General features: G+C 38.3%; 3 protein-coding genes and 1 long non-coding RNA gene across 7 annotated transcripts; 1 reads left to right on the top strand and 3 right to left on the bottom strand.

Annotated features, from left to right (window-relative positions):
* Positions 1 to 16,515: 16,515 nt before the first annotated feature.
* On the bottom strand, positions 16,516 to 45,387 carry dipk2a.L (divergent protein kinase domain 2A L homeolog). 2 transcript variants are annotated; one of them, NM_001096039.1, is given in 4 exon segments: positions 16,516 to 17,599; positions 19,211 to 19,223; positions 19,225 to 19,514; positions 44,465 to 45,292. In NM_001096039.1, coding segments are annotated over 3 exon segments (948 nt in total). In that variant the 5' UTR covers positions 45,119 to 45,292; the 3' UTR covers positions 16,516 to 17,599; positions 19,211 to 19,219.
* An 88,032-nt stretch (positions 45,388 to 133,419) lies between these two features.
* Positions 133,420 to 477,936, top strand: slc9a9.L (solute carrier family 9, subfamily A (NHE9, cation proton antiporter 9), member 9 L homeolog). Of its 3 annotated transcripts, none has more exons than XM_018263826.2 (16): positions 133,420 to 133,804; positions 148,307 to 148,509; positions 153,887 to 153,964; positions 156,406 to 156,482; positions 202,958 to 203,073; positions 206,258 to 206,363; positions 250,484 to 250,622; positions 253,720 to 253,825; positions 264,059 to 264,147; positions 326,932 to 327,045; positions 335,011 to 335,122; positions 343,130 to 343,283; positions 386,408 to 386,456; positions 399,286 to 399,365; positions 466,365 to 466,470; positions 475,292 to 477,936. In XM_018263826.2, the coding sequence occupies exons 1-16, from the start codon at positions 133,630 to 133,632 to the stop codon at positions 475,529 to 475,531; spliced, it is 1,944 nt and encodes a 647-aa protein (XP_018119315.1). In that variant the 5' UTR covers positions 133,420 to 133,629; the 3' UTR covers positions 475,532 to 477,936. The 3 variants fall into 3 exon arrangements, with proteins under 3 accessions (XP_018119315.1, XP_018119316.1, XP_041419325.1); XM_018263827.2 differs by having other exon boundaries at positions 133,421 to 133,804; positions 475,295 to 477,936; XM_041563391.1 differs by lacking the exons at positions 133,420 to 133,804; positions 148,307 to 148,509 and adding an exon at positions 151,779 to 151,991.
* Positions 323,667 to 360,025, bottom strand: LOC121393811. The gene is made up of 4 exons (XR_005961380.1): positions 359,751 to 360,025; positions 344,475 to 344,540; positions 342,713 to 342,841; positions 323,667 to 323,738 (listed from the first exon to the last, which is right to left on the bottom strand). It is a non-coding gene; the product is annotated as an uncharacterized LOC121393811 (long non-coding RNA).
* An 82,278-nt stretch (positions 477,937 to 560,214) lies between the features above and the next one.
* Positions 560,215 to 562,149, bottom strand: chst2.L (carbohydrate (N-acetylglucosamine-6-O) sulfotransferase 2 L homeolog). Its single transcript, NM_001127775.1, is given in 1 exon segment — positions 560,215 to 562,149. A coding segment is annotated over 1 exon segment (1,269 nt). The 5' UTR covers positions 561,753 to 562,149; the 3' UTR covers positions 560,215 to 560,483.
* Positions 562,150 to 576,716: the final 14,567 nt, after the last annotated feature.

Below are 576,716 nucleotides of genomic sequence, written 5' to 3'. Positions count from 1 at the left end.
AAATTGGAAAAATTAGTATGATCCGATTTTTTTTTTAGAAAAAATGTATTAATCAATAAGTGAAAAAAACTGTACGGCTTTGGTCGGAGTATATTTCTGAAAATAATGAGATAATTTTGGATTTTGATAAATAACTCCCATAATGTCATGGAAAGTTTAAAAACAAATAGCAAAACTAAGTTGCAAAAAAGCTCAGAAGATTACTTTGGGAATAATTACTTTACATTCCTGTGGGTTACTATGTGTCTAACCTTTGACCTTGAGGAGTCCTGTACTTTTATGACAGACGTCCAATTGGGATTAGCACAATACTGAGAAATACAGAGTATGAAGATTCAGTGGAAAAAATGGCTGAAACATTTAAATATATTTCCTGTTCTTCAAATAAAAATAAATGAGCAGGCATTTCACACATCTATAAAATTGGTTTTAAAATGAAATGGACTGAAGAACTGGTTTAATAAAAAATGGCTGATAAAAAAACTTACGATAACAATACACGTCAAAAATATTTTCTGCAAACTGAATCTAGAAATCAAGAAGATATCTGCTATTTAAATGCAGGTTAGCTATTTATACATTTTTAATTTTGATTAAAAAGGACCCAGAAATGGTGTGATGTTATATCAAATGAATATGCATTGACTCTTGTTTTTAAAGTAGTCCCATTGACTTCATTAAATGAAGGTACATTTGCATATTTTATACATTTTACCTTTTTAAATATTATTAACACTGAAAGCATTAAATCAATGGCTTGCATAATTAGCATTTAATGTGCTAATTACTATTTTAATGACTGTGAGCCTCATTAAAGAGTATGTTAAGAAAATGGTTTTAGTTTATTAAACCGCGATTGTCAACGAGTGGTTAAGTATAACCTGGTACTGCTTTGGGATAATCTACTTGCAAGAAAGTATGTTTATATTTGGTACCTCTGGTACTAAAACAAAGATTGCAACTGTTAAATATCAATAAAAAAAAGAAATGAAAATTAAAATAAAATCAACTTCTAGAGACCATTTTCACCATTTAGGAGATGGTTTTTGAAATATTAGACTGGGGAAATCAGCTTCAAATCTAAACTTACTGGGGCTCATTTATCAACACTGGGCAAATTTGCCTGTGGGCAGTTACCCATAGCAATTGGCCTTCTGTTGTCTTTAGTTAGTCTGAATGTCAGGTTTACAGGTCTGTCATTGGCTTTTTAACTTGTGTATAAATTATCTTGAGACGAGCAAGTACTGAATCCATTTATGCTCCTACAGGTATGAGATCTGTTATCCGGAAACTCGTTATCCAGAAAGCTCTGACCTACAGAAAGGCCATCTCCCATACACTCCATTTTACCCAAAAAATCCAAATTTTCAAAAATGATTTTCTTTTTTTCTGTAAACATAAAACAGTAGCTTGTACTTGATCTCAACTAAGATATAATTAATCCTTATTAGAAGCAAAACCAGCCTATTGGATTTATTTACTGTAAATATGATTTTCAAGTCGACTTAAAGGGGTGGTTCAGCTTTAATTTAACTTTTAGGGGGCCAAGGATTCGAAGTAAAAAAACTTTGAATTTCGAAGTGTTTTTTGGGCTACTTCGACCATCGAATGGGCTACTTCGACCTTCGACTTCGAATCGAAGGATTCAAACTAAAAATCGCTCAACTATTCGACCATTCGATAGTCGAAGTACTGTCTCTTTAAGAAAAAACTTCGACCCCCTAGTTCGCCACCTAAAAGCTACCAAACCCAATGTTAGCCTATGGGGAAGGTCCCCATAGGCTTGGCTAAGTTTTTTTGGTCGAAGGATAATCCTTTGATCGTTGGATTAAAATCCTTCGAATCGTTCGATCGAAGGATTATTCCTTCGATCGTTCGATCAAACTTTTTTGCGCAAAATCCTTCGACTTCGATATTCGAAGTCGAAGGATTTTCATTCCCAGTCAAATATCGAGGGTTAATTAACCCTCGATATTCGACCCTTGGTGAATTCTATGATATAGAATGGCCAATTCCAATCAATTTTTCAATTGGCCTTCATCATTTATCTTTTATAGTTTTTTAAATATTTGCCTTTTTCTTCTTATTCTTTCCAGCTTTCAAATGGAGGTCACTGACCCCATCCAAAGAACAAATGCTCTGTAAGGCTAAAAATGTATTTTTATTGTTACTTTTGTTATTTGTCTTCATATTCAGGCCTCTCCTATTTATATTCCAGTCTCTTATTCAAATCAGTGCATGGTTGCTAGGGTAATTTGGAAACTAGTAATTGTTAAAAATGCAAACTAGAAAGCTGCTGAATTAAAAGCTAAATAACTCAAAAATCACAAATAATAAAAAATGAAAACCAATTGCAAATTGTCTCAGAATATCACTCTCTGTATCATACTAAAAGTTAACTAAAAGGTAAACAACCCCTTTAAAGGAATTGTTTAGAATAATAATAATAATAATAATAAAACTGGGTATATAGATAATCTGTGCAAAATAAAACATTTTTTCAATAAAGTTAGTTAGCCTTAAATGTAATGTATGAAGACTGGAGTGACTGGATGTCTAACATAATAGCCTTCCTTGGTTTCCACTTACCAGGCAGTAACCAATCAGTGACTTGAGGGGGGGCAATCCTCGATTCGTACGATCGGATCTTTGTGTCTATGGCCACCTCTAGAGTTAGAGAGCTGAAAAGCAGGAAGTAGTGTTCTGTTCTGTTAGACATCCAGTCACTCTAACCTTTATACATTACATGTTTGACTAACTATATTAGAAATATATTTTGAACAGCCTATTTACCCAGTTTTTATTTTTACACTGAATTGTTCCTTTAAGGAAGTGATCCCCAACCAGTAGCTTGTGAGCAACACGTTGTTCTCCAACCCCTTGGATGTTGCTCTCAGATTCCTCAAAGCAGGTGCTTTTCTTTTGAATTTCAAGCTTGAAAGCAAGTAGAGCCTCCTGTAGGCTGCCAGTCCACATAGGGGCTACCAAATAGCCAATCACAGCCCTTATTTTGGCATCCTATGGGACTTTTTCATGCTTTTGTTGCTCCCCATGTCTTTTACATTTGAATGTGGCTCACAGGTAAAAAAAAGGCTAGGGACCCCTGCATTAAGGTATGAAGATCCAAATTACAGAAAGATCCGTTATCCATGAAAACCCCAGGTCCCGAGCATTCTGGATATTAGGTCCCATACCTGAAATTCTAAATTGTGTAAAACTATAAGTTCCATGCAAGATGCTGCCACTTTGCAGTGCAATGTGACTAAATTGGGAAACTGGGCAGCAAACTGAAAAACAAGGTTCCATTTGATAAGTGCAAGGTTATGCATAGCATAAACACAAGTTATACACCAACGGGTTATTCATTAAAGTCTGATTATTTTCTGGTTGGAGGAAAAAAACATTTTTCTGTAGGGAAAAAAAACTAATTTTTTTCGGGATTTATTAAACCCCCATGGTGTTAGAAGTCCAAATAAAAAAGAAATCCAACTCAGACCTCCTGAGTTCATGTAGAAGTCAATGTCAGATGTCCTGATCTGAGCTGGGTTTCGTGCACTAATCGAAAAAGTCGCAGTTTTTGGTGACAAGTCAGAATTTCTTTGTGTTTGTACAAGAAATTTTCGGAAAAACTTATTGATAAATAAGGGGGAAAAGTCAGTATGCATTTGGTCAGAGTAGTTTTCAGAAAATTGTGAAAACTTTTTCCGATTTTGATAAATAATCCCCTTACTGTTTAATTAAATGAATAGTGTAACTAGATATTATGTTTATTCGTTTTTTTCTTCCCTTATTTTACATTTCCCACATTTTACCCCGTGGGAAAATATAAAAGCAGTGTTCTACTACTATTACAATAAAAAATGGGTATTATTAAAAAAAATGATGGATTACAAGCAGAAGTATGTTTTTTTTAAGAATAGGGACTTTTTTTTTTTTTTTTTAAAAGATGGGAGTTTTAATAAACTTTTTAAAAAAGTAAGTCTTTCATTTTTATCATAGGTAAAACCTAAACTGTACATAATTAAAAGTAATATTAGATCTAACAGAAATACATCTCGGACAAACATGTTTTATGAAACTATCTTTTTTTTTTTTAAATATCAACTTAAAACTGGCCCCCTGTGTAATTGGCAAACTGTGATACCCATGTGGTTTGCTAGAACATAAAGAAAACAACAAAGATTAATGGAACATGAGAACAGTTTAATAGGTTCAAATAAATACCTAGTTCCAGGCATTTTAAGAAGAGAAGTGATTCTGCATTACTTAAAACTGTGGAACTGGGACAAATATCTTTATAATGTTTAACCCTTTACCCTATTTTGGACATAGACATATAAGTTTGCAGCCTAGGAGATGAATATTTTATAAGGTGCTAATACATTCTGTTAAACCAGCGTAATTGTTTTAATCAACATGTAATAACGACCTGTGAGATCATGAACGGAGTTGCCCATTCAGGGTAGAACTACATGGGCAAATTTTGTACTGTTTTAAGAAATAATCAAGTTACCCTAAAGTATCTCACTCTCCACAACCTGTCACTCTTCATGCTGAGGTCTGGGTCACATTTTTATAGGTGTCATACGTCATTTAAGGGAGCTCCCTTTCTTAGCAGAATAACTCAAATAACCAACTCCAGCACAAACAAAAGGTAACAAAATAACAGACTCTGGCAAACATCCTGCACACAGAGAAACAGGATTTCCATTAGAGCTGATTATTTTTAAAGCGTGAACAATTAGGTTAAGAGAGCAACCCCGCAAAGGATGTATTATGCCTAACTGTCAATCAAAAACTGACTCCCCCTACTGCATGAATTCAGAATGAAGAGAGACGTGTTCCTCAGAGGGGGAAAGTGAAGAGTAACTTGATTATTTAATAAATGGTACAGAATTTTTAATTGATTATATTTAGAAAGTTTCTTATTTCGGCTTATATAAAATTCTCATTTTCACGATAGTTCCCCTTTGAGTAACAGATACCCAAATTGTGATGTTTCTTTTATTTCTTCAGTTTGTTGAACTGTGTGCTCATGGAAATTTACTGCATTTACCATCATATTATGAAATCAGAACATGTATAACTTTAACGTTATGAGTGCTAGGGGTTATAACATCTGTGGCATTGGTATGCAATTAGTAGCATGCCAGTGCTGTAGATTTTACTTTTCCACCCTTTACATTGATCAGTTGTTTGCCACATGTTTATACTGGCAACATGCAGAGAGGTGAGATCAAAGTTCTCTGGCTCTTAAAGGGTTTAAGAAGAAACGGAGCTTGGGGGTAGATTAACAATTTGTAAACATTATTGTTATATATTAAGAAGAGCATTTCCTGTACACATGTTTTTCATATCACCAGCAGTGTTTCTATGATAAGAATGTAAGGTGTGCGTATATGTTTTTTTATTTGTTTATTAATATTTTGCCAATTCTATTTTAAACTAATAGCTGGAAAAAGAACATTCCAATTACATCAGACCACAGCATTTGTAGGAGAATTAAATCAGGCTTTGGCAGATGGTTTGCTGCTGGAAAAGAAATGTGTTCAAAAGTTCATAGTAACACAAGAAGAAGGGGGAAAAGTATATACCAGTAAATCAGTGCAGAACTGGGCAGATGGCATTTCTAAAGAAAGTAATCATGTGCCAAGGCCAATTAACAGAGCAGTCTCTGAGCAGAAAAAAAGGATGTGAACGTGTTTCAAAACAGTAAAAGTAAAAAGCACCCAGAAGTAAAAAGCACCCAGAAGTTCTTCATTGCCTTAAGGTGGCCATAGACGCTAAGATCCCCTCGTTTGGCAAGCATGGCTATATCAGGGGTAATCTGAACGTTCGGCTGTATGGCTGAACGATCCAATTACGATGCGCAATGGGCTCCGGCGGGATTGGTCGGATCAAAATCAAACCTGTCTGATAGAACAAAGACCGATCTCCACCAGGCGAAAGATGTCGGCACTCTCCACACACGATCCGAAAACGTACGAATCATTGATTCGTACGATAGGATCTGTGCGTCTATGGCCAGCTTTAGCCTGAGCTGGGCACATTGTGGCCATACAGTTGTGTTGGTACATTAGATATATTTGGTGCTAATACACTGTATATTTATAAGTATATTTTCATTTTTTTTTTACAGGTCATGCCCAGGTCCTCGCCTTGTTTACACTTCTTTCATTGTTCACAGATTGGGCAGTCAATCAGAACACCCTGGGTGACAACTAATCAGGGCAAATGTAGACGAGGATATAGGTTCTGGGCACATCAGGCAATAGAATAGTGTGTATGGGATGGGTTGAAGCAGGTTAATGGGTGTTTTTAATAAAAATGTTCTGATAGATGTTGCATCAATTTTCAGGACAGTCTTGATTTTTTTTTTTGGGTCCAGTTACACAGAATCAATCAAGGACTGGTGCTTTTGGACATTGTGATCTGTGCACACGAGCAGACCTCTTCAAACGTTCATTTTATGGTCAATAATTTAGATTTAAAAAAAACATCCATCAAGTTCAATCTGTGTGTATGTTTTAGCAATAAACACTAAAAAAGTATATAGATAAGATTACATAATTTTTACTTTCATCACAAAGTTTTATGGTTCGAAATTGAAGGTGGATATGGTTGCTTAGCAATCTGGACACAGAAGAGTTTGGTCTCTGTTGTCTGGATTCTATAGCCGTAGACTCCTTTAGGACTGATTCTAACTTGGAGGCATTTTACTCCAAGCTATGACAATTTAGAGGTATGAATGCTCGGGAATATGCTTTAAATAATATCTGGAGCCTTCGCTACACATCCAGGAAAAATGGTATTGCAGCAAAGAGCTTTCGGCTGTTATTCTATTTCAAACGTTTCTTGCTCAAACAGGTTTTGGTAGTTGATTTAAATTATTATTAGTGTGCCTCTTATGCAAACATTTTCGCCGCTGCAAATAAACTTGCGCCTTGTGCATGAAGAACCCCAGTGTTGAAAGCCTTGTTCCTAGGGGAGCGGTTGCCAAATAAACTTTAGGGGTTAGCTTGCTGCAGCATTCAGACTTTGGAAATAAGAATCATAATCCAACAATAATAATAATAAAAGACAGAGGCAGCAAGACTTTTTATGTAACTAGGAAAAACTACACAGAGAAGAACAACAACGTCTTGCTCTGAATCAAAATGAGTGAACTCTGAGGTGACAAAAAAGGTCTTCAAAGCAGCAACCCAGGAGATGATTTGTCTAAGGGTACAACTACACAAATGATTCACCCTCTCTCAATCTAAGCACACTGTCTTGTATTGTTAAATCTCTTATACCCTCAACCCATCAAACCATACTCGTACTGTCAAATCAAGTCACACATCGTCTCACTTTCCTTATTACTGTTACTTGCAGCTGGGGACATCTCCCCAAAACCTGGTCCCACTCATTCGTTCCTACACCTGCTCTCATTTTAGGTGACTTCAACATTCTCATTGACAACTATGCTTCTCCTGCCACCTCTAAACTCCTCTCACTAACAACTTTATTTGGTCTCTCTCAGTGGACCCGCTCACCTACCCATATTGAGGGTCATGCTCTTGATCTTATATTCTGCCACTCGTGCCACCCATCCAACCTTACTAACTTTCCTTACCCCCCTATCTGACCATACTCTGCTTTCAGATAACACTTTCACCTGCACTATCACAACCATCTCTCTCCACTCACACCTACAGAAACCTTAACGCATTTGATCCACAACAACTATCAACAGTATCCGCACAATCCATCTCCTGTCCCAATATGGCAGCTTCCTTATAAAACGATGCTCTTTCAACAATATTGGATTCGGTGCATATCTACATTAGACTGAGCATACCGTCTGACAACAATCTCAGACTAAGGTGCAGTGCATTCACATCCCCACAACACTAGATTAAGTGTCTAGCCTCTACAAAACCCACAACCTGCTCTCTTGACCCCATACCATCTCACCTCCTTTATTCAATCTGATACCCACCTAGTTAACCTTTCACTCTGTACTGGTACTTTTCCATCCTTATACAAACAAGCACTAATCACACCTATCCTCAAAAAACCTTCCCTTGACCCCAGCGCTCCCACTAACTATCGTCCAGTTTCCCTTTTTCCATTCACATCCAAATTACTGGAAAGGCTTGTTTACAAATGACTGATCCAGCATTACACTCACAAATCCTATCTCAACAACCTGCAATCTGGATTCCACCCAACACACTGAACTGAAACTGCACTCACCAAAGTAACCAATGATCTTCTACTGGCAAAGTCTAAAGGTCACTATTCCATACTAATCCTTCTAGATCTCTCTGCAGCCTTTGACACAGTTGACCACCCTCCTAGAAATTCTATACTCTGCTGGCATTCGTGACACTGCTCTTTCGTGGTTTACTTCTTATCTGTCTGATTGTTCCTTTAAAGTTGCCTTCTCTAACTCTACATTCCCTCTCTTTGTATTAGTTCCTCAAGGCTCTGTTCTAGGCTGTCTGCTGTTCTCACTCTTTACTTCACTATGAAAACGTATTCAGTCGTTTGGACTTCAGTATCACCTTTAAGCTGATGACACCCAATTCTACTTGTCTAGTCCTGATCTCTCTCCTTCTGTCTTTTCCATGTTACAGACTGTCTCTCTGCGGTCTCTTCCTGGATGTCACAGCGCCACCTGAAACAACCTTTCAAAAACAGAACTCATTATATTTCCTCCAAGATCTTCCACTGTCCCTCAGATATCACTCACAGTAAACAACACCACTTTTCATTCCACCACACAGGCACGCTGCCCAGGAGTTATACTAGACTCACATCTGTCTTTTTCAACACACATCCACACACTTGCAAAATCTTGTTGTATTCAACTTCGCCACATTGCCGAATATAACCATATCTCAGTTCAGAATCAACCAAAACACTTGTTCAATCTCTTATCTCCCGCCTGGATTACTGCAACCTACTCCTCACAGGTATTCCAACAAGTCACCTTTCACAACTCCAATCTGTTCTAAATAAAACTGCTAGACTCATTCATCTATCTCACCGCTCAATATCAGCTGCTCCCATATGCATGTCCCTTCACTGGCTCCCAATCTACTCTAGAATCAAATTACTAATACTCACATTCAAGGCCCTTAATGAAGCCCCTCCCTATTTTTCATCTCTGATCTCAAAATACTCTCCTTCACGCAACATTCGCTCTGCTTCTGACTTTCGCCTCACTTCTCCTCTCATCACTTCTGCGCATTCTTGTCTACAAGACTTTTCTCTTCTGCTTTTCTCTGGAACGCTCTGCCCCGAGCCGTCAAACTTTCACCATCTTTCCAAATCCTCCTTAAAGATCCACTTGTTTAAAGAAGCGTATTCAATGTACCCTAATTAATCACTGCTGTATCAAAGATCACAAAATTGTTTCTAAAATCCTAATGTCTCAATTGTACCCTAACCTTTAGTTTGCAAACTCTAATTTGTAGGGCCTTTTAATCCTATTGTACTCTGTATCCCTTGTTTGTTATTAACCATTTATTCCCTGTTTACTATAACTAAGGTAAAGCACTGCGTATCTTGTCGGCCCTATATAAATAAATGATGATGAAGATTTTGAGTTTAGTTCTCCTTTAAGGTTAATTAGTTTGAGATAGAAAAAAAACAAATGTATGGGAAGGGAATAAATATGACACGCAAACATAAAAATGGAATAAACATGCTAAGTTGTAAAAAAAAGAAAAAGAACCAGAAGACATGCTAAAAATGCTGTCACTAACAAACAAGTAGATGCAGTGTTTTAATTGCAATTGATGTTAATTTTTCTTGACAGAGATATAAAAAGAAAAGGTTGACAGAATACATTTAGTGCCACTCTGAAAAACTCTTCAGGCAACAAGTATTAACAAAAATAAACTGACACATATATTAAATTATTCTTTATTAATCAATTGCATTAAAAGCTGTAAAAACTGCTTTCATATAAAGGCACAGGAAGACAGTTTTGATGAAGTATGAAAATCAAACAGCATTTTGAAGTACAAAAGACAATGCCTGTGCACGTACAAACCCTCGGATTGGTCAAAAATATTTCACACAAAATCGTAACATTTATGAGCGACTACAAAAAAATGTGAACTGCCTTTTACCTTATAAAATAAACAATATAAAACCTGGTGCAAACTCAAGATTTATTGCTTTCCAGATAATCTGCTCTCTCCCTGTAGATTTAAATCAGTTCAAATCGTTCTCAGGACTGGATTTACTTGAATATATTACTGTCGTGTGTGGGGTATAGACAGAATCAAGCCAGAAAATTTGGCAGTATCAACGCTGCTTGGAGCTATAATTACAACGGGCCGAATTTGCTCTTTCATGGTTTGTTTTCACATTTAGTTTGTGGCAAACCAAAACTCAGGCTTAGCACGACTTTTGTGTTTAATATGAATGAACGAACACTGCTATTGTTCCTAAAACTGCAGCGTTACATAGGCAGACTTATTGTATCGTAGTGTATGTTTTACGCACACACAGTTAAACCTAAAAAATAATGTACGATTTTGAACAATTTACCACATGAGTGTTAGTTGCTGTGGAAAAAAATGGAATCTACAGCAATGAGTGAAAAATTACAGATATGTGGTCTATTATCAGGAGACATGCAACCCAGAAAGTTGTGAAATCCAACAATGCCATTTCCCAGTGTCCTATTTAGAGAATTTTTTTGCCTGCTTTGTTATGAAACTGAAAGAAACAAAGACTGTACCTTGTGTTGGTATCACCTACTAAACTAGTATTAATCTAGACTAAATAGAAATATCACTTTTTAAAAAAAAAAAAAAAAAAAAAAAATTAAATGCTTTAAGTAGCCTTAAGGAACATCACTTTTATTACAAAAAAATGCATTGCCAATCGTTTTAATAGCATTCTGGATAACAGAACCCATACCTGGACAAGTTGCTTCTGGAACAAGCACTAGCCTCTTCTTCTGGGCGACAATCTCCCCAAACTGCCTTTGCGCGTCTTCCCGTCTGCTACAATGAAAAGTCGCCTGCGCTGAAGCACACATGGCGCATCATTTTTTCCGTAGTCGCCCTAAGTTGAGGAAACTTTGGGCGACTTCGGAAAAAACTAAGTGCCGCGTGTGCTTTAGCGCAGGCGACTTTTCATTATGGCGGACGGGAAGACATGCAAAGACAGTTCTGGGAGATTGTCGCCCCGAAAAAGAGGCTATTAGTCACCAGGCGACTAAATCTCCCCGAATCTGCTCGTGTGGACTGACCCTAAAGCATACCTATGTGCTAAAGATTCTAGAACAGTATATATTTGCTCACCATTGGCCAGACAGCTCACTCAATCACATGTACACAAACCCTGCAACTTGTTAGAGGGCAGCCAAACTAGTGGAACGGCGCACACACACGCACACACACACACACACACACACACACACACACACACACACACACACACACACACACACACACAATCTAAAACTGACAAAGCATGGAGTGGTTGAGAGTGGTAATCATTTTATATATAAGCAGTTGTCTGGATCTAGAATTAGAGAAGAAATCGTCCACATTCTATAATATACCAAGACATCGGATACTAAACAACTCCTCTTATATTTCTATAAATGCTCAGTAAAACATAATAGCATTGTTAATTTTACAAGAGATAAATCTGCATATTTTCAGTATTTTTTTTTTATCAAAGGAGGCAGTCACAGTTGTTCTGAAAAAATAATGCAAACTATGATAAAGCGGTTGATCAATAACATCTCCAAATTCGTTTATCTGGGTTCTTTGAGCAGCAGCACCACCTGCCACTGTGTTCCAGGAGAAGGACATGAAAGTGCCAGTAAAGGCATTATAGGTTACAGTTAAAGACACACTTCCTAGAGAAAAGCAGACAGGAATTTTGGGTATTCAGGTTTGTTTTAAAGGAACAGTTCTGTGTAAAGATAAAAACTGTGTAAATAGATAGGCTGTGCAAAATAAAAAAAACTTTCCAATATCGTTTGCTAGCCAAAAATGTAATGTATAAAGGCTGGAGTGACTGGATGTCTAACATAACAGAACATCAGTGGAAACTAAGAGAGCTGCAAAGCAGGAAGTAGTGTTCTGTTCGACATCCAGTCACTCCAGCCTTTATACATTACATTTTTGGCTAACTAACTATATTAGAAACAATTTTTTTTTATTTTGAAAAGCCTATTTACCAAGTTTTTATGTTTTAAACTCCAAAAAACATGCTGGACAATGATCCATTGTATTAGTGCACCATTAGGTTTTTTAGAACTGCAGGGGTAAATGTGCTTTGACAAGCACTTTAAAGGAGAACTCAACCCCCCCACTAATAAAAAAAACCCCTACCCAGTAGCCTACATAGTCCACCCTCCCCGCGCAGGTGATAACACCTATAAGTGCCCATAATCCTTTACTCGAATGTTTAGTATCATTAAGATTAAGTTAACTACAACACAGACCTACTAGTGTCTGATTTAGCACAGCTTCTGTGCCAAATAATAAGTGGAACATCAAGGGGCTGCACAAAGGATAAGGTTAGATACAGAATAGATTCTTGCCTAAGGAGCAGGTTTGCCGTGCGCAGGGTTTTTCATATTTTAACAGCAGCTGTGCTGTATAACTAATAAGAGAATAATACCATCAGAAACACATACACAGTCATCTTAGGAAGGAGGAAAGTAGCAATGTAGAACAGACAGTATCTTCCTCAGAATTGGAAAAAGTAGAAAGTTGAAAAAGAAAATCACTTAGAAGTCATACATATTTGTATTCAGTCAAATTGCTTTGTGTAAATTGTGGTATTTAGGAGGACCTGGTGAATTACCTTTTTTTTGGGTGAAAAACATTTGTAGCCTTCTCTTACTGCAATATTTAAGATGCAACTAGTACGGGGGTGACTATGCAGGGTCACTTTAATAATAGGGCAAAGGGGGCATCTGCCTAGGGCCCACTGACAGTTTTATGATTATTTGTTTTATTTTATTTGCCACCGTGTCCCTATGTGAGAGTGTGTGCTGGTAAGAATAATTGCTCCAGCTTTATTACTCCCTACTTGGTGGTGTTTATTTATGTTGTCTACATTGTCATTCCCTTTTCTTGCAGCAATTTTCTCCTCCCTTTCTCCCACAGCTATAAACTCTTTCCTTGCCTTGATTAGTCTTTCTGAATTTTAACAGCTCGGGTGTTCTACATAAAACAGTGCCATCATGAAATTGCCACTCCGTTGATTTATGTATTTATATATATATATATTCTAAAAAAGTGTCTCCCAAAGTTATCTTACTGGGATGTTTGGAGTTTATGGAATGCGTATTGCCAATTTTTCAGTGATCTTACTTGCAGGTCTGGGATTGATGCAGTGCTCATAGGTCATTTCTACAGTGATTACACTGGTACAGCTGGTGTTAAAGGAACAGTTCAGTGTAAAAATAAAAACTGGGTAAATAGATAGGATGTGCAAAATAAAAAAATGTATCTAATATAGTTAGTTAGGCAAAAATGTAATGTATAAAGGCTGGAGTGACTGTATGTCTAACATCATAGCCAGAACACTACTTCCTGCTTTTCAGCTCTCTAACTCTAAGTTAGTCAGCGACTTGAAGGGGGCCACATGGTACATATCTGTTCAGTGAGTTTGTAATTGATCCTCAGCATTCAGCTCAGATCCAAAAGCAACAGATATGACCCATGTGGCCCCCCCTCAAGTCTCCGATTGGCTACTGCCTGGTAACCAGGGTAACCAGTCAGTGTAAACCAAGAGAGCTGAAAAGCAGGAAGTTGGGTTCTGACTGACAAGTTATACATCAAATCACTCCAGTCTATATACTAATACATTTTTGACTAACTAACTATATTAGAAATATTTATTTTGCACGGCCTCTATTTACCCAGTTTTTATTTTTACACTGAACAATTCCTTTAAGCTCATTATCTATTTTCTGTAGTATTTATACTGACATGCCTAGGGTTAATAGGTCATTGTCTATTTTATTTACACAGAGCTGTGTTTTAGCAAAATGGATGTGTCCAGAAGTGGGCATGGTTTTAACAAAATAGTAGGGGCCCATCATTCGTATCTTTGCCCAGGGCTTAAAACCGGTCTGGGGAAATGAATAGATTAGGGAAAAAGGAATCCTGGTCATTGTTTGAGGGGTAAGAGAGAACCACATTTTTGTTGCTTTATTTATTATATACATTAGTTTGGTCTTATAATATATAAGCCAACATAAATCAGTTTTACACGTTTCGGTTGGCCAAAAATTCGCCGCCAGCAAAATGTTGCCGATGCCCATTAAAGTCTATGGGCGTCAATTTTTTTGACGCACAATGCCATACAAGTCTTTGGGCGTCATTTCCACGGCAAAAGACGAAAGAATTCACCCATCCCTACTGTACATCATAAACAGTCCTGTTTTTCAGTTTTGTAGGCCTATTATCTGAATTATTATTACATGCTGGCAATGAATTATATAGGGAACAAGATACAACCTGTCCTAAAATATAAGGCCTTGGGCACACAGAGCATTGGCTCTGCTGCTCTCAACTTGCTTTTTTTTTTTCAGGCTGAGAGAAACACCAAAACACAAAATGCAGGTGTTATCAGGCTGACCCCCACTCCGCTGTGTATGCCTGCACAAAAGCGGACCTGGGGCACTAATGTGCTTGACAAATTGGATACTTTTAAGTTTAGATTTCATTTGCATGGTGTTTTTTAATATATATTTAATACCTGGAATGTAGAGTGCTATTTGCTTGCCTGAGCCAGCAAGTTTATAACCCAGAAAGGAGATACAGGTATGAGATCTGTTATCTAGAAAGCTCCAAATTACAGAAAGGCCGTCTCCCAGACTCCATTTTATCCAAATAATCCAAATTTTTGGATGATTTTCTTTTTCTCTGATAATAAAACAGTACCCTTGTACTTGATCCAAACCAAGATATAATTAATCCTTATTAACCCTGGATCAATTATCCAGAAACCCTTTATTCAGACAGTTTAAAATTACAGAAATGCAATAACCTACAGTCCTATTTAAAAAACTCCGATTTGCTTTTTGTCTGTAACAAGACAATACCTTGAACATAATGTTAAGCTAATCTAGCACTATACTGTTAAAAAGGGTCCACATATTCCTCTTAAATGGTTAAAAGAGATAGGGACATCTTAGTACCTAATTTGCAACTAATGTACTGCCACATCCAAAATGGCTACCTTGGAAGTGACAGTTTGAGATTGCCACAGCTAATTGTACAAAGCTACCAATACCAGGGTACTGCATTAGTTGTACATTCAGCAGTTAGTAGCCCTATACCCAGCTGCTCAAAAATACAACATCCCTTTTTTCAAGGTGGGCAAAGTGCAAACAGGTGCAACATGGGATGTTTTTTGTTCATAAATCAACTTGCCACAATTTTTCATGCCCAGTTTATGAAGAGCAGCATATTGGGTTCCTTCATGAATGCCCCTCATGTCATCCCCTGGGTACAAGGTGCATAACAGCAGTGTATTTAATATCTATGGAAAAAAGGGCATCACTTACATTGCTCCTTGACACATTAGAACCACTGTGTGTATGCCATTGTAATGGGTGCTACAGACATACACCTAACCTAATTAAATGAGCTGTAAACTGAAGTACAAGTAAATGTGATTTTGAGTACTAAACTGCTGGAGAAAAAAAAATAAAATTCTTTAAAGAAATAATAAAATGAAAGGATCTCAGTTTAATCCGTTAACCAATGCAAAAAATCAACTGAAAAAGAGGGAATCTACAAGTGTTACACAGAGGTAAAGGAGTATAATCAAATCTCATTTATAACAAGGTAAAAAGGGTGCATCAATAAACATTATGTTGTGTTTTGTGGTTTCAGAAATGTGTGTTTTTATATAGTTTAAGTAAATTTTTTTCAGCACAGTGAAGTGCTATTGGAAGTAGAATTAGCGACACTGCACCATTACAGTGTTTTAAAACATTTGGATATCGAGAACATAAACCAGATGTACCAAAAAGAAGAAGTGAACTTTAATGCATGGCCGACATTATATACAGAGCAAGATCAAAGCCCAAAACTGCAGACAAAAATATAGAAAATATATGGGAACCCTGCCCTTTAAGTAAATATTTACTGTAGTCCATTCCAAGAAATCTAACTGGAAATAAGGTACAACAATAAAAAAAAAAAAAATAGACCCTCAAGTTTTTTCCTTTATCCAGAAAACGGGTGGTAAAAGATACAAATATGAAATGACAAAGAAAGAGCCTTTAAAACAGGCCAGAAGTCTTAACTTGAACTCTCCAAGTAAAGGCATCAGCTTCACAAAAATTGTGATACTAATGTAATGTCATGTCAATAACGTTTTGACACATGAATAATCAATTAAACTATGAAAGGCTATTAGCCCCAGCTACCTGGAGGATCGTCATCGGACCCACCTCACAGGAAATTAGTGAGAAAAATTTCTAGTAGTTTTAGAGAGTTTAAAGGGGAACTATCACGAAAATGAAAAATTAACATAAGCTTCCTCGTACTGAAGTAAGAAACTTTCTAAATACAATCAATTAAAAATTCTGCATTGTTTCCGAAATAATCAAGTTTATCTTCACTATTCCTCTCTCAGCATCTGTTTCTCTTCACTCTGTCTTCATTCAGCAGTTGGGAATCAGATGAATGATCCAATATATCCTATAGGGGGGGCTCCTTTTCCTAGCAGATGTATTAGAGCGCACTCAAATAACTGCTTCCAGTACAAACAAAATCAGAATAACGGTCTTTTGCACAAATCCTGCATGAGACATGTTGTCTGGGGATTTTAATAGAGTGAACTCGAATACACCTTCTAGGCAAAAGTGGCTCTCCTATAAGAAATATTGGATCATTCATCCGACACCCAACTCCTGAATGAAGACAGAATGAGGAGACCGAGATGAAGAGAGGAATAGTGAAGATAAACTTGATTATTTCAGAAACGGTACATCATTTTTAATTGATTGTGTTTAGAAAGTTTCTTATTTCAGTATGCTGAAGCTTATATTAAATTTTTATTTTCATGATAGTTCCCCTTTAATTAAATAGGATCACGCACATCATAGGAAAGTGATTGCATGGCACGTTGCCATTAAGCTCACTCCCACTGCATTCACAAAAACATGTCATTTCCTTAACTTCTGTATATACAGCAATATAGTAAAACTGTACGTGCTCCAGCTAATTAAAACCTTTCATTATACAGATAATTAAAAAACAAAATTACAGTATAGACTACCTCGCATTATTACTTAATTGTGCAAGGTATTCGCGCAGTTCTTTTGCCGCTTTAAACCGGCCATATCGTTTCTTTGGATTCGCACATTCATCCAGCAAGGCCACAAGACGGCCATCTTTGGCGAATTCTGCTGGAGGATCGTGAAGAAGTCCTCCGGATGTGCCACGCCAGGTGGCATGTCTGGAAAGGAGGTTCTGGCAAATGGCATAATAATTATGGTCCACAGTAACCCGAGAGCAAAGAATCTCTTTTGAAAAAGACAGGCAAGCTTCCTTGTCACATTCGTCAAACTTGCTTTCATACCACACATCCCAGTTTTCAGGTTTATCTGGGGAAAAAAAATTGTTTAGTGAAAATCAGAGTAATAAATTAATTAAAATCAAAGTGTTTGGGCAGAGCTACATCACTCCAGTGTAATTAACCGGCTTTCATATATGTGGTTAGTTCTGGCAAACAAATGTCTTAAACAAACCAAATGTACAAACAAAGGGTTGTTAGTTAAACCTGAAGTACAAATTCTTGTTTAGCAAGGCACTCCCTGTTTTCCCGAGAGTGTAGCCCGGTGCTCATGTGAGGAGATTTTGGCCTTCTCTTTGTAATTTCAAAATTATGGAGTTGGCACAAGTTGTGTACACTCCATAATATGAAATTATCGAAAAATGAGCCAAACTGTTATGGATTGTGACTCACATGAAGAATTTTATAAGATAAACATTATATCAGAAAAAACGCATAGTGGTTAAACAAAGAGGATTATAAAACGCATAATTTGTAGGTTTACAGTCACATTAAAACCCTTAAAGAGATACTGACACCAGAAATAAAACTTTTTTTTTTTTTACATAATAATATTGGCTTTTGAAAGCTACTTGTAACTTTGCCATAAAGTATTTGCACAATGCTTTTACATTACCTGTCTGAATCACTGTGATCGCCTATGAGGGGGCTGCCATATTTGTTTGTTAGTCCGTTAGCATTAGAAACTTTAACGGACAGGCTGAGATGGGACAGTCAGGTTGGCAAAACAGTCAGGTTTATAAACTTCAACTAACAATTACTTACAAAAACAAACCTCTTAGCAAAATATTATGAACATGACCTATAGGTAACTTTTAATGTACATTTATATTTTAAAGTGTCCTTTTTTAGTGTCATTATCACTTCAAAGGGGTTGTTCACCTTCCAAACACTTTTTTCAGTGGAGTTGTTTTCAGATTGTTACCCAGAAATAAAGACTTTTTTCAATTGCTTCCCTTTTTTTTTTTTTTTTTACAGTTTTTCCCAAAATCTAAGTTTAACGTTTAATGTCCCTGTCTCTGGTGTTTCAGTCTGCAAGCTCAGTAATTCAGGTGCAGATTCTAAACAAATTTATAACATTTAGTCGATACATTTCTCAGCAGCATCTCTGGAGTATTAGTAACTATCAAACAGCTGCCTTTAATGAAAAGCAGGGATTCTAGAATGTATTAACTAAATGTACCGATTTATAACAATTTAGAGAGTTGACGACCTTAGAAAGGTGAAAAATTTGAATTACACTTCAATATTAGAAAAATGGTAATTGGAAAAAGTATTTTTTCTGGTGAACAATCTGGAACAAACTAAACTCAAAAGTGTTGGAAGGTGAACAACCCCTTTAATATAGCACTATGGCTTCAAACCAGTTTATCTATGATAATATAAAACAAAATTATAAAAGAAGCTTTTGAACATGGTAACTTCTTGTCCCAACTGTATAACAGTGAATCTGACTCACATAATGCAAAAAAAAAGAAAAACTAGCTTTAATTGCTCCTAACCCCTTTAGCGTTGTGGATTGTGGATAACATATTTGTAGCAATAAGATAAAAACTATTAAATGTTTAATTATCTACCCATCTACCTGACTGATTTACACACACTAATATGCCTTTATACAGGCAACAAAAATTCTACTTACTTTGTTTTATTAGTTTTTTGTCAGCTACTAAAACATTCTCTGCATCAACAATGATAACTTTCCCATCCCTTGGTCCAACAGCGAAGTTATCGAAGCTGACATCCAGGAGATAAAGTGCAAATTCAAAGTCATTATTCGTAAGCTGTTCTGCAATTTCCATCAGCTGCCATGCCAAGTCTACACGTTTTTCCCATGGAGCATTAAAGTAACTCCAGAGTTCTTCTCCAACATAATTGACAGCCACCATTCTGCCACAGGCTCCAAGGTATTTTGCAAAAGGCCATCCTTCATCAGACGGGAAGCTCTGCAAATAAAAGATTGGAAACCGTGGTGAAACTCAAAGATGCTCCTTTGCCACAAATGATTTTTTTTCCCAATATTTCTATAAAAAGGTGGTTAGAGTGTGTGTGTGTATGTGGGGGTGGGCAAGATACCATATGTATTGCATGATCATCCACCAGTGTACATGCCAACACCATTGCCCTATTTATGGTAAATGCTATTTTGCTTATTATACAGAGATTAGAACAGTGGAGATGTTCACAGGCTTCCCATAGTAAGGCTAATCTAACTGTACAAGTAAATGAAGGTGCTAGAAAAAAAATTAGGGTATATACTGTATATACTTCAACATATGTTGCTCTAAAACCAACAGCAGTCAAATTGTGTTTGCTAATGTTATTGTTTGGGGGGGGGGGTCCATCTAAAGTCATAGTGATCATAGTACCAGTCAGTGATCAGAACTAGAAACTGTTAATACTTCGCCCATGTTCTCAAAATTGCAAAGTTAATGGGGTTAAAGGAGAACTAAAGTCTAACTAAAGAAATACACTAGAGATGTTGTAAATTATGTTTTGGGCTTCTGTACCAACCCAAGGCAACCACAACCCTTTAGTAGGGAAGATCTGGGTCTACCCACCTTCTTTTCTGCTGATTCGCTGCACATGCTCTGTGCTGCTGTCACTTACTGAGCTTATGGACCCACTCACAATATACAGCACACATAGAATATAAATATATCACATAAGGCTGATTACGGATACGGATAATTACTATGTGGCGGCAGAGAAACCAGTGCAATTAGTATCAGAATTAAATAATCATCCCAAGGCAACCACAACCCTTTAGTAGGGAAGATCTGGGTCTACCCACCTTCTTTTCTGCTGATTCACTGCACATGCACTGTGCTGCTGTCACTTACTGAGCTTAGGGACCCACTCACAATATACAGCACACATAGAATATAAATATATCACATAAGGCTGATTACGGATACGGATAATTACTATGTGGCGGCAGAGAAACCAGTGCAATTAGTATCAGAATTAAATAATCATCCCTGTATCAGCATCTTATATTACAGGCTAACAGATTTTCTGCTTATAAATTTAAGACGACCTCTAAGCTTCTCAGAGCCCACCGAGCATGTGAGTGTCACAGACACTTTCCAAGATGGTGACCCACTGTGTCAAGTTTGAAGTCCTGGATCATTTCTGCTATTGAGAAGCAGAAACTTTAGGCTGTTACAATAATTTCAGTATATAAAATATATAATTTTTAACCTTATTTATGTTTAGGGTTTAGTTCTCATTTAAAGATAAACCACAAACCTATTGCTAATGGTCTCAGAATATCTCGCTTTACATCATACCAAAAATTAAGGTGAACAATTAATTCGATATGTGGACATTATCAATACAAAACAAAAGCAAAGTTAAATTTTTCTGGTCACTTATTTTTCCCCAATATTACTACCTAGGAAGTATTTACTGCAGTTAATCTGGACATAAGACACTCTGTTGTTGTCAATTTAGACACTAGACAATTGTTCTATATTTATTTTTGCCAAGATGGGAATGTGAGATACAAAGTGCCTTCAGTATTGTTGCTGGCACCTAGCAGATATATACACCGAGAGTGAGCGAAGAGAAGAATGATTGACTGTCAGTATATTCATGCTGTATGGCAAAGAAAGGCTTAAACAGTAACAAGAAAATCTGTGATTACTCTGCTTTGCCTTGCAGCAAGAATACATAACGCTGAAGAGTATCTGGACTATGTGCATCCCTGCGGTGTCAAAACTCACCCTGTGTAATAAAAGAAATCTTATTCCAGATATCAGATCGTTGGAATGAACAGTGATGCTGCTGAAGCAGAGACACCAGTTGCTGTGGTGCGATCCTACATTATAAGCATTAATATTCTGTAGCAAAAAATTGTGGCTTCCCTAAACAAAGCCAGAAAACCTGGCTGTCATTCTTTAGAATTCAGAATAACACTCAAAACAGCTTGTCCCCTTCAGCACATTGGCTATATATAAGTTTTGTTGACCCAATTTTCCATTTATGTCTTTGAGGAGCTTTATTTCCTAACCCACTCTTGTGTATACAGAGCAATTATTAGTTTTATTCCCTACAGCTTTAGCAAGTGTTTCAAGACTCCAGCTCCAGTGTCTGTCCCTCAAGCTTTAACCTATTTGCAAAAACTTGAAATATTCAGGATACAAAATAGTCTTATGGCAGAGTTTAATTCTGCGGCCAAACAGAATAAACGAAAGCAGCACAAATAATAAAAAAAAAGCACACCCTTGGATCATAATAAAACTTAGAATTGTGTGTCAGCAACAGCTTCAGTGCTATAGTTTAAACTATATTAATACACTGTGCAAAAGAATGGGAAGGGGGGAGACAAAGTGACTGGAGATGGCCTGAGAAGGATTCAATGTAAAGAGGATGACTACCTGTAAGCCCACAGAGTACATGTAGGAAGGATATTTTATGGAGAGTCTACCCCTTTTTCTTACAGAACTTCCGCCACTATCATTTACATTTGTTGACCCAATATTTCAAATTAAAGTGGACCTGTCACCCAGACACAAAAATCTGCATAATAAAAGTCCTTTTCAAATTAAACATGAAATCCAATTTCTATTTTTTATTTAAGCATTCATAGCTCTTGTAAGCTCATTTAAAAATCTCAGCTGTCAATCAAATATTGTCTGCCCCTCCTCTATGCCCGTGGCATAGAGGCGGGGCAGACAATTACTTTCACTTTCAATTCAGCACTTCTTAGATGTCACTGCTCCCCACACATTCCTACAGTTCTCTTTACCATATAACTGTGTGGCCAGGGCATGGGGGATGGACATTGGGTCCCCCATTCTGGTGCACAAACAAAATTCCGAGATGATGCAAGGCTTGTCTTAATAACAGTGTCAACAAAATGGCTGCTGCCTGCTTGCTGTAGTTTTGAAATCTCAGACTGAAGGAAACAAGATTCAAATAATTTATATAGTGTAATTAAAGTTCATTATCCTTGACTAATCTGATAAAATAGGATTTTGAATAATTTTTTTGGGAGACGGGTCCCCTTTAAGGACATGAATCGAGTACCCCCCTCCCTTTAAAAATAAACGATCACCAATTTAAGGGACAGCTGCATAAAAACGAAATGAGGCATTAAAGGGGATGCTCCCTTCTATGTTAACAACCCTTTAAGAACATTGCTGTCCTGCAAGATACATTTTATGCATTGGAATAAAGGCTACTTTAAAACACTCAAATCTATTTAGTTCCAATATAGAATTGGATTCTATGGAACCATATGGTGGGGATGCAGCTGAACTAATTATTAAACTTTGTGTGTCGAGTTGTTTCAGACAAGTAACAAATCCACATACTTAAGGTGGCCATACACGGGCAGATAAAGCTGCCAATATCGGTCGTTTGGACAGCTTATCTGCCCGTGTATGGGGGCTTCAGACAGGACAGGAAGGTTGGATTTTTAACCGGCCGACCCATCGGAGCCCCTTGGTGCATCGTAATTCGATCGTTCGGCCATACGGCCGAAAGTTCGAATTACCCCCGATATAGCCATGCTGTTTAGTGGCATATCGGGGAAAGATCCGCTCGTTTGGCGATGTCGCCAAACGAGCGGATCTTTGAGTCTATGGCCACCTTTAGTTAGTAACATTTGTGTTGTAACACCATTATAATCTGTAACATACAATAGACTAATGGCACACTTCCAAAGATTAGAAGCAGGGAAATAAAGATTATTCTTAACTTGCATATGAACATTTTCAAGTAGGACAGACCCCAAACAAACACTGTTCCTATAGCACCATTTTTTCTACTGTAAACTATTTTCTTGCAAGTGGAACCATTCGATATAATAATGTATGCTTACTTACCCTTTAACTGGGGATTTGAAAGAATAATGTAAGAATATATTTCTTTTAATCACAGATACCAATTTGCTTAGCATCAGAGCTGCTTTGAATAGTTTCCAAAAATCATAAATAAGCAAAAGTGAGAGAAAAAACAGACTTTCCCCTTAGAAACACAGCTATTCAGAATGAAAACTCTAGCATCTTCCAATATTTGGGAGCCTTAATAAAAGACATGGGATTTTGCACTGCGGCTCAAAGACTAGCAAGCATCTAAAATGGTTTAATAATTTATCACAAGGTTAAGAAATCTATATTGATGTCTCCAAAGTAAATCCGAAATGCTAAAGCAACTGGTTAATGGTGCAAAGCTGTACAAGGGAGAAGTTGTTTATTTGCAAAATTCACTTGATTTTTTCCATGCAGGATTTGCTTCTACTTCATATCTGACAAAAATGAAAATTTTTTAAAAAGGCCACATCATGCTAGAAAAAGGCAACATGGTTATACAGCAGGGAAAATAAGTATTGAACACGTCAACTTTTTTCTACTAAGTATTAAAGTTGGAAAATCTGGATTACAAACCAAAATTTGATAGAGGCCCACATAACACAGAAACCCCCCAATATATCCATCACAGTTACCTGTTTCTTCAAAAGTATTAATAAATGTCATTTTCTATGATGAAATCCAGCTGTTTAACAGTTCTACTCTTTCTACATCATTTGGAATCCTGGCAAGGAAATTCCTTTTAGAAAAGCAACATTACACCTGCTTTATACTACAATGCTCTGAAACCCACAGTCTTAACAGGCTGCAGCTATGGAAAGGGGGGGTTTGTTTATACAGAGGGCTTCAGTGGACTGCTGATGTTTATTGCAATCTCAGGAAGTAGAATGGGACAATAACAACAACAAAAAAGTATTTTGAAGTAATTAAAATATAATGAACTGTTGCCCTACACTGGGAAAATGTATGTTTTTGCTTCAGAAAGACTACTATCGTTTGTATAAATAAGCTGCTGTGTAGCCACGGGGCAGCCACGCAAGCTAAAACAGCAGAAAAGACACAAATTACACAACTGATAGAAGCTTAGCTCTGTAATAGAATACAATGGAATTCTACAGAGTTTATCTGTTTTATGCTATACTCAGTGCCATTTAGCCCTTTTTCGACTAGAATAGCAATCACCCTCCTGGCTACATATAATTTTTTAGGGATATATAAACTACAGTAGTCTTTTTAAAGCAATCACACCACTTTTACCAATACATTACATTTAAAGGACTCAAACACATTCATTTGTTCGTGCTACTGTTTCTTAAAGGTTCAGTTTTAGATTGACCTTTTTAGTTAAAGAAAAAACAAACAATGGGAAAAACGTATGTTTGGCCAATGCCCTATTTATTGAATAAATGTTGAAAAAGGGGATATAGTATCCTCTCAAGCAGCTATTTTACAATAAATTCTTCATAAACATTAATTCGAATGAATTAAAACTGTTTTCATCCAGTAGAAGAAAATGCACGTTTAACATAAGGTCAGTGAATGGAGTGTGAGCAGATCATAAGTTTGTGCTAATTTCTCTCTTTTTTTTTTTTTATATAAACAGGACAAACAAGGACCCTGAGACTACTCCATGTTTCACTTTCTGGTTCAAGCAAGGTAGATAATTAGATTACCAGTGCACAGATAAACCTCCTGCGTAATGGACTTTTGCTTATCTGTAAGCCAAAACCATCACAACAAAAGTCAAGGTGAAGTTTATATAAAGCTTATAATGTCTAATTCTGTTAATAACAGGGAAGTGTGAAAGCAAAAAAACATTCCATTACAGCATTATAATTAAAAAATACAGAAAGGCAAGACACATTTTAATTTGTCTCATGTTGACAAAAAGATGTGTATAGGTGTATACTGGTCCTTTAATAAATAATATATTCTTAAAAACAAGTATAGCTTAGCTGCAAGGTTAATTTTAAGTGTTAGATATTTCAGAACAAGAAGAGATGTGCATTGCTGATTATTACAAGGGTTCCAGTTTGACATTTTTTGAACATTTACTGAAGCAAGAATTTTTAGTGAGTCAATTCAATGAATTAATGCCCCACAAAAATTGCGGTTTTCAAGAACAAGCGGTTGCTTTGGCAAAAAGTTCAGTTTGAAAGGAACATGCTACCTATCAATAGTTTGGCTTCTAGTTTCTTTGAGAGCTATCAATTAGAAAAAGCCAAGATCCAAAAGCTAAGAATATGACAGAAGTCCTTTAAGGCGATAGCTGTGGGAATCCGTGTGGGCACGTATGGGTGCTTTGGCACTCGTGCCATTACCCTTACTTGGATATGTATGAAAAAAAAATTAGAAACCTTTCTCAAATCTTTCCTAAGCTGAACAACATCAGAGCAGCCTCATTCTTTCTCCAGACAACTTCTTTGACTACTTGGTGGTCAGATTGGTGGGAAAATGACCAGCAGGTGGCGTGGTTGTAACAAAATTAATTCATGTTAACGGCACATGTATCTTAATATCTTGGAATTTAAAAACAATAAATATTGAATGTACACTGCAAAAGTGCTTAGATTAGCAACTTCATTCATTATACATTAACTTATTTTTAAGGTTTACTTTAATGAGCTGGCTTCTTCAACATTACTTTAAAAGTCAAGATCACCAGTGCATGTATAGCAGGGGCAAAACAGACCGATAAACTGAAAGTTACCTTTAAAAACACCAAAACATTTTAATTAACATAGACTGGAAAGTTGATCAGAACTACATTTTCCTTCAATGTATTTTTGAGTTTCCATCCTGTATATGTACCACATGTTTTGCCATTTATAGTCAAGTCTTCTATACTACTGCAGATTGGGTCCTGTAGTCCTGCTCCCAGAACTGTATATACAGAAAAAAAAGCAACATTTATTATAATATTAATGGCACATGTGGTAACTGCCAATGCAATTGGACCCGCTGCTTGTGCACTTACAGGTCAGGAGATTATTACCTGACCTAACTGCACTGGAGTTCAAGCAATTACCATTTAAATTAATGGAGGGGCTACAGAGCTCATTTTGTCATTGGCCACCAAGCTGGATGTCAGTCCCTGTTCACTTTTTATATGCTTTTCTCATTTCTTCATATTAAACTTCCCTATGGCGGATTCAAACATCATAAACTGGTACTTTATGTAAATACAATTCATTCCTAAGAAAATATGAGAACAGCAATGGTTTAATATACTGTAATTGTTCTGTATTTTAGCTATCATCCCAACCTGTGCACTGAAATAATAAACTTAAAATGTTAAAGCTTTGAACATGTTAAGCTAAAAGAGAAAGGTGTTGAGAGCAAGAACAGGAAAACAAAGTGAAAGATAAACTAAAATAGAAAAGAGCAAAAGCAAAATATATTGAAGATAAAAAAACAGTTAAAATGGGGAGATGAGTGCTGGAAAACTAGAAGGAAATACAGGAGGGTAAGCAACTATATACGACTTTGTTCAATATGTACACAATAAAGAAGAGTTGCACTCAAAATATATTCTGTCTTCATTGTCTATTTTTTTTTTTTTTTTTAACCAACAACATATTGTTTTGTTTTACCCATACTAACTACTCGCCTCATCCTGCAGTCAGGAGAGTTTTTATATAAGCTATTTATAAACAAGCCCATCCCTCCCCCAGGAGCAGCATGTGCCTTAGGTTTAAATAGAAAAAGATAATTATTTGGGGGAGGGGGGTATCTAATGATGTTGAATGAATAATAATTTGATTAGCCATCTTTTCTAATCTTTTAGCCATTTTTTCTTCCTGCTAAAACTGCTCTGAAGAAACCACAAAGATAAAAAAATAAAAGCACTTTAAATTTCACAACTTTCTCAGTTTCCTGCAAGAAATTCCTGCTTTTCAGCTCTCTAGCTCTGAGTTAGTCAGAAAAATTTAATATATAAAAGGCTGGAGTGACTGGACGTGTAACATAGTTACATAGTTAAATCGGGTTGAAAAAAGACAAAGTCCATCAAGTCCAACCCCTCCAAATGAAAACCCAGCATCCATACACACACCCCTCCCTACTTTCATACAAATTCTATATACCCATACCTATACTAACTATAGAGTTTAGTATCACAATAGCCTTTGATATTATGTCTGTCCAAAAAATCATCCAAGCCATTCTTAAAGGAATTAACTGAATCAGCATCACAACTTCACCCAGCAGTGCATTCCACAACCTCACAGTCCTGACTGTGAAGAACCCCCTACGTTGCTTCAAATGAAAGTCCTTTTCTTCTAGTCTAAAGGGGTGGTCTCTGGTACGGTGATCCTCTTTATGGGTAAAAAGGTCCCCTGCTATTTTTCTATTATGTCCTCTAATGTACTTGTAAAGTGTAATCATGTCCCCTCGCAAGCGCCTTTTTTCCAGAGAAAACAACCCCAACCTTGACAGTCTACCCTCATAATTTAAGTCTTCCATCCCTCTAACCAATTTAGTTGCACTTAGTCTCTGCACTCTCTCCAGCTCATTTATATCCCTCTTAAGGACTGGAGTCCAACACTGCACTGCATACTCCAGATGAGGCCTTACCAGGGACCTATAAAGAGGCATAATTATGTTTTCATCCCTTGAGTTAATGCCCTTTTTTATGCAAGACAGAACTTTATTTGCTTTAGTAGCCACAGAATGACACTGCCCAGAATTAGACAACTTATTATCTACAAAGACCCCTAGATCCTTCTCATTTAAGGAAACTCCCAACACACTGCCATTTAGTGTATAACTTGCATTTATATTATTTTTGCCAAAGTGCACAACTTGCATTTATCAACATTGAACCTCATTTTCCAGTCTGCTGTCCAGTTTTCCAATTTAGACAAATCACTCTGCAAAGTGGCAGCATCCTGCATGGAACCTATAGTTCTGCACAATTTAGTATCATCTGCAAAAATAGAAACAGTTCTTTCAATGCCCACCTCCAGGTCATTAATAAACAAGTTGAAAAGCAAGGGACCTAGTACAGAGCCCTGTGGTACTCCACTAACAACACTGGTCCAATTAGAAAATGTTCCATTTACCGCCACTCTTTGTAGTCTATCTTTTAGCCAGTTCTCTATCCAGGCACAAATACTATGTTCCAGGCCAACGTTCCTTAATTTAACCAGTAACCTTTTGTGTGGCACTGTATCAAATACTTTCGCAAAGTCTAAGTAAATCACATCCACTGCCATCCCAGAATCTATAAAAGGCTGGAGTGACTGGACGTGTAACATAACATAACTTTCTGCTTTTCAACTCTCTAACTCTGAGTTAGTCAGAAAAATGTAATGTATAAAAGGCTGGAGTGACTGGACGTGTAACAGAACACAACTTAACAGCATGGGACATAACTGTTCAGTGAGTTTGATCCTTAGCATGCAGCTCAGATTCAAAAGCAAACAGTTATAACCCTGTTTCCCCCCTTCAAGTCACGGATTAGTTACTGACTGGTAACCAATCAGTGGAAAGCAAGAGAGCTGCAAACAGGAAGTAGTGTTCTGGCTATTATGTTAGATATAGGGATGCACCGAATCCAGGATTCGGTTCGGGATTCGGCCAGGATTCGGCCTTTTTCAGCAGGATTCGGATTTGGCCAAATCCTTGTGCCTGGCCGAACCGAATCCGAATCCTAATTTGCATATTCAAATTAGGGGTGTAGAGGGAAATCGCGTGACTTTTTGTCACAAAACAAGGAAGTAAAAAAAAATTTCCCCTTCCCACCCCTAATTTACTTGTGCAAATTAGGGTTCAGATTCGGTTCGGTATTCGGCTGAATCCTTTGTGAAGGATTCGGGGGTTCGGCCGAATCCAAAATAGTGGATTCGGTGCATCCCTAGTTAGATAACCACTTCACTCCAGCCTTTATACATTACATTTATTTGCTAACTAACTAGATTAGAAACATTGCTTGATCTTAGCCGTTTGAGATGGTCAGAGTTAAATTCAGACAGAACTTTATGGACGGCTGCAGTGGCATAATTATAGAGGAAGCAGACCCCGCAGTTGCAGGGGGGCCCAGACTGTAGGGTCTGCTACCTCTTTAGCTAATAAGAAAACACCCTGCTCCCCAGCCGCTCTCTTACCAGCGAGGAAAGGGAGACAAGTTGTAGCAGGACGTGAGCAGAGACAGCACAGGACAGAGACTGAGCAGGAAGTGGGTGGAGGCGGGAGGATGAGGATCGGAGTGTGCCGGGTTTTTTTTGCAGGAGGGCCCGGCACACTAGTTACAGGACAGCTGTCTGTGCGTGGGATCTCATTCCGAACAATTAAGAGTTTGGTGTGACTGCAAGGGGAGAGATCAGTCCAAAATGGGAAAACCAAATAGGCTACTAGTCCCTAAGCGCAATTAAATCCTAGGCAAACTCTACATAGCAACGAAATTATGAAGACAGGCAATTTAATTTCAGAAATCAGCAGGTTTTACATACGTTTATAAATAACACATCAATTCTGGAATTCCATTTGGATACAAGAAGTAGAAAGAATAGAAGTTATGTTGGCCACATGTTCGTAACAAATATTTATAAGCCTCACATGCTGTTAATATTTATTTCCCATAAGAACTCTACTTAAAATTAATTCCAAAAAACAAAGCTGATTATTCCATCCCAATTCACCAGCTGGAGTGGTTAGATATGAAAACATTTAGTAAAAAGAGTTTACCCCAGACAAAGGTCAACAAAAAATCCAGCATAGGGCTTTAAGGAGGATGAATTCGCTAGCTTGAAGAACTAAATTCCCCAATCTTACATTTTTCTATACATTTGAGAACCAGACATCCCAGGTCATCAAAGCACGGCTGGTTCATGCAAGCATATAATATGGACGAATTTGCTCTCCTTCATTACATTTGGATTCATGTTTGTATCTGCTGTCACTAGAAATAAGGCTACTCTGTCAGACATAGAAGGGTCAAATACCTTAAAAAGGGGCAATATACAACTTGCTTAACACGGACCAAATTAAAAAGTCTTCAGTACTTTAGCATAAAAGGACGCTGAAAGTAAAAATGCCTCTGATGTACCCACTGGAAATTAGAAAGACCCATCAAAAATTAAGGGGTATTAAGGTCCAGGCCGCACAAACAGCTCTGATATGGTATAGATAAATATTTAAATGAAAAAGTGCATTTTTAACAACATGATCAACCATCAGCCCGTCAAAACAGCTTTCATGCTTTTGGGTATTCCGTTAGGCTTTATAACCCCTAATCCTTCCAACGGCACCCGAAGTTATCACCCACAAAAGGAGTAAACAAGATTAACGGGGTTATTTATCAAATGTCGAGGTGTGTTTTCCTGAAAAATTCAAGTTTTTTGAGGGTAGTTTTCATTCAAAAACTCAAATTTTCAGGTAAAAAAAAAAAATTTCATTTTTGGGATTTTTTATACCCCGAAGCTGGAAATAGCTCAAACCCGACAATACTCCAGATAAACCCTGTTGAGGTCATGTAGAAGTCAATGGCAGAGGTCCCTTGAACCATTTGAAAATGTTAATAGCCTTCAGGATATTTAGGATTTTTCGGTGGGTTTAGCAATTCGAGTTTTCAGGCTTTTAACCCAAAGTCATTGATTTCAGTTTTTTCCATTCGAGTTCTCTCTTAAATTAGAAAACAGAGTTGTGAGTTGATTCAAGGTATAAAAAAACCTCACAAACCTCTAAATCTCGACCTTTGACAAATAACCCCCTTAAGCTGGCCATAGATGCAAAGATACGATCATACGAATCATCGTACGATCGGACTTTCCCATCTCCCGACCCGCCACTAACCATTCAGATCATATGATCGGCAATAAAATGTCCGATCGACCAAACGACCGATCTCCGCCGGACTAGATATGTCGGGACTCTCCACACACGGTTCGAAAATCATACGAATCCTCGATTCGTACGATCAGATCTTTGCGTCTATGGCCAGCTTTAGTCTCTAATCTGCACACTGATGACAAGTAACTACTAAATTGGGGAACATCTGGTTCAGACAGATTTCCACATAGCAGGTGCTTCAAAGACACCCCTCAACCCTAGTGCAGAAAACTCTAGCCTTGCTTACAGACACATTAGTGCCTCCTAATTATCAGCTGATAATTATATTTTAATCTATACTGGCTACAATTAATATATCTGGTAAAACAAAATGTATTAAACAAGCACAGAACCTATTATCTCCCAATTTACACGTAAATCTTTCTTGCTGGTTCTATGCCAAACTTCCAGTGAATTGCTGCTCTCCGCTATCTTATTTTGAACATAGGTATCATGGGTCTTTTTAATAGCATGTCTTAAATCTTCCAACATTAGATGTGGTTTAATTTGACCTCAAATGACTTTGAATAAAATTTCATTACCTAGTTATTTAGACCTCGTAGAGCAGCAGGAGTTTATTACAAAATATACATCTTAAACTAATCAGGTTAGAGCAAAAAGTCCTCGGGAAAATTGCAATGCATACTTAGCTTAAATGATTCAACGTTACGATGCTTAACAAGTCAAACTTCAGTTTAGTTTCACGTCAGCAAGATGTTACATAATTTACCTGTCCTTAACCAGCTACTGCATGAGTATACATTTTACATTTTAGCATTATTGCATCAATATTAGAGTTCTCATTATAATTACTGTAAACAATGAATAAGATAAAGAGTTCTCCACATTTTGGTACAACAATTACATTATGGAAAACAGTCCAGTTTGACCTCCTATTATAGAAGGGTAATCGGGCTTAGTGGGCAGCACCCACAAAAACTGCCCATTAGACCATTCCATCAAACATCTTCATTTAATTGCAGAAGATCAGATTTTTTCTGCCTAACGCATATTTGCCAGATGAGTAAACAACCATGTGCTATTAGCCTTAGTTAGTTATCATGGTCAGTGGTGAACAGCCTACATGGACCAATGCTGCTTTCATCCAGTAATACACTTTGGCCCAGCCACAGTTTTATCAGGTAAAGTCTATTCTTTTCTATCACAAACAAATCCATTCTAAACATTCAACCCTACTTCCCCTTTAATGGTATCATCAACAAATTTAATAGAGTAGCAGTCCTGTCAAACTTTATGGCTACATTTTAAGATTCAACATCAACCTATTAAAGGAGAAGCTGGGATAATAATAAAATATTCTCTACATCTAAAGGGAATTCCATCAACTAGCAAATTGTTCATGTAATAATGTATGCACTGGGCTCTGTCTAGGCAAAGGCAGCACATACTAATATTTGGTGTAACTGTTAATCATAATCTGAGATCGTAGAGAGGACAATAGTGAAGAGTAACTTATTTCAGAAATAGTATAGAATTTCTCATTGATTTTATATAGAAAGTTTCTTAAGGAAAACTATACACCTCAAACAATGTAGGTCTCTAAAAATAAAAAAAAATAGTGCATAAAACAGCTCATATGTAAAACCCTGCTTCATATAAATAAACCATTTTCATAATAATATACTTTTCTACTAGTACGTGCCATAAGTTAATCATAAATAGAAAACTGCCATTATAAAAAACTCACTTCTGTAGAGCGCTCACCTCCCCAAACATCACTTCTGTTGGGTCAGGTGCTGTACTGGGGGACCCAATCCTGTCACCGGGTCACATCAATATCCAAAAAAAAAAAAATACCAGCAGCACTCTGAATTGGGTTGCAATAGTGTACAAAAAAAGAAGAATTTATTAAGCCCACATACAAAAGGCAATGTTTCGAGCCCACCAGGCCCCTGGGATTGTATGATTCACGGTGCACACAAACATACAAAACAAACTATACTTGTTAGGTCACATGAGCCAATTAACAGACAGAGTTCTGTCTTTTGTTTCCTCACTTATTCCTGTTCAGTTCAAGCTGCAGTATTTCTGGTCAGGTGACCTCGGAGGCAGCACACAGACCATGACGATATGGTGGTTCAAAGCAAGATAAGTAAAATGGCAATATTTTCTAAAATATATATTCTAGTTTGATAAGATTCTTTAACAGTGGGGGTAACTACCGGGGGAGCAGGGGGTGCGATTGGGCCAGGGCCTGCACCCGCTCAGGGCACCCCCGTCAGCTCGCGTGCCACTGACTCCAGCCGCAGAAAATGATGTACGGAGGGGGGGGGGGCCCGGCTGCACCGCACGCGCCAGGGCCTGCCCCCCTCTAGTTCCGTTAATTTTCTTTAATAGGCCAATTAATTTGATATAAACTACTTATTGCTCAAGTATTCATTTGGGGGGTATCATTTTTAATAGTTTCTGCAGCAAGCAATTCTTGCTGGTACCGCACTGGGCACCCCTTGCACGTGTAGATATTTGTCACCCACAAAAAAATACCTTTCCGTTTGGATCCACCGGAAACGCTGCCAAGTACATTGTTTCACTCCTGCTTAATTGTGAAAGAAGGCATATACATGCAATGATTCTACTGTATCAGGATGGATAGCAAGGAATTTTCAGTGGATCTGATTTTATGAGGCAGACAAACACAGATCTCACCAGACACGATCGCTCGGAAAATAAAAACTGGTTGCCCAGTGATCCAGTCACATACTAGGCTAGGATATTGTCAACTAACCATGAGGGGGGATATTAAGAAATAAGTATTGATCCATCTGAAAAGACAGTGGACAGAAAAGAACAAGATTACTTAGGCCAGCATTGCATCTCTTTAGGCTACTGCCATATGAGGCAGAACAGCAAACTGCTCCTTCCTGTACATGTATGGCACCTGTTGTCCAGAATGCTCGGGACCTGGGTTTTTTTTGGATAACAGACCTTTCTGTAATTTGGATCCTCATATCTTTATTCTACTAGAAAATCATGTAAACATTAAATAAATCCAATAGGCTGTTTTTTCTTCCAAGAAGACTTTGGATCAAGTATAAGGTACTGTTTTACTATTACAAAGAAAACGGAAATAATTTAAAAAAAAAAATGGATTTTTTGGATAGAATGCAGTCTATGGGAGAAGGCCTTTCTGTAATTCGGAGCTTTCTAGATTCCAGATAATTTACCCCATACCCGTATTTGCACAGACAGGCACTGCATCGGCCTGGGTACAGACACACTAGGGCGCAACACAGGATCCTATGGGTAACTGCGGAGAAAAAGCATTGTGGGGCAGAAGTATTAGGACAACAACAACAAACTGGGAGATTTGCTGGCCAAGTTAAAATTTCACTACTACAGATGGCAAATCTCACAAAAAAGCCTTGCCGTTTACTAACCTTGTAATCGCTACATTACTGACAGCAATTTGGCTTAAAGAAGTACTAACAGCAAAAAATTAAAGCGTTTATATAAACTATTGTAGTGTTTCTGAAGCAAACACACAACTTGTACTAGTGATGGGCAACACTATATATTTTTGAATTACTTTTTGGTGTTTCTGTTCTTTTAAAGAGCAAGGAAAGCCATCTAATCATCTCTTGGCCCAACAGTCGAGGTCCCTTGCCAACTGCTATTTTTTTTAGCCTAAAAAGTTTTAATTGTTTAGTTATGCAGCTCAATATAGTCTTTCCCAGGTTGCTGTTTGTGGGGCCATTTTGACCTGTCAACGCCATTCACATGGATCGCGATTATCTTCTGCGCATATGTGGCTAGTCACCGTCCACATTTATTAAGATTGAAGCTAGAGGTCACCAGTCTTCTAGTGTGAAATTCCGCCACTCTGCATTCATTCTATGGGATTTTTAAAAGAGTATTTATCAATGGGTGAAAGTGAAAGTTCATCCTTTGATAAATACTCCTTTCAAAGTCTCATAGAAGTTAATGGAGAGTGGTGGAATTTCACTCTAGAAGACTGTGGTGACCTATAAGTTCACTCTTTGATAAATATACCCCTATGTGCTTGTCATAGCTTCACACAGGTCCTTTTGTGCATATACCAGTTCTTGGTCTTAGTCCAGGAGCTTAGCTCAGATGGAAGTGCTGTGCTCCAAGTGTGTAAGTACATCAATGTTGATTTACAGATACTGGTGAACACTGAAAACACTTGGTATGGGGCTATTCATTACTTTTTATGTGCCCTATCTGGATGCCAGCATTTATAATCAGGGTTTCCTTGTCCTTTAAGCGCTGGAAAATGTTTCCTTTTTCATATTCATTATCTCTCCATTACCTTTACATTAATAGACCACATGCAGTACAAGTCTATTGGATGACTGTTTAAGAGCTATTACTGTGCCGAGTTGCAACTATGTTTTCTTATATACAAGCATCGCTAATTTAATTTAGGAATATTCCATCTGAAGAAAAGAGGGACATTCCGTTGTTAGTTACTGACAGTTTTCACATACTCTTGAATGATGAATAAAGTTGTACAAAGTATCTAAATCGCTAGATAGTGGTTGAATTCTAGGCAAAATAGTATGCTGTATTACATATGTGAATTTCGTAACTGGAAAAGTTGAAATTTTAATTCCTTTAAAAGAAGAGGTCATAATAAAAATAACCTTTAGAGAAATAAGGCAGGGCTTGATGGGATGTACGGTGTATAGAGAAAACATTCTGTCAGAGAGGCAGATGCAACCCAATAAACCTGTCTGAGCTATACAGCTCTCAAAGCCTCCCTATTCACAGCACAGACACTTCACTTAAATTATTAGGTGTTTATTCTCAGACATGTTGACAGCTTTCTTCCAAGCAGTCTCACACCTCAAATCCCAGCTAAGCAGCAGCCGCCTATGCCTTCAATCTGATTTATGAGCAGCTCCCACCAATGGGCTGCAGGATAGGGAGGGGTAAAATTAAGACATTCTGAGGACTGAAGAATGTATCATATCAATGTATTGCCGACATACCTGCACTACAAAGTGCATTATTTGCATAGGCGTGGGATATCTTATCCATCCTGGAACCTAGTATTTTCTGTACATTTGTGGGATCCATTATCCAGAGCATTCTGGATAGAATACCTGTATAAGGTTATTCCGTAATTTGGATGACCATACCTTAAGGTCTACTAAAAATTAGGGATGCGCCAAATCCACTTTTTTGGATTCGGCCGAACCCCAGAATCTTTCACAAAAGATTCGGCTGAATACCGAACCGAATCCGAATCCTAATTTGCAAATGCAAATTAGGGATGGAAAGGGGAAAGCATTTTTTACTTCCTTGTTTTGTGACAAAAGTCACGGGGTTTCCCTCCCCATCCCTAATTTGCATATGCAAATTAGGATTTGGATTCTGTTCGGCCAGGCAGAAGGATTCGGCCGAATCCTGCTGAAAAAGGCAGAATCCTGGACTCGGTGCATCCCTCCTTAAAATCATATAAAAATAAAACGTAACGGTTGCTACTATGAGTTAAGGCTAGCTAACTGATGATCAAGTAAAGTTACTGTTTTATTAGGGAAACCATTTTAAAAAAAAAATAGAATTGTATTGAAATTGAATTTAAGTGTAGGTCAATTGCACACTAATATTTTTACCCAGCTAGTGACAAAAACCTGATCTGGACGCCCTATGATCCTTTTCAGAAGCACAATTTTCTTCCTGACCCAGAAACTACATAACTGGGTCAGACAGCACTCCAGAGGCAGATCAACCAGGTTAGTGCCTGTAGGGTACCCAAAGTCTGCCCACAAAGTGTGGGAATCTGAGTCTTTCTACCCAAAACCAGACTACTTTGTGGTTATTCTGCAGGTACCCAATGCAGGTCTCTATCCCCAGTGATTAGTAGCTCAGAGGGCAGGGGCCATGTACTTAAAATCATCCGGCATTCACTTGTATGTCTGTGAGCACATGCAAACTCATTTGCCAGGGAACTGTTGCCCGGAAACATTGACTACAAAAGCAAGATTCCAATATGATTATTTGTAGCTGAAAAATACCCATCATAAAGGGGTTAACAAAATGTATGCTGTGGATTAAGGAAGACAGCTGTACTATGTATTACAGAAGTTAGCTAGTAAAGCAAAGGCAGGATACCATTCTTTAATTATTCCAGTCTGTCAAATATACACAGGATAATCTCTTCTTAAAATGGGGAGATCTCAGACAGCAGATGTCAAAGATTTGTACATTAGCCATAAAAGCAGAATCAATCATTTCCTGATGCTGCAGAATTGTCAAGTGCTTGCAATTATAGGCAATAAACTCTGCTAAATTATGTAGATTGGAGATATTCAGAAAGCTTGGTATACAGGACCAATTTATTTAAATCAGTTTTTTCCCCTGGAAAACCTGAAATGAATGGCAACTATCCTAAAGTAGAACAAATATACCAAAACACAACTTTTTTTTTCATCACAAAAGAAAAATCTAAGGTCCTGCAAAGCAAAGAAAAGACAGCTACTGATAAATAGAGTACAGGTATGGAATCCATTATCCGGAAACTAGTCACCAATTATAAGAAAATAATTCACATTTTTAAAAATGATTTTCTTTTGCTCTGCACTAAAATAGATTGTACTTGATCCTAAGATATAATTAGTCCTTACTGGAAGCAAATCCAGCCCATTGGGTTTATTTAATGTTTTAATGATTTTCTAGTAGATTTAAGGTACTGAAAGATCCCTTATCTGGAAAACCCCAGGTCCTGAGCATTCCGGATAACAGGTCCAATACCTGTATTTAAAAGCAAGGGATTGCAGAAAAATATTGACTAACCAACTTCTAATTCATGTTCTCAAGCTAGTTAGAGAACCACAATCAGGGGGTTCCAAATAATGGATGGAGAAGATGTAATTTGGTGGTTATGAATTTTCCTCAAGATGGGGGGAGCTGACTATTACAAGAATGTTTTGCAGTTTTACGCTATTGGCGACCTCAGAAACTTAACTGCAAAAAGCTGCTTTAATCCAACAATGTGTCTAAAAACCTCTAGGTTTTGTGGACACTTTAAATGAGGTGAAACCAATGATGGTCACCAGTGTAACCCCATTCAGGGGCACTAGTCCTGTAAACAAGACTAATGGCATATGACCAGAAAATACATGTAATAAGAATTTGGAGGAATAAAGCTTGATGGAAGATCTCTCTTCAAACATCTGTCATGCTCATGAGCAGGTCTGTTAGCCGTATGGGACATTTTGCCTTAAATATAAACACTAACAAAGCTTAAGTTAGATATATAAGTAGGTGCTAGAAGTGTGACAGACCAATGATACCAAGATTGGAGAAGATATATATATATGTTTAATTCTTAATCCTACATAGTGAAGATGACCTTACACCCAACAAAATGATAGCATGAAAAAAACTATTTATATAGTTATCAAATATTGTGGAGTCTTCTCACCATAAAATTTCTGGAGCTCAGTGGTATAGAGAAACATTTATATCATCCCACTTCTCAAGAGTTCTGCATAAATCTATGGTTGCATTACCATAAATGCCTTTGAGAACCTCTTCACACTCGAAACAATTGATGAAAATATGATAAATGTGAGAAACCCTAGTGACAAAACATGAGAAACAAAATCAGTGACTCACTGGTGAAATCAGATGGAAAACTATGGAAAATGCACTTATGATGATCATCTGGCACTCCATTCACTTTGATGTAAGATGGCATGCCATGATAACTATGCTTTACCCTCATCCATTGCAGGTTGCAATGCTCTGCGTTTTTGTATTCTACTTGTCAAATCTCCAAAGCTTTTTTCAATGTCAATAAGCTGTCGGTGTTGCAAAGGATGAACACTGATAAGGTGAAATGTGTTTTATGAAATATATCTCCAATAAATGGTGAATGTTTTTACCAAATGCAAAAAAACAGAAAGCAATGTACTAAACCGTTTCTAACTAAAAATGCTGGCACTTTTTTCCCCAAATCATTCCAACAGAGAGAGGTAGAATAGAATACGCTACTTGTTAAGTATCTAGAAGAATGGTAACAGCTGGAAAAGAATTTGGCGGCAGCAGCATAAAGCTGCAGTTTACAATCATGCCTTTTATCATGCAATGGATCTTCTGGAAACAAGAGCACCTACTGCTGCGAGTGTGTATGTTCAGGTCTGACTTACATAAGCCACTTTCTACCGTTTATCAAGCCTCCTACCATGAGCAAATGTGACAGCATGCTATCTTCACAAGCACATCAGCAGACTTCAGCCTTTTTTTTTTTTAACGTATTAAATCTTAGGCAGGAATAACGGCCTGAATGGAACAACTTTTCATTAAAATTACCTGCAAAACAGGAGACAGATTCCTAAGAGTTTTGCTTGTGGTGATTATAATAACAAGCCAGTCTGAGCAGCTGTTAATAGTAGTGTGAACATCTAAGGTCAAGATTTATTAAAGATTGAGTTGTGTTTTCCATGAAAATTCGAGTTTTCAAGGTTTTTTTGGCCAAAAATCTATTTTTCAGGTTAAAATAAACTTGAAAAGCTTGAATCGGAAAATAAACCATCTAAAACCTGTTGAGATCATGTAGGAGTAAACGGTCATTTGAAACGTTTGAAGATGTTAATAGCCTTCATGATGTTTCGAGTTTTTATTCCCGGAGGGTTTTGCCCAAAAGTTTTTTTCCGCCAAAAACTCAACCACTTCAAGTTTTCAGGTTGTTAACCTACAATTCGCTGATTGGAGTTTTTTTTTTTATTAAACAAGAAATCATTTGAGTTGTGAGTTTGAGGTATAAAAAAATCTAAAATACAACCTTCAATAAATAAAGTCCATTACCCAACTGCCACTTCCTACATTTATGTTTTCAGCAGTGACCATATGCATTTTATAATAAGATTTGCTGCTTATTTGCCCAAACAGCCATAGCCAGGTAGAAAAGGTACAGTTATAGCCTCCAGCACACAGAGGCTTTCAATCTACAGATGTATCGCCAACTTGGGAAATCTGCCAGCATCTATCTCTCCATAAGGGTTTGCACACACAATGCTTGATGGATTTAAGAGACAACTGCCAGCTAAAATAGGCTTTTTGAAAAAAAAACAGAATGCTTTATAGTAAATAGTTGCTTTTGGAAGCTGATCTTGTATTAAAAAAGAAAAAGGATTTAAAAGGATGGCTACTAATACAGTACAGCTTAAAGGGGTTCACCTTCTGAACACTTTTTTCAGTTCAATTGATTTCAGATTGTTCCCCAGAAATAAAGACTTTTTTTCAATTACTTTCTATTATTTATTTTTGTACCTTTTTTTCAGTCTAAAGCTGGCCATAGACGCAAAGATCTGATCGTACGAATCGTACGACCGTGTGTGGAGAGTCCCGACATTTTTCGTCCAGCGGAGATCGGTCGTTTGGTCGATCGGACAGGTTAGAAAATTTCTGTCGGCTGCCGATAATATCTCTGCGTGTATTGCCGATCTTACAATTTTCAGTGGGAGACTGTCACTAGCTTTGGTTGGACATAGATATCGTACGATTGCTGTCAGGGGCAGAACATTGCTGATCTGCTCTATAACTAATCTGACTGGTAAGACTTTGATCTGAATGGTTAGTGGCGGGTCGGGGGATGGGAAAGTCCGATCGTACAATGATTCGTACGATCGGATCTTTGCATCTATGGCCAGCTTAAAGGTGGCCATATTTGTAACAATTACGATCTTTCTTGGAAAATTTCTTTCCAAGAAACATTGTTTGTTTCAGTTGTAAGAGCTGAATCGTCAGATATACAGGTAGATATATAAGAATTCTACTTGTATCTGACGATTCAGCAATAACAATAGCCCATGCCCATGTTTGGGTGCCTTCAAAGGCACCCAATTAAAATTTTCAGTCCAGCCCGATCAAAGAGCCGACCGATATCCAAGTCTTCTGCCGATATCGGTCAGCTCTTTTCCCACCATACACGCACCGAGTATCGTACGAAAATTAGTTTCGGACGATATTATCTGTGCGTCTATGGCCACCTTAAATTTAATGTTCCTGTCTATGGTGTTTAAGTCAGGCAGAAGTCATTCAGGTGCAGACAATGAACTGTTACATTCAGTTGATACATTTCTCAGCAGCATCTCTGGAATATTAGCAACTATTGTATCAATTCTAACCACTGCTTTTAATGAAACTCAGGGATTCAGCTCAGCAGGGACAAAGATAAGAAACATATCAATTTAGGGCCAGAGCACACAGGCAGATTCGGGGAGATTAGTCACACAGCGACAAATCTTTTCTTTGGGACGACTAATCTCCCCGAACTGCCTTCCGCCGACTATAATGAAAATCATCGGCCGGAAGTTTTCTTGTGAGGCAACTTTGGAAAATAAATCGATCCAATCGCCTTTCCACCCATGATTTTCATTCTAACAGGCAGTTCGGGGAGATTAGTCGCCCCGAAAAAGATATTTGTCACCGGGCCAACCCCCCCCCCGAATCAGTCTGTGTGTTCTGACCCTAAATGCATCAATTCAGAACAGCTTACAGGGTCGGCGACCACCCCTGCCATAGCTGCTTTAGAGGGTATAAATGAAAATGTACACTGCGATATTAGAAAAACAGGCACGCATAGATAAAAGAAAGAAATTGGAAAACATTGTTATTTCTGGTGAACTATCTAAAAACAACTAGGTGTTTGAAGGCGAACAACCCATTTAATAACTGGTAACATTGTTACTTCTCTGATTTTACAGCAAGTAGTTGCTTTTAGAAGATGAACATGTACTACAGAAATTAAAAAAAGAAAAGAAAATATCCAATAGGATTGCTGCGAAGGCAGTAAATCCTTAATAAGAGGCAACACTTCTCTGACGACTTTTAAACAATCTGGGTGGAAGTCTAGTATGACTATTGCGCCTTGTCAGTTTCCATTCACACTACACACCTGTATTTGTGATACAAGTACATAAAGGAATGAGAATTACAGAACTTTTTTTGGGCAAACCAATGTTTCCTTCACAAAACACGTCACTTTCCCTAGACAGATCAGTAGGGAAACTTTAGACTGCCAGAAGCGAGCAGGGTTTACGAAGTCCATATTAAATCACTTATTGATTACATGTCAATACACCATGCTTAACAAATGCTGTAATATATGGGCTTTTTGTAGGTAACCGAGCATGGCACTCAGGAGAAACATTGCAGATCTGTTTCAGTTACAGAAATGTACAATGTGTTCAGATACTGGCCACAAATCTGTAAATATATGAACTTAAAAGGATTTAACTGCAATGGCAAGTGTGATTTTAAAAAAAAAATTGTTGGACTTGGAAACCTCATTGCTAAGGAGTAACATGCACACTTTCTCTGCTATTCCTTATAAATATTGATTTTGCCAATTGACAGTTTAAGATTTCCCCTCTAGGTTAAAGATTGCCAAAACTAAAATGTGTGCAACATAATTAAACGATTGATCTTATCGAAAAACACAAGGGTTTGAAAACGATCCAACTCATAAAGCGTAAGATAATCTAAACATGGGTTTATACAGGCACAGTGATTCTCAGCCTATTACAGCAAACAATCTGAATGTTGCTTTATAGGACTTGAACCAATCTGGTGACAATCATTCCTTTACACCAGTCGTTCCCTATCTGTGAGGCTTGCCCCTTGGGAGGATGGAGCAGTGGCTAGAGGAGCTCATCATTAGGATGAAACTTATTTACTGTTCTATAGACAGAGTTAGAACTATGTCTGAATAGCCGAGACAGTAATATCAACATGTATTTGTTATAAGCTAAGGGGAGGGGGGTTCACCAAAGATTTGACCTTCAATGGGGTTTAACAAAAACAAATTGGACAATCAGCGCTTTACACATACAGTCATAAGTTTAATCTTAAGTATATTTATATAAAAATTCAGTAAAAGGGATGTGATTAAATATTCCATTTGATTACCAAGAAAAATCTGAACTGACAGTATCCCTCCTACTCACAATTCTTTAACACTATTATTCTGGGCACAGCCATCATGCAGCATTCAAAGCTTTGCTAGTTTAATGTGGGCACACAGTTTATGGGTTAGTTCAAAGTATTTCTAAATGATTTAGAGTTTTGTCATCACTATTATAGTTAATGAAAATGAATGCTGCAGGCTAAGAATACCTCCTAATAAAGCCTATGTGCCGGAGTGTTTAGGATTAGAAGCATGATTAGAATGTTAGAGTTAAGTCCACGTCTAAGGAGTAGGCAACGTGTACAGACCGTGAGTGAATAATAAGTGCTCAGGGGCTCAGTGAATACAAAGAGCAGCCAACAACACGTTTAATGCCGGAGAAGGGGTAGAAGAACATAGATCTTATACATGGAATGTAAAACATAAATAAAGGCATGTGCACTGGAAGTTATAACCTTAGAAGCAAAACAATCCAGTTCTAGATGTCAGGTTTCCCCACAAAGTCGTTTAGACCAAGAAGCAAATACTCAAGGCTGAGTGGGCGTACACCAAGGTTTAGGGAAAGAAAAGGAGAGAAAGCACATTAACTTGCCTACAAATAGCCCATAAATGGGAACATTTCATAGGACCTATGGGAGAAACATGAAGCTCTGCAGTGAAAGGTGGGCGAATTCATAATGACAAACTAAAGAGCACTTAGAATGTTAAACAAAAACAAACAAAAAAATCTTAAACCAGGGAAACATGAAACCCAACAACTGGATGGATCAGAAATGGGCAAACCTGCCCCCCCCCCACATTAAAGTTTTGGCTTGACAGCAACTAGAAGACTAGAGGCTACAATGGGGGGGGGGAGAAGAAAACTGCTATACTTGTGATATGAACTCTTGAGGGGGGGATAACAGAAGGACCTCAGTCTGACCATTTGTGCCGAGTGAAAGATGCAAGCTGCAGTTTAAGCTGTAGATGAAATCTAGTCGCATGTAGGAGGTTCCATTTCAGCAGCTGCCGGAGGGGCACAGGTTGGGCATCACTTACACAAGGTATTAAAAAAAACTGGGTTACACCATTAAATGTCAGACGGGGGTACAAATGCCTTTCAGCCTCACTTTAGACAACTCCATTAAGACCTGCATGTGGGACACGTCCACACAGATACTTTACACACACAGATACTTCACACCGGGGAAGTCGTACCTGCAGCAAGTCGCTGTGTGACCGCACAAACTTGGTGTAAGCTAATGGGTCCGTGTAGAACAGTAATAAGCCTTGTGCCTGTGAGTAGGTAGAGTATGTAGTAGCAGGGATAATTGAATGGTCTGGCCCAGGCGGGATGAGGAGCACTTACCTGCAGGACGAGAGGCTCGGGGTTGAAGGCCAGGGTGAGGAGCAGCTGCATGCGTTCCGTGTCCTTGAGGTTCCTAAGCAAGAAGCTGCCCGAGTCCTTGGTCTCCGCGTAGCGCCGGACCAGCCTGTCCAGGAGCCTCTGCGAGGGGCAATGCACCAGGTCGGACCATCCTTCCACCACGTCGGGGGTCAGCAGGCGCACGTCCCCGTTGAGGCGAGCGAAGTCGGTCTTGTACATGGCCTGGACGAGGTCGCAGCGGGGTCGCCCGGTGGCTCTCTTGCAGATGCGCTGGTCCAGTTCGGAGAGTTCGTGGTTGGAACCGAGTCGCTTGAGCACCACCCGCCTGCTGCCCTCCCGGGGCTCCCCGTACTGAGCGAAGTGCACGTTCTTGACGTTAAAGAAGTCCAGCAGCCGCAGCCGCCCCCAGCCTTCGAAGCTCAGCTGCCCGTTCATAAACTTCCGGCACCAGCTGCTTCCAAAGCACGCCGGGCACTTATTGAGGCTGAGGAAGCGCCGGTCCGTCAGCTCGTTCCGCTGGAAGGAGGAGAACAACGAGTGCGTGTTCAGGAGCATCACCACCAGCAGACTGGCCGCGAACAGCAGCTTGCCATAGCGGAACAATCGGCCGAACTTCAGCGAGGCGAGGCGCAGCATTGTCCCACGCTCTGACTGCGCGCCCGCCCCGGCTGCTCCCCTCAGCCGCCCTGCTCGTGCAGGGGAGTGGCGTTGTGAGAGGCCAGCTCGTGGCCCAGTCCGGTAGCGCGGCGGCGGCGCTTCTGCTGATTCTCCCCGGATCCGTGTCTACTTCCCCCAGCTCGGGCAGCTCTGAACTTACTGAGAAATAGGCGGCTCGGGGGAGCCTCTGCCAACTGCCTGGGGGAGGGGGCGTGGCCAAACAATGGTGAGGGGGCGGCGTGTCAGTCATCTGACTTGAGAAAGGAGGAGGGATGTAGATTTGTGCCACGTGATGACGGCAAAGTGGGCGTATTGATTTTGATTCGTCATCTTTGGATAGACAGTGGCCTGGGTGTTGATTGGGCTAAATGTCATTTTCGCGGCAGGAAAACCGGATTCGCGTTCGAATTTCGGAACTGTTAATGTTGGTGCCGGAGTAACTGTGTGAGAGTCGGACGCAGCAGTGTTCTAGTAGTGGGGTCGGAGACTGAGTGAGACTGCTGCTCAATGAGTGGCATCTGGGCTGGAGACAAAGCGATTTACATCGGCACGGAGATTGATAACTAGATCTGCTCCCAATGTTTTGCAGCTTTCCTCCTCCTCCCTCTGGTACCTTTATACCTAAAACTAAACTGCCAACATTCCCGTGGGAAATACTGAATTACCAGCGACTGTCACCTTTAAACTAAATGGCAGCTTTCCTATCAAACAGTCCAGCTCAGCAAACAGGAGGGCTGCATTTAAACCACGCCCACTTTCCCACCATTTCCTATTGACCCCTCAAGGTGAAAGGCTGCAAGAGTGATGTCTCCATACAAATGTTGCCCTGTGGGAATTCTGTGCTACCTGCAAGTGACAAAAACCACTTGAATAAACCTTCGCGTTGGTGTCACTCTGAACCAGCAGTGGTGAAATATATGAATCATGTAAACAGCTGCAAATGACTCCCCTGTATTTTCTGGCTGTAACAAGATTCATATGTTTAAGGGCTCTTACAGACAGCGTTTGAACCTGTGTTCTGTTTTTATTCGTTCAGCCGCAGGGCAGCGCAGGAATAGACGCATTCAGTTTTTTTCAATGGGGCTGTACTCACGGGCGCAAGTAGGCGCCGAACGCAGGTTGAGACGCAACATGCTGCATTTTTCCTGCTTTCAGCACCTGCACGCGCCTGTGTGAGTACAGCCCCATTGAAAAAAACTGCGTGCTCCCCTGCGGCTGAACACATAAAAACGGAACGCAGAGGAGCGCAGCTTCAAACGCTCGTCTGTAAGAGCCTTTACTGTTAGAGAATCGCACTATGATCAATGCTAAGGTCTTTTCAGCTGATTTGTTTCTTGCAGGCCCTGATTTGTGGCAAGGTCACAAAGGCCCTGGCCTAGGGCGGCAGCATTTCAGGGGGGCAAGAATTTAAGGAGCAGCAGAATTTCAAGAGCAGCAGAATTTCAGGAGTGGCATACCACCCAGCTACCTTCAAGTTGACTAGGAGCAATGGAGAAACACACTGCAGTCTCCAGTGCTGTGCCAGACACAATAGTTAAAGATGTGCGCAAGAAAGGGAACGGGATGAGAATTTCACCTCTCTCAATTCCTTTTTACGGGATTTTTAAAGGCATATTTATCAAAGGGTGATAGTGAAAGTTCACCATTTGATAAATACCCCTTTAAAAATCCCATAGAAATGAATGGAGAGAGGCGATATTTCACTCTGCGGACTGTAGAGGTGTCTAACTTAACTCTTTAATAAATCTACCCCTAAGGGTGCCCTGGCCTGGTTGCTTTATGGCAGTGTAATCAGGGCCACTAAAATACTTCTCGGTCTTCCCTTCCCTGGCTTCAGCTTGAGCTCAGTTTAGCAAGCACTGCCCTGATCTCTGTTCTAACACTATCCATTCTGGCCATTTATATGATAGTTTCTCACAATCAGGAGTCAGCGTGAAGTCAGGGTGTAAGTGGCACAGAAGCAGTACATGCAGTTGCATATACATGACTAACAATCAGCTGCAGTGTGCAGTAAATCTTCCTCTGTATGAGCCCAAATTGTTGGAGGGAATTCCAGATTCTGCTAAATGCAACATACAAATCTCGCACCATGCAGTTTCTTTTCTGAATCAGGCACTGCTAACCTCAGACATTATACATGTCTGTCAGTCCCTCCTAGTAATGTGTATAACTTTCTGTCAGCAGACCCAGCAGCTCTGGAATGTAGACTGATGTGAAGTTAAAATGTTTTGAGTGTTTCCTGCAAAAAAAACAACTTAGTTAAAATCTATACACAGGAGCAGATTTATCAAGGGTCGAAGTGAAAATTGGAATTTTTGAGTTTTTTATGGCTAAATTTGTCAAATTCGACTAGGGAATTGTTAAAATTCGTATAATACATGAGGAGGAGGCGTCTCCAAATAGTAAGTGATTACTCACCACATCAAGAAAGTGGCCCGGGTGCACCACCCTGACCCCTCAGCACGGGGAACAGACAAAGCTGAAAATTCTTTGGAGCAGGCACTCAATAAAAGCAATCTTCCACCAGGCAGTTGTATCAAATTGGAAAAGTTTCTTTAAGAACCTAAATTTGACTATTCACCACCTAAAACCTGCCAAATTGCTGTTTTAGCCTATGGAAGACGTCCTGGGATCAATTTGGACTTGTTTGCAGCCTGCCTGAAAAGCTCGAATTGTATTTAATTCTAGTTTTTGGTCCATAGTATTCACCTGACTTTGAAAAATTAAAATTTTTTTTAATACATTTAGATTGGTTGAATTTGAGTTCATGGGAGTTTTAAAAAAACTTTCATGAACTCGAAATTTGACCCTTGATAAATCTGCCCAACAGTGTCTGGCTAGCCCACCGTAAAACCAGGAAACCTCTTGGTGTCAGTGGGCCCTCCAGCTTCTTACCATTTGGCCTATTTCATGGTCACTGCCTATTTCTATTTGGGAACGAAGAGTGTAAATCGATGGAAGGCGAGTGTATAGTGTGTAAAGAAAAGAGACTATGGTGGGTTCCTGGCTCCTCAGTCCGACATTGTTTACAAGCAAGTTGTAATATTTTAGGGGTTTGGTTGAGATCAGAGATAGCATATATACCATTTTCAGTGAACCCCAAAAAAGTTTTGAGGGACCCACATGAGACGCAAAAGGGTATGGGGCTACAAGCAGTAACCTGAAGACAAACTGGGAGACCCCTTTATTAAAGGTCGAATTTTAGTGCTTATAGAGCCTTTTCAAACCATGTTTAAACTCTGTTACTCTAAAATAACGAATGCTGTGAAAGTTATTAAAAGATCCAAATGAGAAAAAAAATGTGCTGAGATTTATCTACCTGCCATTATGCACACAGTGTATAATAACTGCATTGAAATAAATCACAAACCCGATAAATCACAAAACTCTTGCAGATGAAAAGATCTATAGGACATGCCAATATATATTGATAAATGTTTATGGAGAATACAGAAGAACCCCCCCCATAAAGAGTCCGTTCACCTTTAAGTTAACCTTTAGTATGTTATAAAATGGCCAGTTCTAAACAACTTTTCAATTGGTCTTCATTATTATTTTTTTTTATAGTTTTTTTATTACTTGCCTTCTTTTGAATCGCTCTAGCTTTCACCGACCCCATCTAAAACAAATGCTCTGTAAGGCTGCTCATTTAGGGGCAGATTTATCAAGGGTCAAAGTGAATTAGAGGGAATTTTTGAAGTAAAACTACGACTTCGAATTCGTTTTGAAGTAAAATAGTTTGAATATTCGACCATTCGATAGTCAAAGTACTGTCTCTTTAAAAAAACTTCGATTTCAATACTTCGCCAAATTAAACCTGCCGAAGTGCTATTTTAGCCTATGGGGACCTTCTAGAGCAAGCTTTTGGAAGTCGAAGTAAAATAATTTGATCGATAGCTGAAATCCTTCGAATCGCTCGATTCGAAGTATTTAATCGTTCGATCGAACAATTTTACTTAGACCGCAGGATACCCAAATTCGATGAAAAAAACTTCGACTTCGATATTCGAAGTATTTCAATTCGATGGATGAATTTCGAAGTATTTTTAACTTCGAAATTCGATCCTTGATAAATCTGCCCCTTATTGTTGTTGCTCCTTTTTATTACTAATCTTTCTATTAAGGCCTACTCCTATTCATATCCCAGTCTCTAATTTATGTCAATTTATGGTTGTTAAAGTAATTTAAACCCTAGAAACCAGATTGCTGAAATTATAAACTGGAGAGCTGGTGAATAAAAAAATGAAATAACTCAAAAACCACAAATATTAAAACATGAAAACCAATTGCAAATTGTCTCAGAATATCACTCTCTATACTAAAAAGTTAATTCAAAGGTGAACAACCCCTTTAATAATGAAATCAAAGCATTTGTGCCATCACTTATTTAGAATGCAGTGCTTTTAAATAATCCCATGTAGCAATGGCTTTCATCTCAATCAGCTGCAAGGTGCGGAGCACAATTTTGGACTAAGCTACACAGGAGATTTTGTGGGTCAGATTCTATCTGATCTTTCTGATCCTACAAAATCCAATCCCCATAGCTATAATGTAAAGTCGGATGGTGGGGTTTGTTCATGCATCTACAGTACAGCGTGACGTCATTTCGTTACTTCGCCGATTTACTAATGGGTGTTGGCGTAAATTCGCTAGTGAAGTGGACCTACTCTAGCGCTACTGCGGACCCTTACGCCAGGCGAAGTTGCGCTATGGCTAAGGGATGTAACTATGCTAATTCACTAACTTGCGGATTTTACTGAACGTTACCTCTTGCGCCAGACTTGCCTTCGCCACCTCAGACCAGGCGAAGTGCAATAGATAGGGGTTGCTTCAAAAAAAGTTGACATTTTTTCGAAGTCCCAAAAAACGCTGGCATCGTTTAGTTTTTTAAGGGTGATAGGCTGAAAAAGATCATAAATTTTTTTGGGGGTACCCTCCTTCCCAACATATGGCACCTAAACTACGGTATACAGTGGGCTCATGTATAGGGCAAAACAACTCTATTTTATTTTATGAAGCTTTCCCAGCCTTGTGTAGTGTAATGTATTTGCTGCTACATATACGTCCATTGTAGTTTAACTTGGCGCCGTATGCAAATTAGGCATCGCTAGCGCAACATTCGCTTTGCTTGACGAATTAACGCTAGTTCAACTTTGCTACCTTCCGCCTCCCTGAGCGCAACTTCGAATTTTAGTGAATTAGCGGCGCCCTGGCAAAACTTCACCTGACGAAGTGCGGTGAAGGCGTCGCTAGTGTATTTTTGGCGGTTGGTGAATTTGCCCCAGTGTATTTCAATGAGAACAAAAAGTCGGTCAGCCACCATCAGATTTTTTCTCGTTGGATGAAGATGCAGCATTCACATTTAACAGACGTGTTGAGTTGGATGGTAACACAGTTGCAGTTTGCACAGCTGGATTTTCTGCTCAGTGTTTGTAAAAACATGTTTTAACCTGCATACATGGGTGGTTACTAAAGTTCCATTTTTATTTCAATGCCCAAGTCCTACATATGCCTTGTTTGTCCTTTTTTTCCACTTCACTGATGATGTACCCACACACAATCCCTGACTCAGAAAGCACTGAGGAGCATATATGGATTTTGGATTTGTGTAATTCTTCTTGCATTGGTGCTAAGCATTACGTTTAATATTTGTGGATTTGTAAACATTTCCCACACTTTTGCTGAAACACTTTGATTGCCCATTATAGATATATATATATATAGTAGATAGACTACATTTTGTGTTTGTGGACAAGACATAATGACTTGTCTTCTGTAGGCACGGGAAAAAATACTGGAGCAGTCCTTACCCCCTAGAGCCAAACTGAAAGCACTTGTTCCCGTGCCCACTGTAACTGCATAGCCCAAGGCAAGCCTGGTTAATAACTGCCTGTTTGGCGAGGTTGTCAAATCAGCAGATTTTTCACTGATATGTGATACTTAAGGTGGGAGACATCAGCTGATTTTATTTATGGCCCAAGGAATGTATCAAAATAAGCAAATCACTGAGATGTTGCAGCAAGATATTGGTCCAGGAAGCCAATCGGAGGGCCACATACATGCGTCAATAAGCTGCTAACAGCCTGGGCTTTCATCGGCCCCTGTATGGGACACCTTTAGTGCAACTTGGTGGTGGAAAGGTGCATTGTGGGTAGAAATATGGTGCAACTTCTATAATAAAGCCCTCTAGATGTTAACTACATTTTTCAATTACACTTTTTTTTAACCCTTTTTCAGAAGGTGTATGGAACAGATCAAAGATAAATGTAGTAATGTAAAATTTATGTTGCTAGCAGTGTCCTTAACTACTGCCGAGGGTAGGGCCATGGTATTTTGGCACCCTAGGCAAGAGCTTCAATCAGTGCCCCCCCCACACCCGGTATTGCATTACCATTTCCCACCTTACAATTCAGATTGACCCCTGTAGCTGTGCCAGCAGCCATCGTGTACCTGTGCTGATAGCAGTCAATCGCTAAGATTGCTCCCAGTCTGTACCTGTGCCAGCATAAGCCAAAACATCCATCATATTATTAACCCCAATCTGTATCTATGTCAACGGCAGTCAAAAAAATCCATCATATTGCCCCAAATTTGTACCTGTGCCAGCAGGAGCCAAAAATCCATCATATTGCCCCAAACATCTGTGTACCTGTGCCAGCAGCCATCATATTGCCCCATATATCTGAGCCAGCTGCTGCCAATCACTCATATTTCCCCAATCTGTACCTGTGCCAGCAGCAGCCAGAAAAGAAACAATATTGCCCCAAATATGTACTTGTCCCAGCAGTAGCCAAAAATCCATCATATTGCTCCCAAATATGTATCTGTGCCAGCAGCAACCAAGAGGGAGGTGGTACTGCCCACAGTACGAATCATGGGCAATAGGGAGTTGGAACAGGCAGTTTATAAAATTGAAAAACTATTAAAGCCAAGTAAACCAAAGTTTAAAAAAAAAAAAGAAATCCCCTTAAAGTGCACCCGCCATGATTGCCCCCTAGGCAGGCACCTACTCCGCCTACCCCTAGTTCCGGCCCTGCTACTGGCGCTATATATTTTACGACCTACTTATGCAAGCAGTAAAACAGGGCCATTGCCAAATATGAGGACAGCTTTGCAGCAACCCTGTGCAATGACTGGACCATAACTGCAACAGACTGCACATGCAAGGAATTTTACTGATGCCGCAGTTGTATTCAGTGCATACTTATGTCTTCATGCCATTATTTAGGCACTGAAACAAGAAGAGTTCTGCTATGACTGTAGATTTGTTGCAAGAATGGAGTTAAATCTGAGCAGCAAGCAGTTGTCTAAGGTAGATCTGTGACAAAGTGAATAAGAAATTAAATCAGGTGCCTTGGTTTTCTAAAGCCTCCTTGTTTCCTGTGGGAAGGATGTGTCAAGCAACTCCTATAGGTTTTGTAACAAAAGAAGGGGAAAAAAAGGGCAGCAGTTCAAACATCTGTTTTACCAGGATGAACAAACAGTTTATTCTTCCTTGCGTGAACAAGTATTTTATACAGATAGATATAATGGCATCAATTTAGGGCGAACATAACACAGGCTCATTGTTGCGTGGGTTTCATTTCATTAAGGCTGCTAATAAATCGACAGGGCATTTGTAGCAGTTCCAGTACATCTTTCCTCGTTTCTGAACAACGATGTGTAATTAACAGAGTTGAAGCCAAAGCTTTACGTCTTTTGGCAGTCCAGCTTCGGAGCAGCATTTTTAAAAAAAAAAAAATCTTATACTGTAGTTTACTGGATTTTCTATTTGCCCACAGGACACCTTCATTTATTTAGTGCTATAATAAATCCACGCTAGCGTCTTTTATTCTCACTGCTCTGTTCTATTCACAGTCCTTGTTGAACATGACAGGACCCAGAATGGCTGAACAGACACAAAGCAAACATATGGAAGAGCTTGCCAGTGAGTCTCAGCGTGACATTATCACACAACAAAGAGAGGCACAGCCTTCCCATTACTGATTGGCTAAGAGAGCAGGGGATCCAAGTGGATGAGAGCCTGTACCAATAGACAGGATTAGACATTTTGTCATTCTGCGCTAATTCCCACATATTTAACAGGTCGCCAGAATGTTTATTGGATGCAACAGCACAAGATTTTGTGGGAGGCTACAAAATCTGATCCAACAAGGAACAAAAGACGTTCTCTTGTGGGATAAAAATGCAGCAAACTGCGCTTCCTCCACACGTTTGTGTCGAGTCAAATGACAAATCTTTCATGTAGTTGACAGATCTGATTTTAATATCAGTTACATCTTTATTTGGTAGGTGCAACTGTATCCGACTTGCAGACTCTTAGCATTTCAGCCCTTAATAACCCCAATGTATCATGTTGAAAGGGTTGTCATTTTTAGTTCAAGGATAAAAGGTCTCATTAGTGTCAGGAATTGTACACCGGCTCCTAATTGTCAATATTTTCTCCCATGTAAATGCCAGAGTGGGATTTATTAAGTGTCTTTATAACGGCCTGGTAACACCTAAAATGTCATGTGCAATAGCATCTTGCTGTCCCCTTTGTGGCATGCATGGTGCGATCACATCATTGCTCACCTTTGTATGCATATTTGTACCATGTGCTTGTATGTGCATTGTGCTTAAAGAAGAACTAAAGCATAACTAAAGAAGTAGCTAGAAATATTGTACATTATGTTTTGTGCTTCTGTACCAGCCCAAGACAACCACAGCCCTTTAGTAGTAAAGATCTGTATCTCCAAAGATGCCCCAGTAGCTCCCCATCTTCTTTTCTGCTGATTCACTGCACATGCTCTGTGCTGCTGTCACTTACTGAGCTTAGGGACCCACTCACATTATACAGTACACATAGGGGGCAGATTTATCAAGGCTCGAATTTCGAAGTAGAAAAAGCTTCGACAATCGACCATCGAATTGGAATACTTCAACTTCGAATATTGAAGTCGAAGTTTTTTTTTACATCGAATTTGGCCATTTGCGGTCGAAGTAAAATCGCTCGATTGAACGATGAAATCCTTCAACCATCGATCAAATGATATTTTCTTCGACTTCAAAAAACTTAGAAAAATGCTCTAGAAGGTCCCCCTAGGCTAACATAGCAGGTTTTATTTGGCAAAGTATTGAAATCAAAGTTTTTTTTAAAGAGACAGTACTTCGATTATCGAATGGTCGAATATTCAAACTATTTTACTTCAAATCGAAGTCGCAGTATCATATTCGATGGTCGAAGTATCCAAAAAATTACTTAGTATTTTTCAAAAATTCCCTCAAACTCACTTCGACCCTTGATAAATCTGCCCCATAGAATAGAAATGTCACAATAAGGCTGATTAGTAATTAATACAGATAATTACTACATGGCAGCACATAAACCAGTGCAGTTAGCATCAGAATTTGTAGCATCAGCTTAAATTACAGACAACCCTCATTTTCTGCTTGATAATTAGTGCCAACTCCTAAGCTTTGCTTCTCAACAGCTGCTCAGAGCCCACTGAGCATGTGAGTGTCACAGACACTTTCCAAGATGGTGACCCCCTGTGACAAGTTTGAAGTCCTGGATCATTGCTGCTATTGACAAGCTGACACTTTCGGCTGATGCAATAAGTTCAGTATGTAAAATACAGCATTTTTAGCCACATTCGTTTTTAGGGTTTAGGACAACAGTAACACCAAAAAACTGTTTTAAAGTAACAAAAATAATATGTACTGTTGCTCTGCACCAAAAACAACCGGTGTGTTTGCTTCAGAAACGCTGCTGTAGTTTATATAAACAAGCTGCTGTGTAGCCATGGGGGCAGCGATTCAAAGATGAAAAATGAGAAAAAGCACAGGATACACAGCAGATAAGCTCTATAGTATACAATGGGATTCTACAGAACCTATCGGTTATTGACTCTGTATCCCGTGCTTGAATGGCTGCCCCCATGGCAACACAGCAGCTTGTTTATATAAACTATAGTAGTGTTTTTGAAGAAAACACTAGTTTTACCAATTTTGGACAACAATACATTATATTGCCATTCTTTTAAAAGTGGGGTTCACCTTTCCATTAAACATTTTAGTATGGTATAGAACAGCTAATTATAAGCAACTTTTTAATTGGTCTTCAATTAACTATTTTTATAGTTTTTTAATGATTTTTTTGACTCTATCAAGCTTTCAAAGGGGGTCAGGGACCTCATCTAAAAACAAATGCTCTGTAAGGCTACAAAAGTATTATTAAGTATTGTTATTGCTATTTTTATTTCTCATATTTCTATTCTGTCCCTCTCCTATTCATATTTCAGTCTTTTATTCAAATCAATACATGTTTGCTGGGGTAATTTGGACCCTAGTAACCAGATTGCTGAAGAGGAGAGCTGCTGAATAAAATGCTGAATTACCCAAAAAAACCCATAAATAATAAAAAATGAAAACCAATTGCAAATAGTTTTAGGATATCACACTTTACATCATACTAAAAGGTAACTCAAAGATGAACAACCCATTTAAACACTTTCATTTTTAGATGTTACTGTTCTTTTAAATATATGCTGTAAACTCCATATTGAAGCAAGCTTTTTTCTTCAGCTGAGGCACTGAGCCTTTTTTTTTTTTTAAACAATTGTTTCAATATTGACTCTGGTCCTTTAACCCGAATTTTTCTGCCTTCTCAAACCTGACTTGTATCCTCAACCATGAACCTCTTCTGTCTGCCTTTTGACCTGAGCCTCCTATCTTACTGTTTGTTCTACTCTATGTTATAGCCAACCTTAGACATTTCTGCTTCTCCACCACAAGATTTGCCCAACTTACCTCTGGAATTTGACATCACAATGTTGGGCGCAGGAGATGTTACCACCTTCTGGACTCCTAGAAGCTGTGCGACAGAAATGAAAACCGTTCATTTGAGTTGTCATTCCTGATTTTTCCTATCCACTACATGTAAAGCTGTTTTTATTGAAGTAGAAGTCTAAACTCTGTTCCATTTTATTCGTCTCAAAAGAGACATTGCATAAGGAAACATCCACCTTTTCTGATCTAATAATTTTAGCTAATACATATTTATGACTTGGGCCAGAAAGTCCCATAGTCATAGTGAATGCATTTCTTTATGGAAGATTCTATTGAGTTGAATATAAAACTCCCAATACTTCCTTATAGCACATCCCCTTTGTAAAATACCCTTAGAACTCAAAACAACAGAATATGCCTAAAATGAACTTTTTAGATGTTTCCAGCCAATTATGCATCTTTTTTCTGACATTAACATTTGTACAGTGCAATTGATCCCATTCAGGACAGACACTGGTTTTAACTTTTGGTTTTATTAAGTATAGAAGCTCATGCCAAACAATGTTTCATTTGCTAGAAATTTTTGGCTTGATTACAGAAAGTCTATTCTGACTTCCAAACGGTCATCTTAGATTACTATTGGTTTCTTCATACTGAAAGTCAATTTAAAGTTTAATAACCCTTTAATAATTTTGAGAGTTGAGAAACTCCTCAGGCGGCAGCACCCCACAAGCAAAAAGCCACTTCTGGTAACTTTAAGAGCCAAATTTCCAGTTTTCTTCTTGTGTAGAAAGTACTTTATTGCACTCTCTGCACTAGCAACGTGGACCCCCTCAAAAGTGAGTGGGGGGTGATGGGCGTGATAGCAAGAAAGCCACCTCAGGTCGGCATAGGAGTTAGAAGCACCCCGGGCACAATATTATGTTCCCTGAATGACCATGACAAAGACTAAGGTCTAACCTAAGTATGTTTAAAGCGGTTGTTCACCTTTGACTTAACTTTTGGTATGATGTAGCGAAGGATATTCTGACACTATTTGTTATTGGTTTTCATATTTTATTATTTGTAGCTTTTGAGTTATTTAGCTTTTTACTCACTAGCTCTCCAGTTTGCAATTACAGCAATCTGGTTGCTAGGGTTCATATTACCCTAGCAACCATGCATTGCATTGAATAAGGAACTGGAATATGACTTAGAGAGGGCTTTAATAGAAAGAGGAATAATGAAAAGTATCAATAACAATAAGGGGCAGATTTATCAAGGGTCGAATTTCGAGGGTTAATAAATCCTTCGAATTCGAATATCAAATTCGAAGGATTTTAGCTCAAATACTTTGATCGAACGATCGAATAAAAATCCTTCAACCGAACGATAAAATCCTCCGAATTGAACGATTCGAAGGATTTTAATCGATCGATCGAACGATTTTTATTCGATCATAAAAAACATAGAAAAGTTCTGGGGAAGGTCCCCACAGGATAACATTGAACCTATGTAGGTTTAAACTGCCGAAGTATGTAGTCAAAGTATTTTTTAAAGAGACTACAATGGTCGAATAGTCGAATGATTTTTACTTCGAATCGTTCAAATCGTTCGAAGTCTAAGGTCGTAGTAGCCTATTCGATGGTCGAAGTACCAAAAAAATACTTCAAAATTCGAAGTTTTTTTCATTCGAAACCTTCACTCGAGCTTAGTAAATGTGCCCCTAAATGTGTTGCCTTATAGACCAATTATTTCTTTTAAGTGGGGTCAGTGACCCCCATTTGAAAGCTGGAAAGAGTCAGAAGAAGAAGAAGGCAAATACTTAAGAAACTATAAAAAATAAATAACGAAGATCAATCGAAAAGCTGCTTCAAACTGGCCATTCTATAACATACTTAACCCTATCTTAAAGGTGAACCATCCCTTTAAGGAGATTGGTCAGGATCCATAGGGGCAGATTTGCTAAAGGGCGCAGACGTAACTTCGCTAGCGAAAGAGACAGACACTAGCGATCATTTGCACTCTATCGCCAGGCAAATTTTCGCTCTGGCAAATGGACATAACTACTCAAATTCACTATGATGTGGATTTTACTGAATGTTACCTCTTTAGCCAGACTTGCCTTCGCCAGCTCAGACCAGGAGAAGTGCAATGGAGTGCATAGGACTTCTTCAATGTTTAGTGGAAAAATTTTCTAAGTCCAAAAAAAAGCTGGCGTCTTTTCCTTTTTTTTCAGAGTGATAGCCTGCAAAAGTCCTTAAATTTTTTTTTAGGTAACCAGGTTCCCCCCTACATTTCCTAATAGGGATGCACCGAATCCAGGATTCGGTTCGGGATTCGGCCAGGATTCGGCCTTTTTCAGCAGGATTCGGATTCGGCCGAATCCTTCTGCCCGGCCGAACCGAAACCGAATCCTAATTTGCATATGCAAATTAGGGGTGGGGAGGGAAATCGCGGGACTTTTTGTCACAAAACAAGGAAATAAAATAATTTTCCCCTTCCCATCCCTAATTTGCATATGCAAATTAGGGTTCGGATTCGGTTCGGTATTCGGCCGAATCTTTCACAAAGGATTCGGGGGTTCGGCCGAATCCAAAATAGTGGATTCGGTGCATCCCTATTTCCTAACATATGGAACATAAACTATACAGTGGGCTCATGTATAGGGCATTATAACCATTTTTTTATTTATTACTGGACTTGTGTAATGTAATGTATTTGCCTTTCTATATTTATTTTTATTTTATTTTTCTCTTTCTGTCTTTAATTTATTTTTCTTTGTATTGGTATATATTATATATAATACTGTTATACTCTGTTCTCAATACAAAATGAGATGCAAACAATCTGTATTATCATCATGATATATTTACAGTATGCCTCTTATATATACTCTGTAAAACGTCATTCATATTGATATGTATGGTCTATTACTTTCCATGTTAATAAAAATATTGAAACAGTAATGTATTTGCTGCAAAATATAAGTCCAATAAACATTATCATTTCCCGCCGTATGCAAATTAGCCAACGCTAGCGCATCTTCGCTTTGATTGGCGAAGTAATGATAGCGAAATTTGCCATCGTTCGGCGCCCTGGACGCAACTTCGCATTTTAGTAAATTAGCGTTGTCTGAGCGAATTTTCACCTGTCGAAATGTTGCGATGGCTGCAAAGCCATCACTGGCGAATTTTCGCAGGTTAGTGAATCTACCCCATAATCTGAGTTGCTGTCTGTCAGAATTTGTACATCAACCTTATGTAGTATTTGTGATTTGTCCCTTTAAGCGTGGGTTTAGTTCCCCATTTTAAGGCTTTAATGAATGATGATTTATTTCTTGCCATACTTGATGACAGAAAAACATTCTTTTTATTCCAAAACTAAATAATAGAAGGGTGTATACATCAAACAGACAGATTCCATACAAAAATACAACCGATAACTGATACAAGAGACAAAGCGAGGCCTGCTCAACAGAGCTTACAATCTTAATTAAGTGGTAATGGGAAATGGACGAACTCACCATGGATATTTCTTAATTATGTAACTGGGAATATAGATGGTAAAACGGGGTGTAGTAACTCAGAATTAATTGCCCGGTAACATGTTAAGTGTAGTGTAGTTCTGTTTCAAGACAGTGGAAAGGCCCATAGAGAACAATGCAATCTTTATCTACTCTTGAGGGCCATAAAGCGCATCTTCCAGGAACCAGATACGGCATTAAATCACATTTGCCAAGTCATGCAGAAATCATTTGTAATACATCTCATTTTCATTATATTCTGGCACAGTTGTAATCAGTGTTTACATTTGTTATGGGGAAATCATAAAAAGGTGAATTGCATTTGTTTAAAGCTTGTACTTCATTTATCAAAGTCTGTGAAAATTGTGCTCGATTGCTTTGTAGCTCTGCTGGATTTAATAGTTTTCATGGTGAATTATAGCAACAACAGACTCACCAGAAGCAGTGGCACCAGAATAATCAGGCAATGGCAGTATAAATATATATATATATATATATATATATATATACCGGTATGGGACCTGTTTTCCAGAATGCTCAGGACCTGGGGTTTTCAGCATAATTGATCTTTCTGTAATTTGGATCTTCATACCTTAAGTCTACTAGAAAAACATGCAAACATTTAATAAACCCAATAAGGATTAATTATATTTTAGTTTGGATCAAGTACAACGTACTGTATTATTACATTGAAAAATTATTTTTAAAAATGTGGATTATTTAGATGAAATGAAGTCTATGGGATGGGATTCCAGATAACAGATTCCATACCATACAGGAAAAATTGCAAAACACAGGATACCGTATTGCAGACTGCTAAGGATGCCCATCATGAGGCCCTCCAGCTGTGCTGAGCTACAACTTTAAGTACTCCTCAACAGTTGCAGAAGGCTAGCATTTGTATAATAGCATGTAAATCAGATTTTTATAATCTTACCTAGTGATGCAACAGGTGTACAGCTAAAATATTTTTTTCCAAACTATTATAAGGAATAACTTTGCTAATGCCGTACAATGTGCAGAGTTGGACCTAGTCTACTAACTCAGCCATAGCTAAATACTAATTACTAAAAACCCTAAAAGTTAAATTTTAATGAAAAATAAATCTATCTCCAATATACTTTAATATAAAATGTGTACTGTTTTTATAAGAAACCTGACTGTATGCAGTGAAATTCTCCCTTCATTTACTGCTGTGGATAGGAATTGTCAGACAGTCCCTGTAATGGAATCTTCTGACCTGCTCCAAGATGGCGTCCAAAATGGCGATTCCTCTTCCCTGCACATGGTTCCGGCTGGTCGCAATCCTCCTGCATCATCTCCTTCTCGCCCTGTGATTGGTCGCCGGCGACGGAACGGACGCCGGCGTCAGAATCGGGCGCCGGCGTCAAGGCGTCAGCGTGGGGACGCTGGCGTCTGCGTCTGACGCAAGCGCGTCAATTTTGGCGCCAATAGACTGGACTATAAAGACCCTCATTTCCTTCCTGACCTTGCCCAATTATAGGTCTGTTTCATATAGTTCCTGGGTGCGATATATTCTGTCTTGATCTTCCGTGTTTTGAACCTTTGCCTGTTATCGACTTTGAATCTGTGCTGCCTGTCTTGACCATTCTGCCTGTTTGACGACCATTCTTTGATAAACCCTTTTCTGTACTGCGAACCTGATTTGTTGCTTCCTCTTTGGTCCTTACTTCAACTGCGCCTTCGGGCATTACAGTATAATTGGGCCATGGACCCCTCGGAGGAGGCCCAAGTACCCCTCGATGTCGGAGGGGCCATTCGGGGGTTGGCTTCTCGCATGAAATCCTATGAAGCCCAGCAGTCTCAAATTGGCCAGGCTATTGATGTTATCCTGGAGAAATTGACTGCCATGTCTCCTGCGGCTCCTGCGGCTGTGCCTGTTCCTGCCATTCCTGCTCCTCTTCAGGTGTCTGAACCTCGTGTTCCTGCTCCACCTCTTTTCAGCGGAGACCCAAAAGCTTGTCGAGGTTTTATTAACCAATGTGAAATTCAATTCACTCTGCAGCCAGGCCAGTTCGTCTCCGAGCAAGCCAAGGTTGGTTATGTCATCTCCCGTCTGCAGGGGAAGGCTCTGGAATGGGCATCACCCCTTTGGGAGAAGAGAGACCCGCTGATCGACAACGCCGGGGCTTTTCTCCAAGAACTCCGGACGGTGTTTGATGCTCCAGGTCGTACTACTGCAGCCTCGGCTCGACTGTTCCAGCTTCAACAAGGCACTCGCTCAGTCCCCGAGTATGCCATTGAATTTCGTACTCTGGTGGCAGAGACCTCCTGGAATAACGATGGTTACCACGCGGCCTTTTACAACGGCTTGGCTATACGCATTAAGAATGACCTCGTTTCCCGGGAAATTCCTTCTCGGTGGGAGGATCTGGTGGCCTTGGCGGTGAAGGTGGATACCCGGCAGAGGGAGTTCCAGCTCGAACTCGACCGAGAGCGTACAAAAAGGTACCCCCGGTTCCAACCTTCTTTGGCCCCCCGCTTCCAGAGACCCCTGCTTTTCAATCCTGCTCCCCCAGTGCTTCCTCCTGCTCCTATGGATTCTGCTTCTTCCTCCTTGCCGGCTGAAGAACCCATGCAGATTGGGCGGGCCCGTCTGTCCGAACAGGAGAAACTCCGGAGAAGGGCGGCCGGTCTATGCCTTTACTGTGGGGGTAAAACCCACTTTGCCCAGGAGTGTCCAGTGAAGCCGGGAAACGCCAAAGCCTAGGTAAGCATGGGGAGACTTACCTGGGTGGGATTTGTCATTCTCCCCATTCCTCTGCTCTACGTTTCCTTCTTCCGGTACAGATCCAGCTTGGCTCTCTAAAGTTTTCTTCACAAGCCTTTCTAGATTCCGGTGCTGCAGGAAACTTCATGGACCGAACCTTTGCAGGACTCCATTCCATCCCTCTTCAACCCTTGGCTGTTCCTCTTCGTGTCCTGGCGATTGATGATCGTCCCCTGTCGTCTGCCTTCATCTCGCATTCTACTCAGGAACTTTCCTTCAAGGTGGGCACCATGCATTTGGAGAGACTATCCTTCCTCCTCATTGATTGCCCTTCCACTCCGGTTGTCCTGGGTCTGCCATGGTTACGTGTACATAATCCAGTCATTGACTGGTCCTCATTGCAAGTTTCCAGATGGAGTCCTTTTTGTTTACAAAACTGCCTACCCACTGTTCCGGTTGTCAAAGTTTCTTCTGTGTCCTCTAATTCCTCTATTCCCTCTGTGTACCAAGCATTTTCCGATGTATTTAACAAGTGTTCCGCTGAGACTCTTCCTCCCCATCGGCCTTACGATTGCCCTGTGGAACTTCTATCCGGCTCTATGCCCCCCAGGGGCCGCACCTACCCACTCTCCCCTTCGGAAACTTCTGCTATGAAGTTATACATCCAGGAGAATCTCCAGAGAGGATTCATCCGTCCTTCCACCTCCCCTGCTGGAGCAGGTTTCTTCTTTGTTGAGAAAAAGGATGGTAGTTTGCGGCCCTGCATCGACTACAGAGGACTCAACAAGATCACAGTTAAAAACAGGTACCCTCTTCCTCTTATTTCTGAACTGTTCGATCAGCTTAGGGGTGCCAATATCTTTACAAAGCTGGATCTTCGGGGGGCATACAATCTTATCCGGATCCGTGAAGGGGACGAGTGGAAGACCGCCTTTAATACCCGTGATGGACATTACGAGTATTTGGTCATGCCCTTTGGTCTCTGTAATGCTCCTGCGGTCTTCCAGGAGTTCGTTAATGATATTTTTCGGGATTTGTTGGGTCTATGTGTGGTCGTTTATCTAGATGACATTCTTGTTTTTTCTAAAGACCTTTCGGAACATCGTGCCCATGTACGTGAGGTCCTCTCCAGACTAAGGAAGAACAGTCTCTTTGCTAAATTGGAGAAATGCACCTTTGAAGTCTCTTCCATTTCTTTCCTTGGCTATATTATTTCTCCTCTAGGTTTCAAGATGGATCCTGCCAAAGTGTCTGCAATCCTGGACTGGCCTCTTCCTACCAGTGTCAAAGCCATTCAGAGGTTTGTTGGCTTTGCCAATTATTACAGACAGTTTATAAAAAATTTTTCTTCCAGACTCTCTCCAATTCTGGCCCTGATTCCGCTCCAATTCTTCGGCATCCGGATCCCCTACAACCCTTCTTCATGGAAGTTGACGCCTCTGATGTCGGAGCTGGTGCAGTCTTATCACAGAGATCCATCTCTGACGGTAAACTTCATCCTTGTGCGTTCTTTTCTAAAAAATTTTCTGCCCCTGAACAGAACTATGATGTGGGGAATCGGGAACTACTCGCCATCAAATTAGCCTTGGAGGAATGGAGACACTTACTGGAGGGTTCTTCGGTTCCTGTGACGATTTTTACCGACCATAAAAATCTTGAGTTCATCCAAACCCTCAAACGTCTGAATCCCCGACAAGCCAGGTGGGCACTTTTCTTTTCCCGTTTTAATTTTGTCATTACTTTTCGTCCTGGCTCCAGAAACAGGAAGGCCGATGCCTTATCCAGAAGCTTTATTCCCGAAGATTCTGTGTCCAAGGAACCTGAACCTATTGTACCCTCTATCAAGATTATTGCTGCCTTGTTCCCTTCCTGTGCCTCCCAATTGTTGTCCGCTCAAGATTCTGCTCCTGCGGAAACTCCTCTTGGTGTTGCTTTTGTCCCTCCTGAATTTCGTCTTACTATTTTGTCTCAGTCTCATTGTTCCAAACAGGCTGGACATCCTGGAATTCAGAAGACGACCGAGCTTTTGTCTCGTCTAGTATGGTGGCCAACCTTAAGAAAGGACGTTAAAGATTTTGTCTCCTCATGTTCCACGTGTGCTGTGTCTAAATCCGGACATTCTCCTCCCAAGGGTTTTCTTCTTCCACTACCCATCCCATCTCGACCCTGGACTCATCTCGCCATGGACTTTATTGTAGATTTGCCCATTTCCTCCGGCCACACTGTCATTTGGGTTGTTATCGACAGATTCAGTAAGATGGCTCATTTCACTCCTCTCCGCAAACTGCCTTCCGCTCCAGAACTTTCTGAACTTTTTATTAAACATATTTTTCGCCTCCATGGCTTTCCTGCAGAAATTGTGTCCGATCGTGGCCCCCAATTTGTGTCTAAGTTTTGGAGGTCACTGTGTAAAGCTTTAAATATTTCTCTTCAATTTTCTTCTTCTTATCATCCTCAGTCCAATGGTTCCGCTGAACGTGTTAACCAGGCCTTGGAGCAATTTCTTCGTTGCCATGTATCCTTGTGTCAAGACGACTGGTCGGACCTTCTTCCCTGGGCGGAGTTTGCTCATAACAATTCTTTTCATTCTTCTTCCCAGAAATCTCCTTTCTTCTGTGTGTATGGCCGAAACCCATTGGCATTCCCTCAGGATCTCTTACTCACAAACGTTCCTGCTGCTAATGATCAAGCCGCTCATATGCTGGCCATCTGGCAGGCCACCACTGCTAATTTGGAAAAAAGTTCGTCCTCCCAGAAGAAGTTTGCCGACAGGAAAAGAATTGCCGCTCCACCCTATGCTCCTGGTGACAAGGTCTGGTTGTCTACACGGAATATTCGCCTCAAGATTCCCACTCCCAAGCTTGGCCCCAAATTCATCGGTCCCTTTCCCATCATCGAGGTCATCAACCCTGTGGCAGTTCGTCTTCTTCTTCCTCCCGAGATGCGGATCCCCAATGCTTTTCATGTGTCTCTCCTTAAACCTGCAGTGTCTTCCTCCTCTTCTTCTTCCACAGCTCCTGTTGTTATCGATGACCATCTAGAATTTGAAGTCAGCAGGATTCTGGACTCTCGTTTTTCCAGGGGCGCTCTCCAGTATCTTGTCGAATGGAAGGGTTTCGGTCCCGAGGAATGCTCTTGGGTGAAAAAATCTGATGTCCATGCCCCCATCCTTGTTCGCAGGTTTCATAGGCAGTTTCCTTCTCGTCCTGGTCCCGGTGGTCCTGAGGCCCCCCCTAAGGAAGGGGGTACTGTAATGGAATCTTCTGACCTGCTCCAAGATGGCGTCCAAAATGGCGATTCCTCTTCCCTGCACATGGTTCCGGCTGGTCGCAATCCTCCTGCATCATCTCCTTCTCGCCCTGTGATTGGTCGCCGGCGACGGAACGGACGCCGGCGTCAGAATCGGGCGCCGGCGTCAAGGCGTCAGCGTGGGGACGCTGGCGTCTGCGTCTGACGCAAGCGCGTCAATTTTGGCGCCAATAGACTGGACTATAAAGACCCTCATTTCCTTCCTGACCTTGCCCAATTATAGGTCTGTTTCATATAGTTCCTGGGTGCGATATATTCTGTCTTGATCTTCCGTGTTTTGAACCTTTGCCTGTTATCGACTTTGAATCTGTGCTGCCTGTCTTGACCATTCTGCCTGTTTGACGACCATTCTTTGATAAACCCTTTTCTGTACTGCGAACCTGATTTGTTGCTTCCTCTTTGGTCCTTACTTCAACTGCGCCTTCGGGCATTACAGTCCCTAACTGCTGTGCAGGGAAACAATCATACTTATGAACAGCAGGGGGAGCCCCCGCCTTACTTCCCAGCCTTTCAGAACTCCAACAGCTTTGTTTCCCTGTAGAGCAGTCGGCGACTGTGTAGAGATTTGTATTGGATTTTATTTTTGCCTTTACATCTCCTTTAATGTTTCCAACGCCAGCAGCAGGGACAAAGATCATGGATCCAGATTTAAACAGATAAACTGGGATTTTTTTTAGAGGATTATTTTGCTGCAGCCGCTGGTTCTGCAGAGTTGGAGAAAGTTTGTATTAAACAATACAAAAACTATAAAATCCACATTAGATTACATGACAAAACAGAGCCCAGTGCAGTCTGTATATTCTGATTATTAATCAGTCTTGTTGTATCGGCTTCTGGCAGATATTATTTGACTTGTGTCATTTTGATAGTTTATGACGATCCCTAAGCAGCCCAGACCACACTGAGCATGTGCACAGTCTTGGTCTTGTAAAGATGTTTAACAAAGTTACAAGATGACAGCCCCCTGTGACCAACTTTGAAAGCATAAATCATTTGTTTGATCTTTGTGGAGTTCATGTTTATGTTTAGTATACAAAATACAGCATTTCTAGCCTTATTCTATCTTAGACTTTCCTTGTCCTTTAATTTCAACATTCAATTTTACTTTAATTTTAGGATCTACATTGATGAATTGCTTGCAAGTTTCAGAGCGTGAGTTCACAGTGGAGATTGTATAAGTGGTGACAGTGATGGCATTGGCATCCAGTTTGCTTGGTGTAAGTAATTTGTGCCCATGGATGCAACCTACTAGGTGCATTGGCACTTACCACAAGTTTCAAAGGAGTAGTTATGGACACAATCTCCTTTCTGAATAGTGTTGTGGTGGGGGGGGGCATTATTTTACAAAAGTGCAAGTGCACTAAGGGGCACAAGAGCACGTCTGCCTGGGTAAATGACTGCACTGTGCACCTCACTCTAGGTAAAAAAAATCTGGCATGAGGTTCAGAGTATACAGCAAGAAAAACAGGGCTACCCGACACTCAGAGGAATCCACAGGGCCGAAAGAATAAGTTAAAAAACAGGTCTTTATTAGTCAAATATTCATACATCTCCATAGGTCCTACACATTTCTTACTCTCAAGGTACTTAATCATGGGCTGAGATACAGAGTGCCATAGGACAGGTAGTAAGGACAGGGCCCCATTTTGGCCTGCATCCTCCACTGTAATGAGGTAATGTAAGGACCAGAAGTGAGACCTCCCACCTCATGAGTACTGAGGCAGCTGAAAATATCTTTACAGGAAGGCGAATTCTCCTGCATTGTGAACTTGCACATTACAACCCTTACATAATTTACCCCTAATGTGCATTCAATATTGTATACATTTAAGTGCTTTACATTGAGCTTGTGTTCGAGAATGAACCCTATGATATAAGAACATATTGTGAGAATAAACCCTACTCTCTAGAGATGACTTACAGCTACTATGTGCATGGCTAGATACACACATACATAAATACATAAGGTGTTGGATTAATACATTATACATAATGCTATAATAATATACAAAAATGCTATAATACTATACATAATACACTGCGCCTTCTCAGGCTTTGCTCATCTATATTAGCACACCATCAATTTGTCTTTATTGTACATGGCACAAAGCACAGTGTAAACTGGCTCAAGGGAGACTTGTACCTAACACAGGATCTTATAGAGCTGTGTATGAGGCTTGTTGTACAATCATTAGCCCACACCAACATGATGCATGTATGACAAAGCGAGTGATAATTTGCAGCTGTTTTTCATTTTTTATTATTTGTGCTTATTGAGTTATTTAGTCAGAAAAAGGCAAATAATACAAACACATAAACAACAAGTAATGAAGGCCAATTGAAACGTTGCTTAGAAATAGCCATTCAATAACATACTAAAAGTTATCCTGAAGGTGAACCACCTCTTTAAGCAACAAACAGCTTCAAGAACAAAATGATAAAACTGAACATCCTCTATAAAAGACAAGACATTCCTTCTGGCAGCACGCATTAAATTACTTTTAACAAAGACACTTTCAGCCTGCCTTAGAATGCCCATTGCTACTTCTATTTCCACTTAATATCTACATTATGGCAGAAAAGGAAACAATATTCTTCCTTTTCAAAACCGACGAATGTTCATGTAACCACGATGCTTTCAGCCTAGACTTTTCCTTGCCATCCTCCTTGGAAGCCTGGGGCAAGGTGACACAGAATCCCCCTTTTCTTTTCTGTTAATTGATTTACATTGATGTGACAAGTCAGCAGGCCGAGGAAAACCATGACCCCATTACACTGGTAATATTTGTGCTACTGACTACCGGCAGTCCCCAGGTTACATACGAGAGGTTCTGAAGGTTTGTTCTTAAGTTGAATTTGTATGTAAGTTGGAACAGGTACATTTACCTATATTATGCAACTTGAGACAGATGTTTGTCTTATCAAAGTTTTTATTTTTACTTTTCTGTGCAATCGGAGTGAAGCTACACGGCAGCAAGAGAGAGGTAGGGAGCACTCTGCAGTAGACAACACACGTCAGAGGGGTTTGTGCAGGGGCTTTTTAAGATAAATGCTAATGAATGCCAAGCAAAGCACAGTTCATTACTGTAATAGCCTCTGTTTGTAAGTACAAGTTATATGTAAGTCGGGACTGTCTATACTGAAAATGTTGTATTCACAGTTCATCACAACGTGTTATTTATCTTTGACATTTTATAGAGAACCATCTTGTGAGCTTCCAGGTCCAGAATGGCATGGTGGTAATTGCACACTATTTACCGTCTATATAATAAATAATAATAAAGCAGTAAATGTTTCTGTTACCTGACAGTCAGCAGGAGATGGTTTTCTGGCCATTATAACAATCAGCCAATATAAAATACACATCAGACCATGGTTTTCTGAATAATATAATCCTCATGAGCAATAAAATCCTCCTAAACTACAGCAGAGAGAGAGAGAGAGAATCTGTTGGCAGCAAAGAAAGCACATATCTTGCATTACTTGTACTACATTGATTGCAAGGAGAGTTTTCACTCTATTTACAGCAACTGCCAACTGTTCCTTATCTGTCTCTAATCAATATACTGTATCCGTCACCTGCCTTTCTCTGCCATCACAATAGAGCTTGTCTCTCAGTTCCTTGCTAAGCATTGCCTGCTTAGTAGGATCGCTGGGATGGCACTGCATCTTGTCATTGGGTTCCTTATCCTTGTTTTTAGCTCAGTCTGGAGGTGTTCTCCTTCCAGCTGATGTCATATGACTGATGAGCAGGAGACAGCAAAAGATACATCAAACTTGTCAGTCAAATGCAAAGAATGGGGGTGATATACTGGATGGCATAATTTGTCTTGCTGCTGCCTGATATATTAAGATGATAAAACAATGGCATGCTATGCAGGTGATTTCATTGCAGACACATATTATAACAACCTGCAGAAAATCCCTTTGTGGCTTATATCTCACCAGTGCAATCATATAAGTGGGACCATAGGCTAGCCTGAATGTACATTTGAGTTAGATGCATAAATATCCACCAGACCTGCAATTGAGAGACATAAATGAATTCATAAGGTGGGGCAGTTTGAGTTTACAGATTGACAAAGAGAGCAATAAATGAATTCAAGGAAATCAACAGTGCCATTTGTTGTTTGTACATTGTAAATGTGGTGGTGACAATGGGACCTCCATGCAAAAACTTTCAAGCAAACATCACCACTCCATGTGCATCAAAGGTAAGGGGTGTTTTGACCACCATACTGGCCAGCAATGGTCGTCAACATAACAGAAGCTGCCATTCTGCTTTCTTAAAAGAAAACAATACCCCAGAACAATGTAGGTCTCTATAAAAATATGTTTCATAAAAATATGTTTCGTATGTAAAACCCTGCTTCATGTAAATAAACCATTTTCATACAAATGTCCTTTATTAGTAGTATGTGCCACTGGGTAATCCTAAATAGAAAATTGACATTTTAAGTACCAATGGCCGCACTATGGGATCATATGATTCATGGTCCACACAAACAAACCAAGGAGACATATACAAGCTAGGTCACATCATGAGCCAATTAATGGGTGGAGTTCTGTCTTTTACTCCCACACTTCTTCCTGTTACAGTTAAGAGCTGCAGTATTTCCTGTCAGGTGATCTCTGAGGCAGCACACAGACCATCACAAAATGGTGGCTCAAGGTAACTGATTTAAAAGAGCAATATATATATATATATATATATATATATATATATTCCAGTTTGGTAAGATTCTTTAATAGGCCACTTAATATGATATAGACTATCTGTTGGTTAAGCATTTGTTCTGGGGGTATTGTTAGTTTTATTTGGGCCTTAGCAGAATTCATCATCTAATGCCCAATAATAATTTGTGCTGCTCTGTTGATGTTCTGCACCTAAACACTAATGGTTTTATCAACAGGAGAAACAAGATAAGGATGGTTTATGCAGAGGAACTGTCTCTTGGTCTAAAGTCAACACAATAAGCTGTAAAAGCATGGCTATTGCCCACTCCTGAATCATAGTACTTGTTAGAGCTGTACCTTGATTAAAGCTGATCTTGAAACTTACAATGTGTGGTCTCCCTGTATTGCCGCAGTTTGATGAATTGAAGGCTTCAGGCTAAAAAATCAATTACACAGCGAGGAGCGGCTGTTTCTTCATTATCGCAATTACTGACCCTTTACATACATTCTTGAAGCTTTTCACCACATTCACAAAGTCACAGGGGGATCTTTTCATGGCTGATAACCAGTAACAGCGCTAAGGAGGTTCAGACTACAAAAGGTAGCAATAAACAAACTGCATGTTGAAGCAAGAGGGTTTTTGTGGCCTCTCTCTCTGAAGCAAAACATGCGATCAGTATTTTATTCATGGCTATAAAATGTTAAATATAGAAGATCCTTATCAGACACCATTGTGCTGGTACCCATGCATGCAGATCAAGCAATATTGTAATATGCCTTAAGCACCTCTGGCAGTTAAAGGACTCGTACAGTAAAATGACTACATAAATATACACTATCAAGTGAACCACAAAAGGGGTTTTGTAAAATGGATCTAAACAATTTGCTGCTGTAATGACTCTGGCCATATCCTAATGTGAATTTAATGCAGTGCCTTCAATCAGGGCTTCTACTTTCAAGCATTTTAACCTTCGAGTGAATTATAGTTTGAATAGAATTCTGGCAGTAGTGTACTGTCACATTTTCCACCCCACCAAATACAATTGGCATCCCCCTACCTTGTGCCTCAAAGGGACCCCCCTTGCAGCCATTATATTTCCCTACACAGCAGGAGAATAGCTGCTCTAAATACTCAGTGGCTGTATAACTGCTCCTATGTAGGGCTCCCCATCCAGTTCACCGGAGACACTTGAGTAATAAAGGGGTCAAAAGTATCAGATGATATTGAAATTAGGTGCTACACACACAGGTCGCTTCCTGCTTTAATTAAGAAACATCTTGCCGTGTTTAGGGTCATTTATAAAGGAGTTATCATTTTCTATTCCCTGCACTGCTGCTTCTATTAATAGCACTAGTTAGCTCTGCTCCAGCCAAGATTCTGGTTCACTCATTGCCTTGCATGTTGTGTGATTGTGCATGGTGGAAAATATTGCGATTGTGAGTCTTGGTTGGAAGAGAGATGGCTGTTGCGACATTACATAGTTACATAGTTAGTTACATAGTTAAATTGGGTTGAAAAAAGAGTCCATCAAGTTCAACCCCTCCAAATGAAAACCCAGCATCCATACACACACCCCTCCCTACTTTTAATTAAAATTCTATATACCCATACCTATACTAATTATAGAGTTTAGTATCACAATAGCCTTTGATATTATGTCTGTCCAAAAAATCATCCAAGCCATTCTTAAAGGAATTAACTGAATCAGCATCACAACATCACCCGGCAGTGCATTCCACAACCTCACTGTCCTGACTGTGAAGAACCCCCTACGTTGCTTCAAATGAAAGTTCTTTTCTTCTAGTCTGAAGCGGTGGCCTCTGGTACGGTGATCCTCTTTATGGGTAAAAAGGTCCCCTGCCATTTGAAATGGTTCATTCAGTCAGGACCAACAGTGCAGATAATAGTAAAGACCAGACAGAAACAGCTTTCTATATCAATTACATTTACAAAAAAAACTTGTAATTAATGTATAATAGTGTATTCAAGTGTTCCATGTGAATCCTGTAGAGGACATTAATGCAGCAAGTACTGTAATGAGTTTAATGGCTGATTGTGTTTTACATTTTGCGACTATTCCCTGTTGGGGGGCTTTTTTTCTAAGTATCAAAGCTGTATTATACTGTTTGGCATATCTTTTCTACAACAGGTATGGAATCTGTTATAGGGAAATGCGTTATCTAGAAAGCTTCTTATTATGGAAAGACCATCTCCCATAGACTCCATCCAAATAATCCAAATTTTTAAAAATGATTTCCTTTTTCTCTGTAATAATAAAACAGTAGCTGGTACTTGATCTAAACTAATATAATTAATCCTTATTGGAAGCAAAACCAGCATATTGGTTTATTTAATTTTTTACATAATTATTTACATTAATCTAGTTATGGAAAGATCTGTCATCCAGAAAACCCCAGGTCCCGAGCATTCTGGATAACAGGTCCCATACCTGTACTACTTAATTAATTCCCTGTGAGTTTAGAGACTTTACCAGTAGACTGATTGTTTTTGGCTCTAATAATGCTACATGAGATGAGTAGGTGATCTAACGCTTGTGGGATAGGCACTGCCACTGTGTTCCGGTGGGTATTTTGCACTTTATTTCACACTTAGTAATATTGTGTGGCAGCACGTGGGTACGTTACACTTTTTTTTAAAAAAGCTACTTGATTTGAATGAGAAACTGGAATATGAATAGGAGAGGCCTGAATAGAAAGATGAGTAATAAAAAGTAGCAATAACAATAAATGTGTAGCCTTACAGAGCATTTATTTTTAGATGGGCTCAGTGATCCCCATTTGAAAGCTGGAAAGATTCAGAAGAAGACAAATATTTAAAAAAAGATAAGGAAGACCAATTGAAAAGTTGCTTATAATTGGCCATTCTATAACATACTAAAAGTTAACTTAAATGTGAACCAACCCTTTAAGTATCAATATTGAGCTTGAAAAACCAAGAACTTTCTTTCAGTTGATTCTGCAAAGTGGATTTTTCCAAGGGGAGCTACAATCAAGAAATCACAATTACAGCACTGAATGAACTTTTCTTGTTTTATGGAAAATGACAGTTGGTTCTGTCTTTGTAGTCAACCGCCTCTACTCGTTTTCTTAAAGGAACAGTAACGTCAAAAAAAAAAAAAGGTTTAAAGGAATAAAAATATAATGCAGTGTTGCCCTGCACCGGTAAAACTGCTGTGTTTGCTTCAGACACACTACTATTGTTTATATAAATAAGCTGCTGTGTAGCAATGGGGGCAGCCATTCAAAGGAGAAAAGGCTCAGGTTACACAGCAGATAGCAGATAAGCTCTGTCTGTCTAATGGTGTTATCTGTTATCCATTAGTCAACCTGTGCCATATAGCCGTTTTTCAATTTCCGCCATTGCTCCACAGCAGCTTGTTTATATGAACTATTGTAGTGTTTGTGAAGCAAACAGATCAGAACAGATTCAGCTTTGTGCTAATTTAATATAGCTTTTGCGAGCCCGGAAACTGTTTAGCGACCACTTCCGACAGTGAAAGACCGTTTGCGAATTTTATAGTTTGCGCCAATGCGCAGTCAATGTAATAAAACTTCTCACTGAAAAAGTCGTTATGTTTGCTCCAAAAGATTACGACACCTTCAAGCACTTCTTATGAGTTCGCAATTAAAATTAGCAATGCGCAATTAAAATTCGCAATGCAATAACAGTTTAAGGAACAATATTACATTGCGAGATGTGGATTTTTAGTCTTATTGGTGTGAATTGTTTTGCTCTTTCCGACTTTTATTACATTCCCCTGTTAGAATGATAATAGGGCTGATAGGACTCACGTTATATGGGGGGCCTTGATGTGGCATGTGAGTTTACATATTTTGGCCAAAGTGTGGTACACCTTATTTTTTTGTAATAATTATTGTTAAGGGCAAACTGTGCGCTAGCAATTTTTCTCCTTTTTGTGTATAAATAATGGGTTTTTTTCATCATTTCTAGCAGCTGATCAACTCCAGAATGTGGGTTAGACTGAGAGCTGGTGATTTCTTTCTGTTTCATGTACAAATTGTAGCCAGATTTAGCTTCTAGCTGCCTTTCAGCCTTTAGAACAAGGAACTACTTACATGTATGCGCTAATTGGCTGGAGATTAAAGCTAGTTTAAAGATAGCTAGTAGCAAGTTTTCCAGTCCTCACATGAGCTACGAAATAGGCAATCACATCCTTTATTTGGCACACCAGGGACCTTTTTCATGCTTGTGTTGCTCCCCAACTTCTTTTACATTTTAATGTGGCTCATGGGTAAAAAAGGTTGGGGACCCCTGCATTAGGCTACAACTGCTTTTTCAAAAGAATAAGGCTCCCCTGTTGCCAATTTGCCATGTCTGTGATTTTTGACATTACTGACAGTGTGGCAAATTTTTGGTGCAAAACTTTTCACCGGCAGCGAAACTTAAACATTCATGGCAAAACCATATATGGTGGAAAATTTCACTCATCACTAATTATCATAAATTAGAGTATGTTGGTGGGGACCATGTATCCCAGTGCAAAATCTGATTCAAGGTGCCCACTTATCACTCATAATCCTGTCACCACTACCTATCCATGTCCATCACAGTTTGCATATACTTATTATGCCCATAAGGCTTCTTAACTTTAGGGAGAATATCCTGTCTGAAATGGCCTTTGTCCCAAGTACCAATCTCTTATATTGAGCTTCCCTGCAAGAACTGGAGGTGTACAGTAGTGATGTGCGGGCCGACCCGATACCCGCGGGACCCACGGGTGGGGCGGGTTTGGGTCGACCTTGCAGTGCTCCTCGCGGGTGGCAGGCGGGTGCGGGTTGAGCTCTTCTCCTGCTCTCCCCGCCACCTTCAAATGCCGGCATCCAACTTCCGGGTTCCGGTTTTATAGTCTTATGTCTGCTCGCCCCATTCCGTGACGTCATTGTGACGTCATCAGCGGGGCAGCTAGGGTCTATAAAAGGACCCCGGAAGCGGATGCGGGTTAGGGTCGGGTGCGGGTCAGGGAAACCCTGACCCGCACATCACTAGTGTACAGCCAGCCTCTGTGAGGGCTTCTGCCTAGCGAGTTCTCCAGTTATATGGGTATGATGCCATCTGTAGCTTTGTCATACTGCACCTCAGATGGTAAAAATCGTTTTGAGAAACATCTGTTTTCCTGTGAAACGTAACAGTGAAATCACTGCCATGCCCACACACTTTATATGATGTGCTCTGCTTTATTAACTTTATGTAGGATGGGAGCTTCAAAATCTAATATAGCAAGAATGTGTTATATTCGTTATAAGCATTAGTCAAGAAAGGAATCAGATCCAGGAACATTTTAGTAGTATTGTACAATGAGGCTTGCAGAGGAATCACAGACCAAAAATGATGGAGGGTCACAGGTCAAACATCCTTTAGTTCAACCCTGGATGTGCTATATCCTATAGACTAAAGAGGTACTTGCCGTAAAGGACGAGTAACATCAAAAAATTAAAGTGTTTTAAAGTTATAAAAATATAATGCAGTGTTGCCCTGCACTACTAAAACTAGTAACTATTGTTTATATAAATAAGCTGCTGTGTAGCCATGGGGGCAGCCATTCAAAGGAGAAAAGACTCAGGTTACACAGCAGATAGTAGATAAGCTCTGTAGTACATAATGGTGTTATCTGTTATCCACCATTTAACCTGTGCAATATACAGTAGCCTTTTTTCAATTTCTGCCATTGCTACACAGCAGATTGTTTATATGAACTATAGTAGTGTTTCTGAAGCAAACAGATCTGTTATTAGCAATGCAGGGCAACATTACATAATATTTTCATTACTTTAAAACACTTTCATTTTTTGGTCTTATTGGTCCTTTAAAATGAACTTTCAGGCTGTAACAAGATGTAACAAGTGCTGGGAATCCCAGTAACCAGATGAATAATAAAGCTTAATTTTTATTATCATTTTTAACTATATTATATATCTTTCTATTTAAAGAATCTGCTATTCATCTTCCATTTGCCATTAAATACTGCCTGGTTACTAGGGAACCTAACAACCAGCTAAAATGCAATTGTCTTAAAATACCATTGTTAGTTTAAAGATGAACTGCCTATCATTTATGGTGTAACCTGCAGGATTAATGCTGTTAACCGTATTTGATAATACATTTCATTCAACCTGTTACCTGAATCACACTATTATTATAATTATTACTAAGCAAATGCAAAATTATGTTTGCTAATACAGACTTTCCAAATTGTATAGAAGGCACATGTATAGGGCCCTAATTACAGAAAGAGGAGTCTTAGCTGGTTGATCAAATAAAGTGGGATTGGGGAAGCGGAAATTTGGGATGAACACTCAATTACTATCATTTTTGATTGAACTATAGTCAGATGTATGTGTGTTTTCAGAAAAGAACTACGAATCTAAAACCTGGGGTTCAGTTTCATTCATAGACAAAAATAACTTGCTTTGATATTGACCATATCTGCCATATTTACCGTATTTATAATTTCCCTATTGTGCTATTGTGGGACAATTAACTTTTCTTAATGGTAGACAAGATGATTTTTTTTGTGAAAAATGCATTTTGCCTGTATTTTATTCACTCAAAAAGAACATATATCAAGATAATACTCGTCTTCACATGGAAGCTCAAGATAGAACAGTCTGTCAGAATGTAGTCCTCTTGATGACCCTAAGGTCAAATGGGACCACAGGTATTTGAAAACCACTCGTGCCGGTCTACAGTGCAGCTCTGTTCTTTCTTTGCTTGGCGCAGAGCAGTAGGGGCCAGGTTTGTGGAGGAGTGAGTGGGGTGATGTCTGAAAGTGGAAAGGGTGGTGGGCATGATCAGGAGCCGGGGGTTGGGGGCACCTTGCATAGTAACGTAGTAACATAGTAAGTAGGTTCAAAAAACAAATTAAAACCCTTTGAGTCTAAATATAACCTGCCTGCTAGTTGATCCAGAGGAAGGCAAAAAAAAAAAACATTTGAAGCCTCTCCAAAAAATCCTTCCTTTACTTGCCTAAGGGTGCATCAATTTAAAACCTTTTACTCAAAGTTTATGACGGCGATTAACTTTTCTCTATCACTCAGGCTGCAAAACGTTCTTCAGCTTCACTGCTGCACTTTAACAAACACTGACTTTCTCTGGCACAGTCAAAGGTCTGTGGCACTCTCAGTCTTAAGCTCCTTGGCACTATCTCTTTGTCTCAGGCTCCTTGGCACTATCTCTTTGTCTCAAGCTCCTTGGCACTATCTCTTTGTCTCAGGCGTATTGGCACTATCTTTGTCTCAGGCGTATTGACATACACCCCTTTTACTTCTACTAGCAGCTCTACTCTCAGCTGTCACCTTATTAATTGAATGATAGGGAATATTAATTCTTTTTTCACTAGGCATCCCCCCAGCAGCCCATGTAATACACCATAAAAGCAAAATTCCCAGTACTTTTTTAGGTCAGACAGAGGTAATTTCCAAACACACCGTCACACTATTTATAAACGTTTTGTCATGCGGAAAGCTTATTTTAATTATACATGCTGCGAAACAGCAATGCCCAAAGCCATAGCTTGTTAAAGTACATTCTGTGCAATTGTTGTACACCTTTTTGTTGAAATCAGGTAACCTATTAAGTGTTTCTACAGTTCTCTAGTTATTATGAACACGTATTTGTAAAGTGGCTACATATCTGCAGCACTGTACAAGAGATGGAAGTATAAATCGAATGCACAAATTGCATACCAAAACTGGCTGATACAGGGAAGTGGGGGTCCGTATTTGTTTTCCTAGAGAATCTTTGAAGCCCAGCTTTGAGGGGGACATATCACAAAAATCAAAATCCAACTAATCTTGTAGACAATGATGATAGTTTGATAATTTATGGTGACCCAAAGATCCTTTCAGTTCCCCGTCTGTTTCAAGTGAGTGGTGGGTATGCCTTAATGGGCCCTGCCAGTAGCATGGTAGGAGCTGGGTAGTCAATCACATCCCTGTAATTTATTACTTATTATTATTTATATATAGCACCATTGTTTCCTGTAGCACTTTAGAGTAAAATAATTCAAATCCAAACAATTTCACCAAAATTGATTCAGTTTCAACTAGATATTGTTAGTAGACAATAGGGAGAGGGCCCTGCTTGTAAGAGACAAAGATACTCTGTAGTTCCCTGTTAGGTCTGCCTAGTTGCCGATTGGTTTGCATTTTACTACGCATGCGACAGCACAACCAGCAGGAAGAGGAACAGATGGACAAGACTAATAGGATTTTGGGGACATTTTCAATAAAGCAGTACAGAACAAACCCTTTCTATAATTGTTACATAATATGTCCCCTTTAAGGCTGAGTTGATGTTTTCTGTTCTCTTGTAACTGTCAGGCCTAACAGCTCAGGAAGGTAGGGACCAAGGTGGAAGCCGCTAGCAGAAAAGTACAATTCATAGTGTCCAAAGGGGTAAGGAAGTTTGTAGTCGATTTCCAGGCAAAATATCAGGGCAGGCAGTAATTTAATAGTAATTTACAACACCCAGGAACTCTTACCAAGAAAGACCTATATACTTGTCAGTATATTCCACTTGTAAGCAAGGAACGTTGTTGCAAAGCAAAACCTTTTTTGTTTCAATAGAAGCGTTGGTGTTGAGTTGGGTAAGAAAAAAGATGTGCTTTTAAGGCTTTCAAGTTAGCTGGGACAGCCGAATCATTTATAAGGTACAAGGAGGCCAATAAATCATGCAAAGAAGCTATAAGGCAACCTAAAATTGATATAGAAAAGGATATTGCAGCAAGCAGTAAAAAAATCCAAAATTATTTTTTAAATATGTTAATAGTAAAAAAAATGAAGCAGGAAGGGGTGGGACCTTTACTATCAGAGGGGGGTCAGCTGGTTGATGAAAACAAAAAAAGTGCAGATTCTGAACTCATATTTTTCATCACACAAATGAAGAACCAATAAGTGAAGGTTTCCTTTTTAATAGTTCCAATTCTAGTAATACAACTAATGATGCATGGTTCACAAATGATAAAATTCAAAAGAGACTAGAACATGTTAAGATTAACAAAGGTGCGGGGCCAGATGGTATTCATCCCAGGGTAATTAGCGAGCTTTGCTCTGTGATTGCCAAACCTCTTTACTTAATTTTTCAGGATTAATTGAGATCTGGCATAGTGCCGAGAGACTGGCGAATTGCTAATGTGGTGCCTCTATTCAAAAAAGGATCCCTTTCTCAGCCTCAAAAGTATAGGCCAGTTAGTCTGACGTCAGTGGTAGGAAAGCTTTTCGAAGGGTTAATAAAGGATAAGATGCTGGACCTCATAGCAAATCATAATACTATGGTTCTATGCGTAATAGATCTTGCCAGACTAATTTACCAGTAATTTCTTTTTATGAGAAGGTAAGTAGAGACCTCGATTCTGGGATGGCAGTGGATGTGATTTACTAAGACTTTGCTAAAGCATTTGATACAGTGCCACACAAAAGGTTACTGGTTAAATTAAGGAATGTTGGCCTGGAACATAGTATTTCTACCTGGATAGAGAACTGGCTAAAAGAGAGACTACAAAGAGTGGTGATAAATGGAACATTTTCTAATTGGACCAGTGTTGTTAGTGGAGTACCACAGGGCTCTGTACTAGGTCCCTTGCTTTTCAACTTGTTTATTAATAACCTGGAGGTGGGCATTGATAGTACTGTTTCTATTTTTGCAGATGATACTAAATTGTGCAGAACTATAGGTTCCATGCAGGATGCTGCCACTTTGCAGAGTGATTTGTCCAAGTTGGAAAACTGGGCAGCAAACTGGAAAATGAGGTTCAATGTTGATAAATGCAAGGTTATGCACTTTGGCAAAAATAATATAAATGCAAGTTATACACTAAATGGCAGTGTGTTGGGAGTTTCCTTAAATGAGAAGGATCTAGGGGGTTTTGTAGATAACAAGTTGTCTAATTCTGGGCAGTGTCATTCTGTGGCTATTAAAGCAAATAAAGTTCTGTCTTGCATAAAAAAGGGCATTAACTCAAGGGATGAAAACATAATTATGCCTCTTTATAGGTCCCTGGTAAGGCCTCATCTGGAGTATGCAGTGCAGTTTTGGACTCCAGTCCTTAAGAGGGATATAAATGAGCTGGAGAGAGTGCAGAGACTAAGTGCAACTAAACTGGTTAGAGGGATGGAAGACTTAAATTATGAGGGTAGACTGTCAAGGTTGGGGTTGTTTTCTCTGGAAAAAAGGCGCTTGCGAGGGCACATGATTACACTTTACAAGTACATTAGAGGACATTATAGACAAATAGCAGGGGGCCTTTTTACCCATAAAGTGGATCACCGTACCAGAGGCCACCCCTTCAGACTAGAAGAAAAGAACTTTCATTTGAAGCAACGTAGGGGGTTCTTCACAGTCAGGACAGTGAGGTTGTGGAATGCACTGCCGGGTGATGATGTGATGGCTGATTCAGTTAATGCCTTTAAGAATGGCTTGGATGATTTTTTGGACAGACATAATATCAAAGGCTATTGTGATACTAAACTCTATAGTTAGTATAGACATGGGTATATAGAATTTAATTAAAAGTAGAGAGGGGTGTGTGTATGGATGCTGGGTTTTCATTTGGAGGGGTTGAACTTGATAGACTTTGTCTTTTTTCAACCCAATTTCACTATGTAACTATGTCACTATCCTTTGATCTAAAAAGAATATTGTAGAAAATGTTATAAATTCCTATCTTTACAGTCACCCAATTATAGTTGACCAGTAGTTATCACTAGCGTTTGCAACAGAAATAAACAAAAATAATATATCATTTTCCAAGGATTTGCCGCCGCAAGATAGCTTATCAAATCCAAGAGCTGAGAACATATAGATATTCCAACCATGAAAACGTTTAAGTGTAATTTAATACATGCTGCACATTTCCCTACGAATGGGATTAATCTGAAACTATAATACCATGATATTCATACTAAATGGCAGGAGAGATGCTGCAGCTACACACCTGCAAAAAGAAGAGGAATCTTGCTTACACAGAATTTCAACCCTCTCTGCATAGAAGGGAAGGTTTGCTTGACAAAGAAAGCAATTTCATGCAGCAAGGCCCTCTCTGACAGAATATTGGTTTAAGGCTCCTTTGCCGTATTATTAATTTCTGGGATTCAGAATTTAATCACCTCGTAACAAATCATGAAGGCTCACAACTGCCGTAAATGACATATCTCCCATTTACTAGTAAATACAGAACAGACAGACACTGTCTGTGTGATAAGGTCACAGCTGTATTTCACTGAAGCTGTTCTAAAATGCAACCTCAACTAGCAAAAATATAAAGAAAAATTGGAATCTCTCCCTAAATAATATATAAAACAACAAGGCAGCTTTACAGGGGGTTCAGGAGAGAGGCAAGGAATACTGAGACATTTTAAACAAGTGATGCACAGTGGGAGGAATACAAGTAACAAATCATTAATATTTATTCAAACACAACTTGGTAAAAATAAAACATCAACAAAACAGAGAACACAAAGTAAAGATGAAGCATTTAATCCCATGTGGTCAAACCGTTCAGCTGTCAAATGTGTAGAGGCAAATCAGCAGCTTCAGCCTGCAAGCAGAGTAAGAGATATGTAAACATATACAACTCCCTACAAAGACAGATACTCTCAACTACTTTATGTTACTATTTTTTAACTAGTTTCACTTTTCTCCATAATAATAAAACAGTACCTTGTATTTGATTCAAACTAAAATATAATTAATCCTTATTGGAAGCAAAACCAGCCTATTGGGTTTATTTAATGTTTACATGATTTTCTAGTAGATTTAAGGTATGAAAATCCAAATTAGGGAAAGATTTGTTATCTGAAAAATCCCAGTCCCAAGCAATCTGGATAACAAGTCGCATACCTATTTATTATTTCTGTAATCTGGGCTGACACCCCCTTGGGACCGCAGAAGCGACGGTGCCTCATCATGGGGGAATCTGTAAGGAAGTTTGCACGTCAAAAGAAGATTGCCCATGTTTCTGGAGTGGAAGGGGCCTGGGTGCCCATCTTGTAATGGGGTCCGCTCAGTAGTAATTACGCCACTGCATAAAGTATCCAAAGGGAAGGTCTGTTGGTGGAAAATGCTTTTATAATGGTATAAAATACCAGACTGTGTCACTATCTTGTTTCTTCTAACATTGTCCTACAATCTGACAATGATTTAGAGCAATCAGGTGCAGATTGAGCTGCATGACTACAAAATTCTGTCTTGCTTGACTCTCCCTAGCGTTGGAGTTTCCCTGCTTCAATAGAGAGTTGTTGACAACGTAAGCTTTTCAACCACAATAGAGAAATTAGCCAGCAGATGGTCTCCAAGCTTTTCCTGCTTACTGAGGTGTGCTTTTCTAACCAGCTAGGTTCCTCAGAAGGAATGGAAGATGTGAACCATCATGGTTTATGGTACAAAACACATTACTTTTGCAGGGATAATCTGCTTTTGAGCTTTGAGCCTTCTCTGATATCTAGGTTGTCATATTGAGGCCAATAGATTGAATCAGTAGCTTTTATTCTCCTTTCATCCAAAACATCTAGTGATGATGTCATGAGCCATTGGATTTTCAGTATAATGATGTTGGAATACGAAAGAGAATGGTCACAGCTGGAGGCCAGAAGAGCATCTAAGTACAGTCCTTACAAGATATTTCTAGAAGATCCAACTAGAAATGTTGCACTGAATGTAAATGCCATCAGGCCAGCCCTGCAATATGTATGTATTAGACATGTCCCTGATTTTGGAAAATATCTGGTAAGGTTCCCTTTAAAATGCCACAGCCACCTCATGAGTGATGAGTACACTACAAGAAAGTACCACCCCTTAATAAATTTTATTGAGGCTACATATTCTCTAGCAATAAGCTTCAAATGGTAAGTGAGAGGGAGGGGGACATCAAGAAAAGCATGATTAAATAGAGTCTCATGAGACAGAACAAATAAGTACTGTTCAGATTAATCACTAGTAATAAATCAGACTTCTGTGATGCTTGTCTTACTAAGAACAGTGCAGTAATGACTAGGTTTATTGCTGGGTTGCAGCTGAAATATTCAGGTTACATAGTTACTACCTTGGGTTGAAAAAAGATCAAAGTCTATGAAGTTCAACCCCTCCTAATGAAACCCAGTGCACATACCTACACACACACACAATGAAACTATAAATGTCCATACCTATACTAACTATAGAGTTTAGTATCACAATAGCCTTTGATATTATGTCGGTCCAAAAAATCATCCAAGCCATTCTTAAAGGCATTAACTGAATCAGCCATCACAACATCACCCGGCAGTGCATTCCACAACCTCACTGTCCTCACTGTAAAGATCCACCTACGTTGCTTCAAATAAAAGTTATTTTCCTCTAGTCTAAGATAGGAGAGTGTTTTTAGTGGATTTACTACTTCATGACTTTTTCGACATCTTTTAAGATTAAAGATGGCAACTAACTATTCATGCAAAAGTTGACCAGCCACATAATGACTTGCAGCCCTGTCTATATTAGAAAATGAATACAGTATGGGATCCGTTATCCAGGAAACCCATTATCCAGAAAGCTCTGAATTATGGGAAGTCCATCTCCCATAGACTCCATTTCAATCAAATAATTAAAAATGAATTTCCTTTTTCTCTGTAATAATAAAACAGTAAATTGCACTTGATCCAAACTAACTAATCCTTATTGGAGGCAAAACCAGCCCATTGGGTTTATTTAATGTTTACAATTAAATGATTTTTGTAGACTTAAGGTATGAAGATCCAAATTACAGAAAGACCCTTTAGCCAGAAAACCCCAGGTCCTGAGTGTTCTGTATAACAGGTCCCATACCTGTATTATTAAAAAAACAATGGTTTGTTTTCCACCAGGCTCTCAAATCCTTATTGTAGTCAGTGTCAAGGTCTGATCTACCTGAAACATCACTACTGAAATAAGAGTTGGGGTTACAGGAGGTCTGAAAATATTATATGACATTACATCCCACATTGTAGAACAACATCCCAGGTCAGCCAACATTTCAGTGCAGTACAAGAGGAAGTTTACCCTTTACAATCCAATCTTATCAGGATTAAAGTAGGAATCCCAAATGACACTGGCCTCACAGTTTGAAAAACACAACGTTAGAGTCTAACTAATGTGGCAGCCATTGCAGAATAGGGTAAAATCATGGTTCTGATTTGTTTCCAATCCTGTGTTAAGTACAATTTAATAACAGATTATTTTAGCGAAGGTTTTGTTTGTGCGCATGCTGCAAATATCGGGCAATTATGTCACAAGTAATGACGTCTTACTTGGGGGCGGGGCTACAGTGCGCAAGTATTATGAGAGTAAGTCAATTTGCGTCGATTTGTGTAGAAATGGGCCCCTACACAGCAGCATTTTTAAGACTGGTATTTGTGGTATACTTCTAATGAAGTTGTGGCCGGTAGCACTAGTATGTGTGCATCATTTATTATAAGTCTTGCAACAGAAAATGCGCAATTTCCTGCACCGCAAACGTCAGCGTCCAAAGTAGCACATTTATGTGCTACATTATTAAATATACGCATGCTCTGGGCAAAAGTTTAACCTGTGCAAACTTTTCAGTGCTGCGCTGTGTTAATAAATGAGCCACAGTATGTTACATACATTCTGTACTGCTATGATATCGGAATACAATTAAGCTCAGCCAGGAATTCCCACTATCCTTAACCTTTTCAGTTATTTTGCTTTTTATTCAGTAGCTCTCCAATTTGTAGTTTCAACAATCTGGATGCTAGGGTCAAAATTACCCTAGCAACCATGCATAGATTTGAAAAAGAGACTGGAATATGAATAGGAGAGGGCCTAAATAGAAAGATGAGTAATGAAAAGTAGCAATAACAGTACATTTGTAGCCTTACAGAGATTTTTTTTACATGGGGTCAGTGACCCCCATTTGAAAGCTGGAAAGATTCAAATGAAGATGGCAAATGTTTCCAAAACTATACAAAAATGAAGGCCAATTGAATTAGCCATTCTATAGCATACTACAAGTTAACTTTAAGGTGAACCACCCCTTCAAACTAAGAGACTTGAGAGAATACTACAGTAATGAATATGGATTGAATTTCAACCTATGTTTTTCCCTTTAGCTTATACCATTCCCCTCACTTGTTCCAGAGGGACCCAGAGCAGCCATTGTTCCAGGAGTACCCAGAGCAACAAATATATATTAAGCCCAAATCTCCCCCCCCCCCCAACTGACCTTCAGGCTAGCCCCCTTAGTTCATCACAAGGTTATAGCTACAATATATAGAAACACTGTGGTAACACTCACCCTGCCATTGATTCAGGGGTACTCAGAGTAGCAAATATACATTAACCCCAAATCTCTCCCTAACTGACCTTCAGGCTGTGCCCCCTTAGCTCATTACAAGGTTACAGATATATAGAAACATCGGGGTAACTGATACTCTGCTATAATCCCAGGGGTACCCAGGGCACAAATAAGAACTGACCCCAAAACTCCCCCTAACTGACCTTCAGTCTGGGTGCCCTTAGCTCATAAAAAGCTATACTTCTGGGGTACCCAGGACACAAATAAGTACTCACCCTAAATCTCATCTAATTGGTTTTCAGGCTGGGCCCCCTGAGCTCATAACAAGGTTTCAGATATATAAAAATATTGGGGTAACCGTAACCCTGCTATAGTTCCAGGGGTACCCATAGTACAAAAAATATTACCCTAATTAACATTCAGCCATGATCCTTGGGACCACTATTGAAGAGAACTGGCTAAGATGGGTGACAAACATCTCTGAAACATAAACACATCACCCAATTCTAAGTTAACGTCTTTGTTTTAACCATGGATTGCATGTAATAGAATTATAATATAGAAGTGTTGTAAGTAAAGTTCTGTTCTAAGTTTCAGTGCACAAACACATATAAAACACACACACTACAGGTTATTCCTGCTTTTGTGCATGGGGGGCCCTTATAAATGCCATAGTATTTTCAATAAGTCTTAGCTTTCCTGTTCATTCCCAGGGACACCGACTAATAGAAGAGTCTCTCACTGGAAAGAGCATGTTGTGACATTCAGTCATTGCTAGTAATTAATTATATGATGTTATGCCCAACTCATTGGAATGTAAATTAAGGTAAAAGTACATTTTCTTAAATATTTGGGGGAAGCAATTTTTCTCTGCAATTCCTGCTCTGAAATCTCAAACCACAATAAAAGTTCAAGTGCAAATCAACATTTCCCATTTTATTCTTATATAACACGGCACTTGCAACTCAATATAAATACTGGCCGGTAGCAGAGTTCTGAGCTTGTAGCAACACCCTCTCATACAGCAGCGAGCTCTAAGAGCAACTGTAAACAATCGCTAAAGCCATAGTATATTCTATGGGTGGCATGTAATAAGGATGTAAATGAAATAAAAATGAGCAAAAATAAGGCTAGACAGTTTACTACACTGAGAAAATTGTCCTTATTTGAAGGTGGAATGGGGGCACAAAGTAATGTTTTATAGTAAAATATTCTATCACATGGCAAGATGAGCTATTGTGGGTTCATAAATATATTAGCAAAGGAAACATTTTGCTCATTATATTGCTCATTATATATATATATATTGCTCATTATATATATATATATATATATATATATATATATATATATATATATATATATATATATATATATATGTTGCCATTTATTATATGCACCCACTTTAAGCTATGCTATTTGTGAACTTACCTTACAAATGCTGAATTGAATATGTTTTGGGCATTAAACACATAAATGATTTCCTGCATTGGGACATGCACATAGCATTCTCCATGTAAAGCTAGCAAGCCTCAAAGACCCACTATCAGGTATTGGCAGCTATAGAGGCCTGAGCAAATTAATGATCTGAGCATTCAATTAGTCCCAGCCAGAGCCAAGCAGGAGTAATGTCACAATCACTGTCCTAACCAAAAATTCTCTGTACAATCAGCAGCCATCAGAAACCAGAAATCTACAGGCGTAAATACAAGCTAACCCTCTTCTATTAACAGAAATGCTTTTGATTTAAAACTATTAATGAAAAATCAATCAAAATCACAAAAACAATTAAATGGGACGAAGCAACAATGGAGGTGAAGCAATTGATAATTGCAAATAGCTGAGGTAAGCAATAGCATTATATAGAAAAATTTAAAAATCACCTCTCATATCTATCATAAATAGTAAAAATTTAAATAATTTACAATCAAGCTCATCTGCCAATCACATTTTGATGGAAAGTAACACTAAAATACACGTCTGTTGCCTTCCCATAAAGCCTTCGATTGATGTCACCCTTAGGAGATTTGTAGGTGCTCACTGTTCATTGCTACAATACCACTTTATCTGGGGCATGTATTCCATTAAAAAAAATAAAATACATGAAAAAATAAGAAATGATCCTGTCAGACCAAGAGTGCTGTACAACACCGCCACTGAGTTTAATTAGAAAGAGTTTAATTGCCCCGTATCAATGATACATGGAGGCCCATTTATCAAAGATCGTACTGTATTTTAGTGGTTTTAGAGGTTTTTGAAACCATGATTAAACTCACTTTTGCTAAAATCACAAATGTCATGCAAGTTATTAAAAGATTGAAATATAAAAAGTATCCTGGAAGATGCACTAAAATCGCATAAGACTTATCAAGATAGTACAGATCAAAATCAGTCAGATCAACATGAGGGTACTGAGGTAGAGGAGCCTAGAGATAAAGAGCAAGATGAAGAGGCTGGCCCATCCCTTTTATAGAAAGCCCTACAAAAAGCTAAAGAAATTATAAGGTGAGTTTGCTCAGCTTTATTGTAAGTGCCTGAGCCCATAACTCAATACTTATACTGCTTTCATGCCTTTTTCATAGGTACAGGCCCCTCTACTAATCTGACCAATGGCACTGCAGGATTCCATTACAAACAATTCTATTACAGATATAATATCTAGAATGGCCAACTCTACCTCATGTAAAGCCCAATATATGTATGCATACATACACTCTTCTATGAAGCTTATAGACACTATAGGATCTACTGAAGTAGGTGCCATACTCATTGCCAGCCATCCTAATAACTACTTCATTATTCCACAAATACACAGAATATATATTCTTTTTATAGAAGTAATCAATTTATTTAGTTAATTAACATATATTTACATTTCATTTTAAAATGATTTAAACTTTGACATTTATCTTTATACAGTGCCTGTGGAGCAATTATACATATATTTCCATATTTAGTGAAAAGGTTATGTTATACACTTTTTATTCATTTATTTTAATGTATGTGAGTTCACTTTGTTTGATGTTCTGCTCTTGATGGGAGTGCGCAGAACCATAACCATGATCAAATGTCAGAACATTATAATAATAGCAGAGTATTTTGGGTTTTTGGGGGAGGAAAGTCATCTTTTACAATTTATACATTTAATAATATAATTCGTCTATTTCTAATCAGCCTATTTCCCCTGTGACAAACCTAGTGAATACTAGAATACTATAGTTGGAATTCCGTCAAGAAAGTGGCTTATTAAAGATCCCTGTAGAGCAGTATTATACCACCAGTTGGCGCTGCTCTCCCGTGCGTCTCTCTTCAAACAGGCAAAATATTTTAGATATTGGGTAAATAGTTGATAATAGTACAGATTTAGCCTATGGACACCTAAAAAAAAGAAACAGAAGCCTATTTATTTGGCGAGTTTGGCCATCTTTAGCATCTGAGAATCACCTTAAATCTCCTGTATGATAGTCTTCACATATTATGTTACAGAAAGGTTGTACCAGCAAGTGAACCCTCTTGAAGCCACAGAAATTGACTGATTTACAATGTTGAAATACCATCAGAACTTGCAGTAGGTAACTTTGCCATAGCTTTCAAAGGCTGACAATGACTTTTTATATAACTATTTTTTTAGATTCAGACATTCAGCATAAATTTAGTTTTTATTTCATTATTTGCATCTAAAAAAAACCCAAAACATAAACATTACCTGTTCTATACTTAAGCTGCACGAAAAGTGATTGGTCAGTTTGTTGTGGTCTCAGACTGTAAGTTCCAAACAAACTTCTTGTAGATCTTCTTTCCTGAACCCATCATAAACCAGGGTGTGGTTAAAATAGGGATTTGGGGTCTACTGTCTATTTTCAAATACTGAAACATTAATCCCCCCTCTTTATTTAGTATGTTGCCTTCTGTAGGAGTCAAATCATAATTGACCAACCATAAAACCTCTTTCAAGGTGACTTCAAAACCACACAAAAAGGACATCTAATTCGTGTACATCTGCTTAAAGGTCATTGAGAATCAGTTTTTGGAAAAGTGATGGTTCAGGTGCTTACACAAGGCTTCAATAGATACTAGCTCATCTGCTTATTACTTTAGTCCCAAGATGCCAAGCTCACATACACTTCGCCTAGAAAACTGATGCACCCTAGGATGTCATCGTGCCAGACCAAGAGGTTTAGCATTTGGCTCAAGAGAGCATTCTTGCCGATTTTTATACTAAAGGCTAAAAAATCTAGAGATCAGTTGTGCTGATATATTGCTGGATATTCTGCGGGTAGAAAGTAATACAATTTGTCCTTGTTGGTATTTTGTGCATGAAACATGTTTTGCATCTTTTTATTGAATTTGCAGCTTGGGTGTTGTTAGCATTGAACCAAGTCAGAAAGTGTGTGTGTGTGTGTGGGGGGGGGGGGGTTGGTTTGTTAGTGTATAATAGGAAAAGACTGTCAAGCTGCTAGGGGATGATGCTGGAACCTTCCTAACTTCTGCATGCAGTCCTTGCCTTCAACCCAGGTTTGTGATTTGCACAATTATTCACACACACTGAACGCTCTACACACATTTCACATTATTTTATTATATTTGTCTTTATTTTTTTTCCTAAATTTTTGTTAGTACTATTTGCACACTCACACACCCTTTTATAGTGGGTACACACACACTTTTTTTTTTTTTTGTTTTATCTTTAACATTTTTTTATTGCATTTTTATCCCTACATTATATTGTTCATTACAGGTTTTTAGGAAAGTTTTGACGTTTGATCATTTGTAGTTTTCAGGGGGTCTTTGTAAACTTAGGGGGTCCTATGACATGTTGGCAGTTGAGAAAATTCATGTGCACTATTTTCATTTGAGGTCCCTACAGACCACATACTTCAGTATATATATGAATATTGGGCATCAAAGTGTTCAGTAGACCTCTGGCATTCATATTTATGGTGACTTGCCTTTGTATGTGAAAAATTACATGAGACAAATTTTTCAGAAATATCATAGAAACCGCTAACTTTGCAAAAGCTTTGCAGTTTGATAGTTTGGATTAAAATGACACAATTACCCATTTTGGATTTGTCAGAATGTGTACTTTCCAAAAATATATGGATCTTTGTATTTTTAGGGGTATTACTACACACACTAAGGGGGCTTTGTTCATAGAAGGTGAATTGACATTTAGGTCTGTGCATGCCACATGCTTTGGTATATCTATGCATATTTGGCAACAAACTGTTCAGTAGACCCTTGGCATCAATATTTAGGGTGGTTTACCATTGTATATAGGGAAATGGGCGAGATAAATGTGGCCTCCTTTAGCATAGCATTTTGGATTAGTCAGAATGTGTAATTTAAAAAAATAAATTAGTTTTAGCAGTCACCATTAGTGATGGGCGAATAAATTTGCCAGGCATGGATTTGCAGTGAATTTCCGTGTTTCGCCGACAGCAAATAGTATTCGACAAAAAAAATGGTCGTGCGTCAGAATAGTCACGCTCATAAAATTGCGCGTCAAAATTATTAAAATAAAAAGCCAAATAACTCAAAAATCACAAACAATAAAAAATTAATAAAAAATGAATAAAAGATGAAAACCAATTTCCCATTGTCTCAGACTATAATGAGAAGGGGACAAAAGACTCAAAATCAACTCCTTTAATTGAATGGGCGATCGAATTGTAAAGAATTTGCCTTCATGAATTTGTTTGATAATATGGGGAAATTCACAAAAGTGTTGATACTGAGATAGATTTGTTTGATTTTCACCATATTCACAAGCCTCTATATCTACTTATGTAAATTTTCTTTTTAACAGACAGTTTCCAGATTTTGTCTTTCACACAACATTTTAAATTTTTCCTGAATTTGTCTTTAGCCCTTCCTAAACCTGTCAGTCTGTCATCAGGTGATTCTCAACTGTACCTGTACCATGAAGAAGCAACGCAAAGCTGAGGAGAGGGTTAAAATAGTTACATTGAGCTTTACTCCATTTAAAAATTTTTGGAAGAAAATCTTGTTAAATATATTGTCTTTCTTCTCCATTTCTTCTCTGCTTAGTTAAGTGGAAATTCTTTACTGAGAATTGAACTGACCTTGCTGTTGGTACTCTATTCATAAACATGTAACTATACTAAAGACAATTAAGCCTCTGTGTGTAGGCTGCTAAATTAGATATTTTAAAGCAATACACCATGAAATCAAACACATCATAACATTCCTTATCACCAATAAATACATTTTCTGATGATAGATAACAGACTACCTCATTGCTCCTAAATTTGTCTCTTATGTAGAACAGATTAACTATTATAAGGAAAAGAGGATATACAAACATTGACCACAATTAACAAAGGTCTCATTGCTGCCAATATAACTAACCTCTGTGTATTGTAAGCATATGAAAAAGGCTGAAGCCTAATTGTCCAAGGCATAGTTAGGTTAGAGAGGACAGATCATCAAATAAATGCATCTCAGCTACAAAGAATTGCCGAAACCACATTTTTCTCTTAAATTAAAACTCATACATCTTGCCTTGCTGCCAAAAAGAGCTTACTGCTGCACAGACAACTATCATTAAGGAAATAATACCTTTCATTTACAAGATGCAATTTGTTTATGCACGGCTGTACTGTATTTGTATTCAAAGTACAGTTTCCATTTACACGAGCATCCTTACCTACAATAATATAATGGTCATAGGGATAAGAACTCGAAAAATGAATTACTTCTGCATGGGCTTTACTCTGCAGCAACATTATAATGGTTCAGAAGTATGAAATTATAGTGAAACAACAGCATCAATTTTCGCAAAGTGATTATTGTGTAATTCGTTTTAGGTCTGGAAATAAAGCATCCTAGGAGTGCAGCTTGGTGCAATCTGAATGCTGCTTAGGGTAAGATTTGACTATATTGTGTATTTGTTCTTCTACATTCACCCTTCATGGCTTAATACAGAAGGAAAGAAGTTAATAGGAAAGAAGAGAAAGGCACTTAAAAACGACAAAAAATTGAATTTAATGAATTTAAACACTATAACAAATTTTGCAAAACAGCGATCCGGAAGGCAAAGCTAGAAGATGAGGAACGCATTGCAGCAGAGGCTAAGACTAACCTCAAAAAGTTTTTTTTGAGTATAATAATATATAGTAAGAAGATGTGGGTTGAAAGTGTGGCTCCTTTAAATAATGGCACCAATATGGTTGTTACAAATACAGAAAAGTAGTAATTAGAATAGCTTTATGAGGGATAGGTCATGTCAGACAAATTTGATTGCTTTTTATGATGAGGTAAGTAAGATGCTGGACAGTGGGGGGTGGGGGGCAGTAGATGTGATCTATTTGGATTTTGCCAAAGCATTTGATACCATGACACACAAATGACTGCTTTCTAAACTAAGGTCTGTTGGCCTTAGTAATGTTGTTTCTACATTGAAAGGAAACTGGCTACATTATTGGGTACAGAGGGTGGTTGTAAATGGTACATTTTTTACTTGGAGAAAGGTTCTTAGTGCGGTCCTGCAGGGTTCTATATTAGGTTTATTTAATATGTTCATTAAAGGGATACTGTCATGGGAAAAACAAAATTTTCAAAATGAATCAGTTAATAGTGCTGCTCCAGCAGAATTCTGCACTGAAATCTGTTTCTCAAAAGAGCAAACAGATTTTTTTATATTCAATTTTGAAATCTGACATGGGGCTAGACATATTGTCAATTTCCCAGCTACCCCAAGTCATGTGACTTGTGCTCTGATAAACTTCAATCACTCTGTACTGCTGTACTGCAAGTTGGAGTGATATCGCCCCCCTCCCTTTCCCCCCCAGCAGCCAAACAAAAGAACAATGGGAAGGTAACCAGATAGCAGTTCCCTAACACAAGATAACAGCCGCCTGGTAGATCTAAGAACAACACTCAATAGTAAAAACCCATGTCCCACTGAGACTCCTTCAGTTACATTGAGAAGGAAAAACAGCAGCCTGCCAGAAAGCATTTCTCTCCTAAAGTGCAGGCACAAGTCACATGACCAGGGGCAGCTGGGAAATTGACAAAATGTCTAGCCCCATGTCAGATTTCAAAATTGAATATAAAAAAATCTGTTTGCTCTTTTGAGAAATGGATTTCAGTGAAAAATTCTGCTGGAGCAGCACTATTAACTGATTCATTTTGGAATTTTTTTTTTTTCCCATGACAGTATCCCTTTAATGACTTAGGGGAAGGTATTGTAAGTAATGTATCAGTGTTTGCAGATGACAGAGGACTGAACTAGGCAAATCCATCATGGAAAAGGACCTTGGAGTCCTTGTAGATAGGTATGGAAAGTCTCAGAGAAAGACATGTCAAATTGGAGTTGTTTACTCTGGTGAAGAGATGCTTAAGGGGTGTTATGATAACTATATATAAATATATAAATACTGTATATAAGGGGATCATATAATAATCTCTCTAATGCTTTATTTACCAGTAGGTCTTTCCAGCTGACACGAGGTCACCCATTCCTACTAGAAGGATGTTCTGTCTAAATATTCGGAAGGTTTTTACAGTGAGAGCTGTGATGATTTGAAATTCTCTCCCTGAATCAGTTGTACAGGCTGATACATTAGATAGCTTTAAGAAGGGGTTGGATTGCTTTTTAGCAAGTGAGGAAATACAGGGTTATAAAAGATAGCTCATAGTGCAAGTTGATCCAGGGACTAGTCCATTTTGGAGTCAGGAAGGATTTTTCCCCATTTGAGGCAAATTAGTAGAGAGGCTTTAGATGGGTTTTTTTGCCTTCCTCTCGATCAACTAGCAGTTAGGCAGGTTATACATAGATATAAAAGGTTGAACTTGATGGATGTGTCTTTTTTAACCTTATTTACTATTTTACTATGTTACTCAAAAACACAGTGCACCATATACTTTAAAAGAAAACAGTTGCAAATGTGTGTATGCAATGAATTGATACAATCCGAACACAAGAAAGTCTCATGGGAGAGGAAGTTATCATGTAAAGCCTTGTTATCAATGACTAACAACTCAGCAACTTATAAAGGAACTCAGTGCAGTAACACTCATGGTTTACTTAGACAATAAAGATATCATCAGCCTCACAACCGATTATGCAGATTGTCAGTAATGATCTCATTATTGCTTAATTAGAAGAGTACATGGTGCATGATGCCTTGCTATAAAGGAACATTTGCATATGCTTTTCATCACTGTACCAAGTCCTAGTGTACATTTCTGTTCCTCTTTTTTGTGTCAGCTGGATTACAGTATAATAACTGGTATAAATCTAAGGATGCCATTTGTTTGAGGTTAGTACTATATAACGTTGTACAAAAGGCATAAAGATGTGGCACGGTATACATATCTTTGGGGTATAAATGTTGTATTTGTAACATAGACTAGAATAGGATGTATCTTCCAAGGTTAAAGGACATGTAAACTCTAGATTATCTGATCATGTATATAAATTTGGCATGTCGCCCATCAAATAGGCATAATCAGGGCCGGAACTAGGGGTAGGCAGAGAAGGCACGTGCCTAGGGCGCAAAGCTGGAGGGGCGCCAGGCACGCACCTACTTTGCCTCTGCTATCCCCCTAGTCCGGTCCCTGTTCTGGCTGGCGTATGCGTGTGCGCAAAAAATACTAATGCGCATGCGCGAAAAACCGGAAGTGCGCATGCGGGTATTGGGCGCTTTACCGGGCCAGGCTGGCCCGGCACTGGGCACAATCTGTACTGCATATATCCCCTCCATTTGCCAGCACCGTTACACTTTCCTAAAACAAATAGCAGCTTTCCCCAGGTGGCCATTTTCCCTCTGACACATCATCAAGGATATTTACATCTGCAAATACCACACGTGTATTGTAAAGGTCATGCAATCAAGAATGCGAACTTAAGGTGGCCATACATGGGAAGAACCACTCGTTTGCAGAGCCTGCCAGCTGAGCAGATCTTGCACCAATATGCCCATCTTGAGTGGTCGATATCGGGCTGATTCGATTGTGGGCCCTAGGGCCCAATGATCTGATCACAAGGCCAAGAATTTCGGTTGGGTTCAAGGACCATATCAATGAACCCATGCAGTCCATGATCCAAAAGGAATTTTAAGCCTGCAGATTGACATTTGGCCATTTTTCAGCCAGATATTGATCATGGAAGCATGTCGGAGGGCCCCATATCCTGGCCAATAAGCAGACTTTCTCTGCCTGTGTATGGCCACCTTTACACAGGAAGAACTTACTTTGATTAAAAAGTCCTGCTTGGATTGTAATGGTTAAGTTAAGCTCAGATCAGGAGGTTAGGAGAAAAATAGGAGCAGACAGGTATAGCAGGGTTTCTATGGAAACCAGCAATGCCATCTCTTCATTGGCTGCTAGACTGGAGTATTTGTAATCTGAGCTGAGTAGGTTCATTTCTTTAGCTTGGAACTGAGCTTGCTCACTAGACACCAGTCAAAGGAAATTCCCAACAAAGGGGGCCAAGTGGATTAGAGGAGGAGAAAGAATTCAAAGTGATTAAATAGATTATGCAGCCTTACTACTAACCTTTCAACAACCAGAGTGGCAAATGTTTAATGATTAACAGATTAACATTTTTTTGTGGGGGGGGGGTTACGTTATATGTCCTTTAACGGTTGTTGTTATTCAGCAGTATAATGGCCTGATGTATTAAGGAAGGACAGCCATTGTCAACGTTATTAATTGTGCTATGTTAAAGTCTGCAAACGACCAACAGTCTTTAGGAATTCTAAGGAGATTTCCCTTTTCAATTAACTTTTGGACAATGTCACAAACAGCTACTGCAGATTTTGGGTTAAGTCTTAAGTACACTTTATCCATAAAAGATGAATTAGTATACTATTGCAGTGCATCTTTGCTTCATAAATCAGAAGATTAAACTAGTCTTAAAACTTAACATATGTATATACAGACAACAGGGTTTTTGGCTGGGGGTCTTCGTTTTCCAACGAGCGTACTGCTGCAATAAGGAATGATACGTTTTAGTGGATTTAGAGGACAGAATTTTGTCCTGAACATCCATCATGCACCCATACCTACTTTTCGTCTTTGACCAAATTGCTAAGTAAAAATAATTTTGTTGTCTGATGTAGGGTGTTAACGTACACTATATTTGTAAAGGTATCAGGACACCGTCCTGTCCAACATCTCATTCTGAAATCAAAAGGTTAATGCGAAGTTGGTCCTCATTTGCTTCTATAACAGCCTCTATCTGTTTAAGAATACTTACCACTAGATTTGGGAATATTGTTGGCGGGATATTCTTTAATTTTTGAATATGAAGCCTTTGCCCAAACCATAAAAACATCTCCAGACCATTGCAACTTTACAATACCTTATATTCTTCCTCCACCATACCGTATAGTCTGTCTTCCAAATTCCAGCAGCTAGTGTTCCACTTGCAACCACCAAACCCAAATTAGTTCATCACACTGACATCTGGGGGCAGATTTACTAACCAGAGAAAAGCGAAGATACGCTAACGTTCATTTCTGCTTAGCGAAAATTCAATAGAGATCTTGCGCTCAGGTTAATTTGCATATGGTGGGAAATTTAAAGTTGTATGGACTTCTTTATGTTATATGTTGTAGCAAATAATTAACATTTACACTGTTTATTACACATGTCCAGTGAACCTTAATAAATATAGACAATAAAGTTTTTATAATGCCCTACACATGAGCCCACTGTAAAGTTAATGTTCCCTATGTTAGAAAATGTATGCAGAAAACTGCTTACAAAAAAATTAATCAAGGACTTTTGCAGCCTATCACTCTAAAAAAAGGAAAAGTCACCAGCGTTTTTTGAACAGAAGATTGAGGAATAAATAAGCACTCCAATGCACTTCGCCTGGTCTGAGCTGGCGAAGGCAAGTCTGGCGAAAGAGGTAACGTTCAGTAAAATCAGCAGTTTAGTGAATTTGCGTCCATTGCTAAAGATATTGATCGTGGAAGCACGTCAGAGGGCCCCATATCCTGGCCAATAAGCAGACTTTCTCTGCCCGTGTATGGCCACTAGGGATGGGCGAAAAATTCGCGAAATTTTTTTTTGACGCCTGCGAATATATTTCGGGAGAATTTTCACGGGCGTTCCGCAAATTTATTCGCTGGTGGCGAATCGCGCAAATTCGCCGTGAATTTGCGCCTGCCGAATAAATTCGCCCATCACTAATGGCCACCTTTACACAGGAAGAACTTACTTTGATTAAAAAGTCCTGCTCGGATTGTAATGGTTAAGTTAAGCTCAGATCAGGAAGTTAAGAGAAAAATAGGAGCAGACAGGTATAGCAGGGTTTCTATGGAAACCAGCAATGCCATCTCTTCATTGGCTGCTAGACTGGAGTATTTCTAATCTGAGCTGAGAAGGTTCATTGCCTTAGCTTGGAACTGAGCTTGCTCACTAGACACCAGTCAAAGGAAATTCCCAACAAAGGAGGCCAAGTGGATTAGAGGAGGAGAAAGAATTCAAAGTGATTAAATAGGTTTACATTATATGTCCTTTAAAGGTTTTTGTTATTCATCAGTATAATGGCCAGATGGATTAAGGAAGGACAGCCATTGTCAACATTATTAATTGTGGCAAGTCTGGGCGAAAGAGGTAACGTTCACTAAAATCAGCATTTTAGTGAATTTGCGTCCATTTGCCAGAGCAAAATTGTCGCCTGGCGATAGAGTGCGAATGACCGTGAATTGGCACCTGTGCTGTTAGTAAATTGGCAATGTCCCTGCGGGCGATAATGCTGGTGAAAAGATGCAATCGTTAGCCATTTCGCTCTTTAGTAAATCTACCCCATGGTGAAGAATGATTCCACTTTTTACACCACTCCATCATTCCACCTTTCCACCACTCCACTATTTCACCTTTACACCTTTAGAATGGAACTTGGCAGAGGGCTGCATGCAATGCTGTGTGTGCATCAGCCAGAGTTCTTGTGATATTATAACATTTGGAGTTATATCAAGTGGAGATGGGTGTTTTGTCTGCTGCTGGTTTATGCTGGATGGCCGAGGTGGGAAAAACATCCATTGTACCAGATCCCATTGATGCAATAAATAATTTGAATGAATCCTTAATATGTCAAAATCAACTTATATTATTAGTATTGATCATGATCAATGAATACAAGTAATGATTTAATCTTGATGAGTATAATCATCTACAATCCCTGAGTTATATTAGTGATAAGGAAACGCTGTTTGGGCACTCCTGGCTGATATTAATGGGGTTGTCCACCTTTAAAGTAACTTTCAAATTACCATAGCAACCATGCATGGATTTGAATAAGAGACTGTAATATGAATAGAAAATTGCCTGAATAGAAAGATGAGTAATAGAAACTGACAATAACAATACATTTGTAGCCTTACAGAGCATATGTTTCTAGATGGGTCAGTGACACCCACTTGAAAGATGGGAACAGAAAAAATTATGACCAGTTGAAATCTATAACAAACTAAAAGCTAACTTAACGGCGAACCACACCTTAAATTATGGCTGAGACAGATAAAAGGCATATGACAAAACCAGTAGAGAACAGGCTCTTTGTAATATACAACCCCCATATGTAATAAAAGGCACTAAGTTTGCCCTGGAGCATTAAACCATAACAACCAATAAGATGTTAGCTTTAAAAACAAGTAACCAGCGAATTCTACCTGTTGATTGGTTGCTATTTATTACTGCCCCTGGGCAAACTTAGTGCTTTTTATTACATAACCCCTAATAGTGATGTGTGCCAGCCTGATACCCGTGGGTTGGGCAGGTTCAGGTCAACCTCGCACCCCCCTTTCTGGGTCGCTTACAATGCCGGCTTATGACTTTCAGGTTCAACTTTTATAGACAGGCGCCTTTTGTGACCTAATCGGCTTCTATAAAAGGAACCCGAAAGTCGGGCGCGGGTGGAGGGAGGGTGGATATCGGGCGGGTGCGGGTTGAGTAAAACCCAACCCGCACATCACTACCCCCTAAGTCTTAGACCAAACATGGACTAGTATTTTTCATATTGTGTTACAGAAAATAAACATTAGAAGCCTTGCATATAGATAAACATTGCGAAAAATAAAACACATATATTTATTGAAGCCAAAAACTGGCAACTGTTTCCATTTACATAAATCACTGTAAATGTAATGTTTATTAGGCACAACAATACAGAGGCAGCTGGCTGCAGGCCACAATACACCAAGGTGATGTTTCATATTCTCTTTTTAGAATCATTCTTTGTTTTTTTTTTCCAGTCAGGGATGAAATATCCTTTAGCAAACAGTACAATATTTATTAGTGAAAAGAGTATGTGTGTTAAGAATGCAGGGATCCTTTGTACAGGTCACAGAGCTTCAAGGTCATTTCCTTTTCATGACAGCTATTGTCTACAACTTGCAGCATCTCTTTCTTCAAATTTTAGGGTCAACAAAAGCTTGAAGGTCACTTGTAAATGTAATAAACGAGTGCTGTCTCATCTGTAACTTAATGTGTATAACAAGTTGTGGCATCGTTACTATCATATTATATACTGTAGTGGATAATAGTTCCAGATCCATAATTTTAAAAGGATATTAGTCGCTGGTGAGTTTTTTGGTCTGTTGTAAAGGGAATGAAATTTCAAGGGACCTCTGCTGTCTTTGGAAATGTGTACATTATGCATTATATATATCATTTATAAAGATATTTTAAGTCACTGAGGAGTTATGTGACCATGAGCAACATGTTGCTCTCTGAACCCTTGGCTGTTGCTCCCACTGACCTCAACACAGGTGCTTGTTTTTTTTTTTGTTTTAAATCCAGGCTTGGAGGAAAGTTTTAGTTGCATAAAAACTATTTGTACTTCCAAACAGAGCCTTTTGTATGCTGCAAGTCCACATAGGAGCTACCAATAGTCAATAGCAGCCCTTATTTGGCAGCCCCAGGGACTTTATGCTAGTGCTGCTCCCCAACTCATTTTACATTTGAATGTGGCTCACGGGCAAAAAAGTTTGGGGACCCCTGATATAGGTTATATATACACACACATAGTCAGGTGATCCCACTGGTGGCCAATAAAAGGGCAACCATGTTTGGGAGTTTTACTTTGAAAGCAGCTAGTAAGTTGCAGGTAAAACCTGGTCCCTTTGTAAAATGTATAATGAAGCAATAGAATTCTTAATGAATCATATGCAAGTTGAGTGTAGGAACTGACTTTGACGTAGTTGACCATCTTAAATATATTGCAATATATGGACTAACAATCCCTGTTTTGTTTTTAAAGGGTAAGGCATTTTAGGTAGCTTTGGCACAAAATGTTTCAATCAATACATTGATAATGGGTTGAGTGCAGAGGACCTCTTGTATTTTATGTGTATATACAGTATATATATATATATATATATATATATATATATATATATATATATATATATACATATAAATCCAAGAAAATGAGGTGCACACTGGGAACATTTATAGAAGTAAAAAATCTAAAAAAAAATTTTAATACATGTTTAAAAGCAGGTCAACGTTTCGGTCTTTTCTTAAGACCTTTATCAAGACCAATAATGCCTATTAAAACATCTTGCAAATAAATAAGTATAACCAACAACACTCACCCAATCCCATGCCCCCTGTGTGACATGTGATGAGAAGTTCCACCCCATCAGTGAGGTTAAACAAGGCACCACATCAGAAAACAGAAGAAAACATAATTAATCTCATTTGTAGTACTACTCACAGTTACAGTGTATCGCAATCCTAACAGAAATGTAACAGAAATGTAGCAAACATCTTAAAGCATGGTAGCAATTCACTTCCTAGTGTTATGACTTTTATCTTTGATTCAAAAAACAAAGGAAGGAGCAATGCTCATTTAACCCTGCCAGTGCCAAAGTGTTCAGCCTTTTTATCCAAAACACCTCACGCTGAAGCAGCATTTTTGATCTTTCCCCTCCCCTCCTCGGGGGTGATATATGATCAATGGCGTAATGTGGGTAATCTATGGCCTACTGCAAAGAAATGATTAGCTACTGGTTTATTAGTGTGGCAAACCCGAAATGCAGTACTAATTGCGGACCGGTGTCCGTCCATTCGTAAACGCAATGTTTTTACCCACATACGATAGCCCACAGGGACAAGTGATCATTTCAATTACATGAGTAGTTGTACATGTAATATGTCTTATTAAAAACCGTCTGCCCATAAATCTGCAAGAGGTGCAGCTAGGACATTTGAAACAACTTGGTGTGTCATTCAGTAAATTTCCTGTCTCATCTGGTAACACCTCACCAGGTCACTCTTCACTAAGAGATCCCTCAAATTTGTCCCCCTTTTGGTAACAAGTCATGGGCTTCTCGGGGATTACCCTATTCAAACTGTCATCATCTTGGATTATACTCCAGTGGTTCCTAATGACCTTTGCTACTATATTGGAGCCTGTAGAAAACTTAGTGCTATAAATAAAATAAAATCCAGCCGTGGGGCCCTCACCCGGCTCTTAGCTGTTGCTAGCGCTTGATGCAACACCATATCTGGGTACCCTCGTTCTCTAAATCTGGCCCACATCTCCTTTAACTGTTGCTCTGCCAATGCCAAGTTTGAATTATTCTGTAAAACTCGGCAGAACTGTGAAATGGGCAATGATTTTTTTCATCAGCCCGGGGTGGCAGCTATTGTAGTGGAGGAGGACATTTTTGTCAGTTTATTTACGAAACAGTGTATATTCAATGTGATCATCCTGTCTCCATAGTTCGAAATCTAGGAAATGGATCCGCTCCAGATGTAACTCGTAATTTTACTGGGCCCCCCAAAGTATTTAAATCATTTACCATCCCATGGAACTCTTCCTCCTTGCTACCCCACACGATGATGATGTCATCGATGTAGCAACGGAATTAGAGTATCCTATTTCCATAGTTTGGCTCAAACTGGTGCATAAAGAGGTCGGCATATGAGGGTGCCATGGCCGCCCCCATTGCTGTCCCTGCAACCTGTAGAAAAAAATCTGACTGAAACCGGAAATAGTTCATGGTTAAAGACAATCTCAAAAGTTCCAATATGAATGGTATTGGGGGTTCCCCATAATGTTCAAACTCCTAAAGCTAACATTTCACTGCCTTAATGCCAGCTTCATGGGGGGATGCATGTGTAAAGGCTGACCACGTCCAGACTGGCCAACCAACATTTCTGTCCCTTGGGAATCACAAGAGATTTCAGACATTCAAGCATATGAGGGTGCCATGGCCGCCCCCATTGCCGTCCCTGCAACCTGTAGAAAAAAATCTGACTGAAACCGGAAATAGTTCATGGTTAAAGACAATCTCAAAAGTTCCAATATGAATGGTATTGGGGGTTCCCCATAATGTTCAAACTCCTAAAGCTAACATTTCACTGCCTTAATGCCAGCTTCATGGGGGGATGCATGTGTAAAGGCTGACCACGTCCAGACTGGCCAACCAACATTTCTGTCCCTTGGGAATCACAAGAGATTTCAGACATTCAAGCATATGAGGGTGCCATGGCCGCCCCCATTGCCGTCCCTGCAACCTGTAGAAAAAAATCTGACTGAAACCGGAAATAGTTCATGGTTAAAGACAATCTCAAAAGTTCCAATATGAATGGTATTGGGGGTTCCCCATAATGTTCAAACTCCTAAAGCTAACATTTCACTGCCTTAATGACAGCTTCATGGGGGGATGCATGTGTAAAGGCTGACCACGTCCAGACTGGCCAACCAACATTTCTGTCCCTTGGGAATCACAAGAGATTTCAGACATTCAAGCAAATGTGGGGTATCTCTCAGGTAAGTCGGGGTATTTTGTACCACCGGCTGTAAAATGGTATCCAGATAAATATATATGGGGTATAATAAAGAGGGGTTTCTCTTTTCGTCTCCAGTCCTTTGGAGCTCTCTCTCCAACTCAGGTCAGCGGGGAATCACTCTCCTTCCCAGCTACACACAGGTACCTTCCTTCACTCAAGAAGGTCCTCATGTGGCCCCTCACCCTCCTCCAGCTCCAGGAGATATCCAGGGGAAGAAGCCTTGAGGTGTTGCTCCACACCCCCTTTTAACTAAATACTTAGCTGCCTCTAGATTGGCAGCTGCAAAACCCTTACATGGACCAAGGAATGGAAGCCCGCTCTGCTTTCTTCCATTCACTCCAGGGACCCACTATCCAGATTTTCCTAAGCTGGAATAGAATTAAACAGCAATACAAATTTCCCTGGAGATTCTTATTTCACCAGCTTAATGCTGGCAAAATACACTTGATATTGTGCACTTTAGACACACATATCTTACAATATATATATATATATATATATATATATACACACACATACATATATATATATATATATATATATATATATATATATATATATATATATATATATATATATATATATATATATATATATATATATATATAAACTGATATTCCATTTAAAAGACCAGTGGGGATACATACCACCAGACCAGTGGGGATACATACATACATAAGAGGTCATTCTGTAATTTGGATTTCCATACCTTAAGTCAGTGATCCCCAACCAGTAGCTCATGAGCGACATGCTGCTCTCCAACCCCTTGGCTGTTGCTCCCAGTGGCCTCAAAGCAGGTGATTATTTTTGAATTCCAGGCTTGGAGGCAAGTTTTGGTTGTATAAAAACCAGCTGTACTGCCAAACAGAGCCTCAATGTAGGTTGACAATCCACATGGAGCTTCCAAATGGCCAATCACAGCACTTATTTGGCACCCAAGAACATTTTTCATGCTAGTGTTGCTCCCCAACTCATTTTACTTCTGAATATTGCTCACGGCTTCAAAAGGTTGGGGATCCCTGCCTTAAGTCTACTCAAACAATCATTCAAACATTAATTAAACCCAACAGTATTGTTTTGCCTCCAATAATGTATTCATTATAGCTTAGTTGGGATCAAGTACAAACTTCTGTTTTATTATTACCAATAAAACGGAAATACATTTTAAAAATTTGACTTAATTTGTTAAAATGGATTTTATGGAAGATAGCCTTCCCATAATTCAGAGATTTCTGGATAAGGGGAGTCCTGAAAATGGATCCCATGCATGTATCTAAATGCCATCTAGTCACCTAATCTGAACAACTCACCTTACTAATTGTTTTTCACTGTATAATGGATCTTTCACTTATATACACAGGTATACATTGTTTATATATGTATTTATTCCAAACATTATCATTTAATCTTTACATACACAATGAAAGTTGATAAGAGCAAAATGATCAGGACTGTTGATTCTCCCTGATTGTGTTTCCTATTAATCATAGCAAAACCATCATTCCACATATGAGTATTGCATTTAGATTTTAAAGATGTTGAAATAAATGTTTTAATTTGTTCTGAGGAGATAGGTACCAATCTGCTTTCATAGTGAAAAACAAAGTTATAATTCACTGGTTACTGTTTCAATCATCTACTTTATTATCATTTTATTCACCATTAAATTACTTTAATTAAGTGTAACCTTGAATACCTTCTATTGCTAGAAATATGAAAAAGTCATTTCAGAAATACAGTATAGCTTTTGAATCCGCCGTTTGAAAGTATCAGGTTAAAGGTACATGATGCATTTATAAAATAATTCCCTGTGGGTCTTGATGGAATGTGTCCCCATCTGCATTCCCCCCAAACTGAGAAAAAAATGATTAAGCCTTTGGATATGTGATGGCAAATGTTACTTTTTCCTCTTCTTTAGAATATTCAGACATAAACTGTAGGATTAAAGTAGGAATAATAACAAATCAGATGATATTCTGCCCATTTATTTGCCAGGCAACAATTGTACAAAAATGATGTGCACCCATAGATATCATGGATGGTAATACATGCAAATATATTATTGTTATCCAACAGAAAGTTTTGTCTGGTTGACCACGGTACAAAACTGCTGGGACGATTATCTGGAGCCCACACACAGTCAGAAATCAATTTATATCTGTGTCTATGTCCATCTTAACACAGCTAGTTAGGATGTGTGGACACAGATAAATTATAAAGAGTTTATTGTCATACAGACAAATGCAAGTGTATACAGTTGGCAATGCATAAGTAGATTCTCTATGTGAGGAGATTGCAATCTTTGCCCAATGTATTTAAAGGGATACTGTCATGGGAAAAAAAATCTTTCAAAACACATCAGTTAATAGTGCTGCTCCAGCAGAATTCTGCACTGAAATCCATTTCTCAAACTGATTTTTTTATATTTCATTTTGAAATCTGACATGGTGCTAGACATATTGTGAGTCTTCCAGCTGCCCCCAGTCATGTGACTTGTGCTCTTCAGTCACTCTTTACTGCTGTACTGCAAGTTGGACTGATATCACCCAGCTCCCTTCCCCCACCCCACCAGCAGCCTAACAACAGAACAATGGGAAGGTAACCAGATAGCAGCTGCCTAACACAAGATAACAGCTCCCTGGTAGATCTAAGACCCCACTTCGACACATTCAGTTACATTGAGTAGGAGAAACAACAGCCTGCCAGAAAGCAGTTCCACCCTAAAGGTGGCTATATACGTAGAGATCCGCTCGTTTGGCGATGCCGCCAAACGAGCGGATCTCTCCCCGATATGCCCACATTGAAGGGGCCGATATCAGGCTGATGCGGCCACGATCCAACGGAATTTTTCAACCTGCCCGATCAAGATCTGCCCGACTTTCGACCAGATATCGATCGGGGAATCCCGTCGGATCACCCCACACACGGGTCAATAAGCTGCTGACTCGGTCAGCCCATGTATGGGGACCTTAAGGTGCTGGCTCTTTCTGAAAGCACATGACCAGGCAGAATGACCTGAGATGGCTGCCTAAACACCAATATTACAACTAAAAAAAATGCACTTTCTGGTTCAGGAATAAAACTTATTATAGTAGAGTGAATTATTTGCAGTATAAACAGCGTGATTTAGAAATTAAATCTATAAATCATAAAAATCATGACAGAATCCTTAACCACCTAAATATATAAGGCTAATACATGGCATGGCCCAGATGGCAATGTATATAACTAAAAACAGTCCAATCATAATACTGGAAATACAGTAATAAAAAGGGTTTTAATAGAACAGCTGCATTGCAGGGCTTACCCCATTGTAGCTGTATAACTACCACATCATGGTTCACATTCTTTACAGGATTCTTCTATTTCTTACAGTTCTCTTCTAAGTGCCTGGTTTCCTAATATCTAAGCAGCCAAGTGTATAAGGGTTGATGATATGCCACCAGGCCTTGGGGCAACAGGCTGGTTTGCTGGCCTTTGCTTTTTAGATCACCCCTGATTGGAGAACAGGGAACCAAACCTGTTGTAATGATTGCTTATGTCAGACATCAAAGGGGTAGTTTAACTTAAAATTAAGTTTTAGTATAATGCAGACAGTGATATTAAATATAAACTTAATTGGAAGTTGGGTATTCTTATTTGTATTTTTTTTTAATAATTTCATGTTTTGTTCAGCAGCTCTCCAGCCTGGAATTTTAGCAGGTATCTGATTACTCAATTTTGTGCCCCTTAGCACTCCAGTACTTATGTTGGTGCTGTGTATAAATAAGCCCACTAATGTTATATATGTTGCTGCCTGTCAGCGCATGGCTCCGGGCTTAGGCTACACTGCTGTGCTTACCTTAAAAGATATTGGGAGGTATAAAATAAGGTTTATTTGGCCACGGGTGTGATGGATTAAAAATGCACTAGATGTGTTTATCATATGCTTACAGTTATGTGCTGGAGAGCGATCATGAAATGCTTTTCCATGTGAAAAAAATGATTTGTTATAGTGAAACTGTATGTTGCCGACCCCTGCCCTAAAGCAAAGGGTTTTCATTCCAGTAAATCATTTCTTCAGCACTATGCAACAAATATATCCACAGTTAATCTCGCCCCAAGCAAACATGTCAGCCTCACCATAATACCTTTCACAATCAACATTTTTCCCCTTTATTTGTTCACATTGGGCTTCTGGAAAAATAATTCCTTGCGGGTCTTGCCATTATGTGAATTTGTTGTGTGTTCCACAGTATTGGCTGCTGTTTGCTCGTGGAACATGGTCATTTATTGGATGCTTTTTGCTACTGAATATATTGCCTGACAGAATTGTAATTAAACTTGCTGTATGGGAAGAGATATTAATAGCAGAAATAAGGTACTTACATTGCCTTTTTATAGGTCATGGTGAGTCTTTTACCTTGAATATTGCTATCAATTCTGCAGGTCTATTTTAAGGAATAATATGACTAGCACTAACATGGCACATGGTCTTAAAAACAGGGGTTATTTGTAGTTAAAAGAATGAAATTAATTGTGGCCAAATAAAAATGTTTTCAATATACATTAAGTTACGAATGGATGACCCTGAGTTATATTTATTACTCTGCCCTCCTTGCTTGAGTAGGCAGCTCACTATAATTATGTATGAATGCAAGCTTGTCCAATTATAATGCTGTTTATCAGCTCCAAGCTATCTGCTATTTACACATATATGATAAAGCTTAAAGTCTCATTGTTATGTGTCAAGTGCAGACATTTTTGCATCAATTAAAATAGCAACAGGGTTGTGGCACAAACAGCATTTTAATAGGTGCTGCTTGTGGTGGCAAATCCATGTTAATATTTACCCTACTCCAAGTTGTGTTAGGGTCAGGGCACACTGCCTCCCCTGCCTTCATGTCAGCTAAAATGTAAATCGACGGTGGGATGGCACTCGGAGTGATTCCTTTTCCAAAGTCGCCCGAAGTTGCCGCACGAGGAAACTTCAGGCGACTTCGGAAAATGAATTGATCCGAATGCCATCCTGCCAGCGATTTAAATTTAGCCTGCAGGAAGGGAGGGGGGGCAGTGTGCCCTGACTTTAACTAGGGATGCACCGAATCCACTTTTTTGGATTCGGCCGAATCCTTCGCGATAGATTCGGCCGAATACTGAACCGAATCCGAACCCTAATTTGCATATGCAAATTAGGGGTGGGAAGGGAAAAACATATTCTATTTCCTTGTTTTCTGACAAAAAGTCACGCAATTTCCTTCCCCGCCCCTAATTTGAATATGCAAATTAGGATTTGGTTCAGCCGGGCATAAGGATTCGGCCGAATCCAAATCCTGCTGAAAAAGGCCGAATCCTGGATTCGGTGCATCCCTAACCTTAACACAACTTGGAGTAGGGTAAATATTAACATGGAAGGCAGGGGAGGCAGTTCGGGGAGATTAGTCGCCCGAAGAAGAGGAGATTTGTCGCCGGCCGTCAACTCCCCGAATCTGCCTGTGGGCCCTGACCCTAGGAGTAGTTTCCTTTGGCTACCAGTTCTTTCCCTGTATGCTCAGATAGGCTCAGGATTTCAGTTTAGACACATACTGTAGGTCAAAACATAAACGAAATGCTTTGACACAGGACTGTGCTGCAGGATAAAGATAAGACCATGCTGCTCTTGTCTATCACACGCCAAGCCACAAACAAGCAGGTTGGAGCTGAAAAAAGAAAGGAGCTTACATTAGAAAGCTGAATACAAAAACCACAAAGGACTTTTAACTCCACAATACATGTGCCCGAAACGATCTAAAGATAATATTATTAAAGTAATTACACATCAGAGTTAAATAAAAAGCGGTTTACTTGGTGCAAATTCCTTCACTAATTGGTGCGATGTGAGACCCTAGAGCTACTGCCATGTCCATGATCACACCTGTGCAGTATTCATGAGAGCATCACACAATGCTGCATCCACATTAGTGTACCCCACTTGCAGTTGCATTAAAAAATAAACCAAATTTGTCTCACCTTCAGTGAGGGTGATATCAGTAATAGCTTTCTATGTAATACCAGCAAATGTCTAAGATGAGGCTTAGTCTATGATTATGTCCGGCTTATTATGTCAAGTAACATAAAAAGCGATTTTTATTCACCCCCATGCCATGTTGGTCAAATAGAGTTAAAAACATTTAAAAACAAGCAGCGCTGCATGTGAAAAGGAAGGGATCCCTTCTATATGGACATTCAATAGAAAAGGAGTAGCTCCAATATTAGGGGTTAATAATTTGGAGCTACTCCTTTTCTATTGAATATCAGCAGATGGGCAAAGAATATTTAAACAATTACCTTGCAATCCTCTTCTCAAATCCTTGCATTATTTTGGGGAATGCGTGCATGCTGTTTTGCCTCTGAGTTTGGGATTTTTCCCTCCATTTAGATCAACAAGGATTTATCCAATTGATAATAAATAATCAAAGGAGACCACAATTGTGACTTTGTATCTATTACTTCCAAAATTCTTTCATTAGGTCCTTTCATACTAACCGACTACTAATTGTTTTACACAATAGCATGCAAACTGTCCCATACCTGATTAACATAACCAGTTAATGGGGTCAATGTCCATATAGAAGGGACATGCAGCGCTGCTTGTTTTTAAATGTTTTTAACTCTATTTGACCAACATGGCATGGTGGTGAAAAAAAATCGCTTTTTATTTTACTGTGATGTGTAATTACTTATATTATCTTTAGATCGTTTCGGGCATATGTATTGTGGAGTTAAACGTCCCTTGTGGTTTTTGTATTTATATTGATTCATTTGTGGACACCTCAATCCATGTAGCCCAACATAATCATAGACTAAGCCTCATCTTAGACAATTTGCTGGTATTACATTAGAAAGCTATTACTGTTATCACCCTCACTGAAGGTGAGACAAATTTGGTTTATTTTTTAATGCAACTGCAAGTGGGGTACACTAATGTGGATGCAGCATTGTGTGATGCTCTCATGAATACTGCACAGGTGTGATCATGGACATGGCAGTAGCTCTAGGGTGTCACATCCCACCAATTAGTGAAGGAATTTGCACCAAGTAAATCACATGAGTGATGCGATTCTAATTCAAATCATGTAAAAATTTTGTGATTAACAAAACGAACACACCATTCATATTGGTACAAAACTGTGCTGGAATAAGCGGAAAAAACTGCTGTATTATTGGGGGGAATATGGAAGTTTGCATGCAATAATTGCATTTTGCACCATGCGCTATGATCATAAATGAGTGGTACATGCCAAAAATATTTATTCCGATTCAGAAATAGATTCATAGTCACTGGTGACAGGTAAACCCTTGTGCTCGTGAACATTACTGATGCCATTCAGCATGCACACAGAGCTTATTTTTTACTACAGATGCATGAAATTTTGCTAAAATTCATCCTGCTGGGGAATAGAGCTCTGCATCGGGTCAGGTACAAGCAGAATACCCACAAATCAGTCGGGTTTCAGGCAGAAAGTTTCCATTCCCTGACCGTGTTGGCAGTCCACTGCTACCCATCTAGGGAACCCAGATAAGGTGGATGTGCAAGATTTTTTACCCTTACCCTTCTGATTTGGTGCCAGAGTGATGCCACTTCCAGTTCACGGGTCATGGATTGAAAGGTAAGTTTTCTATTTGCATTCTGGGTCATGTAGTGGGTGTGGGAGGGAGACATATTGTGTGTGGGTCAGCAGGTCCAGGTCAGGCATGGGTCTGCCCGACCAGTGATATCAGTGTCTAGATGGGAAATGCAATTACCATTCATGCTAAAATATCACTTTAATGTTGAAGACAGTCTGTATGTACACTCACTCCTCTTTTCTCAGGCTTCCTCCTGTTTAGTGTAGGTTCCCATCATAGCCATAGGTCCAAGTTGACCATTCACTGTACAGGTATGGGATCTGTTATCCAGAATGCTCAGGTTTTCTGCATAATGGATCTTTCCATAATGTGGATCTTTATACCTTAAGTCTACTAGAAAGTCATTTCAACATTAAATAAACCCAATAGGCTGGTTTGGCCTCCAATAAGGATTCATTATATCTTGGTTTGAATTAATTCCAAGGTACTGTTTTATTATTACAGAGGAAAAGTAAATTGTTTTTAAAGATTTGGATTATTAAAATCAAATGCAGTCTATTGGAGATGGCCTTTTTGTAATTTGGATCATTCTGGATTATGGGTTTCCGGATAACAGATCCCATACCTGTAGTTTAGGCAAACATCGCTGTTTGTGGCCTTTGATTAAACACAGGCAAGTTATACCTTCCTTTGCAGTGGTGTCCCTTTGCTTTAACCAATCCTAAAATCTTTCTCACACACCAACCATGAGCAAGTGCAAACACACACTCACATGCATTTTCTATTCAAAAAAAGATGAAACTCGTTTTCAGTGTATTATCTGTAAAAGAAGATTGAGTTATATTTCATACGTAACTGCTAATGTGAGCTTCTAATATAGGAGCCCAAAATGTTCATTGAAGTATACCAGCGGTTTTATTATTCATACAGTAGATATTATACAGGTGATTCATGCAGTGAACAAAACAAAACCAAATATAAAATGAAATAAGACAAGAAAAGAACCAAAGAGAAGAAAACAAGCTCCTCTGTTTCTGATTGCTATGGATAATTTATGTTCTGCCCTGGGGTGGGGGGAGGCCTGTGGGATATCTCATAGAAAACTCTTTATCAGGTCAACGCTCAACTGAATTATAATTATCTTGTTATTATCTTGACATACACTGCTCTTTGATCCTGCAGAGACCTCTGTCGTTCATCTCTTCTTGCTCTACACTGAGATAAAGAAAACCTCTCTAATAAATAAAGTTATATAATAATTGATACCAACAAACCTTTGTGCAAGACAAAACTTATATTGATACTACAGGGCCCCACAGAAACCCAACATTCCTGCTTTCCAGAGCACTTACAAGGTACGTGATCCCTATTTCCACTCGCCTGTCCGAAGAGCAACAGAGTCATTAGAGTAACTTGCCAAATACTGGTTGTTCACTGTAGTCCCGGATACAGTTCTACTCTATTGATCTGGATCCTAGTTTTAATGTTACCTCTGTTCACCCTGTTAGTGCAGAGTCTTGCCATGTCAGCACTATGGTACAGGTATATAAAACCCTTTATCCAGAACGTTCAGAATTATGGGAAGGCCATTTCCCATAGCCTCCATTTTATCCAAATAATCCAAACTTTTATAAATGATTTCCTTTTTCTCTGTAATAATAAAACAGTACCTCGTATTTAATCCAAAACTAAGATATAATTTATCCTTATTGGAAGCAAAACCAGCCTAGTGGGTTTATTTAATGTTTAAATGATTTTTAAGTAGACTTAAGGTGTGAAAATCCAAATTACTTATCCGGAAAACCCTAGGGGGCAAATTCACTATGCACCGAAGCGCCTAACGCTAGCGTCAATTCGCTAGCGTTGGTCATTTTCGTTACTTCGCAAATTCACTAGCGAATGCTGGCGTAAATTCGCTAGTGTTACTTCGCACCCTAACTACGCAAATTCACTAACGCGCGCATTGTACTGAACGCTACCTTTTACGCTAGACTTCCTTCACCAGACCAGGCGAAGCGCAATAGAGTAGCTAGGGATTGCTTCAAAACAAGTTCAAAAAAACACTGGCGTTTTTTCTATATTATGGGTGATAGGCTGAAAAAGATCGAAACATTTTTTGGGGCTCCCCTCCTTCCCCCCTACATTTCCTATCTCATGGCAACTTAACTATACAGTGGGCACATGTGTAGGGCAAAAAAAAAAATTATTTGATGTTTTGAAGGTTTCCCAGGCATTTGTAGTGATTGTACGTATTCCTCCATTGAAATTTGAATTTGGCGCCGTATGCAAATTAACCATCGCTAGCGTAACTTCTCTTCACTTAGCGAATCAACGCTAGCGCAACTTCGCAACCTTACGCTACCCCTGAGCGCAACTTCGGATTTTAGTGAATTTGCGGAGCACTGGTGAAATTACGCCTGGTGAAGTGTGGTGAAGTGCGGTGAAGTGCGGCGAAGTTACGCCTGGCGCAACTACGAATCTTAGTGAATTTGCCCCTAGGTCCTGAGCATTCTGTAGAATAGGTCCCAAACCTGTATATTTATGCTGGTGCCTTATATTTTACATCAGGCAGTACTAAAAGGATTAAAGATATTAAAACATGTGGAGGTTTCCAAATAAAAAGAACTATTATATTATTTAAAAGGGGTAGTTGACCTTTAAGTTACATTTTAGTATGTTATTGAATGGCTAATACAAAGCAACTTTTCAATTGACCTTCATGTTTTTCTTTTTAATAGTTTTTAAATTATTTGTCCTTCCTTCCAGCTTTCAAATGGGGGTCACATTTATTGTTACTTTTTATTACTCATCTTTCTATTCAGGCCCTCTCCTATCCATATTCTAGTCTCTTAGTCAAATGAATGCATGGTTGCTAGGGGCATTTGGACCCTAGCAACCAGATTGCTAAAATTGCAAACTGGAGAGCTGCTGAATATAAAGTCAAATAACTCAAAACCATAAATAATAAAAAATGAAGACCAATTGTAAATTGCCTCAGAATATTACTCTGTAATTGTTTTAGGGCACATTCTGTAGGGACAACTGGCAAGTGATTCATTGCTGTGCAGTTATGGACTGGGTCAGATCTTGCTCATATCTACATAACCCCCTTTCTATCTTTTTTTTTTTAAAGGTGTATCAATTTTTGCAACTGCCGTGATAAAAATAATTTTTTTGTTGATAGCGCGCCTTTAAATGCAGCATTAATTAGTATAATGTTCTCTAGCTTTCCTCTTGGGCCAAGGTTTATAGAATTCAAAGATTTTTTTTTTTTCATTAGAACATTTTTAATCAGGTTCTCCATTTTTTTGGTATTCATCTGACCTCCTCAGTTATTCTCTCTGGTGTCTTTACTAATTAACAGCTCAGCTGTACATCAAGAAGACTATTCCGATGGCATTTTGGTCTCATTCAGAACAATTATTAAAATTCTATCTTCTTAAGAGCACTGCTTTTTTGGCACATTGTTGCCGGGTTGAGAGACAGGCCTATCTGCAAAGTGACATATTTTTCATAAAATCAGCCAAATGTATCTTTTTAGAAAATGAGTTGAGAATAAAGAATGCCCTCGCATCAATTAATGAATTCCTTTCACGGGCAATATGTGTGACTTTGCATCTAATGCAGAATGACTCCCAGTGCAGTGCTATGGCAAACACTATACGCTGTACAAGGAGTACTTTCATGCCTCGCTGGAACATTTACCCGGCACTGACTGAAGCCATTGTTGAATGTACGCTAGCATCTTTGTATTTGCATTATATCTGTACTTATTATGCCTTGACACGCCATTTGTAAATGTGGATAGGGCTGATTATCTCTTTCACATTAAGATTAACGTATTGTGTGTGTCTCCTGTTTCTTCATAAACTGTATCCTACCTACTGGTGAAACAAGATTCAATAAAAGGTACTTTGTTTGCAATATGTTTTCATTCATTAGCAGAATGGGTTTTTCATAACCATAAATACATTTAATATTGTGGCTTTAATGAGGGGAGAGCAACCTACACTTATATCTAGATGATCTCTGATATAAAGCTACTTTGTAATAATGCATGAGGATATCTCTGGCAAATTATTCTGACCTCTGACTAGCCATATTTTACAGGGCAACATCAAAGGAGCCCAGTGATTATGACTGCAAGTCACTGACCCATAAAGCTTAATTTTGTGCTTATCATGGCACATTGGGCATATTGATTCATATTGATGCAGCAGGGATAAAAATGGCATTATGACATGAAAGGGAAATAGCATGGGTAGCCATCTATAATACTTAATTAATTAATACCAGAAAACACACACTAGTCAATTTTTGGGATATTATTAGGTTTATTCACGTGTCATAGTCAAAGTGGTTTCTATTGAGTTGTTTATTTGCCTTGCTAAGCTTCTCTCAGCCACTCTACCAATTAATTTAAAATATTCTATAAAAACCCCCATTAAGATAAACAACATTATTAATCTAAATAATTTGGTGGTGTGAATTCTCTGTAAAGGCAGCAACAATTGCAAGTGCTTCGTTTGCAACATTTTTTATTTGTTTTTAGAGAGGATGGAGCAGTGAAGGTAAAGTGCCAGAAATGGGGCCATGTGCTATTTCCCTATTAAAATAATAAACATAATGCATGTCAAAAAGCACTAATACAGCAAATTTGTATTGTGAGCTTTATCATACACTTTAGGGGCTGATTAACTAAACTGCAACTTTTTCGGGTCGGTCTTTTTGTTACCAAAACCTGTAGTAGTCACAAAAAAAGGCATGACTTTCCAGGATTTATTATGTGACAAAACTGCAACAATTCAGAATCTGAAAATACTTCAGTTAAAACCTGGAGAAATCATGTAGAAGTCAATGGCAGATGTATCTTTACAACTGGAAGATATTTCTTTGCTTTGTGGTTTTGGGGTATTTTTGATGCTGGCTTTTGTGCGACAATACAAAAAAGTCCTAGTTGTCATGTGACATGTCGAAATTTAGCTTTTTGTTACTTTTCTGCCATTTTTTTCTAGTTTGTGCTTTTTTAGTTTGGATCTTTTGCTAAATGCCTGACATTCTTGGAAATTAGTTTATTCGTGATTTCTTAAAAATAAGAATTAGACTAATTTGCGTTTTTGTAGTATGGGCCATAATGCATATTTAAGGGTATGTTTCACTTTTTGATGCAGGTACATATGTTCTGGCAACTATGTACTTTTAATGCACTTTATTTGGAGAACAGTTATCTCGGTGAAACACATTTATGGGGTGCAGTTTACCTGAAGATCTGCAATTTTATTATAGAGGGAATGGAATGGGGTGGGTGATTATAGGTTTTTGGATCAGGTTATAGGACATGAGTGTAATGACCTCTGCTTACCCTGTGACTACTCTGATCTCTTCAATCCTGACCCTGCCTGCTTGTGACTACTCTGACCTCTCCAAAATGACCTTTGCCTGTCCTCCAACTATTCTACGATCTCCAATCCTGATTCCGGCCTGTCTGAAGATTCTCTGCCTGTTCCTGGTGGTGTTCTTCCTTCCGGTATCCTGTTGAGACGTTCATGCCCCTTTGCTGGTCCAGAACCGTTAGCCGAGCTCCTCTCTCAAATAAGACCTGGCGGGATCCGATAAGCCGAGGGCTCCTCCCGAGGTGAAAGGCGGTGGTTATAGGCAGAAGTGAGAGCCGTGACCAGGGAGCTTAGCTTGGGTTCTGGATATAGGGTGCCGAATGTGACAATGAGTAAGTAGTCTGGTTTGGGTTCCCAGAGCTGTTAGTGCCTTTAGGTCCACTGATTCCCATGCATATAAATACTGTGACAGCAGGTCAGTAAAAGTTTGTGGATTTGTGCAGGATGGTGTGTGTGTCCCAGGTTTGAGCAGTTTGCTCTCAGTTTCTGGTAATGCAGTCAGCTCACAGACCAGTTAACGAGCTCAGCAGAATCGAATCTGCTGATCCAGGTTGTCTGTGAAAAACTTATTTTTTTTGGTAAGCAAACTTTTGGGGTTTTGGGTGAAATACAAACCTTTCTTTTGTGTGTGGTAAAGACTGCTGTTACTAACGTAGAGACCAGAGCAACGCAAGGTTGTTTCGGGTCTGATAGTCAGGAAAGCCTGAATGTATAGTTAGCTGCCAATCTGGCAAGGGTTTATTTTGCTGTTTTGTTTTATTTTTAACCCTTTTCATTTTGTACAGCTCTAAATGGTGTAAATAGGACTGTTTAAATAAAAATCCACACGTGTGTTTCACTCAAACCCATTGTTCTACTGTGCCTGATTTAATCGGTGTACTCATCCAGGGAGTCACCGTTATCCCGTTGCTGGGCTAATCCCTACAATACATAAAGAGAAAATGACATAGCAAAGGCAAAACAAGCGTTTTTAAGTAATTTGCCCTCTCCCTGTGAAGAACTATACTGATGATAAAGCTGTTAAATATTTTTACAAGAAAAACCTTTAGAAACATATATTTATTTAGTCCTACATCTACTTAACATTTTCTATTGCAGGAAAAGAGGACATTACAATATTTTCTTTTATGCGATGATTTTTCGAGGACCAAATCTTTTTGCACTGTCCCTTTGTATCCGTCTAATGGATATACTAAAAGCTGAATGCATAATTATTTTTCTCTTCCTTTGTTTTCATTTGCATTTTTAAAGGTATTACTTAATAACTGTGGGTCATGCCGAGAGCTATAATTCCCTTATGTAATAGCAGCTGGTAACAGAATCCACCTGGCATAGTAGAAGGAATAACCCCAAAAATATATTTAAAAGCAGTACATAGAGGTGGCTTTAAATGACATTGGTGTGCTTTTGTACTTAGCAGAATGCAACAGGAATGTAATGTATGATAGATAGATTTCAGAAGACAATTCCCATCTCTCTCACAGAGATCAGTGGTCCATTATTACCTGTTTTATTAGAATGGCACATTCCAAGATAATTATTTGTCCTCCATAGAGTTAAGTTGCCCTTTACTACATGGCGGCAAGGCACAGTGCAGAAGAAAATTTCCAGCAGATTGAGATGTATATGTACAGTATATATACGCCTTTTTGGCCTATATATGGCTGGAATTCCCTAGGAACTAGAAGATGGCATCAGAAAGATACAGCAGACAAGGTTGGTGAAAGTTCCTGATAGTTCCATAATCCATTTAAATTCGTCTGCAAGTGCCAGTGGTTCTCTCATTTAGAAGAGGCACGCAACTCATTCTCTGAGAGTTATGTATAAACTTTAGACTTTTTTTTTTTTTTAAAAAAGTAAAGGTTTACACAGAAATAAGGATCTTTATAATCATTTATGCACAAAGTAAAGAACTGCATTTGTTAAGGACGGTTTTGCTGTCACAAATGTCTGCATTCAAAACCCGCAATGTTTTTTTCTCCCTGAGAGCAACATGAATATTTCAAATGGGTAAAAAGTTGATGAAAGGACACTTACAGCATTCCCTTCGTTATTAATCTTATCCATGAAGTAGATAAAATACACATAGGCCTCATTGGGAATTGTTATGCATAAACCAGTCCAAAGACAGAGCAAATAAATACAAACTCTGCATTGAGTTGCTAGTCCCTACAGCACTGCAGGGATTAATCATTCTGCAAAACATTGTCAGTGCTCAGATACAAGATCTTCAAATGCTGATAATGTTATTTTATTCATGCCGCTGAAAGAAAAACAGCTTAATGCAAATGAAAGTTTCAGAACAACGGTGTTTGCCTAGTGTCACTGTCTTCCCCTCGGTGACTAATCACTAACTAACACACCCCAAATGTGGCCCGCAGTCTCTGATGCTGTAAGGTACATGAGTGTTGAGAGCTGAGACGCTCCCTTGGGAACTTATATTTAATTGCAAAGGCTTTGCTTGTCAGAGCTATGGTAAATACAAGCTCAATCTGACATGTCGGCTGTGGACCTATAAAGAAAGGGGATGAACATCAATTAATTAACATGCAGTCTGCCAAAATAAGCCTACCTGTATATCAGTACTGTGTAGCATTCCATGAGCCTCTATGCTGGGCCTTCCTTATACCACTACTGACTGTTTTGCTCTGTAATGGCTGATAATACACAGTACACAAACACAAATGCATCGTGGGCTGGTCGATGCCTTTTCAGAAAAGCATACTAGCTGTTTGCAGCTACTCATGAATTCCAAGAGATTCAACATGAAGCTCCTTCTGAAGAGACAAATGCATCCTGGGCTGGTCCATGTCTTTCTAGCTTCAGGAAAAGCATACTAGATGTTTTTTAGCTACTCGAGAATTCCAAGAGATTCAACATGAAGCTCCTTCAGAAGAGAAACATGCATCTCGGGCTGGTACATAACTTTCTAGCTTCTGGAAAAGCATACTAGATGGTTTGCAGCTACTCATGAATTCCAAGAGATTAAAGCTCTTTCTGAAGAGACAAATCCATCTTGGGCTGGTCAATGCCTTTTTAGCTTCAGAAAAGCATACTAGATGTTTGCAGCTACTCATGAATTCCAAGAGATTCAAGATGAATCTCCTTCTGAAGAGACACATGCATCTTGGGCTGGTCCATACCTTTTCAGCTTCAGGAAAAGCATTCTAAATGGTTTGTAGCTACTCATAAATTCCAAGAGAATCAACATGAAGCTCCTTCTGAAGAGACAAATGCATCTTGTGCTGGAACATGCCTTTCTAGCTTCAGGAAAAGCATAATAGATGGTTTGCAGCCACTCCTGAACTCCTTCTGAAGAGAATGGAATTATGCACCATCCATCCACCTGTATGAAGCCAGAAAACCTAAAAGGCACCCCTTTCTAGCTGTAGCTAGAGTAGATACTAGATTGTTTGCAACTACTCATGAACTCCAAGAGGTTCAAGATGGAGCTACTCTAGAACACTACTGAACCAACAGGTAAACTTCCATAAGATTAATGAGCAACCCTTCTCCGTATTTGATTAAAAAGAAACAAGATTATATTTAAAACTGTGATGCTTTATTATTAACATGTATTTTAACTGCAATACTGCACAGAAAGCTGTGAAATTTAATTTTAGGACTCAATGGGACATATAATTTTTTCTTAGCAATGTCCCCAGACAGTCCAGGATGCATAGGTTTAATTCTGAAAGCAGTAGTGTGCATATGAAGTCAAGTGGGGTGCATGATGTTTTCTGCTGACAATGGTTTGTTACACTGAGTTAAAAGGCTATAAAGCTCAAGGAAGCCAAAAAATGATTTCTCATATGGAAAATACTGTTGCCTCTTCTAAAACTAAAGGTTGAAATAACCGACACATATCTTATTCTGACATTTAGCCTGTATTCCTGCAAGCATTCCCCTTTCACCATGGTTTTATTTCCTTTTGTTTATGGACATCCAGTGAAATTCTACAGCACTGTATTGGCCCATATTTCTCATATTACACAATGGTGTGCATGCAACCATCCAACTGTGGTCTAATTACAACTCCCATCATCCTCAGTCAGGTTTTAGTTTTTGTAATTGCGGTAAAACAGCTTAGACAATTCTATGGGGCCCGTTTACTTAGCTCGAGTGAAAGAATAGAAGAAAAAATACTTAGAATTTCGAATGGTCGAATATGGCTACTTCGGCCATCGAATGGGCTAATTCGACTTTCGACTACGACTTCGAATCGAACAATCCGAACTAAAAATCGTTCGACCATTCGATAGTCGAAGTACTGTCTCTTTAAAAAATACTTCGACCCCCAATAAAACCTACCGAGGCCAATGTTAGCCTATGGGGAAGGTCGCCATAGGCTTCCTAACAATTTTCTGATCGAAGGAAAATACTTCGATCGATGGATTAAAAATGTTCGATCATAGGAATTGCGGTAATCCTAGACAATCCTAGAATGTCATATTTTATATACTGAACTTATTGAACCAGCCTAAAGGTTCAGCATCTCTATAGTAGCAATGACACTCACATGCTCAGTGTGCTTTGAGCAGTTGTTGAGAAGCTGAGCTTAGGGGTCATTGAAAATCAGAAAATAAGGTTTGTCTGACATATAGCTGATGCTACAGGGCTGATTATTAAATTATGATGCTAATTGTGCTGGTTTCCGAGCAGCCATGTACCAATAATCACTATTATTTACTAATTAGCTTTCTATTGTGACATTTATCTTCTATGTGTACTGTTTATTGTGAGTGGGTCCCTAAGCTCAGTAAGTGTCAGCAGCACAGAGCATGTGCAATCAGCAGAAAAGAAGATGGGGAGCTACTGGGGCATCTTTAGAGACAAAGATCTTTACTGCTAAAGGGTTGTTGCTGCCTTGTGCTGGTACAGAAGCGCAAACATAATGTACAGCATTTCTGCTCTACTTATTTCGTTTAGCTTTAGTTCTCCTTTAATCTAAGAGTAGTACAAGGCAAGTTTGGCAGTGAGTGCTGTATTCAGAAAGGGAAGGTGGTATACGGGTGTCTCCTGAAATGCCCAATACTTAGTACATGATTTGTGGGTGTTAGCTACAGGGTTACTAATAGGAAACACCTCTGTGCTCATACCTTGTGCTGGATCTTTAATGGACTCTTTTCAGCCTTGCAGCCTACATTTAAACCTATTGCTAATGAGTCCTGCAGTATTTTATGGGTGTTTTTCTTGAAAGGAAAAAAAATTGCCAGCTCTTCACTTTAATACTGGTTACCTGTAAAATACACATGCAGCATGGATTATTAGCCTCATTTGCATAATACAGGTATAGGACCTGTTAACCAGAATGCTTGGGACCTGTGGCTTTCCGGATAACGAAACTTTCTTTAATCTGGATCTTCCTACGTTAAGTCTAATAGAAAATAACAAACATTAAATAAGCCCAATAGGGCTAGGAAATCTGTGTATTGTCCTATGCTGTACATGCTTAGCTACATTATAAATTTTTCCCCCCAGGCTTTGTAAAACAGGCAGTTGGAATTATTAGATATCAATATTGCTTTATAAAAGAACAACATTTATATATGGACTAATGTTGGTTTTTTTCAAACAGCTGTCTAAGCAAGTAAGATATTAAATAAACCCAATAGACTGGTTTTGGTTCCAATAAGTATTAATTATATCTTAGTTTGGATCAAGTACAAGCTACTGTTTTATTATTACAGAGAAAAAGGAAATAATTAAAAAATAAAAAATTGAATTATTTGATCATAATGGAGTTTACTAGAGAAGGATGTCCCATAATTTTGAGCTATCTGGATAACAAAACATATACCTGCTCAGGACATGGGGTTTTCCAGATAACAAAATTCTAAATCTGGGAAATTTAAAAAATAATGTATAATGTACATTAGATAAATCCAATAGGCTGGTCTTGCCTCCAACAAAGATTAATTATATGGTATGGGACCCAGGGGCGCGCCGCCAATGAGGCGAGCTGAGACGCTCGCCTCAGGCGGCAACGCCGAAGCGGTTTCCAGGGGCGGTTTTTAAACCGGAAATTCGGCTTTACTAATGCGAGAGAGCGCAATTGCGCTCTCCGCATTAGTGTTCCTGCCTCCCCTCCCAACAAGTAAGTCGGCGAGGGGGGGGCGGCATTGCAGGAGCCGCCTCAGGCGGCGCTTAGGTCTGAATCGGCGCTGATGGGACCTGTTATCCAGAAAGCTCGGGACCTGGGGCTTTCCAGATCTTTCCATAATTTGGATCTTCCTGCCTTAAGTCTACTAGAAAATTACTTAAACATTAAATAAACCCAATAGGCTGGTCCTGCTTCCATTAAGGATTAATTATATCTTAGTTTGGATCAAGTACAAGATGCTGTTTTATTATTATAGAGAAAAAGTAAATAATTTATTAAAAATGTTGATTATTTATTGACTATTTGATTATATCTATGGGCTTTTCCGTAATTCAGAGTTTCGGGTTTCTGGATAACGGATCCCATACCTGTGTCTTAATCTGAATCAAGTAAAAGGAATTTTTTTTTTAAAAATTGCATTATTTGTATCAAAGGGAGTCTATGGGAGACGGCCTTCCTGTAATTCTGAGCTTTCTGGATAACGGGTTGCCAGATACTATGTTCATGGTAGAATGTATTATTTGCTATATTATAATAGCTAATCAATGATTTTTCCCTATGGGATATTTATTGAAATGTTTCCGTGTACAGCAGTGTGGAATGCAAATACAATATGTTATTAGCGTTGTATTATATATTATATATAGTGAATAAAGTTTCCCCTTTTGTAAATTATAAGGATATTATAAGTTACCGAGGAGTTTCATAACCATATATAAACACGAGGCCGAAGTTTTTATACAGGTCATGGAACTCCGAGGTAACTTCTAATATCCTCATATTTTGCAACTGGGGGTACTTTATTTATTATAATAAACAAATTTCACTGAGTCATGTGACAGAAATGACATCAGAACTCACCGTTTATAACTGATGACATCAGAACTCACTGTTTATAAGGATATAATTTACAAGATATCAATGGCTTTTGTGTATTTTATAGTTATATTCATTTGTGCTGTTGTGTATCTATGACCATATAAAAGGTAAGTGTATGGCATAACAGTATAGTAGTAACTCTGTATATAAGGGAGAGCCATACGGCCACACATTTTTCCGTTTCACTAAGGTGGTCTGTGTTATACTAGGCTGCTATCTTGTTTGGAGGCTTTACATATATTAAGAAATGTGGGCTGTATTACCATTTTTATTATATATTTTCCTGAACCAATTTCTAAACCATGGTTTTACACAGTTATTACTCTTTATTATATATAGTGCTGGCATATTATACAGTGATTTTACAGCATATGTTTAATCAATCACATCATTCCCCACTGGAGTTTGCAATTCAGTTTCCCTATTCGATACACACATACACACTAGGTCCATTTCATCATAAGCCAGTTAACTTATGATTGTGTTTCTGGGCTCACAGAGAAAGCAGAGATTGGTCAGAGAGAGTACATTCCGGTTTGCTACCAGGGGCTTTCCTCGGTTTTGGTTGCCCTTGAAGACCATCTCCCCTGCACCCACATATTATGAGACATCAGGTTAATATTGTATAGTAGCTGCTGACAGCTGCCTTTTGTTTCTTTCCATGTCACTCTCACCAACGCCCTTCGCTTTAATTTCTTTATTTTTCACAGGTATACCAAACAGGGATCTCAAGCCCTACGCGTTTTGGGACTCAATCCCTTAATCATAGGCATGCATATGATTAAGGGATTGAGTCCCGAAACTCATAGGGCTTGAGATCCCTGTGGGGTCTGTAATAAACCAGCCTTTTCCTTGAATGGAGTGCCGTCATTCTTTTTAGTTTGGTGTGTGACAAGCGGTGGGGACGTTGCAGACTGAGCACCCAGCAAGGAATACACGGAGCAGCGCAGGAGGGGGAAGCTGGGAGCGGTCTAATTGGTGTATTCGTTATTTCTTCTATGGCCTCAGTCCTCTGACAATATTTTTCTAATATTTTTCCAGCCTCTGACTGCACATTCACACTGTGTCCACCAAATAAAAAAATGCATCATATCTGAACTTTGTACAGCCATGTGTGCAAAGCAGTTACATTCCACCATTGCATATAAAACAGTAATAATGGCATTATATCAATATGACAAACATGGTTTCATAGGTATACCATTAACTGGTTTGTCTTTCTATCTGCAGATTATCAAGTGACCTCTCAGATGGGTAAGCTATAGCTTAATAACCTACTGGTAGCTGTTTTATTTTTTCTCATTTGTAGCCCAGCTGCAAGCTTTCTTGAAAGCAATAAACTTCCCTGAAATCTTTTATATGTTGTCTGAATACAGACTTTCATCCTTCCAGGTGAACTTCTACAGAGACAGGTCTAGACTGGGTCTTATAAGAAAGGTTGAATGTGCATATTTCCAACTAGGATTTCCATGGCAATGAAAACATAACAATCAAAGTCAATGACTTTAGAGCCAGATGAAATCACTATAGAAACAAAATACACAAAGAAGAAGAATTCTCTTCTCTCGGAAAGAAAACTACGTGAGTAAATAGCACCATATAAAACCCAATATTGTCTACAAGACTACATCTGACGGCTAATATTCAATGAACATTTTCTTGACTAGTCCAACTTAACTCTTTGAATACCTTAAATAATGTTCCCTCTGTAAGCTGAAGCAACCATACATGTTTTTTTAAATAGACTAAAGAAGTAAATATTTTAAATAATTACATAAAATAATGGTTAAACACCTCAGATAACTTTTCTCATATCTTTCCTAACCAGAAGAACATCAGACCAGAAATTGTTCCTTCTCCAGACAACTTCCTCAACTACTTGGTGGTCAGACTGGTCGGAAACTGACCAGCGGGTGGCAATGTTGTAACAAAATTCATTCATATAAAAAGTACATGTATCCCTTAATATCTTGGTATTAAAAAAAACTGCTTAAAAATCATCAATTTTACTTTCACTTGTTTGTTTGTAAGTTTTACTTATCCTTTCAATAAAATTACAGGCGGTTTAACACCCTGGTAATAGACCAGAGCCAGAGATAAGAGCAGACAGTTATTGTTAAGCTCTGTCTTGGCATGTATTTATAATTGCGTATTATTTTATGTTCACTGACCGTTTTTATTTTCACTGACAGTACACAGTGAGACTTAAAGGGCATGTAAAGGCAAAAAAATAAAATCCCATTTTTACTTACTTTAATGAAAAAGAAACCTATTTCCAATATACTTTGATTAAAAAATTTGTACCATTTTTATAACAAACCTGACTGTATGCAGTGAAATTCTCCCTTCATCTACTGCTGTGAATAGGAATTGTCAGATAGTCCCTAACTGCTGAGCAGGGAAATAATCAGACTTATGAACAGCAGGGGGAGCCCCCGCCTTAGTTCCCAGCCATGCAGAACTCAAGCAGCTTTGTTTATGACGATCCCTAAGCAGCTCAGACCACACTGAACATGTGCACAGTCTTAGTCTTGCAAAGATGTTTAACAAAGTTACAAGATGGTGACCCCCTGTAGCCAACTTTGAAAGCATAAATTATTTGTTTGATTAGGCTTGTGGTGCAGTAAGTTCATGTTTATATTTAGTATACAAAATACAGCATTTCTAGCATTATTCTATTTTAGACTTTACATGCCCTTTAATGGAACAACTGTGCTAGCTGTGGTAGTGAAATACCAGTAGGGGTTAATGTATTAAAGGACAAGGGAAGGATTAATCACTGTGAGGGCACAATTTTTTAGGCACCCCCAATAAGTTTAATAACTTATTGCAGATCTCATGTCAGTGCTTCTCTTTGCTAAAAAAAAACCTGGGGTAGTATTGTAGCAATTGTTTTGTTCCTGTCTCCGGGATCTTTGCTGCAGCCCTGGGTTGCATACATGTAAAGTGGAGCAAAGGTTTGGTGTTTCATGTCTAGTTTATGGTTTTACTGTATTGCACAAATTGTCCCCAAGGGATCTTTAAATAAGGATCTCACTAGAACAGAACCCTGACCCTGAGCATTTTAAGGAAAGAGAAGCATTGGCCTGGAGCCTGAAATAAGCTATCTCAGTGATCAACCCTTTCCTTCTCCTTTAAAATGTAAAAGGTTTAAAGGAGAACTAAACCCACCCTTTAGGCAAAAGTCCCCACTGCCCCCCTCCGCTGGCCAGTCTCCCTGCCCCCTGCCCCCTCTAGGAATACTGACCCACACCTGCAGAAGAGCACAGTGGAGCTCAAAGGTGTCATGTTTAGGCGCTTCGGTATTCTTCGGGTCTTCTTTCTTACCTTCGGCAATTTCTCTCTCTTTCGGCATATGCACAGTTGTAATGAACTGGAAGATTGCTCCACCTGCACATGCGTTGATACGCCGCTCACTTCACAAAGAATATCGAAGCGACAAATATGACGCCTGTGAGCTCTGCTGCAGGTGTGGTCAGTATTCCGAGAGGGGACACATAATCTGCTGTAGCACTGTGCAGGGGGTAGGTACGGAGGGGGGGCAGTGCGGACTTTTGCCTAAAGGAGGGTTTAGTTCTCCTTTAGTATTCTACTAAACCCACAGCAACCAATCAGCAGGGAGCATATACTGATCACCTGTTTGAAACAGATACCTGGGCAAATTTGCCCAGGTCAGTAGGATATTGTAGCTATGATTACATACTGGCTGGTATGATGCATCTAGCAGTTAGGGAAACAGAGAATAAACTATTTCTTATCAGTAACTATTCCCCTACAGCACATCACCTGGACCACAGATGGATTTCCCCATTCTTTAGATATAGTGTCAGACTGGGGGTCAGGTTGCCGCATCAGGGACCCCCACTCCCCATGGCCACCTGCCCAGGCCAAAACCACCAGCCCGGTTATATTGTTGTATTTTACTTTGTACCATTGTTTTTACTTTTCTGCTGTTTAGAAAATACATATGATATATATATATATATATATATATATATATATATATATATATATATATATATATATATATATATATATATAATTTTTCAGATAGAACCTCAAACTGCACAATGACCCACAATGCCAACTGTGTAATAAAATCTTGTATTTTATGAATGATGCATTTTAAAAATCCTTAAATGCTGCAAAGTAATAAGCAAACATGACAATAGGGAATTGTAAATAAAACAATGCCTGGGCAGAGCTTGATGGTGAAGAAATACAGATGTTTCCTTTGCTTTTGCCTACAGTGTACTGAACGACATGCCAGAACACTAATAACACGAATCATTTCACCGTGTTTCTGCTCAAAATTCTCAGCTAATCAGCAAGTCTTCATTTTTCTGAGTTATACAGAAGTTTTTAAATGTTTAGGATTTTTCAGAGGTGCATGAGTCACTTTTTACAGATAAAGACTGACCTCTAGTGGCAATTGTGTATATAATCAGGTAAAGTTGTACAGCATTAGCCACTCAAACTGTACAAAAAGGTGGTATAAAGGTAATACATTTATTGGCTAACTAAGATAATCATAGCAAGTTTTCAGAACATTTTAGTTCCTTTTTCAAGCTGAATATAATGACGCTGTTGTGTTCTCTGATATGTATACAACATTCAGCTCACAGATTGAATGACCAACAAAAATGAATGTCCATCTCTCTGTTTGAGTTGTTAGTCATAAACAAGGAGACACTCTTATTTTCAGTGACAGCTATACACTTGTACTATGTATATTGTATGTATATTTTTATTTATTTAGCACTACTTGAGAACACATCACTGTACAGCAGAACAAGAGACTACAATAATAAATGCAAATAAGTACAGGTATGGGACCTGCTATCCAGAATGCTCAGGACTTGGGGTCTTCTGTGATGGAAACCAACAGGGAGTCTCTGAGCACTCCAGAGAATAGACCAATGATACGAGGTATATAGTAAGTTAGGTTAAAAAAGACACATGTCCTTCAAGTTCAGCCTTTGATGTCTATATATAGTCTGCCTAATCGCTAGTTGATCCAGAGAAAGATTAAAAAAAATAAAAAAAAAACTCTTATAAAGCCAATCCAATGGGCCTTAGTAGGGAGAAAAATTCGGATATTCGGATGGCAATTGGACAAGGCCCTAGATCAACTTGTACTAAAAGCCATCCCATCCCTTCTTGAAGTTATCTAACACATCTGCCATTACAACTGATTCAGGGAGAAAATGCCACAGCTCTCACTGTAAATACTCTTTCCAAATTTTAAGATGGAACCTCCACTTTGTGAGGTCAGTGGTGTAATTAACATGAGAATCATCGCTGGAGAAACATAAGTGGCATAGGCTACTTTCCGAAATAGCCCAAAGTTCAGGTAACTTCACTCCATGTATGTTTCCTCAATGACAATTCCCATGTTAGCAGCTGGGAAAGCATTTGGAGAAGATTAGTCGCTTGCACTAGAGGAGATTAATTGTGGGGTAACTAACCTAATCCTCATGTGTCATTGCCCTTAACAAGCATTCAAATAATTTGCCTACCGCAGATATCAAATGTACTGGCATATAATTTCCAGGCTGATAAAAATTATAATGACATCAGCCTTCCTCCAATCCATAAGTACCATACCAGATGAAAGTGAGCCAGAGAAAATCAGAAATAGAAGTCTGGCCAAAACCAAACTAAGAAACTTTTTGTTCACAGATCCGCACACACACACAACAAAAAGTTGATCCGTGAACAAAAAGTTGCTGTTGCTGTAGGACCGTGCCAGGTCAACGGAGAACCAGCACCACTACTGCAGAGTGAGTAAACTTCGGGGAATGCAATGTACCTATTACATTACTTTGGATTTTTGGCATAAAACCAAACTAAGCTCTCTAAGTACCCAAGTGCACAGGCAAGGGATAGACAAAATCGTAGTTAGTAGCTAGAGGTCTGGGCAGGTGGCAAGGAATGAAGTAAACAAAAAAAAAGCAGGAGATCAATAAATAAGAAGATGTAACCCCTTGTTGACTATAACACCATTTAGTCCAGTATGAATGGTCCAGAGCATGGGGTACATTGAATGGGCCTTCGCCAAATTGGAAGTAAATCATGAAGCGGTGTAGTGCAACTACAACATCCCACCTCCACTGCCAGTTCATTCAGCAACAAATAAAGAAATGGGTGCCAGGCGTTCTGTGAAACAATAACAGAACAAGTTTTATTGTCCAAGACAATTGACTCACAGGGTTATACTCACAAATTCACAGAGGTAGTGCAGCACATATACTTGGAGGAGCAAAGACACAGCACAACACTAGTGATGGACAAATTTCTCCCGTTTCGCGAGAAATTAGCGAAACATCGCAATTTGTGCAACAAATAGTGAAACTCGAAAATTTATGCCCGCGTCCAATTTTGGCCGCGCGTCCGAAAAGTCGCTTGCGTAAATTTTGATATTGGCATTAAAGTAAATTTTTTTTGATGCCAGCAAAAATTTTCACGGGAGATTTGTGAATTTATTCGCCGGCAGCAAAATGCAGAAATTCGCTGCATATTTGTGACTACACAACAGTGATGCAGCGCTGTGCAGAGTAGTTAGGCAGTAGATACACCCTTAGGATGTCTACCTTCCAGGGCCTGAATCCCATACAGTAGTACTGTGGTCCCTTCACTAAGGCAACAAAGCCTGCCAGGAGTCTACTCCCAGCTCTCTCTCTCTCTCTCTCTACTAGTGGGAGCAAAAAAAACTGCTCTCTCACTAATCCTGATTTTTCTCACTTTCCTAGAAAGTGTTATTACAGTTACTAACCTTATCACTGAGTAACTTCATTCACGGGTCCCTGTTCCCTGACGTCTCCAGAGGTACAGGTCTCCTCTGTGACAGAAGGCCAAAGAGGAAGATGCACTCTTTTCCAATCACTATATTAAAGTGTGGCAGGAAGTGGTCATAAGACTACAGGCCAATAACAGAAATATGCAAATGACAAAATAGATACATGGGCCTTCACCCAGCAACTGCATCATAACGAAATGTAGGGATTTAAAACCATAGGATATATTAAATCCTATGGGTCCCTACAAAGGCTTGGGCCATGTCTAAAGCATAAACCACCTTGGGCAATGTAAACAATAAGGAACTAACCCTATGAACTGTAACACCAAGAAATGAAAGTACATTAAAGTAATAAAAATATAATTTACTGATTGCATTGCACTCGTACAACTGGTGTGTTTGCAGCAGAAACTCTACAATAGTTTATATAAACAAGCTGCTGTGTAGCCATGGGGGCAGCCATTCAATGCTGAAAAAAGGAGACAAGGCACAGGATTCTCAACGGAGAAAACATGAGCTCTGTTGTATGCAATGGGATTCTTCAAAAATCATCTGTGATCCATTGTGCATCCTGTGCTTTAATGGCTGCCACCATGGTTATACAGCAGCTTGTTTGTATAAACGATAATAGTTTTTCTGAAGCAAACACACTAGTTTTACCACTGCAGGGCCACAGTACATTATATTGTCATTCCTCTAAAACACTTTCATTTTTTGGCATTACTGTTCCTTTAAACACAAGTCACCAAAATGTGGACTGGATGCCAGGAAATTATTTCCAGGCATCAAAATGTACATAAATCATCAAGACACTACATCTGACATAACGCCATTGCATAGAGACATGGCGCAGAAACATGCTAAAAGGTGAGGGAGTGCATCGGTTTCCTGGTGTGTCTTACACCCAGAGTGCTGAATTCTCATTAGTGTGTAAATGCTTTGTTGGCTGTGGTTTTTTTGGAGGGGAGCAATTTTTGGGAAGGGTGAGGGTTGTACAAAAATGGCTACAGGCCCACCTCCGGGTGTCATACTGTCATGATGAAACTCTAATGTACCAGTGCCCCCATAATGAATCATGTCCCATTAAGGTGCAGGTGCACACTGAGTGTATCAGTGTTATCTGTGGATATTATTGGATTGGCGTACCTCCGCCTGCAGGAGGAAAGCAGATGACCTGCTCAGTGTGTCCTTGCTCTAAGACAGTGATCCGCAACCAGTGGCTCATGAGCAACATGTTGCTCACCAACCCCGTGGATGTTGCTTGCAGTCACCTCAAAGCAGGTGCTTCTTTTTTAATTCCAGGCTTAGAGGCAAGTTTTGGTTGCATTAAAAGCAGGTGTACTGCCAAATATGGCCTCCTTTATGCAGCCAGTTCACATAAGAACTACCAATAGCCATTCATACCAATTGCCCCCCCCAGAACTTTTTTCATGCTTGTGTTGCTCCCCAACTCTTTTTACATTTGAATGTGGCTCACAGGTATAAATGGTTGGGGACCCCTGGTCAGGGGAGAACCTGGCCCCTCCACCGCCTGAGGTAGCAGCAGTTGCTGCTGCCCCCGTGCGCTTACCTTTTTGCGCATGACGGGGTCCACGAGGGTGGCAGAGAGGGCCAGGACGCTAGCGCAGAGAGCCTAACCGCACTCTCTGTGCTAGAAGAGCCGAATTTCCGGTTTGAAAATTGGGAATTCGGCTCTTAAAGTACCAGAAGCGGCATTTTTTCCGCCCCTGGTACCCAGTGGGGCGCTTCCGCCTGAGGCAAGAGCCTCAACTCACCTCATTGGCGAAGCGCCTCTGCCCCTGGTTTGTGAGAAAGAGGCTCAGTACAAAACAGGGGGGTGTGAGTATATAACTACTTTGAAAAAGGAAACCCTGTCATGCAGACAGAGTGAACTATATATAGAAGTGTGTATAAAAATAGTCATAAAAAGAAGTTTCAAATACACCACACATCTGTGTCTGAATAACAGGCATCGTCATACATGTATTTATCAAGCTGTGTATTGATTTTAAATGATTATATAAGACTGTGGGGAGGCAGTCGCAAGTGTGAAACATTCTCCTTGCTACCAATAAAATGAAAAACATCAGACTCAGTCTTCTTTTCTTAATGGGTGGAGGCCGGCCACAGCTTTAATATACCGTATTTAATCAAACAGATAAGCCGTCCATGCCATATTATGGCCAAATGCGAGGAACTGCAGCTGCGGTGGGCATGTAAAGAGAAAAACCTTCATTAACCAGACCAAAACAAGGACCAAAATCAATTACCCGCCAGAAGCTATGACATAACACATCAACACATGGTACAGGTAACACCATACTGACAAATGTAAGGATTTTTTTTTTTAAATGAAACCCTTTAAAGTACCATATTGTAAAATATAACAATGCAATAGGGTGGTGGGGGGGTTAATCAGATGCCATTATGTTAGACCAGACACGCTGCACAGTATACATCATTTCTGCCCTCTGATAGGCCCACGGGCATCTTTCAATAGTAAAAATGGCAGAGGCCCTCCTTCTCCAGTCCCAGCCCTGTATATTGAAGGAGACATATAGGTTAAAAAAACAAACCCTAATTTTGTAATTGAGTAATATATGGTGTTGCTTTTACATGGTGCTAAAAATTAATATTATCTTTAAAAATAGCCCCTTTATTAGAGCTCCCTATAGATGTTCTCTGGTTCCTGTCCCTGTTTTAAAAGAGGGGTAGGCGTGTCCTAACGGTCCCTGCCAGTAGGAGGGGGACAGCCAATCACAGCCCTGCAGTGACACACGCACAGACAGTCTTCAGTTCCCGATCAGGTCCTGCTAGCTGCTGATTGGTTCCTGTCCTACAGTGAGCTGAGTGCTGCTGGGAATTCAGGGAGCTGGAAGAGGAAGCAAAGGGAGGGATTATTAGGGTTTTTGCAGGAATATTCAATAAATCAGCCTGAAACACTACTTTTTTAAGCACAATTCTTCTATATCTAAATGAGTATGATAACGCACTGAAACATTCTTATTTTTTTTTTACACAAAATGTCTCCTTTAATAGCGCTGACATGAAGGTCCCCTGGGTGACAAAGCAACCATATACTCTGTATGTTTCCACTGTTTCTATGAGTATGTGAGGGAAGTTACAGTGTAAACTCCACTGGGGCTGATTAGGTGTGTTTGCTGACTATAAATATTACAAGTATTATTATAGAATATTATTCTCTATAGCGTTGTGTCCTTTGGTTCTATTTGGGCTGCTGATTTGTGGAGGGATTCCACTTCATCGTTACAGAGCCCTATTTACTTCACGTGGAAGGAGACAACTACCATCACTGCCCAGGCTATTTATATACAAGTGCACAGAACATTCCCTAACGTGATGCCCAGGTAACAATCACCTGAGCTCCTTGGTACCTGCGGCCGAGACTCGCTAGCTCCTCAAGTGGAACTTGTAGTTCTCACGCTGTCACGGCTCCAGTCAGGGAAGCGCATCTGTGGCGCGGAAGGAACTACATCAACCAGCATGCAGCGCGAAAATGGGTCGGCGAAGCCGCTTCCTAATAAGTAAGCGAAGTGTAGCTCCTCCCTGGATGCAGTTATGTGAGAGTTGTGCTCTGCGCTCAGCACTCGTCTTCTTTACAGCTTTCTTGGCTCCTTATAACGGAACATGGGGGCTGAGAAAGTGCAGAAAGCCTCCACGGTGCCCAAGTTATTCCAGCATCAGGGGGCGCTGGAGCTGCTCGTCTTCAACTTCTTGCTCATCCTCACTATCATGACTATCTGGCTCTTCAAGAACCGCAGGGTTCGCTTCCTGCACGAAACTGGAGGTGCTATGGTGTATGGTGAGTCTGGGACCCCTCCCCCTCAAAAAACATGAATTTGTTATATAAAGCTTTTTTATCATCATAATACTTTATAAATTATATTTCTCTTAGATGCAACTGTGTTCTATAACTCTCTAAAGAGCAGAGGGGTGCTGGGAGTAGTCCAACTACAAGTTACAGATGTCTTACAGATGTTGCTGATCTATACCTTATATTATAGCTGTCAGGATATGCTGGGAGGCCTGTAAGCACATACACTGAAGGGCCACAGGTTGCCCGCTTCACTCTGCACTTGAGGGGGAGGGATGTTAAAACTTCCCATTAAAGGGGTTGTTTAGTATGATGTAGAGAGTGATATGTGCAGACAATTTGCAATTGGTTTTCAATTTCGAGTTATTTTGCTTTTTATTCTCTGGTTATTATCTGGTTGCTAGGGTCCAACTTACCTTAGCAACCATGCATTGATTTGAATGAGACTGGAATATGAATAGGAGAAGGCCTGAATGGAAAGACGAGTAATAAAAAGTAGCCATAACAAAATATATGTAGCCCCACAGAGGATTGGTGGCTTAGATGGGGAAAGTAAAAGAGTTGGGAGGAAGAAGCAAATAATTCAAAAATTATATATAAAAAAAAAATTAACATTTTTGATCTATTGAAAAGTGGCTTAGAATTAGCCATTCTGTAACATACTATAATTTATCTTAAAGGGGAACTGCCCCTTTAAGTTTCCATTAAGCATGTTCTAGATGAACCCATTAAAGTAAATGTTTCAGTTGGTCTTAATTATTTTATGACATATGACTTGTGCCATGTGACTACACACCGCTTTGCCCTGAGTTAGTTCCATCTGAGTTGCAATGTAAATGAATCTCTAAAAAGTGCATGGGCCAGCCTTCTGTCCACCCATAGTTTTAGCAGAGGTGCGACTGGAAGGGACCCCAACCCCACCAGAACCTTGTGTAACCCTGATGATGTCACAGATGATGAAGCCAGTCTGGGGGTCATTTATCAACAGTGGGCAAATTTCCCCAAGGGCAGTAACCCATGGCAACCAATCAAATTGCTGCATTCATTGTTCAACATTCAGCTGGCTTCAAAAAGCTAATCACCGATTGGTTGCTATAGGTAACTGCCCATGGGCAAATTTGCCCAGTGTTGATAAATGAGCCCCAATGTGTCTTTACTTCCCCTCCATCTGCCAGTATGAAAGCATGTTGTGTGTCTATGTAACCTGCAGGTGGGATGAAACATGTGACTGGATTGTGAATTTAAATGGTTACACCACTTTTAGGTGGGACAGAGTGATTAAAAAGGGTAGCGAAGTGAGTTTGTATGTAAAGCCTGAATTAAAGGAGAAGGAAACCCTTTCGGCGCAAAACCTCTCCCCCCCCCGGGCAAATGCCCCTAACTTGTTAGTCACCCCTCCGTGCAGGTCCTCTCTTGCCGAGTTCACGGGTGCCATCTTCGTCCGAACTAATTCTGGGCAGTGTCATTCTGTGGCTACTAAAGCAAATAAAGTTCTGTCTTGCATAAAAAGGGCATTAACTCAAGGGATGAAAACATAATTATTAGTGATGGGCGAATTTGCGCTGTTTCACTTCGCCGGAAAATTTGTGAATTTTGCGTGAAATTCGTGAAACGGCACCGGCGTCTTGTTTTTGATGCCAGCGCAAATTTTTTCGGGCAAATTTTATTGGGCGTTTCGCGAATTTATACGCTGGCAGCGAATCGCGCAAATTTGCCACGAATTCGCGACTGGCGAATAAATTCGCCCATCACTAATAATTATGCCTCTTTATAGGGCCCTTGGTGAGACCTCATCTGGAGTATGCAGTGCTGTTTTGGACTCCAGTCCTTAAGAGGGATATAAATGAACTGGAGAGAGTGCAGAGACTAAGTGCAACTAAATTGGTTAGAGGGATAGAAGACTTAAGGTGGCCATACACGGATAGATCCGCTCGTTTGGCGATGTCGCCAAACGAGCGGATCTCCCTCCGATATGCCCACCTTGAGGTGGGCAATATCGGGCTGATCCGATCGTGGGCCCTAGGGCCCAACGATCGGATCCTAGCGTTCGCCAAACGGGCGGTCGGATCGCGGGACCGCATCAACGAACAGATGCGGCCGCGATCCGACGGGATTTTTAATCCCATCCGATCGAGATCTGGCCGACTTTCGGCCAGATCTCGATCGGGGAAGCCCGTCGGGGGCCCCCATACACGGGCCAATAAGCTGCCGACACGGTCTGTCGGCAGCTTTTATCGGCCCGTGTATGGCCACCTTTAGATTAGGAGGGTAGACTGTCAAGGTTGGGGTTGTTTTCTCTGGAAAAAAGGTGCTTGCGAGGGGACATGATTACACTTTACAAGTACATTAGAGGACATTATAGACAAATAGCAGGGGACCTTTTTACCCATAAAGTGGATCACCGTACCAGAGGCCACCCCTTCAGACTAGAAGAAAAGAACTTTCATTTGAAGCAACGTAGGGGGTTCTTCACAGTCAGGACAGTGAGGTTGTGGAATGCACTGCCGGGTGATGTTGTGATGCTGATTCAGTTAATTCCTTTAAGAATGGCTTGGATGATTTCTTGGACAGACATAATATCAAAGGCTATTGTGATACTAAACTCTATAGTTAGTATAGATATGGTATATATAATTTATGTGAAAGTAGGGAGGAGTGTGTGTATGAATGCTGGGTTTTCATTTGGAGGGGTTGAACTTGATGGACTTTGTCTTTTTTCAACCCAATTTAACTTTGTAACTATGCAGGGCATGTGAAGGCGCAACCTGTGGCCCTAAAGTTATTCTGGAACTACAAGTGTATTAAAGGGGTTGTTCGCCTTTGAGTTAATTTGCAATTGGTTTTTATTTTTTGTGTTTTTTGAGTTATTTAGCCTTTTATTCATCAGCTCTTACCCTGGACTGGAATATGAGTAGGAGAGGTCTGAATAGAAAGATGAGTGAATGAAAAGTACCAATAACAATAATTATGTAACCTTTCATTTGTTTTTTAGATGGGGTCAGTGACCGCCATTTGAAAGCTGAAATGTTTCAGAAGACTAAGGCAAATAATTAAAAAACTTTAAAAATTGAAAAGTTGATTAGAACTAGCCCCTTAACTTAAAGGAGAATTCAACCCATAATAAAAAAAATCCCTCCCCCCTACCCTGGGTAAACCCCCCCCTCCCTCCCAGTCTACCTGCCCCCCCTAATTTTTTTGCTCATCCCTACGTGCAGATTTTGGCCATGGGAGTTCACGGGCGCCATCTTCTTTCTTGAGTCTTTTTTGGAAGTTTCGGAAATTTTCGTGACTTTGGCGCATGTTTACTCCAACTGCGCATGTGCAGAAAATGACGTCAATACATGAAGATTACCAGAGAAGAAGAAGATGGCTGCCCTGAACTCAGAGGCGAGAATCTACACAGAGGGTGAGTAGAAAAATTAGTGCCATTTGCCCGCTGGTGGGGAGGGTCTACCCAGGGTAGGGGGGAGGGTTTTTTTTTTTTTAAAACTACGGGTTGAATTCTCCTTTAAGGGTGCATCACCCCTTTAAGCACATGCAGGTGTAGCTGGAGGGCCATACCATAGACATGCATGTTGCAGATACATATTACTTGCCGCACTGATATTGCTGTGCATCATGCCTGAGAATACGCGGCCTGAGCACAGAGCTGCACAAGAGGCCATAGAGAGGTTACTGATGGTATAATGATCATAGACAGGAAGAGAGAAAGAATCTGCCTTATCCTGCTTTCCACACTCCCAGGGTTCATAACTGCCGCACAAACAGAAATGTTTCCTGCCGGGGCCATTACGAAGTAAAGAAGAAAAAAAAAAAGTGCAAAGTGTATGAAATTAAGTCAGTTGATTTGCATATATATATATATATATATATATATATATATATATATATATATATATATACATATACACATATATATACATATACACATACATACACGTTTATGGTAATATATATATATATATATATATATAATATATATATATATATATATATATATATATATATATATATATATATATATATATATATATATATATATACATAAATATATTATATATACATACATATACATAAATATATTATATATACATACATACATACATACACGTTTATGGGTAAAAAGTATTAGAGTACAAGATTAGTGTACAAATATATTCCATGTGGTTCCTAATATCTCAGTAACTGCCAGTTCATCCTGCTTCCTGAATCTGACATTTGAACACGTACCCAGCCTGCTCTATTTTGCTCTATATAAAATACATTTAGGGAGTGATGCAGAACATCATCATCATTCTGAGCAGAAAGTGGAGTTACATCTGTCAAAAAAAAAAAAATACTTTCATCCTAATCAGTTAAAGGGGTAGTTAGCCTTTAAAGAAGTTGATCGCCTTCCAGTTCACTTGTTTTCAGATAGCATGTCATGTTGGTTTCTAGCTTTGGTTTTTGACTGTTTCTCTAGTATTAAAGTTTATTTTTTTTCACCTTCTCATGTTTCCCTGGAGCATCTCTGAATGGAAAGCGGTGGCAGCTGATATTTTTTCATTACATTTCTCATCTTTGCGCCACTGAGAAATGTATCAACTCATGTAGCAAACTCTTATAGTTCAGAGGCTGTGACTGGATTACTGAGCTGCCTGATTAAAACCACAGAGAGAGCAACATTTAACACATAAACATAAACTTTTTAGGAAAATAGAAAAAACAAAAAAATTTCAAGTAATTGAAGGAGAATTTATTTCTGGTGTACTAACTGAAACCAACTGAAGTGAAATAAGTATGTTATAGAATTTACCAACCACACTAGCTAAAGACTGATTATAGAATGTCCTTCACTTAGCAATTCTTCATTGTGGCTGACCACATCTTAAAAACAAATGCTCTGTAAGGGCTTTTACACACAGGCGTTTTTTTAAATGCATACTGAGTGTGAAAAATGCATATACTGCATGTAACAGAGTTAACACAAATAAGTGTTTTTTTTCCATTCTAATCTCAACCCTCTGTTCTATTGATAGCTGCACGCGAGTCAAGCTCAGAATATCCATGTGTACAACCAGGCAGCATAAAATGGAATCAATTAGCGAATGCATTTATTTGTGCTCAAACCTGTGTTTAAACGTGCATTAAACACATAACTACTCACCTTTCTATTCGGGCCTCTCCTTTTCATATTCCAGGCTTTACTCAAATCAATACATGGTTGCTAGGGTAATTTGGATCCTAGCAACCAGATTGCTAAACTGCAAACTGCAGAGCTGCTGAATAAACAGCTAAATAACTCAAAAACCACAAGTAATAAAAAATGAAAACCAATTGCAAATTGTCTCAGACTATCACTCTCTACATCAGGGGTGCCCAAAAGGTAGACCTATAGCTGGGGATCAGTTGATCTCAAGACACAGCCAACAAACAGCTTGTCTAAATCACGGTCCTATTTAATGCTTTTCATTTAGATATTTATTATGTTGAGGTTACATAGAGATAGTTGTTAAATATAGCAATATAAAGTCTCTCAAATCAGTATAACATTTAAGTAATATTTTCCGTGGAACAGAATGCTAACAAAGCTTTGATAAATGTAGATCATAATGGGACATCATCACTAAAAGTAGACCTTGCATAATGTCTCTTACTGACGAGCGATTGAAGCTGCGTACCGTTTTTCTGCGTTCAGCCGCAGAGGAGCGCAGGAATAGACGCATTTAGCTTTTTTCAATGGGGCTGTTCTCACACAGGCGCGTGTAGGCGCCGAACGCAGGAAAAATGCAGCATGTTGTGTCTCAACAGCCCCATTGAAAAAATCTAAATGCGTCTTTTCCTGCGCTCCCCTGCGGCTGAACGCAGAAAAACGGAATGCAGGGGAGCGCAGCTTCAACCGCTTGTCAGTAAAAACCCTTAGTTAAGTATGGACACTCCTGCTCTACATCATACTAACAGTTAATTTAAAGGTGAACAACCCCTTTAGTTAACACCTCAGTACCTATAGTACTTGGTCAATTGGTTATTCTGCAAATAATTTTGGATAGAAACAGATGCACTGGAGAGTCCTCCATTCGCAACCCTACTGCTCTCTAAATTTTAGTTTGCTGTACCTGATTCTAATGAGCAAAGAGCAAGAGTAGTTCAGTGGGGTTGGTGGTTATCATTTTGTGCCATTTCAAGTCCTCTTCACTACATTTGTTGACAACGAGCATGTGCAGCTGAATTCGGGTCTAAATTGACTTCAATCATGCATGCTCCAGTTTGGAGTTCACAGAGAAGATGTCCTGAAGCAGAGAAAGAATGTGGGGATGAAAGGGCCAAACTATTAAAAAGGGTTTCATTATTCTTTAAAGGAGAAGGAATACCATTTTACACTTGGCATGCCAAAAGTTAGGCACCCTCAAGTGATTACTTTTACTTACCTGACACCCCGGGCTGGTGAGGTTTTCTAATGATAGGAGTATCAGGAAAAAACCTGACAGACCCAGGATTCTTCTAGCGAACACCACGCTGCTTCTTCGGGTCTTCTCGCGGCTGCGTAAGCCCAGTAGAGCAAAAAGCCGAACTTTAAGGAAAAAGCAGCTATTTCGCTCTACTGCACATGAATCCGCCCCGGGAAATTTGAAAACCGAAGAAGCAGGAAGACTAGCTCTCCATGGTGGTCGCTAGAAGAACCCTGGTCTGGTGCGGTTTTCTACTGATAGGAGCACCGGTCCAGGGTTTCAGGTAAGTAAAAGAAGTCACTTGGGGGTGCCTAACTTTTTGCACCCCCAGTGTAAAATTGTATTCCTTCTCCTATAAGCAGGGTGCCAATGTTCATTTCTTGACATATACCAACAGTTCAGCTGATGCCAAGCTAAAATGCTCAGATCACAGTTTGTCAGGTTAATTGTTAATTTAAAAACATAAAATTGATAAGTGATTTTATATCAGATTTTCTTTGTCATACTAGTAATGCCACAGCTAGAAGGCACATTCTGTTTAAATAATCAGCACAGGAACTAATACTACAGGCAGAAATGCAGCTATGCCTTCTACATCTATACTACATACTTATGTGGATTTAACGGCACCTGTAGTGAAGGGATGAGGCAATATTTTCAATATTCAGCTCAGAACAAGTTTCAGAAGAAAGTGTTGGTGGCTTAAACTAAAGAACCAGCTGTCTACCCTACCCTGTAAACGGTTCTAAATTGATACATTTAGTTGATACATTTTGTATCTTTGTCCCTGCTGAGCAGAATACCCGGGTTTTATTACAGGCAGCTGTTAGAATTGATATAATAGTTGCCAATACACCAGAGATGCTGCTGAGAAATTTATCAACTAAATGTAGCAAAATTGTAACTGTTTAGCATCTACGCCTGGATTACTGAGTTGACACCAGAGACTGGGACATTAAACTTTAAATTTATATTTTGGAAATCCGATAAAAATGTAAAAATGGAAAGTAATTGAAAAAAGAATTTATTTCTGGGGAACTATCTGAAAACAGTTGAACTGAAAAAAAGTTTTGGAAGGTGAACAACCCCTTTAAAGTATTGCTGGTCTGCTTATTGATTTTTGTATGAGTTGATCATTTGTTTACAGTAAACTTTTTAATTTCTCACTAATCACTTTGAAACTAAACTATGTGCTGCAGAACTGATTACTAATAAGCTCGGATACACCAGTAAACATGGGTTGCAGGATTCCTCCTTTTTAATTAATTATTAACATGTACATGCACTAAGTTAGAAAATTGCAGTATAGTTAAGGGTGAAACTTAAAATCTACCTTGGTAGTAGTCCACAAGGAGGTCCAGTCTTACAATCTGTATGAAATGCCAGAGGCAGTCAATATTTATTGGGCCTGTGTTGGGGGGACTGTTTGGGCCTGTGTACTTGAAATTGCAGGGCCTAACTTGGATCTCAGTCTGGACTATCCAAGGTTTTTAGGAAAGTGAGCCAAGGTAAGAAAGTAATGGGAATACTAGGGACATATTCACAGGCATAGATTTTTTGACTGTAGTAATTCTGGGATGTTACCTTAAAGGGGTGGTTCACCATTAACTTTACTTTTATTATGTTGTAGAATGGCCAATTCTAAGCAACTTTTCAATTGGTCTTCTTTATTTATTTTGTTTTTTTTTAATTATTTGCCTTCTTCTTCTGACTTTTTCCAGCTTTCAAATGGGGGTCACTGACCCCCTTCTAATCTGGTTTTCCACAGATTGCAGCCTTGCTGTAACTTGTGTTTTGCCGCCTTTCTTACATTTTCTGTGGCCTGCTTTTTACTTTTTATTTAGGGAAAAGAGCATGCCCAGTGTGCCACCCTGGTGTGCAGTATTTTTGTGTACATGATCCTTAAGCACAATGGCACAGAGCTGCTAGTAACCCCTGCTTCCTAAATACCCTTTCCTAGATCATACTGGAATCTCCACAAGCAGTTATGGGGGGATGTAATAAAAGTTGTTAATAATGCAAACATGTATTCCTTTGCACAAAAACATTTTTTGCTTTTATGGGATTTTTACAGTCATTTATGCAAGGTAACGTTTCCCTTTAACTTTACTTAATATGTTGCTAAAAATCCTATACAAGTGAACAAAGAGTGGCAAAATTTCACTCTGTAACTTGTTCTAGTTTCACTCATTGATAAATACGGCCCTTTGTCTTTAAAATGTTTCAGATATATGTGCAGCATTTTAATCATTTATGGCATATGCACAGCGACTGACAACCACTTCCTATCTTGTTCAGGGTCTTGCTGACAAAACCATATATTGCTTTGTGTCTTGGTCTGCTTATTGTGCAACAGTTTCTAGGTCAAACTTCAAACAGTAGTGCTTAGCAGACTAAAATGTCTGACTTCAGTAAACTCGTAACAATTCCTATTTTGAAGGCACGTAGAGAAATCCTTACGTTAGTTAATTGGTAACTAGACTAACAGTGGAAATTGTATATTCTTGCTAATTTAATGTGTCTGTGTGAAAATGTATTTAAACAGGAAAGGGAAACACATTTTTATTCTTTCCTCTAGTAACCATTTAATCTCATATATTGATCTATCTATCTCTCTATACACATGCAGATTTTGGAGGCTGCGAGATAACTTTAAGCATTATGGGCCTCATTTGTCAATGCTGGGCAAATTTGTACCTGGTCAGAATCCCAAAGCAACCTATTGGTGAAGCATGTTTTAGGAGCAGAGAGTGAATGCGTGCAAATGAAGGGAAAAATGAAATGTTCTCTGGTGTTCACATTATCATGTGGCTTAATGCATAACAGCATAGTTGATGATGCTAGCTGAAAAGAATAAATATATTTGGACTATTTTATATACTGTATACTGCAGAATTGCAACCTGATTGTGGACCGCATCAGTTTGTTTTATCCTTGTTATGATCCAATTGTTGGGCCCTAGGGCCCACAATAGGTTCAGCCCGATTTCGCCCACCTCAAGGGCGTATAGGGGAGAGTTGCACTCATTTGGCAACCTAAATGTATGGCCAGTTGCAGAAGTCAATCCCATTTTTAAGACTTAAAATTTTAGAAAAAGTAAAAGGTAAGCACTATTAGTAACATTTGAAATAAAAAAACGGTTGTATACAGTTCAGGGAACTCGCAAAGTTTGTGAATGCTGTGAGGTTATTGTGTATACTTTGTATTCTATTTGAAAACAATAGTTTTAATGTAGACTTTATCTAAACTGTGACATTTCAGTGCTTTCACATCATGTTCAAGCAGATATCTCAGGAAAGGGTGTTTAAGCCACAAAATGTCAGCTTCTATAAATGCATACACTATTAAAGGAGAACTAAACCCTTAAAATTAATATAGCTAAAAATGCCATATTTTATATACTGAACTTATTGCATCAGCCTAAAGTTTCCGCTTCCCAATAGCAGCAATGATTCAAGACTTCAAACTTGTCACAGGGGGTCACCATCTTGGAAAGTGTCTGTGACACTCACATGCTCAGTGGGCTCTGAGCAGCTGTTGAGAAGCTAAGCTTAGGGGTTGTCGCATATTATCAAGCAGAAAATGAGGTTTGTCTGTAATATAAGTTGATGCTACAGGGCTGATTATTAAATTCTGATGCTAATTGCACTGGCTTCTGTGCTGCCATGTACTTATCTGTATTAATTACTAATCAGCCTTATATTGTGACATTTATATTCTATGTGTACTGTATATTGTGAGTTGGTCCCTCAGTAAGTGACAACAGAACAGAGCATGTGGAGTGAATCAGCAGAAAAAAAGATGGGGAGCTACTGGGGCATTTTTGGAGGCACAGATCTTCCCTGCTAAAGGGCTGTGGTTGCCTTGGGCTGGTACAGAGCCGAAAACATAATGTATAACATTTCTAGCCTACTTCTTTAGTTAGGCTTTACTTGTCCTTTAAAGGGCTGTTCACCTTTATGTTAAAGGGGTCGTTCACCTTTCTATTAGTTTTTAGTATGACGTAGAAAGTGATATTCTGAGTCAACTTGCAATTGTTTTTTGTTTTGTATTATTTGTGGTTTTTGAGTTATTTAGCTTTTCATTCAGCAGCTCTCAAGTTTGCAGTTTCAACAGTCTAGTTGCTAGGGCCCATATTACCCTAGCAACCATGCATTGATTTGAATAACAGTTGGAATATGAATAAGAGAGGGCCTGACTAGAAAGATGAGTAATAAGCGATAAATAATTTTGAAGAGCAGAGCAGTTGTTTTTAGATGGGGTCAGTGATCCCCATTTTAAAACTGGAAACAGTCAGTAGGAGAGGGCAAATAATTCAAAATCTATGAATAGATAAAGACCAATTGAAAAGTTGCTTAGATTTATCCATACATACTAAAAGTTAACATAAATGGGATCCACCCCTTTAACTTTTAGTATGTTATAGAATGGCTAATTCTATGCAACTTTTCAACTGGCCTTCATTTTTTTTTATAGTTTTTGGAATTCTTTTTCTTTTTCTGACTCTTTGCAGCTTTCAAAAGGTTGTCACTGACCCTATTTAAAAACAAAAGTTCTTTAAGCCTACAAATTTCTATTACTACTTTTTATTACTCAAATGTCTATTAAGGCCTCTCCTATTCATATTCCAGTCTTATTCAAATCAATGCATGGTTGCTAGAATAATTCGAACTTTATATAACCTTGTTTTTTTAAATGTTTTTTTTATTTATTTTAAAATAAAATTTTAAATTTAACTTTATCTTATTATTATCCGGGTGGGAGGTAGCTTCTCAAAAATCAGATGAGCCCTCTTGCCCCACAGGCTTGCAATTTATACTCTGCTGATGACCCCATGTGCCCATCAGCCATGTAACACCTCCTTACTTACCTGTACAACCGTTCAGCTGATGACCAACTACCCCCTGACATAGTCAGCTACAGGCCTAATTTAGGCCCTCTTTCTGCATTAAAATAGCATGCGGGCGAATTTGTTAAAACTTTTGTTCTAAGTTTATAACTGATGATATACTCAGGTGACAAGGATAACTCTTACTTTCTCACTGTTGTAGCTGAAAAGTCAGTCTTCACTAATACAATTACCTAATTTTTTTTCTACATAAGACCTGTCAGGTTCCAACACGGAACCGAAACATAGAAATAAATAAACCTTGATTTAGATTGATTTTTTTGATTTGTACTGTTTCTGAAATAATCAAGTTCACCATCACTATTTCTCACTCGCCATCTGTTTCTCTTTATTTTCTCTTCATGCAGGAGTTGGGTGTCAGATATTCATTAATAGATCCAATATATCTTATAGGGGGGCTCCTTTTGCCCAGAAGATGTATTAGAGCTCACTCTATTAAAATCACCAGACATCGTGTCTCTCTACATGCAGGATTTGTGCAAAAGACTGTTATTTTGTTTGTACTGGAATCAATTATTTGAATACGCTCTAACACAGCTGCTAGGAAAGGAAGCCCCTCAACATATGCTGAGAGAGGGATAATGAACATAGACTTTATTATCTCAGAAATGATGTAGAATATTTAATTGATTGTATTAAATATACTTATTTCAGTATGATGAAGCTTATGGGGCAAATTTACTAAAGGGAAAAGAAAATTCGTCATCGTGACGTCATTTTGGTGTTTCGCTGATTTACTAACGGGCATTGGCGTAATTACGCCAGCGAAGGAGAGACTCTGGCGCAACTTCGCACTCTAACACCAGGCGAATTTTCGATCTGGCGAAAGAGCGTTACTACGCAAATTCACTAAGTTTTTTGATTTTACTGAATGTTACCTCTGTCGCCAGACTTGCCTTCGCTACCTCAGACCAGGCGAAGTGCAATAGAGTAGATAGGACTTGGTCCAAAAAAAGTTGAATTTTTTTTAAGTCCCAAAAAACGCTGGCGTCCTTTCCTTTTTACAGGGTGATGGGGTGAAAAAGATAGTAAATTTTTTTTTTTGGGTACCCTCCTTCCCCCCTACATTTCCTTACATATGGCACATAAACTATACAGTGGGCTCATGTGTAGGGCAATATAACAACTCTATTTTCTTTTATTAAGGTTCCTTGGACTTGCGTAGTGTAATGGATTTGCTGCAACATATATGTCCATTGAAATGTAACTTCCTGCCATATGCAAATTATCTAACGATTGGTTGTGTATTAAAATCTTGATTGATTCACTTGGATTAAAGTGGTTTTGGTTAAAATTTGTTGTTCTATGTTATAATGACAAATCAAATACTGTAATTCTTAGTGCATTAGTATAGCTACTCAATAGTCCACTGAAATGAGAGCCTCTTGCATTTCTTTCATGACATCAGAATATCATATAAGAATAAATATTTCAGTGATTTTGCAAGGTGTCTGTGTCAGAACTGGGGATTAAATGTCTGGGGTTAATAGACTTTTGTGAACTCACTAGCTCTGATGAGCCTCTTAGGTTTAACCATGTTATTATCAAATATTTATAAAGCTTAGAGGTCACATTCAAGGGGCTATCCTAATTATTTTACCAAGGAATTCAGAATACTCTGAATGGGCATATTGTCACATTTCCCAAAATGTAAAGCAAAATTGCCCATTGAAGATGTGTTTGTGTCAGTTGTTCCAAAAGTGTTATTACCGGACAGTCATTTCTTATCCAGCTTTAAGCTCAGAAGTCTTGGTATGTGTCTTGAGTATTAAATTGATGAGGCTCTCAGAATCTAAGCATAGTTTTGGAATAATGCCAACACCCTTTACAAAGGAGCCACAGGGATAACTCAACTAAGTGATTTTGTCAGCAGCATTGCTCATTTCTGCAAATTATCGCTCACAGTGTCATATCTTATTTGTGATTGATCTGAAATGGGACATGGCATGAAGATGAATTGTCCTTGTCCAAGTGGCAATCAGAAAACAAACGGTGCGGTTATATGCTTCGATGTAGCATTCATATGGGAAACACCGGTATAGAAAGAGTCGGCAGCTGTCTCCTACATGGAGTTGCAGCAATATCACAAACGGTTGATTTGATAGGATTGCAGTGGATAGATCTGTGCGGGACATATCGGAGAAATTGCAGCAGAAATGGCATTTGGGTGGCACCATATTTATCTTAGAAAACTAACAAAATAATGAGAAGAAATCCAATGCACTTTTTCTTTTTTTTAATGTGGATGAATTTTCTATACATATAAGTGAAAGACGGCTGGCTAAAAAAAACTTATTAGCGATGGGTTGCTCTAGGTTACTACGCAAGTTCAGATATGCCCAGTTTTATGGAGCCAAGGATTACATTGTAGTTATTTTGTTTGTTTGTGTAAACATGTAAATGCATGGGATCTATGAAAGATCTATAATCAAGGAATGTCATTCTCCATAGAGCCCTATTTAAGCAAGCTCTTACAATTTTTTTCTGATTCATTTTATGTAACAAATGTTGGTGGCTAAACAAAAGCATTTTTTTCATCTTTAAATGTTTTTATTTACCATAAGATACGATGCCACAAAAGGCCTTTTCCTTATGACTGTTTCCAGCTTTCAGGGGGGGGGCAGCTCGGTAATTCAGAGACAGGGACATTAAACTTTAAAAACGTAGATTTTGGGAAAGCGGTAAAAAATAAAAGATGGAAAGTATTTGGAAAAAGTCTTTGTTTATGGTGACGTTCTGAAACCACTGACAACTGACAAAAAGTGATTGGAAGGTGTATTAAAGGGCTCATAATGCACAAAACCCCAGGTCTCAGGCATTCCAGATAATAGATCCTATTCCTGTAGGATGGGTAGGGACAAGGCATGGGTAGAAGCATGCAAGCCCTTGGTCTAAATCATAAAGTTATATTATACAATTCAAGATGAATGTCTCTTTTAATATGTAAATAAATGAATGAAAAATTGAGACATTCGAGTGTGTTTTAGAACAAATCCAATTGCTGCATTGATGAAAACAAGAAAAACGTTCTGGAAAATAGTCATTCTGTCATTTTGTTACCATTAATAATCACTGAAATTCCTTGTTTCATTCATGCGTTTATTGTGTAATACCTTTTTAGCATTTCAAGTGTGAATTTCCATTTTTATTCAGGTTTGGTTATGGGACTTATAATACGCTATGCAGTGAAATCCTATGATGTGGACAGTGGGTCGGTGTATGGCTGTGATCAGCTGAAAAGTAATGCCCCAGTGCTCCTGATTAATGTTACAGATCATGTCTATGCCTATGAGTACAGAGGTGAAGTCAGCAAGCATAATGTCAACAATCACCAGGGAAATTCTATGCTTCAAAAGGTGAGGGGAAAAGCATAAATAAATGCTGTACTCTACAACTTCTATTTCCATATGCGTAGGTAAATGCTGGCATTGAACCAAGACAGTGCTGATGCCCAGCCTCTGCTAGCCATCCAGTAATATTTGGCCTCTTTTGGAATAATGTATTTTTGTTTTCATCTAGGGTTAAATGAGCTGTAAGGTCAAGCATACATTAGTTAGTATTCTATAATGTGCAGAAGAGAGAGCATATGGATGGGGCTAAGGGCTCTTACAGACGAGCGTTTTTACCTGCGCTCCCCTGCGTTACCGGTTTCATGCGTTCAACTGCAGGGGATTGCAGGAGTAGACGCACTGAATTATTTTCATTGGGGCAGTACTCACACTGATGCATGTAAGTGGCGAACACAGTAAAAATGCAATATGCTGCATCCCAACCTGCGTTTGGCGCTTACATGCGTCTCTGTGAGTACTGCCCCAATGAAAATAATTCAGTGCGCCTACTCCTGCAATCCCCTGCAGCTGAATGCATGAAACCGGAACGCAGGGTGAGCGCAACTGAAAACGGTTGTCTGTAAGAGCCCTAGATTTTAAACAATGATCGTAACAAACTCAACTACACGTTGTTGTTGGGGGCAGTAAAAAAAAGGAAAGGCTCATCTCGGTTAGCAAATCTTCTAACCTATTATGCCAGCCCAGGCTATTCGACTGGTGAGGCCAGCACTACAATGTTTTTTTAAGCACCCAGTTGTTGCATGTGTGCAGGGCTGGGAGCTTTCTTGCATAAAAAGACTTCCATTACAACACGTTCTCTTCAGGATCACATTATAATCGTCATTTCTTTTATTTATATAAATACATTAAAAGCTGTCAACATTGGCTCAGTGCAATAAACTACTGACACATTGCATGCCCATTTTCTTGGCACTTCTTCAGAGTGGACTGGGAGCATGCATAGTATATTATTTGATAGGGATGCCTCAGTTTGATAGGGTTGCCTCTGTTGCAGCACCCTAAAATCCATTAGATATTTCTGAACTAAACTGTTAAGTAACATTGTTTAAATTCTGTCCCCAGTTCAGTACCCCAACACTCCTAGTGCTGTTGCTGTATTCTTCTTCTCCATGCTGGATTGGCTGTGTTTTAGATCATACATACAGGACCTTGCTATTATGGTTTAAAGTAAAGTAATAGCAGTAAACTAAAATTGATTGGGGGGAAATTGAAAAAATAATAGGAACAGGTAAAGTGCCCCATTCCCCTTTAAGACATGTGTTTATTTTACAGTTCATTTCTGGAGTTGCTATTGTGTAGTGATACTGCAGAGTTACTTCCGGAGCAATTTGAAACAATAGTAACACAGTTAATAGCCGAGAGTTTTTCTTATATTGCTGAGCGATCATTTCCTGTTTATTGAGAGGGTCTCGGTGGGTCAGAAAATGTAAACGCTTGTTCTGTGTAAATGTACTGCAGTGTAAATGCAAGCAGTCATTTCATATATTACATGTAAAATGAATAATGTCAGAGTGAAGCTCACTTTGCTATAACTTTTACCTTTTTTACTTCTTTTCTGTACCTTTTAGAAATATCAGAAAATGCATCTGTTTATACCTCTCAAAATGGTTCTTTTCCAGTGATAATTTTTGCTTTTTCCAGCTGATCTTCTGTAACTGAGCAGGAGTCCCAGGCTCTAAAGACTGACTTTGCTCTCTTGCTGTCTGCACATGTTGGGGGTGCACTGCTGAATCACAGACAGCTTTTTATTTCCATCAGCATTTTATTTCCATCTAACGATTGTTGTGCAATGGAACCATGCAGCCTTACTTGCCTGGATTGCCCTCTTCCTGGCTTATGTTTATTTTTGCAACATTTTGTTACATTCTAGCCTGCTATGTTGTTATTCTTTACAGCACCTGCTTTTACAGTTTTTTGAACTTCTGTGTTACTAAGATAGTAAGTGTTTTTACAACTTTACGTGCTGCTTACAAGCTACCTACTTTGGTTGCTTCTTGCACAGAATTGTACACTGAAGTTAAAGGGATACTGTCATGGGAAAACATGTTTTGTTTTTTTTTCCCCCAAAAGGCAACAGTTAATAGTGCTGCTCCAGCAGAATTCTGCCCTGAAATATGTTTCTCAAAAGAGCAAAAATATTTTTTAATATTTAATTTTGAAATCTGACATGGGGCTAGACATATTGTCAGTTTCCCAGCTGCCCCCAGTCATGTGACTTGTGCTGTGATAAACTTCAATCACTCTTTACTCCTGTACTGCAAGTTGGAGTGATATCACCCCCTCCCCCCCCCCCAGCAGCCTAACAACAGAACAATGGGAAGATAACCACATAGCAGCTCCCTAGCACAAGATAACAGCTGCCTGGTAGATCTAAGAACAGCACTCAATAGTAAAAATTCAGGTCCCACTGCGACAGATTCAGTTACATTGAGTAGGAGAAACAACAGCCTGCCAGAAAGCCAGGGTCGGCCTGGGGGGCCCGGGGGCCCACCAGAACTGCTGTCCAGGGCCCCCCTCCGCCCCCTATTCCGATGCGCTTCTCTGCAAGCACGCATAAAGGCACCGGCACCACGCGCATGCGCTGACAGCTCCGCTCGGCATGCATACACTGACGGTGCTGAGCAGCGCCAAAAAATAATAATAAATTCAGTAGAGAGGAGTCTTCGGGAGAAGGGGTCTGTCCTGCAGAAAACAGTTCCATCCTAGAGTGCTGGCTCTTTCTGAAAGCACATGACCAGGCAAAATGACCTGAGATGGCTGCCTACACACCAATATTACAACTAAAAAAGTTGCTGGTTCAGGAATTTAAATTTTACATGGTAGAGTGAATTATTTGCAGTGTAAACAGTGTAATTTAGAAATAAAAACTACACCATAAAAATCATGACAGAATCCCTTTAATGTTTATCTGTAGGATCTGTGTGAGGAGTAATCAAGGTAGACAGCTTGTACTCAGCATGTGAAAATGTGGACCTGGCCTTGTCTGTAAACATCTGCATTTTCAGCATGAGCCACTGTAGGGACTCCAAGCCAGGGAAGGAGAAGTCTAGGTAAGGGTACCCATACAGTAGTATCTGGAAGAGCAAATAAATATTTATAGGACACTAAATGCAACATAAAGGTGTCCCACTGTGCCCCTTGTTCTCTATAGAAAAACATAATTACACATGGAAACCAATTTACCTAGGAGAATTCTACTGACCAAAAGCTTAATTACAGATGCAAGAGAATCGGCCAGTGAGAATGCTGATTCCCAACACTATGTCAGCCATCTTGCTCTTTTCTTACATACAGGGATTATTGTGTCATATTTTTAATTGTAATACACTGGAATCAAATATGAGGAAAAAGGAGTGCTGCGAAACTGTGCTTAATGCTTTCAACTCCAGGAAAAAATACTGTAGCAAGGCACCAGATTTACACCGTTCTGATGCGATTCACATTGCATGATTAGTTTGCATTGTAATGCTGCTGCCGGCCCCAGAGAGGTGGGTGACATTTTATAAAGCAATATTGCTTTAAGAATGTAACGCTGATGTTGCTGGACCATAGCTTCCAGCATGTTTTAACCTTGATAATATGTTAGCTTGGATTTGTTGTTCAGTTAAATGTGGTTGAGCAGTGCAATAATTTCTTTCCCTTCAAGTCGCTGACTAACTTAGAGTTAGAGACAGGGGTGTAACTATAGAGGAAGCAGACCCTGCGGCTGCAGGGGGGCCCAGTAGGTATAGGGGCCCCATGAGGCCCTAATTCATATACAATTTCAATAAATATTGGAGAAACAAGTCAACCTGAAAAATAATTTGCTGTGGGGCCCAGTAATATCTAGTTACGCCACTGGTTAGAGAGCTGCAAAGCAGGAAGTAGTGTTCTGGCTATGATGTTAGACATCCAGTCACTCCAGACTTTATACATTACATTTTTTCCTAACTAACTATATTAGAAACATTTTTTATTTTGCACAGCCTATCTATTTACCAAGTTTTTATTTTTATACTGAACTGTTCCTTTAAAATAACACCCTTTTCTACCTGTTTAAAAGAGCTCAGACAAATTTCTCTCCCAGGTACCCTTGAAAATACTTTTCTATATCTGCCTTTGCCATTTCTACTGGGAGTAGTATATTAGAGCATTCATTACCCTTGAGCTTTCTACCATGTCATTTCGTACCATATTATCTAAAACTAGCATGTCTTATTTAAGAAAAATGCTGTAACCCTTGAATTTATTTGCTCTTAACAGTCTGTTTTTGCCCCTCAAGTTTTTTTCTTCCTAATTTATGCTTGTTGACGGGAGAATACATTAATATTAACAGAGTTATTGGATATGAAATTAACATTTGATTTTGTTTCAGTGAATCTCAAGTAATAGAGCATTCATTAACAGCATAATACTTGAGTCGCAATAGCCATGATTACACTACTCTAAAATTAACTAAATTATAAATTAAAAATCCTTTTAATAAGCTATACCAATCACTATGTAGTTCTGTTATAGCTTATTAACAAGACTTCATTTCTGTGTAGTACAGGCCTTTCTTTCCCTATATTTTATAACTGCACAAAGTTTTCCGAAGTTAACCTATAGCAACCAATGTTAAAAAGATGACTGGTAAATGCTACTTGCTAGTTCCATCCCTGTATAGGTGACCAGACCTGTAGCAAACTTTGCACCTTTCCCACTTGCGACTAGTTGTTGTGGTTTCACCTCCATTAGAATACAATTTACTGTGCTGATCTTTGTGCCTTTAGTATATGGCATCAAATATTGTCTGATTTCTGTGGGTGCAAGTACATGCCAAAATACTTTTTTATTTGTTGCACTTTGTACTCCTGTATTTAATATGCTTTCTATTAAAGAGCCCCTTAAATAGTAGGTTTAGTAGTTTCATTAAAAAGGATATAGTGCCTAGAATGCTAGGTGTAAACAGAAGGAACAATGGATCTTTCAAAGCAAAAGTCACAGATGTTCCTTAAAGGATGAGTAAACCTTAAAAATAAGTGAATGTAAAATGAATGAGGCTGCTATTCTACGAAATGATGCAATGTACATTTATAATTTTTTTTTTCATTCCAAGATATTAAAGTTTACATGTACTGTTAATATGAATTAATTTTGTTACAACAGCACCACCTGCTGGTCATTTTCTGACCAGCCTGGCCACCAAGAAGTCAAGGAAGTTATCAGGAGAAAGAAAGTAGCTGCACTGATGTTCTTTCTGATATTCTGCTTAGGAAAGAGTAGAGAAACGTTTCTAATTTTTTTTCCTGAGCAGAAGAATATAAGAACAGCCTCTTTCTTTTTCTACTTATCCTTAAAAATCCTATGGTTACAGATTTATTAAAAGCTAACATCATAATATTTTAATGTAATTTCTTGTTAGATGACATTTGACCCAGAGGTTTTCTTCAATGTGCTACTACCACCTATCATTTTCCATGCTGGATACAGCTTAAAGAAGGTAAGCATGTCTCCTGTATACAGTATATCTAAATTATATATGCCTGTACATGATTTGATCAAAAAAATTACAACAAGAACTGCTCTGTATTGTGTTCTATTGTCAGATGTATCTGTCAAACACATAATTTATGATGGGTAAGGCAGTGATTCTAAGTGAAGGTTTGGGATCATGCACTTTTTATAAGGAGAAGAAACCAAACTGAGAAGCCCAAGATTGCTGCTGGTGATAAAAGACTTCATAGCAATTCTGCTATGATAATGATAACACTTGTCATGTATGCTCTTATTCATCAGAGAATGGCCAATAGGCAGATTGTAGCAAGGATGCTGCCTTACAGGGCCAGAATTAGGGGGATAGGCAGCACTGTGGGAGCCTGTACTGCTGTAAAAGTGTTTGAGCTACCTGCTAAATATATATGAATTGGGCAGAACTAGATGAAGTTTAGGTCGGTTGGTGATGGGGCTATATAGCAGTATAAATTTTAATATATTACGTTCCCTCAAAACACCCCAGTTTGCCCTACCTGTTCACCAAAAGCAGAGTAGCACAGCTGGGGTTGGCAACTACCTTCTCAAGCTGCTTAAAGGGGAACTATTGCGGAAATGAAAATGTTATATTGTCTTCAGCATACTGAAATAAGAAACTTTCTAAATACAATCAATTAAAAATTCTGTACCGCTTCTGAAAGTTTATCTATGTAAACTTTTCCTCTGTAAGCATCTGTTTCCCCTCATTCTGACTTCATTCAGGAGTTGGGTGTCAGATGAATGATCCAATATATCTTATAGAGGGGGGGGCTCCTTTTGCCTAGAAGATGTATTGGAGCTCACTCTATTAAAATTACCAGAAATCTTGTCTCTCTACATGCAGAATTTGTGCAAAAAGCAGTTATTTTGTTAGATTTTGTTTGTACTGGAATCGGTTTTTTGAGTGAGCTCTAATACATCTGCCAGGAAAGGAACCCCCCCCCCCCATAAGATATATTGGATCATTCATCTGACACCCAACTCCTGAATGAAGAGAAACAGATGCCGAGAGAGGAATAGTGAATATAAACTTGATTATTTCAGAAATAATGCAACCCTTTTAATTTGATGTATTTACAAAGTTTCTTATTTCAGTATGAGGAAGCTTATATTAAATTTTAACTTTTGCGATAGTTCCCCTTTAAGCATGCCGACACACTGAGCATGTGCCATTAAAGCCTTGCTAGACCTGTCTTCAACTGTGCATGTTCAGTTTGGCAGTCACTTCCAACAACAGATGAATAGATACAAGCTTGAGTCACAAATCACATTCTTTAACTCTACATTTTGGGAACAGGTAAGGCAAACAGGGCTGGAAGGGACAGGATGGTCACTAAAGCAGTTGTAACTAAAGTGGTTATCACAAAGGAACAAATACATATTTAAAATGGTTCAGCGTGATATTTAAATACTGCTGCTGGGTTAAATTCGCAAAATGCCATAGTTTCTTTTTCTGCAAACAAGGTTTGATTAACTTGGTTGAAAGCACTTCATGTATATAGTTTTAGGCTAGACCTGTGGGTAGCAGAGTTTAAGAGCTGAATAGTCACTGTTGCGGCTATGTAACCACACAATAAAATGTAGGTCTGTATGAATGCAGGTCAACCAAAGTATGAGAAGTGTATAGCACTCCTAATGCATGGCCATCATCTGTAGCCACATACAACAATAATATGTTGTTAAGGCTGTTTAAATTCAGAGGAAATGAGAAGGTACTTACCGTACAGTAACTCCATGTATGGACAAAATGCAGAACAGTGCTTTAAAAACGTTACTTTTTTACTGCAGTTGTGAAGACATATTCCTGATATATCAAGAGACAGTGGGTCGTATAGCCAGACAACGATCCTAAACACACAAGTTGTTCTACCAAAGAATGGTTAAAGAAGAATATAGTGAAATGGCCAAGTCAAAGTCATGACCTTAATCCAATAGAAAAGTTTGTGGAAGGACCTAAAGTGAGTGGTTCTTGTTAGGTAGTTTAGTTATTGCTGCACAAGGGGGTCTGAGAGCATGATTCACTTACTTTTGCCACACCCAGATATGGTATTGGATCATTTAAAAAAATACATGACCAAATATAATACTTTTTGTTTAATTTATAAGAAGGCTGTATTTGTTAAATAGTTTGTGTCCATGTGGTTTACTGAACACATTTACAAGCTTATCGGACCTACTTTATGTGAGGGTTGAAAGTGCAAAACAAGGGCACAAAGCACCATGTTTTTGCAACCTGACCTATGCTTATCGTTCATAGTCATAAAATGATGCATTAGGACTAGGTGAAGTGCTCATTTAACCTGCAGCCCATGCCGTAAATTTATGTTAAGGCTGTTAACCCATGAAAACATTGCCCGATGGCACATGGAGGGCATTTGATTTTGCCCTATTGACTGTTCTTTTTATCCACAGAGGCATTTCTTCAGAAACTTGGGCTCTATCTTGACATACGCCTTTTTAGGAACTGCAATCTCTTGCATTGTGATTGGGTAAGTAAAATAAACTTTGTAGACATTGAATAGTATTGAATATTATATATTAGCCCATAATTAGATACAGATGATATTTGTTGTTGTTTTGTTCTAGTTACTGATATTTCCATAGGCTACTTTATACCTTGGTATGCAAAGGGTACATTTTGAAAGGGTTACAAGCTGTTTTCCCCCAACTTTTCCTTTAAAAATGTTGATTTTTCTTATTTTATGTAACTTCACTGAATGAGTTACTGGCTCAGCTGATCTTGTCTCAGACTGCCTGACCTCAGCCTTCCTTATCATTTTCCATAACTCCTGTGTTATAATCAAGTCCAACATTTGCACCCCATCCACTGTAAATGAGTCTGTTTGTTTCTTGGAATTTAAATAGATAATATTGTTCAATATCTTCCTTCTATATACATTTATTTTTAAATTAATGCTGGCCATGTCTTCGACATGTAGATGACTTATGTTGAACACTAGCTTTTAGGCTTGGTCCCTGTATACAGGAGCTGTGCACAGCACCCTTGCACTAAGTACACCTTTTTAGGTGCATCTAGGGTGCAGATGGCAGAACAGGTCTACTACTGCACCTTGCAGCCACATCCTTGTATTCAGTGATTTAACTAGATACTGGGTCCCACAACAAATTATTTTTAAGGCCTGCTGAAATCTGCAGGCTGATTTCAGCTCTTGACCACTAGTTTATAATCCCTCGGTTTGTGTGTCACCATAGCAACCATGTAGGTTAGTTGCTATTGGTGCGTGCATAGTGGTGGGAGGGCTTTGGAGGATAGTTGTGGGTGAGAGCTCCTTGTACGTTCTTTCTTTTCTTTCTGAAATAGTGCTTTTTTTGGAACCAACTTGGGTACTACTTTTATACACAGACCCAGAAAACCCAAATATGAGAGCCATATTTCATGTACTCACACACCAATACTCAGATGAGGTAGGAAACGGAGTCCTGTGAAGGTATAGTCTCATCAACAGGTATAACAACTCATAGTACTGGACCCCTCACTGGATAACTTCCATGGATAAGAGCACTAGATTTTATTACCTCCTGCTTTAGACCCTCACCCTACACTAGGTGGGATTTACCTGGGCATTGGTAACCTCAGACTATCTCTCCTTGATGGAGAACAGAACTACTTTGGGGGGCTATTTCTGCCTGACTGGCACTCCTAGTGTGTTGTAGGACAGTACCTTTAACTCAGAGGGTCCCTGCTTCCCAGCTTCACTAAGGTGTTGGCTTACCTTATGGTTCTAAATTTCCTTTCCTGTACTAAGGTCCTCCAGCACTTCTACCTCCCTGCTAAATTGGTCCCTCCTCTTTTTATAGCCAAAACAATACTCCTAATACTCCCGAGCCAATGGGAATACCTCCCTCCCACGTTGCATTATTTCATTGGGACCTTCTGCAAGGTATCGGAAGTTTAGCTACATATAGTTTAACAAATGTTACTCATTTGTGCCCAGTTTCTGTGGGCCAAAATATTTTCTTCTTTATGGAGTTTTTGGGGTTGATCATTTACTTTTACCAGTAAAACTATAGAGTGATGATATTGGTTCACTCACGATATAGGACTTTCACAGATACGTCGCATTGACACATGACAGTTATTTAAAGGGTGCATATTCCAGTTTTCAATCAATTTTAACAAATATTTTAGTTGTTAAAAGTATATTGCACTGGATTGTATTTTGTATAGTTGAGGAGACCAAGTGTGTGTTTAGTGCAATATTTGAATGAGTGTGTCTGTCCCGTTCACCCCCCATCCCAGTGCTCTCATCTAGGAAGTTTTCGTTGCATGAATGTTTTTCTTGTAACATAGATTTTAACGTTGGCAGAATGTTAAATGTCTCTTGTATTACACCAGAATTGCATCCAGCATGAGAAATAACATGGCAAATTCCATTTATTCCTTTTAACAGTCCCAATCTGTTTCCATTAAGTTTCTTAAGGCAAGCTGCATTTTGTCCTCGCTGGTCATATGATTTGATGGATTGTTGAATAGTTCAGCAATGCTATGTATGCAATTACAGTCCAAATTGTGTCATCCCTAGAAATTCCCTGGCTGCTGTTTTAGTATAGTCATGGTTTCCTTTGCAGATATTCTGCTGGAGTTAAAATCCTTCTAGTAGGAAGGAACAAAGAAAAATGTGTAGCTGTATTAAACTTGTTTGTTTGTGCAGGGGCAGCAGATAAGCAAAACTTTTTGGTTGTATAGTGTATATGTAGGGACATTATAGGCCCTTTATGCTTCTCTTGTTGCAATAAAATCAACAGTATGTGAGATCTACCATAGATCAGTGTTACATTTGGGTACAAGAGTGATTGAACTAGGAAGGCTGCACTAGTGACTTCCTGTGTATGAAATCATTGGGAGATTCTTCCCTCAAGGAAGAGAGTATGCGTCCAGAGTTGGAGGTATAAAGCCTTAGTAGAGTCAAGACAATGGACCCTCTGAATGCATTTAGCTAGTGTTGGTATTAGATTCCAAGATGAAGTGCTTTAACATCACTAGATAATTAGACTTATAGATCTGAGATGCTTATAACTCACCCCAAGAGTGTTACTCTTGCCTCCTGTAAGACTGATCTCTTGATAAAACAATGCTGTTTGCAGGCTCAGGGTTGGAGAGGCGCAAAATTTTGAAATCTGGCCCTCACTGTTTAAACCCATTCTGGGTAAAATGTCCTGTCTCTAACCTACATAGTCCCATATAAGTGCGTGAATTCTTTGAAAGTCTGTAAGAGAGACTACATCGCTCCTCCACCTTTCTGCACTGGACATCTCACTCCCATAGCACTAGATGCATCAACAATAGGCAGGGCTATACTCACCATCCATCCTATTTGTGTTGGGTTTATGGGGATTCAAACAGATGGGAACAAAATGGAGCTTTACGGATTTCTAATGGGGGCTTAGGGGATCACTCTTATAGAACAAGGACTTTAGTCAACAGTAGAGGTCTCTAGTCTTGAGAGGTGGGAGGCCATGTTTCAAGTGTAGCTACAGGTATATATATATTATATATATAGGTTGTCTAAGTCCTCTGCTAAATACAATACATAAGAGATGCAGTGTGTTCTTAAATATCTACCTGAGGGCTATACCCATAATAATTTACAGTTAGTTCTGATTAGAAATGCACCGAATCCAGGATTCGGTTTGAAATTCGGCCTTTTTCAGCAGGATTCAGATACAGCCGAATCCTTCTGCCCAGCCGAACTGAAACCGAATCCTAATTTGCATATGCAAATTAGGGGCAGTGAGGGAAATCTTGGCATAAAATAAGGAAGTAGAAAAATATTTTCCCCTTCCCACCCCTAATTTGCATATGCATCTGAAATTAGGATTCTGTTCGATGTTCGGCTGGATCTTTCACGAAGATTCTGGGGTTCGGCCGAATCCAAAATAATGATGGTTCTATAACTCCATGGGATGCCTTTTAATGGTGTGGTTTCACTCATCTCCATTTTAAATGTAATACCAATAACTGTCCAGACATTCTCTACCTCTTTGTAGAAAAACATCACTGAGCATGCAATACAATTTATTAGATATTTTTTACAATTGTAACAATGCACTTTTAATGAGTGAATTTGTCAAATCAGACCTTATTGCTAGGGCTTTGCTAAAGACACTTTATAGAGAACGTATAAATCTGGCCTTAACACAATTATATCATCCTCCTGACACATTAATTCATAAATTCAATATCTGCATTAATAATAAGCACATTCCATGAGAGTTAACTGTACCATTTTAGATTTGGTGAATTGGAAACACTGGACATTATCCCTTCAGTGCAATAACAAGGGCTTGGGCTGATCACACTTTTTGGCAATTGCTTTAAACATGAGACAATCTATGGTTCTGTTATTTCTGAAACTAAATGGGACATTTAATTGTTTGGTCCTTGTGAGGTAGATAAAAGATTACCTTTGCATAACCATCCATCTTCAATCTTTATTGTGACTTTATTGTTTATTGTTAGTGGTCTGTGAGCCGCTAATCCAATTATCTCCTTTGCAAAGACAAAACATGTAGTACCATTCATTTCATTGTGTAGCTCAAGAAACAAAAAAAAACATTACATTTTTCAGGATTAAAAGGCAAAAAGAATGTTCAGCACAATATTAATTTAGCTTGTGCTGAACAAGAGGGTATACTGTCCCTTTAAATCATACTGTGGCTTGTAGGCCTGCACATTCTCTCCACATTTAAGATTTATTTTTTTAAGAAAGAAGCAGGCTAGTACTGTATACACTGGAAAAATACACAGTGAAAAGATAAAAAAAGACCTCTGTTTATTGTGCATTTTGGGGGATTTGGGAAGAGGAACATTTTTGATCAAATGTGTGTTATAAAAAGGGAAGTGATTCTGGTATTCTGTATTTTATTAAGTAGCCAAAGAAAATAGGTGTTCTTTTTCATTAAAGTAAGTAAAAATGGGATTTTATTTTTTTGCCTTTACATGCCCTTTAATTGTCAATATTAGCAAACTTTGACATATAAGTCTTTGCCTGGTCTAATTTAAAATTTCACTGTTTTTAAAGGGGTGGTTCATCTTTAAGTTAAGTTTTAGTATGTTATAAATGGCTAATTATAAGAAACTTTTTTTTATTGGCCTTCATTTTTTTCTTTTTTTTACAATAATTTTATTAATTATTTACAATATTTCACTCTTTCAAATGGGATCATTGACCCCCATCTAAAAACAACTTCTCTGAAAGGCTACAAATTTATTGTTATTGACTACTAATCTTTTTATTCAGGCCCTCTTCTATTCATATTCTAGTCTCTTATTCAAATCAAGGCCTGGTTGCTAGGGTAATTTGGACCCTAGCAACAAAATTGCTGAAATTGCAAACTGCTGCTGAATAAAAAGCTTAATAACTCCAACACCACAAATAATAAAAAACGAATACCAATTGCTCTTCATCATAATAAAAATTAATTCAAAGGAGAACAGCCCCTTTCAAGTACAGAGACCTTGTAATAGAATCCTTTACCTATATTTCAGTCTTGAACTTAGAGATACATTTCTGAATGATCTATTCTTGGCCCAATATTTAGCCCTAGAATACATATTACCTTCTGTTTGAGAAGAAAGTTATTATAAAGCTAAAGACAGTGGCAGAATAATATGGGCAGACGGCAACAAGTAGAAACCACAATCATAGTGTGCATGTCTCAATCACAGGTCAGGATCAGGAAAGGTAACCTTTAGGATAACCTTTAAGGCAACAAGGAAATGGGGAAAAAGTACTGATCAGGGAAGTTGAGTAACATACCAGTGATATATAGCATCCAGACAGCAACAGTTAACGTTTCGGAAGCACCACTTCCTTTATCAAGCCATAAATGTCTGGTCTATGTATTACAATTTTATAGGATATATCAGTACTGCAACCCCTCCCCCCCCGTGTGTGATACCCAAATATATTTGTCCACCCCTTCATTAACAGCTGAAACAGAGGCTCAAATCTCTAACTGCCTCCTGGCTATCTCAAATTGGATGAACCAGTGCCACCTCAAACTCAACCTAACAAAAACTGAACTAATCATCTTTCCACCTAAGCCTGGTCCAAATCCCTTTTTTACTATCTTTATTGATGGCATGCTCATTAAACCTGTCAACTCAACTCACTGTCTTTGACTCCTCTCTCTCCTTCTCTGATCATATTAACACCACTGTCGAAACTTGTCACTTTTTCATGCGCAATATTGCCAAAATCTGTCCCTCCCTTTCATCTGATGCGTCCAAGATGCTCATGCATGCTCTCATCCTATCCCGACGAGATTACTGTAACCTTTTTCAAACTGGCCTCCCTAACTCCCATCTCTCCCCTCTACAGTATGTATTAAACACTGCTGCCAGAATTATCCTCCTCTCATCCAAAAGGGTACAGTCCCTTCCCCTGCTGAAGTACTTATCATGGCTTCCTATAAAGCAAAGAATATCTTATAAACTCCTCCTCATAACCGTCAAAGCCCTTCATTCCTCTGCACCTAACTACATCTCTTCCCTTGTTTCTCTATATGTTCCTGGCCGAAACCTCTGCTCCTCTCAGAGCAATCACTTGGTTGCACCCCCCCCCCACACACTACTACTGCTGTTTCCTGTATCAAACCTTTCTCTCTTACGGCTCCTTATATTTGGAATGCCATTCCTGAATCTCTCAGGAGAGAATCCTCCTTCAGTGTTTTTAAAACAAAACTCAAAAACTAGCTCTGTGAGCACCTGGATAACACCTGGGTTGGGAACTAGCACTTATATGACAGTGTTAATACCTCTCCGAATTGTGTCTGTGTGTTACCCTCCATTTAGACTGTAAGCCCTACGTGGTCGGGTCCTCTAGACTTTTGTTTTCTTGACACTGAGCACTTAATCTGTATTGTAATTATATTCTGTTTTTATGTGAATTGTATTTCTAATTATGCACTTATTGTCACTTATTTCAATGACCCCTTGTTTAGCTGTGCAGTGCTTTGCCCTCAAAGAGCGCTATACAAATAAAAATATACATACATATGTAGAAAAAAGTTTGCTGCGTCCCTTTTACTAACCTTTTCTAAATGTATCAGTAGAGGGTGCTCTTGTTCTATACATTGTTATCAAAGAAAACTGAAGAATTTAACTTTGAGTTCAGAAAAACATTCCAATTGTTGGCCCCCATCACATTTTTATATACAGTTATGGGACCTGTTATCCAGAATGCTGGATAACATAAATTCTTTTTCAAATTTATATTATTTGTATAAATTAGAGTCTATGGGAGATGGCCTTTCCATAATTCGGAGTTTCTGGATAATGGAGCACATTATATCGTTTTTGAATTATTTGTCTTCTTTTGACTTTCCAGATTTTAAATGGAAACTTTAAATTTTAAAATGGTTGTGGTTTTATTGCTACTTTTTATTACTCATCTTTCTATTCAAGTCCTGTTCTATTCATATTCTATTCTCTTATTCAAATCAGTGCATGTTGCTAGGGTAATTTGGACCATAGCAAACACATTGCTGAAATTGCAAACTGAAGAGCTGCCAAATAAAAAGATAACTCAAAAGCCATAGATGAAAACCAATTGCGAATTTTCTCAGAATATCATTCTCTACACCATACCATACCTCCCAACTGTCCTGTTTTTCACGGGACAGTCCTGATTTTAACAGTTCAACCCGCAGTCATGGTTTTGTTACTGAAATGCCCTAACTTTCTCTTTGATCTAATGCACTGAACAGCCACAAAAAGATACAAAGTTCTAACTTAATTGACTTTTGACAGAGAGCCCAGAATAGATACTTTTGTAACAATCTAAGATAAGCAGGTCTCTTGGGAGATACTTAGACTCACAGTTTAAAGAGCAATTCACCTTCTTTAGCAAAACTGTAACAACACATAAAAAACACAGAATTTTGTTTTAATGAAACTTGTTCAGTAGTGTGCCGTTGCACTCAACTAAAGGATACCTAGGTGCAGTAACTGAGAGATCAGTGATGTTTATTTGATATATTTCTTTATTGAAACACATCTGCTGCTAAAATGAAGAAAATGCTACACTTTCTAATTCTATTTAAATATCCTGTATTCTTATTCCACCAGGAGTCTATGGACTCTCTTGGACAGAAGTTTGTAGTTTAGACAATTGTGAGTGAAGCTCTTTATAAGGGAAATGCACTGAGAAGAGAAAAATTTACAGGAAATGAGTAAATCTTCCCTGAAACGTGACTTCCTGCTCTGTGGCTGATAGCTTGATGGATCACATGTTGCCAGTAGAAGTGTCCTGGAATGCAGAGCTTTGCTGTATCATGGTCAGTTTAATGGGCCTGTGGTAGTCACAACTTATAGAGAAAAACAAGATGTATAGTCAAGCAATGACTCAGGGCCAAATACAGACCACAGACTGGATAAATTTCACCTTCTAATTGAAATGAATGAGTAAAAGGTTTTCCCTTGAACTCACTCCGCCATTAAAGGAACCGTAAAATCAAAAAATACACAGCAGCTTGTTTATATAAACTATAATAAATGTGTACAACTGGCTCTAATCCTTGCACTATAAATGACTGATATAATATTAATTAGCATGGAACCATATATCTCTAAGCAATGCAATAGGCTGCAAAGCAAAGTTGAAATGATTTTACCCGATGAAAAAGATGACCTGGGTGTAAAAACTCCAGGTCCGTCGCCTTCGAACTCAATCTATGCAATGTATGTGATGAAATGAAAATAATATCAGCTTCCATCGCACTCACCAAGGACAGCAGTTGGCTCGGGTGCTTTGCTTGAGATGAGGATACAACTAAACAAAACGAGCACGCACTCATGGAGCCAGCCAATCAGGGCAGTTCCTGCCATGAGGCAAGGTTAGCAGTGAACGGCCAGTTACAAGGGGCGGCAAAAAGCCTCCTCCTGTAATTTTGAGAGCCGGAAATTCGGCTCTGCTAGTGCAGAAAGCACAGTACGCGCTCGTTGCACTAGCGATGCAGCCCCTATTGACCCGCTCCGACGATAAACTTTTAAGTGCGGAGCGGGAGAGGGGGGCAGCATCGGGTTTGCTGCCTCAGGCGGCAGCAGCAGCCCACAGATTGCCCCTGCAGCCAATAGAGTAAAAACTACGTTTATTGCATATTAACAAAAGTTACAAGTCCTCAAGACATGTAACTTTGACTGGCTCCAAGAGTGCATGCTCATTTTGTTTGGTTATATAAACTATAGTAGAGTTTCTAAAGCAAGCACAACCGTTGTACCAGTACATTATATTTTCATTGCTTTAAAACATTCATTTTTTGGTAACATCAAAAAAATTTTTTTAATTCATACAACGAAAAAAACCCCCACAAAGATGAATTCAACTTTGAAATCACTAGGGGGCACATTCACTAAGCTCGAGTGTAGGATTCGAAGTAAAAAAACTTTGAATTTCGAAGTATTTTTTTGGGTACTTAGACCATTGAATAGGCTAATATGACCTACGACTTCGATTCAAACGATTCGAACTAAAAATGGTTTGACTATTCGACCATTCGATAGTCGAAGTACTGTCTCTTTAAAAAAAACTTCGACTACCTACTTCGGTGTTTACTCCTGCCGAGGTACAATGTTAGCCTATGAGAACCTTCCCCATTACTTTTCTAAGGTTTTTTTGATTGAAGGAAAATCTTTCGATCGATGGATTAAAATCCTTCGAAACGCTTGATTCGAAGGATTTCATAGTTTTTTCCTTTGATCATTCCATCGTATGATTTGCGGTAAATCCTTCGAATTCGATATTCGAATTAGAAGGATTTTACTTCGAGGGTCGAATTCGAGGGTTTATTAACCCTCGATATTCGACCATTAGTAAATGTGCCCCTACGTCTTTATTAAGAAATAACTTACCGAAACTCCGCTTGTGCTCCTCTTCAGAAAAGGTGATCCATCGTGCGGCGCTCGTTTTCTCCTCCCTGCCTTCCTTATAGGAGATAGCCAAGGAGGAGAAATCGTGCGCCGCACAATGGATCGTCGCCTTTTCTGAAGAGGAGCACAAGCGGAGATTTGTAAGTTATTTCTTAATAAAGACTTAGTGATTTCAAAGTTTCATTTGTTTAATTTTTTTGTTGTTGCATACTAACGAATTTTAGAAAAAGAAAAGTGATGTTACTGGTCCTTTAAAGGCGCTGTCTGGCTCTGTGTGTATTGCTCTGTGTGTGCGGCTATCCCGGGGCAGGGCCATTTGTATTGGTGCACTCACTTCTTGTGTGTCATGATATAGTTATTATATACAAAGTATCAATAAAATGTACAGTCTTCACTTCAGAACAGAGTTACAGTTCGGGTGCAGCTTTTACTCCTCGTAAAAATCGGGCAGCACAGGAGGAGGGAGAGGGGGCAGCACAGTGCGGGTGCTGGGGGTGCGGGAAGAAAAAAACATATCAGGGAGAGACTGAGGAGCAATGCCTGGAAGTGGGGAGCAACTGGCAGGCAATGGCGACGTGGGCTGGAGGATACGACATGTGCATCGCTTAGAAGTGCTGCCCCATCTTGCCGGCAGAGCAGAGTGGCCAGGAGAGATAGCCAAGGAGGAGAAATCAACTGTTGCAGAATGGATGGTCGCCCTGTTGCCTTTTCTCAAGAAGAACGAAAGTGGAGTTTCAGTAAGTTATTTTTTAATAATGGCTTTGCAATTTAAACATTTAATATGTGTTCGTCTTTATTTTTGGATGTATACTAACGAATTTTTTAAAAGAAAATTTTGATGTTACTGGTGCTTTAACAAGGTAATTTGTTTGAATGGAGATCATGAGCTCTGTATAAATTAGCCCCTCCATTCCTTAATAAAGAGCAGATCGAAGGCTTATCTGTGGGCTGATAATTTGTTTAACAACAGATTCAATTCATGCAAAGAGTGACTTGATAGAACCGGGAAGTGAGACTGAATTTCTTGTTTAGTAATTGTTTATACATGGTTGTAGGGGTGGCACTCTGGTAAAAAGTAATCTTTAGCAACCATACATGTTTAATGATAAGTAACCCAGTGCAGCAGGCGACTGATAATAACTCACACTTTATCACAAGACAGTGTGTGTGGTTTCCATTGTGTTGCCAGATATCCTAGGGAATCTCATTTACACCTGCCTACAGCTAAACTGAACGCAGTGATTTATCAGTGACAGTCTTTGGTTTCAGTAATGAGTGCCTCCCTTTTATGCCATTCCCTACTGAGTGCTAACAAGTGACAGGACGGATGCTGCCCAGGTCAGAGCATACTTTCATGTAAAGAATATAACACAAGGCATAATGGGAGGGCAAGAAACAGAGGGAACAAATTGGAAAGGTTACCCTATTCTGTTTGTATTTCACCTATGCAAATAGTCAGGTTTATGTAAATATCTCTCATTTTCGAATTGCTGATACTGCAGTATTTTATACTATTTATCCAATGTATTATGTGCTGAACTCTACTTTATACAGGTATGGGATCTGTTATCCAGAATCCCAATATCCAGAAAGCTCCAAAAAAACTCAAATGTCCGGAAGGCTGCAAACACCTCCCTGGACCTCTCCCATTCACTTAAACCGTAATTCAGCAGGTTTTAGGTGGCAAATATTCTAATTCTTAAAGGGCCAGAGTATGATAAATCTTGAAAATCAAATTACATTTTTTTAAAAAAAAAAAAAAACTCGAATCATGTTTGGATAATTCCCTTATCGAATTTGATAGTTTTGACCATACAAAAATTTTTAAATTCTAATTTTCAATTCAATCCTAAATAAGTCTGCCCCTTAGTGTAGGGAGATGCTAATTATGGAAAGATCCCCTATCCTTAAAACCCCAGGTTCCAAGCATTCTGTATAATTGATCCTATACCTGTGTAGCAACCTTCCTAATTAAAAAGTAAGGAGCTTTTGATCAAGCCTCTGCTCCGTATATCAATTTTGACCCATTTATATGGTTGCAGTCAAATGGGAGGGGTATTCTGACTCAAATCATAGTAAAGGAGGTTCTGTGTCCAAATGGTTTCCAATACATTTAACTTATTAATACTTAAATATATTGTTATCCAGAATGCTCAGTACACAGGGTTTTCCGGATAACAGATCTTTCCATAATTTGGATCTTCATACCTTAAATCTACTAGAAAATCATATAAACATTAAATAAACCCAATAGGCTAGTTTTGCTTCCCATAGGAATTAATTATATCTTATTTTTTTATCAAGTACAAGGTACTGTTTTATCATTATAGAGAAAAAGGAAAAATTGAATTGCTTTTCAAGGGGAAATAATGCACACCCCCTAAATACCATGTCCATTTTACAAAATTTGGCAGGTTATGGAAAGTATGAATACATTTCTGGGGGGGGGGTTTGGGCCATTTTTATGTGTTAATACAGTTTTGCTAAGGAAGGTGAATTACCCTTTAAGCTGTAAGTGTCCGTTCCTCCAAGAGACCTGCTCATCTTAAATTGTTACAAATGTATCTTCAGGTTCTGAGTATTCTGGGCTCTCTGCCAAAAAGCCTCTTGTTTAAGAAACTGTATATGTTTTTCTGGCGTCAGTGCAGGAGATTAAACAGAAACTCACGACATTTCAGTAACCATCCAGGACTGTGGGCTGAGCTCTTAAAATTGGGACTGCCCCGTGAAAAACAAGACATTTGGGAGGTATGAGAAAACCAGAAAATGCTCCTGGAAATTAAGACCAGTTGGAAATTATGTAAATAGTAAATAAGCAGGATTAACATTCCTTTACAGTTAGGACCATAAATATTTTGACAGACATTTTTTTTCTAATTTTGGTTCTGTACATTACCACAATGAATTTTAAATGAAACAACTCAGATGCAGTTGAACTGCAGACTTTCAGCTTGAATTCAGTGGGTTGAACAAAAAGATTGCATAAAAATGTGAGGAACTAAAGCCATTTTTTAAAACAATCACTTCATTTCAGGGGCTCAAAAGTAATTGGACAAATTAATAAAACTGAATATAAAATTTTCATTTCTAATACTTAATTGAAAACCCTTTGCTGGCAATGACAGCCTGAAGTCTTAAACTCATGGACATCACCAGATTCTGGTCTAGTAGTCTAGTAGTGTGCTCAGGTCCTTGCTCCATAGGCAGCAGCATTGATCAGGGATTTTATACACATAGCAGCTGTGATAAGGAAAGGAATAAAGCTGCTTTTATACTAATAATAATAAGTGAGTAAAATAAGGATTATCTGTGCTGGAATTCAAATGGCCATCCTGTATATTTTGTTTATTTGGATTTTACTTTGAGACTATTAACTCGATTCAGTTCCCTCCCTGGCCAGCAGGCTGTGCAAGAGATGTATTCTTGTGAATGCCTTTACAGTACTCCACAGTGGTGTTATATTATTTATTTATTAATTATATATATATATTGTAATTAAACTTAATTTACTGTAGATTATCTCTTTCTTGACATTTAAGATTGATTTGCTTGTCTTTTGGTTTTCTCAGCCCAATTTTCTTTTATTTCATCGTGAGATCAAGGCCCTCATTTATTTACCTGTCTAGTTAGGTTTTAGCACCAAGATGAGTTGAGGAGTTTGGGAACATACAAGCCTGCAGGCAACGATGATGCAAAGCATGTCACCTCTAGGTCATTGATAACATCCATCACTGTTATCTGGAAGACAAAATCTCTTTTCCTGTGTCAGCCTTTTCTGTGAGATGCTGTAGGGCTTCAGATTATTATTCATGGCAGCACAATGTATCTAGACTTCCTGATAGTATGCTTTTCAAGTTTTCTGCCAGACTAGTATCACTGAGCTTGTTAGTTGAAGTTGGCTTTCTAGAAGTGTCAGGAGTGCCCTTTTTACAGGCTGCCGATACCAACTATCCTGTCCTTTTAAAGTGCTCCTTTAGAGACGGTATAGCACCTGTAAATAGTGTCCCTCTCCCAGTGCTCCCCATCGGCAATTGTGCCGTAAGAAATTATGTAATGCTAAATGACGTGATCTGCATATATATTACAGCACTGACGATTACAACAGGACCACCCAGGTACCCCTACCCCTCATCCCACCGCCTCCAGATTTATTTGGGGAAGTATCTGGTGGTGGTAAAGAATATATATATATATATATCTGGCACAGGCGTTAAGTGCCAATATAGTAAATATGGTCCTGCCCTCTTCCCTTGCTTAGGTAAAAACTGCCCTCATTGTGAAGAACCACCTACACTGCTTCAAGGGAAAGTTCTGTTCCTCTATTCTAAATAGTGGCCTCTCGTTCTTTTATAGAAACCCCACCTTCTGTCCTTGCAAGTAAGTGCTTGTAGGCTCACGAAATCTGGCCAATCATCGTAGCTAAAACATTATGAGCCTTAGATATAAAATGGTCATCATAAAGATTGTTTGCAGTAGGTGTTCTGTGCACAGGTCTTTTTCTTGCCTTATTGTCTTCTCTTTGCAAAACCAACAGGCGCCTACTATTCAGTAATAAATTATCTATTTCCATAGGCTAAAATATGGTACACTCCAAAAAGACCCCAATTTAAAGAGCTGAATTACAGAATCAGAGTGTTACTTCTCTATTTGTGCTCTATTTTGTGCAGTATTTGGCATCTGCCCTAAATAAAATAATTAGAATAGAAATGTAGAGCAGTTGGGTGTTTGGTAAAATGCTGGTTCTGTAATAATACAGTTACAGACTGGTGGAAATGGAAACCCTTTTCTACTCTTTAAAGGGGCAGTATAAACAATTTTTCAACACTATTTCAGTGAAAGGTGTTTGTACTGGACATAGTTTTGACATTTGTTTGGTTTTAGTTATTTCTTGCACTAAACTCGGCAAAATCTGAAATTGAAAGGAAAGTCACATTTTTTTTTCCAAATCTCTGTTTATTGAATTTTCAAAAAGGGGGGGTGGAGAGGGGGTACAGAAAGAAAGAGGGTAAGGGGCGGGGAGGACAATAAAAAATTCACATTTTCACATCCATGAAAATAAGCACAGGGTTAATAACAAGTCGTATCTCCGTTACACAAGGTTCAGTTACATCAATGAAATCTTAGAGGAAAGTCACATTTTACTCCCTATATGTAAGCACACAACCAAAACAAATCAGCAGTCCAATGAGATGCCCTCTGTATAAACAAATTATTCCCCACAGTTGTAGCCTGTGAGGCTGTGGGATCATTATACAGAGGGATGCTTAGTGGACTAAGGGAACCTTATGTAATAAAGTTTCAAAGTTTGCACCAGATCTAGTGATGGGTGAATAAATTTGGCAGGCATGAATTTCTGCATTACAATGGCCAAGGAAATTCACTGTGGAAAATATTTTGTTTGTCGAAATTGGTGATTGCTTAAAAAATTTTTGCCTGTCAAAATTAATCGGGCGCCCATTGACTTTAATGCATTTTGACAAAATAGTTGCATGTATAAAATTTTCTCTCATGTCAAAATTATTGATTTTCAAAATTATTTTGGCGCCCATTAACTTCAATGCTTTTCAGAATTTTTTTTCGCTGTTTCATGAACAAATTCACCCATCACTAACCAGATCTCGTAAGCTGCAGCAACTATTTGGATTGTTTTGCGTTGCAGTGGTGGAGTCCTAGGTGTAATTCCTGCCAGGGCATTGTTATTGTTAAATTCTGCACCAAAATCTGTTTTTAAAAAGAACCAGCAATTTTTTTTTTTTTTATATTTCATTTGAAATCTGACATGGGGCTAGACATGTCAGTTTACCAGGTGCCCTCGGTCATTTGACTTGTGCTCTGGTAAACTTCAGTCACTCTTTATTGCTGTACTGCAGTTTGTAGTGATATCACCGCCTCCCTTCCCAGCAGCCTATCAACAGAACAATGGGAAAGTAACCAGATAACGGCTCCCTGACACAAGATAACCGCTCCGGGGAAGATATGAGAATAGCACACAATAGTAAAAATACAAATCCCACTAAGACTCCTTCAGTTACATTGAGTTAGAGAAATAATAGCTGAACTGAAAGCAGTTCCATAATTAAGTGCTGGCTCTTTCTGAAAGCAAAAGGATCAGTCAAAATTACCTGAGATGGCTGCCTACACACCAATATTACAACTAAAAAAATACTTTTTGGTTTAGGAATAAAAATGTGTATGGTAGAGTGAATTATTTTCAGTGTATATCGCAGTTATATCGCATTCAATATAACACTTGTATTACGTCACTCATCTCTTTTCACTTTTTTAAAACCAAGCCTAGAAATGAGTACACATAGTTTATTACTGTTATAGAAATGCAGAACCTTTGGTATGCTACCCAGTAAGTTCAGTATATAAAATAAATTATTTTTAGCCATGTTCTTTTTTTAAACTTAGTTCTTTTAGAAATACTAATGCAGAGAAACTTATTCTAATCCATTTTTGCCTGTCCATGATTAATTATTCTCTTTAATCAGCTGAACTTTTCTTATGTCATTCTGCAATTTGGGATTTTTATTATCTGGTTGCTAGGGGCACATATGTTCTAGTGACCAGGTAGTGACTTGAATTAAAAACAAGAGGATTGATAGGGAAGTTCCAAAATAGAAAAATAAGTCATGTAAATAATAGCAATTAAAATATAGGCTAACTCACCTGGGGTGGTAATTTGAGAAGATTAGAGTGACTTCACAGTATGATGTGATTCCCTTGCAAAGTCACCGATAACCAAAATTCAAAAATATCAAGTTGAAGTTCAGCTCTTCTTTCCACAGAAGCTAAAGCCAGAAGGCTAATAGATTATACAGTGATTTACAGTGATTAATGTACAGATTGTGCTTAGTGATCTGTGAATATACTAAGGCTAGGGCAGAGCCATGTGCTTTTTAGTTTCAAAATCTCAAAATTGTGAAGAAGCGAGCACCCCTATAGGCAGCATGGCTGGAGATAAAAAAACAAAGCTTATTTCACATTATTATAATCACAATTGCCTGACGTGTTTCAATCAAGAGATTCAAAGCACATCAGGGAATTGTAATTTTAATGATGTGAAATAAACTCCATTTTTATTTCCAGCCGTGTTGCCCATAGGAGTGCTTGCTTCTGCAAAATATTGCATTTTTATCTCTCCCCAAGCAATGGGCTCCGGATGATGAACCAAGCCAGGAGAGTGGTTTTTCCTTCTGTATGTTGGTTTCTGATTTAATTGATGTCTGGACACCCAGGCTTAAAGTTATACATGGTTAGCTTTTAGGTAGAGTGGTATTCTTTTCCTTTTCACTTTCCATAATGTGGAAACGGCAATGCCTTAATTCAATTTATAAGATAGAAATTCTAATACTGAATGAAATTGGTCTGGAGAATGATAGGGAGTGTTTAACTGCACCAAGAATGAAGAATCTTAACTATAGCTCTATATCTTCTACTTGTTCTAAAAGAGGAGTTTAGGAAGAAAAGGCTCACATCTCTTTAACTTTTAAATGGAGCTACTTGCCACATTAAGTGAGGTAGCTTCAGAATAAGATCCTGGGGGGGGGGGTAGAGGTATGGAAACATGACAGTAAGGGGTTATTTGTCAGAGGTCGAACTTTAGAGTTTCATATACTGTACATCGAATGAACTAACAACTCCAATGGTTTCAAAATTAAGAAAATTTAAGAAAAAAAGTGGATAAAACTCAAATCATGTTTTCACACAGATATGAAAAAAATTTGAATTGTTAAATTTTCAGCCAAAACTCTCCGAAAAAACTCAAACATCATGCAGGCTATTAACAAATGTTTTAAAGGAGAAACAAACCCGTAACATAAAAAAACCCTAATTTGTAGCAAATGCCCCTAACTTTTTACTTACCCCTCAGTGCAGATTCTGTCCCCCGCAGTTCACAGCAGCCATCTTCTTTTCTTCGTTAAACTTCGGAAGCAGACCTTTGTTTTTGGGACATGCGCAGTTGGAGTAATTTTCCCATCCTAAACAACTGCGCATGCGGCGAAAGTCACGAAAATTTCCGAAAAAATTTCGGAAACTTTTGTGACTTTCGTCAAATGCACAGTTGTTCGGGACCAGAAAATGACTCCAACTGCGCATGTGCTGATACTGAGATGACTGTGAGCTCTGCTGCGCTGACTCTGCAACAACGGTTAATTACCGATTTAGGGGTATTTACTTGTGTTAACTCCTGTGCGGGGGGGAGACGGTTGGTGGGACTATGGGGGTAGGGTTTTTTATTAGAAAGTGGGTTTAGTTCTCCTTTAACACTACTGATAGGAAAAATCTCTGTCTATTCTAAATACACAGTTGCAATGATTCCGTTTTAGAGACACTTTGCTGCTTAGCTGTCAATTGGAACTTGCTGTATAAACACCCACCATAGCCAGGGCTGCCATCAATAGGGTACAGGGGTTTCTTCAGTTAGGGGCCTGTGACAAAGGGACTCAGAGAGATGTCATAGTGTGATTTGTAGGTCTCAAATGGGGTAGGGTTTGGGTTGGTCAAGGGTAGGGTTGCCACCTTTTCTGGAAAAAAAATACAGACCTATGTTTTCAAACTTCTTTCTTAATAGCATCTGCATCAAGACTGGTAAAATACAGGCCAGGTGGTAACCATACGCAGGGGTGGGGTTTTAGAATAATGGGGAGTGGCCAGGCTGTATCATGGGCCCAGGGGGCCAATGCAACCAGTGGGGCCCCTTGGGGAGGCCCTACTAATTTAGTCATATGGTGCTCCATAATTACTGAAGGTGGCCCTGTCCAATGGGGCACAGGGGATACTCTCACCAGATGCTCTGTGTCAGAGGGCACACAAATGGATGGTGTTTATAGGACTTTTGGCGGGTGTGCCTTTGAAATAATGCGGAATAATAATGGGAAATGGCCAGGGCAGATCATGAGTATGTCTGTCTGTGAACAGGGATTTTCTAAAACAATAAAAACTTGTTGATAGAGCACACCACTTAGGAGGAGGGGGTAGGCAGCCAGTGAGCTTATAATGGGCCCCCTAAGGGAGGGCCCTACTAATTTAGTCCTATGGTGCCCCATGATTAATGATAACTGTGTCCCATGGGGTACAGATAAATATAGGTTCAAAAAGGAAGAGAGATTCATTGGGTGGTTATGTTAATACAGGTATGAGACCTGTTATCCAGAATTCTCGAGACATGGGGTTTTCTGGATAAGGGGGTCTTTAAATTCATTGTTTAAGGGTATAAAATAAACATGTAATTTTTAAAGATGTTCAGTTTCAAGCAGGTGGTACTCTAGGTGTTTTCTTTGTCTGCATAGAAACATTGCGGACGAAAAGCTCAATCCACTGACTTACGTTGCATGCATGATATTGGCCTGTTACACACGGGAATGATTGTGGCATGGAAATACATACGTGTAGAAAAGGGGGTGTAAGTCACCGCATAATCTTTTTCTCTACCTGTGGATGCTTAAGTTTGTCAATAGCCTTAGGTGTCATTTGGAAACCAACAAGAATGGGTTAGAAATGGGTTAGAAAGTCAAGATGTGGCAAATGCAAAATAGTTTGGAGATGTGTTCTGCATGCCAACTCTCTACTTCTTAATTTGTGACCTTCACTTGTCTGACTAGACTTGTTGCACTGAGCAGATCTTGGGTTTAATAAAGGCTTCTTGTGTCCTCCATTTCTTAACTTTTTTCATGATCTTCCTTCTCTGAGGCTTACAGAATGTCATCCAGGGATATTTGTAGGTGCTACATGTAGCTGGCTAGAAAAAGAATTATTAATTTCTGTGTAAAAATAATAGTGTCCCACAGACAAAGATAAAGGCTAACTCTAACCAGCTACATGTAGTAGCTACTAAACTTGACATAGGCCTATTGGTTCTTTTGCAAGCCTGGTTGCAGCATAATCAAATTGTTAAAATTTATAATAATGTTTAGTAGTTCTTTCTTTCTGCAGTAACTGCTGAAGAGACATGGGGGGGGGGGAGATTTATTACAGTTCATTTAGAGTTTCTGGCATTTTTGTGGTTGACTAGAGACTAGGGCCTACAAGGTACATACTAACATTTTATAAAGCAATTTAAAAGCTTTCCTTGTTTGGCCTGATGTAATGCTAAGGAGAAAATAACTTTAAAATAGCTACAAATTATGTATTTCCAGCACACTCTGACATTCTAATTCACAGTACTTTTGCATTTCAAGTTGATAGCATTTTTGCTAATTGGTGCTAGTAAATTACACAGACAGCAGCATTACCTGTTTAGGCTGACACAAGCAAAATTGATTCAGCTCTGATGCTGAAATGACTATGATTAAAATAATCTTTTGTCTTTATATTTCACTGCTGGCTTGCTGAGATCAACACTCTCTTCTTTGTCTTTTAACAGCCCCCCCCCCCCCCCAAAAAAAAGTTTCATCCGTATTTAAATGGACTGTGTCATCAGTTAGAAGAGTGGTCTGCCCATTAGACCCCTCCAGAACAGAAAAAGCATTGTAATAATAAATGGGACATTCAATGGGGTGAATAAAGTTAACAGTGTTTGTCAAAAAACATGGGCAATGTGGTCATAAATTTCCCCCATGTTGAGAAATGTGGGATATTTGTTATGTGTTCACAAGTTACAAAATAATTTAAAAGGTGTATGTAATCACTTGTCTGTATAATGATTATTAATAATTGTTGGAAGTATTAATTGTCCGCAATAGGTCAGCATTTCCGTTTTGTATTGAGATGAATGATAATTTTGGTAGTCATATTTTAGCTTAACGCAAGGTTTTTAGAAGGCAAAGCGATATCTCATATGTAATGTTTAATTCCCCAGGATTTGGATTTGGTACAGCAGAACACTTAAAACTGTGGGCAGCTCAACAATTTTTAGTCAAATCTGAATTTGCAAATGAGGGGCAAAATTGGATTTGTTTTTTGGCCAAATCTTTTGTGGAGGATTCAGTGTTCAGCAGAGTCCAAAAAAACAATGGATTTAGTGCTTCCCTGTTGATCTTTAACACCAATTTTCTATACTTGTTTTTGCAAGAAAATATATATTTAAATATATGTAAATACAATGTAGGCCATTTTAGTTTCTTAGTGTTACTGATAAAATTGACCCAAGTGTATGTGAACATGATAGGGACCTAAGAGTTTGAGCTCCACTGATGCAGGGACTGATGTAAATGATGTACAGGTCTGGGACCTGTTATCCAGAATGATCGGGCCTGGGGCTCTCCGTATAACTAATCTTTCCGTAATTTGTCTGCTAGAATATTATAAAAGCATTAAATAAACCAGAGTGACTGTTTTTGCTTCAAATAAGGATTAATTACTGTATATCTTAGTTTAATACAAGTTACTGTTTTATTATTACAGAGAAAAGGGAAATAATTTTTTTAAAATTTGGATTATTTGGAATGGATAAAATAGAGTCTATGGGGCAAATTTACTAAAGGGTGAAATGACTAACACTGGCGAAAATTCGGCAGCGTGACGTCATTTCAGAACTTCGCAGGTTTACCAACGATCGCTAGCATAACTTCACCAGTGAAGGAGATAGACTCTACTGGTACTTCGCTCCCTAACGCCAGTTGAATTTGCGCTCTGGCGAATGGACGTACCTATGCAAATTCACTAAGATGCGGATTTTATTGAACGTTACCTCTTTCGCCAGACTTGCCTTCGCCACCTCAGACCAGGCAAAGTGCAATAGTGTAGATAGGAGTTCCTAAAAAAATAGTTGAAAATTTTTCTAAGTCCCAAAAAACGCTAGTGTCTTTTCCTTTTTTCAGGGTGATAGGCTGAAAAAGAGTGTAAATTTTTTTTGGGGTAACCCGCTTCCCCCCTACATTTCCTAACATATGGAACATAAACACTGGGCTCATGTGTAGGGCAATATAACAACTTTATTTTATTAAGGTTTTCCGGGCTTGTGTAGTGTAATGTATTTGCTGCAACATATAAGTCCATTGAACTTTAACTTCCCACCGTATGCAAATTAGGCAACTCTAGCGCAACTTCGATTCGCTTGGCGCAGTAATGCTAGCACAACTTCGCCAGCGTTCGGTGCCCTGGACGCAACTTCGGGTTTTAGTGAATTAGTGTTGCCCTGGCGAATCTACGTCTGTCGAATTGTTGCGCTGTGAGAGAAGCCATCGCTGTAGAATTTTCGGAGGTTAGTAAATTTGCCCCTATGGGAGACTGCCTTTCTGTAATGTGGAACTTTCTGGATAATGAGTTTCTAGAAAACGGATCCCATACCTGTATAATCGCTTTAAACAATGGGGAATACATCATATAATATACAGTATATAGCGAGTATAATAATTATACTGGTCCTTCAACAAGCCTACATGAAAGTCAGTAAAGATGTGACCACTCAAGACTCACCCCACCATGCCATATTCCTTCTGTCAGCTCCACAAACTCCGTGTGCTCAGCCACCAGCATCCCGGCTGTAGTATAGATCCAAATAAGCAGTTCTGGCGGCACTCCGGAAAAGTTTGAGGAGGTTTATTGCAACATTAGGATAACCGCATCGCCTAATGCGTTTCGGGAAACATTCCCTTAATCATAGGCTTCAACAAGCCTATCTGTGGTTCTCTAATCCTTACTTCAGGGCTAAGTAAGAAGATTCTCAGAGATCAGTAAGAGAATGATAGGCCAGGTTTACCCCAAAGCAGGCAGAAAAGCTATATGCTGCCTTAGTATTGCATCCAACTTTAAGGGTGCTCTATAAACTCAGTCTTCTTTTATATTTGTACCTATTGTAAGCAAATATCTCATTCTCTCTTTTTTCTAACTACTGTAAATCTAGCCTAGCACTGGCTGATCTTTACAGTGTCCAACAAATCAAATGCAGTTGCATAACAACTCATAATAATGAGGAATAATGATTTACTTATATGTTGGCTGATCGGTGCTGATGCCATTTGACACCTAAACACGTGTTTTGGGACAAATGATCAATACAAATCAAGTAAGGGCCATATTGTTTTATGTCTGCTCCACCATTCCTATGATCGATGTAAAGTTACTTATAGTGTTTCTCATTTCACATTGACAACTCAAGCTGAACAGTAGCATTCATCATATGAAGGGTATGAAACCACAGTGTTACATGAAGACGGCTAGATTTACTGATTGTTTACATTTTACTTTTTTGAGAATTTTTCTCAGCATACATTTCCTTCATCCCTCCATTTGATTGACTGTTTCCATGTAAGCCTAATGGCTTGTGGTTATACTACATATGCAGCCATAGCTGTTCTTAGATTATCAGATTTACAGTTTCATCAGACTACAAATTGCTTTAGGTTTTACTGCCCTTTTCCAGGTCTTTTAACTACCGACCTCTGACTTGCGTGTGTGTGCTTTTTGTGAAAGTCTTTTTTAACATCATTGTGTGATTCCATATAAACACAATTAGTGGCTTCCTGAAGCATATAATTATGTGGCGAGCATAACCATTTGGCCCACCTACCCTGACAGAGCTTGGAGCTTTTTCCAGTTAGTTACCACCCTGCTGCTCAGACTTGGATGATAATTGTGAGAACTGAGATATTTTTACAAGGTATTACTTTATTTGGTTTATAAACAATAAACATTAACAAAACATTAAACATTTATTTTACAAACTTGTGTCACTGGTTTTAATTTACATTGCACCAAAGTCATTACAGCCAGTTTACTGGTTATCCTGACATATAAAGTGCTTATACATATTAGAGAATGCTCAGTTACCCACCACGGGCTCCATATCTTGTCAAATTTAGGGGCCGTGCCTCTAGCTTCATGTGTGAGCTTAATCAGACATATTACAGCGTTGACAACATTTAACCAGGATTCTCTCGTGGGGGGTGCTTAATAATATTTTTCTTTGCATAATACAATAATGCCCTAAATCTCATCCTTGCATGGATAGTAGGTACTAATTGGTCAACGACCCCCAATTAACATACCGTGGGTTTCCATTATGTGAGACCAGTAGGTATTTATTAATGGACAGGCCCAGGGCATATGTATAAAGTTGGCTGCAGAAGTTTTACATCTAGGGCATATATCATTGTCTCTCTTCCCCATAGCCACAAGTTTTACTGGGGTTATATAAAGTTAATGGAAAACTTTGTACTGAATCAGTCTGTCTTTCATTGATATTATGTTAGAATATATTGTTTCTGTGGCTTCCTCCCAATCCTCCTGGGTAAGCTCCGGTATTTGTGACTGCCATTTATTTTGGGCTGTATGGAATGGGGGAGATATACCGGCTAGCAGGTTATGGTATAATTTGGACACCAGCTTTGTAGGTTGTTCTATCGAAAGGGAGTCTCCCAGTGCCAGTGTGGTCAGTGTTGGGGAGAATGTTCCAAATTGGGCCTTGAATACATGGCAGATTTGAAAATATCTAAACAGGTATAAACTCACAGGAGTGCATTTGGCTTTGAGCTCAGGGTATAAAACAAAATTTGTCAGTAGATCACCCAAGTATTTAAAGAGATCCTGTCATCGGAAAACATGTTTTCCAGCAGAATTCTGCATTGAAATCCATTTCTCAAAAGAGCAAACAGATTTTTTTATATTCAATGTTGAAATCTGACATGGGGCTAGCCATTTTTTCGATTTCTCAGCTGCCCCTGGTCATGTGACTTGTGCCTGTACTTTAGGAGAGAAATGCTTTCTGGCAGGCTGCTGTTTTTCCTTCTCAATGTAACTGAATGTGTCTCAGTGAGACATGGGTTTTTACTATTGAGTGTTGTTCTTAGATCTACCAGGCAGCTTTTATCTTGTGTTAGGGACCTGTTATCTGGTTACCTTCCCATTGTTCTTTTTCCCACATGACTTGGGGCAGCTGTGAAATTGACAATATGTCTAGCCCCATGTCAGATTTCAAAATTGAATATAAAAAAATCTGTTTGCTCTTTTGAGAAATGGATTTCAGTGCAGAATTCTGCTGGAGCAGCACTATTACCTGATTCATTTTGAAATTTTTTCTTCCCATGACAGTATCCCTTTAAAGCCCTTTTGTGGCCAATAGAGAAAATCTTCCAAATTACTGAAATGTAAGAGGTTAGTATTACCCCACAGTGGCAGAGTTGGTTCTTTTTTCAGGTATTTCAACCCTTGACACCAAGCTCTATGGGGTGTGGTAATGGTGGATGGGACATCCCCTACATCAGAGAGTTTACGATAAGTTAGATTTTTTTTATGCCTTCTAGCGAACCTACTATATTGGCTTGCAATACCATAATGGGATTATATGGGTCGGGATGATACCACCAATGTAAGTAGTAGATTTGAGATGCCAGACAGTATAACTGGAAGTTTGGTAATGCTAGCCCACCATCTTCTTTGTCAGCTGTGCGTTTCACCCAAGCAATTCTCGGCACTTTATGATTCCATATAAAGGGGAGAATTAGACTATTAATTTTTTTAAACACAGCTTTAGGAATGTGGGTTGAGGCATTATGCAAGTGATATAGAAATTTAGGGAGATGAGAGCTGAGATATTTTTAGTGAACTTTATAATATGAATGAATATGTCTATGCTTTCTATAATGTCTGTGAGCTCAGACCTTTTCATTGGAGAGACCCATCTGTATTCAGACTTCACTTAGGCACATCTGGTTCCTGATAATGTGAGTGCTGATCTAAGTAACCCATATCATATGGCATTTATAGACAAAGCAATCGTGATATGCAGGACATGAGCACAGAGAAATGTAGCTTAGAATATATTGTAGATCAGTACTATGCACGTATCAACCAAATCATACTTGATGTGTATATAAATATATTTATGTGTCGGACAACTAGCAAAGAAACAAACGAGTTGGTGGCAAATTACAGGTGCATCAGTCACACAAACTGCAAAATTGCTTACTGTGTCAGGGGGAACAGTCTTGAAAGTCGTGATAGCATATATATATATGTCAAACTTGTACAAACTGCATCGGCAAAGAGGAACAGTGGTTGCAAGTCAAAGATCACTGACTGGGATCAACAAACCATAGAAGTGAATTAGCACGGGTTTCACACAATCTCTTGAAAAATGGCTTACAAAGAATTTATGGCAGGGTTGGTGTTCAGAAAGTACTTGTATCCATGACAATACACAAAGATAAATGACCTGGTTTAAAGTGCACAAAACCTTGACCCCTAAGAAATTACAAATATATATCTATAATATACAGTATATAGTGTGAATTGTCTTTAACTTTCCTATATAAATAATTAGGTTTGTAAAAAGGCATAGAATGCTTACAACCCACAACTTTTGCCAAGTGTTAAAAAAAGCATAACTTGGGAGATATTAAGTTAGATGATTGGTTCTCTTGTATGAGGTTGTTTTCTTCGTGTCCTAATAAATAATTTTTACTTATTTTGTTTAGATTTTTTTGAGAAATCCCACTGTTTTTTTTTTCAGTTATTGATATGCACCCATAGACTGGAGTGGAGAGTGAGATTTCTCTTTTTGACCTCACTTTACTAACACATGAATTATTGATTATAATTTAGTTGGTGCCATTATTCTACTTCTTTATTATTTTTCTGTTTGTGGGCCTCAAGCACTGCTTATTCTTTACTTGTGTTTTCTCAGAACCAAGTGCACCCTATGGTGCAAATAGTGTGTCCCCACAGTATTCTCCAGAATGAAAATACGGTCTCTGATATCCCCCTAATATCCTATATTACTGCATTTGTTACCGCAATATAAACTTGAATTACTCAAGAAATAGTGGTAATGTTTCATGACCTTCATTTATAGTCATAGAAGGTCAAGCAGTTGAAAAATTAGCTGAGATTGAAAGGAAAATTCCTGCTGTGGTTTTGTACATGCAAAGGAAAGGATTTGATTTTTTCCACCCAATCACTATTGAACTTTGTACCTGTATTGGATTTAGTGTTGTTTTTTTCCAATTATTTCATATCCAGTGACTGTCCTTATAACTGAAAATATTTCCACCTCACATATTTCCATTTTCTGATGTTTTAATTCATTAATTCCCTCCATGACGGATGCTCACCAGATTCGGCACTGTATCATTTCTTTTACAGCAAAGAATAAGGCAGTCTCACTTGCCACATAGATTAAAAAAAAATGCATTCATTAATATTGAATCTTTATACATAGCTCATTTCACTTAATCACAAGTTAGACACTTAACACATTCATAATAATTCATCACATTTCAGATTTAGGGGCAAATTCACTAGCCTCCGAAAATTTGCCAGCGACGCCTTCGCTCACAGCGCAACACTTCGCCAGTGGTAGATTTACCAGGATAGTGCTAATTCACTAAAATCCAAAAATGCATCCAGGGCACCGAACACTGGCAAAGTTGCGCTAGCGTTACTGTGCCAAGTGAAGTGAAGTTGCGCTAACGTTGCCTAATTTGCATATGGCAGGAAGATAAATTTGAATGGACGTATAAATTGCAGCAAATACATTACACTACACAAACCCAGGGAAACCTTCATAAAATAAAATAAAGTTGTTATATTGCCCTACACATGAGCCCAGTGAATAGTTTATGTGCCATATGTTAGGAAATGTAGGGGGGAAGCCGTTAACCCCCAAAAAAATTACGCTCTTTTGCAGCCTATCAACCTGAGAAAAGGAAAAGACACCACAGTTTCTTGGGACTTAGAAAAATTTTCAACTATTTTTTTAGGAACTCCTATCTACTCTATTGCACTTCGCCTGGTCTGAGGTGGCGAAAGCTAGTCTGGCGCAAGAGGTAATTTTCAGTAAAATCCGCATATTAGTGAATTTGCGTAGTTACGTTCATTCGCTAGCGAAGTTATGCCAGTGACCGTTAGTAAATTGGCGACGTTCTGAAATGACGTTCTGAAATTACGTCAAATTTACTAAAGGGAAAGTGAAAATTCGCCAGCGTTAGTCACTTCGCCCATTAGTAAATTTGCCCCTAAGTCTTAGTTCATCAACCTAGTTGTGCTAAAGATACATTAGGTATAAACTTATCAAATGTAAAATCTTCCCACTCAAGGTAATTATTTATTTGCAGCAATCTACGAAAAAGGCAATAATACAATTCATTTCAGCAAAATGTGTTTTCCTCCCTAAAGATTACGCCTAAATGGTCTGAAAGTTTAAATTTACCCGAAAAATCCCCCTGGAGATTTCCGATTTTATTCAGCAGTCAAATCAAAGAGTGGAAATCTAAGAGTTTTTCAAGGCCTAGATGAGAAAACTAGTAAAAGATCTCCAGACATGAAAAGCTTCCTTGCATTTTGCTTTGCTGTTCTGTATTCTCATTAGCAATCACCGAGGGATAGACATTCTGATGAGCATGCCGTAGATAAAATAGATAATGAAGAACTTTATTTCTAATTCTGTACAAAACCGCCATCTCAGTTTCCTCATTGTTGGTCCAGGGAAGTTTTATCTTTACTCCATTAAGAAAAAATCACCATAAGAAAAAAATGAGAGAGCAGGACAAAACAATTTTTGAATTGCACTAGTTATATGACATTATCGTGCAACAGCAATGTATGTATTTGAAATTCTGTTTTAATACTGCTGTGTCTGACTTTCTTTTTTTTAATGCCTTCATCCTTATATAAATAATAAGCGTTAAAAATGCGTTGTCGAGCATAAATATGCCAATGAAACCACACGCATAATAATATGCATTTCTCAGCCTGTAGTTTTCTTTTCCCAACATTTCCTTTTTTCTCATTCCCCACAATTCCACCTGGAAGAATGTTAGTATACTTTTGTGAAAAAAACCTAAGAGGAAATACAATTTACATGCAAATTGATGTGTACTGATAGTCCATATGCAACGTAATTACATCACTAGCATACAATGCAGCAAATATGTATATATGTGCAATCTATCTCGTGAGAGTTTGGCCACTATATTGAAAATATGCGGCGTATTTCAGCGAAGTGTATTTCCAAACCTGGATCCTATATAATAAGATGACGTCTCCTTGGTGTATTGGTGTTTCTGCTGAAAAACACAAGCTCCCCGTGGGAATTGCTATAGTGTGTATTACATTATTTTCAATTGGGCTTTATTTTGTGCGTATTTATGGTCAGCTGCACATTTTTAAACGCACTGTGTGCTTATATATAATCCTATATAAGCATAAACGCAGAAATGGAGACCATTCAAGTGTTGTTTTTAATGAAAATGTCTTTTACATGTGACAGGGTGGCTGTTATTTTTTCGTAGCCGAGAATGCTTTATTAGCAGACTCATGCAGCCATTACACAACAGTAAGCAACTCTTAACACCACAAGCTGTATCGAAAGTATGCACAGTAAAAGTCTTGAGCACAGTGAAATCGACAGGCCGTTTGTATAAACACCACATATTACCCCTATAGTAGGAAAGCATTTGGACAACTATAATAAACAGCAACAATTAAACAGTATGCATTTTAAAACAATATTATACATTCTTCACATCGCATCTGCCATGTAATAATTCAGCAGGAGATGATTGGGTTGTTGCATGGCTCGTTGCTCTGTAGTTATGTAGGAACTCTGTTGTAAATACTTTCCAAGATTTCCCTGTAAGATTTGCTAGAAAATGAGGGGCAGAAGTCTTATGGGTAGAGTTCTTCACTAATAGGCGTATGCTATAGACCCCCTAATGTAAGTGACGAGGAGGAGGCTAAGTTCCTGATGCAAATAGAAAAGACTGCTAGTTTGGGTAAAGTAATGATAATGGGGGATTTTAATTACCCAGATATTGACGGAGCAACAGTACTGCCAGATCTGTTAATGGGAACGAGTTTATAAACTTGTTGCATGATAATATTATGGCACAGGTTGTTGAGGAGCCTACCAGAAAATTTTTATTCTGGATCTAGTGATCTCAAATGACCCAGAACTTATAGCAAATGTGCAAGTCATTGAACCCCTGGGTAATAGTGACCATAATGTGATATCATTTAATGTCTGGTGCAAAATATATACTGGGGCAACAAAAATCATGAATTTTGGAAAAGCTAATTTTAGTGCCTTGAAGGTTGCCTTACAGAGCATTGATTGGGGCATTAAGTTTTCAGCTAAAAACACAGAATAGAAATGGTTGTCATTTATAATAATATTAAATTATTACTGTTCTCAATTTATTCCCTTAAGGACTAAATGTAGAAGCTCTAAGAATCATCCTGTGTGGCTTAATACAGAAGGAAAGAAGTTAATAGGAAAGAAGAGAAAGGCATTGAAAAACTACAAATCTGTTGGGACAGAAGCTGCATTTAATGAATATAAACAATGTAATAAATGTTGTAAATCAGCAATCTGGAAGGCAAAGAATGGAAATGAAGAGTTAATTGTGGTGGAGGTGAAAACTAACCCTAAAATGTTTTTTAAATATATTAATAGTGTTCAACAATAGTAAAAAGATTCAGGTTGAGAGTGTTGCTCCATTAAATAATGTACCAGTATGGTTGTAACAGATACAGAAAAGGCAAATGTGCTAAATCAGTTCTTTTCTGCAGTATATACAATAGAGGAGTCTGAGTTCCCAGGCTCACTTTATAGCTGCACTAATGGCTCAGCTCAATCTAGTCAGTGGCTGACTCAGGATATGATTAATAAAGCTTTAATAAAATTTAATGTAAACAAGGTTCCAGGGCCTGATGGCATACACCCCCTGGTTCTAAGAGAGCTTATTTCAGTTTTAGACCAGCACCTATTTCTGATTTTCTCATATTCACTTCCATCTGGTATGGTGCCTATGGATTGGAGAAAAGCTGATATTCCAATATTTAAAAAGGGATTACGATCTCAGCCTGGCAATTATAGGCCAGTAAACTTGACATCTGTGGTGGGCAAATTATTTGAAGGCTAGTTAAGGGATCACATTCAAAATTTTGTCCTTGCCAATGGCATTATGAGCAGCAATCAGCATGGCTTTATGAAGGATAGGTCATGTCAGACGAATTTGATTGCATTTTATGATGTGGTAAGTAAGATGCTGGGCAGTGGGGGCGGCAGTAGATGTGATCTATTTGGATTTTGCCAAAGCGTTTGATACTGTGCCCCACAAATTCTAAACTAAGGTCTGTTGGGCTTAATGAAGTCGTTTGCACATGGATAGGAAACTGGCTACAGGATCAGGTAGAGGGTGGTTGTTAATGGGACATTCTCTACTTGGAGTAAGGTTCTTAGTGGGGTCCCTCAGGGTACGGTATTGGGTCCACTTTTATTTAACTTGTTCATTAATGACTTAGGGGAGGGTATTGTAAGTAATGTATCAGTGTTTGCAGATGACACAAAACTATCCAGCCCAATTAATTCCATCCAGGATGTGGCACCTTGCAACACGATCTTGACAAACTGGCAATCTGGGAAACTAAGTGGCAAATGAGATTCAATGTTGATAAATGTAAAGTCATGCACCTGGGATGTAAAAATATCCAAGCCACTTATACCCTTAATGGGACTGCACTAGGCAAATCCATTATGGAAAAGGACCTTGGAGTCCTTGTAGATGATAAACTTGGCTGTAGCAAGCAATGCCAGTCAGCAGCATCAAGGGCAAATAAGGTCTTGAGCTGTATTAAAAGGGGCATAGAGTGACAGGAGGAGGGGGTCAATCTTCCACTGTATAGAGCACTTGTAAGGCCCCATCTAGAATTTGCCGTACAGTTTTGGTCTCCATCAATCAAACAGGACATTATTGTATTAGAGAGGGTACAGAGAAGGGCAACTAAGCTGGTAAAAGCTATGAAAAATCTTAGCTATGAGGAAAGACTGGCCAAATTGGGGATGTTCATGCTGGAGAAGAGGCGCTTAAGGGGTGATATGATAACTATGTATAAATATATAAGGGGATCATATAATAATCTCTCTAATGCTTTAATTACCAGTAGGTCTTTCCAGCTGACACAAGGTCACCCATTCTGATTAGAAGAAAAGAGGTTCCGCCTAAATATTGGGAAGGGTTTTTTTACAGTGACAGCTGTGAAGATATGGAATTCTCTCCCTGAATCAGTTGTACAGGCTGATACATTAGATAGCTTTAAGAAGGGGTTGGATTGCTTTTTAGCAAGTGAGGGAATACAGGGTAATGGGAGATAGTTAATAGTACAAGTTGATCCAGGGACTAGTCCGATTGCCATTTTGGAGTCAGGAAGTAATTTTTCCCCACTCTGAGGCAAATTGGAGAGGCTTCAGATGGGTTTTTGCCTTCCTCTGGATCAACTAGCAGTTAGGCACACTAAAAAAAAACCCTAAAAGGTTGAACTTGATGGACGTGTGTCTTTTTTTCAACCTTACTTACTATGTTATTATGTTACAATCTATAGGAGCATCTGTAAAAGGACCCACAATATCAAAAGCAAGTTTTTCCCATGCTGAATCAGGAAATGGTACTGGTTTTACATCTGTTCTCAACTTAACTTTGTGTACGAAGTTCTTTGCACAACCTAGTGAAGTGTTGCTTTGTGGTGACATTTTAGGCACTGACTGTGTGGCAGCCACTGGTGCTGTAGTAATGAGACCATCAACTAATTGTAGGTTTAATGCAGCAAAGAGATCCCTTCCAAGTATAGCAGTACCCTTATTCACAATGTAAAAGTCACATTTTACAGTATTTGATTCAAATTGTACAATCACTGGCAAGCAACCAAGCACAGGGATTGGATCCTTTAAAGGACAAGGAAAGTCTAAAATAGAATAAGGCTAGAAATGCTGTATTTTGCATACTTAACATAAACATGAACTTACTGCACCACAAGCCTAATCAAACAAACAGTGTCGGACTGGCCCACCAGGATATCAGGAAAACTCCCGGTGGGCCCAGGTGTCAGTGGGCCCTCATGCTGCTAAACATTTGTCATATTTCATGGTCATTCTTTATTTCTATGAGAACAAAAATACTAAATAGATGGAATAATAGATGATAGTATTATAGTATGTAAAGAAAAGAGACTAGAAGGGCGGGGAGAGGAAGAATAATATATTGCGAGTGGACTCTTGGTCTAAGGTTTTTGGTTGGGCCCCTGGTGTCCCAGTCCGACACTGCAAACAAATGATTTATGCTTTCAAAGTTGGCCACAGGGGGGCTGTGATCTTGTAACTTTGTTAAACATCTTTACAAGACCAAGAGTGTGCACATGCTCAGTGTGGTCTGGGCTGCTTGGGGATCATCATAAATTATCAAAACAGCTCAAGTCAAATATTATCTGCCAGAAGCCAATACAGCAAGACTGATTAATAATCAGAATATGCACTGGGCTCTGTGTTGTCATGTAATCTAATGTGGATTTTATAGTTTTTGTATTGTTTAATACAAACTTTCTCCAACTCTCTGCAAAATCAGTGGTTGCAGCAAAATAATCCTCCAAATAGAATCCCAGTTTATCAGTTTAAATCTGGCTCCATGATCTTTGCTCCTGTTGCTGCCATTGGAAACATTAATGGAGATGTAAAGGCAAAAATAAAATCCAATACAAATCTCTACACAGTCGCCGAATGCTCTACAGGGAAACAAAGCTGCTGGAGTTCTGAAAGGCTGGGAAGTAAGGCAGGGGCTCCCTCTGCTGTTCATAAGTATTATTGTTTCCCTGCACATCAGTTAGGGACCGTCTGACAATTCCTATCCACAGCAATAAATGAAGGAAGAATTTCACTGCATACTGTCAGGTTTCTAAAAAAAAAAAAACGGTACACATTTTTGAATTTAAGTATATTGGAGATAGATTTATTTTTCATTAAAGAAAGTAAAAGTGGGATTTTATTTTTTTTGCCTTTACATGCCCTTTATGTAACTGACCAGTCTCAGGGCAGGTGCAACAAGCAGATTTTTTGCAAAGTATTTCAAGAAAATATCCTTTGGTAGTATAGAAACAGCTGAACCTGTATCAAGCATCAGGTCCCTTGTCAGCAGAAGCAGTATTGACATTGACAGTGCATATAAACTTGTCTATGGCAGATCTTAGCAAAATGTCCTACTTTTTTGCATTTGCGGCACTGTAAAGCTTTTGCAGGACATGTAGCATAATTTGCAGTGTGTTGTGTTGAACCACAGCAGAAGCAGTATTTTTTATTTGTATTTGCTGCACGTTTTGCAGTGAATCCCTTTCCTTAGCACTGTATTTTGCCTGTGAATGTGCATTATTAGGCCACAGTGCTGAATTCACAGTCTGTACATTTCCAGTAGTTCCCTGACTGAGAGTTTTAACCTCTGCCACTGCTGTTTCAATTTGGCTAGCAACTGTAATAGCCTTTGCAAGGCTAGGAGCAGTCTCTCTCTAATGTGAGGGAAGTTTGTTTTTTCCATTATTTGGCCTCTTAGCATTTCATCTGTTAGATTCTCAAACTCACAGGTAACAACCAGCTCTCTCAAAGCTGCTACAAATTGTTCTGTGGATTTGCCATTATGTTTTCCACGTTGCCGGAATTGATATCTTTCAGCTACCACATTTACTCTTGGCATGAAAAAGTTCTTTATAGCAGTAAGAGCAGTTTCATAAGTATCATCAGGTAATGGTTATGTATAGAATATACGCTGTCCCTCTGCTCCCAAGCAGTGAATAAGTAAAGCATGCTTTCTAGCAGCAGAAATTTCCCCTTGTTCAGCAGCAATAATGTAATTTTCAAACATACGGATCCAAGCAGTAAAAGGTATGGTAGGCTCACCAGGGTTTGGGAGAAAAGGTGCAGGCTGCTGCAGAGGTAGAAGAGACATCTTGTTGCCAATTTGTTATGTTTTGGTAGCGGAGGATGAGTAGAGTATAACAGTGCTTTATTAGCAGGCTCATGCAGCCATTACACAACAGTAAGCAACTCTAACACCACAAGCTGTATCAAATGTATGCACAGTTTAAGTCTTGAGCACAGTGACATCGGCAGGCCATTTGTATAAACACCAAAGAGGCCTATATATATATGATTCCATTGTCCCCATCCAATTATATTTTGTATTTTCTTGCTCTCCTCTCTTCCACTCTGGGAACTTAAGGAACATTAAACTTTAACTGGAAAAGCAATAAGAAATAAAAGATGGAAAGCAATTAGGCAAATATCGTTTTTAAATTAAAAAAAATGAGGTAGAATGCATTTTCAATAAAAATCCTATTCATTGTGCTCATTTATCTCAAATGTATTTAAGGTGTGTACTGTATTAATAGAATCAGTCATTACAACACCTCCCAGCAGGCATTTCACACCACTCACTGCCCAAAACCGTGAAGAACCGCCTACTTTGCTTTAAATGAAAGTTCATAATTTCCTCCAGTCTAAAGGGGTGGACTCTAGTTCTTTGATATTTTTTTTATGCGAATAAAATATCCCCTGATATTTGTCTATAATGTTCTCTAATGGACTTGTGAAGAGTAATTATGTCCTCTCACAAACACCTTTTTTCACCAGAGAAACCTCAACCTTGACAATCTTTCCTCATAGTTTAATTCTTCCATCCCTCTCACCAGTCTGTTTGCACATATCTATAAGCTCTCAGACTCATTTATACCCTTCTTAAGGACAGGGCCCAAAACTGCACGGCATACTTAAGGTGTCGCCTTCCTAGGGATCTATAAAGAGGCAAAATTATGATATCCTTCGAGTTGATTTTGTTTTTTTTTATGGAAGACCGAAATGTATTTGCTTCAGTTGCCACTGACACATGCATATAGTTACACAATTTGTTATCCACAAAAATCCTCAACTCATTCTCAGTTAAGGGACACCCCAAAACACTACCATTTAGTGTATAGCTAGCATTTGTTATTTCTACAAAGTGTATACCTTGCATTTATAAACACTGAACCTCATTTGCTAGTACTTAAAATACCAATCTCAAGGTCATTAGTGAACAAATTAAAACCAAAAGGGCCAAGGACAGACTCCTGTGGTACACCAATAACAACACTGGTCCAATTAGAAAATGTTTCAATTACAACCATCTTTCAGCCAGTTCTCTATCCAAGTACAAATGTTATGTTCCAGGCCAATATTGCTTACTTTAATAAGTAAACGTTTTTGTGGTACTGTATTAAATAATGTATCAAAGGCTGAGTACCATTTAGATCACATCGACTGCCATCCCATAGCCTGTGTTTCTGTTAACCTCCTCATAGAAAGCAATTAAATTAGTCCAGCAAGATCTGTTATGTATAACTCCATGCCGACACAAACTCATAGTAATTTGCAAGGTAATCAAGTATCTTATCTTATCATGCAAAAAGAATCCTACAAAGTTGTGTTAAGATGATTGGCAATCATAGAGCTAAGTACCATGGTATGCATACCATTCAAATGCTTTTGATAAGGATGCCTTTTAAATAACCCATCATAAACAAGCAAATTATTAATTTTAAAATCAGGGTTTTTTTTTACAATTCTTTTTTAACTGCTGTTCTAAAAAAGTTCTTAAAATTGGCTTTACAGAAATGGTCACAAACAGCCCCCCCCCCCAAACAGACTGTGTTTTCAGCTTTTTCCATAGTCTTGCACTCAGCTACCAACCTTTCTCTAAATACTTGAGATTAAATACAGTAGATTGCTTGACATTTTGTTTTAGTTTCTTAATAGACATAGGACCCATTTGTCCAGTCCCAACACAAAAGTTGGAATCCTTGTTCTGTGCTGTGTAGGGTGGGTCTCCTTGATCCCATTTAATAATATGGCATTTGCTACAAGAATTGGTAATTCAAAAGGGTGCATCACTGGTTCTATGCAAATTTTGCAGCAGCACGGCAGGGAGGTGGAGCATCCGGGGGGTCTGGAGGTGGGCCCTGGACATCAGCCCTGGTGGGCCCTGGGCACCCCAGTCGGACCCTGGGTGGGGACCCTGCATTAGGGCCAAGGAATTACCTTTGAAATCAATAGGGAAGGGCTGCAAGTGTTTTGTTGCCTTCCTGTGCTCTACTAAACACTCAACAGCAAATTGACTCCAATTGTACCATATGCCCATTGCCTTAAAAGTTAGGTTCCTATTTTCCCTGATCACACCATAGATAAACAGTGCTTAAGGCTTGACTCACAACCATAGGTGTTGCATTTGCTTAAAAGTCATTATATGCTTTCATGCCTCCTGCTTTTACTTTTATTTTCTAGTAGTACCCACATACTAATCTGTTTCAAACAGCAGCAGCCATCAAACAGTAGGGGTGTTGTTATGCTTTACAGAATGAAGCATTTTGTGTCTCACACAGTGGAATAATGTGTGGGGGTAGGAAAAGCAGGTTAAATAACCAGAGTAGGTGCTCAAATTGCAACCTGACTTCATTACTGAAGTCAACCCACAACAAAAAAACACATTTTATTTCTAGGCTTTACATTTCGAAAATAATCTTCCCTTAATAATGTCATGTGTGAATAGTATACCGTGAACAATATTTTGATTATAATAATATACATCTTTAGCATGATTTGAACAAACCCCTTATAAAAAAATGTTAAACGTGATCCAACCCCAAATAAGGCATGAATGTCAAACTGCTTACTGTGCTCTTCTGTGCACTTTCATTTTCTGTTTTTTTTTTTTTTTTTTTTGCGTACTTGGAAAGATATTAGCTGCATTTGACTGCTAATGCCAAGCTTTTGGCTCAGGAGATCTCATTTCACTGTTATGTGTGGTGTGTCCAATAGACCCGTCTCTACACAGCTATCTCCAGGAGGGCAGGAAGAAGTTGGCAATATCCCATTGGCTAAGTTCAGCTTTACAAGCGCCCAGTAGAAAATAATTGGGTCCTGTGAGCGATTTGACATGGGCCTGGTGCACATATATGTTATCTTCACAACTTTTCAAGTATTCTTCATTTTTAATTATTTTATGGTTTTTGAATTCATTTTTTTTTTTCATCTTCTTTGCAGCTTTTTAAATAGGGGTCACTGACTCTGGAAGCTAAAAACGATTGCTCTGTGAGACAGCAATTGTATTCTTTAATTGTATTACTTCTCTTTCCCTTCAGGCCCTCTCCTTTACATATTCCAGTTTTTCATTTACACTGCTGCTTGGTTGCTAGGAAAATTTAGACCCTAGCAGCCAGGTAGCTGTTTAAATTTCAAAACTGAAGAGCTGTTTAACAAAAAACTCAATTAATAAAAAAAAACACATAACAAAGACCAATTGCAAATTGTTTTAGAATAACACTCTCTACATCATAGTATAAAATGATTTAAAGGTGAACAACCCGTTTAGCTAAACTAAAAACCTAAAAACTAACAGAAGACAACTGCTCATAGCTCTGCAATTATATCTAATAAGGCCTTCAATCCCCCTCAATATTATGAACCGACTGGTGAGGATTGTGCTATAACTAACCAACTGGTGCAACTATACCCTAATTAACTCATAGGCTGAAAGGATCAAACAGTTAAGCAATAATACCCCAGATTTAAATGAAAAATTAACTTAACAGAAACTCGAAAGAACAGTAATGCAAATAAAAACCAAGTAAAATACAAGATATCCTCCTTTTGGCCTCTCCCCCACTTATTATAGCAGGACCCAAACTAATTTCTTATTGGCAACAGAAAGTAAGTTGTGGAAGCTGTTTCGTATAAAGGTAAAACCTCTGTCAAGGCAACCGTGCTACAGTAGCTCCATTCATGTTTATAAACACAAATATACAGGAATAGGAAACATTCTGGGCACACAATGAACTGATATTTAAGAAACTAAGGTAAGATAAAGTATGTTTACCATTAAAAGTAAAAAGCAACATAAAGTGCACAGAGCAAGGGATCATAACAGCAACACAAGAGAAATTGAGAAAGCAGATGGTATAGAGAGATGGTCTACAGAGGTAAGGGATTCTTCAAGGTCTTAGCTTTGTTACACAGGACACCAGCAGAGGGACAAATTGCAACAAAACTGGGAAGTCAATTATCAGGCCGTGAGATATGGAACATTTTGCTTTTGAAAGAGATTTGCTCAGGGGGAGTAAGTACATGGACTGCCGTGATTCTATGCTGTTCAATTTGAGCAATAACTTTCTAGATGATTAGAAGCCTCCCGCAGCTCAGCAGTAAGGAAATATGCATTTCAGGTAGAACACTGCTACAAAGCAAAATAACTGAATCATTAACACATCCAGTGCTGGATTATGGTGTCTGCACACTAAAGGACAGATTTAGATAAAGAATCAAGTTGGAGAACAGTTAATACATTCCTGACAGTGATCAAAGTGTTTCATTAATTGGCTCCTTCGTTAATGCAGATTTATTTTATAATTTGTAAGAATGTGTTTGATTGCTTTTAGCATGCGAACACCTTTATTTTTTTATGGGAAGTGTTAGAGCTCAACAGAAGTGCTGAGTTTTAACACCCCTGCAAATCTTTAATCCCTGAAGCAGATTTATGTGGAGATTAACGGTTAGGACAAAGTTTTATTTTCTACACTATAACAATTCATTTTACTACACTAAATAGTGTTGTGGTATGTGGTAGTGTGTTTGTCAGTTTCAGTGATGCGATTTTTTTTTTTGAATTTATGGCAACATTTGGAGGACAAGTAGAATTGGAAGAAATTTAGAGCTGCCATTCAACTAGTAATAAAGGAAAAAAACAGCTTCTGTTATTATCCCCTTTTTATACAGTACCCATACATTTTGTGGCACTTTACAGAAATTATACATCATGAAATTATACATCATGTGCATAACAAAGCTTCTCTGTACAGAGCGGTGGATATGCATTTATATAAAATAAGGGATAATAATCAAGAGGAAATAAAAGTTGATGTGCAGACGGTGTTTTCTTGAGCGCTTTTTCAGTTTACTTACTTTTTAAGTTTACTTACTTTTTAAGTTACAGGTATATACTTTTTTGAGAAACTTTTTATTTTGCAGCATAGATGGCAGCTCAGGCATTGATTACCCTTTGCAAACAGTTCATAGTGCTTGATCTGGAGGAAAGAAACTTGTAATGGTAGTTACCAGATTATCTTCTGGAAGGATAAGTAGTCCAACACCGCTGGTCAGATAAAAGAAATATTTATTACGGTACACATATACATTCATTTGGTTCTGTTCCATACTCCAGAATAGCGGATTCAAACATTCACATCACGGCTCATACTTCATTACTCCTTTCACTTGCCAAGCATACATTCGCCAGCATCCAGGTACCCCCTCTGAGACTCTTCAGGCTCATCCCTTTCCAGGGTCACTCACCACTTCCCGGTCCTGACAGCCCGGCATATGTAATGTCCTGTTCCGGGTATGAATTTCTTGCCCCTCCTTCAGGATGCCCCTATGCCTCACTATCACTTCTGCCCTAACTGGCTTAGCCACGGCTCTTAGGCCTCTACCTCCTCATTGGGGTCCAAACTATCCATGCTAGTTATTCCCTAAACTAGCTGAAGTACTTAGTGCTTCACACTCAGAGCCCTTTCTCTATCTACTTCGAGAGTGGAAAGAACTCCGCCCAGGGTGTGTCATCCCCTTAAATACCTTTTCTCTCCATTCTAACTCCCCCTAGTGGTCGGGCAGGAACTGCAACAAAATAAAGTTATACTCTGCCCCCTTGTGGTGACACTCACTAATTACACTACCTAATTTTCAACATTTCACAATCTTTACGTTTCACACGGTTCACTCATACAAGCTGAGTGCCTGAACCCAGCAAAAATGCAGTGTCCTAATAAGATCCCAAAACACGACTGGCATAGGGCATTTGCATAGAAATTAACTCTTGAGCTGCAGTACCCAGCAAAGAGTTAAAGATATGCACAGGCTGTGTATTTAGTTCAGCTTCAGTTGCATTTGCAACCTATCAGCCCACAGCTATGCAGCTTAGAAAATCCCCCCAAAAATGTACAGAGCAGAAAGCATGCGATACAAGGAGAACTCTCAAATGTCCAATGACATTTTTTTAAAATTAAGTGTAATCACTTTGAGATTTAGGAATATAATGCTGTCATGAGGTTGGAAGTGTCCCTATTGCTTTAATATTACTTTAAAGACTCTCACTGCAAACAGGTTCAGGTGCGGCAGCAAATCTACATATAATGGTGCCTATGAAAACAAGGCCTTTTGTGCATAGTAAGACTATTATCAAGGATTATCATCCTTTTATACTATTTTATATAATCATTTTATCCTAATTAATACCTCATAAATAAAGCTCTGTCAAGGAAACTAGAGAAATAAAATGTTTAATGAGGTTTTGGAAGTTCTTGCGCAGGAAGCGGACTGTCAGCAATTTAGCTGATTTGTGTTTGCAGAAACCAGGCTGAAGTTAATCAGCGGATTTAGCTCTTCAAGGAGAATCCTCCTCTTAAGAATTTATAGCACAGGAAATGTAGTAGAAGAATCCAATGGAAGGATTATTAGGCTAATACACTCTTGACTTCCTGTGCTATCCTGAATTTCATATACCCTTGGGCAGCAGAACAGTCACATGAGAAGAGAGCTGCACAGATTTTTAAAGGCAGTGCATTGACTTTCCCACAGATCAGAATAAGAAGCACAGAGCAAATGTGCGGGATTCTCAATTAGTTTGTTTATAAAATGTACCCTTTAGCTAGGGCAGAGAGATTGACTTCCCTGGTCTCCAGCCGTAGACAATGCCTCAAGGCCAGCTAGCAATTGTGAATATACAAATATAAATGTACATTTACAGAAATATTCAAACCCATGTTCTCCTGCTGTTAAACTACGCTCTTTGACAAAGGCTGAACATCCTAATTTTATTCCTAAGTGAAGAATTTCTGCAAGCAGTATTTTATGCATTATTTGGAAACCTTAACATTATTGTGACAGATGTTTATCCGTGGAACCCCTGAGGTCCAGGGGGACAGCCACCTGTAAGCACCCAGTGAGCTGTTATTGAAAATAAACTGTACTTTTGAGTCAGTGTTAATACCTCATCATTTGTACAGCATGCAGTGTTGGTAGCAGCTCATTAGAGATTTTATTGAATGAAAGTTGGGACAGGGCAACAAAATCAATAAAGAAAATAGGTTTCTAGTTAAAGCAAAGGCTAACTAAATTATTTTGTTTATATTTAGTGAAAAGGTCTTAGATAAGTGTTTTATATTTTCCTGCAGGCATCTGCTGAAAAAAGATTCTGAGCCCATTTTAATACAGTGCATTTTATTTATCAATGACAGTTGAATTACATTTCAGAAACTGGAAACAACGATTTTAATGTATAAAATGAGCAGCAACTTACAGTCTGTATTGCTGAACATATTAGCAATTGATTTATTATTTATTCTGTCTAAACTAAACATGGGATCCTATTAGCTAGTAACTATAGGCCTGTATCTCACACACATCCTCTCCACAATCGATCTTCTACCTCACCCAGTAAACCACCTCTGCAAATCCCTACAGTGGCTACTATATATTTGCATATCACATTTAAACTCATAACCCTTAATGACAACATTTTCTTTTAACAATTGTGGTGAAGTTTTTTTTTACCAGACCCCCTGAGAAAGAAACGTTGATATTGCTTTGAGAAAAGCTTACTAATAACACGTAAATGGAGTTAACATGGACGGTCACATCTAACTTGACCTTAGTGGGGATTTTATAGGTTTTTTTTATAGTGTTTTTATAGGTTTCCTATAAAAGATGATTTTGAAAAGTCATTATTACAATTCCACACCTTTACATTTGAAACCTTATCTACAGATACTCTCCAAATTGACCACTTTGTTCATACAATGACCTCCGCTCTAGGAACTTCCTCACATGTCTGCCACCAAAGCATCTCCCTATCTGTGAAGTTCATTACCCCACAACATCGGACATTCCCTCCAAATAGCTCAAACCCGAAAATACACCATCTAAAACCTGTTGCGGTCATGCAGAAGTCAATGGCAGAGGTCCCTTTAACCATTTGAAGATGTTAATAGCCTTCATGATGTTCAAATTTTTTTTGGTGGGTTTTTCTTGACAACTCGATTATTTAGACCAGAGAGTAATTAGTTTTCTTTTCACCGAAAACTCTTATCAATTGAGTTTTTTCCTTCCACCTACATACTGTACCTACCCCTCATAAATACAGTGCTGCTGATTGCAGGCATTACTGGAATCAGGGAATAGCCTCCGGTATCTGTGCTCCAAAATGGAGTGCAGAGACCTGTGGCAGGACAGCAATAGAGGAAGGTAGTGTTCAAAACAAAATGGCTGATTGTGGCAATTTTTTCACTTTGCACACTATCTTCCTTGCTGTAAATGCAGTGTTTGCTTCTACTTCCAAATTTTGGGACTTTCTAAGCCTTCAAATGTCTACATGAGGTTTGCTTTGCATGTAAGTTTATCCTAAATGAAAATTCATTTTTAGCATGGAGGATTCTAACCAGTGTGCCTGTCCCAACTAGGGAGTCCAAAATTGCCATTCTGGCGGCAGTAGCCTAAATGAAGGAAAAGCTTTGAAGGGAATTACCATATGTTTTTCTAGATACTCCTAGATAGTTAAATTAAAGGGACCTTAAAAACATGTTGGACCTTCAAGGAAAGTGTCAGGACTCACCCTGATGGTCTAGTGGGCCGGCAGGGATGCCCGCCGTGTTGATCCATGTGCACTGTGTCCCCTATGCACTGTGTCCCCTATGGCGCACACGACCCACGCTTCCGGGTTTACTTCCGGCAAATGTTGCCGGCGTCGTGACGTCATCGCGCAATGGTGCCAAATTCAAATGTATTTAAAGGGACTTTGTAGTCAAACTCATTGCCCGCTGTTTTTGACTCCTGCCTGCCTGACTATTCTGTATTCTGTGATCCTGACCCTTGCCTGCTGTCTGACTATTCCGAACTCCGTTATCCTGACCCGTGCCTGCCTGACCATTCTGATTGATCTCCTGGTTTCTGATCCTTGCCTGTCTAGCATTGGTTCTGGATTCTGGGTGCCGTTCGTGACAGAAAGCTTTAAACTAAAATGTTAAACAAACATACTACATACTATATACTACAATATATACTACAATTCTAACGACAATCTTTTAATAATATTTTTCTGATTCTGTCTGGCTATCTGATTCTACCAGCTATTTTTTCTGAAGGTTAGTCTTGTGGATGGAGAGTACTTAAATATAATAACATTTTGTTATTGTGCAATTAATCTTTTTTTTACTGAATCTTTGTCAGATAGCACTTTAGATTTCCAAGTGAATAAAATCATTAGGCTCATTCACCATTGCTTCTGTTAGGAAAAAGGTGCACCAGCCTGGGAAATTAAATCAGAGTGATTTTAGCATATTGGCACCCCCAATGAATAGGGCTTTCCTTGTCACAATTAAAGCTACTCTACAAGTTAAACAGTACTTTTGGTATTTGTACAACTGAGTTTGAATATTCTTTGTGGCTATTGTTTTGATTTTAGGTGTTAATCAGTCAATGCTTTGCCAACCAATAATATTCCCTTCATAGTTCCTGTCTATCTATTTGTATGTTAAGTGACCACTTTATTTAGTTTATTTCAGTTAAAAGACCAAAGTAAATATACTGTTCTATTTTCATGACTTTCTTCTACTTATGATTTGTCATTATGTATTTCTGTAGTTGTTTTCTTCTTTGTATTTTGGAGCCATCTATTAATTATACATTTTAGGTACAATCATATTTCATGATATAATTATAGTTTTGAAAATAACTATGAAGATGTTCTAATTACAGATCTGGAAATTACCCTTAATTAGTCTGTATAGCTTAGACTTATTTTAGCTTTTTTCCCCCCTTTGTTTTTGATTACCAATAAAGGCTAGATTGCATCCATTAAGCAGGATACTGCAGCTGAAGACAAATATTTGATTTAAAGAAAATTGTACTTAAAAATGTTAACTATTAGGAAATGTGCAATTCAAAGCAACAATACATTCAATTAATATCTGATTTTAAAATTGGAAACAAAGGATTTTTACTTTCATTTGAATGTATTGTTGAAACATAGAATTTACCTTGCTGTAACTTTGCAAGTACTTCAACAGTTCAATGTAAAATTAAAAACTGGGTAAATAGGCTGTGCAAAATAAAAAATGTTTTCAATATATTAAGCCAAAAATGTAATGTATAAAGGCTGGAGTGACTGCATGGCTAACATAATAGTCAAACCTACTTCCTGCTTTGCAGCTCTCTTGGTTTCCACTGCAGTAACCAATCAGTGACTTGAGCGGTGGGGTGCACATGGGGCATGCACTAAATACTGAACTGTTCCTTTTAAAGTGCATAATAGTTTTTATAGAAGCAATGTCATCTCCAGAACCCTAAATTCAATTTCTCAGACATTTTGGGCTCTGAAATAATTAACACACTTCCAATGCAATTTTATTTTGTTTTTAACAAGAGAGTTGGTTACAAAGGTATGCAAAATAATTAAAATACCTAATGAAAAAGGTTAATATTTCAGAATCATGTAACAACACATGCACAAACAAAGCCTGAACCTCGACAGATTATTGTTAAATGGTCTGGGGAAATGGAGTAATCTAATGTGTACTGACTTATATTTTACTCATTTACTGCAGTTGGATGGATTTATGTTTAAAGAAAATCAAAGGAAACCTTGAATCCACAGAATAGAATATATTATTACTTACTCCTGCAGGACTCAAGTGCTTTATAGCAACCAGAAGAAGCTGGAATATAAAGCCTTGCTACTGTGGGACTCAAAGCACTTTATAGCACTCAAGGCAGTCCTTATTGCACAAAATATACTAAGACACCAGAGGTTGCATGTAAAAAATATTTGTAAATGGAGAAAAATGCATGCAACTTTTTAGCACAAAAACAACACAGTGACAACACGTTCAGTAGACATTTTATTATATATAATTCAAACTGGCACAAAAGCTAAAATCAAGTTGGGATATCATTTTGAAGGCTTACAAAACTTATATTCAATTTGCACAAAGGAAAAATTGTACACTTTGGCCATATTTAATCTTTTAACACATTTTTATTGCATTCCCACATTAGGAGGTTCAGTGTCTTATCCAGAGTCATAAGGAGTTGACATTAGGATGTAAAGCTTGCTCAGAGGTAGAGCACTGAGCTTCTTGGCAGATTATTTGTTCAAGGAAATATGGATATGTCCAAGACTTGTTGCAGATGCATAAGGCTGATATCTTGCATGCATTCTCCAACAACCAGACCAAAACATCATTAGATCATAATGAAGAGTTCTTAAGAGTGTAAAGATGTACATCTCCTAATAACCTCTCAAACACAGATTTCTTGTTTATATGCTGTCTAATATCCACATTTGAAACAATGAAAAACAAAGAAGAACCTGTAAAACAAAGAAGAACCTCAGCAGCTATAATAGTTCCTGGAAAATGCACAGTAGCAGCACCATCTTGCACCGCTTCCACTCTTTTTTGCACTTATCACTGGCATGAAGCACATGCAGTTGAAGCAAGGTCTGAACTTAATTCAACTGTGCATGCTGTATGGGGAAATTGCAATGAGTAGGACCCAAACCAGTGCAAGAGGCTGTCAATCAACCCTGCCACACTACTCTGCATTTTTCAGCTCAGAAAAATTATAGCTGCTGTATATAAGATGCTACCTTCAGGTGGTGGACAAAATCATCATCATCATCATCATTTATTTATATAGCGCCGACAAGATACGCAGTGCTTTAAATTAAGTCGATCCATACGTTTTGCCCTGTATGAATATTTATATGCAGACCCATCTAGTGGTCTACATCCACAACCCAAAGTGGCCTTTGGTGAGATTTTCAAATCGATATATCCACAACCAGGCTGTTAGTAGATTTGGTCTCATAAACACATACCCCCAGATGTCCTGATTGAGGTCCTGATCATGGTCTCCAAAAGTAGTGGGGGTCACTAGGAAGTGGGCAGAGTCATAGGTGGATCAAGTGTGTGTCTGGGTGTGGCCTAAATTGCCCCAGTTTTCTATTTCTAAACATTGTAAAGTAAACGGATTAGGTTGGCTTGGAAGATAATATTGGCCACTGCATGGCTAGCTTTGTTCTTTGTCTACTCCTTGAATAAATAAAAGCAATATGAATTGCTGTAGGTCTCTACAGGTTTGGCATTAATTAGCTGATGAAAAGCTTTTGATGTACTGCACACAATTGTTCATGTTTGCTTTCTATAGAGATTGCCATGCTGACAGTTATTTTATTGCTTAGAAGGTCTGAGTATTGTAAATCTTGTAATAAAACAGTGTTTCTATGACAGGTTGATAATGTATGGCTTTGTTAAAGCAATGACGCAGCTGGGACAGATACAGAAGGGTGACTTCCACTTCACAGACTGCTTATTTTTTGGCTCTCTGATGTCCGCCACTGATCCAGGTAATTTTTTGCGGTGTTTTTTTTTTCTGAGTCAGTTTCTTGCATATTTATTATACAGGTAAGGGATACCTTATCCATAAAACTGTTATTCAGAAAGATATGAAGTATGGGAACACCATTTCCTGCAGACTCCATTTTAAGCAAATAATTCTAACTTTTAAAAGTGATTTTCTTTTTCTATGTAATAATAAAACAGTACTTTGTATTTGATCCCAGCCACATTGGTGGCAAAACAATCCTATTGGGTTTATTTAATATTTAAATATTTTTAGTTGACTTAAGGTATGAAGTTTCAAATTTCAAAAATACCCCTTATCCAGAAACCCCTGACCCAAGCATTCCTGACCTGTATTGAAAGGTATACTTTTTTATTGTTATGCAACATTTTACATTGCATAAAACATGCACATATCCCTTTTTAATCAGAATTGTATTATATGTCATTATATAATTTTACATTTATTAATGCACCAGCCAAGTGCAATACTGATTTGTTCAAGCTACTTTTGTAAGACATCTTAAAGGATAACCATCTCACTGTAGAACATGAATAATAGAGTGCTGATGCTTAAGTACAAGGCACTTACATAAAAACCAATACTGAAATTATCCGTTATTATTTCAAGATAAAAAGAAATTCCATGTGCTGCCTTTTCTGTTAGCTAAGGGCAGGAATTTCCATATACATTCTTCATTTAATGATTGTAGATTTATGGACAATGAAAAACCCCTGCTGCTGATATTAGTGGGAGGGGACCTGTAGGGAGTGATTGATTCTACAAGTAAAAGTGATCAAAATGCCTTGTATAACAGCGCCCTGGGTTATGTTCTGATACACAGCTTCAAACAGTACATACTATATCACACTATCATTACACCTGATTTCATCATATATATATCACTCTGTATAATTAGGACTTAAGCTCATCACGTATTAGATATATTATCCTCATGGGGCCTGAGGTTTTACACAAAAGCGCTTTTTCCATGAAGCGATGCATATCCCTGAAGGATACTAAAAATAATTTAACTAAAAAAAACCCAGGAGGATTGTTTTTCCACCAAAATTTAGTTATTAGTATAGTGTAGTTAAAATCATGGTTCTGTTTTATTAGTACAGTTGCAATATGTGTTTTTATGTGATGGCAAATACAAGTTCCAATGGGCCAGCGACAGATATGTGTACTTCTAGTGATTCTTATCTTGGACTGGAAGGAATTATCTTGATTTTATGGGGTACTTTTTATTACTAAATGACACTGTGTCCATTGGAAATAATTCACTCTAACATTTTAAATGTTATTCTTGAACCAATAAAATGTTTTTTTTTTACTTTTGTAATTTTGGTGTGTAGGCAGCTATATCAGTTCATTCTGCCTGATTCCGTGCTTTCAGAAAGAGCCAGCACTTCACAATGCAACTTCTTTCAGATTAACTATTATTTCTTTTACTCAATGTAACTGAAGGAGTCATGGCCAGACTTTGGTGTTTTACTAATGGGGCATGTGAGCATTTTTAGCATTTTAGGTGTCTGGGAGCTGTTATCTTGTTACATTCCCAATGTTCTGTTGATAAGCTGCTAGGGTTGGGGGAAGGAGGGGTAAAGCAGTAGAGAGTAATTCATATTTATCAGAGCACAGGTCACATGGCTGATGGCACCTGGGAAACTCAGAACATGTTTACCCCCAATTTCAAAATAAAATACAAAATAAATCTGTTTGCTCTTTTGAAAAATGAATTTCAATGCAGGATTCTGCCAGAGAAGCACTATTAACTGATGCTTTTTTGTAAAAAAACATATTTTCCAGTGACATACTGAAAAAAGATAACAGAACAAAAATTGTCCTTCCCCCACCTTTCTTTAGGTGTCTATTTTAAAACATAATTTTTGCGTTACATCTTAGTGCTGGCACAGGTGTAACTTGCAGCCTTACTCAACAATTTTTAATAAGTGTTGGGAAAAAGCAGGGAGATAATTAGTGAAGGTTTTCTCAAGTACAAGATCATTTAGTTCAATTAACTTGTGTTTTTTTTTCCACAGGTACAGTTATGTGTTAATAACCAGAAGGTCCTTTTATTAAATTGAGGTTATACATTATGATGGCTCTAGTGGAGATGTGTTTGGATTAATATAAAAAGATAGACGCATTTGCTTGAGTAATGTTAAAATTAGGAAGTAAGGAGATGCTCGCAAATGAATATTTTTCTGCTTCAGCATATCCTTTGACAAGTAAGGTTTAGTGATCCAAAAAGAAGAGTTGGTTCAGAATAAAGCTATTTATTACATGAAGAATTGTTTGTTGGCGTTTCACTTGAAAAAGCAGAGAGACTTAAAATCTTGACAGGCTTCAGGAAATCTGTAAGGCAAACACTGTCCACTTGCAAAACCCTTATTTATACTTGTCAATATCTAAAGAAAATACACCAGCCTAGCTTGGAGGACATTCTGTTAATATGTGTCCATGTAAGTACAATAAAGGTAGATGGTTGACAAACTATGGGGCTGTTCCCCCAGGGGGCTCAAATAAGCCCCCTAAGGTTGTTGCCATTAATGTCCCAGGTTTTCAGCACAAAGTGAAAGGTAAATAATTAATATAAGGACTAGTCACTGAGAGTCTTTTGACTTGTTACATATATTTATCAAAGAGTGAAGTTAGAGATCTCCATAGTCCACTAGAGTGAAATTCCGCCTCTCTCCATTTTAGTATTTTTTAAAGTATTTATCAATGGGTGAAAGTGAAAGTTAACCCTTTGATAAATATGCCTTTCAAAATCCCATAGAAATTAATGGAGGGTGGCAGAATTTCACTCTAGTGGACTGTGGAGATCTCTGACTTCACTCATTGATACATATACCCCATAGGCTTTTTATTCACATTCAGTTCAGTGATAACCACTTTTTGCGCTTTTTCTGTGCCATTATTTAATCTAAAGGTTTATAAACAGTGAACAGATAACATGGCTAGAGACTGCTAAACTGTGACAGAGCTTATTGCTGGGTTAAAACTGCCTCTTACACTAGACCAGTTCTATAAACAGCTTTTTGTCCATGTCACAGCATAATCTCTTGCACTGATTTTCACATTGGGAAGACTCCAGCAACTGTATACATTAAAGAGTTGGGTTTTACATTGAAGACTACAGTAGTTTGAATATAATGTCTGTGTTCTTTTCTTTGTTCCAGTGACTGTGCTGGCTATATTTCATGAATTACACGTAGATACCGATCTCTACACCATGCTATTCGGAGAGAGTGTCCTAAACGATGCTGTAGCCATTGTCCTCACATAGTAAGTAAATTAGTGGTAAAAGGTTCTGTAAAAATGAATTTGTCATCTAGGCAAGCAAAGAAGCAATTGTAACAATTTAATATAAGCAGGTCTCTTGGGGAAACTGTGACTTGCAGCTTAAAGGGCAATTCACCTTCATTAGAAAAACTGCAATAACACATAAAAACCACAGAAATGTGTTCAAACTTTCATAACCTGCCAAATTTTGAAGAATTAACATGGTAATTAGGGGTGTGGCCACAAAATGGGCAAAAAAAGTTGCTCCGTTGCTCCGTGTCGCTCTTTCTATTTCCAAAATGTTGGGGATATGTGATCTCTTTATTCATGTACAAACGATAAAGAGCTTGGTGGCATAATATTTGGCATAGTAAGCAGCAGTTAAGATATACACCATATACAGTATGAGAAGAATATTATCTGTCCTCAACTAAAAGCAGGACCCTAGGATCAATCAACCATATATCTTGTGCTCCTACTTTGGTCTCAGCAGTGCCTCAAAGTGCAGTCCACTTCCACCTAGCTTTCCCCTTTTGTTGTTAAGCCTTATTCTGCTACATCTTGGTGAATGAAAATCAATATATATATATATATATATATATATATATATATATATATATATATATATATATATATATATATATATATATATATATATTGATATATTGTGTGGCCACCCAGGAGTCATATAGATAGAAAATATGCGCAATATCTAACCTTCTGGGTAAGTGTCATTTTCTTCTGTCCTGAAAAGTGCTCCCTTTAGTTTTCCATGCCCAAAAAAGGCCTCCATTTTCTTCCACAACCTGGAACCATTCACTTCTGATTATAGAGGTTACTTGTAGCATTCTTTGCACTATTTTTTTCAGAATTATATTTTTGCTCTTATTCTCTTTATTGTGAGTCCCTTTTTATCTTATTATTATGGGATTCTAATACAGTATTACCCTGAATATATGTACCCAGATTTTATGTTTTCCCAAAATGTATTCTTGTTTCTCTTTTTTGCAATACCATACAGGCAACTGGCATTTTTTTATTACCAGGTTTTTTTTTATTACGTTTCCCCAGAATTTATGTAATTCTGAAGCCACCCCCTGGGAAATGTAAAATTGGGTTTCTACTGTATCATGTTCAATGGCATATATTGTCATTATGCATTGCATAATACAAAAACACAGAAAATCACTGCTGCTTACAATATATATATATATATATATATATATATATATATATATATATATATATATATATATATATATATATATATATATAATCCACAGGGTAGTCAGGTTTAAATTGCCTGGGTGCAGTATCAAAATATCGATTAATAACCAGCCAGAAAGATCCGCACTCTCAGGTCTTAAATATAATATAAAAAATGTTTTATTATTAAATGCGGATCTTTCTTGCTGGATATATATATATATATATATATATATATATATATATATATATATATATATATATATATATATATATATATGTGTATATGCCCAATGTGTCATTTACCTGTATAATATCAAAAAAAAATTTTTTTAAATAAACAACAAACTGTGAATATAGTGGTTGTTTTGTTATTTAAGACTGATGTGAGTCTTTACTTTTGGCCAGGTAGGTGGCACTGCTGCTTTAAAAACAGTCATCTTAACATTCAGAATTTCATAAAGAGGATGGTGAAACTACCTTAAATTAAATATAATTATTTTAAAAAATATTTTTTTTCATAATACAGTACAATGTGTTTGTGTATTCATATAAACCGTGCCAGAGATATATAGATATATTTGCCCCAGTTAAAGCATTGTGACATAAGATTTCAAATGTTTTTTTGCACCATCGGTGATTAGCACCACCCTATTGTCTTTAAACTGGCCCCCGTCCCCAAAAACATGACCTCCATTTCCAAAACAAAAAGCCAACTGATTACTTATAGTATATGGTGTAGATTTACAAAATGGTGTTTGAGCCCATCTTATTAGGCCACATTACTTCCAGTCTCAGGTTCCATAACCCTGGTTGTCCATACAGAAGAATACTACCCATGCTACCGATGGGTGGTTATTACTTGACATATTGTATCTATTTTACTGTTGCAAGGAAAGGATAGATCAAATTTGACTCTTTCTGCACCTTTGCTAACCAGATATCTGTGGTTTCAGCATTAGTGATTGTGAAGGGCTACATTTTGAGAAGTCATGAAAAATTACAGTGCTAAGATTGTCTTTGGCCTTTGGCTACCATTGTTTGATAATCACAACTAAATAAACATATTTTTATTTAAAATTGCTTGGGTGAGTTGATCTTGAGCATTTTGTACCCTGCCCATGGATGTAAAAAATGTTGTTTTAACAAAACAGTCAAAAATTGCCTAGAGTGCCATTACTGGGATTTGGTTAAGATCTGACTTTGTGTTTGCCCAGAGTTAGTTGTAATAAGGGTTGACTGGACAATGACAGGTCTGTCTATTGTTAAACAAAAGATTGGTTCGCAAAACAGAATGTGATCGGGTTTTAATATTCGGTAATAAGAAACCAGTCTTTTTTCTGAATGCTGAATGGCAGCAGTGTATCCTAGCTTAACGTTTCAGATTTTACTTTTACTACAGCATTTTTTTCAGTTTTTTTTTTTTTAAATTCCCTTTGTGGGTTGTAGAGTTGCTCTCCTGAAACCAAAGGGTTCAATGGGTCATTTTGCTGTACAATTTCACTTTATTAAAGTATGTAATTCTATTCAAAATTATGTCCTAAATTAATAATTATAAATTACTTTAGTGGCCATTACAGAAATATTGAGATAGATTCAATTTAATGAGAAAAGCTTATTTCCTGATTCAGTTCAGCCTATCTCATAGAGTTCTGTGAGAAAAATTGATCTCACTGTTTATCACTTAAAAATACTATTGATGGGCAAAAAAACTTGACCTGAATAAGAGAAAAGTGTTCTGTCTTCAGATTGAATCTTGCTTATACGTTTTCACGTGATAAATCATAAAATATAGTTTTTTCCTATAATTTAATCTGGCCCATTATGTTAACCTTGGGAGTTATTTCAATATGCTATGTGATATTTGGCCTTAAGTTTGTGCTGTTTTTGGTTCAGGGAATTCCTATATTTCCAATTTCAAGTACTACTTGTGCTCAGTTGAACTGATATACATGTAAGTCTTTGAATTAGTTTTGTAGAGCCCACTTTCTGCTTGATGAGCTGATAAAAAGTGCAGATTTTGGTCCATATATGAACATCTGCTATCTTGTAACCTGTACGTGCTTACTGAGTTACCATGACCTGCTAGGAAGGGGAATAGATAGGTTCCATTTCAGGAATCTGTGTGTGTGCAGAATAAACAATAAATGCATTAGAAGTCTGATATTTGAGTGGATTTGTTTGTAGTAGGAGAGAAGAACTTGTATTTGAATTTAGAAGAAAGGGTGCCCAAAGAAACAGTGATAGTCCAATAGTCATAAATGTTAATTTGTTGGGGTTGGGAGGAGCAAGCAGGACAAAACCTGTTCAGAAATGTCATTCACTGGAATTTTCTGCTACTGTAGCCTCTTGTTTCAGCATATGTGTAGAGCCATGAGGGAGTGATGTCTGCTTCCTAACTGTTTAAGACATATTATTCTTACAAAGTCTATTTTTTCCCATTTTCTTATAAATCTATTGCTATATAGTTGTCAACGCATTTTGTATTGTTGTAATTTGCTGTGAATAATCTATTCCCATGTGAGATGCTTGATTTGTCAAATCTTGTTTATCTTGTGTATTAAGGTTTCATGTCATACTTAATTTTTTAGCAATTGAGAATGAAATTTATGCTTAGCCTCCCCCCCCCAACACCAAAACACAAAGCCCAATATAAAATTGGATCCCCGAATGAGTGTTCTCTTCCTCTAGGACAAAAGGGGATTAGTAAATTTGAATGGCCCTGTTCACAGTTCTGTGCCTGTAATGTTTCTGTTCAGCACCTACATCTGATTTTCAAACCCCATTTTTACAACATTTAAAATCAGTGTCTCTGTTGGATTATCTCGTTCCCAGTGTACAGGTATACATTTTTTGCATATTTACATCCAGAGCCGCCATCAGAAATCACAGGGCCCCATACGAAAAAAATTCCTGGGCCCCCTGGGCTATGCCCACACAAGCCCCATCTATAGATCTGCCCTCCCCTCCCCACAGGTCCACCCCCCACCACACACTATGGTTCCCACATGTTAATAAAAAAATATTCGTGGTCAAGCCCCCCCCATTGAAAAAAACATTTGTGGTCAGGGCCACCCATTTAAAAATATTGGTGGCTAGGACCCCACATGGGGAAAAAAAATAGGTGGCCCCCCCCACTTTAAAAAAAATATTGGTGCCCAGGGCCCCACCACACAACAGGGACCACAAAGGGTTACCTTTAGGGGGGCCCTGCCATGTTACACTTACTTCATTAGTGTGGCCCACCTGCTGTCAGTGAGCTGCCAACTAAGGAAGGGAGGAGGGGAGCACAGGTGGCTGCGTCTTCTTCCAGTGAAAGCATTTTCTTCCCTTATTGGTCACAAAATTTCAAGTCCTGGTAAAGCTGCATGGTGATTGGATGAGCTTCCTCACTACCTATAGGCTCACAGTGTAATGCAACCTCTCTCTTACTGCGTTCTGTTGTGAACTGACCACAACAGAAAGCAGTTTTCCATAGTATGTAGTGCACATATTTTCGGGAAAACAGAGGGACTTCAAGTCCCACAATCTATCACTTTATAATGGAATAAGGTGATGGAGGGGTTGCATTACACTGCAAATCTAAGAGGGGTAGGAAAATGATCTATGAAGTCATGTTTGTCTGTGTAAATAATAATTAATTATATTTTCTTTCATATATTAATTTTTGGAAGTTTTTTTTACTATGCCCAACTGAATGAACTTTACTTAAGGGAAGGGGGATAATGTTCCTCCTAAGTGCTACTGTACATTTCCCATCTCTTCCTTACTCATAGTATTAATTGTATTGGTGGCCATTATGTTTCAGTGCTTTGTAAATTATTGAGGAAGACAATGGGCATGTGCAGTTAATGTTGTCCTTTTGTAAAATGAATTTCCCATAATTATTGAGTAAACACTGGTCATTTAAGTGATGAAAATTCTTGTATGCTCTGTAGCATTCCTGGCTTTCTAAAGCAGTGCATATTGTTATTAATGTACTGTACTGCTATTGTAATGTATCACAACACCCTTTTTATTCCATTATGCACAGTTAGCCCATTCTTCTGAACATTGTGCTTGAGTAGGTGTAATATTCTCTGACAAACGGAGAACACAAAATGCTGCAGTCATTGTTCCACTTTAAATCATTTGTAATCTCAACGTGTGGCACTTATTGAATTTTTGTAGTTGCAACAGCCGGTTTGTTACAGATATTGTGTAGCAGGGCACAATCTTTCATCTTTCATTAAAAAAAATAAACTTCCCTTAAGATATGTCTAACCATAGCCTGGAGACATAATGCGAATACAGCTTGGAAACTCACATTTCACTCATTGCAGTCAGGAAATGTATTGAAAAATCCATATAAATCCATTTCTCAAATATAGAAAATGTAACCCAGTTACTGGTTAGTAGCTCTGAGAAGTGAGCAGCAATGATCTAGATTTGGGATAAATTAAGATAACATTTAAAAAATAGCTGATCAGAAAACATGGTAGCTAAACACACCACATCTTCAGACAATTAAAATATTGTGTAAATAGAAATCTCTTTCCAGTGTAGGAGCTACTAAAACTGTTAGAGAATTACATCACAGGCTTTACACCTGTTGCCCTTGTATTTTAACCAGGCCAGAATCCACCAGAATCTGGATCTTGTAATAAGACCCCCAATATTTGCTAATAATATGTTTAATGCAATAGTTCTACTTGAAATAAATAGTGTAGAAACCCAACCTGGAACTAGAAGCTCTTGTGGGCTTATGGCCATTGGATCCAACATCCATCATCCATTAACTGGGAATCCCTATTATGTATCACAGCTCTGTCAAAGGCTTCCTTCACAACAAATATCTCATAACCTTATTCTATGAACCTATCCTCAAAGCTCCATTGCCTTACACTGAAAATATTCTATGGACAAGGACTGGTGTGAATGCTGGACAGCCTCTAACACACTTTGCTTTATGTTTCCACTATAATGCACAGTATCAATGCACCACATGGGACACTTACTCATTGAAATGGTGAATATGCTCAACGATAACTAACACTATTGGTTTGTGAGCTCTTGTGTTACTCTTCTGCATCTCATTCACTATACTCAGATAAGTTAACACCGGTTGATGCAGATACATTGGGTATTAAAATCAGCAGTGTTACAAGGACGAACTATCACATAAAGCTGCCAATACCACCGATCAATTCCAGGGAGGGACACATAGAGGTACATTTTAGGTGGCGAATAGTCGAATTCAAATTCTTAAAGGGCCAGACTTTGATAAATCTCGAAAATCTAATTCTAGTTTTTAAAAAAATTCAAATCAAGTTTGGATAATTCCCAGTCGAATTTGACAGTTTTGACCATAAAGAAATTTTGAATTTGAATTTTCAATTCAACCCTTAATAAATCTGCCGCATAATATCCCCATTGTGCATCCTTACCCTCTTATCACAGATTTATCTGTACTGCATTTATGGTGTGCGCTAGTTTCATTGGATTATCCTATACTTTATTTTATTAACCTCTGTTGCATCCATGTGCTACACATAAAAATGTTGGCGCTTTCTTGACCAACCTTTTCTTGTATTGCGAACATTTTTTCATCTCATCCTAAAGGAAGAAGTTTTATTATTAGCACAGTTCACTGCTCATGTACACACTCACACATTCACTTTACCGGCATCCATCGCTTCCATCCAGGGCTGCTACATGACATTACAGGTCCTTCTTGATGTTTTGTTTTTTTGTTTTGCAATGTTGTAACTCTGTTTTTCCTCTGCAAATTGACATAAACCTTATCTGCAGTTCTGGAGAATACAAATGAGGCTCAAAACCAGTCAGGAGGATACAAGTTACTGGTCCTCTGCATGTTAAACATTTGAAAAGCAATTTGAACAGTGACTTGTACTCAGGCACAGAATGACTCATTATGATAATGGCAAGGCGTGCTGTGAGTATTCAGCAGTGCTCTGTACTTATGCAATCCACATGCTGGAGGTAAGTTCAAGGTCTTTGCAAACCTCTGTGCTTGTGGTTAGTCCCTGTTTAGCACTTGCACACAAGCACCCATCATGCAACTTTGCCATTGATTCGCAGTGGCTTGCACAGAATTTCTAGGCCATGAACTAGGTTTTCATGGATTCTGGGTGAAAAATCTGCATAGACTATAAGTAGTAAACTGCCGTTCGCCTAAAACTACCAAAATAACCTACTCAGATTTAAGCCTAAACTTCTGTTGATAATGTTACCTGTAATATGTGATGTCACTTATTATACTCTTGTATATTATCTAGTTTACAAACACTGGTAGAAGGTGCATTGGTTACTGATAATCATTGGTGAGCAGCCCTCTTGTTTAAAGCTGCCACATCTCAGTTGGGATGAGACTGGCAAGGGAGTTCTGTTGCATTTCTGATGTCATGGGAAGGCACACAGCATTTAGCTGCAATGCCAACTGTCATGGTGCAGTTATTTATCTGTGTGATAGGTGTACCATAGACCAAAATAATTACTGATTGTTGTCTGTGGGTTACTACACTGGGGCAAATTTGCACTTTATTAGTAAATGACCTACACTATATTATAAGCAGCACAATATCACAGAATCAGGTGAATTTGTTAGGGTAGTTCTCAGACACACAGCACATTTTTTCCCTGCTGAAGTGGATGGTGGACCGTATGCAAGATGCTTTAGTAAATTTCCGTAGAATAAACCAAAATGAGCTTAGATCTGTTATTCATGATGAGCCAGGTGTAACCATAGCAGCAAAACCTAAAAAATCTGCCTAATGGATATTATATACACATTTGGTCACCTTTTGCTAAAGTAGCAAAAACAGTAATGGCAAAGTGTGCAAATGATTATATAGTCCATTCCACAGCCTTGTAACAGACTGTATCTATGAAAGCCTCTATTCTGTTGAAGAACAATTCGATCCTATTATATTTGCCTGTTGTTTTATTTTCTGAACAATAGCCACTGCTTTACTTCTTGTAGAAGTGGGGTGAAGTCCATTTGCTAATAAATTAGTAGTTCAGGATTTAATAAAATAAAAAGACTTTATTAGGACATACACTCGTTTTGTGCCTAAATTGGCACTTATTGCTTTACTTTTTGTCTTACTGATCATTTTAAAGGACCGAGGAAGCCATAAACACTGGGGGTTGCCAATTTCATTACCTCTTCTTCCAGTCCAGTAAGTTCTTTTGAGGACCTTCTTACTTCTTGTATCAGTTATTGGTTGTATTTTTGTATGCAATCACTACAATTATATGTTATTGTACACAAATATGTTCATGGCCTTGTTATTTCATGATTAACTTTATTGAATCAGATAAAAGAAATGTGATACTCCAACAGATTACATTCGCTCTTCTGAACTATTGTTCTGTGATATTTTTCCACTGAATTTATTGTACTGTAGTTGAGTTGGTCAAAAACATAATCCAAAAAACAGCAGGTTTACCCAAATAGGGGTGACATCAGTGAGTTTTTGGAAACCTGTAATGCTAATTTCTTGATGATCTTGGTAGACCATATTCCTGTGCATGAGATTAAAGCAGTCTTCTTTTTCACAATATCTCCAAGTCAGCAGGAAGACATAGTGGTTCTTGGATGAGGTTTATAACTTGCACTAAAACTATATTTCTGCTCAAAACAGTAAATTATGCACAGGAGCCATGAATATCCTATTATATCATTATGAGCAGTACCTAGTGATGTTATTGGTTATAATTGGTATTTAGTGATATAATCTGTGTCACATGACTCACTGAAAGTTGTGTATTATAATAAATAATGTACCCCCTGTTATCATGACACTTGACTTTTGGCCTTATGCCTTTATATGTTCATGGAACTTCTTGGTGACTGACTATCTGTATATTATAAATATGGGCTAAATTACTCACTATATATCTATTCTGATATATATATATATATATATATATATATATATATATATATATATATATATATATATATACCGTGTGTGTGTGTGTGTGTGTATATATATATATATATATATATATATATATATATATATATATATATATATATATATATATATATATATATATATATATATATATATATAATCTCCTTTGCTGTTTTCTGTTATCAGTGGCTGTGATAACACTTTGCTACTGCTTTCCAAAAGATGCCTAGGTGATGTGCTGTAGTATATGGATCTATGTTGCCACCTCATAGAGCAAAACATGAGTCCACAATACTGGATCCCTTGTCCTGAAAAACACCAGGTCCCAAGCATTCTGGATAATAGGTCCCATACCTGTAAATATTTTGTATATTTCTTTATCATACATCTATCCCATTGAGCTCTTTTCCTTGCTACTTTCCATTCTTTTTTACACTGTAAAGATTTATATTTGTAAAAATTAAAGAAGTCCCATGCTACCTATCCCACTTCCACAACCATGTTGTCAGTCATATGTGTTGTATTGTTCAAGACCAAGCAATTATGAAGCAATTTTAAAAGAGAAAGTTAACTCTACATGATCTTTTCCCACATTTCCACATTGCATGACAAGAACATTTCATGGTAGTTACATTCCACCAGAATTCCAAATGTTGGGCAAACAACACCCCTGTCTTTGCCTTTTGGTTCACTTTAAGAATGTTCAGTAAGAAAAGTAAAAGCTGTCAGAAACGAGACTGTCAAAAAAGTAAAACACTTTTCATAGACTCTACATTAAATAGATCTGAACACCATGGAATGTTCTGGACTGTAAATGGGTGCCATACATTACTTCCTCTATTCCCTGTCAAAGAAATGTAGGCTTTTCTTGAAGGCTAGTCTAACATCCCACTAGATATTGTTCGAAATATGAATAAAAGTACATTAAGAGGGACTGCAGTTGTGTTGAGGCACTCTAATCAATATTCATAGATTATTTCATGTATATATAATAAGCTTCTAACACACATCAGCAGATGGATGATTTGGTGTGTTTGTGATTTCCTTTTTTTCTTTTGTGTAGATATTACTAGCACAGAACTCTTTAGAATTTGCTGCAGAAGGCCAAATAGGCTTTCTTTTAGCAAATTAGAAATAACCAGCTTGTCGTGTTGTATAGTTTGTATGCATAAGGTTTTTTATGTGGATCCACAGGGTACATGGCAGCAGCTGTCTTGTATGACTGATGTCTGATCACTGTATTTCAATGCTTGCATGTTAATAGGCACTAACTGAGATCGCTGTAAAAAACATTGTACCTTAATCAGCCTTGGGAGTGTAAAGAAATGGTAGTTAGTTAAGTTTGTATGGGTATATATGTAGCTACCATTTAAAATCACATCAAAGCAAGTGTTAAGAGCTTTACTGATTTATCTACAAACAAGGTTTAAAGACAAACAGCCTATAGGGAATTGGAATTTGCGAGGGTTTGATAACTTTAGTATCACCTTTCTAAGTCATTATACTGCTTTGTTTTTAATACATTTGCAGAGTTGGCATCAAAGCCTCCTTACATCTTTAATTTATGCTTGGTGCATTTTGAAAGAGCACTGTCCCATATGCCAACTTGCATTAAGGCTTACCAGATGGTTTATTTCCTTTAAATAGATGTTCCTTCTTATTTAGAGACCTGCATTTCTAGACTCTAAATAGTAAAAGGCATAGCTAGCTTCAATAGACATGAAAAGATGCCTGTGATATTCACATTAAATATGAAAATGAAAGCACTACAACTGGAATATTCTAATGAAGCACAAACTAATCGTTCCTTTGATGTAAAATGTAGAAGAAACCGTTCTGTGGGTTTGTTTTATAGAAAAACATGAAAGTATACTAGACGTTCTGGCTGACTAACCATTGCTGGCGTAATTACGTGACCCATGTCATGTCATCCTGCATTATCTTGGTGCTAAATTATAAATACAAAAACACCAGAAACCCATGTTCAATGTCCAATTGTAGGTCTTCGTTTTCTAAGTTTGTAGGTGGGCTATATTTACCACAATTCTTAAAGGAACAGTTCAGTGTGAAAATAAAAACTGTGTAAAAAGATAGGCTGTGCAAAATAAAAAATGGATAGTTAATTAGCCAAAAATGTAATGTATAAAGGCTGGAGTGACTGGATGTGTAACATAACAGAAAACTACTTCCTGCTTTTCAGCTCTATAACTCTGAGTTAGTCAGCAACTTGAAGGGGGGCCATATGGGACATATCTGTTCAGTGAGTTTGCAATTGATCCTCCGCATTCAGCTCAGATTCAAAAGCAACAGATATGACCCATGTCCCCCCCCTTCAAGTCTCTGATTGGTTACTGCCTGGTAACCAGGGTAACCAGTCAGTGTAAACCAAGAGAGCTGAAAAGCAGGAAGTAGTGTTCTGGCTATTATGTTACACATCCAGTCACTCCAGATCTATTTACACAGTTTTTATTTTTACACTGAACAATTCTTTTAAGTAACTGGTTTCTAACTCCTGGCTATCCTGTTCATTGCCTGTGCCTGAATCCGATGATGAAGTTAATTTAATTAATCTGGTTTACAAGTACAAAACAAGTCAGCTGCACATTTAATCTCCTCTGTATAAACAAACCCCCCCTCCCACGGCTGATAACTTTGTGATAAGAAGAAGTTTATAATACAGAAGAACTTCTCAGTGAACTGCTGATTTTTTTTGATGTGTGTAAGAACCAGAAGTAGAATGTGAATTCTGTTAACAGATTTTGCTATTGAAATGGCAAGAAGCTAAAAATATACATATTTCTAATTAAAAACAAAGGCAAAAAGAACGTTCAGCACAAAACAATGAACCAATGTTGAAAAATGGGGTACCGTATATTTCAAAGGGAATGTAGAATGTAAAAGGAAAAGTCTTGCAGGAGTTTGAGTTGGTAAATGTGGATGATATTTGAGAGTATGGTGGGTGAGCAGAATGTTATTCTATTCATCAAACTTTAAATTTATTCCAGAATCCACTATTTGTATACATATATATATATATATATATATATATATATATATATATATATATATATATATATATATATATATATATACAAATTCCATCTGATGATATGTCAGGTTTTTGAAGATATTTGGATGAAAAATTCCAGATAACATCTTCTGTAGCTCTTCCAAAAAGTGCAACCGACTTGTAGAGTATTTTTCTTTGGCCTTACAGTCCGTGAAACTTTTCGTTCAAGAGCTTGATAGGGTTGAGGTCTGTTGAGTGTACCAGCCAATCCTGCAGTACGGTACTCCAGTTTCCAGTTTCTTTCCAAAATAGGTTTTGTCCTGCCACATGATGAAATGTGTGCCAAGCACTAAATGCAGGATGACATTACATTGGAAAACACAAACGTATTAGTTATATAAAAAGATCTAAGAATTTAAGAATGACATATTGACTTGTTTAGTTTTTGCTTTTGTACTGACAAAGGTTAACGGCTTTGCTTGCTGTTGACTTTAATTAGTCAATTGTAGCCTGCACTGTTTGCATTCTTAATTTCAGTTTGTGCACAGGGACATTACATTTGCATGGATCATTAATTTAATAGAAACTAGTTTTTGTCTTTTGATTGAAAGAACGGTGGCCACAGAATTATAAACCATTGCTGACAAGCCTGCACTGTTTTCTTTCTCAGTTACCCTAAACCTACACATGAAAACCTAAGTCAAATAACTATTTTGTTTTCCCAAGGTTTTACTTTGCTTCCCTAAACATTGCTGCCTTCACTATAGAAATTATTGTTCATTGCCAAAATCTCTCAATGGCATCCCACTGAAATCCAGAGAAGTGCATAATAATAATGAAATGTAGTCTGTTAAACATATATCCCTCTTTACTAACAAAAATAAAGGTTCTGCTGCACAGTGGAGATCCACAAAAATACATGAATAGAGAATGGCAAAGTGCATTGCTCCTGAGGCCTGTGTTTGGTCTTTTTAAGAGAACAGCCCCAAAAATTGATTGTTAATTTATTAGCCCATAACTGTGTCTCGGTCTGGAGCACCTGCTGCACCTTTGGAAGTTTCACCATTGAGAAAATGTGTTTTTCTTCATGGTTTGTTCAGCATTAAGAATGTGCTTTAAAGAAAAAAAAGACAAAAATAAAGGGAGGTGTAGTGTGAAAAGCTTCTTACAACCAATTAAAGCGTTTTAATTAAGCATACTTCTCAAGCCCTTGCTTCACAACATCCATTATGGAATTAAAGGTGATATAGATTTTTGTCATTAATGATGAACGTGAAATGGCTTTCCCAGTAACACTAGAAATCTGCAGCATGTGAAATTAATAGATTTCAAGCTAATTTATTTTTGTATCCTTGTTTGTATCATATAAGGTATAATATTTGTCGTTAATTAAGGCAAATATGTGTTATTGTTGTTAGAAACTGTGCTGCAGACACATGGCACAAATGAAATAAGAAACATCATATATTAATTAAACTTACAAATGAGACATTAGAATGTTTTCAGTGTTTTCATCTTCAATTGTGATTAATGGTAAATAAAATAGTAATTTAACAAAGTAACATTGTAACGCTTGATTTAAGGGATGGGAATATAAATTAGTTACAGCGATTAATACACAGATGTCTGCAAACCACATATTTCAGGTACAAGAAAAAAAATCAGAATTAAATGATTTCCATAAGGGTTAAAATAAAGTGGTTCAGTAGAGAATTTTAGGATTAATTCAACAACCATATATCTTACATATTTCCGAAATAAAACCAATCTATGCCAGTCATATTAGAATGCTGACCCTTATTGCCGGTCATCATTAAATATCTACAAAATATTAATGTACTAAATGGACAAATATGTAAAGTGCAAAAGACTGACACAGAAAATCTGTATTTTTAACTCATAACGCACCTTTTGTCCTAGTGCCAGAGGTGCAAATATTCTCCCTTTGACTTAAAGGCATGCTGGATGGCTTATGCACACCCTTATGTGTCATTCACTCAGCATAAGCTAAAGCAGATAATGGCACTGGGCGAATTTGGAACCTTGTACTTACTGCTTAAGGTAATATTGTACTGCTCTACACCTCACCAAGGGTTAAAGTAGGTAGTTGTTACCAAGGCATAGTTTAACGTAAGCAGAACAGGTTCAACAGACAGGGGTTGCAGCAAGGTTTGAAACATTTAGTTTTAGACTAATATAAAACAGAGGTAGGGTTTACATAGCCAGAGTGGTGCCAAATCCCAATGCATCACTTCCTGAGCATCATGACTCCAAGGTCCACTTTGATGAATGGCACCTTTATAATGGTAGAAGAGTTTGGGGATGAGTGGCAAAGGACACCCATATGTGAGGTTTTTTTTTTAGTCCCCATTAGTAAGTATAAGGTCTCAGGCATCCATGCTTTGTCTCAACAAAACAATGGAAACCTACGCCAGCTGAAGAACTGGACTTCAGGATGAAAGCAAGGGCTAAATTCTAACTCATGGCCTGGATGACTGGTTGAGACAAATGGAAGCATTATGGCATACTGTAGTTGTATGGTTTGGGAGGATGTACAATTCAAGTCTGCTTCTTGTGGAAATCCTCAATGTCCTTGTACTGAGGTGGTAAAGAGAGAGAACTGAAAGTATGGTAAGACTTAGGCAAGAAGAAAAACGATGCACACTTGGGCAGACCCGTGCCCAACCCAGACCTGCTGACCTGCAACTTATCCAAGTACCCAAATGGGTTACCTGCAAAATACCCACAATCAGGCAATCGGAAATTTCTGCCCAAAGCTCAACCACCTTGCGTGTATTCCATGGGTACCCGATCCGATGCAGGACTCTACTCAGAACTGCACCCATTAAAATGGCAGGCATAACTCTCTTGTGCTTCACCTAAACTAATGCTCTGCTTCATTTTGCTGTTTTTTGTGTCTACTTTGGTATTTGTGATACAAGGTGTAGGACACAGTATGCGCTGAATCAGGGGAGCCCTGTACTGAAGATCTTCTTTGAGCATTAATGTCCAATTGTGCTTCCCCTAATTTTGTACCCTAAAACTTGAACCAAATGTGTGCCAGTTTCCTAACAGGCTTAAATCTTTGCATGCTTGCATACCGGCACAAGATATTTAGTCCAGTTTGGTAAGCAATGTTTTGGATTTTTTTTTGGTCAACCTAATACTTTAGTACATGAATCCTCATACATTCTAGAGCAGGGATAGAGAGAATCTGCAGGGTCTATATTACAGTCAACTGGCTGACTGCAAAGGAGATTTGCATATAGTATAGGAAATTGAAAAAGTGTCAGGGCATTGGACCTGTTATCTAGAATGCTCAGGACCTTGGGTCCTTCTGTAATTTAAATCTCCATACTTAAATTCTACTAAAAAAATTATGTAAACATTAAATAAACCCAACAGGATTGTTTTGCCTCGAATAAGGATTAATTATATCTTGGTTGAGATCAAGTACAAGGTACTGTTTTATTATTGTAGAGAAAAATGAAATCATTTTCAAAAATATGAATTATTTGATTATAATGGGAGATGGGCTTTCCGTAATTCTAAGCTTTCTGGATAACTGGTTTCCAGATATGAATCCCATACCTGTACATTGAATCTGCCATGGGAGTAGCAGTGCTGCACAATGTGTGGAATCCTGTTCCATATGAAGAACAGCAGATACTGGAAAGCAAGATTCCAATACTTTAAAGGAAAAACTAAGGAAAAACATCTGGTAACAGTTTATTTCCTAGCAAGACCTTCCTTGCAGGGAGTTTACATATATTTATAAAAGATCCAGTCCTTAAGTAAACAAAACAATAAACTAGATTGCTTTGAGCTGGATAACTAATAACTAATGCTGAAAATGGAGCAACAGACACAAAATATCCATATAATTACATTTCTTTATATGGTTTGGGTTTGTTACATGCTGATATTCTACTGTAGCACAGATGACTAGCTTTCAAAAATGGACAATGTGGAATTTATTACGTATAAAGATGCTTTTTTACATCAATGTACATTATTGTCATTGATGCTGTATTAGTTTGCCTTTGAATCATTTATTTTAGGTTGCTTATAGTAAAATGATACTGATAATGTCTCCTTTGGCTTTCTCTTCAACGATTTAGATAAACCTATAGCAGATACAGTATAATTCACGCTGTTTGTTAAAAAGCAGAATGCTGTTTTAACGTATTTCAATTCATTGGTCCTACAAGTTAAATAAAATAAATTTCTGTGTATAGGACACTATGTAATGCTTACCTAATATGCGTGTCTAAAGTATCATAAAAATGTATCATTGGACCTGTCACCCAGACATAAAAAGATGTATAATAAAAGCCCTTTTCAAATTAAACATCAAGCCCAAATTATTTTTTTTTATAAAAACATTCATACCTGTTATAAATACATTTAAAGATTTCAGTTATCAGTCATATATTGCCAGCCCCTCTTCTATACCTTAGGCTTAGAGGCAGAGAAGGCAATTATTTTCAGTTTCCATTCTGAATTACGTACGTCACTGCCCTTTTATTTCTTAAGGTGACTGGTCCCCTTTAAAGCAGTGGTATTCCAAGAAAATCTATCTTGACAAAAGCTTATTACGTTGATACTGGTGTGTTCCTATAACATCCCAGATCTACTTACCTCCCATGAGACTCTGACCAGGCTGTTCACCTCACCAAGGATTGCACTGCTGTCAGCCGAGCTTCATCTGCAGAAGCATCTCCCTTCGCTGTTTTAGAGAGATGGTGGTTTGCTTTTTATGGTTTCTGTGACCATATTGACTGCAAAATAATCCTATTGGCTTTATTTGATGTTTAAATGATTTTTTAGCAAACAGGTGATCGAATGTTCTGGAAAGATCACCCTTATTCAAAAAACCCCAGTTCCCTAGAATTCCTTGTAATAGTTTCTATACATGTAATTAAATTGTTTGTAAATATATTCACCATTCATCTCGGTAAACAGAATCTTTTTGAAAAAGGAGAGTTATGAGATGGTATTCATTTTATACCCTGAAATATAATAACCAAAACTATGAAGCATTTCATGATTCATTGCTTTACATATACCAGACTGTGGTGGCACACACTTTTACTTTATTTAATAAGTAGCTTTAGTCTTCCAGGTGCACTGACCACAGCAGACCTGTTGTGAGCCTTGGGAATTGGTTGGGGTACCTAGGGCATACTGTTGATTTTGGTCAGAGGTGTACCAAATGAGCGTAGGGCACCCCACAAATAGAAATTTGGAGGAGCCAACCAAATATTTAAAGAAATAGCATCTTTCTGGTTGTGCAGGTAGGGAGGAGGATTTTTAAAGCTATAGAGAAAGCCGCACACAGAAACCTTGAATAACGGGCAGGCACCACTCCGGAACACCAAAGTCAGTCAGTCAGTAGAATCCAGGAGTCCAATTGTTCAAATAGTACAAAAAGTCTTTATTTTACATTATGTATAAAGGATTATCCTTTATAAATAATGTAAAATAAAGACTTTATCCTTTATAAATAATGTAAAATAAAGACTTTTTGTACTATTTAAACATTTGGACTCCTGGATTCTACTGACTGACTGACTGACTTTGGTGTTCCGGAGTGGTGCCTGCCCGTTATTCAAGGTTTTTGTGTGTTGCTCCACTTTGCTGAAGGTCTGGGGCATGAGCACCTGGACCCACCGTGGTAAGCGGTAAGCTTGTCCATTTATTTAAAAAAAAATCCATGCTTCCTATGGTTTTTATTTATAGAGAAGACCAACCCAGCAGTCCAGGTCCAGTAAAAAGCGGCTGGGGAGGGGGAATTTTAAAGCTATAATTGAAACTGACCCTGCAGTCCAGGCCCCCTTTTCACTACCCCCCACAGGTCTGCATTCTCTATAGGTACACCACTGGTTTTGGTCCACCATGCTTTGCATTGTTCCCTGCCATCTAATGCTTCCATAATGATTTGTAAATAATTTTGTACAAAACCGGTGGGTTATCGGGAAGATAACGTGGGAATAGATTGACATCTTGATCATACCAAAATCTTTCCCTTGTCCTTTCAAAGCTGTAGGGTCAAAGAAATGAAAACTTCTCATCTGATCAGCATAACTAGATAGATATGCTCAGTCTCATGCGGCCCCGTTGTGTAAATGTGATTGTAATGATATTAAGCCTCCCTTGCTATGAACGCTTAGATATCATCTGGAGAAATCTCCCTTCTCCCTTTTCCACTGTCTTTGTCGAACGGCTACGTTTCATGTCTTTATAGACATTGCAGAATAAAATCTCCATAGCAACAACTGCAACCCATTATCAGAAACCTGTGGGAATGTAACTGATATTTGGCAAAGAAAATATCACAGACCAAATAGAATACCACAGAATTCATTAATGTTCCCAGAGCAATGCAGGATTTTGCAAACAGGGAAATAGAGAAAGAAACAAGAATATGAACCTTCAGATAGTGAAACTGCAGATAGTGATAGAGGCACATTTATCAAAGGTCTAATTTTGAATTCATGTGAGTTTTTAAAAACTCCCCTTAACTCCCATGAATTTGAAATTCGAAAATTTATTTAAAAAAAAAAAATCAAATTTTTAAAACTCTGCTGAATTAAATTGACCCGAAAACTCAGATCGAATTGAATTTGATTTGAATGTAAAAAACTCGATTCGAGTTTTTTTCTCTGAAAAAACTTGTATGTAAGGAAGGCTGCAAACAACTCCAAATTGATCCCTGGACCTCTCCCATTGACTCAAACAGAGAAACTGAGAATATGAACCTTTGTTCGCCAGTTGCTGTGAATTGTTTAAAAGTTTAAAATGTGTAGTTAACGACAGCTCTTTACACCCGCTACTTTACCAGCATTACAGAGTACTTTGGGGGTTGCTTTGTGAAGTTTTTAAATTTTCCCCCTCCTTAATTATCCCTCTCACTAGAAAACCTACTTAGTCTTTCCTTTGAGCTGAAACTGTAACTCTCCCATTGACTCAAACAGCAATTTGTCAGGTTTAAGGTGAATAGTCGAATTCAAATTCTAAAAGGACCAGAGTATGATAAAGCTCAAAAATTTAATTCGAACTGTTTAAGAAACTCAAATCGAATTTGAATAATTTGAAAAATGACTTTTGAATTAAAATTTTTAATTCGACCCTTGATAATTCTTCCCCATAATGTATATACTTTAAAAAAAAATATTTGCATTGTTTTTGTTCACTGTCTGGTCACTTTGCTTAACTTCCCAAAAAAACAGACAACAGCAGCAGACAACCTAAAAATAAAGATGAAATGAGCAAACTTTTTCATGTATGGCACCCAAGTGGCTAATGAAGGGTGCTGGGAGTGGAGGGGACTCTGGGACTGGCTACGTTGGGGGGAAGGATTGGTTAATTGCACTAATAATGGCGACTGATAATCTACCCCCCTCCCATTACACTCTTATAGTATATCGTACTTTAAAAAAAGTTTTCAAGGGACTTGTTTTTGTATGTCAAAATGATGATTTATGTAATACTATTAAAAGTGTTTTGTCACAGCTGCTGATGGGTAATTGCCATTTGGGTCTAGCCAATAGGGTTCTCTTGTCCTCCTCTCCCCTTAACATGATCTAAGGACACTACACAATCTGTATTACATTCTACTGCAAGAAACCTCTACCTTTCATCTAAAAATGTACAGGAACCTTCATTCTGGAAATTCTTATGGCTTCCAGTTAAGCAAAGAATAACTTAAGTCTTGTGTCTCTATACATCCTAACACCTCCTTTCCTCTCAGAGCACCACCCATTACCACTGCTCTTTCCAGCCTTTCTCTCCACCTGTCTCTTGTTGTTCCTTGCCATGCCTGACCCCTTCAGAAAGAATCTCCCCTCAATCTCAAAGTAAACTCTGACTCAGTACAGTCACTTTAATGCAGTGACAACCACTGTAACCTGCTTCCTCATTCTTCGCCAGGCGCAAGGGAGCGAAGTACCACTAGCGTCTTATCTCCTTCGCTAGCGAAGTTACACCAGCGACCGTTAGTAAATCAACGAAGTAAGGAAATGATGTCCCTTCGCCCTTTAGTAAATCTGCCCCTCAGTCTCTCTAGACGCAGAAAGCTAGATGCTCTCTTTGCTCCTTGCATTATGGAATGATCAATCCCTCTTAAGAGTAAAGTGGCCATAGACACACCGTTAATTCACACAAATTAAATTTTCGTATGATATTTGGTGTGTGTATGATGGGAGACGAGCAGACTGATATCGGCAGAAGACTTGGATATCGGTCGCCTAGCCGGAAAATTTTGATTGGGTGCCTTTGAAGGCACTTGAACATGGGCCATTGTTAGTGCTGAATCAGATACAGATAGAATTCTATTGTTTCTACCTGATTCAGCTCTACATGTGTGTATTGAAACAAACTATCTTTCCTGGAAAGATCTTTTTCAGCAAAGATCTTAATTGTAATGTCTATGGTTAACTTCCACAGGTAGGTAGGTGGGCTTCCTGCCCTTTGTCCTGCTCAGAGAGCCCTTACTCAGTTTCTTAGAAACAAGAAAGAGCCTATAGGTGTGGGATTACACCCCTTTTAAAGGCAGTAGCAGCTCTAACTGTCACCTAATTACTCGGCTGACTGGGGAAAATTACCCCTATCTCAACTAGTCATTCCTCCACAGCCCATAAAATGTATCTTAAAGGCACACTTCTCTGTACCTTTCTAGGCTGTCCTGCCACAATACATTAATTCATTGTCATTGGTCTTGAAGATATTTGTAAATGTAATTGCTAATGAAAGCAGTATCTACATTCTCTGTGTTGCAAGCCAGCTGATTAAAGGTAATTAAGGAAAGCTTGTTCCATTTGCATTGTTTTAAGAGTCAAACACATTAAACAGAAATGTTACTTTGACCTGGAATAACTTTTACAAAAACTTCAAACCATAAAGCAAAATAGCACAGTAGGGGACAACAGGATTTCCAAATCTTCTTGATAAGATATCTACTGTATATACTCGCCCACTCCCAACCCTAACCCTAGTAGACCCAGCAAACCATCACCACTTTAAGGCACTGAGTGACAATAAAAAAATATTCTATGTACATATCACATTGGAAATATGACTTGTCCCTATGGACACACAGATCACCACTACCTAAACAGGGAATCCTCTAATTATTTTATGGGACCTAATGGATGTTTTGCCATATAAATCCCTACCATTTACTGTTTTATGATCTACATTAAACCTATGTGAGTGCAGAAATGTAGAATAAAATGGTTTTTATGAACTTGCAAATGTCTTTTTCCTCTTGTAAATATATTTCAAAGCAATTTTATAAACCACCTCCTGCTTTGCATTTACATTCAGTTAAAGCAACAATACGAGGTAGAGAACATTTTTCTCTTGACAATAGGATTGTTGGCATGGCAACAAAATAATTTGGTGTACCGTTTGAAACTGGCGATCGTTTTTTTCTTCTTTTGTATTTGGTTGAACATACATTTAAATTTATAACCACACAGTTTTTAGGAGAATTACCTTAATTCATTGCTTGGGGACATTTTGCGAAACATAAAATCACATACATTTTTCTCACTGTTGTTCCTGGTAGTCTGAATTCTTGCTCGGATTTCACAATCATGAATTACTAGCCTTTTTAAGAAGAATTCTCATTTTGCTGAATGTGACTACTGCTCCCATGTCTCAGTCAGACTTCATTTACATACCATGGGTACGTTTACTATAGCGCGGTAAAAATATGCGCACAAAATATAGACAAATTTGTCCCCAAATATGTTTTCTCCAGTTTACTAACCTGCGGTAAATATAAATTTGCAAATTTTCTTGCGCAAGAATATGTTTTCGCCAGTTATCGCATTTGCTGAAAATAACGATACGTACATATTAATGCCTGGTTTACTAAACAGTGAAATGTACGAAAGACAAAATTAATGCCAGAATATTTGCAAAATTTTACCGCCATCTATATAGTGGCGGTAATTTATTTTTTCGCCTGAAAATTATCAAGGGGACAGGACATATCCCATAACACTTTGTTTTTCCCATCATTCTGTTCCTGTTGCCATTCTTGACAGGAGAAGAGAGAAGTGACAAATGATAATCAAAGATGTTTTGCATTATTCTTTTCTCTGCTGCTACAGCAGCTTTTTCAGCTGGAAGACAATTTATTATGGCTAGGAGGGACCAAAGGCTTCATCAGCCTAGATTGAACTACATTTATATGCTGCACACAGATTTATTGGTAAAACTTGTTTACAAATTTTATTTATATGATTCTATTGGCAGGGGGTAAGTCTTGTGACTGGATGTATTGAAATGTGGATTTATACGATGCATACATGTTTGTTTGGGTGAAATCTGTTTACTGTGTTGTTGATAATATCTCTAAAGTTTAGCGATTTTGAAGATACATATCTGGCCATAAATCATGCCATAATAAACGCCATAAAACAAGACTATTTTATAGCATAAATATTAGCAAGCTTAATTTGTCGCTAGAAAATTCGCTACTCTCTAAAATTACCGCGAACGTAAGCTGCTTCGTCAACGTAGTTACTGCAAGTGATCACAATGACTTCTGAGCTGTTTAGTAAACTTAGTCGCTGCGAAAATTCTGGCGGAAAAAATATTTGCAGCGATAACATGCGGAAACATATCGTCAAATTTACCATGCTTTAGTAAACAGACCCCATATGCTTCACTGGCTCACTATGAGCATAGCTATTTTGTGTTCTTTATTATTCTGAAACAGGAACGCAGTCTTGTAGTGAAAGTATTTGTGTTGAGTTTATCAAGGAATTCTTTGGTAGCCTCCATCTTGAACAAAGTATGGATTTCGTATATCTACATAATGAAGCTCTTAGGGGTAGATGCTCTATAATTTATTGACCCCGATTACCTTTGTGATTCACTCGATTACCTTTGTGATTCACCATGAACAATGCATGCTTACTCTTCCTAACTAAATCTGTTGCTCTTTTTGACTAGGTCATCATGAGCTTTATCCTTCTATATAGTCGGTTTTTCGCCCTAAATAAAGGCTAAGATATGTGACCTTTTTCTCAAAGACTTTCTTTCATATTCGAGAAGCTATTTTTTAGAGTCATGTTGTCTGAATATGAATTGTATGAGTTAAAAAGCATAACGAATACACACTATAATGTAAGATGTATTTTATTCATATACAGGTATGGGATCTATCTGGAAGCTTATTTAAAAAGTTCTGAGGAATGGGAAGAACTTTGCCCATAGGCTCTATTTTAAACAAATAGTTACAACTTTTAAAAATGATTTCCTGTAATAATAAAACAGTACCTTGTACTTTACCCCAACTAAGAATAGTGAAGGCAACAACCCAGCTGAAATGTGAGTTGGGGAGGGTGGAGAAGGAGAAAAGAAGGCCCACTTGGAAGCTGAAATTGTGGATGGGACAACATGTAATTTGGCTGGTATTTTACTTGCTAGACCGGTGAAATACTGGACAGGCGGCAACCCTTTTTGCGTCACATGGAATCACTTTTGGCCCCAGGCCTTTACCCTGCCACACACCACACTTTATACCAATATTACTGGCTCCTCCCATAGGGGATCCCCTCCTGCATACCTACCAACATATTGGAAATAAAAAGAGGGACAAAAAAGTTGCGGTGCTTCTGTTGTGGCTGTTTTGGACTCTGCCAAAAGCCAATTGAGTTAGAAACTTTTTTTCTCTTTCTGGCTGTTCAGTGCAGAGAAAAACTGGACTTTCTAGTACAAATGAGGGACTGCGGGTTGAGCTATCAAAAGAGGGACTGTCCCTCTAAAAATGGGACAGTTGGGAGGTATGCTGCTGTAACTCAAACTACCAACCTTAACCCAGAAGCCAAATCCATTTTCCCCAACCACCTCACTGTTTATGAAGGGCAGACGGGAGCACATGGTAAAAGAGGCCATAGACTCCCACTTCCTTCTTCTCCTAAAAAAAGTTAACTAAACTTATTTGTAGAGCATATTTTGTTGCACGTCATTTTTTTTAACTACATTAGAGTCTATGGGGAGAACTTGTGGAGTGTGCAGTGACATCTAGGAAGTGCTGAATGTAAAGTCAAAGTAATTGTTTCCCTGCCTCTATGCCTAAGGCATAGAGGAGGGGCAGACAATATTAGATTGACAGCTGAGATTTTTAAATGAGCTTACAACAGCTATGAATGCTTTAATAAAAAAAAGAAATTGGATTTCATGTTTAATTTGAAAGGACTTTTATTATACAGATTGTTGTGTCTGGGTGACAGGTCCACTTTAACACTGCAAACTAAAATTCCTGATGCTTGGGTTCTCTTAATGCCTAACCCTGTCATATCCATGTTGTTCCAAATCACTTCCCTAGGCTTCCTTAATCATCACTGTGCCTCATTTAATCCTATGATGGTTAAGTTTTATATTTTGTGTGTTTTATTGTCATGCATTTCAAATGGAGATATAATGCAGTACTTGCTTACAAAAACCCATATTATGCGGTATTATTTTTTCTCCCCAGTGTTTGCCCAAACAGTTGGTAACATAAGTCTTCATCTATAGCTGTCTAGATAAGTATGGTGTTATTCTTCCTTACTGAAAGGGTTTCATAGTCTTAGTACTTTGCATGGAAATAATAGATAAATGCTTATGGCTTTTTGTTGTACAAAGATATACTGCCAAAGCCATGTTCTCCAGATGTTGCCAAAAGACAGGAAGATTTTATAGCTAATCCATCTGAGAAACTGGCCACTGCCAACTCATCTGGGATACACAGTTCTAAAGTCAGCCAAACAAGACTGAAGCACTGTAATCTTCTTCTTTCAAAGGTTGTAGATAATCGTTTCCTTTGTGATGTATGAACGACAGCTTTATACCTTGGCATTAAAGTTACAGGGACAAGGATTAATAGGAAATGAGGTCCTTTATCTATAATCTCACTAACTGTGAAATCTTATTATAGGTTATGGCTTGCTATTAATAAGGTTCATGTACGTTAATGCATACACTGCATCTTTGTCACACAGCCCTATTAATATTACTATGACAACATGACTTTGCCTTCACAATCTTTTGTCTAATTTATCCTTTTTCCAACAAACTAAGTATTTAGAAATAAAATCTGTTTTTGAAGTGGGGTTCTATTTAAGTATATATTGTCATGGTAACCAATCACTTCCTTCACACATCTAGATATTTTCATTTTTAGCAACTGTTTTCTATTTTTCCATTTCATGACCTATCATCATCATTCATTGCCCTATGATTGCAATAGTAACTAATTTTATATAGATGATGCCCTGTGAACATTGATATATTTTCTATTGATAACTCAGTATGCCTCCAATATCCTTGTACTTTCCTGGAGGAAACTATGTGACAATCAAAAGCTTTCTTTCTTTCTTTCTTTCTTTCTTTCTTTCTTTCTTTCTTTCTTTCTTTCTTTCTTTCTTTCTTTCTTTCTTTCTTTTCTTTCTTTTCTTTCTTTCCAGTTACACTCACTGAATCAAGGATTTTAGTTAAAGATTTGCAATTGCACAATAAAAATGCATTAAAACACAATTTACCATTGTATGTGTTCTGATGTACTAATGTGTACATTTGAGGTTAGACTGGACTGGTGAGACCAGACCCACTCCCTGTGCCTTGCCATGACCTTCCCTTCTGGCCCTGACTGCCTTGTGTCTTGCAAGAAGAAAAGTAAACACAGGGTGGGGGCAGTTGGAGGGGGTTGTGCCTCAGGCTGGAAGCCAGGGGGTGGTGTGGGGGTTCCTCACATGGCCACCTGGTGGGCCCCAGACCCCCAGTCCAAATCTGTTACACGGACCCCCTGAAAAATTGTTTTGGAGGAGTCTGGCGCATTACAACTCCTGGCACCCCCTCCCTACAGCCACCCAACCAGTCAAGTCCCTCAGGGGGGATTTTTTAACTACAGAAATGCAGACCTGCAGGTAGGGCTCAGATATGTAAACCATGAAATCCTTCTACTCCTGTTTCTAGCAGACCCTGACCACTCTTTAGACCATACTCTACAGGTTCTAGACGAATTCCGGGACTTCTCCGGGCTAGCTATAAATAAAGGAAAATCAGTAATTATGCCAATAGATCATCTCCCAAACCAGGCGGACACAATTAAAGGTCTGAAATGTCCCCCACAATTTAAATACCTGGGTATTACTATTACCAAAGATACAACACAGGCCAAGTGACCGATGACGCTATGGGAACGGGTTAATATTTATAAAATTATATATCTACCGAAACTGTTATATGTGCTGCTGAACTCACCAATTCAGATTTCGCCCCTCTTCTTCAAGAAGGTACTTCACTATTTATTCCATTTCTATGGGCTAACAAACCACCCAGAATGTCCTGGATTGCCTTAACTGTTTCCATTGACAAGGGGGGATTGGGGCTCTCACATTTGTTCCTTTATTATATAGCAGGCCAACTTTATCATATTCACTCCTAACAGCATATTGCGCATAAGTGCTCCGTAACATCCCCTACAGGCATCTACGGGACTATGGCCCATTACAACTACGGTTACTACCCCACATCATGCATGGAAATTGGCATGTAAAATCTCGCACAGGTCTATACCCCTTAAGTCCCCCCATCTGCCTCTTTGGAGGAACACCTACCTTCCCCAGCTCCAGGGGTTGCAAGATTTCCATTATTGGCCCCAGCTATGAGTCAGATTCCTTAATGACATTCTAGTTGACTCTAAGTTTCCTACTATGGACCAACTCAAGCAAAACTCAGGTCAACAAAACATCTAGTGGTTTAGATACCTACAAAAGAGATGCCTTTCGTGCACAATTCTCCTCTCTACAAATTACATATGACTCCCCAAGGTTTGAAGAGTCCCTCTGGGATGTCAGGAAAGAAAAAACTGGTCTCTAGGCTGTACAGGTCGCTAATAATCTGCTTCCAGGCCCCCTTCGATAAAGCCCATCGGAAATGGCAAGCAATATTGCCATCTCTTGACCCAGATGACTGGGATAAGTCTGCTGAAGGCCTCTATGATTTCCTAATTACGACCAGGGACCGACTTTTTAAGTTTACTCGTCAGTTATATGTCACACCAGTGAATCTTAAAAAATTTGGTAGATCCCCAGAAGCCAAATGCCAGCAACCTGATGCCACTTTTTACCACATGGTCTGGGAATGTCCCCTTATCTCCCGTTTCTGGACTAAAGTAGTAGAGCACTTATGTAATCATCTAGTATTCCCAGGGACTGTCACCCCTGAGGTGTGTCTGTTGGGCATAGTTGAGAGATTGCTCCCACGAGTTAAATCCAGAATATGTGTAAAAACTGTCTTCTGAGAGATTGCTCCCACGAGTTAAATCCAGAATATGTGTAAAAACTGTCTTCTAAAAACTGTTATTCTATGCTAAGAAATCGCTGATAATGAAATGGATGTCCCCTCACCCCCCTACATTACAACACTGCTTCTCCCTTATCAATAAAAGCCTAGTTAACATAAAGCTGACTTATGAAGGCAGAGGATGTCCTGATAAGTTCGAAAAAATTTGGTCCCCCTGGTTAGAGCCAAAACCCAGAACACAAACCACAGATCCCCCACCTTCAAGCCCTGGAGAATTCCACTTAATATGTAGTAGGACATCCACTGTATAAGCAATATGATAAAAAAAACAAAAAAAAAAAACATGAAATCCTTATTTTGCTACCTGTCAAAGAAAGACACACATTTATAATCACAAGTGCAGCAAATAAAGTGCAATTTAGAGCATAATCACTGTATTTTTTTCCATAATGCAGTATTTTTGTCCCAGAAATCCAGCATTATGGTTACAAGGGGGCATTGCGCCTGACACAGTTGTAGTTGATGCATCAAAATGAACAGAATTGTGCAAAAAGTTCTCCAAGTCTGGTTGGCATAATTTCCAGTATTGAGCATGAGAGTGACGTGCCCGATTCTTTAGGTGCAATACTACGCCTATTTACAGGGAACCCTGGAGCTACCGCCTGGTCACAAGGAGGCAAAAGCTCCAGGGTTCCTCTCCATCAATAAAGCAAGTAAACTCAATTCAGAACGGTTCAAAGTATGGGTACCAACATTCCCCTGCTGCAGAATTATTAATTTCCTTTCGTATATATGCATGCTTTTTGGATTCAGTGTTTTGACAACATTTTTTCTGACACTGAAATAAAATGTAAACAAAACTACTCCTTAAAAAGAAAATATATGCGTTTGGATTTTTGATTTCTTTCAACTGCATCAGAGAATGGTTAGCTGTTCTCTCTATGAACTATTTTGGGGTTATCACTCATCAGCATCTGAAATTCTAAAGCAGATGTCAGTACATATTCCCCTAGTGACATGAATAATACAATCAGATTTGATGCATTACAGTCCAAAATGACAGTGCCAGCTCAGGATATCGCACTGTTTTGAAAGCAGGCAGCCCTACATATATTTCCCAGATGGGTTTTGTGAATTCCACAGGGAAAGGAAACTTTGTCATTTGCTTGAATGCAGCAAGCACCAATCTATAATGTTTGAAAGACTTTTAGGCAAATAGAAATTCTTTGGAAGCAGATGTCTTTTATCCTTAATAATCTGTTTGCAGCTGGGTAATACATTTTTAAAGCTATTTCTATGAAAGATATTTATTGTGTATCCATTTAGTTAGAATAAATGTTATTTACCGACATCCTTGAAAACACATCACAAATAATTATGGCCACTAAAGAATATGCCTCATTTAGAAGTGCTTTTTGTACAGTCCCATGACTGTCTAGAGTAAGATTTAAGTGGCTGACGCAAGTTTTTAAATCTTGATAAAGAATAATTACTTCCTGAAAATGCAATAAATTAAAGAGCTAGCTACGCCATAAATTAAAATGCTCTGTGTGTTACACTAATTCACTAACCTCCGAAATTTTGCCAGCGACACCTTCGCTCACAGCGTAACACTTTGCCAGGCGTAGATTCGCCAGACAACACTAATTCACTAAAATCCAGAACGCCAAACGCGCTAGCATTGCCTAATTTGCATACGCACCAAAAAAATGTTATGCTCTTTTGCAGCCTATCACTCTGAAAAAAGGAAAAGACGCCAGCAATTTTTGGTACTAAATTTTGAGGAAGTCCTATCTACTCTATTGCACTTCGCCTGGTCCGAGGTGGCGAAAACAAGTCTGGCGCAAGAGTTAACGTTCAGTAAAATCCACATCTTAGTGAATTTGCGTAGTTAAGTCAATTTGCCAGAGTGCAAATTCGCTTGGCGTTAGGGACCGAAGTACCGCTGGAATCTATCTTCTTCGCTAGCGAAGTTATGCCTGCGACCTTTGGTAAATCGGCGTAGTTCCGAAATGATATCAGGCTGGCGAATTTTCCCCGGCGTTAATCACTTCACCCTTGAGTAAATTTGCCCCATAATGTTTTATTCTGCATCATATATAGAAAATATGATATAAATACAGTTATGGGAAACATTATCAGGAAACCCGTTATCCAAAAAGCTCCGAATTATGGAATTGCTGCCTCCCATAGACTCCATTTTATCCAAATAATTAAAAATTTAAAAAAATATCTTTTTTTTCCAGTAATTATAAAACAGTACCTTGTACTTGATCATAACTAAAATAGAATTAATCCTTACTAGATGCAAAACAATCCCATTTGATTTAAATTATTTTTTTAGCAGATTTAAGGTATGGTGAAAGATATGTTATTCGTAAAACCCCAGGTCCTGAGCATTCTGGAAAAGAGGTCCCATACCTGTACATCATCATTTTTGCATATCTTTATAACATTTAATTATTTTGTTCCACATAAATGAAGAGACATGCAGACTGTGAAAATCCTCTCTACTGGACACAACCTTGGGTCATCTACCATTGCAGTAAAGGTTATCTGTTTCCATTCTGATGTTTCCCCAAATTCGAACCTTGTCTGTGGCGGAAGCTGATGCTGTATAGTTATTTTGTCTCAGCAAGGTCATTTGATACTCTTTTCTTTTCCGAATTGGGGTCTCTAGTGGTATAACTTGTTTCTCCAACTGCAATCCTAAACAATGATTTTGTTATTAATGTGCACTTTGGCAACCTGTAAGATAAATACATATGTAACTTTGAATATATAATAGTATCGGTGTTTATGGATAAGTAGTCTTTAAAAGGACTTTACATTTACTGCCAAAAGCTATTTCTGTAATTATTTTCATAGAAAAAAAGTTGTTGTGCTGTACTCTAATCATGAATATTGTTTCAAAATGATCACTATACTTTCCTGGCCATAGATTAATTTAGAATGACAGACGTGTAGAAAGTGAGGAGTTTGTGAGGCAAGAATGTTTTAGAAAGCGAGCAGATTGGGAGAAAAACATTGCTTTACACTTAGGGGCAGATTTATCAAGGGTCGAAGTGAGTTTTCGAAGTTAAAAACTTTTTTGTCCAACTTCTATTCGAAGTTTGAAAAAAAAAAATCGAAATTCGGATATCGAAATTTATCATGTACTGTCACTTTAAAACTTCGACCATTCGTCATCTAAAACCTGCCGAAGTGCTGTTTTAGCCTATGGGGACCTCCTAGAACCTATATGAGTCAATTGGTGGACTTTGAGAAATCAAAGTTTTTTTGGGGGAAAAACTTCGAATCGAATTCGATCGAATGTACTATTCCTTATTTAATGTTACCATTTTCAAACGCAAATTAAATTAATGTATGATAGAGGAATTGTGTTTAATCTTATTGGCTTATACAATGTCTATCCCAGATGCAAGTGAGAAGCTTGCATGTGAGTTTTTTGGGTCATCTATATTTCCTTCCATAAAGAGGGGAACGCGTGTCTCAGTTTTTTACCTAAATGGTATGCCTAGTAATGTTTCTCCTTGAAATTCAGCAAACCCAGACAATCATTTTTTTGTGATTTGTGATCCCACTAGTCGGATAAATGTTTTATTTTTCCTTATTAGAAGTTCATCAGTTTGTTTGGTTTCCCAAATGTTATATTGATTTATTTGCAAACGCAACTGGTAAAGTTAAATGGATACTTTTGTTTCTTGTGTTGATTTGATTTCTGTAGGAATTGTTATGTTTTGTGTATTTGTGCCCCTAGATTATCTTGACATAAATTCAGCTTTCAAACTCAGATGTTTGGCTAAATGCATTACTTGGGCACTAATAACACATTCCACATACAATGTGAAACAAGGAAAATGACTTAGCCGCAAAGTCTAAAGTCTTATTTGATTTGTGCATCTAACTCCCAGTGCCAAGAAGCATCTGCTGGTCTGAATGCTTAGTAGCAGAATGTTATATTATACAGAAAACTGTCTGCATCTTGAGTTTATTAAAGTAATCTAACACAAGATATGTTTAGTAACCGTAGGTGAAAAGATAGATGTACTTGGTCTGCTTCTTTTTTGTGGTTAAGGGACCTAATTATTAAAGCTCGATTCCATCTGGTCGAAAAAAACGCCGAAGCTGCTAAAAATCCGAAAATACCCCATCTCAGACCTGTCGAGGTCATATAATAGTCAATGAAAGTTGGTTCTTGACATAATGATCTGTGCCAGATAATCCGATAGTCTGTTTTTTTTTTTTATCCAATAATCTGAAAAAGTTGAGTTTTCACAGGAAAAAATTGATAGTCGAGTTTTCGGAGCATCAGTAGTACGATCCGAATTGGTGCTCGATTTTTTTCCAGAAAAAGTATTGATCAGTCTGTGGAGTTTTGGTTGGTTGAATTGAATTACAGTATCTGAAATATCGTTCTCATAATGAAGTCTGTATATTCTCTTACTTTTGATTCATCAGTAGAACATAATATCCTTTTATTTTTCATGATTAAAAATAGTACCTTATTCCTTTTAAATAGTACCTACATCAGGGCTTGTGTTGCATATACTTTTTTTGCCATAGATTGCAAAAGATATATGGTTTGGTTATTTTTTAACAAAAATGGAGACTGAAGCTACCCCATATTTGGTCCTTGAAAGATAAATGATTAATAGATTACCAGAGCACTGAAAATCACCATGCATAATGAACTCCTGCCAACAAAATAGTGACAATAAAGGGGAATGGAGGGGATTGTACACTGAGAATCTAATAATCTGCCTTGCAAAGTTGAAACATGCAGTAGCTTTAGTTCTTCCGTTAATATCCAAGGTGACACAACCTTATTATTTTTATTTACAAAGTAAGCCATAAGTGTGGTTGTGCTAAAATCAAGTTACAATTATTGCCACCATTCATTAAAGGTACTTGCTTACTTGATATGGGTTACTGCACCACAAACAAACTTTGGAACTCATATTTCATTACCTGTTCTGTTGGTAAAAGATAACCTCACTGTAATTCTGTTTGCAGACATCTAATAAGCTGATACAGACAGTGTTTTTTTGTGAAGGATATTGTAATATGTTAAAAAATAATTGTATTTAAGCAGTGGAGTCTGTGCCAATGGCCTGTGCAGGCTTGGCTCTGAAACTTGTGCCAGAATCTGGTGTAGGATGCAGAGTGCAGTATAAGGTAGGATGAAGCCCTGTACTAAATGCCTGTTAGGTATGTGTATCCAGTCTTTGTTTTTCACTAGCCTACATGTCTGAATAAAGCACAAGCTAGAGGCATTCCAGAGGACACTTAAGTGCCACCCAACAATACTGCCAAGGGCTGACAGTTCTATGATTAGAACAAGCTGCAGCTACAGGGGAACATGAAGAGTCCGGAATTAAAATGTTAGAAGATATGTCTCCCCTCAAACATACAAATGCACTCTCACATACAGTAGGCCTGTCTATTTGGCAGGTAGAAAATGAATAATCAGTATCGTGGCTGAATTACTTATGATTTGATCCATTTGTAAAGACATGAAATGACCACATGTACATAAATAACATTAAGCTCTGGCTCAATTTATGTTCTCTGTGAATTCTGTCCCTTCTGCTGAATATGGTTTGACTCCTTAGGACATTTGTATGGAAGTTTCTGCATCATAGCTGAATGTGTTTGCTGATTACAGTTAATTGCTTCTTTTATTTGGTGAATTCCCATTTTTCTTACCTGAATAATCCCTCTTTTATCATATTTCTTCTTCTGCAGTTGTGTTTTCCAACTCATTTGCTTCCAATATTAATTATAATCAACATTTCTATTTTCTTGTTACATTATTTCAATTACAATGTATCTCTCTGTACGAATGCGTTCCTACGCCTCCCTAGTTTTTCTTATATTGAAATTTTCAGTCATTTATACTCGCTATACTTTCTACTATCTGCAGACCTCGGCAAATTCTTGTTTTTCTTTAACTTTGTTCTCCAAATAATTGAATATACCTTTGTTGCAATGGATCAGTGCTGCCTGGAGAAGTGGGTAGTCTTATTTAAGTTTATAAAGTCTTTGTTTAATTTAATTTAATGCTGAGATCTTCAAGCACATGCCACTCATTGAGTATAAATTTCTTTTAAATGTTGTGCTTTGCCATTAATCTTGTTTCTGTAAGAGACAAAACTGCTTCAGGAGAAGCTATTGCAGGTCAAATACTTATAGCTGACTTTCTAAAAGAAAGGGAGAACAAATGTTAGGAATCACTGGTAAAGAGCATGGGCAGGTGGTTCTGTACCGTTGCACTATTAGGCTAAAGTTGCACAGGGTTATTTATTTTAAATGCCGCCATCCTCTCATGGAAAATACCTATGCCAAATGTAGGAAATGCCTATGGAAAAGGATCGTTGGGAACAGGAAAGCAAAACTTTCCAACCAAACCACCCCTGACAGTGCTGTCTACCATAGGCTTTGCACTGCCTTTTAATATGAAAGGGAAGTGCAGAGGAAGATGTTTTCCATAACTGCAGTTCTCCAAAAGAGATTGGAAATGAGCCATGGGGCAAATTCACTTAGTTCGAGCGAAGGAATAGAATAAAAAAAAACTTTGAATTTCGTATTTTTTTTGACATCGACCTTCGACTACGACTTTGACTTCGAATTGAACGATTCGAACTAAAAATCGTTCGAATATTCGACCATTCGATAGTCGAAGTACTGTCTCTTTAAAAAAAACTTTGGCCCCCTACTTCGCCACCTAAAACCTACCGAGGTGCAATGTTAGCCTATGGGGAAGGTCCTCCTAGACTTTCTAACAATTTTTTGATAGAAGAAAAATCGTTCGATCGATGGATTAAAATCCTTCGAATCGAACGATTAGAAGGATTTAATCGTTCGATCTAACGATTTGCGGTAAATCCTGCGACTTCAATATTCGAAGTCGAAGGATTTACATTCAGCAGTCGAATATCGAGGGTTAATTAACCCTCAATATTCGACCATATGTAAATCTGCCCCCATGTGCCATTAGCTTTGGTCATTGTTATACTATGAAGAACTACCTTTTTTCTAAGATGCTTATCTTGGTGGAAAGATTTCGTTAGTATTTCAAATGGTGGTCATGACATTGATCTAATTAAGGTTTCCCAAGGCTCTTCAATTAAATTAAGTTCCTTGTATCATCCAAATGATCAGAATGCTATTTTAAGCGTAATTGGTTTACACATAAGAAGCATACATCAATCATTAATTTGTAGCCAGCAAATTTAGGTTAGCGTTGAAGAGACAGTTTACAGATTATATTGTACTGGGTGTGGAAAAAGGTTCTTCATTTGAATGACAGTTACCTGAATGTATGGCTCAAAAAAATGCATAAAACAAAGTCGAAAATGTTGTGGGTATTCAGATGCCTATTGTAGGTTATTTAGACACCAAAAGCAGAATTGCTGTACCACAAGCCTTTTCAGCATCCCTTGGTCACCCTTTGTTTGTGTTGACTAGGTTAACTGTCTAATTGTCAATAAAGGCTATGTGAGCTCTGTAACTGTTTTCCTACTGTACATTTCAAGTATAGGGTACAACACTTAGGGGCCGATTCATCAAGGGTCGAATATCGAGGGTTAATTAACCCTCGATATTCGACTAGGAACTAAAATCCTTCGACTTCGAATATCGAAGTCGAAGGATTTAGCGCAGAAAATTCGATCGATTATTCCTTCGATCGAACGATTAAATCCTTCGAATCGAACGATTCGAAGGATTTTAATCCGACGATCGAAGGAATATCCTTCGATCAAAAAAACTTAGGCAAGCCTATGGGGACCTTCCCCATAGGCTAACATTGACTTCGGTAGCTTTTAGCTGCCGAAGTAGGGGGTCGAAGTTTTTTTTAAAGAGGAGTACTTCGACTATCGAATGGTCGAATAGTCGAACGATTTTTAGTTCGAATCCTTCGATTCGAAGTCGTAGTCGAAGGTCGAAGTAGCCCATTCGATGGTCGAAGTAGCCCAAAAAACACTTCGAAATTCGAAATTTTTTTACTTCGAATCCTTCACTCGAGCTTGATGAATCGGCCCCTAAGCATTCTGGGTGAGAAAGACACAAGAAAATTATTATGAGATTTTTCATGTGTTTTTTTTTTATAAGCAGAACAACATTAAAAGAGTTCCCTGTTATTCTTCTGAACTTTTTTCTTGACTGCATCACAATGGAATTACTGACCAGCACGTGACACAGTTTCAATTTCATTATATTGACTATAAATTTTGTTAAAATCTTGAAACTTAGTTAAAAAAAAAAAATTATGTAAATGATCAGAGATCTCTACTATGCAGTTTTTTTTTAGCAATATACAGTAATACATTTTGGAGGCTTACATTTTCTTTAATTTTCTTTAATGTGGTATGGCACATAAGGTAATTTGTAGCCAACTGATTTGCTATTAAAGAAATTCTGTCATGATTTTTATGGTGTAGTTTTTATTTCTTACACTTTTTTCGCTGCAAATAATTCACTCTGCCATGTAAAATGTAATTCCTGAACCAATAAGTGTATATTTTTTTAGTTGTAATATTGGTGTGTAGGCAGCCATCTCAGGTCATTTTGTCTGATCATGTACTTTCAGAAAGAGCCAGCACTTTAGGATCAAACTGCTTTCAGGCAGGCTGTTGTTTCTCCTACTCAATGTAACTGAATGTGTCAGTGGGACATGGGATTTTACTATTGAGTGCTGTTCTTATATCTACCAGGGAGCTATTATCTTGTGTTAGGGAGCTGCTATCTGGTTACCTTCCTATTGTTCTATTGTTAGGCTGCTGGGGGGGAGGGGTGATATAACTCAAATTTGCAGTACAGCAGTAAAGAGTGATTGGAGTTTATCAGAGCACAAGTCACATGACTGGGGGCTCCTGGGAAACTGACAATATGTCTATCCCCATGTCAGATTTCAAAATTAAATTTAAAAAAAATCACTTTGCTCTTTTGAAAAATAGATTTATGTGTAGAAGTCTGCTGGAGCAACACTATTAACTGATGCCTTTTGAAAAAAACATGTTTTCCCATGACAGAATCCCTTTAAGTAAATAATTGTAGTGAGTTAAGGTAATTTCTGTTATTTTGTCAGTGCTACACTTTGCCAGAAAAAGTGGCAGAAAGGGGTTTGGTATTGGTCAATTGGTATTGCAATGAATATACAACACATGAGTTTACTGTAAATGTAAAGAGGACAGATCACACATTGACACTGTATCCACCCTTTCTTCGTTCTGTCTCACGTTACGTATGTAGGTTATAAACTCTTTCAGGAAGGAAACTCATTATAATGATATTGACTGTGCTTCCCTCCTTGGAGCTTTTAATTCGCAGATGTTTCAATAACTTTGATTCCATCTTTGCTCAACCCCAGCAATTAATTAAGTGTGCTACATCCAGATTGTATGCAAGGCCCTCTAGCAATATGCTTCTGACTTTTCTTTTTTAATGTCATAATGCTTTGTACTCTGTATCCCTTCGTGTAAAGCACTGCAGAAAAATGTAGACGTTTCATAAATAAAAAATAATCCATTTTGAATAAAATTTGTCCTGTGGGGCAAACACTCTGAATGAATAGAAAATGAATAACTTGTGTTTTTCCCCTTGTAAAACCAACATTCATTGGTTAATGTGTTGGATAGGAATACTTCAGAAAAGGTTTACAATCTTTATTGGGTAACTGCAGTAATGCGACGACCCACATTCAGAGAGAGTACACATGCAGCACACTTTCCTTTCAGATGCACATCGTTGCTTTATATATTGAGGGATTATGGATGCTGCTGTTCTGGCATTAGATATATCCTCTAGTAAAACAGTTGTCCAAGAAAAATGGAACAGCTTTACATGTAACAAGGACAATTCTATTTATGAAATGCATGCAATATGTTGTGTTATTATTTGTCCGATTGCCTGAGGTCCTTTATATTTTCAGAACAGCAAACAAGACATGTGGATAATAAATAATGCAAAGCTGTCTGTTTTGCTTCACTTTATGCACCTGCAGAAGAGGATTTGCTTGGAAGTTAACATTTCAATGCCATTTCTAGTAAACAAATGGATGATACTCACCTGATCCACAGATATCATGAATGCTGCTTTTTCAAATAGATCAGATATATCTGTTTGCTCATGTATCTGAGAAGCTTTTGAGCTTTTTTTTTACATTTAACAGAATTCAAGGTATGATTCAAAATGCATTACAAAAAAAACATGCTTTTTGCTGTAGAATAATTGTAGACTAAGGTTGTTTTCAAAAAGTTGTTTGTGATTGAGTAAATGTAAAAAGCAGATTCTTGGTTTAATTTAAGGTCATCAATCTGCAGCTTTTCCAAAAGGGCTTCAGTTATCGGCTGGCTGATGATGCTGGGACAATGAACATTGGGCATTTATTGTACATTTTATAGTACCCATAGTATTCCATTGATTCATAGTTCACTTACATAACAAAAGCTCTATAACAGGACACTACTTTGGCCTAATTGTCTTCATCATTGTGAGGGCAATATAATGCTGACACAGCTAATGCTATTCCTTTTGAATCCTTATATTGAATATTTGAGAAAAACGTGTTGTGTATTCTTTAATTTGTACATATGAAAGTAATCTGACATGTTGTTGTCTAGGGGCTAATTGCAAAACCTATGAAGAAGAAAATCAGCTACTGGTCAAATACACATTGCATTAGATTAAAGAATGACCATAGCAACAACAAACCCATGACAAAATATTTTTATATATATATATATATATATATATATATATATATATATATATATATATATATATATATATATATATATATATATATATATATATATATATATCCAGGGCTACCAGCACTCGATTTGCATGCCTAGGTGCAGAAACATCAATATTTACATCATACTTCACAAAGGAAGGATCCGCGCTCTCAGGACAAATAAAATAATAATTTATTAACAGAACTTCAATCTGACATTTCGGCCCTATCCAAGGCCTGAGAGTCAGGTCTTTCGTGAAGTATGATTGAAAAAAGTCCATCAAATTCAACCCCTCCACAAACCCCAGTGCATCTATATGCCCCAGACCTATCTGTATACGCTATACTAATTTAGTATAGCTAGATTTTAGTATCTCAATACCCTTGGATATTATGCTTGTTCAAGAAATCATCCAAGCCACAGTTAAATACATTAATAGAATTGACCAACACAACCATGCGGGCATTCCCCAAACTTGAGAGTCTACCCTCATAGTTTAAATCGTCCATGAACCAGTTTAGTTGCATGTTATTTATTTGGCTGATTGTGGTAAACCACACATGGGTCTTAGTAATATATTACTGTTTTGCAGTTTTGCTTGTTTTATAATCATCTTGAGGGGTTCATACCATTTTTTACATATGTTTTAAAATCAATAACGCAGAAGAAAAGCCATATTAAATCCTATATTAAAATGAATTAGCTACACCTTAAACTGTATGATGACTGATTTTTGGATCCTATCCCAGGGATAATGAACCTCTGATTTACAGAGATGTTATGTCAGACATGCCTACTTTTATTTTTGAAAGTAACGTCTCCTCATCTATCAAAAGCATGGGCGAAAGACTCCTGTGCCACAGTGATACTGTTGCCAAACCACAGACAGAAAGACAAAACAATCAGCTGTCATTGCTATAAGCATTTATTTTAAAATGATAGCAGTGATTATAAAGCTCTGCATATCTTGAAAGCGCTACATAAATAAATGATGATTATCATCTTAGTTAGCCAATAAAGGTATCACCTTTACACCACTATTGTTATGCTTCATATCAAAAGTTCTACCCTATTACTATTTCAACTGGCTAAAATGGTACAAGAAACGTTATATTTATATCTAATTACTTAATTTCCAAACTACAAATGCTTTATATATAAATAAACCTAGAATGGGAAGGCAAAGACAACCACTTGGCGCGGCCTACCAAAATATAACCAACTGCTATGAACCCTTCATACTGTACTTAATCAGATTTCAGTATGTCATCTGTCTAAGGGAAAAGAAAAAACGTGTAAAGGACAGAACAATAAAGCTACTGTACAGATGGTACCAGTCACTGCTAGAATAAGGCACATCTTTGTCAACAACAGTAGAAAACCTACATATCTGGAAGAGTTGCACACAACTAAAAGAGTACTTGACTTGAGCTGTCAAACTAACTGAGTGACTGGTTATCACTGGGGACACTGCTATCGCTCTTATTGGCAACATCACAAATATAAAAGACTTGGCAGCATTACAATCAGTATGCTACACATCCTGGCACACATGGACTGGCACTGGTAACAATCTGGAAAATAAATGCAAATCTAAATATCCAACAGGTAATTTGGAAATAGCAGCAAACCTATATCATGGACTGTGGACATAAATCAAAAGCAGAATGGGGGGTTGGCAGTAATCAACCACTTAACTAATACATTGCTATGAATGTTAAACAGCATGGGCTAATTTACACCCAGTAACAATATAATACTATATCACCTGAGGAAATATGTATTTCCCATCTGGAGGCAGGCCATGCTTTGTGTTCACACGCTCTCCATCTTTCAAGCACTATTCATTTAACCTATTTAAAGTTACACTGGATCTAGGTATAGTAAATAATCTTTAAGTAATGTGGCTTTTAGATATATCAGTTCACAAGCTAATGTCTCTTTATACTGTATGTAGCTAAGTGTAAAGGGGTTGAAAAGAAGATGGAAAGCCAAATATAATATAATTTTGCATAGCAAATACACTTGTTTCTAAGCAATATAATTGCTATTGGGAGTAGTATTTGGATTCCTTTTGCATTGTCTACACTGCTGGTCTTGACTGCATGAACAACTGGTTTTAAAAAAGGTGGAACTTGAAAATCATTTGAACCCTATATTTAATTGCAAATAGTACAAAGACAACATATCGAATGTTGAATTTTATTGTTTTCTGAAAAAATATATGCTCATTTTGGTTTTGATGCTGGCAACAACTTTCAATAAAGTTGGGACAGGGGTAGCAAATGAATGGAAAAGCTTTGCGATACTTAAAAGAGCACCCTTAGAGAGGCTGGGTCTCTCAGAAGTAAGGTTGTGTAGGGGTACACCACCCTGTAAAACCCTGCATGGGCAAATGTTGCAACAACGAAAGAATAACATTCCTCGTCATAACATTGCAAACAACCTGGGAGATTACATTATCTACATCACATATTAACATTAAAAGATTCAGCAAATCTGGAGAAATATTTGTAGACAAGGCACAGGGCCAAATGTCTATATTGAATGCCCTCATGCAGTACTGCATTAAAAAAACTAATTCTGTAGTGGAAATCACTGCACGCCTTTAGGAATACTTCCCAAAACCATTGACTGTGAACACAGTTGATCACTTAATCTATAAATAAATTAAAACTCTACCATGAAAAGAAGTAATCTTATATAAACACGATCCATGGGCCTTTTATCGGCCCAAGTGAATTTAAAGGAGAACTAAGCTTAACTAAAGATGTAGGCAAGAAACATTGTACATAATGTTTTGAGCTTCTGTATCAGTCTAAGGCACCCACAGCCCTTTAGCAGAAAAGATCTGTGTCTCCATTGATGCTTCTGTAGCTCTCAATATTTTATTCTGCCAACTCGCTGCACATGCTCTGTTCTGCTGTCATTTACTGAGATTAGGGACCATCTCAAAATATACAGTACACTTAGAATAGAAATGTCACAATATAAGGCTGATTAGTAATTAATACAGCTAATCACTACATGTCAGCTCAGAAACCAGCACAATTTGCATTAGAATTTAATAATCAGCCCTGTAGCATCAGCTAAAATAACAGGCCAACTTAATGTTCTGCTTGATATTTTGTAACAACCCCTAAGCTTAGCTTCTCAACAGCTGCTCAGAGCCCACTGAGTATGTGAGTGTCACAGACACTTTCCCAGATGTTGACACCTTCTGACAAGTTTGAAGTCCTGGATCATTGTTGCTATTGAAAAGCTGAAACTTTAGGCAGGTGCAATGAGTTCAATATGTAAAATATCGCATTTTTGGCCATATTCATTTTTAGGGGTTAGTTCTCATTTAAGATATGCTGGGCTAAGTGGGATTGTGTCCTGTGGTCTAATGCAAATGTAAAAATTATTTTTGGAAAGCATGGATGCTGTGTCCTTAAGGCTAAAGAGGAGAAGGGCTATAAAGCTTGTTTTCAAGGCACATGTGCAAGCTGCCCATGCTATAAGCACTAATGAACAATATAAATATATATATATACAGGTTTTGGAACAACATATGCTTCTGTCCAAACAAAGGGGCAAATTCACTAAAGGGTACATCTTTGCCTGTGAATGCTTCGCCACACTTCACCAGGTGCAAATTCATTATCACTACGCTAATTCACTAAAATGCAAAGTTGCGCCTCTGCAGCCAAACGCTGGTGACGTTTTAATTCGTCAGTGCGAGTAAGCCCACGCTTGGCACTTGACTAACCGAGGAGATCATTCTTTTCCCATAGGTTGAAGAGCTACCAATAGCAGGGCGGACCAGCTAAATAGTAGCGGTTGGGGATCAGATTGCTAGATTGTTACTTAAATTGCGAATTGATACGATTGTAGCCATTTGCTGATTCTTGCAACTAAGAGAATACATTTTAAACTTTATTATGACCCACTGTGAACTTTTGACGATTATGGTTATTGTTTGACACTGGGGCTGTATTTGAATACGTCATTAGAGGGAGGGCTTTTGGGTTTTCGCGCCAGAACCTGGGTATTTAAGGGTAATTTGTTTGTATTCATGTAACTTTGACAAAGGCTGGTGTTGCAGCCGAAACGTTAGATTTTCTAATAAACGCACCATTTTGCAATAAGTCCTGAGTAGTGCGGCTTCTTTGGTGAAGATTGTATGCGGCTTTTGCGAGGCATGCACCCAGGCAACGTGACGACCGTTTATCGTGAGTGCTGGGATTTTGGTGAAGTATATATATATATATATATATATATATATATATATATATATATATATATATATATATATATATATATATATATATATATATAGATATATATATATAAATATATATATAAATATATATGTCTTGATGTTGGTGCAAATGCTTGAAGTGGCCACTTTTTATTACAAAAGTCCAAGCAAGCAGAAAGAAATGTTCCTCTAAAGGCCTAGACATGAGTCCACCCTAAAACAAATGTGGGATGCCCCTCAAATGATTTAAAAAAATGTTAGAACAACATTTTTTAATAGTTACAACATTTAAAGACAATCCCACTTTAAAATATGAAAAACGCCAGCGTTTTTTATGTTGAAGGATATGATATGACATAAGATTGAGGAGGATGTAGCTTCATCTTATTAGTTCATCAGGTCTAAGCTGGTGAAGGAAATTCTGGCGAAAGAGGTAATGCTCTGTAAAATTCGCACTTTAGTAAATATGCCGAGTAATGAACGTTCTGAGAGAAAATGCGTCTTGGGAAAGGGCACAAAACTACGTTAGAGATGGTCTCTTTTGTTAGCGAATTGTCCTCTACAACTGTTAGTAAATTGGCAATGTCCCTGTGGATGGGATTTTTGGGGAATATTTGCTAGCGACAGCCATTTCGCCCTTTAGTAAATCTGCCTTAATGTCTTTTTCAGGACAAGCCTTGCTTATTTCAGCAAGACAGCGCCAAATCACATTCTGCAAGTATTAAACCAGAATGTCTCTGTAGTAAAAGAGTTTGAGTGCTAAACTGGCTTTGCCTGCACTCCAGACCTGTCGCCTTTTGAAAACATTTGGCGCATTGTGCAAGTAAAAATAAAACAAAAGAGACCCCAAACTGTTGAGCATGGGATATCCTTTATCAAGCAAGAAAGGGACAACATTTCACTTTCAAAACTACAGCAATTGGTCGCCTCAGTTGCTCCCAAACAGTTAATAGACCAGTAAAGAAGCAAAATGGCTGAAGTGTGTATCGCATTGTGGGAAATTGATTCTTGGCTGGAGGAGAATAGCAAAGTACAAACAGATTTCCGTAACATTTACAAATAAATGCATTTTTAGAGGTGTAATTATTATAGGAGAAAAGAAGGACAGAACATTAATTCTCTGTGTGTTTATATAAACAAAGGCAACTGTCATACTGCTTCCTTTAGCTAAAGCATTCACCACACAAAGCTATGAAATTGTGCCACTTTGAATACAGAATGGGCACTTTTTTTTTTTTACAAGGTTTACATGGAATACTTCTGCCAAGGCAAGCTCTGTTACTATCCCTTCATATCAACGTTCACTACAAATTAGTTTTTACCCCTTAGGTATTTTACAATTCAAACTAAAGCTGGCAACCAGATATTGAAAGGAAGGCATGTATTGAATGGTTTTATTGGACTGCATATACATAGTATATTTTAACCTCTATCTTCAGCATCCAGATATGTATAGTGAAAAATTAATTTCAAGATGCCTAAGGACTTGGTTAATTCTGTTTCATTTCACTGTGCAGCCTTCCTTTTCCATAAGATATAGGATGACTGCCCTTCAGCTCTAGGTATTCCAATTGCAGTGCCCTGACCTCCTTATTAATGCTACAACAAATATTTCCAATAACTTGAATAACATTGTTTTACAAATATTTTCACATTCATTTAATTTTACTTTTTCTGTTTCATTTTTCTTCCAGTTCCATATCCATATACAGCCCAAAGGAGAATCCGAATGTATTTGATGCAGCTGCTTTCTTTCAATGTGTTGGCAATTTCCTTGGAATCTTTGCTGGTTCTTTTGCAATGGGTTCAGCCTTTTCTGTTGTCACGGCCTTAATATCCTTTTAAAACGTTTTTGTCCTTTATTTGTCAAGTACTGATGTTAATTGAAAAACAACATTAAAATGCATCCTTTATATTTGGGGGGCGATTTATCACGATTCGAGAAAAAAAGCAGTGAAAAAAGACAAATATGAATATACTCAAGAATATTCTTTGTAACCTTGAATAGTCACCATTTATTAAAGAATAAAAACACAAAAAGTCACCAGAAAAAACTCGGCAAGTAAAAGCTGGCGAGGTTGTATAGAAGTCAATGTGAATGTTCTCTGACAACTTTATTCCCAGTTTATTAAAACATTCAAGATTTTCAGCCTTATTGAAAATGAATGGGACAATGAGATTCTCACTGGCTTGCAACTTTTTTTCCCTGTGAAAAAACGCAAGTGGGAATATTTTTGTCACATTTTTTTCTTAAGCTACCATTGGAGGAAAGTTGCAAAGGTTTGTCAGCATTTTTTTTCCTTGTCATAGGTTTTTTTTTTTCACAAATGCAGATTTTGATAAATCTGCCCTCTAATGTAGAAAATTGGATCCTTAATTTTACCTGTGCACTGTTTTATAATGAAAAGCTGTTGGAAATTTTCAGTGTAAGCTGCACTTGGATATGATCTAAACCAGGGGTTCTCAGCTGTACTTGCTTCTTTTGACTTTGACTTTTAGCTGGTGTGGTTGATGCAGCTGGGGAGGGGACACGGAAGTTCAGTACAGTTACAGGCACTTTGGTGGTAGATGCCAACCTGTGAGCCTGGCCCACTATTCATATTCCTCAGCAGTCACCACCATGCAGCCTGGTCACACAAGACAGCTGCCATCCCTGTAGTTCAGAATCAGAACTGGGAACAGTAAACTTTTAAGCAGTGTGGTACCCTCCCCCGTACCCTGGGTGGACCCCCTCCCTCCTCCCCCAGCATACCTGCCCCCCGGGCAAATGCCCCTAATTATTTACTCACCCCTCCGTGCAAATACTGGCCTCTGAGTTCACGGCAGACATCTTCTTCTTCTCCGGTAATCTTCCTGTCTTGACGGCATTTTCGGCGCAGTTGGAGTAAATGTCCGGACCCGAACAACTGTACATACGAAAGTCAATAAAATTTCCATAAATTTTTCGGAAATTTACATGACTTTCTCCGCATGCGCAGTGGTTCTGGTCCGGAAATTTACTCCGACTGCGCATGCGCCGAAACTTCCAAAAAAGACAGAAGAAAGAAGATGGCTGCCGTGAACTCCGAGGCCAGAATCTGCACGGAAGGGTGAGTAAAACATTAGGGGCATTTGCCCGGGGTCAGGTAGGCTGGGGGGAGGAGGGAGGGGGTCTACCAGGGTAGGGGGGGAAGTTTTTTTTTATTACGGGTTGAATTCTCCTTTAAAGGTTCATACATCAGAAATGCTTGAGTTAATGCAGCCCATTTTTCACTTTGGAATGACTACAAACCCATAGGAAAGAAAGGACTGCATTAATTCTCGCGTTACACCTGTGTGTTCCCGTGCGCTAGTACGCATGAAAGAGCCACCGCAGTAAATGCACGCACTAGGGAATATTCATCGGTAAGATCCCTAAAACATTTCTACTGAAATTAAAGGGGAACTATCGCGAATATGAAAATTTTATATAAGATTCCTCATACTGAATTAAGAAACTTTCTAAATGCAATTAATTAAAAATTCTACATTGTTTCTGAAATAATAAGTTAATATTCACGATTCCAGTTGGCTGTCAGATGAATGATCCAATATATCTTATAGGGGGCTCCCTTTCCTAGCAGATGTATTAGAGCTCACTTAAATAACTGATTCCAGTAAAAACACAATCTTACAAAAGTGCCTTTTGCATAAATTCTGCATGTAGATAGACAGGATTTCTGGTGATTTTAATAGAGTGAGCTCTGATACATCTTCTAGGCAAAAGGAGCCCCCCTATAAGATACTGTATATTGGATCATTCATCTGACACCCAACTCCAGCATGAGAAACAGATGTTAAGAGAGGAATAGTGAAGATAAACTTGATTATTTCTGAGATGGTACAGAATTTTTAATTGATTGTATTTAGAAAGTTATTTCAGTATGTTGAAGCTGATATTACATTTTCATTTCCGCAATAGTTTTGCTTTAAATTAGGGATACAGGTGTCTGCAAACAGTACAGGTATTTATATTTAGCATCCTGTCCATGGCACTATTAGAATACATTTTAGCCTAGATACAAAGCAGAACATTTTTATGTCTTTTCTAGTGTAAAGTCTTAATTTAGGAGCCATATATAAAGAGATCAAGGAGTCCCCTGACTTCACTAGAATTGCAAGAAAGCCTCACAGTGCGAGATGCACTGAGGCAATAAATGTAAGTAATTGGCCACAATTATTCAGTTGAACACAGATATATTTCCCATATAAGCCAAAGAGGCCTCAGTCTAGGCAAAGTGAAATAACTATCATTCTGTTTGCAAAACTACGAGGCAGATTTATGGTCAGTTTCTGTCATTAGGTCAAATCGCTTGCCAGTGTTTTCATTTGGGTTATTAGACCACTTTCAAGCATTCAAGTGCCTAAATCACATCATTGTTATAAAGCATTGTATGAAATTTACTGTATTTAACATTTTGTCTGATAAGCTGTCTAAATATATCTTTTAAATACAGTAAGTGTCTCCTATACCTGCAAGATTTAAGACACCCAGGTTGGCTTTATTGCCCCTTTATGAGCCGTACTGTATCTTTGTACAGACAGCCAAGCTTATTTTGTAGCACAGATATTCTGTATGAGCCTTTGTGAATTAAAGCACTTGGGAATCAAAAGTCTCTGTAAAATGGCTGATAATTCTGAAAGCTCAAAAGTTATATGGGCTTCACCTGACACTGTAATATAGTCATGTGATCAAATTTGGTTCTGTACTACAATGCATTTTAACCTTTAAAAATGAAAAACATATTACAATATTGTGAGATAAATGGCAATATTCGAATGTTTGTTTGATGTGCTATTATATACAAATTAGAAGTCTCTCTTGTTCTTTTCAGTTCTCTTTTTATATTTTTCCCTTATGAACCTATTAAAGAAAATTTCTCTGCCTTTTTCCTTAATGACTGCTGGTCACTTGACAAAATTTACAAAGCTGTGTGAGTTTCCCATGCTGGAAACTGGGCTGTTTTTCCTCCTCTCGTGGAGTGCCTTCTTATCCGCAGAAGCAGCAGGACTCACAGGTAAGTGTGCAAATTGCATAGAACTCAAAGAGAAACAATTTATTTTCTGGGCATCGGCTTAATATGTTCCTTTTGGGATGTCAGATTGCTGCTCGCTGTAAAATTGACTTATTTCATAAATCTGCCAATCCCCAAATTCCAGCCATGAATTTATCAGGCAATTTCTTTCTGAATGCACCACTCATTTCTATCCGAGGAAAAACCGGTGATGCTTGTGTCCCATAATCTCAGCAACTGGGGCAGGCGTTTTCAGCTTGACTGGTATTGACAAGACACAAGATGTAAACTAGGCAATAAATATTTGCTTTATTGTACTGCTAGTATCCATTACTTCATACACAGCTCATTTAACTCTTCAAAACTCACAGAATTCTTCACTATAGCTTAGCACTGGCTAAATGACCTTTTCTTCATCCAAATGATCATTCAGGGAAATGACTGCATGGTCTGTAATATGTTTTAAGTACTGTTTTGGGGCCTGTTATCCAGAATTGGATTTTCTGGAAAATGGATCTTTCTGTAATTTGGATCTTCATACCTTAAAGGGGTTGTTCACCTTTGCATTAACTTTTAGTCTGATGTAGAGAGTGATATCATAAGACAATTTGAAGCTGGTTTTCATTTTTTATTATTATTTGTGTTTTTTGAGTTATTTAACTTTTTATTCAGCAGCTCTCCAGTTTCCTATTTCAGCAATCTGATTGTTATGATCCAAATTACCCTAGTAACCATGCATTGATTTCAATAGGAGACTGGAATATGAATGGGAGAGGGTCTGCATAGAAAGATTAGTAATAAATAGTAGCAGTAACTTTACATTTATAGCCTGACAGAGCAATTGTTTTTAGATGGGGTCAGTGACCCCAGTTTGAAAGCTGAAAAGAGTCAGAAGAAGAAGGCAAATAATTAAAACACTGTAATGAAGACCAATTGAAAAGTTACTTAGATTTGCCCATTCTATAACCTACTAAAAGTTAACTTAAAGGTGAACAACCCCTTTAAGTCTGTTACAAAATGATTTAAACATTAAATAAATAGGCTGGTTTTACCATTAGGCTGGTTTTGCTACCAATAAGTATTCATTATATCGTAGTTTGGATCATGTACAAGATACTGTTTTATTATTACATAGAAAAAGGACATCATTTTTAAAACTTTAAATTATTTGGATAAAATGGAGTCTGGACAGTGGGTTTCCAGATAACTGATCCCATACGTGTATTCCAAAAAAAGTCATTGGCTATAATAACTACAACTCTCCGAAATTGATATTTATGACTGTGTCTTTATACCTGGGTGTCAGCCTGCTTTAAATCTATATGACAACATGTATCCATGCTGCCAGATATATGCTTTTATGGCAGTAATGTGACTAAGGGGTGTGTGTATGGATGCTGGGTTTTCATTTGGAGGGGTTGAATTTGATGGACTTTGGTTTTTTTTAACCCTATCTAACTATGTAATTTAACAATGAGCTTACATAGCGCATAATAACAAACATCCTTGTATGCATATTTTGTCCTTGACTCAAAAAAATTGATAAAGGCTTTATTACTTTTTGTTGGCATCAACCCATCAAACCTTTTTAAACTGGAACCAGAAGTTCCACAATTTTTTTTAAAAAAAGAGGATAACGAATTATGCAATAAATGGATGATTAAAGCATAGATCCTTAAGAATTTTATTTAAGCATTAACTTGTATGGGCTAAATATTACTATGTACCTTAAAATTGTGTGTTTTTCATGAACCGCTCCTGATTCTGCCATTTGAATATATGGGTGTAACTAGAAGGGGGTTCCATGGTCCCCAAAGCAGCCTGTGCAGCAAACTGGCACCTAAATCAGATGTATTTTTACAGCAAATGATGGATGGTATTCTATGTATTTTATCATTTGGTGTTTCTATAGACCCCCTAACCTGACAATTAGGGCGCTACTCTACTAAGGAGGGAGGTCATGCCCTTGAGCTGTCCATTAATCTGTATCATTGCCAGAGGGGTAAGCCGAAATCATGCAATAGTAGTGTTTAAATACGACTGAAGTTCCTGTAAATGACAGCTCTGACTGCAGATTCAACTCCAATTATATAAGTTAATATTTAAAGAGTGATTTGGGAAATGCATCTCTTAACACCAGTATGTCAGAAACCATAGCAAGAGCGTTGGGTAATGGCCATTAGAATTGATGGAGAGCATTCTTAGTGCATAGATGTTAATGGGAGCCATCAGTTTCAGCAACCAATCCATCATTTTTTCTACCTATGCATCAGTTAAACTGCTAAACACAAGCTGTTATTAACCTCAAAGTCATAAAAATATCTTGAGTTTGGCAGTAATATTACAAAAGAGAAAATTACGGATATACTTTGTGTAATTAATCATAGTGTGTTTGCACATAAATCATATCTGTTTTGACTGCTCACCAGCTACCTCCTCTTATTAGAATAAATGCAGTGCTTCTCACCAGTAAAATCCAATACACTGCATAGTCCATAGCATTTAATAATATCAAGTTTACCCTGACTTTGCAGCACTGAAGTGCAGATAAAAGCAAAACATGGTGTATATGTAATTGTGTTCTGTTGAATTAAATGTATGCCATTGAATGCAGTGTATTCATATGCTAAAAAACAAATTAAAGCTGTTGAACTATAAAGTCTCTTATTTGGGAAACTGCATCAGTCACCAGGCTATGGCTAGAAAGCACGCTGGTTTTATATTTCTGTGTTTCAAATTTTAGATTATTCTAGTTAGCATCAAGTTCTAAGTTTAGCTTATGCTCTCCTTGTTTCTCATGTTTTCTACCTAGGACCATTTTCATAAAAAAAAGAAGACTTTTTTGAAATCTAAGTAGACAAAGCTAGGCCTGTGTAGCCATAGGATGCCATTTATATATATATATGTAATGAAAAAATATAATGAAGTAACAATAAAGTACACTCTTTGACCAGGAGCAGTAACCTACAGCAACCAGTCAGCAGATAGCTTTCACTGATTACCTGTTTAAAAGCAAACTCATTGCTTGTCATTTTTTTACTCCCCCTGGGTAGACTTAGTGCCTTATATGGGGCTTATTAATGCCTAAAGCAACCACTTCATTCGCATGTATCGAATCTGATATCCAGAAATCTCAATTACGGGAAGACTGCTTCCCATAGACTCCGTTTTATCCAGATTATCCAAATTTTTAAACATGATTTCCTTTTTCTCTGTAATAATAAAACAGTACCTTGCAAACCAAGATATAATTAAATCTTACTGGAAGCAAAATTAGCCTATTGGGTTTATTTAAAGTTTGAATGATTTTCTAGTAGACTTAGGGGGTTATTTACTGAACCCTGAATGCAAACAAACATCATGAAAAATTTGTGATATTTTTTTTTTTATAAAAAAAATAGGACATTTAAAAAAATCACAAATTTTTTGGAATTTATTAAACCTCGAGGATGGAAAAGTCTGAATTTTGAAAATCCGACATCTCAGACCTGTCGAGGTTGCATATAAGTCAGTGGAAGAAGTCCCAATGATTTTTTGATGTGCGCTGGGTTTCGTGCAATACCCTGAGTTTTCGGGTGCAAATTCCGAAAAAATCTTGAAAAACTTGATAATCGCATGAAAAATGATGAAAAATCATAAAAATCTTGATTTTTTACCACAAAGCAATTTTTGGGGAAAATGTAATAATAAATAAGCTTAAAAAACCCGAGCGGATTTGATCAGAGTTTGTAGTAGAAAAAATGGAGAAAAATTCGGACTTTGATAAATAACACCCTTAAAGCATGAAGTTCCAAAATACCGAAAGATCAATTATCTGGTAAACCCCAGGTCCTGAGTATTTTGGATAACAGGTGTCATACCTGTACACAGAGCAATGTAACACAGCAACAGTAAATACATTTTTATAAAACAATGGCATCATAACTTTAATTAGCTCAATAGCTCAGGTGCTCTGAACAAAGCATAATTTATAATCTGACTAATTACAGTATACTGCAACACACCTGTATGAAATTCTGATTTGCTCCTAGAAGTCCTTAATTCTGGTCTGTATTTAAGTTACAAGATATTATGTTTTCAAATCTCTCAATTAAAATATGCGACTAATTAAAAAATGTAGGACGGGTGACTATAGGACTGATGTAAGGGTGTAAATGTATAGCTAAGTGCCATTGTAACTGTAGACTGCCCCTTTCCATTAAAGGAGAAGCAGGTCTTCTTGCACTTGGGGGTGCCAAATGTTTGGCATCCCCAAGTGAATGTATTTACGAACCTGAAACCCTGGGCCGGTGCTCCTATCAGCAGAAAACTGCACTGGCCCGGGTTTACTGCAGTGAACACCCTGGCCCGGAGTGTTCCTCTTCCGTCTTCCTCTTTCTTCACTTGGCTGTGCATGCGCGGTAGAGTGAAAAGCCGAACTTTAACTAAAAAGCCGGCTATTTCGTTCTACTGCGCATGCGTCTGCCCCGGGAAATTTGAAGAAAGAAGAATCCGGAAGAGGATCGCTCTGTGGTGCTCACTGGAAGAACCCTGGGCCAGTGCAGTTTTCTGCTGATAGGAGCACCAGCCCAGGATTTCAGGAAAAGATAAATACTATCACTTGGGGGTGCCTAACATTTGCCACCCCCAAGCGCAAGACGACTTTCCTTCTCCTTGAATAGTAAGGCTTCCATATCTTTCATTATGCTATCTCCATCAAGACATTAGGCTGTATATTTAAGTTTTTTGGTGTCGCTAAGGACCCTAGCATCAGGGAGGAAGATCATGCCCTTCAGCTGTCCATTAAAATATATATTTATATAAAAAAAATATATTAATATATATATATATATATATATATATATATATATATATATATATATATATATATATATATATATATATATATATATATATATATATATATATATATATATATAAAATAAAATAAAAACAATATATATAATTTCCAATGAGCTAAGCCCATTGGGTGTTTGACAAGCCAATATCATGCCAGCATCAAAGGTTTAAAACTTAAAGTTCAAATAATCTAGTTAAAGGCAGGGCCTTCTAAGAAATGACAGCCCTAACTGTGGATTAAACTCTGTTTATCAATATTTAAAGGGTGACTTTATAAACCATGATACGACCAATGCAGGTATTAGCATTGGTGTCCATAGGACTGATGTATCGGCATGAATATAAATGGATGTGTAGCATTGTAATGTGGATTTCATAAGAACTGATAAGAGTTTATGCCATACGCTTGTTTACTAATTAGTATGGGTGATTCTGATGCGCAAATAGTTTACATTTTTAGATACAACATGCAGAGGTTTTACTGACTTTTTATTCCACAAGCAGTTAAAAAAAAAATTGAAATGTTGGGGTGCCTTAATGGCTATATTAGATTTCTTGTGGCAGCATGGGATTGCAATGGAAATTAATTAAAATCATGTTAAAGAAAGGAAATTGACATTAGTTAATTTATTTAGCTAACTCACTAATTTTTACAAATATTCGCTCAACTCCTTCCTCATTTATTTTAATATACTGTTGCCCTTTTTTCTTTCTAAACTGATGACAGATAAAAGCAAATCTATTCAGGGACATAGTTCTTATTACTCTAAACTTGTGCAAGGTTAATCCTTAGTCAGTAATTATGAACCAAACACAGACTTACTTTGAGGTGCCAGCAAGAAAAATAACGATTGATGGTGAGTTAAGCAGTTGACCTTTCAAATCCTTTTATCGACTTTCTTTAATTTGCCAGAATTGTAGTCATTTAGCAATAATCAGTCATGCAGTAGCCTTCATTTGCTGAACGAAAAAGCAATACTGCATGCGGCCATTTATGTTTCTCTTCACATAGCATGTGATGCTGTTTAAGGTTTATCCTTTATATATTACCTTTCCATTTTTGCTATGGATGTATCACATCTCTAATATTCAGATTTGCCTGAATAAATAATAACCCATTAAACATTTAGTCAAATGCAGAACTAAATGCAAAGCATCATTTGCATATTTAAATTGAGTAAATGCCCATGAAATTGTATATTGGTCTAAAAATGTTTTAGTGCTTTAAAGTCACCTGGCTTTAAAGGTTTGGGTTTGAATTGACTAAGCACTATGGATTTAGACAAGTCTCAATCCTGCAAGAAGTGCTGGATTTCACCCAAAAACTTTTACATTCCCAATTTTCACTGTAATTGACATAAATTCTAGTAATGTGCATTATACTGTACTTTTAAAGCTAGTAGTACATAGCTCACATTGGCCATAGCTTTCATAATTTTCATATTTTACTGGAATTTATAATCTGGCAAAAAAAAACCTGGTAAAAAAAAATGACTACTTTAATCTGTTATTTATATAGTACCTACATGTTCATGCTGTTATTTGAGACTATACATCATTCACATAGGTTCCTTACATAGTGACACATTCGTTTGGTGATTAGATCTTTTCTTAGATAGCAACAATAACTATTAATGATATAATTATTGATGAATACCCACCAAATTATTAAAATATATGGCTATAAAAAACACTCCACTTCCTCATATAGAGAAGGATACCACTTCTGGTTGGAGACAAGTGACTTTTCTTATCTCACTTCTTATCTTTTTTGAGCTGGACAGCCTGTTTTGTTTTTTTTCGGGAGGATGCCTGGGTCAAAACAGCTTGCCTTGATTTCCAAATTAGGAAAACTGGACTGACACGGCAATCAGCCAATAGCCACATCACAACCCCGCTCATGACATCTGACTCCACCTTCAATATCACCTGCCATGCCTCTGTGATTTCACTAAGTGCAGCCCAAAGGTGGCAACCCCATTTTAACTAATTTCCACTTAATTATGCATGGCCCTTACCTACCTGTGTTTACTGCACTAACAATCTACTCCAGCTCTGGGGGTTAAGAGTTAACCTTGCAAGGAGTCTTAGCACAGATAGTTACATGTGCAGGAAAGGTAGGTAGACAAGAGCCACACATAAAAAAACAATTAATAAGGAAAGAGTTTAAAACACCATTAAAAAAATATAACAAGGAACAGCACAGAGCAGTACAGGAGAGAAGTTTTATAGTGAGGTAGACAATTGCTATTGTATAGTCACATACTTGAACATGAAAGTAAGCAGCAGAACTCGATAAGCTAGCTATGACCTCTGACCCTGTGTAGACACTTGGTATAAGCTGACAACACAACTACAGTATGCTGCCAGATTCTTCCTGTCGGTCAAGCATTTAAGTTCCAAGTCCCGCCTTGCCAGCCCTGATTGACAAGCCACAAAGGACAATAAAAGCATGCAAGTTATTAAAGGCCACATTACCTTTATCCAATTTACATAGTAAAGAGTTCAAATTGAGGAAAATTGTCTAAAGGATATATAGGCTAAGACCTGAGAAGTTTCACTATCCTTTTAAGGTTCCTATCATATTCATACATGAGTCAATTATTTAGGAACCAATTAACCTGCCTATATGTTTATGAAGTGCGGGAGGAAACTGAGTAGGGAGTACCTGCAGGAAACCCATGCAGACACAGGGAGGACATACAAAGTCCTTGCAGGTAGTGCCCGTGCTGGTATCAAACCTAGGATCCCATGTTTACCATGAGTGGAAGAGACAGTTCATCAACTAACCCAGAAGTGTCAGGAACCAGCACTTTTTGGTCACTCAAATATTTGGCCAAGTTAAACATCTGTGGGCAATGTGTTCTTTACAACATTTTCACCTTGTTTATGTCTGTTGTTCTCACTCTCACTGGCACAGACAGCTTACCAAAATGTTCTGTAGTTTAGCAGTATAATCACCTTTAAAGTTTGCATATTCAGCCAATAAGCTAAATGTTACAGTATGTATGAATTCACCTCGGCAATCAGAACAAGACATTTATCCGACAAAATGTGTTTGCGATTAAACTCTTAATTGCCCATAGCGTGCAAAATGGATGAGCGCGCTGTTGCATGTAGTCAGAAGAACATCTAGTAAATTGTGTAAGATGTACATCCTTATGTGCTTAAACCAACAGCTAGGAATGTTCATTTTTCAAATGCACTACAAGATAGCCAGCTGCATCCTACTGAATCTAAAGACTGAAGCATCCCAGCTGATTTCATCAGACTCTCTAATTACCAGGAAGCTCTTGAGAGACATCTAATTCCTACTAAATGAACCTAAATGGTTCAGATGGCCCTCTTCTCTTTGTTAAAAAAACGTATTTAAAGGTAACTCAAACAATAAGCCACAACGTTTACCCAGAAGATGTCACCTCCCCACTTGTTTATGTCATAACAGCCTCAATTTAACATCTGCTCCGCATTCTGAATTAATCATTATCAAACTGTAAACTAAGCTTTAAGCCTGTGATTTGTTGTATGCCATTAATGCCTACTTAGATTTCTTATGTGTACGGCAAAATATTCATCCAAAGTGCAGATTACCATCGCTAATATCTTTCTTCATATTTTGGCTTTAAATTCCAACCTCTTAGCGTTTCATTGGTGTAGCTGTTGAAAAGCTAAACTTAGGGGTCGTCGGAAATCATCAAACAGAAAATGAGGTTCCTGCTGTTGATGCTGCAGGGCATCTGATACACAATGCTATGGTATCTGCACTGCCATGTAATGTTAATAAGAATTAATTAATAATCAGCCTTGCATCTTGAACTGGACAGGAGGTGTAATAGTTCTGTTCTATATAACGGGAAACAAACATATGCTCTCTTTCTTGGGATTACAACTTCCTGGAAGGTGGGTGCAGGAAGGCCAAGTAGGTGAAGTTAGTGTGAGGATAGTTCTTTAATAGCTCACTCCAGAAGTAAGAGATCGTCTTGCTGGGTGTGCTGCCTATAGAGTAGGGATTCAAGTGTACAGACTTAGAGACTACTGTAGCTCTCCTAGGTTTCACTCGTAGGGCCTGCTACTTGGGATTGGACACTTCCGAGTTGACAACATTCACTGTTCAGTTATTGACGCTTATGGCTAAAGCACTGGCTATGTTCTTTGTATGTGATACATTGCTGAATATTTGTGCTGTAACTATCCTCCTGGTGGTTGTGCTTCCTGTATATAAAGATTTATCATTTGTGTTAAGAACCATTTGCAGGTTGAAATGTTTGTGTCCTTGATATATTGCTAACAGATTGAGTGCAGATGACCGCTTGTATTTGTATGAACTTAGTTCTTACAGCTTCACATGAGATAAAGAGGCACATGATTTATTTGTTAGATTAACAATTTTTGAAGTAGAAGTTACAAGTTCCCGGGTTACAGTAGTATTCTAGCCTACTAATTATTAATTAATCCCCCTTTATTCCTCTTATTCAGAGTATCATAATACAATTGCAGTGTTCACCTCTGGAAATGTAATACTCTGCTTAAACAATATATATATAGATGCATCTTACTGGCTGGTAGGGATAAGTGAAATATATTGCAGTGAAAAAATGTCCATAGACTCTAATGTGTTGTAAAAAAAATGTTGCACGAAAAAACACCCATTGACTTCAATGCGTTGGCAAAAACTGGTCAGATTCAACCATAACTACTGGTTGGCCTTCATTTAGGCATATAAATATAAATCATAGCAGTGATGTGTTGTACTGTTATGATAATTCATTCTTTCAATAGCTACTTAGTACTGTAGCTGTGTAGGTTATATTCTTTGAAAAAATGCTTTATTAATTATGGATCAAAAATGTTTGGGGCATTGTCACAGTGTAACGTCCAGTTGGTGAAACAAGGCCTTCTTTATACTCAGACTCCATCGGAATTAGTCATTGAATTTCTTTCATTTCATACCATTACTTTTGGTTTTCTAAGTGAAGCAGAGAACTTCGTTTTATGCCTATGTATATAGTAGAATTTGTAACAACAGAAAGTTATTCCAGCTGAGCTTTAAATTATTGTGAATGCAATTCTATAAAATCCCAGTTGGTTAAATATTTCATCCTATCATTTTTTTGTTAAAAAAAAAAAAAAGACTCCATCATTGAAAGTTTTCACTGGCAAACATACAGTTCATAAAACCACAGCACTGAATTTAATGCCTCCTATAATCCTGTGCTTTTGTCTGACTTACAAGTGTAAAACTAACTGGCTGTATTGATTGGATGTCATAGTGAATACATCAGATAAACCTTACCCGGTGCTCAGAAACATATAGTTCTCTATTCCTTCTCGAATATATCTCTGGTATATCTTCCCTTTTATATGCTTCTCACACTATCATAAACCTTGTGTTTGCAGGTATTGTTGCAGTTCTGTTTTGTGGCGTGACTCAGGCCCATTATACATACAACAACCTGTCTGATGAATCCAGGTTAAGAACCAAACAGGTAGGATTGTGATAACTTTTGGTAACCACTTCCTTGCTGTGCCAGACAGATCTGTGGATCTGCATTTCATTGATTGATTAATGAAGAGTGTCTGAATATATCTGGATATAATTTGCATGCAGATGCCAAAGGAATAAATGAGGTCTGCAAAGATGTAATGTGCTTTGAGGTCAAATGAGAGCAGCATACAGAAGTTTAGGACCCCCCCCATGCACAAAAGAAAAAAATGCACTAGTGGAGTATAAGTGCATTGGCATCAGCTTAATGGGAAAGGGTATAAAAGTCATATGATAGATAGACAGACAGACATACAGATACTGTAGATAGATGAAAATTTTTCCTATTGACCAAACTGTAAATTCTGTCATTATGAAAATGGAGCATTCTGACATTAGAACACATTAAAGAGACAAGCACACATTAGTGTGTGTGCACTACTTAGTACCTGGCACTGGCCATCTATGTAATCTTCCCCGCACCAGTTTATTTTTCCAAAGTCCATTTCCATTATCGCTTTTTACAGCTCAGATTTGTGTGTCAGGAAGTATGAAAGAGCCTGTAATGGGGAAGGGGCAGGGAAAAGACAGTAGGAGGAGGCAGAGGTGGGACAGACATGCGGGCAGCCTCAAATGGGTATGGATAGGTTGGAGTGAGCAGAAGTTAAACTGAGAGGCTGACGAGAGCCGATTAAGCATGGGCATGTGGCAGCAGAGGTGAATAGGGATGTAGCGAACCGCCGAGTATGTGTTCGCGAACGCCGTTCGCGAACACCGGCAAAAAATGCGAACAGTTCGCGAACTGTTCGCGAACTTCGAACATCCGAAAATCGTTCGATTCGAACGATCGTAGGATTTTTAATCGTTCGATCGAACGATTTTCGTTCGAATCGAACGAAAATCGTTCGATTTTAGCGATCGAATGGTCGAATGGTCGAACGATTTTGACGCGAACGCCTATTGGCGAACGTCACGCGACGTTCGCGAACTTGCGGCGGACGCGAACAGCCGATGTTCGCGCGAACAGTTCGCTACATCCCTAGAGGTGAAAAAGACAGGAATAAGCAGAAGTGATCTTAGGCTCGAAGAGAGCAGAGGTGGAATATTTAGGCACAGGAATAGAGGTGGAAAGTATAGGCTGCAGAGAGAAGAGTAAAACAGATGGAAGGGATGGGTAGGGTGGATGGGGTTAAGAAACTGAAGCAAATGGAGAGCACTCTATGAATACATTAATTTATATATATATATATAGATCAAAATATTTTAATGATTTATATACATAAGATATTAGTAGTCACATGGAAGCTACATGACCTATATAAAATCACTTGGCCTTGTCTTGTAATACTAAGGTGTATCTTTACAAATGAAAAGTTACACTATCCAACACACATACACGCCTCATATTAAAAATAAATTAGAATGGGGTGTGCTCAACCAATCACCAGCGTGGACGCAATATCCAGGCCCTCCCATGGTCTCACTTACAAGCCTCTGCCATCCACGCATTGTACTAAGCCCAGCACGAGGCATCCTTCCCCAGGCAGCCATCCGCTGCCGTTTGACCTGAACCTTCTGAACCCAAGAACAAAGCATGGCCTAGCAGTGCGAGCAAAGCCAGGGACACATGTAAGCGATAGCATGAGTCATGGCTTGACCGGAAACTCAATCTGACCTGAAGTTGGCTTCCACAAAACAGCCAAGCACAGAAAGGACCCTCAAGAAGAAAGAGTGGATGCTGGACCCTGGGGACGCCCCACATTAGCTGCACTGCTGAATAAAATGTACCCTTCCTACCTCAGGCCGTCAGGAGTGAGACTGAGCAGTTTCTCCTGCATCTACTTTGCCCCCAGAAGTGCACTCAGGCTCCCACAAGACAGATACCCCTGCATACCTCCCAAATATATATATAGTATCATCATGATAATGATGTGAATAGCTCCACACCCAGTGCATTAACCTGTCAAATTCTGCTGAAACAGACTCTGCTTGAGACGTCTATAGGCTTTCCTTCACACTACAGTCCTAGTGACATCACTTATAAATCACACCAATGGGAAAATATGGTCCAAAATGGAAGAGTGATGCCTTGGCCCAATTGAAGCGTTACATGCACAGCTCCCAACATGCGCCTGACAAAGACAGTAGCCACAACTCACTTCTACCCTCTCTGCAATCTGACCAGGTTCCGCCAGAACTGACACTGAGTGAACTGTTGGGAGCAATACTTGAGAACCACACTTCTGCCACTGCAGAAGTGAATATATCATTGTTATGACACAAGACCTACAGAATAGAAAAGAGAGAACAGCGGAGGTCGAGAATAGAATCTCCAATCTTGGAACAAGTGTCTCGCTTACACAACACTATACAATCACTGCAGCAACAATTTCAATCTGCCTTCGATAAAGCAGACGACCTGGAAAACAGGCATGCAACAAAGTACGGATCGTTGGGTTGCCAGAAAAGGCAGAGGGTCAACACCCTGAACAGTTTACACTATGTTTATTGATTAACTTCTCTTGTCGGGGGTGTTGGGTGGGAATGGGGAAAATGTTGGGATGTTGCTTCTTGTTAAAACAAAATAAAAAATTACCTTTAAAAAAAAATGGAAATAATGATTTTGCAATTAATTATTCAACAAGAAATTTACAGATATTGAGTTTACTTCAATGGAAAAAGTACGAATACCATTGGTATACCTTGTATTGCCCACTACTTAATACCTGGTGTTAGGTCTACCAGTCTTTGACATTGACTGGGGTAATTATCTAATTTGTGCAGCCTTTTCCTAAAAGTAGACTTGTGCATTATGCCATTATGACAGCCTGGCCTGAGCAAGAAGTCTTCTCCACTTGTAGATGATCTTCTGGACAGTGTGATGATTGATGCCCTCTTGTTTGGTGATCTTTTTAAATCCTTCCCACACATCTATAATCTTCTTTTAAAGGCCTCAAAGAGCAACACAAGCATGAAAAAAGTCCTTTGGGGTGCCAAATAAGGGCTGTGATTGGCTACTTGGTAGTCCCTATGTGAACCGGCAGCCTAGAGGAGGCTCTGTTGTGCAGTAAACCTGTCTTTTATTGAACTAAAAGTTACTGACAAGCATAGAATTAAAAAATAAGCACCTCTTTGAGGCCACTGAGAGCAAAATGTTGTTCACAAACAGTCACTATTTAGTGGACTGGTGGAGGGATTTTTGGACCTCTGTGTACTTGGAATGCCACTTTTTCCCACATGTGAAATTTGTATTTGTTATTTAACTCACAGAATGGACAACAAAATGCAAATGTTGTGTGAAGACATTCGCTATAACTTTGTCTACAGCAAAGACTGTATGCTATAAGATGGCCATCTGTACCACTTTATAGCCTGCATCCATTATAAAAGACCCAAGGCTCTCTATGTGACATTGACCAGGTGTGCCTATGGCTGTAGGGGATATCATTTAAATGGGACTTTATACTATTATTCATCCATTCCAGAGTGTAATGATTAGTGATGTCATCTTATGTATGATTCTGTTTAAAAACACATTTATGTCGCTGGCAATTTAAGGAAAGTTAGATGAGGAAACCACCAGTTGCAATATTTTTTCATTTAGACAGTGCCAAGCACAATGTTTGAACTGGGTTATTTTTCTTTTTTGGTTTTAGGTATATAGTTGCTATTACCCAGTGTGCCATAGTAATTATATGTGGTTATATGTGCCACCGGTTATGTGAATGCCATGTCTATACATGGTGTGCAGTTTCTACATTTTTTAAAAAGTAAAGCTAAATTATATACAAGATAACTTGTGTTACGAATACAGCGCATACTGAGAATTGACTGGATTGGCTTGTGTGTTTCTTGGAAACTTGGCAGTCACTTCCACTTTAAGTTAGTATTCTGAGCAAAATGCATTACAAACTATTAGTGCTAGTACTGACTCCACACTTGACTTGACTTCTCACTCAGTTAAATTCTACTGCTGCTGTATTCAGGTCTAGGCAAATAATTTTTATGGAACGGAGTTATTTACCTTGAGTGCAAATTACTCCAAGCACCATGAACTGGGGTTTAATTTGCTCTATACCTGACTACTAAATCTAGTTATCAGTGTAATAAACTTGGATGTCCAGATGGTGGTAGTTATAATTTTAATGTTCCCATTCTTTCCTGTTTATACCTCTTGCGAGTTTATATGCGGAGCAGTTACATATTCTCGCCGTGCTGCATGTTTGATGAGAACCTTAAACTTTGCTTCAAAGTTATAGATTTTCTTTTTAAATATTCATATAACACTTAACTTGAATTAAGCTGGAATACCTACTGATCATCAAAAATTGTTTTTCACATTTGAATTAAGTGATAGATTTAAAAAAAAATAACTGTAAAAAAATATGACTTAGAATATGCTCATATAGGCAGACATTGGCAGGTTTTACTGTATATTCTCTGCCTTGAAAGAGGAAGCCAATTTGTTTATTTTTACTATTTTCAGATGAAAAATCGTTAAATGACTTGTAGGTTGGCTAACTAAAAAAAGAGTATACTTTATTTCAAAATACCAAAGAAAAGCACCTGAAACAGATTCATCAACAATATGAAATATGGGATTTGTTAGCAGCTTTTCAATTAGTCTTAACTATTTATTTTTTCTATTTTATTTTTTTAAGTATTTGCCTTTTTCTGACTCTTTCCAGCTTTCAAATAGCGGTCACTGACCCCCCTCTAAAAACAAATGCTCTGTAAGGCTACACGTTTATTGTTATTGCTACTTTTTATTGTTCATCTTTCTATCCAGGTCATATCCTAGCAACCCGATTGCTGAAACTGCAAACTGGAGAGCTGCTGAATAAAAAAACACAAATAATAAAAAATGAAAACCAACCTTTTTTTATTCAAATGTAAAAAAAAGTTGGAGAGCAACATAAGCATGCAAAAAGGTCCCAAGGGTGCAAAAATATAGACTGTAATTGGCTATTGGCAGTCTACAGGAGGCTCTGTTTGGTAGTAGACATGGTTTTTATGCAACTAAAGCTTTCCTTCAAACCAGAAATTGAAAATAAGCACCTGCCTTGAGGCCACCTGGAGCAGCATCCAAGGGGTTAGAGAGCAACATGTTGCTCGCGAGCCACTGGTTGGGGATCACTGCTCTACAACATACTAAAAGTTAACTCAAAAGTGAACAGCCCCTTTAAGCAGATCTGTCCTGTTGTACCATAATTGGCATGATCAGTGCTCAACAAGACTGCCATGCTGCCGTTGACATTTATTCAACATGGACGCAGCTGCTGCATTATTGTTCCTGTGGTTATGCCAATTTTATAGATGTAGTGGGAATAAAGAAGGAATTAATGTGTGCTCATCTGTAGATTTTAAGCAAATTGCTTTGTGCCTATTAAGAATTGCAGATGAGTTGCAGCTGAAATTCCCTGTCCCATTTTAAAAATGATCTTTGTAGTCCATCCTTCTAGACCAGTGCAAAGCTTTGCATCTAACTTAGTGAGATTCAAAAGTGTATGTTTATGGAAATATTAGTCGCTAGAATGAGCAGCCACAGATGTTTTATTCCCAGACTGGTCACAGTGAGGGCCACATGCAAAATTAGTTGAGATGATATGTCCATACACTCAAATTTTCCTTCTTAATTTCTGTATGTCCTTTTTACACAACTTTGTGGTAGGTGGTGTCACATCACCACCCAAACGTCAAAGAAAGAGTGGGTAAATCCACGTACCCAAACCGTCGTGCTCTGTTACATAACCAATTTGAGACCAGCTATTTACTTATCAAATCAAGTGCATTTGTGGATCCACATTTGAATATGTGCACTGGGGCTAGGCAACATACAGGCATTAGGGTTGGACCATAATGCAGATTCAGTGGCATAAAGCTGCTGTGGAAAGCAGTACAACAGTAGTACAGGTATGGGATCGGTTATCCGAAACCTATGATCCAGAAAGCTCTGAATTATGCTAAGGACATCTCCCACAGACTCCATTTTAATCAAATAATTCAAATTTTCAAAAACAATTTCCTTTTTCTCTGTTGTAATAAAATTGTGACTTGTACGTGATCCAAATTAAGATATAATGAATCCTTATTGGAGGCAAAACAATTCTGTTGGGTTTAATGAATGTTAAAATGATGTTTTATTAGCCTTAAGGTATGGAGATCCAAATTATGGAAAGACCCCTTATATGGAAAACCCCAGGTCCTGGGCATTCTGGATAACAGATCCTATACCTGTACAAATCCTGACATAATATATTACTGGCAAAATAAAGGCACCATTGCTCAACCTTTAGCTGCCATATATTATTACATACCACAAAGGATTAGCTGTGTTTGCTAAGCACAGGAGAAACTTCATATTCGATTCGTTTTCATTTCTGTAAAGAAATGTGTCTTCATTTCCTATAGATTCTTCATATACATGCCACTTTTCCTATGGAAGCTAGTACTTCTGTTCATTTAAAAAGCCAAACTCACTAAACTTTACCCAAATTTAATATCCCTGTCTGAAAAATAACATTTGGCAAGTTAATGGATATCTACTTCCAACTATACATAACGTTCTCATTATTCTATTTTTTGTCACACAGGCAGAGTATCATACTGGCAGGCTGTGATGTAGACTCGCTAAACCTGTAGCAGTCAGAGGCATTTAAAACTAAGACGCATCGAGTGTATTTTTTGCTATATTTACTGCATCACTATCATTTGGCATTTCACTTCAAATAATATCATACCACAGGAATATGAAATGACTAATCAAGTAACTCTTATTAAATGTCAGGTTTGTTTTTGTGCAGAGAGCCATTTAAAGCGATTTAACCTGTTTGTGTCTGCATTTTATCTCGAGAATACAGTAATTGCAATAATTACTTTTTCATTACAAAAAATAGCTAGCGGCTGCTTCACGTTTTGAATTTAAAGGCAAGTATCACAGAGATGAATGCTAAAAGGCATTTAGGCATGTGTAGTTAAATTGCATATACAGTACATAGTCTGTAGATTACTAACATGCAGGGCAATGAGTCATGATAGCCATGAGGTACATACGCAGGAAAGGCAAATATCAGCCTAAAGGATAAGCCATATGCTCTCCTGCATTGCTCCTGTAACCAAACGTCCAATCTGCCCAGCATCAATACTTTTCATGGTGGTTACAGTGAGGAGTCTGGGGAGATGGTATTTTACATCTCAGATGACAATCATAAACTGCCCCAGCTGGCATTATCTTTCAAGGAGACTTGCTCCAGATTTTATTTTTGGCACATTCTATTCCAAATCTAGTAAATAGGAATGTCTGTCCTGGCATAGAAGCAAGAGAGTCTGATTTCCAAGCAATATTTTTCAATGAATGTAGGAGAACAATGAGGATGATGTACAAATCTCTTGCTCTTACCAATATATTTTTGTTATTGAAACTATTATCTACTTTAAACATCCTCACTAGTAGAGAGACAAAAACGATATGGCAGAAAATAAGTACAAGGTCAAACTCATCCAGATTTGGACATTTCTGCACTTACCTACATTTGATTCATTCAAACCAACAACCAATACTTGCTAGAATTTATTATTTTTTATAATTTTTTTTTAAAATACATTATTACAGGTGTAGGATCTGTTATACAGAATGCTCAGGACCTGGAGTTTTCCAGAAATTTGGTCTTTGCGCAATTTGGATCACCGTAATCTGCTAATAAATAATGTAAACAATAACTAAATACAATAGGATTGTTTTCCCTTCAATAACTATTAATTATATTTTAGTTTGGATCGAGTACAAGCTACTGTTTTATTAGTGCAGAAAAATTGGAACAATTTGATTAAAATGGAGTCTAATGAAAGATGGCCTTCCCGTAATGAGTATTGAGATGAAACCCGCTATCCGGCGCTGATCCAAGTATCAAGGAGAATCGCTTTTTTTCCCGTAATGAGGGCTTTCTGAATAACGGGTTTCCAGATAACCAACCCTATGCCTGTACCTGTATTTATCTTGTCAAAGGTTAAAACCCTATAACACTATTTATTGGAAACCAGGGGCAAAGTCTCTTCCTAATAAATTGCTGGAACAACCCAATAGTACTGGTTTTCTATCGGGCAGTTTTTAATAAGCTGCTTCCAGAATCTGTTCTGTAGTTTTGGAACTGTGTGACTTAATACATTCAGTGAATCCCCAGCTTCTTCCTAACAAATATTCTCAGCATTCATAAAAGCTATTATAAAACCTTTATCCGAGCAATCTTCTCTGAGAAATAAACATCATGCTGACTGTTTAGCTCATTGAAATGCTCTTTAACAAAGGTGCAGTAGATCATAGCAAGATTTACAAGCGGAAAAACTAGTGTGAGATGCTGGTCCTGCCAAAGCGTCGTGGCTCATTATTGTGCCTGCTCACAGCAGTGCAGCCTTGGACTGTGAAAGATAAGAAATAATATTACGCCTCAATTAAAAGGAAACACTGAAGCAAGGTCACCTACAGAGCTCGCCTTCTTATCATAATTATGAGAAATAGATGGAAAAAAGCTCAAAATGCGTAAGAATATTTTGTTGTTTTTTATCTTGCAACCTTATGAAGAATGACAACACGCGTGCAACCTCATGAATAATAATGACGCAAGCGAGCTGTACTGTTTCAGGCATTACTGTGAAAAATTAAATAGGTCATTATCATATCTTACAGAAATCGAAGTATTTGGAAACTTATTAACGGGGGATTAACATGAAATGCATTAGAGTGACTTTAATACATCTATATCAAAGTTTTTGGATTATATGAATATTAACAGGAAGCCTAATATAAATGCAACGTGAATATTCTGTCCGAGAAACAAAGCAATGTGTTTCTCTTACATGTCTGAATTAAAGATGCCTCTGACATTGAGCTGTCCTGTGTCTTTCTTGACAGGGGCAGCATCAATCTGACTGACCCCTTTCTAGAAAATTGTTACATAACATTATAGTAAACATAAAAAAAATATACTGTATATATATATGTGTGTATATAAAATATACATAGCAAATTAACATGAGAAACATTAAATCCTCAGGAATACTTGTGAACTTTAACCTCAGAATGGGCTACCTGCCGTGCCAGCCACTACCCACTGCCGTGTTGGATGGGCAGGGCTGGGCCAAGGTATTTTGGCACCCTAGGCAAGGGCTTCAATCTTCAAACCTGGTCCTGCATTCCGATTTCCCACCTTACCATTCATATTGTCTCTACCTGTTCCAGCACCTATCATATTGCCCCCAATTTGTACATGTGCCAGCACAAGCCAAAACATCCATCATATTGCTCCAAACATCTGTGTACTTGTGCCAGCAGCCACCATATCGCCTCATGTACCTGAACCAGCAGCAGTCAATCCCTCATATTGCCCCTAGTCTGTACCTGTGCCAGCAGCTGCCAAAAAAACACATTATTGCCTCCAAATATGTACAGGTATCTGTGCCAGCAGCAGCCAAAAATCCACTATATTACCTGTGTCAGCAGCTGCAAAGAGGGAGGTGGGGAGTGCAAAAGGGGGTAAAATGGGGTTAAAACAAGCACTTTATAAAATTGAAAACTATTAAAGGCCTAGCAAACCAGGGTTTAAAAAAAAAAAAAAATCCCCATAAAAATGCACTCCCATGATATGGGCACAATTAAATACAGACAGCCAAAACCTAAGCATTGTAGGCACCTTGCAAACAGATATAGGTGTGTAGAGCTTTTCTGTTTTCAGCTAAGGCAACACTGCACAAATAAAAAATGAAAGGCAGAGTGAGTTGAATAGGTTTTTTTTCTCTCCTGTGTATGTTTGTGTTTGATGATAACACAAAACACCATGAAAGTGGAGGTACTTCTCTGTGCCATCCATAATTTAACAAAGATTAGTAATACAGGTATGGGACCTACATAATCCACAATGCATTGCACTGTGATGTTCCATTCCTTATTGAAATCACATGTGCAGGGAATTGTGGGGTTTGGAGGATGCAGGCTGAGGACAGCTGGCTGTTGATACAAAGTAACAGTAGTCAGGCAGCTCAGCAAAGTAGTCAGAGAGATCAGCAGAAGAGCAGGGGGCTAGGCTTAGGGAATTGTCAGAAACCATTAAAAATTATGAAAAGTCTGCATATTTTTTAAATTATATATATTGCACAGTTGCTTGAAATTATGTTTACTTTTCAAAATGCTTATGTTTTTGTAGAGTTCCCCTTTAAATATACTAAACAATTATGTAAACATAAATAAACCCAATAGTCTAGTTTTGCCTCCAATTAGGAATAATTATATCTTAGTTTGGATCATATACAAGGTATTGTTTTATTATTACACAGAAAAAAATTGGATTATTGGAATAGAATGAAGTCTATGGGAGATGGTCTTTCTGTAATTCGGAGCTTTCTAGATAACAGGTTTCTGGATAACTGATCTCATACATCCCTGTACTAAGAGTAGTCGTATTAATTGTATTTTATATATATATATATATATATATATATATATATATATATATATATATATATATATATATATATATATTCGCATTGTTTTCCGTGAAAATGTCCGATTTTCAAGATTTTTGAGTGAAAAACTTCAAATTTCACGATTTTTTAATGAAATCCTTCAAATTTCACGATTTTTGAGTGAAATCCTTCAAATTTCACGATTTTGGAGTGAAAACGTCTGAATTTTACGATGTTTTCATGAAAACGTTCGAATTTCAAGATTTTTTCGGGGACTTTACTATTTCAAGATTTTTCGTGAATTTTTCGCCGTTTTGTGAATTTTGCAGGAAATTTGCAAATTTTTCGGCGAAGCGAAATGGGACAAATTCGCCCATCACTACCAAGGAACTATAATAAAGACATGAGATCCTCAAATGCACTAGACATGAGCCCATCCTAAAACAAATGTCGCATGGGAAAAAATGTTAACACAAAAATCTTTAATAATTTGGACTTTTGAAGGCAATCCTGATTTAAAAAAGTAAGTTGCCAAGTATTTTTTTGCAACTTTTATGAATTTCCGGCATACAGGATATGATATCACTGACATAAGATTGAGGATGTAGCCTTTTTTTATCAGTTCCCCTGGTCTAAGGTGGTGAAAGAAACTCTGGCGAAATTCGCACTTTAGTGAATTTGCGGAGTAACGACTGGCCGCCAGAGTGAAAAGTTGCCTGGCGATAGGGTGCGAACATACTCTAGCGATGGTCTCATTCGCTAGCGAATTGTCCTCTACGCCTGTCCCACCCCCTGCCGAATTAGCTTAGGGCCTAACCCTAAAAAAAAAAATATATATATATATATATATATATATATATATATATATATATATATATATGTATGTATATATATATATATATATATATGTATATATGTATATGTATATATGTATATATATGTATATATATATATATATATATATATATATATATTGTGGTATGGTGACAAAAAGGTGATTGATGGTAACTTCAGAAAGTTAAATGAGGTCAGCAAGTTTGATGCATATCCAATGCCCCGGGTAGACGAATTGATAGAAAGGCTAGGGCAGGCCCGCTACATTACCACCCTAGATCTTACCAAGGGGTATTGGCAGGTACCCCTCACTGAAGGGGCCAAAGAGAAGACAGGAGTAAAGCTGGAACAGTTACATGGACCCCAGAGGCAAATGAAGCCTTTCTAAACTTGAAGGCATCCCTGTGCAGATACCCTGTGCTGATAGCTCCTGACTTCAAGAAAGAGTTTCTTGTACAGACTGACGCCTCTGAGGTTGGGTTAGGGGCTGTTCTGTCACAAGTAGTGAATGGGGAAGAACACCCAGTAGCATACCTAAGCAGGAAGCTAACCCCCGCTGAACGCAGGTATGCCATTGTAGAGAGAGAGAGAGTGCCTGGCCATCAAGTGGGCACTGGAGAGCTTGAGATACTATCTGTAAGGGAGGCAGTTCAAACTTGTCATTGACCATGCCCCACTTAAATGGATGGCCCAAAATAGGGAAAAGAATGCCAGGGTCACCAGATGGTTCTTGTCCCTTCAAAATTTCAAGTTCTCAGTAGAACATAGACCTGGAAAGATGCAAAGGAATGCAGATGCTCTCTCCAGGGTACATGCATTGGTGGCATACTGTGCTCAGCCCTACGGGCTTGAGCAGAGGGGGGGGGGGGTATGTGGTATGGTGACAAAAAGGTCCCCAGTTTCCTTGGGGAAAGGGATTGATGGAATGTATGTTGGGCCACGGATTCTCAGATATTGTTACTGAGGTGAAACCAGTAGTGCTCTTAGCAGAGAAACACTATGTCTCTCTGCAAGGTTTTTGTAATTGATGATCCGGGACTGGTCTTACTGGGAACATGCAAGAGTAGGGTGGGGCGGATTCCCAAATCCGTAGGCCAGGTTTTCAAGAGGCCCTAGGCCTATTTAGTACACCTGATGCTGAGCAGCAGTGCTGAATGTGTGTGAGACAAACTGCTGGAGTGCTCAGCTTCAGGAGAGAAAGAAAAGCATTTATTTTGTGTTAGCCAGGAGGCTGGATATTTCTGTTTGAACTGCTGTTTTTTGGTTACCTTCCCTCTGCGAGGGGAAATTTCTGCAGCCGCTGGAAAATAAACGTGGGAAGCCCTTAAACCAATCCTGGTGTGTGAAGTCAACCTCATTTGCAGCCTACCAGGGAGTGAACTCCCACAAAATATATATAGAGAGAGAGAGAGAGAGAGAGAGAGAGAGAGAGAGAGAGAGAGAGAGAGAGAGAGAGAGAGAGAGAGAGAGAGAGAGAGAGAGAGAGAGAGAGAGAGAGAGAGAGAGAGAAATTATATTGTATTTGTCTATATGTATTTTGTGGTCACACCCTCATTGCACCCCCGCCTAATGATTTTAAAAACTAGTGGTGAGCACAACTTTCCCTTATATATATATATATATATATATATATATATATTCATTTAAGATGTAAAATAAAATGTCTTAACTTTAAATATAATCTACCTGTATTTTCTTCAGAAACTTTAATATTTTTCTGGCTATTTAAGCTCCTTTGTTACTGTTAAGATTTCAATGCAGGGCTTAATTTACTATTCTGCCAGCAGTTTCTGAGATGAAAAACACTATTATATGAAATATGACTTGTGTTCTAAAGACAGTTTACACAGATAAAGGTCATAGACGTAAATAAGGATGTTATATTTGACTATATAGGAAGCCTTTTCATGTTTGGATTAACAATACAAGTACAAGATGTAGCTGTTATATTACTTAGTTTACTGTGTTCCATTTCTAATTTGATAATGGGTCTGCATTAATTAAACATGTTTCTATGATGTTTTGAGCTTCCCTTCGTATTCAAAGAGGCTTTTAAAAAACGGAATCGTTGACGTCATTCTCAGTTTATTGCGGCTGTGTAATTAACCATCTGCCGATATCCGCGTCTGCCAAAAACACATTTCTCTTAACTACAAACACAGATTAGTCTTGACTACAATCAGAGAAAATACAAGTTTCTGAACCTTTAATAATTATAATTCTTGGAAAAGCGGAGACATTCTATTTTGATCTAAACATAAATATACGATATTGTGAGCATATTTGCTTGTGTGAACTGGTGTTTTTTTACTGCATTTATTTATAATCTATTAGTACAGACAGACTGAGCTGTGAATCACATTTGCCAATAGCCTTTATCACTGGTTTGTTTTTCAAGATTTCTGCTTCTCAGCTATGGGACATAATGAACTACAACTACATGGTGGGCATGAGAAATGTGCTTATATCCCTTTTTTCTGCTTATTTAGATGCTACATATATACACATAGAAGCACATTTAGCAAGGGTCGAATTTCAAATTCATGTGAGCTTTTTAAAACGCCCATAAACTCCAAATTCGACCAAGTGAAATTTATTAATAAAATCGAATTTGCTCAGCTCGGACAGATTGAATCGACCCAAAAACTCAAACCGTATTCGATTTGAATTAGAAAAAACTTGAATCAAATTCAATTCGAATTAGAAAAACTCGAATCGAATTTGATGCAAATTAGAAAAACTCAAATCTAATTTGATTCAAATTAGAAAAACTCAAATCTAATTTGATTCAAATTAGAAAAATTTGAATCAAATTTAAAAAAGTTGAATGTCAGGAAGGCTGCAAACATCACCAAATTGATCCCTGGACCTCTCCTATTGACTTATACAACAATTCGGCAGGTTTAAGATGGCAAATAATCAAATTTGAGTTCTTAAAGGGTCAGAGTATGATAAATCTCAAAATTCAAATTCGAATTAAAACAAATCGAGTTTGGATAATTCACAATTCTAATTTGAAAGTTTTAACCAAAAACAAAATTCGAAAATTGTCATTTTCACTTCAACCCTTAATAAATCTGCCATAGAGTAGAGGTTGTGGTAAGCATTGTTGTTGGATTCAAGTCCCTTTTGTGGTCCAGCATTTCATCAAGGCTTTTTCATTAGCTTGTACCCAGAAATGATTTTGAATATATTGGGTAGCAAATTCTCCCCAAACTCTGTGACTTTGATTGGGCACCTTAGCAAGGTTACGCATAAAAAAATCATTATCATCATTCATGTACCCATCAAACTGCCATAGACTTCAGATTATTTAGGGTTCAACACAAATCTCATCCTAACTGAACTTTCAATGACAACTAGGAGAGAACGTTTTCCCAAATCTCACCTGAAACCTTCAACCTTGGACACCAGCATCTACTCTGGCTTCCCGGTGGGGGCCAGCCTCACAGTTTGGGTACTATTACCATACTAGTTTCACCCTCAGTCATGAATCTTGTTAAAAAGTTAAACAATTGTAGGGATTACAGGTATCTGGATGTTGGTCTCCTGGGGCAGACCAGGCTCAGTCTTGCTCAAACACCCACAAAATGACACATGAGTCTCAAGACAGGGCACAACTATTAATTTTATTTAAAAAAAAAAAAAAAGGAAAAACACAAAATAACAAAACTTAGGCCAACTTGGCCCTATCCAATACAGAAAGAAATAACCCTCTCTATAAAGGGTGAGTCCTAGTTCCCTGCCCCTACAAACAGAACATAGTTTTTAAAAAATAACGGGCACAGACAGCCAGATTCCCAAACTGAAACCCTATTTACCAGGGATCAGGCCTCTCCTGCACAACTACATGATAATTAAGCAGCTACCTGGCTGATCAGCTGCCAACTCTGGATGGTATTTGGGATGGAGGACCCACCCATCAATCCCTCCATTCACTTCAGTGACCCATTATCCAGCTTTCTAAAGCTGGCAAACAAAATGTAGCATTTACCTGCTACAATACCACACATTTTCCCTGGAGTTAGTGCTTGTAACCTTTCATGATTGGCAGGCTGATTTGTGGAAAGGCCACCTAGGCCTAGGGTGGCAGGATTTTAGGGGGGCGGCATGCTGCCCAACCACACCCACATTGATTTAAAAAACACTGGGGATGCGCTGGAGATACAATAATTTTTTAAATTTCCCATGCACCAATCCCCATTGCTCCGGGCCAGATGATGAAAATTTGCACGCCTAGGGGCGACCACTATGTAAATTCGTCCCTGATAATTGGTGAAATATACATACCATCAACAATCTGACCAACACTTCTCTTACACACTGATGAAGTCTGTAAAACTAATTACATTAGAGTTAAAGGGATACTGTCATGGGAAAAATTGTCAAAATGAATCAGTTAATAGTTCTGCTCCAGCAGAATTCTGTACTGAAATTCATTTCTCAAAAGAGCAAACAGATTTTTTATATTCAGTTTTGAAATCTGACATGGGGCTAGACATATTGTCAATTTCCCAGCTGCCCCAAGTCATGTGACTTGTGCTCTGATAAACTTCAATCACTCTTTACTGCTGTACTGCAAGTTAGAGTGATATCACCCCCTCCCTTTTTCCCCCCAGCAGCCAAACAAAAGAACAATGGGAAGGTAACCAGATAACAGCTCCCTAACACAAGATAACAGCTGCCTGGTAAATCTAAGAACAACACTCAATAGTAAAAACCCATGTCCCACTGAGACACATTCAGTTACATTGAGAAGGAAAAAAGCAGCCTGCCAGAAAGCATTTCTCTCATAAAGTGCAGGCACAAGTCCCATGACCAGGGGCAGCTGGGAAATTGACAAAATGTCTAGCCCCATGTCAGATTTCAAAATTGAATATAAAAAAATCTGTTTGCTCTTTTGAGAAATGGATTTCAGTGCAGAATTCTGCTGGAGTAGCACTATTAACTGATGCGTTTTGAAAAAAACATGTTTTCCGATGACAGGATCCCTTTAAACTAAAATGTTGAGTGTAAGCAGCCCTATCAACTTGTATGGCATCCACAGAATGGAAACTAGATATGCACCCTGAATATCGCCATATGGGCCAGTAATCTGTGTTTTCAGCTTTCAAGTCCAGTGGGTGGATATGCCACATGTGTAAAGCCAGCTTTAGTTTACTTTCCTAGGTTTAGGATTTTTTTGGCTTTTATGGTAAATACCAAGTTATAACTGTTTGGATTCATTTTGAGCTCAGGATTAACATTGGGCTAAATCTGTGCATATATTGAGCGAATATGAAACTAATCCTGGTTAGTTTTAAAGTTCCAATATCTGTGGCTATTTCTGAGCTACATCAGGTTAGAAAACAAACTGCCTGTGGGTATAATGTTATAAACTGGAGTGCGAGGGAGGTGAAATGCGAGGTTGAAGCCTCTGGATGTTAATAATATAGAGAGTAAGATATGCCTCACATAGACTCCCTAGAGCTGGCCCACTGCATTACATTAACCCGTATGATCATAAAAACATTTGTTAAAAGGTAACACAATCCTTCATTTTAGAGAATGATGCTGGTGTTACAATTAAACATAGCAAAATACAAGCTAATGTTTCCTAATTGCATATTAATACATTAGCTGGAAATAATGCAATAAAATCAAAGGCAGGAGTACTAATGGCAATTATAAAGAAAGCTGAGGGGAGAGGAAAGCATACAGGTGCATCTGGTACACATGATATACACGGCCCATAATTCCAGAAGGATACTGTGTGCATGCTGTGTCTGCTGCATATGTATGTCAGGGAATAGCCATAACATAATGTAGCCCATTAGCCGATACAGACATTCATCAGTCTAATGTTTTTAGAACTGGCTGTGCACCAGTAACAACTGGGAATGTGATTCTGAAATTAAAACGAGTCACCTGGGACTTTGCCAAGGATGCTGTATATTCAGGAAGGCTTGTAGACTATTTTTTGCTTCAGCAACTAATTTCTGCTTGAGATCATTTCTATTTTACTGTTATGGACCAATAAACCCAATATTCTTTTCAAATTTTGCTTCTGTATGTGTGTTTTAGACCATTCACAATACTTTAGATTGAATGTAGGGCTGGAAGCCTGCGGGCCCTTAATTATCATTATTATAATTATTAGAAAAAACTATCAGAATAGGTTTGTATATGTCCGCCGTGTGAGGGGCTGTATAACTGACAAACATGAAACCTATAGAACGTGAGACTGCGAGACACATATGATAGTTTAAGTTCTCTGTATTAATGCTATATTAAATGAATATCTTATAACTGCTCAGAATTATTTGTGTAAATGTGAATAGTGTGCAACAATGTTTCTGCTATAGAAACCTAATGCCAAAGGATTCATATTGTAAAACCTGTAAAACCCGTAAAACCTATGCACAAAGTGCAGAACCCTACCGTTCATGTATTTAGTGCTTTAATTGCACAGAACTCCTCTCCTTTCCCTTGAGATATTACCCATGCAAGCTGATTCTGCTCAATTATACTGCATTTACTAGAACAATATCCAAGATTTCAATGTGGCTGCATTCTGGGAAAACGGTAATTGACATAATTCTGGATTGAGAAACATAACCAGGAGGTGATGGAGCAATGTAAAACAACATACTGTATCTCATTGGTTCCTTACTTTTGTAAATGTCAAGTTCAACTGAAAACACATTTTTGGTCAGATTTTGAGATTTTAAGGGGGGATGTAATTAAAATAGCAAGCGATGTTTAAAATTGCATTTTGCGAATGTTATTACATCTCTCATTATCACTAAGCATGGGCATGCCCAGAAAATTTTTCCGGGGGGGAGGGGTAAATAAGGTAATATCACATAGGGTAGTATCCCACTGAAGATGAACCTATTCATAACAATGCAGTAGATAGACTATGCATAATATGGTAATAAATTAAAACACTCCAAGCTAAATTCATTTTCATTTATGAAAACATTTACAACTGTTTTCCCAGTTTTATTTAAAACCTGCTTTTCACATAATTTAGTTATCAGGATCTAAGCCCTCCCACTAACATGGTAACAGCCAATGAACACTTCCGACTGCCTGCATGTTCTTAGTTCAATCAAATCCCCTGCAAATGCAACAGTAAGCTGCTGCACTGCAAGCTTTCCTTCAAATCCTACTTAGTCCCTTCCAATATCACCCTATGAGTAAAAGATGAATAAGCCTTGGGGTGGGAAGTATAAAAACGTTTTATGTTGTTGGGAATCAAATTTACAATATTAGCAGACACCCATGTTGCTAAGCAAAGGTTAGAGTTAACACCTGTTTTGGGGTTTCGTAAAATATTTTGGCAAAAAAAACCCACTTTGCAATTGCAGAATCTTATTACATACACAATTTTTCAAGGAAGATCTGAATTGTTATTATGTTTTCCCATAAGTGCTTTGCTGGGATTCATGTAAATTATCAATTATTTTGCTGTGAGTTTTTTTTTTCTTTTTTCTTTTTTATCTTTGAGGTGACACGATTTTTATCTCAAATAAACATGAAAGTAAAAGTAGTACCTCTAGATGTAGACATAAGTAGTGTGAAATAAAAATAGTGTTATGGTACTTTGGTATAAGGGCTGTTACACATGGGTGCTCAACCTGTGGTCAACAATGCCCTGCAGTTTAGTGAGTACAATCTGATAGAATAGATTGGTCTGTGTTTACTCTAACACTCCCTTGCAAAAAGGGCTACCATATTTGCCAATGACCTCAGTGCAACTGCTAGAGCATAATGGGATACAAATTCACTGCTTACGTCTGGATCTTTGTTGCATTCTGCACCTCGTGTCAGATGGGTGGGGCGCATAGAGAATGGCTATATCTATAGAAATAAGTCAAATCAACTGGACTTGCTGTGTTTTTTTTTCTTGAAGACATGTCACCAGTCACCAGTCATCCAACTGGCTTTCTTAATTCAGAATAACTTGTTAATCTTCCTTTGAGAATATATATCCTCTGCAATGTTGCTCCAATCAGCATAATCTTTTTATCATAATCCACTATGATGTCATTAGTTAGGTGCAGTGATGGGCGAATTTGTCCCGTTTCGATTTGCCACATGTCTCGAATTTCCTGCGAAAGAGTGAAAAATTCACGAAAACGCCCGGCCTGGCAAATTCTCATGTGTCAAAGCTGACTTTGGTGCCCATTACAGTCAATGGGCGTCCGTTAATCGTCGATGGCGTCTGAATTGTCGCCAGCGTCAATAAAAAATTGCCACCGGCTAATTTTTGCTGCAAACTCGCAAGTTTATTCGCCAGTGGTGAATGTGGAAATTTGCAGCGAATTTGCGTTTGCAGAATAAATTCGCTCATCACTAGTTTGGTGTTGATTGTGTTAACAAGATTGGAGCTTTAATGTTTTATTAAACCTTCCAGGGAGAGGTGCCAAAACAGCATTGTATGTGGCAGACAATAGATAGGAGGAGAAAGAACTTGGTCCTCCTATATGTAGCTGGGGGATTTTTAATAAACACCACATCCCTATCTGCTTTAAACCCAGCAACACACTGAGGCAGCAACTAGCTCACCCAAAAGACCCCTATCCCAAAGCACAAGAAGAGTAACATTGTGTATGAAGTGCAGTGAGGAGTGCTCTGATTTGTATGTGTGGGAACCAAACAACAGTTACACCAGCGTATGGCGCAGCACAGAAGAGCCAGCTCCTCTGGTCAGAACTCAGCCATGTACCTACATCTAAAAGAAAAAGGACACACGTTTGAAGACTGCCAAGTCCAGATTCTAGACCGGGAGGAGTTAAAGAAGATATATATATATATACATATATATATATATATATATATATATATATATATATATATATATATATATATATATATATATATATATATATATATATATATATACTGAAAAACCAAGTCTGCATAGAAGCCGGGGGGGGGGGCACATCTATTGTCTACCACATACAATGCTGTTTTGGCACATCTCCCTTCTGGAAGGTTTAATAACACATCAAATAACACACCAATCTTGCGTATACTACAATCAACACCTAATTTAATGACATCATTGTGGATTGTGATTAATTATGCTCATTAGAGCAACATTCAAGAGGATATATATTAGAAAGATTTACAAGTTATTCTGAATTGAGAAAGCCAGCTTAAAGGAAAAAAAAAACACAGCAAGTCCAGTTTATTTGACTTATTTCTATAGATATACCATGACCTGGATGAATGAGAATCTTCACAAACATAGAGTGGCAATGTGCCTCCCTCCCCTCATGAGAAGGCAAACATAGGCAGCACTGTATTACTCAAGGAAATGCAAAGATCCTCACCTTTGGGTGCTTACCCATGGGGCAGGGTGCAGAGTACAAAACACATGAGGCCTTGTGCCCATTTTTAAATGAGTCTGAATGCCTTTGCCTGCAAATAAACAGACTTACAGAGCTGTTCTTGCTGAAGTTACTTTAACCTGTCGTCTCAGAATGTGCATGAGACCCATGATAGGATCTGGATTGCAGGAATCTTCATCAAAACCATCAATCAAGTCTTTATCATTTGGCGCATATGCTAATCTATGTAATCAGAGGTTCGTTTCCAGTTGTGATTTACATTTAATTCTCTCCTTCCTGGATATGCGGGGAGAGTTGCTTCACTGTGCACATTTCAATGGCTCCCAGATGGCTATGTAATAGTTGTTGTACATTGCCTTGTTTTACATATTTTTGCTGAACTTGTGTTTCAGAAAGTATGAATTATTCATATATTACTTTCCAGACTAACCTCGGCAAGATGGAGTGAAAACTAAAAATACAAACACATGACTTTTTACATGGGCAACTGAATCTTGCAGAAATCCCACTTCTGTCGCCAAGCAAGGGAGCATGAAATAGCTCACATACTAACAGTCGCCCTGCTAAATGAGCGAGGAGATACAGTGCTGCAGGCTGTAGGACATAAAAGTGTGTGCTGTTAAATTCATCAAACGGAAGGTTTCTTAGTGTGACAGAGCCGAGAGGAGCATTTTATTTACTTACCCTTTGATAGTTCAGCTGCTTTCTTTCAGTGTTAATATATTTCTTGCACAATCCAATTAATATTCTAGAGGTAACTACACTGTATATGCACAGCAAGTCTTTAGTACTGGTAAAGACACACTGCCGCTTTTATTCCTTTATGCCCCTTTAATTGCTGAACATTATTTTTTGGCTCTATTTTGCTGTAGATAACAAAAACAAACATATAAAAGTACATTAGAAATTTTTTTTTGCATTGATGACTGCCATGATATAGCCCCTTAACTTCTAATGATCCTCAGTTCAAATTGCAGACCCTAAAGGAGGTGGGGTTATCTGGAGAGTGTGGGGGGGGGGTTTGTGAAAGTGTGCATATACACATTATTACGTTTAAAGTGGACCCGTCACCCAAAAAAAGTATTCCAAATCCTATGTTATCATGTCAGTCAAGCAAAATGAACTTTAATTACATTGTATATATTATTTAAAACTTGTTTCCTTCAGTCTGGGAACTCATATTATAGCAATCAGGCAGGAGCCATTTTGTGGGCACGGTTATTAAGACAAGCCTTGTATCATCTCAGAATCTTGTTTTTGCACCAGAATGTGGGACCTGATGTCCATCCTCATGCCCTGGCTACACAATCAAATGTTTAAGAGAACTGGGGGAATATGGGGAAAGCAGTGACATGTAGGAAGTGCTAAATGGAAAGTGAAAGTAATTGCTTGCCCCGCCTCTATGCCTAGGCATAGAGGAAGGGCAGGCAATATTTGATTGACAGCTGAGATTTTTAAACGAGTTTACAAAAGCTATGAATGCTTTAATAAAAATAATAATAATAATAATAATAATTTAATAATTTGAAAAGGACTTTTATTATACAGCTTTTTATGTCTGCGTGACAGGTCCACTTTAAGTTTTCTTATATAATTTGACTGCAAACTTAATGCATTCTGTATATCCCTGTATTATAGTCAACGATCCCTCCATTACTGACCTGCCTTTGCTCTCTTCATATTGCCCCTATATTTCTTTCTTTAATAGTTACATTACTGCTTGCTTCATACATTAACCCACGTAAGTCCATTTGGTCACTGCCTTTTTGCTCAATTATTCATTTACATATTACAGGTATAGGATCTGTTATCCAGAATGCTCAGGCCCTGGGGTTTTCCAGATAGGGGATCTTTCCATAATTTGGATCTCCATGCTAAGTTTACTAAAAAATCATTTAAACATTAAATAAACTCAATAGGCTTGTTCTCCCCCCAGGATTAGTTACAGTATATCTCAGTTGGGATCAAGTACAGGGTACTGTTTTGTTAATACATAGAAAAGAAAATCATTTTTAAAAGTTTGAATAATTTGATTAAAATGGAGCCAATGGGAGATAGCCTTTCCACAATTCAGAGCTTTCTAGATAATGGGTTTCCGGAAAACAGATCTTGTATATCTTTGCATAAATACAGGGTTTTTTTTATTATTGTCTAGGGCCATGTCTGCACTCCAGTCCTTCTTATCAGCAGGAGTAAAGTGCAAAATATCAACAAAATGGCAAAGCAAGTAGCATTTGTTTGTTTCCTAGAGAGAACCACTTATGCCCTTGCCAACATCCAGCAAACTATCATTTCTCCAGAGAACTGCTCTATCCATGTCTCTATTTTCAATCACCCCACTTCTTTCTAATAATTTATACAGTCACCTTATTGCTCTCCATATATTACTGTATCCTTAACTCTCTCCAGGCATTACCCTCAGGACAGAAGAGAAGCCAGAGATAATTTAATTAGTCTGCTCCTCACATTCCATGAACTAGTTCAAAGCATTGCATGGTCTTAGGGTAACAAATTGACATTTAAGGCGAAGATCCTTTGATGTTAAGACATCTTAAAAGTTATGTATAAATTCAGTTTAATTTAAACAAATAAAGGAAGATAACCTCACACAGGGTTGTGTTGGACTTTCCATTCATTTGTCATAATCCTTTTAGTAGTAAAACAACTATTTTATGGTCCTTTTAAAGGACATTTAAATCCCTCTGTGAATAAATGTAATCAGTGAACGGCCTATTTGAAATTTTTAAATACCCTCCACTATGGATGTTAAAGGAAAACTATACCCCCCAAACAATGTAGGTCTCTATTAAAAGATACTGAGTAAAACAGTTCATGTGTAAAACCCTGCTTCATGTAAATGAACCATTATCATAATAATATACTTTTTTAGTAGTATGTGCCATTGGGTAATCATAAATAGAAAATTGCCATTTTAAAAAATAAGGGCCGCCCCCTGAGATCGTAAGATTCACTGTGCACACATACAAACCACATGTAAGGTCACATGAGCCAATTAACAGACAGAGTTCTGCCTTTTGCTTCCTCACTTCTTCCTGTTACAGTTAGTGTTGTAGTATTTCTGGTCAGGTGATCTCTGAGGCAGAACAGATAGAGTCACAAAATGGTCGTTCAAGGCAAGAGATGTAAAAGGGCAATATTTATGTAAATATATATTCCAGTTTGGTAAGATTCTTTAATATGTCATTCAATTTGATATAAACTATCTGTTGCTTAAGTATTCATTTTGGGGGTATAGTTTTCCTTTAAAAGGTTAATAGTAAGGCTGCAGCATTCCCTTAATCACTTAGGATTCCTTCTCCTCCTCTAACCCATATGGCCTCCTCCCTTGGGAGTTTACTTTGGCTTTTGGCTACTGAGCATGCTCACTTCTCCCTTCAGTCTAGCAGCCAATGAATAGAGGACATTTCTGGTTCCAATAGAAACTCTAGCTGTCTGCTTTATTTTTTTTCCTAACGACATCTCCTAAGCTCAGCTTAACCATTCCAGTGCTTAATCACCAGCAAAACCTTTTTTTGAGTGCAAGTTCTGCCTGGTTTATGCTACCTGCACCCTCTTAATTAATAATTATTTTTTTTCAGATTGGGCTTAAATATTTACAATATCTCTACATATGGTTAATTTGGAGCTTTGACTTTTATTTTCTGTTGTAAGCATATGTTATTTGTCAAGTTTTGCTTTGCCATTGATTTATTTGCCTGGATAGGAAGATTTGATGTTCCCCTCTTCCTTTTCTTTCATTTTGTATCATTAAATACACAGGTGCCAAAGTAACTTTTAGAATAATTATGTACCAAAAATGTGTCTGCTTTCCTGGAATCTATTCTCCTTTATATACTTGGTAACATTTTATTAGACTTTGCAGCTGGTGTCTGCCGTAGAGTATTCTTACCATCCTCACTACACTGTTCTTAAATTATTTAGTGTATCTGATTTTCAGAAGCGGATTCTGTATAGTTTAGAACTGCCTTGCTTGTTACTGTGGCCTAGGCACATCGCTTTATATGCTTTTACAATGAATCTCCTCTGTCATTTTCCTGCTTAGACTGTCATGCTTGGCAAAGGTAAATTGGTAATTATACACTGGGTCTCTTCATGGGTTGGTAAAATCTAAGCTACTGTTTAGAAACAGAACTGTTTTTTCTCCTATGTTGAAATTAAGTTTCCAGTTTTGATACTATACATTCATGCTTCCACATTTGCACAGCTTACAGTTTATTTATTAGAAACACATCAAAAAAAATATTGCACATGATCTATTTCCAAGCAGTTTTTGATTGGTCCAAGGCTCATCTGTGATGTCATAACTTTCATAGTCTCCAATAATCTTGATTTGGGCTGGACAGTGCCTAGTCATGCACCCCAAAAGATACGTGGCTTAGTGGAATGTTGGCGTGGATTGTGATTGTCATGGTGTTTTGTACGAAGGAGGCCTAAATTGCTTCTTCTAATAGCCTCATTTTGCAGCAGGGGTACTTTATTATAATACACAAGTTTCAGTGAGTCATGTGACAGAAATGACATCACTAAGCTCCGATTATAACCAATGACATCACTAAGCCCCGTTTATAAAGATATAATTTACAGGATATTCATGGCTCGTGTGTATTATAACATGCAAACACAAACATATTTTTTTATTTGGGAGAGGGTGTCTTCTGTCCTTGCCACTATGCCACCATTGATATTCCCTTTCTTTTATATCAATATACAATCTCCTGTTCAATATGATCAGTGTTAGAGCTATAGCCCTGTTGTCTGTTTCCTGCCTCTCGATCAGTCTCCTGTGTGTTCATTTTGCATGCTAATCCTTCTCCCTTAAAGTCTTAAACAAAGATTGTCATAATAAGGTGCACAAACAGTACCAAAGAGTGTCGGCTGCCAAAACAAGATGCATAGTGGCAAATTCACTAACCTCCGGAAATTCGCCAGCAACGACTTCACTCACATTGCTATACTTCGCCAGGCAAAAATTCGCCAGGACAGCGCTAATTCACTAAAATGCAAAGTTGCTTCCAGGGCACCGAATGATGGTGAAGTTTCGCTAGCGTTAGTTTGGCAAGCAAAGCGAAGTCGCGCTATCATTGCCTAATTTGCATACAGCGGGAAGTTAAATTTCAATGGACGTATATGTTGCAGCAAATACATTACACTACACAAGCCCAGGGAAGCTTAATAAAAGAAAATAGAGTTGTTATATTGCCCTACACATGAGCCCAGTGTATAGTTTATGTGCCATATGTAAGGAAATGTAGGGGGGAAGCCTGGTACCCTAAAAAAAATGTACAATCTTTTGCAGCCTATCACCCTGAAAAATGAAAAAGTAGCCAGCGTTTTTTGGGACTTAGAAACATTTTAAAATTTTCCCGAAATGACGCCATGCTTGCGAATTTTCGCCAGCTGTTGTCACTTTGCCCTTTAGTAAATTTTCCCCATATAGTTTCTAGCTTCTTTAGCCATACAAAGCAGATTTAACTCTGACCTATATTACTACTACTGATCTATATTGGTTCTTTGTGGAGACATGCATAATTAAGTCTTCTTCAGTCTTTCTGTGCTGGAGAGTCCTGCACCAGGTATTCTCAGAGCTGCAACTAGCATCTGGTTTAGTTGTATGAAAGTAGCTGTAGACCAGTAACCCACCTTTTATGGTTGCGTACCTAAAGTAGAATTAACTACATTAGTACCCGGGGCACTGTCTCCTGAGGTGAGTTTCTCAACTTGCCTCATTGGCGCAGCACCGCTGCAGTTAGAACCGCATTATTTCTGGTCAGGTGATCTGATCTGAGGGAGCTCACAGACAATCACAAAATGGTGGTTCAAGGTAAGAGATGTAAGAGGGCAATATTTACTTAAAGGAACTGTAACATCAACAAATTAAAGTGTTTTAAAGTTATACAAAGATTATTGTAGTGTTGCCCTGCACTGGTAGAACTGCTGTGCTTGCTTCAGAAATACTACTATTGTATATATAAATAAGCTGCTGTGTATCAATGGGGGTTTAGGTTACACAGCAGATAGCAGATAAGCTCTGTAGAACATAATGGTGTTATCTGTTATCCACTATTTAACCTGTGCCAAATAGCCTTTTTTTAATTACCGCATCTTGTTTATATGAGCTATAGTAGTGTTTTTGAAGCAATCACATCAGTGTTTACCAAAACACTTTCATTTTTTGGTGTCACTGTTCCTTTACATATATATTCCAGTTGGGTAACATTCTTTAATAGGCCACTTAATCTGTTGATTAAGTATTCATTTTAGAGGTAACGTTTTCCGTTAAGGCCAAAGGGGCCCTGTAGAGGTTTTTACGTTTCTATTACTTTCAGTTGTGTGAGCCCTTAAAGATAGAAATGATAGTTTGTAGTGTGAAAAACTCAGGCTATGGTTGTTATGGACATGTTGGTGCTCATTTATCCAGCCCTGTCCTAATACACTTATATTCATTTTGTTCTTTTCTCATTACCTCTTACATTTACTGTCTGTCAAATCAATATTGTATAACAAGAAAACAAAAGACTCATTGAACAGCTTCTTAATCAAGAATTTGAGCAGCTTTCACCAAGTCCAAATTACTAACAGAGATGAGAATGATCCTTAAGACATACAACTGTGAACTTGGAATGAAAAACTGTGTCTCTCACAGTATAACTTTAGTGTATTCCACAGTGTATCTTGGTAAATTGAAGTTCAATAGATAGCTTGTTCACTACTTTGAAAAAGAATTTATGTAGAGAGAATGGCCATATAATAGCTAACCCTTCCTCAAACAGCAATATCTTTGGGTTCAGCTGGATGCTGCTACGTGGCATAAATCTCTAACAGCTTTCCTGTGCTGATTTTTGCTCCAGTTGCAGTATATGTTTCTTATAGTAAAACTAATAGGAAATGGGGAGTTTTATTTTTTTTGTCCATGAATTCAGTTGGTTTCTCTACATTTTTACGAAAAATTCAGACTTTTTAAAAATCACAAATTTTTCAGGATTTATTAAACCCAGAGGATGAAAAAGTCTGAATCAGACAATCCGGCATCTCAGATCTGTTGAGATTGCATATAAGTCAAGAGAAGTCCCAATGATTTTTTTTGATGTGTGCCGGAAGTTTTTGGGCAAAAATCTGAGATTGCAGGTGAAAAATCTGAAAAAAATTGTGAAAATTGGATGAAAAATCTGAAAGGATTGTGAAAATCAGATTTTTCCCACATATTTTCAGGGGAAAATGTAATAATAAATAAGCGTAAAAAACCAGAGCGGATTTGATCGGAGTTTGTAGCAGACTTTGATAAATAACCCCCTTATTGTGTTTTGTTGTTGTTAGGAATACATTGTTCTGGCTAACAAAAATAAGACTTTTGTGTATCTAAATACCATGAGCAGCTTCACCAAGGTATCAATTCTGCAATAACAGTATATGTAACCTTGGGTATTAAATTTATAGTCACATGGTAAAAACCTTATCTTAGAAGCCCCTGTTTTTAAATGAAGCATGGTCTTAATTTACTATAACTGGTCTAGGTAGAAAAGTGATTGGCCTTCATATTTTCTTTTTTTTTTTCTTTTTTTTTTTTTTTTTATAGTTTTTTAATTATTTTGTACTCTTTCCAGCTTTCAAATCGGGGACACTCAGCCAATCTAAAAACAAACAATCTGTTAGGATATACATTTATTTATTGCTACTATTTACAATTCGTTTTTTTTTTATATTCAGGCCTCTCCTATTCATATCCCAGTCTCTTATTCAAATCAATGCATGGTTGCTAGGGTAATTAATAGGGTAAACCAAATGCAATTTGTCTCAGAATATCGAACTCTGCATCACACTAAGGGGCCGATTCACTAAGCTCGAGTGAAGGATTCGAATGAAAAATACTTCGAATTTCGAAGTATTTTTTGGGTACTTCGACCATCGAATTGGTTAAATTCGTTCGAATTCGAACGAAATCGAACGAATCGAAGTAAAAATCGTTCGACTATTCGACCATTCGATAGTCGAAGTACTTTCCCTTTAAAAAAAACTTCGACCCCCTACTTCGGCAGATAAAACCTGCCGAAGTCAATGTTAGCCTATGGGGAAGGTCCCCATAGGTTTGCTAACCTTTTTTTGATCGAAGGATTTTCCTTCGATCGTTGGATTAAAATCGTTCGATTCGAAGGATTTAATCGTTCGATCGAACGAAAAATCCTTCGATCAATCGATCGCAGGATTAGCGCTAAATCCTTCGACTTCGATATTCGAAGTCGAAGGATTTCAATTCGAGGGTCGAATTTCGAAGTATTTTTAACTTCGAAATTCGACCCTTAATGAATCTGCCCCTAAAAGTTAATTTAAATAACCCCTTTGATATCAACAGTGTGAATTTCTTCAGTGAAAAAACGAGGCTGGAAATATTTTGTTGCAGTTTTTTTCTTTTTTTGAGCAAAAACTTTCAGCGAGCTTTATTGCTTTGTTTTTTTTTTGTGGGGCTGTTTTCTTGACCTCGAAAATGAGTAAATAGGCCCCATAGTGTACATCTTGTGAAATAAGTGTGTTTACTTTACTACCAAGAACTGAATAAACCAGGTAATTGCAGGGAATTGTCACATAGATCATATCCACTCTTGTGTGTAGACATAGTTCTTTAAATTATTCTGATGAATTATAACCTAAATACATCTTTATTTATTTTTAAAAAATTGGCAAATAAATAACAAATTTAAATTGTGTTTCTGGTTGGTTGGTAAACGTGTTTGAACATTCTATATTTAATCTATAAATACGTTTAATATTCTGCACAAAGGAATATTTGTTATTCTGTATCTTATCCAAAAAATGAGTAATGGAACCTTAATGTTTTAGTATTAAATGTGCAGGAATTAATATACTGTACCACACCCTTCAAATGAGCCACTGCTGTGGTTTTAACATCACATACATCTATGGAATAAAGCTTACTGAACAAGATTTTGCAAATGTAAAAAATCTACCAGACAGTATCATAACCAAAGCTATTGGCACTCACATTCAATTCTTATTAGCAGTCCAATTGGAAAGGGATGTTCATCCAGCGTGCCAAGGCCTACAGATAGCATGTTATTCATGCTGGAAAAGTATCACGTGCCCAGAGAGAACAACTACAGAGTTCTCTTTCTTTTCCATGATAACCTCATACATTGCTGTAACGATACTTATTACAAACATAAGCTAATAACTGTGATGAAATATCAGAATCAGATTGTGTTGACTGATGGCCATCTGGAGTCAAAGGGCTTTTGTATAAAGCACTAAGCACACAGCAGGCTTTTTGCACTTCACAGCTCATACACTGCTTTTGCACACACTGTTAAACCCTATCAAATCACACGAAAGGACTAACGTGCTGTATTACCGCATACAAAAATAAAACAACTTATCCATTAATAAGCATACCATCCAATAACGATTAAAAGCATATTCCCTCAGTAAAATAAGCCACGCGGGCCTAATAGAACAGGACTCGTGGGCGCCGCCAACTTTTAAGGGATTATTTATCAACAGTCGATTCGTTTTTATACCTTAAATGAACTCACAACTTGAAGGGTTTCTTATTTAAAGGGAAAGTATTGCAAAAATAAAAAAAACATAAGTTTCATCACACTTAAATAAGAAACTTTCCAAATACAACAATTAAAAATTCTGTACTGTTTCTGAAACAATCAAGTTCATCTTCACTATTCCTCTCTCAGCAGCTGTTTCTCTTCATTCTGTCTTCATGCAGGAGTTGGGTGGTAGATATTCATTGACAGTTAGATCTAATATCTTATAGGGGGCTCCTTTTGCCTAGAAGATGTATACAAGCTCACTCAATTAAAATCAGCAGCCATCATGTCTCTCTACATGTAGGATTTGTGCAAACGGCAGTTATTTTGTTAGATTTGTTTGTAATGGAATCAGTTATTTGAGTGAGTTCTAATTCATCTGCTAGGAAAGGAAATATATAAAATATATTGGATCTATCTGTCAATGAATATCTGACACCCAACTGCTGCGAGAAGACAGAATGAAGTGAAACAGATGTTGAGAGAGGAATGGTGAACATAAACTTGATTATTTCAGAAACAATGCAGAACATTTGATTGATTATATTTAGAAAGTTTCTTATTTCGGTACGATGAAGCTTATATTAGATTCTCATTTTCGTGACCCCTTTAAGAAAAAAATAGATTCTTCAAGTTTAAGTTCCGAATCCCAAAAACTGGAACTGATTGTTTTTTCCACGGGATAAACTCAAATTGCTTAAAGTATTCGAGTTTTTGGACAGAACCCTTAAAAAAACTTGATCATCATGGGGACTGTTAACATCTTCAAATGGTTCAAGGGACGTCTGCCATAGACTCCTACATGACATCGACGGGTTGTTGATGATGCTGTTCTATTTAATAATGTATTTTTATGTAAAAAAAAAAAAAAAAAAAAAAGTCGGACATAAAAAAGAAAGCAGAGAGACAGCTCTAAACCTAACACAATCAAAAATGTGACAATCAATTAGACACAAAAGTGGACATTTTTAAATGATAAATAGATGTTCACATTTTTAAAGGTTGAATCTTAGTGGCATTAGAGCTTTTTGAAAACCACAACTTTTTCGACTTCCCTCAAGATTATGGCTTTTTTATATTGTTGCACAAAAGCCAGTATTCAAAACACCCGAAAACCTAAAAAAACACAAAGCAAAGAAAGATCTTCCAGTTTTAAAAGTGACATCTGCCATTGACTTCTACATGATTTTGAGAGTTTTTAGCTGGAGTATTTTCGGATTCATAATTGTTGCAGTTTTGACGCTTAATAAATCCCAAAAAAGTTGAGCTTTTTTCTCCCCCGACTTTTACAGGTTTTTGACGACAAAAAGCCTGACCCGAAAAAGTGGCAGCTTAGTAAATCAGCCCTCTAGAAGTGTTCTAGAAGTGACCTTCACTCAAAAATGCTAGGTGCAATTTGCATCTGATTTGCATCGAAACGCAACATACGCCCTCTTTGCTGCAATAAGCACAACTGCAGCAGCCGCAACTTGGTTCCAATTATGCTGAATTGAGGGGAAATACTGAATTATGGGTAGGAATGATAATTTGTGTCTACAATTGCATATTGCACACTGCAAATAATATAAAATAAGAGAACATTGTCCCTTTACATGAAAAAGTAACTGTTACTATCCACCATCCTTTCATGTATTATATAAAATATATATTTCTTAGAAGTGTTTTGAGATAATTACAGTACATGTTCAAGCAAAAACAAATGTCAATGCACTGAATAGGTGGCACAGGCTCTTGAAATGAATCCTTGGCCTGGTTGCTATAGTAAAACCACAGCTCAAGGGCCTTAATCAGAGCCTATGTTCTTAAAGCTAGGAATGTGTAGGGGTGAAGGGCTTCACTCTAGTGCAATGTGATGCAGCATAACACTATTACATTTCTGCATTCTGCAAATGCTAGTTTTTGGAAAGTAGATTTCCTTTTAAAGGGTTATCCATCCATGATCATCCGTATGCTTTGTGTGCTCGGTTATGCATTGTAGCGGCCTTTTTTGGAAGATCTTTGAGTTTTATGATTTCTCTAGCCCTCATCTTTGATCTTTTTCTTGCATTGCTTTTTTTAGTTAAACTTTCTCTGTCTCTACCAATTTCTTGAGAGTTAAACTTATTCGAAGGCAGGCCAGTCTAAACAGTTACCTCACCTCCCACATACTCCTGTGGAATGTTCTCTTATAATCTATGCTTAGCGTTTAAAGGGAAGAAACAAAATCCCACCCATAGAGTGAGCCAAATAAACTTTTCTGTTAGCTGTAGTACATTTCTGTAAATTCATGTTTATTTAGAAGGATAACTAAATAATTTGGCTTGAAATGCTTTATTTTATATACTGAACATATTGCACCAGCCTATAGGTTGAGTATCTCTAAAGTAGTAATGATCCAGGCCTTCAAAGTTGTCACAGACATTTACCATCTTGGATTTTTTTAGGATTGTCTGCGACACTTACATGCTCAATTGGCGTGTGAGTTAGGGGTTGTCACAAATTATCTTACAGAAAATGAGGTTGGTCTGTAATATTAGCTGATGCTACATGACTGACTAATAAATTCTGATGCTAATTGCACTGATCTCTTAGCTGCCATTTAATGAGAATATGGATTATTTATTCATTAGCTTTTGTTTTGTGACATTTATATTCTGTATACATAGTATTCTGTGTGGCTGTCCCTAAATTCAGTAAGTGACAGCAGCCCAGAGCATGTGCAGTGAATCAGCAGAAAAGAAGATGGAGAGATACAGGGAAATCCTTAGAGGTGCATATCTTTACTGCTTAAAATGTTGTGGTTGCTTTGGACTGGTACAGAAGCCCAATGTACATGTCTGCTCTATTTCTTTAGTTAAGCTTTAGTTCTCCTTTAATGTCCACCAATTATATGCTTCTATAGGAAATTCTGGCCAACTTAATCTTAACTGTCATGGGAAGGGTGGCCTTCTAATCTCTTGTTTTAGATGTTATTCTTTGCAGCATTGTTGCATTTGTAGTTTCCCAAATATGTTGTACACTCTGGAGATGTTCTCATGAAATGTCTTCTTACTAATGGTGCCAATAGAGTATCCCGGAAAAGCAAATCAGTGGAGTGGTAGAAAGGTTACCATTCATGCAGTTTCTGATGTGCCCATTGACCATTATGTTATCCCCTAGGCTTGGCTCGAGGTCGATTGCATATAATGTTGTTGTCGCCTAATCCACCATGTTATTAAGGCAAGAAACAGCTAATGAAACAAATGCAAGAAATTTGATACACTGAGATCAACATAAGTGAGTTTTTTTGACTTTAGATACAATCTTCCTCTTAGTAACATGGCAAGAAACCTAAGACCAGCAAGTTAAATCCTTACAAATCCAGTTATAATTTGATAGAGTAGTAGAGTCGTAGAGTGCAAGCATTCATCCTTATATGAACAAAAAGCCTTCCCAATTCAGGTATGGAACTTGTTATCCACAAAGCTCGGGACCTGGGTTTTCTGCATAATGGGTCTTTCCGTAAATTGGATCTTTATACCTTAAGTGTATTAGAAAATCGTTTACATTTTAAATAAACCCAATAGGCTGGTTTTGCCTCCAGTAAGCATTTATTTTATCTTAGTTTGGAAGTAAAAGTTTTATTATTACAGAAAAAAAGGAAATACTTTTTTTTTAAAAAATTGGATTATGTGGATAAAATGAAGTCTGTGGGATCTGGCCTTCCCGTAACTCAGAACTTTCTGGATAACAGGTTTTAAAATAACAGATCCCACACCTGTACCAAGATTGAGCCCAAGAATCACTTAATGAACACTTTCTTGCTCTAAAGCAGGGGTCCCCAACCTTTTTCACCCGTGAGCAACATTCAGATGTAAAAAGATTTGGGGAGCAACACCAGCATGAAAAATGTTCCTGGATGGTGCAAAATAAGGGTTGTGATTGGCTACTGGTAGCCCCTATGTGGATTGGCAGCCTACAGGAGACTCTGTTTGGTAGTACTGTACATCTGTTTTATATACAACTAAAACTTGCCTCCAAGCCAGGAATTCAAAATAAGCACCTGCTTTGAGGCCACTGAGAGCAACATCCATGGGGTTGGGGAGCAACATGTTGCTCACAAGCTACTAGTTTGGGATCACTGCTTTAAAGCATCCGGTTTTTAAGTTATATTTGAATATTTTATGTTGCTCTTTGGTCAAAGCTGCCATTTCCCTGCCACACTGTACAGCTATGGGACCGGTTATCCAGAATGCTCGGGCCCTGGGGATTTCCGGATAATGGATCTTTCCGTAATTTGGATCTTCATACCTTAAATCTACTTGAAAATCATGTAAACATTAAATAAACCCAATAGGCTGCTTCCAATAAGCATTAATTATATCTTAGTTTGTATCAAGTAAAAATTGGGAATATTTGAGTATAATGGAATCTATGAGAGACAGCCTTTCCATAATTCAGAGCTTTCTGGAAAACGGGTTTCCGGATAACAGATCCCATACCTATAATATATTTTACCTCTGTTCCTTCTAAATGTATTTAAAGCATTTAATTCACAAGACAAGCTTTGCATACAGTAAGTCCTCAGCATATGTACATCTGGGAACTTAAACACATTCTCGTCTCATATTTGTATTAGTCTTGCTTGGCTTGAGGATTTCAAAGAGGTTGTCAATGGCTGTGCACAGAATCACAATGCGATGTAATAGGACACACACACACACACACACACACACACACACACACACAAAACAGCCAAGCAATTTTATTATGCTCAGTCGATGAATAAAAGATGATTGTGAGAAAACAGATCTTAGTATTGGTTGGGTAGATTGCATATCAAATAATTTTCAGAAAAGAATTTATGTTCCATATAAATCTATTTCTCACTAAAATATTGAATGGCCATCTGCTTCCTGCCGACTGGCATAATTGCAAAAACATGGATAATTAAGTGCATTGTTCTGTTCTGCTCCCAAGAATGCTGAATTTATCAGTATTGTTTACTCCGGCGCCCTTGAGGAGAACATAACTCATGAGTTACAAAGCTTTTGATGTTTGGTGTAAAGGAAACTAAAATTCCGTTCTCTAAATCCAGCAAATGATGTTCTTGTCTGTTGCTTGATACATTTCCTTGTGGCAGGTAGACATTTGGGGACATGTAGCTCTAGAAATGAAAGGCAGAAGTGCAAAGTCAAAGTGAAATCCTGACATGAATCTTGGTACAGAATGCATTTCCACTCAAGCCAGTGACATTAAAGGGAATATTTAAGGAACTTGTAACTTAAAAATAAGTCACCCTTGATACATGTCATATGAGGCTCTTTATTCAGAGAGGCCTTTTTTTTTTTTTTGCCTATAATGATGCCACAGTTTAAAGTTTACAGTATAACATTGCCATTCTAGGTTATTTTCAATTTGTCTTTATATTTAAAGGGCGAGTCAACCCCAAAATAGAAATTGGCCTAATAAATGAAAACATAATTCGAAGCAACTTTACAGTATACATTTATTACAAATTTCCAGTTATTTGTAAAACAATTACTATGAAGAGCAGCATCTGCTTAAAGGAACAGTAACACCAAACAAAAGTATTTTAAAGGAATAACAATAAAATGTACTGTTGCCCTGCACTGATAAAGATGGTATGTTTGCTACAGAAACACTATTATAGTTTATATAAACAAGCTGCCATGGCTTAGACATATAAAGCTGAAAAGGAGAAAAGGCACAGGTTACACAGCAGAGAACAGATAAGCTCTGTAGTATACAATGGAGTTCTTGAGAACTTGAATCTGTTATTTACTGTCACCTGTGCTTGAATGGCTGCCCCCATGGCTACACAGCAGCTTATTTATATAAATAATAGTAGTGTTTCTGAAGCAAACACACCGGTTTTACTAGTGCAGAGCAACACTACAATATATTGTGATTTGTTTAAAACATTCTCATCTTTTGGTGTTACTGTTCCTTGAACTCCTGGTTGTTACATTTTAAACAATGTTGCAAAGCCAGGTCTGGTAATCAGCTGCCTTGTCTTACATTGTATCTACAGTCTGAGCCTCCAGGGCAGAGAATAGAAAGGGACAGACACTGCTTTTAATAACAATACTTACTGTATACACATACAGTAACTTAAACACCACAGACAATGTGTAATGAATGTATATTGCAAAGTTGATAAGAATTAGGTTTTCTGTGATTAGGCAAAAACAATTTTTGGGTTGACATTCCCTTTAAACAATTCATGGGTTAAAAAGTACTTGTTGCGTTGACTGGTAATTACAGAACAAAGTCTCCTTATGCCGGAGGCATATGAAATATAATATTCTAACTTGGCTGTTGTGTCAGGGAAAATAAGGATATATATACTAAACAATGTCAAATATTTCTCTGGTAATATGAACTTGTGTTGTTGTAGATTTCAAGCTCTCACAGCCTATTATATTCTCTTTCCCTATGTTATGGTTCCGCTAATGGTATTATAGCAGAAGTACGGATCATTCACCTTTATCAATCAGCTATTCTGAATCTTACAAGAGAATCCACATGGGATCTGTTCCTCCCTTCAATTTGTTGTATACAGTAGCTTTCTGGCATAATAAATAATGCAAGTCATTACAGTAATATGAGCACTTCTGCTCCTCTTTGTTTTTCCTTTGCATCTTGGTTTGATATGGCTTTCAGGAGTTTGCACATAAATTGCAATATGAGTGCGGGAAGTGCATATTTTGACTTTTAAAAGGGTTGTTCACCGTTGAGTTAACTTTTAGGGGCAAGTTTATCAAGGGTCAGATTTCGAATTTGAATTCAAAAAGACCAACTGAAATGAAGTTTAAGTTTTTTTTTGGTCGAATAGGTCCGTTTTCGATCGAATAGGTCAGTATTCGGCTGAATTTGAATCATTTTAATCGAAGTAATAGCGAATTCGATCGAATTCGATTCAAAGTTTTTCCTTTGATTTTTCAAAGGCCACCAAATGACTCCAAATAGGTTCTAGGAGGTCCCCCATAGACTAAAACAGCAATTCAGCAAGTTTTAGATGGCGAATCTTTGAATTTTTTTCAAATTCGAATCGAATTTGGACTACTCCCTAGTCGAAGTACACAAAAAAATAGCTCTGTTCATTTGAAAATTCACCTCGACCTTTGATAAATCTGCCCCTTAGTATGATGTAGAGAGTGATACTGAGACATTTTGCAATTGGTTTTCATTTTGTATTATTTAAGTTTTTTTTTGTTATTTAGCTTTTTCAACAATCTGGTTGATAGGGTCCAAATTACCATAGCAACCATGCATTGATTTGAATAAGAGATTGGAATACGAATAGGAGAAGCCTGAATAGAAAGATGAGTAATAAGTGGCAATAACAATACATTTAGAGCAATACAGGGGGGCTTATTCATAAACTTTGCACAGGGCAGATTGGTTCGCACAGTGAATATATTTGCCCTGCGCATGGTTATATTTATAAAGCTCAAAAAGTGAGCAAACAGAATTCACAATGCGAATGTCTATAAGAGCTTTTTTAAAAATGTCAAAAATTGCAAATGGCATTTGAAAATGGCATTGGAATTAAGCCACAACTTTGGTGGCGGAGAAAATATTCGCAAAACCGTTTCACAAATTGCGAATTTAAGTTACTGTCACGCTATTTTCACGCACAATAACCTAGCACAGTGGGTGCACTCATGCAAATACCCGTCTCATTTGCGAGCCATTTGCAAAAATGTATTCACAATTAGTGATGGGCGTTTTTTTTCCCCTTTCCGCTTCACCAAAAAATTTGTGAGTTTCCTGTCAATTCACAGCGTCAAAAATCAAAAAAATTGACAATTTGATGCCTATTTAAGTCAATGGGCGTGTTGAATTGTTGCCAGAATTGTCTCCGGCGGCAAAGTTGTTAACTGTGTCAAAAAGACTTTTCGTGGCAAATTCGCAAATTTATTCGCCGGTGGGGAAACACAGAAGGTCACCGAAAATTTGCGCCTGGAGAATAAATTCGCCGATCACTATTCACAATGCGAATTTACAAAAAACGGAAAGAGCAGTGCAATATATTAGCGTTCAGGAAAAAACATGTGCAATACAACCATTTGCGAATAAATATGCGCTGCGCAAAGTTTATAAATGACCCCCAGTATGTTTTTTCAGAAGAGGTCAATGACCCCCATTTTAAGGCTGGAAAGAGTCAGAAGAAGAAGACAAACTATTCAGAAACTGGAAAAAAAATGAAGTCCAATTGATAACTTTATTAGGAATAAGCCATTCTATAATATACTAAAAGTTAATTTACCAACCCTTTAACTGCATTGAAAGTTTGACAGTGATCTATTTAGATGGGCAGTGCTGCAGTGGTTAGCGCTTCTGCCTTGCAGTTTTTGGGGTCCTGTGTTCAGACTAGGGTCCTATTAGTATGGAGTCTACTATGACCTGTGTCTAGAGATGCACCGGATCCACTTTTGTGGATTCGGCCGAACCCCCGAATCCTTTGTGAAAGATTCGGCCGAATCCGAACCCTAATTTACATTTTGTTTTCTGACAAAAAGTTTCCCTCACCATCCCTAATTTGCATATGCAAATTAGGATTCGGTTCGGCCGGATAGAAGGATTCGGCCGAATCCGAATCCTGCTGAAAAAGGCCGAATCCTGGCCGAATCCCGAACCGAATCCTGAACCGAATCCTGGATTCGGTGCATCCCTACCTATGTCACTTCAAAGTGGCAGCTGACTGTGGTATGTTATAGATTGAACTATTCTAAACAACTTTACCATTGGTCTTCAATATTTATTGTGTATTGAATTATTACCTAACTATTTGGGCTCTCCAACCGGCAGCTGAAAATGCTGTCAAATTGTTGGGGTTGCAACTGAATAAAACAGATTAGCTGTTCAGTTTTATTGTCAAATTTTTACTTTCTTATTACTATTTATTTTTTTCAGGCCATCTCCTTTGTAATTTTATTGATTGCTTTCAAAGTTTATCCCTGGGTGGTAGGATAATGAATCCCTAGCAGCTAAATACCAGTTTAATTCCAACCTGAGAGCTGAAGAACAAAACAGTAAGTAATTAGAATTAAAAAATAAATAAATAAAAAAAAGGCCAGTTGCAAATGAATTGAGAATTCTGCTGTTTTCACCACACTGAAAGCTGATTTTAATGGGAACAACCCAGTTCATCTCAATGACAGTTGACACGAAATCAAGCATATCTACATTTTTTAACTTGTGGGAATTCTAAGTTCTAACAGTTCCGGAAAGGATACAACCATGCCTGGGGAACAAACATGCCCTTGATCTCCTGTCACTGAAAAGGTTAGAATAAGCACTTTGAGCAGAATCAATAGTAGACAGGACAGAGCAGTAACAATGTTTGAGACTTATATTGCAGTGTATCATTTGCCATCAGTCTCTCTGCATACAAGTTGTATATAAAAAAAAACTTTGCGTCGCTGCCTGTATTTTCTCGTGTGATAATGTATCCGCAAAGCTTTCCCATAATTGAAAAGAAGAGTATTTTTCTATGGTAAGAGAAGTCTCCTTCCAGTTCTGAAATGAATGCAGTTGGTTTTAAATAACATGGGAGGAAAAGCTTAAATTCCCATAAGTGTATTTTTTTTTTTTTTACAGCCGAAATAATAAAAAGGAGCTTTTTAGTTCCCTTTGTCATCCCAGAGGAGGACTGATCTATCATTCCACGTCCAGGCCATTGAAATAGGACAAGATTTAGTGGAGATTGTTTAGAGTAAAATCCACCTTTAGAGTGCTATACACACTGAATGTAAAACGTTTGAATGTTTCATCTACGAGAGACCTAGAAATACTGCTGTGGTGATGAAGTGTCCATAGAAAAGCTTAGAATATATTTAAAGTGAACTGACACATTTCTGTTGTTGTATAAAACCATGTCACTATCACTAACAATGAATCACTTTGGTGTTGGAATTACTGTATTTAAAAATAGTTGCCCAAATTCACCTCCCAGCCAATGGCACCTGCCCCAGTTGTGAGGTCCTTAATTGGTGCCGCAAAACCCCTCCCCCTTCCCACGTGTACCTTGTATTCTTCATTGAGGTTGAAAGAGAAGGTCAGGGGGGAGCGCAGATGCTTTCATCTGGGTCTGGGTGGATGGGCCCATGAGGTATTTCATCAGGTCTGTCCGTCACAATGGGGTTGGGACAGGATGGTTATGCTGAAATGGTGATTTTTTTTGTACTCTGGGCTATATTGTATAGATTATCCCATATCTGTAATAAAAGGCTATATTGTATAGATTATCCCATATCTGTAATAAAAGGCTATATTGTATAGATCATCCCATATCTGTAATAAAAGGCTATATTTTATAGATTATCCCATATCTGTAATAAAAGGCTATATTGTATAGATTATCCCATATCTGTGATAAAAGGCTATATTTTATAGATTATCAAATATCTGTGATAAAAGGCTATATTTTATAGATTATCCCATATCTGTAATAAAAGGCTATATTTTATAGATTATCCCATATCTGTAATAAAAGGCTATATTTTATAGATTATCCCATATCTGTAATAAAAGGCTATATTTTATAGATTATCCCATATCTGTAATAAAAGGCTATATTTTATAGATTATCCCATATCTGTAATAAAAGGCTATATTGTATAGATTATCCCATATCTGTAATAAAAGGCACTGTTTGCCCAGGAGCAGTAACCCAAAGCAAACAATAAGATGTTTGCTTTTCAACAGGTGACCAATGAATGCTACCTGCTGATTGGTTGCTATGGGTTACTACACATGAGCAAACGTAGTGCCTTTTATTACATAACCCCCATAGTATATAAACACAACTGTAATTCATTGTTGCAAAAAAATGTTTATCATTAAAATTAAAATACAACGTGAATCAAAAGTATTAATCAACGGAGAATTGTTTCTATGTTGTTGTAAAGTTGGTATTTTTTCTTATTTGACCCTTATCCAAGCCATACAGGACTTCAGCTAGCTCAGCTTTGTGGGTTCCAACGTTCAAGCTGCTATTTAATAGAGAATTATAATGGACTTGGCAACTCTCACTGGTTACAGAAGATGTTTCCAGGAGAGGGGCCAGAGGTAACCAACTTGTATGTGGGACTGTGCAGCACCAGAATGGGCACTGGGTTCCGCCATAACTAAAATTGGAACCAGGTGGTAAAAAGTTCTAATCCAGTAGATTTTAGTAGGGAGGGTTTTCTCTTCCCAGAGCCTCATAATTTGAATCCACACAAAGATATATTGTATATCTGGTATGATTTTCATTATTGAACTATTTTTATGAATACCGGTATGGGACCTGTTATCAAGAATAGTTGGGACCTGGGGTCTTCCAGATAAGGGGTGTTTCCATAATTTGTAATCTTCATACTTTAAGTGTACTAAAAAATAATATAAACATTAAATAAACCCAATAGGAATGTTTTGCCTCCAATGAGGATTAATTATATCTTATTTGGGATCTGGAAGTACAAACCACTGTTTTGATATTACAGAGAAGGAAATAATTTTTTAATATTTTGAATTAAAATGGAGTCTATGGGAGATGGCCTTCCGATAATTCAGAGCTTTCTGGATAACAGTTTTCTGGAAAATGGATCTTATACATGTATTATGACATTTTACTTACTAAAGTTTAGGGGATGAACTCAGTAACAGTGTTTGTTCACTGCACATTCTGCTATATTTATTCTCTAGATTTTTTGGACAGTTGTACAGGCTGATACATTAGATAGCTTTAAGAAGGGGTTGGATAGCTTTTTAGCAAGTGAGGGAATACAGGGTTATGGGAGACAGCTCATAGTACAAGTGGATCCAGGGATTGTTCCCATTGCCATTTTGGAGTCAGGAAGGAATTTTCCCCCCTCTGAGGCAAATTGGAGAGGCTTCAGATGGGTTTTTTGCCTTTCTCTGGATCAACTGGCAGTTATTTAAAAAAAAAAAACTAAAAGGTTGAACTTGATGGACATGTGTCTTTTTTCAACCTTACTTACTATGTTACTAAGTTTTTACATTACCTATCTGACTCCCTGTGTTCGTCTATGAGGGGGCTGCCATATTTGTTCAGCAGGAGTCTGTTATCATTAGAATCTCTAACTGACAGGCTGAGACGTGACAGTCAGGTTGGCAAAACAGCCAGGTTTAGGAACATCAACTAGAAATTATTTACAAAAACAGACCTCAAAGCAAAAACTGATCAACATGACCTATAGGTAACTTTTATTGTGCATTCATATTTTAAAAAGTAGTTTTTTAGCATCAGTATCACTTTAATGCAGGGCTGTCCGACCTGAGGCTTGGTACTTGGTGCAGCACTCAGATCCTGTTTAGCCTCAGCCTGCCCATGCATTTACATGTACGGGATGTACATGGACATGGATTTACAGGTATGGTATCCATTATCCAGAAACCCGTTATCCAGAAAGCATTAATTATGTGAAGACCATCTCCCATAGGCTCCATTTTATCCAAATAATTAAACATTTTAAAAAACATTTCCTTTTTCTCTGTAATAATAAAACAGTACCTTGTACTTGATCCAAACTAAATATAATCTTTATTGGAGGCAAAATTAGCCTATTGAGTTTATTTAATGTTTACATGAGCAAACTTAAAGTATAATAATCCAGATAACGAAAAGATTCATTATGCAGAAAACCCCAAGTCCCGTGCATTGGATAACAGGTCCCATACCTTCTTTAATGGCTTTTTCAATATACAGGTATGGGATTCGTTATCCGGAAACCCGTTATCCAGAGAGTTGGGAATTACGGAAAGGCTGTCTCCCATGTGGGCAAATTCACTATGCGACGAAAATGCACCAGCGAAGGCTTGGCCGCACTTCACCAGGCGTAGTTTCGCCAGGGCTGCGCAAATTCACGAAGATCCGAAGTTGCGCACAGGTTACCGAATGGTTGCGAAGTTGCGCTAGCGATAATACGATAAGCAGTCTGAAGTTACGATAGTGATGCCTAATTAGCATACAGTGTGCAGTTAAAGTACAATGGACGTGTATGCTGCAGCAACTACATTACACTACACAAGGCCAGGGAAACTTAATAAAATTAAATATATTGCCCTACACATGTGCCCATTGTAAAGTTTAGGTGCCAAATGTAAGGGGGAAGGAGGGTACCCCAAAAAAAATGTACGAATTTTTTCAGCCTATCACCCATTTAAAAGTAAAAAACGCCAGTGTTTTTTGGGACAAATTTTCAACTTTTTTTGACAAACTCCTATCTACTCTATTGCACTTCGCCTGGTCTGAGCTGGCAAAGTAAAGTCTGGCGCAAAAGGTAACGTTCAGTAAAATCTGCAAGTTAGTGAGTTAGTATAGTTACGTCCCTTCACCAGAGTGCAACTTCGCCTGGCATAAGGGTGCTAAGTAGCGCAAGAGTAGGTCCACTTCGCTAGCGAATTTACACCAGCACCTGTTAGTAAATCGGCGAAGTGGCAAAATGACGTAACGCTGGCGAATTTTCGCTAGCTTTAGCCACTTCGCCATTTAGTAAATTTGCCCCATAGACTCCACTTTATCCAAATAATCCAAATTTGTAAAAAATATTACCTTTTTCTCTGAAATAATAAAACAGTACCTTATATTTGATCCAAACTAAGATATTATATGCAAAGCAAAATCAGCTGATGGGGTTTATTTAATGTTGATGATTTGCTTGTGGACTTAAGGTATGAAGATCCAAGTTACGGAAAGACACATTATCCGGAAAACCCAGGTGTCGAGCTTTCTGGATACTGGCACATATATTATTAACCTGTATGTTACTAGTTTATAAAAGGTAGTTAAGTTTCATTGCTTTTTCTTTTTATATTTGAAGCAGATCACATGAGGAGCTACATGCAGTGCTACCAGCTGTAACTGTTAATATACTGTACTTTCCTGCCGATGTTTTTCTATATTTCAGTGAAAGCATTTGACTTTTTAAAACTGTTTTAATCACAGTGTAGGCACTAAAGCTTCGAGAGCTGGTAATTAAGTATGGCAATCTTATTGTTATCTAAAGTGATGCTGAAGTAACAGGTTTTCCACTAATAGGCACAGCTTTCCTTAGCCCTGTAACCTATAGCAACCAATTAACTGTTAGCTTTTACTGCTGAACTCAAACTTTCAAAGCCAACATGGGATTGTTCCCTTACAGGGTAAGGGAAAACTTTGTCTAATTCTAATGTCAATGGATACCCTGATCTATGCAGTGTAGTATAGGTATTGGACCTATTATTCAGAGTACTGGGGACTTCGGGTTTTCCGGATATCGAAGCTTTCCGTAGTTTGGATCTTCAAACTTTACGCCTACTAGAAGACTATTAAAACATTAATAAATAGACTGCTTTTGCCTCCAATAAGGAGAAATTATATCTTCGTTTTGCTCAAGTTCAAGGTACTGTTTTATTATTACAAAGAAAAATAAATTTTTAACATTTTGGATAAAATGTAGTCTATGGGAGATGGCCTTCCTGTAATTCGGAGTTTTCTGGATAACGGGTTTCCGAATAACAGATCCTATGCCTGTAGTACCATTAGTACGGGTGCTGTTAGTGTGACCACAAAATGCATACAAAAGGCAAGGGATGCACTGCCCTTACCCATATCAATATATTTAGGATAATCTGTGCCTAAAGCTGCCAAAAAATGTAAAAAAAAAAGTCTGGCCAGTCCTACATTCACTTTCATGTAATTCAATAAGAATTTTACTTCTGCGTTATACATTTTACCTGCAATGTGATTTGTAAAGTTACATTTTCTTTCATTCTGCAAAAAAAACCAAAAAAATCCCTGTTTTTGGGTGGAGTAGCGTTAAATTGCATGAAGATTTTTGTAACTTTAGTTATTTTTCCTTTCCCTATTGATTTTTATTCCAGAATTTATTAATACGAATAAAACCATTTGAGTTAGTTGTGCTGTTCAGAAATCAGCCAAGACGGTTAAATGAACATAGATGTAGATAGATGCAGTGATCAGGGCAGTAATCACTTTTATTAGTATTGCAGGCGTTCACTGTTATTTTGTTATCTTTATGAAATGGTAACAGAGAGTTGCCATTAAATCCATATATACAGTATTATATTCCAGTTTCTAATTCTGAATTTGGCTCTTGCTGTACCCTGCTCTGAGAGGAAGAAAGATTTGTGTTGTTATTATTCCCTCTTAAGCTGAAAAGCTGGAGGTACCGCAGGGAGCAGAGGAAAGTGCTAAATTATCTCGGCTAATAGGCATTTTCCATTTTTACACATTGTAATGAAATAGGCTGTGGTTTGGAAAAGAAATAATCATTAAACTGTCATTGATTTGTTCGTGGATGCCATTTTCACAGCAACAAAAATTGCAAATGACTTCAATATCACATTTTTACCATTAAATATTTGTACAAACAGTTGTATGTTGTTATGAATGTCATACACATTTACTAAGGGCACATTTACTAAGGGTCGAATATCGAGGGTTAATTAACCCTCTACATTCGACCAACAAAGTAAAATCCTTCGACTTCGAATATCGAAGTCGAAGGATTTACCGCATTTAGTTCGATCGAACGATTGGAAGGATTTTAATCCATCGATCGAACGATTTTCCTTTGATCAGAAATTGCTAAGAAAGCTTATGGGGAAGGTCCCCATAGGCTAACATTGGTGCTCGGTAGGTTTTAGGTGGCGAAGTAGGTAGTCAAAGTTTTTTTTAAAGAGACAGTACTTCGACTATCATATGGTTGAATAGTCGAATGATTTTTTGTTCGAATCGTTTGATTCAAAGTCGTAGTCGAAGGTCGAAGTAGCCAATAGATGGTCGAAGTAGCCAAAAAAAACCTTCGAAATTCGAAGTATTTTTTATTCTAATCCTTCACTCGAGCTTAGTAAATGTGCCCCACAGTGTTCAGTATAGCACTATGGTCTTAGGTAGGGATGATCGAAACTGCACTGTTGTGCTTTGATGAAAAGTTTGCAAAACACCAAATTGGTAATAATGCCAAAAATGCATTGCAGCCAATGGGAAGATGACATTGCATTGCAGTTCAGGGATTTTTAAACTCTGCAATAGTATAAACATTGCCGTACCTTTTTATAGAAACTCCTTTCGTAGGAAAAGAAAACTTTCCCATTGTGATGATAGAGTGAATGTTGGTCCATAGTGGGGAAGGGCAGATCTGCTTAGGTCCAGGGTTCAATTCAGACTAAAGCTGTGTATTTTGCTTGTATGTTGATAAGAACGATTTCAATTTTATGTACTTTAGTATATAAAGTAGCGATGCACGAAATCCAGATTCAGTTCAGGATTTGACCTTTCACCGCAGAATTCCAATTCGGCCAAAGTGCCTCCCCAAACCAATCCTTAAATCATGCGACTGAGAAAATAGCATTTTTTTACCCCTTCTTGTCCTAATTTGCATATGCAATTTGCATATAATTTGCGTACACTATTTGTCAAATACCACTACTTTTAATGGTCTAAAATAATGACAAATATGGCCTTCTAACAGACTTTGGATTGCTGAAAATACCTTACTTATATATGTAATTGAACTATTATTCAAACAGCAATGACATGCACATGGAAGCTTTGACGTCTCTTTGTTTCATCCAAATGGAGAGCATAGACGTCTCATAAATTTAGCACTGCCTGAATTTGGCAATACTGCATTCATGTCTTGAATATGGCCATTGTGGCAGCTGATGGGGCACCCTTGTCTGGTGGCTAGTTAAAGCAAAATTATATTTTAGCACTCATTTGTTAGCCATCTAACTATATGAACAAAAAGCCTGGCAGATATTGGATGCTGTACATTATTCAGATTTTTTAAATGGAACCTTGTAAGCATTCGTATAAACTTTCATAAGGAAAATTACATTAGAAATGCATGTGCTTCTTTTAGTTTAATCTGTGTTATTTTATTTATTCTCATTAGAAATGCAGTGAATTGAAGTTGCTATAGTTACAGCTGAATTGCCAAATAGCAATTTGCTGCATACTGTTAAAACAAAAAAAAAAGAAACACTTAGAAAAAGTTCAGGGCAGTGTTCAGAAATCTACATTTTAATGCTGTGTGAATGTAATGACATGGGTATTTCACTTTAATAAACTTCAGTGTGACTCATGAATATTGGAAATGTTTTGGTGCCGCACAACGGTATGTCAATTTGTAACCTGACAGCTAAAAAAAGAGGCTTTTCAGTAAAACTCAGCCCAGCCAGAAATTGGAATGACGTCTTTTGTGCCCACTGAGTTCCAGTCTAAAGTTTCAATTTGTTCCTTGTTGCAGCGTTCCAAGCCTTTCTGTGTTTACTTGTTCATCTAACTTAGATTCTGAGAGAATATTTTCTGAAATGTTCTGAAAATGCTGGTGAGTTTGCTCCCTAGCTTGATTCCAGACTTGCTTCTCTAGGAGGTGCCATCATTAAATGTAGTTACAGGGACCTCGTACAGGAGTACTTCTACTTTGTTCTTTATTTGGTCTCTTCCTCAATGAGAAAATGAAAAGAATGGAAACGGAGGGATGCTGCACTTACAGCCCCTTCCTTTAAAGGTATCAGGGGGCGGGGGTCAATACTGAACTCAAATTCATACCCCTCCGCTAAATGAGGCCATTACTTGTGGCTGTGGTTCAGAAGTAAGGGGGAATCTTAATAAGTCTTTCTGATCAAGACTGACTCTTGTGATAGATATGTTTGAAATGACCATGGTTATGTGTATTTTTCACCAGTGTTGAAATGGAAACCTTGAGCTCCAGGGAAACTGCATAGTTTAGCATAAAACATGGCTGTGTTTGTGTACTGGCTCGTGAAAACCGTATAAATGGGTCCCTGGAGTGAATGGAGGAGAGCAGGGTGGACCTTCCATCCCATGTTCCATTTAGTAGTGTCTTCAGCTGCTCAGCTATAGGTAGCTGTCTGTTTAGGCTGCAGGTGAGCAGCAAATAAGAGGTGTGGGATTACATCTCCGTGTCCCTCAAGACCTCCTTTTCCTGGAGGAGGTGTGAGGCTCTGTAGTCACCTCCTTGTGTTGGAGGGAGGTGTGGTGCTGCCAGAAGGTGAGACAGACCAGAAGCTATTTGTGTCCCTGGATGGGAAATTCAGAAGGGCTTAGTGCAAAGCCTTAAAGTTTTAGAGTGTGGAAGCCACTCTGAATGGTGAGAACCTGTCACGTAAGGTATCCCAAAACACAGAAAAATGCCAAGGTCCTGGTTAAAGCTCTTGCGTCTGCCTATAGCAGACACCTTACACTTCGGGAGGAGCCCTCCACTACTTGGATGTCACCACATATTAAAGTGAGAAAACCAAGACAAGAGTTCTGGGCAGACAGGGGAACTGTAGAGGGACGGTGGGTAGCGTAGTCAAGGGACAGGTCAATACCTATCAGCAGTACTGTACAGTATGGAATCAGGAGCCAGGAATGTAGTCAAGGGCACAAGCTGGGGTCAAAACCAAACAGTAATGCAGTACAAAGTCAAGATCCGAGAGAATGGTCAGTGACAGGCAAGGGTCAAGAACAGATAATTAGACTTGGATCACACCCAGGAACTATCAGGAAACAGACCTACATTGGGAGATAGGCATTGTAGGCAAAGCTCTATAATCAAACCATATGGAGAGAGAAAATAGAAGACAGTGGGTAGTGACTACATTCTTTTCCAACTTTTACAAAGAGTTTTCTTCCTAGGAGATGCAGTCATTATTGATGGCCCTAGTGGCCTTTTCACTTTTTGATTGTGGTATTGCAGCTGTTTCGGAGAACTACACTGTTTTTGTCTGACTTTGCACAAAGTTGTTTTGATTGTTTTCATATGCACACATGGTGTTACCCCTGTTTCATAAATTTCCCTTCATTGTATCCGTATGCACACCCCGAAAAACCGCAAATAAGGCAAAAAGCCAACGTTGAATCCATGTGATAAACATATCTGCCATTCTTGGTTTAGTCTTGAATTTTTAGATTGAGGAATCCTTTACTTAGAATTTGTTCACACTGTGATTGATGGAATAAACCAAATAAATTATAAGGAAAGACGTAATTTGCAAGGCTAATTTCCTTTCATTAGCTCTAAACAAACGAAAGTGTTCTGCACTGTGAATCTGCATATACATTATATGTTTTGCATAGCCTTTTCCCCTCTCCCGGGCTCTGCTCTGTAGAAATGACAATATTCTTATGTCATGGTCTGATGCATCAATCTTAAGTTAATTTTATTTCTTGCCCTAACTTGCCAGATAAATTGTATGAATGGCGTTCAAGGCATTGCATTTCTCTGTGGTATAGTGTCGCATTTGGGTTTTATGTTTATTTTTGTGATAATCATTTTGTGAAATGTTTTATAGCAGCTCTTTATCCTGTGACTTATTCTACTGTTTGTTTACATCTTTTTGTATTGTGCTAAGCAAAATGTTTTTTCCCCATTTTCCTCTATTCTAGTAAGTTTTAAAATACACATGGCACATCAGACATAAAGGTGCTATGGTCAACACATCAAGTTCCATGCCACTATCTATTATCGAGGCACCTGAGGTACACCCCCACCCTAAAGCTTTCACCTTAGGCACAGGCCCTCAAGTCCCTATATATAAACATTGTCTTGATAATATCTTCCTCTTAATTGCATCTTTTTCATTATAAACAACTCAGCTTGGCCAGCCTTTCAACTTAACCTTCATGAAAAGAAAGGTGACAAGTAAGCAGCAGAAAAAGTCAGCTAAATCAGAATTTAATAACTCATGAATAGTCCATAAAGTAACATTAACTTAGGTACTTAATATATTAAATATAAATTGTACCTGTCTGTCCATTACCTACATACAAGAACAGGCATATGAAAAAGTTTGGGAACCCCTCTCAGCCTGCATATTAATTGACTCCACTTTCAACAAAAAAGATAACAGTGGTGTGTCTTTCATTTCCCAGGAACATCTGGGTACTGGGGTGTTTTCTGAACAAAGATTTTAGTGAAGCAGTATTCAGTTTTATGAAATTAAATCAAATGTGAAAAACTGTCTAGCAAAATTACAAGGGTACCCAAATTTTTGCACAATATGAATGCATGTAACTGCTCGATACTAATTACTGGCAACACCAAATTGGTTGGATTAGCTCGTTAAGCCTTGAACTTCAAAGGCAGGTGTGTCCAATTATGAGAAAAGGCCAATTGCAAGTTGTGCTTTTGTTTAACTCTCTTCTGAAGAGTAACAGCATGGGATCCTCAAAGCAACTCTCAAAGTTGTTCAGTGACCCTAAACACACTTTGAAATCTACAAAGGCATTTATGCAGAGGGAGAAGTACAATATTCTGGAATGGCCGTCACAGTCCCCCGATTTGAATATCATGGAAAATCTATGGGATGATTTGAATCAGGCTGTCCATGCTCGGCAGCCATCAAATTTAACTGAACTGGAGAGATTTGTATGGATGAATGGTCAAAAATACTGCCATCCAGAATCCAGACACTCATCAAAGGCTATAGGAGACGTCTAGAGGCTGTTACATTTGCAAAAGGAGGCTCAACTAAGTATTGATGTGATATCTCTGTTGGGGTGCCCAAATCTATGCACCTGTCTAATTTTGTTATGATGCAAGTTTATTGATAATCCAATAAACTTTATGTCACTGCTGAAATACTACTGTTTCCGTAAGACATGTTATATATTGAAAAGAAGTTGCTACTTTGAAAGTTCAGCCAATGATAAACAAAACTCCAAAGAATTAAGAGGGGTTCCCATACTTTTTCATATGACTATATATTTCTTCTCTGCATATACTGCTGAAATCCCCTGTGTGTCGTAAGTCCTATTTCAGCTGGCAAAAAACAGACTTTCATCAGCCCTGATACATTCTATTGAGTCTGTTCTGACTGTTCTGTGCTTGAGTGGACTACAGTGGGGCAGTTTCTGGTGCTTCTCTTAGGTGGGTATACATTTCCAGAATGTGTTTTATGTTTATGTTCATCTATTTTTACAACAATATCTGTACATGTACAGTCAGCTGTGTTGTACGTTGTCTTAAATGATGATATCCTTGCCAGAAGTGTGTAAAGATTGATGGCTTTGTGTGTATTGCTGGTCTGCTGATTGATCTTTCCATACGAATGGTCATACATATCTCCAAGATAGCAGTCATTAGTGATTTATTGTTCTCTATAGCGAACTATGGATCTTACGATTGTTCATTGGTAATACAATAGTATCTTGGCTTGTATGTCCACTTTTAGTGTAAGAGAATTTATCATCCTTCAGGCTGATAGGTGTTTTCTCTGCTGGTGAATTTCTACGATTAAGGGAAACATATTCAGACCAAAATCTGCATATATACTGTATATATTTAGAGGAGTAAAGGTTTTGCCACCATTATTTACCATGTAGTCCCCTAGGAGGGTTTTGGCCAGGTAAGAGTTGGACCTGATTTACAGTTGGAAGTGGGAGTGGATCCTTTTTTAAGGTCAAAGTGTTTCCTTGGCATTTGCGTATTTGGCCATGGGGGTGTCGGGATTACATAGTCCTTTAATTGGAAAGCCACCAAATGTTATGCCTCTTTGGTTCCCACCAGCTGGAGAAGGAGGTGTGCTGAAGGGCCTGGGGCAGAGGTAAACCTCAGTAGGTAAATTGAGTGCTAGAAAGTTTTGTAGTTCACTCTATGGGCTATATTTATCAAAGAGTGAAGGTATAGGTCGCCACAGTCCTCTAGAGGACTCCATTTATTTATATGGGATTTTTAAAAGTGTATTTATCAATGGGTGATTAGTACCCTCTGGTGCCAGTGCCAGTATAACCGCTCAAGAGGGTTACGCTCAGGAATAGGAGATTTCTGGACCAGGGGGCCAGTCTGAGCTTCACTTAAAGGAGAACTAAACCTTAAAAATTAATATGGTTAAAAATGCCATATTCTATATACTGAACTTAGTGTACCAGCCTGAAGTTTCAGCTTGTCAATAGCAGCAATGATCCAGGACTTCAAACTTGTCACAGGGGGTCACCATCTTGGAAAGTGTCTGCGACACTCACATGCTCAGTGGGCTATGAGCAGCTGTTGAGAAGCTAAGCTTAGGGGTCATCGTATAATGCAGTGTTGTCCTGCCTTGGTAAAACTGGTGTGTTTGCTTCAGAAACACTACTATTGTTTATATAAATAAGCTGCTGTGTAGCAATGGGGGCAGCCATTCAAAGGAGAAAAGGCTCAGGTTACACAGCAGATAACAGATGATCTCTGTTGAGCATAATGGTGTTATCTGTTATTCACTATTTACCCTTTGCCATATAGCCTTTTTTCAATTTCTGCAATTGCTACACAGCAACTTGTTTATATGAACTATAGTAGTGTTTCTGGAAGTAAACAGATTTGTTTTACCAGTACAGGGCAACAGTACATGATATTTTCATTACTTTAAAACACTTACATTTTTTGCTGTTACTGTTCCTTTAAGGGAGAACTAAAGCTTAACTAAAGAAGAAGAACTAAAGCTAGAAATGTTGTACATTATGTTTTGTACTTCTGTACCAGCCCAAAGCAACCACAGCCTTTTAGCAGGGGAGATCTGTGTCTCCAAAGATGCCCCAGTAGCTCCCCATCTTCTTCTGCTGATTCACTGCACATGCTCTGCTATCGCTTACTCAGCAATTAGCACCAGGGAGATTTAGTCGCCTGGAGACTAATCGCCTCTTCTTCAGGGAGATTTAGTCGCCTGGAGACTTATCGCCTCTTCTGCGGGGCAACAATCTCCCGGAACTGCTTTCCGTCTGCTTGAAGGAAGAATCGCCTGCGCTAATGCACTCGTGGCGCTTCGATTTCTGAAGTTGCATCACAAGGAAACTTCAGGTGACTTCGGAAATCGAAGCGCCGCGAGTGCATTAGCGCAGGCGATTCTTCATTCGAGCAGACGGAAGGCAGTTCTGGGAGACTGTCTCCCCGCAGAAGAGGCGATTAGTTGCCAGGTGACTGAATCTACCCGAATCTGCCTGTCTGCCCCAACCCTAAGGGGGAATGTAATATTGGTCATTAACACAAAAATCATTTACAATTCGTTGGCAATGCAAATAAATGTTCGCAAAGTGAACAATTTTGCCTTTGCAAACACTTTGACAATCACACGACAGTAGGATAGTGATTGAAAATTTTATAGTTGTTACATTTGCTTCAAACGTTTACGTTACCTTGAAGCAGGTGTTAAAGGTTCGCAATGTGCAATTAAGATTCGCAATGCAATAAAAGCCAAATGAAGAATATTATATTGCGACATGCAAATTTTTATTTGCAAATTTGTTCTCTTCGCGAATTTTATTACATGTCCTCCTAAGTCTACTAGAAAATCATGTAAACATTAAATAAACCTGATAGGCTCTTTTGCCTCCAATAAGGATTAATTATATAATCCCATATATATATATATATATATATATATATATATATATATATATATATATATATATATATATATATATATATATATATATATATATTGCTCCATATTACTCCACATATATACAAATAGACCTTGTAATTAGGGATGGGTGAATTTTTTCACCTTGTTTTGTCATGGAAATGACGCCCATAGACTTGGATGGCGTTGTGCGTCAAAAAAAATGACGCACATCAAAAAAAAATCACTGTGTGTCAAAAAATTTTTGATGGCCATAGACTATAATGGGCGTTGGCGACATTTCACAGACACCGAATTTTTGCCGAAACTAAATGGGTCAAATTCGCCCAAGCCTACTTGTAATATCTGGACATTAATATTTGACACTTGAACATACTGCAAAATATAGTGAAATTCTAAATAATTTGAAATACTAAGAATACCAGGAGTGCCTTTTATCAATCACTTATTTTATTTAAATTTTTATGGCTCTTGGATAATCTTGACTCTACAGACTGCTAGTGTCATACATGTTCAATTACCTGGTCAGATTGTGGGTGTTTTTATTGCCTTTTCAGATAAGCTTTTTTCTTCTTTAAATTTATAGCCAAAACACATGCTGCTCCTTGCTAAAAGCTTTGCAAAGTCACTATTAGTAAAAGATGCACACACTCAAGCCTGCGTAGTGAAACCCCAACTGAAATACCATTCAGTTCTTGTCTCTGACCCTGAATATCAGGAGATGTTGGTGCACTGCTCCATGATAGTTGGGAGGAATACATTATTCTTTCCTTTCTATTAAGCTCTCTATTCAGTGCTTTAAACAATTACCATTGTACTATTGATATCAAATATATATAGCAATGTTTGCTGTGAATTTAGACTGCCATGATGCCATGATATCAGGTTGCCTAAACGATTGTTTAAAGGGATGCTATCAGTTTTTTAGCTAAGTGCTGTAAGTTGCATGTTTCAATTTTATATCCATACAAAAACCCTCTTTCTTTTGTCTTTGCAGGCCATCTGCTCCAAGGTATTGTTGCTTATCTAGAAGGGACTGGTATAGGCATACTCACAGGGTTGGTTTCACTGATGTCTGGAGCCTTTGCAGCAAATGCGATTTTCTACAGATTTTAGCAGAGAGTTTTCTCTACACAGTGCAGAATCTGTTCATATTCATGTTAAAGGGGAACTATTGTAAAAATGAAAATGTAATATAAGCTTCCTCATACTGAAGTAAGAAACTTTCTAAATACAATCAATGAAACATTTTGCATTGTTTCTGAAATAATCAAGTTTATATTCACTATTCCTCTCTCAGCATCTGTTTATCTTCATTCTGTCTTTATGCAGCAGTTGGGTGTCAGATGAATGCAATATATCTTATGGGGGGCTCCTTTCCTAGCAGATGTATTAGAGCTCACTCAAATGACTGATTCCAGTACAAACAAAATCTAACAAAATAACTGTCTTTTGCACAATGTCTGCATGTAGATAGCCATGATGCCTGGTGATTTTAATAGAGTGAGTTCTAATACATCTTCTAGGCAAAAGGAGCCCCCTATAAGATATATTGGATCATTCATCTGACACCCAACTCCTGAATGAAGATAGAATGAGGAGACACAGATGCTGAGAGAGGAATAGTAAAGATAAACTTGATTATTTCAGAAACGGTACAGAATTTTTAATGGTTTGTATTTAGAAAGTTTCTTATTTCGGTATGATGAATCTTATATTAAATGTTCGCGATAGCTCCCTTTAAAGGGTTAGATTAAGAAAAAGTAGAAAGCTAAATTTCAGCTCTAAATGGCATGAATATACTTCATCTGTGAATGGGAGTGTTCTTGTTATAATCAACCGCAATCATAATTTGCCGGGTTATAATAAGACAGATGCTCACATGAATAGTTTGCTATGTGACAACTAAAACTGAACATGGATGGCCAATTTGTACTGGTGGGCTTGCAATCAGATCTCGTTTTGAAAGTACACGTCATGTAGCACTGGATCATCTGGAGATGATGTTCTGCTTTGATTTATCACACCATAGTGGAATGTTAAATTAATGCAACCACTAACAAAGCAGTTCACTTTTAAACTAACAAATTCTATGACTTTTGGGCTGGATTTAATCATCTTAATTAATTTGCTACTGGACCAGGGCTTTTTTCTGTAGTGATAATAATAATACAAAAATAACTTCATATTCCTATCTGTTGTTGACAGTGCTGAAGCATATGCATATTAATGTTAATTTCACAGCTAGCGACCTTCTAAGTCAGGTCAATGAAGTTGCTCATGCTTCATCCAGTTTTATTAGGACAGGTTCTGTTGAGTGAAATGGGAAGTCGACATGCAAGGAGAACTTTGTTCCAATCATCAATGGAATCTTCTTGTGTGAGCAGTATGCTGGACTTGGTTAAGAGGTCAGTTCTCCTGGCCGTTTACAGTAAAGTTTGTGAGGAATGCTCTTGGCTAACCAAAATTCAGAGAGGTAGTGATAGCATTGACAGTTGTGATATTTGAAAGAAACCATGAAGGTAAGGCCAAGGGCAGACGTCTCTCCGTGCCCCATCTCCAGTTATTTGAATTACTTCTGTTGCATGCAGTCACAGGCAGTGGAGCAGAGGTCAGCCTGAAAATGCCTGCTTTTGCATATTTCGCCTGACCTCCGCTCTGGCAGTCTAACTACTTAGGGTTGACAGAGACTGCTTGGTTAGACATGGAGGACTTACATGTGTGCAATAACTCATTAGGAGGAATTGGCTTTGTTCCACTTTTTATCTCACATTTTAAAAAGGCTTAGGTTTGTCACATGTGAACTACAGTAGCCGCGCCTCCAGGTTTTCCTATGTAATATTTTTGTAGTGGTTTAACCATTAAAGTGCATGACCATTGGAGAAAAGGGATTGTTATTGAAAATTGATTAAATGTAAAAGGATAGGTTACTGTACAATAGAGGTTTCTTGAAGTTCTAGTTTGGGCCTATCCGCTGATCTTGAGTGACAGTTGCGCTAAGTGGTCATATGTATTCTTGCATACTTCCCAACTGTCCTGTTTTTCTCGGGACAGTCCCGATTTTGACAGCTCAACCCGCAGTCCCGGATTTTTAGTGAAATGTACCGACTTTTTCTCTTTGATCTCCTGCACTGAACAGCCAGAAAAAGATACAAAGTTTCGAAAACTTAATTGGCTTTTGGCAGAGAGCCCAGAATATGTGTCAAGTGCACTTAGATACTTTTATAACGATTAAAGGTAAGCAAGAAATAATTGTAACAATGTAAGATAAACAGGTCTATTGGGGAAACTGTGACTTGCAGCTTAAAGGGCAATTCACCTTCAATAGCAAAACTGTAATAACACATAAAACCTGACCCTAAGGGCTGAACTCCATGGTGCGCTCTTGTCCGACACGTCGCCATGCGATGACAAGCATGTGACGTGTCGGATGTGCAGAAGAGAATGGAACGGATGAAAATGCAGTGTACAGCCATGGAGTTCAGCCCTAAAACCCCCAGAAATGTGAAAAATTCTGTTGTTGAGGTTTGTGCTCTGTTTTATGATATTTAACAATTCCATTCCTAATATCATTCCAAATTCTACTGTCATACATTCTATTTGTTGGTTTAGAGAACGAATGTTTAAATAGTCCTGGGTCATGAATTTGTCATTTGTTTTATCTCATTTCGTTATTTGCAAATGTTCCTAGAGACAAAATTGTGTTTCTGTTTACTTGTTTGATTTTTTTCTAAAGTTGATCAAAATAAAACAATCCCCTATTCCCTGTAATACATAATCAAACAAAGCAATACCTAATTATGGTTAGCTGCTAGGACAAACAATCAATGACTTTGCTCATTGTTTTCCAGCACCCTTTTTTTTTTTTTTTGGTTTTTGTTTTACAGATATTTCAACATAGTGAATACAGTGTATTTGTTTGTAGAGAGTTCAATGCACAATGAAGGGGTGGCAAGAATAAGTCAGTTATCCTCACAGTAATAGGGGGGTTTTGAGGACTATAATTAAACAGCAAATGCACTGTATTACCTACTGAGTAATGTGAAACATAATAGTTGGCAGTGGGTAATCGAAAAAAAAAGTACCTGGCAAGCTGAAACCCTATCTGAGAATGGGAATAGATTATTCTTCCTCAGCAATAATATGCAGTTATGTATTTGTTTGTATAACACAAAGCGGCTAATAAGAATATAGATGTACTTGTGTACAGAGAAATAAAGGGAATGTTTACAATAATTATAGATAAGGCATTGATCCATCTGTTGTGTCAGGGTATTAGGATGAAGGCTATGTTGAAATATAATAATATATGAGAACTAGATCAGATTTCAGATTTACATTTTAGCGCTAAATGGTTGTACAAATGATGTTTATTAAAGGGATATTGACACCAGAAATTCAACATTTTGTTTATATCTAGCATAACACTGTCTTTGCCTACTATTTAGAATTTTATATATACAGGTATGGGATCTGTTATCCAGAATGCTTAGGACCAGGATCTGGATAATGGATCTTTCCATAATTTCTAGGGATGCATGGAATCCACTTTTTTGGATTCGGCCGAACCCCCTGAATCCTGAATACAAATGGGAGCTGACTATTCTTAGTAGATACCACAGATAGGGAACAGTGTCAATGGGGCACATTTACTAAGTTCGAGTGAAGGATTAGAATAAAAAATACATTGAATTTCGGATGTTTTTTTTGGCTACTTCGACCATCGAATTGGCTACTTTGACTTCGAATCGAACAATTCGAACTAAAAATCGTTCGACTATTCGACCATTTGATAGTCAAAGTACTGTCTCTTTTAAAAAAACTTCGACCACCTACTTCGCCACCTAAAACCTACTGAGCATTAAAGTTAGCCTATGGGGAAGGTCCCCATAGGCTTTCCTAGCTTTTTTTGATCTAAAGAAAATCGTTCGACCAATGGATTTAATCGTTCAATTAAACGAATAGCGCTAACTCCTTCGACTTCGATATTCGAAGTCGAAGGATTTAACTTCGAGGGTTGAATATCGAGGGTTAATTAACCCTTGATATTCCACCATTAGTAAATGTGCCCCAATGTTTTATTTCCTGGTCAAATGATCTGATAATGTACCCTTTATTGCTGTAAAATGCGTTCAGTGTTTTTCCTTGACTAAATTACCTCTGCAGTGCACAACAACAATCATTTTCAGTTTTACCAAATGAATCTATCACATGCTGATTGTCACATCGCCCTTTATATGTAATTACATGCATTTTAATAAGAAGAAATTGTCAGTTTAGCATCTGTGTATACTTATTTTATGCATGTTTATTACATTATGGGTGTCTTTATGACGCCTGGAAGCACCTGAATAATTCCCAAGCTATCTAGGCTCTGTTTGTGTTTCCCTTTAGCACAAATTGCTTAAAAGGACAAATAAATGTTTTGTTTGTTTGTTTTAAAGGAGAAGGAAAGCTACTGAGGTATTTTATTGCCAATAGATTAGCCACAATAGTGCAAGCTAGAATGCTATATTTATTCTGTAGAATATTTTACCATACCTGAGTAAAAAGCTCTAGAAACTCTCTGTTTGTTTAGAATAGGAGCTGCAGTATTAATGTGGTGTGACATCACTTCCTTCCTGAGTCTCTCCCTGCTCTGGGCTCAGATTACAGTAGAGAAGGGAGGGGGGGGGAGAGGAGCAAACTGAGCATGCTCTTGCCCAGGGCAATGAGGTTTAAGCTGAAGGCAGGAAGTCTGATACTGAAGCCCATGTGTACACAATAGAAGGAAAGAAATGCAGTGTTTCTTTTGACAGAGGACTCAGAGCAACATTACTTTTGGGGTTTACTGGTATATTTAGATGGACCTTTCTGATAAGGCTTACTTAGTTTTAACCTTTCCTTCTCCTTTAAGAAACACAGGGCCCTTGCAATTGACCTCCCCTTCCCAACAATACCACCCACACTACGAAAACTGCTTCCCTCCAACTTACCTATCTCCATGAACTTCTCAGATGTCTCCAGGTACTTCTATAAGGCTGTGAATTAGACTAGTTCACATATACCTGTCATAGAAACACCAATATGAATTAAACATACATAAACACAGAAGCTAAATTAAGAACGTATTGTTTTTAAAACACATTCAAATAAAGCTAGATGATATCGTGGAAAACATATACACATAGAGCACATGCTACTGTATATTTCCTTTTAAATGTCAAAAAGAGTTTTTTTATTATATAGATATGGGACCTGCAATCCAGAATGCTAGAGACTTGGGGGCAAATTCAGTAAAGGGCGAATTTTCACAGCAACTTTTTCGCCACACTCCGTGACACTTTGCCAGGCACAAATTCGTTACCACTATGCTAATTCACTAAAATGCGAAGTTGCGTCTCATCAGATGAACGCTGGCAAAATTTTGCTAGCTGTTACTTCGGCTGGGCGAGCTTTTCATAGTGAATTTTCGCTAGTGTTCATTTCTGCCTAGCTAAACTTCGCTAGCACTCTTACGCTTAGGTTAATTTGAATAGGGTGGGTACCTAAAAGTCGTATGGACGTCTTTATTAGTAATGTTGATGCAAATGCATGAAGTGGCCACTTCTCTGGTGAAAGGTAACATTCAGAAAAATGTGCGGAGTAACAGCCGTTCGCCAGAGCGAAAAGTCGCCTTTTGCTAGCAAATGGCCCTCTACGCCTGTTAGTGAATTGACAATGTCCCTGCGGATGAGATTTCTGGCAAATTATCGCTAGCGACGTCCATTTTGCCTTTAGTGAATTTGCCCCTTGGAGTTTTCCGGATAACGGATCTTATTGTAATTTTGATCTTCATACCTTGAATCTATTAGAAAATCAATGAACCATTAATTAAACCCAATAGGATTGTTTTGCCACGAATAAGGATTAATTATATATTTTGTTTGGATCAAGTACAAAGGTGCTGTTTTATTATTACAGAGAAACAGGAAATAATTTTTAAACATGATTTGATTAAAAAAGGACTCTTTTGGATTTAGTCTTCCTGTAATTCTGAGCTTTGTGAATAATGGATCCCATACCTGTACTGTAAACAGTAAGGGGCCCATTTACTTAGCTCGAGTGAAGGAATAGAGGAAAAAAACTTTGAATTTCGAATGTTTTTTTTGGCTACTTGGACCATTGAATGGGCTACTTCGACCTTCGACTTCGAATCAAAAGATTCGAACTAAAAATCGTTCGTCTATTCAACCATTCGATAGTCAAAGTGTTGTCTCTTTAAGAAAAAACTTTGACCCCCTAATTTGCCACCTAAAAGCTACCGAAGTCAATGTTAGCCTATGGGGAAGGTCCCCATAGGCTTTGGTAGCTTTTTTAGGTCGTAGAAAAATTAAAATCCTTCGAATCGATCGATTTTTCATTCGATCGAACTATTTGCGCTAAATCCTTCGACTTCGATATTCGAAGTCGAAGGATTTAACTTCGATGGTCGAATATCGAGGGTTAATTAACCCTTGATATTTGACCCTATGAAAATCTGCCCCTTACTGTATGTAGATCTGCAACGGACTTCAGAGTCTGCTTGAAGGGAGCATGAGATATGTTAACAGGTTTAGTTGTACCAACACTGAGGGACAGATTTATCAAAAGGTGAGATTAGCGTTTATCACAGAAACATTTACCCACTTTCAATTCATTCCTATGGGATTTTTAAAAAGCACATTTATTAAATGGTGAACACTATTGATAAAACACTTCTAAAAATCCTATAGGAATGAATAGAAAGTGGGTTAATGTTTCTGCTGTAAACTTTAATTTAACATTTTAACAAATCTGCCCCTTACAATACATGTATCAAAGAGAAAATATATGTACATGATGTACCAAACTGCCTTAAGAGTGGCCCACCAAAAGGTCCTTAGGCATCAAAATGTAAACCACCGGCGGGATGGCACTGGACACAATTCATTTCCCGAAGTAGCCCAAAGTTTCCTCGTGAGGCGACTGCGAACGACTTTGGAAAACGAATCGTGCCATCCTGCCGGCAATTTACATTTTAGCCGGCGGGAAGGCAGTTCGGATAGATAAGTTGCCCTGAAGAAGATGAGATTTGTTGCCGGGGACTAATGTCCCCGAATCTGCCTGTGTGCCCTGGTCCTTAGGCATCGAAAGTTCCTTAGGCATCAAAATGTAAATCACCGGCGGGATGGCACTGGACACAATTCGTTTTCCGAAGTCACCCAAAGTTTCCTCGTGAGGCAACTGCGGACGACTTCGGAAAACGAATCATTCCGAGTGCCATCCTGCCGGCAATTTACATTTTAGCCGCAGGGGAGGCAGTTCGGGGAGATTAGCTGCTCCGAAGAAGAGAAGATGTTGCTGTGCGGCTAATCTCCCCGAAGCTGCCTGTGTGCCCTGACCCTAAAAGTAAAAAGATCAGTTCCAAACTTTTTATTAGAAATCACTTTTAGGTGTTACCTGAATCCTTTAATGCAGTGATCCCCAACCAGTAGCTCGCGAGCAACATGTTGCTCTCCAACCCCTTGGCTGTTGCTCTCAGGGTCCTTAAAGCAGGTGATTATTTTTGAATTCCAAGCTTGAAAGCAAGTTTTGGTTGCATAAAAACTGAGTATAGTGCCAAGTAGAGACTCCTGTAGGCTACCAGTCCACATAGGGGCTACCAAATAGCCAATCACAGCCCTTATTTTGCACCCCAAGGGACTTTTTTATGCTTGTGTTGCTCTCCAACTCTTTTTACATTTGAATGTGGCTCACAGGTAAAAAAGGTTGGGGACCCCTGCTTTAATGCATCAAAGCATTCACTTTTATTGTCCCGGAGTGAAAAAGAAATGTTCATGATTTCATGCTGTGAAATAACTAAAAGCTCTAAGCCCAAAATCCTCTGTTCTGTGTTTCCTGGCTGATCTATGTCTCACAATAAGTAAATGAGACTTAGCATACGGGGCAGTTACATCCTGACAGTAGGCATCGAGTGTACCATAGACAGTCACTATTTATTAGGCATGCGGAGGGCAATTTGGGCCTCTGTGTACCAAACTTGATAGTCCAGAATCTATTTTGACTTTTTGAAGCTGCACTCTTCGTCCGTTATTCATAGAGAGCAGGGTTGATTTATGAATTTGGAATACAAGCACACCTACTTTCCCATGAATGGTTGGCATAGTCAAGGCAGTGGAAATTCAGTTCAGTTAAAAAAATTACGGTTTTCGAAAAATGTATCTTTCTGTCCAACAATGGTTTCTGTTTACTCTTTTGCAGCTCTTTGAATTCATGAATTTTTTGGCAGAAAATTTCATCTTCTGTTATATGGGACTAGCACTATTTACATTCCAGAACCATATGTTCAACGCGCTGTTCATCTGTGGTGCATTTGTATCCTTTTGCCAAAGCTGTACAGTGAGGAACGTACTTGCTATTTATTATATCATCACTTATGCTGCTTAAAGGCATATAACAGGTAAGAGACAAATATTTAAATTGAATATTTAATCTGGTTTATAATCCATGTAGCAGTACAATGTCAGCGTTCGAAAACCATTTGTTAAAATTGCATAGCCATCATCAGTTGGCCTCAATATGCACAATATTTGCATTTATTATAGCTCAACCTCACTTTATGTTGGAGGCTTTTAGGGGTGATTTACCAAAGTATGAGATTAGAGCTCACGACTCCCTAAATGACGAGCGTTTACTCGTTCAATATAAAAATTTATATAGGAGTGAATGTTGGAATATTGTGGAATTTTATTGTGGGGAACTCTAATTTCACACTTATGGGCAGCTTTTAGGGATGTAGCGAACGTCGGAAAAAAAGTTAGCGAACATATTCGCGAACTTGCGTCAAAAATGCGAACGGTTCGCGAACGTCGCGAACCCCATAGACTTCAATGTGAAGGCGAATTTTAAAAGCTAGAAAAGACATTTCTGGCCAGAAAAATGATTTTAAAGTTGTTTAAAGGGTGCAACGACCTGGACAGTGGCATGCCAGAGGGGGATCAAAGGCAAAAATGTATCGGAAAAATACATTGTTGACACAGCGCTCCGTTTTGTGCTGTAAAGGGCAGAAATCACACTACATTTCTAAACCTGTGTAATAAAATGCTTTAAAACGTCCGGCGTCTACATGCCAATCAAGTCGTGTAAAGGTTACAGCCTGTTCACACGCAAAGACGAAACGCGGCGCTTACTGCAACGCAAAAAAACGCAAAGAGCTTTAATGAATGATACCGTCAAGTGAGCAAATGATAGTTGTTAATTACTAGTTGAGCTTGTCACCTCCAGGATGTTCGTCCTGTTGGTGGCAATATTTCTGTAGTGGTGTGTTTAGCAGTCACCGTGCTTGTGCGCACGTGCACGATCAGGCAGAGGTAATTCAATGTACAGTGAAGTGAACCAAAAAACACTGATTCTGCAGTGTGGGCCCAGTTTTGGTCTACTTTATTGATCACCTGCGCCCTGCGGTGACCATAAAAGATGCGATTTTGCCACTGTTGCAGAACCCTGAAAAATTAGGCATGTGTACTTTCCTGAAAAATTATGTTTTTTTTGTCGCAGCCACTGAACCAGAAGGCCAGAAACAATATGCCATATAAATGCTGAAAATATTAATTTTTTTTGTCGCAGCCACTGCAGCACAGAGGCCAGAAAAAATATGCCATATAAATGCAAACAATATTAATTTTTTTTTGTCGCAGCCACTGCAGCACAGAGGCCAGGAAAAATATGCCATATAAATGCTGAAAATATAAATTTTTTTTTGTCGCAGCCACTGCAGCACAGAGGCCAGGAAAAATATGCCATATAAATGCTGAAAATATTCATTTTTTTTTGTCGCACCCACTGCAGCACAGAGGCCAGAAAAAATATGCCATATAAATGCTGAAAATATTCATTTTTTTTTTGTCACAGCCACTGAAGCACAGAGGCCAGAAAAACTCAGGATTTACCTGGATTCAAATTAAACCAGTAGGGTTTGCACCCTAGTTTGTAACGGTGGTGGAGGGAGGAGGACGCTAAAGGACAGCTGTGTGTGGAGTCATGAGGCGTGCAGAGAAGGACAGCTGCATGGGGAGTCAGAAACTCAGAACAAGTCTTCCGGCGTGCAGTAACCCTCCGAGATCCACCCCTCATTCATTTTAATAAAGGTCAGGTAATCCACACTTTTGTGACCTAGGCGAGTTCTCTTCTCAGTTACAATCCCTCCTGCTGCACTGAAGGTCCTTTCTGAGAGGACACTTGAGGCGGGGCAAGACAAGAGGTTCATGGCAAATTGTGACAGCTCTGGCCACAGATCAAGCCTGCGCACCCAGTAGTCCAGGGGTTCATCGCTCCTCAGAGTGTCGATATCTGCAGTTAATGCCAGGTAGTCCGCTACCTGCCGGTAGAGGCGTTCTTTGAGGGTGGATCCAGAAGGGTTCTGGCGCTGCCTTGGACAAAAAAACATTTGCATGTCTGACGTTACAGAGTGGCCAAAGTGCTTTGTCCTTGCAGGTGCGCTCGTGGCAGGATTACTGGCACCTCTGCCCCTGGAATGTTGATGAGTTCCTGAAGTGACATCACCCTTAAAAGCATTGTACAACATGTTTTGCAGGCTGGTTTGTAAATGCAGCATCCTTTCAGACTTGTGGTATGTTGGTAACATTTCTGCCACTTTATGCTTGTACCGAGGGTCTAGTAGAGTCGCGACCCAGTACAGGTCCTTCTCCTTAAGCCTCTTGATACGGGGGTCCTTCAACAGGCATGACAGCATGAAAGACCCCATTCTCACAAGGTTGGATGCAGAGGTATCCATCTCCGCTTCCTCGTTATCAAGGACTGCATCATCCACGGTCTCCTCCCCCAAGCCACGTACAAGACCAGGGGTCCCCAAAAGGTCACCACTAGCCCCCTGTGAAGCCTGCTCCTGTTGGTCCTCCTCCTCCACAAAGCCACCTTCCTCCTCTGACTCCACTTCTGACACCTCTCCCTGCGTTGCAGCAGGTGCCTGGGTTCGTTCTGGTGATTCCGACCAGAAATCGTGCGCTTCCTGCTCCTCGTCACGCTGGTTTACAGCCTCATCTGTCACTCGTCGCACGGCATGCTCCAGGAAGAAAGCAAAGGGTATTAGGTCGCTGATGGTGCCTTCGGTGCGACTGACCATATTTGTAACCTCTTCAAAAGGGCGCATGAGCCTGCAGGCATCGCGCATAAGCACCCAGTAACGGGGGAAAAAAATCCCCAGCTCTGCAGATCCAGTCCTACCACCCAGTTCAAACAGGTATTCGTTGACGGCTCTTTGTTGTTGCAGCAGACGTTCCAACATGAGGAGCGTTGAATTCCAGCGAGTCTGGCTGTCGCAAATCAAACGCCTGACTGGCATGTTGTACCGCTGCTGAATGTCAGCAAGGCGTGCCATGGCTGTATAGGAACGTCTGAAATGGGCCGACACCTTCCTGGACTGCCTGAGAACGTCCTGGAATCCTGGGTACTTTGAGACAAAACGTTGGACTATTAAATTCAGAACATGTGCCATGCAGGGCGCATGTGTTAAATTGCCCAGTCTCAGTGCTGCCAACAGATTGCTTCCATTGTCACACACCACTTTTCCGATCTTCAGTTGGTGTGGGGTCAGCCACCGATCGGCCTGTGACTGCAGAGATGACAGGAGTACAGATCCGGTATGGTTTCTGCTTTCCAGGCACGTCATCCCCAAGACAGCATGACAACGGCGTACCTGGCACGTCGAATAGCCTAGGGGGAGCTGGGGGTGCACAGGTGTGGAGGAGGAGGACCCAGCAGCAGAGGAGGAAGAAGAGGAAGAAGACGAGGTAGAGAGCGAAGGAGGAGTAGAGGTGGTGGCAGAACCGCGTGCAATCCGTGGCGGTGACACCAACTCCACTGTCGTTGTTGAGCCACACATTCCCTGCTTCCCAGCCATTACCAAGTTCACCCAGTAGGCAGTGTAGGTGACATACCTGCCCTGACCATGCTTGGAGGACCATGCATCAGTAGTCATATGGACCTTTGGCCCAACACTAAGTGACAGAGATGCGGTGACTTGGCTCTGCACATGGTGGTACAGGTGTGGTATTCCCTTTTTTGAAAAAAAATTGCGGCTGGGTACCTTCCACTGCGGTGTCCCAATTGCTACAAATTTGCGGAAGGCCTCAGAGTCCACCAGCTGGTATGGTAAAAGCTGGCGGGCTAAGAGTGCAGACAAGCCAGCTGTCAGACGCCGGGCAAGGGGGTGACTCGCAGACATTGTCTTCTTACGCTCAAACATGGCCCTCACAGAAACTTGGCTGGGGGCAGATGACTGGGAATGGGAACTGGTGGTCAAGGTGGAAGGCGGAGTGGAGGGTGGTTCAGACGGGTCAAGGACAGCAGAGGTAGAGCAGTAAGATGTTGGACCAGAAGGAGGGTGGCTTTTAGTTTGCCTGTTGCCTTTGAGGTGTTGCTCCCAAAGTGCTTTGTGCTTGCCGTTCATGTGCCTTCGCATAGAAGTTGTACCTATGTGGCTGTTGGGCTTCCCAAGACTCAGTTTCTGACTGCACTCATTGCAAATTACAACGCTTTTGTCAGAGGCACACACATTAAAAAAATCCCACACTGCTGACCTTTTTGAAGCTGGCAATCTGGCGGTAACAGTAGAAGTTGGCGGCAATGGCGGGTGCGTTGGCCGGCTGACCACAGGTGCCGATACATGTTGTTGCCCTACTGTTCCCTGCGAGCTGTCCTCCCTGCTTCTTCCAAGTCTTATTCTCCTCCTGCCTCTCTGACTCTCCGTCTCTCCATCTGAACTATCCTCCTCTTGCTCTCTTCTACTGGGCACCCACAAAACATCAATCTCCTCATCATCATTCTCCTCAGATGCATCAATTTCTTCTGACAGCTCACAGAAGGAAGCAGCAGCGGGGACCTCCTCATCACTCATTATGTCCATCTCTGTTGTGTTCTCTGCCAGAATTAAATCTGGTGTAACGTCCTCATCTCCTTCATCTTCTTCTGCCAATAATGGTTGCGCATCACTCAGTTCAAGAAACTCATGTGAAAATAACTCCTCTGACTCCAGTGAAGAAGGGGCGCCGGTGGTGGAGGAAGTGTTACGTGGGGTGGCCATAGCAGTGGAGGATGAGGATGTTGTGGTAAAGTTAGAAACGGTAGAGGATGGGGTGTGCTGTGTAAGCCAGTCAACTACCTCTTCAGCATTTTGGGAGTTCAGGGTCATTGCCTTTTTAAAACTGGGCAATTTCCTAGGGCCACAGGATAGCATAGCAGCACGGCCCCTAGTGCCTCTGCGTGGCGGCCTGCCTTTGCCTGGCATTATTTTTAAAACAACAACAACAACTCAGGTGGTGTTTCTGGAGACGGTATTATTATTGATATTTAGACAGAATGTGAACAAGCTCACACAGCTAGATGGCCGTTGTTTGAAAATGAAGACCACACTGGGCAAACAATGCCTACAAGGTCAACGTATACACTACTACAGCAGTGGATACGGAATATATTATTGCTGCTTGAAAAATGTCACTCAGGCGGTGTTTCTGGAGACGGTATTATTATTGATATTTAGACAGAATGTGAAAAAGCTCACACAGCTAGATGGCCGTTGTTTGAAAATGAAGAACACACTGGGCAAACAAATTGAAACAATGCCTGCAAGGTCAACGTATACACTACTACAGCAGTGGATACGGAATATATTATTGCTGCTTGAAAAACGTCACTCAGGCGGTGTTTCTGGAGACGGTATTATTATTGATATTTAGACAGAATGTGAAAAAGCTCACACAGCTAGATGGCCGTTGTTTGAAAATGAAGAACACACTGGGCAAACAAATTGAAACAATGCCTGCAAGGTCAACGTATACACTACTACAGCAGTGGATACGGAATATATTATTGCTGCTTGAAAAACGTCACTCAGGCGGTGTTTCTGGAGACGGTATTATTATTGATATTTAGACAGAATGTGAAAAAGCTCACACAGCTAGATGGCCGTTGTTTGAAAATGAAGAACACACTGGGCAAACAATGCCTGCAAGGTCAACGTATACACTACTACAGCAGTGGATACGGAATATATTATTGCTGCTTGAAAAACGTCACTCAGGTGGTGTTTCTGGAGACGGTATTATTATTGATATTTAGACAGAATGTGAACAAGCTCACACAGCTAGATGGCCGTTGTTTGAAAATGAAGAACACACTGGGCAAACAAATTGAAACAATGCCTGCAAGGTCAACGTATACACTACTACAGCAGTGGATACGGAATATATTATTGCTGCTTGAAAAACGTCACTCAGGTGGTGTTTCTGGAGACGGTATTATTATTGATATTTAGACAGAATGTGAAAAAGCTCACACAGCTAGATGGCCGTTGTTTGAAGAACACACTGGGCAAATAATGCCTGCAAGTGCACTACTATTGGTGCACTACTATGAAGAACAGCAAACAGCACTGTACACGTTAAAGAACAGTAAGATAAGTAAAATAAAAAAAAATTATATGTATATTAAAAAAAAAAAAAATTCTCGGGTTGGTGCTGCTGAACTACTAGGAGCAGCACAGTAGCACACCAGTCCCACTCCCCAACACTGCTAGACTAATAGCACTGGGCTCTTATAGTAGCAACTAGCAAAGTAAAAAAACAAAAAAGAAAATAAAAGCAGTCCTTACAAGGACTATTGGGTTATTACAGCAGTCAGCAGATGAGATCAGAAGAGATCAGTGCCCACAGCAGGCAGCTACATACAGAGCACTGCAGTAGAAGGTAGATTACTAGCCAGCAAAGCTACCTAACCTAAAATGTCCCTCAAATCCCTGCAGACTTCTGTCCCTCCAATACAGAGCAGTATCAAGTAGATTACTAGCCAGCAAACTTACTATCAACTGTCCCTCAAATCAGTGAAATCACTAACAGCTCTCTCCCTACACTAGCTCTTCCAAGCACACACAGGCAGAATGAAAAAACGCTGCAGGGCTTCAGTTTATATATGGAAGGGGAGTGGTCCAGGGGGTGTGGGGGTGGTCCAGGAGGGAGAGCTTCCTGATTGGCTGCCATGTATCTGCTGGTCTGGGGTGAGAGGTCAAAAAAAAGCGCCAGGCAAGGCGAACCCAAAATGGCGAACGTCGCGCGACGTTCGCGAACATTCGGCGAGCGCGAACAAGTTCGCCGGCGAACAGTCCGCGACATCCCTAGCAGCTTTATCAAAGGTCGAATTTCAAATTCATGTCTATTTTTTCTTTACTGTAATAAATTTAAATATACAGTAGAACCCCCATTTTACATCCCCTGATTTTAAGTTTTCCCTCATTTATATTGTTGTTTTTTGTGGTCCCACCTATATATTATGCATAATACATTTCCCTGATTTATATTTTCCTGGATTTTGCACCATTTTTTTCTGGCCCCTTGGAAAATGTAAAATGGGGGTTCTACTGTACTCAAAATTCGAATGGTAGGTTATATAAGAAAAAATTTAAACATCTAAAACTCAAATGAATATTACGGACTTGAAAACTCGAATCAAATTCGAATTGAATATGACTAAACTCAAATCAAATTTTTTTCTCTGAAAAAAACTCGAATGTCAGGAAGGCTATTAACATCTTCAAATGGGTCACTAGACCTCTGCCATTGACTTCTACATGAACTCGGCAGGTTTTTAGGTGGCGAATAGTGGAATTCAAATTGTTCCCAGAGTCAAGGTTTTGATAAATCTTGAATTTCAAATTTGAATTCGAGTTGGGATTATAATATATTGCAATGCTTTCTGTTTAGGATTCCCTGTGTATTTGGCCACATAGTTCAGGTTTAGTCCACAGCTGCACTTCATATTATTTCTCTTCCACTCTCAAAATAACCGCTTTTCTTCTCGTACACGTTTTCTGCTAATCTATTCCTCACACTGAACCTGCAAAATGACTGTTACACTAGATTCTGCCTCTTCTTTGCCATTTGATTCAAATGTAATGTGTGTTTCATGGAGCTGTGCCACATGTATTAGCATTATGCATTTATAGAGCATTTATAGAGCAGTTAGCTGAGAAACGCAAATGACTTCCAGGTAACTTACTGAAGTCTTCGAGGAAATTTGGAATTTATTTAGGAGTTACGTTTTGTAATTCCACTGATGTAGGCCAAGTAACTATATAACAAGTAAGATTGTTGGGAGAATTTTACCTTGCAAAACAATAACAATACTTTATGCAGCTGTTCAGCTTGAATTCACACATATGTACGGTAATTTGCAAAGTATAATTATCTTCATTATTGTGGTCCACTTTACAGCACACGAGTCTTAGTTATTTCTGCAGTGAACTAAATATCCTTAGCACAAGGCGTTCAGATATCTGTTTTTGTGGCAAGAGCATGTAATATATATCCTCTTACTTTCTTCTTGAACTTGGGGAGAAGAAAAAAAATTCCAAGGAATTTTCAGCACATAATGATGTTTTCAGGTAAGCATAAAGTTTCTCCAATATTTTATTATAATACATAAGTCATGTGTATTCTTTAAATTACTGTATAGCTATATAAACAGTGCTTAGTGATGTCACCAGTTGCTCAGTGTTTGTGATGTCATTTAGCACATGACTCACTCACACTTTTGTATTATAATAAATGATTTACCCCCTGCTGTACCACCTGAGGATATTAGATACGGTATCCTTATATTTTACAATAGGACTATATTATTCAATATATAATTTATTATCATTTGTTCTGGATTCTGTTCTTTTGTTTGTGGAGTGATTTTGTGGATGAGACTTTAAAACAAGAATATGTTGCTCTACCAAATGACTTAAGTGCAACATGCATTACAGACAGAAAAATCTAACCAATATACCGGTACTGAAATATTGAAGTATTATATTTGCTATCCTGCTTCAAAATAGGTAAATACTTATGTTACGGTGCTGCATTGTTTTCCTAGGATGTCTTTTCCCTAATCTATCTTCTGCTTTGCTAAATATCAGTGGGGTTTGGGGTGCCTTTTTCCTTGCAGTGGTGCACAGCACTTTTATTATTATGTTATTGTATCTTATACGCTCGTAACATAGTATAGAAGAGATAAGCAGTTCTAAATTTTAACTGCATAGGAAACTATATCATGTATGGGCTGTTATATATGTTTAAACTAGACTATATACTCATACATAAATACTACTTTAGCACTAACATCAGTGCACATATTGCAGAACATAATACCTATTATCCTTCTAACATTTTATAATCTGTGCCTTTTAATATGTGGATTATAAATAAACATATCTATTCATTTGCTCATAACAGGATATAGGGATCCGGTATTAATCAATTGTTCCAACTTGGAACTGGGTAATAACAAACTTTAAAGTGGAGCAAAGGGAAACAAATTGCTTCAATTAAAAGGCACATAGTGCTAATATTATATCAGCAGTTACATGCCTTTTTTAATTGTAACACTTTATCTTTTCCTCCTTTTTAATTTTCAAAGTTTCGGCAGCAGCTACAAAGCAGGGTTTTTTTTCAGTTTAGTATTGTTAAGAGTGTGTCTAGCATCTAGATTATTATCTGTTTATGTTCATTTTATATTGGCATACTTATTATAGAGATAGCATTAATAGTACAGACAGGGATAGCAACAGTGCATGTAAGATATATATATATATATATATATATATATAGTATATACAGAGTTAAATCAAAAGATTGAATGGTAAGAGACACAGGTCCAGCCAACAGAGCTTACAATCTAAGTAAATGTTTATCCTTGCAGACACACACAGGAGGCTTAGCCTGTAAGAGACATGGATAGGTGACATGGATAGGTCACTAGCTTATAATGGCTTGACTGATTTAAATACTATCAAAGATGGAAGATCTGAGTTTAGTTTTAAAAAGAGGCTGAGAGACAGGTTGAAGGGTGGTGTAACTGTTTGAAAAAACAACGTGAGTCGCTGTGCACCTCAAAGAAGTTATTGAGGGGGGAAAAACAGAAAAAAAGTAATATAGTGTAGTATTTTAGGTTAATATATCACAACAAACACGTGTTTAGTGTTAAACAATGTAGTGCACCCCACAGATATTTTTATAACTGTGATAAGAAGTGAAATAAGCACAGCAATCGTGAAGTTTAAGGTGATGAAGTAGGATGGGGTATATTAAATACCCACACTATGATCGGTGGTATTCCCAGTTGTCTATCATACTCACAGACAGCAATGAGTTAAAGCACGTCTCAAGAAATAGCTGTTCCGTCCCTAGTCTCGACTTCCCATATCTCCTTTGTGGGCAATAAAGAGCAACATGTGCAGAAGCGTAAAATACCCTTTAATAAATAAATAAAATTGCACTCACAAGCATGTGGCTTTGATTCACATTAAAATCTGGCTAAAAACAATAGGTAGCAGCTTTGTAGTGGTTCAGATGCAAAGATAGCCCGCACCCACCCTTCCAATCCTTTTCCCGTACCCTGCCTAATGTTCTAAAAATTAAAAAAAAAATTGTGTTACCTATATAACCACTGACCATGCACACCACTTCTTTGTTTTTCACACTCCATCTTATGCTACCATCTGTTTTCTGCATATATATGAAAATATAATGTACTGCTCTGCAGCATTAGTAAAACTGGTGTATTTGATACTACTATAGTTTATATAAACAAGCTGTTGTGCAGCCATTCAAAGCTGAAATAGGAGAAAAGGCACAGGATACACAGTGGATAACAGATAAGTTCTGAAGAATCCCATTGTATACTACACAGCTTATCTGTTATCATAATTGTGTATCATGTGCTTGAATGGCTACACAACAACTTGTTTATATCAATTATAGTAGTCTTTCTGAAGCAAACACCCATTTTACCAGTGCAGGGCAAAAGTACATTATATTGTCACTCCTTTTTTGGTGTTACTGTTCCTTTAAGATGTGAAACAATGGTTGAAGTCCCTAATGTAAAAAAAAAAAGAGTGGCTATGTAAAGAAAAATATAAATCACATATGGTGATAAATATAAAGCAATGTAGGGCTGCAGAATAAATGACTTTAAGTTAAAGGATTAACCATCAAAAGTATTCATTGCAAGGGACAGACTATTTCTTTAAACCCCCATTGCGTTATTCTTCTATGTCTCTACTGCTGTTGTGTAAAAGAAAGATGCATGTAAAAAGTGGCAGTCGAACACCAATTTTGTAAAGAGGAGTTTGTTTTTTTTAATGCTGTAATTTTAGACAGAGCTATAGTATGTGATGACCTAAATAAATAAATAGCTTGATAAACATTCAGATGGTGATTGGTGGTATAATTGCTGCACACAGTTTCAAAAGTAATTTGTACAGTATGGTGGTACTTTCCCTTTAAAGGGGACCATTCTTTAATTACACTATATAAATTATTTGAATCTTGTTTCCTGCAGTCTGGGAATTCATAAGTATAGCAAGCAGGCAGGAGCCATTTTGTGCACACTGTTATTAGGACAAGCCTTGCACAAAATTTTGTTTGTGCACCAGAATGGGGGACCCGATGTCCATCCCCATGCACTGGTTACACAATTAAAATGGTGAAGGGAATGTGGGGAGAGCAGTGACATCTAGGAAGCGCTGAATGGAAAGTGAAAGTAATTGTCTGCCCGGCCTCTTTGCCCAGGGCATAGAGGAGAGGCAGACAATATTTGATTGACAGATGAGATTTTTAAATGAGCTTACAACAGCTATGAATGCTTTCAGAAAAAAATTAAATGGGATTTCATGTTTAATTTGAAAAGGACTTTTTATTATACAGCTTTTTGTGTTTGGGGGACAGGTCCACTTTAAAGGAGAGCTAAAGCTTAACTAAAGATGTAGGGTAGAAATGTTGTACGTTATGTTTCGGGCTTCTGTAGCAGTAAAGATCTGTGCCCCCAAAGATGCCCCAATAGCTGATTCACTGCACAAGTGCCGCTGTCACTTACTGAGCTTAGGGACCCACTCACAATATACAGTACACATAGAATAGAAATGTCACAATATAAGGCTGATTAGTAACTAATACAGATAATTACTACATGGCAGCACAGAAACCAGTGCAATTAGCATCAAAATTTAATAATCAGCCCTGTAGCATCAGCTTATATTACAGACACATTTCAATGATTATTTGCGACAAGCCCTAAGCTTAGCTTCTCAACAGCTGCTCAGAGCCCACTGAGCATGTGAGTGTCACAGACACTTTCCAAGATGGTGACCCCCTGTGACAAGTTTGATGTCCTGGATCATTGCTGCTATTGAGAAGCTGAAACTTTAGGCTGGTACAATAAGTTTAGTGTATAAAATTTGGCATTTTTACCCATATTCATTTTTAGGGTTTAGTTCTCCTTTAAGAGAAGGTGCTGCAATTATTCTTCCTCTAGTAACAATATTTTATATTGCTATTCATATTATTTATTACACAGTAGTAATACACACTGACACTATTCTACTTGCATGTATTTTAACTCAGATCATAGATTCCAGGACTTTGTCTTAGTTTAAGCTTTGCATTAAAAGCCTTACATTTCTAGCTTAATGTTGAGAAACAGTATCTTGCACTCTGCACTCTGATTGTTGCAGTTTCCAAGTCTCATTATGCAATTCTCTGCTACACTCTTGCAAAGATGTAACAGAGGTAGAGCTAGAATATGTTCAACCCCAAGGCAGATATATCACACAACCTAAATAACAACCTGTCAGACCTGCTTGTGCACTGTGGGGTAACACACTTATTTTCACCCATGTGACAGTTTGATAAAGTACTGTTATAGTATATGATGCACATTCTCAATCGTTTATTATGAGATGATAACAACAATTATGAGATGACACCACAATAATCCAATAGATAAAATCAAACTAGGTTATGTAATTCTAAAAACTGGTACACCGAGATATAAATGGGCGGTTATCAATAAATTATCAAAATATTCAAACAAGGTTTATGTATACGTGTAAAAACAACATGTATATTAATATTAAAATAAAGAAATTAGGAACAAGATAAACAATACTTTTTGTAAGGCAATAACTATTTGATAATTAGTGTTTTCTGCAAATCAACAGTTTGGAAATAAAACTGCATGTTATGGGATGGTGATGTGATAAATGGGGTCACATCTGTGATCTATTGACTGAGTCTACCACAGAACTTTGATATGATGGCACATAAAAGCATTTGTGACATGGCAATCATTTGTATACATGGCTAATACAACACCGTTATTTATAAAAAAAAAAAAAAAAAAAAAAAAAGCCATTTTCAATAGATGATTTCACCCATATGGTAGATAGAATGTGTTTCTGTGCTGTGTGAGCGGTAATAAAATGCACAGCCTGTTTTTTGCTATTACAGTCATCATTCTTGTTCATATTTAATGTCACAGAGGCATCTATTTGAATGGCTTTTCTGAACCTTGCACAAACTGAGCTGAGATCTGTCTTTGAAAAGCCGGGTTTCATTTGTCTGCATTGCTGTCTGGCAGCTATTTTCAAGGCTTCTAAAAGGTTGAAATTTGTCTTTATCAATGACCTACTAGAGTCATCTGCTATTTTCATTGCATTTCTCTGTCATCCTTTACAGTCTGGTCTTGCGCTTGTCCTCCTTTTTTGCATTTTGTATGTCACATTTACAATCATGCTCCTGGAGACCCTTACCCCCCCCCCCCCCGTAAGTAATGGTATGTGCTACTGTGTGCTCTATCAGAGATGCACTTTAAACATGACTTTATCATTTCAGAATCAATTCTGCAGGAGTTCTGCCGTCAATCTTTTTCTCTGTGGCTATTGTGTGACATACAGGTTTATCTCAGAAGCTGTTATATTTTCTCATTTTCTGACAAACCAATATCCTGATTACACAGGTCCCTTATACATATCATAATATGTCCTGCTGGAAAAAAAGCATTGCAAGGCTCCTGCACTTTAAACTGTAAAAATACATTTTTTGTCTGCATTTAATGATAAATAACCCTAAATCCATCTGCTTTAAATGGCATGGCAACCATTTTTTTTTTAAAAAAAACATAATTTTAAGTAGGGATGCACCGAATCCAGGATTCGTTTCGGGATTTGGCCAGGATTCAGCCTTTTTCAGCAGGATTCGGATTCGGACGAATTCTTCTTCCCCGCCAAACTAATTGGGGCTAGGAGGGAAATCACGTGACTTTTTGTCACAAAACAAGGAATTACAAAATGTTTTCCCCTAATTTGCATATGCAAATTTGGATTAGGTTCGGTATTTGGCCGAATCCAAAATAGTGGATTCGGTGCATCCCTAATTTTAAGCAACATTGCAATATACATTCATTACATATTTTCTATGTTTTTCAAGTTATTTGTATATGTATTGCTATTGAAAGCAGTGTTTGTCCCTGTCTATTCTCTGCCCTGGAGGCTTAGACTGATACAATGTAAGACAAGGCAGCTGATTAACAGACCTGTCTTTGCTGGGGAACTAAGACTTTTGCAACACTGTTTAAAAAGTAACAACCAGGAATTATGCAAAAAATGCTGTCAATAGCTATTGTTTTTTACATACAGTATTACTTTAAAAGCACTAGAAATTTTTAATAAATGTATAATGGAATGTTGTTTAGAATGATTTCTTTTATTAAGAAAATTTTAATTTGAGGGTTGATTTGCCCTTTAAATTAATCTGTTTGTTATGCCCCAGCACTGTATTTATACTCACCTGCCTACTTAGAGACATCATTAGTTGTTCTAGGGATGCACCAAATCCAGGATTCAGTTCGGGATTCGGCCTGGATTCTGCCTTTTTCAGCAGGATTCGGATTCGGCCGAATTCTTTTGCCTGGCCGAACCGAATCCGAATCCTAATTTGCATATGTAAATTAGGGACGGGAGGGAAATCACGTGACTTTTTGTCACAAAACAAGAAAGTAAAAAAATGTTTTCCCCTTGCCAACCCTAATTTGCACATGCAAATTAGGATTCGGTTCGGTATTCGGCCGAATCTTTTGCGAAGGATTCGGGGGTTCCATTATTAAATGCATGGATTCTACTGGTCTCAGCCATAAACACAACGGGCAAGAGATGCTGCTGCACTGGGCACCTTAAGGAGAGCTTCCTTTTTATGTAGACAGCGAAGACCTGTAGGAGCCACCGATTCCCTGATGGACACAATGAATAAGTGGGCAAAAGACTACAAAGGAACATTAGGAAGAAGGCAAGAGAAGGGAAGTACATAAGGAATGGCAAATGCAGAGATGGGGATTAGGTGAGATTGGCATATAAATTGAGAGGTCCAATGGAGAGATTGGCACAAGGGGATACAAAAAAAAAAGGAAATATTTGGTTAATAATATTTCGGGAAAAGAGGGGAGACTGGCACTTGAGACAGAAGGACTGACTGATATGTCTAGAGATGAGCAGAGATTAGGAGAGTGGTCAATGGGAGATAATGGGACAGGAAGGTACATTTGGAGAGAAGATGAATAAAATGGCACATGGGAGGAACAGAGGAGGAGAAAAGGACACAGGAGAGTAAGGAGTGGCACCAAACGTCAAAAAAGATCCGAAAAAGAAAACATGGAATGACGAGAAACAAAAGTTAAAAAGGAAAAGAAGCAGAGTTATTGAGATAGAGAAAGTCCCCCAAGCTACGGTCTGTCTCGCTAGCATGCATACAATTTTTTGATAGTGTGAACTTTTATGCGTGTTTACATGTAACTGATAGCTTAACAAGATTCAGTGACATCTCTGAATTATTGCTTTATTTACTTACATGGGAACAAAATATAAAATGTCTGGCTTTAGTAAAGAGCTCTGTAAATCAGTTTCTTACAGTACAAATTCCGGACAACATTTGGCTCAATACACAATATATAAACCATTCAGATGAAATAATGTTGTGTTATGAAACCATTCTGCAATATACTAATGCTCAGTGGCATTCTCCCTTGTGAATCCTGCAGTTGTTTTGGTTTCCTACTTTGATTTGAGCCACTTAAAATCATATTAATCAACAAGCCTTGTAAGTCCTGGCCTGCTAAACAAATAAAAAGAAGGAATATTTTATTACGTTATGAAACCTACAAGCCTGTATTATGTGCAATCTTGCTCGGGAACTCGTGTTGGGGAAATTCAGTTACTGGAGATCACTTGAGGTGAAAGCATGAGTTGACATGAGCTCCGTGGATTCTGAACTTGCAAACACTCAGGACCCTGAACAAAGAAATCACAGGCGTTTTATAAACTTGAATGAGATATATTGGTCTAATATATTAATATCAACGAGGGGGGTGCCCCCTTATGAGTTCATATTGACATCCATTCAGCTGCTTAAGGTTAAATAGTACCATCACTAGTCACCATTGTTTTTGTCAGTTTTCCCAGCCATAGGTTCAGTAACTATGTTGTTAAAATATAAATTTATACAATTTTGTAATCACTAGTAAAGGTTTAATTATGGTTCCAAGGTGGCTCTAATGTTCATGTACTTTCCTTCCCAAGGCTTACGTGGTGCAATAGCCTTTGCTCTGGCTATAAGGGACACAGATTCACAACCAAAGCAAATGATGTTTACTACAACACTACTAGTTGTGTTTTTCACGGTGTGGATCTTTGGAGGGGGCACAACCCCAATGCTGACATGGCTTCAAATCAGGTTAATATAATTTTTATTTCTATTATGTTAGTTTTACTTTCTTCTCTATGTTAATGCTCTCCAGTCTCAAGAAGCACTCTGTCTTTATTGCTTGTAAAAACATTAGTGTAGAAAGTGTGTAGAATGTTCATTATGTCCTCAAACTCCTTGTAGCCCTGTTGATTTTCTGTAATAGCATTTATTAGCCTGCACTGTAGCAAGGCAGAGCCTTGGCCACTGGCACACCGGGATTCCATAATCATCTTGCTAGAAATGTCTTCTCCTCATAGTGCTGGGTTTACACAGCTCCAGAGTTACCATAGCCAGCTAATACTAATTGGCAGATATAGACGGCATGAATCCTAACAATGGAAGCCCAGTGTTCTAGCAATGCTTTATCGTTTAGTATCAGTGTCTACAATGCCTAAATCAGCAATTTAAGAGACCTATGTCTCCACACTTTTCTAACCTTAATAAAAATAAATAAATAGCACACACTGTAAAGACAGTTTATTAGGATTTGTGTTGCACAGGCACATCTATATAATTTTTTTTAAATAATCTGTGCGAATGATTTCACCTGCAAATGACACAGCAAAGGTAAGTCTAATTCTTCTTATTATTATTATTATTAGCCTTAATCTACTTTGTTGCATAATGTTGTTAATATTGGGATACAACCATATGTATGTTTTGTTAATCCTTCACATGCTTTATATTTAGATTTATTCTTAGGGTCATAAATTATATTGTGCTGGCTAACATCATTGGCAATAATCACCCATTTGTATGTAACTAAAAGGAAGACCTAGGAAGAGGCAGGGAAACAAAAGGATCTAGGATGTGGAAACTTTGGAATAGTGGAGGAGGAGGAAGGATGTGCTTGGGACAGAGGAATTAGCCAACAAAAAGGAAAGAGACTCCTAGGGGGTTATTTACTAAACTCCGAAAGCAATAAAATCGGACTTTTAAAAAATCAGGCATCTCAGACCTGTCAAGGTTGCATATAAGTAAATGGGAGAAGTCCCAATGATTTTTTGATGTGCTCTGGGTTTCGTGCAATACCCCGAAGTTTTTGGGTGAAAAATCCGAAAAATCTGATGAAAGCAAATTTTTGGGAAAATGTAATAGTAAATAAACGGAGTGGGTTTGTAGCAGAAAATATTGAGATAAATTCAGACTTTGATAAATAACCCCCCTAGAGTTACATACCTTTCAAGTGGTTGTAGGCAAAGCATATGGAGAGAATTCAGAACGAAAAGTATGGGGTAAGAAAAGCTGAAATGTAAGAGAAACGTACAAAATTAATTTAGGGAAACAGGAAAGCATATGTGCATAAAAAGTGTTTAATTCTCCTATGAGGATAAGTACTTTGCTAAACTTTTAACCTTAATTATAATTAAAACTGTGTAGTGTGTAAAATATAATTCTAACAGAATATATTGACTACATAAATCACTTTAAGTAAATCAGCCATGGGAAACTGCATATTATTATGCTCAATTAGAAATGGAACATTGTATAATGGAACAGATCAGTTTTGCAGTAGCCCTACTTTATAAAAAATATTATTTGCAGCACAATGATCCACTTATCTGACTGTTACACGCCTAACAAAGGTTGAATGTTAGAGTTTTTTTTACCTCGAATGAACTCGAAAGACCTGAAAACTCGAATAGTATCTTATTTAAGAGAAAATGGGAACGTCTAAAACTCGATCGAATATTACCGACCTGAAAACTTGAATAGAATTAGAAACTCTAATCAAGTTTTTTTCTCCCAAATTAACTCAAATGTCAGGAAGGCTATGAACATCTTCAAAATGGGTCACTGGACCTCCGCCATTAACTTCTACATGAACTTGGCAGGTTTTCGGTTGAATAGTCAAATTCGAGTTCCCAGGGTCAAGGTATGATAAATCTCAAATCTGCGTTTGGATTTTTCCCAACTTTGTGAATTTTGGCCAACTCGGAAATTTGAATTTGAATTTACAATTCGAACCTTAATAAATCCCTAGTGTGCCCTTTAGAATTGCACTTTGATCTTCTTTTTATTTCTTTAGCTTATAAGTATAACTTCAACACAGAAGTAGAAAATAGTGTAGCTAGTTACAAACATTCTACAGTCCCTTCTCCATTTCTGGTAGATCAAATACATGTCTGAAATGATCTTCCTTAAATGAAATACGAGGCAGCAAACTGTAACAAAGCAAAGCCAGTGGCAGCTTTGAACAGAAACATTCTGAGCACATTCTTTTGGTTAGGCTATCCCTTCTCTTCCTTCTTCCCTAATAGTGAAATCTGTAAACTAAGAATGCCCCTCAGTTAAATAATCATTTGACCTGTGATGTTCATTTTGTTAGTTCAGAACCTACAATGATCTTTAATCCAGGCTGGCTGTAAACTAAAAACGGATTACTGACATCCACTTATGTCTGTGACCTTATTAGACCATGAACAGCCTAGAGGCATTCGCATAGAAAACAAAATTCCAGCTAAACAATATCTCCTGGAGGGTAGCCAACCAGGCAAGAAATTAATTAAAAGAGAGCCAATCTGAACTGAAAGTCATAGTGCATTCAATCTCCGTAACAATATTCTGTAACTGCGCTTAGAGGGAATTGATAAAAGTTTTGCTTCAGTGGTAAATGGCATCAGTTTTGTAATTCCAATGGGGAAAAACTGGATGGTGGCTTACGGCGCATTAGTAGATTTACCAGCAGTTTACAAAGTCAGAATTTTAATAACAATGCTGGCTCAACCTACTGCCTACTGAAACAAACATATAATGGTTATGTATAATTCTCAGTCATAGACCATAAACAGGTAGATGCTCTTCAGTAGAAAACATAGAAGATAACTTTCAATCCAGTTGTTATGCTTCATAGCAATTAAATTATGAGAGCTGGATTCACATTCACTATGCAACCATGTATTAAATAAAATGTCACAGAAGAATTAAATCAAAATAGACTGAAAATAGACCATCTTTAAAAATGTGTTTTATTGTGTCTTTATAGTAAAGCACATGGAACTGACTGTTTTAAAAGGCTTTTTATTACCAGTGAGTCTACATCTTCCTATGGTAATAACAACATATGTAGAGTACCCTTGTTATTCTCTCTTAAATTAAACCAACATTCCATAATTTTGTTTCTTTGCCTGAAAAGAGGTTTCTCCTTCTGCCTGAACCTTGACTTATGATTGTTGTCTGCCCTTAGTTTTGACTTGGGCAAAAACGATGGTGTTGCTGTTCCTGATCTCTTGGCTGTCTGCACCATAATCAAATTTAAATTTATTGTTGCTTTATTCCTCTGGTATTCTTAATGACATTATGTAATAAAAGGTGCAAAGTTTGTTACAGGTCTAATCACCAATAGCAACCAGCAGGTAGAATTTACATGTAAAGCACTGCGTATCTTGACAGCGCTATATAAATAAATGATGATGATGTCACTTGTTTAAAAGAAAACATTTGGCTGCTTTACTTCACCTGGACAAACTGTATGCCTTTTTTTGTAAATCGGGATTTGTTTTCATGGGTTTTCCACAAAAGTGCTCTGAATCTGTCAGTATTGCCAAATTGACAGCACAACTTGTCTCAACTCTGGTTAAAATTTAAACTGTGTGACGGCTCAACCTACCATTCCAGAAAGACTTGGTTAGATACAGTAAAAACCATGATTCAAAGCAAATATTTTTGGATGCCCTTCAGGTTGTTTTGACTGCCACTCCTGATCCTCTACTGGCTCCTACTGGTTTTCTATATCTTTATTAAAAGCCCCCTTTAACCATGTGTTTACTCAATGATCAATCTAGTTTTTGATTCAGCTTTCTCAGTTTTGTTAATTAAAAAGTCTACATTTGCTCTTCTCACAGTTGAGGCTCTGGGACAGATATGACTTCCTTTTGGATGACTCTCCTGCCTTCCTTGTAACCAGCCACTTAGTACAGCCCTTGCATCCTCAGCTGCTTCATATTAGGTGTCATTCTGTTGGTGAAATATATCATTTTAAATCCTGGTGGAAGAAACAATAGTGTTGGTTTTAGATTGAAGCAAGGCCACTCCTATGAATGCTTTGTTTGCTTGAGGCTGGAGTGACTGGATGTCTAACATAATAGCCAGAATAAAACTTTCTGCTTTACATCTCTCTATCTCTTAGTTGGTTTAGCAACTTTAAGAAGGGCACATGGGACATAACTGTTCTGTGAGTTTGCTATTGATCCTTAGCATGCAGCAAACAATTATGACCTGTATGGCCCCTCAAGTCATTGATTGGTTATTGACTGGTAACCAATAAGAGAGCTGCAAAGCAAGAAGTAGCATTCTAACTATTGTGTTAGACATCTGGTGACTCCAGCCTTTATACATTACATTTTGGCTAACTATATTTAAAGGAGAAGGAAAGGTTAAAACTAAGTAAGCCTTATCAGAAAGGTCCAACTAAATATACCAATAAACTCCCAAAGTAGTGCTGCTCTGAGTCCCCTGTCAAAAGAAACACTGCATTTCTTTCCTTCTATTGTGTGCACATGGGCTTCTGTATCAGACTTCCTGCCTTCAGCTTAAACCTCATTGCCCTGGGCAAGAGCATGTTCAGTTTGCTCCTCTTCCCCCCCACCCTCCCTTCTCTGCTGTAATCTGAGCCCAGAGCAGGGAGAGACTCAGGCAGGAAGTGATGTCACACCACATTAAAACTGCAGCTCCTATTCTAAACAAACAGAGAGTTTCTAGTGCTTTTTACTCAGATATGGTAAAACATTCTACAGAATAAATATAGCATTCTAGCTTGCACTATTGCAGCTAATCTATTGGCAATAAAATGCCTCCGTAGCTTTCCTTCTCCTTTAAAACAAGTTCTATTTTGCACAGCCTATCTATTTACCCAGTTTTTATTTTTATACTGAACAATCCCTTTTAATACCAAACTGGAGAACTGCTGAACAAAAAAAGCTAAACAAGTATCTCAAGTTAATTTAAAGGTGAACTACCCCTTTAATAGTTACAATGTCCCTTCACAAGCACCTCTTCTCTCAATTCAAATTTGAAATTTTTTCCTAGTTATTTATTGTTTCATTTACTCTATCATTTTAGTTGCACATTTCTGCACTTTTTCCAGCTCACCAATGTTCTTCAAGCCTAAAACTGTCCTGCTCACCAAAGATATGGTCATACTAGGGATCTACAGCATGAAGAGGCAAAATTATACCATTCTTTGAGTCAATGCCCCTTGAACTTTATTAGATTTAGTAGACACTGCCTAGACTTATAAAGTCTGTTATGCCCAATAACACCCACAATAAATGCTTCTCAGTTAAGGATGCCGCAATACAATGCAATTTGTATTACAATGCAATTTAATTGATGTTATTTTTGCCTAAGTGCATAACACTGCATTTATCAATGTCAAACCTCATTTTCCAAATTGCTGCGTAGTCCTACAGTTTGTTCAAATTGCTCTGCAAAATGGACACATCCTGCATGACACCTATAGTTTAATGTAATGTAATTGATTAACACATTAAAAAGCAAAAGACCAAAGACAAATCCCTAAGGTACTCCACTAACAACGCTTGTCCTTCAATATAATGTTCTAGTTGTCACTTCTAGTTAAATCTCTTGGCTACATGTCGCTGGTTAGGCAAATCTTCAGCATTATGTAACAGTTGTAAGAAATAAGACAATATAAGAAATACAGAGCAGAGTGGTTGTATAGAGTTTTTTTTTTATTTTCTAGTAATTGATTAATTCTGCTGAATTAGCGAGGCACCACTTGTTTATACAAAGAAAATGCTGCTCAGCAAGTGCCTTTAACACGCAATGTACTAGTAATTTATATGTAATTTCCTAAATATTAATTACATTCAGCAAGAAACATAAATGTTAGGGTTTCTTAGTTAGGTCTTTGCAATAACCAATGCCAGTTCTATATGCCAAGTATTGTCATTGTGCTGGCCTGACTCCCTGCACAGTGTTAATGCAGGTTTTTCTAAGTTACTGATGCAACTAAAATAAAGACAGCACTCACAAATCTACAGACAACTGCATTTCAGTCTAATCCCATACTGTCTGCATTGTTTTTTCAGCAAGGAATCAGACTGGGAAAGGAAGAAGCAAAGCTTTTTTTTTTTAATAAACCTATTTCTGCAGTCAAAGGAAAAATCTCTTTGTCAGTGTCATCTGAATTTAGTCTAGAGCATTATTTATTAATGTCGAAATATTTCCATAATATGGGCTTTTGAATTGTATTGTCTGCTGTTTAGCTTCAAGGACTCAAACAGAATTGTAGCCTGATTTTGCCTTTGCTTATTTTATAGAAGCAGCCCACTTAAAGGAGAACTAAAGCCTAATTAAAGAAGTAAACTAGTAATGCCTCTGTACCCACCAAAGGCAACCACAGCCCTTTAGCAGCAAAGATCTGTGTCTCCAACGATGCCCCAGTAGCTCCCCATCTTCTTTTCTGCTGATTCACTGCACATGCTCTGTGCACTTACTAAGCTTAGGGGCCGACTCACAATATACAGTACACATAGAATAAAAATGTCACAATATAAGGCTGATTAGTAATTAATACAGATAATTACTACACGGCAGCTCAGAAACCAGTGCAACTAGCATCAGAATTTAATAATCAGCCCTGTAGCATAATCTTAAATTACAGGCCAACCTAATGTTCTGCTTGATAATTTGTGATGACCCCTAAGCTTAGCTTCTCAACAGCTGCTCAGAGCTCACGGAGCATGTGAGTGTCGCAGACACTTTCCAATATGGCGTCCCCTTATGACAAGATTGAAGTAATGGATCTTTGCTGCTATTGAGATGCTAAAACTTTATGCTGGTGTAATATGTTCAGTATGTGAAAAATGGCATTTTTAACCATATTAAATGTTAGGGTTTAGTTCTAGTAATCTGGGACATGCATGCAGCCATTGTAGGTATGTGCATTTAATTCATGGCGTATTGTTTAACTAGTAGAGATTGTGGTCATATGCATTAAATGTCATACAAAACACCCCCAATCTGCTGCCTGATTAATCCTGGCATTATAAACCAGGGGATGTTATAAAGCTAATACAGAGAGATTTTGTAGTTATTGAAAATATCCTGTGAATATGGTAAATGTACATTAACTTTCTTTATACAGGTATGGGATCTGTTATCCAGAAAGCTCTGAAATATTGGATGGCCATCTCCCATAGTCTCCAATTTATTCAAATAATCCAAATTTTGAAAAACTTTTTACTTTTTTTCTGTAATAAAAAAAAAGTGTATTTTACTAGATCTTCATGGGAAGAAGAACCACTATATTGGGTTTATTCAATGTTTAAATGATTTTCTAGTAGAAGGTATGAAGGTCCAAATTAGGAAAGATCCGTTATCTGTAAAAACCTGTAAGCATTCTGGATAGCAGGTCCTGTACCTGTACATACAAACTTGCAAACTTATTTTTTTACAAGACACTAAATAAGATGTGAGTTGTAGGTTACTGCACTTGGGGGAGGAATGGCCGCCAGTGGGCATGGGAGTATTGTTAGGTGAAACGAGGGAACAAATTAAAACACCACCTACCGCCACATACATTTCTTTGCCGAAACACAGCTAGACTGAGATAGGTACTGTAGCCAACTTTTACAAATATATACATTAGGGATTTCTAATAGTGTAATTTAGGCTGACCCAGCTCCATCAAAAGACTAATAGTGATAATTAGAGTTTAATGCATTTATAGTGCTTGACTGATTCTTCTCTTTTTGACACTCAAAGCTCTTTAAAGTGCATAATTACTGAATGCTACACTTGCTTTAGCTTTTGTGTCTGTTATTTGCTGTGCTTGGAAGCTATTTATTTACCAAAAGAAAAGAGAGACCTTCTGACTTGCATTCAATTTAAAAAAAAGCGTTAGGAAATGTTACAATGGTGCTACTAATGAAAATATTATCGTCCCTCCGAAAAGACAGCAGGGCGGTTCTATTAATAATTGGTTTGACAGCTGAAGTATTGAAAGCAGGAAACCTATTAAACTTTCAAAATAGGGGACAATATTTAAATGCAGAAATACATCTTTTACTTTTATCATGTGTAATCATTTTATGTCTTAAAGGAGTAGTTAACCCTAAAGTTAATATTATATATTTATGTAAAACATAATATATGATATATTATTATTAATATTATAATTAGGGTTGCAAACCTTTCTGGATTTGAAAAACGAGTCAAAACTGCCTGCCGGTTTTCTAATTTGGAAAACTAGGCAGGATTCCCTAACATTGACACGGTGATTGGCCAATCGTCAACCACCACATCATAGCCCCGCCCACGACCAGCCCGTGTGATGTCACTGCCCCACCCACAACATCATTGTCCCACCCCATGACATCATTGGCATCATTGGCCCGCCCCCCATCATTCACAGCGGGGAATGGTGGCAACCCTAATTATAATAGTATTTTATATTCCAGTCTATCATTCAAACCACTGCCTTCTTGCTGTGATTAATGGAGCCTAGCAATTAGGGGGGCACTGGAACTAAATAATTCCCTGTGCATCAATCAAAACCACCACTGCACTCCATTTTCCCCAGGCTACCCAACAGCCACTGGATCTGCTGTAGCCATGGTTCTTTTCCTGCATAAACTTCTCCATGCGTATTGGCTTCCAGTGGTAAAATTCTTGTCAAGTGCACCACAAGCCTAATGATTTTCAGGAGCCTTAATCTATATGAGGACTTCCTTACAAAACCCTCCTCTTACCATCACCATTAAATAAACAAAGGCACCTGTCATACAGGTATGGGACCCCTTATCCAGTATGCTCGGGACCAGGGGTTTTCCAGATAACGGATCTCCCCATAATTTGGATCTTCATAACATCTAGAAAATTATGTAAACATTAAATAAACCCAATAGGCTGGTTTTGCTTCCAATTAATATTAATTAGATCTTAGTTTGGAGCAAATACAAGATACTGTTTTATTATTACAGAGAATAGGGAAATCATTTTTTAAAATTTTGATTATTTGGGTAAAATGGAATCTATGGGAGACGGCCATTACCTAATTCAGAGGTATAACAGGTTTCTGGATAATGGATCCCATACCTGTATTATATATATTTGATTATGCTTTTCTGTGTGTGGTTAGCAGACTGGAGAGTGCACAGTAAGCAAATAAATGACTACAGATCATAACACTTCTAGAGTTTTAGCACGAGGATCACTATCCATAATTATACACAAAATTATGAAGCATTGGAAGCTAAAACCAATAAAATCTAATCCTTCATTTGACAAGCTGAATTTTAATTGGGTTTCCCCAGTTAATAAGCCAGTCTGCAAATCTACAAGCAAATAAATGGTATAATCTCCAGCAAGACGTTGTTTTTTTTTTGTTTTCTGAGCCTCGTTCATTTAGAATTGAATGTTTTCTATACCCGCAGTCTCTTTTTATTGGAAAGCAATATTGCTGGAGACATTTGCATATACTATTGCAAAGGGCATTGTTTGGTTTATTATTATGTTCACACATGATTTGTGTAAATTATGCAGTGATTATTATCAAAAGTAATTACGGCTCAGGTCCAGAGAATGAATAACAGTAGATGGGTGGAATAAAAAACTGTTTCAGTACTTCTATATAGAGGTTTTGCTTTGCTGAAAACAGTAACTGTCCTTGTTGCCAAAGCTGGTTAAAGGGGTTGTTCACATTAAAATTAACATTTAGTATGATGTAGAGAATGATATTCTGAGACCATCTGCAACTGGCTTCCATTTTTATTATTTGTGGTTTTTGAGCTAATTAACTTTATATTCAGCAGCTAAATAGTTTGCCTTTTCAGCATCTGGTTGCTAGGGTCCAAATTACCCTAGCAACCATGCAATGGTTTAAATAAGAGACTGGAATATGAATAGGAGAGGCCTGAATAGAAAGATGAGTATAAAAAGTAACAATAACAATAATACATGTGTAGCCTTACAGAGCATTTGTGTTTAGATGGGATCAGTGACCCCTATTTGAAAGCTGGAAAGAGTGAGAAGAAGGTGGCAAATAATCTAAAAACTATAAAAAATAAATAATGAAGATGAAAATTTTTGCTTAGAATTATCCATTCTATAACATACTAAGAGGCACATTTCTTAAAGTTCAAATTTCTAATTCATGTGAGTTTTTTTTAAACTCTTTAAATTTGATTATACTTGAAATTTGAATAGGGGGTTATTTATAAAAAAAAAATCTAAAATCTAAAACTCGGATGAATACTCGACCCGAATTATTTATAATTTTTCGAATACAACTAAACTCGAATGTCAGGAAGGCTACTAACAGCATAAAAATGGTCACCGAACCTCTCCTATTGACTTAAACATGAACATGGCAGGTTTTAGGTGGCGAATAGTTGAATTTGAGTTCTTAAAATGCCAGAGTATGATAAATCTCAAAATTCAAATTTGAATGAAAATTCAAGTCGAGTTTGGAAATTCCCAATTCGAATTTGGAAGTTTTGACAATAAAAAAAATTTGTAATGAATGCATATTGCAAAGTTGCTTAGAATTATGTTTTCTTTTAGTAGGCAAACCATTATTTTTTGGGTTGACATTTCCTTTAAATCCTAATGCCAAAGGAGATGTTTGGGAGGACTTGCACTTTTGTGATGACAATTGGCCAGATATTTATGGGTACTTCGATTGGAGTAGACCCTCGCACACCCGTTAAGCAGATGTATCAATTAGCTCGGTGCTCAATGGATGGAGGATACGGTGACCTCCGAGTAACCGGAACAAAAAAACACACCAGCACACGAGACTTGTATCTGCAGGGCGAGCCCTTGCAAAAGTTTTTACTGCGGTGGTGCAATGTTTCGGGGCCGTCAGCCGTCATGCTTGACAAAGGGGCGGAGCCCCGAAACATTGCACCACCGCAGTAAAAACTTTTGCAAGGGCTCGCCCTGCAGATACAAGTCTCGTGTGCTGGTGTGTTTTTTGTTCCAGATATTTATGGGGGCACAGTTCATGTCAGTGATGGCCTAAGGCTCCTACTTAGATGTTTTTAATTATTGAAATTGTTTTTTTTTTTAATTGCTTTTTTTTAATTGCTATATAGGTGTGGGTGACATGCCAGTCCAGTTAACGGATCATAATTACTATTAGAAACTAAATGTAGTTTAAGTTTTTGTACTGAATGCTATCTCAGTGGCAGTTTTGTTCTGTTTCAGTTAATCAGCAGCAATTACTAAAAGATATCTAACAACCTTTACACAATATAATATGTCATTTGTAATTTTACCATAGGGCTCTGCCAATGGCCAGGGCCAAGCTGCTCTGTGTACTGCACACATTTTACCCGCATCTGTAGACGTGTCATTACTTAGCAAGAGGAATAGGAGTTTTTAATGAGATTTCTTTTGGCTCTTCACGTGCCGGCTGTATTGCACGTCTCATTAATTTGCAATTGTTTTTACTGACAAGATTTTTTTTTTACTCCACCAGCAGTTCCCTGAAATCCTTAAACCATTATATAATGAAACCTCTTACTGAAAATCCAATTTACTTAAAACCATTTCTACCTTTACAATTCTCACGCCATCCACCTGCTTAAAATATACCAAATTGCAGTCGCTTTAAAGATACTGCAGGAAATCTAGAGAACTGAAACGTACTGTAACTGCCTCCTTATTAATGTTTTGCTCACCATAATGCTTATTGGAGCTACATTGGGAATTTAGTTTCACATTTCCTGATTTCCTGTACTCTGACATTTGAGAGATGTTTTGTTCAGAAAGTGAACCTTTATACAGAAAGCAAGCTGAACATGAAGATGCCAGTGAATGAGGCTTCCTATGCAGACTTACACACGCAGTGAAGATAATCCCTATTTATAGAGAGAGTTGATTTCTATTACATGAAATTGAGACGCTACCCCAAATCTCACCATATATGAACCTTTTTACTGTCAACATCAATGGAGCGAGAAAATGGGCTTACTACGGGCACATGACTTCCACATATCCTTATATACAAAGACAAAACATCATAACTACTAAATGCCAGGTGTCTTCTGAACAATATGGGGTTATTTATTAAAGTCTGAATGCCAAAAACTCGAAAAATTCTAGTTTTTTTTAGTATAAAATCCAGATTTATCAAGGGTCGAAGTGAATTCGAGGGAAAATCTGACTATTTTGGACTTTTTGGGCAAACCTCAAAAAAAATGTGGGCTTTTCGGGAAAAAGCCAGACAAAATGGAGCGTTTTGGATTTTCGCTTGATTTTTTTCATATTTGTCCCCGATCCAATTAAATAAAGCTTTTTTAATAATAAATAAGATCCAATCATGGATTCTAGTTTGGTTGGACTTTTTTTATTAAAATAATCTGAGAAATTTGGATTTTGATAAATAAGGCACTATATGTTAAAAAAGTATATGGCATGTAGAGACTCCAGATTGAAAATAGTGTTTACAAGTTATTCGGCTACTATAAAACAAGCACACTCCCACACTTCATTTTATCTTAAGAGACCACAACAGAAAGTTGATCCCAGAAAACCATAAATATTTGCTAACTACATATTCTGATTAATTCAAAATGAGTCAATGTGTCTTTCTACTCCAAACCACCAAAGTTTCCACATTGCAGTAACTTGCCTCCCACAGAATCTTATTTTTAGGTGCAAAGAGAAAACATCATAAATATGAATGCCTGGGAACTTTTAAACAGTTTGATTACCAATATAAATTATTACTAAAGAATGTGGAATGTTGAGACCTCAAAATGTAAAATAAAAAAAGGACCTTCCAAATGCAGAGATGCAGATTAAAAAAAAAGAGAAATAATATTTAACCTTTTCAACCACTTTTTGCCAATACTAGATGGAGTTCTTTGTATTCCAGTCCTAACTGCAGTCTTCAGTTTTTATTATCATTAGAGTCATTCGGTGGGTTGTCACCCTTTCTGTGGAACCACACCAGCCTTGCTATGTTTGTTATATTTCTTTTCTGTGAATAACTTGCATCATTATCTGTACTGACTGAACTAGTAAAATACCAGGAAGCAAGCAACCCTACATGAACTTGAATATGCAGATCTTTTGTATATGTATACATAGGGGCAGATTTACTAAGAGTCGAATTTTCGAAGTTAAAAAAACTTCGAAATTTGACCCTCGAATTGAAATCCCTTGACTTTGAATATCGAAGTCAAGGGATTTTTACCGTATTCGATTGTTCGGTCGATCGAATACGGTAAAAATCCCTCGACTTCGATATTCAAAGTCGAGGGATTTCAATTCGAGGGTCAAATTTCGAAGTTCTTTTAACTTCTAAATTCAATTGAACGATTAAATCGTTTGAATCAAATGATTTTAAGCGATCGATCGAAGGATTTTTATTCGAAAAAACTGCTCTGGAAGGTCCCCATAGGCTAACATTGCACTTCGGTAGCTTTAATTTGGCGAAGTATGAAGTCGAAGTTTTTTTTGAAGAGATAGTACGTCAATTATCGAATGGTCGAATAGTCGAACAATTTTTACTTCGAATCGTTCGAATCGAAGTCGAATGGTCGAATATAGCCTATTTGATGGTCGAAGTACCCAAATATTTACTTCGAAATTTGAAATTCAAACCATCACTCGAGTTTAGTAAATCGTTACATTTCATGATTGGGATATGCCGAAAAATTAGTGCAACCATAGAATAATTTGAGGAAATTGTAAAATATCAATTTGGCATTTTGAGACACATTATTACTTGTGTCAATCTGCATTTTTTCTTTGCGTTTTTCCTGGAGGAAAATTTTTTCTTCAAAAATTTAGAGATTCTCGCTTTTCTTGTGGCACAAACAACTGCCTTTTTCTGATTAATCAAACTGCAAGGCAATATTCTACCATTGCCATTTTTTCGTGTTTTCATAAACTCATTTTTTGCCAGTGAGTTAAAACAAATTATGAAATTTTATCACAGATAAGTGAACATTTGCAGATAAACTGTATCAGGCGATAACATTTCCGAAAAAAGTATATTGACTGTCCCTATCATTAACAGCTTTAAAGTATTTAAAATATGATAAAAAAATTCCAATTTGTTACGTAAGATTAACAAAGGGAAACATTATAAAGGATTGTGCTTTTACTAGTGTTTATTTACTCCCTGTCCAATAGCATTAATTATTCCTTTCAAGATTAAATGACAGCAATTTCTTTAAAATCCTTTTTTCTTCAAAATGTCATTATTAACAAGGAGTAAACTGAAATGTCAAAAAATGTCAGACTAAATATAAGGTTACAGTGGTTTTGTTTTAATGGCATAGTCTTACTGTGCTAGACATTCACATATCAGTTTGTAGCATCTTTATGTCTCGCTTACTTTAATTGATATAGAATAGCATTGATGCTAAATAGATTTACAATAAGACACTTAACTTGTAAATAATGTTAAATTGTAATTGCTAAACATTTATACCATGTGCATAAGGCAGAAGTTGGTCATTTTGGGTGAGAATTGGCCATATTGGCTGGCAACCTCTGTCTTTGTGTGTCCAACTATATGGGCCTCCTAAAGAGGTTAAAAAGCCAACAGACTGGCACTGTGTGTGGCTCTGACTGCTTTCACCTTTTACTCAGCGTTACATGCCTCACTTCCCATGCCTCCACCTACTGGAGTCTTAAGTGATCACCAATGGAGGATCCAACTATGAAATAAGTGCTAGATACAAACAAGATAAAAGTAATAAATACCATCATCTTTGTAATGGCAACTGGAAGAACATTTTCCATTCTCTGGCTATACCTTTAGACAACATGAGATATTTCTACTGCACCTCTAGGAGTACAGGTATGAGATCCGTTATACGGAAACCCATTATCCAGAAAGCTCTGAATTAGGGAATGGTCATTGCCCATAGACAGGTAGTCAAACATTTTAAAAATTATTCTCTTTTGCTCATTTATAATAAAACAGTACCTTATACTTGATCCAAATCAAGATTTAATTAATCCTTACTGGAAGCAAATTACAGAAAGATCTGTTATCCGGAAAACCACAGGTCCCGAGAATTCTGGATAACAGGTCCCATACCTGTACCTGTATGGCTTCCCTAGTTGTACCCCCAACAGTACTCTAACTGCAGACATTCACATTGGGTGCTTCATACTCAGCCATTGCTTCCCTAGTTTGGTCTGTTATGATAGGAAACATTTTCCTATACCACGTTCCACCTACTGTCCTGGCCCTTGTTTACATCATTTCTTCTTCACGGATTGTGTCTTAGAAGGCTTCTCTTTCCCTATCACAGTCTTTAAGTTCCAGGCACAGTATGGTGGCAACTACAATAAACAGACACAATTAAGTAGACAAAGTCAAGGGACCATGTAGGGAGTGTAAGTAATCTGCCTCCCTATGCTCAGCCAATAAATGTATCACCTGAATGCCCAACACCTCTTCTATTGTTTTGAATTACATTCCAGTACTGCTGTAAAAAAACATTATTCAGGATATGTCTGATTGCATGCTAAAGGCAAGACCCTTGGGGGCAAATTTACTAAAGGGCGAAGAGGCTAACGGTAGCGAAAATTCACCAGAATCAGGTCATTTTGTTACTTCGCTGATTTACTAATGGGTGCTGGCATAAATTTGCTAGCGAAGTGGACCTACTTTAGCGCTACTTCGCACCCTTACGCCAGGCGAAGTTGCGCTATGGCGAAGGGACATAACTACGCTAATTCACTTAACTTGCGGATTTTTCTGAACGTTACCTCTTGCGCCAGACTTGCCTTTGCCCCCTCAGACCAGGCGAAGTGCAATAGAGTAGATAGGGATTGCTTCAAACAAATTAGAATTCTTTTCAAGTACTAAGAAATGCTGGCGTCTATTTTAAGGGTGATAGGCTGAAAAAGATTGCAACATATGGCACCTAAACTATACAGTGGGCGCATGTATAGGGCAAAATAATAACTCTATTTTATCTTATGAAGCTTTCCCAGCCTTGTGTTGTGTAATGTATTTGCTGCTACATATACGTCCATTGTACTTTAACTTGGCACCGTATGCAAATTAGGCATCGCTAGCGTAAATTTGCTTTGCTTGACGAATTAATGGTAGCGCAACTTCGATACCTTTCACCTCCCTGAGCGCAACTTCGGATTTTAGTGAATTAACGGCGCCCTGGCGAAACTTCGCCTGGCGAAGTGCTGCGAAGCCAAAGTTGGCACAACTTAGCATTTGAGTAAATTTGCGCCTTGGAGTATGAGCCTTGTTTAGCCTGGTATATATGGCTATAACAATAACATCGTTACAGAATACATATACATTTTGAAAGTAGTACAGTATATATAATCAGGTATAGCATTAACCTGATTTAGCTTTAACCGTGGGCAGAACACTACTAGATTTCTGTTATCAAACTGATAATGCATTTTATGTTGTATAGGCTAACAAACCCTTTCAATAAATGTCGCTAATATTCTAAAGTAAAGATGATAAAATATTATATATTAAAATACCTGAAAATGCGAACATGCTTGAAAGGAAGATGAATATTGAATCTACATTTCCACATTACTTGAACGTCAGTGTCTGCAGGTGAGCTGCTGTACAATCCATGCTGCAGATTACATTTCAAATAACAAAGCTGCTTTTACTCAGTAGGAAAATCACTCTGCCTTTAAGCTAATCCAGCAGAGAGCAGCTAATAAATAAAGCTGGCTGTAATTATTTGAGGATAAAGACCTATAAATATTTATGCTATGTTTTATAGTTACACAGAACTGTGCTTAAAATCCCACCATATTCACCCAGCACAGAATAAGGCTGCCACCTTTAAGACAACAAGCCAACATATAAGCTTGTTTCACTGTGTGAGTTGAAGCGAGTAAAACTACAACACAAGTACAAAGACCTGCTTATAATATTGATATATTATGATCAATTCCCCTTCACCTCTAGACTTTCTATCTACTGTATGCACCCTGTTTGTAGGTACATGCAGTGGACCTGCTGATGGAATAATAAAGGACAAATAATTTAAGGGAGAAAGATAACTTTATGTTCCTGATTTTTATACCAAACAAGTGACTGTTTTGTTAGTAGTATAAGTTTCACTTTATTATTTATTTTTCCAATATCTGTGGCCATTTATCCACTCAACAACACATTCTGATTATATATATTTATATTTATATATATATTTGTTTTTTTTCTATTGTTTTTTTTTTTGGGGGGTGGGGTTGGCCTGGTAGGGAACAGATTAGTCATTGCGCATGTGCCTGGATGCATGTACAGTAGATCCAGTGACATCACTGGCATGCACCAAACCCAGCTTGGTGTAGAGAGCTGTGGTTCAAACATGCCTCAGTCTGCATGCATCTGGACCCAGCAGTAGCCTAGAAGGGGAGCCTGTGTGGATGTAGCCTAGGGGCCCCACATGTCATTAATCCGCCATTGCCAAAGGGTCATGGTTACATAACAGATACATAGAATACAATGGTTTTAGTTCTTACACAGGGAAATAAACAGGGGTAAATGCATTTCATAAATCTCTACAGGACTATTGTGCCATGTAAAATAGGGCATTTGTTGTCAATAAATAGTTTATTTTTAGGTGCTTGACCAATAGTCTTTATTGGTCCTTTACAAATGCTATATTCTTCTGTTGTTCACTATGTGCAGGTATTGGGTGGGTTGCCGTTAAAAAATGGAGATGCAGGTATGAGTGCAGGTTATTGGGACGCAAAATGGACTTCTGTACCCTTCCTCCACCTCCTGGATGGCAGCTATACAGATGCAGCCACTTTGGTTTGTGTGTGACACAGAATAACTAAACCCAGATATCCCACTTATCCCATTTAACACAGAAAAATTTGTCACAACATCCTATCTAATTATAGCATTCACCATTTTGAACAATGGTTCTTTGGTATGCTAATGAAAAGGTTACATGTATTAAATCAGTTAAGATAACTTTAGATAACACAGTTTCTTCAATTAATCCGGAGTCATGACGCATTTAACCCACAAATCCAAGTGGCTTCATCTGTATATCTTGGGGTCTGACAGCATATTGGAGTCTTTTCTACTAAAGCAAAATTATGTTGTGTTAGACATTTACTATTTATTGCTGAACACAAGCTTTTTTCTGTTACCATTAAATTGCTGCTGGAAAGCCCTTTTTTATTTCAAAATAAACAGACTGTTCTTCCTTTCACTCTGGTGTGGCCCTCATTTATGCTGCAAATCCTGGTGTGATCCACTAAACTCCCCTAAACACCAAGATATTTTGTGAAAATTCAAAGTGTATTCAAAGTTATGTGTGTTGTAAGCCGAAATGTTGGCTGTTCATACATTCGAGTTTTAGAGCTTTGTGAGGTTTTTTTTATAACTCAAATGAACTCACAACTCAAATGTTTCCTTATTTATGAAAAAACTTGAACAGAAAACGCTCAAATCAGTGAATTTGAGATGGAAAAACCCGAAAATCGAACTAATCGAGTTTTCTACCAAAAAAATCCCCAAACATCATGAAGGCTATTCACATCTTCAAATGGTTCAAGGGACCTCTGCTATTGAATTCTAAATGAACTTGACAGGTTTTAGCTGGAGTAGTTTTGGACTCTAACTATAAGTTTTTCAGCCCCCAAATATGCTGAAAAACTCTACCTCGGCTTATACTCGGGTCAAGCGCAAAAACAGTCGCCGCGTCTAAGAATAGTCGCTGGCATTTAAGAATAGTCGCTGCGCCTAAGAATAGTCGCCGGCGTCCAAGAATAGTCTCCAAGAATATTTGCCGGCGTCCAAGAATGGTCGCCGGCATCCAAAAACGAGACGCTGGCACTCCAATGGGAGCAGAAAACCTAATTTTTTTGACTGAAACTTACCAGAAGCTGCTGCATTTCTCACCCTCGGCTTATACTCGAGTCAATAAGCTTTCCCAGTTTTTGGAGGTAAAATTAGGTATCTCGGCTTATACTCGGGACGGCTTATACTCGAGTATATACGGTAATAAATCTCGAAAATGTTGTGTTTTTTTTTTTTTTAACCCAAAAATTTGAGCTTTGACTGAAAAAAATACCCTTGAAAATGCAAATCAGCTCGGGCTTTGATAAATAACCTAAAAGTGTGCCAATAAATCATGTAAACATAAAATACAAAATAGGCTAGTTTAAATTTTCAAAAATGTTGATTATTTGGATAAAAAGTGTCTATGTGAGACAGCCTTTCTGTAATTTGGAGCTTTCTGGATAATGAGTTTGCAGATAACAGATCCCATACCTGTATATATATCTATTTATATCTATATTGTATATTCAATGGCATTTTCTGTAAACTAAAACAGACCAACATGACTTTCCTTAATTATTTCTCAAATATTCTTATAAATCCTAAAAAGGTATAGCAAGACTTTAAAAGTTGTCATGGAAATGCTTTGAGGATAGGATATGACTGCAAGTACTGCAGCTTCATAATATATCATCATCATTAAGGAAACCTACAAAAAGACAAGCTTTGTCACAGTATTTACTGTACAACACTTAATGATGAAAAGCATCTGCTGATATAATAAGAAGTTAATTTATATCCAGTCAGTTAAAGACCTAATGCTGGTGTAAAGAGCCGTTTCTCATGGTTCCTGCTATGAATGAGCTGACCCCATTATGTCACAGCTATAAATGGAATATGAAAGAAATATATCTGAAAGGTGTAATTTTTTGTTCTTGCAGAGATGTTACTCCTTCCTACCACTCCTCCCTTTGAGACATTGAGAAGTATTGCACCAGATCTTACATAAGATACAAATAACAACGTATGGTTGAGACTTTATATGCTGTTGGACCCTCATCCCCTGCCAGTAGTTATAGCATTGGTCATTCTGCAAACCTCTATCTATATGTCCCTTAGTGCTCTGCTGTTTGTGAAGCACCATTCCTTTAAATGCTAAACATATATTTTAACATGTAATTCACATAACATAACTTTGTGCAGGTTAATAGTTGCATAAATGAAAGCACGAGTACGTAACGCAATAAACACCGTACAAGATATTGGGAACAGTGGGGGAAGAGATATTTAGTTGACCTTATATTTAAGGGAGGATGCTAGTAATGTGTTATGGGTTGTGTAACCTTTCTCTGACATAAGAATGAATTTTCAGTAGGGATGCACCGAAACCAGGATTCGGCCAAGATTCAGCCTTTTTCAGCAGGATTTGCGTTCGAAATCCAATTGCCTGGCCGAACAGAATCTGAATCTTTCATCACACAAACAATCAAGTCATAATTTTTTCCCGTTTGCATTTCTCTGTCCCCACTAGTTACCCTAATTTACATATGCAAATAAGGGAAGAATCCTAAAATAGTGGATTCGACACATCCAACATTTTACTGTGCTGACAATCTTTAAAATAATGTTGTGGTCTTGCAGGAGTTTTGGCCTTGAAAGGGTAACAAAATCCTCCCCACACCTTGCTTAAGGGTTACCGTCCTTTAAAGTTCTGGTTTACCAGGTGTGAGTTAACCTCAAGTATGTTATAGAATGTCCTGTGCTAGCAACTGTTGCAATTGGTGTTAATTATTTTTTATAGTTTTTTTGTTTTTTTTTGCCTCTTTCTAGAGTGCAAATGGGAGTCACTGACCCCGACAGATAAAAACGATTGCTCTCTGAGGCTACAAATTTATTTTTATTGCTTCCTATTCAGTCCTTCGCCTATTTATATTGCAGTCTCTCATTCAAAGCACTGCCTGGTTGCTATTGTAAATAAGACCCTAGCAACCAGAAAGCTGCCTGATCAAAAAGCAAATAACTAAAACACCACAAAAAAATATATAAACTGAAGACCAAATGCAAATTGTCTCAGAATACCACTATCTACATAATACTTACAGTTAATTTAAAGGTAAACAACCCCTTTAATTCCCTTTAGGACTGCAGCTCTGCTTATTACAATAATTGGTAAGAAGTGACAGGTGACAAAAACCTTCTGTTCTTTTAAACACCAGTAACCCAGTCCTTTCTTCTCAAGCTTCTTGTCTAGCCTTCATTCATTGCTTGCACATTTGTGTTTGAGAAGCGTAGGAGCAGAAGTACACAGCAGTGTGCAGGAAATCTTCAGTTCCAATATGGCTGCCATGAGGAGAATGGGGGCTAGGACTTAAAGGGGAAGGAAACCTAGTCGGCGCAAACCCCCCCACCCCCCCCTCCCGTTTGTTGTCCCTCCTCCCCCCTGGCCTACCCGTCCCGCTGGGCAAATGCCCCTAACTTGTTACTTACCCTTCTGCGCAGGTCCAGTCCAGTGAGTTCACAGACGACATCTTCTTCCACGCGATCTTCTTCTGCTGTGAACGGCGTTTTGGCGCATGCGCAGTAGGATCATTTCGCCGGTACAGATCTACTGCGCATGCGCCAAAAGTCACGTGCATGCGCAGTAGATCGTACCGGTGAAATGATCCTACTGCGCATGCGCCGTTCAAAGCAGGAAGAAGATCGCGTGGAAGAAGATGTCGTCTGTGAACTCCCTGGACTGGACCTGCGCAGAAGGGTAAGTAACAAGTTAGGGGCATTCGCCCAGCGGGACGGGTAGGCCAGGGGGGAGGATGGAGGGTGGGTAACAAACGGCAGGGGGGGTAGGGGGGTTTGCGCCGACTAGGTTTCCTTCCCCTTTAAAGCTTTATTTGAACAGATAGTTTTTATTCATGTGTAGCATATTTAAAATAAAATAGATACAGAGTGTAACGTTTTTGTAGCATTAGTTCCCTTTTAAAGCCTGCCTTATCTGAATATCTGAACCCCAAACACAGGCACAAACACACATACACACACTCACTTTAAGGGGCTTATTTACTAAACCCTGAATACAAAAATCACGAAAAATTTGTGATTTTTCTTATACAGAATCAGACTTTTAAAAAATCACACATTTTTTGGAATTTATTAAACCCCGAGCACAATGGGAGAAGTCCCAATGGTTTTTTGATGTGCGCTGCGTTTCATGCAATACCCTGAGTTTTTGGGGCACAAAACATACGAAATCTGAGTTTTCTGGTATTAATAAAAAAGCTCAAAAAATCAGTGCAGCGTTTTTTTCAGAAAATATTGAGATAAATTCGGACTTTGATGAATAACCCTCTAAATGTTCAAAATGAATATGTTAGAACGGTGACCTATTCATTGCATAAGCACCAATTTAAATTGATGAGGCAAGTATAATTAGCCTGTAGATTTTTCAATGACAGTTCTTAGTCTGAGTTTCTTAAGCAATGTTAAGCTTCTGCTAATACAGTACATAGAATAGCAGCCAGAAATAAAAGCAAGCAAACAGCTGACTGTGTTATTAGAAGCTTAAGTGGTCATAAACATTAATAGGGTTACCTAGAAGTACAGAAATAACATTAAAGTAAGTTATTCCAGCTGCCGGCCCTGTTGTGTGTCCAATGTTCAGTTGTGGCCTCTGCAACACAGAAAAATGAAGTCATGACTCTTTAAATTGGTTGGAATATTATGGAACACATGATGTCCCTACTTGTAATGTAATTCCTGGCACACTACCATTAGGTCATTGCTAAAACAAAGTGTATTTAATTCCTTTGGTCTGTGCACTTCATCACTCACAGACAGTGAATCACCCACTGGGATCTGAGCAGACTGTGCAAATTCTATATGGCTGGAAAAATATTAGATTTTTTACTGAATGTGCAGAAATGTTTCCTGAAACTGTGAACAGAATAGTATATGCCTGCTCAAAGCTGTTGAACATATTCTGACATTCATCTGCTTTGATATTGTGTTGTATTGATTTGATACAATGAGCAGCTCTGAGCTTTAACACCCCTCACAGTCATTAGTTGAGATTAAGTCTGGAAGGCTTGCTTTGCTTTTTTTTTTACAGATCACTAACCATTGTTACCTCTCCGTAGAAAATATCAATCCTAACAGTTTATGTAAACCTGCCCCTAAGCCACGGAAACTTGGTTTTCTCCTTTTTTATTCTGTGGTTTTTGGGCTCCAATGGCATAAAGAAACCTTGTGTTATCTGATTATCTCTGATTTCTGTTTCTTGAATGTTTTCTGTTCCCGTAGCAAAAGTGGTTGTTGTTAAACTTTGAAATCATCAGAATAGCATTTAAAACCTGGCCTACATCCCAAACGAAATCAGCCTGGTGTTTGCAACAAAGTGGGCATATGGCAATATATTAGAACCATCTGACACTTTTATACAACTGCCAAACTCATCCAAATGTCTGAATTAGCAAGGGAAATGAATATGGACATAGAGGTGCCTGGGATATTTGTTCTTTAGCTATGCGGAGGGCAATTGGAAGTTACATTCTCCATCATCAGAGGATATATTTTCCCTGACTTGCAACCCTTTGGTGGAGCTGAATAAGTTAAACCAAACGTGAATAGGCCACACTCTTTCAGATTTTCTAAGCCTGGCACGTAGTCAAGATTTGTTTGAACACGGATTTAATCATGACTTTCAAGCGACCTTGGCATGTTTATGCTTCAGATCCACCTTTTCAAATCAGTCTTCCATTAAACACTTGCACATGCTTACAGGCAGTCATGGCCACTCTCCATCTGTCTGGCATACATCATGCCACTTCTTGCACTGGCACAGAGCTTTCTGAACAGATTGCAAACTCAAATGAGATCATATATATAAAAAAAAAGTATAAGCACATTTAATTGAAAAAAAGAGGATGGTCAGTCATTATTACATAGCAAATATACTGTATTTTATCTCTCTCTCTCTCTCTCTCTCTCTCTCTCTCTCTCTCTCTCTCTCTCTCTCTCTATATATATATATAGATATAAAATACACTGTCTATTATATATAGTATACAGTATATAATATACTGTCTCTAGAGAAGGAAATTGCAGAATCAAAGAAGTTGTTGCCTCATATGTTTTACTAGCTACATACTATTAGCTAAGCTATGTTTATTAGATATTTAATGGAGTCACCTCTAAGGGACTGATTTAATAACATTCTCATTTTCTCTAGAAATTTGAGATTTAACCTTTAATACAGAAATTTGCCAAGTAAAAGTAGTTGAGGTCCTAAAGAGGTAAACGAGAGCTGCGCTGATCCTATTGGAGCTTTTTTTTCAGACCATTTTTTCCTCTAGTAATTGTTTGAAAAACTCAAATTTTAGTATCATTTAGTGCATTGTCCAGCGTTTTTTTCATTTGTACTTTTTATATTTGGTTCTTTTAAAGGGCAAGTAAAGGCAAAAAATAAAAATCCCATTTTTACTTTAATGAAAAAGAAACTTATTTCCAATATACTTTGATTAAAAAATTTGTACCATTTTTATAACAAACGTGATTGTATGCAGTGAAATTCTCCCTTCATTTACTGCTGTGGATAGGAATTGTCAGATGGTCCCTAACTGCTGTGCAGGGAAACAATCATACTTATGAACAGCAGGGGGAGCCCCCGCCTTACTTCCCAGCCTTTCAGAACTCCAACAGCTTTGTTTATGACGATCCCTAAGCAGCCCAGACCACACTGAGCACGTGCACAGTCTTAGTCTTGCAAAGATGTTTAACAAAGTTACAAGATGGTGACCCCCTGTAGCCAACATTGAAAGCATAAATTATTTGTTTGATTAGGCTTGTGGTGCAGTAAGTTCATGTTTATATTTAGTATACAAAATACAGCATTTCTAGCCTTATTCTATTTTAGACTTTACATACCCTTTAATAAATTACATGGCATTCGTGATTTTATTTGTGGTTTCACAAACCTCTAAAATCAGAGTGTTCATAAATGTGCCTCCCCATGTAAACCTTGCCAACCATAGGAGAGTGACTTAAATGTACAAGGGACCCTGGTACCCTAAATATTTGGAATCCTCTTGTAAATTGAATGATTGCTAAAATAAAATATGCAATTAAAAGGAATGTTTATTAAATTGTAGCGTACAAAAGAGGATAAAAAAACTTCCAGCACTCAAATTCAGCCTGTGTAAATGCCTTTAAATACATTTTACAAGAATTGAGGTGTTTGTACCACATTTTGGCCAAAAATATATAAGTTAACATGCGTGTACTAACTATTAAGGTGCATTTAAAAACATTTGAAACCCATTAAACCCCTAACAACAATGTGCATTATGTGTGACTGGGTGGCAAAAAATAGCAGCTGGTCAATGCCACAGCGTAGGTTAGACTGTGTGCTCACAATTTCTCTTTGTTTTTTGTATTTAACTGGAATACTTATTGTGAAGGAGTGTTCAGATAAAAGCATTCATTACCTAAAGAGCATTTGAAAAAATTCTGTACAAATTCAATATTTTGATAAACAACATTTTTCCAACAATAAATATGCAGCTCCATTGATTGCTCAGACGACCTGAATCTTCACGTAATCTAAATGTATTGTAAAGTATGTTGATCACTTTTAAAGGTTAAAGTAATGGAATTTGATGTGTGAATTAAAGTTATATTTGTACTAAAATACAATATATGTTCAGTGGAACATTAGATAAGACATATGCATGAACCAACCCCAAAAGCCCTGTAGAAAAACGACAGGTATTTTGAAACAAACATAGTACATTTTTATAGAACGGGTTCATATGTACATACATTGTATTTCCTGATGTTATCGGGTTTTAACCAAACACATTGTTTACTAAAATAAAGTTTAAATAAATCTGGACCTGTTCATGGAAACGGAATATTCAGCTTACAGCAGAATGTTTCATTAAATGGAATGTGTAGCTTAAGGGCATATTGTTAATGCAAAGTTCAGGTAAAAAGAATGTTTACTTAAATACAATGTTCAGATAAACTGAAAGTTTGCTGAAATGGAATTCATTTTTGCGAAATATTTGCTTTCCTCAGGCATTTTACTGAGACGTGGTGCATTTTTGCATAGAACCAGAAACATAGCATCAAGGGGGTTATTTATTAAGGTTCGAGTTGTGTTTTTTCCATAAAAATTTGAGTTTTTGAGTTGATTTTTTTTTTGTTCAAAACTTTTTTGAATTCTTTGGAAAAAAAAAACTTTAATTTTTCAAGATTTATTATACCCCGAACCTGGAAACCGCTTGAATCTGAAAATACTTCAGCTTAAACCGGTCGAGGTCATGTAGGAGAGGTCACTTGAACCATTTGAAGATGTTAATCGCCTGCATGATATTGAGTTTTTTAAAGGGTTTTGCCCCAAAATGCTAATAATTTCCCACGGAAAGCTCGATTAATTGAAGTTTTGAGGTTTCGCAACTCAGACTCGCATAATCAAGTTTTTTCCAATCGAGTTTTTTCTTAAAGAGATACTGACACCAGAAAATAACCTTTTTTATATCCATTATAATATCTTTGAATGCTATTAATAAGTATTTGCAGATGCTTTTACATGACTTTTCTTATCCCCATGTACCTCTATGAGGGTGCTGCCATATTTGAAATGATGGGCGAATTTATTCGCCGCCAGCGAATAAATTCGCGAAACTGCAGCAAAAATTTGCCAGCGTCAAAAAAAAATGGACGCCAGCGTCCAAAAAATGGACGCCGGCGTCAAAAACGAGATGCCGGCGCTGTTTTGTGAATTTTTCACTGCTTTGCGAATTTCGAGGGAAATTCGCAAATTTTTCGGCGAACCGAAACGCCCCAAATTCGCCCATCACTACATATTTGTACAGTAGTCAGCATTAGAAACTCTAACTGACAGACTGAGATGGGACAGTCAGGTTGGCATAATAGTCAGGATTATGAACTTCAAGTAATAATTACTTACACATAGCAGAAGTATCAGCAAAAAACGATCAACGTGACCTATAGGTAATTTTTAATGTAGATTAATATTTTGAAAATACATTTTTTAGTGTCAGAAACCATTCACGTTATGAGATGATTTAAGGTATAAAAAACTCTAACATTCAACCTTTTTTTGAAACCTTATTTATTTTGTTAACGGAGGGAGGTGATTGCTGCCCGTGTGCGGTGAGAAGGGGGAAGTGATGTCACCAGAGGGCAGAGCTGGGAGGGGAGCGCAGCTGCAAGCGTAGTAACTGAGCTCCGGATGGGGGAAGTAGGAAGGAAAAGAGGAGGAGACATGCGGGACTGGCCGTATCCATTTCCAAATGTTTGTTGAAATTGCTTTTTATTAAGTATTTGCTTTCCTCAGGCATTTTTCTAAAATACTATTCACACAAATATTGCATTTTAGAGAAGAATTACCAATTCGGTGAATAATATTTTTTTACAAATCATTAAAATGTTTTTCACACCTTGAATGCTGCCAAACACATTTCTGTAGCTCTGTATTCATGATGGGTGGAAGGGGAGACACATGGGTGTCCCTGTGTATGAGAACTAAGTGGTGCACTTTTGGCAGTACCCCAACACTAGTCTCATGGGTCATAGTAAATAGCTCCTTATGTGTACCTAAACATTACATAGACATGGACACTCAAATTACCTGCATATATTTCAGCCATAACAGAAATTTACTTTATATACAGTATATTTCCATAGGAATAATGGTTTCTATATATTCACTTTAATTTTATATTGCACTTGGATGTCCTCCATAATATATCTTGATGACTTTGTTTTCAGGACATCAGTTTAGCATGTTGCTGAATTAGCAGTTCTGTCAAGTTACTGTAACATTTCACATTAATGCCTCCTGGATAATGTTCTTTTTCTACTGCAAGGTGCCAGGCAAGATGGTCTGTTCTTACTCTTGTCTTCCATTAGTCAGTAATGTGTGCAAATCTCTCTACCCTTGTTTCTAATGTTGCATTCTCTTCTGTACTAACCATTGCTGAAGTGACCCAAATAAAGCACTTAACCCATAGCAGGTCTCAGGGCTGTATTAAAGACATGTTATGCTAGTATTGCTGTTACTTAAAGGAGAACTAACCCCCTTGCTAATAAAAACCCCTTCCCTTTACCCTCCATAGTCCCCCCTCCCTGCTCCACCTTGCACCGGTGTTCACACAAGTAAATGCCCCTTAACTGGTAATTACCCCTCATTGCAGAGTCAGTGCAGTGGAGCTCACGGGCCCATCTTCCGGCGCTTTGATAATCTTTGGGTCCCTTCAGCAATTTCAGAGACTTTTGTTCGGGACCGGGCTATTGCTACAACTGCGCATACGCCAGTACGGTGCTTACCTACTGAAGATTCCCGAAGCGCTGAAGATGCCCCCTGTAGGCTCCGCTGGGCTGACTCTGCAGTGATAAAATGGAGTGCTGCATGACATGGGCACCCTACACTAATAACGGCTTTTTTACAGTTTTCCACAGTTGTTAAATGAATTGGTGCAATTAATTTAGGGTGAAGACACACAGAGCTACTAGTAGCAGCTACTTGTCACTGCTACAAAATAGTGATAATTGACTTTGCTAAGACACTACAGGGCAGATTTATCAAAGGTCGAGGTGAATTTTCGAATGAAAAAAATTCAAATTTTGAGCTATTTATTTGTGTACTACGACTACTTCAAATATCGAAATTTATCATGTACTGTCACTTCTAAAATTCGACTTCGACCATTCGCCATCTAAAGCCTGCCGAATTGCTGGTTTAGCCTATGGGGGACCGCCTAGAACCTATTTGGATTCCATTGGTGGGCTTTGAAAAATCGAAATTTTTTTGGGGAAAAAGTTGAAATCGTATTTGCTCAAAAGCGATATTCCTTCGATTCGTACTATACAAATTCGGCCGAATACGGACTTATTAGATCGAAAATGGACCTATTCGACCAAAAAAAAACTTCAACTAATTCAGTTTGAATTAGAATTTCGAAGTTTTTTCAATTCGAAATTCGACCCTTGATAAATATGGCCCTACATGTGTTTTAGCAGAGGCAATTCTCAGTATTGTCTATAGCAGGGCATTTTGTAGCCACAACAGGTAGCTGCTAGTAGTAGCTCTGTGTATCTTCACCCTTAAGGTACTATACTACTTGCATGTTTTGCCACAAAGGTCCAAAGAAAAGATGTATCTTGCCTATAAGCCTATTGATGCTGAGGAACTCTAGAGCTATAGGGACATTGAAGACTGAAATAGTGGCATTCAGACTCAACAAAATTTTTCAGCAAAATTGGGTCCCAATCTTGTCAAACAACAATTGGTTGTGTTTCACCAAAATCAGAGGCAATTGCTGGAATTGTTGGGAAAAACACTGCATTATTGGTTAAAAAATTGTGAATTGTGCTCGAAACTGCACTTCACAAATTATAGGTTCTAATTACAATACCCCCCATGCAGTGTGCAAATAAATGCCATGATTGGCCATTTTTTGTACTGTGCCCACTGTGTGGGGCATTGTGCAAATATCAGCAGGCCTCAGCACTCCGTTTTGCAGATTGAGAGATTGAGAGAAATATTGCCTGTGTCCTGATGCTCTTCACTGAATGCAGGATTTTGCTTCCGGCGTTAGTGCAGAGTGCAGCATCCGTGGCTGGGGGCACAATTGACTAGGAATGGAACACTGAGAGGTGAGCTCTTATACCCCTTGCACCTCCATTGGTATGAATTACCACTCATATGGATTATAAAAAAATACACATGCCTGTACATTCACTTAGGAGCAGAATTATCAACACTCTTCTCTATATCTGTTGGTGCATGTCACTGAGAAATTTCTATCTTTTTTTTTGAATTCAAGATTTTCTCAAGTGTCTCTTTTCCCAGTTCCTATAGATTTTAATGGCAGAGCAACTTTAGAACAAGTTTCTACCACACGATTATGTCAGTTTGAATGTATATTGGCAGCTTTGAGCTCCTGAATTCTTGCAGTACAAACACAGCCAGGGCCGCCATTAGAAATCACAGGGCCCATACAACAAAATTTTCAGGGCCCACTGGGCCCCGCCCACCCCTCCCCATGCGCCGATGACCCCCCTCCAAGCTATGCCCACCCCGGCCCCCAAGCCCCACCCATATCCCACCCACTCCACATCACAGTTAAAAGACCACACAGACATCAGCGCTAAAAAAGGTAACCCCCCCACACACACAAGTTATAAAAAGCTATAGGGGACTAGGGCCCCCCTATAAGTTAAAAAAAAACCCATTGGCTCCTGGGCACCCATAAAAGTCTATTTTTTTTTTTTAAAAAAAGCATTGGTGCCAGGGCCCCCCTTGCAAGTAAAAAACCAAACATTGGGCCCAAAGAACATTTTTTTTTAAAAAAAACATTGGCGTCAGGGCCCCCCCTGGGGCTCCAAAGAATATTTTTTAAAAAAACATTGGTGCCAGGTCCCCCCTTAAAAGTTAAAAAAAAAAATTGGGACCCAGAGAATATTTTTAAAAAAAAACATTGGTGGCAGGGGCCTATAGAGTATTAAAATAATACATTGGTGGCCAGGGGATTAAAAAAAATAAAAAACACATATTGGTGTTCAGAGGAATTGAACTCATGGCTTCAAGACTTCAACTTCGCCTCCTTTCGTGACTTCGGGTCTTTTCGTCGCTTCAGGACTTCAATTTTGGCTGTTTTTGTGACTTCGGGATTTTTCGCCACTTTGGGACTTCAGCTATTTCTGTGGCTTCGGGTCATTTCGCCGCTTTGAGACTTCGGCGGTTTTTCGGCACTTCCGCATTTCGGCCATACCTCCCAACATTTTGGAAATAAAAATAGGGACAAAAAAGTTGCTGCACGTAGCGACCCTGAACACAGTAATGAGAGGATGCAAGAAAAATTTATAAATATCTAAAAATCTTGATCTGCAGGAGAGAACATTTCTTTTCTCAATATTGAACTACATTTTCATCCCAGCCTTTGATAAATTGGCCCCTCAGAGTACACACAACAGAAAATGATAGTTGGTCAGTATAAGCAGTTACATAACTGGGAATGTTAAAGCTGTTCCCTGCTAGCAAGATTATTGCATCTCAAAACAATACATTTTAAAGCACACTGGCAAACAGGTCAAATAATAATATATCATTTCAGACAGCAGCAGCCCGCTCTGGGGAGAAAAGGAGGAAGCATTTTTCTGAAAAGATGATGTGTTTTCTGTAAATTCAACATTCTTTAATTTCAACTATTCTTTAATTTCTTCCTGTGGGTATCAGAAGCTCTACATGTCAGCCATAAATGTTGCCTGTCTGTGACTTTGGCTGTCCTCAGTAAGTGATCAGATACACAGCACAATTCCTTGGTCTGGGAGATAAACTTCAGTTAAAGCTTTTCTGTTGAGAAAGGTTACATTGCTAAAGTCAGCAGGACTGACTGCTGGACCTTGAAAAGTGTGAAACACAGGGATTTATCTTCGGAGGCAGATAGCTTGAAGCTGAAGATATGGCAGTCACAGACATGGATGATAGCGTTCTGCTGATGAGGGTTTTTATTATATTTTTTTTTTTAAAGAAAACTGCAAGTTGTTTTTTTTTTCAGTATGTCCCATTTTAAACAAAACTGGCAAAAACACATGATCTTATATGTGAATTACATTTAGTAATACAGCTTTATATTCTATAATTTTGCCCATTTTTTTAAAAACATATTTAATGTTTACGATGAAAAGTGTTTAATACTGGCAGACCATTATCAGTATAAAATAATCTGACTTTTATACAGGTATGGGATCCATTACCCAGAAACCGAAAGACTCCCATAAAAAAACATTTTATCCAAATAATCCGAATTCTTAAGAATAATGTATTTTTTCTCTGTAATAATAAAACAGTAGCTTGTACTTAATCCCAACTAAGATATAATTAATTCTTATTGGAAGCAACACCAGCCTATTGGGTTCATTTAAATGATTTTTTAGTAGACAAAGTATGAAGATCCAAATTACAGAAATATCCATTATCAGGAAAACCCCAAGCATTCTGGATAACAGGTCCCATACCTGTATTACATCCATTGATCTTCAGGGAAAACATTCATTTTTGAGTATGGATATTTATGGCATTAACTGGGAAAAAATATTTAAAATATTTAAATGTCCATAGCTTATGCTATTGTATATCACAGCACTGTAGAATGCAAGAAATCAGAATTCAGAGTGTGCTTACAGCATTTATTGTGCCACTCTTTGTCAGGCAGTAATCTGTAAGGTTGGTTAGTGAAGACATTGGCTGGATGTCCAGAGAAATTAGCACCACTAAATTAACATGTTGAAGACTATTACATTTTAGAGTTTTTTTGTACTTTGAATAAACTCAAAATGTTGAAGCCCAGCCCAGACCTGATTCACATCCATGCCCTAGTGCAGGGATCCCCAACCTTTAGAACCCATGAGCAACATTCAGAAGTAAAGGGAGTGGGGAGCAACACAAGCATGAAAAATGTTCTAGGGGTGCCAAATAAATGCTGTGATTGGCCATTTTTAGCCCTTAAGCTCCCCATAGACGCGACGATTCTTCTTGCCGAACGACCGATTTTAGGGAAGCCCTACCAATCCTTCGAAATTATCGTGCGGTTAGTGGGATTCGAACGATCGTACATCTTACGATTTTTTGGCCGACATCTGTCAGGAAATTGATCGGCCAGGTCAAAAAATCTTTGTCGGTCCCAGTCCAATCTATCTATGTTTGCAGGGCCAAATTGGTCATTTTAGTTGATGGTAAATTCGTTCTGAGAAGATCGTGGTCTCACGATCAGGATCTTTTAAAAATCTCAACATCTATGGCCAGCTTAATGTGAATTGTCAACCAACATTGAGGCATTATTTTGGCAGTACACCCGGTTCCAAGCCTGGTATTCAAAAAAATCACCTGCTTTGAAGTCAATGGGAGCAACATCCAAGGGGTTGGTGAGCAACATGTTACTCATGAGCTACTGGTTGGGGATCACTGCCCTAGTGGACCAGGGTAAGCATCTTAGCATGCACATACACAAAGGTCAGTTGTATATGTTTTGAGTAATGCAAGGAATTTTGCAAACCCTGAGAAAATACAGACACGAACAGGTAGAAGTTACAAAGAAAGAGTGACCTGGTAGGAATCAAACCCAAGGCCCCTGTGCTGAGGAACAGCAATGCCAGCCAATGCACTACATTGCAGCTGTGTATTTATTCAGGAAACTCTACTTTTATGATTCACAGAGCTGTTAACGTTACTGGCTCGTTTATAGGGGGATATGTGGCACGTGCCAGCATGAGAAGGAAGTGGTGTGGGTGGAAGTGACATCATGCGGATCCGCAGACCTTTCCTGAAGCCAAAGATTCCATGCTGCACATACGTACATTCCTCCAGTTGAGGTCACTGAAATGTTCTGCGTTTGAGCACATCGTCGGGGAAATGCTTAACTGTGACGGTAGACCAGGGGACAGAGCCCAAAATTTAGCAACTCTTGTCACGTATGCCTCAGTTCTATGGAAAAAGTGACAGTCTGTGTGAAGGGAATGACAAGGTGGAATATAGTGTAACATCTGAGCGATACGCCTTATAATGTTTGCTCCATCTGTACTTAGGCTGAGATGAACGGTTGTTACACAATAATGAAGGCACAATAATGAATGCATTATGCACTTAAATGTATTCCTACCTCCTCTTTTATAAGTCCGTTACCCGTAGCCCCTAAGTAAATGCCCTGTGCAGGCAAAAAATGCATCAAGTGTTTCTCACATTTGACGCATATAATTACATTTCTGTACTCGTAGTGAAATTGTTTGGTGCACCTGCTTCTTATGTTTGTTGGAAGTTAGTCTTTACATTGCCCTGGCTGAATGGGTCCTCTCTCTGCATTTCATCCATTGTCTTCATTTGTTCCCAATATTATTACTTTTTAACAGATTTTGCTATGTTCATACATACATTTTTTATACTTTTCATATACTTTTTTTTTTCTAACATTTTAGGTTTCCATCATAATGGTTGGGTGCTAGAGAAGACATTACCCAATACAACTTTGTCACTCAGATTTCTCTTGCAAAAGTGTGTAAATGACAGAAAAGAATGGTGATCCTTTGTTTCATGATTGTAGATTTTGTTTTTAGATCTAGATTCACCCCAACTGCTAAAATCATCATCTCAGCATCTTTCAGGTGACTAGACTTTATTAGAAAATGAATAAGCCCATCAGTTTCGTCTCATAATGTGAAGAGCTGAGTATTGAAATTATAGACCCTTTAATGAATCGCCATGTACTTGTATGATTTAGGAAAGTCCACCAGAGAATTTTATTGAACAGTGCAATGTGGCACTAATATCCAGTAGAATCCAGTACCTTGAGCATATGATCCAACCCATATTAATCAGATTTTATTCTTCAGTATTCCAAATATAAATGGCACAAAAGTGTTATTTCTATTAGCAGTGATTTTCTGCTAGCCCTAACAGACTCTTCTCTATTTAGAAATAAATTTCATTTCAGAAATTGGCGTTAATGTCCATCCCTACAAAATGTGATTGCTTCAATCCTTCTGATGAGAGCAGTGGTCTTGCTTGCTACTCGCTCATCATTTAATCTGATGCTGCAGTATTACTCATGCCTTTATTTTACCCAGATGGCTGATGTTGCTAATGTTGTAATCAACCAGTGAGTGATTATAGTCTAGTTAAGCATTCTTCCCAGAAATATTTATTGGGAGAAGTACTAATTGAAATTAGGATAAGCGAAAATGCTAATTAATGAATGGAGTAGTATGTGCATAGCAAATATGTGCTCAGAAATGTTAAAATGTGTATCTGCTGCTGGAGTGCCGAGTCTAGCGTCTTAATTACAGTAGATGTCATTATGGCTACTAGTCCTCCAGTCAGGCCAAAAGACTCAGGACACACAGGCCTAGATTTGTGGGAAGCCCCAAAGACCCGATTTAGGGGGGGGGGCTAGATAGATATAATTGTAAAGACTTTCTTGGTCCTCCTGTCCTGTACAATTGTATAGCACCCATTGAGCATCCTTTAAGGATAGCCAGAAAACCGTTAAAACATTTCCAAGTTTAAAAGGAAAAACTGTACAGTGAAAGGAAAAATTAACCAATAGAGATCGTATATCCTAATAAGTGACCTGCCAAATAATCTTCCCACACTAACCTATTCCTATTCATATCCATACTGCCCTTTTACACCATTTTGTTATGTTGTGTGTGCTCAATTACAGATCACATGGCAGAAAAATCTATAGATGTTTTGGATCCATTATCTGTAAAGCTGTTATCCAGAAGATTCAGAATTAGGGGAAGGCCATATCCCATAGACTCCATTATAATCAATTAATTGACATTTTTAAAAGTAATTGAAATTTTTCTCTGTAATAATTAAGCAGTTTCTTCATTGTACTTTATCCCAACTAAGATATAATAAATCCTTACTAGAGGCAAAACAATCCTATCTGGGTTTAATTCATATGCAAATTTTTTTTTTTTAATTTTTTTTCATTAGACTAACGGTATGGAGATCCAAATTACAGAAAGATCCCTTATCTGGAAAACCCCAGGTCCCAAACATTCTGGATAACAGGTCCTATACCTGTACTAGGAAGAAGTGTTTTTTTTTTTAAAAAAAAAAGATACAGCTCTGTCCATTCATTTGCTGATATGTAACTTAGCATGTATAGATGCCCCTGTTTGTGTGTCTAGGACTGGATCTCTCCAGGGGTATGTGAATGTCTTACTTATGCACCTGAGTATAGTCAGTTACTGTTTTTTTCCTTCTGACATATGCAGTAAGTGTTGACACCATGTTATATAGCTAAAAGTATAATGCACATGCTGGTATTTATCAACTGGTGTGTCAGTCTGAAGGAAAGTTGAACATATATGTGCTTTATCTTATTCTTCCAAGTGCTACTGGTATACTTTCAATAAATATATGAATGACTTTGCACTATGAAATTGCACCCTCGTGTTTTTATAAATTACTGCAACAGCTCCCAAGTAAAATCCAATTAGTCATTGCTCCTGTAAGTCGGACCAAATAGATTTGCCCAGGATTCGTGCTAACTGCGCGATCCATTTCATTATAGAGAGCTAAATGAAGAAGTCACCAGGCAGGTTATTGAAATGCCAAGTTTGTAGCTTAACAAATCACTTTACAGAGCCACAAGCTTGCTAATGAGCAACGGCTCAGCTTTTTTATGCGACTCTTCATGGAGAGCCTAAGGAAAGATTGCAAGGTTGTCCCTGCTGGCACTGCATGTATATTATATCCTACTGTACATCATTATATTTTTGCGAGGGTGAAAATTTAATGGGAACAGATCATTCTTTTATAATCTCACATCCGTCTGCACTAGGTAAATTCATATTTTGCAAGGCTTTTGAACAGCTCCTGCTTCTCCTTTCCAGCATACTGTTTCTTTAGCATTTGCACAGGATAATTCACCAACAATTAACTAGATTGTTTGCATCTGACATCCATGCCTACAAAAGTATATCGCTTGCCATCTTCAAAGAACATTCCTGGCAGAAAAGAAAGCAATTACTTAACATTTCTTGCTGCCTGATGTATTATATAATAATATAAAATTCGTGTTGGTGCATAACCGAGTAGGAGAAATGCTAGGAATTTTTAAGGAACAAGAGCTGCTGCTGTTATAGACCCCTGGCTTGTCAACCTGTCTGGAGACCTATTACTTTATTGTTGCTGTGTTGTTGGGATATTCAGACTTAGTTTTAGTTCCAACTCTTTAAATTTGTCCCAGCAGCTGTTTAAAGGCTGCAAGTGGCACAATACTGCTATACAGTGGTGTTAACCTCATGGTTGATAGTAGAAATTGTGGTCCAAAGATAGCTTAAGGGCCACAGGTTGGACTTTTCTACTACATCTGACACCCTATAGTGACTACCTACAGATAAAGGGTCATTTACAAAGACCCCAGGCAAAAAGTGTAAGAGCACTAAGGGGTGCAAGAGCCTACCACCTCCTGTCCCTCATAAAAACTGCATGGTTGAACACAGCCAGCACTGTATTCATACAGGGACAGCAGTGCTCCAAAATAGAGTTTAGAGATATGTGGCAATTTAATAAGTCTTTGCCGACAGATTGAGTCGGCAGCTTTTTGGCCCATGTTTGGGGTCCTAAAAATCCAGTCGGATCCGCCCACCCGTATTGCCTGCATTATTATCCGATCGTTGGGCTCTAGGCCAGATCAGCCAGATATCACCCACCTCAAGGATCTCCACAAGTATGGCCACCTTTAAGCTCCTTTGTCTTACAACTGCTGGGCCTAGAGGTTCAGAATTGCTTCCACCCACGAAGTCCCACCTCAGCCCAAGTGCCACTGTATTTAGTCATATAATCTCCAGTAAAGAGAATACTTACTCTAAATCATAATGGGAGATGCATGTTTACAATGAAAACTTTAAAGTTTTCTGAGAACAGAAACAAGGTTTTACCTGCTAAGGGTTTCAAACACCTCTGCTTGTCCAATCAGCTTCTTGACAATCCTGTTCTGTTTATGTTCCAGAAATGAAACTTCTCTCTTTCCTATGTTATACTCAGCTTCCCACATATAAACCGCAAAAGTCTCTCTATTCCTTCCTCTCGTCAGATATTGTATACTGTCATTAAATTGACAGAACAAAACCATCAATCAATAATAAATGTATAAAGCATTAAAAGGTATATAAGAGATGCACCTCTGATTTTCCTAAAAACACAGTGCCTGAATATTTTTAGATTTAAAGGTCGTGGAACTCCAAGGTTACTTCCAATATCCTAATATTTTCCAACAAGGGGTACTTTATTTACTATAATGCACGTTTTAGTGAGTTATGTGACACTACTCACCATTTATAACTGATGACATCACTAGTCACCGCTAATAAGGCTAGAATTTACAAGATATTCATGGGTTTTGTGTAATATATATATATATATATATATATATACACTTTTCAGTGTGTATTTTTCAGCACTTTCCAAAACCTCTGAGCATTGTCACTTTAATGTATCACACTCCACAGGTTTTATAATAATGAAACGTTTATTGTATATCCATTGTTTGATTGTAGTGCCCCCCAGAACAAGCAAAAACAGTACTGTGGGCATGACTAGTGGGATGAATTAGACCATCAATGGGGTGTAGGCACAAGAAAAAGAAAGTTCATTCATCGCTATATTGTGGTGTAATAACTTGATTGCAGCCCCCCAAATAGATCCACTCTGCCCGATCTTCCAAGTGAAGTCAACAATTTGTAGGGAAGTGCAAGAGACAAACCTCAGGTGCAATACTGTAAATTAGTGTGCATATTTGTTCCATAGAAATACATGTAGGTGTAAGGTGATCTAAATACTAAATCACCTACTCACTAGATGCATGTATAGCCAGGCCAAACTCAATCTCTCATCCCTAAATGGGATACTCACAAACCGAGATTCATAAAATCATTAAATAAAGTCATTAAAATCCTGGAAACTTTTGAGATCACACTTCCTCAGGAGTTATAAAGTAAGCTGTAACATATGGCTTAATGTGTATATACTGGGGTGTAGGCCCTAAGAATTGTGGGGATTATAGTGTTTTACAAGGCTTATTGCCAGAGGAGCAAAGGTGCAATTCAAACAAATGAAGGCAGGTGTAGTAGGCAAGAATCTTGCCTGCAACAGTAGATGGAGCAGACAGCTTTTCTCTCTTCCCAGGTACAGTAGGGTAAACAATGGGTAGGGGTTTGACTTGCTAATTGCAACTTAAAACATGTTTGAACAATCAAAGGAGGTGTTTCCTGAAACAGTGGGAGAAATAGTGAAGTCATGAAGTGCTTGTCTCAAGGGTAGGCCAAGGCTAATTTTGGGATAGTAGTCTGAGCATGCAACTGTGTTAGGTTGGTTAGAAGGTTTGAGGCTTAGGCTTCATATTGGGACTTGATTATGATATTACATTAAATATTACATTACATGCATGCTTCAGTGACATGTATACATTTATGACTTTGTTCAAGTGAAGAATATTGGTCATGATGTTTATTAGATATTTGTGGATAACGTTGATAACAAATTAAGTTGCACTATTAGTTAGGTGTATGTATTTATCTACAAAAAGCCAAGCTGTGTTTATAGAAGGGAAAGGCCTGTGTGTATTTAATCTCACATGACTAAATATAGGCAGAGTGAAATGCACAGAAGGAATGGAACACCTCATACTTGTCTAAGTCAATAGCTTTTCACATCAAGTACTGGTGCCTTCTAAATGAAGAAACAAAGCAAGTTGTGTTAGTAATAAACCAACCGCAAGCTTTTCACCCTTAGTCAGTCACATCCAGCAGCCACTTGCCAGCATATTGCAGAGGAGCTAAAGCCCTGCTGCCTAATAAAATGGATGTTACTGGGACAAGGAGCTTATCATGAATACGGTGTTGGGAAGTTCATGTCAAGCTAAAGATTAAAAGCTCTGTATTCATTAAAATTGTTTTTGCTTGCTCTGCTACATTCAACCTAAAACATGTCTGTCGTGCAATTTTTTTGTGCAATGCCTTGAGCTCATTCTCATAGTACTTTGCGTATAAGAAAATGCCTCCTGAGGTTTATTTCACATCCCCACAAGGGACAAGAGTAATAAGAAACAAAGAAGTGGCTGATTTATCAAAAGCGTGTTTGGGAAAAGCATTAACATTTCTGCACTGATTGGTTTCCTTTGATTCTGCCTGGATGCTACGATGACATTTGAGAGACCTATAAAATGACTAAATGATAGCATACACAATAGATGTGAAAAGAAAATATACATGTACAGGTATATAACATTTTTTTGTCCCGCAGAAAAATACATTAACAATGGATGATGCCAAGACCAGAAAATGTATATAAATGGTGTCTATGAACATGACACTTTCCAACACACAATGCAATGAGATTTTCATTTCGATCTTTTACACTAGTTTTATAGTTCATGTATTTGATTCAAAAGTTTCCCGTCAGAGTGTAATAATTTTAATAAGCTAATATTGAGAAGGAAAAGGGTATTACAGCAAGAAGTAATAAGAATCCAATATTTTTTAAATATGTAAATAGTAAAAACAATGAAGCAGGAAGGAATAGGACCTTAATATCAGAGGGGGGGGTCAGCTGGTTGATGAGAACAGAGAAAAAGCAGAGAATCTGAACTGTTGTTTTGTGTCTGTCGATACCAGTGATCCCCAACCAATGGTCCGCAGCAACTGGAACTTTTTTCATGCTTGTGTTGCTCTCCAGCTACCTATATATTTGAAAGGGACTCTTAGGTAAAAAAAAAAGGTTGGGGACCCCTTGTCTACACAAATGAGGAATAGTTCCAATTCCAATAATACAACTAGTGATGCATGGCTCAATCACAAAAGAGACTAGCACAAAAGTCTGGGACCAGATGGTATTCATCCTAGGGTACTAAACAAGCTTAACTCTGGAAAATTTTCAGGATTCATTAAGGTCTGGTATGGTGCTGAGAGACTGGCAAATTGCTAATGTGGTGCTGCCATTCAAAAATGGATCCCGTTCTCAGCCTCAAAACTATAGGCTGGTTAGTCTGTTATCAGACTAACTTAATTTCTTTTTATGAGAAGGTGAGCAGAGACCTCGACTCACCACACAGAAAGTTATTGGTTAAAATAAGAAATATTGGCCTGGAACGTAGTATTTGTACCTGGATAGAGAACTGGCTAAAAGATAGACTACAAAGAGTGGTGGTAAATGGAACATTTTCTAATTGGACCAGTGTTGTTAGTGTAGTCCCACGGGGCTCTGTACTTGGTCCTTTGTTTTTCAACTTGTTTATTAATGACCTGGAGGTGGGCATTGAAAGTACTGTTTCTATTTTTGCAGATGATACTAAATTGTGCAGAACTATAGGTTCCATGCAGGATGCTGCCATTTTACAGAGTGATTTGTCTAAATTGTAAAACTGGGCAGCAAACTGGAAAATGAGGTTCAATGTTGATAAATGCAAGGTTATGCACTTTGGCAGAAATAATATAAATGCAAATTATACAATAAATGGCAGTGTGTTGGGGGTTTCCTTTACCGAGAAGGATCTAGGGTTTTTTGTAGATAAAAAGTTATATAATTCCAGGCAGTGTCATTCTGTGGCTACTAAAGCAAATAAAGGACATTAATTCAAGGGATAAAAACATAATCCTGTCTCATAATAAGTCCCTGGTAAGGCATCATCTTGATTATGCAGTGCCGTTTTGGGCTTCAGTCCTTATAGTAATTATCAGTAATTATATCTTAGTATGGATCAAGTACAAGGCACTGTTTTATTATTACAGAGAAATCATTTGTATTATTTGGATAAAATGAAGTCTATGGGGATGGCCTTTCCATAATTCGGAGCTTTCTGGATTTCTGAACAGGTTTCTAGATAACAGATCCCATACCTGTTAAAAAAAAACCCATGGGTCTCTTAACAAGCGTCTGCATTATGTAATCTTTTCTTTGAAGCTATGCGAGTAAATCAGCCTGAATGACTACAAATGATGCCCAGAAACGACAGTGTGTGTATTTGTATGTAGTGTACAGTATGTGTGTTTTTAGCCACTGTGAACTGTCTGTCTGGTGACAGGGTTACAACTATCCCCTTCAATGTGGAGGTCAATTGCAGTTTTTTTTTTATGGTGCATCAGTTCTGACTATTTCAAAAAGTTTGTTAAGAAGGCTTTCCTTGCCACTAGGAATGCCTGGAGACAGGCAGGGCTGTGATAGTATAAAACAAAACCTAACAGTATTGCACACTGCAACTGAAATCTATCAAGCATAATGATTGTTGGACCTTCTTCATTTTCTCTGACAGCTGTGGCTATACATAGAATATCCTAAGGGACGGCCTCTCTCCCACTGTCCTTTGCAGTGTTAGTCCCTTGGGAGAATGATTCCTCACCTTCTCTGTCATACCTTCTGTGATTCTCTTTAGCAACTCAACGCAACTCACATCATGTACTACGGCTGTATATATTACAAATGCAACACATAAGCATTCTTTCAGGCTTACAAAGGGCCAGTATCATGCATCAACATTTATATAACATCAAGGATCATAATACAGTCTTAAAAATTTGAAACATAAAATGACCTTAGAATATTTTGATGTTTTCCAAATATTACTTCATTATATGTCTCTGTTAATAAAGGGGTCTCATTATTAGAGGTGTTTAAAAAACAATTTTATATGAAGCTAATCTGTTAAACAAGACCACTATGTTCAGTCTGCATTAAAGGCTCTTTAGTACTACAGGTATGGGACCTGTTATCCAAAATGCTCAGGACCTGAGGTTTTTCAGATAATAGATTTTTCTGTAATTTGGATCATACCTTATGCCCACTAGAAAATCATTTAAACATTAAGTATACCCAATATATTGTTTGGACTCCAATAAGGATTAATTTGACCCTCACCCTAGTTATTGTAATTACAGAGCAAAAATGACAGCCTTCCTGTAATGCAGAGCTTTCTGGATAACAGGTTTCTAGATAACTAATCCCATACCTGTATTGGTGCTTGATGGAGCCTTTTAAAATTTTGCCCATTATATATATTATCCTACCACCCACCTGCCAGCTATTCAATGCAATAAAATGTTAGTGTAATGAAAGTGTTTTTGCTGGATCACTGCTGGATCACTGATACGATAGTATTTTGAAGGTACAGGTATGGGATCCATTATCCAGAACCCATTATCCATAAAGCTCTGAATTATGGGAAGGCCATCTCCCATAGACGCCATTTTAATTTTTTTCTCTTGCAATAATTAAACAGTACCTTGTACTTGATCCAAACGAACATATAATTAGAATTAAAAAATCTTATTGGTTTTATTTAATGGTTACGTGATTTTGTAGTACAAAGTATGGAGACCCATATTACAGAAAGATACAGAAAGCCCAGGTCTGGACAATAGACCCCATACCTGTAATTAACAGTCAAAGTTAGTCGGACTTGGATTTCTACTATTTATTACTGGCTGTTCTCATATCTACCACTAGGTGATACATGGGAGCATTTTTAACATTGCAGGTGTCGCAGTTATTTGGTTACCTTCCAATTGTTCTGATGATGGGTTGTTGGGCTGCTGGGGGGGGGGGATGGGAAGTGGGTGATATCACTCCAACTTGTAGTGCAGCAGTAAAGAGTGACTGAAGTTTATCATGAGCACAAGTTACATGACTGAAAATGCCTGAGAAACTGACAATATGTCTAGCCCCATGTCATATTTCAAAATTACATATTAAAAAATCTGCTTCTTCTTTTGAAAAATGGATTCCAATGCAGGATTCTTCTGGAACAGTACTACTAACTGATGCAGTTTAAGATTCCTAAACATGTGTTTTGTCCTTTAACAGGGTAGATGTGGATCCAGATCAGGATTTAAAGGAAATTGCTGGAAATCAGGTATGTCTGGTTACAAAAAAAAACATAATGTTGAATGTTTTACCACTTAGCAGCTAATCTGAATATTAAAATGTCACCTGGTATTAAAGTATGGTGATGAAGTGTGCTTATATTAGCATTAATATGGTGGAATCGCACATAATGTCAATGCAAACAACGGCAACGTAGAGACTGAAAACTGTGTTTCGATTTGGAAATGTGTCAGGCCTGAGTTTATTGTCTCATTAATTGCTGAAGATGAGTAAGCTCAGTGCGCTGAAAAGCTAATTACCAGGAGAACCATTTCATCTTGTGATCACCACGACCCGGCTTCCTATTGTTGTAGATATACGAAATATACTTTTATATCAGCAGAACCTTTTCAGAGCTGTTTTTAAACACTTGATGATATGTCAAAGTTTCTTTTAATGATTTCAGGAAGCCTATTGATGTTTTCAAGCTGTTACTGGAATGAGAAACCTTTTTGTGTGCTTTTTCTATTCGCACATTATCCATTAAAGCCTGCACAATATAGTACTTAGCATTTTCTGAATGTACACAACACTTTGATGTAGATTTTTCAGCTTCACAGCTTCAGAATTTCAGCTGCAATGGGACTTGAGAATAGCGTCTCCAGGCACGATTGGCATCAGTTTTGCTGGCCAGACTTCTAAGACCTTATGGACTACTCCCTTCTTACGTACAGCCTAATACTTTGCAGTAAGCACAGAAGGTTGTCTGAGCTAATTTTTTTGCTACCGTCTTCTATCCACAGTACTCAAGAAATGTACTGGTTGAGTGGCCTGGTATTTTCTTTATGCTGAGCTGCTTTAAGTTTTTACTTGGCCTTTATCAGTACTAATCCTGAAATGTGTCTGCTGGCAGGTGCATGAAGGTGTTTTTATTATGCAGAGCTGCATTGAGATTTTGCTTGGGTTTGCCAGTCCGACCTGCTAAAAAAAATATGTCCGGTGTGCAGAGGAAGATTACAATGATAACTTACTTATGGACTACTTTCCCTCACAATGGATGACCACAACATCACCTTTGTGTATAGACTGGAAAGGGGAGCCTCTAACCCTGTGGTTCTTTGTCAGTGTCCTGTAATTTCCCCTTGTTATAACTGTGCAGAGGCCTAGCTCTATGCCGGACTATCTCCATCTCAGCTTGTCTGTGAGGTACAGCTTGCAGTACAGCTCCTCATTTCTTTCTATTTCTCTTCTTTAATATTTACTATGAATATAAAGGGGTGTGAAGTCGTTGTGGGCAGTTGCATCCTAAGACAATTTGCAGTCAGTCTTCATTTTTTAGTATTCATTTGAATTTGGATAGTTTTACTTTTTGTTCTGTAACTGTCCAGTCTGGCATTGAAAATTGGTACAGGTACGGGACCTGTTATCCAGAATGCTCAAGACCTAGGGTTTTCAGGATAATGTATCTTTCCATAATCAGCGCTGTGCAATATGTTGGCACTCTAAAAAATACATGTTAATAATAATAATTTGGATACATATTCATACCATACGTCTACTAGAAAATCACGCAAGCAGTAAATAAACCCAATAGGCTGGCTTTCCTTCCAATAAGGATTAATTATATCTTAGTTTGGATCAAGTACAAGGTACTGTTTTATTATTACAGAGAAAAAAGAAATTGTTTTTAAAAATTTTAATTATTTGGATAAAATGGAGTCTATGGGAGATGGCCTTTCCGTTCAAAACTTTCTGGATAACGAGTTTCTCGATGACAAATCACATACCTGTATCAGTATATTCCACTTGCCCTGGTCATGCCAGAATTATCAAAAAGAGCATTCAACAACAACAATTATTTGCTGAAAACTAAAGTCAACAATGAAAAAAAACAAAAAGATGAAATGTATAAAAGGTTGGATGCGGTTGTTAAGTTCATTCTCTCGGACCCTACGAATGGCTATCAATTCAAACTAGATTAGCATTTTATTTTCTAGCAGGGTGAATGAGCACATAATAACCTATGAAGTGTGAAAAACACAACCTGATTTTAATGCCTTCCCTTTTTGTGTGATGTGTGTGTCTGTATGATTCTATCCTAATAAAACCTTCACATTCAAAATGTGATATACAGATACTACATTCACCTGCTTTCATTTATACCTGACAAAGTTGTACAGTAGGTACCTTCCTGTTGTCAGATGGGTAACATGACTTTTTCTTTTCCTCTTCCTCTGCTTTCTCGTCCCTTGCGAAACATAGAACCCTATAGAACATTCAAGATAATAGATCCCATAAAAAATGTTTTTTCACCTGAGCAGATGACGGCCCATCACCACTGCATGTGCTTCAGGCTTCATGTTTCCCATAAATTACTATGAGAAGCAGTGATGGGTGGTGCAGAAAATTTTGACTGCTATGTGCTGCCAAAAGCTTCATGTGTCATTATTTAATTGTTTTCTAGATGTGTAGAGGAGGTCAGAAGAACAAAGTAAAACTAAACAACAGCTCCTTATTTAGTTATTATTTAGAATTATAAGGAGTATTGCTTTATTCATAACCATAGCCTTCCTGCATAAAAGGGATGATTCACCTTTAAGATAACTTTTAGTATAGAATGAGTAACTTTTCAATTGGTCTTCGTTATTTTTATAATACTTTTAGAATGATTTTCTTCTGACTTTTTCCAGCTTTCAAATGGGGATCTAAAAACAGATGCTCTGGAAGGCTACAAATATATTGTTATTGCTACGTTTTATTACTCATCTTCATATTCAGACCCTCTCCTATTCATATCCCAGTCTCTTATTCAAATCAATTCATGGTTGCTTGGGTAATTTGGACCCTAGCAACCAGATTGCTGAAATGGAGAGCTGCTAAATAAGTCAAACTACAATTTATGAAAATGAAAACCAATTGCATATTATCTCAGAATATTTCTCTTTACGTCATATAAAAGATGGATAACCCATTTAATTCTAGTGTTTCATGACCTTGATACTATTTTTTTAGCATGCAATTGTGTGGGGCATTAATAACTCTATTAGCATGTTATTCACTTGGCAGATGCCTGTTGCAGCTATTGTGAAAGCCTGGACTTACTGATACCCCCAGGGTAGTAGTAACTACAGGGTTCACTGGCATCCAATGGCAAGCTTGTGCATTTCATCAGAGGAGGCTTGGCAAATGCATTGGTGCTCAGTGCAACTACAAGGAAGTGAAAGGGTGTTTTTGGGTGCAAATATATTTTATGAAAGGCATCAGTCTCTATACAAATTTGCATCCATTTTTTAATTCAGTGGGATTTCTCTACTAATATATTATTCGTATATTAGTAGAGAAGGTTGGTACGACAAGGCTGCAGAGGTAACCTTACTGGTCTTGTGATGGGGACACAGTTTGTACTAAAGTTCAGTTGACATCACTAACAGCGTATGCATATTATTCAGGCTGTGCCAAATGTTCTTCATTAAGTTAGGTCAACTTACTCTGCTGACATAGGCTTAATGAATTTTATATCCAGAGACCAGTGAAGAGATGAAGTTCTCTTATAAAGATTAGATTGTAATTAGCAAATTAACCTAGTTTTAATTTTCACAGAGACAATCTAATTAGGTCAGTGTTACCCTGAAAAACGGACTTGTTAATTGCTCATTCTTAAATTAACAACTGACTGAGCAAATTTGTTATATATAAATATGTCACTCCCACTCTATCCAGCTACAGGATGATCCCAGTGATCCCAGTGGTGGCCAATTAAAGGGCAACTAATTTGGGAGTTCTAACCTTGAAAGCAGCAAGAAAGTTGCAGGTAAAACGTAGGCCCAGTGTAAGATGTATAATGAAGCAATATAATTCTTAATGTAGGACTGGACAGACCAGGAATGTAGTTGGCCAGCTTAAATATATTGCAATATATGGACAAACAATTCCTGTTTTGTTTAAAGGGTAAGGCATTTTTGTCAGTTGCTTAAAGGACATGTAAAGACAAAAAATAAAATCCCGTTTTTACTTTCTTTAATGAAAAAGAAATCGATCTCCAATATACTTAAATTCAAAAATGTGTACCGTTTTTTATAAGAAACCTGACTGTATGCAGTGAAATTCTCCCTTCATTTACTGCTGTGGATAGGAATTGTCAGAAGGTCCTTAACTGCTGTGCAGGGAAACAATCATAGTTATGAACAGCAGGGGGAGCCCCCGCCTTACTTCCCAGCCTTTCAGAACTCCAGCAGCTTTGTTTCCCTGTAGAGCAGTCGGCGACTGTGTAGAGATTTGTATTGGATTTTATTTTTGCCTTTACATCTCCTTTAATGTTTCCAACGCTAGCAGCAGGGACAAAGATCATGGATCCAGATTTAAACAGATAAACTGGGATTCTATTTGGAGAATTATTTTGCTGCAGCCACTGGTTCTGCAGAGTTGGAGAAAGTTTGTATTAAACAAAACAAAAACTATAAAATCCACATTAGATTACATGACAACACAGAGCCCAGTGCAGTCTGCATATTCTGATTATTAATCAGTCTTGCTGTATCAGCTTCTGGCAGATATTATTTGACTTGTGCTGTTTTGATAATTTATGATGATCCCTAAGCAGCCCAGACCACACTAAGCATGTGCACAGTCTTGGTCTTGTAAAGATGTTTAACAAAGTTACAAGATGACAGCCCCTGTGACCAACTTTGAAAGACTAAATCATTTGTTTGATTAGGCTTTGTGGTGCAGTAAGTTCATGTTTATGTTTAGTATACAAAATACAACATTTCTAGCATTATTCTATTTTAGACTTCCCTTGTTCTTTAAGGCATAAAATGTCTCAATGTGCTTGATAAAAAAATGGATTGGGTGTAGAATTCCAGGATTGGAGGCAAGTTTTTAGGTTGCTTAAAAACCAGGTGTACTGCCAAAAAGAACCTCCACTAGGCTGCCAGGCCACGCATGGGTTACCAAATAGCCAATCACAGCCATTTATTTTGTATCTTTGGGGACTTTTTGCATGCTTGCGTCGCTCCCTTTTTCCCTTTGTGAAATGCATTTCATAACAATATTAGCAGGGAATTTCTTCACATGGGGCTTGGAGTATCAAAGAAAAGAAAAGAAGGGGAAGAAAAAAAAAACAGTCAAAGGTTAATTGCAAATTTAGCAAAAATAAAATGCCTGTGAACAAACCTTCACCATACTCCAAAAAGCATTTTCTATCAATTCAATTCTCTCTGTTACACCAGTACCCATAGCAACACACTCTTTTTAGAACAACGATGAATAGCTTTTCCTAGAGGGGAGCAGTGACAGTGCCAAGTCTATGAGACAGACATGCCAGTTTCCTTGACTTTTCCTTCTCATTCCTTATTTTATCTCGGCACAAGTACCCTGAATAGGAGAAACCTGAAGTAGAAAACAATAATGCCATCTCTATATAACTCATTTCCATTGCAAATCATTTTATATTTATCCACTGGAAGAATTCAGCCATCCTTCCCAGAGGTTTGACGCTGAAAACTAATTACTAACACAAGAAGATAACATTTACCTTTCAATAACCAAATCCAGCTATTAGGCCGTGTAACACCAAGCAATTAGACTTTGTCATTTACATATCATATTACATGCCTGATACTGTTGCTGAAGCTTCTCCTGTAAATTATATCATATGACTTTGTATTGAGACTCCCTTACCTAAAATAAATGTTATTTTCATTAGATACCAAGTATATCTATATATGAATAAGTAACTTTGAATGAAGTATGCTAAAACCATTGAAAGAAGTAGTTTTGTCAGTAATTAAAGTTTTTTTTAAAGATGAACTACATTTGGTTAAGTTTAGCATTTTTTAAAAGGTATTCTATATTAATATGCAACACAATGTCACCACGCACTTCTCACATTGCTGTATATACAGAAGTCTTTACATAACCGATAAATCCAACTATAAACCACCACCCCCATACCATTTCACCCATCTGTTATTGGCTTATGTGCTGAGACTAATACATTTTACTGTGGGAATTTAAGGAATCCCACCCCCTCGAGCCTTTTAAAGTTAGGTTCATAGCAATTTGGGGAAAGTATTCACAAATAGCAGCTGTTGTGTACTTCACCTCAAAAAGAATGTAGCTGTTGTATACTTTACATCATCAACTTTTGTTTTAACTCTCTAATTAAAGGGAATCTCTTTAACCAAAATGCAAAAATAGTCATTTAGAGAGCACACACTAATTGAAGCTTGAAACTGCAAATTCTGATATCACAATACTGGGATACAAAAGAGAGACGTTCTAAAGTCACAGAGGAACCATTTTTAATTAAAAAAGGGTGCACATTTAACCTGCTTAACTACTGTTTCCACCCTCCAGATCATCTGATGCAATTCACCTGACCCTAAGGAAGTAGCCTCATGACATGTATTTTACCACCTTCAGGTTATGAAAGCTGTTGGCATGCAGCAGATTCCTGTCCATGTGATTTTTATATAAATCAGTGTGATTATATGTAGATAGTGTAGATTATTACATCAAAAAGTTCATGCAGTTGGGTTGGTCATTGACACCATTCACAGGCTGAAACATTCCTTGACTACAGAATTGTAAAATGTATTAAATGTTCAATTTTTCCAGTAGCAAGTGGTACCAAAATAGCTTGCCTATAATTACTGTTTTCTTTGTGTTTAAACATGCATAACTTTACTCAACATTATAACAGGAAGGAGGTCTTGGAGACAAGTCTTTATCTGCTCAACCCAATACACACACACTTCTGCAAATTCAACAAAATAAATTGGGTTTTGCTTGACTGTTTTAAACTAAGATGGTTTAGGGGTCACTTTACTTACTTTGCCTCCGAGGCTTGGGTTTGGGACACATCTATATTTGCAGCCAAGGGCCTTGCCTAAAAGGCAAAATACCAGATATCCTTCAACACTTGACTTTGTCGAAGAAAAAATAAATTGTTGACATATAAAATTCACTAGAAGAGTTGGTTTCTCAATCCAATTTTGACAATATTTTTAAATTCTCTTTAGAACCTCCACTAGGCTGAAAATAAATTACAGAGATCATTTGCTGTCAGTGGTCTATATTTATGTCACTTTTGAACAATGGGACAAAGGGTGCAAAAGCTACCAGTATGATATGCTAAGTGAGAATGTATTTTATTGGGAAAAGACAGTAGAAATTAATTTCCATGCTTTGGAACAATAACATATCTAAAGCCTGCATTGCCTTTTAGCTACTTTACCACTTAAACATGAGGCACAGCATTCTCCAACAACTCCCATTCTTCAGTTCTAAGGGCTGCTGATACACACTCAATAATAAGGGGCAATCGGAACCTGCAGGGAGGAAAGTTTATTTTTTCTGATGGTGTGTGTTATAAACAAAGAACATGGGAGATAATGTATTGAGTTGCTTTGTTATATATTTTCCAGTGCTCTTTTAACTCTATACAAAACTGCCAGGACAGTGATAAAGGTTGATTGAATGTGCAATACGATATTCTTTCATTTGTTAAAATCTCTAACAGAGGTAATTGTAAGTCAGTGACAGGCTACAGGAATTCAATAGTCCGTTTGGTTACACTATTTAGATAAAGTTGTGCAAAAGGAGCTATGATAATTGCAAGCTTTTTACTTCAGACCTGACAGTTTGTGGTTATTTTATAGAGAAAGCGTTATTTCAAGTGTATTTTTAATTGGTCTTAACTAAATGGAAAGTCGTTACCATATGAATCTACAAATCGCACATTTTCGTTGCAAATAATCATACCAGGAGAGTAATGCTATTGTTTTAATGTGCTGAACTTGATAATTGCTTGATACAAGCACGAAAATAACATCATTATCCCATTTTCACATTTTCAATGTGAAACTTATTTCCAGAAATGAAGGGCCACTTTCTTTAAAAAAAACAAATTGCTGACTCACAGTCAGCAAAGAAAATTATTCTGCTTGTCTGGGAGCTCCCCATTACAGCAGGAGAGGATAGGTTCATTGTACCCATTAGAAAAGAAAGAAAAGGAAGAAGCAATGAGAGGTGTACATCAGGAAATGAAACAAAAATAAAGACAGGAATACATCAAAAAGTTAACATCTGGATTAATTCTCACTGGAGATAACTTATCCATTGGTACAATATGAATCAGGTGCATACAGTAACCTATAAGGACATGGTGCATATTAACTGTCTTTTAAGTATTTATTAAATATTAGTTGATGAATGGCCTGGAATTGTCCAAATAATTTATTCTGGCATGCAATTTGCATCAGGGTGTAAGGATTTGATTGGGTGATAGTGCTCAATGCTACTTGGGCACTTTTGTAAAGGTGAGGACCTTGCCTTGGGTGGCATTGCCCTACAGGTTACCAGGGATAGTAATATAAAAGTATGATCTTCTTACTCACACTAAGGACAAAATCCATCTGCACTTTAGGTTCGAATTAATTGTCGAACTCTTGTTGAGAACTCTTTCTGAGGAAGCTGAGATGTATTAATAAATGTCCTTGTCCATTAAAAAGGAAATTCTGCTCTTCTAGTTCAGAGAGTGCCCTGTGGCAACTAAGTGGCCCTTCCTCACTTCTGTAGGACTGCAAAAATATAATATTATGGGGTTTGTGGGGGCAGCATTGGGAAGACCACCTCATGGGTATTTGGTTTAATTTTGTCCACTTGATGCTTTTTGATTTGAGGAAAGGAAATAAAAACATGCTGGTATTTTATAAACATGGCCCAAACATGATCATGTGCTGTGGGCAGGGTCGGACTGGGCCGGCAGGACACCGGGAAAACCCCCTTCTCCTGTGGGCCCAGAGCTACACCCTGTGCCTCTTTTCTCTTCCTTCAGCAACCAGTTAGTCACGGCAAAAACACAGTGTGCATGTGCACACACTCGGTGGGGGGGCCCTGAGGAAACATCCCCGATGGGCCCCGGCCACCCCAGTCCGACCCTGGCTGTGAGTGGAGGGTGTTTCCCTGTAGAGGAGTCCTTAAATCAAACTAAAGTCACATTCTACATCCTGGATCCAATGAGCAGTCCACTGAAACACCTCTATATAATGTATAACTGGTAACTGGGGGAAGGGAGGGGATTATTCATACAGAGGGCTTCTGATTTGTTACTAGGTGTCATTTTCAAAAAAAAAAAACAATAAGTATAAGACAAAAAGTATATTTAGCACAAGCCCTATTCATTGTTCAGTGTTGAATGTCTAATCATTGTTTACAGTTAACATGGTGAGCTACTTGAAATGAATTTGATGGGCCTGAGGGACCCCAACACTATTTCTTAGCTGGCTGGCTTGGTGGTGATAGACACCACAACAGACTTGATCTTGTCTCTTTCATATTGAAGTTTCAACGAAACTAGGTCTTAAAATATCATTGCCCAATGTTGCAAAATAGAGACTCAAAACTCAGCCTAGCAGATTAGTCACCATGGATTTCTGTGATCCAGTAGCATGGCCATGTGATGCCTTCTATCCATGCAGAAGGCTTGCTTGGAATTTGACCAGTGCATGGCTAGTCCAGGTGAGCTCCATAGGAAGTTTATTTACCTCACTTTTGCTAAGGTCTTGCATTGCAAGGCAACCAAAAGCCCTCACAGATAAGTTTGTTTTAACATAACACACCTTCATCTGTAGGGACTGTAATGTTAATACTGCTATAGGAGCTGTCCTTTGTATCTTGGCATTTGAATGTGTAGCTGTATTGTTCTGCTGTTATTAATTACTAAAACTCCGGATCCTGACCCAAAACAACAGTTTACAGGAAGTTTGTCCATTCATCTGAGCAATGTTACCACATTTCTGGCAAGGCCAAGTACAACATTTAATTACCACCTATAAGTATTGTACTTGCACAGTATTAGGTGTGCTAATGATTATTTAGCGGTCAACCATTAAAGCAGATTTACTGTTCTTGCAAGTGGCAGAATTTACCCATTGTTTCACTACTCACCTATCGTACAATGAATAGTGATGGGCGAATAAATTCGCCAGGCGCAAATTTGTGGCAGATTTCCGTGTTTCGGTGCTGGCAAATAAATATGTAAAACTGCCGCCAAAACTCAAAAAATTTTGGATGTGTGTCAGAAAAGTCACTCAAAACCGGCGCACACCAACATTATTCAGATGCCCATTGACTTTAAAGCCAGCATCAAAATTGACGTGAGCATCAAAATTGACGCGGGCGACATAATTAACACTTTGGGAATTTTTCGCCGTTTCGTAAATTTCGCAGGAAATTTGCGAATTTTTTGGCGAACCAAAACGGGACAAGTGGCCCATCAATAACAATGAATTACCTAACACATTCAAGGCACTAGGTTATGAACTTCACATGCCTTACAATGTGCCTAATAATATATTTTTCTAATGGTATTCCTGTGAAGAATGATATTACATTCCTAAATTTTCCATTTTTGTCCATACCCCCTGATGCACCAAGTCAAGCCCTCTTATGTTGCAAATCCCATGGCTTTTGACTTGAGTTCTTAATGTAGACATTAGTGCGGGGATCTTAAGCATACTGAAGTACCACTCTCTCTTTTATCATACTACTTGTATATGCACCACTATCACAATGGTATGCAACTGCCTTCACTCCCCCACCTTAAGCCTAATACAGAATGAGGGTGAAGAATGTGGTGGTTAGAAATGCTTTATTTCAGTAAGTGTGATGAAGAAAGGAGTAACCATGTTTGTTAGAGTGTGTTTTGAGGCACCAAGCTATCTGTATTGGTTGGTGGGATTGCAAATGCAATTTAGGCATGTCTCGGAGCAGTGGTGTAACTAGATGTTACTGGGCCCCACAGCAAATTAATTTTAGGGCCCCAAACATATCCAGAGGTTGTCCTGTTTTACCAATATATGTTGAAATTGCTCATTAATTAGGGCATCATTAGGCCCCCCTATACCTCCTGGACCCCCTGCAGCTTCAAGGTCTGCTTCCTCTATAGTTATGCCCCTGCCTTGGAGCTTCAACAGAACAGCATCTTTAGAAATCGTTCTCTTTTGAACTATAGCACATACCTTCCCACTAATCAATAATGCAGTTATTGTCAGTATGGCTAAAACTTCATTTTTTATTATAAATATTAGAACAAAATCAGCCATTTAAGAGAGAGATAAGTTGCACATGTGAGGTTTAACATGTAGCAACAGGGAAGTTTTAGCTTGTTATTCTTTAATGATTCTTGGGAAAGGGTGAGTTATTGTTACTTCGAAATTCCAGCAATCTTCTCTATTTTTTTGTTGAGAATGATTAATGTGCATTGAAACATTAGAACTTCTCAACACTTTAGCGTTCCACCTAATGATTTTTCACTTACCTTGATCGATAGTGCATAATCAGCACTAATAACATCCATGCACACCATGCAAACCAACTGATGCAACATTTCTTGACTCTGACAGCCATAGCAAGACTCACAGTGTATGTGGCTCAAGTGTACATTGGAAGCATGGTTTCATTCAATGGTATCTTGTGAAAGCCCGGTAGGGTTTCATGCAACTTAAATGAATTATTTTATATGAAGAGGGTTAGATATTGTTGGACACTAAATACAGATGTTGAGGCCCTAGAAGATAAGTAGCTGAGATGTTAGGCACCATCCAGTGAATTCAGTCACTTGGATTTTACCCTCCTCTTAGGAAATACAAGTTTTGGGATACAAGTTTGCGTGTATGTGGAGCAAGTTTAGGGTATGGCAGGGACAGCAGTGCTGACGCCATGGTTTGTTCAATAGTTACCCCTATTATCTGAGAAGCCATTTTGTACACTTCGGTCCATGACACTGATACAATGGGGCAATGCCACCAGGCATAAAGATAATCTTTCCCAGTCATGCATCCTTTAAAGCAAGTAGATGGGAAGTTTGAGTTAATGGCATGTTTGCGGTTGGGTGTATGGTACCAACTAAACAACACTTTGTATGTCGTTTCCTTGACCCCTACATTAAGAAAGTTTTTTGGTCCAGGTCACAAATGAAATAGGGGCTCCTAAGTCTGTCTCCAATGCTGTCATGTATTTATTAGAGATAGGAAAGGCAGCCTCTATTAGTTGGGAGAAAAGTAATGCCATTACGTTTCTGGTTCCAAGTGGGTTACGGCAACATAACTGGTACAGCGAGCCCTCTAGATGGGGAAAATCATAAAAGAACACCAACATTTTTATAACCTTTCCCAGTCACAACTCAATGACTTTTTCTCCAGATTGATAAATGTGTTTCTTAAAAGAAACAGGTATTGATTTAATTCCCTAAGGAGGAATTTGCCTTTCCTTGTCTTTCAAAGAGATTGCTCACCTTTGAATTAACTTTTAGTATGATGTAGAGACAATTTGCAACTGGTTTTCATTTCTTATTATTTGTGGTTTTTAAGTTATTTAGATTTTTATTCAGCAGCTCTCCAGTGAGCAATTTCAACAATCTGGTTGCTAGGATCCAAATTAGATCTAGCAACCATGTATTCATTTGAATGAGAGACTGGAATATGAATAGGAGAGGGATTGAATAGAAAGATAAGTAAAAAAAAAACTAGCAATAACAATACATATGTAGGCTTTACAGAACATTTGTTTTTTTAAGATGGAGTCAGTGACTCCCCATTTGATAGCTGGAAAGAGTCAGAAGAAAAAGGCTTATCATTAAAAAAAACTATAAAAAAATTTATGAAGGCCAATTGAACGGTTCCTTAGAATCGACCATTCTATAACATACTAAAATGTAACTAAAAAGTGAACCACATCTTTATGGGAAAATTATATCAGTAAACAGGAATTTATTGCTATACAATTTCCCATATAAAACCTTTATTGGTTATATTTTCTTTTTTAGATATAATTAGCAGAAGTGTGCTTAATGTCTGGTTTTGTTTTCCCTCTAGAGTACAGAAAATCAAAATGGAAGCTCAACCAAGGCAGAAAGTGCTTGGCTCTTCAGGATGTGGTATGGTTTTGATCACAAGTATCCTTTCTTTAAACGTATACTTGCTAATTATCATATTAATTCATATATCCCAACTGCAAAAATGGTAGGACATTTTGTATTCTTGTCATACAATCTCACTGATATTTTATTGTCTTCAGCAGCAACAACAAAAAAATACAAAGGTTACCTTTAGTTTCTAGATCTCTACAAGGACTCATTTGGAGTATTTTTACCTTTTCTGCATTATCTTGAATGTCTTTGTAGGATTCATTAATTTAGTCTGAAATCAACTATTTTTTTTCCAAACCATCCAGTAGTTGTACAGCGGTTAAGTTAATTAGACGATATATGGTGTCCAGGGCTGCAAGCGAGCAGAAATAGTCAGGAACGAAAATCTAGGAAGATATTTTTCCATGAACTCCTCTAAAAATGTTTTTCTAGGAGAAATGAGACATAAGTCCCATTTTGTTGCTGTTTTTGGGTATTTAGATATATATTGAAATAGTCTTTGCATTTCCCCTTGGAATCGATAACAGGTATGTAGAACTGTTCTACAGAATTCTGGAATGGTCACTAAACTAATATCTTGTAAAGCGCTAATAAAAATAATATGGGAAATCCTTTTCAAAAGAAATGCGAAGACTTTACAGATTGTGTAAGTTTATAGGCCTTTAGGGCTCATTACGATCACTGGGCACATGTAAAAGCCCAGAGAATTACACTTATAAAATGACTTGCAGACAACTAGCCTGTGTCCCATTCTCAGTTTTGTCCATAAAAAACCTGAGAACATTTTCCCCTGCTCTCTATAAACTCCCAAGCCTGACATTTAAGGGCTAGTTTAAATCGTCCCTGATCCTCACCTCATAACCTAGGGTTGTGATACTAAGATTTCATATAACACACTCACCATTCTGTGTCCCTACCTCTATACACCCTGTTATCCTGGCCCCTGTCCACAACCAGAGAGAGAGAGAGAGACTTTTAAAGCCTTTCTTTCCTCCAAAACACCTGATTTTAAAAATGGCACAACTTTCTTCATGTTTATTTTGATTTTGGGCCATTTAGTTCTCTGTAAAAGTCGCTTTTTGAACTTCAACTTGAAGTAACTTACTCAAGGCTATATAGGACCATGCCATGGCAGCTGACACATCATCTTGGCACTGAACCCCTTTTCCATATAGTATCTCTTTTCCACATGGCCTTGCCAAGCTGCTTGTTCTCAATTACTGCTCTAATCAGATGTGGGTCAGCTCAATTGCCTCGAGTCACATTACTGTTTAAGTTAACCTGCTAATTAGCATTTCTGGACGCAGCTTCTTCGATATTGGATTCATAATAGTAATACAAAAATCAATAGAAATCTTTGATGATGCCGATTGACAATTACCAGCAAGACTGGGGCTGAAGTTCAGTTTAGAGCATGAGAACTATTCAAGCCAGAGAGGTGCATGCGTGTGCACTATTTCTGTGGGTGTCAGAAGACTAAACACATTCTGATCTGTCTCAGCACTGTGTGGGAATGACACAACATATGTATATTAGTCTGCATCTGTGAGTGGTTTGTTCTAAACTGAGGTGACAGACAGTGACGTTTTCCGCAGATGGCTCGAAGTGACACACTTTGCATCGTCACTATTTCTTATTATAACCTGGGTAAGAAAAATAGCTATTTCTGCAGCACTCTTTAAGTGTGTCACCATTTGTTTTTTATAATCATCTTATTATAGGAGAAACCAAGCCAGCCACCTACATGCCTTCCATTTGCCATCGCTTCCCTTCTCTCTCCAGTGTAGCCCGTCCTCCTCCCTCACTGGATTCAGTTCTTCCACATCGCCGCCTTGACAAGCTCAGACTCTGACACACAAATCCATGGCTGTCACATTTCTGTGGCTAGCGTATTCATTGCTCAGGGACTCACAGGTTACCTTTTCTTAACCCCACACATCAGTGCTCTATACAATTCAAAAGAAATGTGTTTTTCCAGTCTCCTGTGATTGTTAGACCTGAGAATAAACAGCACCTCTCCTCACTGAGAAGGTGCATAGAAATCAAACATTATTCTTCAGATTAAATTGAATATTTTGCTCTGTATAGGTTGAAATTCAATGACCATTATGAAGCCATTATAGATGTTTATGCTTTGCAAACTGCAAAGGTTGATGTTGAGCCAACACTGTTCACAGCAAGCAGGTCTACTGAGGTGAAAACTACCATGTGTTTTGGACTTGAGGGGCCGCTATACCTTTATTTTTAATTTCTGCATGTATTTGCAAATGAAAACATTAAGGGAGTTGTTTATCAAAGGTTGAGTTGTAGAGCTATGTGAGCTTTTTTTAAACCTCCAATGAACTCACAACTCGAATGGATTCTAAAAAAAACTCGAATCAGTAAGTTTGAGTTGAAAAACCAAAAAACTCGAATTGATCAAGTTTTCAGAGGAAAAAAAACTCGAATTGATCAAGTTTTCAAGTGAAAGCCACAAAAAAACTCAAAACATCATGAAGGCTACAAACATCTTTAAATGGTTCAAGGGACTTTTGCCAACTGACTTGACCTTGACAGGTTTTAGATGGTGTATTTTTGGATTCAATCTATTTTCAGGTTCAGGGTATAATAAATCTAAAAATTCGGGGGGGTTTTAACCTGAAAAAACTCAAAAACTTAAAATTTTATCATGGAAAATACAACTCAACCTTTGATACAATGGTTTCAATCCCGCTTAGCAACTCCTATTGCCTTATAAATCACAACAATAAAAGGGCAGAAGAGGGCTTGGCTGACCAGTTTATTGGGAATCATTAATGGCACTGGGTTTGTGGCCAGCCTAAAGGTCTGTAAATTGAATTCTCCATGCCAGGGCCAACTCTGTGGGATCTCCTGTAACCTCTAAGAAGACAGCTGCAGTAATTTCCTCACTTAGCCCCATATGTAATAAAAGATATACCGTTTGCTCAGGTGCAGTAAACTATACCAGCCAATGAAATGTTTGTTTTAAACAGGTGACCAATAAATACTACCTGCAAATTGCTGTAGGCGATCTGAACTAAAGCAACATTTCACATTTTATTAGATAACCCCAAATGAGTCTGAGAATTGGGGCTAGTTGTCTTAATTTTTTAATACGAATTTTGTCGTTTGGTGCTCAGGATGAAAGGAGAAATAAAATAGTTAAGCTGTAGTAAATATATGGCATACATCCAATAAATAATTGTTTTTATCTAAACTAAAATTGTTTTGCAATTCACTGCTCAGCAATCTTTTTCATAAGGGAGTCTCTCTACACTACCATTGAATTTCTTTTGTTGTGTTTGTGTCAGCCAGTGGATTCTAGCTCACCAGTGCCCGAGTTATTTTCCTTGCAAGATTAGGCACCCTACATCATTCAGATCATTCTCCTTGTGCCTCAGGTACCAAACTTGTAGTGATGTGCGGGTCAGGAAAAACTCAACCTGCACCCAGCCCTAACCTGCAAAACCATAACCTGATGCTAACCCGCAAAATGTTTACATTGTAGGACCCGCACCCGCAGATCAGTGGTGCAGGTCACAAAAAGCCATATCTCAGAAAACACAGCCACTACAGTATTGTAGTACTCCAGTGTGACGCACACCCGCCATGGATGATGGAACCTGCCTGAACGGTGGGTATTTGGTCAGCCCGCACATCACTACAAGAGTGGATTGCAAGGACTTGGTATTCAACAGTCTAGTATAGGAATGAAGGCAATTAAATAAAATCGGAAACCCACCCTTCCTGATCCTCAGTACACCCAAGGTTGCATGTGAATAATGCGGGTTCAGTACAGTGGAAGGGTGGCTGGAGAAAATGGTTAGAATAGGGATAGGATAGTGGCCATCAAAAGGGAGTACATTATGAGAATGCCTATAGTTTGGCCCAGTTATGTTGTTACTTTTTTCAGAGGCATAATTACAATATACAATCAGGGCCTGATTTAAAAACTGGGGGCCCCTAGGCTGGCTCTTGGTCGTCGCCCCCTCCCCTTCCTGGTCCTCATCCCCCTCCCTGTCCCCTTCCGAGCCTACCTCCCTGTTGCTGTCTGTGTCCCCTTCATTTCGCCATCCGGGTCCACCACCCCTTCCAGTTTGTGCAGGTATACACGCATGCGCACATCGGCACGCGTCCGGAGCTACACTGAGACTTGTGTCTCCAGCGCATGACATGCATGCCGCCCGTGAAATTCTGCAGCCCTAGGCCCAGGCCTTTGTGGCCTTGCCACAAATCGGGGCCTTTATACAATTTTTAATTATGTCTTAGCCAAAGAGAGATCAGAATTATTTTACAGCCAGATATATCCTTCTGTAATCTGTGTTTGCTGCTGTTTTAAACAGAATAGATGTTCCTTGTGAAGTAGAACCTACACTTCCTAATTTCAGCTGCACCAACTGCTTGTCTGTGTGTGTGTGTGTGTGTGTGCTGAGACGTGTCTCTACTTTGCCCAGATACATAGTAGCATACTGATCAATATGTAAATTCCAGGTACTGACCCATCTGTTGTATACTGTTCTGTAATATATCAGTAGTTTCTCTTGGAAGACCTGTCACATAAATATAGAGAGAACAGGTGTAACAAGCAAGCCTCGGATTACTGTAAACATCAGCATATACACAGGAAATCATTTTTATTACAGGATCCCAAATTACAAACTAAGTAGACAGGAGCTAGATTCTCAGCTATCCAAATTACAGCAGCTATCCAAATTACTGTTTAGACTGGAACAGCCAAGAGCCAGCCAATTACTGTTCAGATTGCCATAGGCACAGGAGTTAGCCTTTTAATTGTTTAAATTATATTGCGTATTGCCCAACTGTTGTTACTTCCAGTTCCAATTCATGATCTTGATAAGTAGGCTGGGTTTACAGCAGATCTTCCCAATGGCTGTGCATAAAAATGTGTGGTGAGAGCTGGTAACCAGGATGCCCAAAATGTCCTAATTTTCAACTGGGAAACATGGGTGGTATATAGTGTGTATAATTTTAGTCATGCATAACAATTCATTAAGGGCTAATATTTAAGGTTATAAAATAGGTTATGATTTATTCCCTGCTCCAGTGGAGCTTACAGTCTGCTTTCCATATCACATTCACAATACACGCACACACACTCTAGGGTCTATTTTTATTAGACATAGTGATGGGCGAATTTGCGCCGTTTCGCTTCTCCGAAAAATTAGTAAATTTCCTGCGAAACGGCGGAAAATTCGCGAAACGGCGACGGCGTCTCGTTTTTGACGCTGGTGTCCATTTTTTGGACTCCGGAGGCCGTTTTTGACGCCAGCGTCTGTTTTTGATTCCAGAGGCCATTTTTGATGCCAGCGTCTGTTTTTTCCGATGCCGGCGACATTTATTTGTGGCAGGGAATCGAGAACAATAATATAGACTAACTCGCAATTCTGTAATTTAGAGCAGCTCAAAACTTTTTGTTGGACTAAAACTTCCGTTCTACTGTCTCACTGTATTGACACATTCCTGCGCAAAGACAAACCACCATTTTATAATTCCTTATTGTGGCTTTTGGTTACTTGTTTGTATACTAAATTGGTGGCGTGCATTTGTGCAACTAAAACACTTTGTAACTCTCCATAATGGAAACTTTCTAGGCAGAAAGTTCAACACTGAGTTGAGAAAGAAAGCCACTTTACTGGATGTCAGTCTTCCCTAGGCAATAATCTCAGTATCTGTTCTCTCATCTTAGAATATTAATCTTTTTTTTTTGTTACATGAGGATCATTACTTCTTGATGAATTCTCTTGGAAGTTTATAGCTATCAGCAATTCAAAGTACCACGACCTCAGATATTTCAATTACAGATGCTTAGCTGTAGCTTGCAAAGATTATACTTATCCTTTCCTGTAATAGAACTGTGCTAACAGATGATTCTTCCTTCTCCCTGATATCCCTTAAGCTTGCTTTACCTGAAATAAATGTCACGTCAGTGCAACAAAATGGGGTTTTGTAACCTTATGCATTTTTTTTAACAATTACTTATTAATACACACCAACAAATGTTCCATTTCATCACTTCTGTCTTCAGCATTTATTCATACAATCATCTCATTCCTGAGCGTTCAAAACTAATCCAACCTGAGCAGACTTACACAAGTGGTTTGTTCCCAGCAGGACATTTCAGGGCTATTCCATTACTCTCGGAAATGAGTCATGTTTCAGGTCAGTGACAACCTATTTACTAATTAAAGTGGAACTTTCATCCCATGTTGAAGTTAGAGGGTAATGTGTTCTCAGGAAATGATTCCTAACAGTTTGGCTCCCAAAGTAAAATTAAAAATGCAGCCCAAAACTACAGAGAACTTTTTTTTTTTAAATAAAAGTCACAATCAAAACCAGTTACATGGTAATGTACTTTCCACTTTAAAGGAATAGTTCAGTGTGAAAATAAAAACTGTGTAAATAGATAGGCTGTGTAAAATAAAAAATGTTTCTAATATAGTTAGTTAGCCAAAAATGTAATATATAAAGGCTGGAGTGATTTGATGTCTAATAAAACAGCCATAATCCAACTTCCTGCTTTTCAGCTCTATAACTCTGAGTTAGTCAGCGACTTGAAGGAGGGCCACATGGAACATTTCTGTTCAGTGAGTTTGTAATTTATCCTCAGCATTCAGCTAAGATTCAAAAGCAACAGATATGACCCATGTGGCCCACCCTCAAGTCTCTGATTGGCTACTGCCTGGTAACCAGGGCAACCAGTCAGTGTAAACCAAGAGAGCTGAAAAGCAGGAAGTAGTGTTCTGACTGACAAGTTATACATCAAATCACTCCAGCCTTTATACATTACATTTTTGGCTAACTAACTATATTAGAAACTTTTTTTATTTTGCACAGCCTATCTATTTACCCAGTTTTTATTTTTACACTGAACAATTCCTTTAAAGGACCAATAACATCAAAATGTCAAAATATATTATATGAGAGAGGCTTCAATTATAATAGTCCTATAGCAGCCATAAATGATATTTCAACTCTGTTTATTTTCCATGCAATAACTAAACCCCATTGCATTCAGTACAGCATATCTGTTAGTTCATAGGGATGGATGAATTTTTTCACCTTGTTTCGCCGCGGGAATGATGCCCATTGACTTGTATGGCGGCATGCGTAAAAAAAAAAGACGTGCGTCAAAAAAATTTCGCTGCACGTCAAAAACTTTAATGGGCGTAGGCAACATTACTCAGACAGCACTTTTTTGGTGAAACGAAACTTGTCAAATTCGCCCATCCCTATTCATATATAAACTTGTGTCTTTTTTGCCCTATTCAGCTTTAATTGCTGCACCCATAATTACTTGGCCACTTATTTATATAAACTATAGAAGAGTTTCTACAAGTGCAAGGTAACAGTATATTATATTTAAAATCATATAAAACTCTTTACTTTTTGGGGGTCACTGGTTGCTGATCCCTTCAGTTCATCTTAAATTCAATAATTAGGGCTTATGCTTTAAGGAGACATATTTTAATTAAAACAAGAATGTGCCATTGCATTACACTTCTTCTATATGTAGAATGAATGTGCTGAGAAAAGTAGTCCGGCTGATTTATTGAATATTTCTGCAACAACCCCTAATAGTCCTGCCCAGCAGTTTCACTTCCTGAGGCCTCCTTTCCCAGGCTGCACAGGGGAGAACAAGCGGCATTCAGTACACTGCACAGTAGGATAGAAACCAGTCAGCAGCTAGGCTGACCTTATAGGAAACTGAAGTCTGTCTTGCATGTGTGACTGCAGGGCTGAGATTTTCCTCTTACTGTGCTTCTGGGAGTGGCAATTAGGATTCGCTCTATCCCTCATTTAAAACAGAGACAGGAACCACAGCAGATCTATAGGCAGCTCCAATAAAGGGGTAATTACTAATTTCTAAAGTTACTGATCATGTTTAGCCCAAAGTGAAACCAGCATCATACTATATATTATTATTGCCTACAAGATTAGGGGATTTCAATTATGTCTCCTTTAGCAAACTTTTTTTGCCTATTGCTTTGGTGTTATTTCTTCAGCTAAATGGGACAAACAAGGAACCGGAAGCTATTCCATGTTCAGTCCTTCCAAGGTATAAAATTAGATTCCTGATTCACAGATAAGCAGGAGCCCATTATACACCAATTATATAATTATCCACATTGCAAGGGCAAACATCTAGTAGCTTCAGTTTGCCTGCAAAACTAGAAATGTTTCATGATTAAAACAATAGACAAAAATTATGTACAGCACAGATCTTTGCACTTATGTTGAAGAAGGAGCTATACTTCCCCTTTATTCCAGAGGATGGCAAATGAGACTGAAAACATCCTGACTTCCTCAATGGACAAATCTTGTGCCATTATATAGTACATTGTGCTTTTTCTGTTTTCTGAATATAGGTATGGGACCTGTTATCCAGAATGGGGTTTTCTGTAATTTGGATCTTCATACCTTACGTCTACTATAAAATCATGTAAACATTAAATAAACCCAATAACCTGGGTTTAATTAATAAGGATTAATTATATCTTAGTTGGGATCAAGTACAAGGTACTGTTTTATTATTGCAGAGAAAAAGTAAATCATTTTAAAAAATTTGGATTATTTGATTATAATGGAGTCTATGGGAGACGACCTTTCCTTAATTCTGAGCTTTCTGGGTAATGGGTTTCTGGATAATGGATCCCATACCTGTACCATAGAAAACATTAATCATAAATAAACCACTTCTGGGCACTTCCAGGTGAACTTCTCAGGACAGCTAAATGTCAGTTCTTCACTACACAGTGGTATTTTAGGGTGAATACATACAATAGTACATACCGAGCCAAAATATCGGAAAGAAAAATGACATCATGGATAGCTTACAATGAATTTTACATTCTCATTTCTTTCAGCTATGTTTTAAGCATCTGATAGACAACCTCTTCTAGGTTCCCACTGTGTTACCGGCTAATAAGCCTAGATGAAAAGTTTACAGAAATGGCAGTGGTATCTTCTAGCCTTATAAATACTTCTGTCACTACAGTACACAACCTGTTTTTATCTGGCTTGTTTCTGTCATTCCGTGTATGTCATATTGCTTAATCACCTTTTAACTTTGGGAAGTAGATGCTTCCTCTCTGTGAATAGAACATTCTTGCCAATACCTTTAAAGGAAATAACCAACTTTGAGACTGATTTGATTCCAAGGGAAACCATTTTTCAACATTTATATATGTTTTTGACATTACACAAATGTTGCTCCTTAAAGGAGAAGGAAAGGTTAAAACTAAGTAAGCCTTATCAGAAAGGTCCATCTAAATATACCAGTAAACCCCCAAAGTAATGCTGCTCTGAGTCCCCTGTCAAAAGAAACACTGCATTTCTTTCCTTCTATTGTGTACTCATGGGCTTCTGTATCAGACTTCCTGTCTTCAGCTTAAACCTCATTGCCCTGGGCAAGAGCATGCTCAGTTTGCTCCTCCCCCCCCCTCCCTTCTCAACTGTAATCTGAGCCCAGAGCAGGGAGAGACTCAGGCAGGAAGTGATGTCATACCACATTAATACTGCAGCTCCTATTCTAAACAAACAGAGAGTTTCTAGAGCTTTTTACTCAGGTATGGTAAAACATTCTACAGAATAAATATAGCATTCTAGCTTGCACTATTGCAGCTAATCTATAGGCAATAAAATGCCTCTGTAGCTTTCCTTCTCCTTTAAATGTAGGTGTGTGTGTATTACTCAAATGTTTTCCCTTTGGGAACCTTAGAACCATATTGGAATGTTCTTTTTAAATTAAGATCTAACTGAATGAGTTAATTTGTCCACCGTTACACCGTTGCATTTATTTAAAACTTGACTGTTGACTGTTTAAAACTACTTGCTGCTTGGTTATTACTGTAAAACATATATTGCTTACATATGCAATTTGGTAAAAAATGTCAGTCTCTTGGGTATTTCTTGCCGATCCCTTCACAGTCTCTCAGCTGTAAGAAAAAGTCCAGAACAAATATATATGTATTCCCTAGGGAATATATATAAGGAGATCAGCGCCTGTGGCAACAGAAATTAGAAACAAGCATAGCGTAATACGTTCATTTAGAGGGGATATCACCCTGTGTGTGTGAAAAATTATTTATAAATGTGCTCCCCTTTTCCTTGGGCAGCTATTAGTTAACAGAAGAGAAATAAGTCAAGGTGAGTACAAGGAGATAAGGTGTTCTTCATATACAGCAAAGGTGCAATCGAAGAGTAAAGTGCCTCCACACTCTGTGTAAATTGACTACTTACAAACCACTGCTGTGGCGTTATGTATATAAAGAAAATCCCTTTCTGATTCCTACTCCAGGTCACCGCTCCTGCCAAACTCCGGACCAGAAATAGGAACCGAGGATAGTGTAATACCGTTTTCATTCAAATATAATTAAAATCAGATAAAAAATACACTCACATTTACCCTCTTGGGTAATACGCATTCAGTCCCAAAATGTTTGTGTGGGGTCCCTGAGGGTGGTTCTGCCAGCTTTCTCCAGACTCCCTCGTGGTGCCTTTCTTGGGTCCAATGCGTACCCCAAGAAATTACTGTATTTGTCCTGCTTCATCAATGAGCAGGGATGGGCGAATTTGACCAGTTTCGTTTCGCCAAAAACATTTTTTGTCGTGTGTCTTTTTTTTTTTTGACGCACAACGCCATACAAGTCTATGGGCGTCATTTCCGCAGAGAAACAAGGCAAAAAAATTCGCCCATCCTTATAAATGAGCCTTTTTGCCTTTTTCTACCCCAGTTACCCTAGATTGTCAAGAATTCAGTTCTCTTGGTTGAGTAGAATGGCAGATACTCTTCTGTACTATTGCCATTTTATCCACATTTGCACAAAATCATCTCTGTAATGATTGGGAAGGGAGAAAGTAATGATCATACACCTGTCATGTGTATTCCTACACATATATGCTTACCTAGCGTGGTGACAGGTAATCCCAGCCAGCTCATGCTGCTTGCCATAGAGGGAACTTGTTATCCTGATCTTGATATTAAGCAGAGATCTTATTCTGTTCTTAGTGACTTAATTACATTTCCCAGGTTTGAGGCGAACTTTGCTTTGCAGATAAGAAATTTTATTCTGCAGCTATAAAATTTCTTACTTGGTCTGCTGTAATTTTTAATAAAAACATGCAATGATGTTTCCTCTTAAAATTGCTGTATGGCAATCCCATAGTGTAATGGCTTTAGAATAAAGAAAGACCTTGAGTTTTAATCAAATTATTGTGTAATTCAGGGTCAGAGGAAGATGTAGGCAGTGCCTCCAGTACTATTTGGTGGGTGCAAGTGGAAGGGGATTGAGTAGAGAACTTCAATGGTGAGCAAGTGGTGGGAAGGGGGTGTTGTTGCGCTGTGTGGACCAATCGCCTGGGTGGGGTGTAATTGCAGGGGGCACAGGCCCAAGTATTTTTGTCTTAAACACCCATATTACGTGGCCCAGCTCTGGTGTAATTGATTTTGAGACCTGCTTCTTAATTTATTTGATTTTTAAAAGACTACCAGTTGACTAAGGCTTGCAGAGGATCCCAAAAACAATTATATTCAATATCCTTGTTTACAAGACAGGTATGCGACCTGTCCATGTGGCTGGAAACAAGAATGTGTAATAACATTTAGTTGAGTGGATCTTTCTCAAGATATTCATTGATTGAGTTTGGGACGGGGCTTGTTTTAACATAATTATATGTTTTGTGAAAATCTTATCGAAGCTTCCTGTTTATACATACTACCCTGAGACAAAACAGTATGATAAAAATCCATTCAAAAAGGTTGCATTGCCAGTTACATAGAGAACACCCAGCCAAACAGAGAAGAAACAGAGAGACCTAAATAAGCACTAAGGACATTAAACATAACTGAGCAAACCAATATTATGAGTCTGAATGTTTTGATGAGGTTTTCAAAGCAATCTATGAACCAACTCTATTTCCAGATTGGCTGGATGAAGATAATGCATTAAGGATACTAAAAATTAGTTTTCTTATGCAGGTTCTTTATAGATTTATAGGTTACCCTCTAATCCAGACATTTTTCCTCTGTGATCTGTTTCCCAGTCTGTTGCTTTTACCTGTAGATCGTATATTTGGTGTTCTAGAGTTAATGCCAGTTTCTTGACTATTTTTAATTGCTATTGGCTCATCAATCTTTCTCTATAATTGATTGGTTCTTAGACACAGTACGTGGATTTCTTTAGTTAATGTTGTGATAAATATTTTAGATGTTTCCAGCTTATTTCTCAACATGACGTTAAAGTGTGTAGGGTCTTTTGCGAGGTTGTTGAAGAGTAACTGTTGAGTTATCTGGATCATTTACCATTTGAGAATAAACTGTCCTGTACCGGTATAGAAATGACACCAACGTGTTAACACTTTCTTTCAGTCTGTCCATCAAATGGATTCATCTATTTAAAACTGATCTTCAAAGCGTCTGTATGTTAACCAAGAGGACAGTGGATGGCAAGAGAGACACATATGTATTTTGTGGTTTTTAGCAAGAATAGAATTGAAGGATTGCTAGCCAGAAGGGTCCTGTCTGAAATTCAAGACCAGTGACTTCAAGTTTCGGAAACAAGCGACACGCCTCCTTCTGGCCTATGACACAATAGGAAGCCTCTAGGATGTGATAAGAAAGCTTGTTATCTTAGGAATGACTAAAACTGCAATCATTATCACCTTCATGGAGACAGCAATAGGAAATTACATTTATATATTAATCTCTTATAATTCGTATTAGGCAATGCAAAGAAAATATTAAAAAAAAAAAAAAATATATATATATATATATATATATATATATATATATATATATATATATATATATATATATATATATATATTGGCCCTTTAAATCTGCTTTCCTAGGGACATAAGATCAGACCTAACCATGGTCAGTAACATCAGAGGGCTCATCACTGATACACAAATGTATAAACAACTCATGCCTGATGCGTTTCGTGTCTAGAGCCTATGACTAAGTGTCTTAGACACAAAACGCTTCAGGCATGAGTTGTTTATACAAATAAAATTTTATTTTTTACTCAACATTTATCTGATCCACGGGTGACCTATTCAAGTGCCTTGCTCCAACATTTTGTTTCCTTATATATGCTCCCTTGAGCTGAGGGCCTGGGGCAGGAGCACCTGGGCCATCTATTCAATTTGGTGAGTTGATCCACTTGCGTCGTTTGATGCTTATACATACATGTTAGTGTACACAAATGGCCATGCTTTTTACCCATAATGCATTTTCCCCATAATGCCAGCGCTATAGTGGCCATGCTGGAGATGCTCCCAGTTTGTCAAGACAGACACAGTTGCTCATTGTGGTAGCCCAATGCAAGTTGTGGCTAATAATTTCAGTTGGTAGTATGCCACATTAGCATACTGTGTTAAAACAATGTTATTTTTCTTGTCTATTGACAAAACCCACTCTAGGAACTCTGGAATCAGGGTGACAGTAGCTCCAGGGTCCAGAACACCAATAGGTTCATTCAGGTCTGGACTGGGAGTCAAAATAGGCCCTGTCATTCCAAGTACACAGAGGCCCAAACACCCCCCTACCTGCCCACTATATGGAAACTTTCTATGGGACCTTACAGCAGCTCCTCTGGCATTTTCCAGAACCCACAGATTGCCAGTCCGGGCCTGGGTTCATTTATACAATATTCAGGAGAGGCAGGATGGATGCAGTGTTGCTTAGCACAACTATACGGGGGAAGGAGTGTGTTTAGATGCAAGTACCTTATACCTTAATAAATGTGTCGCTAAGCACAACATTTGTTTCCATTTTAGTAAAACTGCACTTGCGACTGCATTCATAAATGAGCCCCTCAGGTACATTAGCTTTAATCAGATATGAAGTTAGATGCCCAACCGGTTTTGACTAGGACAGACTGACAGCTGTAGTTTCAAACTTTACAGTACTGGATGTGTTAAGGAAATATTCCATTATATTGAATGTGGAAAATTTCCATAATAAGTAATGGGGGTCTGTTATCCGGAATGCTTGGGTTTTTCAGATGGAAATGGATACATGCAGCTTAGTTACCATCAAGTATAAAGAACTATTCTATTATTACAGAGAAAAAGGAAATCATTTTAAAAAGTTTTATAAAATGTTTTGCTTCAAATGCACTGCACGGTAAATGGCCTAACCATAAGAATCCTATTCCATTGTGTTTGCAGATGACACAAAACTATCCAGCCCAATTAATTCCATCCAGGATGTGGCATCCTTGCAACATGATCTTGACAAACTGGCAATCTGGGCAACTAAGTGGCAAATGACATTCAATGTTGATAAATGTAAAGTCATTCACCTGGGATGTAAAAATATCCAAGCCACTTATACCCTTAATGGGACTGCACTAGGCAAATCCATTATGGAAAAGGACCTTGGAGTCCTTGTAGATGATAAACTTGGCTGTATCAAGCAATGCCAGTCGGCAGCATCAAGGGCAAATAAGGTCTTGAGCTGTATTAAAAGGGGCATCGAGTCACGAGAGGAGGGGGTCATTCTTCCACTGTATAGAGCACTTGTAAGGCCCCATCTAGAATTTGCCGTACAGTTTTGGTCTCCATCACTCAAACAGGACATTATTGTATTAGAGAGGGTACAGAGAAGGGCAACTACGCTGGTAAAAAGTATGGAAAATCTTAGCTATGAGGAAAGCCTGACCAAATTGGGGATGTTCACGCTGGAGAAGAGGCTCTTAAGGGGTGATATGATGACTATGTATAAATATATAAGGGGATCATATAATAATCTCTCTAATGCTTTATTTACCAGTAGGTCTTTCCAGCTGACACAAGGTCACCCATTCCGATTAGAAGAAAAGAGGTTTCGCCTAAATATTCGGAAGGGGTTTGTTTTTACAGTGAGAGCTGTGAAGATGTGGAATTCTCTCCCTGAATCAGTTGTACAGGCTGATACATTAGATAGCTTTAAGAAGGGGTTGGATTGCTTTTTAGCAAGTAAGTGAGTACAGGGTTATGGGAAATAGCTCATAGTACAAGTTGATCCAGGGACTAGTCCGATTGCCATTTTGGAGTCAGGATGGAATTTTTTCCCCCTCTGAGGCAAATTGGAGAGGCTTCAGATGGGTTTTTTACCTTCCTCTGGATCAACTGGCAGTTAGGCAGAAATAATAATAAAAAAAAAAAAAAAGAGGTTGAACTTGATGGACGTGTGTCTTTTTTCAACCTTACTTACTATGTTACTATGTGTTTATTGATTAGTAGTATTTGTAAACTTTAGCCTTTATCTATATGCCACTTAGTGTCACCTTACTTCTTGAAATTCATTGTCAAATCCAATAGCATATAGGACTTCTGAAAGTTTATCCATGAGTTTGCCAATAGGTAATCTAATTTGCACATGCAAGAGCATCAGAAGAGGAGGATAGTATAAGTTACGGAGGCATGAAATTAGAGCTGGTTGTCTGAAAATACTTAACAGCGCCCAAGAGAATTTTGTGCATAGCCGTTTCTACATGAGTACAAGCGTTTAATCATACAAGCCAGTGGGTCTAATCAGACAACAAAAACATATTTCATTTGCTCTTCTCAGACTTTGTTCCTGCTCATGTCACTTTTTCTTTTTCCTAATTCTATGTTTATTTCCCCAAAAGTGAAAGAACATTTTGCAAGTGTTTTAATGGTTCAGGTTCTGTACATTCAGTTTTTCTTCTGCGATGTCCTCTATTCAATAGCTTTCACAGCATGGTTCAGCTTCAGGAAGGAGCTGACATCTGAAGAATCTTTAAAATGTGCAAAAAGGGGAAAAAAATTATATTTTTCCTAACCTAACACTGCTGTATGTTTTGGAAACATCAGCACAAATGATATATGTGTGGCTTATATTGCTGCTGTTATGTTGTATTTCTAAACTGAACTAATGTGAAAGCTAGGGTGCCACCGGTCTTGCTAGTTTTGAACCAGGGAGCTGTCCAGTTCAAAACCCCCACACAAAACTGCTCCAATATCGGCCCCCTGACATCATAACCATATCCCTGGCATCACAACTAACGAGATGTGAGTCAGGAAAAACTCAACCCGCACCCGGCCCTAACCTGCAAAATGTTGCCACTGTTGGGCCCAGTCACCCAACCTAAGGGGTATATTTATCAAAGAGTGAAGTTAATAGTGAAGTTCTGCCACTAGAGTGAAATGCCGCCACTCTCCATTCATTTCTATGGGATTTTTATAGGCCAATTTATCAAAGGGTGAACTTTCACTTTCACCCATTGATAAATACGCCTTTTAAAATCCCATAGAAATGAATTGAGAGCTGCGGAATTTCACTCTAGTGGCGGAACTTCACTCTTTGATAAATTTACCCCTAAGTCTTCCTGCTATGTCTGATATTTTTATGCTCACCTGTAGTGATGGGCGAATAAAATCGCCTGGCGTGAATTCGCAGCGAATTTCCACATTTTGCCACCGGCGAATACATGTGCGTCATCACTATTCGGAACACGCATTGACTTTAACGATGGCATCAAAATTGACGCAAGCGACTTTTTGGACACACGGGCGTCAATTTTCGAGTTTCACAAATTTTTGGTGGGAAGAAATTCGCCCATCACTACTCACCTCTTGTTCCAAGACAGGGAATTTTTGAGAGCAGAGGAGAAGTGTACTTTCCCAGTCTAGCCCACATCCAACCCTAACCTATGATGGTCGACCAAATTTTATCCCAAACTGCAGGTAAGCCCACTGTTCCTGTGGGTTTTGGGTTATGATGCACATCACTAGTCACAACTCCATCCCTGAATGCCACAGTTTCATGAATGTAGGCACTTTTTTCAAGTTATTTGGAAGCTTGGCAGAAATTGAAAACTTTGTAGACTCTGTAGCTTTGTTGCACCCACAGCACTGCCCTCTGTACCTTTCCGCAATGACTCAGCTTGGCTATGTCTCCAACTCAGGTGGCACATAATGCTCTCTTTAGGTGCAATTGTTGGATAATGTAAATGCCTGGCAACAAATGATCCCTGGAAGAATAAATGATTTATGTAAAAGGTGGCACAACAAACTGTATACAAAACTTTTTCAGAGAGGTGACCCTGGTTGTTATCACTATAAATCACATTTTTTTCAGTGGCATATAGGACAAACCACAAAACAAAATAGTAAACATTAAAGTAATTTAATTTATAGTAAAATAAAGCACCCTAAGCAATAATACCATATATCACTTTGTGACATGAGATAAATCAGCCCGGGCAGGTGAAGTTCAAATAAGATAAATGTACAGTAGGCAACATATATGGGATCCATTATACAGAAAGCTCCAAATTACAGAAAGGACATCTCCCATACACTCTATTTTTGTCCAAACAATCTTAATTTTTAAAAATGACTTCCTTTTTCTCTGTGATAATAGAACAGTACCTTGTACTTGATCCAAATTAAGAAATCCTTATTATCCTTATTAGAAGCAAGACCAGCCTATTGGGTTTATTTAATGTTTACATGATTTTCTCATAGACTTAAGGTATGAAGATTTAAATTATTGAAAACACAGGTCCCAAGCAGTCTGGACAACAGGTCCCATACATGTACCACAATTTACTTAATTCAGCTTTCTAGTAAACATTCATTACAGATTTTGAACCGTTTGAAAGTTATTTGTAAATGTAATTTTTCAGTATAAAAGCAATATTTGTTTTTCTCAGCTCGATATAATGCTGGTTCTCACTATAGAAACAATTTAGTATATGGGTACATTTATTGGGTACTTTTCCGAGTGTTCAGTGCAAAATTCTTTAACCCATAGCCAAGAACTGCAAATTATGTATGTAAAATTCACCTCAATGTATAGTTTTGGTATCACAGGGACAGCAAACTATTCACTACCTTGCCATTTGAATGCCTTTGCCCTAAAAGAATGAGGATGATAAATAAGGAAAAGGAGGGTTCACCATTAAAGAAAAGGTTTTTCTGCTGTGACAGTGGCTGCACTTGGATGCTATTCTACCAAGAAAAGGTACAGCTCCAGTATTGTTTTGGAGAAGGATATATTATTATTGACTTTAGGAATTTTCCTATTGCATTTGAATTATTTTAGCAAAGATTAATTTTGTATGTCCCCTTCTAAGGTTAATTTATTTGGTGTTTGCTGTCTTTATAAATCAGAGCTGAAGAGAGTTTTGCCAAGTTTGAACATGAGTAGCAGTAGTCCATTAATTAGGTTTTTCTTTATAATTTAAATTCATATTTGAAGAGTCCTTGAGCTATGACCCTGTTGCCATGTACGCTGATTCTGGGAATTCTAGATTAACTTTTATTGTTGATTCATTTTGACGCTAACCAAGTCACTATCTCCTTGTGGAAAGTTTAATTCCGCCTACATACATATCAGTTTAGTTCCACCTATATACATATCAGTTGTTCCTGAATTTATCTATGGCACTCAGTGTTTTTATATTGACCGAGTAAAAAAAAGCCAGTAAACTCTCATGAAGCAAACACAACAGGCTTGCCTGTTTATAATATCTCAATAATAGGCAGTACCTGTAAAATCTATCCTTATAAATGTTGTTTATTGATGTCATCAGTTATAACTGGTGCTTAGTGGTGTCACTTATCTTAAATGACTCATTTTGTGTGTTTGAAAAAAAATTAATAAGGGTTTAGAATGAGGGTTTATTTAATAAAATTACCAAGCGCTGCCTTCCCTGAGCCAGGATATTGCTTAGCAGAAAGCCAAGCTGACAGCTCTTAAAGCTTTTTGTCCCCCCTCTCTGCATCCGTAATTTCATAAAGTGACAAGGGCTGTGAGAGGTAACTGCATATCTGTCTATATCAGTATGACATTTCACACTGCTGTCCTCTGCAATGGAAAATGGAACAAGACATGCCATGTCAGAACATAACAGGTCAAACAAGACATTATTAACACAGGCACTCATGTCAGAAGTTCTAAATGCTGTATATAATTCACCAGTGCCAGAAAGGCATTCCTCCAGGTAAAAATGCAATGCTGCTGCAGGGGAACAAAATGTATTTATTTAAGGACAATATGCTATGCTATTCAATTTTGGGTTTTTCCTAGGAGACTCGGCATCATGACAAGGTGTTCATTAGTTTCAGGTTTCTGGCACTAGGGCTTCAGCAAAGTAACAAATATTTTGTGGCAGTAACAATACAATGAATTTTCATTAGATGAATTTGTCATGCTGGTACTTCCAGGTCCCGCTACACAGCTTTTTTTTACTTGTCTATGCATTTGTTGTACTGTATGTAATTAGCAGAATAGTATCACCAGTAGCCCACTACCTATCTGCAGGCAAACAGGGCCTTATTTATATATAGGCTGCCGGAGACTTTATGCGGAAATCCAGCGGTACAGCTGAGGGATATGAGGACTGTCTTGGATGCAATTTACATCACATGTATACAGAAATTATGTCATGTGTACACGTACACATGACATCACATCCACAACTGGGGTGTGTGCTTAAGTCCAGCGGTGGCACTAGACCTAAATACAGTGCTGCAGGCGAGGACTACTCTTCTGAACTCGAATCTGAACCCAAATTTGCATATGCAAATTAGGGGTGGGAAGGGGAAAAAGTTTTACTTCCTTGTTTTGTGACAAAAAATCACAGGATTTCCCTCCCCATCCCTAATTTGCATATGCAAATTAGGATTCGTTCGACCAGGTAGAAGGATTCGGCCGAATCCGAATCCTTCTGAAAAAGACTGAATCCTGGATTTGGTGCATCCCTAATCCAAATTCTGGAAATTTCCCTTATGCAGAAAGTGCCAGGTCCCAAGCATTCTGGATAACAGGTATCATACCTGTATATTGGCAGCTAGTTACACAGCAGGGTGTAACAAAATTACAATAATTCTATAGGTGTATAGAATAAAATTGAATCAGAGAACCCTGCTCACAAGGGCTTATGGCATGAAGTAGTAATGGATTTACTTTTTGCAGGAAAGGATAGATATTTGTAGTTACTGGCAGAAAGAAAGGAACTTGCAATCTCTCTGGCGGAACTAAAGGCCCCATATTGTTTAAGAAAAAAGAAACCCCACCAAATAGAGGGTTACTATATCTATACCAAGTAGACTCAAACCATAAATTACAAAACCAAAATAATTAATGATAATAATAATTCATTCATAAAGGTGCTGACTAATAAATTAGGTAAAGTGCTAGTGCAAATAAATAAGGTAGGTGAGATCAATCAGTCCAAGGACTGATAAAAAAAGTTGATTAATCAACTTTTTCATATTTTTTAATTTTTTTAATACATATTTTAACACTTTTTCATCTGACTTCGTCAGACCTCTACCTATAGTTTGGGTTAAATAAGGATCAAATATATATATATATATATATATATATACACACAGGGATACCAATCAGTGTTGTTTCTTTGGAACTAAAGGTCCCATCTGTTTTGTTGTATCCCTGGTCAGACAATTACCTGGTCTCATCATAATGGTTATACTGTACATTTTAAGCTGGCCATAGATGTTGAGATTTTTAAAAGATCAGATCCTGATCGTGAGACCACGATCTTCGCGGAACGATCGTACGATCGTACAAATTGACCATCAACTAAAAAGACCAATTTGCCAGGAAAACAAAGGGGAGCTGCCTGCTTGGCCCTGCAAACATAGATAGATTGCACTGGGACCGACAAAGATTTTTTGACCTGGCCGATCAATTTCCTGACAGATGTTGGCCGAAAAATCGTAAGATGTACGATCGTTCGAATACCACTAACCGCACGATAATTTCGAAGGATTGGTCGGGCTTCCCTAAAATCGGTCGTTCGGCAAGAGAAATCTTTGCGTCTATGGGGAGCTTTAGTCTGAGTTAGAATATTGTTTTGCTCAGGCACCAGTGTCTGTAATGATCCCTCCTACTTGTGATACTTTCTGTGCCAATTTCTAGCCAGAGTGATGTATCTCTTAGCAGAAAGTGGTAGAAGTGAGCATCAAAGAAAAGGAAAAGGCATCCTAGTAAGTGCAGCCATTCTGATCCCTCGAATTAACCAACTTAAACTGTAACGTCACGCTCTATCCCCTGTGCAACCTCCAAAATTTCCACACATTCACTTTGTCCAAGGTGCAGTCCGTCTTTGCTGTTTGCAGTGCAGATCATTTTATGAAGGATGAGGATGAAACAGTATTTGCATAAATTACATATTTTCCTTTTTCAAAACAATTATTTGAGCTCGTTGGACTAATGGTCTGCAGACATTTTATCAAACTCTGGAAATGAGAAGTACATTATGTATGAGGGTTAAATCCCTTTAGGACCAGACTTGGAGAATTCACGGAACTGCAGCAAAAAGCTCTAAATGCATTAATAATAACGATATTAGAACAAAGTAACAATAAAGTCCAGCACCATTATGCAGCATTATCTTTAATTAATGTGAGTCCAGCTAAGCAACATCAGCAATTATTTTACCATCAGCGACACTACATAGTGATATAGCTCAGTTATTATTTGCTGCAGGGACTTCTTAAATATATCCTGTCATAAATGCAGGAGTTTCAAAATTCCTTCAGCGATCCTGGCACATAAATCTCCATAGAGAGCAGGTAATAAAGGCCCAAATGATAATGTGCTCTAAATTGCACTGATACACAGAAATGTCTTCTTCATATCACAATTTTTTAATACAGAAATGACTGTGTAGCTTTTTATGTATTTCATTAAGAAAACAGTTATAAGACTACATCGAGGGAGTTCAGGCAGTTGTACTGTTTGCAGGATTTGGATTCAGTCAAACCGAATTCAGACTCTTAGGGGGTTATTTACTAAAACATGATGTATCTCATCTTTATATTAAACCAAGCTTGACCAAACTCCCATTCACGATTATATTTTATTTATCAATAAAATAACTTTATTAACTAAGTTTGGTCGGGAGAAACTCGATAAAATCGAGTGTAAACTCGAATCGTATGAAATTTTTTGAATTTGGTGCATGAATCATTCTATTTTTTAGGGTTATCAGTCAAAAACTCTGATTATCGGACATAACCCAGCGAAGATAATGATATCTTCAAATTGTAAAAGGTACATCTGAATGAACTCAACAGGTGGTGGATTTTTGGATCCAGAGTTTTTGCAGCTGCGTGGTATAATAAATCTCGATAAATTCAAGGTTTTTTTTCCATCAAAAAATCGGAGTTTTTGCCCAAAAAACCTTGACCAGAAAAAAATCGAGGTTTAGTAAATAACCCCCTTTAAGTCATTTAGCTTTATCACTGTGAACAACTGAACATAACAGGTTTAGATCATGCAGTTTAGATCATGCAGTTTAGATCATGCAGTTATACATTTTGCTCAAATCTGAATATACAAATTAGGATTCAGATTTGGTTCAATATTCAGCTGAAACTTTTGTAGAGAACTCCTTATCTGCCTCAATTCAAAATAGTCAGGCAAGAAATATGGCACACACAGTACAATTGTATCAAAGTTGATTATATGTAGAGCATTTGTATGCCAGATACTTTTGCCTGTATATTTACTAGAAGAGTTGGCGACTGTGGTCGCACCAGGTGAATTGTCAGAAGGCCATAGGTGTGCAGGTGAGTTTTTTTGTAGAATTGAATCCAATATAGTCAGTTGTTGTATTATTATATACTCTAATGCACCCCCTAAATTATAGTATAAAGGTAAAATTATTTGTTGAACTATAAGGACCCCTGGCTTATGCCCTTAAACCTTAAAGGGGTAGTTCACCTTTAGGTTATCTTTTCATAGTATTTTGGTCCATTCCAAGCAATTTTTCAGATGGCCATCATTATTTATTTTTTTATAGTTTTATAATTATTTGCCTTCTGACTCCATCTAAAAGTAAATTCTCTGTAAAGTTACACATTTATCTTTATTGCTCCTTTTGTTACTCATTTTTCTATTCAGGCACCTCCCTAATTATATTCCAGTCTCTGATTTAAATCAATGGATAGGTTAACTGGAGCCCTAGCTACCAGATTGCTGAAACTGCAAACTGTAGAGCTGCTGAATAAAAAGCTAAATAACTCAAAAACCACAAATAATAAAAAATGAAAATGATATTGGAATGCAGCTGTAACTTCTAAAGTCCTTTTTATTTACCCCATTTAATTTGCCTAACTGTTGTATTAGCGAAGCCATTCAGCACTACAGAAGCAGCAATTCATCATCATACATGATTAAATCAATTTTTAAAACTTGCACATATCATTTGAAAGTGATTAGTCCAGGATGGGGTTTCTAAAGCACTGCCAGGCTTGCCAAATACATGCACTCCTGTGTAAATGCTGCTGTGCTGGTAATAAATCAGGAGTACTATTAAAACAGTGCTGAGGATACTAAAGATTTATTCTGTGAATATACTTAGCTATACGAGTCCTGTAATGGTCCCACTTAGCAGCACTGACTGCTTGGAGAAATGTAGTACTTAAAGAGAAAGGGTATTTCTAAAGCCTTGCAAGTTGTTCTGTTGAAGCAGGAATGCTCATGCAAAATGCATTCTGTAGAGCAGGGGATAGATAATGTATTCATTTTACTTACAAAGCACTTTTTTGTTCTTATCCCTACAATACTGGCCAGTGCTGAGTTTGGCAAATATTCAATAGATTGCTCTTCTTCCACTTGAGCAAGGCTAATAGAAATACCATCATCCAAGAGTGTATGTAGGTTTTATTTTATTCCCAATAACTAATTCACACTCTGCTCATGCATAGCAAGTTCCTATTTTCTAAGCATTAATGTCACCTTCCGAAATGTTGAGGTTGCTTTGCAAATCCCAGACTAGAACTTAATGCACTGCTAGTATTGGACTATGCAGAACAGCAGTACACTTTGTATTTTCTAGATACCAAGCAGAGTTTCACATGCTTTCTGTACTGATAAAACCTACCCTTTGTATTACTGGGATACATATTCAAACATATATGATGCCTGTCTGAAGAATCCATAATAGCATACAATTTTTTGTTCTGACTCAATGCAACATTTCAACCGACACAGGAGTTATTGTGAAGCAGCAATATAATAAGATAATACAAGTAAAATTTGCTTTTAAATTGAATCTAAAGCCCACCCTACTCATGTCACAAATATGAGCCCCTGACATTATCCTGGCTCTCAGTCTCAGAGCTCATGCCCCACTAATAATAGCCATAGCAACCCTTGTAATTGTAATTATCGTGTAATTATACATCATGACACTAGCACAAATACATAATATTAATTGCCATATTATCTTAATTGCCATCAAACGTGGGACACAGGTCTATATGGCATGGAAAACATGTATGAAGATCTTGATTTTTGTGTCCAAAAAAATGACGATCCGTTGATGATGTTTTCGAGCCCAAAAGATTTCAGTGGGGGGTTATTTATTAAAGGTCGAGTTGTGTTTTCTCAAAAAACAAGAGTTTTATTCACTATTTCAGGGAGAAAAAAAATCTATTTTTTTCAATACTTATTATGCCCTGAGACTGCCAAAAGTCCAAATTCAAAAATACTCAAGCTAAAACCTGTCGCATTCATGCAAAAGTTAATGGCAGATTTCCCTTTAACCATTTGAAGATGTTTTTTGCCTTCATGATTTTGGGTGTTTTGGGTTGTTTGACGCTGGTTTTCATTCAAAAACTCAAATTTTAGGTTTTTTCCCTGATTGCATGTAATCAAGTTTTTTACATTTTGATTTTTTCGTAAATACAAACTTTCGAGTTTGTTTAAATTGTGAGTTTTTTCGAGTTGGAAAAAACCTCACAAACTCAATCTTTGTTTCCTGCATAACAATAATGTATCTACTTCTCCTTCCTGCGGGATTGAAGACATTGTCAATCAGTAGTATGTCCAAATCAGTGCCACTGGGAGGCCTATTTTTCTAAAATCAAATAAGTTTTTTTTCATCAAAAACTTGCCAAACTCAGTTGTGAGCTTGTTTATTAAAAACCTTGAAACTCGAAAACCAAATAGTGGGGAAAAAAATGCTTGATTTTGGCTAATACAAATCCCATTGATTTCTACATGAACTCGAACAGCTTTTAGATGGCAAATTTTTATATGCAAGTTTTCTGAGCTCAATAAATCAAGAACATTCACATTTCCAAACCTTTGCTATGCCACAAAAAATTTGTATGTTAATATATTGTCCCTTGAGCCTTGCTTTCAAGTAATACACATTAGTGAGTACTGTAAATCAGTATTTCCTCACACAAACATTGGTCTACTGTAGGTAGATATAGAACCCAATAACTGGCCATACATGGGCTGATAAAAACTGCCTACTCAACCCCTTCAGACTGAGTGGGCAGCTTATTAGCTCATGTATTGTGTCCTCGGGAGGGCCTGTGCAACCAATTTCTGACCAATATTTGGCCAGATATCTATTCAGCAGGTTTAAAAATCCCACCAAGCAAGGACCACGTGGGATGCCAAATGAGTGGATCTCAAAATGTATTATCAGCTTTAGGGTCAGGGCACAGGCTATAATGAAAATCACGGGCAGGTAGGCACTCATAGCGCTTTGTTTTCTGAAGTCGCCCTAAGTTTCCTTGTGAGGGAACTTCGGGCGACTTTGGAAAATGAATCACTCCGAGTGCTATCCCACTGGCGGTTTACATTTTAGCTGGCGGAGAGGCAGTTCGGGGAGATTTGCTTTTATTTAGATTTTCCTGAAGAAGCGGAGATTTATCACCGGGAATTAATCTCCCCGAATCTGCCTGTGTGCCCTGACCCTTACTTTTTATAGGCTTAGTTTTTAAATTATTCTAAATGCACTAGACAAGTGAAAGCTAATTTGTAATTGGTCGGTAATGGGAAATTATATAGCTGGTAAGCCCTGTTACTGGCTGAAGTGGTATCATCATTAGATGAATCAAACACCTGCCTTCCTCATTCTCAGGTAGTAATTTAACCAATGTGCTGGTCATTACCACTTTCATTTACATAAAATACATGTCTGTTTATAATTACTTGATATTTTAGATATCAGAAACAGTCATTTATTGTTTAATTCGCACAATGTTTTTTGAGAGAAAATGAAAAACAAGTGTTCTTGTACAACCTGCGTTGGCTATAAAGCTGGCATTGGAAGCAATAGATTGCAAATTGAATGGATAATTAATGGAGAGGTGACTGAGCCTAAAACAGAAGTAGGATTTCAAAGATTGATACTGATTAAATACTCAATGTACTGTAGAGAAAATGTAGTATAATGCCAATAAATTAATTATACAAAGTCAATGCTTGCAAGCCAGGAAATGTCCCTGAGTTATTTTTCTAAAATGCAGTTTTGAACTAGAAAGTGTTGTGTTGCAGTTTAATCCCTTCTCCAGTTCAGTCTTTGTGACTGAATGTTTATTCATTAAGGCATTTATTTAAAATTCAGTCATCTTTAGAATCACAAATATAAATGCTATTGAATATAAATGACTTGGGTGTTAACAAAACCTGTAAATTTTACATGGGAGCAGTGCTGTGTGATGGCATTTGTTGGTTCAGAAACTGCTGAAGCAAAAATTAGATTATATGCTGCTGAGTTACATATAAACGGAGACATGATTTAAGCAATAATTTATACGGTGCACACTGCCTCTTTCTCATTAAAATGTTGTCTTATTTATAATAAAGTAGTAATTACAGCTGAAAAAACGGACATCATTCCTATGTTAGGGCTAGACAGTTGATGGCCCTCAGACCAGATGTAGCTCTTCATTGGATGTTTATAGTCCCCAGCCTGACCATGGGCTCCTCGGATTTTTTTTATGACCTTATCATTGTATTATAATTAACTAAAGGTTCTTTTGGACTATTAAATACAAAAAAGGAAGGTAGTGGGTGTACTCCTAAGGCTAAATTATAAAATGTTTAAGTACAATGGAAGTGCTACTGACTTGGCCAATTAATCAATGCACATTCCCTGGTCCCATCTAAATAATTCAGTATATATGCAAGTGCATGTATTTAAAAAAAACAGGGTTTTTTTTTTTACAAAGTTATTATTATACAGTTGATAAGCCACCTTACCACGTCAAGGTAAACCCCACACGGTGGTCCCTAACATGTTTACCTCTGGTCATAGTATAAAAGGTCTTGTACCTCACTTGGAGTAAATGTCTCCTGAACCTTGGTTTCAATCTGAGGGCTAGACCCTCCCCCGCCTCCTGCTTTTGCGGCTTTTAATAGAGAGACTGCCCAAACCAACGCCCATTTAAAAAAAAAAAAAAAAATGTTTTAATTGAAAGACAATAATGAAGGCACAGTAAAAATATATGTATAGGTGCACACTTGTGTATGTATGTGTGTGAGTTTAGATATGAGTTTAGATATGAGTATAGATGAGTATAGATACATGCACTTGCATATTTACTGAATTACTTATACAGGGGACCAGGGAATGTGCATTGATTAATTGGCCAAGTCAGTAGCACTTCCATTGAACTTAAACATATTATAATTTAGCCTTAGGAGTGCACCTACAACCTTCCTCTTGACTATTAGCCAACTGTATCTGACATGTATCATTGATCTAGACGATCTGGTAAACGAGTTCCCAGTTTTAGCAATGATTATTAACAAGCACTGATAAAGACAAACCAGAACAAGGGGTGTTTTCAAAGGCTAAACAGTGATTCCAGAGAAAGTAACTAAGCAAATTCTAAGCTTACTTAGCATATTAAGTAGCAGGACCATGCTGATAGAAAATAGTCTCTGTTTAACGTCATATTGATAGACTGAATTAAGGATTAAAGACAAAAATAAAGTCAGCAGCGTGGTTATACACTGGTTACACACATTCCACACATCTGAGGCGAGTTAATTAGCTCACCTCATTGAAGCAGGGCACTTGGCTGGATTCTCTTGTTTTGTATACCTGAAATTATAAGCACGGGCAACTCTGTGGCATTTAAGCAACACAATGCTTGTACCAGCCTTGCCTTTAAATAGGCAGTATACACCCTTCTCAACATAAGCTAAGGAGAATCTGAGAAACCTTCTGTATAATGAGCTATGTCAACAGCTAAAGGGAGGGGTTTGTTTATTCAGAGCTCCTTTTCAAACAGACATTAAATTTTGTCTGATCAGTTTTGGCTTTGTCATCTATTTTAGAAAAATGAAGTACCTTTTTCCAAAAAGATGAACAACAATATGTGCATGGTGTGAGTATTTCTCGCCTTACTACACCTGGATATTTAAGGAATTGTTCAGTATAAAAATAAAAACTGGGTAAATAGATAGGCTGTGCAAAATAAAAAAACTTTCTAATATAGTAAGTGAGCCAAACATGTAATGTAAAAAGTCTGGAGTGACTGGATGTCTAAAATAATAGCCAGAACATTACTTCCTGCTTTTCAACTCTCTCTTGGTTTACACTGACTGGTTACCCTGGTTACCAGACAGTAACCAATCAGAGACTTGAGGGGGTGCCACATGGGTCATATCGGTTGCTTTTGAATCTGAGCTGAATGCTGACGATCAATTGCAAACTCACTGAACAGAAATGTACCATGTGGCCCCCTTCAAGTCGTTGACTAACTCAGAGTTAGAGAGCTGAAAAGCAGGAAGCAGTGTTCTGTTTATTATGTTAGACATCCAGTCACTCCAGCCTTTATACATTACATTTTTGGCTAACTAACTATATTAGATATATTTTTTATTTTGCACAACCTGTCTATTTAACCAGTTTTTATTTTCACACTGAACTGTTCCTTTAATAGTCCATGATTATTGCTGCATTAAACTAATTTTTTAAAGCTTTTCTCTAATAAAATACTATTATTTTAAATGCACTCAGTTGCTAGAGGTTACTTTAAATAATTACCATGAGATTATTGCTTTACTTGGGAAGATATAGAGGTCTTTACCAACCTTTAAAAAACACATTTAGAATGTTTTAATTAACTCCTGCTTACTGTGTATATTAATTACAGTTATTCCTCTCTACCTTGATCCCTAGACTGAGCTTCTTTTGTTTGTGATTGAAGAATTTCAGTTTAAACAGACAAATCCATTAAAAGTCTATTAAACCTGCCTGAATAAAAGCAATGCTGCATTCTCTGCAGATGTAATTCAGTAAATTAAGCCCTCAAACCACAGGCTTAAATTGTCTGTTAACGTGTTTTCTTTTAGAGGCTCCTTGTAATGCAATGCACAGCATTGAATAACTCAACTTCCCTCAGAGAAAGGGATTTTTTTTTTGTAGCTGAAACTTTCGAATCGGCAAATCCCCAGGTGTACATTTCAGCGGAGATTTTCATTTTTACAGAGAGAGCACAACCTGCAGTTCGTGATATTGATCTGCTGTCTTCACCTTCTAGCTCCTGATAAGTCAACATTTTTATTGATAGCCTTCTAATTAAGCGCTACAATTCTCAGGAATTCCAGCAGGGATCCTTGAGGATTTGTTATCTTTCACTTTAGATTCACCATGAAAGTATATCCTCGTTACAAGATCTTAACTGCAATATCCACCAAACTGTGAACAACAAAAGGTTCTAAATCTATAGTATTATGAGTGTACAAGACTTCATGTCTGATTCTGACAGAGCCCAAATTGTATTTAGCAGGGTGTTCTCTTGGCGATCCATTTGGCAACAATACTGGATAGCTTGCACATTGTGGTTTGATTAGAAATAGACTGGTGCAGGTAATGTAATAAAATACATAAAGATTTTGCCATGTCTAGTGACTCAGAGAAGCCAATGAGCAGATAGTATTTATACATCTACTGTTTGAAAAAAATAAATATTAAAGTCTATGGGCGTCAAAAAAATGTTGATGCGCAGCGATTTTTTTTGACGAGCGAGACCATACTAGTCTACGGGCGTCATTTCCGAGGCGAAACGATGCGAAATAATTCACCCATCCCTATAATTAGGCTTGAGGTCTGGTGACTGGAGGGAACACTCTGCTCTTAACTGACTTCAGATAGGCCTGTAACAGCTTTGATGTGTAGGAGCAGTGCCTGGTAGGAAATTGAGTCCTCTTCCATATAGCCAAAATGGATGGCATGACCACAGAATGGTGTGGTACCTTATTGAAATACTTAATTGGATTCATAATTTCACATTTTTATTAGTCTTTTAATGAGATTTTTGTTCACATCTTCTTCAGAGAAATTTGGCTATGCTAAATGTTAACACTCGGGGCGAATTTATCAAAATTCTAATTTTCACTTTTGTTTTTAGATTCAAATTTTTTTGCCCCAAAAGGCTTCCAACTGAAATAGTGATACATCTGCCCCATAGTCTGGTGTTGTAGAAATGATGTATGAACTGTGACGGCCATAGCCTACCATCTGTACTAGTACTAGGACAGGGTATTGGTTGTTCAGCTAGGTCTGAATCTTGGATTCAGATTCTGTTCTGTCCTTATTCACCAACTAAAAGCTGTCAAGTCCTATAGAAGTCAATGGGAGATGCACTGATCCTACGTGTCCAGTTTTAAGCCAATTCATTTAGAATTTTTAGGACTTTTTTGCTCTAGTAATTACCAGAAAAACTCTTAATGATTAAAGGTTTTCAGATTTTTTGTGAATCATTCGGCACTTTTGTTCATGCTTTTTATATTCTGATCTTTTAATAAATTACAAGGCATTTGTGATTTTAGAGAAAATGGGGAATGTAATATGTTTGGTTAGCGCAAAATAAGTTCACAAAGTACCTGACGTTTGTGTTCTTTTTATCCTATTTCAGACCTTAAACAGATTTTTGAGCCAAAATATTAAACAAAACTACAGAGCAGGTGTTAACGCTAACCTGTGCTTAGCAATAAAAATATTCGCCAGTAAATGATTTTACATTACATTGCTAAACTTTCACGAAAATGGGATTTTAAACATTGCTTGCAATTTTAATTACATTCCCCCCATATAGTTTCATTGTAGTTTCTAAAAAACTAAACCACTACAATTCAAATGTTGATAAATGGGCCAGAAAGTGTGATTTCTAGCCAGTTTGTTCGGCCCCTTTTTAAAACAGCCCAATCTCTGGGTCTTTTCATGAGCACTCTGTGATGTTCTTCTTGTCACTGTACATAGGAAGTTTGAAAATCTCTCTTATTTTATAATTCAAGTCAAATGTATTCTGAACACAGAATGTATTTGCATATGCATTTGATTTGTTGTGGTGCCATTACATATAGAACCCCTGCAGGTGCATATCCTAGTCAGTGTGAAACAAATCAAAGGCAGAAAAATACACATCAGCAGGAAATTACTTCCAGTCCAGGTTCAATCCACAAATAAGAGGTTGGTATACCACTAAGAATAGTTTGCTACAAAAGTAAAGTGAACTGTATAATTGGATTGTATGTGTAATTGTTTTATATTGTCTAAGCAAATGGGAAGTTTGTCTTCCAGAAAAATATGTAAAATGCTCTTGTCTTGCAAACGTAAGCACTTTGCAATTCAATGTACACCTCTATTCCATTTTTTCTCCTTGTCCCTCTACTGTTCCTGCATATAGGCCCTTAGTTGCACTGTTCTGTCAAAAACAACTCCCCCTGAGGATGGCAACAGTACTGGGGGCAAATTCACTAACCTGCGGAGTTGCGCTAGTGCAGGCTTTGCCACACATCGCCGCACTTCGCCAGGGCGCCGCTAATTCACTAAAATCCGAAGTTGCGCTCAGGGAGGCGAATGGTAGCGAAGTTGCGCTAGCGTTAATTCTTTACGCTTTCTATACAAATACGAAAGATAGAGGGTATATAGGGCAGGTGCTTTGATCCAAGGCACCTCCCCCATACTAGAACCCACTTGCAAACCAGTTTAGGCTATAGTGTCGAATTATGTAACATAAAACACAATAGAGAACTACATTAAAACTTCACCTTTAATATATAGTATTAAAAAACACAACAAATCACTGGGCCAAGCCCACACTGCAAACAACACACTCACAGGACCAGACTCACTGCATCACAAACCATGTGATAAGTGCAGGACATTAGCCTTAAAAAACATTAAAAAATAAAAGCCAATAGCAAAGTGGACAGTGAGAATAAGAAATAGCCACTAGAAAAGAAAGTGCTATTTCAAAAATGGAGAAGGTCACCATAAATGGGTAAAGGCTTAATAAATGTGTTGCCAAATCACCCTCCCTCTCCAACTCCGTTCCCTGAGGCCCAATTCTGCCTGTCTACGTGGGGAGCGGATGGGAGCTAGATCTCCCACCGTCCACCTATGCTGCCCTACGCGTTTCGCCGTGCAGACGGCTTCCTCAGGGGCATAGGTTTTTTCACTTTGCTCCACTTCCTTAATATAGCTTTCTATACAAAACTGCAAATCCTTCCTAAACTTAATGGTTTTTATGATATTTCTAAAAATCACCTAAAAATGTTGCAATTTGCCGCACTTATTTCACACAATGTTTTATGTACAACAAGAAAATTCACCATACATATGACTGCCAGAGGGCTACTGAACAGTTTGATGCCCAATATATATAGATTTCAAAGTCTGTGGTATGTATGAACCCTGAATGAAAATTGTGCATTTGAATTTTCTAGCCTGCCAATGCAGCTTTTGCAATCGAAGTCTCCTGACTGCATATTATGTACTGCGAGACCCCCTAACTGTACAAAGACCCCCAGAAAAATATATATTTTTGGAAAGTACACATTCTGACAAATTCAACAAGGGAAAATACACCTTTGTGTACCAAACTGCAAAGCTATGCTAAAAACACACATAAGGAACAATAATGCAGGGATACATCTGCAATAAAACACAAATTGTGCAAACCAATGAAACTAGAAAATAACTGATCCAACAGCATAATTAGTGGTCAGAATACCTGATCCAATAGTCATGCTGCCAAAATTAAAGGAAATTAAAAATAAAAGAGTAAAAGGAATAAGTTAAAAAAAAACTTGGTGAGTTTTTCTGTATACATGTGTGTACATTTGAGAACTGAAAGTTGAGTGTGTGTATATATGTAAATGAGTGTGCAGAAGGGAGAAAAGTTTGCAAAATAAAAAAAGAGCAATCTTCAATAAATTGTGTGTAAATGTATGCAAGTGTGTAAAAAAAAAATGCACTTACTATTTTTGTAGCATGAGGGATGCTGTCACCATTGGAGGGGGTCCTGGATATCCTTGGTACAGAGCGTTGTGCAGCATATTCACAATCCATTCTCATCTTCTGCTTGAAGGTCGGCCCTGTGACAATCTGGTTGCAGGACCAATGTAACAGCGCCTGCATCTGCAGAGGAACGTAGGGTTAAAGGACATGGATGTTAGATTATGTGCTGGGTCTAAGTTCCAATAAGCTTGTGTGCATTTGTACAATACCTTCAAGCGTAAATAATGAACCCTTTTTTTTTTTATTTCAAAAGTGCTTAGATTATACCTATAAATATTTTTATGCAATAAGTTGATGTGTTTATGATGTGTTTATGATGCTGAAAGATTTTACTATTATTATTTTTTCTTTGCCGCATTTGCCTTTGTTCACCATTAACCAGAAGTGGAGTTTGACGGGATTTGCTCGGGCCTGACAGACATTTATAAATACAGCTGTAGATTTTGCTGTAAATACAAGCCTCGAGCAAAAGAAATCAATATGTAAGCGGACTACCGACGAGGTGTCGCTTAAGATATTATAAAACTCCAGGATGAAATTGAAAATTAATTCACCTTATTGATTTTGCTTTCCCAGGAGGATTTGGGAAATGCAACTACTCAAGGCCTTGCGTTATGAAAGTGCTGAATATTTGTGTGTCCGTGATTCATTATAATTTCTACATATTGCAGCCTCTTATATGAGATTGCTGTAAATAATGTTAATATCAGTGAAACTAGTAATTTAAATTGTTTTGTGGTAGATTTGATTAGGGGGTGGGAAGGGTGCAACAACAAACATTTCATACTTACAGACGGAATTGTTCCATGAAAAGCAATTTGGGAGCATGAGGGAATGCATTAAGACTTAAGACTAGAAATATTAAAAAATGATCTATGAAAAATACAGTATTTCACTTCATTAGTGCTAGACTTATGCTACACACATTAAGCATTGCTGTCACAGATGATTAGGGATCATTAACAAACAGCAGGGGATCTTACTGACATAGACTCCACTGGGTTAGGATGACACTTGTGCCCCCTATTCAATGGGATTATAGTGTGTTCTACTCTCTAGAACGCAGGAATGTTCAAATCGAACACTGGTTATATCAATCATGCAAAAAGCTCAGACAAGCTAAAATAGATTGAAAAGGGGATTGCAGTGATGAATAAAATGAATTCAAAATGACTTTTAAAATATGAAAATAGTAAAAACATTAAGCAGGAAGGGGTGGGACTTGTTAACAGTAGGTGGTCAGAGATTCTGAACTGTTATTCTCATTCTGTCCACACAGCAGAGGAACCAACTACTGAATGATTTCCTTTTAAATAGACCCAATTTTAGTAAAACTACTACTGATGCATGGGTTACTCAGGAGGAAATTCAAAAAGACTTGGACATGTAAAGGTAAATAAAGGTGCAGGGCCGGATGGTATTCATTCTAGGATACTAAACATGCTTAGCTTTGTGATTGCAAAATTGCTTTACTTATTTATTCAGAATTCTATGACATCTGGCATGGAGCTGACAGAATGGTGAATTGCAAATGTGGTGCGGCTATTCAAAAAGGAATCATGTACTTGGCCTGAAAACTTTAGGCCAGTTAGTCTGAATATTTTTGAAGGGGTAAATAAGGGATATGGTAACTTGACTACATTGCAAATCACTATGCTATGAGTTTGTGCCTGCATGGTTTTATGCATAACTTGCCAGAATAATTTAGTTGCCTTTTATGAGGAGGTGAGCAGAGACTTTGACTCTGGGATGGCAGTGGATGTGATCCACTTAGACTTTGCTAAAGCATTCCATATAGTCCCACAAAGAAGATTGTGTTAAGACTAGTTAAGGCCAGGGACATGGTATTTGTACTTGGATAGAGAACTGGCTGAAGGATAGATTACAAAAAGCAATGGAACATTGTTGCATCAGTGTTGTTAGTAGGCTACCACAGGGGTCTGTCCTTGATCTTTTAATTTTTAACTTGTTTATTAATGACCTGGAGGTGGGTTTAAAAGTACTGTTACTAGAAGAAGTCTAGAAGAAATCTTCTAGATGGAAGATTTAAATTATGAGGGTAGACTGTCTCTGTTTAGTTGTTTTCTCTGGAGAAAAGGCACTTGAGTGCAGATAGCAGGGATATTTTTTTCCAATAAAAAGGATCAACACACCAGAGGCCATCCCTTCAGACTAGAGGAAAACTGAAATTTGAAGCAGTGTAGGTGGTTCTTCACAGTGAGAACAGTGAGTTAGTGGAATGCCCTACAGGATAATGTTGTGATAGCAGATAGTGTAACACCATGTATTAAAAAGTATTAAAAAAGTTTAAAACAAATTTGCACACACATTTAGTGTGAAGAATGATCGCACATAGGAAAAGATATTTGCACAGGTTGCACTCTCGATCTAGGGGCCCTGCCGGCATGTGTATCCCCCTCGTGGCTCTTCCTGTGTGACATTACTTCCTGCTTGACGCGGACACGTTTCCATCAGGCAGGAAGTGACGTCACACAGGAAACACAGGAAGAGCCACGAGGGGGATACAAATGCCCGCTGGGCCCCTAAATCGAGAGTTTTCCTATGTGCGATCATTCTTCGCAAATTTGTTTTAAACTCTTTTATACTTTTTAATAAATGGTGTTACACTATCCTGGCTTTATATCTCTCTGTGGGAACATGAGGAGCTGACAGGAGAAGGAGGGAGAGACCTGCTAAACACTACGAGCCATATATTATACCTACAGTTTGTAAGTAGGCAATCCAGCCAAACGGTGGTGGAAAAATTGGAAAAACTTTCCATGTCACCAATAACAGTGGAAATTAAAAGGGGAAATACACCTAAAAAAACCTGGACACTGGGTGTTGGAGTGATATTGAAACATATTGCGCTATTTTTTTCTGTTTCTTTCTCTGTTGCCGTAGGTGCTGATCTGCATAAATATTTATACCCAGGTAACATTGCAAGGCAATACAGTACCTTGCCAGGTTTTAGAAATGTGTTATTTTGAGAGATGGTGATGAATGCCTATGTGATTGTTACCATAATATGTATATGATAATGGGCAATCTTGGCAATAGTAGAGCTAGTGTCCCCTTTGTACTGAGCAGAATTGTACTTAAGGGGACATTTATGGTATTTCACAGACATGCCTCCTAATCAAATGCACATTCAAGAAAACAAGCAACGTGGGCAGGATTTTTATAGCACGAGTAGCTGCAACATAAAGCTTACCATCTAATCTGTGCTGCTTACAGCATGGAAAGGCAAAGAGAATTACCTAGTCAGAAGATTAATCCATCTGCTCAAACAATCTGTTAACTCAGTGGAGCCCAAAAAAAATCATAGAGATCTACCAATAAGCAAGTTTAGCAAATGAACAGATGCTTTATGCAGAAATTCACAATTGCGATGTATTACATTTTTGAATTTTTAACTATTGGGAATCAAATGATAATAAATATTGGAGAAGTGGAGCACAGGCTCTATTTTGAGGGCAGAAATCAATGTCAATTCATCTATTGTGAGGGCAGGGCTCAAAGTGTGAAAAGTGTGAAAAAAAATAATGAAACTGCTGGTGTATTTTGCACTTTTCACCCTGCCTTTGACATAGTATATGACCCATATATTGTTATCCATTAAATATTATGATCTTGTAAGTAGCTTGGACTGCACTGAACAGTTCATTGTGTGCTTCAGATATGCAACAATTGCAATATCACTGCAACAATGAGAGGTAGTGTAACTAACATAGTTTTAACTAACTTTTTTTAAGTAATGGAATCTATTTAAAAGCTGTTCAAGGTTATTACTTGAAAACACTTTAGTGTATATTCAGGAAACAACAATGCGGGTGTGCTGTTCTTGTGGCAATTCCCTTTATTTTCAATGTGAACTTGAAACTATTTCACTCCATTTGCCATCGTTATTTTGCTGCAGAAAATTGTTGACTATTAAAATGACAAGTCTCCCCGTGTGATGTTAGTTAAGTGATTAGTTTAAAGGAACAGTATATCTCCTTGTTCAACATAAGTGAATTCAATGACTAGTAGGGATGCACCGAATCCACTATTTTGGATTCGGCCGAACCCCCGATTCCTTCACTAAAGATTCGGCCGAATACCAAACCGAATCCGAACCCTAATTTGCATATGCAAATTAAGGGTTGGAAAGGAAATTTTTTTTTACTTCCTTGTTTTGTGACAAAAAGTCACGAGATTTCCCTCCCCGCCCCTACTTTGCATATGCAAATTAGGATTCGGTTCGGCCGGGCTGAAGCATTCGGCCGAATCCTGCTGAAAAAGGCCGAATCCTGGCCGAATCCCGAACCGAATCCTGGATTCGGTGCATCCCTAATGACTAGCGATTGGGCTGAATATACATAAGCATCTATTGTTTTAATGAATTGCCTAATTGTCATTTATAGATCTAAAAACAGTGATACTGATGCTATTCTAGGTTTGATTATTGCAAGGCAGATCATCAGATTACCTGATCAGGTTTATAGATTATCCCCCAGCATAATGGACTCCTACTCATCTGTAAACCAATCAGTAGCTCATACATTTAAGGGAGGCTCAACAGACCATTTAAGCCATGGTCCTAATCATCAGACATTATGACTAATGACTGGTTATTATTTTATCACCATGGTGATATACAATATAATATCTAGGAATCCTGTATGTGCTTAATGTGATTCTTGCCTATTAACAAACTGAAATATTCATGAATCTAGGAATTAACTTCATAATTAATGGATATCAATCATTCCTTTTATATTTATGTGCTATCTATAAGGAACATCTTGTCTGCAAAGAAGGAAGAAGAGCACCACAGAAATGTTTAGGTCATGAGCAGAAATAAATAGACCATTTCTTCCTCGACCCTCACAAAAATCTTGGATGAACAAAATAAACATACCTTGGAACTTTTCAACTGACACAGAGATCCACAAACCAAGTTCTTTTTTGCTCAGTTAATCTCAGTTTTTTTGTTTTTTATCTGCACACTCAAATCCCCTTAATATAAAATATCCTATTCAGAGTATGGGGTAACAATTCGAGTACTTATTTGATGCCATTTTAGGATAAAATAGGATTGACAAAAATTGCAATGTGTAAAGCACAAAATCAAGCATAGGACTAAGGACTACAAGGCCATGAGAGTGTGGCCCCAACCTTGGAGATCAAGGGTTTGGGGGCATGCATTACTATGGAGAGAGGATTAACTTCAGTTTGCTTCCTTCATTCCAAGAAATTATTAAATTCGCTTTATTTATGGAATATGATCATGATGGCCTTGGCAATGTGGCCCTAAACCATGAGATTACAGGCTCGGGACCAAGCACAAATATTAGATGTAACTATGGAGAGAGGTTGTGACTAGGCTTCCTTTCATTCCAAAAAGATGTTACATTCTTCTAGTTTATAGTATGTGACTATAATGTCATTGTATGTTAAAGAGACAGCAACATATTCAAAGCTAAAATTAGAGATTTATTTGGATAAAGGCTTGTGATTCTGCCTTGGGCAGAGATGTTTATGGTCACTACAAAAAGCTTTCAGCTACAAATAGCCTGGAAATGTAAATATGAAGGTTTTCTTTCCATCACCAGTTTTCTCTCAAAGTGCAAATTACACAAAATGTGTGGAATGTTAGAAACATATATAGTAAATACATAGAAACATATATAGTATCCAGTACAGCATACCTAGGTGCTAGCTTATGGGAATATACATTCACAATGTTTAAATCAGCCATAAGCTGAAATAGTTGTACATAATAACCATGTGTAATAAAAGATATCACACAATTTGGCTTTAATGAATTGTCATATTGTTTAATTGAATATACAGTGGGGCAAATTTGGTCAAGGTTTGGGCAGTAATCAATAGCAACCAATCAAAGGTTTGCTGTCATTGTTCAACCTACAGATGGATAAAAAAAGCCAGTCACTGACTGGTTGCCTGTTTCTCCAATTTAAACTTAGTAAATTGAAGAAATTATCAATTTTATTATTTGTTTCATCAATTATTTCATTTAGCATATTATGGGGTTGTGAAAATGTGTATTTTCTGTACTGGAAATTCCAAATTTAAGAGAGGAACTCCACAGGCAATTTTGGCGTGATCCGGCGTGCTGTGCAAAAAGGCAGGCGTCAAGTCGGATGCAACAGAAATAAGGTAAGCAACCGGAACGTCGAATGGTGTTGCAGCGTTCGGCCAACACAACTGTCGGATGCAGATACAGCACGCTGCGTCTGCATCCGACAGTCATGTCGCATCGAATGAACGATGCAACTTCATCTGACATTTCCATCTCTTACCTTATTTCCTTTGCATCCAACTTGATGCAAGAGGTTTTTTCGCAGCATGTTGCATAGCGCCGAAAAGGCCAATGGAGTTCCTCCCTAATAAATATGTTGGTTTTGGGGGGGGAGGTAAAGTTCATGTATTGAACAGTAGGTAGAAGATCAAAACTAATGAATAAATAATTGTGTCCAAACTTGACAGTACCATAATACTTAATAGTATTTATGTATAATGTTATGTCGAGTTACAAAACAGAATAATGAATAGCAAGTAAAGCCTTAATACACAAAGGGACATTTATGGATTCTGAAAATGTAAGTTTTTGGATTCTTGATTGAAAATTAAGCAACTGAAACAATTTTCAATTTTGTTGTTGATTGGTAGCATGTGTATGAAGACAATCTCGATAACATTTAAATTGTGTAAAAAAAAATGAAATGAAAATCAGATTGATGTTCCTTTAATGTTTACAAAGTCAAATGTGTAATAAATAAAACCTCAAACATAAATTCACATGAATGTTGAAAAATACACTTTTCCTTTTTAATTGAATTGTAAACTATTTTTTTTTTATTCATTAATTTTTAAAACTTGAATTAAAAAAAAAAATCTATTTTTTTCTCGCATTATGGAAACAAATGTGATTTCCAATTTGAAATTTTTTTATTTTTCCTGCATCCTCACCTGTGGATATCCAGTGCTTCTTTCACAATTTGGTAGTTACATGGGAGAAAACAATGAAGCCACTGTACAATAAAAACTTTATATATTCCTCAGATCTGGGAACATCTTTAGTTGTATAAATTCACTTTAAGAAAAAAAAAATCAAAGTTGAAAGATTCCTTGTTTGGCCTTAACCTTATCACAGTATTTCATGAGGAAGGGTTCTGGCTTATAATGACTTTATTTCCAGCTGTTGCTCTCTATCTCTGATGTCTCCAGACAGTACATTTGAGATGTTTATTCGAGCTGATTAAAAATACATCTAAGCCTAAAATACTTATGAATACTCATGGATGTGTTAATAATCTTGCATTATATGTGGTGTACTCATGCCTTACTTTTACATTTCATTACTTAAATTTGCACAGATTTCAGTAATTGTGACTGAAATATTTATTTTGCAGCCCCACCTTGGAATCCAAACCCCAACTCAAACCCCAAATTGTTTTTAAATACAACTTTTTGCATTTTATTGCTTAGTTTTTTTCTTTTATGATGGTGTATTTTAATTTTATATACAATAATGATCTAGCAACATATTGTATTTAAATAACAAACTGTACATATAGATTTTTTAGCGTCGTAACACCAAATTGAAATTTTTATCTTGCCAGAAAATAAAAATTAATGGGGAGGCAGACCTACAAACAAGGGCAATTCGATTTTTTTTTCTGGATCTGAATCTTTCGTTCCTAAAGACCTGTCTTATAATTTCTTACTTTTATCTAGAGTGCAGGAAAGTGGTTCTATAATCACTTAAGACCGCACCAAATTGTTTGGTTTGAAATCTTTAGATAACTGCCCCTCTGGTTGTTAAAAGGTTAATAGTAAAGTTGCAGCATTCCCTTAATCACTTAGAAATCCTTCTCCTCCTCTAACCCACTCAGCCCCCTCCCTCAGGAATTTGCTTTGGCTGTTGACTTATGAGCATGCTCAGTTCTTTTCAGCTTTGACCACTAAACACACCCTCCAGTCTCCAACAGCCAATGAAGAGATACCATTACTGGTAGATAGAAACTGTGTTCTAGCTGTCTCATCCTATTTGTTACTCCAAACCATCTATCCTGAGCTCAGCTTAACCATTACAGTGCCCATCCCCAACAGAACTTTTTATCAAAGTATGTTGTGCCTGTGTAAACCTGCATTCTGCATTGCATGAACTTTACAGCATACATGCCCTGTTTGCAGATGTTACCAACGATGTGTCAGAGGGAAAATGGCCATTGAGTGAAAGCTGCTATTTGTTTTAGCTGGCAAATGGAGGGGGTATATGCAGTGCAAATGATGTGGCTTGGGTGGGGAAGATACTTACAATCATATGTGTGGGAACCCCTCTTAATTCTTTAGAGTTTCATTAATCATTGGCTGAACTTCCTCTAAATATATAACATGCCTCATGGAAACAGTAGTAATTCAGCAGTGACATAAAAGTTTATTGGATTAACAGAAAATATGCAATATGTATCATAACAAAATTAGACAGGTGCATAAATTTGGGCACCACAACAGAGATATTACATCAATATTTATTTGAGCCTCCTTTTGCAAATGTAACAGCCTCTAGACGTCTCTTATAGCCTTTGATGAGTGTCTGGATTCTGGGTGGCAGTATTTTTGACCATTCATCCATACAAATCTCTCCAGTTCAGTTAAATTTGATGGTTGCTGAGCATGGACAGCCTGCTTCAGATCATCCCATAGATTTTTGATGATATTCAAGTCGGGGGACTGTGACGGCCATTCCAGAATATTGTACTTCTCCCTCTGCATAAATGCCTTTGTAGATTTCAAAGTGTGTTTAGGGTCATTGTCTTGTTGGAATATCCAACGCCTGCATAACTTCAACTTTGTGACTGATGCTTGAACATTATCCTGAAGAATTTGTTGATATTGGGTTAAATTCATCTGACCCTTGAGTTTAACAAGGGCCCCAGTCCCTGTACTAGCCACACAGCCCCACAGCATGATGGAACTTTCACCAAATTTGACAGTAGGTAGCAGGTGTTTTTCTTGGAATGTGGTGTTCTTCCGCAATGCAAAGCACTTTTTGTTATGACTAAATAACAAACTCAATTTTGTCTTATCAGTCCAAAGCACTTTGTTCCAAAATTACTGTGGCTTGTCTAAATGAACTTTTGCATACAACAAGCGACTCTGTTTGTGGTGTGAGTGCAGAAAGGGCTTCTTTCTCATCACCCTGCCATATAGATGTTCTTTGTGCAAATTGCACTGAATTGTAGAACGATGTACAGATACACCATCTGCAGCAAGATGTTCTTGCAGGTCTTTGGAGGTGATCTTTGGGTTGTCTGTAACCATTCTCACAATCCTCCGCATATGCCGCTCCTGTATTTTTCTTGGCCTGGGTTTTACAGCAACTGTGCCGGTGGCCTTCCATTTCCTGATTACATTCCTTACAGTTGAAACTGACAGTTTAAACCTCTGAGATAAATAAACCCAATAGGCTGGTTTTGCTTCCAATAAGGATTAATTATATCTTAGTTGGGATCAAGTACAAGCTACTGTTTTATTATTACAGAGAAAAAGGAAATCATTTTTAAAAATTTGGATTATCTGATTATAATGGAGTCTATGGGAGACAGACTTTCTGTAATTTGGAACTTTCTGGATAACGGGTTTCCGAATAATGAATCCCATACCGGTACAATAATGCTGGAAGGTACACTGGCACATTTAAAATACAGTTTACTGATATAAGTCTCTGAAAAGTCTTCATGGAGTCTCTCTAAATTTGTTATTTTACTAACCAACCATGATGCCTATTAATTTAAAACTCTCTGGGAAAAATTCATTTTGCTCTTCATTTATAGACAGAAAAAAAATTATAGCGCAAGGGAAAGGGAAATATAAAATGGAGCTTTAATATTGGATTGAAATGAAAATGCCCTTGTTCACAGAATTGAAATCCATAATGTAATAAAAGTGGAAGGGCTAATGCAAAACACAGTATTGATTAAAACAGAAAAGGAGGAACTATGTGTTCAGCAGCCACTTCTCTTCAACTATTATCTGAACGTATTCAATTAAAACAATAAATAAGCTCTACTGGTTTTCACTTGAATGACAACCAGGTTGAAGCAGTTTGCGTAAATGAACAATAACATTTCAGACAGAGATGAGTTGTGTCTCAACTGAGGTAATTAGTAGAGATGTTCCTGCCAAGTGTTTCTGGAAAGTTTGTGCCTATTAAACTTGGCTGAGTTCATGATTGGAATATACTAATGGAGAAATATTGTCTGTGGCAGATGCACAGTTCTCATCCCCACCCTTTACACATCACCTTGTGCCACTCTACTGTATAATACTCCATTTATTTCTCAGATACTGTCTCAAACATGGATTCATAGTCACTTGACCAGTGTAAGTCAACATTCTTTGAATTTAGCATAATCAAATTACTTCCAGGTTTACTTTATATTAACATTACAGATAGTACATATAGCATATCAATATTTATCTGATGCAAGGTATGGCCTGGGTTCTAAACTGTTACTGAAGAATCTGAACATCACAAAATAGTCACCGAGTATTGGATAACACCTAGGGAGTGTTCCAGTTCCACAGAATTCTTCATGCAATATACAATTTTATTACATTTATTGATTTAGTTTACATGACCACGAAGTATACCTTTAAAACATGAGCTTGGGCAAAAAGTAAATGTATAACTTTCAAGTAGTGTACGTCATTAAAGGACATTAATTAAATTTACCATAATTAAATTACTTCCAGGTTTACTGTATATTAACAATATAAATACAATACTGTTACTGTAGAATTGGTACGTCACAGAGAATTTGATAACCCCTGCGGAGCTTTATAATTTCACAGAGTTCAACCCATCGCCATTTTAAACAGGTGTTGCTACAGCACAAAGTATCAAGGGCAGATATCAAAATGTCACCCATGTTTCTCCTAATTTATAAAGTCTCAGTGCTACAGGTTCTCAAGGTCTTCTAAATTACGTTTACAAAAAATGTCTCCTGTACATCTTTTTTTAAACTGACTAGAGTCTTCTCCAGTATGTAATAACTCTGCAAGATTTTACTAAGCCTTGGTGGTAAGAGTCTATGTAAAATGAATTTATAAGCTGCTTTTTTGCACACTTTTGGGGATTCTGTATCTGATATTCCCTGCCCAGCAAAGCTTGTTTCTCAGATAACGACACAAAGGACAGACAAAAAATATCTGGCTAACAATATTTAGACAGTTTGCACATACTTGTTTTTTATGCCAGCTGATACATATAGAGGCCTATTTTATAAATATATATATTTATATTTTTTTTATTTTATAAATTTGCATAATTAGAGTTTTTTTCTACTTCGAATAAACATTTTAAAAAACTTTAATGTTTACTTATTTATTAAAAAATCTAAATTTGAATAAAAAAGTTTAGATTTGATTTTTTTTTACCTTAAGACACAATACCAACAGAAGGATCAGTTATGTATTATCTTACTGCTGTATACGTTGGGTCTGGATGCTCAAGCCCCAGACCTTCAGCTCAGGGAGCCATACAGGTAGCAGGGAACTTCAGTTTTTGGCATAGTTGCAAGTTATGCATTGCCTTTAGCCACATTTAAACATTCCCATGGTTGACAGCCAAGTATTTTTTCATATGTCTGAATAAGACTGGGGGATAAGATATTCCCAAAAGTTTCTGCTTTTCTAGTAACAAATCTACTAATGGGATCAGTTTGCAAGATGGTTAGATTCTTATCAATTATATACTTTCTTAAATTATATTGGGGACTGTAGGTCAGTATCCATGTATATCAATTGTGTAATTTAAATTAACCAATCAGAAAAGTGCACCATGGACATGATTGGCTAATTCTTGCTGTAATGTGATTGGTTAATAGTATTCCTTTAAAGTCTTGTGTTTAATGTTTCACTTCAGCCTATGACTAAGTGGCCCTCTGTGGCATGAAACACATAAGGTTTTTTTTATTGATTATGTACAGATTAAAATAAACCAGTATGTTTTTACACTTCTCTGAGCTGCCTTGACTCCCACTGTTTGCGGTCTGGAAAGTGCCAGCCTGTTTTCTGTGTGTGCTCTACATGACCTTGCAAAGTTTTACATTTGTTTATTTGAGATTTCTTCAGCTTAATAAAAATTTCATTTGAAATTCCTGTATAATTCAAGTTTGAGTTTTAGTGCAAAAAAACTAGAATTGCGGTAAAAATGCCATATTCAAAAGTTGATAAATCGGCCCCATAGAGTGCAACGTCTACACATAAATATCTTAATAAAACATACTCATAACTGTTTGAAGACATGATTGCCAGAAAAACATAAATAATAGAAAAGGTACTGTAGCTAAGAAAGAAAAGATCCATTATGTATAAAATCAATACAAACATCCGCAATGACAATGGATTAAAAGAATTTTACATGAATGCCTATATTGAGGCAGGTCATCATGCAAACAAAAAGCTTTTGATTAAGGAAAAGAAACAGCAAAATGTAGTGCTATAGGGAACTTTAATACATATTCATTTCCTGCAGTTACAAGTATGTAACATGTACATGTGCACAGTGATGGCAGCTAAGAGTAGTAACTAACCAACCTGTAAAACAATAGAGAGTGATTTCATATGGCATTTATCTTTCATGTTTTTGAAACATTCATAAAAACTTTTAAAAACACTTGGGGGGTTATTTACTAAGGTCTGAATACCCGAAATTCCTTGAAATCCGAAATTTTTTAGATTTTTTTCATAAAATCTGACTTTTAAAAAAAATCACGAATTTTTCAGAATTAAAAAGCCAGAATATAAAAACACGGTATCTCAAACCTGTCGAGGTTGCATAAAAGTCAATTGGAACAGTCCCATTGATTTTTGGTTGTGTCGGAGCTTTCGGGAGAAAACACTGAAAAATTCGGGGAAAATTCATAAAATTCATTTCCTTTTGCAAAGGTGATTTTCGGGAAAATGTAATAATAAATAAGCTTTAAAAACCCAAGCGGGTTAAATCAGAATTTGTAGCAGCCGATATTGAGATAAATTCAGACCATGATAAATAATCCCCTTGCATTGTTATTTCACAGAATTCTTTTCTTCTGATTAGTCTGAGCCTATAACTGGCTAACAGAGCTTTATTATGGCACAGGAAAATGGCATAGTCATCTTTTAGTAATAATTTTAATTTAATTAATTGTGGAATTAGAACAATGAAAGGCTGTCTTCATTGGCAGAAGTTTTTGATTGATGGAAATAAAATCTACACATAAATTCAATTGCAGTAATTTATAATCACAATTGCAGTTGTGGGCCTGCAAATTTGCCCTATTCAATAAGGCACTTGAGTCAACTTGTGATCCTTGCACTTCTGCATAATTGTGCTCTGTGCTGCTGCTTTCCTCCTGCCTCATGTTCTAAAACAAGTGCTGCTTTGCCTTTTTTGTGCAGGAAGCCCTGGAACTAGCACCGCCTCCAAACCAGGGAGTAGCCACAATTTCACCAATAGACTAGAGTGCAATCCCAAGCTGAACAAGGTACAGTAAAAGACGTTGACCAGACTTAGAAAACGTTGTGTGTAAGCACAACTCCCCCTGGTGACCACAACGAGTCTGGAATTCTAGGGGAAAACACAGCATTATTGGGAAGAAAACATGGCAATTGCATCCAAAAGTTCAGTTTGTACACAGTGTTTGTGTTAAGTAAATGACCCCAAATATTTCTTGCCCTAGATCTACAAGGTTTTGTAGTATTTTGTAGGGATGCACCGAATCCACTATTTTGGATTCGGCCGAACCCCCGAATCCTTTTCTAAAGATTCAGCCGAATACCGAACCGAATCCGAACCCTAATTTGCATATGCAAATTAAGGGTGGGAAGGGAAAACATTTTTACTTCCTTGTTTTTATACAAAAAGTCACGCAATTTCCCTCCCCGTCCCTAATTTGCATATGCAAATTAGGATTCGGTTCGGCTGGGCAGAAGGATTCGGCCGAATCCTACTGAAAAAGGCCGAATCCCGAATCGAATCCTGGATTCGGGGCATCCCTAGTATTTTGCCATCCAAGCAGATCCTTTACAACTTCCACATTTCTACCCTTCTTTTCAATCCTAAAAGATTCCTAACTAAATCAAAAACAACCAAGTTGCCCGACCATATTCCAGCATGTGAAGATGTCTGCAGCCTTGTATAACTTTTCTGTTATATCTTCCATAAAGTATTCCAGAAATATTTCTTATTGAAGATAGATGTACTGTATGCTGTTGTTCTGATAACTTGCAACTAGCATCGTTTATTCTAGCTAGCACATGCTCCACTAGTACAAACTGGACTTAGTGTCCTCAAGTTAGAGAACTATACATTATTTTAAATATTTTCACTTTTTCTAAATAGCTGAAATGCAGTATATATCATTTTCATTATGTACAAGTTATATTGTCCCTTGGAAAAACTCTAAATAGATTGATAGCAAACCATCTAAAACATTGGCCAGTGCTCCAGCGTAAAAGTAGAACCAGATGTTACTTGGCTGTCACTTAAAAAGAAATATTGCATGGTCACACACTATCTGCATTTTTCAGACATATGTATTTTACAGGAAGCTTGTGTTTATTTTGTGATACTATACCCATTAAAGGACTTTGAAGTACGGTAATTGAAGAGAAGCTATAGGAGTAGTCGGTGAAGGATATAGTAAAGATGCCAGCCGGGTGAAAAAGAACATACAGTATCTCCAGTAAAGGAAATGTTTTACATTAGCTTGCTTTAAAGCACTGAAAGATAGAGTAGTGTGATTTAATTTATAAAAGCATCTGGGAATAGTTTAGTATACTCTCCCACACAGCAGGGATAGGTATGTACTGTATATCATACAATGCATAGATGTGAGAAATAATTCTTTGGCAATGTGTTGAGAGAATTATTACAATTCACCTCGATTTGTCTGAATGAGGCACTGTTTAGTCTTCTGCTTCTCTTGTATAAGAACCGTTTACCCCAACCACAGAAACAATACATGCACTTTACCCTTTACATCAAAAGTGACATATTAAAATAAACTTTTCTTAAAAGATAAGCTCCACTATAGAAATACTTGTCTTAGATCACACCACAAAGTATTACATTGCTCTCTATGCTACCCATCCTGCAACCACTGCACAGGAGGAAGAAAGACATGCCTGGCATTGGAGACTCTATTACTGAAAAGCTCCTCTTCACCATTGCTGCATTGTATCTAGTAGGTAGCCACATTCCTCAAAACGTTCATCTACCAGAACTATCATTCCATCAATCTTATGCTAGGGAACCCCTACTCTGCTCATAGACATAACCAGGGCATGTGAGATCTCCGTGACTCAAAAAGCAAAAGAGTTCCTAATGCATTCTTATTTCACCATCCATTACTTCCCCATAGACCTCCCACTGTCCCACTGACAGCAGGGGAAGCATATTTCTCAGTGTCACGGTTGACTCCCATTGTTTCAAGCTTCACATATAAGCATAGACTTTTTGTTTGAGGGAATACTTATAAATTGCCAGGTTTATATGAGAAATCTTGGCCCCATATATAACAAAAGGCACAAAGGTGCAGTCATCCATACTAACCAATAAGGTATTTGCTTTTAAATGACTTGCTATTTTAATCCTACCTGTTGATTGGTGGCTGTGAGTTACTGCACCTGGGCAAACATGGGGGTCGTTTCATAACCCTTCACCAGTCTGTGTTCAGGCAAATGATTACAGGAACTAACTTGCTTGCTCTGCATTGGATTGATTTGCCTTGCTGCTGAGTGTTTTGTTTTTTTTTTTAAATGCAAAAATAAAAGACTTGTAACATAACACCTGGAGTGTTTATGGGGGGACAAAAATGTGTTTTGAAACATACATTAGAAAGCCAAAAAAAATCAGTTGCAGAAAATGTTTGTTTAGGAACACACAGGAGCACATTTATTTTGCTTGAGTGAAGGAATAGAATAAAAAAAACTTCGAATTTTGAATTTTTTTTTGGCTACTTCGACTACGACTTCGAATCGAACGATTCAAACTAAAAATCGTTTGACTATTCGACCATTCGATAGTCGAAGTACTGTCTCTTTAAAAAAAACTTCGACCCCCTACTTCGCCACCTAAAACCTACCGAGGTGCAATGTTAGCCTATGGGGAAGGTCCCCATAGGCTTTCCTATGTTTTGTCGGTCGGTCGGTCGGTTTTGTCGGTCGTAGAAAAATCGTTTGATCGATGGATTAAAATCCTTTAATTTCCCAAGCCACCCATGGCAGCACTTCACCAACGTGAGTATTCCCCGCCCCTCAGGTCACTGGACAGGAACGGGTTAATTCAACCCACTATAATATAGGGGGTTGAATTAACCCGTTCCTGTCCAGTGACCTGAGGGGCGGGGAATACTCACGTTGGTGAATGCTGCCATGGAAGGTGACTTGGAAATAGAAATTACGATAAGTAGATAAGTTTCTCTATTTTTCATTCGATCGAACTAATAAATCCTTCGACTTTGATATTTCAAAGGATTTACATTCGGCAGTCGAATATCGAGGGTCAATTAACCTTCGATATTCGACCATATGTAAATCTGCCCCACACTGTTAGGGGCAGATTGATCAAAGGTCGAATTGAAAATTCAATTTTAAAAAATTCAAATTTCAAGCAAATTTTTTGTGTACTTCAACTAGGGAATAGTCCAAATTCGACTCGAATTTGAAAAAAATTAGAAATTTATCATGTACTATCTCATTAAAAATTCAACTTAGACCATTCGCCATCTAAAACCTGCCGAATTGCTGTTTTAGAACCTATTTGGAGTCAATTGGTGTGATTCGAATGCGCTATTACTTCGATTCGTACAATTCAAAAACCTACTTGCCCTGTGCCACGTGCAAGTTTAGGAAAACAGCGGGAGTTTAGGGAGCTAAATGCGTGGCTCAAGTCTTGGTGCAGGAATGAAGGGTTTGGGTTCCTAGAGCACTGGGCTGACTTTTCGTTGGGGTACAACCTATACAGCCGTGACGGTTTGCACCTCAATGGAAGGGGGTCCGCGGTGCTAGGGGAAAGAATGGCTAAGAGGTTGGAGGAGTGTTTAAACTAGGCAAGGGGGGGGTGGGTGAGATAAAGGATTATGGGGAAGCTAGTGTAGACGGGGCAGTGGGGTTAGTAAGGGGTCATGGGGGAGGAGTGAGGGGGGCATACAGTTTACCAGCTAAGGAGGTCCCTCTGTTACAAGGAAAACAGAATAATACTAACTTAGCATATAATTCTTCACTAAGTAATGCACATTTCAAAAGTAAAAGTAGTAACCTCCGCTGTATGCTGGCAAATGCATGGAGTTTGTCAGGTAAAATGGGAGACCTAGAATTAATTGCATGCTCTAAAAATTATGATATAATTGGTATCACTGAGACCTGGTGGGATGAAACATGTGACTGGATTGTGAATTTAAATGGTTACACCCTTTTTAGGAGGGACCGAGGGATTAAAAAGGGTGGAGGAGTGTGTTTGTATGTAAAGCCTGAATTAATGCCATGCGCTAAAGAAATAACAATAGCTGGCACTGGTGAGGGTGTAGAATCCCTCTGGGTAGAGATTTTGACTGGGCAAAAGGTTACAAAAAGAATTATCATCGGTGTATGCTATAAACCACCTCGTATAAGTGTCGAGTATGAAGCCCAGCTACTCTTGCAGATACAAGCGGCTTCACAACTGGGTCAAGTTGTTGCTATGGGTGACTTCAATTATCCAGACATTGACTGGGGTAATGGGGTTGCTAAAACAGAAAAAGCTATTAGGTTTGTAAATATGCTGAATGACAACTTTTTATTCCAGCTCGTTCAAGAACCTACTAGGAATAACTCTCTTTTGGACCTTGTAATAACTAACAATACTGAACTCATCTCTAACATTTGTGTGGGTGAGCATTTAGGGAATAGTGATCATAACATGGTCTCCTTTGAGATTCTGTTGCAGAAGCAATTCTATAAGGGAGTAACTAAAACACTAAATTTCAGACGTGCAAACTTTGACAGTATAAGGGCATCTCTGCAACATATTAAGTGGGAAATGCTTTTCACAGGGTTAAACACAGAACAAAAATGGGAAGTCTTTAAAATGCTGCTTAATAAATATACTTGTCAGTATATTCCACTTGTAAGCAAGGAACGCCGTTGCAAAGCAAAACCTTTTTGGTTCAATAGAAGCGTTGGTGTTGAGGTGGGTAAGAAAAGACGTGCTTTTAAGGCTTTCAAGTTAGCTGGGACAGCCGAAACATTTATAAGGTACAAGGAGGCCAATAAATCATGCAAAGAAGCTATAAGGCAAGCTAAAATTGCTATAGAAAAGGATATTGCAGCAAGCAGTAAAAAAAATCCAAAATTATTTTTTAAATATGTTAATAGTAAAAAAATGAAGCAGGAAGGGGTGGGACCCTTACTATCAGAGGGGGGTCAGCTGGTTGAGGAAAACAAAATAAAAGCGCAGATTCTGAACTCATATTTTTCATCTGTCTACACAAATGAGGAACCAGTAAGTGAAGGTTTCCTTCTTAACAGTCCCAATTCTAGTAATACAACTAATGATGCATGGTTCACACATGAAGAAATTCAAAAGAGACTTGAACATGTTAAGATTAACAAAGGTCCAGGGCCAGATGGTATTCATCCCAGGGTAATTAACGAGCTTAGCTCTGTGATTGCCAAACCTCTTTACTTAATTTTTCAGGATTCATTGAGATCTGGCATAGTGCCGAGAGACTGGCGAATTGCTAATGTGGTGCCTCTATTCAAAAAAGGATCCCGTTCTCAGCCTCAAAACTATAGGCCAGTTAGTCTGACTTCAGTGGTAGGAAAGCTTTTCGAAGGGTTAATAAAGGATAAGATACTGGACTTCATAGCAAATCATAATTCTATGAGTTTGTGCCAGCATGGTTTTATGCGTAATAGATCTTGCCAGACTAACTTAATTTCTTTTTACGAGAATGTAAGTAGAGACCTCGATTCTGGGATGGCAGTGGATGTGATTTACTTAGACTTTGCTAAAGCATTTGATACAGTGCCACACAAAAGGTTACTGGTTAAATTAAGGAATGTTGGCCTGGAACATAGTATTTGTACCTGGATAGAGAACTGGCTAAAAGATAGACTACAAAGAGTGGTGGTAAATGGAACATTTTCTAATTGGACCAGTGTTGTTAGTGGAGTACCGCAGGGCTCTGTACTAGGTCCCTTGCTTTTCAACTTGTTTATTAATGACCTGGAGGTGGGCATTGAAAGTACTGTTTCTATTTTTGCAGATGATACTAAATTGTGCAGAACTATAGGTTCCATGCAGGATGCTGCCACTTTGCAAAGTGATTTGTCTAAACTGGAAAACTAGGCAGCAAACTGGAAAATGAGGTTCAATGTTGATAAATGCAAGGTTATGCACTTTGGCAAAAATAATATAAATGCAAGTTATACACTAAATGGCAGTGTGTTGGGAGTTTCCTTAAATGAGAAGGATCTAGGGGTCTTTGTAGATAACACGTTGTCTAATTCTGGGCAGTGTCATTCTGTGGCTACTAAAGCAAATAAAGTTCTGTCTTGCATAAAAAAGGGCATTAACTCAAGGGATGAAAACATAATTATGCCTCTTTATAGGTCCCTGGTAAGGCCTCATCTGGAGTATGCAGTGCAGTTTTGGACTCCAGTCCTTAAGAGGGATATAAATGAGCTGGAGAGAGTGCAGAGAAGTGCAACTAAATTGGTTAGAGGGACGGAGGACTTAAATTATGAGGGTAGACTGTCAAGGTTGGGGTTGTTTTCTCTGGTAAAAAGACGCTTGCGAGGGGACATGATTACACTTTACAAGTACATTAGAGGACATTATAGACAAATGGCAGGGGACCTTTTTACCCATAAAGAGGATCACCGTACCAGAGGCCACCCCTTTAGACTAGAAGAAAAGAACTTTCATTTGAAGCAACGTAGAGGGTTCTTCACAGTCAGGACAGTGAGGTTGTGGAATGCACTGCCGGGTGATGTTGTGATGGCTGATTCAGTTAATGCCTTTAAGAATGGCTTGGATGATTTCTTGGACAGACATAGTATCAAAGGCTATTGTGATACTAAACTCTATAGTTAGTATAGGTATGGGTATATAGAATTTTAATTAAAAGTAGGGAGGGGTGTGTGTATGGATGCTGGGTTTTCATTTGGAGGGGTTGAACTTGATGGACTTTGTCTTTTTTCAACCCAATTTAATTTAACTATGTAACTATTAGATCGAAAACGGACCTATTTGGCCAAAAAAAACCTTCCTATTTGGCCAAAAAAAAACTTCCATTTAATTTTTTGTATTTGAATTTCAACGTTTTTCATATTCTAAATTAGACAAATCTGCCCCTTACTGTTATTGTTTGCACAAACCTGAACAGGTAAGGTGCAATAAAATCAAGGAGGAAAAACTAAACTAAATCTGGCCTGTGAAAAAGTCTTGAAAACTGGAATTATAAAAAAGATAAAATGTTTAAAATACAACTCCTGTTGACTTCTACATAAGCTTAGCTTTTAGATTCAATTATGTTCTTGCTTAATAAGTCTTAAGGGTTTGAGAACATTGAATTTGCTATTTTTGCAGCAAAAACACTTGAATTGTAGTTAAAAACACAAATTTGAATGTTGATAAATCTGCTCGTTAGTGTATTTTTAATCATAAACTCATTTCCCTAGGAAAAAGCAAAATTGAACTGGTTGCAGTGACCAGCTGAAAAATAAATCTGAATTTTACTTTTAAAATCTTTACTGTAGTGCATTACTGACATAAATAATAACCACCATAATATTCACACATATTTGAACACATATCAGCTGTCCTATTAATAAGTCCAATAAATAATACACATAGATTTAAATAACCTGACTGCATTGTTTTAAATATCTCACAAAATTGCTGCTTATTAAATTAAAATGAATCCGAAATATACAATACAAATCTACTAGTGTGAAAGGACACAGATGATTCTGTGTTTATTTAATAAAAACAGTTCCAAATGTATGTGACGACATAGGGTGGATTAATATCACACCTATTTAACGTTCCTGCCTCAGTAGGATATTCATTTGTATGAGATAAATAATTCCATTTTTGGCCATGAAAGCAGAAATAAAGTCCATATATATATAGTAATAAAAACAGAATTCATCAGTGTTTGGATGCCTTGTTTATAGAGAAGCAAATGCCAGATGCACAGAGGAGTTCTGTTTACAGCTACAGAAACGAAATTTTATATATATGCGTGTGTGTTTGTATAGCCCCAAACAGAGCCTAAGTAGTACTGACATGAAGGGGCAGATTTATTAAGGGTTGAATTGAAAATTCTAATTTTCAAATTTTTTTATGGTCAAAACTCTCAAATTCGAATTGTGAATAATCCAAATTCAATTTGAATTTTAATTCAAATTCGAATTTCGAGATTTATCAAACTTATGTTTGAAATATAAGTCAATGGGAGAGGGCCAGTGACCAATTTGAAGATGTTGCTATCCTTCCGGGCATTTGAGTTTAGAGAAAAAACTCGATTTGAGTTTAGCCAAATTCGATTCAAGTTTTCGGGTCGATAATATTTGTTAGAATTTTATATTTTATTTTATTTTTTTAATAAATAACCCCCCAATCGAATTTCGAGTATATTCAAATATATTAGAGTTAAAAAGAATTCACATGAATTAGAAATTTCGATATTTTATATCTCTAATACTTCATTTATTTTAACAGGGGACATTATTGGGGCCCAGATGGGTATGGGGGTTATAGGCTTCACTGCAATCAGTAACCCATTATTTTCACCACAAATAAAGCATTTGGTCCCTCTGAGGCACATTATGTATAATAAATACTTATTTGCCTGTCAATAGAATTTGCCCCCTTCAAATGAATCAGACAGTACCTGTATATGTTAATGATTTTTCCTTTCAATTCCAGAGTATCTCTGTAATGTTTGGACTTAAATTGTATATTGAGGAGATTGATTGTATTCATTTTCCATTGGGGGTGCCACTTGGCCTGTATTTTACTTGCCTGATCAGTAATAAGGATACCTCATACCATGTTATTAAAGGAAAACTATACCCCCAAACTATTAAGGTCTCTATAAAAAGATATTGCATAAAACAGCTCATGTGTAAGCTTCATGTAAATAAACCATTTTCATAATAATATACTTTTCTAGTAGTATGTGCCATTAGGTAATCATAAACAGAAAATTGGCATTTTAAAAAATAAGGGCCACCCCCTGGGATTGTACAATTCACAAACAAACCAAACAAACTATACTTGCTAGGTCACATGAGTTGTGTCTTCTGACCAGTATTTCTGGTCAGGTGATCTCTGAGGCAGCACACAGACCATCACAAAATGGTGGCTCAAGGCAAGAGATGTAAAAGGGCAATATTTACTAAAATATATAGACCAGTTTGGTAAGATTCTTTAATATGCCACTTAATATGATGTAAACTATCTTAAGTGTTCATTTTGTGGGTATAGTTTTCCTTTAAGTATTAATTTTGGGGGTATAGTTTTCCTTTAATAGGGAAGACCTAACAGATATAAGGCTGGAATCTTTTCTTGGAAAAGGCAACAGTCCTAGCTTCCATGCAGACTTTGTTACAATATTCCTACAAATATTATATAATTTCCTCCTTATGGCATGGACTGACACAAATATTGCACATTGACACCATCCAATAAAGGTACTTGCACCAAACACACCCCTTGCACTTCTGTAGAGTTGCTCTAGCTGCCAATGCACCAACCTGCCTGTTCTGATAAATCATACTCAAGTGTGCCTACTGATAACACTGCTAAACTCACCACCCTGAATGTGGCTATAATTCCCAATGTGGGCTGAGTCAATAGCCACCAAAAGAAATCACATGCTACTGCTGTTTTAGCAGCTGGTGTTACCCCCAACATGCACCTGATTTGGAATCAGGTACACATGCATTCATTTTGATACATCATGTGCAATAACGAAATGTGCAACTCCCTGTGCAGCAGGAATTACAGCAGTCTATTCGGAAATGGCCCTTTAAACATATGTTCAAAATGCATCCTTCCAACTATAATATTGCACCTACCCTCATCTCCTTCCTCCACCACTGAGACTATGGACACGTCACCAAAGTCTACTTTTCATATATGGTAGTATTTGTACTTGACATTTTTATTTGGGGGAAAAAACAATGCCTTTAGTAAATCTCTCAATGTCTTCCCTGCTGCTACTGCTATCAGCATCACAGATTACACTGCTTCTATCAGATGGGAATCTAAAATCATTATTTTTAGTTTGGATAGACAGTGACATTTTTCTCATATAATGCTACTTATAGTCATTTCAATATATAGTACACTAGTGCTCTGAAAAAATTATCAGAAATGATAGTCAACATATCCACAGTCATACTGTTCTTTTAATGTGATGTAAGTGTTCTAATCATCCAACTTTACATTCTTTAAATAATCCATTTTAAATTCCATTTTTCGAGACCATTGGCATTCAGGGGAAATTTGAACCTGTGTCTTCTGTAGCCCTTCCTAAAGGCTGGCTTGTTGGGTATTTTTCTCTAACTCTTCCCACAAAAGCTCAATGGGGTGAGGGTTGATGACTGTGTTGGCCAGACCATCATATTTCTTCCCAGAATAGTTTTGCATAGCTTAGAAAGATCCTTTGGATGTTGGGCAGCTGCATGATGAAATTTGCACTAATCAAGTGCCGACCACAGGGGAGGACAGAGTCGATAGCAGTAGAATGCAGAAAAGGGAGGCCTAGTTGACATGCTCATAGATATCAACTTTTCAACACAAAGCTATGGCTGAAATTAAATTCATAGTAAATCCTTTAGTAAAAACGGAGTGGGGAAAAAAATCCAGTGGGCCCAGACCCTGCCTAAAACCATTGCCGCTGCCCGGACCTCCTTCCCTGGTCCCAGTTGAGGCTGTGAGAAGAAAATGATACACGGGAGGAAAGATGGGTCTTTGTGGCTGGATGTGGGGGTCCCTGATGCAGCAGCCTCGGTGGTCCCCAGGCTGCCCTAGTTCAACACTGAGCAAAACTGTAGCATTTTCTCAACATCACTACATAAAACACACACAGATGTTTTTGTTGCCCTCCAACAGGAACATTCAATGAAAACTGGCAGTTACAGATAGGACACACCTCATTATGAAAGCAGCACATATAACACATAATAATGGTTATTATTTACCAAGAGGGAAGACTTAATTTTATCTGAAGCATATTTCCTCCAAATGATGGTTCCTTGCTAAAGGATGGACAACAACTACTGAACGGGGGGGGGGGGGGGACATTATTAACTGCAGTTGAGGTGCCACATCACCCATGAGTTGATTACTGATTTAACACATAGTTTCTGCAAACTATCACAACCTCTGATGCCAATATGTACATCGTAATAGTTAATACATTAGAATTGGGTTTAAACAAGTGCTAAAGGCCTACATCTCATCTCAAATGTTCAATATCCCTTTCATTAACATGTCATTTTCTTACAGTAAAGGCAGTTTGCATTGTGCCTTCGTGCCATCCTAATCAAGCATTCTTCCAATGTAATTTAGCAAGGTCATTTATTAGGATATTAGTTATTCTGAGAAAACAAACCTGCTGGCTTGGCAGTATGGAAGTTGTCCACTAATTATATTTTATCTCCTGATTAGGCTCTGAAATTAACTTTTCAAATATTAACACAACTAAGATTAAATTTACCAAGAAACCAGACATTACTTTCACTACACACAGCCACTGCATTGTATCATTTATGAGTCTGATAAGGCTCTGACGGTAATTGCCTTGAATTATTGTATGCCCCTGGGACAACTGCATTCTTTTTCTTCTGCTATCTTTTAAACACTTCAGCAAAGTACAAAAGAATGTACTGAATATAGTGTTATTCCATATCTTCCTAATAAACCAACAGAATAGTCAGTGCAGTCTTGCATTTCCCATGTAGTGTGCCTTTTACATGTTTAACCAATAGATTTTCAGACTCTTCATATTTACCGTTCTTAAAATAATAGTAAGCCATGCCTAGTAACCAACCATTTTCATTATTTCTACCAATTAGTAGTAGTGCAGAAAATGATTGCTACTATTTCAGCAGGTCCCTCCCATACACTTGCTTTGCGATGCAATGCAATCCTTGTGTTACTCAGGGACTTCCTGAAACCGCTGTCGAAGAACTATATCACCAGCTTAAAAATAAATTGAATTCAACTGCTCATTTTATAAAGCCATTGATAAATATGCCAGTTCATTAAAACACTTTCCAGGTTGTCAGGAACATTTTCTTGGCTCTCAGGAAAGGCAAACTGTTGGGAATCTTTAATGATTTCCCATTTCAAAGTCTCTTAGTATTCCTGAGCCAGAAGACCTTTCAAGGTCACATCTACCTTCTGGGGCAGTTGTTCCCAGACTGTGGGGAAGCCTCCCCTGGTGGGGTCATGATGAGTAGTGGAAGGGGGTGCTCAATCTAAAGGTCAGTTATGGCAAGGTTTCAAGAAAATGCCTACTAGCTCCAATGTTGCCCTTTATATTTAATCTTATCATGAGCTTAGGGAGCTCTGGAGGTAAAATGTCAGGCTTTACCTGGATGGAGTATAGATGAGGGCCTCACAAGCAGCTAGTACTGGTGCTATTCAGTTTCTTCCTAGAAAAAGAAACACTGATATTTGCTCATCTTCCATGTTCAGTGATACTCTCAGTCTCAGTTTTTATACCAAGGCAACTTATGGTTTGGTGATCCAATTTACAGAAAGATCCATTATCCTGAAAACGCCAGGTCCTAACCATTCCAGATAATAGACCATTTACTAATGTATGATATGCTATAGACTGCCTGCACTGTCCCATATTTTTGCATGCCTCTCTCCAGCAAAAGGGGCGTGGAATACATCTCATGGAAATAAGATCCCCTCTCTCATCACATTTAAGTTTCGTTACGTAAAATACATATCAATATTGGATAGATTTGCTTGGCTGTTATTGGGAAGCAAAGCAGCTTTTGGGCTATCTATTTGGAGTGAAAGAAGAAGATGCACTCCTACATTTCGATGCAGTGTACCCAAAGTACCTCCAATCTTTTATTAGTGTAAAAATCAAATGTTTCAGAGGCCTCATGCCCCCTTCGTCAGTGATCAAGTTTGATCACTGATGAAGGGGGAGTGAGGCCTCTGAAACATTTGATTTTTGTACTCCGCACCAATAAAAGATAGGAGGTACTTTGGGTACACCTCATTGAATTGTATGAGTGCATCTTCTTCTTTCTCCATATTTGGTTAACTCTCACTTTGAGTCACGTGATTATCTGAAGGTAACAACGATAAGGAAGTATGTATGTATGTATAACTTTATTTGTAAAGCGCTGTTAAGGAGCCGCAGCACTGTACAGTACATAAAAGTATAATATATAGTATATATATAAAAGTATACATGGGGGAGATAAATCACATAATAAAAATATACAGAATCATAGGACAAAGAGCTTAAGTGCTATGTGGTAAGAGACCTAGTGGGAAGGAGGTCCCTGCCCCATAGAACTTACAGTCTAAGTGGATGGGAGGCTAACATACAGGTACAAATTGGAGATGAAAAAGTGCACAATGTAAGGCATAGTCAGTAGGGACAGGACTAGGCGAATGTTCTAGTTGTCCAAAAGTTAGGCTCTTAGTTTTTTCTTGAAGAGATTGAGAGAGGATTCCTTATGGAGGAATTCAGGGATGGAATTCCAGAGGTAAGGAGCAGCAAGATAAAAGGGTTTGAGACGAGAGGTGGCAGTGGATGTGGATGGTGTGAAAAGAAGGTGGCTCTGAGAAGAGCGGAAATGAGGCCTCCCGCCTAAAACCTTGCAACAAACTGTGAGTGTATTGAATCCAAAAATTATTGAATCTATTTGAGGTGGACAGATATTCTGGCCAGTTTTTTTTTGTCTAGATTATGTGTCTACAACTTTTAATAGTAATGAATACCACCAGTAATGCCATATTTAGCACATAGCTTGGAGTTTTGTGGCTGTGAGTCTTAGCAATATAAACATTAGGATTAGTCTCTAAGCAAAGCTTGCGGCAGTGGTTGCAGCTACTGCTTTTCCATTGGACTTTGCAGACCATTCCCAAACTTGTCTTAAGTGTTTGCTGGGAAAACATTCTCCGGTTTCTTTCAATAAACGTGGCTTATGGATGTTTCTCTGAGACAGTTTCGTACAAAGTTTCAGCTGTAAAACATTGCTGTCACATTATAGTGAATTTCCTTGTCAACTTTTCTGGTGGATTTCAGGCTGAGAGAGATTCTAGTGAGGTTTCTGAGGTTTATTCAATATTTCCTCCCACCGATACGTTTAATTTAAACACAAGAGCATTTCAGTATAATAATATCATATGTAATTGCAAACATTTTATTTTGAGATGGCATGCGTGTAACTACAAAATTATACCCATTCATGTCAACTAAATTATGATGAATCAGTGACCCGCCACTATTTAAAGGAATGCTTTTAGCAGACAAAAACATTACAATGCATTGGCCTTTATACGCTTATTCCAATAAAAAATATATTTTTCTTCTGTGCCTCTTCTTTTTTAATGTAACTCATGAATGTACACTGAGTGTTCTAACTCTCTTCCCTGTAATAACTGCAAAACAATTTATTCTCCGATCTGGTCTAGTGAACAAACCTAAATCACTGGGTTTAGTGTGAAATTGAAGAAAGCTCTGTGGAAAGAAAACTAAAATGTCAACTCCCTGTTAGCTCTTCAGTAAATGAATGCAGGATAGGTAATGTAGCCGCAGTGAGGGCTCCTGGCCATTTTCCTAAAGCAGGATACTTGATGGACAGGTGAAATATATTTAGAGAAAATCCAAATCTTTCTCTGCAACGCGGATCTGTACAACGTTATTTTATTTTGAACTAAAATTATCATAAAACCTACAATCCCCATCTGTTAATATTAGCCGATCATTTCTCGTCTTCCTAATGGATTATATTAGGCTTTAAAAATACTATTATTTAGTGCCACCTCAACTGTAAAGTGCTTAATATATTTATGAGCTCTAGAAAGTAAATAAGCACGGTCTATTCCCAATTATATGATTTATACACAGAGATTTGCATACAAATCACTATGAATACTAAAACACAGTTGGCCGAGTTGCTTGTTTTAGACTTAGCATCCCAAAAACATCCCAGCACAGCAATATATCTAACATGATGGCAGGTTTAGCAGCTGACATCTTGACAGTTTTTATACTGGAAGAAATTGCTAAATGCACAAAAGATATGTCCTATGGGGGTTTATATTGTAAGCATAAAAATCCTACCGCTTCAAGACTCCGTTTTTATTGCCAAAAAACAAACCACTGTGTCGGATTCTGTATTAAAAATATCCAAAAAGTACTCCAAAAAAAAAAAAAAAAAAAGTTTGACATATGCATATTTGCACTGGATGTTTTAATTCGATTTATACGTTTTGTTACATTGACGCCTCATATTTTTACAGCCTGGAAAGCCATTGATTTGAGCTATAGAATTTTTTTATGGCTTGGAAAGCACGCTTTGCATTTTGGCATAGACCGAAGAACTACGGGAATGTAAAGGGCTCGAAACTTTTGCATTGTTACTAATTTGGTGTTTTAGTAAAAAACTAGTGAAGAGTCTTGTAACGGAGAGAGTTTTTTTGTTGTTGTAAGTTTCAGTTACATATTTTTTTCTAAACATATTTAATGACACATGTCTATAAATAGACATTAATTATAAGAAAGGTTACAGTTATATAACTGAAAAATAGATTTAATATATTCAATCATTTATAGGTTATTCCAATGGCATGTTGCTTTTGGGTATCTAGCCTATAGGTTTTCTTCGTAATAATTATGAAATCTGAATAATCTCTTAAATGTAATTATTCTTACAATTACATTTGGGGGCTAATTCATCAAGGGTCGAATTTCGAGGGGTTAAATCCCTCGAAATTCGACTGGGGAATAGAATCGAATAGGCAATTCGGGCGAATTTACGCACTGGCGAATAGTCGAATTGGCGACTATTCGCCAGGCAAATAGGCGCTCGATCAAATATTCGCTCGAAGGATTTTCATTCGATCGAATGCCTTTTTATTCGATCAAAAACTTGGAAAACAAGCCTATGGGACTTTCCCATAGGCTTTTAAAGCAATTCGGTAGGTTTTAGGTGGCGAAGTAGGCAGTCGAAGTATTTTTAAAAGAGACAGTACTTCGACTATCAAATGGGCGAATAGTCGCAGCGTTTTTGCGCTCGATCTATTCGAATCATTCTACTCAGGCGAATTTACGCCAATTCGATAGTCGAGGAGCACAAAAATTTGAAGTTTTTTTAATTTGAATCCTTCACTCTAAGTTAGTGAATCGGCCCCTAAATGTACTCATTTTATATTTTTTATTCAGCCATCTATTTGTAAAAGCTTTTTTATCTGTATTTTCATTCTGTATTTCTTCTTCGTTGACCCTCTAACCTTTGCCATGCCAGGAATTGTCTTTGCCTTCATTACTTTATTCACATTATCTCCTTGTCCCCTATGTGTTTATAATCAGCCCATTCAATTAAATCTGCCCTAGTTATAGATCTGATCAATGAGAACTAGTTAAGGTAAATATGGCACTAATCTTTTCTCAACTTCCATGCCCACTTTGCAACTTTACAACACCAACTATAACAAAAGTTGAAAGTGGACATAGCAATTATATGCTTCAACATATTGAAATAAGATTTTTTTCTTAATATAACCAATCACAAATTCTGTCTGACAGCTTTGATCAGGTCTGAGGCAATATCGATACATGCTCCAGAATTCGTTTCTTAAAGGGACGGCAAGTCTTGCCGACATAGATGCTCATCTGTCCTTGCAACAAGATCTATATTGGCAAGACCTGCCGTCCCTTTAAGAACCGAATTCTGGAACATGTAGCCAGTATCAATAATGCCTCAGAGAATTCCTTTGAGATTCTATAGGCAGGGTGTTGGAACTTTGTTTAAATTGGGACAATGAATGGCTGTGAGGGTTTTCTGCTGGTGGTGGGAGGTGAGTCAGATCAAACTGGAGAAGGTTGATATTTGTAGTGACTTCCTAACAGCACTGCTTAATACTGGCATAATAGCTTACTAATTACCAACAGGGAGGCTACTGGGTGGGTGGCGGGAGTTTGTGTTCTGATCCTATTGTAGGTGCTGAAAGACTGAGCGACTCCCCACTAATAGTGATGGGTGAATTTCTTCCGTTTCACCGCAAAATTCTCGAAAAATTTGCGAAATGCGCATTTTGAAGCTGGCGACAATTCTGACACCAGTCAAAGGGCGCCTATAATTGTCGCCAGCGTCAAAATTGTCGCTGGCGTCAAATATATTTTGAAATTTTGCTGCAAATTCGTGAATTTATTCATCGTGTAAACGTGTAAATTCGCTGCGAATAAATTCGCCCATCACTACCCACTAACACCGCTATACATACCGATGCAACATATATTGCCATATATTGAACAGGAAAGTAATGATCAGCTACAAGTGTATTATGCAGGTGATGGGAAGTCACATTTAGCTCTAATCGAGCATAGTGTACAAATTAGCGATATCCCGTCAGCACTGTTAAATACTGAGGCTATATCTTAACGGTATATTTTACAGTCAGGCAGGCTCAATACCAGTCTCCTCAACAGTGGACCTGGGAGCTGTTTGAGTAGTGGTCCTTCTAAATTGCATGCATGCCTTTGCCTATAATTAAAACTTAATCTGATAGACACACTTTATTTTAATTTGTTCTCAATAAAGTTTACGTTTTAATAACAAATAATAGAGAATGAGGGATAACTAGGGTGCAACCTTGATAGGTCATTATTTTTCTTCTTTCCTCTACTTATTAATGATTAAGCACTTGACCCTGCATACCCCTCCGTGCTTCCCCTTGATGGAAGGTGCTCCCAACCACTATTTCTTCTGTGCCCAGGATTAAACCTCATGGTCAACATGAAAGTAAGTGAAAGCAAGAAATGTGCTCACTGCAGAAGTAGAGGCACATGTGTTATGCTGTGTAAAACGAAATTTGCTAGAAAAACTGTGAAAAAAAGATGCTAAAAAACCCGGCAAATGTATTTAGGCGTTTGTAATTTTACACCAGATTTGCCGCTGTTATTGTGCATTGCTCCCAGCAGAAGTCACTCTAAGGGGCATATCTATTATGCTGTGTAAAAAACAGCACCGTAATACACCACACGTCGTAATTTTTTTACGTGTTTTTTCTTAGGGTGACTTCCGCCAGAAGCAGTGTAAAATAACGGCGGCAAATCTGGCATTCGCATGGCGTAAAATTACACACAACTTGATAAATAAGCCATTTATTTCACACAGTTTTTACACCGTTTTTTTTACTTATTTAGTTTTACAAAGTTTGATGCCATTTTTTACATGGTCGAAACCTGGCGAGTGGTGTGGTGTATTATTTGCTGTTTTTTACACAGCACAATAAATATCCCCAGTAATGTAATTGAACTGGTCAGCTTTGATAAGTATTTTCCATGCTGTATGGTAACATTGTAGTCCTGGAATTAATTGAATTTGTCAGGAGGGAGTATTATAATGTTTTAAGTGTTTTGATGTAGAATGATAAAGATGATAAACCGGATCCTATTATCTGGACTATATTTAGGGCACACTAAGTTCATTCATAGCCTAAGGGTTAATTTTAGAATTTCCAAAATATCCACTGCCCCAGTGATCAACAAGGTCTGACATCTAGCTTTCATTTTGATTACATTTCACATGCTTTTAATTATCTGTCAGCCTTGCTAAGTGCAGAATAATATTTCCATGGTTTTAATCAGCATGTTTAAACAAATGTGCTTAACCACATTTTTGTGATAGATTTGCCTGTCCAACAACAACAGTTCCTGGGGGAAACTTTAAAACGTTCATCCATTGAGAATGGAATTTTCTATCGAAATTCAACCATCACTTTGATTTTTCAGTGGAGTAGAGATGGCTTTTTACAATAAACTAAGGGGTGGGGGTTAATGAAGGGAGAATTAGTTGTCATAATTGAAAAGTAGTGGAGGTATGAGGAAAGGAGCCAGAATCAGGGACTAGACTAAGGTGGAAATATGGTCAAGGTAAAGAAATCTGTGATCAAGGACAATGACGAATTATTCAAGGAAGTGTTATTAGGAGAGGATAAAAGACAAAAATATAGATAAACGAGCATGTGAATGATGTGTAGAGGAAGGATACATATAATCTATTCTGCTTTTATTGTCCCTACATAAATAGAAACTGGTATATAACAATGTAGGCAGATTTATCAAGGGTCGAAGTCAAAATTCAGTTTGAATTTCGAATATAAAAATTAGTATTTTTGAGTTTTAGTGCCATTCGAATAGGGAATAGTTAAAATTCCAGTAAAGTTTTTTTTTTTAAAAAAAATCAAATTTCAAAATGTATCGTACTGACACTTTAAGAACTCGAATTAGACTATTTGCCACCTTAAACCTGCTAAATTGCTGTTTTAGCCTATGGGGGACGTCCTGGAATCAATTTGGAGTTGTTTGGAGACATCCTGAAAATCGATTATTTTTGGTGAAAAAACCCGAAATCAAATTCAATTCGAATTTAAATTTGATTCGAGTTTGCGGGCCGATCCGATTCACCCAAATTTGAAAAATAAGATTTAAAAAAAAAAAAATATTCAATTGGTCTGTTTTTTTTTTTCGAATTTCAAGTTCAACTCTTGATAAATCTGCGTGTGTGTGTGTCCACCTCGTGTTACAGATTTGCATAAGCAGCTGTTACGGGTAGTTTCCATATAGAAGTGCAAGCATTGGCAGATCATGGTTCCATGAAATTTGAGATAGAATTGGAAACTGTTATAAATGTCCCTTGCCTTACAGTGTCAGTTAGAGGGGTTCTATCATCTTGATAGTTTTGTACAGAAATACTTTAAATATTATAACTTTCCAATAACCATGATAAAAAAGGGACTCATTGTTAAAAGAGGTGTTCTTTGCCTCCGTTGGTGTGCTGAATCAGGCTGATCCTACTATTCTGCCCTTCATCCGCAGACTTCGACTTAGATCAAATTAGGGGACTGTGCAGACCCATCAGGAGAGAGAGGGCCATACTTATGATTTGGGGGGTATTTTTTAGTCAATCATTATTTTGGTTCATGACACAAATTACAGTCAGGAATGACAAAGCAGGGTCATCTTAGACTTTTGATGTCTCCTTTTTGGCTGACCAAAACCTTCACATTTGCATTGTTTCAAGACTATCCTAAAGTGCAATCTAGTTAAAGCTAACCTTATCATCCTCTATAGGCATACAGTATATTGTGTTTTCAGCAATATGTGCTTCAGTGGTTTAATGGGGAGAATAAAGCTAATTCAATATGTTTAATACAGGCACACAATTGGACACCGTTATTCATTCACGATTGATGACAAAGGTAAGTGTCTGGTTTAAAAGAAAAACTGAATGCCATATTCATGAGTCCGTTTCAGAAAAATCTAACTAATGCATACATTGCAGAGCAGGGCAGACACATTTCAGTTTTTATTCTTTCTGGACTGGCAGCATCCAAATATCACAACATGCTCTGTATCTGTGTATAGTCATGTGACAGACAATGAAATCATATTTTGATAAAGTGGAGGATCCTGGAGGGCCACAGGTTAGATTACTTATTGTATACATCTGAAAATAACCACTGTTTTAAATTGTAAATTTTTTTTTTATATATACATTTGTTATGTCGGTTATATGTTTGGTATATCAGAGCCTACGGTTTATCACAAGTCCTATAAGTCCTATAAAAAGAAATCTATGAATGAACCATTCTGCTTCCTATCACTATTTCTAGCCTTAACTAGTTAAACAGATACTTAAAGCCAATTCTGACGCACAGCGGACCTCCTCTTACCAGCACATTACCGGAATGGTGCAGTCCTATTGCTCGACTACTCACCAGTCCCAAAGCGTATGGAGTAAGTGTCTGTCTATAAATAATGTGATTATTATAGGGAACAATAATTAGTACCTGACAATGCCAGCATGATATCTGATACCTTTTATTGATGGGTCTATGGAATAACTTAATATGGAATGGTTGTATCATGAAGATTCCCGCATGATTGTTGGAGACACATTTGGCACAAAATGACATGATTAATGCAATAGAATAGCGTAAAATCTGTCTGACCGAAGCCTTATGTGAAAAAGTATGTATCCAATTATTTATGGTCATTTTAAACTTGCAGGTAAAAAAAAAGGAAATAAGTTAAATTTACTATGTAGTAAAATAAATCTTACTGTCATAACACAAAGGGCCTTTTACAACCACTGAAACCACCATTGCCAGCTCCCATTTATTAGAATGGAAAAAGTAGGCAGCACTGATACTGATGTTTCATTCAGCTCTTAATAACAATTGATGTTAATTGGCATATTGTCAATTAAAGTCCTACAGTGCTACAAAAAAAAGCTTTTAAGAAAAGGCGCAGAATTTTGATCCCCTCATCAGGCTCACCCCAAACCAAGATTGTAACTATGTTTGACCATGGCATTACAGATAAAGATAGATAACTATAACAGTGAAACACTTTTGAGTTCTCTAATATGAATGAGGCACAAAAAAATTTTTTACTCAAGGGTAAGGCCATAGTGAAGTCAGAGGAACATGCTATTTATGACCGATTACTGCAGTTTTGCTTATTCTGCTTTGATGAAACATTTCTCAATCTTGTGCTTTTTTTTCAAATGAATCTCAAAACATAGGCTGATGCTATCAAAAGTATCCCATGTCCATGTTTATGCAGGCTTGACTGATATATGGTGGCCCACTCCCATCATTAATTTATGCATGTGCCTGCTGGAATAATAATTCTACCAACATCTGACCAGTATAATATACACCATTTGCACATTAAATTATTCATAGCCCTTTGGGCCAAAAAGCTTGCTGGAAAAAAGACTAAATGAGCTGTAAAGGATAACTTTTACTTGCATTTTGACTGAACAAATGTTTTCTGCTTTTCTGCCAGATTTACTAAGTCAGTTACAGAAGCCCATTGCATTTCTGTTTGAACATGTTTTCCTCTAGATTTCTAATCAAGGAATAACTAAATAAATGATTAAGCTGTAACTGTTGATGTTTTGCTTGGGAACTACCTTAACTTAAGATTTATTAGCTTTTAACATTGTTTTTTTTTTAGGAGCTAGAGGCTTTCATTTGTACTGCTAAAATGTTTAACACATTGCTACATTGAGCTGATGTAAGGAAATCTGTTTTACCTGGGATTGGGGGTGCTGTAAATCGGCCGCGGGGACGCCCGCCACGCCGGCCGCGGGGACGCCCGCCTCGTGGTTCCACCATCTTGCCTCCTTAGGACGCGCGCGCCCGCGTCTCGTTTCCTTTATTGACGCGGACGCGCGCGCGTCGATCCTGACGCGTGTGTGCGCCGATTTTGGCGCGAAAACCTTGGCGTCCAAACAGGGTATAAATAGGCCACTTCCACTCCCAGCAAACTGCCCGTGATAGAACTTGTTTCTGGTGCTCTGTTCTGAAGCCTTGTGCTATTTTGTCTGTTTGAATCTGATTATCTGTGTTTGACCCAGCCTGTACCTTGACCATCCCGAATTCTGTATCCTGACCAGTGCCTGATATCCGACTACTCTTCTGCTTGTACCCTTCCTGCTTGATACCCGGTTTTGACCCTTGCCTGCCTGACGACCCTTGCTTTCTGCCTGCCACGACCCAGCCTGTCTGACGATCCTTCTGCCTTATCCTTGTCTGTTACCGTGATCCTCGGTCCCAAAGACTCTAGCTACCAGCCGTGCCCCATTGCCTGCCAGAACACTTGCTTGAACCTCTCGTAAGACCAGGTGGCACCCGATTAGGCTGAGGGCTCCTCCCGAAGCTCAAAGGTGGTCACACCACTGGTGAAGTTTAGCTCAGACCCAGGATTCGAGCACTTGTTCTGGTGTTGGGTGCCGGCCGTGACATTATCACGGGCCATGGAGGACGACGATCACACCGAAGCTGCTGCCGCTGCTCCACTTCCATCTTCTTCCGAGCTGTTGCTAACTACTCTGCTGCAACGCATGGAGGAGCAGGAGCAAAAGCAGAACTATTTGCTCCAGGGGTTTCATAACCTAACACGCCAGCTGGAACCCTCGCAGCAGCCAGCCAGTTCTGTTCCTACTCCTTCTGTGGGTTCCCTGTCCGATAGGGGTGCTGTATTCAGACCTCAGGAACCCAAGATTGCATTTCCTGCCAAGTTTGGTGGGGACAGAACCCAGTTTTTTGTTTTTCAAGAGGCCTGTAAGCTGTACCTCAGTTTTTTCCCCCACTCATTTCCCTCTGACGAGGAAAAGGTCAGGTTCGTAATGACCCTATTAGTGGGTGACCCCCAAGTCTGGGCACTTAGATTGCCAGCCACTGACCCTGCCCGTTTCTCTTTAGATATTTTCTTCCGCTCTATGGCCATTCTTTACGATGACCCGGATCGCGCCTCTTCGGCCGATTCCGCTATTCGCAAACTACGCCAGGGTAAACGGGAGGTGGAGATTTACTGCACAGAGTTTCGTAGGTGGGCGGTGGAGACTGGCTGGAACGATGCAGCTCTAAGGAGCCAGTTTCGCATCGGTCTAGCCAAATCTGTCAAAGACAGCCTGGTCAATTACCCCCTATCCACCAGTCTGGATGACCTAATGTCTCTGGTTATCCAGGTAGATAGGAGACAGAGGGAAAATCGGGAGGAACAGGGTACTTCTTCTTTGTATAAGCATAATTTTAGTGCTAAGTTGTCAAACCCCTCTGTGTCTCAATCTCAGGAGGAGCCTATGCAGCTGGGCATCTTTCACCTTACTCCTGAGGAAAAGGCACGGAGGCGGTCTCTTGGGTTGTGTTTGTATTGTGGGGAGAAGGGTCACTTCCTCAATCAGTGTTCCAAGAGGCCGGGAAACGCCCTAGCCTAAATGGAGAAGGGGAGCTCCATTTGGGTGCAGGCGTTTCCTCTCCCCAATCTGCCTCCAAGGTCCTATTATCTGTTAAATTAACCTGGCCTACGGGCACTGTTAAATTGTCAGCCTTCATTGATTCTGGGGCGGAGGGTAATTTCTTGGACGCAGCATTCGCTGCTAAAAATAAAATTCCTTTGGTTGCCCTCAATCCTCCTTTGAGAATTCTGGCTGTCGATAAAAGACCCTTGGGATCAGGGGTGGTTTCCCAAAAGACCACAAATCTTTCTATGTGTGCTAATAATCTACACTGTGAGGAGATAGCTCTATACCTCATTGAGGGAGCTTCCTCTCCTCTTATTCTTGGTTTACCATGGCTCCAGAGGCATAACCCTCTGATAGACTGGGTTTCTAAAGGGGTGACTCAATGGGGTACAGGATGTAGTGGGGTTTGTTTTCCCTCTGTAGTAGCCACTACTTCTCTTGAGGGGTTACCCACAGCATATTCTGTTTTTTCTGATGTTTTCTCTAAAAAAGCAGCTGAGACCTTACCTCCGCATCGGCAGTATGACTGCCCTATTGATTTAGTTCCTGGGTCAATTCCTCCACGTGGTAGAACCTACCCTCTTTCATTGCCCGAAGCCCAGGCAATGAAAGAGTATATACAAGAAAATCTTGACAGGGGCTTCATTAGGCCCTCTTGTTCCCCTGCGGGGGCAGGGTTCTTTTTTGTGGGTAAGAAAGACGGAGGTTTACGCCCCTGTATTGATTATAGGGGGCTTAATAAAATCACTGTAAAAAACCGCTACCCCTTACCATTAATCTCCGAACTATTTGACCAGGTCAAGGATGCTAAGATCTACTCCAAGCTTGATTTGAGGGGTGCCTATAACCTCATTCGGATCAGGGAGGGGGATGAGTGGAAAACGGCTTTTAATACTAGGGATGGCCACTACGAGTACCTTGTTATGCCGTTTGGTCTATGTAACGCCCCAGCAGTGTTTCAGGAGTTTGTCAATGACATCTTTCGGGACCTGCTGGGGATATACGTAGTGGTCTACCTAGATGACATCCTCATCTTCTCTGCCAATCTGTCTGATCATCGTCTTCATGTTTGTGAGGTATTGCGTAGGCTTAGATCTAATAACCTGTATGCCAAATTGGAGAAGTGTACTTTTGAGGTTGCTTCCGTACAGTTCTTGGGATTTAATATTTCTTCCAAGGGTCTCGAAATGGATCCAGACAAGGTAAGAGCTGTCCTGGAGTGGACCCAACCTTATTCTTTACGTGCAACCCAAAGGTTCCTAGGTTTTGCCAACTATTATAGGCAATTCATTAAAGATTTTTCACTTATTGTGGCACCTATCACAAATCTTACTAAGAAAGGTGCTGACCCCAGTATGTGGCCTCCGGAAGCTATCCAAGCTTTCGAGTTCCTCAAAAGGGAGTTTAGTTCTGCCCCAATCCTCCGCCATCCTGATACAACACTACCTTTTATAGTCGAGGTAGATGCTTCTGAGGTGGGAGCAGGGGCAATTCTCTCTCAAAGGCACCCGATAACTAATAAGTTACACCCCTGTGCATTTTTCTCTAGAAAATTTCTTCCTGCAGAGGCAAATTATGACATAGGGAATAGAGAACTGTTAGCTGTCAAGTGGGCCTTTGAAGAATGGCGGCATCTACTAGAAGGGGCTAAACACCAGGTTACGATCTACACTGACCATAAAAATCTGTTGTATATTGAGTCAGCAAAGCGTCTAAATCCCAGACAGGCAAGGTGGGCTTTATTCTTTTCTAGATTTAACTTTACCTTGACGTTTAGGCCTGGTACAAAGAACGTCAAGGCAGATGCTCTTTCCAGAAGCTTTGACTCAATATATTCTGAAACTGATGACTGTTGTACAATTATTCCGGGTGAAGTCATTGTGGCTACTTTGGAATCTGACCTCTCTTCTTTGTTATCCCCTGTTCAGACAGACGCTCCCTCTAACACTCCTGTTGGGAGATTTTTTGTTCCTGAAGACCTTAGAGAACAGGTTCTAAGAGAGGTTCATGATTCCAAGATGGCAGGACATCCTGGTGTAAGTAAAACTCTTTCTTTACTTACTCGAAGTGCTTGGTGGCCGACCTGTAAACAAGATGTTAAATCTTTTGTGGATTCTTGTCCTGTCTGCCAACGCTCCAAGACTTCTAGAAATTTGTCCCAAGGGTTACTGATTCCCCTCCCTATTCCTGAAAGACCATGGACCCATCTTTCTATGGATTTTATTGTGGAGTTGCCTGTGTCCCAGGGGAAGACAGTAATTTGGGTGGTGGTGGATAGATTCAGTAAGATGGGTCATTTTATTGCTCTTCCTCACCTCCCATCTGCCAAAACTTTGTCCGAACTTTTTATTCAACATATATTTAAGTTGCATGGTTTTCCCAGTAATATTGTTTCAGACAGAGGTGTTCAATTTATCTCTAAGTTCTGGCGCGCATTTTGCTCGTTAGTAGGGATCGATCTTTCTTTTTCAACCGCCTATCACCCACAAACCAATGGGCAAACCGAAAGAGTGAACCAGTCTTTAGAGCAATTTTTAAGATGTTTTGTGTCCGAAAATCAATCTTCCTGGGCAGAACTGTTACCCTGGGCAGAATTTGCCTACAATAACGCTACCCACTCCTCCACTGGGGAGTCTCCGTTTTTTATTGTTAATGGGTTACACCCAAAAGCCTTTTCCTTCTCTAATTCTGGTTCTTCTGTCCCTTCCGCTAATTCCTCTGTCGAACAATTTTCCATGATTTGGTCCCAGGTACATGATTCTTTGTCTACTGCTACTTCTGCTCAGAAAAGGGCTGCTGATAAAAGACGTAGAGAAGCACCCCAGTATAAAGTGGGAGACTTGGTGTGGCTCTCTACCAAAAACATCAAGTTAAAGGTTCCTTCCCTTAAACTGGGTCCCCGTTTCATTGGTCCTTACCCCATCACTACTGTTATCAACCCTTCGTCTGTTCGCCTTAAGTTGCCTGTTAATTTCAAGATTTCTGATTCTTTTCATGTTTCTTTGCTTAAACCTGCCGCTAATACTCGCCTTACTTCTGTTCCCCCTCCAGTGCAAGTTGACGGTCAGCCTGAATTTGAGATCCAGGAGTTCCTTGATTCCCGAATGGTACGTAACAAACTCCAGTACCTCACTAGGTGGAAGGGATTCGGTCCTGAGGAGAACTCCTGGGTCTCAGTTGATGACATCAAGGCTGATCGTCTTAGGAAGCAGTTCCATTTAAAGTTTCCTGGGAAGCCTGGGGGTCCGGTGTCCCCCCCCTAGAGAGGGGGGTAATGTAAGGAAATCTGTTTTACCTGGGATTGGGGGTGCTGTAAATCGGCCGCGGGGACGCCGGCCGCGGGGACGCCCGCCTCGTGGTTCCACCATCTTGCCTCCTTAGGACGCGCGCGCCCGCGTCTCGTTTCCTTTATTGACGCGGACGCGCGCGCGTCGATCCTGACGCGTGTGTGCGCCGATTTTGGCGCGAAAACCTTGGCGTCCAAACAGGGTATAAATAGGCCACTTCCACTCCCAGCAAACTGCCCGTGATAGAACTTGTTTCTGGTGCTCTGTTCTGAAGCCTTGTGCTATTTTGTCTGTTTGAATCTGATTATCCGTGTTTGACCCAGCCTGTACCTTGACCATCCCGAATTCTGTATCCTGACCAGTGCCTGATATCCGACTACTCTTCTGCTTGTACCCTTCCTGCTTGATACCCGGTTTTGACCCTTGCCTGCCTGACGACCCTTGCTTTCTGCCTGCCACGACCCAGCTTGTCTGACGATCCTTCTGCCTTATCCTTGTCTGTTACCGTGATCCTCGGTCCCAAAGACTCTAGCTACCAGCCGTGCCCCATTGCCTGCCAGAACACTTGCTTGAACCTCTCGTAAGACCAGGTGGCACCCGATTAGGCTGAGGGCTCCTCCCGAAGCTCAAAGGTGGTCACACCACTGGTGAAGTTTAGCTCAGACCCAGGATTCGAGCACTTGTTCTGGTGTTGGGTGCCGGCCGTGACAGCTGAAAGGCAGTCTTAACTTCAGTTTTGTTTGCTTAATTGTGCATATATTAGGCGTAATGTACTTTTATGTGCTTTCTCTACAAGCTATGAGAAAATGGGTGGGGGTTCATTCTTTGTCGTGTCTGCTTTCTGCCATTTCCAGTTCTGGCAATGACCTTAATAACATCAGTGTATGGCCATTGCCAACGTCCTGCCCAGAGCAACTCTGCTCTTCCAGACTTGTATTGCTTACTGTAATGTTGTGCTATCCATTCCTTTGAGAATATAAAGGGGGTTATTTACTAAATTTCGGTCTGGCTTTTTGGGGCAAAACTCAAATTTTTCATGATTTATTAAAGCCTGATGCAGCAAAAAATCTGTATCTGAAAATCCTCCTGCCGAGATTGTGTATAAGTCAACGCCAGAGGTCTATCCTATTTTGAAGTTCCTGTGCTGGAATTAACTGGAAAATCCAAACATTTTAGACTGTTTGAGCAAAAATACAAAACATTTGGGCTTTTTGGGAAAAAATCCTTAAAAAAAAATCAAGCCATTCAGGAAAAAAAAATGTTTTGGGATTTTGCTCGAATTTATTGAGTTTTTACCTAAACTGATTAAATTTATTTTTTTTCAATAATAAATAAGGTAAACTCGGGTATGGTAGTTTGGTTGTGGTTTTTTAATTTAAATAATGAGATAAATTTGCATTTTAGTAAATAACCCTCTAAATGTTCATTTTAATATGCATTAGCAGCTTAGTACTGGGTGTAGTAATAAGAAAGGCAATGGACACAGGAAGAGGAAGTGAGATGGGAGGAGCAGAGAGCATGGAGAGAATAGCCAGGAATAAAGCTTTTCTTCTACCCTGCAGTCTGGCATCTCTGTGTGGATTCCTCTAGTTCTGCAATACCCAGCACTGGGTTATCACACTTACAAAGAGAACTATGAATTTATAGCCAATCAGTCGAATTCCCAATGATGGAAATTCAGTTTATTCCATTTTTTTTTTTTTTTTAATATTTCAATGTCAAAAGCAGGTTGACCTGCCTGAATCTGTGCTGTTATAAATACAGGCTTTGGAGTATATTCAGCTTACAGTCATTTCTGTTAAAAGGCACTCTAATTTAAAAACATGTTCTTACCCAAATTTGGAATTGCTATTATAGTAGACTCTGTAGTTGACATTTTATAAATTCTTTACCAATATGTCATTTTTTCAGCATTATAAGATGTTTGGTGATTTATATAAGGGTTTGTTGTACTTCAGATTTTATTCACGTCCCAAGGAATTCTCTCCTAGTCGAATAAGCAAAATAGCATCAATGGAAAATGGAAAATGAAGTTAGGTTGAGAGAGCACATTCATAAATTACCATAGAACACCCTTTACTTGCTTTGTGGTCTTTTGGTTGTTGACCAGGACACATTGATAGGAGAGCTTTGGGAGTTATGAACAAGAGTTGCATAGAAATGGAATATAAGCAAAACCTGCAGGTTCAATTAGAGACATTTTTAAGCAACATGAAGTCTTATATGTCATTATGTATTCACCTATCGATACGTCCATTAACCAAACGCAAAGAAAAATATGGTTGGGAATGACACTGGCTAAGCCTTGTATAACGCTAATAAACTGACTTCTGTTCTTAACTAAAAAAATAATCAGGTAAGTGGTATTCCGAAGGATTGAATGTTAATGCACAAATGTCTCTTTTCCAACCCAAAAAGAAGTTTCCTTCAAATGAAATAACTTGAGTCTTATATGTGTCTACCATGTGACCATAACTGTAAACAATTGCTCACCAAACTTGTGTTTCTGTGCAAGCAGGAAAAGCTAAAAGACGATGACATGGACTGCATTGTAAACCATGATGAATTGACCACCAGCTATGAGGAACCCACATCCACAGCAAGCCAGCCAAGAGAAATGAGTATCCCAGCACAGAGAGAGGGCAGAGAAAATGTATATGAAGGTGACCTTGGACTGGGAAGTTATGACTTCAGCCTTGATAATACATCACATATGTCACCATTAGGCACTGATGACAGAACTGCACATGTGTAACTGGGTCGCATTTATTAGAGCCTACAGTTTTCTCATGAAAGGTGAATTTACTGGATTATACATTGTTTACTTTTATAAGGGAAACTAGGTGTTGTACCTAGTGCAAAATATGACCACCTTTTTTCTGTCCAGTCCAAGTGACACAATCATTTACTAATTAATGTTATTTAGCTATGACCTATCTTTTGTTGCTTTTTCCCCCTGTGCTTGTTGGATGTTATTATGTGGATGATAAACTACACAGAGCTGACACCTTGGCAAAATACCCTGAAGCCATGTCAGGCTCTTCCCCTCACTTTGAGCTGCGAGTTCAGTTGACAGCAGGTTCTAATTGCTCCCTGAAGCCAGAAACAGGAGTTTATAACAATGATCTCTACTCCACTGAATAGAGAATGACAGTCCCCATTAAAAACCTATATAAATATCTGTGGTGCTAGTACCCCAGGGAAAATAAAATGTCAAAAGTTAACAGGTGCTACCAAAACACTTCATACCTGTAAAGATACCAGCACAACAGAAGGTTCCCATTGCAACTATACAAAAAGAACATGTCGTTTCAGCCATCATTTTGCTACTGCAGGGCAGAACTCATACAGCCAAGCTGGACTGTGCTAATAACTGCCCATATACACTTTGGAAAAATACAGAATATAAAAAAACTATTTAATACTGAGGCTAAACAAGAGTAAATGTTGTGGTTTCATTGTCCAGATATTCAGGTTAATGCTGGATTCATTCATTGCCTCAAAGTAATTCTATTGTGTTTTTTTCCAGTAAATCATGACTGTGATCTGCTTAATGGGATTGGATCCCTAGCACTTTACTAAGCACCGAACATTAATTAACATACTAGGGCTATTTCATGTGAATGTCTAAACCTCCAATGATGCTTATTCATGTAGCCATTTTCTAAACTAAACATTATACTTATGTTTAAAGGCTTTAAGGTCGAAGAGACATTTCTTCACAAATAGCCTGAAATAGTCTTTCCAAAATGAATTGGGTGTACCGTGGAATACGTATGCATCAATTATGCCCCTCAGTCTACAACTCCCTGCCCATGAATATGTCACCAGTGTGAGTCGGTACAGATCGACATTGGACACCTTAGCTATTCAATTATGTCATTTACAAAAACCGCTACATCAAGAAACTTGCCATTCATAGGAGGCTAACCCATCTACAACATTTGGCACACAAGCTCAGCCACTTTGCAAAAATATATGTATGTCCTGCTGGCTTTATACGCACACAGGCATTGTTGTAGGTGGTTGGGATCAGCAGCAAGCTATCCACTGCGTTTTCCCAAGTGATTCATTTTAATTGGTTTCTGACCAATTTGGCAGGTGACTATTTGTCCGTTGTGACCAATTGGTATAAATCACATACCATGCCTCATGAAGAAACTTCGGGCCACTCCGAAAAACCATAGAGAACAGAGTGCCACCCTGCCGGCTATGCACATTCTTGCCGTCTGGAAGATATTTCAGGGAGATTAGTCGCCTGAAGAGGAGATTTGTTGCTGGGTGACTAATCTCCCTGAATCTGAACGTGTGCCACCACTCTAAAGCTATTTCTGCAAATTGTGCTTCTTAACAAGACTGCATTGGATATTGCCCCATGTTCTTCGCTTGTGTATTCCCTATGTGCAACTTGCAACTGCTAACACTTCCTGTAACTCACACACAACATATTAGAGGTTGGGCTTGGACTCAAAAGGAAAGGTCTATCCTTAATAACAGGTTAGTCAATTGTACTATAGCTACATACTTTTAAAGACGTTGTCATTTGCTGTAACTTGAAAACTTATTTCTGCATTTTGAATTTGAAATCTATTTTTTTTTACTCAATATCCGTTCAATGAATTGTGACCTTATAAGGAAAAAAATGCATCCAGTTAATTATTTGGACAAAAATGTTAAAAATCAATGTATAACTTGAAGAATTTTGTAGAAGCTTGAGCTCTTAATTCTATAACTGGCTCAATACTTCACTGTCACAGGAACATAAAGTAAAAAGTATTCCTTGAATATAAAAGGCATGACATTTCTGTCACATTCCAATATACAGATGCAGGTCATTATTAAAGCACAACGAATATCATGGGTCTTCCTAGCTTAAAAACAGAGCTAAACTACCGGTATTCTAAAAGAACAAAGGCTATGAGAAACTCCGTTTGGAAACTCCCTGACATTAAAGGTACAGTAGATCCAACCAATTTGCAGCATGCTGGTCCTGCTAGAAGGACAAAAGAAAAGGTCTCTTCTAACTTCAGAACAAATAGACTCACAAAGCAATCTTGTACAACCTGCTTCATTTGACCAAAAAGTTCTTCATTACATTACAGGTATGGGATCTGTTATCCAGAAAGCAATGAATTACAGAAAAGCCTTCTCCCATAGACTCCATTATAATCAAATTTGTTAAAAATTATTTTTTTTTTCTATAATAATAAAACAGTACCTTGTACTTGATCCAAACTAAGATATAATTAATCCTTATTTGAAGCAAATCCAGCCTATTGGGTTTATTTATAGTGATGGGCGAATTTATTCGCCAGGCGTGAATTTGCAGCGAATTTGCACGATTCGCGAAACGCCCGCGAAAATTCGCGGAAAAAATTCGCCGGCGTAAGAAATTATTTTTCCGAAAAAACGGGTGCCGCGTCAAAAACGGGCGCCGGCGTCAAAAACGAGACGCCTGCGCCATTTCGCGAATTTTTCGCCGTTTTGCAAAATTCGTGAATTTTTCGGCGAAGCGAAACGTCGCAAATTCGCCCATCACTATTTATTTACTGTTTACATGATTTTCTAGTAAATAAGGTATGATGATCCAAATTACAGAAAGATCCATTCACTGGAAAACCCCAGGATGCCAGCATTCTGGATAAATGTCACATACCTGTACATTTTATTTTTTAAATGACATTATGGAAGTCACTGCTGACAAACTATGTGTTTCAAGTGTCACATACATCTCTGCATTGGACATTTCTTTTTTTTTTTTTTTTTTTCAAATATCTGTTTATTAAAGTTTTAAACAACATAGGAAGTGGGGATACAGAAAGGAAAAGGGGGATGAAGGATACAAGATTATCAACAGACATGTTGTTACACATTACATTAGGCCATGATGAGTAATCTGATAAAGAAACAATGCACATAGTCACAATGTAGACATTTCTTTTTTTTAAACATTTTACGTTGCATCAACGTCATATTAAGTGAAGAGTAACCACTTCATATGAATTAAACCTCCACCTTACTTGCAGAAAAAGCTGCTGCTAAATTTAGGATATGCCTTGTATCATAATACAGACTGATATCACTTCCAATCAGCTGATGGGCCCCACTAAGAACCTCTTTCTGCTCCTTTTTTGAAAGAGGTCACATATTTAGAATCCACAGAATCTCACAGTGATATGAACAGTGTTACACTAAAATGGTTGCAAAGGCTAAATTACAGTTTAGTAAGCCAAATATAACATATTCATTGTCATCCATTTTGCAAGCAAATATTTAAGTAAAAGCAAACTGGTCTTTGTTACTGGTTGGCTTCCTCTTATTTGCTATTTATCAAAGTGTCTTGTTACAGAGAAAAAGCGGTCAGTCCTGACACAGCAGCTGCTTCATTACAGTACAGATTTAAGGGCTGATTTATCAACGTTTGAATTTTAAGTTTTTTAGTTTGAGCTTAAACTCAAAAATTCAAATCAGAGTTTCAAAAGCTCAAAATTTAGAGACTGATTAAGCACCAAAAACTCAAAAATCTCAATCTAAATAGAATTTGGCTGCCGCGTTCATGTAGAAGTTAATAGGTGTTTTTTTCAATTCAACTATTTTTTCATTTCGTTGACCATTTGTAGACCCATTGAAAATGATGACTAGAATATGAATTCCCTGGATTCAAGTTTTATTAGATCTAGTTTTTTCCAAGCACATTTTAATAAACAAACATTTGAGTTTGGTAAAATTTAGATTTTATTCAAATGGAAAAAAACTCAAATTCATGAATTTGAATTTTGATAAATAGGCTTTTGTGTTATCATAAAATTATATACTATTCTAGAAACTGACTACAACGGACTACAATAGGAATAAGTGAAATGAAATGAAGGGGATACCTCTACAGTGGGTATCCAAACCAGACTTGTAATGGCTTAGATCCTTTTATCCGACATGGTATCGTAATATTGTAAGAAATATTCAAGCCGCTAACATTACCACCTTAATTCCATTTCTTCTTCATACTGACAGAGTAGAGGGAAATCCTTAAAGCTTTAAAATAAAGCAATGACTTTTTCCATAATCTCATATTTAAACAAACTTTATATTTTTCTAATTCCCAGAATAATTCTATGTTAATTGCAAAACAAATTCATTTTTTATTCATATTTTCTGTTTTTATAGGTTTTAAGTATAGTGTTCTAAATTTGAATCAAGCATTCCAGATGTCTCTATATAGTTTCTGTTGGGCTCAAAAAGGAAGGTATGGTTGTATCTATGCAATATTAATTAAACAGTAGAATTGTTTGGTTTTTTTTGCCATTATTCTATGCAGATAAATAATACTGTGAATAGATCCAGTGTATATTTAGTTATGCATTTGTTTTATTCTTTCTTATAAGAAAAGTTTTAAATGAATTTGGAAATACATTGTATTTTCTAAATATATTCAAATAAATGAAATATTTTTATGTACCCATATAAAAACCAGTATGGAGAGCATTTATTTTGTTTGCCGTTATTTTTTTTTTATACTAAATTGATACTGTGGCAGAAATGGATAAAGGGATGTCTATTAACATTGTGTCTGTAAATCTTGCCATGTTTATATCTAGTAATGGAAAAAGTTTTGAGAGCTTGGTATTGCCATTTACTTGTAAATCTCTGCTCAGAGGTTGATGTTTTAGTTATACTTGTAACTGAACATTAGTTTATGGGTTGGTTATCACTGTGTACATAGAAAAGGTGATTGGCTGCCACATGAGCCGTCACTGCAGGGCCCAGGGTGCCAGGGTTGTGTATGACCTTATAATACACAAAAGCCATGAATATCCTGTAAATTAAATCCTTATAAACGGTGACTAGTGATGTTATCAGTTATTAACCGTGAGTAGTGATGTCATGTTTGTCACATGAGTCACTAAAACTTGTGTATTATAATAAATAAAGTACCCCTTGTTGGAAAATATGAGGATATTAGAAGTAACCTCGGAGTTCCATTACCTATACTTCAGCCTCGTGCTTTTATATGGTCATGGAACTCCTTGGTGACTTATAATATCCTTATATTTTACAATAATGGGTACTTTACTCACTATATATACTAGAGTGCCTTGTGTTTGAGAACAGAGATTGTATCTTATGGTGCCAGCTGGTATTTGGCTGCAGGTTTTATCCACTTTTATTGGCTCTTATTGATGTATGTACTATGTATCTATATGGAGGTTTGCTCCTCCATGTTTGTTTTATAATATGTATTTATATGCATGTAAAATGTACAGTTGCTCATTCCATTATTTTTATATCTTAGTTATAGGTATTGGTTTCCCATATCCAGGGGAACAGTAGCAGCCACTAGTGGCTAGTGGACTAGTGCAAAGTGCATGAAACAGTCAAGTTTTTTGCACCCACAGACACAGTCCTTTGAGCTCCAGCACTGTATTCATGAGCGATGTGATGGGGGAGGCCCAAAGATATTATCATGCAAAATTATATATTATACAAAATTCAGTGCATGTATGGCAGGAGACAAGCCGACTTATATCTGAAAAAGACTTAGGCAGGTGGGAAATTTTTATCAGGCGCCCAAACATCAGCCACTGCTGAATCGTCAACTCTTAAGAGGGTAATTTATTAAGGTTCGAGTTGTTTATTCCACAAAAATTCGAGATTTATTATACCCCGACCCTGGAAATACCTTGAATCCGAAAATACACCATCAAAAACTGGTCGAGGTCATGTAGGAGTCAATGGCAGAGGCCCTTTAAACCATTTGAAGATGTTAATAGCCTTCATGATTTTAGAGTTTGTTTTGGAGGGTTTTGCCCGAAAACGCAATCAATTCCAGCGATTCCTGTCTTTTTCGCTGAAAACTCAATCAATTTAACTTTTTGGGTTTCTCAACTCGAAATCGCAGAATTGAGTTCATTTGAAGTATAAAAAACTCTAACATTCGACCTTTGATAAATAACCCCATGCCTGTCTGTTTTGAAAATGAATGATCTTTCCCGGACCAATGGTTGCAGAAAAGATTGTTTTTGTAATGTGTATGGCCACCTTAACTGGACCTTCATTACATGTACAAGCTCTGGAGTGGTTGGCAAGGTGAGGAGCACTGCTAGTGGTCCATTTGTATTCAGGGCATTGATAAATGACCCCACTCAGTATTTAACTTTATTCACTTTATATCTTTATTTTTGTTTATGAGACTTATATATGTGGACACATATATATTTGTTTAATTCTCTCAAAACTGCACTTGGCATAATGACACGGACACGTCTAAAGCAGAATCATGCGCTAGTCATTTCCTGATTTACATCATTTGCTCCTCGTTACTGGTCTGGGGACCTAATCTGACCTCATGGTGCCAGCATTACTTTTCCATTTGGAAATTCATGTTTTCGGTTTTGATTCTCTTTTTAAAGAAAATAAAACTACCTTCTAAGCATTCGCTTATTCAGATACACGCCTGACAACTCTGAATCATGTAAAACAAAACTATGATTATAAAACACGGTTCCTAGACTTCCACTGAACTGGATATGATGGATGAGACTTTTTAAGGAGCAGTTGAAAGAAATACATGGACAAATGAAGCCTGATGTACATCTAGGTTTTCTACATATAGGGCACTGACACACGCTCAGATTCGGGGAGATTTAGTCGCCTGAAGATAAATCACCTCTTCCTCGGGGCAACTAATCTCCCGGAACTGCCTCCTACCAAATCGACTGCAGGATGGCACTCGGAGCACTTCATTTTCCGAAGTTGCCCCAGTTTCCTTGTGAGACAAGTTCGGGCGACTTCAGAAAACGTAATGCACCGATTGCCATGCCGCCTGCAATTTACATTCTAGCCAGCGTGAGGCAGTTTGGAGAGATTAGTCGCCCAGAAGAAGAGGAGATTTGACGCTGGGCGACTAATCTCCCCAAATTTGAGCGTGTCTTTGCCCTAAGTGTCTATTTATTTATTTATTGTGACCTTAGATTTTAAGTAAAGAAGATAGTGATGTGTAGCTCTGCTCTCAAATAATGTTTAATAAAAATAAACAAATATAAACTTTAGGGTCTGGGCACACGGGCAGATTCGGGGAGTTTAGTGGCCAGGCCACTAATCTCCCTGATCTGCCTTCCGCCTGGCTAAAATGAAAATCACCCGGGAGCAGGTACTCTGAGCGCTTTCGTTTTCTGAAGTCGCTGCAAGTTTCCTTGTGAGGCAATTACTGGCGACTTCGGAAAATGAAGCGATCCCAGTGCCTGCCCCCCAGGCGACTTTCATTTTAGCCGGCGGAAGGCAGGGGAAAGCAGATCAGGGAGATTAGTCTCCAAAAAGAAGAGGAGATTAGCCGCCACCTGAATCTGCCCCTGTGCCCCGACCCTAAGGTTAATAACAGTGTGGTCTCATTAAAAAAAAAGCCCAGTCCAAGGGTAAACAAAAATCAAAGCTTGCAATGGTGAGTCTCTTCTAATCTATAATGCAACCTTATATTTTAAGCTCTACTTTGGCCACTGTGAATGATAATCTCTGTAAAGCACTACAGGATGTAAAATGTCAGCTAGATATAAATATACAGGTATGGTTTGAAATATTTTATTTGTTTTTTACAATAAAAACATAAAAATCAATATGATAGCAAATAGTATGCAGAATAAGAAGATTACAGGTATGAACCCTGTTATCCAGAATGCTTGGGACCTGGAGTTTTCTGGAATGTTTGGCTGCCAATTTCCAATTAATTACATCTTAGTTTAGATCAAGTACAAGGTACTGTTTTATTATTACAGAGAATCTGAATTATTTGCTTAAATGGGGTTTTTACCTTCCAAACACTTTTCAAACACAGTTCTTTTCAGGTTGTTCACCAGAAATAAAGACTTTTTTTAATTGCTTTTAAAATTTTCATCTTAATGTCTGGATTACAGACCCATACCTGTATAATAATATTTAATACAGAAGGCAGCTTTTTCCCCATCATATACAATGCATGGTGGAGTAGTAAGAGATGAGGAAGAGGGGATGAGAGGGTTCTGCAAATAATTCCTAAGGTGTCGCTGACAGACGGGGAGGCACATTTATCAAGAGTCGAATTTTGAATTCATGTGAGTTTTTTAAAAATCCCATAAATTCAACCAATCGAAATGTATTAATAAAATTGATTATTTTTTTTTTAACTCGGACGAATTGGAACAATCTGAAAACTCGGATCGAATTTGATCAAACTCGATTCGAGTTTGAATGTCAGGAAGGCTGCAAACATCTTCAAGCTGATCCCTAGATCTCTCCCATTGACTTAAACAGCAATCAGCAGGTGTTAGATGGCGAATAGTCAAACTCGAATTTTTAAAGGGCCAGAGTATAATAAATCTCAAAAATCGGATTTGAAATTTTTAGAAAATCTCTAATCGAAAGGATAACCCCTAGTCAAATTTGAGAGTTTTGACCATAAAAAAATTCAAATTTTCAATTCAACCCTTGATAAATTGGCCCCTTAGTGTAATTTGTTACTTATATAGTGCCAGTGTGAAGGAAAGGATCACTGAGGCCTTGGAGGCACAAGGCAGGACCCTCACTGGTGCCGGGATACTGATCTGTACTGCAGCTAGCAGTTTTCTGTTACTTTTGATTTACACAATGTATTCACTGGTAATATCTTTTATTATGATGTATACTGTAACATGTCATTTTCCTACTTGATACATAAAAATCCAAAATATGCTATAAAATATAAAATGAGTGCTATCTTGCAGTGACTGCAGAGCAATATGAGACACATTGTATTATTTGTATGAACTGACAGTATCTACATCTGACTTGCATTATCCTGCGACACTGAGTTCATGTGACAGATGGGAAAACTAGGGCAGAGCTACCAGTGTTTATCTGCAGTAACCTTGGCCCTACATTTCACTTCTGAGATCTGTATTCAGAGGAGTCAGGGTATCGAAATAGGACAGGGATGTCTTCAACAAGGGATGCTGGATATGTTCTGATTTATAGGTCCAGTCATCATACTGCCCCTTGTGCTAAGAGAATACAGGTTTGGGATCTGTTATCTGGAAACCCATTATCCAGAAAGCTTTGAATTACGGAATGACTCCATTTTAATCAAATAATTCACATTTTTAAAGATGAGTGCCTTCTAAAACAATACCTTGTACTTGATCCAAACTATGATATAATTAATACTTGCTGGAAGCAAAAAAATTCTGTTGGGTTTAATTAATGTTTATATTACTTTTTTAGTAGACATAGGGCCGGACTTCATAGCGTGATCTCTTCCGATCTGACGCGCTGAGAGAAAACACTGACGACCAGTCAGAGGTACGGAATATAATGTAAGTTATAGAAACATCGCACCTACAAACTACATGGATCCGACACGACAAAACTGTCTGATACCAACGCCGCACAATGCGTCTTCATCCGACAGTGGTGTTGTGTGTCGTTTGTAGGTTTGGAGAAAAGAAAACATGATCTTTTTACATCGATATGTCCAAAACTCAAGGAATAATATATCTGCACCTACGTGTCCATCAATTCCAGACACAATCAGTACAGTTAGCTCCACCTTTTCACGCACATTTCTTATTCATTATTCACAACCTCTGTTGTTCTCCACCTTCCAGTTTTTGCCACCAGCCTCCAGTATCAATACCAATGGACCTGTCTCTACATTCCCTTTTACAATGCTGAAGCCAAGACACTAGCAGGTATCACCCCTAACTGGTAAGGTATCCACTGAGAATCTACTCCCATTCACTCTTTGGTGGGGCTGGAGCTGCTTATTCTAACCGTCCTGCCTCACACTAATACAATGTGATATGACAGAGCTAAGCTTGTACTAACTAGGACTTAATCTGTTGATTCAGGCCATTGAGACTGGTTTATCTGCCTGTGTATAGGGACTTGGATAGTGGGGGTGCCGTAGATGTGGCAAAGATTTCCAAAGCTTTTGATACAGGGCCCCATAAACAACTGCTTTGTAAACTACGATCTGTTGGGCTTTGTAATGTTGTTTGTACATGGATAGGAACCTGGCTACAAGATAGGGTAGAGAGGGGGGGGGCAGTGGTACTTTCTTTACTTGGGTATTTAGAGGGGTGATGCAGGTTTTCTTCTTTCATCCACTTTTATTCAATGTATTCATTAACGTTCACTAAAATCTTGCCTTTTCCACATTTCTTCTCAATGCAGAATTTTATATATATAAAATGTTATAGAATTTTATATTATATATATAAAAATAAATCAATAAAACATACCCACTAGCAGATCTGTGCTTCAAAGTTCTATAGAGAAAATTACATTTATAAATTAGGCTCTTTTTCCCTTTAAGCAAACGAAACTCGGTGCCCATATATTTCAGTATTACAAGAGATGAAATGTATGAGATCAAATTGACCGTTATTTGACTGAGGAGCTCAGGCTCACAGACTTCTGACCGCTGGAAGGATCAATAATTTCCTTGCAATAATCACAAAACGAATAGGAACGTACTTGAACGCTTTTCGGAATATAGCTAAATTAGTGTTCTGGTGCGTTAAAAGAGCACTTCCATTCTGCCATTTAGATGCAAATTGATTTATCTTGCTTTAATTTTTGCAGCCACCTTTTCATAGTAATGAAATGATTGGATGTTCCTCATCCCTCCCTTGGAATTATGGCTAGATAGAGTTTTATACTTCCCACAGTTCAGAGATACATCCAAAGTAATTCAGGGAGAACGTTCATTCATTTGCTCTGTATTTCATGTAAAACTATCACTGAACTATTTTAGACCTGGGAAATGTCATGTTGATTATGAGATATTATTATATTATACCGAATATATAATCCATTTTATTTTGGTCTGAGCATCGAGGATTAACCGCAGCCCCATAGAGAAGGATTGTATTCAACTTCTTAAAAGCAGTCAAAAACATATAGAAACAGATAAAGTAGCGTTTAGTATGTTATAGAATTCTAATCAATCAATTGGCCTTCATTTTTTATTTATTTTGAAGTTTTTGTCTTTTTGTTCTACCGCTTTCTGTCAGATGGGGGTCACCGACGACGGAAGCCGAAAACGATTTCTCTGTAAGGCTACAGCCTTTATTACTTATTTTTCTATTCAGACCTTCTTCTATTCTTCATCAAATCTCTCATTTAAACCACAGTCGGGTTACTAGGGTAAACTGAACCATAGCAACTTATAGCTGCTGCAATTACACATCAAAGAACTGCTGAACAAAAAGCAAACAAAAATTCAAAACCCACAAAAAATCAAAACAAATATGGGGGAATGTGATAAAAGTTGGTAACGGAAAAAATATTCGCACTGTGAAATGTTATGTAGTGATGGGCGAATTTATTCGCCAGGCGCGAATTCGCGCGTTTCGCCGCGAGTGAATAAATTCGCGAAACGCCCGCGAAAATTCGCGGCAAAAATTCGCCGGCGTCAAAAAAATTTTTTCCGGAAAAACGGACGCCGGCGCCGTTTCGCGAATTTTTCGGCGAAGCGAAACGGCGCAAATTCGCCCATCACTAATGTTATGCCTTTGTGCGAAAAAAATTAGCCTTTGTGTAAATTTAATATAGCTTTTGCGAACCCGGAAACTGTTTGGCAACCATTTCCGACAGGGGAAGACGGTTTGCAAATGTTATAGTTTGCGCCAGTGCGCAGTGAATGTAATAAAACTTCTTACTGAAAAATTTTTTTGCTACTTCGACCATCGAATGGGCTACTTCGACCTTCGACTACGACTTCTACTTCGAAGGATTCAAACTAAAAATCGTTCGACTATTCAACCATTCGATAATCGATAATCTTTAAAAAAAACTTCGACCCCCTAGTTCGCCATCTAAAAGCTACCGAACTCAATGTTAGCCTATGGGGAAGGTCCCCATAGGCTTTCCTAAGATTTTTTGATCGAAGGATATTCCTTCAATCGTTGGATTAAAATCCTTCGAATCGTTTCATTGAAGGAATAATCCTTCGATCCTTCGATCGTTCAATCGTACTATCTGCGCTAAATCCTTCAACTTCGATATTCGAAGTCGAAGGATTTTAATTCCCAGTCGAATATCGAGGGTTAATTAACCCTCGATATTGACCCTTGGTGAATCAGCCCCTGAATGTATAGGGGGAAGGAATACATGAGCTATGGAACCTATGGGGACTAGGAAGGTATAGGTGTTTAGTGTGAGAGGGCCTCTGTAAAGCAGACTGGCACCACAGCTCTTTGTAAAAACTACAAACTTCATTACCTTAAAAGTGATATGGTCCATAGAATTCCATAGCAAATTAGCAAAAAAACAGTCCTTGCCGGCCTTCACTGTTATCTAGCAAAGTGCATACAGTACATGCTTTCTAAAATATCACTGCATTCAAGCAGAAAATGACACTAGACATTGCCCTTAGGTCATTGAATCGTGGCTATCGCACATTGCGGGACTGGTGGCTAAGTGGCATTGCATTATAGGAACCAGACTGACTGTAAATATTAAATGCTATACTCCCCTTCCATGCTACATCTATTAAACCTAAGCAAGGGACAGACCTGACGGATTTTATAAGAATTGGTTGAAAGGACTGTATAATTATTATTCATATTTTTATTTGCTGAGGTCCAGCTGTTTGCTAAATAGAAATTACAATGCAATGTCCCATACTCACAATTTCTACATTGCCTCGAAGTATGATTATTTTCAAAGAGCCACTGTGCCATAGAATAAATCTGAGGAAGTGTTCTTAGTATGGATACCTATGCTTACATAGGGTTTTTGTGGTTTTAGAGGTCTTTAAAACCACGATTAAACTCTATTTCTCTAAGATCACGAATGCCATGAAAGTTATAAAAAGATCTGAATAAAAAAAAATACGAACTAAAAAAAAAAAAAACAATTAGAAAACCTCAATTTTTAATTGATTAAAAATAGGGATGCACCAACTCCAGGATTTGGTTTGGGATTCGGCCAAGATTCAGCCTTTTTCAGCAGGATTCGGTTGAATCCAAGAGCCTGACCGAACCGAATCCAAAAAATCACATGGCTTTTTGTCACACAAAGAAAAAAATCAAAAAGATTTTAGCAGCGTACTGCGCAAGTGGTTCTCTTTCTCCCTCGTGTCCCTAATTTACATATGCAAATTAGGGTCTGAGTTCAGTTCGGCATTCGGCTAAATCTTTCACAAAGGATTCGGCCAAATCCTAAAATAGTGGATTCGGTGCATCCCTAATTTAAAATGGTCCAATAGGATCAACAGAGTTCCCACTGACTTCTATAGGGCCTTGACAGCCTTTAATTGGCACCGTTTTATATTAGAGTTTGTTGTGGTTTTAACACTTAATAAATCTCAAATTTAAAAAAAAACATTTTTTGAGAAAAAAAGATTTGTGAAAAAAAATGAAATCCAAATGTTAGTAAATCAATCCCTTAATTGTGCCCATTCTAGTCTATTAAAGGAGGTGATAAAACGAGAGCTTGATCCTTTGCAAGGCTAAATCAGTGACACCCTCAGAGAAGTTATTAAAAGGAAGCAAGAATTAGTAGCTGTATGCACAAGTCCTGATATATTAACATAAATGGGATATATATATATATATATATATATATATATATATATATATATATATATATATATATATATATATATATAAGATCCACCTGGATGTAGCACATTGTACAACATTGGGTACAGTAAAATAAATGCCAGCTATCCACTCAATTCATAGTTAGAACACCTTGTTCCCTGCAGGCCTTTTTGTACCCTTTTATACATATTTTATACTCCCCTTTCACATTCACAAACACTGGGAATCCAGCTCTGGCTTCCAGCTCAATAGTTTTCTATTTAGGACAAGAAAAAGCTCAGCAGAATCCCTGTGTTTTTAGTCACATTTTGGAACTGGCTTGATTTAAGGCAATGTAGAACATATCAATAAAGGGGTAATAGATTTGTTTTGCTAGAGCTTGACTGGTAGTTTTTAAGAGGCCGGTATGATTACATTTCCAGTTCTGTAGGAAAGAAATGAAGGGCACTCTTCATACAAAAGGTCTGTACAAAAGGTCACTTCATATCAAAGAGAACGTGGTTGCACTAACGGGAAGCAGTAAGAGTAATGTAGGCTCAGTTGTTGTGCGGAGATCTCCACTTACACAGGTTGTTATGGCAGATACTTTTATGTGCCTTCAAGAGAGAAATTCCGTGCTATATTATGATATAGGGTTTATAAAGCTTAATACCATTGGGAAAATGTGAATTTTGTTTTGGAATAATAGCTTAGAGATAAATATCTGTGATACAATATCACCGAGTGTTCCTTATAAAGGGCTAGAGCACTGGTTCCATTTCATGGTCATAATAATCCATCTTTTACTTGTCTATTTCTGGTCGCTTGAATTTATTGAGATACAAAACATTGTATAAAGCAAGCTCATTTTGCTCCTTTTACAACGTTTTGAGTGAACCTTGGGGGCTATAAACCCATAGCAGCCAATCTGCAGGTAATAGCTACTAGTCAACTGCTTGAATGCAAAAATCTGATTGGTTGCTATGCATTACTAGACCATTGACAATCATTTGCTCCTATTATTATCCTACCCTGTATTTAGTGATGTAACTAACAGCAGACTAGCAGCAGACTCTGTAAGGGGGGACTGGTAACCCGCACTGTCCAAACCATTCAATCATGGGTGTGGGGCAAAGGTGGGGCAGTAATGCAATATGGAGAGGAGCCTTGATACTTTTTTTCACAGGGCAGCCTGCAATATTAAAGGGATCCTGTCATCGGAAAACATGTTTTTTTCAAAACGCATCAGTTAATAGTGATACTCCAGCAGAATTCTGCACTGAAATCCATTTCTCAAAAGAGCAAACAGATTATTTTATATTCAATTTTGAAATCTGACATGGGGCTAGACATTTTGTCAATTTCCCAGCTGCCCCTGGTCATGTGACTTGTGCCTGCACTTTAGGAGAGAAATGCTTTCTGGCAGGCTGCTGTTTTTCCTTCTCAATGTAACTGAATGTGTCTCAGTGGGACATGGGTTTTTACTATTGAGTGTTGTTCTTAGATCTACCAGGCAGCTGTTATCTTGTGTTAGGGAGCTGTTCTCTGGTTACCTTCCCATTGTTCTTTTGTTTGGCTGCTGGGGGGAAAAGGGAGGGGGATGAAATCACTCCAACTTGCAGTACAGCAGTAAAGAGTGATTGAAGTTTATCAGAGCACAAGTCACATGACTGGGGGCAGCTGGGAAATTGACAATATGTCTAGCCCCATGTCAGATTTCAAAATTGAATATAAAAAAAATCTGTTTGCTTTTTTGAGAAATGGATTTCAGTGCAGAATTCTGGTGGAGCAGCACTATTAACTATTCATTTTGAAAAAAAATGTTTTTTCCCATGTACAGTATCCATTTAAAGTTACACTATTGTCTGTGAGTCAGTTGTTGAGTCAATTGTTGGTACAGCAAGTCCCAAGTTTTGTTATGGACGACAGGCACTGTACTGATAACCTAAATCATTTCAATTCAATTACATTCCAATTTAAATTCCTTAGTGGCCAAGAATCAAACATCTGCTTTTGTTCTTACAGTAATATATCACTGCACGGGGTCTGTTCAGAACTGTGACCTAATCAAATTCCCATTGGTGCATGCTTTGGAGTTATAAAGCTCTGGAATAATTCTTTGCATTAGTGTATTCAACTGTGTAAAAACTGGCTTAAAAATCTCCATTATTTAAACTCTGGCCAAATGTATCAGCATTTTGACATCACAGGGAAGGAAAGCTCAAGAGGTGACAGTTGTTTTCTACAAATGCCAGTTATCAGTGGCAATGATATATATATTTTTTTCCACCACCAATAATGTTACTAACCAACTGCTTATAGTAAAAAATGATGTCACTTGGCGATATATGCTCACATGATGTGTCTTCAGTTTTATATCTGTCAGAATGATTCATATTTTAGGAATATTTAGGGGTGACGGTGCAAATTGCAGGTAAAAAACAATATTTTCCCCCACTGCTTGCCAACCCAATACCTGTGTGCCTAAACGTGTCCTATGTAGTATAAAAGTATTTAGAAGAACTGTGGCATTTTTATTTATGATGTTTTTTTCTTTGTAATCAAGCATGTGTGAGAGATAAGAGGCTCAGAAGTGAAACTTTTGAATCAATATTTGGAAATTGTGTTTTTTTAAAAAAAAGAACTCTGCAGGGGAATTGAGTGGGATTTATATTTTACATAATATAGGTCAATGAGGAACTTGCATGCAATTTAGTGAGCTCATGGGGTGCATTGAAAATCCTCTTTTATACAGAAAAGTCATGTTGGGTCATTAAAAAAAAATCGCTTCTCTCTCCAGTTGGACAACCCTGCAATATAGTAATATAAATATAATATATAATTATATTGCAGGGTTGTCCAACTGGAGAGAAAAGTGTTTTTTTTTTAAATGACCCAACATGGCTGGGTCTATAGTTCTATAGATTCTATAGTATGAGAACAGCAAAGCTTTAAGTGTACCCCATTTATTTACACTGAGTTTTATATCATTTTTGATGTCAATTATTACACACACCTTTATACATGACACTCGGTGTATAGCAGCAGTCATGTAATTACAGAAATATGCGCTTGCAAATAGTACAAGAAATTCAAGGACCATGAACACAACTTTCTGCATTTAGATTTTAAAACTCAAAATTCAAATTTCTAATGAGGGTGCTATATAATATATGCTTTATTATTCACTGATGGAGAAGCATCTCGGACTACTTGCAGATAATCAATGTCAATATGATGGAGTTGAAGCCTCCAACAAGATAATCGACTTGTTTTGAAGGACTATGGACTCAAGGTTATCTGTGATAATTCTGCTTCTCTATTAAGCGCTAGTGAAGCCTGTTCCTGAATATGCAGCGCCATGTTGGGCTCCAGTACAATAAATAAATGATGGAATTAGCTAGGCCAGTGGAGGGAGACAATTCCAAAGGGAGATCTATGAATGCACTTAGAAAGTCAGACTGTCAGCTGAGTGTGTTTATACTGTACTACATAATATGGGTCTTAAGGGGATGTCAGCTCTTTATAGAAATGTATCAAAGAGGCAAAATGAAAAACTCTACAAATCTATTTGCGAACCTGTTTATAGATGGAAACATAGGCTTAATTGTAATTTAATTCTATTGTAGAGAGTGTCATGAAAGACATTTTTATTTAAATAAAACATAGAACAAATAATTTCCCATAGAGCCATATTGATACAGTCATTTGCACTGTTCAGCAACTCTAGGCAAGAATCCATTGCATAGCATTGCATAGTAATGTATAATGATAACATTCTTAAATCATATTAACTCCTACCTCTTGATACTGGAGGAATAAGCAAACATTTTCTACTTTGAAATCATGTCCCTGTAACCACTTTATGATGGGATAGTCCAGTCTGTGGAGCTCCAGTATAGCTCAATATCATAGTACCTGCCAGTTCATGAAACGTATAGGAGATCCTTGGCTCCCATTCTCTTTTAAAATTTCTTGGGGTCTCTGTAATATGTAATAATGCTTTTTAGAGAAAAAAAAACTTGAATCGCATCCTGAAGACTACAAACATCTTCAAATGGTTCAGTGGACGTCTGTCATTGATTTTCAGCTTCTGGGTATAATAAATCTCTATTTTTCAAACCGAAAATTACCTCGAAAACTCAATTTTTCAGGTAAAATACAACTCCACTAGTGATGGGCGAATTTATTCGCCAGGTGCGAATTCACGGGCGTAAAAAACGGGCGCCGGCATCAAAAACGGGCGCCGGCGTCGAAAAAACGGGCGCCGGCGTCAAAAACGAGACGCCGGCGCCGTTTCGCGAATTTTTCGCCGTTTTGCGAATTTCGCGCGAATTTCACGAATTTTTCGGCGGAGCGAAACGGCGCAAATTCGCCCATCACTAAACTCCACCTTTAATAAATAACCCCCTAAGTGTTAAGTAAAATATTTAAAAATGTTAAATATTTTTCAGCAGCTCTACAGTTTCAGCAATTTGGTTGCTAAGGCCCAAATTAGCAACCATGCATTGATTTGAATAAGAGACTGGAATATGAATGAGAAAATAACAATACAGTTGTAACCTTACAGAGCATTTGTTTTTATGTGGGGTTAGTGACCCCCATCTGAAAGCTGGAAAGACTCAAATAATGAAAAAATGATAAAAAGTAGAAAATGAAGACGACTTGAAAAGTTGCTTAGAATTGGCCGTTCTAAAACATACTAAAAGTTAAGTTTAAGACAAACCACCCCTTTAACAGTTAATATATTGGTAAATCATAAAACTTCTGCGTTTTAACATAGAATTTGCGCTGAAAATGGCGTCGTAGTGGGATTCATTAAGAGCACGTTTGTGTTGTGTTGTGTGGATGAACAAAATTCAAAGAACATCCTTAAAGCAAGTGTTCATTGCAGGACATTCAGGGTGGCTTCTACTTTGCACCTTATACAGAGAAGCGGACTGGAAACCATTAGCATTTTACTTGATTTAAGTGCTTTTCCTAGGCACTTCCATTTATAAATGAGCTTTATAGTCTCCATGTTATGCTTTTTATAGAGACATTTATTATACACCGCTCATCTCTAGGTACAAACCTCTGCACAAATAGAGGGGTTGTGGGAACACTCCAAGGCCAAGTTAAATATACAAGTGCAACTGATCTGAGCTACAAGCATCCAGAAGAGACGGGATTGATCAATGCACATTCATTGGTCCCCTCTTTTATTAATCATTTAATATCTATACAAGTTTGTACATTTTTAAAGTTATGATCATAAAATTGGCAAGCCGCCATACTACGGTGATCCCTAACCATATTTTTCATAGGCTGACACCTCCCCACATGGCTGCATATCTTGGGATAAGTGTCTCCTGACCTAGGCATTAGTCTCCATCACAGGCTTGTTCTGGCTTTTATAAAGAGAAAGATTGCCAAGACCACAGCATCCTCCCCATTTGCAGCTTGTAATTGAGAGACTGCCCAGAACAACCATTTTAAAGTCATCAGACCACCATTAAAGGGACAGGTGTGAGGGTCTTTGGCCACTCATTCTGCAGAATAACTCCAGCACCGATTCTAAGGTAAGGGCCGCCTGAGGCAGCTCCTGCAATGCCGCCCCCCTCGCTGGATTACCTGTCAGGAGGTGAGGCAGGAACACTAATGCAGAGAGTGCAATTGCGCTCTCTCGCATTAATAAATTAATAACCGGAAATTCGGCTCTTAAAGGTACCAGGAGCGGCTTTTTAACGCCCCTTGAAACATCTCCGGCGTCGCTGCCTGAGGCGAGTTTCTCAACTCCTCTTATTGGCGGCGCGCTCCTGAATAACTCTATAGTACAGAAAACTCAAATAAGAGAGGGTTGTAGGAGCACTCCAAGGCTAAGTAAAATATGGATAGTGGAAGTGCAACTGATCTGGCCAAGTTAGCTACAAACATACAAAAGAGAGGATATTGATCAATGCACATTCCTTAGTGTTCTGTTTCACCAGTAATTTAGTATCCGTGCATAGAAATACTTCTGCACTCATACAAGTATATGTGGTGAAAAGAATCAATTGTAAAGGCACAAACTGAATTTCAGAAAGATGATATATGCTGAATTATGTTCATAAAACTTCTATAGGAAGAATGACACAAAGGGTTGTATTGCCTTTTGTTGAGCTTTTAAAACGGCAGTCTTAAAGTGGAAAAGGCTTGGGTTGCAACTTGCACTAGTTTTTACCAAAGCGCACACATATTTGCATCCATGTCGGCAGATTGTGCACAAGTTCAAAACACGCTATTAAGGGAGAACCTCAATAATTATAAAAAATAGAATTCTCGAGAAAAAAACATTGCAATGTGGGCACAAAATAAGGCATCAAAACTTAGCATTTTGCACTTCTTAAATAAGATAACAGAAAGTGTAATTTATTAAGGTTTAAAAAACACTTAAGGCCCCTCTGACGGGCTTTTCCGATCGATATCTGGCCGAAAGTTGGCCTGTTCTGTTGATGTGGTCCTGCAATCTGACTGCACATATAGCCTCCATTCTGATCATTGGGCCCTAGGGCCCACGATCGGATCAGTCTGATATCGCCCACCTCAATTTGGGCATATCGGGGTGATGTTGCCAAACAAGCGGATCTCCCTGTGTATGGCCTCCTTTACAGTATTACAGAAGAGCACGCTTTTAAAATAATTTCAAATCCCCTGTCCCCTCAACATGTTTCAAGCAGCAAAAGCACTTCCTCAGGAGTCACGGAGCACTACACTACACCTCTATTTAAATACCTTCGCATTAACCATTTATGTGAAAATTAATAAATTTACCAAAAATCATTCATTTCTTACAATTTAAAAAAAAATATGAAAAAATCATCAATAAATAGATTAAAAAGGCAAGGGATAGAAAATAGATTACACTGGGAGCAGATAGAGGACTGCATTGGTTCTTGATGAGGTCCTCAATCCCACCACCTGTATTCCTGGCCTTGTGATCCTAGGGCTCACAATCAGATCAGTCTGATATGTGATATCGAACACTCAAGGTGGGAATATTAGAGTAAAATCCGCTCATTTGGCAACCTCTTCAATCAAGAGGATCTGCCCATGTATGGCCACCGTTTAAGAAACTCCTTGGACTTCTAAATAGTATGTTAAATGCTATCCTTCAATTGTTGTTTCAAGCAACTTGTCTATATGATGCCTGGTCAGACAGAGTGAATTGATGAAAGGGGAGGTAACCCCTACCCATCAGTGCAGGGCTAATTACCAGAGTTGTAATGCATTGTTCACTCCTGTACACTGCTTTATCCAAAGCTTCATAAATAGGCTACTGTGTAATGACCTATATGTATAATGATTCATTAAAAAAAAGAAAGTATCTTTCGTGGGTTAATCTTTTTAGTTTATGGGGTTTTTTTCTTTTTTAAGTTTCACCAACTCATTTCTTAGCTCTAATGATTGTTCTGGGTTTCCATAAACAATACACTATAGTTAAATACTGTACATCAGTCTATCTTCTTCTCCAAAGACTATAGTCGTTTACTTCAGGGAACTAATCTATGTCTTTATGCAGCAGTGATGTACTAAAAATTCATTGGAAAAAATGAGCCCCTTGATGCCAGCTACCTACTTTGGACTTTAAGTAAAGAGATTTCTTTCCATTGCCTTGGGTAATGAGTCCATCACACAGTTACTCTAACGAATGGTTTAGAAAAAAAACTCAAGTCGTGAAAGTATTTCTAGATAGAAGTCAAAGTTAGAAAATATTCCACTATATACTTTTTAGCATTGAAAAAAGTGTTCATGCCTTGATTTGTGTATGTTACCCCTATACTATTACAAGAATCGCTTTATTCTTATGGTGTACAGGTAGGTGCCAGCCTATGAATAATATGACCGGAGGTACAGCAGTTCTTAAATGTCCCAACTGGAAGGGCAATCATCCCTGTATGAGGTCAGTAGGAGCAATCAAGAAGGAGCCTGTCTCTTGAACTGATCGAGCAGGTGGACACAATGGTGAATCTGATGTGTCACAATGCAAAATGCCTCTACAAATCTTTATTGCAGTGGTTGGCGTTTCTGTAGAACTTTTTGCAGTTTGAGTCATCTTATCCATAAAGAAGTTCTGTGCTTTGTTCTTTATGCGTTGGACCTGTGTGGCTAAATGCAATGAAAGGAAAAAATCAACAAATATCTTTGTTTGTATGTGGCCCTGCATATCTCAGCACCCATCGACAGTGTTATTTTGGATAAAGAATGCTTTTCGGGATTTTCTCCTGATCACTACTGTATTCTACAATTAATACTTTTTGTCCCCCATCCACAGTGATATGACCAATCAAATTTCAGTATTGCAAAGGATACAACCACGTGCAACAAATGCTGAGCTTCAATCTGCCAACCATTTACCCCCAAACCACAACCTGTCTCTCTGACCAATGCCATTGAGTGATTCTATAGTATCGAAGAGTTACTAAGCAACAAATAAAACATATACCTAGGATGCATCAAGGGTGCTTAGCTTGGTGCCTAGGAGTCATCTTAGACTCTCATCTGTCTTTTTCACCACACATTCAAACACTTGCAAAATATTGCCGTATTCAACTGCGCAACATTGCTCGAATACGACCCTATCTCAGTTCAGAATCAACTAAAACACTGATTCAGTCTCTCATCATCTCCCGCCTTGATTACTGTAACTTACTCCTCACAGGTATTCCAACAAGTCACCTTTCACAACTCCAATCTGTTCTAAACGCGGCCGCTAGACTCATTCATCTAGCTCGCCGCTCAACATCAGCTGCTCCCATATGAATGTCCCTTCACTGGCTCCCAATCTCTTCTAGAATCAAATTCAAATTACTTACACTCACATTCAAGGCCCTTAATAATGAAACCCCTCCCTATATTTCATCTCTAATCTCCAAATACTCTCCTTCACGAAACCTACGCTCTGCTTCTGATCTTCGCCTCACTTCTCCTCTGGTCACTTCTGCCCATTCTCGTCTACAAGACTTCTCTCGGGCTTCTGCTTTTCTATGGAACTCTCTGCCACAAGCTGTCAGACTTTCTCCTTCCTTCCAAACTTTCAAGCGCTCCTTAAAGACCCATCTGTTTAAAGAGGCCTATTCGATGTACCTTAATTAATCATTGCTGTATCAAAAATGACAGTTTTTATACAATCCTAATGTCTCAATTGTACCCTAACCTTTTAGTTTGTAAACCCTATTGTACTCTGTAATCCTTGTCTGTTATCCACCATTTATTCCCTGTTTGCTATAACTGCAGTAAAGCACTGCGTATCTTGACAGCGCTATATAAATAAATGATGATGATGATGATGATGATGATGGTTATGCAGTTCAATACAAAATTCCTCAGCACACCACTTACTTGATTTTCAAGGGTGCATACACTTCCTAGCTGCTTCAGAAACCAAAAAAGTATCCAGTGCTCTTTGTATGGAAGAAGAACAACTATGACCAATGCCTTTTCAATCCATTTATTGCAGCAGAAAAAACAGCACAAGCTTTCGGGGGATACAGTTGTCCGTTTGCCTGCCGACCCTATTGGTTTTCCGGGCAATGTACTGGCATTCCATAGTAATTGTATCATATAATGTCAAACTGCAATTCAGTGAGCGTTACATCAGGGGGCACATTTACTTAGCTCGAGTGAAGGAATAGAAGAAAAAATACTTCGAATTTCGAACATTTTTTGGGCTACTTCGACCATCGACTATGACTAAAAAATCGTTTGACTATTCGACCATTCGATATACTGTCTCTTTAAAAAAAACTTCGCCAAGTAAAACCTACCGAGGTGCAATGTTAGCCTATGGGGAAGGTGCCCATAGACTTCCTAACAAATTTTTGGTCGAGGGAAAATCGTTAGATCGATGGATTAAAATCCTTCGAATCGTTCGGTTCGAAGGATTTAATCGTTCGATCGAACGATTTTTCCTTCGATCGAATGAATTGCGGTAAATCCTTATATTCGATGTCGAAGGATTTAACTTCAACAGTCGAATATCGAGGGTCAATTAACCCTCGATATTCGACCCTAAGTAAATGTGCCCCCAGGAGTATTTATGGTCTGCCTGCTCCCACTACCTTCATACACTGATACGTTTCAGCAATACCCCCCTCATGTCAGTCTCTGGTAGGACCCAATTATCATGCTGGGCAAAGAGCAAAGCTGTACAATTATTTTTGGCCACAATGCACTTTGACTGCTGAGTATTCCAGCATGATCTCCCCATGCTAATTGCTTTCTTCTGACACCTCTTCCTCGTGTGGATCCGTACCATGAATTTATAATACAAAGTGGTGGGAAATATTGGAGCTATATATACATACATATTGTTGCAGTGCCAGCTTTTTAATTGCAATTATAATTTCATTTAAATGAAGCACAGTCACATGCCAGATATGTACCCACAGATGTTAATTTGCATTTCAGGCTTTTTTTTTTTTTGCCCACTTACACCTTCTAACATGTTATACTGAGATCCTCTCTGGGGAAGGAAACGTAGAATATCCATTAATATCTCAATATTTCACCTTATTTTTCAACCTCCTTTGGAAAGCTGCAGTTGGAAAAGCTGCAACGGAGGGAGATAATTCTGCACCTGGGGAGATCTTGGCATAATTCATCTGGATAAGATACTGCCATTTGTTCCTATCATAATATACTTTTCCTAGAGTTCTACACTAACTGAAGGCTGATGTAAACGGATTGCTTTGAAATACTAGGCTTATATACTAGGAAATACTAGGCTTCAGTTTACCAAGCACGGCCCAATCATGTAATCTAATAAACATATAAAGCAATAACATTACAGTAAAGAGGAAACTGACACTGAAAATGAATAGTACGTCCCTGGTCTTGATTTCACACTGATAAAAATTTTGAAAACCCGACTCCAAACAAAGGACAACACAGCCATATCCCTCTGTTACAAACAGTCCTCTTACTTTTGTGCAAATACCACACACACAGGTTTATTAAACCATAAGTTTTTTTCCAAAAATGCATTAGGAACATATGACAATGTAAATAAATGTTATGTAGCTCAGATACCAGATTCTTCTTCCCCTCAGGTCTTCTGTATGTGCATCTGGTGATGATCTGCACCCAGCTCTGAATACTACTTACTGCTGTAATAGATGCAGTTCAGTTATCAGCAGTACAACATCATCACAAAGAGAGAAACCTGAGAAAACTAACAGAAGGCTTTCAGGTCTAGATCAGTCCACAACATTATGGAATTGCTTCTTTAAGCTTAGATTCCAGCAAGTAAAGCTGAAAGACAGGGCTATGTGAATTAAGAATCTTTAGGCCCATGTTTAAAGAGGTTCTGTCTTGATCTATTGTTTTGTGTAGTTTATTTTTTTTACATTGTGCCTTCCTCTGGATCAACTGTCAGAAAGGCAGGTTAAAAAAAGTAAAAAGGTTGAACTTGAAGGCCTTTTTTTTCAACCTAACTTACTATGTTACTATTTTACCTTTTACATTACAAATAATTCATTCTACCATATAAAATGTTATACCTGAACCAACTTTATTTTTTTTAGTTGTAATATTGGTGTGTAGGCAGCCATCTCAGGTCATTGTGCCTGATCCTGTGCTTTCAGAAAAAAACAGCTTTCAGATAAGCTATTGGTTCTCCTATTCAATGTAACTGAAGGAGTTGTAGTGAGACTTGAATTTTTACTATTGAGTGCTGTTCTCGTATGTACCAAGGAGCTGTTAGCTGGTTACCTTCCCATTGTTCTGCTGGGGGAAAAGGAGGGGGTGATATCACTCCAACTTGCAGCACAGCAGTAAAGAGTGACTGAAGTTTATCAGAGCACAAGTCACAAGACAATTATTTTCCTTTGGAATGTGTGCTTTTGAGTATATAATTATAGATATGTGTTTGTATATTTGGCATTTTATACAGCGTTGTATATTCTTTTCTTTTGTTATCATCTTGACATACTCAATCTGCGTAATATATTCTATTGTGTTTATGGAAAACTCAATAAAATTATTGAAAACTAAATCACAAGACCTGGGGCACCTGTGAAACTGACAATATGTCTAGCCCCCATGTCCGATTTCAAAAATGAATATTTAAAATAATCTGTTTTCTCTTTTGAAAAATGGATTTCAGTGCAGAATTCTCATGGAGTAGCTCTATTAATTGATGCATTTTTTTTTAAAAAAAAAAATGTGTTTTCTTGTGACAGAATCTCTTTAAGAGGAAAGGTTCCATCTTGACTCACATTGTCTCTATATTCTAGATGTGTTGCTGCATGTCCTCCACGTAAGGATTTGGGAGCCTGTAGTGGGAAACTGCAGTCTCCATTCTGACATATTATCGACCACCAATTAATTAATTAATTGGTATATGAGGTCATTATGGGGGGGTGTCAAGACCAACAGAGGCTGCACATGGGTTTAATTGTTGGTTATCTTATGTTTTTATTATAAAGGACCCCAAATGCTTGTGTGCCATGGGATTCTTCAGGCTCTGGGATGGTGTACACTGTAGTTGCTCCATAATAATCCTGAATCCTCCTGCAGCAGATACATAGTCATCCACACTGCAGTACTACATTAATTGCTTGGTCTGTTTTATTGTGCAGCACAGCAGCAATTTCTTTATCACAGGTGGCTGCACTTTTCTAAAGCATTCCTACTATTAACATAGATGCACATACTGACGGCAGATGAAATGGTGTTTCTAACAAGTTTACTTTACTGACTTTGTTTTTATAAAGTTTTAACTTCTCTGAACACGTCTCTATTCTCGTCATTAGCCGCTGAAATTCCTGCCATTGAATTTGATAATAGAGGAGGTTCCTTTTTTTTAAGGCAAATGCTTTCTGAAAGGAAGGCCAATAATGGATGCTCCTTTCATCTCACCTTCCTTTCATTCTTGTACTTGCGAGTTTCCAGAGCAGCAGAAACGCACAAAAAAGACCCATGACTGACACCAAAAAGAAGGGGAAATTCAATGAATCCCAAACAATGGTAACAATTTGCAAGTAAGCGATTGTAACCGGTCGCCATTTACTAGACCATTGTTAAGACTATTAGTTTTATTTTATGGAGATTGCTTTGCAGCCATAATCCACCGCTTGCATTTAGAACAGTTACAGAACTATTCTCTGTCTCCATGGAATCATTATCAGAGGATTGAGATACCAGTGCACATGCCTTTCTCTCCTGTCAATAAATTCAAAGAACTCATCAAGGTAAATCTTTTTTTTTCTCCCCCCACAGTCTGAGATAACAATTGGCACAGCCAGCTCTGAGCAGCACAAAGAATGACTCTAAAGTAGTTGCTGCCATTTACGCTAAGAATTTATTTAATATGGCAGATCTGTGTTGTAGAAAAATGCATTAACATTTATGAACAATAACTGCCACAAATCATACTCACTTCTTTATGGTTTTTCAAGGTATTGCCTTTATATCCAGATTGTTCGATACAATATGGAGAAAGAAATAATTGCTCAGTAATTTTTACGAGGTTTTAGGCTAGATTTGCAGTGTTGAATTGCAGCTGGGTGGGAAGGGACATTATTCTTGTGTAAAAGGCGGTGCAATGATTTGCATAGTGAATACAGGTACCTGCTATCCAGAATGCTTGGGATCTGAAGTTTTCTGGATTAGGGATCTCCATACCTTAAGGGGCAGATTTATCAAGGGTCAAAGTGGATTTGAGGGAATTTTCAAAGTAAAAAAATGCGAAGTCATTTTTTGGATACTTCGACCAATCGAATAGGACACTACGACTTCGAATTTGATTTGAAGTAAAATTGTATAAATATTCAACCATTCGATAATCGAAGTGCTGTCTCTTTAAAAAAAACTTCGATTTCAATACTTGGCCAAATCAAAGTGCTATGTTAGCCTAAGGGGACCTTATAGAGAATTTTTCTAAGTTTTTTGAAGTCGAAGAAAAATTGTTCGAACGATTTTACTTAGACCACAAATGGCAAAATTTGATTTTCGAAGTCGAAGTATTACAATTCGATCATCGAATTTCGAGGCATTTTCTACTTCGAAATTCGGCCATTGATAAATCTGCCCCTAAGTCTACTAAAAATCATTTAAATTTTAATTATGCTCAAATGATTGTTTTGCCTCCAATAAGGATTCATTATATCTTAGTTTGGATCATGTATAATGTTCTGTTTTATTATTATAGACAAAAAAGTAAATCTATTTTAAAATGTTGAATTATTTGATTAAAATGGAGTCTATGGGGTATATCCTTCCTGTCATTTGGATCTTTGGGAATGGGTTTCAAGTATAATGTTCTAATTAGGCAGGAACCAAGACGAAAGACTGCTCAGAGCCCAACTAGTCCCAGTTTTCACCATCGCCCTTTAGGGGCCCTCGGACTTTCTGTTGCAGTTCTATATGGGATTAGTGATGGGTGAATAAATTCGCCAGGCGCGAAATTGCGACACATTTCCGCAAACTGCAGCAAAAATTCGCCGGCATCAAAAAAATTTTGGACGTGCATCGGAAAAGTCACTCGCATCAAAACCATTGTGCGTCAACATTATTCGGACACCTAATTTTCTGCAGTTATGTGAATATTGCGAGAAATTTCCAGCGATGCAAAACACAAAAAAAACCGGGACAAATTCGCCCATCACTATATGGGATCCCACTTACCGAGATCAGACTTCCGAATACTTACATATGGACAACGGATCCTATACGTGTGACGTGCAGAACCTGCCACCCCCTGAGATTTTCTTTGGTCCTTTTTGCAGACTTGAACCAATTTGCTAAGGAAAATTTAAATTCTAAATAAAGTAAAGTGAAGAGTTTTGCATAAAGTAAAGTGATGTACTGCCCATTTATACATAGTTGACAGCTGAGCACATTCATTACTGCCTTGGGGGCTAACAAACAGATAATATCATGGAATTAGAACATGGAAGGCAAACACTGTATTTTCTAACCACTCAAAATAGTAACAGGATATTGACCTCATATTGTAGAAATTCAGAAGAAAAAATGCCCTGACATTCAGATAAAGAGGGGATGAAAATGTCAAGAATTCAAACGAAAAGGAGCAGTTCTAATAGGAAATCAACTCCTATGGGTAGTTAACCCATCGGCAACCGTTCATCTCTACTCCTCTATATAAGTAATATGACTGTTCTTGGGAACAAATTCCTTGCCAATCATTTCTAGAGCTTTGAGCTGCAGTCTCCCAGGGATGGGCATGGTATTGGCACACAGATAATGTCAGTTTTGCCAACCAAACAGTTTTTGCAGCAATAAGAATATAGATTTACTATTGTTCTGAGCTTTGTACACAACACCATGTATGATAGAAAGCACGTCCTCAGCCATTCTGCCGTCTCCCCTTCTTTCCATTGAGATTTTTTTCACTACTTATTCCATGAAATCTAATGAATATTATTAACCGCATCAATAAAAACTGAAGTAGGAAAACAATCAGGGTTACCGAGGCAAATAAAATACACATTTACTAATGAAAAATTTCGCACAGCTACAATTGCATTAGATAAATATCTTAGACGAAATCGTTCAATTTCTTGAACACGCTACAAGAACAGACTTTTTTTTTCTGTCATTATCGCCATATGTAAACAATTTATGCCCATATGTAAACACTTCATTCCCACATATAAACACTCAAGTCTGCCATCTGTGTTTTTAGCTAGAGAAGTCAAGGGAAAAGCCACACAATCAGGAACATTGGCTCTTGCTGCGACGTAAAAGCTAAACACCTTTCATTGTTCTTGGTAGATCTATTAACTCTCCGAAACTGGCGATTGGGGCAAGGTTTTCGGAGATGATAAAAGGAAAGGAAATGTCAGTATCAGATAACTAAATTCTACAAGTATTTTCTGCAGACACAGCGAGTGGGTCACACAATGCTACTTGACTATCATCTATGTTTAAACCCCTGTTGCTGGATAGTTTATTACAATCTATAAACCAACCTTCCTCATTTCTGGGGTGGAGAATTGCTCCTAAGTATAAAGAAGGCCTGTAGCTGCTCTCATATAAGAATAACAACGGTGATACAGTAGTACATGTCTCATTTCACAATGAAGTAACAGAGGATACAATCCACATAGTGACGGCTGAATCTGACCCGTTTCACTAAGCTGAAAATTCTCAAAACGACATGAAAAATTCAAGACATTTTTCAAACCGCGCAACATTTTTTTCTCTATACATTAGGGTCTATGGGTGGTTTTTTTTTTGCGGCAAAACATGGCAAAATCCAATGCTGGATGCTCTAATCCGGAAACTGTTTATTTTCATTATAACCCCCCTTCAGTCTTTCCGAATACATTTTTATTGCCGCGACAGGGGCCGGAGAGTTCAGGGCAGCGACATGGATTCGGGCAGAGAGTGGGTCTGGGCCGTTGGGGCCCACCAGGTTTTTTTCAAGGCCCAGTCCGACCCTGCCTCCACTTCACACACATGCAGGGGCGATCCTGGCCCCTCCGCCGCCTGAGGCAGCATTTGCTGCTGCCCCCCCTCCCCCGGAAATTCGCTCTTAAAGTACAAGGAGCAGCATTTTTGTTGCCACTGGTACCTAGTGGGGTGCTGCCGCCTGAGGCGACAGCCTCAACTCTCCTCATTGGCAAAGCACCCCTGCACACATGCATATAATGAGTGAGCTAAGGCACTTGCTCATTATACCCAAGGGTTTGCCTCAACCTGGGTAACAGTGTTTGCAGGTGGCAATTTTTTATTTTGCTTCCTCCAACCAGAGTGCGGGTTAGCCCACACTTCCAGTGGGAAAACCATTTTTGATGAATCGGTGCCCTTTAACATTGATACAAAGAGAAGGTATCAAAACCAGCAACAATTGTTGGGTTAGTGTGCCCAGCTTAGATTCACCAAGGGTCAAAAACGTCATCAATCTTGGTGACATAATTAAAAAAAAAATAGTAATAAAACATAGTAACCAAGTTTGTAGCATTTCCTGCAATCAGTGACTGGTTATAAAAACACTTTTTTTTACTGATTACATTTGTTAAAGGGATTCTGTAATGATTTTTATATTGTAGTTTTTAAATATAATTACACTGTCTGCGTATATAATTCTAGGTGGGGCATGGGAGCATTTTTAGCAATGCAGCAGTTATCCTCTTACCTCCCCAGGTTCTGCTGATGAGCTGCTGGGGGGAAAGGGAGGGGGCAGGGTCCGACTGGGCCGACTGGACATCAGGAAAAAAGCTGTCCAGATTTGCGATTTTCAGGCTGCTTCTTGCAGTGGCCACCCGTAAAACAAATTATGCATGCGCTCCTGCCCTCACTCTTGGTAGGCGCGGGGCAGTGCACACAAACGCAGCGATGGTAGCACACCAGAAGGGCCCAGAGGGGGGCCCTGGACAGCAGCCCCGGTGGGCCCCGGGCCCCCAGTCCGACCCTGGAGGGGGGGTGATATCACTCCAACTTGCAGCGCAGCAGAGTGACTGAAGTTTATCAGAGCACAAGTCACATGACTGAGGGCATCTGGGGAACTAACAACATGTCTAGCCCCATGTCAGATTTCAAAAATAATTATTTGGATTTCAATGCAGGATTCTGCTGGAGGAGCACTTTTAATGGATGCAATTGAAGAAAAAACATGTTTTTAGATGTAAGCAAAAAATTACCTCTAAACATATACTTTATAAATGAGATACAGGAAGCAACCGAGGGAAGGGGCAAACTCTTGGTAAGTAAGGAGGGGTAAGGAGGGGTAAGTAGTATAGATGGAACAGAGCAATTGGCGCTTTATAATAACAAAATATGATAAAATATGGATTTTGAATTAAAAGACAAGGCATGAAGCGAATCCTGACATTCTTCCTTAAAAAGATATAAATAAAATTGCATAAATTATTTAATCAACCTAAACTAAAGAGAAATGAAAAATCTGCTCACAACCTCATCACATTTTCATGTCAAAATGAATCCAATCACAATTTGAAAACAGCAGCACCCAGATGAGCTTCAAGATCTGCCTCGTCCCTTCATCATCATCATCAAAGGCTCAGAGAGAGTTAGTGGCTCATATTTGCTCACTTTGTTCTGTGCAAACATATTGTTTAACTTGGGAAAAAATTCACTATGAGCCAACAAGGTATAAAAAACATGTTGTTGTCTGGATCTTACTGGGAACATGTTAATTTTGGCAAGATAATATCATGTTATAAATGTCGCTTGTGAGCATGGAGCCGATGCTTGATTTGCAAGCTGATCAATTAACTGACATTGGCAAGTTTTATGTAACACTTATGGACAGGAACCAGTAATCCTGACTAAATAGACAACATATTGACTACTAACAATCACTATTATGCTACAGTGAATATTTACTCAAATACAAAATCAACCAGAAAAATACTCAACCCAACATTTAGCCTTATTGATGTTGGGTAACATTAGGCAGGAGATGAGGTTGTCCCTTGCTTGCGTTGGCAGTGCTGCAGATATAGGATATGGCTGCTGATGGAGTTCACGTAACTTGAAGAGGGTCAGATAGAGATAGGGGGGAATGGCAATAGAATAGCAGGATCTGGGCCGTTATCTAAAGCAGACAATGGCAGGCACTTTTACAGTCGTCTTATGAAGACTCATTTCAGAGAAAAGAAATAGGCACAATCAGTCTTTGAATATTAGTTTATGCCTGTTTGTAAATGGAGGCATTTGTGTGGCCCTTGTGCCATTCTGAAAGTTAATTTTAAAGGTGAAAATGTGGTTTAAATACAGAGACGTCAATCTACTGACTGCCTTTTTGATTTTTTGTTTATTTTGTGCCCCTGAGGAAGACCCTTAAGGTCAAAACGCGTTGGGCTCACCTTATTATTTTCCATTATTTTTTGTATATTATTTTTGTTTATTTTTTCTTCCTTTTGTAATAAATGTATTTGTTTTTCAAATCGGGTGTGCTATCCATTATTATTTTTAATATTTGTGAGTCTAGTCCAGGGCTGAACTCTTGGAAAGCACCAGGCTCAGTAAAGCAATGTTCTAGCCAGTGGTGTAACTAGATGCTGCTGGGCAAATTCATTTCAGGGCCCCAACATATCCAGAGGTTGTCCAGTTTTACCAATATATGTTGAAATTGCTTATTAATTGGAGCATCATTGGGCCCCTATACCTCCTGGGCCCCTGCAGCCACAGGGTCTGCTTCCTCTGTAGTTACGCTCCTGGTTCGAGCACACGAGTTGCAAAAAAAACCTTGGCACATTCTGTAAAAACATGGCATGCGTCAGCCAAATATAGATTTAGTTTGACTGCATGGCCCTGCAGCAAACACACTGCTCTTTTTTGCTTGGCTTTTTAATATGGATGCCATTTAGTCAAAGCCCAGATAAATGTGTTTATTTATACTGTGTTGGCAGAATATGTTTGCTAGGTCACGTGTACAATTAAAGAAAGCATGGCCGCTTTCCACTTACACTAACAAAGAAGGCAAGCTGCCCATAGTAGAACCCCAAACTGCCAAACTGTGAGAATAATTTGCAACATTTTTCCCATGACCCTTACTGACCATACAGATAATTATTATTGATAATGTGCACAAATTTCAGAACCTAACACACAAGTATATTTATGACCCTCTCCCAGCTGCTTATAACCCAGAAAGATTTCAGCTACGTTTGTTTCTCCTCTCTCCAGTTAGTGCTACACATGGGATTATTTGCTGCCATATTGGAAACAGCCGGTCAGTGTTACTCCTCCTGAGATTGTCTGCCAAGTGATTAAATATGAACTGTATCAGTTTAAGGTCAAATTAAAGAAGAAAAAAAAGAAAAAAAAGCAGCGGCAGCAGAGAGCAGACTCATCTGATTTCTTACATTTATCTTGTTCATTAAGCTCAGATTGCTTTGATTGATTGTTTTACAAGCCATCAAATCAATGCTTTGCAGAGAAAAAAGCAATCTTGAAAGACAGAAGGATTTTTCCGCCGTGTTTTTGGAATTACAGTTTGCTTCCTTAATGGATTTTTTGTATTCTGCACAAATTTAGAAGTCGTGTTATGGTCAAAAACAAAAATGTATAATATCAATATATTCTAAAGATATTAAGGGGGTCTGTAATAAAAAAGTTAGCGACGCACCCTGTTGAATCCCTTCCATTTCTAGGGTTGGTTAAGCCGCCAGGGAGTTGTCGTTGCCAAGAGAGTGGTGCCTAGTGAATTCAAACAGTTAAAAACAGCATTGTATGCTCCACAGAGCAAGAAGTACTCCATTCAGGATGATTTATGCAATGAAAACCTAAAGCACTTCTAGCTGTTAGAGCCATAATCTGCTATAAAGCATGGCAGAGAATGAGCTACAATCAGATCTGAGGATTTAGAGCTGCAGGAGGTGAAGCTGAGGTGACTGGATAACTTCAGACCATAAAAAGACAATTGCTGCAGGCTACATAGGCAAAAATCCTTTGCTTGGTATGCCAGCCGCTTGCACAGGGAAGGTAAGCCCAGTGTTAATCACATGGGGTTTTACATCTGAAAATAGATACATTTAAATTCCGTCATAAACCAGAGTGCTGGTCACTGCAGGACTCGAGCATCAGATAAAGATCCATATGAACTGGGCACAAAACTTGTAAAAATTGCTATTCTCTATTCCTACTTGCTTAGTCACTGGTCTAATATTTATCCAGTAACATAATAGCATAAGGATATGCCTGACCAATCACAGAAATACATCTGCTCTATTTGCACTCATTTTTTTCAGTGAAAAGCCGGGTACCCAATACGTTTTGACCTCCCCCCCCCAAAAAAATGGGAGGTCTTTTGTAGGCTTTTTGTCTGTGTCCCTCATTAAGACCCCCATTTTTTGTCTTTGCCCCTGACAAACACCCCCATTTTTGTGGAGGGGGGTGTCGAAATATGTAGGGTATTTATATATAAATTTGATATTTATATCTGAGTGCCCTGCTTTTGCCTAAAATGTATGCACTATTTTGGGGATCTCACAGGTGATCCCTGCAGTGAGCAGAAAAAAAAAAAGACTATTATTGCATTATGATGTGCGCTACCAACTATTTTACTAGTTTGCAGGTAAATTAAATCGGCAGAGTGCATATTACCCATTAAAATCTCATTCAGACTGGAGGCAAATGTGCCCTTAAAAACCAAACATCAGGGGGCAGATTCACTAAGCGCCGAACGCTAGCGTCAATTCGCTAGCGTTGGGCATTTTCGTTACTTCGCAAATTCACTAACGAACGCTGGCGTAGATTCGCTAGTGTTACTTCGCACCCTTACGCCTGGCGAATTTTCGCTACGGACGTAACTACGCAAATTCACTAACGCGCGCAGTGTACTGAACGCTACCTTTTACGCTAGACTTCCTTCGCCACCTCAGACCAGGCGAAGCACAATAGAGTAGATAGGGATTGCTTCCAAAAAAGTTCAAATTTTTTCTAAGTCCCAAAAAACGCTGGCGTGTTTTCTATATTATGGGTGATAGGCTGAAAAAGATCGAAAAATTTTTTGGGGCTCCCCTCCTTCCCCCCTACATTTCCTAACTCATGGCAACTTAACTATACAGTGGGCACATGTGTAGGGCAAAAAATTTGAATTTGGCGCCGTATGCAAATTAACCTTCGCTAGCGTAACTTCTCTTCACTTAGCGAATCAACGCTAATGCAACTTCGCAACCTTATGCTACCCCTGTGCGCAACTTGGCGAAGTGCGGCGAAGTTGCGCCTGGCGCAACTACGAATCTTAGTGAATTTGCCCCCAGGACTTTCAGAGACCACTCTTCTCCAATTCTTATGCACTATGAGTATTTCTTCACCAGGTGTTGATGACACAGAAATTAATGTGCCCCATATTGTAAATAACAAGGATATTAGAAGTCTCAGAGAGGTTCCATGACCATTTATTACCCAGTAAGGTAATTGTCATAAAATATTACCATGCACTGAAATGGAAGTGGAGGAAATGAAAGATGCAGCCATGTTTACACCATATAACGAATGGGAACAGCTCGTGAAAAAGGAAAATGCTTCCTTTTTATACCCAACCATCTGCCGCAGACAAGACAGGCTCAATATGCTCTCTACTACACAATATTTCAGTGCAGGGAATTTTATTTTACACCTATCATTTCAAATGCTCAGCCAAAGCATTAAATGAAAGTTGTATATGCAGCCGGTGTTAAAGGAAATGTAAACCCTGAAAATAAATGATCGTGCAATTGTTCAGAAAACTCTTCTGGGCTCTTTTGCAATTTTGCTTTATTTTCTCCCCATAATTTTGAAGATATTAGCAACATTTTGCACTGCTAATATAATGAAAGTGAAACTGCAGCACCACTTGCTGATTAGTTGGACTGTGCTACAGTCAGGGGAAAAGTTCAGAAGAACAGGGAAGTCTCCTGATGTTGCTCTGCCTTGGAAAGACCAGAGGAAAGTCATATGTTTTTTTGGCTATTCCCTTTTTTTTTTAAATTGTAATTTCTGGGCACTTTTTTCTGGGCACTATATGATAAGTGTAGCCTAGGGTGACTCCAAGAGACTTTAATAAGCTTTAACCCTATCCAAATGTAAACAATTACCCACTGTAGCAAATACAGTTCTAACATGGGGTCATGTTAGACGTTAGTTAATAGAGAAGTTTTAGGAAAAAATACTGCATCTCATGCATTTTCACTAATGATGGGCTAATTTCTCCCTTTCCGCTGAAAAATTTGCAATTTTGTGAAACTTCAAAGCCAGGGTCAAAATTTTTTTGACGCCAGTGACAATTCGGATGCACATTAAAGTCAATGGGTGCCTTTAATTGTCACCGGCGTTAAAAAAAAAATTTGACGTCTGTGAAAACGAGCCGGCGAATTTTCAGTTGCAGTTCTCGCCGGCGAATTTTCAGTTGCAGTTCTCGCCGGCAGCGAAACGTGGAAATTCGCAGAGAATTTGCGTCTGGCGAATAAATACGCTCATCACTAATTTTCTCATCTGCAGCCTCCATGGCTAGGGTGGTGGGCCCTCCAAATGGCAGCCCCATAAGGTGGAGCCACGACATTGTGGATTCCCAGTCCCTCTCAAATGTTCCACAGAGGGTTCCAAGTTTGACTGATTGCCAGCAGGTAAAAGTACCAGGTCTAAAGCTGGCCATAGATGCAAAGATCCGATCGGACTTTCCCATCTCCCGACCCGCCACTAACCATTCAGATCAAAGTCTTACCAGTCAGATTAGTTATAGAGCAGATCAGCAATGTTCTGCCCCTGACAGCAATCGTACGATATCTATGTCCAACCAAAGCTAGTGACAGTCTCCCACTGAAAATCGTACGATCGGCAATACACGCAGAGATATTATCGGCAGCCGACAGAAATTTTCTAACCTGTCCGATCGACCAAACGACCGATCTCCGCCGGACGAAAAATGTCGGGACTCTCCACACACAGTCCGAAAATCGTACGAATCCTCGATTCGTACGATCAGATCTTTGCGTCTATGGCCAGCTTTAGGGAACATTCTAAGAAAGGGTTACAAATGCATGGCCGATAAGGAATTCATTTGGTTACAATCATTAGGAGATGTTAAGTAAGTTTATAAGGGTTATTTATCTACAATGATCATGGGCAGATTTGTAAAAGCACTAGGAGGGCAAACTTTAGTGCTCAACTCCTGCCCACTCTCTAGCTGGGCTTTGCACCCCTCGGCCCATTGTGGCCTACATTAGTCACTGTTCCTAACTCATGTGTCTGAATTTCATACAACTTAGGGTCCGGTGGAGAAAGCATAGATACCATCCCCTGCCCCCTCCTCATAAACACACTGTATTCATTGCATTCACTGGCCTCAGGTCTCTGTGCTCCAAAACAGAGCACAGTTCAAATAGTGTGGAATACATGGTGCAAAATATTGGCAGATTATAACCAGTATAACCTGTGGCTACAGAATTGCACCTTTCCCCACATTCTATATCAACTACAAATCAACTGGGAGACAAAGTAATTATGGCAGAATACTTTTCTTACGATGCACATCTATTGCAAAGCCAGGACACAAAAATCTGTAAAATATGTGCAATAATGTGGTTTCTTTTTTTTTCTAAAGGGACAGTATGCATTCTTTTTCAATATATCGGGCTTGTGCTAAACATACTTGCTGACTCTTTTTAATTAAGAACTTTCTATGGTTTGCATGAATGAAAGAAGAAGTTTTATTTTAAGCTGCTTTTTAAAACATGGTGTATCTTTCATTTCATTGTAAATATTCCACCTTTCTTTCTGTCTGTAGTGCAGTTCACACTGGTCTTTTCTGTAATAGCCCAAGGTTATGCGTCTAGCTACACAGGTAAAAAATGGTTGTGCAAATAGCCATCAATCAAGGTTATCAACTAGACTCCCATTCATACAGAACAGATTCACTTAATATTAAATAGCAAAAAAAAAAACATTCCGCCTTTTGTCTTCTTTCTGTTTTGTCTTTTTATTCTATTAATGTATTCACAAAAGGTCCAGAAGAATTGCAGAAGAATAATATATGGCCCCCTTTTAGAAACGGCTTGCAGAAGACATTAAAACTTTAATGCTGGTGTTGTTTCCCCCTTAACGTCATTTGCAATTTTCACTTCAAAGGGAGAAATGCTTTCCAGCTTCAGCCTTTTACTAGAGCTGAAATTCATTTAATTAGATAGGATCAAAGTGGTTGACTAGTGATGGGCGAATTTATTTGGCAGGTGCGAATTTGTGGGGAATTTTCCCATTTCGCCAGCCGTAGGAAAAATGTGTGAAATTGGTGCAAAAATGTAATGTTTTTTCGAGGACGATTCCGACGCTATCGCCAATATTGACGCAAATTTTGCAGCGAATTGTCGCAGGCTTCAAAATTGTTAATTCGCAAAATTGTGGCGAAGCAAAACGGGACAAATTCGTCCATCACTATGGTTGACGTATAAAAATATATGGGGGCTCATTTACTAGCCAAAACAAATGCATTGTGCAAAGCACATCTTTTTCTTCCCCATAGCATTCCCATAAACCATATAGTGTGCATCCATCCAGCACATGTAAGAAAATGTCCCTTATCCTTTGTTTATTCAGATTTCTTCAGCTACATTACAATTCATTTAAAAGAGCTGTCCCTACTCATAAATGATCTTTGTGGCCCCTACTCTTGACCCTGCTAGAATTAATGTAAATGAAATTCAAGGCTTAGTTATAAATAGATACACTATGGATTTTGGTTCATGTATGTGATCCGTTATCTGGAAACTTGTTATCCAGAAAGCTCCGAAATATAGGAAAGCTGCCTGTTATAGACTCCATTTTATCCAAATAATCCAAATTTTTGAAAATGATTTCATTTTTCTGTGAAGTAATAAAACAGTACCTTGTACTTGATTCAAACTCATTTGAAGGAAACCAGCCTATTGGGTTTATTTAAAGTATACATGATTTTCTAGTAGACTTAAGGTATGAAGATCCAAATTACGGAAAGATACGTTATCTGGAAACCCCAGGTCCCATACCTTTATATCTATTTCTGCATGGCCTTTATTGCTGAACTTATGGCATATATTTGATATTCTGGGTTGCATTTGCTAACAGCAGGCAAGGTGCAAATTTGTAATATTTGCTCATAGTCAGTGACATAATTATAGAGGAAGCAGACACCATGGGGGGGGGGGGTCGTCTACCTCTATAGTATTAAAATCCCTGTCCCCCTTCTTCTTTAAACTGTCGGGCTCATGCCCACGTGAGCATGTATTTATAGTATAAACACTTATAAATGCCTGTTTTCAGCAATACCCTAATCACAAGTTAAGCAGTCTATATTTTCAAGTTGGGCTCATGTATAAAAAGTGTGTAAATTTGCTCCTGCCTGGGCAGTAACCTATAGCAACCAATCAGATGACAGCTTTCAGTGCCCAACCCACAGCTGGCTGAAAAAAAAGCTAATCGCCGATTGGTTGCTATTGGTTTATTGCAAATTTGCTCACTGTTTATAAATGAACCACATTGACTCTTAGGGCAGTGACACACGTTAAGATTCGGGAAGATTAGTTGCCCAGCGACAAATCTTCTCTTCTTCGGGCAACTAATCTCCCTGAACTGCCTTCCCACTGGCTAGAGTGTAAATCGCAGGCGCGATAGCACTCAGATCGCTTCCTTTTACGAACTCGCCCGAAGTTTCCTCCTAAGGCAGTTCTGGGAGTTTAGTCACCCATAGAAAAGGAGATTTGTCGCTGGGCGACTAATCTCCCCGAATCTTAGCGTGTGTCACTGCCCTTACATATTCCTTAGCCAGTAGCTGCAGAACACGGGATGAGTAGCTGAGCAACTCCAGCAAGAAATGTAGATAGTGTGCAGCTGATCTGGCATGCAGTGATTCAATATATAACACCAGAAAAATCCCCAGACTTAGCTCGCAGTACAAACCAGATGCATACACAATATCCCAATAATGAGCAGGTACTTCTGAATCCGCTGACTATAATCAAAATATCATTTGGCTAATTTAACACTACAGTAATTTGAGGCAGACTACAGAGCCATAATTTGAAGCAGACCACAGACTGCTAATGACAGACTTCATTGCCTTCTTAATTTAAACCTGCTGAATGTAACATTATTTTAAATACTATAATACCTTTGAAATATGAAGGGAGGCTTCATTACTGATCACAGAGAAGGAACGTATAGTAATACTGGTGGCAACAAAATGAACTGGTGTCAAGCTTTTATTAAAGGGTCTGTACTTTATACAATGGAGTGGGGCAAGCACTTGTTCTCTAATGATAACTCATGTAGCAACATACTCTGCACGCAGCATATCATTGATATCACTGACCTGAGCATAACACTTAATAATCATCCTAATTGGTATAAAATACATAAAGCAGCTTGTTATGCAAAGTGCAAGTCTAAGGGCTCTTACAGACGAGCGTTTTTACCTGCGCTCCCATGCATTCCGTTTTTCTGCGTTCAGCCGCAGGGAAGCACAGGAATAGACACATTACATTTTTTCCAATGGGGCTGTACTCACACAGGCGCGTGTAGGCACCGAACGCAGGTTGAGACGCAACATGCTGCATTTTTCCTGCGTTCAGCACCTACACGCCCCTGTGTGAGTACAGCCCCATTGGAAAAAATGTAATGCGTCTATTCCTGCGCTCCCCTGTGGCTGAACGCAGAAAAACGGAACGCAGGGTAGCGCAGGTAAAAACACTCGTCTGTAAGAGCCCTAAGAGAGCGAAATGGCTGTGCGAATGGATAACAGAGGCATCTGTATGATTAGGGGCAGTCATGAAAATGCAATGTGCAGGAACATGCTGAAATTTCTGCAGCCCAAAATAAGGGTCATTTAATAAGTCTCCCATTTGCAGGCGGACTATTGGAAAAAATACCCCTGTTGGGCTGCAGACATTTCAATGCAGCTTTTTTTACAATAAGGGGCCTATTTATTAACAGTCTAATTTTTGTGATTTTAGTGTTTTTTTTAAACCATGACCAAACCCACAAACTCTGAGTAGGACTACATGAAGTTTTCAGCGTGATCCGACGCGCTGCAACAAAACGCCTGCCACAAGTCGCATGCAACAGAAATAAGGTAAGAGATAGAAATGTCATATGAAGTTGCAGCGTTTATCCGCAACATGACTGTCAGATGCAAACTCTGCACGCTGGATTTTGTCGCAGCGCGTCCGATTGCGAGAAAACGTCCATGTAGTCCTACCCTATAACTACAAATGACATGAGATTTATTAAAAAATCTGAAGAAAAAAAAAAAGTACGACCAGAAAATGATGCTGAACTCTGCCCTAAAAAATCCGAATACCTTGGAAACCTCTAAAAATGTAATTCCTAGTGAAAAAAAATGAAAACCTCTATAAGTCCAAATTCATTTAGAGCGGTCCAAAAGGATCAGCGTAGCTCCCACTGACTTCTATAGGACCTCTACAACTTTTACCTGGCAAAATGTTGTCTTAGTGGTTTTTGTGGTTTTGCACTTAATAAATCTTGAAATCTTAAAAGCATTTTAAAATATTGAGAAAACCACAAATTTTTAGAAATTCGTGGAGAAAATCAAAATCTGATTGTAAATGATCCCCTAAGTTTCCTTTAGTGTCCCTATGTCACAGATCACATTAGCATCCAATTCTTTATTCCTTTTTTGCAGCGGATTTGAGCTTTTTTATCTGTCCCAGAGAGGGTTTCATTGGCTCTAATTTGCTGGCTTGAGCTGATTCTGCTAGGGGGCTATTCCATAAATCAGTTCCTTCCTTGCCGTGTGGATTTCTAGCAACTGTTCTTGAGCTATATACATATTGCCTTCATAAGCTTTCCTCAGTTTTTCAGATATGCCTTGTAATAATTTATATGAAAGAGAAAAAAATGCCTGTAATTGGCAGGCTAGGGTTTTATTTAGCAGTAAAGTCTGCGCTGAGAGTCACAATAAATATGATCACATCCTATATGAAACACTATAGAAATTAGGCACAAACAAATGGAGAAGGCACACAGAATTCTTCATAGTCTATCACCCTACTGCAGTGTGTGACTACTCAGACATAGTAAGCTTAGAGTTACAGGTATGGGACCTGTTATCCAGAATGTTGGTCCTGGGTTTTTTATCGAATAACGCAATTTGGATCTTCATACATAAAGTCTACTAGACAATCATTTGAACATTCAATGAATCCAAAAGGCTGGGTTTGTTTCCAATAAGGATTAATTATATCTTCTTTTGGATCGAGTACAAGCTACTGCTTTATTATTACAGAGAAAAAAGAAAACATTTTTTAAAATTTGGATAAAATGGAGTCTATGGGAGATGGTAATTCTGAACTTTTTTTTTCCAGATAATGGATCCTACACCTGTATAACCAAAACAACACAAATAACTAAAATAGCTTAGACAATATTGTGGTGTTCATACAAATGAGATGTAGATGTCACTGTGTATAAGATGTAAACTGTATGTTCATGGTACTTTCTATACTGCTTTAAAGGGGAAGTTCACCAACTTTTATTTTGTTATAGAGTGGCCAATTTTAAGCAATTTTTCAATTTGTCTTCATTTATTTTTTATAGTTATTTATTTTATTATTATTTGCCTTTTTCATCTGACTCAAATGAGAGTCACTGACCCCATCTAATAAAACACATGCTCTGTAAGGCTACAAATGTATTGTTATTGCTACTTTTTATTATTCGCCTTTCTATTCAGGCCCTCTGCTATTCATATTCCTGTCTTTTATTCAAACCAATGTATAGTTGCTAGGGTAATTTGGACTCTAGCAACCACATTGCTAAAATTGCAAACTGGAGAGCTGCTTAATAAATAGATAAATAACTCAAAAACCACAAATAATAAAAAAAATCTCTCTCTCAATATCATACTTAAAGTTAACTCAAAGGTGAACAACCCCTAAGTGTTAGAGTAGAAGTTCCTCCTGTTGGGGTAATGGCTGACTGAAGCGGTTATTGCATGGCTGCAAGGACACTGGAATTATGGGGAAAATGCTGCATTATTGGTAAAAATAAATACATGGTGATTTGATCCCATAATGGCATTTTGTACACTGCACTTGTATTCATAAAAGACCTCTATAGTGAGAGGGGATCACTTTCACAATGAAAGAAGCAGGTTTTAAAGCAACAACCTAACCTGAATTATATCAATTTGTTTTCTGCAGAAGACCATGCAAACCCAACCAAGAGGCTAACTTTAATGGATTTATTAGACAACCAAACAAGCCTTGGATTCTGCATCTAAATAAAAAAAAAACACAATGAACAATGAGAGGAAGGGAAGGCACCACCCAAATTACTGTCTGGGCATCAAAAGCTATATGGAAACTGCATGAAGAATGATTGTCTCTAAAGATAAAAAATATTAGTTGCACCATTATCAAACTAGTATCAGTAAACAGTGGTTGTGCTTATTGATAGCAACTTCTTCTGACCCAGAAACAGCCCTGGGACCTTTGGAGACCCAACGCAGATTTCAGTTGTTAGATCACTGGCCAAGCTTGGAGAGTAGCCGAGTGCAGCAGCCCCAACTCACAGCTACAGGGAAGAAAAATCTCCTTCCACCCAAAATCACTTATCAAAGAAAGTTAACTTATAACATGTCTCTAATATAGTTCTATATAACAGCTGTAAATATAATTATACTGTATTCTCTATTGTGTCCAATATCCCCTCGTTGGATTGAAACAGTTCTCATATTGGATTCTAAACCTGCTATGATGCTTGTAGAGGGTGCGGTCGCTTTAGTGTTTAAAGGAACAGTAACACCAAAAAATGAAAGTGTTTTAAAGTAATGAAAATATCATGTGGTGTTGCCCTGCCCCTGCACTGGTAAAACTGATGTGTGCTTCAGAAACACTACTATAGTTCATATAAACAAGCTGCTGTGTAGCAATGGCAGAAATTGAAACAAGGCTATATGGCACAGGTTGAATTGTAAACAGATAACAATATAAGTGTTATATAACACCCTATAAGTGAGCTGCTCATAAAACATGGTTACTGTTCTCAATAAGCTGTTCATACCTCCCAACATTTGAAAAATAGAAAGAGGGACTGAACGATCTGGTGCACATAGTGCAGTGAAAATGTTCTTAAACATGCCATTTTATGGCTACACCCCAAATGGAACAAAGATACCGGCACACAAGGCTTGATTTGCAGGAAACCCCTTGCTTTAATTCAAAGTGCGGAAGTGCAAGGGGTTTCCTGCAACTCAAGCCTTGTGTGCCGGTATCTTTGTTCCATTGCTTAATCCTGAGGTTGCCGTATCCTCTACTACTGAGCACCAGGCTGTTATCTCTAGGGGTTGCCGTGGGTGTGCGTCTGCCCTACCCTCTTCCAGTGACTATACCCCCTAAATACCACATCCATTTTACAAAATTTGGCAGGTTATGGAAAGTTCAAACACATTTCTGGCGGTTTAATGGTCAGGTTTTATGTGTTATTACAATTTTGCTAATGAAGGTGAATTGCCCTTTAAGCTGCGAGTCACAGTTTCCCCAAGAGACCTGCTTATCTTAAATTGTAGCTTTGCTTATCTTAAATCTTTACAAAAGTATCTAAGTGCACCTGCCGAGTATTCAGGGCTCTCTGCCAAAAGCCTCTTATTTAATTACATTGAAGAAAAGTATTTTTTTTTGTTCAGTGCAGGAGATCAAAGAGAAAATCAGGACATTACACTAACAATCCGGGGACTGTGACTTGAGCTGTCAAAATTGGGACTGTCATGCAAAAAACGGGACAGTTGGGAAGTATAGCTGTTAAGGTCCTCCCTCTGCTTACAACTGATTTACTTAATCTCCACTATCACACCAAGTGCTTCTTTATATGCAGCAGTGGCAATGCTCCATTCTGAGAAAGAAACGTCTTGCTATTCTTTTTATTGTTTATGGTCCAGATATCTAGATTTATTTGATAAACCCAAGAAAGAATTGCTAACTAAATTGGGATTCATAAGATCTTCTGAATAAGGGACCTGAATAGTCAAAATATTTCCTGGACATTTTCTAATTATTTCCCACTCTGCGTTTTAAGTGCTTTACTGTTTTTATTTCTTCCATGTAATTTTTCTTTTTCTTTGCTCTAATGTAATTTTTATGTGGTTCAGTTTTACTTTTATGATCTTTTGTTAGATCTTTATTGCTCTTGGTTGGTCCTTGAAGAGCATCATTTGATATTGTATCTTTGTTTTTACATTCGATTTTTGGAATTTTGTTTATGTACTGCTTCATTATTGACTTATTTATGAATAATAATAATAATAAACACGTTGTAAATGAGTGCCAATGCTCCAGCCTGAGGAACAATGTTGCCGTTTGCCAAATTGATGCAAATAAAGTGCTGGCAGTAAAATAACTTTTTTTATGGGGAAAGTCACAAAAGATTTCAAGTGCCACAATTGCATATATTGTAGTGGCTACGTATCGGTGGAGAAAATATATTTCCTTGCTTCCAGTTGGCAAGCCTTATGAACTCCTTTCACTTATAAAACCAGTGAAAGTATTATTACCATTAGCGGGCAGTGCCATCTATAAATCTTTTTGTGTGACAGTCTAAATCAATGATTGTGTCCTTTCACGGTGACTCTGCAGAGTCATCATGGTCCCACGCTGTACATATTCTTCTTACTGCTGTGTATTAATCACCGCATGGAATAAACCAGTAGAACGCAATCTGTTGGCACATTCTCAGGCTAACATTTCTTTTGAAACTTTATCTACTAAACACAATCATTTATCCCTATAATCCCAACATAGAAATAGTAAAAAAATAGAAGCTTGGGATGAATCATTTTTATAAAGGCTTCCTGCCATCCTATAGCATTACAAAATGCATGTATTATGCCTACCCATATGTGGGCGCAGGCTGGCGTGTAACTGAAAATAACTTTGGTGGTTTGTGCTTTTGCCATTTAAAGCATTTTTTAATGAACAGTTTGGCTCTGGAGGCTGCTAAAATACATTAGTCTTGTTTTATTTTGAAAGAAAGGCTCTACAGCAAAGACAACATTTATTTTTTGACTATGATCTGTGGAAAGCAGCAAGTGATACCATTTCAGTGTGGAATAGAAACCTGAATACATTGCTGAGGAGAAATACTGACAATGCTGAGTTAATTTTGAAGCAGAGACTTTGTGGATATTTAAACCGTACACTCTCACAGTGCCCAGCTTGAATCCTAATAGGCTCCTGCACAGATACACTGTAGCTAGCTAATATTTAATGTATAACTACTCCTTACAGTGCAGGTTCTCCCAGTTTCCTATTGTGTATTCCATGCAGTCAATGACATTTCCATACTCACTGCTAGCGATTTGTTCCATTCATTCCTATCAGCAAGTTGTAGGTCAATGTCATGCCACAATATAAAGAGAAAGCGCGGTGTTACCGAAACACTCTGCAAACTTTGATATATCTATATACTGTATATACAGCTGAAGAAAGGGTAAACATGAGTTAATGAGACATAAAGCATAAACAAAACACAGGGATTCAGGGATATCAGGCAAATGCCTCAATTATAAATAAAATATGAGATCCCTTATGCGGAAACCAGTTATCCAAAAAGCTCAGAATTACAGGAATGCCGTCTCCCATATACTCAATTATAATCAAATCATTCAAAATATGTGAAAATAATGTCCTTTTTTTCTGTAATAAGCAACCAGTACAGGTATGGGACCTGTTATCCAGAATGCTCGGAACCAGGGGTTTTCCGAATAATGGATCTTTCCATAATTTGGATATTCATACCTTAAGTCTACTAGAAAATCATGTAAACATTAAATAAACCCAATAGGCTGGTTTTGCTTCCAATATGGATTAATTATATCTTAGTTGGGATCAAATACAAGGTACCGTTTTATTATAACAGAGACAAAGGGTGAAAACGTTTCTAAAAATTTGCATTATTTGGATAAAATGGAGTCGATGGGAGACAGCCTTTCTGTAATTTTGAGCTTACTGGATAACGGGTTTCTGCATAATGGATATACAGTAATTAATTATACAGTAATAAATCCTTACTGGAGGTAAAACAATCTTATTGGGATTAATTGTTTAAAGTATTTTTACATAGACTTAAGATATGGATATCCAAAATACAGAAAGTTTCCTTATCCGGAAAGCCCCAGGTCCCAAGCATTCTGGAAAACATACCTATACTTTGCCATTTGATGATGTTTCACAATGACAAACATGATGTTAGCATGGAAGTCAAAAGGAAAGAGTCCATCCACCTGATGCAACTGCATCAGTGATATCTGCGCATTGGTTTGAAATGTAAAGTAAAGAGACAAACAACTCAGAATGAGATGACAAATATCAATCTAGGGCAGTGGTCACCAACCCCTTGGATGTTGCTCCCAGTGGCCTTAAAGCAGGTTATTATTTTTGAATTCCTGGCATGGAGGCAAGTTTTGGTTGTATAAAAAGCAAGTGTTATTCCAATATTTAAAAAGGGATTACGATCTCAGCCTGGCAATTATAGGCCAGTAAGTTTGACATCTGTGGTGGGCAAACTATTTGAAGGCTTGTTAAAGGATCACATTCAAAATTTCGTCCTAGTCAATGTTCTTATGAGCATTGAGCAGCAATCAGCATGGCTTTATGAAGGATAGGTCATGTCAGACAAATTTGATGCTTTTTATGATGAGGTAAGTAAGATGCTGGACAGTGGGGGGGGGCAGTAGATGTGATCTATTTGGATTTTGCCAAAGCGTTTGATACTGTGCCCCACAAACGACTGCTTTCTAAACTAAGGTCTGTTGGGCTTAATGAAGTCGTTTGCACATGGATAGGAAACTGGCTACAGGATCAGGTACAGAGGGTGGTTGTTAATGGTTCTCTACTTGGAGTAAGGTTCTTAGTGGGGTCCCTCGGAGTTCGGTATTGGGTGCACTTTTATTTAACTTGTTCATTAAGGACTTAGGGGAGGGTATTGTAAGTAATGTATCAGTGTTTGCAGATGACACAAAACTATCCAGCCCAATTAATTCCATCCAGGATGTGGCATCCTTGCAACAGGATCTTGACAAACTGGCAATCTGGGCAACTAAGTGGCAAATGAGATTCAATGTTGATAAATGTAAAGCCATGCACCATGCCGTACAGTTTTTGTCTCCATCTCTCAAACAGACCATTATTGTATTAGAGAGGGTACAGTAGGTCTTTCCAGCTGACACGAGGTCACCCATTCCGATAAGAAGAAAAGAGCTTTCGCCTAAATATTGGGAAGGGTTTTTTTAGTGAGAGCTGGGAAGATGTGGAATTCTCTCCCTGAATCAGTTGTACAGGCTGATACATTAGATAGCTTTAAGAAGGGGTTGGATAGCTTTTTAGCAAATGAGGGAATACAGGGTTATGGGAGATAGCTCATAGTCCAAGTTGATCCAGGGACTAGTCCGATTGTCATTTTGGAGTCAGGAAGGAATTTTTTCCACCTCTGAGGCAAATTGGAGAGACTTCAGTTGGGGTTTTTTGCCTTCCTCTGGATCAACTAGAAGTTAGGCAGATAAAAAAAAAAAAAAACTAAAAGGTTAAACTTGATGGACATGTGTCTTTTCAACCTTACTTATTATGTTACTATGTTACTGCCAAACACAGCCTCCTGTAAGCTGCCAGTCCACTTAGAGTCTACCAATAGCCAAACACAGTCCATGACTGGCACCCCAAGGAACATTTTGCATGCTTGTGTTGCTCTCCAATATTTATTTACATTTGAATTTGGCTCATGGGTTAAAAAGGTGGGGAATCCGTGATCTAAGGCACAGGCAGTGCCATCATAGAAAAGTAAATGCACATATACAAACTGTGACATTACCCGAGGGATAATGGAGGTTCTGAGGCAGGAGGGTCACAGATTTCTCTTCCCTGCCTCACACTTCCTTACCGATAAATTGACTTAAGCCTGATTATTCCTGGTGATTGGTAGCAGCAGATAGAAGATAAGTGATAGCTGACAACCTGCATGGCGTCAATAGGGAAAGTGTACAGTCATTCCCTTGGCTCAAAACATCGGAAGATTAAACACTTGTCCTAAATAACAAAGGTAAATCTTTTTCCAAACAGCCGTCACAGGAATTAAATTAAATGGCAGCCAGGGAACATGGCGGTTAGAGCTTTAACACTGCTCCCATGTCAAGTGCTGCTTTAGTAATTGGCTCACAATATGTAACTGGCACACACGTGTGATTAGTATCCATACACTTTATAAATGAGTCACAGTCTCACTGAATAACATATACACAATGTTACAACTGTTTTTCCCACTTAAGTGAGACAAGTACCAGCACAAAATACATAGTTCCCAGCACAGATAAAACCCTGGAAAGTGATGTTGGCCTCAGATTTTTCTTTGTTGCTATAGTTTACACAGGAGCAGTGGCCAGCTCCATGTTGTAGCTCCTATCATTCCCAGCTGCAGCCAAGTGATTCCAGTGCTAATAAAAAGAGCAAGCTTGGATAGCCAATTTGCAGGTAAAACGTAGTCCCTGTGAAAAATGTTTAATAAAGTAACAGAATTCTTAATGAATCAGGAAAAAGTTGAGTGTGGGACTGGCCAGACCAGGGATCACTTTAACGTAGTTGGCCAGCTTGATTATATTGCAATATATGGACAAACAATCCCTGTTTTGTTTAAAGGGGAGGGCATTTTTGGTACCTCAATCCACAAAATGCCTTAATGAACTTAATACAGTGATTAATGTTAATGGTACTCGTCCAGCAGAATCCAGCATTGAAATCAGTTTTTTAAAAAGAACATTTTTTTTTACGTTTTTATTTTTTGAAATCTGACATGTTGTCAGTTTCCCAGGTGCCCTTAGTCTAGTGACTTGTGCTCTGATAAACTTCAGCCACTCTTTACTGCTGCAAGTTGGAGTGATATCATCCCCCTCCCTTTGCCTCCAGCGACTCCTTCAATTACACGGAGTAGGAGAAACAATAGCTTATCTGAAAGCAGTGAGATGGCTGCCTACACACAAATATTATAGCAAAAAAACATTTATAGATTCAAGAATAACATTTTAAATGTAGAATGAATTACGTGCCATGAACGCAATGTAATGTAGTAATAAAAACTATACCATAAAAATCATGACAGAATCCTTTTTAATCCACATGCTGCACAGCTAGTTCAACCTTTGCTGTTGTCCCTTCAAAGTGACAACCTTCAAACACTCTGCTGATAAAAGTCTTTCCTTTGTGATTAAATGGAGTTCTTTTTTGACTATTTCTTAGTTTCTCTGTGTTTACTTCATACTTTTGCTTGTGTGCAGAAGTGATTACTGTTTTATCGTATAGACTGGGTTGTACAGGGGCTGGTGACCTACACAGCAGTATAAGATAATCAAGGCTGCTGAAGTCGGCTTGGGGATCTTTTCCAAGGTCTACAGAACAATTATTCTGCGTGTGTGCAGGAAGCAGTTGTTTATAAGCAAGACAAAGTATAAGAACGCATACAATAGGGAATGCACCAGATGTTTACTTGTACATACGGCTATTGTTATACCACACATTTCTAGTATTATAGGATGCCTTGATAGGTATGATTAAAGGGGTTGTTTACCTTTAAATTCACTTTTAGTATGACGCAGAGAGTGATTTCCGAGACAATTTGCCATTGGTTTTCATTATTTATGATTTGTGTTTTTTGAGTTATTTAGCTTTTTATTCAGCAGCTCTCCAGTTTGCAATTTTAGAAATCTGGTTGCTAGGGTCCAAATTACCCTAGCAACCAGGCATTAATTTGAACAAGAGACTGGAATATGAATGGAGAGGGCCTGAATAAAAACATTTGTAATAAAAAGAAGCAATAACAATACATTTGTAGCCTTACAAAGCATTTGTTTTTTAGATGGGCTCACTGACCCCCATTTGGGAGCTGGAGAGAGTCAGAAGAAGAAGGTAAATAATTCAAAAATGTAAAAAAACAAATAATGAAAACCAACTGAAAAGTTGCTTAGAATTAACAATTCTATAAAATAGTTATTTAAAGGCGAACCACCATTTTAAAGGAGAACTAAACCCCCTACAGCTAAAAGCCCCTATTCATCACCCTCCACTGGCCCATAGGGTTCTACTAGAATAAATGTCCTGTCCAGCAACACCAACATATATATGCAGAGTAGCGCAGAGATCATATACCAAAGCTGCCAAACATGGCGCCCCCGAGCTCCACTGCACTATTCTCCTTATATAAAGGTCAGTGTTGCTGGACGGGAAACTTATTCTAGTAGAACAATATGTGGGAAGGAAGCAGGGAGGGGGACCAGTGGAGGGTGACAAATAGGGGCTTTTAGCTGTAGGGGTTTTGTAGTTCTTTAAATAAAACCAGTGGTGAATGATCCCCCATTACCATTATCTCTCCAGCCATGTTTACATTTTTAACATATGTGTTTTGCTCATCGCCCTCTTCCAGCTGTCTCTATGCTTCCAGTCTTCTGTTGAAATACAGCTTGTGTTATTTAATTAGCTGACTCTTTCATAGCCTATTTATGCACAGCAATGGTCTGTTTTTAACCTTTTTAATACAGAAGGTACTTACCAATACCAACAAGAATTCTGTAGCCCAACCTGAACCACTAGCTAAGTTCTTTCATTATCCTGCTCAGCTGCCTTGTATCTTGGGGTTTCCTATTTCTTTTACATAGTGTTGATGTCTCCCATATGCATCATGTGAGGTAGTTCAGAGAATGCTGCACACTTTCTAGTAATACATATGAATAAACTAGCTACTAGACCGTGTTGGACTGGGACACCAGGGGCCCACTCAAAATCCTTTGACTAGGGCCCCACCAATTAATCTTAGACCAGGGGCCCACTCTCAGTACTATTATTCTTCCTCCCCTCATTCAACCTCTATTCTCCTAGTCTCTTTCTTTTACATACTATAATCTATTATTCCATATTTTTAGCCTCTTTCTCATAGAATTTGGAAATGGCCATGAAATATGCCAAATGTTTAGCAGCATAAGGGCCCACTGACACCTTGGACCACCGGGACTTTTCCTGGTATCCCGGGGGGCCAGTCCGACACTGCTACTAGGTCTAGGACAAGGTTGGGGTAGATGGCAGTAATGGAATATGGAGGGTTCACAGAAGCAAACGCTGCATTCCTATTACATGTCCTTTATCTGGAAACCCATTATCAGCAAGCTCAGAATTACGGAAGGCCAGAGAAAATTTGGAATTATATTTTATATTTAATAATAAAACAGTACCTTGTACTTGACCCCAACTAAAATATAATTAAGCCTTATTGGATGAAATAATAATCCTGTTGGGTTTATTTAATAATTAAATGATTCTTTAGTAGACAAAGTAAGGAGATCCTAATTACGGAATGATCCCTTATCTGGAAAACCCCAGATCCTAAGCATTCTGTATAATAGGTTGTTTACCTGTACATATGGCAATTATTATGGTGTCATTCTACCTGCAATGCTGAACATTCCTTCCCATCAGTACCAATGTGCCTCTGAATCTTGCTCTGCGATTCCCCAGTAAATTTTTCCCATGCCAATGAGTTCATCATTTCGCTTCAGCTTTTGTTTTTTTTTATGAAATGTGATTATTTAAAATTCAAGTTGAAACGGATTTGCAAGATAACCAAAATTTACACCCATCACATGGCAAACAGAGAGGAAGGGTTTTCTTCTGAGCAACCATATGACTATTGAATGGATTTCTCATTCCTGCATTCAAAGGTGCTCTATAAAATGGCATCTTACTCCATGTACAGTGCGGGGTGTAATATCCTTTGGACTTGGACTCTCTGCATCTGGGGAGCCTCTTATAATGCCCCACTGGAGGTCAGTATGTTCTCGACATCTGCAAACATCTCGCACTAATTCTGTTGCTTGTGGTTTGACAACCACAAAATATTTACATTGTAAGAGATTGAAAATTACTTTAAAGCCGCTGTAGAACCCGGTAAGGCACCTTCGTGAAAGCATTTCTGGACAAGAGGAAATTGAAGTTATTTGCAGAGTGAGTTTAATACCACCAAGATCATAAATCTGAAGCCGTAAAACAAAAAATTTAATTTTAGATCTTTTTTTTCCTTCTATATTTTTTGTCTGTTAGTGTGTATATACCTCCTCAAAGTGTTATCTTGGCAGTATATCAAACAACCTCATAAAACGCCCACTGAATATAAATCATAGATAAAATATACTGTAGACTGGAAAAATGGTGGCAGCTTTTTTAATGAATGGCTTTTCGACAACTTTACTTTTTGCTTATTGAGAAGGTACATAAAGTGAATAATCCTTCCACATGTTAGTAATCCAGGTCCATCACATGTAAACCTCTGACAGCATCATACGTTTGATTAGTATTCATAAACATATGTACGTGCATAAGTTATCCTGCTCTTTTTCTTGATAAGGCCTAGTGATGGGTGAATTTGCGCCGTTTCACTTTGCCCAAAAAATCGGCAAAAAAATTCTCGTTTTGCGAATTTATTCGCCAGCGGCAAATCGCGCAAATTTGCAGCGAATTCGCGCCTGGCGAATAAATTCGCCCATCACTAATTAGGCCCCAAGAGACATCAGCCCTTTCTCTTCAAATGCATTTGGTTATCCCTTTGGGACTAAGGATAAATAGTAAACAGTCAAATGTGCTTAGAGCAATTATTTCCTTTTTGTCAGTTATAAATTGTTCCTTGGAAAGTCATATAACTTCAAATTATCCAGCCACATAACCCCTGGAACAGCACTTCTGGGGACTTTCACGCTGTGTTTAAATGCAATGAAAAACTTGTCTCTATAGACTAGGACTTGAAATTGGGAAACCTGAAGAATTCGGAGAACTGAACTGAGATATCCTCAAATATGATCTGATATATACAGGTATGGGATATATAAGCTGGAGTGCTAGGAACCTGGGGGCAAATTGACTAACCTCCGAAAATTAGCCAGCGACTCTTTTGCTCACATCGCAATACTTCGCCAGGCGTAGATTCGCCAGGACACCCTTAATTCACAAAAATCTGAAGTTGCGTCCAGGGCGCCGAATGATGGCACAAGCGTTAATTCGGCAAGCAAAGCGAAGTTGCGCTAGCTTTGGCTAATTTGCATATGGCAGGAAGTTAAATTTCAATGGACGTATATGTTGCAGCAAATACATTACACTTCACAAGACCAGGGAACCTTAATAAAATAAAATAGAGTTGTTATAATGCCCTACACATGAGCCCACTGTATAGTTTATGTGCCATTTGGTAGGAAATGGGAAGGGAAAAGGGAAGCCGGGTACCCTAAAAAAAAATTACGATCTTTTGCAGTCTATCACCCTGAAAAACTGTAAAGTCGCCAGCATTTGGGGACTCCTGTCTACTCTGTTGCACTTCGCCTGGTCGGAGCTGGTGAAGGCAAGTCTGGCGAAAGAGGTAACGTTCAGTAAAATGTGCATCTTAGTGAATTTGCAAAGTAACACTCTTTTGCCAGAGCGAAACTGCGTCTGGCATAAGAGTGCGGAGTAGCGATAGAGTTAGCAAAGTTACGCCTGAGCCCGTTAGTAAATCGGCAACATTATGCTGGCCGTTTAGTGAATTTGCGCCATGGTGTTTTCTGGATAAGGGACCTTTCCAATAATTGGTGTTTAAAAACTTTAAAACATAAAATAAACCCGATAGTAACCTTTTGCCACCAATATGGATTTCAGCAGCTTAGTAACAAGTACATGGCACTGTTTTATTATTACAGAGAAAAAGGAAATCATCGTTAAAAATTAAAATTCACTGCTTTAAATGGAGTCTATGGAAGATGGCCAACCTGCAATTTGAAGCTTCATGGACAGGTTTCTGGATAAAAGATACTATACCTGTATTTATCTCTCGGAGTGGATACACCTCTGCTACAAAATAACATTGTATAGTATTTAATATAATTTGTTCTTTACAGTACTGTATTCTGCTTTTACATAATCACCCATTTGTACCCATTAAGGAAATATGTTGTACCTGGTAGAACAAATGTTACTGCTGAACCAACGTGATCGGACGTGATCAGTGAGAAGAAAATGGGTACCAATGTTATTTCTGTTGATTTATTATACAGGTATTCAGTCTGTTATACAGAATCCTCGGTTTTCTGGTTAGGGGATCTTTCTTAAAGTCGGATCTCCGTACTTTAGGATTAATTATATCTTAGTTGGGATCAAGTACAAGCTACTGTTTTACTGTGAATTATTTGAGCAACATACAGTTTTTGGGAGATGGACTTTCCAAAATTCAGAACTTTATGAATAACAGGTTTCCGGATTACAGCTGTATATGGCTGTACAGCCATTCAAGACCACTCATGCCTTTGCATTGGATATGTTAATTAAACAGTGGGAATATGCGTCTAGTCCTGAAACCCATTCATATACAAACTGTTCCTTGTATTGACAGTCACTACCTATCATCCAGGGCCGGAACTAGGGGTAGGCAGAGTAGGCACATGCCTAGGGCGCAAAGCTGGGGGGGCGCCAGGCACGCACCTCCTCTGTTGCCTACCCCCAGTCCGGTGCCCGACTCTTTGTGGTCTTTACTTCTTCTTGCGCTCCTGCACATGCGCCCGAATGTATTTCCCGGCAATTTGCACATGCGCACATTGGCGCATGCGCAGAAGCGCAAAAGAAGTAAAAACTACCACTTTTCTTGCACATGCGCACGCGAGCGCCACCTTGCGCATGCGCACTTGGGCTAAGCCGGCGACGAGTCCGCCGGCTTGCCTTGGGCGCCTGTGCGGCGCGGCCCTGCTATCATCAGAAACCTTGAATAGCGGGAAGGCACCACTACGGAACAGTCAGTCAGTAGAATCCAGGAGTCCAAATTTTTAAAATGGTACAAAAAGTCTTTATTTTCCATTATGTATAAAGGATAAAAGCCTGAAGCATTTCGTGTCCACCAAGGACACTTAATCATAGGCTCTCACTTCCCATCAACGTTTGTAGCGCAATTTATTTTTTTAGTAGAGCCTTCCTAGTACATGAGAGCTCTGGACTATAAATTGCTCCAACAATGCAGCAAAATGCTGGGGCACATAATAAATAAATGGAGGTGAAGACATAAGTTTATTATCTTGACTTGTTGAATATGTACATGCCCTGCATACAATAAAATGCAACTGAGGCACAAGTCTCTATTTGCCCTCTCTGATTATATTCATGTCTCCATTAATATCCTCCAAATAACTAATGTCATGAGTGTAATATGAGCCACATCAATATAACTAGAGATGAAAGCATTCCCCTAATACCACAGGGATCCTCTCATGGGATTTATTTTAAAAGAGAACTAAATCTTAACTGAATAAGTAGCTAGAAATGCTAATTTTGTACATTATGTTTGGGGCTCCTGTACCAGCCCAAGGAAAACACAGCCCTTTAGCAGGAAAGATCTGTGTCTCCAAAGATGCCCCAGTAGCTCCCCATCTTCATTTCTGCTGATTCACTGCACATGCTCTGTGCTGCTGACACTTACTGAGCTTAGGGACCCACTCACAATATACAGTACAAATAGAAAATAAATGTCACAATATAAGACTGATTAGTAATTAATACATAACTACATGGCAGCACAGAAACCAGTGCAACTAGCATCAGAATTTAATAATCAGCCCTGTAGCATCAGCTTATATTACAGACAAACCTCATTTTCTGCTGGATAATTAGTGACGAGCCCTAAGCTTAGCTTCTCAACAGCTGCTCAGAGCCCACTGAGCATGTGAGTGTCCCAGACACTTTCCAAGATGGTGACCCCCTGTGACAAGTTTGAAGTCCTGGATCATTGCTGCTATTGACAAGCTGAAACTTTAGGCTGGTGCAAAAAGTTCAGTATGTAAAATATGGCATTTTTAAACATATTTATTTTTAGGTTTTAGTTCTCCTTTAAGCTGGCAAAACAGGCATTTGTTTAGAATCATTATGTTTTAATAAAAGTTTTCTGTTGTAGAAGGAGACCTGCCCTAAATAGCATGGGATCCTAAATCATATAAAAAGGAGAAAAAAACATTTTAAGCCCTATGGTACAAATAGAGGTGAAACAACAGAGAAAATGACTGTGCGACTGTTGGAAAGACCAGCGGGTACCAGACTACAGAGCAATTTCTACAGAAGTTTGGGAGTGCTAAAATGTCTTTAAAGCATCTCTAATAACATCAACCTTCATTAGATGTTTTAGTGGCACCTTTTCTAACCATGAGGCAATTACTAGAATTGCAAAAATGTCAATTTTTAATGAATAAGAGCCGCACACATTCATTTCTCCCAGCAGAATCAATAGCAATGACAAATTCCATGTGCTGAAAGAGTAAGCAGATAGAGGAGCAAAAGCATGTGTCTTTCTTGCAAGTTTTATTTTTAAACCTACTTTGTGAAGAATAGATTTCTCTTTAAAACTAAAAGTGTTTTGTCTCGCAGGTTACATAAGTCTCCAGCTCTTTCACTCTGGATCAATAGAGGCTGCTTCAGCAAAGCAATGCTTCCACCACCCACTCCCAGCCAGCCCTGCGCTACTGTCTAAAGCATTAGGAGAAGGGAACATATTGAAAAAGCCTTTGATGTATACCAGGTAAGAGTGCAGTATCATTTATTTCTACAGAGCCACATTCCTAATGCAGTGTTGAGTCTGAATGGACTTTCTATAGATTTCTTCTACAGGCTCAAAAGAAGCAGGTGACATGGGTTAAAAGCAAACAAACACTACACTTCAAAAGACTTGTTCCTATATCTGGCACCCGTCATGTATCTCTGTGTATCAATATTATTAAACAATCGGCTTTAGATGCACTATTAGAGACAAATACAGAGCCGTTTTCACTTGTCTGTTCTGATCTGCTCACCTTACTGCAATAATGGATTACAGTATGGCAGAGTGTATATTTATAGCTAATATCTATGTAGGTAGATAGAGAAAGAAACAATTGTAAACTGGAGGTACCTGTATATACCAGTATGGGGCCAGAACTAGTGGTAGCCAGAAGAAGCATGTGTCTAGAGTGCAACAGTAGGGGGACGCCAGGGCCAGACCAGGCCGTGCCACGCGAATGCATGCGGTTGACCGCTATGAAGGGGAGAGCGATGGAGGGGAGGGAGGGAGAGTGACGGAGGGGAGGGAGGGGTGTGTGATGGAGGGGAGGGAAGAGAGACGGAGGGGGAGGAGGGAGAAGGGAGGGAGGGGAGAGCGACGGAGGGGAAGGAGGGAGAAGGGAGGGAGGGGAGAGCGACGGAGGGGAAGGAGGGAGAATGGAGGGAGGGGAGAGAGACGGAGGGGATGGCGACAGAGGGAAGGAAGGAGAGTAAGACTGAGTGGTGGGAACACAGACTAGGGGTAGGCAGAAGACAATTTTGGTGGTAGCTGCTCAGAGCCCTATCATTGTGCCCTAGGCAGCTATCGCTTCTGTCTACCCCTAGTTCCAGCCCTGGGGGACGCTGGGCAAGTACCTCCTCTTCCTGCCTATCCCTAGTTCAGAATCCTGGAGGATGGCTGGACCCTCTTCTTCAGTCGCACAGCCTGCTCCTCACAATCTCTCAAGTTTGCTCTAGTGGGCATGTGTCCACAAGCCCTGGGGGGATCCAACTGTCAGCAGCCTTGGATGAAACGTTTGCTTGGCTGGCTCTGATGGGACCTGTTTTCCAGAATGCTCTATTCCAAAGAAGTGTATTATATACTGATGTCATTCTAATATAGGGACTTTCATGGGAGCATCTACTTGTGTTCCCCCCAAGGTGACTTTTTTAATTATTCCACCAAAAGGGAATGCATACGTTAACAGAACCCATTCTGCCTTATGGGCCTGTACTTTTAAGACCACTCTAAAAAACCAAAGGCACATATTACTCAACAAGCAGCATGACCCTAAAGGGAACAATGGGATCTTTTAACTCAAATGCCACAAGCACAGGAAAAGCCACCAATGAGAGCTCACAAGTAGACACCAATGTGTAAGAGCCCTTATTCTGTCTTTATAAAAAGTACATGCAGAGTCTTTATATACGAATTTGTCCTTAGTTCAAATGGCACAACTTTATAAAAAGGAAGTTAATTTAATAACAAATGTTACCATTTTTCTGCTTAAAGAGGTGGTTCACCCATAAGTTAACTTTTAGTATGTTATAGAATAGACGATTCTAAGCAAATTTTCAATTGATCTTCATTATTTGAAAATTTTTCTAAGTCCCAAAAAACGCTGGAGTCTTTACCTTTTTTCAGGGTGATAGGCTGCAAAAGAGCAAAAATATTTTAGGGTTCCCGGCTTCCCCCCTACATTTCCTAACATATGGCACATAAACTATGCAGTGGGCTCATGTGTAGGGCAATATAACAACTTTTTCTTTTATTAAGGTTCCCTGGGCTTGTGTAATGTAATGTATTTGCTGCAACATATATGTCCATTGAAATTTAAGTTCCCACCGTATGCAAATTAGCCTACGCTAGCTTAACTTCGCTATGCTTGCAGAATTAACGCTAACGCAACTTCGCAACCGTTTGGCACCGGTGACGAAAATTCGCAACTTAGTGAATTAGCGTCGCCTGAGCGAAGTTTCGACTGGCGAAGTGTGCCGATGGCTGGCGAATTTTCGCCGGTTAGTGAATTTGCCCCTATGTATTTTAGGGCTATTCCACACGGGGAGATAGCCTTGCGTTTGCGGTCGCGGTGACAAAGCGCCGCGCCAGGCTTTTTCAGGCGACTGTTGAAAAGCGCATCGCCTCGTGTGGTTAGCACAGGCGTTTTTACATAGGCGCCCATACAAAACTGTCGCCTGCGCCGGTCGCGGCGACTGGCGCGGCGCTTTGTCGCCGCGACCGCAAACGCAGGGCTATCTCCCCGTGTGGACTAGCCCTTATGGTATTTCCCTATGATCTGTATTGCGGAGTTGCTCAGTTGCCGTACCTATGTTACGCTTGACTCATTAGTGAGGCAGGAGAAATTAACAGGATTATGGAAAGAAGAAAAAGATAAAAGGGCGACAGAATCTTCTAGGAGAATTAGTAACACCTTACAAAAGCTAAAGGAACCCAGTTACACAACCGTATTCATAAATTCATCTCATAATATTTTAATTAGACAAATACAAATAGAAAGTAATAAAGGATTAGATCCCATTTCAGCTAGACTGTAGTATGAAGTGTGCTGGCACTTTAGAAATAAAATTTGATTAAAGCTCATTTCTGAAATGCAAGCCACTATTAAATAAATACTGATTAAATACAACAACTTTAATTTGTGTGGGAAGCAAATTTCCTTCCTTTGTAGCCTTCTGTATTAAATCAAGATCCATATTGTTCAGGCAGATGCAACACAGTAGCATGGGGGTAAAGTATTTTTAAGGTATGCATTAATTAAGCTTTCTGAATACAGAAGGTATTTACATGCCTCATGCTATACACATAGCACTGCCTTAATATGCAAATCACTCCTTTATGTCCCTTTGGCCAACTATGCATCCAGAACCACTGTGTAATAAGAATACCATCGGCGCCATCTTGCTCCACTACGCAGGTGCACTGACATGATGACGCCAGCGCGCAATGGCGCCAAATTTAAACTATAAATAGACTGAAAGGGCTTCCAGAGGGTGTCCATGATAGAATCTTTATTCTAGTGGTTCCTGAAGCCTTGTGCTGTTTGTTCCTGTAAACTTTATCTGTGAATTCCGGTTTTGATCCCTGCCTGTCCCTGACAATTCTCATATCCGTACTCTGACCTTTGCCTGCATCTCGACTACTCTTTCTGCCTGATCCCATCTGTTTGATTACCCGGCTTTGACCCTTGCCTGCCTGACGATTCTTGATATCCGCCTGCCTCGACCCAGCCTGTCTGACGATTCTCTTGCCTGCTCCATTTGTACCGTGATCTTTGGCCCAAAAGACTCTGCTAACAGCCGTGCCCCTTGCCAGCCAAAACATCTTGCCTTGCACCTCTCGTTAAGTCCAGGTGGCACCCAAGTAAGCTGAGGGCTCCTCCCGAAGCCCAACGGTGTTCACACTACTGGTGAAGCCGAGACCAGGGTGCTTGGCACTTGTTCTGGTATTGGGTGCCGGTCGTGACACACTGTTTTTATAGCACAGCCTAATAGTTCAGAGCCATATATCCAAACTTTTATCCAAACCCACAGTTGGGGAATCAACCCCAGTCTACAAACCATGGCCTCTGCAAGTATCAGTTAGAAATGACATTCCTTCCTTATGTATTCTCCTCATTCCATTAGGTTTGGGTTTAAAATAATCAATGACTCCCTCCAGTGAACCACCCATCACCCCTTGTAGATGGTAATGTGGTCTTCTAAAGTCCTACAGGAATTAGACACCACCTGCTCACAGGTCATTTATTGGACCCTGCAATTTTACATATATTCCCTACTGATTGCAAAATGTAGGGTTGTGGTGTGAAGACTGGGAATTGGCACCCCAAGATGCTTTTCTTTTGTCCCCTCAGATGAGGGTCAGAAGAATAGTTTATCAATGGGATTAGCACCTAGATTTTAAATGCAGCTCATGTGTTTCTTCCTTGAGTTGCTCTATGGTTCTCTTGCATGAAAGTGACTGCAGGAATTTGGCACCTCCCTTCTGGCCCCACTAAATTTTAGTTGTCCAGGTTTTAAAAGTGGTTGTCAATCTATGAGTTACGAAAAAAATATAGTGTTGGGAAGCACCAACCATCAAACACAGTATATGGTGGGCAAAGCCAAATAATGATTATATGCAAAAAAGGGAGAGAAAAATTGAAAGAGCTGGCCCTCACAGTTGCACCTTCCCATATATAACCTCCGAGGTAGTTAGAAGTACTAAAATTAAAACATAACTTTTAATCTGCAATTAAAATCGATGTCCAAACAAAAAATATATATTAAATGTTAAAAAAGCAGCAAGAAACAGGACCTTGATTGACTGGTAAAGGAGGGTTGTCACGAATAGTGCTGAGCAACCATTTGACCCAGCGATAGGTTAATCTTAATGGGTGTTAGGTATAGATTATGAACCAAATCAGCAAATGGCTAACTTGCCTTGCTGGTAAATATCAGTTCAGTCGCTAGTTAAGAATTCTAACCCACGGTTCATTCAGCCAGTTCCAACCCCTTCACCCTCATAGTACACCACCCGCTGTAAAGTGCCATTCAATGATAATGCCGTGTTACTTTGGTACTTGATTTCTACAGAGAGCTAAGGTTCTGGCCCACGATCAATTCACCACATCCAACCCCTTCACCCTCGTAATACACCCTCCCGATCCGTTTTACCATTAAAGTCCCTATCAAACGTCCTGCCTAACTGGAAGCTAAAAAGTGCGCCTGACGCGCGTTTCACCCGCCAAATGCGGGCTTTGTCAAAGGCGATTGTGAGACCGGCGGTGCACTCCTAGAAGTAGTTGCAGATCAGCCTGTACAGAGTCAAACCGGCCAATCATCACGCAGGACGTCACGATGGAGATCAAACAGTCAATACCGTCTTCCCCCTGCTGCCCTGCGTAAGGCCGCTCTGGAAGGGATTTCCTATGGAGCGATACTATTCTTAACCATTTGGGCCATTGAAACAATGTTGCAAGAGTGACGCATAGCTATCAATGTATCCGTACTGTAATATGCTGGTGTGACTCGATTTGCAATAAAACTTTTTAACCCATATTGTTGAATCACAGTGGGCTTGGAGTGCAATCTATACAGCAGGTGTTAACCATTTCATGGCTAGAATAGTAACAGTCCTGCTCCTAAGGGATTACAAAGTGCGAAATAAATACTATTTTCTTATCATGGCAAGTAAGCCTACATCTCAGTATGACAATGATGCAAAAACCCTTAAGTGGCCACATCAATAAGATATATTGTAATAGGTGTGACTGTATAATGTTATGGATACTTTTAGAACTTCATACAGATATTTATATGAACATGTTCATTCTAATGCTTACATTTAGGCCAGAGGGACTCCAGGTCCCCCCCTCTGATACCAAGAGACACTCTAAATAACCCCATTGCTTTAAGGCCCATGCTGGAGTGATCATGATTTTCAAAAAAGTGTCGGCTGACCGGTGATAATTTCTTGTCAGCTTTGAGAAGGTCTACTGCATTCTCAATACTATGAACATGCTCCATAAGTCTCTTCTTAAACGCTCTATTAGTTTTGCCAATATATATTTTATTACAGGGGCAAGTTAACATATAAATAATGTTATCCGTATTACATGTAAAGTTATGTGTGATTCGGTGCTTCTTGCCAAACCTATCCACAACATAGCTACGATTATGCATGTATTTACATGCCCTACACTTGCCACATGCCACGGTACCATGTATTGTAGTTTGTTGCTGTTTGCTGAAATGGCTTCTGACCAAACGATCTCTTAAATTAGGTGCCCGTCGACAACAGGTCAGTGGCCGCGGGCCCATCATTGCAGACAGAACTGGGTCCGTATGTAGTTTCTCAATACTGAGTCAATGGCTGGCCATTGCTTACAGTAGGTCCCTATGAATCTAATGGGCTGTTCTGTATTATGTGGTTGTCGCTGACGTACCTTAAATAATGTATTTCTAGGGGTCTGAAGTGCTCTAGAATAAGCTTTATGAATCACATTCCGTGAATAGCCCCTATGTATTAGCCGTTCAGTCAGTTCCATGGCTCTACTCTTAAAGAGTTGTAAATCTGAACAGTTCCGACGTAGCTGGAGGAATTCCCCAACAGGGATTCCTCTCTTAGTTGCCATCGGATGATGACTCTGAAAGTGAAGTATAGAGTTGGTTGCAGTGGCTTTACGGAACAGATCAGTGCCAACGGTACCATCCTCTTTGATGGTAAAGGTGATATCCAAAAAGTCGAGGCTTGTCTCGCTGATAGTATGTGTGAGTTTGATGTTAAGATTGTTAGTATTAAGACATTTCAGAAAATAACTCAACAGCTCCTTGGTACCATTCCAAAGAAATACCAGGTCATCAATGTAGCGAAACCAATATGAGATGAATTGGGTATATTGTGCCATCTGATCTCCAAATACCCAATTGGCCTCCCACCATCCCATGAACAGGTTTGCATATGTGGGAGCAAAGGCTGCACCCATTGCAACACCTCTGACTTGTAAGTAGAATTTTTCGTTAAAGACGAAGAAATTATGGTTAAGACAAAACTTCCATCCAAACTTCCAAATCTGCCATAAAATCTATGTACTGTTGGTCCCAATCACTCTCAGTTTCCATAAAGTATCGTATGGCACTTATGCCTTGTTTGTGGGAAATGGAGGAATATAGGGATTCTACACCACAACCCACCAGGTATGTACCCCTGTCAACTTTAACCTCTGCCAGTTTTTGCAGTAGGTCACCAGTGTCCTTAATATATGAGGGAAGTGAAAACACAAATTTGCGTAGTTTCATGTCAATATATTGGCTGGCCTTTTCGCATACATTGGCATTCCCGGACATAATAGGACGACCTGGAGGTTTATTTAGGTTTTTGTGAATTTTGGGAAGCATGTAGAAAGTAGGGGTGACAGAAAAATTGTTCTGTAATGCCCTTGATTCAGTTACAGTGATGAGGCCTGTTTGAAAACCATGTTTAATTAAATTATTGTAACGCTTCCGTTAAGTACATGACCCTGGGCCACAAAACTATATTACCTCCTTTATCAGAAGGTTTTATAATTATATCCTCCCAGGATGTTATTTCCTGTAGGGCAAGTTTCTCCACTTTGTTGAGATTATCATGGCCCTGACTGGGTATATTCATGAGATCCCTCATGACCAATTCCCCAAAAGTGATTACTGCGGAACTTATATTTCTGGGAGGCATGAACTTACTCTTAGGTTTCAAAGATCTCACGGGATCAGTTTGTTCAATCAATAGGTCATTCAAATCTGTCAGAGCTTATTCAAATGATATTTGCTCAGTCGTAGGGTTAGGGATGACATGTGTAAAATCATGTGGGTTCATTGGATCAGGTATGGCCATTAAAGGATTGACCAGACTCTGCTCATTTGGTGCAGTATCTTGATGAAAATGTTTTTTAAGCAATAATTTATGGCAGAAGAGGAAAAGATTTTTGTATAGAGTGAAGGGATTTATATCGTAACTTGGAGAGAAAGACAATCCCCTCTTCAAAACAAGTTTTTGATTGTCAGAGAGGACATGATCACTGAGGTTAATAATATTTAGCCAATTGGCCCATGGAGTGCGTGCTTCTTCGCTGTCTATAATAATATTTAGCGTCTCTGTGTTTTCTTCCCTCTCTTCCGATCCCATTCCCAGCGATTCTGGCGCCGGTAGGCCCATTTGTCTCTGTTTCGTAACTTTCTTCCCCCCTCTTCTGATCCTCTTCTGCTGTCTATCCCTAAAAAAGGTACAGTGTTATTGACATTTGTGGAGTTGGCGGCGCTATCATCATCAGATCTCTATGATCTAGATAAATCACTTTGAGATGTATTTCTACTATTTAAACACCGTGCCCATGGAATAATCAGTAGTGTCTCTCAAATATTTCAGTTTCTTTCTATCAATAATCTCTTGTGCAACCCGGTCTATCTCTATATTAATTCTGGACATCCGTGAAATGTATACTTCATTTTGAGAGTATTCGGATAACTGTTTCTCGATATCATTGATCTTTCTAGTCAGATCAGATACAACTTGTTGTCAAAGTGAGTAATTGCATAGAGCATTTATGCAAAGTCTCCTCCCACCTTTTCCTGAAATTTTCATCACAAATTTCAAAGGTGGGGAGGATCCTAATGCGCAGTAGTCCCCTAGGGATAATGTTATCTTCTATATATTTATTAAATGTCGAAACCGACCACCAAGCTTTAGTCAGCTTAATCTGTTGCTGCTGGTAATCAGCTAGTAACAATTTCCAATCACCATCTGAGGGGGAGCTACTACTGCCCATTTCAGTTTGAAATACATCAGATAGCTGAGTTGACCATTTCTCAAAGCGCGATTGAAGATTAACAATTGGGGCTGACATGATTCTTACTTACTAAGATCGAGAAGATGTGTGCTACACCCAGACTTTCCAAAGAAATATAGGAAAGAGTAAATTACGAAAAAAATATGGTGTTGGGGAGCACCAACCATCAAACACAGTATATGGTGTGCAAAGCCAAATAATGATTATATGCAAAAAAGCGAGAGAAAAAGAGCTGGCCCTCACAGTTGCACCTTCCCATATATAACCTCCGAGGTATTTAGAAGTATTAAAATTAAAACATAACTTTTAATCTGCAATTAAAATCGATGTCCATTAAGATTAACCTATCGCTGGGTCAAATGGTTGCTCAGCACTATTCGTGACAACCCTCCTACCAGTCAATCAACGTCCTGTTTCTTGCTGCTTTTTTAACATTTAATATATATTTTTTGTTTGGACATCGATTAATTGCAGATTAAAAGTTATGTTTTAATTTTAATACTTCTAACTACCTCGGAGGTTATATATGGGAAGGTGCAACTGTGAGGGCCAGCTCTTTCAATTTTTCTCTCCCTTTTTTGCATATAATCTATGAGTTAACCTTTTAGTGTAATGTAAAAAGTGATATATTGAGACAATTGGCAAATGTTTTGTATTTTTTATTATTTGTGGTCTTTGAGTTATTTAGCAGTTCTTCAGTTTGCAATTTCAGCAATTTGGTTTGCTAGGGTACAAATTACCGTGCCTTGATTAGAATAAGGGGCTGGTACATGACAGAATAGAAAGATGAGTAATAAAACGTAACAATACTAAATTTGTAGTCTTAAGGCCCCTATACACAGGCCGATAAAAGCTTCTGACAGACCAAGTCGGAAGCTTATTGGCCCGTGTGTGGGCCATCCGACTGGCTTTCCCGATCGATATCTGGCTGAAAGTCGGCCAGATGTCGATCGGGAAGGGTAACAAATCCAGTCGGATGGCAGCCACATCTGTTCAATGATGCACTCCCACGATCCAACCATAGGGCCCATGAACGGATCAGCCCGATATCGCCCACCTCAATGTGGGCATATCAGGGGGAGATCCGCTCATTTGACGACATCACCAAATGAGCGGATCTCCCTGTGTATGGCCACTTTTACAGAGCACTTGTTTTTTAAGATGGGGTCAATGCCCATTTTAAAAAAAAAAGTCAGAAGAAGGCGGCAAATAATTAAAAAAAAAAAAACTATAAAAAAATTAATAATGTTGCTTTGAAATGACCATTCTATAACATACTAAAGATTACCCACCCTTTTAATGGTAAACCAAAACAGCTATTATAAGGTAAAGCCACTTTTAATCAATAGATAAAGATAGATGGATTAAATATTACGCTGGAGAACCGTTGCAGCCAAAAAGTGATCCTTTTTTATTAAATGTGCACGATCACTGTTTGGCTACAACGGTTCTCCAGAGTAATATTTAGCAATTTGTGAATTCAGCAATTTGTGAAGTCAAGGAGGTGTGACTATACCTGCCTCTGTGTTGATGAACCGAAGACAGCAAACAAATGTTTTTTCTGGCAAAAAAGTTGCCAATGAACCTGCCACATTCATTACCAAATTAGCGTTACAAATCAAATTTACAACAAATAATCTCTATGTAATTTTATCTACTCGCCACTTCATCCTCCTAATGATCAAGATACTGTGGATGATTCTGCCAGGCCCAATCAATTTACCACCTAGTTCAGGAAATAGGCAGCTAAAATCTGATATTATATGTATAGAAAAGAACGTTTCCAAATTAAAAAAAAAACACCTCCCGCAAACTGTTAGAGCAGAAACAAATAGCTGGGAGAATAACGGACCCTGCGGAATAGAGAAAACACTGTGGAACCAAATGGAATGTTCTTGCCATTATAGACTTCCTTGACAAGATGCTGTACATTATTAATGAGAGGATTTGCAAGTAGAAAAATCATTTTCACACTCACATTGAATCACTTAGGCATCCATATTACGGGCCTTGAAAATATATCCTTTTCATTGACTTATTCCGGTCTCATGGAAACTCTAGTTTACTGTTGGCCTTCTAGAAAACGATGCTGAAAGCTTTTTCTGATTCTCCAGCAGTCTGAGTTTCTATTATCATTTTTCTGCCCTAAGATTAGCGTAAACTTTGCATTTATAATAGTTTTCTTACCCGAGCTTTTACTCTGTAATCTGTAAAGCTTCCTCAATGCTCCCAGAAAACTGTGCCCTTATTAAAGCACATAAAGCCAGTTGTGGAATAACATTTGCATATATATTATTTTTATGATCATCCTTAAAAAGCATGAGGATTGTTAGAGATGTACTGTATAATAATATATTCCCCCTGGGAACAAGAGGTGACAGAAACAAGTCACAACAAATTAGGGAGCGAGGCAGCAAAACGGGGAATGTTGTTAATTCCATTTGGGAAATGACTCGCAGGTAAATTAAAAAAAACAAATGTAACTGTATACGAAATGGTAAAAAATTGTATTTCTTTTAATTAACATACTAGTTATTCTTATCCAGTAGCTATATTGTCTACTCAAATTGCCCATTTCCTGATATACAATATGAAGAGGATTCATGGTTCAATTGGCAAAGGGCATGGGGAATGATCCCAAGAGAGGGAGAGGTGATATGATAGAAATATTCAATTATATTAAATAATTATATATATATTAAAGGGGTTGTTCACCTTTAAATTAACATTTAGGGGCACATTTACTAAACTCGAGTGAAGGATTAGAATAAAAAATAGTTCGAATTTCGAAGTATTTTTTTGGCTACTTCAACCATCGAATTGGCTACTTCGACTTTTGACTTTGAATCGAACAATTTGAACTAAAAATCGTTCGACTATTCGACCATTCGATAGTCGAAGTACTGTCTCTTTAAAAAAAAACTTTGACTACCTACTTCGCCACTTTAAACCTACCGAGCTACAATGTTAACCTATAGGAACCTTCCCCATAAGTTTTCTAATCGAAGAAGTTTTCTGATCGAAAGAAAAATCGTTTGAACGAACGGTTAAAATCCTTCGAATCGGTCGATTCGAAGGATTTAATCATTCGATCGAACAATTTTTACTTCGATCGATCGAAGTATTTGCGGTAAATCCTTCAACTTCGATATTCGAAGTCAAAGGATTTTACTTTGAGGGTCTAATTCAAGGGTTAATTAACCCTCGATATTCGACCCTTAGTAAATGTGCCCCCTAGTATTATGTAGGGCAGGAGGGCAGCAGGCTAGAACCTGGCCCACAACAGGAATCTGAATGGAGAAGGAACTATCAGTCACATAAAGAAACACATTTTTTAGATCAATAGTGATAAACAGAGGGAAATAGATTGATCCATTTAGTCTACGAGGAAGATCAAACCACGGAAATAAATCACTTATTTTTGCAATCACTTTTTCAGATACACGTCAGATTTTCAGACACACTTCTCATTGACATTTATAGAAACTCAGCAGCTTTTACTGGGAGCAACCTTTTGTGATTTATGCCTCGTTAATAAACAATGGCAATTTGAGTTTTAAAAAATTATACTCTAGCATATTCTGTGTTTTGGTTTTCTGAAATTGCCGACAAAAGCAATCTCAAACTTAATTTAATCATATTAATCATCGATTTTCCTGAGCCATAATTGCCACTTGTACAAAAATAACAAGGGGTTCAGAGATATAAACTGTTCTCCAATATTGAGAAATAAATTCTAATAAACTGGCACATTTTAGAAAAGCCAAAGGGCTTTTCTCCTGCTAATTCCAGTGCATGTCTGTGCTTGCATTTTTCAAATGTACGCGTTTTGCTTGATTTTACATCCACCTTTCATGCTGGTGTTCTTAAAAGTGCCTTTTTGCCCTGTTAATGTTATTGTGATAACTGGGTGCTGGGAAATAATGGTGTATAAAAGATCAAAGGGGTTTACGTTAACTTTTAGTATGTTAGCCAATGGTCAAAGGTCTTAGCAACTTTGCAATTGGTCTTCATATTATAAATTACTTTCTGTCTCTTTCCAGTCTTCCATTGGGGTCACTGACCCCAGCAGCCAAAACGTTATTTCTCTTTGAGACTACATTTTTATTAATATTGCAACGTTTTATTACTTATCTCTCTATTCTGACCCTAACCTGGGAGACTGTGCTCCTCCTGGCTGAAAAATGCACAGCCATCTTGCCTCTGGTCCCTGAGTTACTTCTCTGGGTTGTTTGTGTACAATAGAGCAAAAACTTTTGCTTTTCTTATTTTTCTGTATTACACATACACAGGGTAGCAAAAAATATGCAGGGACGCCATGCAAGATGGCTGTGTGGTGCTCCCCCCCAGGGATAGTGCAGTTGAGGAGCTCCAACCCAGGATGTAAGGTTTGCAATTATACTCACTGGAGTGGGGGGCAGGGTGTTGCCTAACAAATTGCTGCCCCAATAATCAAGCTTTTTTTTGTTGCTTACCATGACAACCAAATAGCATTTTTTAGTTGCAGCCTGGTGTCAACATAGGAAGGCTAATACTTCACATACCTTAAAGAAATTTCAAAAATTAAACAAAGACCATTAGGATTGGTCCATCTATAACATAATAAAAGTTTATTTTCTGCCTACCCCTAGTTCCCCCCCCCCTGCTGTCAGTGGCTACAGATATGAAATAGAGGAGGGCCAAATCTGTGTTTTTTAGATGGCGGATAAAGTGCAATACAGGGCATTTGGGTTTCATCTGATATATAACAACGCACACATATACGCCACACTGTTACGTAGCGTTCACACACAGGCCTATATCACTCAAGATATTTAAAATATGTCTGTTATTTGTCCTCTTTTTATCAGCTCAGAGTGACATTCTGGCGTACAATGACATTTCCTCAATACAGGAACCCTGGGGTGTTGTGCGAATAATCCATTTCCTTGAGATACAGTCGCTAATATGTCTACTGTTCTGACTTGTCCTTTCAACATTTATACATACCTTATAATTATTTATCCTTTAAATTATTGTAATTTTATCTTTTTTTACTAATAATAGTTAAAACTGAATGTGGGCTGAAAGTCAGCTTTAACTTGAAGGTATTTCCATCCAAATTGGGTATTTGGTTTAGGAATCACAGTACTTTATATATATATAGTCCCACCTAGGTCCCCCAACAGCTGCTGGGCCTGCTGCCCTTCGTTTTATTTCCCAATGGGTGTTATGAGCAATATTGTATTTTAAAATATTTCTGTTAAGTGCTTGAGTCTATATTTTAACTATTGCAAGCAAATGCAACAAGATAATTACATTTAGCCAAAACATGTTGATTCCACAATGTTTAGTGGTCCTTGCGTCAGTGACAGTACCAACTTTACATGGAAGGAATGCGCTGTTATAGAAATACTAGGTATATATATATATATATATATATATATATATATATATATATACAAGTGAAGGAATACAAAAGGATAAGACTTTCTATTTACCTTTTAATACGAAGGGGTTGCATAGAGAAGCCATCACCAGCATCTCCAATTTATAAGGGCTCATACTAAGGTATTTACTAATGACAGGCTGCTGTTGGCCTTGGCAAAGCCACAACAGTCTGCTCGTAATCATAAAAAGGAAAATTTCAGTGCGGGCAAAAATCTGCCCATTCATTTCAAAGGGACAGCTTGTTGGCAGAGGATCCAGAGAAGCAGCTCTGCTGATAGACAGTAACTGAACAGCTGCGAGTAACAAAAAAATTATACAAATTGTGAACTGCTTCTGTACTTAAAATCAAAGTGAAAACAGCATTGTTAAAATAAACAAGCACCCCACTGGTGAAAAGTCATAAAACACAACGTATTTCAAATGATTTACACGTGTCACAGTGGATCATCCCATCGATGTTTAGGGGGTGGTTCAGATGGGCAACACAACTGCAAACACAACTGTGAATTTGACTTTTAGATGAGAAATATCACAAATGAGTTAATCATGATTAAGTTAAATGACAGACAAAACGTGTGGGAATTGTTATGAATCGTTGCATTTAATACATTTTCAAGCCATCTGAGGGGGAATTTAGGATTATCCTCATAATATCAACTTCCCGTTGCTTCTGTAGCACTTAAAGGGGATTATTTATCAAAGGTTGAGTTTGTGAGGTTTTTTTCATACCTCGAATAAAGTCACAACTCAAATGTTTTCTTATTAATGAAAAAACCCGAATTTAAAAAAACTCGAATCAGTGTAATTGGGGTGAAAAACGTGAATGATCGAATTTACTGAGTTTTTGGCAAAAAAAAAACCCCTCAAATTGCTTGAATTTATCGCGTTTTTGAGCGCAAACCACCAAAAAAACCCTGAACATCATGAAGGCTACAAACATCCTCAAATGGTTCAAGGGACCTCTGCCATTGACTTTTACATGACCTCGATAGGTTTTAGCTGGAGTATTTTCAGATTTAAGCTATTTCCAGCTTCAGGGCATAATACATCTTGAAAAATTCAAGCTTTTTTTTTTTTACCTGAAAATTTGGAGTTTTTACTGAAAACTAACCTCTATTTTTTTGGGAAAAACACAACTCAACCTTTAATAAATAACCCACAAAGTGTCTAGAGAGTGTTACAGTTTCCTTTTAAAGGAGAACTAAACCTTAAAAAAGCAATCTGTCTAGAAATGCAGTAGTTTATATACTGTACCAGTCTTAGAGGTGCATCAGTCCTGTAACAGTAATGATCTCTGTAACAGTAATGATCTGTACCTGTATCAACAGGCCCGGACTGGCAATCTGTGGGTTATGGCAAATGCCAGAGGGGCTGCTGTGGGCTGATTGGGTCACTGTTCAGCTCAGGACTCATTGAAAATCATTAGTAGAGGGTAAACCTGCATATGCCCTAGAATTTGATGCTACAGGGCTGATTGTTAATCAATTCGGAACCCGAGTGCACTAGTTCCCATGCTGTTCTGTAATGTGAAGCTGAATTAATTATGGACAAACCTTGTAACCGTGTAATGTAAAGATTTACAAGTTGTATACATACAGTACACATATACATACTGTACATCATCTTAGCAGAGGGGCTTGTTGTTAAAAGGGGAACTAAAGCCTAAAAAGTGAACATTGCTAGAAATAATATATTTTACATACTGAATTTATTATACCAGTCCAGAGGTTCAACAGCCCGATAACAGGAAAGATCCAGGCCTTCAAAACCGCCACAGGAGCTCCCCATCTTGGACCTTGTTTTACCATCTTTTGAGTGATATTCACATGCTCAGTATGCTCTGAGCAGCTGATAAACTAAAAGATCATTGGAAACTATCAAACAGAAATGATGGTTCATCCGTCACGGAAGTATTTGCTGCATGGCTGATTATTCCAATTCAATGTAAAATGCTTTGGTTTCTGAGCTGCCAAGTAATGTGAATATTAGTGATGGGCGAATTAATTCGCCAGGCGTGAATTTGCGCTGAATTTCTGTGTTCCACAGCCGGTGAATAAATTCGCAAAACTGGTGCGAAAATTTCCAAATTTAAAAAAAATTTTGGAAGCATGTTGGAAAAGTCGCTCGCGTCAAAACATTGTGTATCAACATTATTCAGCCGCCCATTGATGTTAACGTTGCTGTCAAAATGGACGTGAGCGACAAAAATTGCATTTTGCAAATTTCGTGGGAAATTTTGCAAATTTTTCGGTGAAGCAGAACAAATTTGTCCATCACTAGGGAATATGAATTGATAGTTTGCCTTGCACCATGGCTTTTATATTCTCTATATACTGAACAAGTACTGTTAAGTCAGCCCCTATGTACTTAGTAAAGCCCAGAGCATGTGATGTGAATAAGCAGAAAAACACTCAACCATGCAAAAATATTGGCATATTAGAGGTAACTGAGGAGATATATGAACATCTAAATCTTTTATACTAGTAGTACTTTTGCTGTACAAATGTTTAAAGTCTGGAGCATCTCTGAAGGCACGAATCTTTGCTGTTGTGGCTATGAACTAGTAACGTAAAGTCTAACAAAGTTTAACACATAGTATTTCTAACATAATTCTTTGTTGTGCTTAAGTTCTCCTTTAATAGAATGAAGGGAGGAATTGGGTGGAGCAAGGTGTGGTCTAAAATGTTCCCATAGTTTTACCAATTCATACTTCAGTGATAAATTGGGTTAAAAAGTATCATATGGAGTCTTTCCCATAGGCGACTGCTGCAACTGGAAACGTTGTTTAAAACTTGATTTACTGGAATTTCAGAAGTGCCTTGTCTCAGTCAAGAACCCAGCTGTAAATCTCTAGCATATTTCTACGTCTAAATTTACGGATTATGGATGATAAAATACCCATTGCAAAAAACATCCACTGTTTTTGATTATTTTAAAAGATCTTCTTATGAAGAGAGGGAAACAAATTTACATATGCTCTTTATTTTTTTTCTTCTGCCAACTCAAACAAAAATATCTCCTGGTGCGAATTACTAAACGTGGGCTTGATAACACACTTTAACAAGTATATGAAATGCAAATGCAGCTACTAAATAAACATAGCCAAAACCTAGGATTTTCAGCCTGTAAGATGTTCAAAGAATAAGCATAGAATAGCAATAATATTGTACAGGGAATAACAAACCCCCAGTTCTAAAATATAGGCATACAGGTATGGGACCTGTTATCCAGAATGCTTAGAACCTGGGGTTTTCCAGAGTTACTAAATCATTAATTGCCCCCCCCAACACTGTTCTTTAAACACATTAAGTAGAGAAACATGCAGCAAGCAACAACAGCTTAAATGAGTTTACATGGGTAAGGCAGGGAGTAATGCTAGTAAATAAGCAACATTGTCCTTACTGGACCTTACGGATGATACACAGATGTTGCCTGGCAGATCCAGCCAGCCACGTTCAGGTAAAGGTGAGGTGACTGCCATGTGCTCGTGTGACTGCCTTCTAGGTGTAAACAGGCTGATTACATGGTGATGTCACATCTAATTGTGGCAGTAAAGTCACTCATTTGGGCCCAGGCTAAAAATACAGATGTAATCACTGAAACAATCATGTGACACATGGCACTAAACCTGCAATGGAACAAACCCTTTGTAAATAGTTCATCTATTTTTTGCCCCTGCTTGTGGAACACCAAGCAAAAAGTTCCAGGATTTAAGCTAAAATTCTTTTGAAAAGTGTGCTTTATAAGCCCCATGAAAGGGGATATTCCACATCATTTTCCTACCAGCACGGAAGTTCTGCAATGAAATGATCTTGTTTGATAAAGCAAAAGATAATCCACTACATTTTATTTCATTTTTTTTAAAGAAAGGCATACTGCAACGTCCACATTCTCAAGTAATATTCACTTAAGAATCGGGTGCCAAATACTACGTCTATTCTATCAGCCCAAATCCTCACAGTCCTTTCTCAATGAAGATCTGTGTCTCCAAAGATGCCCCAGTAGCTTCCCATCTTCTTTTCTACAGATGCACTGCATATGATCTGTTATAAGTAACCTGTATATACAGTGTGTATGTGATATTTTAAAAGTTTCTGGCAGCCTCTAAATTTTGCTTCTCAGCAGCAGCCCAGAACACACGGGGCATGTGCAGTAAATACACTCCAGAGATGACCTAACAAGTTTCAAAATGGTGAATTAGCCATGGATCATTACGGTCATAGGACTACTGAGCTGGTAAAATAAACATTTCTAGCCATATTCAATAGTTGTCCTTTAAAGGCACCATGGCGTTACACATGTATTAGTTGAATGGAATGAGAGGGGCAGTTGGAAGCAGGGAAAGGGTTTATCACAGCCATTAAAAAATGCCCATGTGTAAAGGCCCTTAGAACAGTGATGGAAAAAGTGATGTGGGAAAAAAATAGATGATGTTTTGTTGTTTCCATGGTAACCATCCCACTAATTCTTGTCAAAAAAGTCTTGCTTTATGATTCAGTCTCACATTTTTAAACAAGGCAACAGTGTCTCAAGACAGATAGGACATTTAGTAGTGCTTAGCATACAGAGAGAGATAAGTAGTATGGATCAGTAAGGTTAAAGAAAGCAGAGCAAATACTGTAAACGACTGGTTAGGACAAATAAATAAGTCAATACACTCATGCAAAAGAGATAATCTATTGCAAATTTTATGCAGATGCAACTCAGCACCTATATTTATTTATGTATGTTTGTGCGTATGTTTTTATTTGTATGGTGCTCCCTTGAGGGCAAAGTACTGTACAGCAAAACAACAATATATAATACACATAAATATAAAATATAATTACAATACAGATTAAGTGCTCAGTGTCAAGGAGACAAAAGGATGGAGGACCCGACCCCGTAGGGCTTACAGTCTAGATGGGAGGGTTAATTTACAGACAATTCTCGTTATTGTACTCCACTTGTTAAAGGAGTTGTTCACCTTCAATCCCTTTTTTCAGTTTAGTTGTTTTCAGAAATAAGGACTTTTGGCAATTCCTTTCTATTTTCTATTTGTGACTGTTTTTTTCTAATATTGGAGTGTAAAGTTTAATTTATCACCTTCTTATGTTTTTCTAGCATCTAGCAAAGCAGCTTTGGAAGAAGGGGGTCACCAACTCTGTAACTGTTCTAAATTGATAAATATATTTGATACATTTTGTATCTTTGTCCCTGCTGAGCAGAATCCCAGAGTTTCATTAAGGGCAGCTGTTAGAATTGATACAATAGTTGCTAATATTCTTCAATTGCTGCTGAGAAATGTATCAACTGAAACAGTTCAGAATCTGCATCTGAAACACTGAGTTGCCAGACTGAAACCCCAGAGAGGGTCATTTATAAAGTTTGCGCATCGCATATTTATTCGCAAATGGTTGTATTGCCCATGTTTTTTCCTGAACGCTAAAATATTCCACTGCACCATCTTTCTGGTTTTTGCGAATTTGCATGGAAAATACATTTTCACAAATGGCTCGCAAATGAGACAGGTGTTTGCATGAGTGCGCCCACTGTGCAAGGTTGTTGTGCGTGAAAATAGCATTGACAGCAACTTAAATTCTTTTTTTTTTTTTAAATACACCAGTAAAAATTCAAAGTAATGCTGCCCTGAGTCCTCTGTGAAAAGAAACACTGCATTTCTTTCCTTCTATTTTGTACTGTACACGTGGGCTTCTGTATCAGACTTCCTGTTTTTAGCTTAAACCTCCAGGGCTTGGGCATGCTCAGTTTGCTCCTTTCTCCCTCCCTCCCTCCCTGCTGTAATCTGAGCCCAGAGCTATGAGTGATCAGGGACAGACTCAGGCAGGAAGTGATGTCAAACCAAGTTAAAATGGCAGCTGCTATCCTAAACAAACAGAGAGAGCTTCTAGAGCTGTTTACTCAGGTATGGTAAAGCATTCTGCAGAATAAATATAGTGTTTTAGCTTGCACTATTGTGGCTAATCTATTGACAATAAACTGCTTCTGTATCTTTCCTTCTCCTTTAAATGAGAATAAAACTTATTATCACTGGGGCTGGCTCAGGTGCATATGTACAGAGTGTGAAGCTGACTTTTTGTTTTAAGTTCACCTTTCCACTCTACTGTGTGTAAACCCAGACAGGGCCATAAAGAGGATGAAGAACTGCAGCATGGATCACCTACAGCAGTACCCTGGGCCAGAGCTGGATCAGCAAACAGTAGTAGCAGACAGGGGTCTCAGGTCTAAGCAATTATAATAACGACCACACCACCATGTGATCATACATTTCTTTCTTCTTTAGGTTCTTCAAATGCCCTGTAGCATAGAGTAAAACAGACTTCCAGCGGCAGATAAGTGGTGTCCCACACACATTATTACGATTGATGTTCATCAATCAGGTTGCTCAGGCTTTTTAGTTAACTCTTAGTATGAAGTAGAGAGTGATATTCTGAGACCATTTGGTTTTCATTTTTTATTATGTGCTTTTTTAAGTTATTTCTCTTTTTATTCAGCAGTTCTCCAGTTTGCCGTTTCAGCAATCTGGTTGCTAAGTTCCAAATTAACCTAGCAACCATGCATTGGTTTGAATAAGAGTCTGGAATATGAATAGGAGAGGCCTGAATAGAAAGACGAGTAATAAAAAGTAGCAATAACAATACATTTGCAGCCTTACAGAGCATTTGCCTTTTTAAGACGGGAGCAGCGACCCCCATTTGAAAGATAAAGGCAAATAATTTAAAAAAAAGCTATATAAAAGAAAAAATGAATACCAGTTAAAAGGTTACTTAGCCATTCTATAACATTGACAATAAGCATACAAGGTTAATAATATATATTTTTCTGTGCATACTTACTGGCTAAAATGTAATTATACACATTTAATGTGTGTGTGTGTGTGTGTGTGTGTGTGTGTTACAAGATTATTTGTATTAATAAGATGGTCAGTCCTACATCCCCCTTCAATACGACACTTTGCGTTGAACACAGGTCAAACTGATTAAAGCCAGTTGTATGTACAGCTCAGCACTAGGGTATGTTATATACAAATGTACAAACAGCTTATTGCCTTAAAGGCACAAGATTGACAGGCAGAACGTTTTCTAGCTGTAATTAAGTCCATACCTCAATATGCAATGCCAGACAGCTGTGGAATTCAAGATAATTGGCACAGTTAATGCATTTTCCCAATACTATATTCCCTGCCTAAAAAAAAATAAAACTTCAGGCTCGAAAACATGAAGACGCCACATTGTAATGTAACAGAGAATGTGACTTAATCCACTTAGCAAAAGCACATTACTCTGCCTAGAAATGCTTCTAGCACATACTCTCTTGCCAAAAGCTAACAGGATTCTTCAATGGTATTAGCCTGCCATGGTAGAAAATCAAGCACAAACATATCATGGAGGATAAAAGGGGTGAGCATGGCTGTAGACAATAAATGTAGTCAGCAGTTACTGCCTGAAAAGCATGTAGCGCTCAAATGAGAAATGCTGGAAAATGTAAAATGAACATAAATTAAGAGTTTTATTACCAGCACTTGTGACAGTTAGGATTTCTCCCATAGGGCATACTGTACATTTTCTATGGGTCACTGGAGGGTTCATGCCATGAGAAACTGGTAAAACACGGACAGTAAAGACTGGTCTGCCATCGGCTTTGTAAACTTTCTATGTACCCCTTCCACTGGCAATTTAAGAGTTACATTATTATCTGCCTGTTTAGGTTTAAATGTGCATAAATGCTTTACCCCTGGATAGTTCAGGTATAGGCCTGTTATTGAGGATGCCTGGGACCTGGAGTTTTCTGGATAACAGATCTTTCCATAATTTGGATCTTCAACCCTTAAGGCTATTAGACAATCATGTAAACATGAAATAAACCCAATAGGCTGGATCTGCTTCCAATAAGGATTAATTTTATCTTAGTTTGGCTCAAGTACAAGTTACTGTTTTTTTATTGCAGAGATAAAGGAAATCATTTTTACTTTTTTTTATTATTTGGATAAAGTGGAGTCTATGGGAGAATGCATTTCCATCATTTGAAGCTTTCTGGATAATGGCTTGCCGGATCACAGATCCCATACCTGTGTTGCTTTAAATCTGGTTCATCCCAGTCTCTTACTCTTATTCCAGGTTTGGCTTCTATGGTGATAGAGCCCCACCATCCTGTATCATGGAGTTTTCCCATGTACAGCAGGGAAAGAAGTTCCCCTAGAGCCTCAGTAAATTAGCTGGAAGTAAGTTCCCCTAGAGCCTCAGTAAATTAGCTGGAAGTAAGTTCCCCTAGAGCCTCAGTAAATTAGCAGGAAGTCTGGAGGTATCATAAGTAAAAGTATAAAGTCCATAGAAAATATGTAGGAAACAGAAGACCAGCCCTTGGCATTCATAGATACTAAGCAGATATTTAGTTTCCCCTTTAAAGGAACACACCTTAAAACTATTGTTGGTGTCTGAAAAGCTGGAATACTTTAACAGCTTTCTGCATATACACACACACACACACACAAGTCTTTCTAAGTACTTTTTCATTGCAGGGATTTTAATATTCTGTGTGTCTTTAAGCTAAAAATATCAATGCTGATTGCGCATTGAGACATGGGACTGTGAGAGGAACCAAGAGATGGAGCAGACTGCAACCTTTAGATTGTAAGCTCTTGTGAGCAGGGCCTTCTAATTGCATTATTACTCTGTAAACCGTGTGTGTTAAATTAGTATAAGACCCCTGTTTGTTATAAATTAATCAATATTGCTGCGTTACTTGCAGCCGCTATGTAAATAAATGATGGTGATGATCACCCCTGCCTCACTAGTGATGAAGAAATAATGCAGATGTGCGCACACATGGACCACTAGATGGCACAATGCGGGACCCAATCACGGAGATGCTGTTCATTCTGGAGCTAACCTTGGTACCACATTAGCCATGGCTGTAGAGCACTACAAAGTAACTTGTGGATTGGAAATAATACACAAAGTAGCCAGTACAGTGAGTGGCAGGCTGGGAGAGGAGGGAAGAGATTTTAAAGAAACAATAACACCAAAAAATGAAAGTAAATGAAATATAATGCACTGATTGCACTGCACTTGTACAACTGGTGTGTTTGCTGCAGAAACACTACTAAAGTTTACAGAAACAAGCTGCTGTGTAGCCATGGGGCAGCCATTCAAAGCTGAAAAGGGAGAAAAGGTACAGGATACTCAAAATAAGCTCTGTAGTATACAATGGGATTCTCCAGAACATATCTGTGATCCATTGTGTATCCTGTGCTTGAATGGCTGCCCCCATAGCAGATTGTTTATATAAACTATAATAGTTTTTCTGAAGCAAACACACCAGTTTTACTAGTGCAGGGCAACAGTAAATTACATTGTCATTCTTTTAAAAAACCGTTCATTATTTGGCGTTACTGTTCCTTTAAACCAAATCCTACAACATGACTAAGTAAGTCAATTTACAATGGATATATTATGAGCTTTAAAACCTTACCTCCAGGGTATGAAAGAAAGTGGGGCGGTTAAATTGCTGGATGTTTGTGCTGTGGCTCATACAAAAGCATTCTGTGAACATTCCACCGAAATGGCTACATTAGTTACATAATGCTTTCAGGCCAAAGCCTCCTTATTTATTTCCTATGTTCACTGACAACGTTCACACTTTGCTGCTTTCTGTTGCATTATTAATACAATGCTAAAGGGGTTGTTCAACTTTAAATTCGCGTTTAGTATGATGTAGAGAGTGATATCCTGAGACAATTTGCAATTGGTTTTCATTTTTTTATTATTTTTGGTAGTTGAGTTATTTGGCTTTTTATTCAGCAGCTCTCCAGTTTGCAATTTCAGCAATCTGGTTGCCAGCAACCATGCACTGATTTGAATAAGAGGCTGAAACATGAGGCCTGAATAGAAAGGAGTAATAAAAAAGTAGCAATAACAATACAGGTGTAGCCTTACAGAGCATTTGTTTTTTTAGATGGGGTCAGTGACACCTATTTGAAAGCTGGAAAGAGTCAGAAGAAGGCGGCAAATAATTAAAAAAAAAACTATAAAAAAATGAAGAACGATTGAAAAGTTGCTTAGAACCAGCCATACTTTAATGATAAAACAATTTGTACCTTCTTGTCCTGCTTCTGGGTGCCACAGACTTCCCCAATCCCCTCCTATGATTTGCCCAGTGTCTTGATTTGGAATTGAGTTCCTAGCTTCATGTCATTTGCTTTGGCCCTAAAGGGATTAGACTCCTACGATGTAAGACACAGAAACACTGGGCTAGTAGCCCACTGGCATGCTGGTTTCTGAGACAGGACCCCAAGCTGATGAGACAGTGCCGTTATGCTGCAGACACACAAGGAGAGGCCAGTGTCACGGCAGTTTGTGGATATGACTCAGCAAGCAAGCAGACTGCTAAATCAATATTTATTCCTTTGGCAATAAAAATATGCTGCTTAGCCCCTTCAATGCTGAACAAATGAGAAAACACCAGAGAACTGAACACACACACAGCAGGTAGGATTGTGCAATGACAAAAATGGTAAAAGATTAGGGGTCCCAAGAAGCAGGAAAATCCCTGCCTACTTTAATGAATGAGAGATAAGGTATACATTGATTTCATTGTACAAAAAAATAGAAAACTGTGACTGTAGTGCTTGTAACCTTGGTGAGATAATGTACATGGTGGGGGGATGGAGTAACATGTTTCATAACTAATTAAAATCTCAGTTGTCGTGTAGATTCCTTTTTTTTTATTATAACACACACACTTTGCACTGATGTTAAAAGATCCATGCACATGCTTACTGCTGGTAATTGTAATGCTAGAGCTCTGTAGTGCTCCACAGTGGGCCAGAGATATATTACATGTTACATTAATAACCGCTATAAAAATAAAAGGATTACATGCAAAGTGGTATTAGAAAAATAAGGTAAGTCACAAAAAGATGTAAAACATCCTAAAAGTATAGAATATTTCAAATGTTTGTTGTACAGGTATCGGTTATGCAGGATGTGCGGGACCTGTGGCTTTCCAGATAACGAATCTTTCCAAAATTTGGATCTTTATACCTTAAGTCTACTAAAATAAATCATGTAAACATTAAATAAAACCCTAGATTTGCTTCCAGTAAGGGTTAATTATATTTTAGTTGGGATCACGTACAAGGCACAGTTTTATTATTACAGAGAAAAAGGAAATCATTTTTTAAAATTTAGATTATTTGGATAAAATGGAATCTATGGGAGACAGTCTTTCCATAATTCAAAGCTTTCTTAACGGGTTTCTGGATAACAGATCCAAAACCTGTACTACTAGGGAATTTTTAATCTCAGTCCGCTAATTAACCTTGTAATATAAATGGTGACATGATTTTCACATCACCCCCCATCATCACACCAAAATATTCACTGGCCCCAGGCAGAGACATAGTACAGGGGCAGCCAGAAGCAAGGATGGGAGTGCAGAATGGAGGGAGAATGTGAGGAAGGGGGTCATGCTTCATTTTTCCATAAATACACACACTTACTGACACGATGCAAAAGAGTTTTTACCTACCAAAAGTGCCAACCACTCAGACCTGGCATAAAAACCCAAGCAAATAACTGTGGGGTCCCATGTATATTGCTGTGGACAGGGGGGTGTTTTGTTTATATACTTCATGTGACATAAACCCTAAAAATCAAGCAAGACCTACTACTGTGTAACATAAAGAACAGTTAACCATTTAACGACACTTCCCAAAGCAGCACAAACATCACACACTTTTGAAAGCTTAAATAAATGACCTTCTCTCCCTGAAATGATCAGGATGAGGCGAGTGTCCTCGGGTACATATACGGGTACATATACAAGTTATTTCTGTCTTCTTAGCAGATTTGGGGAATTAAATCACTGTAGGACCATGAGCCATTGATTCTCTGCATACGCCGGTCTGTGGGTGGAAAGAAATCAAATTCCAATACCTGGCAAATTGGGGTTAATGGTTTCATTATCCAGATGTTCTGCGCTGATGCTGCATTGTTTACATACCCTCGTGCCTGGCTTTAATAAAGCAGCATAGTATCCATTTACAGAAACCTGGTATTGTACCAATGGCTCTGACTGAAAGAAACGTGTTGCAACAGATCTAGACATATTGCAACAAGACAACGTTACACATTCAGCTTCTGTTACAACAATACAAAAGGAGAGGGTGCCTGGGAAACAAAAGGGAAGACGCACATCTGTGTAAAGCAAAATACTGCTGGAAGGTCTCGGAAAGGGAATATGTTTGGTCAAAGTTTCTCGGAGCATGATCTGATCATATATAACAATACAGTAACAGGTGTTGAGGTTGATAAAAGAAACCCAAAATAATTGAAATATCTCAACTCTTCTCTATAGTAAACACTCTCTTGCTTAAAGTATTACGCTTTGCTGCCCCCTTTAAGTTGAAGTGATCCCTCTCCCTGGGATTCTATCTGGCACAGTGATTTGCTCTTGTTCATGTCTGTACAAGGCTGAATACAGAAGATGTGCACATGCATGAATACATTAAATAACCCCCACACACGGGGAAATATAATGCTCTTGTTCTTGCCATAAAGGGAGTTTTTGTGTTCCTGCTAGCTCCCTACTCTGATCCATAGAAATAACATCAGCCGACACATAGCAAATGAACATAAATTAAGAGTTTTATTTCCAGCACTTGTGACAGTTAGGATTTCTCCCATAGGGCATACTGTACATTTTCTATGGGTCACTGGAGGGTTCATGCCATGAGAAACTGGTAAAACACGGACAGTAACGACTGGTCTGCCATCGGCTTTGTAAACGGTTATCTGAACTTTCTATGTACCTCTTCCCCTGGCCATTTTAAGCCAATTATAACCAAGCTGATTTTCAGACTATTCAGCAGTAAACATAGAGAAGCCATTGACCCGTACACTATGTTGCAGTCTGGAGAAACACATGAATGCCCTTGCGTAGCCCCAGCAGATCTTACACATGTTTGGGTGAGATATTATAGGATTGCCAAATGCCCACGTTGTGCGTTTCCAGCAACACCCCACTCTTATGAAAGGTATTTCCCAGGTATTTATTATGGCAGCCGCACAGATCCACTGCAGGGCCCAATACTAATAAAAGTACCAGAGGAAAATACCATGGACAAAGGAAACCTTTTTTTTTTTTTATAGACTTTTCAGAATTTGGGTAACAGTTACTTGAAATCATGTGGTTTTGCAGGCAATGTGTCCCTATAGGTCTGGACTGGGATTCAAAATAGGCCCTGGCATTCCAAGTACACAGAGACCCAAACAGCCCCCACCAGCCCACTTAATAGTTACTTTCTATGGCATCTTACAGCAGCCCCTCTGGCATTTGCCAAAACCCACAGATTGCCAGTCCGGGCCCGTGTCCCTTGACCCATGAGATACCTTAGAGTCTCTTTATAGCAAGGGTTTCCTAAGCAATGGCTTGCTGAGATCTTTCACCTCGTCTTGGCTTCTCACTATATCATAGCCTAAAATATCCATGGGGATCTGACAGTACTCTTCCACCTGCCTGACCTGTAGGAAGGTGAGCAGAGTCCTCCATGCGCTCACAGCCTGGGTAGCATTGCGAGCAGAGACCACAAAAGGTTTGGAGGAGTAGCCAGGACCACTGGTCATGTTCAGGCAGAACCTCTCTATCTCTGGACTTACTGAAAGGTTTACAAAGCCATAGACTTGCCTTAAAGTCTTAATGGGATCCACCACCAGATCCTCATACCTAACCACCATGTAGTTATCCTTGAGCCAGCTGGGTGGGTTTAGAGCAGTCCTGAGGGTCTTGCCCATGCTGCTGCAGATCACCTCCATAGCCCCTATGGCATGATAGTCTGAGCCGTCCTTTTTGTTGAGTTTGTGGCCAGGGTCTATGAAGGGAACCCTACGGATCCTGGGGTCTCTGCTGCGAACCACCTGCAGACTTTCCCTTATGAGGCCATGCCTGGACTTAATGCGGGAGTTGGCGACTGCTCGGGGGTCCCTGACTAAATGAATGACCTTCAGGTTCAAGGAGGGGTCTTCCATGAGAGGAGCCAGCACGTTAATGTCAAATATCCGGACCCCTTTGATGACGATGGTGTTATACTTGTGGCACTCTTCTTCCAGCAGACTCAGGCTCTGGGGGGGACACTTCTTACACACTTTGTCATCCACCAGCCCCACCGTGTCTTTGCTGTAAGCCGAGCAGATGGGGGACGAGCAGATGACCTTGTTGGTGGACGCCCCGAATATTCCCAGGGTGCTGATGTTCTTGGCCCCGGCCGTGTTATAAAGCTGCAGAGCGGACAAGTCGCAGCGATAGAGGGCGCTGAGCAGGTCCCGGGCCGCCCCCTGTAACGACATGGCATCTCCCGGGTACAGTTTCTGCCACACGTGCCACACGGGCTCGTACAAGAAGAAGACGTCGGGGTTCTGGTTAAAGAGTTCCCCAAAGAACGACGAGCCCGACCTCCACGTAGTGAACACATAGACCAGCTGGCGCTTCTTGGGCGGGGAGGTCCGGTACAGATAGCGGATATCGGAGCGGGTCTGGTAGGGGGTGTAGCGCACTTGCTCGTTGCACTGCTGCGGCTCCTTGTGCCACTTGTCCATCAGGTTGAGCATAGTGAGAACCAGCAGCAGAATGTAGCCCAGGCACAGAATCATCGCCTTCCTGCGGAACACTTTCATCCTGCGCCGCTACTGGAGGCCACACGGGCCGGGAGAGTTCAGCAAGAAGTCGCACAACTGTTGCGCGCGGCAGCCCCCGGCCGACAGTGGTACAAAGGGCGTCGGGTAAAGTTTGGGCGGCGGAGGATCATAGCGGGGGCAGCGCATTCCATAGTGTCCCCTGTGCGCGCCCGGGAGGATCACACGCTGCTGCCGCTGCATCTCATACTGAAGCGCTGGTGCAAACGGGAAAACTTGCCCTTGCGCCGGATAGATCTCTCGTTACAGTCCGATAAAGCTGCTCGGGGGCAAGGGGGGTCCCATCCCTATAGTCAGAGGGATACAAGTCAGCGCTAAGAGCTGGGAGGCCAGTCAGTAGGATTGTAGCTGCTGGGAGCGCCCAGCTCTCCTCTCCCGGGCTTCCCACAGCGCTATGGAGTCTACATCCAGATGCTGCTGCTCCTTTACATATAGAGCTGTACACGGGCTGCTGCCGTTGGACGAGTGAGCTGCCACTCCGCAGAGCCCGCCCCTTCTCTATGCAGCTCAGTCTCTGTTTGTGTGTGTCCCCTCTGAGCTCTCATCCAAAGCTGCTCCGTGCAGTGCTGGGCTTCTGTCTGTCTGGCCCGTGTGACACTGGGACACCCAAAAACCTTATATCAGGGACCCACTCTCAGTACTATTATTCCTCCTCTCTTCAGCCTCTATTCTCCTAGTCTCTTTACAGACTATTATCTATTATTCCATCTATTTGGCCTCTTTGTTCTCATACAAATAGGGAATGGCCATGAAATAGGCTAAATGTTTAGCAGCAGGAAGGCCACCGGGAGTTTTCCTGATATCCCAGTGGGCCAGTCTGACACTATGTCTGTCAGCTACTGATTGGAGATCCTCCGATAACAACAGGCTTATATAATTGTGGCTTTATCACCACATCTGCATAGTTTCTAGGGGGGCTTCCTTACATTAGCAGCAGTGCTTATTCATTGCTGGGCACTGGCATTGTTTAGGCACTGAAAATCAGCTTAGAGTCGGGCAAGTATCTGGGCATTGCAACCTTCTGCAAGTTAATAGTGCTGGTCCAGCAGAATTCTGCACTGAAATCTATTTTTCAAAAGAGCAAACAGATTTTTTTTATATTCAATTTTGAAATCTGACATGGGGTTAGACATATTGTCAGTTTCCCAGCTGCCCCAGTCATGTGACTTGTGCTCTGATAAATTTAAGTCACTCTTTACTGCACGTTGGAGTGATATCACCCCCTCCCCCCCAGCAGCCTAAGAACAGAACAATGGGAAGGGAACCAGATAGCAGCTCCCCAACACAAGATAACAGCTGCCTGGTAGATCTAAAAACAACATTCAATGGTAAAAGCCAAGTCCCACTGAGACTATTTCAGATTCGTTATGTAAAAGAAATAACAGCCTGCCAGAAAGTAGTTCCATCCTAATGCAGGCACAAGACACATGACTGGGGCAGCTGGGAAACTGTCAATATGTCTAGCCCCATGTCAAATTTCAAAATTGAATAGATATAAAATCTGTTTGCTCTTTTGAGAAATGGATTTCAGTGCAGAATTTTTAACGGATTCATTTTGAAAAAAAGAAATTTCCCCATGACAGTATCCCTTTAAACCTGCCGAATTGTTATGTTAGCCTATGGGGACCTCCTAGAACCTATAGTCAATATTTGGCTAAGTTTTTAGAAGTCGAAGTAAAATCGTTTGTTCGATCGATAAGATTGTTCAAATCGTTTGATTCGAAGGATTTCAGTGCAGAAGTCTGCGGGAGCAGCACTATTAACTGATGTGTTTTGAAAAAAAAAACATGTTTTCCCATGACAGTATCCCTTTAAGTTTGATAGAGAATAGCTGCAGTTTGGAAGCTAGAGGCCCACAGGCACCAGTCAGATTTTCTTGCCTGCACCTTCCTCCCAAGCACTTTTAGTTTCACCAATAATCACTTTTGGTTTTTAAATGCCATTCCCTCAGCTCATCCCAGTACAACACAATGATATCTGCATGTACTACTCAGCTAATTCACAGATTTCTATGTTGCTGTTAATGACTTCCCCATAGGTTCCAGGGCCCGTCGTTTTCTCAGCTCCAGCTACTACACTCTGATTATAGAGCTTTGGGGGCAATCCAGCTGTGTTGGGCAAGGAAGCAGAGCCTGGGCATCAACCACCAACAACTGAGCAGCAAATAAGTAAAGTGAATTAAAACTGAAAACTTGAACCTTCTATTCCATAACGAGAAGTTCAGCTTTTTATCATTTGTAGCAGTGCAGGTAACTTGAGGCAGCTTTGAAAAAGTGGCCGTGACCACGAAACGCGCCAAGCGTGTAGATAATTCATGTTTAACATTTTTCAATAAAAGGACGTTTTTAATCCAGCTGGTGCTCCTTGGATGTAAATAATTTGTTTAGCTTTCTTATATACCTCTGACTCTTTCCATGCCAGTTTGCAGATGTGCCCGAGAGCACAGTCTAATTTTGGTGCTGAGCGCACAGGGAATTCATTTGCTCAGAGACTCAAGGGATTGTTATAGATGCCAAAGCCGGGCCTGCCTGAGTTCAGCGACAGAACAATAAGATTCTTCCTTATTATAAAAGTGATATTCAGCCCTTTATAGTCAAGGAAAGCTTCCAGTAACTTAACTAGCAGTGGGCGGGCCCTGGTGCCCCCGCCCCCTCCGTACGAGATTTTCACCGGGGGGCCCTGAGGGGGTCCAATCGCACCCCCTGCTCCCCCGGTAGTTCCGCCACTGAAATCTTCTGTTCTAGTATCCTTATAACTCACAGTAGGGGGTGCTTTATGCCTGTACAAAGCATGTCTGTAAGCTTGCTGCTTTGTATTTAATTGCAGATGCAATGATGTGTATATATAAATGTTGGTTTAAGGAGGGACCTCATGCAAGAAAAGGGGCTTCTGTTGTCTTTTTCCAAGGGATGAGCTTTCCGACACCATGAAATGTAAATAAAAACTGTGCCTAGATTAGCCAGCTCCTGGAAGCTTTACTTTGTGCACTGCCTCTGTTTGGAGATGGTGGGAAAGTGCAGACAAGGTGTTATTTGCTTCAGTCTCTTAGCAAGCAAACAGCATTTCAATCATGATTTAACCGTAATCCATTTGCTGCCAAGCTGGCCAAAGTGCCACTCACAATGCAATTCAGCGGCCTCTCACACAGTGCCTGGCTTTAATGGAATGCTCTCATCAACTGGGCAATGACTGCTTTTCCAATCTTTCTGCCCATCCATAGAAATGACGTGTTCGGGGAAAAAATAGGAGACGATACAAAGCCCCACATAGTCATCTTTTAAAAATTATTATTTTCAAGGGTTTGGTTGAGATACACATAATTCATTTAATTATCATAAAATTCACAGTTGTTTACACATATGATTATTTTCATTATCATTTATGTAAGAGTTAATTCTCCCAGGTCTCAGACTGTTAGCTCCAGTCACAATGGGGACATAGGAATCCATAGGCAGCAATGCATCCTGTACAGTACAGCAGAAGGGCATTAGAATTCTCTGAGGATTTCTCTATAAAGTCACAAGGCTACAATCTGAGTCATGCAGATCACGGGACACTTAAATGACTTCTTATTTGACTTTTTTTTTTCTAATTTGAGTCTGGAAAAAACAACTCTTAAAGAGGCTTTTCACCTTTAGAATAACTTTTGGTATTACGTGGAGCGTGATAGTCCACACGGTTTTCATGTTTTATTATTCATGAATGAGTTATTTAGCTTTTTATTGAGCAGCTCCAAAGTTTGCAATTTCCACAATCTGGTTGCTAGAGTCTAAATTACCTTAGCAATAATGCACTGATTTGAATAAGTGACTGGGATATGAATAAGAGAGGCCGGAATAGAAAGATGAGTAATAAAAAGTAGCAATACCAATAAAGGTGTAGCCTTACAGAGCATTTGTTTTATAGATGGGGTCAGTGACCCCCATTTGAAAGCTGGAGAAGGCAGCAAATCATTCAAAAACTATAAAACAAAAAATGAAGACCAATTGAAAAGTTGCTTAGAATTGGCCTTTCTATGACATACCAAAAGCTAACTGCAAGGTGAACCTCCCCTTTAATCAGTTTGTTGCAAACTGGGGGCAAGGGTCTCAGTCCAATTGTAGGCAGCAAATGTAGGAAGGAATAGTGGGGAATATAGGAATTCATCACAGTCACAGTGGAAGGGCCAAAAGTTGGACCATACCATTTTATATAAAAAAATGAGTGGTACCACAAAGTCCAGTCTCTGATAAGGGACCTGATATTTATATTTAACACCTTTTAGGCAGTGTATGACTGTGTAAAGCAAATGAAAAATAAAACGAAAACAGCCTAAACCATCTGAGGAATATACATGTACAATTATTATGATGTGTTTATTGAGTCAAATGATTCACCAAATAACAGGGAGTAATTCAAAACCACAATTCCCATGATTTTCAATTGTGATGAATATACAGTACCTCAGAGTCATAGAATGTGGAATTACATTTATGAAGTTATTATTTAGTAATAATGACGAGGGCCCTGGTGTTGTACCATTAGCATCAGTTTGTGTGAGTCTGTATTAAAGACCTGTGAGAATACTGAACAATAGGGAACCTGGTGTATCAGGATAGTAATCACAATGCCACAATTGATTTAAGTGCCGCGCAATATGTTGCTGCTTAAGAGTCCACATTAACAATAAGAGAGCACTCAAGCAGATCCCACAAAAAGCAATTGTAAGGAAAACTTGAAATTTATTACAAAAATTACAGGATGTACCTTTGCCTCACCCATTTCTTTTACACGGGCACAGTAAAACCATAAAATGAAAGTGTTTTAAAGTAATGAAAATATAATTTAGTGTTGCCCTGCACTGGTAAATATGAATATTTGCTTCAGAAACATTACTATACTTCATATAAACAAGCTGCTGTGGAGCAATGGTGGAAATTGAAAAAAGGCGATATGGCACAGGTTTAGGGTCAGCCACACGAGCAGATTTGGGGAGATCAGCCTCAGCCGGCTAAAATGAAAATCGCCTGGGGGGAAGGCACATGAGGCGCCTCATTTTTCGAAGTTTCTGGGAGGCAACTTAGGGCGACTTCGGAAAATGAAGCGCCGCATGTGCCCCCAGACGATTTTCATTTTAGCCGGCGGAGTGCAGGGGGAAGGCAGTTTGGGGAGATTGTCACCCCGTAGAAGAGGAGATTTGTCGCTGGGGCGACTAATCTCCCCGAATTTGCTCGTGTGGCCAGACCCTAAATAGTGGATAACAGATAACACCATTATGTTCTACAGAGCTTATCTGCTGTGTAACCCGAGCCTTTTCTCCTTTGAATGGCTGCCATTGTTGCTGCAGAACCGTTTATTTATATAAACAATAGTAGTATTTAAAACACACCAGTTTTACCATTGCAGGGCAACCAACACTGCATTATATTTTTATTACTTTAAATTTTTTTTTGATGTGACTGTTCCTTTAATCATTGTGACAGTAATCACAATGCACAGGTGCCTGACACTCCATGGAACACATGAAACTCTTCTGGGGGAATAACCTCTACCCCAATTTTGAGTATTGGGGTACCTCTACTGGTTGCCCTTCCATTGAAGAACTAACCCCACTATCACAATTCAGTGGCAGTATGAATTGCTCAGCTACCTAGAAATAATCTTTTTCACCTAGTGTGAGTCACAGTGGAACTAGTCCTGCACTTTTGGGGTCACCTACCACTAAAGAAACTTTTCTATGGACTGCTTAACCCAGGATTTGGACACCTATATTATTTCTGATATGGAGACTAAATCCTGTTGGTAGGTCCCTGCTCCCTTATAATCATATGGAAGTACTAAATGTTGGACACCATGCTGGATACCAAGTTTACTGCATCGCTGGACATTAGCAAATGTCTTCACCTCTGGGTGTACTGGGGCAGACACACAACAATTACAGTATAAATTCAGTTATCAGCATAAAGGGTCTTTAACCCATGAACCAAGCAATTGGATGGGTCTATATTGCTTTATTTAATATTGTATCATATATGGTATGATTTTTTGTTATGTATAAATGATGCTAGACACAGTTAGCATTGCCTTATAGCATTATATTAACAGAAGAGCCATGAATATCTTGTAGATCACATCCTTATAAATGGTGCAAAGTGATGTCACCAGTTATAATCAGAGCATAGTGATGTCATTTCTGTCACATGACTCACTGAAACGTGTTTATTATAATAAATAATATACCCCCTGTTGATTAATATGTGGATATTAAAAGTCCCCTTGGAGTTCCATGAGCTGTTTATATGGTCATGGAACTCTTCTGTATCCTTATATTTTACAATAGTAGGGGGTACTTTATCTACTATATAATAATAAATGGAAATGATGGAAAGTCTCAGTTATGAGGAAAGACTGGCCAAGTTGGGGTTGTTTATGCTGGAGAAGAGGCGCTTAAGGGATGATATAACTATGTATAAATATATAAGGGGATCATATAATAATCTCTCTAATGCTTTATTTACCAGTAGGTCTTTTCGACTGACAAAAGGGCACCCATTTTGGTTAGAAAAAAGGAGGGGCACCCAGTGCCTTCTTTAGGCTGGCAGTCCACATAGGGGCTACACAATAGCCTTATTTGGCACCCCTATGTTTTTGCCATGCTCGTGTTGGTCCCCAACTCTTTTTACATTTGAATGTGGCCCAAGGGCAAAATAGGTTAGGAGCCTCCTGCTCTAGATTAACTGGCAGTTAGGCAGGTTATATCTATAGACATAAAAGGTTGAACTTGATGAATGTGCGTCTATTATTTTACTATGAGTATCTCAAGTGGCCAAGAGCATCTCCTTTTATGTACTTTTTTTTTTTATACAGTGTTCTCAGTTTGTGCGGACCAACAATTTCCCATAGAATAGGTGCCTGACTGCTGAAGGGGCCCAGAGAAAACATAGTATGTATAAAGGTAAGCTCTGCTCTGGACTTACTACTCACACAAACAGGATACATTCTAATAGTCTACCAGTGAGTAAAAAGAAGGATAGCAGTAGTGTAAGTAGCCCATGTTCATCATTCAGGATCATGCGGGAGCACTCTCCTTTGTAACTACAGGCAATTACAATAATCCAGAGGTAAGAACCCAAAAGTTTTATGAAATATACGATGAAGAAATGTATCCCAGCTCTGTAATTGCCAGGCTATGCCTGAGAACCTGATAACACCTAGCATGGACCTGTAATGACTATGGAGATATTTCTAAATATCAAGAGGAAGATTATGCAAGTCTTTCATTTAACTCTGCAGAGGACTGGTCATCTTTACAGGCGAGTCCCACATTTCAGACAATAAAGGGTCACTTCATGTGAAGTGTATATCAATCAATGGATGCAGTTGTTGTTGTAGTACAAGCATTGGATCCGTTATCCATGAGGGATATTTCTGCAATTTGCATTTCCGTACCTTAAGGGTAAGGTCACACTGAGCGTTTCGGGGAGATTTAGTCACCTGGCGACTAATCGCCTCGCCTTTGCGGTGACCAATCTCCCAGAACGACTTCCCTCACTCTGTGCTGGCCATAATGAAAAATCGCCAGTGCTAATCACAAGTTGCCCGAAGTTTCGAGGCAAACTGACCCAAATGTTGACTATAAGTTCTAGGAGGTCCCCATAGGCTAACATAGCAATTCGGCAGGTTTAAGGTGGTGAAGTGTTTAAGTCAAACTTTTTTTAAAGAGACAGTACTTCGATTTTTGAAGTCGAACTTTTTTACTTCAAATCTAAGTCGAAGTCGAATTTAGGCCGATTCGATGGTCGAAGTACCCAAAAAATAGTTTGAAATTCGAAGTTTTTAAATTCAAAAATTCACTTAGACCCTTAGTAAATGTGCCCCTATGGGTGATGGCCTTCTTCACAGTTTTCTGGATAACAGGTTCCTGAATAAGAGATCCAATATCTGTATTTGACTTGAAAATGCACCTGTCCATCAAGGTAGGAAATTCTATTAAAACTCAAAAACGGCAATCAGATCTGTCCTGGGATCAACATTGCCCTCAGTATTATAATCAGTAGCCTTAACATTTCTCACTTGTCAAAAAAAGAATCCAACCCTTTTGTATATATCTAATGTATCTGTAGAACTGCTTCAGGGTGAGAATTATACCTTAATATGAAACTTTTTTTCTTCAAAGAATATCCCAAATGTCCCTTGACCTCCAGAGCCAAATACAGCTGAGCTATCACTGATATCTGTGCTTTAGGCAATAGGTTTCCCATAGATTACGATGGAAAGTAGTCTCAGACAGGGGCATTTTAAACACCTCTATTCTCCCACTAACAGCTGTCACAAGCAAGATGTCCAGTGTGACTTCAGTCTTATTTGTGCCCAAAATAAAAGCAACATTTCTCAGTTCTGTAACCAAATGACGTCAAAGCTTTTTACTGGTACAGTTCAAATAGATTAATGAATGTAAATATCTGAGTGGTTGCTGTAGGCAAGAGGACTAGAAAAAATATTGCTCGTCTCTGTACAACCCATAAGGAGTTCCTTATTGGGGAAGAGACAACAGCCCAGAAAGGACAGCTGTTCCATATTCTAAAACTTTCTGTACATTAAGTCCCAACATAAATCCAGAACAGAAAGCCATTGTTTGATTTTGTGTAGCTTATATCCGAGATGCGTGTGCTCAGTTATATGTGTAATTATTAGAATTGAATAGATTCTTTATCTCTGTACAATGGAGAAGACACATACAGATGGTGTAGACTGAGGATCCTGCTTGTAAGGAACTGAAAAAGGTAGGAAGAGGCAATGGTGAAACATATCCAAAAAACATTCTGTGCTGAATGAAGTGTCTCTTTCATGAAGGCTATGGAGGCTAGCCAAATTTATTATTAACAATAATGGGAAGTCTTTGAAAAGACACATCTGAGGGTAGTGGGGCTGTGAAGGTTGGAGAGCTTCGAGAGAATGAAAATGAGGATTCTACAGCGGAACAGGAATGGGGAGGGTTGATATTAGAAAAAGAATGGGAACAAAATTAACTGGGAAATGTGCCATTATGGTGTGCCCCCTAGGGTAGCCCTGGCATTTTAAAATGAGCATCAAAACAGTGTGAAGAATAACAGGGCAGAGTAAGACACAGACAAGTTATATATCATAGTCCATACTATTTTAAAATTTTCAGTTATTATATAGGGTTCTGACTACTCCTTCAGGCAGTTCTGTACTAGCTGTGCACCCCAAATATAAGGGACAAAGTGATTCTGGCTTTCTGCCCACACACATTTTTTTACCTCCAGTATGCCACCCTTGTGTCTCATTTTTTCCAAAGTGCCTCACTCTTAAAGTGATACTGATGCTAAAAAACTACTTTTTAAAATATGAATGTACATTAAAAGTTACCTATAGGTCATGTTGATCGTTTTTTGCAAATAAGTTGTCTGTTTTTGTAAATAATTTTTAGTTGATGTTCTTAAACCTGACTGTTTTGACAACCTGACTGTCCCAACTCAGCCTGTCAGTTAAAGTTTCTAATGCTAACGGACTTGTGCTGCACAAACAGTGGCAGAACTACCAGGGCCCGCACCCCTGCTAGTTACGTTACCGTGTACAAATATGTCCGCCCCTTCATAGACGAGCACGGGGAGTAAGATGGGTAATGTAAAAGCTTTGAGCAAATACTTTATGCCAAAATTATAAGTAGCAAACAAAGCCAATACTATGATAGATGTAAAAACTGGTTTAATTTCTGGTGTCAGTATCTCTTTAATACTCAGTACAGTGCCGCACTAGTTGTACGTGCCACAGTGAGAAGTAAGTCTTAGGCAGGACAAGGCTGTTAATTAAGTTCAATATGAACATGACCTAAAAACCTTATTGAATGAAAAGTCCAGTGAAGTTGATGGTTTTAATAAATGAATGTGATGAGACGGTAGCTGTAATGTGTGCATTAGCTAAAAAAGTGCCAGGTGCAGTTGCAAAGTAGTGATGGACGAATTTATTCGTCAGGCGGGAATTAGCGGCGAATTCCCGCTGGCGAATAAATTAGTGAAACCGCCGTGAAAATTCACTAGAGAAAAGTCCAAAAAAAGAGACGCCGCGCAGTTTCGCAAATTTTTCGACGAAACGGCCCAAATTCGCCCATCACTGTTGCAGAGATAAATATCAGTCCTAAAACACTAATTATGGATCTCCTAAGAGTTTATTGCTTCTTTTAGTACAGCCAGGAGCTTTTCATTAATAGAAAGTTTAAAGACCAGTGTTGTGGGTGTCTATATCAAACTAGCCTAACAGGACTCCCAGCCCATGACAAGCCCGGTCATATTTACATTTACAGGTTGGAACCTTCAATAAATCCAAGTGGGATTTAAACTAATTCAGCCCTCCTTAGTACAACAGTCTTTGCTGTTTGCTGTCCTGTTGTACTAAGAAAAGTAAATAGTCTTTGTTGTCGCTTTAAAGCTAGGAGAGCATAGGCAGGTCCTGAACAAATACAACTGTATGATACATCCATTCACTTTACCATTCACAGAAGATGTTCATTTCAGAGAGCTCACATTCTATAATATACAGTGGACTCTGAGACACATCTAGTGTTAGAAAATATTGCTCAGCAAATCTGCATTTGTATAGTTGTAAATACTATGATGGGTAAGTGTGTACAACATGCATGTGTATTGCATGGCGTAAAAGAGTTCTGAAGCCAACTGACCAACAAGATTTTTTTTCTTGAATAAAAACATTTTTTGTTGAAGTCAAATTATTTTTTTACATATTTGTATAAACAAATGGTTAACCAAAGTGTTAATGTCAAAGCAAAAGTGTTAATGTGTTAAAAAATGTTTTTGCACCCAAATCATCTAATACCCAACATAAATTCCTTAAGAGTTGATAAATGCAAATGCCAGTAAATGTCTGAATGCTAAAGTGATTTCTCTGCATAACTATTAAGTTCATTTTGCAGGAATGTATTCTTCAGGGTCCTTTACAGGAGCTCACAGTTCCAGCGAAGTCTCCTAATTTGTCCCAGGGATATGTCCGTAATCCAGACACTCTTGATAAATGAGACTTCTTATGTCTGGGGCAAATGCCATTTGCCCTTTTACATTGTTCCACAAGAAGAGCCTTGATGCAGAATTGATAAGTTCAGGTAGTGCTGTTGCAAAGCAGAAGGAAAAGCCCTGTACAAAAGGGGTGGTTCACTTTAAGTATGTTATAAAATGGCCAATGCTAAGCAACTTTTCAATTGGCCTTCATTTTTTCTTTTTTATAGGTTATGGAATTATTTCTTCTACAAAAAATGCTCTGTAAGGCAATACATTGTTGCTGCTGCTGCTTTTATTGCTCACCTAAGCTAAAGAACTCAAAAATTAATATTAATTTTAATATATCTCTACTCAGTCCACATTTACCATTGCCCCAGGTGCAAAAGCCGTAAATGGCAGAAATTCTTCAAGTATTTGTATGTCTATTTCAAGAGATTTCCATGCTGTGCAATTTTTGCTTCCAGTGTACCCATCTGTTTCTTAAGGGAAAAGTATACCCCAAAATGAACAACAGTTTATATCATATTAAAGAATCTTACCAAACTGGTATAGATATTTAAGTAAATCTTGCTCTTTTACATCTCTTGCCTTGAACCACCATTTTGTGATGGTCTGTGTGCTGCCTCAGAGATCACCTGACCAGAAATACTACAGCTCTAACTGTAACAGGAAGAAGTGTGGAAGCAAAAGACTGTCTGTTAATTGGCTCATTTGACCTAACAAGAATGGTTTGTTTATGTGCACAGTTAATCATACGATCCCAGGGGGCTGCCCTTATTTTTTAAAATGGCAATTTTCTATTTATGATTACCCAATGGCACATATTAATAGAAAAGTATATTATTATGAAAATGGTTTATTTACAGGGTAAAGCAGGGTTTTACATATGTGTTGTTTTATGCAATATCTTTTTATAGAGACCTACATTGTTTGGGAGTATAGTTTTCCTTTAAGGATATTGCCATCAAGATGAAGGGGGTGAAAGGAGGGGGGAGGGGTAAATGTCTGATGAAACAATTCAAATCCAGCACCATTTCACCTTGTGCAAAAAAAAAAGAAATAGGTAAAAAATTTACTTTTAGTATGTTATAGAATGGCTAATTCTACTTTTCAGTTGGCCTTCATTTCTAAATTTGTATAGTTTTTTTTTTTTTAATTATTTGCCTTCTTCTTCTGACTCTTTCTAGCTTTCAAATCTAAAATACAAAGGTTAGGCTACAAATGTATCGCTGTTGCTACTTTTTATAACTCATCATTCTAATCAGGCCCAATCCTATTCATAATCCAGTCTCTTATTCTAATCAACACATGGTTGCTAGGGTAAATTGGACCCTAGACAACCAGATTGCTGAAATTGCCAACCAGAGAGCTGCTGAATAAATCTAAAGAACACAAAAACCACAAATAAAAAATTACAACAAATTGGCTCAGATCACTCTCTACATCATACTTAGAGTTAATTTAAAGGTGAACAACCCCTTTAAAACAGAACACATACAGTATTTCAGTAAACCTTCAGTATAAAAGTATACGGCGACAAATTTTTATTTGACGTGCAACATTTTTTTGCTCCCATTGAAGTCTATGGGTGTCATTTCCACTGCTGAACACAGCGAAACAATTTGCTCATGCGGTTTTCATTTTGAAAATGAAACTGATGCATTGGGAGTACTTCTGCATTCTTGCCAGCTTCTATGCCAAGCATATGGTTAATGGTATATAATGTGCACACTTCAAATGAACAATACAAGGCCTATTTCAGCAAACACAAGCTGCCTCTAGGCTAATGCCACATAGCTAACTATCAGTGCAAATAAGCGGAATATCCTTGTGGTAAGGCACCAAAGTGTCTGCTCAGACAGCCACTCATGATTCTACATCCCTGTACTTCTTTATCAAATTTCACAACTTGCCAGTTAATTTAGACCTTTGTCAGACTTGGTATTGTCAGAAAGGATCTGGCTTACAGTCTACATGAATGTAACTAGTTACCATTAGCTTGTCAATATACTGACAGCGACTCAGTACACCCCGTGTCTTCCCCTCTGTTATCACAAGTAGATGCTACATTTAGTACTGCTTCATATAAGTACTTGGTTAAAGGAGTGGTTCACCTTTAAGTAAACTTTCTGTATATTATAGTGGCTAATTCTAAGCAACTTTTCAATTGGTCTTCCTTTTTAGTAGTTTTTGCATTATTTGCCTTCTTCTTCAGACTCCTAGCTTTCAGATGGGGGTCACTGGCTCCATATAAACACAAATGCTTTGCAAGGCTACAAATGTATTGTTATTGCTACTTGTTATTACACATCTTTCTATTCAGGCCTCTCCTGTTCTATTTCAGTCTCTTATTCAAATCAATGCATGGTTGCAGGGCCCGGGAACTAGGGGTAGGCAGAAGAGGCACCTGCATAGGGCGCAATGATAGGGGGGTGCTTGACAGGTACCTATTAAAGGGTATTCTGCCTACCCCTAGTTTGCATTAGCTCCTTCCTCCCCTCCCCTCCGTCCAGTGTCGGACTGGCCAACCAGGATACCAGAAAAACTCCCGGTGGGCCCAGGTGTTAGTGGGCCTTCTTGTTTCTAAACATGCAAAATAGAAGTAGGATGGAGCATACAATTCAGCAGCTTTTACTGCAAAAGATTTATTGAGCACAACATGTTTCGGATCTTCATGGATCCTTTTTCAAGTGTGAAAAAGGATCCATGAAGATCCGAAACATGTTGTGCTCAATAAATCTTTTGCAGTAAAAGCTGCTGAATTGTATGCTCCATCCTACTTCTATTTTGCATATTACATTGGTCAGACTGGTGTGGCCTAATCAGGAGAGAGAGCAGCAACAGATGGTGGAATTTCGTTAGAACAAAACCTACCGTGTTCACTTGTTTCTAAACATGTGGCGTATTTCATGATCATTCCCTATTTCTTTATGGGAGAATATAATGGGAGAATATTGTAAGTATGTATAAAAAGACTAGGAGAATAAAGAGGTTGAGTGAGGAATAATAGTTTGGAAAGGTCCACTGTCTAAGGTTTTCTGGTGGCCACAGTTTTAGGTTTTCTGGTGGGCTCACAGTTTTAGGTTTTCTGGTGGGCCCAAGGTCTAAGGCTTTCTGGTGGGCCCCTGGCACCTCAGTCCGACACTGCCTCCATCTCTACTTGCTATACCCTCTATCACCATGGCTCCCTGCCGTGCACGTACACGGGCAAGGGGGGTGTGAGCGGTGGCCAGCTGGCCAGGTTGCCTAGAGTGCCTAGTCGGCTTGGCCCGGCATGGTTGCTAGCGTAATTTGGCCCCTGGCTTTCCAAGCTGATGAACCCAAAAAACACAAACAAATAAAAAAATATTTGTCTCTACAACATACCAACAATTAAATCAAAGGTGAACAACCCCTTTAATAAAGTCCTGACTGGCTTTAGAGTCTTGCAACAGGAAGTAGGTGGCAAAACTCTTAGGGTAGAACTACACAGGCAATTTTAAGTGCGATAGCTTAAAATTCCAACGCACTGAGATGAATCGCAGGTGTCACGTCAGATGAGCCGAATCTAAGGTAAGTAATAGGAATGTCAATCAATATCAGCCAGATATCAGTAAGGCAGAGCTGACACCATACACGGCCCGGGTTAATAAGTTGCTGACTCGGACCAGAAGAGTCCACCTTAAGGAAAAGGAATGTCAGACTTTGTTGCCGCGTGCATCTGACACGACTGTCGGATGAAGACGCATCATGCAGCGTTCGCATCCGACAGTCATGTCGGATGCACTCATCGACAACGTCCGACATTCCTATTCCTTAAGGTGGACTCTTCTGGTCCCAGTCAGCAACTTATTGACCTGTGTATGGTGTCAACTCTGCCTTACTGATATCTGAATGATATTGATTGTGCAGGTTTGATTTTGCATTTGTGCTTTTGCAGGATGGTGTCAGATCG

The sequence above is a fragment of the Xenopus laevis genome, chromosome 5L (genome assembly GCF_017654675.1).
Source record: "Xenopus laevis strain J_2021 chromosome 5L, Xenopus_laevis_v10.1, whole genome shotgun sequence".
Taxonomy (NCBI): Eukaryota; Metazoa; Chordata; class Amphibia; order Anura; family Pipidae; genus Xenopus; species Xenopus laevis.
This window is presented reverse-complemented; position numbering and strand designations above follow the sequence as displayed.

Excerpts from the sequence above, each read along its gene's own strand:
- dipk2a.L (XM_018262093.2), bottom strand. The coding sequence starts at position 45,118 with ATGCTGCGCCTCGCCTCGCTGAAGTTCGGCCGATTGTTCCGCTATGGC. Across the intron at positions 19,515-44,464 it reads CCGAGCCTCTCGTCCTGCAG|AGCTTCCCGTCTGATGAAGG; the intron begins GTAAGTGCTCCT and ends TTTTATTTGCAG. Across the intron at positions 17,600-19,210 it reads CAAAAAACTAATAAAACAAA|ATAAACCTGAAAACTGGGAT; the intron begins GTAAGTAGAATT and ends TTTTTTCCCCAG.
- slc9a9.L (XM_018263826.2), top strand. The coding sequence starts at position 133,630 with ATGGGGGCTGAGAAAGTGCAGAAAGCCTCCACGGTGCCCAAGTTATTC. Across the intron at positions 206,364-250,483 it reads GTAGCCATTGTCCTCACATA|TTCCATATCCATATACAGCC; the intron begins GTAAGTAAATTA and ends TTTTTCTTCCAG. Across the intron at positions 253,826-264,058 it reads AGAAGCAGCAGGACTCACAG|GTATTGTTGCAGTTCTGTTT; the intron begins GTAAGTGTGCAA and ends TTGTGTTTGCAG.